We start from the raw sequence: 576,716 nt of genomic DNA on the forward strand, positions 1-576,716 counted from the left end.
TCAAAGGCCATTCGCGGTTTGCTTCATGTGCACATCCAAAGTTATTAAATTTTAAGTTGCACAAGGACTTGTAAACCCTGTATTAGTCAATGGTGGCACAGTGGTTAGCACTGCTGCCTCACAGTGCCAGGGGCCCAGGTTTGATTCCCGGTTTGGGTCACTGTCTGTGTGCAGTTTGCACATTCTCCCTGTGTCTGCGTGGGTTTCCTCCGGGTTCTCCGGTTTCCTCACACGGTCCGAAAAGACATGCTGGTTAGGAGCATTGGCCGTGCTAAATTCTCCCTCTGTGTACCCGAACAGGCGCCAGAGTGTGGTGACTAGGGGATTTTCACAGTAACTTTATTGCAGTGTTAACGTAAGCCTACTTGTGACACAAATAAATAAACTTTAAAAAAATGTCCAGTGAGGGCTATCTGAATAATTCTGCAATTAATATTTCCAGGTCTCATGGATAAATCTGTGTTGGTGAATGGCTATTCTGTTACTTGCAATGATCCGCCCAGTTTGAAGGGAATTCCTGTCTGGAACATAACTGATTTTCACTGCTCAATAACTACAAGCACAACTTTCCCTGACCAGCATACAGCACCTCCAACTCCAATACTTCTCCCAACACTACTGGGGCTGCTGGGTATGTTGCAGCAGATTTTTTATTGTACGTGTGTTTTTTTATCATATATTTTAAACTAATTTGGTTCTGTGTTGATGTGAAGGGGAGTGTTGATTTCCATAGAACCATGGAATCCCTACAGTACAGAAGGAGGCCCATGGAATCTGCATCGACCACAATCTCACCCAGACCCCATTCCCGCAACCCCACATATTTACCCTGCTAATCCCCCCGACACTAGGGTCAATTTAGCATGGCCAATCAACCTAACCCGCACATCTGTGGACTGTGGGAGGAAACAGGAGCATCCGGAGGAAACCCACGCAGACACGGGGAGAATGTGTAAGCTCCACATAGACAGTGACCCGAGACCGGAATTGAACCCGGGTCCCTGACACTGTGAGGCAGTAATGCTAACCACTGTGCCAGCGTGCAGCCCAACAGAATGATTTTCCAGCAGTTTTGTCAATGGGGGCCATGTGTCGAATGTTGGTTATGAGCCACTCTCACTGGGAAGATGATAATACCAATTCAATGTCCAGCCAAGACTGCTGTTGTCTTGTTACAATTGGTGTCAATCCTTCTGAGCTTGGAATGATGGAAAAAATTAGCCTGCTCCTAATTGCTGATTGTTGTAATAGGGTCATCCAATACCGAGTAGGCCACTCCACCCATTCATTCTTCACCAACAAACTACACTAAAATCTACATTAATTCTAGGATCCAGCAGTTGGCCCATTGCCTTGAATGTTACGACATTTCAAGTGCTCATCCAGGTACTTTCTAAAGGTTGTGAGGTTTCCTGCCTCTACGATCCTCCCAGGCAGCGCATTCCAGACTCCCACCACCCTCTGGGAGCAAACAGTTTCCTCAAATCCCCTCTAAACCTCATGCCCCCTCGTTATTGACACTTCAACTCAGGGGAGCAGCTGCTAACATTCCGTGTGAATGAAGGGGGTGGGCTGGATCAGATTCACATTAAGGAGTCTAACAACACCAGGTTAAAGTCCAACAGGTTTATTTGGTAGCAAACGCCACTAGCTTTCGGAGCGCTGCTCCTTCGTCAGGTGAGTGGGAGTTCTGTTCACAAACAGGGCATATAAAGACACAAACTCAATTTACAGAATAATGATAATGATTGGAATGCGAGTCTTTACAGGTAATCAAGTCTTAAAGGTACAGACAATGTGAGGGGAGAGAGCATTAGCACAGGTTAAAGAGATGTGTATTGTCTCCAGACAGGACAGCCAGTGAGACTTTGCAAGTCCAGGCAAGTTGTGGGAGTTACAGATAGTGTGACATGAACCCAAGATCCCGGTTGAGGCCGTCCTCATGTGTGCGGAACCTGGCTATCAGTCTCTGCTCAGCGACTCTGCACTGTCGTGTGTTGTGAAGGCCGCCTTGGAGAACGCTTACCCGAATATCAGAGGCCGAATGCCCGTGACTGCTGAAGTGTTCCCCAACAGGAAGAGAACACTCTTGCCTGGTGATTGTCGAGCGATGTTCATTCATCCGTTGTCATAGCGTCTGCATGGTTTCCCCAATGTGACTCGCATTCCAATCATTATTGATTATTTTGTAAATTGAGTTTGTGTCTTTATATGCCCTGTTTGTGAACAGAACTCCCACTCACCTGACGAAGGAGCAGCACTCGGAAAGCTAGTGGCGTTTGCTATCAAATAAACCTGTTGGACTTTAGCCTGGTGTTGTTAGACTCCTTACTGTGTTTACCCCAGTCCAACGCTGGCATCTCCACATCAGATTCACAACCAGCTTCAATTAAGGTTGCTCTCTCTCCCCCTGGAGGGGGAGGAGGGTGGGGGGTGGGGGGGGGGGGGTGGTGGTGAGGGGATCCAGCTGGTGGTGATTTAACCTGAGGATCACCACACCTCAGGCGAGGGGCAAGGTTGAGAAGGCAGGGTCTTCATGAATAATCTCAGCCGAGACAGGAATTGAACCTACGCTGTTGGCATAGCTCTGCATCACAAACCAGCCGTCCAACTAACTGAACTAAACCGACCCCACTGGCATCAGTTTATCAAGGATACTTCACCATGATTCAGCACCTTCAGCAAGGAGGAGAAATTGGTGAGAAATATTTTTTGACACTCAGCGTTGACTCTTGAAGCACAGTTGGAATTGGTAAGGTGTAAAGCAGTTCAAATTAATATTAATTCCCCAGCCCCCTCCTCCATCAGTGTGAATTCTCCACTTCTCATTTCAGACATTGAGTGAAAGTGAGGTTTTGTATCAATGTGAGATGGATTGACATCCACAATCTCAGTCGCTTCAGACTAAGGTCAGGGAGAAGAGACATTTAGAACATAGAACATAGAAGACTCGTCTACTGAGGTTTTTTGATGAGGACTCATCTACTGAGGTAGTTTGGGCTGAGGTTAGAAACAGGAAAGGAGAGGTCACCCTGTTGGGAGTTTTTTATAGACCTCCGAAAAGTTCCAGAGATGTAGAGGAAAGGATTGCAAAGATGATCCTGGATAGGAGCGAAAGTAACAGGGTAGTTGTTATGGAGGACTTTAACTTTACAAATATTGACTGGAAAAGCTATAGTTCGAGTAGTTTAGAGGGGTCAGTTTTTGTCCAATGTGTGCAGGAAGGCTTCCTGACACAGTATGAAGATAGACCAACAAGAGGCGAGGCCACATTGGATTTGGTGCTGGGTTATGAGCCAGGCCAGGTGTTAGATTTAGCAGTAGGTGAGCACTTAGGTGATAGTGACCACAATTCGATTACGTTTACCTTAGCAATGGAAAGGGATAGGTATATTCTGAAGGGCAAGAGTTATAGCTGGGGGAAAGGAAATTATGATGCGATTAGGCGAGATTTAGGTGGCATAGGTTGGGGAAGGAAACTGCAGGGGATGGGCACAATTGTACTGTGGAGCTTGTTCAAGGAACATCTACTACACGTCCTCAATAAATATGTACCTGTCAGGCAGGGAGGAAGCAGTCGTGTGAGGGAACCGTGGTTTACTAAAGAGGTTGAATCTCTTGTGAAGAGGAAGAAGGAGACTTATGTTAAGATGAGAAGTGAAGGCTCAGTTAGGGCGTTTGAGAGTTACAAGTTAGCCAGGAAGGACCTAAAGAAAGAGTTAAGAAGAGCCAGGAGGGGACATGAGAAGTCTTTGGCAGGTAGGATCAAGGAAAACCCTAAAGCTTTCTATAGGTATGTCAGGAGTAAAAGAATGACTAGGGTAAGATTAGGGCCAGTCAAGGACAGTAGTGGGAAGTTGTGCGTGGAGTCTGAAGAGATAGGAGAGGCACTAAATGAATATTTTTCGTCGGTATTCACACAGGAGAGGGACAGTGTTGTCGAGGGGAATACTGAGATGCAGGCTGTTGGGCTGGACGGGATTGAGGTTCATAGGGAGGAGGTGTTAGCAATTCTGGAAAGGGTAAGAATAGATAAGTTCCCAGGGCCGGATGGGATTTATCCTAGGATTCTCTGGGAGCCTAGAGAGGAGATTGCAGAGCCTTTGGCTTTGATCTTTGTGTAGTCATTGTCTACAGGAACAGTGCCAGAAGATTGGAGGATAGCAAATGTTGTCCCCTTGTTCAAGAAGGGGAGTAGGGACAATCCTGGTAATTATAGACCGGCGAGCCTTACTTCTGTTGTGGGCAAAGTTTTGGAAAGGATTATAAGAGATAGGATTTATAACCATCTAGAAAGGAATAATTTGATTAGGGATAGTCAGCATGGTTTTGTGAAGGGTAGGTCGTGCCTCACAAACATTATTGAGTTCTTTGAGAAAGTGACCAAAGAGGTGGATGAGGGTAAAGCAGTTGATGTGGTGTATATGGATTTCAGCAAAGCGTTTGATAAGGTTCCCCATGGTAAGCTATTGCAGAAAATACGGACACATGGGATTGAGGGTGATTTAGTGGTTTGGATCAGGAATTGGCTAGCTGTAAGAAAACAGAGGGTGGTGGTTGATGGGAAATGTTCATCCTGGAGTTCAGTTACTAGTGGTGTACCGCAAGGGTCTGTTTTGGGGCCACTGCTGTTTGTCATTTTTATAAATGACCTGGATGAGGGCATAGAAGGATGGATTAGTAAATTTGCGGATGACACTAAAGTCGGTGGAGTTGTAGACAGTGCGGAGGGAAGTGGCAGGTTACAGAGGGACATAGATAAGCTGCAGAGCTGGGCTGAGAGGTGGCAAATGGAGTTTAATGCGGAAAAGTGTGAGGTGATTCACTTTGGAAGGAGTAACAGGAATACAGAGTACTGGGCTAATGGTAAGATACTTGGTAGTGTGGATGAACAGAGGGATCTGGGTGTCCATGTGCATAGATCCCTGAAAGTTGGCACCCAGGTTGATAGGGTTGTTAAGAAGGCATATGGTGTGTTAGCTTTTATTGGTAGAGGGATTGAGTTTCGGAGCCATGAGGTCATGTTGCAACTGTACAAAACTCTGGTGCGGCCGCACTTGGAGTATTGCGTACAGTTCTGGTCGCCGCATTATAAGAAAGATGTGGAAGCATTGGAAAGGGTGCAGAGGAGATTTACCAGGATGTTGCCTGGTATGGTGGGAAGGTTGTATGAGGAAAGGCTGAGGGACTTGAGGTTGTTTTCATTGGAGAGAAGAAGGTTAAGAGGTGACTTAATAGAGGCATTCAAGATGATCAGAGGATTAGATAGGGTGGATAGTGAGAGCCTTTTTCCTCGGATGGTGATGGCTAACCCGAGGGGACATAGCTTTAAATTGAGGAGTGAGAGATATAGGACAGATGTCAGAGGTAGGTTCTTTACTCAGAGAGTAGTAAGGGCGTGGAATGCCCTGCCTGCAGCAGTAGTGGACTCGTCAACATTAAGAGCATTCAAATGGTTATTGGATAAACATATGGATGATGTTGGAATAGTGTAGATTAGTGGGGCTTTAGATTGGTTTCACTGGTCGGCACAACATCGAGGGCTGAAGGGCCTGTACTGCGCTGTAATGTTCTATGTTCTATGTTCTAAGAGACATTTGGTCAAAATTTTCAGCTTTTGCACCTCTGAGATCGATCGAGCACAGCGGGTGGAAGGAAAATCAGACAGTAACGGCATGGGGTAAGAGAAACAGGAATAGGGAAGATCTATTGTAGGACATACAGCTCCTCGAGTCCGCTCTGTGGTTTCATAAGATCACGGCTGACCTTTGACTCAAATCCACTTTCATAGAAGCTAGAAGCAGGAGCAGGCCATTCGGCCCTTTGAGCCTGCTCCGCCATTCATTTTGATCATGGCTGATCATCGAATTTAATCTCTTGATTCCCCCCCTTCCTCCCATATCCCTTGATCCCTTTAGCCCCAAGAGCTACATCTAATTTCTTGAAATCAGAAATGTTTTGGCCTCAACTACATTCTGTGGTAGTGAATCCCACACACTCACCACCGTCTGGGTGAAGAAATTTCTCCTCACCTCAGTTCTAAAAGGTTTACCCCTTTTCCTCAAACTATGACCCCTAGTTCTGGACTCCCCCACCATTGGGAACATTCTTTCTGAATCTACCCTATCTAACCCTGTTAGAATTTTCTAAGTTTCTATGAGATCTCCTCTCACTCGACTAAACTCGAGTGAATATAATCCTAACCGACATGGTCTCTCCTCATATGACAGACCCGCCATCCCAGGAATGTTACCTCCCAATACCCCTTGGTTACCTCGAGTCCAAAAACCTAACCATCAAGTATAGTCAGTGACTGAACATGAATGGGACGGGGTTTGCAACTTGTCATGAATATTGCCATTCACCATATTCTGATAATCCAGGAACACTAAATACCGGAAAAGCTGCCCAATGTTAATGAAGAAATTGAAGTCTGAATTACTTCCATATTTTCCCTTGTAATTTTCTTTTCTGGAGTTTGGACTAATTTTTCTTTCTGCCAAGATGTACATACAAACATTGGCATTAGGAGCAGGAGTAGGCCACTTGGCCCCTCGAGCCTGCTCTGCCATTTTCAATACCGGTGGCACAGTGGTTAGCATGGCTGTCTTACAGTGCCAGGGACCCAGGTTCGATTCCCGGCTTGAGTCACTGTCTGTGCACGTTCTCCCCGTGTCTGCGTGGGTTTCCTCCGGGTGTTCCGGTTTCCTCCCACAGTCCGAAAGATGTGCTGGTTAGGGTGCATTGGCCATGCTAAATTCTTCCTCAGTGTACCCGAACAGGCGCTGGAGTGTGGGGGTGGGTGGGGGGTGGTGGGGGGGGGGGGGGGGGGGGGGGGGGGGGGGGGGGGTGGGGGGGGGGGTGGGGGGGGGGGGTGGGGGGGGGTGGGGATGGGGGGGTGGGGGTGGGTGGGGGGGGTGGGTGGGGGTTGGGGGGGTGGGTGGGGTGGGTGGGGGGGGTGGGGGTGGGGGTGGTGGGGGGGCGGGGTGGGGGTGGGGGGGTGGGGGGTGGGGTGGGTGGGGGGTGGGGGGGGTGGGGGGGGGGGGGTGGGTGGGGGGGGGTGGGGTGGGTGGGGGGCGCTTTTAAACCCACCAGTCAACTCTGAGCTGTTCACCTTTCTCATGAATCAAGTGTAATGTGTCTTTTGTAGGTTTGCTCTTCATGCTGCTGCTGTCGGTTTTTTTCCTGGTGAAAAAGAAACAGGAGAAGGAGCAGATATCACCAGGGAGCCAAGAAACCGCTAAACAGGGAAAGGGCCCTCAACAGCCAGCTACAAAAGAGAATCTATCAGAACACCAGTCGAAGCCTAATACCGAGATCGATGCCAATTCTATGTTGGATATTGCTGTGCATAAAAAACAAGAAACATCAACGTTTGTACCAGTGACTTTATTAGGGGTTCAACCGAAGGGCGAGCATGTTCTTAAAACACCAGCTAAGTGTGATCGAGAAATCCCAAACAGTACGCCAGTACCAATATGTCCATCACTTCCTGAAGATTGGGAAGGTGGAACAAACAGGAGAACCCCAAAGGCACAAAGTGACGAGGAAATGGAGAAAGTTGATGGCAACTCACCCCAAGAAAGCTCCGACCCACCGCTAGCAACCTTCGAGGAACATTCAACAATAGCTCTGCATTCCAAATCGGCAAGCAATTCCAAAGCTTTGGACAAGCCCTTTGCCCAGAAGCCGGGGGTTTCTGATGTCATGAAGCAGGATCGAACTGGAACTAGCAAGCCCGTTGGAATGATCCTGCCATTGTCCAAACTGATGAGTGGGAACGACAGCTTTCATACGAGCACCAATCCTGAGAACTCGTCTGCAGTGCTGGGCGGTATAGGTGATCCACCAAGAGGTCCACTGGGGACAGAAAAATTAAACCAAGATGAAGCTAGCAATGAACATGATTTAAACACCGGTTTGACAAACCGTCTGACTGAAAGAGAGCACAGCAAGGAGACTCTAAAGAAAGCGGAGAACCAAGGCAACATTGCACACTTCAAGAGAGATGTCATGGGTGACCAGGGCGCAGAACCAAGGCTGAAGATTGGCAAGAATGAAAACTTCTCTGGAGAAATTAACCCAACTTCATTGATCAGGGGAAACATGTCAACAACCAGAAGGGACAAGAAAGGACAACCTGGCCACGAGGCAGCGCTGTTTCCAGGAACAAGATGTGATTCTGCCATCCCAGCCGCACCAAACAGTGAAAGAACCATGAGGACAAGGTCCCCAATTAAAGAGGAGCCTCTTTGGAACAGTGAATATGGTTATGTTAACCTTCTGCATGAAATTGTGGAAAACCAAGGCCGTCGCACCCGAGAAAGATGGAAGCAAACCCACAGATACAAAATATTACACAAAGAACAACACCTCTCAGAACATGGTTAGTCCTTTGAGTTGGTCACTCAAGTCCTGAGCCTAATATTAGTTAAATGGTGAGTTTGCCCATTGGTGTCCAGTTACAACGATGAATAATCTAGAATGCAAACTCCACCCAGAAAGCACCATGGGACTTAGAATCTTAGAATCCCTACAGTGCAGAAGGAGGCCATTTGGCCCATCGAGACTGCACTGACTTTTTGACAGATCATTCTACCCAGGCCCTATCCCCGTAACCCTACATATTTACCCCGCTAACCCCCCTATCCTACACACCTTGGGACACTAAGGGGCGATTTAGCATAGCCAATCCACCTAACCTGCACATCTTTGGACTGTGGGAGGAAACTGTAGCACTCGGAGGAAACCCAAGTAGACGCGGGGAGAACGTGCAAACTCCACACAAAGAGTCGCCCAAGGCTGGAATTGAACCCGGGTCCCAGGCGCTGAGAGGCAGCAGTGCTAACCACTGTACCACTGTGATATACTTACAAAAGGGACCTCAGCCATATTGTTAACCCATCTGTTCTCTTCATAAAGACTGCGTGCTACCATCATTTTCTGTTTGTATTGAGTTTTCTCAACCATTCAGCCCTCTGTTTTCAATGGAGACCTTCCTGATTTCCAATAAGTTTTCAGGACCAGTTACCCAAGACTGGAATTGAACCCAGGAACCTGATGCCATGAGACAGCAGTGCTAACTACTATGAGACAGCAGTGTTAATCACTGTGCCACCATGCCACCCTATAAACCTGCTGTTAATAGTTTCAAAATCAATAATTTTAGTGTGACTATCATTTTGTAGTTTGACTTGATATATTATTAAGCATTTTGTGCTAAATTGATAAAAGCCATTTAAAAAACCAGATTAGTTAAGCATACAGCCTTCAGTCTGAGACAATGAAATACTAAATAATTCACTAATTGATATATTAGGAAGGCTAGTAATGTAACCTGGAGCATAAGTTTATAACTTTTATAATTATAAACTCATTACTAACATGTGATTATTACTACAGATACTTGAAATGTTGTGAGAATTGTAAGATGCTCCCTCCTTCACACCAGAAAAACATTTCCCTTCAGGGTCATCCAGACTCAAAATGTCGGCTCTATTCTCTCTCCACAGATGCTGTCAGACTTACTGAGATTTTCCAGCATTTTCTGTTTTTGTTTCAGAATCCAGCATCCGTAATTTGCTATAATTTAGGACAAAAAAGATAACCTTGACTGAAGAATGAATAAACCCCTATTCAAGATGTCTCGACTTTAAGTGACAGATCATAGAATGATAGAATAGAATCATAGAATCTTACAGTGCAGAAGGAGGCCATTCGGCTCATCGGGTCTGCATGGACAACAATCCCACCCAGGCCCATGTCTCCATACCCCCACATATTTACCCTGCTAGTCCCCCAACACTAAGGGACAATTTAGCACGGTCAATCCACCTAACCAGCACGAAGTACTCGTAGGAAACCCATGCAGATACGGGGAGAACATACAAACTCCACACAGTCACCCGAGGCCGGAATTGAACCCGGGTCCCTGGTGCTGAGAGGCAGCAGTGCTAAGCACTGTGCTGTCATATAAATATTAACCAATTATCGTGGAGACTTAAGCTATTTCTCTTGAGTTAGCCTAAGAGGAAGCCATTGCCTGAAAGATTGAGAGACTGTTCATAATTAGCTAAATTCCAATGGGCTAACTCTCATTTCACTATTGACAAGTTATAGACCAATTGGCTATTTTCCAACAATTGACTAAGGTGAGCTTTCAACATCTTTAAGGTATTAAAAAGGAGGTCTCGAGAAGCCAGGTTGGTGGAGAGAGATATTGAGGGATATTGATTTTACACGTTATCCACCATTTTGAAAGCTTCATCACATTCTGGTCTGAGGAGGGTGGTGACAAGTCTGTTATTAAAGTGAAGCAATCTCCTCTTACTGTTGATTACTGTTAACTACTGCTAATTACTGTTAATTGACATTTTGCTTTTTATCTTTCTGCCTGGTTGCCTTTTTAATTGTTAATAAACTTTCTGAATTTGCCAATTGAAGTGTCGGTCTTGCCATGTGGGTGAAGTCTCTAGAACCTGATGTGATTTATAATTGAGGAGCTATTGCAAACAAGTGAACCCCATCAATCTTAGTTCAAGTAAATCATTGTTGTAAAGTTGGTGTGAGTTAGGATACAGGCAGCAGAATTCTGGATGAGCTCAAGTTTGTGGACAATCCAAACTGGTGGGTGGCCAACCATTAAAACAGTGTCTCTGGAGTTGTTTCCTTATTCTTGAACAAGCATGTGAATACAATAATATTTCAAAATGTCGGATTTTGTGGTGGTGATGCCGGGGATACTCAGGGATCTGCACATCCGCAGAATAACGCAGAAATCCAGTAGTTGCCATCAATGATTCTACGCTTTGCTGAAGGATGCACTTTTAAGGCACCTCAAACAGTAACCAATGGAGAATCTCTGAATGTAGAGGAACTTCCACCCTTGTGCTGTAATCTTGCTGTATCAATCCTAGAAAAGTTTCACCTTGCTTAACAACAGGGAGGCGATGGCCTAGTGGTATTATCAATGGACTATTATTCCGGAAACTCAGCTAATGTTCTGGGGACGCGGGTTCGAATCCTGCCATGGCAGATGGTGGAATTTGACACTAAGGGTCAATTTTAGCATGGCCAATCGACCTACCCTACCATATTTGAAGTGCGGGAGGAAACAGGGTAAATTCTCCCTCCGAACAGGCGCCGGAGCATGGCGACGAGGGGATTTTCACAGTAATTTCATTGCAGGCGGGGACAATGTGCAAACTCCACACAGGCAGTCACCCAAGGCTAGAATTGAACCTGGGTCCATGGAGCTTTGATGCAACAGTGCTACTAAGGGGAGGTGATGGCCTAGGGGTATTATCGCTAGACTATTAATCCAGAAACTCAGCTAATATTCTGGGAACCCCGGTCCAAATCCCACCACGGCAGTTGGTGGAATTTGAATTCAATAAAAAAATCTGGAATTAAGAATCTCCTGATGACCGTGAAACCATTGTCAGAAAAACCCATCTGGTTCACTGATGTCCTTTAGGAAAGGAAATCTGCCATCCTTACCTGGTCTGGCCTACATGTGACCCCAGAGCCACAGCAATGTGGTTGACTCTCAACTAGGGATGGGCAATAAATGCTGGCCAGCCACCGATGTCCCGGTTCCACAAGTGAATAAAAAAAGCAAGATTTTTAATGGGGTTTTTACTTCATCATTGCTGCTAAAATATTCTTCACCAGCCCTGAAAAACTCATGTTATACTTGCAGAATGAAATTCTTCCATTATGATATTAAAAAATCAACATTTACATTTTAAAAAAATTTGTATTTACTAATATTTTAACTTCTAACTAAATCCCATCACGATCATTTATTTCCCTATCGGAATATTAAAAACTGAAAGACTAAGTGCTTTTGACTTCCTTTTTTGGCATTTGGGAATAGCTCAGTGTGATTGGCTGACTGCAAAATCTGGGCCATAGTTGATTGGTTGTGATTCTTGCCATACATGAACCCAAATCTTCAAGATGTAGCACAGTGGGTTAGCACTGCTGCCTCGCAGCGCCAGGGGCCAGGGTTCGCTCCCCGGCTTGGGTCAATGCCTGTGTGGAGTCTGCACATTCTCCCCGTGTCTGTGTGGGTTTCCTCTGGGTGCTTTGGTTTCCTCCCACAGTCCAAAAGGCGTGCTGGTTAGGTGCATTGACCATGCTAAATTCTCCCTCAGTGTACGCGAACAGACAGTGAACTATGGCAACTGGGGGATTTTCACAGTAACTTCATTGCAGTGTTAATGTAAGTCTTCTTGTGACACTAATAAATAAACTAAAACTAAAAACATCTCAAAAGGTTTTTTGAAACTCGTTTTACAAAGAAAATGTTGAGGTTTGCTACCCTGCTCTCTTGATAGAGTTGCTGCCACCTGGACTACAATTTGACATGTACCAAATAACCTTTACATTCACTCCCTTGATAGACCAGCAGATCCAGGTAGTGAATGTTATCATCATAGGCACATCAGATCTGTGCTCAGTCAGAATCTACACACGTTATAGCATTCTTCAGCAGAGGATCACCATGGACGATTATGGGGGAGAGGGGAGGGCCAGATGAGTTGAATGAATAAATATATTCAAGAGGCAACTGGATATAGCACTTGGGGTGAATGGGATCAAAGGAGAAAGCAGGAATAGGCTACTGAGTTGGATGATCAGCCATGATCTTAATCTTAGAATCTTAGAAACTCTACAGCACAGAAAGAGGCCATTCGGCCCATCGAGTCTGCACCAACCACAATCCCATCCAGGCCCTACCCCCATATCACTACATATTTACCCACTAATCCCTCTAACCTACGCATCCCAGGACACTAAGGGCAATTTTAGCATGGCCAATCGACCGAACCCGCACATCTTTTGGACTGTGGGAGGAAACCGGAGCACCCGGAGGAAACCCACGCAGACACGGGGAGAACATGCAAACTCCACACAGACAGTGACCCAAGCCGGGAATCGAACCCAGGTCCCTGGAGCTGTGAAGCAGCAGTGCTAACTACTGTGCTACCTTGCCGCCCCATGAATGGGGCGAATAATTAATGGTGGAACAGGCTCGAAGGGCCAAATGGCCTCCACCTGCTCCTATGTTCTGTGTTTCTATGAGTTCTTCTCTCTGTCAAACCCAGGGTCACTGTGGCTATTTGGAACATCCAAATCATTTGCTTAGCTGAAGATCTTCAGCTCTTCACAGGAAGTTACAAGACAAGATCCTTGCAGCTTTTCACAGTGACTGATTCATGATTGACTTCTAGATGTCAACTGTCAAGACTTTGGACAATTAAATAGAGATGCAGTAGTCTAAACTGAGGCAGTATATCACACTCAGATCGCTGGGGATGTGCCTATGAATTGAGAGATCTTTATCATAGTGTTAAAAGTGAAAGATCATGTTAACTGAATAAATGTGTAATGATAGTAGAAATATGGATGTGAAGTACGGCATTTGTTTAAACTCAAATGTATTTGCTGAAACGTTAAGTAGAAATTGATTTGGTTTTGTGATTTCCCATCAGGCAATCCATTGCTCTATCTGTCAGGCTATTTAATACTATTTTTACATTAGCCTTGGCTGTACCTCCTTGTATTGAAATAAATTATTTGTATTACTCAAAATATCTTTTCATTGGGTTTGAACCTTTCCTTCCCATGTGGGCATTTACATCTGTCAAACGTCGCATTGAAAACTGAATAATAGTTTCTGGGGAATGAATTGACTTTGATTTGATTTATTATTGTCACATGAACTGGGATACAGTGAAAAGTATTGTTTATTGCGCGCTATACAGACATAGAGTATGCAGGGGAGAAGGAAAGCAGAGGGTGCAGAATGTAGTGTTACAGTTACCGATATGGTGAGGAAAAAGATCAGCTTAATATGCGATAGGACCATTCAAAAATCTGATGGCAGCAGGGAAGAAGCTGTTCTTGAGTCGGTTGGTACGTATTCTCAGACTTTTGTATCTTTTTCCCGATGGAAGAAGGTGGAAGAGAGAATGTCCGGGGTGCGTGGGGGTCCTTAATTATGCTGGCTGCTTTGCCGAGGCAGCGAGTAGAATCTAAGCCAAACCTGTACTCTCTCTCTCCCCCCCTTTCTCTTTCTCCCCATCTCTCTCTTTTTCTCTCTCTCTTTCTCCCCCTCTCTCTCTGCCCCTCTCATTTCCACTCTCTCTCACCCTCGCTCTCTCTCTCTCCCCCCACACCTCTCTCCCCCTGTCTCTCTCTCTCTCTCTCCCCCTCTCTCTCTCTCTTCCCTCTCTCTCTCTCTCTCCCCCCTCACTCCCTCTTCCTCTCTCTCTCTCTCACCCCCTCTTCCTCTCTCTTCCCCTCTCCCCCTCTCTCCCCCTCTCTATTTCCCCCTGTCTCTCGCCCCCTCTCTCTCTCTCTCTCCCCATCTCTTTCTCTCTCCCCTCTCTCTCTCTCCCTCTCTCTCCCTCTCTCTCCGCCCCCCCTTCTCTTTCTCTCTCTCTCTCTCTCTCCCTCTCTCTCTCTCCCCCCTCCCTTCCCCCCCCCCCTCTTTCTCTCTCCCTCTCTCTTCCCCCACCCCCTCTCTTATCCAGAACCTTCAGACAGCAAGGTCTCAGTGAATTCATAACATAAACTCGCATGGATTGGTTTTGCCATTAAGGGGGGTAATCACAACACCAAGTATGGGGAGGTGAATGAATAATTATTGGGAGGGGTGGGGGGTGGGGGGAGGCGTGGAGGGGTGAGGGGCCTGGAGGTGTGGGGGGCGTGGAGGGGTGGGAGACGTAGAGGAGTGGGGGTGGAGGGGGGGGGGGGGGGGCAGGGGTGTCAAACTACATGGTTGAACCTGGTAGCAGCAGCATCATGGGAGGTTCGACTATACCTGTCCTGAAAGAGCAATACAGTTAGTCCCACTTGCTGGCTTTCCATGCCCTCTCCATCTCCCTGCAATTTTCTTCTTCAAGTATTTCTACAATCCTCTTCTGAGAAGAGCTGACTGTTGAAGCTGTCTCCGGCAGCCTATCAGGCCGTGTACTCCAACCAGCAGGAACGCGCTCCTCCAGTCAGCACATCCGAAGGGAGCTGAATCCCAGTTACGGAACGGGGATGGTGGGAAAAGCTCATGTCCTGGGAGACTAAAGGTTTCTGTGTGGGGTTGGGTGGAGCAGTCCAGCTTCTCCTGGCCTTGTAACGAAAAACACGACGAATGAATAAAACTGTCTCTCTCAGGGCTTTGGTGGGTATCTTGTCTGCTTAGGCCCGGGGCACGGAAACATCCACTGCTCCCCCTCTCGAACCTCAGCTCAAAATCTCAGACTGGGCCCTGTTGACATCACATGAGGGCAGTCTGAGTATTTCAACAGGCTTGAAGAGGACATCCTCACTGGCTGCAATTTAATATTTAGATCCACATAGAAAGCATCCTTTCCAGGTGTATCACAGCTTGGTCTGGCTCCTGCTCTGCCCAAGACTGCAAGGAACTACAAAAGGTCGTGAATGTAGCCATCACACAAACCAGCCTCCCATCCATTGACACTGTCTACACTTCCCGCTGCCTCAGGAAAGCAGCCAGCATAATGAAGGACCCCAAGATCCCTGGACATTCTCTCTTCCACCTTCTTCCGTCGGGAAAAAAGATACAAAAGTCTGAGGTCACGCAACAAACCAACTCAAGAACAGCTTCTTCCCTGCTGCTGTCAGACTTTTGAATGGACCTACCTTATATTCAGCTGATCTTTCTCTACACCCTAGCTATGACTATAACACTACATTCTGCACTCTCTCCTTTCCTTCTCCCCTGTGTACTCTATGAACAGTATGTTGTGTCTGTATAGTGTGCAAGAAACAATACTTTTCACTGTATACCAATACATGTGACAATAATAAATCAATTCAAATATTGCAGTCTGTCTGATCGGGATGGCTAAGGTGAGGGTAAGAGGGAGGGAGACAGTGGCATCGTGATAGATAATCCAGTAACCCAAGGTAAGGGCTTGGAGACCAGGATTGCCAACCCTCCAGGATTGGTCTGGAGTCTACTGGAATTGAAGATGCATCTTCAGAACGCTGCTGTGTGCGACCCTGGAGAAAAACCACTGCGACAGTGAAGAAGATTGAATTTTCTGACAGTCTCTTTCAACATTTATCTTTATCAGATATAAAAATATTGAAAATGGGATAAAAATAAGGCTGTTTGGCTGGAAGTCAAGCATCATTCATACGTGACAAGTCTGTAAGGGCGGCACGGTGGCACAGTGGTTAGCACTGCTGCTTCACAGTTCCAAGAACCTGGGTTTGATTCCCGGCTTGGGTCACTGTGCGGAATCTGCACCTTCTCTCAGTGTCTGCGTGGGTTTCCTCCGGGTGCTCTGGTTTCCTCCCACATTCTGAAAGATGTACCGGTTAGGTGCATTGACCTGAACTGGCCTCAGAGTGTGGCAACTAGGGGAATTTCACAATAACTTCATTGCAGTGTTAATGTAAGTCTTGTGACTAACAAATAGATAAACCTTTTGCTTTCCGATTGACACAGGAGGGCAATGCGTGGATGGATGTGTTAGGGTATGGGGACAAGTCATGCATTGAAACCTCCAGGAATGCATCTAATCACAGTTGGCAACCCAGTTGGAGGCATAGATTCAAACTCCACTGTGACAGTTGGTGGAAGTAAAATTCAATTAATAAAATATCTGGGATAATCTCAGGAATGGTAACCTTCAAACTATCATTGATTGTCATTTTTTTTAAAAGCCCATCTAGTTCACTAATGTCCTTTAGGAAAAGAAATCTGCCATCCTTACCTGGTCTGACCTACATGTGATTCCAGAGCCACAGAAATGTGGGTTGACTCTCAACTGCCCTCTGAAATGGTCCAGCAAGTCATTCAAGGGCAACTGGGGATGGGCAACAAATGCTGGCCTTGTCAGAGACATCAACATCCCATCAAAGAATTTTTAAGAAGCTCAACCCCATTTTAGCCGCCTGATTCCTGTCAGGCGAGGAAATCCTAGGCCATAAGTGTCTCCACCACCGTGGATCTGAATAAATATTTGGAGATGTATTAATTCATTGGAAAGTTCTCAGGTGCGATTTTCCAGCCCCCCTGTTTTCCGGTGGCAGAGGTGGCTCCCCCACTGACAGGTTCTTCCAGCCCCGCTGCGGGGGTCACCTTCAGTCGGATCCCACCCTTTTTTTTTGCAAATCTTTTGATAGTCCTTCAATTGGAAGTGATTGGTGAGTGAGTGAATGTCAAACAGAAATGTTTACAGGAAGCATTTAATAAAATTCTACCCAAGAATGGTAGTTAGAATTCTGATACATGGAATCAGAGATGGCTTTGTAACTTAACTCATGGAATCATAGATTCATAGATGATTCATAGAATCGTAGATAGGTGGGTGGCACCGTGGTTAGCACTGCTGCCTCACAGCGCCAGGGACCCAGGTTCGGTTCCCGGCTTGGGTCACTGTCTGTGTGGAGTTAGCATGTTCTCCCCGGGTCTGCGTGGGTTTCCTCCGGGTGCTCTGGTTTCCTCCCACAGTCAGAAAGGCGTGCTAGTTAGGTGCATTGACCCGAATAAGTGCCAGAGTGTGGCGACTAGGGGAATTTCACAGTAACTTCATTGCAGTGTTAATATAGCCTTACTTGTGACAAATAAATAAACTTTACTTTAACTTTAGAATTCCTGCAATGCTGTTGAGGCCATCGAGCCTGCACCGACAACAATCCCATCCGGGCTTTATCCCCGTAGTCCCACATATGTACCCTGCTAATTCCATTGACAGTAAGGGGCAGTTTCGCATGGCTAATCAACCTAACCCAAACATCTTTGGAGTGTGGGAGAAAACCAACGCAGTCACGGGGAGAAATATGCAGACTCCACACAGACAGTGACCTGAGTCTGGCATTGAACTCGGATCCCTGGCGCTGTGAGGCAGCAGTGCTAACAACTGTGCCACCGTGTGGGAAAACCTGTTAGGAAATATGGGCGTTTGTTGTGTGAAAATTGGCTGCCATGTTTCCTACGTGGCAACAGTTCTTCAAATAAGTTAATTGGTTGTAAGGCCCTATATAAATGCAAGTTTTTATTCTGATGGGCTTCAGGAGAACGGAACAGGTATTTAAAGACTTACTTTGTTTTGGAAGACAAATCTAGAACAAAAGGATACAATCTTAGAATGTGAGCTAAACTGATATTTAAAAAAAGCAAATCCAAGAAAAGCCTTTTCACACTCAGAAAGTTGTGGAAATGAGGCGTGCACCTTCCTGCTACCTTGCGGATGCAGAGTGAATTGAAATGCTTAAAAGGGAGAGAGAAACTTGCCCAGGATGTAAGAGTATTGAGGGGCCTGGAGACCTGGAGAAGGGGCAATTAAAAGGATCGAGTTGATTGACTAATAAAAGTGATGTAGCAGGCTTGATGGGCCGAATGCCCTATGCCTGTTCCGATCGCCAGAATTTGATTCCAATGCCAAACAGTCTTTATATTAAAAGAAGGATCGCCCGTCATCCACCTGGAATTTGCCAGGAAGTTGCCAATGTTTTATTATCATATTTTTGCCACAATCAACTTTGGATTTCTGCAGAGTGGTTGATCTCCTTAAAGGGACAGTCCAACTTAGCAACTAAATAACACGGCTGTGCTTCAGATTAGATGTTGCCATAGGACAGCCATTTCCACATAGCAGTGTCCAGAGTCAACGTTGCCTCACTATTTTGATCAGTTAATAAAATTGGTTAACTTGGAAGATTTAAGACCTGGGACATGTCCTGACTAAGATGCAGCTTCCAATTTGCCCCTTGCTGTGGGGACTTGTTAATGTTTATCTCCTTGTAACATGGCTCATTGACGTCTGCGCTGAACCAGAGACTTGGTGAGCATAAACCCTGCTTGTTACTGAATCTGCTGTCAAACTCCAATCAGCAAGAGGCAAACAAAAGGATCAAAATTCAGGATTTGTTTAGCAGGTGCTAAATTCCTTACATTTCTGCTGAACAGGATGAAATGTAAGTATAATTGGATTTTTCTTTACATCTAAATATTTTATACATTTTGTTTAAATACCCCCTCTTGTTTCAATCCTCTCATGCAGAGATTCCAACTTGGAGCTCTTTAGTCTGAGGCTGGCTGTGAATTCTCAATCAGTCACTCTCTCCAACCCAGTCTTTGCCTGAGGACCCAGCCATTTTTCATGAGGAATCATTGAACTAATCAGGATTATGATTCCTAACTGCTTCCTCCCCTAACATGGGTAGCACAGTGGCACAGTGGTTAGCACTGCTGCCTCACAGCGCCAGGGTCCCGGGTTCAATTCCAGCCCTGGGTGACTGTCTGTGTGGAGTTTGCACATTCTCCCCGTGTCTGTGTGGGTTTCCTACGGGTGCTCCAGCCTCCTCCCATGGTATGAAGATGTGTGGGTTAGATGGATTGGATGTGCTAAATTGTCCTTTAGTGTCTCAATGTGTGTAGGTTAGGGGGAGTTAATGGGGTTATGGGGATAAGGCCTGGGTAAGATGCTCTGTTGGAGAGTCAATGCAGTCACGATGGGCTGAATGGTCTTCTTCTGCACTGTAAGGATTCTGTGAAATTCTGAGCTACACAGGGGTGAAGTATCTGATATCTCCCAATGTCCGAGCTAAGGTTTAGACACATTTACCAGCACATCCGCCCGAGTTTTGTACAATCCTGCCCGAGGCCAACAAAGAATGCCATTCTCTGAGCCTCGCCCACCCCCGGAATCGGGACGGGCGTAAAATTCTGGCCATAGAGGTGAATTATTGCATTGTAGTAATCAGGCAACACAGCTGGAATTTTGGTATGCACCATTATAAAGTTATTCAGGCTGGACAAGTTTTCCCACATATGTTTCAATAAAGGTCGGCTGCTGTTAAACTACTTTTAATGAAAGCTCGGGAAATGTTTGGGCATATTTTGGAGGGGATTGGCAGGGGAATGACCATTCTGACACTTAGTTAGAATCTCCTGTATGCGGTGACATTTGAGACAATAATTTCTTCCATTGCTGTCAGGCTAGAGCAAGGCAAGTAAATCTGACTTGATTTGATTTGATTTATTATTGTCACATGTATTAACATACAGTGAAAAGTATTGTTTCTTGCGTGCTATACAGACAAAGCATACCGTTCATAGAGAAGGAAAGGAGAGAGTGCAGAATGTAGTGTTACCGTCATAGCTAGGGTGTAGAGAAAGATCAACTTAATGCAAGGAAGGTCCATTCAAAAGTCTGACAGCAGCAGGGAAGAAGCTGTTCTTGAGTCGGTTGGTACGTGACCTCAGACTTTTGTGTCTTTTTCCCGACGGAAGAAGGTGGAAGAGAGAATGTCTGGGGTTGCGTGGGGTCCTTGATTATGCTGGCTGCTTTTCCGAGGCAGAAGGAAGTGTAGACAGAGTCAATGGATGGGAGGATGGTTTGTGTGATGGATTGGGCTTCGTTCACAACCCTTTGTAGTCTCTTGCAGATCAGCGGATCATCAAGCTTCCCATCCTTCACACTGCCATTGTCCACCATTCATTTGGAAACCTATGAATGATGACTTGTCTCTAGGTTGTTTCCGTAATGTCAGCTGCGGATCACTAGGGGAGCATTCCTGCCTCCGACTGGAAGGCAGCTGATGAAGGAGCAGCGCTCCCAAAGTTCGTGATTGGACTTTAACCTGGTGTTGTGAGACTTCTTACTCCCATTGGAAGGCCATAGGCTGAAGCCCTGTCCAGTGTCTTGAATATGTCACCCAGGCTGACACACAAGAGCTGCATTGAGGGAATGCCGCACTGTTAATGGCGCTGTCTTACCGTACTCTTTGAGTCAGGGTCCCGACTGCCTTTTCTCGGCTGTACATGAGGTATCCCCTGTCACAATTTCTAAGAAGAGCAGGCAGGTTGTTTCCTGGTGTCCTGACAAAGTATTTATCCCTATAACTGGTCATTATAGCTTTGATGTTTATGGGAGCTTGCTGTGCACAAATTGACTGCTGCACTTCCTACGTTACAACAGCGACACTTCTGAAGTATTTCATTGGCTATGCAAATGCTTTGGGACCCCCCCCCCCTCCCCAGTAGTGGTCAGGAAAGATTGTGTATAACTGCAACACTCTTGTCTTTCTTTACATGGGAAAGTCATAAGTGACCCAGAACATTAGATGGACCAGCGCACTTTACAACCCATCCTACTTGTGTGGTCCTGCCAGAGGTTACACTGCCTCCCGCACAGTCATTACAGCACATTAGCTTTCAGACCATACCAAAGTGCCATCAGACCATAAGAGCATAAGAAATATGAACAGGAGTAGGCCGTTCGGCCCCTCGAGCCTGCTCCACCATTCAATAGGATGATGGCTGTCCCTAGTTAGCATCAGAGGGTGGTTACGGTCTGGAATGCGCAGCCTGGGAGGGTGGTAGAGGTGGGTTTCCTCATATCCTTTACAATGTATCTGGATGATCACTTGGCACATCATAACATTAAACAAGGCCAAGAGCTGGTAAATGGGATTAGGTGGGAGATGAGATGTTCCTTGTGTGTTGGTGCAGACTTGATGGGCTGAAAGGCCTCTTCTGCACGGCATGAGTCTATGATTAGCAACAAACCCGCAGAATTAATCCGACCTGTTCTGCAAGGAGAGGCTTTTCCCAATATAATCCCCACTCCTCAACGATTTAACTCAACAATCTATCTGAACCAAAGATTCTTAATATCATAGCTCCTATCGCTAAGGATCTCCAATTGGTCGATACTTTTGAGAGCCTCTTTGCGTCTGAGTGAGGTATTAAAATTATTTTAGCCATTTTAATTGAATCTGGGACAACACCCAGTTGTCAACCAGACATTATACCTTTTTGTTATTATTCCTGGATGTTTGTTTAGGAATTTAATCATATCCATGACTTTAATTTGGTCAGGTACAGGGGCAATATGTTTCGTGAATTGATTTAGTACCACTTTGAGGTCAGCTTCCATAATCAGATCCAAGAGTGGCACAGTGATTAGCATTGCTGCCTCACAGCGCCAGGGACTTGGGTTCGATTCCTGGCTTGGGGCACTCTCTGTGTGGCATCTGCACATTCTCCCCGTGTCAGGGTGTGTTTCCTCCGGGTGCTCCGGTTTCCTTCCACTGTCCAAAAGACATGCTGGTTAAGTGCATTGGCCATGCTAAATTCTCCCTCTGTGTATCCGAACAAGCACCGGAGTGCGGCGATCAGGGGATTTTCACAGTAACTTCATTGAATTAATGTAAGCCTACTTGTGATCTTTTTTGTAATCTCATTTAGATTTAGCTTTACTATATTTACTAATATAAATTTTGTCTTTAATTGCCATCAATCTTTCTTTTGGTTTTGATTTGATTTGATTTATTATTGTCACATGTATTAACATACAGTGAAAAGTATTGTTTCTTGTGCGCTATACAAACAAAGCATACCATTCATAGAGAAGGAAAGGAGAGAGTGCAGAATGTAGTGTTACAGTCATAGCTAGGGTGTAGAGAAAGATCAACTTAATGTGAGATAGGTCCATTCAAACGTCTGATGGCAGCAGGGAAGAAACAGTTCTTGAGTCGGTTGGTACGTGATCTCAGACTTTAGAATATTTTTCTAAATGCGAAATGTCGGGAGGCTAATTCCTCTGCTGTGGGCCACCCATCAGCTGTCTGGCTAGTCAATAATGCGCTGGTTCCTTCCTGGTTCTGGAGCAGCCCAGGGAATATTGGAGTAAGGTGCAACATGGAGCGTCAGGATGCAGCTGTAGAGGGAACTATCCCCCCATCGTAAACATCAAGCAACTCTGAGAGCAACTAGAGAGAGAGAGTAGGGCTTGTGATTTGGCAATTTGAGAAAAATACTCACGTACACATGAATATGAGTTTGAGGTTGACTGATTGCAATCAGAGATTAATGACTGTAAATTTATCAAGTCATGTGAAAGATGAAAAGACACAGCAGGAGAAAGGGAAGAGCTCAATGATTCACATGCCCAGCCTGGGATAGCCGGAACTTTCTGTAAACCACAAACTGGGATTTTTAAAACAGAAATCTGATTTCCCTCCTACTTGTGTGACTTGTGTGACGTACTAAAAAAAGGGACCTCAGTCACGTTAACCCATCTACTCTCCATAAGGGCTTTGTGCTCCCATCATTCCCTGTTTTTATTTGCGTTTTCTTGACCATTCAGCCCTCTGTTTTCAATGGAGACCTTCCTGATTTACAGTAGGTTTTCAGCACCAGCAAAGCCAAATTCCAGTGGCACATTGGTTAGCACTGCTGCCTCACAGCGCCAGGGACGCGGGTTCAATTCTGGCTGTGGGCCATTGTCTGTGCAGAGTCTGTACATTCTCCCCATATCTGCGTGGGTTTCCTCCGGGTGCTCCAATTTCCTTCCACAGTCTGAAAGACGTGCTGATTAGGTGCATTGACCGTACTAAATTCTCCCTCAGTGTAGCCGAACAGGCGCCAGAGTGTGGCGACTAGGGGATTTTCACAGTAATTTCATTGCAGTGTCAATGTAAGCCTACTTGTGACACTAATAAATAAACTTTAAATTCAGAACCCATATCAGCTGCAGCTTTGTAATCTCAGCCAGGGTACTATCCCTCTTCCTGTTCCCTCAATGTTTCTTCGTTGTGTATCTGTTCTCTATCCGATCGATCAAAAACTGGTTGAATCTGGTTTTGCCAGGACCTGTATCAGAGCCTCATTCCAAACCTTCATCCCTGATGGACAAGATTCTCAGGCGCCTTGCTATGCGTTTTACTGCAAGTCATCAGACTCATTAATGTTGTTTAATGCGTCGCTCTTTCTGCTTTGCCTTTTTAGATGCAGCAGGAACAGGCTGAGGGTTGTCAGGTGTCACGGTGTACGTATGGTTGCCAAGCAGCCAAAGTTAGCAGCCCATGAGGATATTTCCTTTGGTGGGAGGTCCCAGCAGTGGGGGAGGGAGGCGGGGGGGGGGGGGGGGGGGGCTGGTGGGGGGTCCCCAAGGTTGGACTTAGACCATTCAGTGATGATGCCAGGCATTAGGGCGGGAATTTTACCATCTTGCTGCCACGGGAATCGGAGCGAGTGAGGGGTGGACCATGGGAAGATCCGTTGACCTCGGGTGGAGTTTCACAGTTTCAGGATGGGCGAGGCCATTGAATCCCGCCCCACATCTAAACACAAACGGTAGCAGAAACATGGGAAACTCCCCATCAAAAAGCTATTGTGATCTATCGAAAATTTCAAAGCTGAGACTGATAGAATTTCATTTGGTTATTGAGGATTTTAAAGGGTTGCATTTACAAAGACAGGGAAATGATGTTTTACAAGTTTTTTACGCAGAGGGTGGTGGGTGCCTGGAACTCGCTGCCGGGGAGGTAGTGGAAGCAGATACAATAGTGAGTGTTAAGGGGCGTCTTGAAAAATACATGAATAGGATGGGAATGGAGGGATACGGTCCCCAGATGGGTAGGGGGCTTTAGTTTAGTCGGGCAGTATGGCCAGTGCAGGCTTGGAGGGCCGAAGGGCCTGTTCCTGTGCTGTAATTTTCTTTGTTCTTTGAAATGAAGATTACCCTCGCTGTAATTGAATGGCCTGACAAGATTGAGGGGCTGAATTCGATTTGTCTGTTGCCTTCCGCATCTCTCGACAGATTATTACTTCTCCGTGTGTCTCATGGCGTCTCTGCTGTCTGCTGCGGCTCTGTCCTGTTCCAGTCACTGTACCTGTGTCGGAAATCTGGCCAATTGTAAACGAGTGTCTTCGCTGCAGGAAAGTGAGTATGATTCCAACAGGAGAAGGAAGCAGCTCAGGTTCATCATTTCCGATCCTGTGTTGCTCGACTTCACATCTGCCCCGTCAGAGGAAAGCAATCATTTTCCTGTAAACTTCCTCTTTTGGTTTTCCTTAGATGTCACTACACCCACCGCCTCATTCTTCCTCTGTCTGTGTGGAGGTCGTGGAGTTGGTTTTCACTTACTGCATTGATTTACGTATCATGGAATCCATATAGTGCAGAAGGAGGCCATTCAGCCCATCAACTCTGCAACTTATAGAAGTTTACAGCATGGAAACAGGCCCTTCGGCCCAACTTGTCCATGCCGCCCCTTTTTTAACCCCTAAGCTAGTCCCAATTGCCCGTTTTTGGCCCATATCCCTCTAAAGCCATCTTACCCATGTAACTGTCTGAACGCTTTTTAAAAGACAGAATTGTACCCGCCTCTACCACTACATCTGGCAGCTCGTTCCAGACACTCACCACCCTCTGAGTGAAAAAGTTGCCCCTCTGGATCCTTTTGTATCTCTCCCATTTCACCTTAAACCTATGCCCTCTAGTTTTAGACTCCCCTACCTTTGGGAAACGATATTGACTATCTAGCAGATCTATGCCCCTCATTCTTTTCTCGATGTCTATAAGATCACCCCTAAGCCTCCTACACTCCAGAGAAAAAAGTCCCAGTATATTCAGCCTCTCCTTATAACTCAAACCAAAACTCTTTCCAAAAGAACATCTAACCAGGCCCACTACATGCCCTATCCTCATAACCCCACTGAGGGACAATTTACCATCATTAATCTACCTCGCCTGAACATCTTTGGGCACTAAGGGGAAATTTAGCATGGTCAATCCACCTCAATCAACCAAGGCCGGAATTGAATCCGGGTCCCTGGCACTGTGAGGCAGCAGTGCTAACCACTGTGCCACCGTGCCCCCAGTTTGGAAGGGATTTGCTCCTGAGTGAAGCATCAGCAATGAAAACGGTAGAGGAGATGGGAATATAACCCTGATTTTTCCATCCACACTCACGAGGAGGTCCACACAAAAAGCCTCAGAAACTGACTCCTAAAGACATATCGCATCCTCTCTCTCTCTAACTCAATCCTTCTAAGACCCTGAGAAAGATGGAATTTCTTACCTTGTCCCTTCAACCTAAAGGATATTAAACCCTTTGCATCGTCTAATCACTAAACTGAACTTTCCCTGCTCTCTGTCTCTCTGAGGCTTTGCTAGCCGTTGACTTTATGGGCCTTGATACTTAGGATTTCTAATTGTGCTTTGACCATTTTATCTGTCCCGTTATTTTTTTCAAAAATATACTTTATCCATAAAATTTGTCAAAGTGTATTATATAATTTTTAAATGGACATTATTTAAAGTGTAATACAGTTCAATTTCTTTCAATGCAAGGAACGTTTGAAAAGGTGAAGGAGTGGCAAAGGGTGAATTGCTTTGGCAGAGAGCTGGCACAGACACAATGGGCTGAATGGCCTCCCTCTGTGATGTAACCATTCTACGAAATCAAAAAAATTATTCTACAGTAACTTCTTTATTCAGAGAGGGATTAGAATGTGAGACTGGCAGTCAGATGGAATGGCTGAGGTGAATGCTATTGATGTATTTAAGGGAATATTGGATAAATACATGAAGGGGGAAAGGGATATTTTGGTAGATTGAATCAGGGCAGGACCTACTCAGTTGATGGTAGAGTGTTAGGGAGGGTATAGAACAAAGATCTAGAGATACAGGTTCATATCTCCTAGAAAGTTGAGTCACAGGTGGACAGAGTGGTGAAGAAGGCATTCTGCATGCTTGGTTTCATTGATCAGAACATTGAATGCAGGAGTTGGGACTTAATGTTGAAGTTGTACAAGACATTGGTAAGGCCACACTTGGAATACTGTGTACAGTTCTGGTCATCCTATTATAGAAAGGATATTATTAAACTAGGAAGAGTGCAGAAAAGATTTATTAAGATGCTACCGGGACTTGGTGGTTTGAGTTATAAGGAGACGCTGGATAGACTGGGGCTTTTTTCCCTGGAGCGTAGGAGGCTTAGGGGGTAATCTTATAGAGGTCTATAAAATAATGAGAGGCATAGATCAGCTAGACAGTCAACATCTTTTCCTAAAGGTAGGGGAGTCTAAAACTAAAGAGGAATAGGTTTAAGGTGAGAGGGGAGAGATACAAAAGGGTCCAGAGGGGCAATTTTTTCACTCAGAGGGTGAAGAGTGTCTGGAACGATCTGCCAGAGGTACTAATAGAGGCGGGTACAATTTTGTCTTTTCAGAAGCATTTAGACAGTTAGACGGATAGGATGGGTATACAAGGATATGGGCCAAATGTGGGCAATTGGGACTAGCTTAGTGGTAAAAGTCTACAAGATTATGAGGGGCATGGACAGAGTGGATAGTCAGAAGTTTTTTCCCAGGGTGGAAGAGCCAATTACTAGGGGGCATAAGTTTAAGGTGCGAAGGACAAGGTTTAAAGGAGATGTACGAGGCAAGTTTTTTACACAGAGGGTGGTGGGTGCCTGGAACTCGCTGCCGGGGGAGGTAGTAGAAGCAGATATGATTGTGAGTTTTAAGGGGCGTCTGGACAAATAGATGAATAGGATGGGAACAGAGCGATATAATCCCTGGAAGGGTAGGGGGTTTTAGTTCAGTCGGGCAGCATGGTCAGTGCAGGCTTGGAGGGCTGAAGGGCCTGTTCCTGTGCTGTAATTTTCTTTGTTCTTTGTTCTTTGTAAAAACTGGGCGACATGGGCAAGTTGGGCCGAAGGTCCTATTTCCATGCTGTAAACCTCTATGACTCTGTGCTGGAAGGATATTCTGACAGATGAAGTAGGATGGGAGGAGACTGCCGCAGGGAATGAATACAAACATAGACCAGGTGGGCTAAATGATTTGTTTCTATGCTGGACATTCCATGTAATTTTATGTATTTATTTAACCTGTTCTGTGCATAAGCTTTAACAGATTTGCCAAAGACAGTAGAAATGATCCTGCTTCAGGGAGGGTTGATCACAATGATTGAACCCAGAACGTTCAGGAATTTCCCCAACCTGTCGTACCTGTCAATTACTGATTTCAAAATGTCACTTCTAAGCCACGCGTTTACCGTGTCAACAAACGGGACAAGCAGACTTGGAGTGCTGGACCTTTCCAACAATAAACTGGAGAGCTGTGGTGTTGAAAAGTTGGCGTTCGCAGGACTTCAAAACCTGACTGAACTGAAACTGAGCAGCAATTTACTCAGTATGCTGAAGCCCCTGTGGTTTTCAGACCTGACTTCACTTCTTACATTGCATATTGGATTCAATAAGCTTTCTTATCTCCCCCCATGCATATTTATGGCGCTGTCCCAGCTGAATCAACTTAATCTATCCTCAAATATTATCCAGTATATCTCCACAGACACGTTCTATGGTCTGGACTCCCTCAGCCAGCTGGATTTATCCAATAATGAGCTTATTTTCATCGACAAAGAAGCTTTCGAACCTTTGCAGCGATTAAACCATCTGCTTTTGAACAATAACCACCTTGCGGTGTTAGTCAAGCTCCCTGGGCCTGTGCAGAATCTGCACCTGAACAGCAACCCTTGGGAGTGTAGCTGTCACTTGGTACTGTTGTTGGAATCTCGAAGTGAGTCGATACAGGATCCAGAAAACCTGCTCTGTCAAAGCCCAGACAACGTGAGAGGAAAACCCATCTTGGATCTCGGTTCTGGTTACTGCTCACACACAAGTCCGCTCCCTGCGACAACTCTACTTATTGCAACAGCTCCAGCTTCGCAACTCATTCCTACCCTCAGTGCGCGAGCTGTGATTTATGGATTTATAGGTGAGACTATATGAAGTAAAGTTTATTTATTAGTGTCACAAGTAGGCTTACATTAACACTGCAATGGAGTTACTGTGAAAATCCACTAGTCGCCACACTCCAGCGCCTGTACGGGTATCATAAAATCCCTACAGTGCAGAAGGAGGCCATTCAGTCCATCGAGCCTGCCCTGACCACAATCCCACCCAGGCCCTATTTTCCCTAATGCCACACATTTACCCTGCTAATCCGCCTGACACTAGGGAGAATTTAGCATGGCCAATCCATCTAACTCGCACATCTTTCGGACTGTGCTGGAAACCGGAGCACTCGGAGGAAACCCACGCAGACACGGGGAGAACTACCCACGCAGACTCCGCACAGACAGTGTCCCAAGCCGGGAATTGAACACAGGTCCCTGGCGCTGTGAGGAAGCAGTGCTAACCACTGTTTCACCGTGCTGCCCTATTTTTTCAAGTTCATTTTCTTTTTGGATCTAAAAGGTTTACAGTGCAGTGAGGCCATTTGTCCCATCATGTCATGTGTGCTGACCGAAAAACCAGCCATGCAGCCTAATTCCACCAAAGCCCTGTAGGTTATAGATCTTGAGGTGCATAAACCTGCAGTAGAAATAGCCATATAAATAATGGGATGTATATGCTGCTTATACAGACTAAGCATACCATACATAGGGAAGTGTGGTCGAACTTTTAAAATTCTTTCATGGGATTTGGATGTCACTGGCAAGGCCAGCATTTCCTACCCATCCCTAATTGCCCTTGACCTGAGTAGCTTGCTTGGCCATTTCAGAAGGTAATTAAGAGTCAACTACATTGTTGTAGGTCTGGAGCCACATGTAGGCCAGCCCGGCTCAGGACTAATCATAGATCATAGAATCCCTGCAGTGCAGAAGGAGGCCATTTGGCCCATCGAGCTTGCACCAACAACAAGCCCACCTATCCCCGTCTACATTAACGGGGACAAAGTAAAAATGGTCAAGAGCTTCAAGTTTTTAGCTGTCCAGATCACCAACAACCTGTCCTGGTCCCCCCATGCCGACACTATAGTTAAGAAAGCCCACCAATGCCTCTACTTTCTCAGAAGACTAAGGAAATTTGGCATGTCAGCTACGACTCTCACCAACGTTTACAGATGCACCATAGAAAGCATTCTTTCTGGTTGTATCACAGCTTGGTATGGCTCCTACTCTGCCCAAGACTGCAAGGAACTACAAACGTTTGTGAATGTAGCCCAATCCATCACGCAATCCAGCCTCCCATCCATTGACTCTGTCTACACTTCCCGCTGCCTCGGCAAAGCAGCCAGCATAATTAAGGACCCCACACACCCCGGACATTCTCTCTTCCACCTTGTTCCATCGGGAAAAAGAAACAAAAGCCTGAGGTCACGTCCCAACCGACTCAAGAACAACTTCTTCCCTGCTGCCATCAGACTTTTGAATAGGCCTACTTTGCATTAAGTTGATCTTTCTCTCCACCCTAGCTATGACTGTAACACTACATTCTGCACTCCTTTCCTTCTCTATGAACGGTATACTTTGTCTGTATAGCGCACAAGAAACAATAATTTTCACAGCATACTAATACATGTGACAATAATAAATCAAATCAAATCACCCAGTCCTATCCCCGTAACCCCACATATTTACCCCGCTAATCCCCCTGACGCTAAAGGTCAGTTTTAGCATGGCCAATCAGCCTACCCAGCATATTTGGAATGTGGGAGAAAACCGAGTAAGTTCTCCTTCAGTGTACCCGAACAGGCGCCAGAACGTGGCAACTCGGGGATTTTCACAGTAACTTTATTGCAGACATGGGGAGAACATGCAAACTCCACACAGACAATCCCCCAAGTCTAGAATTGAACCTGAGTCTCTGGAGCTGTGATGCAGGAGTACTACTGAGGGGAGGCAATGGTTTAGGTGTATTGTCACTAGCCTATTAATCCAGAAACTCAGCTAATGTTCTGGGGACCCGGGTTCGAATCCCGCCACGGCAGATGGTGAAATTTGAATTCAATAAAAAATATCTGGAATTAAGAATCTACTGATGACCATGAAACCATTGTCGATTGTGGGGAAAACCCATCTGGTTAGCTAATGTCCTTTAGGGAAGGAAATCTGCCGTCCTTACCTGGTCTGACCTACATGTGACTAGAGCCACAGCAATGTGGTTGACTCTCAACTGCCCTCTGAAATGGCCTAACAAGCCACTCAGTTTAAGGGCAACTAGGGATGGGCAATAAATGCTGGCCAGCCCGCAACGCCCATGTTCCATGAATTAATTTTTTAAAAATCCACTGTACTGCCCTTAATAATGTATTTTATAGAGTTCAGTTTGAAGCTGTTTTATTCTTTTCTTATTGCAGACTAATCCTGGATTTCATACCTTTACCTTTCCAGGTGGATTGTTACTGGCGGTAGCGATCTGTGTGATTCCCTGTTGTTGGAAATATCGGGCAAAGCGAATGCTGAGGGGCCTCACGTTACACACCAATGAGGCAAGGAGGAGGGAAGGAATGAAGGGGCAGAATGAATCCCCGAAGGAATTCAACACCAGCAAATTGGATGCTGCCTCTGTGGTTGCTTCACATCGGATTGTCAATGAGCTATGGGACATTAACGAACACCAGGAAGGGAAGGGTGAGCAACACTTGAACATTTCCACAGCATCTTGCGAGACGACGCCCGATTCCCTTTGTGCTGCTGATGTCCCACATCTACAGAATAAAGGAATTGAGAGGGATGTGGAACATGGGAAGGCAGGAATCTGGGGGAACACTGAAACAGGTAATCGACACTGGGGTGTGTTATCTTCTAGGCTTACTTTTTTTTTATTCATTCGTGGGACATGGGGATTGCTGGCTGGGCCAGCATTTATTGCCCATCCCTAGTTGCCCTTCAGAAGGTGATGGTGAGCTGCCTTCTTGAATCGCTGCAGTCCACGTGCTGTGGGTTGACCCACAATGCTGTTAGGGAGGGAATTCCAGGATCTTGACCCAGCGACAGTGAAGGAACGGCGATATATTTCCAAGTCAGGATGGTGAGTGGCTTGGGGGGGGGAACTTGCAGGTGGTGCTGCCCTTGTCCTTCTAGATGGAAGTGGTTGTGGGTTTGGAAGGTGCTGTCTAAGGATCTTTGGTGAATTGCTGCAGTGCATCTTATAGATAGTACACACTGCTGCTACTGAGCGTCGGTGGTGGAGGGGTTACTTGCATTTTCCCTTCTGGTTTCTTGAGGTAGCCCTTCTACTCCAGGTGAGACAGAACCTCTTTAACTGATCATTGGGGGCACTCCAAAGACACCGTTCCCTCTCTTTTCCGTGCTTTAATGCGGGGTTGCAATGTACTTTGCTCTTCCTATAACGGTGCGCTTGGTTACTTGATAGCGGTTTGTGGAGACTGAACCCTCTCCCACCTGTTGTTTCTTGAAAATATTCCCCACTCAAATTCCAAAACTGGAACCCCCAATGGGAAAGGCCGAGTTTATTGCCCTTGACCTGAGTTGCTTTCTCAGCCATTTCAGAGGGTAGTTAAGAGTCAACCACATTGCTGTAGGTCTGGAGTGACATGTAGGCCAGACCAGCTAAGTACAAATCATAGATCAAAGAATTATAGAATCCCTACAGTGCAGAAGGAGGCCGTTTGGCCCATTGAGTCTGCACCGACAACAATCTCACCCAGGCCTATCCCTGTAACCCACATATTTACCCCACTAATCCCCTGACACTATGGGTTAATTTTAGCATGGCCAATCAACCTAAAAGAGGCTGGTGTCTCTTTTCTCCTGCCTAGACCTCAGGCTTAGGTTTATGGCTGTGGTTACGGTGCTGTTGGTTGTGGAACCGCGGTCAGGACAATGACCTTTGTATGTGCCGTAGACTCCTTCACACGGACCCGGGCAGACACAGTTGAGAAACAATGACTCGGAGCTGGAAATTCAGAGCGTTACTGCATCTCCTCCTTCCAGTTTCAGAATTATTATGGTGCAGAAGGAAGCCATTTGTCCCATCGTGTTGGCACCAGCTCTCTGTATGAATAACTCGCCGATTTCCACTTCCCCGAATCGGGAATCTGATTTTGATGTTTTCACATGGACACGCGCAGTTTGGCAATTCAAAAAGACTGAATGATATAAAGCCAAGTCAAGTGTTGGCCCCATTCCTATATAATAGACTTGGACAGGACCTTCCAAACTCATACCTCTATCATCTAGGAGGACAAGGGCAACAGTTCAGAAGGAGGCTATTCAGCCCATCGTGTCTGCACCAGCTATCTGAATGAGCAATTCACCAACAGCTGCTACCCCGCCTTCTCCCCATTATCCTGCGCATTTTTCCTTTTCACAGAACAGTTTAATTTCCTTTTGGATGCTTTGATAAACCCGGCTCCACCACACTCTGAGGCAGAGCATTCCAGACCCTGTCCATCTGCTATGTGGAAAAGGATTTTCCTTCTCTCACTTCTACTTCTTCGGTCACCTGCCTTGACACCTCTGTGCCTCAATGTAAAATTTCCCCTAACCCTCCTGTGCAGAACCTTGAGATATTCTTTATTAAGTATAAGGGCAAGATTAATGCAAGATGTTGCCATCCATCTCAGGTATCTACCGTATTTTTAACTCTGAAGTTTCAGAATACGCTGTGAATCTCGCCTCCATTGCAAAAGGAAAATATGATGTGGAGTTGCCGGTGTTGGACTGGGGTGGGCACAGTAAGAAGTCTCACAACACCAGGTTAAAGTTCAACAGGTTTATTTGGTATCACGAGCTTTCGGAACGCTGCTCCTTCATCAGGTGAGTGGCTGAAATCTCGTGACACCAAGTAAACCTGTTGGACTTTTAACCTGATAAAGAAAATAGGGAATTACCCACATTTAATTTTGGCATAATTCTACAGTTCACGGGTGGCACAGTAGCACAGTGGTTAGCACTGCTGCCTCACAGTGCCAGGAACTCGGTTCGATTCTGGCCTCGGGTGACTGTGTGGAGTTTGCACGTTCTCCCCGTGTCTGCGTGGGTTTCTCCTGGATGCTCCGGTTTCCTCCCACAGTCCAAAGAGGTGCAGGCTAAGTGGATTGGCCATGCTAAATTGTCCATTATCGTCCCAAGATGTAAGGTTAGATGTATTAGCCATGGGAAATGGTTGGGGTTACAGGGATAGGACAGGAGGTGAGGGCCTGGGTAAGATACTCTTGATGTGGAGATGCCGGTATTGGACTAGGGTAAGCACAGTAAGAAGTCTCACAACACCAGGTTAATGTCCAACAGGTTTATTTGGCAGCACTAGCTTTCGGAGTCTCAAGCTTGAGACTTGATGGGTTGAATGGCCTCTTCTGCACTGTAGAGATTCTATGAAATTGGAAAACATACCAAGCTGTTTTTTCACAAACTTGTTTGAAGTTAAATAAGATTGACCTTGCTTTAGGCTTTGATCAAGTTTTGACAGCAACATGGTTAAAGTCGAGCTAGAAATTTAAGGAACCAAAAGAGGAAATGCTGGAAAATCTCAGCAGGTCTGGCAGCATCTGTGAGGAGAAAAAAGACCCTTTGACAAAGCGTCATCTGGACTCGAAACGTCAGCTCTTTTCTCTCCTTACAGAGGCTACCAGACCTGCTGAGATTTTCCAGCATTTTCTCTTTTGGTTTCAGATTCCAGCATCCGCAGTAATTTGCTTTTATTTAGAAATTTAAGGATTCAGGTCCGATTACAGGACTTGTGCACTTAGATATTCTAGACATTTTACAGCTTGGAAATAGACCATTTGGCCTGTTGTATCTGTGCCAGTGCTTTGAAACAGCCGTGTATTTACTCCCATTCTCCCGCTCTTCATTCTCTCTGCTTTGATACTTATCCACCTCCCCTTTATCTGTCCCCACATTGCCTGAGATGTTGTTTCTCAGATGTCTCCGACCAGGTCCATGCGAAGATTCATATGGCACATAGAAGGGCATTTGTCATTGTCCTGACCACAGTTCCCCAACGAACAGCATCAATACCAGAACCGATTGAGCGTGCATTTGTGGGATCTTGCTGTGTACAGATTGGCTGTTGTGTTTGTGCGCACAATGATAAGTGGCTAGTAAACTAGTGGGAAACCGCTGAGGCTTCTGAGCTGATAGCTCTCGGATTGGCTGGCAACATTTGAAGCCTGACTGTAACACTTGATTAGACATGGTGGTACAGTAGTTAGCACTGCAACCTCACAGCGCCAGGGACCCGGGTTCGATTCCCGGCTTGGGTCACTGCCTGTGTGTGGAGTCTGCATGTTCTCCCTGTGTCTGCGTGGGTTTCCTCTGGGTGCTCCGGTTTCCTCCCACAGTCTGAAAGACGTGCTGGTTAGGGTGCATTGGCTATGCTAAATTCTCCTTCAGTGTACCCGAACAGGCGCCGGAGTGTGGCGACTAGGGGATTTTCACAGTAATTTCATTGTTTAAAAGTTTAAAATTTATTTATTAGCGTCACAAGTAGGCTTACATTAACAGTGCAATGAAATCACTGTGAAAATCCTCTAGTAGCCACACTCCGGTGCCTGTTTGGGTACACTGAGGGCAAGTTTAGCATGGCCAATGCACCTAACCAGCGCATCTTTCAGGTTGTGGGAGGAAACCGGAGCACCTGGAAGAAACCCACGCAAAGACGGGGGAGAACGTGCAAACTCCACACAGACAGTGACCCAAACTGGGAATCGAACCTGTTTCCCTGGCGCTGTGAGGCAGCAGCGCTAACCACTGTGCCACCGTGCTGCCCATTGCAGTGTTATTGTAAGCCTACTTGTGACACTAATAAATAAAATAGACAGTGGGTCCATAGGCAGCCAATCAGGAGGCTGCCTGTGGCAAAATGGCGGAGCAAGTCCTATTGTTGGCAAGCGCAGGCTCAAGACCCCCGTTTGGTTCCGACTTCAGAGTCCTGAAACCCAAGGAAAAATTGAGCCTATGTGAAATTTCATACTACTGATTTTTCCACCCCGATGGGCCGAATGGCCTCCTTCTGCACTGTAGGGATTCTATGGACAGCAATTGAAATACAATCCATTTGTTGTAATGTCCTTCTGGGAAGTCCTGAATGAAGGATGGAGTGCTGTGTAAACAATCTTTCTATTAAATATATAAAAGCTGCTATTGGAAACATACACATTTTGATAATATTACATTGTCAGGGTAGAATTCTCAGAATATTACAACTTGTTACAAAACAAAATCATCTTTTGTATGATTCATAGCTTGGAGAGCAAAGACATATTTATTTGGTGTTTTTTTAAATGAAAATAAAATTCAATTTTTTAAACATGCAATGGTCCAAAATATTGTGTTTGAAAATGGAACTGTTCATTATTTAATGGGATATCTTTTCTGTTCCAGTCACGCTGAAGCACTGTGAAATAGAACAAAGAGTCCAGAGAACGAGTTGTTTGACAGATTTATGTAAGTCACAGCATTGTTTGTCTGGTGAAGGACCAAACAATCAGGTTATTGGCCACAAGCCTCAGCTGTCAGATACCAATCCTCCAACAGGAAACTTGCTCAGTGTTTCAACCAACACCAACCAGTCTCTGAACAGTGCCTCCGGTGAGGCTCCTGGTCCTCAAACTGAAGACAAAGACTTGCCTGGCGTGAACGGCCCTTCCTCCATTCTCTGCGGTGAGGCTAGGAGCTCCCCGTTGGAACTCGAAACTGGGAACCTGAAGAAAATCTGGAATGTGGAATCACAGGACCTCAAGGCTGAGAGTGTGGAGGGGAGTGAATCCAAAGCGTTCTACAGAGAGCAGAATGAGATGGTGGAGGAGATGGTGGAGGAAGAGTGCTGTCCTGTAAAAGTGACTCAATTGGAGGAGAGCTCATCGGTTGTGGATGCCAGTATTGGGGAACTGAGTGGAAAGACACTGTGGGATCCAATTAATCCCATTGGACCCAAAGCAGGAACTCATGGAAAAGCAACTGATCGATACTCAAATGTAACGGCAATTTATATTGGAAAGCAGCACAATGCAACTTTATTCAGTGGAGATGGAGATACCCAACTGCCAGATGTAGAAGGTAGGCATGAACTGTGGGAGTCCTGGGCTGGTCAGTGATCGAGCTGGCCAGCAAACGGGAGGCTGACAGATCGGGGCCACTGCGTATGCGCAGAGTTCTGGAACTGTCAAACTCTGGTGTGAATAGGCCCCGTCCCCTAGCTATTATTGAGATTCACGACTGTGGCCTCTGCATTGCTCAGAGTTTGGGAGATTCGAGTCTGAACTCCCACTGAAAAAACAATCGTGAATTACACCAGTTTTCCCGCCAATTCCGCAGTTGGAATTCTTTTGGGAGAATTGGGCCCCATAAGTTTAAAGATAAGCACAATAGTTTGATTGGCCATGAAAAATTGCCCTTGGTGTCCCAAGATATATAGGTTCGGGGGATTAGCGTGATAAATACATGGAGTTACAGGGTTAGCCTGGCTAAGAGTCGGTGCAGACTTGATGGGCCGAATGGCCTCTATCTGCACTGTAACAATTCTATAATTCTATAATGGGCTAAGTGCTCGAATGCTCCCGGGACTTGACGGTTTGAGTTATAAGGAGAGGCTGGATAGACTGGAACTTTTTTTCCCTGGAGCGTAGGAGGTTTAGTGGTGATCTTATAGAGGTCTATAAAATAATGAGAGGCATAGATCAGCTAGATAGTCAACATCTTTTCCCAAAGGTAGGAGAGTCTAAAACTAAAGGGCATAGGTTTAAAGTGAGAGGAGAGAGATACAAAAGGGTCCAGAAGGGCAATTCTTTCACACAGAGGATGGTGAGTGTCTGGAACAAGCTGCCAGAGGAGGCGGGTACAATTTTGTCTTTTAAAAAGCATTTAGAGAGTTACATTGGTAAGATGGGTATAGAGGGATATGGGCCAAACGTGGGCAATTGGGACTAGCTTAATGGTTAAAAAAAAGGGGCGGCATGGACAAGTTGGGCCAAAGGGCCTGTTCCCATGCTGTAAACCTTTATGACTCTAAGTGGCAAACTGCGAGAGAAACAGTCACAGAGGTGGAAGAAAGGGGGAGGAGGGGTAGGTTAGCAGCAGGGTACACTGTGCATGAATAATAGAACTCACAAGTTCAAAATATTAGATTCAGAGAGCTTTATGCACTGTCCATTTCTGGAAAGGTACTGATAGAAAATCAACAAGAAAGTCAATGACAAAATGTTGTTTTGTTGAATGCAAGGCTATACGTTTGGAGAGGTTCACTTAACAGAAGTTGTATGTCATTGGATAGCCAGTGAAACTGAAAGTTCTGTGAACCAATGTAACTGAATTGAGGCCCCAGTTTTAATGCTTTGTATTCGAGGATAAAAATGGTGTTAAAACAATTGGTCTTTCACCCTGTCAGTACTGCCTGACTTTGAGGAAATTTCATGGTGCAATCTCAGTACATAAGAACATAAGAACATAATAAATAGGAGCAGGAGTAGGCCATCTAGCCCCTCAAGCCTGCTCCGCCATTCAATAAGATCATGGCTGATCTGATAGTGGGTTCAGTTCCACATACCCGCCTGCTCCCCATAACCCTTAATTCCCTTAATGGTTAAAAATCTATCTATCTGTGACTTAAACACATTTAACGAGGTAGCCTCTACTGCTTCATTGGGCAGAGAATTCCAAAGATTCACTACCCTCTGGAAGAAGAAGTTCCTCATCAACTCTGTTCTAAATTGACTCCCCTGTATTTTGAGGCTATGCCCCCTAGTTCTTGTTTCCATTGTAAGTGGAAATAACCTCGCTGCTTCTACCCTGTCTAGCCCCTTCATTATCTTATATGTCTCTATAAGATCTCCCCTCAACCTTCTAAACTCCAATGAGTACAGGCCGAGTCTACTCAATCTCTCCTCATAAGCTAACCCCCTCATCTCCGGAATCAACCTGGTGAACCTTCTCTGTACCCCCTCCAAAGCTAATATATCCTTTCTTAAATAAGGGGACCAAAATTGTACACAGTACTCTAGGTGCGGCCTCACCAGTACCCTGTACAGTTGCAGCATGACCTCTCTGCTTTTATACTCCATCCCTCTCGCGATAAAGGCCAACATTCCATTTGCCTTCTTGATTATCTGCTGCACCTGCAAACTGAGTTTTTGTGATTCATGCACAAGGACCCCCAGGTCCCTCTGCACAGTAGCATGTTGTAATTTTTCACCGTTTAAATAATAGTCCATTTTACTATTATTCCTTCCAAAGTGGATAACCTCACACTTACCAACGTTATACTCCATCTACCAGATCCTTACCCACTCACTTAACCTATCCAAATCTCTCTACAGACTCTCTGTGTCCTCCACACAATTTGCTTTCCCACTCATCTTTGTGTCATCCGCAAACTTTGTTACCCTACACTTGGTCCCCTCCTCCAGATCGTCTATGTATATGGTAAATAGTTGAGGCCCCAGCACCGATCCCTGTGGCATGCCACTAGTCACTGATTGCCAACCGGAAAAGCACCCAAATCTTATTCTCCATATGACCCTGGATTGCGGGTTGGTGGAAGATAATTTGACATAGGAAGCGCCACAGTTGAACCTACTGGTGGATCATCCTATTCACATCCAACATCCCTTTGCACAGACTTTCCCGCAGAGACCACTGGAGCTCTGATTGTTACCCCTCCCTTTAGGATAAGGTAACTCTGTACAGATGAGAGATCATAGAATCCGCACAGTGCAGAAGGAGGCCATGCGGCCCATTGAGTCTGCACTGACTCAGCGTCATACCTAGGCCCGCTCTCTGCGCCGTCCCCCTAACCCCACATATTTACCATGGCTAATTCCCCTAACCTACACATCTTGGGACACACTAAGGCACAATTTACCATGGCCAATCCACCTAACCCACATATGTTGGGATACTAAAGGACAAGTTATCTTGGCCAATCCATCTAACCTACACATCTTGAGACACTAAGAGGCAATTTGGTATGGCCAATCCCCCTAACCTGCACATCTTTGGACACTAAGGGGCAATTTACCATGGCCAATCCTTCTAACCTGCACATCTTGGGACTGTGGGAGGATACCGGAGCACTCGGAGGAAACCCACACAGATACGGAGAGAACATGCAGACTCCACACAGCCAGTCACCCAAGGCTGGAATTGAACCTGGGACCCTGGCGCTGTGAGGGGGCAGTGCTAACCACTGCGCCACTGTGCTGCCCTTTCAAACTTGACTCATGAGAATGGTCCCAGGAATGAGGAACTTCAGCTAGGTAGATGGATCGGAGAATTTGGACTTCTTTTCCTCGGAGACGAGAAGGCGGACAGGAGATTTGATGGAGGCGTTCAAAATCAAGAGGGCTATGGACAGAGTAAATTGGGAAAAACTGTTCCCATTGGTGGAAGGATCATGGACCAGAGGTCACAGATTTAATTCAAGGGGTAAAAGAAGCAATGGGGAGATGAGGTGAAACTTCACATGGCGAGTGATTAAGATCTGGAAGGCACAGTCTGACAGTAGGTGAAGGCAGGTTCAATTCACAAGTTCATAAAATATAGGAGCAGAATTAGGCCATTCGGCCCATCGAGTCTGCTCCACCATTCGATCATGGCTCCTCATTCCCATTTTCCTGCCTTCTCCCCATAACCCTTCAACTCATTACCAATTAAAAATCTGTCTAACTCTTCCTTAAATTTACTCACTGTCCCTGCATCCACCGCACTTTGGGGTAGCGAATTCCACAGATTCACAACCCTTTGGAGAAGTAGTTTCTCCTCAACCCCGTTTTAAATTTCCTACCCCTTATCCTAAGACTGTGACCTCTCGTCCTAGAATGCCCCACAAGAGGAAGCATCCGCTCCACGTCTACTTTATCCATACCTTTTATCATCTTGTATACCTCAATTTGATCTCCCCTCATTCTTCTAAATTCCAGAGAGTATCGGCCTAAACTGTTCAATCTCTCTTCATACGACAAACCCCTCATCTCTGGAATCAATCTAGTGAACCTCCTCTGAACTGCCTCCAATGCCACTACACCTTTCCTCAAATAAGGGGACCAAAACTGTGCCCAATAAGAACAAAGAACAAAGAACAATACAGCACAGGAACAGGCCCTTCGGCCCTCCAAGCCCGCGCCGCTCCCCGGTCCAGGATTGAATCCTGAATCCAGGATCCCCGCCCAATTTTCCAGCCTATCTACATACCAATATCCTATCCACCGAGCTGTCCCTCACAGCTACGATGCTTTGTTCATTACAACCTATTAACTCACCCCCACCCCCCCATTCCAGACCATGTGATCTCCAGGGAGAGGCGAAAACCCAGAGTGAAAAACCCCAGGGCCAATATGGGGAAAAAAAAAATCTGGGAAATTCCTCTCCGACCCCCTGAGGCGATCGAAACGAGTCCAGGAGATCACAATGGCCCTGATCGGAAAATGCTTCCCAACCCTAGTCATTTCCACTTCCACGAACACCATATGAATTCCCTGCCCCCGAGACAGGTTCCCAACTATCCGCAGTCTCGCTCTGTGCGGGTGCGGCATTTAAAAGGGAATTGGATTGTTATCTGAAAAGGAAGAATGTGCAGAGGTACGGGGAAAAGGCAGAGGTTAAACGACACGAGGTGCATTAGTCCTTTGGAGACACGATGTCCTGAATAACCGTCTTATGTGCTGTAACAAGGTTGTGAAATCTGGATTGTCACTGGGCTAGTATAACTCAGCATCCACATCCCAGCAATTGTAACAATAATGGTCAGTCCATGTTGGTTAGTGACTCTGGTTTACTATTTCTTCCATTTTATAACTTAAAGTAAGATTTTGAATGCACAACACCTGAATTCCTAGTGTAAAACATAACTCCTATGCTCCCACACTCGATGGTTTAAGGATGGTATTAGTTGGGTCGTCAGCAAGGTTAACTGGCCACTCTCTGAAGCAAAGATGTCAAATGGATATTAGAAAGAGAGGGTGACATTTCTTAAAAGACTTGCCTGGAGAAATTACTGACATATTCAAATTCGGAGTCAATCGAATATTATTATAAAAACATTATTTCTATTAATTTTTCGCAGGTCGAACCTATCCCAAACCGATCCTTTCCCCAACCGGGAATTCCTTTGCAACACGCAAGCTTAAACTCGTAAATAGGAAGAGTATCAACCCACAAAATATGAAGGCTTACATCTGTGGGATTAGACATGGCACAAAGAAAAGAATTCAAGAGAATCAGACTTGTTCAAGAACCCTAGCATTGGTAAATGTTAGACCAGGACCAAACACCATCTCAACATCCATGGAAGAATGGAGGAGCATGAAGAAAGAGATAGTTAGTGAGACGTTTGGACATCTCCAAACTCACGAGGAATTTGAACATTCTTCACAAAGCAAACCTAATTGCAAAGCCCAAAACTTGATCCAAAGTAGTATTCCAGGCAAAGTCAACCAACTGAAGGAAGAGGAAACCACCTCTAAATCGCCAAAGTCTCAAAACGAAGATAAGGAAAATAATACGTTAGAATTATTGGAGGTAAATGGAGGCATTGATGGCAAATACTCTGAGTGGAGACAGACGTCATCTGGAAACATTCAGCTAAGTTCAAACGTTGGGCTGCAGACTTCCAACTGTTTTCTTGTTAGTCGAGTTGCATTTTCCGAAACCTCACATCAACGGGCCAGTCTCTGTGATTGTTACCGTGAGCAACTGGGATCCCACCTGTCTTGTAAGAGCATGTTGCAACAAGGCCGTGAGCGTCATAGCGAAACCTGTCAATTCACAAATGGACACAAATTGGTAGCTTCCGTAGAATCCGATCTATTTGATTCGAGTGATGGCAAAGAGAATACTTTGTTAGAGGTGTCCGGAGCAAATATCAGTCCAGCAGACATTGTAGAATCTACTCACGATGAATGGGGAAAGGCAGAACCCATTTCTCCCGTCACACAAAACTCTGTAACAGATATTTCAGAAACACCCGTTTGCAAAGATGCTGCTTTTATGGAGTCCAATGGAAACACATTTGTACGGAGTCATGCTGCCACTAAGGAAACTAATGGGTTGATGGGGAGTTCTGCCGATGGTGAAATTGCAGACAGTGTAATTACTAAAGATGAAATAAGCCAACCTGGAACAGCCAGTACTTTCTTTAGCTGGCCATCTACTTGCAGTATGCAGAGTCAAGAGCATTGGAGCCAAAGCACCACAACACTGGAGTCTGCTCTGGGCTCAGAACACAGTGAGGCAAACCTCACCCCAGAGATCACATCAAAGGATGATGAGCCTGGCCATTGGATGGTACACAGGGAGAATAACCTGGATGTGGATTCTCCTCTGTGTCTCCCTCCTCGATCTAAGACAACATCCTTCCAAAATGTCAATTCCAGAGGCAGTGCGTCAGTAAACAGGGAATTTGCACTGGAGTTGGAGAGACCCATTCAATCTCCAGTTATGGCATACAAAGACGTATTCTCTGGTCAGGAAGATGCAGCAATAAGGAGGGACTCCAGACTGAATATTGGACCTTGTGATCAGAAACCAAACCATTCCAAAAATATCTACAAAACTGTCTTTAATATAATGGACGAAATGAAATCTCAAGTTCCATCAACTAAAGTCCAGCGCAAAGTGTTGCAAAACAGGACAGATCTCAGTGTCCAGACAGATGAGGCCAAACTTCAGATGGCAGACGAATTGATTCCCTTGTCGCCAAGGGAAAGTGTTGACGGTTTCCAGCAGTTTGAACCTGCGGGCTCTGCACTGGAAAAGGATTATCCAGGCTCGGTGGACAGTGGGTGGTTTTGGAACAGGTTTGCAGAATGGATTCCAACTGCAGTGTCTGAGGGAGATGATTTAAACGTATCGTCGAAGGTTCAGTGTGAAAGGGCCAACAATGGTCCCAGTCAGACCGAGGCAGAGGCCCCTGTGGATGTGGGAGTCCCAGCGGATGCTCACACACCCCCAGAGTTGGTGCAGTGGAATCCACCTACCAGGGAAGAACTTCTAACAGATGATGAATTAATGCTGATTAACACGCTTTACACTCTGCAGAAAACATGGGATTTTGAATAAAGAGCCACGTGACCTCACAACTTGGTATACAAAGCATCAATTTTAATGTAAAATCATTCATCTTTTGTACATGCTGACATTCCAACGTTAACTGTTCCCCATGGAAGCAGATCTTCCGGCTTGTTAGAGTCATAGGCTGGAATTTTCCAACCCTTCACGCTGCCGCGTCTTCCAGTCTTGACGATGTAAATGGAGATTTCAGTTGTTCACCGGCCCTGCTGTAAAGAAACGGGGTGGCACGGTGGGCACAGTGGTTAGCACTGCTGCCTCACAGCGCCAGGGACCCGGGTTCAATTCTGGCCTCGGGTCACTGTCTGTGTGGAGTTTGCACATTCTCCCCGTGTCTGCGTGGTTCCTTCAGGTGCTCTGGTTTCCTCCCAGTCCAAAGATATGCAGGTTAGATGGATTGGCCATGCTAAATTGCCCCTTAGTGTCCCAAGAGGTGCAGGTTGGGTAGATTGGCCACGCTAAGTTGCCCCTTAGTGTCCCAAGATGTGCAGGTTAGGTGGATTGGCCATGCTAAATTGCCCCTTAGTGTCCAAAGATGTGTAGGTTAGGTGGATTGGCCACAGTAAATTGCCCCTTAGTGTCCCAAGCGGTGCAGGTTGGGTAGATTGGCCACGCTAAGTTGCCCCTTAGTGTCCCAAGATGTGTGGGTTAGGTGGATTAGCCATGCTAAATTGCCCCTCAGTGTCAGGGGGACCAGCAGGGTAAATACGTGGGGTTACAGGGATAGGGCCTGGATGAGGCGGCGGGGGGGGGGGGGGGGGGGGTGGGGTGTGGAAACTTCCAGCCATTGAATGATTATGGCACAGAAGGAGACTATTTGGCCCATTGAAGCCATGTCAAATTTCTGTAAAGCAAGTCCATTCCCTCTCTTCACTCAGAGTTGTGGATCTTTAGAGTTCACTAGCGCAGAGAGCCGTGGATTTTCAGTCACTGAGTATATTCGAGACTGAGATTGATTTTTGAACTCAAGAATCACTCTATAATATTTGCATCGGCATACAAGTGTGGTTGAATAAGTGATTTTAACACCACTGCATCATCAGAACAATATTTATAGCAATACAGTCACTTGGAAGCCATAGAGTGGAGTTACTCTTTGTGTCTAAATTATAGTATTAACCATAAAATCCAAGCTCTGCTCCTTATTAACTTTACCTGATTCCTCAAGGCCTGAAACAACTGCTTCATGATTTATTTCTAAAATTTCTTTGCTCCTTTTCGATCAAGCAGTTGTGGGATCAAGTTCCACTGTTGAAACTTGAGTAGCTACTCTGGGCTGGAACTTCCTTGCTGTACTAAAGAAAATGCAATCCCATTGGGTTGTGCCAGTTACCACATTAACACAGTGGTTATCAGAGCAGGTCAGAGGCTAGGAATCCTGCAGCGAGTAACTCACCTCCTGACTCTCCAGAGCCTGTTCACCATCTACAAGGCACAAGTCAGGAGTGTGATGGAATACTCCCCACTTGCCTGGATGGGTGCAGTTCTAACAACACTGATGCGCTATCAATAAGGCGAAAGACTACCGATATGCCAATATAAGTGTAGGCTTTTATTCACAACAGAATCAGGAGCAGATCCCAACAAGTAACCGACCTGGACTGAACAAGGGGGAGGAGACAGCCACCTTTATACTAGGTGCTGAGGGGAGGAACCAAACTGGAAGGGGATGTGTCCAGGTATGACAAACACATACAACGGTGGTCCATATAGGACAAAGGCACAACTGAGGTCCACCACAAGCACTTAAGAAGTTCGTCACCATCCAGGACAAAGCAGCCTGCTTGATTGGCACCCCATCTACAAACATTCGCTTCCTCCACCACCAACGCTCAGTAGCAGCAGTGTGTACTATCTACAAGATGCACTGCAGCAATTCACCAAAGATCCTTAGACAGCACCTTCCAAACCCACGACCACTTCTATCTAGAAGGACAAAGGCAGCAGATACATGGGAACACCACCACCTGCAAGTTGCCCTCCAAACCACTCACCATCCTGACTTGGAAATATATCGGCTGTTCCTTCACAGTCGCTGGGACAAAATCCTGGAATTCTCTCCCTAACGGCATTGTAGGTCAACCCACAGCACATGGACTGCAGCGATTCAAGAAGGCAGCTCACCACCACCTTCTCAAGGGCAACTAGGGATGGGCAATAAATGCTGGCCCAGCCAGCGACATCCATGCCCCATGATCGAATAAAAAAAAGTCAACATTCCACCCTTAATCAATGTTGTGATATCACTTTAAGAGGATATCCAAAGAAGCAAGTAACCAGGATGTAAAGCAACATGTGACCAGTAGTTAGTAGTGTCTGTAGAAACTGTATATGTTCTGTCCCTGTGAATAATGGTTGCTGAATCCATAAAGTAGATCTGTCTGCTGAGCCGCTCTGTAATGTATCTTCAAATAAACAAACCTGTGGTTAGTTTACCAGTCCTGTGTATAAAACTGGTGAATTTGTGTAGACAACGCAACATGGTGACAGCGATGTGAATTTGAAGCAGGGACGGATTTACAATGAAACACACTGTGCAAGCAAGAATTTACTTCTTTAGTTAGCATGTCGGGAAGTAATCAGCAGCAGTACTCCGGAAAGGACATCTAATTTCCACCGAGTATGAAATACTCGCTCTGGTATTCGGTATCTCAAGATTCCACACTGTCAAGAATTGGGGAAAATTAAGATTAAAAATTAAATGAAGCAATGGATAAAAGAACATAAAACAGGGAGTTGATTAGAGGCAGACGTCTGGAGAAATGATGAGATGCAAATTTGCTCCGGTTTCCTCCCACAGTCTGAAAGACGTGCTGGTTAGATGCGTAGGCCATGCTAAATTCTCCCTCAGTATACCCGAACAGGTGCAACAAATAACCAGATTGAACCCACCTATTTCTGCTCTCAGACCCTGGTCACTCAACATAGATGAATATTAAACAATAATCCTGAGGATCCTGTCGATGTGTCAGTCCTTGTTGTAACATTATATCATCTGCAAATGAGTGCTTTATCTGGATCTACAGTGTAGGGTTCCTGCAGTCTGTATTTCTTGTGGTGACACAGATGACCAATAAGCATTGCAGTGCACTGTATCCTGCCCACTCACCTGTCTGAAGGAATAGCCACCTTCCCTGTGACTTCCATGATGAAGAAAGTCTGGAGTGGTCATCTCCAAGTTCCTTTCCAAGCCAGACTTCATCCTGACTCAGACATCTGGTTACTTTTTGTTCATTGTTGCTGGATATGAACTCCTGGAATTCCCTCCCTGACGCAAGGGTTTTGACAGTCTAATGAGAAAAGCCAATAACTCATTTCCTTAAAGTTTATTTATTAGTGTCACAAGTAGGCTTACATTAATCATAGAATCCCAACAGTGCAGAAGGAAGCCATTCGGCCCATCGAGGCTGCACCAACAACAATCCCACCCCGGCCCTATTCCCCACACATTTACCCTACTAATCCCACTGACACTCAGGGACAATTCTAACATGGCCAGTCAACCTAACACGCACATCTTTGGACTGTGGGAGGAAACCGAACCACCCAGAGGAAATCCACGCACACACAGGGCACACAGACAGTGACCCGAGGCGGGAATTGAACCCGGATCCCTGGCGCTGTGAGGCAGCAGTGCTAACCACTGTGCCATCGTGCCGCCTCACATTACATTAACACTGCAATGAAGTTACTGTGAAAATCCCCTAGTCACCACACTCCGGCGCTTGTTTGGATACACTGAGGGAGAATTTAGCACGGCCAATGCACCTAACCAGCACGTCTTTCAGACTGTGGGAGGAAATCGGAGCAAATTTGCATCTCATCATTTCTCCAGACGTCTGCACCTGGAGGAAACCCACACAGACACGGGGAGAACGTGCAAATTCCACACAGACAGTGACCTGAGGCTGGAATCGAACCCGGGTCCCTGGCGTTGTGAGGCAGCAGTGCTAACCACTGTGCCACTGGGCTGCCCACATTCTCCAAGGAATGGGCAATAAAAGCACCCTTGCCAACTTCATTTGTTGATCTTGCAATGGGGAGGGCATGGTTGAAGGAAGGTGTTTTAATTTTGAATGAGGTGTATTTATGCATCAGGATTTAGGATCAGCTTCCCAAAATCCACCAATGTCACAATAAGCAGACGGTTTATTAAGAGTTAATCCAATGCTGCATGCAGCTATTTTATTTATTCTTCAACATTCACATGAAGCAGAGACACCCTATCGTAAGAACTGTATAAAATTGTGACATTCTTGCTTCAAAGCAATACTGTAGAGTTCAGAAAACAAGATACAAGAGAAAGGTGAAGAGAATCTTCATAGAATCATAAAATAGTGCAGCACACAAGGAGGCCATCCAGCCCATCGAGTCTGTGCCAGCTCTTTCGAAGAGCAATCCCAATTAATCCCACTCCCTGGCACTTTCCCCATATCCCTGCAATTTTATTCTCATTCGAATATTTGCCCGATTCCCTTTCATAGAATCATAGAATCCCCACAGTGCAGAAGGAGGCCAATTGGCCTCTCGAGCCTACACCGACAGCAATTCCACCCTGGCCCTATCCCTGTAACCCCCTGTGCATTTATGCTGCTAATCTCCCCGACACTAAGGGGCAATTTAGCATGGCCAATCAACCTAACCAACACATCTTTGGAAGAAACCGGAGCACCTGGAGGAAACCCACGCAGAGACAAGGAGAACGTGCGAACTCCGCACGGAGGGTGGGATTTTACGACCGCACTCGTCCCGAAACAGTAAAATCCCGCCCGAGGTCAACGGACCTTTCCATGGTGCGCCCCCTCGCTTGCTCCGATTCCCGTGGCGGGCGGGACGGTAAAATTCTGGCCAAAGAGTCACCTGAAGCCGGGTCCCTGGCAGTGTGAGGCAGCAGTGTCAACCACTGTGTCGCCGTGCTGATGGCTTTTGAAGGCTTCTCTTGCCTCCCACCAGGTAGCGCATTCCAAATCCTGACCACTTGCCCCATGGGTTTCCTCTCCTGTTGTCCCTGGCTCTTTTGCCAACGACCCTTTAACATTGTCCCATCAGAACTGGAGATGACTGGGGAGTGTGCTGAATGCTCACAGGTAATAGGTTTCATTTAGAGCAGATATTCTTTAATTCATAAATTATCAAAAAAGACAATAATAAGTTATAAAAGCTTCATGTTAAAGAGTGGCATGTCACTATGTTTATGTTTTTAAAAACTGTTCTTTTCTTTAGTTTGAAAGGATTGGACTACATGCTCCCAATCCAGTCCGTCTCATCACTTCCTTAATGGCATTGCATGCATCTGTATTTCTCAATTACCTCTGTCCCATTTCAATGCAGTCTATCGGTGAAGAGGACAGGCTTGGGGTGGGTGCTGGCCAACTGAACCTCCCTGCACCATAGCTGAACCAAAATGATGGGTCTGACTGAGATCTTGGGAACGGCCTCCCAATGTTCAGTCATTGGCGCCATTTGTGGTCAGGCATATGCAGCCAGCCAATTGCATGCAAAAGTCTTACACCTACTTGTCCTTTGATTTCAGATATCTACACTGGCGCCCCTCACTGCGTCTATACATGATGCTCGGTCTGAATTTGGGAGTGTTCTGTTAATACTTCTGATTCCTTCCACCGAACCTCATGTTCTACCAAGGCCTGTGTTTGGCCAGCTCGATAGCTTTAAGAGGTTTAGAAACATAGAAAATAGAAACAGGAGTAGGCCATTCAGCTCTTCGAGCCTGCTCCGCTATTCATTATGATCATCAAATTCAATACCCTGATTCCGCCTCCCCCCCCCCCCTCATATCCCTTGATCCCTTTAGCCCCAAGAGCTATACCTAACCTCTTGTATCTGCTTTGTTGACCCAATGAAAGACAAGTATCCTTTTGTCCAAGCAAATATGTACAATTACAATTGGAACACCCTCCTGGTCTGTGTGGTCATTGCAAAGGCGCTATACTCTTTTAAAATGGGATACTTCTAAGTTTTGATGTCATGTTCCAACTAAGGGCAGTTGCAGCAATGATAAATACGTACAAGTGCAAATGCACGTTATCCTATCTAACGTTCTCATTGTAGCTGAGGTGAGAATGGCGGCAGCAAGTCCTGAAACCCAGAGATTCCACTGCTTGTGTACAACTTGTACGTGTGACATGGCAAGCGGGTGCAGGCCTGTTCATGTGCCGTGGTACACAGGATCTGTGACAACTCAATAGCACAGAGAAGGTGGCATTATGGAACATATCTTTCTTACTGTTATATATTTCAATGGTTGCATGGTTGCTTTAAGAGCCGATCACTTGATTTGATGGTGGCATCATTAGGGTGCTGCAGAGGCTGCTGTTTTACCATCAGTTGGTCCTCTGTACAGGCAACATCTCTTTCAATAAATCTGTTGTTGCTAGTTTGAATTTACACGTGCAAACCATATCTTTTCCTTTTATTAAAACCCGCAACCCCTAACATGCTTAGAACATTACACCTACATTGAAGGCTCAGTGCATAATAAGGTACAGCGTTTGAGCATGACATGGGAGGGTCAGTGCAGTTGGAAACTGGACTTTAGTACATACTGGCTTGCATTTTGTCTCTATTCATTCACTGGAAAAACAAATGTATCCATGTAATTCTGACAATTCTTACAATTGGTTACGGTACTTTCAATAAACATGACAAACTCCGGCATTTCTTTGGAACTGTTGCACGTAAGGGGGTGGGGGGAAAGATCTGGGAGAAAGAATGGGGCAATCTGTGTTGAATGTTTAGACCCGAAAAACGTTTCTTTTGGACATTGTTGCGCCTGCTCTGCATTTCCAGTATGTTCAGTTTTTACGTCAGGTACATGTGGATTTTCCCTTTGTGTCTACGCAGAAAAGAGCAATGTGCAGCTATCTTTGAGCACAGCCACACGCTGACGTCACATACAATGCCCTGTGGTAGACGAGGTACGATTTCAGAGTAGGTTCACATAGATTGGGAAATGGCTTAACAATCTGCAATACCCCACCCCTCCTCTATTATAGTTGCAGGGACAATTTGATCTCGGTCTTCGCGGACTGAAGGCGTGCACAGTTTACTTGCTCCCCAGATGCCATCTTCTGATTGTTTTTCTACTTCAGACCTTCACCTGTGCTTTATCGTTTCATACTGGAAATTGTAACGCAGTTTGGCGTTCGGTCAAATTGAAGGCAACACCTTCACGTTCAGCACTCGAGTTAGAGAAACGCCCGACAGCACAGAAGCGCCTGGGGATAGCAATTTCCTCCTCCACCTCGTGTCATTGCCAGTGTACAAACACATTTAAGAATGACTTTGTCCCTTTGGCACCAAAGGTTTTTTACGAAGTTAAGGTAATACAGCAGCTTCTGCACGTGAAAATTGGAAGGCTGGATGCTCATGCATTAGGGCCACAGGTGCAATAGGTAGAAAGCACCTATGGCGATTGTTCACCCACGGTTAAAGTATTTCTCCAGTGGACCCAGTGTTAATAAATAAAACGTTTCTCGTATATGTTAAACTGCACAAAGTGTCCCACTCTACATGATATAAAAATATATAAAATAGGCCCAGTGTCTGGACCTGCTCAGCTCCTTTCTGTACTGTTCGAGTCAGTCAGCCATTATTCTGGTGGTGCAATTCCAGTTGCGTTTCAAGATCTGATCAGAGAATGAAAGTTAGTTTCGGTTTGTAAACATGTCAGGTTTGGCATCAGAAAACTCCAGATTTCTTCCAGAGCTGCTTTGTTTCAAAATACTAAGCCACTTGCCCCAGTGCTTGGAGATGATGAGTGACTTTGTGGACGCAAAATGTCTTCATTCTTACAGGCCCCAATGCTCATAACTGTGTTTCATTCTTTGCCTCCTCATTAGCAGGGAAGAACCTACAAGAGCTGCTTTTCTGGCTATGGGAACCATTTTGGACATTGGCCAACGGGTCTGACCGTATCAGGTACCTAATTGAATGTACAATAAAAGAGTTAGTAACAGTAAAATGCTTAAAACAAGGCATTGAAACCTCCTTCATCTCCCTTCAAGCTAGTTGGAATTTAATGAGATGTGTCAGAACTTAGCTTTTGGCATTTTGCCTAATATTTTAGCAACTATGATTAGCTGTTAGCTTATTTCAGTCTCAGGAGAGCAATGGGCCTTGAAACTCTAGAACTGCCTGATTTACATAACCACTATTGAACTAATCAGAATTTATAGAAACAGGAAACATCATTATCCCCGCCAGCCTATCTATTCCGAATAAAGACATCACACTTATTTTCTGTCTAATTATATCCCCCAAGCCCATCTATCTATTCATCTTCAAGAGACACAATTAATTTCAAATTAAAAATGACTATTTCTTTCATGGTCTTCATTGTTAACTTTCTATCAATCTATCCTCATTGTGTAGAAGATGTTATTCGAGTTCCTGGCTTACTTCTAAATTACTCATTTCTATTTGTGTCCGTTGTGTTTGAATTGTTTCCTGCTCCATTACCAATCAGCTTCACATTGGTTCAGTTGAATGCAATCAGAGTCTGAAGATTTTGAGCTCAACTCCCGAGTCAACAAAGCAAACAACTCAATTCAGTACGAAGGGAGTGCTGTATTGTTAGAGGTGTCCTCATTTGAACAGGATATTAATTGAAGGAACTGTTCAAGTGGACGCAGAGATCCCACAGCACTATTTGATGAAGAGCCAAAGCGCTTCTGTGTCCTAGCCAGCATTCATCCTTCATCTTACTCTAACAATAATTGATTAACTAGTAATTTGCTATTTCTAGGTCTTGCTGTGTATAAATGAGCTATTGTATGTGTCTACATAATAACAATTCCTACATTTCCGAAATAACTCAGAGGAATGTTTTCAGAACATGACTCAGTCCTATGACTATATCCAATGATTCAAACAGAAAAATAGAAATATAAAAATTATTAGCAGGAGTTTGCACATTCTCAATGTTATGTTGTGGCAAATAGAAGCAGGAGTTTGCACATGCACAATGTTATGTTGTGGCAATTTAGCAAAGCTTTATGAGGGAAAGGGTGCTGGGGGGGGTGGGGTTAATGCCCCCCAAAAAATTCATTATAGAAGAACCTCTTCCCTCGGCAACGACCTCGTATTGCTAATAACGCTGCATCTGCGGAATTGCTCAGAGAGTGATTAGATACGTACACAATATCGTTCAGCTCCAGTCGGATGTCAGGAGGAGGGTTAATCAGAATGTAGGATAGTGTATTCTGATGGTCGTTCATCTCATCTGAAGAAGAGGGAAATTAGAATCAGCTAAAAAAAAAGCCATTTGCAGTCAGAAAACAAAAGCCATCGCCTGCTCCAAAAATTCCGATTATGTGCGGAATATCCAAAGCACTCACTCCAGACCTGTGCCCATGTGGACACAGTGGCCGGTATTTTACGACCTCCCTCAGGCAAGGCTTGTAAAATCCTGCCCGAGGCCAATGGAGAATTCCGTTCTGCGGACGGTGTAATTCCGGCCATGGGGCGCGATCTTACCGACCGTTCGCGCCACGCTCCCGCTGCAGCGAGGTCGGAGAATTTGGCAGCCAGCCAAATCTCCGTTTCAATGCGGCGGGGTGGGAAAATCACCACCGGCGTGAACGGTGGTGAGATTCCGGCGGTGGTCTATTACATTTCCCCGTGGAGACATTGGGAGTAATTGACCCAGACTGCGATGGGCTGTTCGCAGGTTGAGGCAGCCTGTTTGTGGTTGCTTTGGTGGGAGCTGCGATGTTCCCCTCCCTCCCCACCTCCCGACACTGGCGCGGCAGCAAATACCTATCGCCAAACTTTAAAAATTGTACGCTTCATTCAAAAAAAATACATTCAATTAAAAGCACCTATCCCTGCCAAACCGTGACAACGATCCATTAAAATTCCTAAAGTTTTGTCCGATATGGACCCTTGTTAGACTGGGGGGGATACATTTTTGGTTCACAGAGTTTGAAATGGTCAAGGGGAATAATAAATCGTAACTAAATCCAAATATTGAATGTTTCCACGTGAGGCTAATAGTAAAACAGTGAACTTTAGCTTTTAAAATATGTACCATATCGTATCCATACTCATTTGTCTACAGTGAAGATAATTTTGCAAAGACTATCTCAAATTCTGTGTTCACAATTCCCCAGTCTAAAGCCACCCTGATCAATGGGTGTAAACGCCATTTACTCTAGACAGGAAACAATGAGAAGATACACAAAGCTCATGTACAAACACCCACACAAATTGCTAAGACTCTTTAGCATCTACTTGTGTTTTGTCTTTGTGCTTTACAAAATGACCTCAGTTGACTCCTGGTATAAACATACTTAAGCCGTGCACTAATCGTATCCCAGTCACCATCCTTGTACACAAGTTTTAGTCCCATTTATCTATGAGCACTGTCGCTATATTGGTTTATTTAATCCAGCAACAGTAGTGCTTTATGGCTGGGATTTTCCAACCCTCCCCCGCTACCCTCCCCCGGTGTTGTGTGGCGCTGGAAGTGTCCTACCAAAGGCTTGCGGCAATGGGGGCTGCCATTGTTGGTGGGACCAGGAGATCCAACCGCATGGGAATGGCTGGAAAATTTCAGCCTGTATACATTTACAGTTTCCATTGCAATAATGTGCAGTCAATGCACCAACAGTTCCGGAACCATGGTGTCCAAATCAGCCCGGCATTTTATGGACCCCGATTAAGTGCAAAACCTAATGGGACACTTGTTGTATGTTTGTAAGAATTCAACAAGATGCATTTTGTTGCAGTACACATCATTGAATTAACATCTCAGAAAGACAAACATTACATAATTGTGAACAGTAAAGACATTTTATAACACACCTCATGCGCTGTTAATCCCACCTGTTGGTAACAGGATCAGATGCATAATAAACCTTTTGTGACATGAGCTACCTAATAATTGCAGAGTTTAAAGGTCTTGCCTGTCCTATTTGAGGCACTGTTTAAGGATCATGAGTGTAAGTTTGCCCTTTCAGAGTCAAAATCCAACAGCTGCCAGAGTGTGTTATAAAAAGAGGTTATCACACAACGAAACCACTTTGGAACCATCCTGCTGACCCCAAAGTGTCCGATTGTACAATAGCGTGAAGTGAACGTAAGGGATATTATTAATCCCACTTAGACTGACCCTCACAGTTCATGGTGGTCACTCATGCAGACAGGTAAGAAGCAATAAGATTTAATGCTTTCTCAGTGTTCTGTATGGAGAATTATGTTTCAAGTCTTCACGTTCTCTGAAACACTGGCATGACTGATGGAACTAAGATAGGTTTGCCAGAAGGGACTTGCCATTTCTCTGATGCATAAAAGCATAAATAAGGCATTGATTAGTTTATTTTGCAAAAAATAAAAAGGGTCGGGGGGGAGGAAAAGTGAATACAGACCAACAAATTTGATTGCAGCATGACAGAAGGCTAGTTTTCTACGCATGTGCACCAAGACTTTGAACAATCAGATATCTCACCACGAGAAAGCAAACCGCTTATCCAGCCTGTGTGTTGCTGCTCAGACTACTGCCTCAAGTGTAATCTGTGTCTAGTTCTGTGATTTTTCCACAGTTGATCCATAATACAAGGAAGGCCACAAACGAAGTCAGGCTTGGTACCAACGGCTGTGACAGTTTGCAAGCTGACTTGTTTGCCAGCTTCAGGCAGAGATCCTTCATGATTTAGACGTTGCGTGACACGAGTGCCACACAATCCTTTATGATTTATGTGGCGTTGCATTTCACAGCTAGCAGGGCAAGTCTTTCCCCCACCTCTTTTTGCCTTTCACTGGAGATGCAACCTATTCTGTGGGCCTGTGTCATTCTTGTTAGCTTCAGAAAATCTTGCGACGGGCTAAATGGTTTTCCTTCGAAAGAGAGTAGCGAGGATTCTCGAAACGACAATCCAGTGACACAAATTAACTTAAAGGCTGATGTTAGCCTGGGCAGAACTTTGATGTTTTAGAAGATAAATATTAATGAGAATTTCCCACGGGGCTAATATTTTCTTCCAGATTCAATTTGCTCCAATTGTTGCTGGGCACTCTTTATATTATTCTTTACAATATCGATTTAAAACTGAAGCCTAATAAAGATACATTAATTAATTTTAACACGAACAACATTTTGCCGTGCCCTGCCACCACATCTGTAATCTGGCAGCTCATTGGAAACAAAATATCCCCAGGTTCCATTTAAGAGATCATATGGTATCTATTAATAAGTAATTATTTGTAAAGTTCCCTCCGGGGAGATAGAGGAGAGTAAAGATGAGTATCATTAATTAATTAGATTGTTTTTGAAGACCAGTCACAAGTTACAAAAATATGTCTTACATATGTTAATTTTAACTGGATTTTTAATGTTCATTATGTAGCGGCACAGTGGTTAGCACTGCTGCCTCACAGCGCCAGGGATCCGGGTTCGATTCCCCGGCTTGGGTCACTGTCTGTGTGGAGGTTGCACGTTCTCCCCATGTCTGCGTGGGGTTTCCTCCGGGGGCTCCGGTTTCCTCCCACAGTCCGAAAGGTGTGCGAGTTAGGTGGATTTAGCCGTGCTGAATTGCCCCTTAGTGTTAGGGGGGACTAGCTAGGGTAAATGCATGGGGTTATGGGGATAGGGCTGGATGGGATTGTGGTCGGTGCAGACTCGAATGGCCTCCTTCTGCACTGTAGGGATTCCGTGATTCTATTCTATGATTATTAAAGTGGGGCCTCATCTTCCATTCTACACTGCATTGAAGAGACCTCACTTGAGTTTTTAAAGCACAGATGAACTGGAGTTCCTCAGTATTCACTCACTGTCTGAGATCTTTCTGCCAATCATTAGATTTTAGCAGGAACTACACTGTCAAGGTAATTCATTGGCCGTAAAGTGCTTGCAAACACCCTGAGGCCGTGACTGATGCTCCGTCATTGGAAAACTACAGGTTGATGAGCACAAACGCGGAAGATCCAAGCATCTGCTCCCAATGAAATGCTTCACGTTGACCTCTCTCACCAGCTAAAGCTGGAAAATGTAGCTCCTTTATGACACGTAAGATGCAAGGGCCTGGGATTCATATAAAGTTGGGATGATGCCTCATTATGTATGCTTAGTTGATTGCCCAGGCAACCATGAATCTCGCTGAAACACCTGTGGCCCAGTGAAAACATATTTGATTCACAGCTCAGGCTCTCGATCTTTGCTGTTAATTTCATAATGTTCGTTTACACAATGTTAAGTGGTTTTTGTTATCAACACTTTATAGAGTTTGGATGATGGACAATTTTATTAGCTTGCAGTGAAGTGGCATTTTTTTCAACATAAAAGGAAGTTATCAACGAATTACTTTTTTTCAAAGCTTTTTTTTTACATATACTACTGTCACTACAGGGTTCATTGGTTCTAGACAGTATATAGTAGGTCAATGGGCATGGGAGTGCCATAGCTTGACATAGGAGGCATGAGGAATCCTGGGGGTGGTTGGAAGGGCAGAGCCTGGTAGAGGACACAATGGGGTCTGTGGAAGGGCAGAGCTTGGCATGGGGGCATGAGGTGGGGGTGCCTGGGGCATCATGAGCTGATGGAGATTTTGGAAGATGAATGGGGTGTGATGGGTAAGGGCTGGTGGACCTTTGTGTTCCACTTTAAAAGTTCCACTAAATTGAGGGGGACCTTTTATCTAGCCCACCACTGCAATGAGCCCATCTCCAATCTTCTTCCTGGGTTGACTGGTCCGATTCCAGCTTCACCCCCCCCCCCCCCCCCCCCCCCCCGGCAATGAAGCACTCCCCTTTGAGGGCACTTTCTCTTGAGGCATGCGGGTTGAGCTGGGAACGTTCCTGACTCCCTGTACTGCCTCAAGGGTAGAAGATTCAGGCCTATGTGTATGCAAGCTCTATGCTCAACATCTGGTGTCTCAAGATGATAGTTTGGCCTCTTTCCTCTTGTCAGTAATGGTAAAATTGCCTTTGGTGACAAGTAGTATTTCCTGTTCATAGTACTCAAGCGAAGATTTAATGCAAATTATTGATAAGAGGAATTTCAGCATTGAGCCTTCAGTCATGTATTTTGCATTGGGCAATTGGTTAAATTAAAAAGGACAACTTGCAATTCAACTCTTTTGGTATCTATATGATTCAATTTTCCATTTTTATTTCTCCAAAAGATGTCCAACTCCGAGATCCTTTCAGATCCTTCCTCCGACCACCAAGCGGTGCTGCAAGGTGCCCGTAATGAAACTCACCACTTGGTGTGATGAGTCTCCATCTGCCAAGTTGGCCGTGCTGACCATAACAGGAACTTGGCACATGGGAAAAATGGCCATTGGAATCTCTGTGCTTAATTGAAAGGGGGGTTAAATTTTGGCTTTGGACACTGGAGTATCGGTGTCATATCGTATCAGTATTTCTCGACTATCAACTCCATTGGAGTCAATGGATTGGGGACCAGCATGAAAATCAACCCCATTTTGCGATGAACATAAGGTCTACTGGTAGGTCTTTCCAATAGTTCTCCTAGAACACCAGTCAGTTATAAAATCAAACAGTTGACAGCTCAGCAGATAACAACAGTTGTCTCATGAGAGAAATGGAAGTGCCACTTGCTAAGCATCCACCAGCACAGATAGACACACAATGCCACTGGTTTACTGAAATGTGGATGAGGCCTACTGGTTCATGAAGATAATCCTGTTCCATGGAAGAAAGCCCAAACCCCCTAGCAACATGCAGTGAATGGTATAACACTGCCACAGGCCCAGTGTGTGGCCTTGAGGTCTTTAATACCTTTAGAGCAAAAGGGGGCAGATAAATTATCTTCAAGGAAACAAAGTCAAATTCAGATCAGAGCAATTTTGAAATTCCAACTCTACCACTCATCCCAAGTTTTCCTCATGTTTTCTTTTTGAAAGGATCTATCCTCTGGACGGTTATCACAGCAATTGTTCATAGTCACTAACACTGCTGCTTCACAGCACCAGGGTCCTGGGTTCGATTCCAGCCTTGGTCACTGTCTATGTGGAGTTTGCACATTCTCCCCATGTCTGCGTGGGTTTCCTCCGGGTGCTCTGATTTCCTCCCACAATCCGAAAGACGTGCTGGTTAGGTGGATTGGCCTCGCTAAATTGACCCTTCGGGTGGGATTTTGCAGCCTCGCTCGCGCAAGACCAAAAGTTTTCCGCCCGAGGTCAACGGAGATTCCCATTGTTGGACGCTCGCCCGTGCCAATTCCGTGGCAGGCTTGGTGGTAGAGTTCTGGCCTTAGTGTCTCAAAATATGTAATCTAGGGGGACTTGCGGGGTAAGTATGTGGGGTTACAGGGATAGGGCAGGAGGGTGGGCCTAAGTAAGATGCTCTGTCAGAGAGTTGGTGCTGACTTGATGGGCTGAATGGCCTCCTTCTGCATTGTAGGGATTCTCTGATACAAAGAAGAGCAGCTAACTAATACGTTCCTATGTGTAAGAAGTATTATAAACAGGATACTACCTAAATACTGGGACTCACCAGATGGATTGCAATGGCCTACTGTTAGCCCAGCACTGCATTACGCTGAAACATCAGGCAACATGTCATCTTTCCTTGCATGACGCAACTCCAAGATGGATAAGTTTAAGCTTATTTATTATTGTCGTGAGTAGGTTCACATTAACACTGCAATGAAGTTACTATAATAATCCCCTAATTGCCACACTTTGGTGCCTGTTCGGGTTACACTAAATTCGAGGGAGAATTTAGCATGGTCAATGCACCTAACCAGCACGCCTTTCGGACTGTGGGAGGAAACCAGAGGCCCTGGAGGAAACGCACGCAAACAAGGGGAGAACGTGTAAACTCCACACAGACAGTGCTCCAAGCCAGGAGGCGAACCCGGGTTCCTGGCGCTGTGAGGCAGCAGTGCTAACCACTGTGTCACCATGCCACCCCATCACAGATAATCAGAAAATATAACTTGTTGAAAAATATTTAGCTCAAGATACTGAATGGTTCAAATATCATCTGTAAAAATATTATTTAATTTAGTTGGGTCTTGATTGACAATTTGGTCCAAATCCAATTGGGTTTGGTGGCTTGCTGTGCCTTTGGCTGGTTGAGTACTGTGCCTCCTGGCACAAAGTGAAACTGTCTCGTGTAGGGCGAGAAACAGAGTTAACAATTGCAGGTCAATGACCTTCATTGGAACTGAGTTCTCCCCAAACTGGCTGCCAGATTTGCTGAGCATTTCTAGAATTTTCTCTTGGATTTCCAGGATCCTCAATACTCTGAATCGGTGGGATGTCGAATTTCCACCTTCGCCACAACACTGAGCATTTTGGACACAGCCAATTTCCAGAAGCGGAGCACTTAGATTAAGGCATTCACGTGAACAGATGTAATCATGGGCGGCATGGTAGCACAGTGGTTAGCAAAGCTGCCTCACAGCGCCAGGGACCCGGGTTCGATTCCCGGCTTGGGTCACTGCCTGTGTGGAGTTTGCACATTCTCCCCGTGTCTGCGTGGGTTTCCTCTGGGTGCTCCGGTTTCCTCCCACAGTCCGAAAGATGAGCTGATTAGGTGCATTGGCCATGCTAAATTCTCCCTCAGTGTACCTGAGCAGGTGCTGCCGGAGTGTGGCGACTAGGGGATTATTATAGTAACTTCATTGCAGTGTTAATGTGAACCTACTTGTGGGTTTCCTCTGGGTGCTCTGGTTTCCTTCCACAGTCTAAACATGTGTGGGTTAGGTGGATTGGCCATGCTAAATTGCCCCTTAGATTAGCTAGGGTAAATGCATGGGGTTAAAGGGATAGAGCCTGGGTGGAATGTGGTCGGTACAGACTTGATGGGCCAAATGGCTTCTTTGTGCACTGTAAGGATTCTATGTTCAGTCTTGTATCATTATTATGGTTTAAAAAAAATTACTATTGGTCATTGCGTGATGGTTTATTATAGGTGCTGCACAATTTGTAAATTTACTTAAGCAGCTTTTGTGACCAATAACCATGCTGGAGGCAGGTTTAATCGAAGCATTTCAAAGGGGAATTATACTGTTATCTGAAATGGAGGGATGTCCACGGTTACGGGGAGGAGGAAGGGGGGAATGACACTGGGTGAATTGCTCATTCCAAGAGCTGGTGCTGACACGATGGGCTGAATGGCCTCCTTCCTGCTGCATTGTAACAGTTCCTTGATTCCCCTCTCTGCATTTCCAAATAAATGGATTCTTGCCTCCATTAAAATAGCTTTGACTGATGTGTGATGCAAGCGATTATTAAATAGCACTGACAACAATGACCTCTACCCCAATGTCACTATCGTGTCATTTCCAAACCCAAATGTAAATGTAAAATGAATGAATCCTAAATTGGGGACCCTCATTCATTCTGCTATTTAACTTTGTTACAAAGTCATTTCTCCCACATAAACGATTATCACCGCATTTAAACTTCGGGAAGAGTCTGGGAGAGGCACTTAATAAACAATGGTCCAACAATTGACGGGGTTGTCTGCAAGAGGAATATCTTCTCCACATTTGGCTAAGATCAAGCGTCAGATCAAGCCCAGGATGGGGCGCAATGCCTTATCCAGTCAGCTGGGATCTTGTTTGTCTCTCTTGTGGGGACCATGAATTGGATTGAAATTGAATTTGGTTTTTTGGAGCAGGCAAGGAGAAGGATTCGGGTCTGGACTTGAAACATCACCTCTTTTCTCTCCTTACAGATGCTGCCAGACCTGCTGAGATTTTCCAGCCTAGTCCACTGTGCGTATTTTCTTTATAACTTTAAAAATGGAGGAAAAACTTTTTAAAAATCTTTTTACTTATTATTGAATCATACAGCATGGGAGGAGGAAATCCAATTAGTCCTACACCCCTCTTCTTTCTCCATAGTCCGGCAACTTTATTCCCTTTATCAGGGGTGGAATTCTCTGCCCATTCATGCCAGCGGGATTCTCCTGTCCCGCTGCAGTGATTGGAGATTTGACTGAGCGCCAAACCGGAGAATTCCACCCGAAGTAATTCATTCCCGATTGAAAGCTGCTATTGTATCTACTTCCACTATTCAGACAATGCCTTCCAGACCAGCCTTGTTCCTAAGCATGTTTGAGATTGATTTATTCAGAATATGGCTAACAAGCTCAGGTGTCAAACACTGGGATGGTGAATTAACAGTTCATTGCTAATCCGCTGTTGTTTTGTTTTAATCTAGGGGACTGTTTCTATGGTATCGGTTAGGATCATGCACAGCTCTCCACGCTTTATCAATGGTATATGAAAATACACTTCTTTTCCCTGCTACGTAAGTCAGATGTCAAATAGGTCAGGAGAAAGGGTCATCTATAGTTTCTGAAGTAACAGTCTGGTAATGGAGTCTGGTAATGGAGTTTGGACATGGCATCATTCACTGCCTGCATTCCATTTAATACTCAAGCAACTGCAGTCGGCACGGTGGCACAGTGGTTAGCACAGCTGCCTCACAACGTCAGGGACCCAGGTTCGATTCCGGCCTCAGGTCACTGTCTGTGCGGAGTTTGCACATTCTCCCCGTGTCTGCATGGGTTTTTTCCGGGTGCTCCGGCTTCCTCCCACACTCCAAAGATGTGCAGGTTAGGTGGATTGGCCATGATAAATTGCTCCTTAGTGTCCAAAGGTGTGAAGGTTAGGTGGATTGGCCATGCTAAATTGCCCCTTAGTGTCCAAAGATGTGTAGGTTGGGTGGATTGGCCATGATAAATTGCTCCTTAGTGTCCAAAGGTGTGAAGGTTAGGTGGATTGGCCATGCTAAATTGCCCCTTAGTGTCCAAAGATGTGTAGGTTAGGGGGATTGGCCATGCTAAATTGCCCCTTAGTGTCCAAAGATGTGTAGGTTGGGTGGATTGGCCATGCTAAGTTGCCCCTTAGTGTCCAAAGATGTGTAGGTTGGGTGGATTGGCCATGATAAATTGCTCCTTAGTGTCCAAAGGTGTGAAGGTTAGGTGGATTGGCCATGCTAAATTGCCCCTTAGTGTCCAAAGATGTGTAGGTTAGGGGGATTGGCCATGCTAAATTGCCCCTTAGTGTCCAAAGATGTGTAGGTTGGGTGGATTGGCCATGCTAAGTTGCCCCTTAGTGTCCAAAGATGTGTAGGTTGGGTGGATTAGCCATGGTAAATGCATGGGGTCATGGAGATAGTGTGGAAGGGAGGGCTTGGGTGGGATGCTCTTTCGGAGAGTTGGTGCAGGCTGGATGGCAGTGGAAACAGAATGGTTACATATTTTTAAGGCAGCGCGAGATAGATTTTTGATTAATAGGGAGGGGGGGCTTGAGGGTGGGGGTGAAAGGTTATCGGGGTGAAAGGTTATCGGGGTGGGCAGGAATGTGGGGTTAAAGTTACAATCAGATTAATCATGGTCTTATTAAATGGCGGAGTTGCTCGAGGGGCTGAATGGCCTCCCCCTGGTCCTAGTTCATATGTTTGTATTTTCTAGCATCCGAATTGCTGTAAGGGACTGGATTATTAACCTTATAGGCAATAGTTTTAATCATTTATGTTAAATACTACTATAATATTCTAATAGTTTTATTCCTTGCCTTAACAGACAGCTGCCTTCATTTGGTCAATTCTGGCGTGGAAGACTTTATGGTGGTGAGTTGTAAGGGAAGAAAAATCATTAGGCACCTTCTCGAAATAAATCAGTAAGTAATGAAAGTCGAGAGAGTCAGAGAATTTTACAGCATAGAAAGAGGCCCTTCGGCCCATCGTGTCTGCACTTGGCATCAAGCACCTATCTATTCTAATCCCATTTTCCAGCGCTCGGTCCATATGCTATTGTGTTCCAAGTGCTCACCCCCTAAATGTTTTGAGGTTTCCCGCCTCTACTGTAATTCTCCTTGCGAGGCGAAATGGGAGTCAAACGCAATCCTTTTTTTCTAAGATTGATGTTAACTATCTTCTAGGCAGCTCATCCTTTCTTGGGGGCCTCTGGTAGAGCTTGGGATGTGTGGTAGGCAGACAGAAACATCAATGGTGCTTCATATGCTGGACATTGTCGTTGGGTGAAACTTCCATGAAACCTTATTTGGGCTCTTCAAGCAACAGATATAGCACACTGTATGAAAGAGATGCCAACATTTATAACAGATAACCTACAAATTGTCTTTTTGGAGACCATCAGAGAAACAAAGAGGAGGGATAGTCCTCATTAATACGGATAAGTTAGATGCTGAATTTGCACTCCGTCGCACATCACTTGTACCCCTACCTGATCTTTGGTAACACACAACATTGTGTTGTGTTTCTGAATGTGGGTGTGTAGACACATTAGCTGGAATTTTATCGACACGCCCGCCCGGATTCGGGGTGGGCGTGGCTCGCAGAACGGAATTCTCTGTTGGCCTTGGGTGGGATTTTATGAGCCTTGCCCGAGCGAAGTCATAAAATACCGGCCATTATCACAGGTGTGTTCATACAGTTGTATGTAGGTGCGCTTGTGTGGATGTGCACATGTCTTTAGTGTAGCTGGGAAGATTATTGGATGAAAGAGTGTCATTTGACTCTTTTCAGACATTATGGGATGGATTTTCAGCTTGCCATCCAGGCAGATCTGCCGCATGCTAGAAATCAACGGCAACGATGGCACAGTGGTTAGCACTGCTGCCTCACAGCACAAGGGACCCAGGTTCAATTCCGGCCTTGGGTTGTCTGTTTGTGTGGAGCTTGCACGTTCTCCCCGTGTCTGCGTGGGTTTCCTGCGGGTGCTCCGGGTTCCTCCCACACTCCAAAGATGTGCGGGTTAGGTGGATTGGCCATGTTAAAAATTTCCCCTTAGTGTCAGGGGGATTAGCCGAGGACACATACTTGGGGTTACATGGAGAGGGCCCAGAGGATGATTCCGAGAATGAAAAGCTTGATGTATGAGGAATGTTTGAGGATTCTAGGTCTGTGCTCAATGGAGTTTAGAAGGATGAGGGGGAATCTCATTGAAACTTACAGAATATTGAAAGGCCTGGATAGAGTGGACGTGGGGAAGATGTTTCCAATCTTGGAGAGACTAGGATCCGAGGGTACAGCCTCAGAGTAAAGGGACGACCCTTTAGAACCGAGATGAGGAGGAATTTCGCCAGCCAGAGGGTGGTAAATCTATGGAATTCTTTGCCACAGAAGGCTGTGGAGGTCAGGTTATTGAGTGTCTTTAAGACAGAGATAGATAGGTTCTTGATTGGTAAGGGGATCAAAAGTTATGGGGAAAACGGGGGAGATTGGGGTTGAGAAACTTATCAGCCATGACAGACCAGACTCGATGGGCCGAATGGCCTAATTCTGCTCCTACATCTTATGGTCGTATGGTCAGGGCCTGGGTGGAATTGTTGTTGGTGAAGGCTCAATGGGCTGAATGGCCTCCTTCTGTAGGGATTCTATGATTTTATGGTTTCAATAATTGGCAGCCAATTGGCAACACCAGTATAATGCCCTCCACGTCTAATAAATGTTGAAAATCTACCCTTATACCCACAGATTTAGCAGTGATAGACTGTGGAGCTATCCTGAGGTATTGCAAGTATTTAACATGCATCAGAAAGTTGATATCTCTGTTTTCGTGATACTGGTTCCATTTAAGCAGTTAGGGCTGTGACTTATGTTTCTAGCTTGTGGGTATAAAGGGGTTCCTTTACTCTTTCATAGTATATGGGTGTCACTGGCAAGGCCAGCATTTGTTGCCCATCCCTTCTCAGCCTTTTGGCTAAGATCAAGCATCAGACCAAGCCCGAGATGGGGGTGCAATTGCCTGATCTTGTCAGTTTGGATCCTGTTTGTCTCTCTTGCGGGGACCATGAAGTGGATTCAATTGGATTTTGAATTTGGTTTTTGGACGGAATGGATTTTGGTTTGCTCGGTCCACTCTGAGCATTTGCTTTGTAACTTTAAGGATGGAGGATAAAAATTGGCCATCCCTAATTGCCCTCAAACTGAGTGGCTTGCTCGGCCGCTTCAGAGAGTAGTTAAGAGTCAACCACAATGCTGTGGACCTGGAGTCACCTATCTTTATTTAATTCATTCATGAGAGGTGGGAATCATTGGCTGGGCCAGAATTTATTGCCAATTCTTAATTACTTTTGAACTGAGCAGTTTGCCATTTCAGAGGGCATTTTAAGGTCAGACCGGATAAGATTTCCTTTGGAATTGGATGGGTTTTTATGACAATCAACAATGATTTTATGGTCATTATTAGACCAAATGTCATAACTGAGATTAGCTTTGAATTCCAAATTTTATTAACTGAATTTAAATTCCACCAGTTCCCATGGCGGCATTTGAACCCATTAGACTGGGTCGCTTATTACTAGTCCTGAGACATTACCACTACACCATCATCGCACTCCCCCCTTAGTTTCATTACTTTGAGGATGCAGAAGGCATAACACCTGCTGCAGGAATTCTAAAAGAGTGCAGGAATTGTCATGAGATGAACAAAGAGCAAAGCAGCATGGTTAGCACTGCTGCCTCACAGCTCCAGGGACCTGGGTTCGATTACCAGCTTGGATCACTGTCTGTGCGGAGTATGCACGTTCTCCCCGTGTCTGCATGGGTTTCCTCCGGGTGCTCCAGTTTCCTCCCACACTCCAAAGATGTGCAGGTTAGGTTGATTGGCCATACTAAATTGCCCCTTAGTGTCCCGGGATGTGTAGGCTAGAGGGATTAGCGGGGTAAACGTATGGGGTTGCGAGGATAGGGCTTGGGGATTGCGGTCGGTGCAGACTCGATGGGCCGAATGGCCTACTTCTACACTGTAGAATTCGATGAAAGCAATTGTTTGGTTTATTTGGGGGAAATGAGAATATACTGGCGTAGCAGCCGCCTGAGAGATCCTTAGGACTCCAACATTCCCTGGCACATTGTGAAATATACAGTGGGCACTATGTGGTAAACTGCTTTTAAAGTTGGCATCTCCTGTTTTATACAATGTCTGTGGAGGGTCACCACGTTACCAGGAGAGAATTTACCTTGCAAATATCCAAGGTTAACACGGTTCATCACATCACTGGCCGTTAAATTTGCTACATCCTCTACAGAACACACACACACACAGATACAGAAAGAGAGAACGAGATTGTAACAGTGCTCGAGCTCAGGAATAGTTCATATGCTGTCGAAAGAAGGGTAATCTGAGAAAGAGAGAGGGAGGCAGAAACAGAGGACGAAACTGCTGTGGAAAATATTTCTATTCGTTACCGTTCTCAGGTTGTACACAGTAAAAGACACCCCCAACTTTGCTAAATATTTCCATGGCATCTTCTTTTTTCTTTTCCTCAAACTATTCAGTTTATGTAGGCTCCACAAACAGCAACAGCTCTTATTCATATAGCGCCATAAAATGTCCCAAGGTACTTCAAGCTCCACGTTGGCCTCCATTATTTGGGTGGCACGGTGGCACTGCTGTCTCACGGTGCCAGGGACCTGGGTTCGATTCCCGGCATGAGGTACTGTCTGTGTGGAGTCTGCACCTTCTCCCCATGTCTGCGTGGGTTTTCTCCGGGTGCTCCGGTTTCCTCCCACACTCCAAAATGCAGGTTAGGTGCATTAGCCATGCTAAATTGTCCCTAATGTCCTGGGATACATAGGTTAGAGGGATTAGTGGGGTAAATATGTGGGATTACGGGGAGAGGGCCCGGATGGGGTTGTTGTTGGTGCAGACTCGATGGGCCGAATGGCTTCCTTCTGCACTGTAGGGTTTCTATGATTTTCTATGATAAAATGAAAGCCACATTTGAAGATATTGGAACAGATGGTCAAAAGTTTGGTCAAAGTTTTAACGTGCACCTTTAAAGGTGGAAAGAGAGGGAGAGAGCAGGAAAGATTTAAGGACGGCACAGTGGTTAGCACGGCTGCCTCGTAGCGCCAGGGACCCAGGTTCAATTCCGGCCTTGGATGACTGTCTGCGTGGAGTTTGCATATTCTCCCCGTGTCTGCATGGGGGTGCTCTGGTTTCCTCCCACATCCAAAGGTGTGCAGGTTAGGCTGATTGGCTATGCTAAGTTGGAGTGTCAGGGGGGACTAGCAGAGTAAATATGTGGGGTTGAGGGGTGTGGATTGTTGTTGGTGCAGGCTCGATGGACCAAATGGCTTCCGCCTGCACTCATAGGGGTTCTATAATTCTATGACAGAATTCGAGAGCTTCGGGCTAAGGCAGTTAAAGGCAGCGCCGGTGGAAAATTCAAGCAAAAATTGAGAATGCTCAAGAGGCCAGAATTAGGTGAGTGTAGATATCTTGGAGGGTGGTGGGGCTGGAGGAGATTATCGAGATAGGGAGGGATAAAGTTAATATGAAAAGAGAATTTTAAAAATTGAGGCATCGCTTCGGCAGATGAGAGCCAGAGTAAGTCGGAGAGCTGCGGTGGATGGGGTTTCAATAGCTGTTCCCTGTAGCTGTTCAGCAAACCTTTGAAGCAGCAGTGTAAAAAGGATTTTCCTTACATGCTAGGGCGTGAATGTGATACACGGAAGGGAGCCTTTCTTGTGTGGATTAATGAGACAGAAAATATCGAGGTGTTTGACTGTGATTTCTCAATATGTCAACTTGGATGACAAGGTGTCCTGTTGGGAACTCAAGTTTATAACATTAGTGATCAAACGTGGATGCTAGCAATGTATCCTGGTCGTATTTCTAATTTGCATTCATTTTCCAGGCATTGAAATATAAATCCAAATGGGGCGGCACGGTGGCACAGTGGTTAGCACTGCTGCCTCACAGCGCCAGGGACCCGGGTTCGATTTCGTTCATGAGTGACTGTCTGTGTGGAGTCTGCACGTTCTCCCCATGTCTGCGTGGGGGTGCTCTGGTTTCCTCCCACAATACAAAGCATGCGGGTTAGGTTGATTGGCCGTGCTAAACTAGCCCTAGTGTCGGGGGAGTAGCAGGGTAAATACATGGGTTTACGGGGAATAGGGTCTGGGTGGGATTGTGGGCGATGCAGAATTGATGGGCTGACTGGCCTCCTTCTGCATTGTAGGAATTCTATGATCTCTAAATCCTTTACCAAGGTTTACAACAGAGCAATATGTTCCACAGCAGCTCCGAATAGAACAGAATGAAAAGAAACTATTAACACTTTAACTACTGCCTAAAAGATAGTTAAAAAAACATTCTTCCACTGTAGTTCCTCAACATGAGCAGAACATCTCCAACCTGTGTGAATGAGTTTTAGAAATCAGATACATTAAATAACAATACTTTCATTTAGAGTTAAAAAATGTCTCAAAAGGTTAGCAATATCTGTCCCAATATTTGCAAATCACCATATTTTCCACAAAATGAGGACTATCTTTGAATAATCTGCTGTTTTTATTTATTTGCTGGTCCAGCATTTAATACCCATCCCTAATTGCCCTTGAACTGAATGATTTGCTAGGCCATTTCAGAGGGCATTTAAGAGTTAGTTGGAATCACATATAGGCCAGACAAGGTAAAGATGGCAGATTTCCTTCCCCAAATGACATTCAGTAAACCAAGGTTAAGTAAAGTTTATTTATTAGTCACAAGTAGGCTTACATTAACACTGCAATGAAGTTACTGCGAAAATCCCCTAGTCGCCACACTCCAGCGCCTGTTCGGGTACACTGAGGGAGAATTTAGCATGGCCAATTCACCTCACCTGCACATCTTTGGGGAATCCAGAGGAAACCCACACAGACACAGGGAGAATGTGCAAACTCCACACAGACAGCGACCCAAGCCGGGAATTGAACCCAGGTCCCTGGCGCTGTGAAGCAGCAGTGCTAACCACTGTGCCGCCCCAGGTTTGTGAACCAGATGGGTTTTGATGACAACCGATTCATTCCTAGACACATAATTGCTGATTTTTTATTTTAATTGACTTCAAATTTCATTATCTGCCGTGGTGGGATTTGAACTCTGGTCCCCAGAGAATTACCCTGGGTCTCTGGATTACTAGTGCAGTGATGATGCCACTACGCTACCGCCTCCCCTCTGTAATTTGCGACAGACTAAACTATTTTTAGAGCATTAACCAGGCATGATTATATATTTTGAATTGTACGTTTATGCTAAATTGCATGCCAAAGCCTCGATTTGCTGTTCTGTCTTGCTCTTTTATACAAGGAAGGCAACACCCACCGTATCCCGTCGTGGGCAAACCCAAGTGCTTCATTCTGTTCTTCACCAACTCGGACAGCTCTTGCCTTTCTGATCGATGATACAGGTTCTGCCTCTGCTGGCTGATCTTCTCGTCTGTTTTACTGCTCTGCCTGTTTGCTTTCCTGCTCAGCTTGCGGGCCCACTGCCGGCTCTTACGCCTCAGCAACGGGTGCTCTGACTGGTCGCTGGAAGTCGAGTTCCGATGAGACTTTCCCCCCCAAGGGTCCTTCACGTCTTTGGTGTCTTCACAGTCCTCGACGTTGATGGAGATCTGAGACTGAGAGGAATAAGAGATGATGTGGAGATGCCGGTGTTGGACTGGGGTAAACACAGTAAGTAGTCTCACAACACCAGGTTAAAGTCCAACAGGTTTATTTGGGAGCAAACGCCACTAGCTTTCGGAGCGCTGCTCCTTTGTCAGGTGAGTGGGAGATCTGCTCATACACAGCAAACAGGGCATATAAAGACACAAACTCAATTTACAGAATAATGAATAATGATTGGAATGCGAGTCTTTACAGCTAATCAGGTCTTAAAGGTACAGACAATGTGAGTGGAGGGAGCATTAAGCACACGTTAAAGAGATGTGTATTGTCTCCTGTGCTTAATGCTCCCTCCACTCACATTGTCTGTACCTTTAAGACTTGATTAGCTGTAAAGACTCGCATTCCAATCATTATTCAGTAAATTGAGTTTGTGTCTTTATATGCCCTGTTTACTGTGTATGAGCAGATCTCCCACTCACCTGACGAAGGAGCAGCGCTCCGAAAGCTAGTGGCGTTTGCTACCAAATAAACCTGTTGGACTTTAACCTGGTGTTGTGAGACTTCTTACTAGGAATAAGAGACGCAGGTAACTCCCCAATCTGTCACATAATTGCACAAATTCTAATTTAATGTGCAAAATTCTAAAAACAACTGCATATTAGAAATGAAAAAATATACAGCCCCACGGTTGCAAAAGAGCCCAATAAATTCTTGGAAACATTCATGGACGTGGAGAGGATGTTTCCACTAGTAGGAAAAACTAGAACCAGAGGGCACAACCTCAGGCTAAAGGGACGATCCTTTAAAACAGAGATGAGGAGGAATTTCTTCAGCCAGAGAGGGGTGAATCTGTGGAACTCTTTGCCGCAGAAGTCTGTGGAGGCCAGATCATTGAGTGTCTTTAAGACAGAGATAGATAGGTTCTTGATCAATAAGGGGATCAGGGGTTATGGGGAAAAGGCAGGTGAATTGGTATGAGAAAAATATCAGCCATGATTGAATGGCAGAGCAGACTTGGTGGGCCGAGTGGCCTAATTCTGCTCCTATATCTTATGGACTTATGGAGAAAGTTTAGTCACTTGAACTTTCTTATGGGCAGCATGGTGGCACAATGGTTAGCACTACTGCCTCACAGCACCAGGGACCCGGTTTCAATTCCGGCCTTGGGTGACTGTGCGGAGTCTGTACGTTGTCCCAATGTCTGCATGACTTTACTCCGGGTGCTCTGGTTTCCTCCCACAGTCCAAAGATGTGCAGGTTAGGTGGATTGGCCATGCTAAATTGCCCCTTAATGTCCCAAGATCTGTAGGTTAGATGGATTAGCCATGGGAAATGTGTGGGGTTACAGACATAGGGTGAGGGAGGGGGACTGGACCAGATAGTCTGTCAGAGAGTCGGTGCAGACTCAATGGGTTGAATGGCCTCTTCTGCACTATGATTCTAAACTTTCCACAATAGTCCATTATTAATCAAGTACAGATAGAAAAAAATTCAAAGTTGCTGGGATCTATCATTTTCTCTCCTATTCTAATGCAACAGAAAAATACACGTCAGTGCAAGAATATGTCGCTGTGTAGATTGGACCAACATTGTGCTACAACATTGAGCGTCAAGTTGTAGATATGTGTCTGCGCAGTGAGTGCCCCATCCTAGCAGCGTAATCAGTCTGAGCTGCCTATCTGTGTCATTGCCACTGGGGGTAGAAGAGATAGGATCATGCCGGGCCCCCCAAATCATCTTCTACCAACCAGTTATGGGGGAATACTGTTTGAACAGGTCTGGGCTAAGCTTCCAGCCATCATCTCAGCCATGGATGGTGAGTTAATATCAAAAGGAAGGGAGGGAGGAAGGAAGGGAGGGAGGAACAAAGGAAGGAAGACGGGAAGGGAGACGGGAAGGAAGGCAGGCAGGCACAGGAAGGAGGAAGGGCGGAAAGAAGGGAAGGAGGAAGAAAGGGAGGGATGAATAAAAAGGATTTATATTGTGTCTTTCATGGCGTCAGGACTTTTCAAAGCATGTTACAGCCAATTAAATACACATGTAGTCACTATTGTCATGTGGGAAATGTAGCCAATTTATGCACAGCAAGATCCCACAATGTGACAATGACCAGGTTATCTGTGATGTTGGCTGAGGGAGTAAAAAAATGGATCAAGACTCCAAGAGAAAGAAAGAAGAGCAAAACGGGAAAATGCCCCACCTCGGACGTGGAAAACATATGGGACTCGGTTCTGTAAAGCCCGATTGGAATTTCGGCACTTGAAGAGCACAGCTTCTGGAAGAGTCTGCCATATGTCCGGATCCACAGGTCATCCTCCGTGATTTTCATCTATAATGCAAAGGCAAACGCTGTTACAAGCTCGGTGGTGAAGTGTATCTGTTGATGATAGAAGACAATGTAGACCATCGCTCCTTGCAGATAGACTGTTGAATCATAGTGATCTCATTAGTTAATAGATTTAAAAAGTAATGTTTCTGTGTGTGAGTCAGGCAACTGATTAGAGAAACAAATAGGATTAAGTTTATTTATTAGTGTCACGAATAGGCTTTCATTAACACTGCAATGAAGTTACTGTGAAAATCCCCTAGTCACCACACTCCGGCGCCTGTTCGGGTACACTGAGGGAGAATTTAGCATGGCCAATGCACCTAACCAGCACGTCTGTTGGACTGTGGGAGGAAACCGGAGCACCCGGAAGAAACCCACGCAGACACGGGTAGAACGTGCAGACAGTGACCCAAGCCGAGAATGAACCCGGGTCCTTGGCGCTGTGAAGCAGCAGTGCTAACCACTGTGCCATCGTGCATATTGGAGTGTGTGTTATATCCCAGGTTAATAAGAAGTTAATCTTGGCTTCCTTTGGATAAATCTAGCATTGCTCAAATTGCATTTTTTGTAACTATGAAGGAAACACGCAACAACTGACCCAGGAAAAGAGCTCATTTGTGGGCTCGTGGTTCAATAACCAGGGAAGCCAACTTATGAACAAAATAGTTAGGGATAAGATGGAAAGTTTGGATACATTCTTTAATTGGAATGTGTGTTAGGATGGCCACTTTAGTGGGTAATAGATAATTAGATAGACAATTCTAATTAAAGGCCATCAAGTTGAAACATTAACTATGCTTTCTCTCTCTGCACAGAAGCTGCCTGACCTGCTGAACATTTCTGGTTTTTATTCAGATTTCCAACATCTGCAGCATTTTGCTTTTGCGTTGGAGAGACAAGGGATGGATTAACACCGGCGGGATTCTCCAGTCCCGCTGCAGTGAACGGAGATTTGGCTGAGTGCCAAATTCTCCATTCCCGCTGGCAGCAGCGGCGGGGCGTGAATGGCCGGGGAATTCCAGCCAATAATTCCAAAAGGAATGAGCTTGCGTCCTGTTCCTGAAAGCTACTAGAGAAATGTGATTCGTACACTCATAATATTGTGTACAAATGCATAAGCAAACGGAATTATTCCTACAAATATTGTATATATGACCTTAAAACTCATGAATGTTCTAAAGAAAACCTCATTATTCAATTCCTTTTCTGAAATATTGTATTCCGGTTCTGCTTTGTTCCGCTAATTGTCTTTTCGGAATTTTTCGAGCATTGCCACACAGGCATTGTTCGCTTGCAAAGGGGGACATATCTTTGAAAGCTCGCTGCCGTGGAAGCATCCTCATGGCTTCAAACCCACGCATGACAAAGCCAATCTAAACATCAGCAAAACATTTTCAGTCTTTCCCACATCCACAACTCATAGCTGCTGGTAACAACACTAAAGTGTCAATGTGTGTAGGAAGACATCACCTGAAGTAGCTCCTCCAGTGACAAAAGCTCAGAGAATTGCAAGGGATGGATGGTTCAGTAAATAAGGGTTGGGGGTCATAGAATGAATGCATCACACTAATAGGTCATTTGGCCCTATGAGCCAGCTTTCTGCAAGAACATTCCAGCTGGTCCTCCAACCGGACGCCACTTACGAACCCTTCAGGATTATCCCCCCTTTACGTGTCTACCCATTCCCCTTTCAAGGCCACAATTGGATCAGCCTCCAGCAGTCCAATGACGTGCAGATTCGGTTAATTGGCCATGCTAAATTGCTCCTTAATGTCAGGGGGATTAGCAGGGTAAATACATGGGGTTTCAGGGATAGGGCCTGGGTGGGATTGTTGTCAGTACAGGCTCAATGGGCCAAATGGCCTCCTTCCGCACTGTCGGGATTCTATGACTTCTATGACAGTTTTTCACGCATAGGGTCGGCAACTGTGTATAAATGCCTTCCCGGCGATTTCATTTTGGGCGTTTATTGCAAAGGGATTGGAGTTTAAAAAGAGGGAGGCTTTGTTGCAATTTTACAGGGTGTTAGTGAGGCCTCACCGGGAATACTGTGTACAGTTTTGGTCCCCTTACCTTAAAAAGGATAAAGTAACTTTGGAGGCAGTCCAAAGGAGATTCAACAGGCTAATTCCTGGGATGAGAGAGTTGTCCTATCAACAGAAACTAAGTAGTCTGGGTCTGTATTCCTTGGAGTGTAGAATTAATTTTTTTAAAAGTACATCTCGACATACTGAGCGGGATTCTACAGCCTCATTCGTCCCGAAACCGTAAAATCCCGCCCAAGGTCAACGGATCTTCCCATGATCCACCCCTCGCCCACTCCGATTCCTGTGGCGGCAGGACAGTAAAATTCCAGCCTCTGTCTATATCCCTCATGATTTTGAACAACTATCAAACCTCCTCTTGTTAGAGCAAACGCTGATCGCCAAGTTCTAATATATCCTTCACACTAAGTAAATTTCGTTTAAGCTCTTTAACAGTTCATTGATTTTTAAAGAAAATTATCCTGAATTTCCAGAGAGGGCGACTATTCAAATGAGGAGTAACAAATAGGCTTAAGGGTCAATTTGTGTTCCTGGAGATGGAAAGAAAAAAATGGAAGGTGTACTGAGAGGTGGTTTGGTGGGATTGTACAAAAGCTTCATTGGTTTCTTGGTCTTTTCCCGATCTGAAAAATCCTCATGTTAAGTAAATAAGGTAAGCAATATAACTGAAATGCTACAGCTTTCAGCAAGACATAGCTCTGGACAAATGGATGGAAATAGACAAAGAGAGAGGGAAATTTAACAGTATTTCAATAGACAATTACAGGATTAATCTGCAAGCAACGACACTTTGGCAATGAATAATATTGCATTGGGGGTGATTTTAAGCCTGCATTTGCCACGAGTGTGAACAGCGATGGTGGCCCAAAGCCTTGTCAGAGTCTAAAAATGAGATTCTTGCTGGCAAGATCACGGGCAAGATTCTCCGGCCTCTTCGCCGTGCTTCCCGCCAGCAGGAGGTGGCACGTTATTTGCTAGCAGCGGGATTCTCTGGACCCTCTGCTGTCAATAGGAATTCCCACTGACGTCACCCCATGCTGGTGGGAAACCCGCGGGCTGGGGTACGCTGCCGGCGGGACTGGAGAATCCCGTCGGCCTGAGTGGCCGGAGAATTCTGGCCCATGTTTTCTGATTTTCCCTGCCGCTCACTGGTGATGGAACGAGGGCAGTCATTTAAAAGCATTTAAATAAATTTAAATGTAGTCAAAGGGCTCCCCTACCGTATGCTCATTGGCGAGGTTTACAACAGGTATTGAAAAATGGGAATCAGTCGAAGGGAACCTGCTGGGAGTGCAAAGATAAGTATAACCCCCGGGACGGGGGGGGAGGAGGTGAAGAGGGTGTAGCCGGGCAGAGCACTGGCAATGCCCCGGGTCAGTGCCAACCTGTCAGTGCCAGCTGTGAGCCCTCTGGAGAGTCCCATAGGTGGGGGTCTCCTTAGATGTGTGTATGGTGGGGGAGGTTGCCCCAGTATTTGTGTGATGGGGGGAGGTGGCCCCCCATGTCCATGGCAGTGGGAGTGGAAGTTTTGGCTCTATCAGAGCCCATCCACCAGTGAGATAAAGGAAAACATATCCTCAGATTTTCTGTGCACAGAGTGCCAGAGAATCTGGGGAGAAAACTCGGCTATCAGCTGGAGAGCTACACCTCAGCAAGCACTCTGTGCACAGAGCACAAAATTCCACTGCTGGTATCTTTTTAAAAAATATTCAACCATGGGATGTTGGCAAAATTGGCATTAATTGCCCATCTTTAATTGCCCTTGAGAAGGTGGTGGTGAGCTGCCTTCTTGAATCGCTGCAGTCCATGTGGTGTAGGTACACCCACAGTGCTGTTAGGGAGGATGGTCCAGCATTTTGACCCAGTGACAGTGAAGGAACGGCGATATATTTCCAAGTCAGGATGGTGAATGACCGGGAGGGGAACCTGCAGGTTGTGGTGTTCCCATGTTTCTGCCATCCATGTCCTTCCAGATGGAAGTGGTTGTAGGTTTGGAAGGAGCCATGGCGAGTTCCTGCAGTACATTTGTGGATGGTCCACACGGCTGCCGCTGTGCGGGCATGGAGGGATTGAATGTTTGGGGTGAGGTGCCAATCAAGTCCCAAGTTTAGTCTCTGCGTACTTGAAATTTGCAAATTAATAAGACAACGTACGTAAATCATCACCAAACTTTAATTGTCAGCAGATACATGTGTGCGTTTCGAATACTTACAGCACAAAGGTAACCAGAGCCTGGGGTAGTGTCAAGTCCCAGTAACAACCTTGCGATTGGGATCATGTAATCCTTTACAAAGGACTAGCAATGAAGATAAGAAAGAATGAATTATTACACATCATACACACCAACTTAACTGAGGTCGAAACAGGCAAGGTTACTATGACATTGCCCATCCATTGTCTTCCTAATCAACCCAATTAACTTGAACAGATTCCATTCTCTGCCAAAGAAATGTCCAACATCAGGAATTCCTCATAACTTCATTCAGCACAATAAGGAGGCCATTCAGTCACCTGTGCTGGTTCTTTGAAAGTTAGTCTCATTCACCATCCTCCGCTATAGCTCTACAAGCACCTTTTCCTTAAAAGTACATCGTTAAGTCTCTAAAGGAAGTTAGAAAATTTGCTTCTGCCTCCCTTTCGGGCAGTGGATTCCACATCACAACAGCACGCTGAGAGAACAAAATTCTCCTCATCTCTGCCCCCCCTTCCCCCCGGTTCTTTTCATAGAATCATAGAATCCTTACCGTGCAGAAGGAGGCCATTCGGCCCATTACGCCTGCACCAACAATCCCATCCAGACCCTATCCCCGTAACCCCACGTATTTACCCTGCTGGTCTCCCTACACTAAGGGGCAATTTACCAATCCACCTAACCTACATATCTTTGGATTGTGGGAGGAAACCGGAACACCCGGAGGAAACGCACGCAAACACGGGGAGAACGTGCAAACTCTGCACAGACAGTGACCCAAGGCTGAAATTAAACCCGGGTCCCTGACGCTATGAGGCAGCAGTGCTAACCACCATGTCACCATTATTTTGCCTAATTATCTTGAGAACTGTAGCCTCAGGTTATTGACTTGCCTGTCAGCACCCCATCAAAACCATTCAAAATTTTGAAGAACTCGGTTAAATGTCTTCTTCACCTTAAAGTTTAAAGTTTATTTATCAGTGTCACAAGTAGGCTTACATTAACACTGCAGTGAAGTTACCGTGAAAATCCCCTAGTCGCCACACTCCGGCGCCTGTTCAGGTACACTGAGGGAGAATTTAGCATGGCCAATGCAGCGAACCAGCACATCTTTCGGACTATGGGAGGAAACCGGAGCACTTGGAGGAAACCCACGCAGACACGGGGAGAATGTGCAGACTCCGCACAGTGACCCAAGCCGGGAATCGAACCCGGGTCCCTGGCGCTGTGAGGCAGCAGTGCTAATCTCTGCGCCAAAGATAACAATTCCAGTTTGTCCTTTCCCTCCACATAACTGAAAGCCCGGAGACAGTTTGAGCACACCGCCCTGTGCATTGCAACCCTCATCAATATTCTACTTCTGTACGGCAGTGAGCTCGGGTGCAGGCATGCTTGTACATCTCTCATTGCAGATGTCACTAACTAATAGGCTATGCATGTAAAAGGCAATGAGTTTGCCTTGCGCTACAGACCTGATAGAGTAGCGTGTCCAACATACTGATGCTGAAGACTCTTCCTGCAGCGAAGGGGAGGCGGAACATGAACGCCAAGTTTGAGCCTTTCTCCCGTTCCTTCTGTTGGGTGACAAGTGGAAACGAAATACAAATGTAATTGTTGGTGATGTGAGTACAGAAGGCAGCTCAAGTACCAGCCATTCATCAGTCAGAGAGTCCGTTAGGGTGACAGTGAATTGTTTAAAAGTTACTGCGAGTGGTTGCTGTGCAGCAGAAGTGCTTCTTCCATGAACGGTTGCGACCCACGAGCAGACCCGCCCATCGCAAAACCATGACCACGCTGCCATTCTTTTTGGCAAACTAATTAAACTAAACACAGCAAACTGAGGGGGAAAGCAAGGGGGACAGTCCCTGAAAGAGGGGACTGCACAAAACAAAAATAAAGCAGAAATAAACTTTAAACATTTCACCAAAAGGTGGTTAATGGCTCGATAAGGCACGCCAGGCTCTGCAGTGCCCAACGAGCATGGAAGGCCTTGATGGTGCCCGCAGACTCTGCCATGCTCCCTCTCCAGGGACACCTGGCCGCGAATGTAGCTACAGTAGAGGGGCAGGCAGTCAGCTCAGAGGGCCCCCCTCAGTCGCCCGCTGCCTCAACCTGTTGATGGCCAGTTTGGTCAGGCCCGGGAGCAGGGTTCATGAGGAGGCCACCTCCTGCCCCTCTCCGTACCAGGTGATGACCAGGCTGCCTGTGACATTCAACCCATTGAAACGAATGAATGGATAATTACAGGCAGTGCACCCACCCTCCCCCTCGCAACCCCCCACCCCACCCTCCGGTGCAGAATGGCTGCGATGGACCTGTAAAGGGCTCCGTGACCCAGGAGGGGCCTTGAGGTCATCAAGTCAGCAACTTGGGAATTTGGTATATTCTTCTGCATTCATAGAACCATAGAATCCCTACAGGGCAGAAGAGGCCATTCGGCCCACCGAGTCTGCACCAACTCTCTGACAAAGTATCTTACCCGGGCCCTCTTCCCAACCCTATCCCCACACATTTTCCCTGGCTAATCCCATCTAATCTGTACATCTTGGGACATTAAGAGGCAATTTAGCATGGCCAATCCACCTAACCCGCATATTTTTGGACTGTGGGAGGAAACTGGAGCACCCGGAGGAAACCCATGCAGACACGGGGAGAACATGCAGACTCCACACAGACAGTGACCCAAGCCGGGAATTGAACCTGGGTCCCTGGTGATGTGAGGCAGCAGTGCGAACCACTGTGCCACTCATTGTGCCACCGTGCCACTAATTTGCTCCCAGGTTGTGCCTGTGGCTGCATACAAAGAAAATATTATGGTATGGTATTCTTTTGAGCAGCTGACACTCTTAAAAAAACTTTTTAAAAAGGGTGGCACGGTGGCACAGTGGTTAACGCTGCTGCCTCACAGCGCCAGTGACCCGGGTTCGATTCTGGCTTCGGGTCACTGTCTGTGTGGAGTTTGCACACTCTCCCCGTGTCTGCATGGGTTTCCTCCGGGTGCTCCAGTTTCCTCCCACAGTCCAAAGATATGCGGGTTAGGTTGATCGGCCATGCTAAATTGAGCCTCGTGTCAGGTGGATTAGCAGGGTGAATGAGGGTTACAGAAATATGGTCTGGGTGGGATTGTGGTCAGTGCAGACTTGATGGGCCGAATGGCCTCCTTCTGTATTGTAGGGATAGAGTAAAAAAAAAAGTTGGCGCAGGGAGTCCCGCAAGTTTGTCAGTATTTTCAGAAGGTGCCCAGTGATAGGTTATTTTAGCAGGTTTCTGGAAGCCCTCTCAATTTTCCACATGAATAAAAACTATGGTCTCAGAGGAGATTGCTCAACCTATGAAAGGATTCCATTGAAACCAAACAGAACTGGTTCTTAAGCATTGTCCCAAGGACATTCCTCATTGTGCTCCAGATGAATAGTGCCTGAACATCACAATTACATCTCCCTCCAACGTTACGCTTCAGGGTAGATGCAGCTATGGCAACCAGGCAGCTTTAGAATTCGAATTGTGGCCTGGCGTTTGTGACTCCTACCCAAGGACAGCAGTGAATGATACCGAGCGCAGAGGAAGCAGGGGGAAAGCTGCTGAGGACCTTGAAATTCATGACGCACCCTGCTAAAATAGATCTTAGCAAGGGAGAACCGATTCATCTTATTGTCACAGGGAGGTGCGTGACGACACAGCGCACCGTAATGTTAATGGGACGACCAAACGTCAGAGAGTCAGAGAGGTTTACAGTATGGAAACAGGCCCTTCGGCCCAACTTGTCCATGCCGCCCCTTTTTTTAAACCCCTAAGCTCGTCCCAATTGCCCGTGATTGGCCCATATCCCCCTGTAGCCATCTTACCCATGTAACTGTCTAAGCGCTTTTTAAAAGATAAAATTGTACCCGCCTCTACTACTGCCTCTGGCAGCTTGTTCCAGACACACACCACCCTCTGTGTGAAACAATTGCCCCTCTGGACCCTTTTGTATCACTCCCCTCTCACCTTAAACCTATGCCCTCTAGTTTTAGACTCCCCTACCTTTGGGAAAAGATGTTGACTATCTAGCTGATCTGTGCCCCTCATTATTTTATAGACCTCTATAAGGTCACCCCTCAGCCTCCTACGCTCCAGAGAAAGAAGTCCCAGTCTATCCAACCTCTCCTTATAACTCAAACCCTCAAGTCCCGGTAGCATCCTAGTAAATATTTTCTGCATTCTTTCTAGTTTAATAACATCCTTTCTATAATAGGGTGACCAGAACTGCACACAGTATTCCAAGTGTGGCCTTACCAATAAAAGCAAATTACTTGTTCTCACAGTTCACCCCACCAGCCTCCGCATGCAAAGCATAATCCTCCACCATTTTCGCCAACTCCAGCGTGATGCCACCACCAAACACACCTTCCCTTCACTCCCTCTGTCAGCATTCCGCAGAGACCGTTTCCTCCGGGATACCTAGTCCATTCCTGCACCATACCCAACACCACTCCTGTCACTCATGGCACCTTCCCATGCAATCGCAGAAGGTGTAACACGTGTCCTTTTACCTCTTCTATGCTTACCACCCAAAGAGCTTTGACAAAAGGTCATCTGGACTCGAAATGTCAGCTCTTTTCTCTCCTTACAGATGCTGCCAGACCCGCTGAGATTTTCCAGCATTTTCTCCTGTGGTGGCCTTACCAATGTCTTGTACAACTTCAACAAGACGTCCCAACTCCTGCATTCAATGTTCTGACCAATGAAACCAACCATGCCGAATGCCTTCTTCACCACTCTGTCCACCTGTGACTCCACTTTCAAGGAGCTATGAACATGTACCCCTAGATCTCTTTGTTCTATAACTCTCCCCAACACCCTACCATTAACTGAGTAAATCCTGCCCTGGTTCAATCGGCCAAAATGCATCACCTCGCATTTATCTAAATTAAACTCCATCTGCCATTTGTCAGTCCACTGGCCCAATTGATCAAATGTGGAGGTACCTTTTCCAATTTGGAAAGTGCGAGTGAGTAACAGTCCTTGGCTCGAAACTGCATGAACCTCATATTTGACGGATGAGTCAATTCCGTGATGATGCTGAGACTGGGAAACAACCTAAAACAGTGAACACAACACATGATGTCCAAATGCGATTAACCACTGGAAGAAAAATGTAATCATTCATTATTTTCTAACACCTTGACCGTTTTAGAACCCAAAAAAGCTTGTGATCCAGACAGCTTTGATCGGTCATGGTCACAAGTGTTGCTGGTGATTATAAACAATCAAAATCTCCAAGGCAATTGCACTTTTGTATGGATAGAATGATGAAGCGATGCCAGCGTTGGACTGGGGTGGGCACAGTAAGAAATCTCACAACACCAGGTTGAAGTCCAACAGGTTTATTTGTAATCACGAGCTTTTAATGCACTGATCCTTCATCAGGACTCACCTGATGAAGGAGCAGCGCTCCGAAAGCTCGTGATTCCAAATAAACCTGTTGGACTTTAACCTGGTGTTGTGAGACTTCTGATTATGGATAGAATGGCATTGGGTCCATTTATGTACACAGAAATATTGGCAAAGTGGCAAAATGAAGTGAAGTGGAGGCAAGGCAAGGGCCATATATAAGGGACGTTGACAGAGTGGATAGGGAGAAGCTGTTCCCCTTTCGCTGAAGGATCAGTCACGAGGGGACATAGGTTCAAGATGAGGGGCAGGAGGTTTAGGGGGATGGAAGGGAAAACATTTTTACCCAGAGGGTAGTGAGGGTCTGGAATGTGCTGCCTTGGAGAGTGGTGGAGGCGGGAGGGTGGTGGAGGCGGGATGCCTCACATCCTTTAAAAGGTACCTGGCAAGTCATAACATTCAGGGCTATGGGTCAAATGCTGGTAAATAGGATTAGGTGGGAGTTCAGGTGTTTCTCGCATGCCGGCGCGGACTCAATGGACCGAAGGGCCTCTTCTGCACTGCAGGATTCTATGATGCGATGATCTTGCTCCACTGCAGGTAATTATCTCACTAAGAAGCTAAATTTCAACTGAAGGAATGTGGTGAACAAAACTTATTGCTTTATGGGAAGATAATGTGCTATATTGGAGGTCTTGTTGGCGCAATGGGTAACATCCCTGCCTCTGAGACAGAAGCTCTCAGTTTGAGTCTCACGATGTGGAGATGCCGGCGTTGGACTGGGGTAAACACAGTAAGGAGTCTCACAACACCAGGTCAAAGTCCAACAGGTTTATTTGGTAGCAGAAGCCACTAGCTTTCAGAGCGCTGCTCCTTCATCATGTAAGTGGGAGTTCTGTTCACAAACAGGGCATATAAAGACACAAACTCAATTTACAAAATAATGGCATTTTATGATGATTATTTTGTAAATTGAGTTTGTGTCTTTATATGCCCTGCTTGTGAACAGAACTCCCACTAACCTGACGAAGGAGCAGCGCTCCGAAGGCTAGTGGCTTTTGCTACCAAATAAACCTGTTGGACTTTAACCTGGTGTTGTGAGACTTCTTACTTTGAGTCTCACCCCAGGATCTGATGGCCAAGGACAGTTCATATTGCAGGTTGAGTGTGCCAAACACGCCAATGACTGAAGGTAAGAGTGGGAGAGACTCCTGGTCAGCTAGTCTTGATGTGGAGTGGTGTCCCTCAAATTATAAGCCCCTGGGGACAGACCAGCGAGCTGTCCTGGGAATTACTAGCTATGGAAGCAGATAAAAATCTGCCTCAGTGCGCCACTTGTTGCGGGAAGAGAATTGGAAATGGAATGTGGTATATCAAATGCAATAATACATCTCCATTCTCTTGTCGTTGGGTGGGGGTGAGAGGGAGGTCCTGAGGAAACATGTGAACTACACAAAGATCTGCTCCAGGTTGATTTCCGAGAATTAATTTTCCAATGCACAAATGCTTTGGAATCTTATTATTTCAAATTCAAACTATATGAGTAAATATTCCCAACACCAATCAGAATTCTGGGCATGGCTGCGGTATTGAAATAAAGGATAGAGCTTTGGCTGATCTGAGGTGGTCGATGTGGAGGAATTTCTTCCCTCGGTGGGTAGTGAATCTGTGGAATTCTTTATCACAGAGGGCTGTGGAGGCTGGGTCGTTAAGAATGTTCAAGGCTGAGACAGATTTTTAATCAATAAGGGAATCGAGGCTTGAAATTGAAATTGGATCCTACAGTGCAGAAGGAGGCCATTCGGCCCATTGAGTCTGCACCGACTCCAATCCCACCCAGGCCCTATCCCCCGTAACACCAATGTATTTACCCTGCTAATCCCCCTGCCACTAAGGAGCAATTTAGCATGGCCAATCAACCTAACCCGCACATCTTTGGAGTTTAGGGGATAAGGCGGGAAAGTGGAGTTGAGGATTATCACATCAGATCAGTCACAATCTCTTTGAATAGTGGAGCAGACTCGATGGGCCCAATGGCCTACTTCTACTCCTATGTCTCATAGTCTGTTGTGGCAGAGAATTGTACTGGACCTCTTATTGTTATTTTCACAGTTGCAACTCTCTTACACCAGAATGCAATGTCACTTTCGTGAATGTTCAACAGATAGAAACATGAGGAAAAAGGAAGCTATTCAACCCACTCAAGTCCATTCCAGCGTTCGAACAGATCATGGTGGATTCGCATCTCAAAATGGAGTGGAGGTGCAAATCCTCCATGATGCTGGGGCGGCACGGTGGCACAGTGGTTAGCATTGCTGCCTCACAGCTCCAGGGACCTGGGTTCAATTCCTGGCTTGGGTGACAGTCTGTGCAGAGTTTGCACATTCTCCCCGTGTCTGCGTGGGTTTCCTCCGGGTGCTCCGGTTTCCTCCCACACTCCAAATGTGCGGGTTAGGTTGATTGGCCATGCTAAAATTGCCCCTTAGTGTTCTGGGATGCATAGATTAGAGGGTTAGCAGTGTAGAAATGCAGGGTGACGTGGATAGGACCATTGTCGGTGCAGACTCGATGGGCCGAATGGCCTCCTTCAACACTGTACGTTTTCTATGATTTTTATGTAGCTGAATTTTTTTAAAATTAACGTCACAAGTAGGCTTACATTAACACTGCAATGAGGTTACTGTGAAAATCCCCTAGTCGCCACATACGGCACCTGTTCGGGAACACAAGGAGAATTTAGCACGGCCAATGCACCTAACCAGCACGTCTTTCAGATTGTGGGAGGAACCCGGAACACCTGGAGGAAACCCACACAGACACGGGGAGAAAGTGCAGACTCCGCACAGACAGTGACCCAAGCCGGGAATCGAACCCGGGTCCCTGGCACTGTGCGGCAGCAGTGCTAACCACTGTGCCACCGTGCCCGCCCACGGAATGTTGACTTATCTTTATGACCCCCCCTTCCCTCCACCCTGCCATTATCCTTTGAGTTCCTGACCCAACAAAAATAATTAGCGTGATGAGATGTGAATAACTGGCACTAAAAAAAGATCACTAACAACAGAACAGATACTGGATATCCATTACCATGGAGACCACTGCTGCTTGCATCATTACATAATGAATACATTGCTGTCCTATAAGCAATATAGAGTTTAATATTTCTTGCTTCTTTCGCAGACAATAACATTAATGTTTTTGTTCGGCAATCAAATGATCTGCTTATCTAGAACTTACTGTCCAGAACCAATGGCACTGTGATCCAAGAATGGAACAGAAAGTTCCAGAAATTTCCAAACCAGTCCGGCAGCATCAGCATCAGGCTGGGACGTTAACCTGTGTCATCGGCCAGGATTTTCCAGTCTCGTTCGTCCCGCCGCCACTGCCAGTGAGAGCGGAAAATTTGGCGCTCAGCCAGAACTCCGTTCACTGCAGCGGGACTGGAGAATCCCAGCCGCAGGCGTGGGCGGAGAATTCCGGCCATCACTTTCTTTCCATGTACTTGCTACGTCTTTCTATCTTTTTGTGATTTTTTTTCAGAATTCTAGTTGATGCGCGATTAATTCACTCGGGAGGCTGGATCGTACCCGGGAAATAAAAGCTTTTATTAGTAACAAGAATGGAGCATACTGCTTAACAATACAATCCCAGACTAAAGGGTCACTAGGCAGCGCAGTGACCTTTATACTCCTATAGGTAGGCGGAGCCAACCGGAGTGTACCACAGAACAATACCAACAGGTGGAACACCCCAACCCTAACCCCAACAGTATCAAGAGTAACATATGTACAAGTACCCATAGTGATAACCATCTATGGTTCAGTACCCATAGTGGTAACCATCTATGGTTCACCACACTAGTATTTTGCAGTTTTTATCTTTTATTTCCCCTTCATGAAGTGAGGGCCATTCACACTAACTACCAGGAAAGTATCTCACAGAGGCACAATAGTTAGCACTGCTGCCTCACAGCACCAGGGACCCGGGTTCAATACTGGCCTTGGGTCACTGTCTGTGTGGAGTTTGCACATTCTCCTCGTGTCTGCATGGGTTTCTTCCGGATGCTCCGGTTTCCTTCCACAGTCCAAAGGTGTGCGGGTTAGGTGGATTGGCCATGCTAAATTGCCCCTTAGTGTCAGGGGGACTAGCAGAGTAAATACTTGGGGCTATGGGGGATAGGGTCTGGGTGGGATTGTGGCCTGTGCAGATTCGATGGGCTGAATGGCCTCCTTCTGCATGTAGGGATTCTATGATATGGAAAGTTAAGGATGTCACTGGGCTGACATCCGATGACAACTGGCAGTTATTCTTTGTATTTTCTTTCTGATATTTTGCCCTTTTACAAAGCACTGCCTGGCAACGGGGATAAGACAATCTGATCCACGCCCCATTCCACTAACGTCATCCAAGAGTTAATCACATTCTTCCAATGTGAACCTGGACACTTGGCTTCACTGCTGAGCCAGATCTTGTCCGTATCAAATGAACATTTTGCTGTATGGTTCACTGGATTGGAATGAGGAGGCATAAACCCCTGTTTCACTTCTCTTTATGTTTCAGCCAGCTCTCAGTTGGTAGCCCTCTCGCCTTTGAGTCACAGGGCTGGCGAATCAAGTCCCGACAATGAGGGTGGCAGAGTGGTAACATTACTGGAATAGTAATCCAGAGGCTCGGGTAAATGATTTGGGGACATAGAATGAGAGAGTCATAGAGGTTTACAGTATGGAAACAAGCCCCTCGGCCCAACTTGTCCATGCTGCCCTTTCTTTTACCAGAGCCGTGAAGAAGGCCTATAGTGTGTTGGCGTTCATTAACAGGGGATTTGAGTTTAAGAGCCGTGGGGTTATGCTGCAACTGTACAGGACCTTGGTGAGACCACATTTGGAATATTGTGTGCAGTTCTGGTCACCTCACTACAAGAAGGATGTGGAGACACTGGAAAGAGTGCAAAGGAGATTTACCAGGATGCTGCCTGGTTTGGAGGGTAGGTCTTATGAGGAAAGGTTGAGGGAACTTGGGCTTTTCTCTTTGGAGCGGAGAAGGTTGAGAGGAGACTTGATAGAGGTTTATAAGATGATGAGGGGGATAGATAGAGTGAACGTTCAAAGACTATTTCCTCGGGTGGATGGAGCGGTAACTAAGGGGCATAACTATAGGGTTCATGGTGAGAGATATAGGAGGGATGTCCGAGGTGGGTTTTTTACTCAGCGAGTGGTTGGGGTGTGGAATGGACTGCCTGCAGGGATAGTGGAGTCAGAAATTTTAGGAACATTTAAGAAGCTATTGGATAGGCACATGGAGTACCTCGGGATGATAGGGAGGAAATAGCTTGATCTGGGTTTCAGACAAAGCTCGGCACAACATCGTGGGCCGAAGGGTCTGTTCTGTGCTGTACTGTTCTATGTTCTATGTTAAGCTGGTCCCAATTGCCCCCTGGATAAAAGCAAATTACTGCGGATGCTGGAATCTGAAACAAAATGAGAAAATGCTGGAAAATCTCAGCGGGTCTGGCAGCACCTGTAAGGAGAGAAAAGAGCTGACGTTTCGAGTCCAGATGACCCTTTGTCAAAGTCATCTGGACTTGAAACAAAGTCATCTGGACTTGAAACAAAGTCATCTGGACTTGAAACGTCGGCTCTTTTCTCTCCTTCCAGATGCGGCCAGACCTGCTGAAATTTTCCAGCATTTTCTGTTTTGGTCCCAATTGCCCACGTTTGGCCCATATCCCTCTATACTCATCTTACCCATCTAACTGTCTAAACGCTTTTTAAAAGACAAAATTGTACCCACCTCCTCTGGCCACTCGTTCCAGACACTCACCACCCTCTGTGTGAAAAAATTGCCCCTCTGGACCATTTTGTATCTCTCCCCTCTCACCTTAAGCCGATGCCCTCTAGTTTTAGACTCCCCTACCTTTGGGAAAAGATATTGACTATCTAGCTGATCTATGCCCCTCATTATTTTATAGACCTCTATAAGATCACCCCTAAGCCTCCTACGCTCCAGGGAAAATAGTCCCAGTCTATCCAGCCTCTCCTTATAACTCAAACCATCAAGAATCCTAATAAAGCTTTTCTGCACTCTTTCTAATTTAATAATATTCATGGGTTAAACTTTCACCATGGCAGCTGGTGGGATTTAAATTCAAATAATAAAATCTGGAATATGAAGTTAGCCTCAGTAATGGTGACCATGAAACTATTTGGTTCGCTAATGGCACTTTAGGGAAGGAAATCTGCCATCCTTACCTGGTCTGGCCTACATGTGACTCCAGACCCACAGCAATGTGGTTGACTCTTAAAGTGCCCTCTGAATTGGCCCAGCAAGACACTCAGTTCAAGGGCAATTCGGGATGGGCATCAAGTTGCCTCGCCCTGCCAGTGAGGCACATAGTCCATGGAAGAATAAAAGACACTCATGAAACTTAAACAGAAAATGCGAGGCTGGCACTTCAAGGCATTCCTGAGGGGATGCTGCACTGTCAGAGGTACTGGGAAACTGAGGCCCTATCTGCTGTCTCAAATGGATGTGAACAATCCAATGGCATTAATCTGAAGGAGTTTTCTCTGGGGTCATGGCCAACATTGGGTGGCACAGTGGTTAGCACTCCAGCCCCACAGCTCCAAGGACCTGGGTTCAATTCCCGGCTTGGGTCACTGTCTGTGCGGAGTCTGCACGTTCTCCCCGTGTCTGTGTGGGTTTCCTCCGAGTGCTCTGGTTTCCTCCCACAGTCCAAAAGACGTGCTGGTTAGGTGCATTGGCCATGCTAAATTCTCCCTCAGTGTAGCCAAACAGGTGCTGGAGTGTGGCGACTTGGGGATTTTCACAGTAGCTTCATTGCAGTGTTAATGTTAGCCTACTTGTGGCACTAATAACTTTAACTTCCCTTATTCACCCCTCAATCAACATCGCTAAAATCAGGTAACCATGCCACAATCACATTGCCAATTGTGGAATCTTGCTATTTACTCTCAATCATCACTATTTACGATCAATTTTCCAATTCCATTGCTCTGTTATGTTACTACAGTAAACTTTGTGCTTTCTGGCACTCTCTACCAACTAGAATTTCTGATGGTCCCCTAATAAAAATCCTCACTTTACCAATTGGAAGCAAATACAAAGTTACCCGGAACCCACACCTGTACGCTGAATTATTTTATACTTTAACTATCTTTTAATGCACTGTTGCAGATTAGGAGTAAAGAGAATAATGTTTTTTTCATTTCCTGAATCCTTGCATACTAGTTCTTGCCACAAGTATTGTGCTCTATTCCATTGGTAAATGGATCTCCCCATAAACCAGGGAGGCAATGACCTAGTGGTATTTTCGCTAGACTATTCATCTAGAAATATTCTGGGGATCCAGGTTCGAATCCCGCCATGGCAGATGGTGGAATTTGAATTCAATAAAAATTAAGATTCTACTCACGGCCATGACATCATTGTCGATTGTCAGAAAAACCCATCTGGTTCATTAATGCCCTTAAGGGAAGGAAATCTGCTGTCCTTACCTGGTCTGGCCTACATGTAACTCCAGGCCAACTGCCCTCCAAGGGCAACTGGGGATGGTCAATAAATGCTGACCAGCCAGCGACACCCATGTCCCACAAATGAATGAAAAAAACCCCATCACTTTGACTAACTGGTAACACTCATTCTCCGCACATGCTGGATAATAAGGATTTCACTGTATATTACACCAGTGACTACAGTTTCAAAAGTACTTCCTTAGCTGCAGTGATAACCCCCAGGACTTACATGGGGGACCCCTGATTGACTTCCCTGTGGGACTCAGAATGCAAGTTCCACCTGGTAAGATAATTGCCAATCAGCCAGGAAGTCTTATTCTATGAGTCCTACAGGGAGATCATTCAGGGATTCCCCACCCTCCGGGCTATCACAGCTGTAAAGTACTTTTGAGACATCCGGAGATGATAGAAGCTGCTATCTAAATGTAGATCCGTATTTATGCACAATGAGAGAGCAGTCAATTTAATTGAGAGTTTGCCAGCAACTCATTTGCAGTTATGTAACGTGGGCAGAAATATTCTTACCTGAACATTGTTTGGACATTAACAATGGTCTTTGCATCAGCCATGTAATCTTCCTCGGCACTCATTGTACTCTCTTTGTCCACAACGACCAGGTTGTCAGCATAAATAATCCCACACTGCAGTAGATTATCCAGACTGAGGGATATGCCCAAGGAAACAAAGAGATAGACATCAAGAGTTAAAATGTGCTAACTTAACATACAGTGCCAGCAAAAAAAAACACTTCCCGTGGAGTGACCGACAGCGGGTGACACAGTGGTTAGCACTGTTGCCTCGCAGCGCCAGGGACCCGGGTTCAATTCCCGGCTTGGGTCACTGTCTATGTGGGGTTTGCATGTTCTCCCCATGTCTGCATGGGTTCCTCCAGGTGTTCCGGTTTACTCCCACAGTCCAAAGATGTGCAGGTTAGGTGCATTGGCCATGTTAAATTGTCCCTGAGTGTACCAAGATGTGTAGGTTAGGGGGATTAGCCATGGTAAATGTGTGGGGTTACTGGGATAGGACAGGGGGAGAGGGCCTGGGTAAAGTACTCTGTCAGAGAGTCGGTGCAGACCCGATGGGCCAAATGGCCTCCTTCTGCACTGTGGAGATTCTGGTTCACTAATGCGGTGGTAATCAACATACTGAGTTATGGATTCTCAATCTAGGGGCGGCACAGTGACACAGTGGTCAGTGCTGCTGCCTCACAGTGCTAAGGACTCGGGTTCAATTCCTGGCTTGGGTCACTGTCTGTGTGGAGTCTGCACGTTCTCCCCGTGTCTGCGTGGACTTCCTTCGGATGCTCCGGTTTTCTCCCACAGTCTGAAAGACATGCTGGTTGGGTGCATTGGCCATGCTAAATTCTCCCTCTGTGTAGCCGAACAGGCACCGGAGTGTGGCGACTTGGAGATTTTCACAGTAACTTCATTGCAGTGTTAATGTAAGCCTACTCGTGACTCTACTAAATAAACTTTTAAACTGTAAACTTTTAAAATGAAACCTGCATCTAACTCCAACATGGTACAGCACATTGGGGACTCTGCTGCCTTCATGTCTGGAGGGCGGAACCAAATAAATAGCAGCTTAATCACACAACCTAATTCTGGCTTTTGATTGAGACAATGCTTTGATACTTACTTGTCAATGCACCCCACCATGAAATAAACCATTGGGAAACAGCAGATTGCCTCAAGAAAGTGGTTATCTGGCCTGTAAAACACATCACAACTTATATAAAGCCATTGCGTCAAAGCATTCTGTTCATTAATTTGAAACACTTTTGGGGATCTGTGCAATTGTGATTATGAGCCGAGATCAACACATTTAATTCTCAAAGACAAAGGCGGAGACAGTGGAGGATGAGGTTAAACAGGAAAATCACTGGCGGCAGGAAATAGAAACAAAGAAACTAGAAGCAGGAGTAGACCATTCGGCCCTTCAAGCCTGCTCCGCCATTCATTTTGATCATGGCTGATCATCGAATTCAATATCCTGATTCCCCCCTTCCCCCCACATCCCTTGATCCCTTTAGCCCCTGGAGGTATATCTAATTTCTTCTTGAAATCACACAACATTTTGGTCTCAACTACTTTCTGCCGTAGTGAATTCCACAGATTCACCATCCTGTGGGTGAGGAAATTCCTCCTGACCTCAATTCTAAAAGGTTTACCCCTTATTCTCAAACTATGACCCCTCGTTCTGGACTCCCCCACCATTGGGAAACATTCTGAATCTACCCTGTCTAACCCCGTTACAATTTTATAAGTTTCTATGAGATCCCCTCACACTCTTCTAAACTCCAGTGAATATAATCCTAACCGACTTAATCTCTCCTCATATGACAGACCTGCCATCCCAGGAATCAGCCTGGTAAACCTTCGCTGTACTCCCTCTATAGCAAGGGCATTTTTCCTCAGAAAAGGACACCAGAACTGCACACAATACTCCAGGTGTGGCCTCATCAATGCCCTATGTTTTTTCAGCATGAATCTTAAGGAAGTGGGACTTGATCTGCCAGGCTCTCCCCCACTGGCCTCTGACCTCCTCCTGCCGGCCGTAAAAATTGAGGCTGGGTGAAAGCTGGTCCCGAACTGGCCATTCCTTGGCCACTTCAGGGACTCAACTGGGGAGAGAGCGGGATGCTCTGGGCCTCGTCCACACTCCCTCCCTGTAAATAAATCAATGAAAATGCACTCACAGGTTATCCAGCAGCAGTACTGATGTGAAGTGCATTCACTTTTGAGGGAGCATTCCTTAAAGTTCTATCAATTATTACTACCTCGAAACAGAATGTAATGCCTTAGCCCCATGATGCCCAGTCAGTCTGCAAGCATCTCTGATACCAGAGATGAGGGGTGTTGACTATGAGGAGAGACTGAGCAGATTGGGTTTGTATTCGTTGGAATTTAGAACGCTGAGGGGGGATCTTATAGAGACCTATAAGATAATGAAGGGGCTGGATAGGGTAGAGATGGAGAGATTCTTTCCACTTAGAAAGGAAGCTAGAACTAGAGGGCACAGCCTCAAAATAAAGGGGGGTCAGTTTAGGACAGAGTTGAGGAGGAACTTCTTCTCTCAGAGAGTGGTGAATCTCTGGAATTCTCTGCCTACTGAAGTGGTGGAGGCTACCTTGTTGAATATGTTTAAATCACGGATAGATGGATTCCTGATCGGTAAGGGAATTAGGGGTTATGGGGATCAGGCGGGTAAGTGGAACTGATCCACTTCAGATCAGCCACGATCTTATTGAATGGCGGGGCAGGCTCGAGGGGCTAGATGGCCTACTCCTGCTCCTATTTCTTATGTTCTTATGTTCATCAGCAATAGAGGTCAGATGTACCTTACTTAGTGTCCCAGTAACTCTATGGGTGGGATTTTCCAGCTCACCCCAAAATATTTGCGCACAGCCTTATCTTCAAATAAAGAGCCTCCTTTACTCTTTCCACCAATCCTTGTGTACCTTTCTGTCGAAGGGTTGACAACCTCAAGTACACGCACGCGACTGGGAATAAATGAATGAAATTGCACTCACGGGTTATCGAGCAGCAACACGATGGGGTTGAGTTCTTTTCTGGACCTGTAGTACGCCCGCAGTGGAACTATGAAATTGTACAGCCCATTGCCCGCCGTCTCCACAGATACAATGATCAGCTTATTCTTGAAGCCATAGGCCTTTGCATCTTCGAAGCTGTTGTGTCTACAACCCTTAACGGAACAATGAAGCAAGTGAGGCAGGTGCCAAGCACAATTTATCACCGGGTTTTTAATAGACCTGCATGGTTTATATCACACAACAGGACCAAATGAAATGGGAAATAAGGCGGGAAATATGTTGTGGATGAAATAAGGCGCCTCTACCCTCCAGCAGATGGGGAGGCAATGGCCTAGTGGTACTATCACTAGATTATTAATCTAGAAACTCAGCTAATGTTCTGGGGTCGCGGGTTCGATTCCCACCACGGCAGGTGGTGGAATTTGAATTCAATAAAAAAAAAATCTGGAATTAAGAATCTACTGATGACCATGAAACCATTGTCAATTGTCGGAAAAATCCATCTGGTTCACTAATGTCCTTCAGGGAAGGAAATCTGCTGTCCTTACCTGGTCTGGCCTACACGTGACTCCAGAGTCACAGCAATGTGGTTGACTCTCAAAGGGCAACTAGAGATGGGCAATAAATGCTGGCCAGCCAGCAACAATCGTGTCCCACGAATGAATAAAAAAATACGAAAAATCTTACAGCATCATTTTCAAGCTATGTTTCACCATTGGTTTTAAAGCACTTTGGGATAATCTGAAAGGCACTAAACAAACACAAAAGATAGGATTTTCCGGCTGCGCTCGCCCCAAGACCCGGAAAATCCCACCCGAGGTCAACGGACCTTTGCCTGGATTGTGCCCCACCCGCTACGATCCCCGTGGAGGGTGGGACGGGAAAAGTCCGCCCAAGTTCTCTTTTCAAATGGGAAAGATGTATTTTGCACAGTGAAGTTTGCATTCAAAGCATGCGTGCTTTTCTGTTGCAGCGTCTATCCAAGCAACAGTCTGTAACTTACAGTGACACCTCCTCCACAACATTGTCATGTTACAATCAGGGCAGTCAGTTTCACCATCTGCGATAGCAATCATTGTCACACAATTCCTCACTCAAAATTACTCAATCGTGCATGTTGAATGTTCTTGGTTTCAGAGAACTATTCTTTGTGACACTTCTGATTCTTTTGAATGGTTTCCAAAAGAAATTAATAACAAATGGATATGGGACACCACTTTGGTTGAAAAACTATTCACTCACTCTCAATGTTTTATTTATTATTAATCACAAGTAGGGTTACATTAACACTGCAATGAAGTTATTGTGAAAATCCCCTAGTCGCCACACTCCAGCGCCTGTCCGGGTACACTGAGGGAGAATTTAGCATGGCCGATGCACCTAACCAGCACGTCTTTGGGAGGAAACCGGAGCACCCAGAGGAAACCCACGCAGACACGGGGAGAATGTGTAAACTCCACACAGATAGTGATCCTAGCCGGGAATCGAACCCAGGTCCCTGGCGCTGTGAGGCAGCAGTGCTAACCACTGTGCCACTGTGCCGCACCAGTGAAGGATCAAGCTGACATAAAGCTACTGTAGACTTATGGGGAAAGATTTATGCGTTTGCCAGGGAGAAGGGAGTTCTGGACTCTCTCTGGTTACTTTCCATCATGTCTGATTCTTCACTCTCAGGGCCTGATTTTACCATTGCGTCGCGCCCGGAAACCGGTGCAAAAACATGGCAAAGTCGAGCGTGGGGCCATTAATGCAATCCGCGCCCGCATCTGCACAGATGCCCACTTTACCGAGGCCCGAGAGGGGGGGGGGGAGTGAGGCGGGAGTGAGGCCAGATCATTCACTGGGGGGGGGGGGGGGGGGGGGGGGGGGGGGTGGGCTGGGAGTGAGGCCAGATCATCCTCTGGGGGAGAGGGGGGGGAGCAGTAAGGCCAGATCATTCTCTGCGGGGGAGGGGGGGATGTAATGAGGCTGGACGGTTGTCTGGGTGCGGGGGGGGGTGTGGAGTGAGACCAGATCGTTCTCTGGTTTGGCGGGGGGAGGAGGGGGGCGGGTAAGATGTATCTCTGGTTGGTGGGGGGGGGGAGTCCCGATTGTTCACTGGTGGTGTTGGGGGGCCGGGGAGAGGCAGATGGATCTCTGGTGGAGGGGCAGGGGGGTCTGCTGCCACACTGCGGGCAATCGGTAGCGGGGGAAGGGGTCAGGGGGTCGTGATCGGTCTGGGTAGCAAGGAGGTGGGTGGATAAGGGAGACAGTGATGTCTGTGGGGGCCATCGCTCCTGCTTTTCGGGCCCGGGCCGCTTTCTCCGTTTTTAGCGGCCCCAGAGCGATCTGACACGGGCGCGCTTTTTCAAATTTTGTTCTGACTGCGCATGCGCAGTTCAGAGCTCCGATCATTTCGGGCACACGAAGCCCCGCCCACAGTGCGATTCAGACCCACAATTCTTTTTTCAGGCTAAGTGCGTATGGGGGCGCCTGAGAGCAGATTTCCAAGTCAGATCTGAATTGCGCTTAGAATCAAAGTAGTAAAATCAGGCCCCCTGTGTCTCAAAAAAAACTACTGCTTACAGAGGGAAAAGGAAAATAGCAAGAAAGAAAGACCCTCTCCATCCCGGAGGCTGTAGTTACTTGTGCGCCCCCGGTGGATTTTGTTTGTCAAGTCCTCGTTTGTTGAGATTTGTTGTAAACCCCGCCAACATGGTGTCATGCTGGTGGGGATGGAATTCCTTACATGGTGGGGTGGCCTGCTCAGTGGGTGTTAATATATGTTAATGGGGTTCCCAACCTTTCATGGCAGGAACCCCATTATATCGCTGGCAGCGGGGGGGGGGGGGGCGGAGAATCTCAACGGGAAATCCCAGCAGCACAAAAGCCATTTTGGGGCTCCTGGTGGATTTCTTGACCCCTCTGGCCTTCCCGCCTGCTGTAAACAGGGCGGAAAATTCTTCTCCACCCATGCCTCTGGACATGTTTAATCAGAAGCTAGATAAGTACATGGGTGAGAAGAAAATGGAAGAATATGTTGATGAGATCAAATGAAATAGGGAGCGAGGAGGCTTGTGTGGAGTGTAAACACCACATAGACCATTCAGGTTGCATGGCCCACTTCTGTGCTATGAATTCTATGTAATTCTGTCGCACATCAAACTATTGGCTGCTGTGTTTGGCTCACCTGAAGAAGGGGCTCAGAGCCTCGAAAGCTTGTGTGGCTTTTGCTACCAAATAAACCTGTTGGACTTTAACCTGGTGTTGTTAAACTTCTTACTGTGTTTGGGTTTGGCAGAGAGACGAATAGACGGGAAGATTTACAACTTTCATACAACAAAGAGACAGCAATACTAACTCTTTCCGAATAAGAGGCTGTTACACCTGGATCGAGAAATAGGAATCATCCTGAAAAGCCACGTATCATCACAATTGGGTGGCACGGTGGCACAGTGGTTGGCACTGCTGCCTCACAGCACCAGGGACCCGGGTTCAATTCCCAGCTTGGGTCACTTTTGTACGAAGTCTGCATGTCTTCCCCGTGTCTGCGTGGGTTCACCCCGGTTGTTCCTATTTCCTCCCACAGTCCAAAAATGTGCAGGTTAGGGTGCATTGGCCGTGCTAAATTTTCCCTCAGTGTACCCGAACAGACGCCGGAATGTGGTGACTAGGGGATTTTCACAGTAACTTCATTGCAGTGTTAATGTAAACCTATTTGTGACTCTAATAAAATAAACTTTATAAACTTTAATCCTGGAGGGTGTGTCCACTGATGATATCTCCGGAGTGCGAATGCTGTTGTGCTACCCTCCAATTGAGCTGCTGTAGTTTGTGGCTGGAATTCTCCAACTTCGCCGCGGCTGGGATTCTCCAGTCCCGCTGCAGTGAATGGAGTTTTGGCTGAGCGCCAAACTCTCCGTTCTTGCTGGTAGTGGTGGCGTGCGACACCGGAAAATTCCAGCCTATGTCTTTTTGTGGCTTGCCTGCACAGAACCATCTTTGTCATTTGGGCACTTATCGAGGCAGTGAGTCCCTTACCTTGTCTAACCTCAGACAGCAGAACGCAGCCTTCACGGGTAGAAGGTGGCAGAGCGTTGGAGAACTTCCGATGTAGGGAGAATTGGGAGGGTATCCTTTCATATATCTGGACACAAACAGTAAAACAGTCAGTCCACACAATCTGAATTAGTCAGAAACTTTCCTTGATATTTTCCTCTATTATTTTTCACAGAATTGGAAACCTTGGCGGGGTATATAATGGATGGTAATTATTGGGCGGCACGGTGGCACAGTGGTTAGCACTGCTACCTCACAGCGCCAGGGACCCGGGTTTGATTCTGGCCTCGAGTCACTGTCTGTGTGGAGTTTGCACATTCTCCCCGTGTCTGCGTGGATTTCCTCTGGGTGCTCTGGTTTCCCCCCATAGTCCAAAGATGTGCAGGTGAGGTGCATTGGCCATGCTAAATTGCTCCTTAGTGTCCAAAGATGTGCAGGTTAGGTGGATTGACCATGCTAAATTGCCCCTTAGTGTCAGGGGGATTGGTGGGGTAAATGCATGGAGTTACAGGAATAGGGCCTGGGTGGGATTGTTATTGGTGCAGACTCAATGGGCCTAATGGCCTCTTTCTGCACTGTAGGGATTCTATGATTCTATCCAGTTGACAACTTGATATTCACTGTTACAATCCGAGTTGGTATTACTACTGGACAGGAAGATCCCAGAATGGAACCCTGGCTCAGAAGACTGTAAAGTTTTACTTTTTAAAAAACAATGGAGAACAGAGTCACAGGATTGCGAATTGGTCTTTTAACCCTATCTTTGGCGGATAGGGTTAAAGAGAATCCTAAGGCGTTCTATAGGTATGTCAAGAACAGAAGGTTGGTTAGGGCAAGTTTAGGGCCAGTTATAGATGGCAGAGGGAAGTTATGTGTGGAACCGGAGGAGATTGGTGAAGCATTGAACCAATATTTCTCTTCGGTGTTCACGCAAGGGGACATGAATATAGCTGAGGAGGACACTGGGTTGCAAGGGAGTAGAATAGACAGTATTACAGTTGATAAGGAGGATGTGCAGGATATTCTGGAGGGTCTGAAAATAGATAAATCCCCTGGTCCGGATGGGATTTATCCAAGGATTCTCTGGGAGGCAAGAGAAGTGATTGCAGAGCCTCTGGCTCTGATCTTCAGGTCGTCGTTGGCCTCTGGTATAGTACCAGAAGATTGGAGGTTAGCGAATGTTGTCCCATTGTTTAAGAAGGGGAACAGAGACTTCCCCGGGAATTATAGACCGGTGAGTCTCACTTCTGTTGTCGGCAAGATGTTGGAAAAAATTATAAGGGATAGGATTTATAGTTATTTGGAGAGTAATGAATTGATAGGTGATAGTCAGCATGGTTTTGTGGCAGGTAGGTCATGCCTTACTAACCTTATTGAGTTTTTTGAGAAAGTGACCAAGGAGGTGGATGGGGGCAAGGCAGTGGACGTGGTATATATGGATTTTAGTAAGGCGTTTGATAAGGTTCACCATGGTAGGCTTCTGCAGAAAATGCAGATGTATGGGATTGGGGGTGATCTAGGAAATTGGATCAGGAATTGGCTAGCGGATAGGAAACAGAGGGTGGTGGTTGATAGTAAATATTCATCATGGAGTGCGGTTACAAGTGGTGTACCTCAGGGATCTGTTTTGGGGCCACTGCTGTTTGTAATATTTATTAATGATCTGGATGAGGGTATAGTTGGGTGGATTAGCAAATTTGCTGATGACACCAAAGTCGGTGGTGTGGTAGACAGTGAGGAAGGGTGTCGTAGTTTGCAGGAAGACTTAGACAGGTTGCAAAGTTGGGCCGAGAGGTGGCGGATGGAGTTTAATGCGGAGAAGTGTGAGGTAATTCACTTTGGTAGGAATAACAGATGTGTTGAGTATAGGGCTAACGGGAGGACTTTGAATAGTGTGGAGGAGCAGAGGGATCTAGGTGTATGTGTGCATAGATCCCTGAAAGTTGGGAATCAAGTAGATAAGGTTGTTAAGAAGGCATATGGTGTCTTGGCGTTTATTGGTAGGGGGATTGAATTTAGGAGTCGTAGCGTTATGTTGCAACTGTACACAACTCTGGTGCGGCCGCACTTGGAGTACTGTGTGCAGTTCTGGTCCCCACATTACAGGAAGGATGTGGAGGCTTTGGAGAGGGTGCAGAGGAGGTTTACCAGGATGTTGCCTGGTATGGAGGGGAGATCCTATGAGGAGAGGCTGAGGGATTTGGGATTGTTTTCGCTGGAAAGGCGGCGGCTAAGAGGGGATCTTATTGAAACATATAAGATGATTAGAGGTTTAGATAGGGTGGATAGTGATAGCCTTTTTCCTCTGATGGAGAAATCCAGCACGAGGGGGCATGGCTTTAAATTGAGGGGGGGTAGTTATAGAACCGATGTCAGGGGTAGGTTCTTTACCCAGAGGGTGGTGAGGGATTGGAATGCCCTGCCAGCATCAGTAGTAAATGCGCCTAGTTTGGGGGCGTTTAAGAGATCCGTAGATAGGTTCATGGACGAAAAGAAATTGGTTTAGGTTGGAGGGTCACAGTTTTTTTTTAACTGGTCGGTGCAACATCGTGGGCCGAAGGGCCTGTTCTGCGCTGTAATGTTCTATGTTCTATGTTCTATGTTCTAACAACAAGAAAAATATTATTTATTAAACATGAAAAGTTTGATTTTAATATAATACTTCTTCACTCCCCCTTATCTTCACAAATGTTCATTGATTTAAAGGATAGCACCCCACTCCGAATCCAGGTGACAGATGCCATTGAGTTGATTTTTCATGGATTTCTTCTTGAAATCCCCCCCCAGATGATTGTTATGTGACTGTTTCCAAATTCCACTCTCAAAAATATCACGTTTTAAAATCTTGTTTCAAACAATGCTTTCCATCAGCTCTTTTCAACAAGAATCCACCTCTGGATTTTCCAACTATTCTTTCAAACAAAACTTTCTCTCCACTGTTTTTAACAAGGATCTGCCCCCAGGTTTTCCAACTCTCCTTTAAGGATTCCTTTGCCTTGAAATGCTTTTTCACAAACCCCGAGATCCAGCTACTGATTGCTCCATGATTATTTCAAGCAACCTTTCACTGGCTGTGGTAAGATATCACAAACCTTAGAAACATTTCAGATATCTTTCCGGTTTCTCACTAGGCAACTCTGTCTGTCTTCAGTGAACACTACTCTGTTCTACTTCCAGTTCCTCTTTTCCTTTTAACTTTCAGGCTTCCTGGAACCTTCTCTTCATTTCTCTACTTTCCTTAACTAGCTGTTCTTTAGATTTTTGGCACTGGCTTTCTTAACCATTACTTGACTGAATGGAGTTTCTTCTCGCAAAGCTGAGAGCTGCACACTCTCCTGTCATCTTCTGTCATCTTCCTGTCACCAACTGCTATGAATTCAGCTAAACACAATCACAAGACGTTTTCCTACCCTAAAGGGGCCCCTGGTTGCTAAGCAACATCTCTTTCCTTCTTCAAACATGTTTACTTTACATGTCATTAACCCTTTCAACACAATAGAAACACATTTTGAATTGACCAAAACCCCCACACATGCAAACACCTTTGCCTGACAGGAATCTCTAATTTGAGATTTACTCTTCTTACACAGAAACACTAAATTAAACCCATTTAACGCTATACCTTATTTCTAATATTTAACAATACGAACATAGCTCATCTCGCTGCTTTCCTGGCATCATCTGGAAGGAAAGTTGGGCTCTGTGTATGATTGATGGACAATTCATCATGGTCTGGTTGATGATTTCAGTAAAGGAGAATCATAGAATTATACAGTGCAGAAGAAGGCCATTTGGCCCATCGAGTCTGCACCAACTACAATCCCACCCAGGTCCTATCCCCATAACTCTATGTATTTACCCTAGCTAGTCCCCCGACACTAAGGGGCAATTTAGCATGGCCAATCAACCTGAGTTGCACATCTTCGGACTGTGGGAGTGATGCGCTATTCAGACACGAGGCTTGAAGCTCAGTAAATGAAAGGCTTTTATTTACTGTTAACGAAGCTACCAGAACTTATATACACTATCCCAGACTGAAGGGGTCCCGGCCAGAGCAGGGACTCTTATACCTCTCCCAGGAGGCGGAGCCCGACTAGGATGTGCCACAACACTACAGTACAAAGGTGTAACAACCCCACCCTAACCCCAACAGCAACAATAGCACAATCCAACAGTAACATATGTATACCCTTGTAGTACTGGCCAGCCCCAGGCTCAGCACTATCCAGTGGGAACCAACGATGGTTCACCACAGGGAGGAAACCGGAGCACCCGGAGGAAACTCACGCAAACACAGGGAGAACGTGCAGACTCCACACAGACAGTGACCCAAGCCGGGATTCGAACCCGGGACCCTGGCGCTGTGAGGCAACAGTGCTAACCACTGTGCCACCGTGCTGCCCTCTCTCTGCAAATGGCATGATTAGAATTTTATTTAAAATAACAGACAAAGGTTATGGGAAGATTGAATCACCGTGCATGTTTGTAACTTGAAGATTAAATAACTTCACTCTGTTTTGATCAGATCGACCTTTGCATCTGAAACGGCAACAGTCACAACCCTGTCAATGGCAATGTTCATAAAACTTGTTGATTCCACATAAAATACTGGAATAGGCTCAGTTGTCTGAGTCAAATTCAGATCTGAGTCCAGAGATCTGAATGTAAAACTAAGCTGATACTTCACTGTGTGGGTGAGCAAGTGTCACGATGCTGCCTATCTCATGATGCATTAAAGAAGTCCCATCTGCTCATTCAACAAAGAGGAAGAGTTAGACTTGCACCCAAAGTGCTTCACAGCCAATGAATTATGAAATAACTCCTCAGAGGCCGGAGTCCCTTCACCAGCCTCCCACCCATTGACTCTGTCTACACTTCCTGCTGCCTTGGAAAAGCAGCCAGTATAATTAAGGACCCCATGTACCCCAGACATTCTCTCTTCCACCTTCTTCCACCGGGAAAGAGATACAAAAGTCTGAGGACACGTACCAACCGACTCTAGAACAGCTTCTTCCCTGCTGCCATCAGACTTTTGAATGGACCTACCCCGCATTAAGTTGCCCTTTCTCTACACCCTAGCTATGACTGTAACACTACATTCTCCACTCTTACCTTTCCTTCTCTATAAAGGGTATGCTTTGCCTGTATAGTGCACAAGAAACAATACTTTTCACCGTATACCAACACATGTGACAATAATAAATCAAATCAAGTCAAAAGATTCACTTTATTCACAAACACAATTCCACTCCTAGCGTAGAATTTTACCGGCACGTCCATCCGTGTTTCGTATGATCCCGCTCAAGGCCAACAGAGAATGCTGTTCTCCGAGCCTCGCCCTCCCCCGGAATTGGGGTGGGCGTGCCGGTTAAATTCCGGCCCTAGAGTGCTTCAGGTACATAGTCAGAATCCAGAGTTTCAATAGACCTGACACTCCTGTATTTATATACAGATGAGACTCCCTGATTGGGCAGGCAATTATGACTCCAATCAGGGAGCTCATACTCCAAGAAGCCTCGTTGAAGTCATTACAAAGTACAGTTGAGGTTTAGCCATTGTTGCAATGTGGGAAATGCGGCAGCCAATTTGCACAGAGCAAGCTCCCTCAAACAGCTACTTAACAATGACCAGATGATGGATTTTGTTGGTGATGTTGGTTGAGGGGTCAATATTGCCCAGGACGCCAGGGAGAGCTCCCCTATTCTGCAGAATAATGTCACGCAATCTTTTACATCCACCTGAGAGGACTGAAGGGTCATGTCTCAACTGAAAGATATATAGTGGTTAGCACTGCTGCTTCACAGCACCAGGGACCCGGCCTCGGGTCACTGTCTGTGTGGAGTCTGCACCTTCTCCCTGTGTCTGTGTGGGTTTCCTCCCACAGTCCAAAGATGTGCAGGTTAGGTGGATTGGCCATGCTAAATTGCCCCTTAGTGCCCAAAGATGTGCAGATTAGGTGGATTGACCATGCTAAATTGCCCCTTAGTGCCCAAAGATATGCAGGTTAGGTGAATTGACCATGCTAAATTGCCCTTTTAGTGCCCAAAGATGTGCAGGTTAGGTGGATTGGCCTTGCTAGATTGCCCCTTCGTGTTCCTTGATGTGTGGGTTGGGAGATTAGTGGGATAAAAATGTGGGATTACAAGGATTTTGGCCTTAGGCCCTGGGGTGGTATTTGAACCCTGAACCTTGTGACTCAGAAGCAAGTGTGCTGTCAAATGAGCCATGATTGCGTCACAGCAAAGTGCAGCTTTCGAAGACGAGCAATGGATTTCATCCCAGTAGCCTGACCAATATTGATCCCGCAACAAACATCCCAAGGGATAACTTACCTGGCCATTGTCACATTGTGGGACCTGGCTGTGCACAGATTGGCTGCCACATTTCCCATAATACAACAGTGACTTGACTCCACAAACTGCTTTATTGGCTGCAAAATGCTTTGGGACATCTTGAGGTCACGAAAGACACTATATAAAACCAAGGGTGAGATCTTCCAGTCCTGCCGTAGGCAACCTTCCACCCCAGCACCCAAGACAAGGCAGTGTGGCTTGCCAGCAACTCAAATGGCCTTTGGCTCTGACGGGATTGGAAGATCCCGCCGACAGCCAATGATGAGTTGAGCCGCCCTCCCTGTTGGGGTGTGGGGTTGGCCAGGGAGCGGGGGGAAGGGGGTTTGTGGGGGGGTAAGGGGGTGGAGCCCGAATATCCTATCCCGAGGCTTTCTTTGTGTATTTACACCTAGAGAGAGAAACAATCTTCTCTCAAAAAGGTAAACCCTTATAACCACAAGATGGTGCCATTGAATCAATGATCTGCTGCGATTGGGGAGGGTTATGAGTAATTCAGGTTGAAAGCAGGTTGGAAATTTCCACAGAATAACAGTTTCGCGAGAAGAAAATGCGTCGACACTGTCCCCCGCCCCCCCCCCCCCACCGCCCCCCACCCCCCGCTCCCCCCGCCCACCCCAACAACACCTCACCCCACCCCACAGGATTTTTTATGCCTTCTGCCAACCAATACAATGAGAATTCACCGAATCACCACATTAAACCTCGGAACTATGAACTATTTTACTCTGGATACGCCCCTGGGCTATTACCTTTGGACTGTATCCAAGTTTGGACAGCCTTGTAATGTTGCACAGCTGCCCCGATGACTCGTGATATTTATTTACAGCCAACAGCGCAATAAATATAAGCAGCTCTTTCCCCTTCATATTTCTTTTCCTATTTCGATTCACTCAGAAGGTTGCCAGTCGTGCAGCACAAAGAACAAAGGAAATTACAGCACAGGAACGGGCCCTTCGGCCCTCCAAGCCTGCACCGACCGTGCTGCCCGTCTGAACTAAAACCCCCTACCCTTCTGGGAACCATATCCCTCTATTCCCATCCTATTCATGTATTTGTCAAGACGCCCCTTAAAAGTCACTATCGTATCTATTAATGGGCCTCTTGACAAATACATGAATAGGATGGGAATAAACAGACATGGTCCCTGGAAGGGTTGCCTTTTTGATCGAGTCACCGCAGTCTTTCTGCAACAAAACCTTTCAAGGAAACTTAAATTAATGTAACATTTCTGGCCTGGTCCCTCCACGCCGACGCTATAGTTAAGACAGCCCACCAAGGCCTCTACGTTCTCAGGAGGCTAAGGAAATTTTGCATGTCCGCTACGATTCTCACCAACATTTACAGATGCACCATAGAAAGCATTCTTTCCGGATGTACCACAGCTTGGTATGGCTCCTGCTCTGTCCAAAACCGCAAGAAACTACAAAGGACCGTGAATGAAGCCCAATCCATCACTCCAACCAGCCTCCCATCCATTGAAGCTGTCTACACTTCCCGCTGCCTCAGAAAAGCAGCCAGCATAATCAAGGACCCCACGCACCCCGGACACTCTCTCTTCCACCTTCTTCCGTCGGGAAAAAGATACAAAAGTCTGAGGTCAAGTACCAACCGACTCAAGAACAGCTGCTTCCCTGCTGCACTCAGGCTTTTGAATGGACCTCCCTTGCATTAATTTGATCTTTCTCTGCACCCTAGCTATGACTGTAACACTACATTCTGCACTCTCTCCTTTCCTTCTCTATGAACGGTATACTTTGTCTGTATAGCGTGCAAGAAACAATACTTTTCGCTGTATGTTAATACATGTGACAATAATAAATCAAATCAAATCAAATCTGTGTGATCCAGTACAACATGGTTCATTTGCACTGAACCATTGAACTGTCATTAAAACGTTGAAATAAAATGTACAATGGTCAAAAATAGAACTACTACAACATAACATTCATTTACAGGGAGGCAGTGGTATTGTCACTGGACGGGTAACCCAGGGGCCTAGGGCAAAGAACCAGGTCCGAATCTCATCATGGCAGAGTGTGAAATTTGAAAAACCCATCTGCTTCACACATGCCCTTGATGGAAGGAAATCTGCTGTCCTTACCCGGTCTGGCCTACATGTGATTCCAGACCCACAGCAATGTGGTTGGCTCTCAAATGCTCTCTGAAATAGAGGGCAGTTAGGGTTGGGGAACAAATGCTGCCCTGGGTAGCGACCCTCACATACTGCAAACGAATAATAAATTGCAATTTAACAAAAGGGTATTGGATCTTAATTTAAAAGGGCTATCGGACAAAGTAAAGGAATGGGATTAATGGTGGCACAGTGACTCACACTGCTGCCTCACAGCATTGGGGACCCAGGTTTGATTCTGGCCTCGGGTCACTGTCTGTGAGGAGTTTGCACGTTGTCCCCGTGTCTGTGTGGGTTTCCTCCGGATGCTCCAGTTTCTTGCCACAGTCCAAAGATGTGCAGGTTAAGTGGATTGGCCATACTAAATTGCCCCTCAGTGTCCCAAAGTGTGTAGGTTAGGGGGATTATCAGGGTAAATGCATGGGGTTACGGGGATAGGGCCTGTGTAGGATGCTCTATCGGAGAGATGGGCACACTCAATGGGCAAATGGCCTCCTTCTGCACTGTAGAGATTTTATGAATAGGATAGGTCTGTCAGTGAGCTGGCACTGGCTTGATGGGCTGAATGGCCTCCCCCTGTGCTGTATGATTTTGTGATCTATCAATGTATTTTTCTGTCACAAATTAGTAATAAATAAAGTCAGTCCCATCTAGATATGGGATATCAGTCATTTCATATGACCAAATTTACATCAATGAAGTAGATTGTGTGTAATCTATAGGGCTTGGAGAGTAAGAGCCACATTGCTAATTGACATAATGGATATGCAGCGGTTGGTAAAGGGTGTGATCACCATTTTAAAATCAGGTTCTGAACTAGAGACATGACAATACTTGACAGACACTGACAACATTGAACTAATGCCTTGTTTACCTTTCCGTGTTCCTGTGTGGGTTGACTCACTGAAACAGACTGTGAATTAATCAGATTTCAAAGCTCAGACCACACTGGCGGTTTGGAGAAATTGCAATCAAAACGTGAGGTCGAACTGAGCATCGCAATTCTGGAACCAGGTTACACCCAGTATTCGATGGCGCCCCATGGATGCATTCTCACTTTGGCGGATGGGTTGCAGGGGTTGAAAACAGGATCCAGGTCTGGTTCCAAGGCCTAAAAGTGCCTCCTCCCATACCACCCCTCCCCCCCCACCCTCCGAGGGAAAACTCAGGGGGGATTTTAACATGGAGACAGGGTTTCCTGTCTAATTAAGTGCTCCAGATGGGCTCTCGAAGCTGGAGGGTCAGTCAGAGGCCTTTCGGCTTTGGAGAAACAGGGGGCTGCAGGAAAGGGCAAGTAACTGAAATGGTGCTTCTACAGGAGGGTACCCGCTAGCCAGAAAAAGCAGGCTGGTCAGCATTGTTGCTGGGAGGGTTGAGGGGGACAGAATAGCTCTATAGTGTGGTCTACGGCTGCACCCACACCCAGATAGGCAGGGAGGGCCTGCATAAGCCTACCCAGAGTCCGCCCCCACCCTCCCCCCAACCTGGTTAGCAAATAGGAAGCAAAGAGTTGGCATAAATGGGTCTTTTTCTTATTGGCTGTCGGTGACCAGTGGGGTTCCACAGGGATCTGTGCTGGGACCCCAACTGTTCACATTATATATTAATGATTTGGAAGAGGGAGCTGAATGTATTATCTCCAAATTTGCAGATGATACAAAGTTGGGTGGGAGGGTGAGCTGTGAGGAGGATGTAGAGATGCTTCAGCATGATTTGCACAGGTTGAGTGTCTGGGCATGTGCATGGCAGATGCAGCATAATGGGGAAAAATGTGAAGTTATCCACTTTGATAGCAATTATAGGAAGACAGATTATTAGTTGAATGAGTGTAAATTGGGAGAGGTGGATACTCAACAAGCGATATCCTCGTGCATCAGTCGCTGAAAGTAAGCGTGCTGGTATAGCAGGCAGTAAAGAAGGTAAATGGTATGTTGGCCTTCATCGTGAGAGGATTTGAGTACAGAGATAGAGATGTTTTGCTGCAATTGTATAGAGCATTGCTGAAGCCACATCTAGAATATTGTGTGCAGTTTTGGTGTCTTTATCTGAGGAAGAATGTCTTTGTTATAGAGGGAGTGCAGCAAAGATTTACCAGGCTGATTCCTGGGATGGCAGGTCCGTCATATGAGGAGAGATTGTTTTCATTGGAGTTTAGAAGAGTGAGAGGGGATCTCATAGAAACTTATAAAATTCGAACAGTATTAGACAGGGTTGATTCTGAAAGAATGTTCCCAATGGTGGGGGAGGGTCCAGAACTAGGGGTCACAGTTTGAGGATAAGGTAAACCTTTTTGAACTGAAGTGAGGAGAAATTTTTTCACCCAGAGGGTGGTGAATGTGTGGAATTCACCACGACAGAATGTAATTGAGCCTAAAACGTTGTGTGATTTCAAGAAGAAATTAGATATAGCTCTTGGGGCTAAAGGGATGAAGGGATATGAAGGGAAGGGGGGATCAGGATATTGAATTCGATGATCAGCCATGATGTCTGAATCCACTTTCCTGAAAGCGGCCAGTGGAAACTGTATGGGGAAATCAGTGTGCCAATCGGCTCTGAGATATTCGGGCCCTTCTGCACCGATTCCTGACCTTGGCTGTGCCCAGGAATCTGGGAATACACGGCCCGCTAAATTTTAGTCAGGAAATGGTCCAAAAAGATATTAAAAAGTAACTTGCATTCTGCAAAAGTGCCGCATTTAAAACAAATGATTGAAGATATTGGGGAGAGTTTTCTCGTCGCACCTGCCATGGGAATCGCAGCGGGCGGGACACGGACTTCGCAAAGGTCTGTCGACCTCGGGTAGGATTTTCCAAATTTCGGGCAAATGTGGCGGGAAAATCCCGCCCATTGGGTGGGACCTTACTGGCTGTTCACACCCTGCCGTCGCTGCCAGCAAGGACGGAGAATTTGGCACTCAGCCATATCCCAGTTCACTGCAGCGGGACTGGAGAATCCCGCCGGCATTAACGGTTGGAAAATTCTGCCCAATTGATGGAATTTTCCAGCTGTTCCCGCCGGCGGGAGCCGCCTGTCCTGCTGATGGTGATCCCTGCCATGGATTGCCCGGCGGCAGAGGGGGTGAACAACAGCAAACCCTGTTGGCAGTGGCGGGACTGGAAGATCCCACCACAGCCGACCAATCACAGGCTGTCTCTGCTGCCTCAAAACACACCATGGAGATGGGGAGAGGTTGGGGGGGGGGGGGGGGGGGGGCGGCTGGGGGGCGGTGGAGGTAGGGGGATGGGGAGAGCTATAATGGTGTCCTCCTGTTTTTCTGTTCCTAAGCAGCTAAACAGCTGTAAATTTCCAAAGCAGCTGCATTATCTGAGCAATTGCCTGTCTGAGTCTATTTGTCTTTATTGACACTACGGCATATTGTTAAAGCTGGAGTCTGTTCCCATTTAGATGTAAGTAGTGATCCAGGATAGAATTTTCCTGGCTGTATGTGAACTTGGGTCCCTGGCGCTGTGAGGCATCAATGCTAATCACTGTGCCACCGTGCTGCCCTGTGCCTCCATGTATCATGCCTCCAAACCCTCCCCTTGCCATCCTGCAACATGAGAATGTCATGCCTGGCACTCACTGCCTCCACTAGAGGGCATAAGCACTCACCCGGAAACCAGGGTGCAGAGTGCCCCCTGGCACTGCCCTGCCCACCTAGTCTACCCAGCGGGTGCTGAGACCATAACTGATAGCGATTTTTATAATCACTGCTGGACAGCTCCCTGCGGCTCCTCACTAACCACTCACGGTCTTCAGTAGCTGTCCCTCCTCTATTTAAATCCCCCACTGGGTCCCTATTGGACCTGTCCCTGTCCTTTCACACAGCGCTGCGCCAATGTCTGGCTGCCTTTCACACCGGCCAGCCCTTATTTGTCCATCAGGTGTGAAAGTGTGTTCAGAGATCAAATATTAAGGGTAAGTATACAGTTAATGGCAGGACCCTGAACAGCACTGATGTACAGGGGGATCTTGGGGTTCAAATCCATAGCTCCCTGAAAGCGGCCACATAGGTAGATAGGGCATTAAAGAAGGTACATGGGTGTGCTTGCTTTTATTGGTTGGGGCCTTCAGTACAAGAGTCAGGATGTCATGTTGCAGCTTTATAAAACTTTGGTTAGGCTGCACTTCGAGTAATTTTGGTCACCATATTGCAGGAAGGATGTAGAGGCTTTGGAGAGGGTGCGGAAGAGGTTTACCAGGATGCTGCCTGGATTGAAGGATATGAGCTATAAGGAGAGGCTGGACAAACTAGGGTTGTTTCCTCTGGATCAGCCTCAAGGCTGAGGGGAGACCTGATAGAAGGCTTTAAAATTATGAGAGGCGTAGATATGGTTGACAGTCAGAATCTTTTTCCCAGAGTTGAAATGTCTAATACTAGAGAGCGTGCACTTAAGGTGAGAGGGGGAAAGTTCAAAAGAGATGTCAGGGGCAAATGTTTTTACACAAAGAGTGATAGGTGTCTGGAACATGCTGCCAGGGGTGGTGGTGCAAACAGAGACGATGGGGGCATTTTAGGGGCTTTTAAATAAGGGGAGGTGATAGCTTAGTGGTATTATCGCTAGACTATTAATCCAGAAACACAACTGATGTTCTGGGGACCCGGGTTTGAATCCCGCTACAGCAGATGGTGGAATTTGAATTCAAGGAAAAAAAAATTTGAAATTAAGAATCTACTGATGACCATGAAATAATTGTCGATTGTCGGAAATACCCATCTGGTTCACTCATGTCCTTCAGGGAAGGAAATCTGCCGTCTTTACCCCGTCGGGCCCACATGTGGCTCCAGAGCCACAGCAATGTGGCTGAGTCTTAACTGCCCTCTGAAATGGTCCAGCAAGCCACTCAGTTCAAGGGCAACTAGGGATGGGTAACGAATGTTGGCCCAGCCAGCCACACTCACATTTAAAAAAAAACATCTCCAGAGCCACAGCAATGTGGTTGACTCTCAACTCCCCTCGGGCAACTAGGGATCAGCAATAAATTCTGGCCAGCCAGCGACGCACATGTCCCACGAATGAATTTAAAAAACATGAATATGCAAGGAATCGAGGGATATGGGCCAAGGGCAGGCAGAAGGGATTAGTTTAATTTGGCGTCATGTTCAGCACAACATCGTCAGCCAAAGGGCATTAATGTGCTGTACTGCTCTATGTTCTTTGGTTTCGATCTCGGCTGGAAGCACAGTTGCTTCTGGGCCTGCCGATAACTGCGTGCAAAAACATGCGCAAAATTCAGTCCGGGGTCTCACCTTCTCTGCACTGCACTGTCCATTAACCTTCAAAACAACCATGTCCGCGACTTATAATTGCTTAAGACACAAGTCTACAAATGATGCCGATCGCAACTCAGCCTTGGCAAACCGCAAAATAATAAGTCAATAAATCACCTTCCTTTAAATCAGCATCAAAGCTTTCTGTCTGACAACACATTACGGACTAATTAAACTCCATGAGTCACAGTAGAAGCACATTGAAGGAGTTCTGACCAACAGATTGCTTTTTGACGAAAGTGTACACAATTAAGCTGTAAGTTGCAAGGAAATAAATGATACATGCTGCACCTCCAGCCAGGTCCATCCAATAACATCTCCCAGCGGTTCTGAGGAACTCTACACATTTCAGCACTAAATTGTGATCCTTGTGGGCAAATTAAATTAATTTTTGTTCAGTGAGAACCACCACAAAAACAGGGCTGAAAAATAAACAGAAATCAAGGGAGAAAACCTCGGAGGGATGTTAGTGTCACAAGTAGGCTTACATTAACACTGCAATGAAGCCACTGTGAAAATCCCCCAGTCGCCGCACCCTGGCACCTGTTCGGGTACACTGAGGGACAATTTAGTATGGGCAATGCACCAAACCAGCACGTCTTTCAGACTGTGGGAGGAAACCGGAGCACCCGGAGGAAACCCACGCAGACACGGAGAGAACGTGCAGACTCCGCACAGACAGTGACCCAAGCTGGGAATTGAACCCGGGTCCATAGCACTGTGAGGCAGCAGTGCTAACCACTGTGCCACCGTGCTGCATTGTGCTATGTGCAGCAATATTAAATCCCAAGAAGCCATTCAACCCATCATATGTGCACTAGCTGTTTAATTGGAGCTATCCAATTTCCATCGCCTTTAGTCATATCCTTTTTTATCAGCCTTTGTCAATTCAATTCCTTTTAATATGTTCTGTGGTTGAGATTTTTAGCAGGATTAATGCCAGCATTAAAATAATGCCAATTTAGAAATCAGTTCTAAGCACCCCAATGACCAATTATGTTCTGATAACCCACTCTTGTGAAAACAAAATTCTCTGACATCCTTTTCCATCTCCCCAGCCATCATGTTGAACCAGTTCTCCCTTGTTCATTGGATGCAGAGATTCTTCAGTGTGATTTAGACAGGCTGAGTGAGTGGGCAAATGCATGACAGATGCAGCATAATGCGGATAAATGTCACTTATCCACTTTGGTAGCAAAACCAGGAAGACAGACTATTAATTATTTGAATGGCTATAAATTAGAGAAGGGAATGTGCAATGAGAACTGGATGTCCTCATATACCAGCCACTGAAAGTAAGCAGGCAGATGCAGTAGGTGATAAAGAAGGCAAATGGTATGTTGGCCTTCATTGCAAGAGGATTCGCATATAGGAACAGGGATTTCTTGCTGTAGTTACATCAGGTCTTGGTGAGACCACACCTGGAGTATTGTGTGCAGTTTTGGTATCCTTTTCTGAGGAAGGATGTTCTTGCTCTAGAGGGAATGCAGCCAAGGTTTACCAGGCTGATTCCTGGGATGGTGGGACTGATGTATGAGGAGAGATTGAGTTGGTTAGGATTATATTTTGCTGGAGTTTAGAAGAATGAGCGGGGGATCTCATAGAAACTTATAAAATTCTAACAGGACTAGGCAGGACAGATGCAGGAAGAAAGTTCCTGATGGCAGGGGATGTCCAGAACCAGGGGTTACAGTCTATGTATAAAGGGTAAACAATTTAGGGTGAGATAAGGAGAAATTTCTTCATGCAGAGTGTGGTGAATCTGTTCGATTCACTAATGTGATTTTATTTTATTTTATTTGATTTATTATTGTCACATGTATTAGTATACAGTGAAAAGTATTGTTTCTTGTGCGCTATACAGACAAAGCGTTCATAGAGAAGGAAAGGAGAGAGTGCAGAATGTAATGTTGCAGTATTACTTGGGTGTAGAGAAAGATCAACTGAATGCATGGCAGCGGGGAAGAAACTGTTCTTGAGTCGGTTGGTACGTGATATCAGACTTTTGTATCTTTTTCCCGACAGAAGAAGGTGGAAGAGAGAATGTCTGGGGTGCGTGGGGTCCTTAATTATGCTGGCTGCTTTTCTGAGGCAGTGGGAAATGTAGACAGAGTCAGTAGGTGGGTGCCTGGTTTGTATGATGGATTACCACAGAAAACAGTTGAGGCCAAAACATGGTTTGTTTTCAAGAAGGAGTTAGATATAGCATGTGGGGCTAAATGGACCAAAGGATGTGGAGGGAAAGCGGGAACAAGTTACTGAGTTGGATGATCAGCCATGGGGATCATAATGAATGGCAGAGGGGCCATTCGAAGAGCCGAATGGCCAACTCCTGCTCCTATTTTCTGTGTCTCTAAGTTTCTGTATTTACCCGCCAGTAAATCAATCACCTGTTCATCATTTTGAAAGCCTCTTTAGATTTTCCCCTTTAAACCAGTCCGTCCTGGTGAAAAAAGTTACAATTTCTCTGCAATCTTCCCTGCTGCCATCAGACATACAAAAGGTCATGAACGCAGCCCAATTCATCACTCCAACCAGCCTCCCATGCATTGACTCTGTCTACACTTCCCGCTGCCTCGGAAAAGCAGCCAGCATAATCAAGGACCCCACATACCCCGGACATTCTCTCTTCCATCTTCTTCCATTGGGAAAAAGATACAAATGTCTGAGGTCACGTACCAATCGACTCAAGAACAGCTTCCTCCCTGTTGCCATCAGACTTTCGAATGGACCTACTTTGCATTAAGTTGATCTTTCTCTACACCCTAGCTATGACTGTAACACTACATTCTGCACTCTCTTTTCCTTCTCTATGAACGGTATGCTTTGTCTGTATAGCGCGCAAGAAACAATACTTTTCACTGTGTGATAATACATGTGACAGTAATAAATCAAATCAAATCAGATCAAGAAAATCTCTTCCAGTTACAGTTTAGTGTCTAACCAATTTTCCCTCTCTCAGCTCTGATGAAGCGGCAAACTGACTTGAAACGTTGGCTGGAATTCCCTGGCCATTCACTCCAGCAGGATTCTCTGGTTCCGCTTCAGTGAACGGAGATTTGGCTGAGTGCCAAATTCTCCGTCCCCACTTGCAGTGGCGGTGGGACATGAATGGACGTCCTCCCACACTCCAAAGATGTGCAGGTTAGGTGGATTGGCCATGCTAAATTGCCCCTTAGTGTCCAAAGATGTGTAGGTTGGGTGGATTAGCCATGCTAAATTGCCCCTTAGTGTCCAAAGATGTGTAGGTTAGGGGGATTAGCGAGGATAGATCTAAAAAAGTGGGTGGGCGCAGACTCAATGGACTGAATGGCTTCCTGCACTGTAGGGATTCTATGATATGAGGATGATTAGTACAATTAAATGTAGTTAAATTGGTCATTCATCCATAAAAATAAGCAGCCTTGTCAAACGTTAAACCTGTTCACTGGCTGGCCAGCATTTATTGCCCATCCGAAGTTGCCCAAAGGCAGTTGAGAGTCAACCACATTGCTGTGGCTCTGGAGTCACATGTTGGCCAGACCAGGTAAGGACAGCAAGTTTCCTTCCCTAATGAACAAGCTGGGTTTTTACGACAAATGACAATGGCTTTGTAGTCATTCTTAGGCCTCTAATTCCAGATTTTTATTGAATTTAAATTTCACCATCCTTTTTGATTTGATTTGATTTATTATTGTCACATGTATTAACATACAGTGAAAAGTATTATTTCTTGCGCGCTATACAGACAAAACATACCGTTCATAGAGAAGGAAACGAGAGAGTGCAGAATGTAGTGTTACAGTCATAGCTAGGGTGTAGAGAAAGATCACTTAATGCAAGGTAGGTCCATTCAAAAGTCCGACAGCAGCAGGGAAGAAGCTGTTCTTGAGTTGGTTGGTATGTGACTTCAGACTTCTGTATCTTTTTCCCAATGGAAGAAGGTGGAAGAGAGAATGTCCAGGGTGTGTGGGGTCCATAATTATGCTGGCTGCTTTGCCGAGGCAGCGGAAAGTGTAGACAGAGTCAATGGATGGGAGGCTGGTTTGCGGATTGGATTGGGCTACATTCACGACCTTTCGTAGTTCCTTGCGGTCTTGGGCAGAGCAGGAGCCATACCAAGCTGTGATACAACCAGAAAGAATGCTTTCTATGGTGCATCGGTAAAAGTTGGTAAGAGTCGTAGTTGACATGCCAAATTTCCTTAGTCTTCTGAGGAATCCCGTGGTGGGATTCGAACCCAGGTCCCCAGACCATTACCTTGAGTCTCTGGATTACTGGTACAGTGAAAATATCACTATGCCACTGCCTCCCCTAACCTTCACCTTTGAGCCAAATCCCTCATTTCAAAAACAGCCAGATGTTGCACTGAGAATGCGGTCAGGTTGGCCTTCCACAGGGGGTGAAATCAGATGGGCCAAGAAGGGCAATTCATTCAGCTTGCCTTGACCGTGGGGTCAGAATGTGATTAGAAAGAAGCACTGGGGAAAACCACTTGTTATTCAGCAACAGGTAAGGGAAGAAAGAAAAGTTCTGCAAGGGCCTATGGATTGAACTTTCATTTCAACTGGGACCTGGACAAATCTTAGAATCTTAGAAACCCTACAGCACAAAAAGAGGCCATTCGGCCCATCGAGTCTGCACCGACCACAATCCCACCCAGGCCCTACCCCCATATCCCTACATATTTACCAACTAATCCCTCTAACCTACGCATCCCGGGACACTAATGAGCAATTTTAGCATGGCCAATCAACCTAACCTGCACATCTTTGGACTGTGGGAGGAAACCGGAGCACCCGAAGGAAACCCATGCAGACACAAGGAGAATGTGCAAACTCCACACAGACAGTGACCCAAGCCGGGAATCGAACCCAGGTCCCTGGAGCTGTGAAGCAGCGGTGCTAACCACTGTGCTACCGTGCCGCCTTGCCTTATGTGACAGGCATTCTTACCAGATCAGAATGGATTTTTATTGAACTCCAACAGGTTGCATTTAGGTTTAGGGATACTAGAGAAATCTTGGCTTCTATTTTCTGACCTTGTCCTTGGGTGGCATGGTGACACAATGGTTAGCACTGCTGCCTCACAGAGCCAGAGACCCAGGTTCAATTCTGGCCTCTGGTCACTGTCTATGTGGAGTTCACACATTCTCCCCGTGTCTGCGTGGGTTTCCTCCGGGTGCTCCGGTTTCCTCCCACAGTCCAAAAGACATACTGGTTGGGTGCATTGGCCATCTAAATTCTCCCTCAGTGTACCTGAACGGGTGCAGGAGTGTGGCGACTAGGGGGTTTTCACAGTAACTTCATTGCAGTGTTAATGTAAGCCTACTTGTGACACTGATAAATAAACTTTAGTTTAGGTGGATTGGCCATGCTAAATTGACTTTTAGTTTCCAAAGATGCGCAGGTTAGGTGGATTGGCCATGGTAAATGTGCGGGTTATAGGGTTAGGGCAGGGGGTGGGACTGGGTAAGATGGGCCAAATGGCCTCCTTTTGCATTGTGGGGGTTCTAAGGGAATCTATGTGTGGTGGAGACCCCATTGGTGAGACTGGAGGATCCCACTGGGGGAAAGAGTCTGAAAGCTTAGGCCTCGGAAACCAGGGGTGCGCTACTTAGGGGTTCGTACTTCTTAACTCTGTGAGCCGTGTTCCTTCAGCTCCCTCATGTGTGTTGTGGTGGATGAGGTATCCTGTAATGTGCTGCAAGGTATCAGTTTTACCTGATCACAACTTAGGTCTTTGTTTCTTTACTCAGTTCTCTGCATTTTAGCTGAAAAGAGATGTGTTTGCCTCACCTTGAAGGTATTTGCTAAGGTAACAATTTTGTGCAAATGATTAGGAGTATTTTAGGTTGTCAAAAAAAAACTAAAGTCAGCACATTAATCTTTCAATAGAGCATTCATACTGCATTCCTCTAGCGCCGGTTACATGATGATTACACCAGCAACAATAGGCTGGTTTGTAGCTCAGATGAATGCCATCATAGAAGACCCTTGGAGACTTATCCCCGGGGTGTAATACCATCGCTCGGGGTCAATACAGCTAGACAAACGACTCTTCTATGTGGATTTAATATTTTCCAGCTCTTGTGATATATTTCACGATTTTGCACGCCTCCCATGTAAACTCCAGCAACTGCATTCACAAGATTAAATTATTTTGGAACTGGAACATAGACAATGGCCCAGATTTCAGAATTTTCTGTCCCCCCCTACCTCTTGCCCTGCCATGGAGGTTTTCCAGCAGTGGCAGTTGCTCGATCGTTGGCTGCCGGTGGGATCTTCTGGTCCTGCTGAGGATCGCCCACCCTGCCAAGGGGGTGGAGTTGGGTGGGGGGGGTGGCGGTGGCGGGGGTCACCTTGGGTGGGACTGGAAGATCCCGCCGGTGGGAACATAGAACATAGAATCCCTACAGTGCAGAAGAGGGCCATTCGGCCCATCGAGTCTGCACCGACCACAATCCCACCCAGGCCCTATCCCCATAACCCGATGCATGTACCCTCGCTAGTTAAAAACTAATTTAGTAAGGCCAATCCACCTAACGCGCACATCTTTGAACTGTGGGAGGAAACCAGAGCACCCAGAGGAAACCCACGCAGACACGGGGAGAGTGTGCAAACTCCACACAGGCACTCACCAAGCCAGGAATCGAACCCGGGTCCCTCACGCTGTGAGGCAGCAGTGCTAACCCACTGTGCCACCGAAGGGCTGGAAAATCTTGCCTAATGCTTTGGAATGGAAGAGGTATGATAAAGGGATGGGTGTCTTACTGCAACCAATACAGTTAAATCAGCCATTTACACAGCATAAAAGCAGCATTGTCAGATGTTGAAACTGCTTTTGATCAAATCCATGTGCGTTTTATATAAGTCCACATGGTAACAAATCCTTTTCCCCCTTTAGCTGCATCCTTCACTTCAAATAGAACTGGATGCTGCGATGAGAACGTGGTTACGATTGATATTCTGGAGGCAGCAAAGATCCAAAGGGATATCTTCATCCATCTTCTGTTAACCCATGGGTCAGGAGGTGCTTATAAAGAAGCAGGCTTGGGGAAATAAATTCCTATTTGAGGAGAATAGTAAAAACACTCAGATCTCAGGAGTCTGAGAGCAGTTTTGTTATTCATGTTGTTTGATCCCCAAAGCTGATGGTGGGGGGATTCACCAGTAAGAATCAACGGTTTTACAAAATCGCCTGTCATCCATCACACTCCTCCAGAAGTCAAAATAGTTTATACCTAAATGCAAGTGTAAGTGGAAATGTCTTCAGGCTAACCAACTTACCATCAGTTAACACTGTGAGCAATGTGGTTAACTCTAAACTGTCCTGTGAAATGGCTTGGAGTAGTGGTTCCCGACCCTTTATACGTCAACGCACACCTCCATACAATAAAAAGAAATTTAGGTACAATTCCTATAAGGGCGGCACAGTGTCACAATGGCTAGGGTTCGATTCCGGCCTCGGGTCACTGTCTGCGTGGAGTTTGCACATTCTCCCCGTTACTGCGTGGGTTTCCTCCGGGTGCTCCTGTTTCCTCCCACAGTCCAAAGATGTGCGCGTTAGGTGGATTGGCCTTACTAAATTCCCCCTGAGTTCCACGTCAGGGGGATCAGCAGGGTAAGTATGTGGGGTTACGGGAATAGGACCTGGGTGGGATTGTGATCGGTGTGGACTCGATGGCCCGAATGGCCTCCTTCTTCTCTGCAGGGATTCTATGATTCTCTGTCTTCTTCCCTTACAGGGAAATTTGTTTTTAACTTCTCCCCTGTCCTCTCATCTGTTTTTTGTAACCTCTTCCTGTCTCTTTCACTTCTCCCTTTTTGAGTTTTGGCTTTTTGTACAAGAAAATGGAACTTTTGTCTTCAGCTCAAAGCCCCGTTGGTTAAGCGCATGAGTCTGCCCAACGTGAAAAACTCTAAACCACCCGTATGCAGCTCTTTCTCAGCCAGCACATGCACTGGACGCCCAAGAATCGTCGGGTCTTGGAGATTCTGATCGCAGAGCTGAACACGAAAGTTAATTTGAGTTTAATCACATGATTTTGAATCATCTTTCGCGGCACGCTGCCTCTATAGTTAGGAAAGCCCACCAACGCCTCTACTTTCTCAGAAGACTAAGGAAATTTGGCATGTCAGCTACGACTCTCACCAGATGCACCATAGAAAGCATTCTTTCTGGTTGTATCACAGCTTGGTATGGCTCCTGCTCTGCCCAAAACCGCAAGAAAGTACAAAGGGTCGTGATTGTAGCCCAATCCATCATGCAAACCGGCCTCCCATCCATTGACTCTGTCTACACTTCCCGCTGCCTCGGCAAAGCAGCCAGCATAATTAAGGACCCCACGCACCCCGGACATTCTCTCTTCCACCTTCTTCCGTCAGGATAAAGATACAAAAATCTGAGGTCACGTATCAACCGACTCAAGAACAGCTTCTTCCCTGCTGCTGTCAGACCTTTGAATGGACCTACCTTATTGTTGTGGATTCTGTGTATGGATTGCTTCATTTATGCAAAGACTTCATTTTAAGATATTTCTGCCGATGCAATTATATTTAAATGCTAAACTTTTAAAGCTAACTTGACCACATTTTAAACTCAGCAGGGATGCTGGGATTAGCTTGGAAAATTGACTGCATTCTTTGAAAGTACAATGCTGGCAGAAATGGCTTTCTCATAAGCCAAATCAAAACTTTCATGGCCACAGCTGCAAATTTTTTATGAAAGTTAGAGACAGCTTGTACCAAGCAATTTCAATACGAGATAACGGAAAACTTATAATTCTGTATTCAGTCAAGCCTGTTTTCGAGACCTTTACAATACAGTCTTTTGCCATTATTTCTCTTTCTCTCTCTCACAGTTTTTTCTGGTTTCTGTAATGTGTTAATTTTTAATTCTGCTCAATAAAAGAAATTCAACGTATCAGTGCTGCCTTCGTCAATTCTGAGGAATTAAATGACTTACACTTATATTAAGCTGATCTTTCTCTTCACCCCAGCTATGACTGTAACACCATATTCTGCCCCCTCTCCTATGTACTCTATGAGTGATATGCTTTGTCTGTATGGCAGGCAAGAAGCAACACTTTTCACTCTATACCAATACCTGTGACAAGAATAAATCAAATCTAATCAAAAATGCTTGCAGGGGACTTCAAGGCACACCAGTGTGCTGTGCACACTGACTGGGAAACTCTGGCTTAGAGTACAAAGGCAATTCGGGGTGGCCTTGCCAGCAATACCCACATCACATGAAAGAATTTAAAGTAAGGTATTCGTTGAAAGTCATCGTTAAGGCAGTTACTCACTCAGGGGCAGGTAGGCTGTCATCATCAGATGGGTTCGCCTCGTCCTCCGATTGGTCACTTAAGAGGTCACATGGTAAGATGGCGGCAGTGTCAGCAATCTCAAGGACGGGTCCAATGCTAGGCCTTCTACTCCCTGCTCCATTTTCTGTTGGCAAGGTCAGGGTAGCGCCACTGGATGGCTGGCACTCTGTATTCTGTAGATCCATGGCAACAGTACCTGGAGAAGGAAGAAAAAAAAGGATCAGAACCTTAGTGCGGGCACAACTGGTTAAGCACTGAGTATTTGAACAAACATAGCAGGGCACAAATGACTGCCCTCAACTCAAGACATAAGCAGAGGTCAGTCCCTCCCCAGGGGAGAGGAAGTGTTATCGCAACAATGCTGGACAAACTCAGCAGGTCTGGCAGCATCTGTCGACGGAGACACAGAGCTAACGGGTGGAATTTTCCCACCCCTCCCGTCGGCAGGATATTCCAGTCCCACCGAAGTCAATGGACCTCTGAACGGTTCGCCGCTTTATTTATTCGCCTGCCCTTCCCACAATGCAACAGGGCCAGAAGATTCCGCCAGCGTTCCGAGTTCAAACTCTTCGAAGGAGTCTATTGGGCTTGGAGCATTCATTCTGGCCGGGATTTTCCGTTCCCGTTCGCGCTGGGCGGGATTCAACGATGGGAGCGGAGAATATCGCCAGAGCTGCAAAGTCCCGTTTTAAGTTGTGACGCAATTGTTACCCCTCCGTCCCCACCCCCCCCCCCACCCCCTACCCCACTCCCCCAGGTCTGTCATTACATTTCCCCTTCAAACATCTGGAACATCATTATACTACCTCACCGTGTCATTCTCAGACCCCGATACCAGAATCATTCCACACGCCTCACCTGTCAGAATCTCTATCCATAGCGAAGTGACAGTAGAGTGGCGTGAATCACGACTGGTCTCCCAAGGCCTGCACCTGGCAAACAGAGCTCCCAGGGGAGCTCCGGAGAGTGCAGCATTCCGGAGGGAGAGTAATGTCCAGGCACTGTCCTGGTAGCACCCTGGCACCCCCTGGCAGTGCCTGGGCAGTGCCAGGGAAGTATAATGTTTATAATGTTTGTTTATTAGTGTCACAAGCAGACTTACATTACTGAAGTTACTGTGAAAATCCCCTACTCGCCACACTCCGGCGCCTGTTCGGGTACACTGAGGGAGAATTTAGCATGGCCAAAGCAACCTTAACCAGCACATCTTTCGGACTGTGGGGGGGGAAACCGGAGCACCCAGAGGAAACCCACGCAGACACGGGGAGAACGTGCAGACTCCGCACAGACAGTGGGTTAGGAATGGGTTAACTGGAACCTTCCACTTCAGACCCAATTTAATTCTTTAGTAGCACTCACCGGGATGTGTAAAGGGGTTACAGGATGTTGGATGTGTGTATAAGGGGGGAGTTGTAAAAAGAGTAAAGTGAGTTTGTGAAGAAGCGAGACTTGCATCATCTTTTATTACTGGACTGCAACTGAGAGGCTTAACACAGTGACCCAAGCCGGGAATTGAACCTGGGTCCCTGTCGCTGTGAGGCAGCAGTGCTAAGCCCTGTGCCAAGCCCTGTGCCACCGTGTCGCACCTGTGCACACACTGAACTGAGTGGAAGTGTTTGTCATCCTTGTGAACCTAGTTTGTAATGCAGCACATAGTGCACCATTCTCCACACGCCTTTGTGTGACCTGTTTCAATGTCACGACTGAGGGCGCAATTTCTGATCCACCGATAGCAAAAAGCAAAGAGATTTAACGATAGGAGCTTAGGAAGCTAACATGTTAACATTGAAAATACCATTAATCAATACTGAGATAAGAACAGAACATGCTGGAGACATTCAGCAGGTCAGGCAGTGTCTGTGGGGAGTGAAACAACGTTTAGGAGATATGACCTTCCATCGTTACCCCGTAACACAATCAACCCGAAGCTTTGAGCGGGAGGTGGGGAATGCTCTATAAAAGAAAATTCACCCAATCAGGTGCCAACACAGTGAAGTAATCACAAATCTGTTTTAGCCTCCTCCCATTGATAATGTATTTACTTCAGAGAGATAGGAAATTTGAAACACTCATTTTCTTTGCTGTAGCTGTTCATCTGGATAGAGAATAAGGACCTGAATGAAATAGGGTCAAGTTCAGGAACTAGAAATGGCAGAATGTGACCTGCACCCTGCACTCCCTCTCAGCCCCTATCCCATAACCCCACACATTTGCCCTGCTAATCCCCTGACACTAGGGTCAATTTAGCACAGCCAATCAACCTAACTCACACATCTTTGGAGTGTGGGAGGAAACTGGAGCACGCGGAGGAAACCCACGCAGACACGGGGAGAATGTGCAAACTCCACACACACAGTCACCTGAGGCCAGAACCGAACCTGTGTCCTTGGCACTGTGAGGCAGCAGTGCTAACCACTGTGCCGCCCAAGTTGAGTATAAGCACGGCAGAGCAGCACAGTGGTTAGCACTGCTGCCTCACTGCCAGGGACCTGGGTTCAATTCCCGGCTTAGGTCATTGTTTGTGTGGAATTTGCACATTCTTCACGTGTCTGTGTGGGTTTCCTCCGGGTGCTCCGGTTTCCTCCCACAGTCCAAAGGTGTGGGGGTTAGGTTGATTGGCCGGGCTAAATTTCTTCTTAGTGTCAGGGGGGTTAGCAGTGTAAATACATGGGATTACGGAGATAGGGCCTGCGTGGGATTGTTGTCAGTGCAGACTCGATGGGCCAAATGTCCTGATTTTAAGATCTGCTGCTCTTGTCCTTCCGGTGGTCATGGGTTTGGAAGGTGCTGCCTAAGGAGCCTTGGTGAGTTACAGCAGTGCATCTTATAGATGGTACATATGGTTGCCACTGTTTGTCGGTGGTGGAGGGATTGAATGTTTGTGGAAGGGGTCGCAATCAAGTGGGCTGCTTTGTCTTGGATGGTGTTGAGCTTCATCAGTGTTGTTGGAGCTGCACCCATCCAGGCAAGTGGGGTGTATTCCATCACACTCCTGACTTGTGCCTTGTAGATGGCGGACAAGCTTTGGGGAGTCAGGAGGTGAGTTACTCACTGCAGGATTTTTTAAATTTATTGATGGGACATGGGTGTCGCTGGCTGGCCAGCATTTATTGCCCATCCCTAGGATTCAAAGCCTCTGACCTGTTGTTATAGTCACAGTATCTAAATAGCTAGTGGAGGTGAGATGTCAAGGCAGAAGCACTGGCAATGTCTTTATATACCCAAGTGCTTTGTTCTGATGACAAGCTTATCTTCTAAGGCTGTTCAACGGATGGGCACGGTGGCACAGTGGTTAGCACTGCTGTCTCACAGCACCAGGGACCCGGGTTCAATTCCGGCCTTGGGTGACTTTCTGTGTTGAGTTTGTACATTCTCCCTGTGTCTGCGTGGGTTTTTCCTCCGGGTACTCCGGTTTCCTCCCACAGTCCAAAAATGTGTGGGTTAGTCTGATTGGCCAGGATAAATTGCCCCTTAATGTCAGGGGGATTAAAGGGTAAATATGTGGGGTTAAGGGGATAGAACAGGACCTGGGTGGGATTGTTGAAAGTGCAGGCTTGATGGGCCAGATGGCCTCCTTCTGCACTGTAGATTCTATGATTCTAACAACTCAGGCCATCCAGTAATGGTCTGAACCCACCCATAAAGGCCAGTAATGCAGCCTTGATGATACTAACTAGCATGGAACAAAAACAGAAAATTCTAGAGATACTCAGCAGGTCTGACAGTACGTGTGGAGAGAGAATATAGCCAATATTTCGAGTCAGGATGAGTCTTCATCACAGCTCTGACGAATGGTCATCCAGACTCGAAACGTTGGTTCTGTTTTTCTCTCCACAGATGCTATCAGGCCTGCTGAAATTTGAAAGCATTTTCTGCTTTTGCTTCAGATTACAGCATCTGCAATATTTTGCCCCTAACTGGTATGGACCGTCCACTGACACCAAGGGAGACCCATAGCCAGAAACATATGCGTCATGACTTTGAGCAACTGCATATTTGCTTCATTGTTGTTGGCAATGCTCGGAATCCAATCCACAATGTTAATGGGGTGAATTTTTAAAAATTATTTATTCATGGGTGTCGCTGGCTGGCCAGCATTTATTGCCCATCCTTTGTTGCCCTTGGAAGGCAGTTGAGAGTCAACCACATTGCTGTGGCTCTGGAGTCACATGTAGGCCAGACCGGGTAAGGGTGGCAGATTTCCTTCCCTAAAAGACATTAGTGAACCAGATGAGTTTTTCCAATAATCGACAATGGTTTCATGGTCATTGGTAGATTCTTAATTCTAGATCCTTTTTCTTATTGAATTCAAATTCCACCACCTGCTGTGGCGGGATTTGAACCCAAGTCCCCAGAACATTAGCTGAGTTTCTGAATTAATAGTCTGGCGAAAGTACCACTAGGCCATCACCTCCCCTATGCCTGGGACAAGGGCATCAAAGGTGGAAGCAAGCATATCATTGAGTAGATTGGTAGTTGCAGGAATGACGAGGCAAATGGAGGACCTGAAGCTAGTCAGCTGGGAACCTGAAAGGGTCGTGGTGAATGACTTGTCAGAGAGATTCCTGTTCCAGGAGCCAGCACCGACAGGAGTGGACTTGGAACTGGAAGCAGGGATGTGAGTGGAGAGGAAAGTGGCCTTTTCTGTGCTTGGGTTGAGAGGAGTAGATATTGGAGTATGGGATGGCAAAGTTCAATGCTGGCTGTGAGGTTGAGGATGATAAATGTTTCTGCAGCAAGGATCTGGTGCAAGCAAGTATCATTGTGTTCTCTTGTGTTCCAGATATAGGATGGAAACTATCCTTACCTGCTCATGATAAGCAGAGAAACACTTGGAGTAAGGGCCATTTGTCAAATTAAGATAGTTTCTTCCACAATAACAAAGGTTCTGTGGATTCCTCCTGCTTCCTGAAGGGAGATCAAATAATCTGGCGAACAACTAAATTTTGACTGTTTGCCTTTCTTGGTATTTGGGCCCAGAAGTGAAGGAACCATCATTTCTTGTCAGTCCATGAAGCGTTCTCTATATGTACTTATCCCCAGAACATCCTGGTCAAAAAGAGGAAGGAGGCACATGATATGCATAGGCAGCTGGAATCAAATAGATCCCTTGAAGGGTATAGAGGTTGTCAGAGTAGAGTTAAGAGAGAATTCAGGAGGGCAAAAAGGGGACATGAGATTGTTTTGGCAGATAAGGCAAAGGAGAACCCAAAGAGCTTCTACAAATAGCTAGAGGGCAAAAGAGTAACAAGGGAGAGAGTAGGGTCTCTTAAGGATCAACAAGGTCATCTATGTGCGCATCCACAAGAGATGGGTGAGATCCTAAATGAATATTTCTCATCAGTATTTATTGTTGAGAAAGGCATGGATGTTAGGGAACTTGGGGAAATAAATAGTGATGTCTTGAGGAGTGTACATATTACAGAGAAAGAGGTGCTGGAAGTCTTCAAGCGCATCAAGGTAGATAAATCCCCAGGACCTGATGAAATGTATCCCAGGACATTGTGGGAGGCTAGGGGGAAAATTGCACGTCCCCTAGCAGAGATATTTGAATCACCAACAGCCACATGTGAGGTGCCTGAACATAGGAGGGTAGCAAATGTTGTGCCTTTGTTTAAGAAGGGCTGTAGGGAAAAGCCTGTGAACTACAGACCGGTGAATCTAACATCAGTAGTGGGTAAGTTGTTAGAAGGTATTCCGAGAGACAGGATCTACAGGCATTTAGAGAGGCATGGACTGATTAGGGACAGTCAGCATGGCTTTGTGAGTGGAAAATCATGTCTCACAAATTTGATTGAGTTTTTTGAAGGGGTAACCAAGAAGGTCGCTGAGGGCAGTGCAATTGATGTTGTCTACATGGACTTTAGCAAAACCTTTGACAAGGTACCTCATGGTAGGTTGTTGCATAAGGTTAAATCTCACGGGATCCAGGGTGAAGTAGCCAAATGGATATAAAATTAGCTGGATGACAGAAGACACAAGGTTGTAGAGGGTTGGTATCAAACTGGAGGCCTGTGACCAGCGGTGTGCCTCAGGGATCAGTGCTGGATCCACTGTTATTTGTCATTTATATTAATGATTTGGATGAGAATTTAGGAGGCATAGTTAGTAAGTTTGCAGGTGACACTAAGATTGGTGACATAGTGGACAGTGAAGAAGGTTATCTAGTATTGCAACTGGATCTTGATCAATTGGGCTAGTGGGCCGATGAATGGCAGATGGAGTTTAGTTTAGATAAATGCGAGGTGATGCATTTTGGTAGATCGAACCAGAGCAGTTAATGGTAGGGCATTGGGGAGAGTTATAGAACAAAGAGATCTAAGGGTTCATTGCTCCTTGAAAGTGGAGTCACAGATGGACAGGGTGGTGAAGAAGGCATTTGGCATGCTTGGTTTCAGTGGTCAGAACATTGAATACAGAAATTGGGACTTCTTCTGGAAGTTGTACAAGACATTGGTAAGGCCACACTTGGAATACTGTGTACAGCTCTGGTCACCCTATTATAGAAAGGATAATATTAAACTAGAAAGTGTGCAGAAAATATTTATTAGGATGCTACAGGGACTTGATGGCTTGAGTTAAAAAGAGAGGCTGAATAGACTGAGACTTTTCGCTGGAGCTTGGGGTGATCTTAAAGACGTCTATAAAATAATGAAGGGCATAGATAAAGTGAACATCTTTTCCCAAAGGTAGGGCAGTCTAAAACAAGAGGACATACGTTTCAGGTGAGAGGGGAGAGATACAAAAGGGTCCAGAGGGGCAATTTTTTCACACAGAGGGTGGTGAGTATCTGAAACAAGCTGCCAGAGGTAGTAGTAGAGGTAGGTAAAATTTTGTTTTTTAGAAAGCATTTGGACAGTTACAAGGGTAAGCTGGGTATAGAGGGATATGGGCCAAACGCGGGCAATTGGGACTAGCTTAGTGGTAAAAACTGTGCGGCATGGACAAGTTGGGCCGAAGGGCCTGTTTCCATGCTGTAAACGTCTATGACTCTCTAAAGCTAAAAATGTATTTATTAGTCACAAGTAAGGCTTACATTAACACTGCAATGAAACTACTGTAAAATTCCCCCAGTCACCGCATTCTGGCGCCTGTTCGGGTCAATGCACCTAACTAGCATGCCTTTCAGACTGTGGGAGGAAACTGGAGCACCTGGAGGAAACCCATGCAGACACGGGGAGAACATGCAAACTCCACACAGACAGTGACCCAAGCCGGGAATCGAACCCGGGTCCCTGGCACTGTGAGGCAGCAGTGCTAAGCACTGTGCCACTGTGCTGCCCCATGACCCAGCAATGTCCCAGCTCCATTTCTAACCATACTTTTTGACTGGATGCCCTAAGCCATATTACCGCTCCAGTTTGCAAGCTGTACTGTGCATCCATCCTGAACAAGAATTAAGTCAAGATTGGCAGGGGCAAAACAATGACCCTCCATCTCCTTCACTGAACATTGTCAAAAACATTCTCCAAGGCAACTTAAGTCATGCGTTCCAATAATGCACTGGTGCACTCATTTCAATGTTAATTGGTAGCTTTTATCTGAAATTGTGCAACAGTGCGGAAAAGAAGAAAGCATGCCCACAAAAATATTGGTGGTGGATGTTGTGAGCTTGCATCATAGCCAATACAATGAGCACTGGAGGCAATGTGCTTGACAACATTCTCAGCAGCAGATGCTGTGAAATTTGAGAATCAGATGTTTCTAATTTCAAGCAGCCTTGCATTTTCTTTTTGAAAAATGACTCACAATGTTTGTGAATTGAAGCGTAGGGTTGCCCCAAGAGTTACCCCCCCAGGGCGTCATCAAGTGCCCCAAGATTCTATTGCGCTGCTCCAGACACTTCGCTGCTGCTGACAACATTGGTCTCATTCTAGACTGAGAATTGGGATAGAAGTTTTGCGAAAGGTTCGCTTGGGTTTTTAGGATGCGGGAACACGTGAGTGTGCCAAAGGAGGTGAATGAAAATGCAATGATGTTCAGGGTAATAACCGGAGTCCATATGACTCCATGACTAACTGGACATGTGCGGGTTAGGTTGATTGGCCGTGCTAAATTGACCCTAGTGTCAGGGGGTTAACAGGTGGGGTTATGGGAAGAGGGCCTGGGTGGGACTGTGGTCGGTGCAGACCCGATGGGCCGAATGGCCTCCTTCTGCACTGTAGGGATTCTATGATCAGAAATTAGATTGAGCTTGGGCTATTTTCTTTCATCTTATAGACACAAACCAGGGAAACCACACTCGGGGCTGCTGATTGATAATAAACTGCAATTTTTCTGAATCTCAACACCTTCTAACAATGGAGGAGGGACAATTATTCTTTAACAGCTGCCTGTGGTGAACCTAATGGGCGGCATGTTTCTGAACTTGCACAGGACACAAACATTTCAACTCTCAGTGTTTTTTCCAGAGCCTTTCCAAAAATAAAGCTGCCATGAATTATAAAGTACAGTAAGAAGTTTAACAATTAACCTGGTGTTGTTAAACTTCTTACTGTGTTTACCCCAGTCCAATGCCGGCATCTCCACATCATGAACTATAAAGCCATTTTATCAATTCATTTTCAAAACTAGGACAGATATTGCGACAAAACCACCCCAGTTACACTTCAAAAGTAACTTGTTCGCTCTGAAGCTTCTAAGGGTGTTCTGAGAATGGAAAATGTGTGGTACAAAAGCAAGTTCTTTATTTGTTCACTGTTAATATTTTAGTGGATGAATTCTGATTAGATTTGTACCTGTTCTTTAACAGTTTATAAGGTTTATAAGATCTCGGTTGAAATATTTTTGAAAATTCATTCTTGGGATATGGGCATCACCAGGATTTATTGCATTCCTAATTGCCCCTTGAGAAGGTTTTAAAGTTTATTTATTTGTGTCACAAGTAAGCATACATTCACACTGCAATGAAGTTACTGTGAAAATCCCCTAGTCGCCAAACTCCAGCACCTGTTCGGGTACACTGAGGGAGAATTAAGCATGGCCAATGCACCCAACCAGCACATCTTTTGGACTGTGGGAGGAAACCAAAGCACCCGGAGGAAACCCACGCAGACATGGAGAGAATGTGTAGATTCTTCACAGACAGTGACCCAAGCCAGGAATCGAACCTGGCTCCCTAGCGCTGTGAGGCAGCAGTGCTAACCACTGTGCCACCGTACCACCGGTGGTGGTGAGCTGCCTTCTTGAGCCGCTGCAGTCCATGTGGCAAAGGTACACCCACAGTGCTGTTAGGGAGGGAGTTCCAGGATTTTGACCCAGTGACAGTGAAGGAACAGTGGTATATTTCCAACGCAGGATGATGAGTGGCTTGGAGCGGAACTTGCAGTTAGTGGTGTTCCCATGTATGTGCTACCCTTGTCCTTCTAGATGGAAGTGGATGTGTGTTTGGAAGGTGCTGTCTAAGGTTCTTTGGTGAATTGCTGCAGTGCATCTTGTAGATAACACACACTGCTGCTACTCAGCATCGGTGGTGGGGGGAGTGGATGCCAATTAAATGGGCTGCTTTGTCCTGGATGGTGTCAAGCTTCTTGAGTGTTGGGTTAAAAAGAACAACAATCATTGATAGTACTTCCCAGGATTTACAGGGAATTATAATTCAATTTAATAAATATTTTCAATGTCATTTTTTTACTCTTTAAAATTAATGTTTTGGTTCCTAAGGTGACTTTGGGAAATTTGGGGGAAAGTGCCTTAAAGCTCTAGTGCGGGCAAAATTATAAATCTGGAATCTCTGATAATTTAATTAGTTGTCCTTAGAGGTCTATTTGACGAAAGGTAATTAACCTGAGTAAACTCCGGTCTCCACAGATGCTGCCAACCCTGCTGAGTATTTTCAGCGCTTTCTGTTTTCATATTATACGGGTCATCTTTCTGCGATGTGCACAATTTTGCTCATGCACAGGACCCAGACTCTGAGAAGAGATTGATGTGTTGCACAATCCAAGCGTACAAAGAGATCAAAATACCATTAGTAAATAGATGTGCAAAGATGTCCAGGTTAGGTGGATTGGCCATGCGAAATTGCCCCTTAGGGTCCAATGGTGTGTGGCTTAGATGGATTGGCCATGGTAAATTGCCCCTTAGTGTCCAAAGATGTGTACGTTAGGGGGATTGGTCATGCTAAATTGCCCCTTAGTGTCCAAACATGTGCAGTTTAGGTGGATTGGCCATGCTAAATTGCCCCTTAGTGTCCAAATACGTGCAGGTTGGGTGGATTGACCACACTAAATTGCCCCTTAGTATCCAAAGATGTGCAGGTTGGGTGGATTGGCCATTGTAAAGTGCCCCATAGTGTCCCAAGTTGTGTAGGTTAGGTGGATTAGCCATGGTGAATGTGCAGGGTTATGGGCACAGGGCGGAGAGGAGAGGGCCTGGGTAAGATGCTCTTTCAGAGAGTCGGTGCAGACTCGATGGGCTGAATGGCCTCCTTCTGCACTGTAGGGATTCTATGATTCTATATGGGACTCGAGTTTCTTTTTGTAACCTTTGCATCCAAGTACAACTCTCCAAGTTTAAAAACAGAAAATGCTGTCAGAAAAAGAGTGGGTTAATATAGGAATTGAAATTTGTTATCTTACTCCCTACCCCCAAGAGACTAAACTGCTGAATGATTCATTAGATTGCCTGGGTAGTCAAATTAACACCTCTCACCTATTGGGAAGGACAATTCTTCAATTTCTGGCTGTGCTGAGAGATGGTTAAGACATGGGGGGAAGGGAAGGGGAGCGGGGGGAGGTCACGAGAAAGGCAATCTAGATTTTGGAAGGCAGAAAGTTAAGGGAAACACTACGTTCTGTGCTCTGGGTCAGGATGCATTGATACTTAAAGCAAGCTTGGTGCACACAGTGCGTTCAGCATCCCCATTACTGCAGTAGTAGGTGGAATACAATGTGGGAAAGTGTGAGGTTATTCACTTTGGTAGAAAGAATAGAGGCCTAGAAGATTTTCTAGACTTAAGGGCTGCACGGTGGCACAGTGGTTAGCACTGCTGCCTCACAGCACCAGGAACCCGGAGTCAAATCCGGCCTCACGTCACTGTCTGTGTGGAGTTTGCACTTTCTCCTGCGTGGGTTTCCTCTGGGTGCTCCTGTTTCCTCCCACAGTCCAAAGATGTGCAGGTTAGGTTGATTGGCCACGCTAAATTGACCCTGATGTCAGGGGGTTAGTAGCGTATATGTGTGGGGTTACAGAAATAGGGCCTGGGTGAGATTGTGGTCGCTACATGCTTGACGGGCCGAATGGCCTCCTTCTGGACTGTAGCGATTCTATGATTCTATGATTTTAAGTACTGCTCAGGCTTTGTAAGGCTCCGGTGAGACCACATTTAGAATATTGTGAGCAGTTTTGGGCCCCGTATCTCAGGAAGTATGTACTGGCCTTCAGAGGGTCGAGAGGAGGTTCACGATCCCGGGAATGAAAAGCTTGACATATGAGGACTCTGGGTTTGTGCTCAATGGAGTTTAGAAGGATGAGCGGGGATATCATTGAAATGTACAGAATACTGAAAGACCTGGATAGAATGGACGTGGGGAAGATGTTTCCATTAGTAGGAGAGACTAGGATCTGAGGGCACAGCCTCAGAGTAAAAGGGACGACCCTTCAGAACCGAGATGAGGAGGAATTTCTTCAGCCAGAGGGTGGTGAATCTATGGAATTCATTGCCGCAGAAGGCTGTGGAGGCCAGGTCATTGAGTGTTTTTAAGGGGGTAAGGGGATCAAGGGTAACAGGGAGAAGGCAGGAGAATGTGGTTGAAAATCATATCAGCCATGATTGAATGGCGGAGCAGACTTGATGGGCCGAATGGCCTAATTCTGCTCCTATATCTTATGGTCTTGACTCTCAAAGCAAGTTCACTTGAATTAATTCAAGGGAGGGGTGTGGATGAGGAAAAATAATATGAAAACATGTACTTAATGCAAATGAATAGCATCGCTGACATACAAAGGAAGATGGTAGATGTTGGAAATCTGAAATGAAACTGAAAGTGCTTAGTAGGCCAGTCACCTCATTAAAAACAAAATCAGATTTAATCTCAGCTGTGCCAGTTCTAATGAAGGATTCACCCAAATGTTACCTTCTTTAAGATGGCAAATGGCCTACTGGGCACATCCAACATTCAGTGATTACTGTTATCAGGTTATGCTGCTAAACTGATCTCCTGTCATTTTGTTAGGTGTACAGCATCCATCTAATTATGCACTTCCATCCAATAACATTACATGCAATGTAATTGGAATTGCATAATCCAGACAAAACCATTATCCTGTCTATGCCTTGGGCAACCACAAATTCAAGTTGCAATGACATTTACAGAACGTAAAATCAGACAGGACTCGGAAAACCCTTTCGGGTGAGTTGATGTGGAGTGGTGGGAAGCTCATGCGTTACTCACCATAGGCTGTGGACTGGTTAACTTCATGTCCCACACCACAAAGGGGAAGAAAACAGCAAAAGAAAAGGTAACAGTCAACACAGAACTCCGCCAACAAGATAGCACCTCATCGAGTCGTCCTGTCTTAAGTTGGAAATTGGAAAATCGCATTAAACGCCAATTTAGTTGTATCCATGGCTACGGCGATCCTCAGATCTCTGAGCCTGGATTGGCTAGAAAATTGGTTTACAGCCATTCAGAGGCCAATGATCATGGAGTAACTCCCATCTCTTATTGGGAGATTGAAACCCAGGAAGTAGAGGTACAATAAAAGCAAAATACTACGGATGCTGGAGGTCTGAAACAAAAACAGAAAATGCTGGAAAACCTCAGCGGGTCTGACAGCATCCGTGGAGGAGGAACAATAATTTTTGATTTGATTTGTTTTATTATTGTCACATGTATTAACATACAGTGAAAAGTATTGTTTCTTGTGCGCTATACAGACAGAGCATACCATTCATAGAGAAGGAAATGAGAGAGTGCAGAATGTAGTGTTACAGTCATAGCTAGGGTGTGGAGAAAGATCAAGTTAATGCAAAGTAAGTCCATTCAAAAGTCTGACAGCAGCAGGGAAGAAGCTGTTCTTGAATTGGTTGGTGCGTGACCTCAGACTTTTGTATCTTTTTCTCGACAGAAGGCGGCGGAAGAATGTGGAAGAAACGCAAATCGTTGGGCGGGATCTTTCAGCCATGTGTGCCCCAAGGCCGGAAATTCACACCCACTCTCGGTCAATGGACATGTAAATGGTCCGCTGAATTTTCTGTCCCACCCACTATGATTCCCAAGGTGGGCGAGACGGGAAACTTCTGCCCATTAACTCTGTTTCGCTTTCTCCACAGATGCAGAGGGACTTGCTGAATTTTCCTGGCACGTTCTACTTCTACGACAGTTCAGTAAATGTGCTTAACGATTTAATTCAAAGTTTAAAAACAGTATTGTGGAAACGCAAGAGTGGGTTTCATTAACTGAACCAAGACAAAAGGTAAAATCGGCAAAAGGGAGAATGAAGAAAAGATGGCAAGCTGAAATAGTGATTCAAAGTTTTGTATTTATATGTAAAAATCTTCTTAATCGTGAACAAAGAAAATTACAGCACAGGAACAGGCCCTTCGGCCCTCCAAGCCTGCACCGACCATGCTGCCCGACTGAACTAAAACCCCCTACCCTTCTGGGGACCATATCCCTCCATTTCCATCCTATTCATGTATTTGTCAAGACGCCCCTTGAAAGTCACTATCGTATCTGCTTCCACTACCTCTAAAAGGGTCGTGGTGAATGACTTGTCAGAGAGATTCCTGTTCCAGGAGCCAGCACCGACAGGAGTGGACTTGGAACTGGAAGCAGGGATGTGAGTGGAGAGGAAAGTGGCCTTTTCTGTGCTTGGGTTGAGAGGAGTAGATATTGGAGTATGGGATGGCAAAGTTCAATGCTGGCTGTGAGGTTGAGGATGATAAATGTTTCTGCAGCAAGGATCTGGTGCAAGCAAGTATCATTGTGTTCTCTTGTGTTCCAGATATAGGATGGAAACTATCCTTACCTGCTCATGATAAGCAGAGAAACACTTGGAGTAAGGGCCATTTGTCAAATTAAGATAGTTTCTTCCACAATAACAAAGGTTCTGTGGATTCCTCCTGCTTCCTGAAGGGAGATCAAATAATCTGGCGAACAACTAAATTTTGACTGTTTGCCTTTCTTGGTATTTGGGCCCAGAAGTGAAGGAACCATCATTTCTTATCAGTCCATGAAGCGTTCTCTATATGTACTTATCCCCAGAACATCCTGGTCAAAAAGAGGAAGGAGGCACATGATATGCATAGGCAGCTGGAATCAAATAGATCCCTTGAAGGGTATAGAGGTTGTCAGAGTAGAGTTAAGAGAGAATTCAGGAGGGCAAAAAGGGGACATGAGATTGTTTTGGCAGATAAGGCAAAGGAGAACCCAAAGAGCTTCTACAAATAGCTAGAGGGCAAAAGAGTAACAAGGGAGAGAGTAGGGTCTCTTAAGGATCAACAAGGTCATCTATGTGCGCATCCACAAGAGATGGGTGAGATCCTAAATGAATATTTCTCATCAGTATTTATTGTTGAGAAAGGCATGGATGTTAGGGAACTTGGGGAAATAAATAGTGATGTCTTGAGGAGTGTACATATTACAGAGAAAGAGGTGCTGGAAGTCTTCAAGCGCATCAAGGTAGATAAATCCCCAGGACCTGATGAAATGTATCCCAGGACATTGTGGGAGGCTAGGGGGAAAATTGCACGTCCCCTAGCAGAGATATTTGAATCACCAACAGCCACATGTGAGGTGCCTGAACATAGGAGGGTAGCAAATGTTGTGCCTTTGTTTAAGAAGGGCTGTAGGGAAAAGCCTGTGAACTACAGACCGGTGAATCTAACATCAGTAGTGGGTAAGTTGTTAGAAGGTATTCCGAGAGACAGGATCTACAGGCATTTAGAGAGGCATGGACTGATTAGGGACAGTCAGCATGGCTTTGTGAGTGGAAAATCATGTCTCACAAATTTGATTGAGTTTTTTGAAGGGGTAACCAAGAAGGTCGCTGAGGGCAGTGCAATTGATGTTGTCTACATGGACTTTAGCAAAACCTTTGACAAGGTACCTCATGGTAGGTTGTTGCATAAGGTTAAATCTCACGGGATCCAGGGTGAAGTAGCCAAATGGATATAAAATTAGCTGGATGACAGAAGACACAAGGTTGTAGACGGTTGTTTTCAAACTGGAGGCCTGTGACCAGCGGTGTGCCTCAGGGATCAGTGCTGGATCCACTGTTATTTGTCATTTATATTAATGATTTGGATGAGAATTTAGGAGGCATAGTTAGTAAGTTTGCAGGTGACACTAAGATTGGTGACATAGTGGACAGTGAAGAAGGTTATCTAGTATTGCAACTGGATCTTGATCAATTGGGCTAGTGGGCCGATGAATGGCAGATGGAGTTTAGTTTAGATAAATGCGAGGTGATGCATTTTGGTAGATCGAACCAGAGCAGTTAATGGTAGGGCATTGGGGAGAGTTATAGAACAAAGAGATCTAAGGGTTCATTGCTCCTTGAAAGTGGAGTCACAGATGGACAGGGTGGTGAAGAAGGCATTTGGCATGCTTGGTTTCAGTGGTCAGAACATTGAATACAGAAATTGGGACTTCTTCTGGAAGTTGTACAAGACATTGGTAAGGCCACACTTGGAATACTGTGTACAGCTCTGGTCACCCTATTATAGAAAGGATAATATTAAACTAGAAAGTGTGCAGAAAATATTTATTAGGATGCTACAGGGACTTGATGGCTTGAGTTAAAAAGAGAGGCTGAATAGACTGAGACTTTTCGCTGGAGCTTGGGGTGATCTTAAAGACGTCTATAAAATAATGAAGGGCATAGATAAAGTGAACATCTTTTCCCAAAGGTAGGGCAGTCTAAAACAAGAGGACATACGTTTCAGGTGAGAGGGGAGAGATACAAAAGGGTCCAGAGGGGCAATTTTTTCACACAGAGGGTGGTGAGTATCTGAAACAAGCTGCCAGAGGTAGTAGTAGAGGTAGGTAAAATTTTGTTTTTTAGAAAGCATTTGGACAGTTACAAGGGTAAGCTGGGTATAGAGGGATATGGGCCAAACGCGGGCAATTGGGACTAGCTTAGTGGTAAAAACTGTGCGGCATGGACAAGTTGGGCCGAAGGGCCTGTTTCCATGCTGTAAACGTCTATGACTCTCTAAAGCTAAAAATGTATTTATTAGTCACAAGTAAGGCTTACATTAACACTGCAATGAAACTACTGTAAAATTCCCCCAGTCACCGCATTCTGGCGCCTGTTCGGGTCAATGCACCTAACTAGCATGCCTTTCAGACTGTGGGAGGAAACTGGAGCACCTGGAGGAAACCCATGCAGACACGGGGAGAACATGCAAACTCCACACAGACAGTGACCCAAGCCGGGAATCGAACCCGGGTCCCTGGCACTGTGAGGCAGCAGTGCTAAGCACTGTGCCACTGTGCTGCCCCATGACCCAGCAATGTCCCAGCTCCATTTCTAACCATACTTTTTGACTGGATGCCCTAAGCCATATTACCGCTCCAGTTTGCAAGCTGTACTGTGCATCCATCCTGAACAAGAATTAAGTCAAGATTGGCAGGGGCAAAACAATGACCCTCCATCTCCTTCACTGAACATTGTCAAAAACATTCTCCAAGGCAACTTAAGTCATGCGTTCCAATAATGCACTGGTGCACTCATTTCAATGTTAATTGGTAGCTTTTATCTGAAATTGTGCAACAGTGCGGAAAAGAAGAAAGCATGCCCACAAAAATATTGGTGGTGGATGTTGTGAGCTTGCATCATAGCCAATACAATGAGCACTGGAGGCAATGTGCTTGACAACATTCTCAGCAGCAGATGCTGTGAAATTTGAGAATCAGATGTTTCTAATTTCAAGCAGCCTTGCATTTTCTTTTTGAAAAATGACTCACAATGTTTGTGAATTGAAGCGTAGGGTTGCCCCAAGAGTTACCCCCCCAGGGCGTCATCAAGTGCCCCAAGATTCTATTGCGCTGCTCCAGACACTTCGCTGCTGCTGACAACATTGGTCTCATTCTAGACTGAGAATTGGGATAGAAGTTTTGCGAAAGGTTCGCTTGGGTTTTTAGGATGCGGGAACACGTGAGTGTGCCAAAGGAGGTGAATGAAAATGCAATGATGTTCAGGGTAATAACCGGAGTCCATATGACTCCATGACTAACTGGACATGTGCGGGTTAGGTTGATTGGCCGTGCTAAATTGACCCTAGTGTCAGGGGGTTAACAGGTGGGGTTATGGGAAGAGGGCCTGGGTGGGACTGTGGTCGGTGCAGACCCGATGGGCCGAATGGCCTCCTTCTGCACTGTAGGGATTCTATGATCAGAAATTAGATTGAGCTTGGGCTATTTTCTTTCATCTTATAGACACAAACCAGGGAAACCACACTCGGGGCTGCTGATTGATAATAAACTGCAATTTTTCTGAATCTCAACACCTTCTAACAATGGAGGAGGGACAATTATTCTTTAACAGCTGCCTGTGGTGAACCTAATGGGCGGCATGTTTCTGAACTTGCACAGGACACAAACATTTCAACTCTCAGTGTTTTTTCCAGAGCCTTTCCAAAAATAAAGCTGCCATGAATTATAAAGTACAGTAAGAAGTTTAACAATTAACCTGGTGTTGTTAAACTTCTTACTGTGTTTACCCCAGTCCAATGCCGGCATCTCCACATCATGAACTATAAAGCCATTTTATCAATTCATTTTCAAAACTAGGACAGATATTGCGACAAAACCACCCCAGTTACACTTCAAAAGTAACTTGTTCGCTCTGAAGCTTCTAAGGGTGTTCTGAGAATGGAAAATGTGTGGTACAAAAGCAAGTTCTTTATTTGTTCACTGTTAATATTTTAGTGGATGAATTCTGATTAGATTTGTACCTGTTCTTTAACAGTTTATAAGGTTTATAAGATCTCGGTTGAAATATTTTTGAAAATTCATTCTTGGGATATGGGCATCACCAGGATTTATTGCATTCCTAATTGCCCCTTGAGAAGGTTTTAAAGTTTATTTATTTGTGTCACAAGTAAGCATACATTCACACTGCAATGAAGTTACTGTGAAAATCCCCTAGTCGCCAAACTCCAGCACCTGTTCGGGTACACTGAGGGAGAATTAAGCATGGCCAATGCACCCAACCAGCACATCTTTTGGACTGTGGGAGGAAACCAAAGCACCCGGAGGAAACCCACGCAGACATGGAGAGAATGTGTAGATTCTTCACAGACAGTGACCCAAGCCAGGAATCGAACCTGGCTCCCTAGCGCTGTGAGGCAGCAGTGCTAACCACTGTGCCACCGTACCACCGGTGGTGGTGAGCTGCCTTCTTGAGCCGCTGCAGTCCATGTGGCAAAGGTACACCCACAGTGCTGTTAGGGAGGGAGTTCCAGGATTTTGACCCAGTGACAGTGAAGGAACAGTGGTATATTTCCAACGCAGGATGATGAGTGGCTTGGAGCGGAACTTGCAGTTAGTGGTGTTCCCATGTATGTGCTACCCTTGTCCTTCTAGATGGAAGTGGATGTGTGTTTGGAAGGTGCTGTCTAAGGTTCTTTGGTGAATTGCTGCAGTGCATCTTGTAGATAACACACACTGCTGCTACTCAGCATCGGTGGTGGGGGGAGTGGATGCCAATTAAATGGGCTGCTTTGTCCTGGATGGTGTCAAGCTTCTTGAGTGTTGGGTTAAAAAGAACAACAATCATTGATAGTACTTCCCAGGATTTACAGGGAATTATAATTCAATTTAATAAATATTTTCAATGTCATTTTTTTACTCTTTAAAATTAATGTTTTGGTTCCTAAGGTGACTTTGGGAAATTTGGGGGAAAGTGCCTTAAAGCTCTAGTGCGGGCAAAATTATAAATCTGGAATCTCTGATAATTTAATTAGTTGTCCTTAGAGGTCTATTTGACGAAAGGTAATTAACCTGAGTAAACTCCGGTCTCCACAGATGCTGCCAACCCTGCTGAGTATTTTCAGCGCTTTCTGTTTTCATATTATACGGGTCATCTTTCTGCGATGTGCACAATTTTGCTCATGCACAGGACCCAGACTCTGAGAAGAGATTGATGTGTTGCACAATCCAAGCGTACAAAGAGATCAAAATACCATTAGTAAATAGATGTGCAAAGATGTCCAGGTTAGGTGGATTGGCCATGCGAAATTGCCCCTTAGGGTCCAATGGTGTGTGGCTTAGATGGATTGGCCATGGTAAATTGCCCCTTAGTGTCCAAAGATGTGTACGTTAGGGGGATTGGTCATGCTAAATTGCCCCTTAGTGTCCAAACATGTGCAGTTTAGGTGGATTGGCCATGCTAAATTGCCCCTTAGTGTCCAAATACGTGCAGGTTGGGTGGATTGACCACACTAAATTGCCCCTTAGTATCCAAAGATGTGCAGGTTGGGTGGATTGGCCATTGTAAAGTGCCCCATAGTGTCCCAAGTTGTGTAGGTTAGGTGGATTAGCCATGGTGAATGTGCAGGGTTATGGGCACAGGGCGGAGAGGAGAGGGCCTGGGTAAGATGCTCTTTCAGAGAGTCGGTGCAGACTCGATGGGCTGAATGGCCTCCTTCTGCACTGTAGGGATTCTATGATTCTATATGGGACTCGAGTTTCTTTTTGTAACCTTTGCATCCAAGTACAACTCTCCAAGTTTAAAAACAGAAAATGCTGTCAGAAAAAGAGTGGGTTAATATAGGAATTGAAATTTGTTATCTTACTCCCTACCCCCAAGAGACTAAACTGCTGAATGATTCATTAGATTGCCTGGGTAGTCAAATTAACACCTCTCACCTATTGGGAAGGACAATTCTTCAATTTCTGGCTGTGCTGAGAGATGGTTAAGACATGGGGGGAAGGGAAGGGGAGCGGGGGGAGGTCACGAGAAAGGCAATCTAGATTTTGGAAGGCAGAAAGTTAAGGGAAACACTACGTTCTGTGCTCTGGGTCAGGATGCATTGATACTTAAAGCAAGCTTGGTGCACACAGTGCGTTCAGCATCCCCATTACTGCAGTAGTAGGTGGAATACAATGTGGGAAAGTGTGAGGTTATTCACTTTGGTAGAAAGAATAGAGGCCTAGAAGATTTTCTAGACTTAAGGGCTGCACGGTGGCACAGTGGTTAGCACTGCTGCCTCACAGCACCAGGAACCCGGAGTCAAATCCGGCCTCACGTCACTGTCTGTGTGGAGTTTGCACTTTCTCCTGCGTGGGTTTCCTCTGGGTGCTCCTGTTTCCTCCCACAGTCCAAAGATGTGCAGGTTAGGTTGATTGGCCACGCTAAATTGACCCTGATGTCAGGGGGTTAGTAGCGTATATGTGTGGGGTTACAGAAATAGGGCCTGGGTGAGATTGTGGTCGCTACATGCTTGACGGGCCGAATGGCCTCCTTCTGGACTGTAGCGATTCTATGATTCTATGATTTTAAGTACTGCTCAGGCTTTGTAAGGCTCCGGTGAGACCACATTTAGAATATTGTGAGCAGTTTTGGGCCCCGTATCTCAGGAAGTATGTACTGGCCTTCAGAGGGTCGAGAGGAGGTTCACGATCCCGGGAATGAAAAGCTTGACATATGAGGACTCTGGGTTTGTGCTCAATGGAGTTTAGAAGGATGAGCGGGGATATCATTGAAATGTACAGAATACTGAAAGACCTGGATAGAATGGACGTGGGGAAGATGTTTCCATTAGTAGGAGAGACTAGGATCTGAGGGCACAGCCTCAGAGTAAAAGGGACGACCCTTCAGAACCGAGATGAGGAGGAATTTCTTCAGCCAGAGGGTGGTGAATCTATGGAATTCATTGCCGCAGAAGGCTGTGGAGGCCAGGTCATTGAGTGTTTTTAAGGGGGTAAGGGGATCAAGGGTAACAGGGAGAAGGCAGGAGAATGTGGTTGAAAATCATATCAGCCATGATTGAATGGCGGAGCAGACTTGATGGGCCGAATGGCCTAATTCTGCTCCTATATCTTATGGTCTTGACTCTCAAAGCAAGTTCACTTGAATTAATTCAAGGGAGGGGTGTGGATGAGGAAAAATAATATGAAAACATGTACTTAATGCAAATGAATAGCATCGCTGACATACAAAGGAAGATGGTAGATGTTGGAAATCTGAAATGAAACTGAAAGTGCTTAGTAGGCCAGTCACCTCATTAAAAACAAAATCAGATTTAATCTCAGCTGTGCCAGTTCTAATGAAGGATTCACCCAAATGTTACCTTCTTTAAGATGGCAAATGGCCTACTGGGCACATCCAACATTCAGTGATTACTGTTATCAGGTTATGCTGCTAAACTGATCTCCTGTCATTTTGTTAGGTGTACAGCATCCATCTAATTATGCACTTCCATCCAATAACATTACATGCAATGTAATTGGAATTGCATAATCCAGACAAAACCATTATCCTGTCTATGCCTTGGGCAACCACAAATTCAAGTTGCAATGACATTTACAGAACGTAAAATCAGACAGGACTCGGAAAACCCTTTCGGGTGAGTTGATGTGGAGTGGTGGGAAGCTCATGCGTTACTCACCATAGGCTGTGGACTGGTTAACTTCATGTCCCACACCACAAAGGGGAAGAAAACAGCAAAAGAAAAGGTAACAGTCAACACAGAACTCCGCCAACAAGATAGCACCTCATCGAGTCGTCCTGTCTTAAGTTGGAAATTGGAAAATCGCATTAAACGCCAATTTAGTTGTATCCATGGCTACGGCGATCCTCAGATCTCTGAGCCTGGATTGGCTAGAAAATTGGTTTACAGCCATTCAGAGGCCAATGATCATGGAGTAACTCCCATCTCTTATTGGGAGATTGAAACCCAGGAAGTAGAGGTACAATAAAAGCAAAATACTACGGATGCTGGAGGTCTGAAACAAAAACAGAAAATGCTGGAAAACCTCAGCGGGTCTGACAGCATCCGTGGAGGAGGAACAATAATTTTTGATTTGATTTGTTTTATTATTGTCACATGTATTAACATACAGTGAAAAGTATTGTTTCTTGTGCGCTATACAGACAGAGCATACCATTCATAGAGAAGGAAATGAGAGAGTGCAGAATGTAGTGTTACAGTCATAGCTAGGGTGTGGAGAAAGATCAAGTTAATGCAAAGTAAGTCCATTCAAAAGTCTGACAGCAGCAGGGAAGAAGCTGTTCTTGAATTGGTTGGTGCGTGACCTCAGACTTTTGTATCTTTTTCTCGACAGAAGGCGGCGGAAGAATGTGGAAGAAACGCAAATCGTTGGGCGGGATCTTTCAGCCATGTGTGCCCCAAGGCCGGAAATTCACACCCACTCTCGGTCAATGGACATGTAAATGGTCCGCTGAATTTTCTGTCCCACCCACTATGATTCCCAAGGTGGGCGAGACGGGAAACTTCTGCCCATTAACTCTGTTTCGCTTTCTCCACAGATGCAGAGGGACTTGCTGAATTTTCCTGGCACGTTCTACTTCTACGACAGTTCAGTAAATGTGCTTAACGATTTAATTCAAAGTTTAAAAACAGTATTGTGGAAACGCAAGAGTGGGTTTCATTAACTGAACCAAGACAAAAGGTAAAATCGGCAAAAGGGAGAATGAAGAAAAGATGGCAAGCTGAAATAGTGATTCAAAGTTTTGTATTTATATGTAAAAATCTTCTTAATCGTGAACAAAGAAAATTACAGCACAGGAACAGGCCCTTCGGCCCTCCAAGCCTGCACCGACCATGCTGCCCGACTGAACTAAAACCCCCTACCCTTCTGGGGACCATATCCCTCCATTTCCATCCTATTCATGTATTTGTCAAGACGCCCCTTGAAAGTCACTATCGTATCTGCTTCCACTACCTCCCCCGACAGCGAGTTCCAGGCACCCATCACCCTCTAAGAACATAGAACATAGAACAGTACAGCACAGAACAGGCCCTTCGGCCCACGATGTTGTGCCGAGCTTTATCTGAAATCAAGATCAAGCTATCCCACTCCCTATCATCCTGGTGTGCTCCATGTGCCTATCCAATAACCGCTGCGTAAAGAACCTACCTCTGATATCCTTCCTATATCTCCCACCATGAACCCTATAGTTATGCCCCCTTGTAATAGCTCCATCCACCCGAGGAAATAGTCTTTGAACGTTCACTCTATCTATCCCCTTCATCATTTTATAAACCTCTATTAAGTCTCCCCTCAGCCTCCTCCGCTCCAGAGAGAACAGCCCTAGCTCCCTCAACCTTTCCTCATAAGACCTACCCTTCAAACCAGGCAGCATCCTGGTAAATCTCCTCTGCACTCTTTCCAGCACTTCCACATCCTTCTTATAGTGAGGTGACCAGAGCTGCACACAATATTCCAAATGTAGTCTCACCAAGGTCCTGTACAGTTGCAGCATAACCCCACGGCTCTTAAACTCCAACCCCCTGTTAATAAAAGCTAACACACTATAGGCCTTCTTCACAGCCCTATCCACTTGAGTGGCAACCTTTAGAGATCTGTGGATATAGACCCCAAGATCTCTCTGTTCCTCCACAGTCTTCAGAACCCTACCTTTGACTCTGTAAAAAAAACCTGCCTCGTACATCTCCTTTGAACCTTGCCCTTCGCACCTTAAACCTATGCCCCCTAGTAATTGACACTTCCACCCTGGGAAAAAGTTCCAAAGGGGCATACAAACATAATATTAAAGTCAAAAATTCTTGTTTCATATAACTTTTTGAGTTTTTGATATCATTACTAACAAATCTCATGTGATGTCGCATATGGAAAGTCAAGTCTTCAGGAAAAACATGGTTAGAATATTAGGAGGAAATTAGACCAGGGCAGGTTTAATTCAGTCCCCATTTTCAAGTCACATATTCTGTCCTGATTTTTGAATAGCATACTCTGATATGCTTGAATTCATATCTGAACAGTTAACATAGCAATCTGGAAAATAAATCTTTCGCAATTGAAGTTTGCTCATTAAATAGCATGTCTCAGGGTTGAAATAATCCGTGTTCAATTATTTGAGCTTCCTTCCTCTAATTTACAGTTTCATTTCAATCCTTTGACACACATTACCCGTCACATCAGTAAAGCCATCCCAGGACTAGAACCAAAAACATATTTTGTTCAGATTTCTCACCCGATAGAAGCCATTGGGCTTGCGGCAGATATCAGTACAATAGACAGCCTGCGTACTGGGCATGCATCCCAAGATCACCATCATCCCCAGGAACTCGTTCGATTCTCTCCAGGAGCCTGGGAACAGTTTCTCAGACTTGTTTTCCTGACTTCTTTTTGCCTTTCCCAGGAGAGTACGGCCAGAATTCTCCGATGTCGTTCGCTCTGCTGCCAGCGAGAATGGAGAATTCGGCGCTCAGCCAAATCCCCATTCACAGCAGCGGGACTGGAGAATCCCAGCTGCTGGCAAGGTCTGAGAATCCCAGCCATGGATGAGGTCAGAGAATCTCAAACACGGGTGAGGTCCAAGAATCCCAACCGGGGGAGCAGGGGAGGTCGGAGAATCCCAGCCGTGGGTGTGTTCGGAGAATCTCAAACACGGGCAAGGTCGGAGCATCTCAAGCACAGGCGTGTTCAGAGAATCCCAGCCGTGGGTGAGGTCGGAGAATTCCAGCTTACATGACGACAAGTGGGTGATTAAGCATTCTGTTGCCTCATGCCAACATTCGGAGCAGAGCTGATGGATCCACCAGTGTTTGCCTTGTCTATTTTTTTGGGATGGATCAACCATGGATGCGAATATATGGATCCCGGGAAATCCGCCAGCTCAGAGATCGGGGCACCATTTTTAATTGGTGCGCTGGTCTCTGCACTCAGAGACAGCTCCCCCCTCCCCCCCAAGAATGGAAATGGTGCCCCCCCCCGCCACCTCTCAGCACCCCACCCCCCCCTCCCTCCCCCGCCACTGACCAGGGAAGCACTCTCCCCTCCCATCCACAAATAACAGGTCACCCCCTCACACCACGCAGGCATGACCTGACCGCCCCCCCCCCGCCACCGTCACTCACACCCCACATCCCCCCTTCCCCACTCAGACGCCCATTCAGCTCCCCGGCGCATTCAGACCTCCATTCTCCCGCCCTCCGCAATCAAACCCCACCATTCTCCCACCCTCCCCACTCATCCTCCCTCCCCTCTCAGAACCCCATTCAGCCCCCCTCCACTCTCCAACCTCCATTCACCGTGGGGATGGGGAGTGGAGCCCCTGGGACCTCTGTGGTGGGTTTTATTCAAGTTATGGTCAGGATGCACTTTAAAGATGGTGCCTTGATCTCTGTGCAGCTGGATTTTGCCAGCGTGGTGAGCCCCCCCCCCCCCCCCCCCCCGAATGAGTACGTAAATCACACCCCTTGATTTGTTTTGGCAGAGTGTTGTAAGATCTGGAGAGAAACCTGGAGTGTTTCTTGGCAGAAAAAACACTGCCATTTTCTTGTAAGATTTTGCCCGTTAATTCTGCTTTCTCTCCCTCCAGATGCTGCCAGAGCTGCTGAGTTTTTCCAGCATCTTCTATTCTTGTTTCAACAGCACGGTGGCACAGTGGTTAGCGCTGCTGCCTCACAGCGCCAGGGACCCAGGTTCGATTCCCGGCTTGGGGTCACTGTCTGTGTGGAGTCTGCACATTCTCCCCATGTCTGCGTGGGTTTCCTCCGGGTGCTCCGGTTTCTTCCCAAAGTTCGAACGACATGTTGGTTAGGTGCATTGGCCGTGCTAAATTCTCCCTCAGTGTACCCGAACAGGCGCAGGAGTGTGGCGACTAGGGGATTTTCACAATAACTTCATTGCAGTGTTAATGTAAGCCTACTTGTGACACTAATAAGTAAACTTTAGATTCCAGCATCCAGTATATCTTGAGAGGCACAGCGAGCATAGGGTAGAGAAAGGAGGCTATCACAGCCGGTGCGAGGATTAGGGTTAAACTGGCGCCATAATGTGTGCCTTTGTCAGGCAAGGCAGGGCGTGGGGAGGGAGTAGAGATTTGCAAATGCATGTAGGGAGACAGAATTCCAGCTGAAATGAAGCACGCTAACTGAGGTACTTTGACACCAGGATAAAGCACTTTTAATTTCACTCTGTGGCACCTAATCGGTGAAGAAGTGAATTTGTCAGGGCCGGATGCAGCCATTTATCCCCGACTCCCAGTTCAAAAAAAAGAAATTGCTTTCCTTTGGGCAAATGATTGATTTGCGGGAAATATACAATGAAAGCTATAATCTCTGGGCCAGTGTTTATCTGGTTCAGCACTCCTACTCTGTGCGTGCGGCAGCTAAAGTTAACAAAAAGATCGATTTCTATTTCTGGCTTGACGTTAGCCATTACAGAGACTGAATAAAATCACCGGATCAGTGAAACTGTGGCTGCACATTCATGGATTTATCAACGTATAATCTTCAGTTTTGAAATAGAAGGAAATGTGAATAAGAGCCCGAAAACATAAAGGAAGTCTCTTATATTTGACCAGCACCCCCTGGGGAACAGTTCTCTCCCTCTCCTGTTATCAGAGATTGCCCCTTCCCCTTTGTCTCTGTGAAATAACTCCTCAGAGGAAGGTGTCCCCTCGCCAGATTACCTTTATTTACAAACTTATCTCTACTCCTAAGAGTGCTTCACGTACAGAGTCAGAATCTGGAGTGTCAGTAGCCCTGATGCTCCTCAATATATACACAGATGAGGCTCCCTGATTGGGCAGGCAATCATTACTTCAATCAGGGAGCTCATACTCGAAGAGACCAATCCCATGGGCCTCGTTGAGGTCATTACACTCTGCAGCCCGATGATCTTTCAGTTCTGGTGACCTGAACCCAGGTTGCTGCCTTACAGCACCAGGGAACCAGGTTCATAGAATCATAGAATCCTACAGTGCAGAAGGAGGGCATTCGGCCCATCGAGTCTGCACCTACCACAATCCCACCCAGGCCCTATCCCCCATAACCCCATCCATTTACCCTAGCTAGTCCCCCTGATATTAAGGGGAAATTTAGCATGGCCAATCCACCTAACCCGCACATCTTTGGAGTGTCGAGAAACCGGAGCACCCGGAGGAAACTCACGCAGACACGGGGAGAATGTGCAGACTCCGCACAGACAGTGACCTGAGGCCAGGAATCGAATCCGGGTCCCTGGCAGGCTGTGAGGCAGTGCCACCCAGTTCAATTCTGGCCTCAGGTGACTGTGCGGAGTTTGCACGTTCTCCCTGTGTCTGCGTGGGTTTCCTCCGGGTGCTCCGGTTTCCTCCCAAACTCCAAAGATGTGCGGGTTAGGTTGATTGGCCATGCTAAATTGCCCCTTAGTGTCAGAGGAATTAGCAACACAAATTCATGGGGTTACGGGGATAGGGCCTGGGTGGAATTGCTGTCAGTGCAGGCTCGATGGGCTGAATGGCCTCCTTCTGCACTGCAGGGATTCTATGAAACATTGATTCTGTTCCTCTCTCTACTCCCACAGATGCTGCCAAACCCACTGAATATTTCCAGCACTTTTTATTCTAATGTTTCATCATAGAAATTGACAGCATGGAAGGAGGCCATTGGATCATCAGGACATGATGGACGATAAGGAAACAGCCAGCCTAATCCCACTTTCCAGCTCTTGGTTTGTATCCCTGTAAGTTTCGGCACTTCAACTGCATGCCCAAACACTCCTTAAGTGTGATGAGGGTTTTTGTCTCCACCACCCTCTCAGGCAGTGAGTACCAGACTCCCACCCCACTGTGAGTCAAGAAACAATCCCCTCAAACACCCTTTAAACATCCTGCAAATCTGAACCCCGCCTACAGTTACGGACCCTCTGAATCAAAGGGAATGGTGGCTTCCTATCCATTCTGTCCAACCCTCTCTGAATGCTGAGGGTTTTTTTCCTGTTATAAAGAAAGGGACAAACAGAATGACAAGTCCTTGTTTAGGAACAGGCTGCTTCTTCAACGTAAACTTGTGTTCTCACTGGGATAGTGGAAACTAACACACAATCACCAGTTCTGATTACCACCAAGACCGCAAAAAAGTGCCGCGAACAAAGCCCAGTCCATCACTCAAACCAGCCTCCATCTAGACTCTGTCTAGACTTCCCGCTGCCTCAGAAAAGCAGCCAGCATAATTAAGGACCACACGCACCCCAGACATTCTTTCTTTCACCTTCTTCCATTGGGAAAAAGATACAAAAGTCTGAGGTCACGTACCAACCGACTCAAGAACAGCTTCTTCCCTGCTGCTGTCAGACTTTTGAATGGATATTTCTTGCATTAAGTTGATCTTTCTCTACACCCTAGCTATGACTGTAACACTACATTCTGCACTCTCTCCTTTCCTTCTCTATGAACGGTATGCTTTGTCTGTATAGCGCGCAAGAAACAATACTTTTCACTGTATACTAATACATGTGACAATAATAAATCAAATCAAATCACCAGTCATAAGTGCTTCTTCTAAACCAATCCAAAACAAAATGTATTGCGATTCCCAGAATGCTTCATCTTCTTGGGCATAAATGTTTCATGTGTTGACAAAAGACACCTCACATCATCAATCAATCAACTAGATGAGTTTGGCCAAACCAGTTTTTAACGGGTAGCCCTCACTGCCATGGTACATATATCCAGTGTATATATCCAGTGTACCAACCTGTTGTTCAATTTAGGTCAGTTGGTTGGACAGCTGGTTAGTGATGCAGAGCAACACCAACAGTGTGGGTTCAATTCCCGTACTGGCTAAGGTTATTCATGAAGGCCCTGCCTTCTCAACCTTGCCCCCTTGCCTGATGCATGGTGACCCTCAGGTTAAATCACCACCAGTCAGCTCTCCCCCTCAAATGGGAGAGAGAGCAGCCTATGGTTGTCAGGGACTATGGTGATTTTATCCATGATGTGGAGATGCCGGCGTTGGACTGGGGTAAACACAGTAAGAAGTTTAACAACACCAGGTTAAAGTCCAACAGGTTTATTTGGTAGCAAAAGCCACACAAGCTTTCGAGGCTCTGAGCCCCTTCTTCAGGTGAGTGGGAATTCTGTTCACAAACAGAACTTATAAGACACAGACTCAATTTACATGAATAATGGTTGGAATGCGAATACTTACAACTAATCCAGTCTTTAAGAAACAAAACAATGGGAGTGGAGAGAGCATCAAGACAGGCTAAAAAGATGTGTATTGTCTCCAGACAAGACAGCCAGTGAAACTCTGCAGGTCCACGCAACTGTGGGAGTTACAAATAGTGTGACATAAATTCTGATTCTAGGATCGCATGAAACTGATAGCCAGGTTCCGCACACACAAGGACGGCCTCAACCGGGATATTGGGTTTATGTCACACTATTTCACATAAATATTTCTGCTTTTTTCCTCCTGAGTCTTTATCATGCGATCCTAGAATCAGAATTTATGTCACACTATTTGTAACTCCCACAGTTGCGTGGACCTGCAGAGTTTCACTGGCTGTCTTGTCTGGAGACAATACACATCTTTTTAGCCTGTCTTGATGCTCTCTCCACTCCCATTGTTTTGTTTCTTAAAGACTGGATTAGTTGTAAGTATTCGCATTCCAACCATTATTCATGTAAATTGAGTCTGTGTCTTATAAGTTCTGTTTGTGAACAGAATTCCCACTCACCTGAAGAAGGGGCTCAGAGCCTCGAAAGCTTGTGTGGCTTTTGCTACCAAATAAACCTGTTGGACTTTAACCTGGTGTTGTTAAACTTCTTACTGATTTTATCCACACCAGACCCATTGCTTTCTGATACTGTTCCAGTCAAACACTGTTCTAACAATCAAAACACCACAATCAATGTACTTGCTGACTGGAAATGTTGAGAACGCTTTGCACAATGATTAATTATGCGTTCCAGCTGCTCTAGAAAGCTCAGAATATTTCTTCTCACAATATCATTGTGTCACTTACCAGGAACAATGGTTTTCACACGCTTAGCATTCACCCACGTTTCTCTCTCACACCCCATCGCCTCGGTCTGTTTGTCTCTTTCTCTCGCATCATTGTATACTCTTTCTGACTCTTATTTGGTATATTTCTCCCTGGTGACTAAAGGTTTGCGAATCACATTTGCTCCAGGTGCACTGTCAATTTTTAAAAATGTATTTGTTGAGTGGGCTTCGCGGACCAGGCCAGCATTTATCACTCACCCCTAATTACTCTTAAGAAGGGCAATTAGGGGTGAACTTCTGCTTTCCGTGTGGTGTAGGTACACTCAGGGTGCTGTTAGGGAGGGTGTTCCAGGATTTTGACCCAGCGACTGCGAAGGAACGGGGATATATTTCCAAGTCAGGATGGTGTGTGGCTCGGAAGGGAACTTGCAGGTGGTGGTGTTCCCAACTATCTGCTGCCTGAAATAACTCTGCAGAGGCCAGTGTCCCTTCACCAGATTCCCTTTATTTACAAACTTATCTTCACTCCTAAAAGAGCTTCAGTTACACAGTCAGAATCCGGACGACCTGACACTCCCATTTTTACATACAGGTGAAGCTCCCCGATTGGGCAGGCAATTATGACCTCAATCAGGGAGCTCATACTCCAATAGGCCCACCTCATGGGCCTCACTGAAGTCATTTCACTGCCCTTGTCCTGCTAGGTGGAGAGGTCATGGGTTTGGAAGGTGCTGTCGAAGGAGCCTTGGCGAGTTGCTACAGTGCATCTTATAGATGGTACTCACTGCTGCTACTTTGGAGAGGGGTGGAGAGAGTGAATGTTGAAGGTGGTGGATGGGCTGCCAATCACACGGGCTGCTTTGTCCTGGATGGTGTCAATCTTCTTGAAAGTTGTTGGTGTGGCACTCACCAGGGAAGTGGGGAGCATTCCATCATACTTCTCACTTCTAAGGGTGGCACGGTGGCACAGTGGTTAGCACAGCTGCCTCACAGCATTAGGGACCCAGGTTCGATTCTGGCCTCGTGTGCAGTATACACGTTCTCCCCATGTCTGCGTGGGTTTCCTCCGGGTGCGCTGGTTTCTCCCCGCGGTCCAAAGATGTGCGAGTTAGGTGGATTGGCCATGATAAATTGCCCCTTAGTATCAGTATTAGTATTTACTAGCTAGGGTAAATGCATGGGGTTATGGGGATAGGGCCCCAGATGGGGTTGTGGTCGGTGCAGACTCGATGGGTCAAATGACCTTCTTCTGCACTGTAGGATTCTATGATTCTATGACTTGAGTTTGTAGATGGCGGGCGGACTCCAGGGAGTCAGGAGGCACATTTCTTGCCACAGAATTCCCAGCCTCTAACCTGCTCTTGTAACCACAGTGTTTATATGGTTGGTTCAGTTTGGTTTCTGGTCAATGGTAACCCCCATTACTTTTACTAAACTGTTATACATCGATGATCAATTCAATGAAAATGTTTTGTTCCATTTTACAAACAAAGTGAAATATCTCTCTGGTGTAAGGTCATTCTCATTTCTACCCTAATGAAAAGGAATTATTTTACTCTTCAGCAGAGTCTTTCTTCCTCACAAACACACATTTCCCCAATTTATTATAACAAATTCAATGGTTTGACAGAACCTGCAAAGACGTCCATACATCCGATTTAAAGATGTCACAGTTAAAATGTCGTTAGTTTATTGATTTGAAGTAACTGCTTATTCGTTAACATGGAACTAAATTATTCCAAAAATGGCTCGAACGTGGGTGGTGAGGGGGCACACAAACATATCTGAATCTCAACACAGAATGTCAGGAACCTTATTTAAATGTTTAAACCCCATTAGCGGGCTACTCTGCTGTATCGCTCCCCCATTGGAAGATGACATCACGTCGGTGAGGGTTACCAGTCTAGAGCAACGTGAACCAGGTGAAGAGATCATGCCAGGGGTGTACCAGGAAGTAGAGACTCTGGAAGGTAGAGGGACTTGCCTTGGCACTGCCCCCTCTGGCACTGCCCCTTCCCCTTTGAATTGCCCTCTGGCTGGGGACTGATTCCTCTGGAGAACTCCATGGGGCGCGTTCCCCGTGATCCATTGAGGAGGGAGTGGGGGGGGGGGGAAGGGGGAGGAATGTTCCCTGTGCATGTGAAGTTGGGGGAGGTGGTGTTTGTTCCTTGTGTTCATGGGGAGGGCACCCTGTGTCCTTGGAGGGTGGTGGTTCCCTGTGACCATGGGGGTTGGTTCCCAGTTCATGTGGGGGTGGGGGGTGGTGTTTTCTCCTTGTGGTCATGGTTGGGGGGGGTCCCTCGTGTCTGTTTGAGGAGGGGGGGTGGTTCGTAGTGCATGTGGCTGGGGGGGGTGGGGGGTGAAGGCTGTTCCTTGTGTCCATGGGTAGGTAATTCCCTGTGACCATAGGAGATGGTTCCCATTGCACGTGGGGAAGGGGAGGCTGGTCCTTGTGTTCATGGTGAGGTAGTGGGGGGCCTGTGTCCATGGTGGGGTGGTTCCCTGTGCATGTGTAGGGGAAGGCTGTTCCTTGTGTTCATGGTGGAAGTGGGGGGGGGGGGGGGGCACGTTTCCCCATGCCCATGAGGAGTTCTGTATGTTAACTTTTAGTCTGTCGATCGGGGCACCCTTTACAAACAGAGCCCTGATCTCTGGAAAGCCGATGTTGCTGTTTGGGGTGGCTTTGAGTGTGCCAGTGTGGGATACGCCTCCAGCATTTGTTTCTGTCTAAGTGCTGGAAAATAAGGCAAGAAAAGCCAGCTGTGTAGCTGGCGAAACAGAAACCCCCACCCAACATTTTCTTTCTCCTCGTGTTTATCTAGTTTCTCCTAAGTCGATGTTAGTTGCCTTCATTACCTCTCGTGGTAGTGAGCTCCAGATTCTCACCACTCTCTGGGTAAGGTAGTTCACCTCAATTCTCCTGCCAAACCCGTTCATCATCTTAAAGACGTCTATCAGGTCACTGCCCAATCTCCTGAGTCCAAAGCCTCTCCAATCTTCCCCAACAGGTGTAACCTCTCGGCTCTGGAATCATTGAATCATAGAATCCCTACAGTGCAGTAGGAGGCCATTCGGTCCATCAAGTCTGCGCGGACTCTCTGACAGAGTATCTTACCCAGGCCCTCTCTCTCGCCCTCTCCCCGTAACCCCACATATTTACCATGGTTAATTCATGTCACCTACATATCTTGGGACACTAAGGGGTAATTTAGCATGGCCAATCCACCCAATCTGCACAGAATCACAGAATACTACAGTGCAGAAGAGGCCCTTCGGCTCATCGAATCTGCACCAACGCATGAAAGGCCCTGACCTGCCCACCTAGTCCCACTTGCCAGCACTTGGCCCATAGCCTTGAATGTTACGACGTGCCAAGTACTCATCCAGGTACTTTTTAAAGGATGTGAGGCATCCCGCCTCCACCACCCTCCCAGGCAGCGCATTCCAGACCGTCACCACCCTCTGAGTAGAAAGGTTTTCCCTCAAATCCCCCCAAAACCTCTCACCCCTCACTTTTAACTTGTGTCCCCTCGTAACTGACCCCTCAACTAAGGGGAACAGCTGCTCCGTATCCACTCTGTCCATGCCTCTCATAATCTTGAACACCTCAATCAGGTTGCTCCAGAGAAAACAACCCAAGCCTATCCAACCTGCACATTTTGATCATCTGAGTGAATCTCCTTTGCACCTTCGCCAGTGCTTCCCTATCTGATCTAACTTGTGGTTTCATAACTTGGAGAATTATTCAGATCTTAATCATGTCCCTTTGGCTTCTATCTTGACTTTCATGTGAATACATCTTAAGAGTTCCTTTACCTATTGGCCGCATACTCCCTCTCTGAGTTCCACTTAAAAGTTTACTTATTTATTAGTCACAAGTAGACTTACATTAACACTGCAATGAAGTTACTGTGAAAATCCCTTAGTCGCCACCCTCCGGCAATGTTTGGGTACACTGAGGGAGAATTTAGCATGGCCAATTCGCTTAACCTGCACATCTTTGCACTGTGGGAGGAAACCGGAGCACCCGGAGGAAACCTATGCAGGCACTGGGAGAATGTGCAAACTCCACACAGACAGTGACCCAAGCTGGGAATCGAACCCGGCTCCCTGGAGCTGTGAGGCAGCAATGCTTGCCACCGTGCTGCCCATTTAGTGTTCCTCCACTCTCTCCAGCCACAGTGTGAAATGATAAAGGCTTCAATATCAACTGATAAGTGGCAGGTAAGAGATGAGTTCTAAAAGTGGGTGTTGATGAAAATGTTGACAGGATGCAGGGAATAATGTGTTGTAAGGATTTGGCTGCGATGTCCGTCAGTTTCCATTTGGATTTGGAGTCAGGTGGAATGATATTGAAGATTGCAGATAATAACACATGACTGGCCGTGAGAGTGGGGAGGCAGTGGCACAGTGGCATTGTCACTGGACTGACAATCCAGAGACCCAGGAGACTGCTCTGGGGACCGGGTTCGAATCCCAAAAGGTGAAATCTGAATTGGGAAAAATCTGGAATTAAAAATCTAATGAAAAACCATTGTTGTTTAAAAAAAACATCTGGTTCACTAATGTCCTTTAGGGAAGGAAATCTGCCATCCTTACCTGGGTCTGGCCTACATGTGACTCTAGACCCACAGTAATGTGGGTGACTCTTAAACTGCCCTTTGGAATGGCCAAGCGATCCACTCAGCTCAGGGACAATTAGGGATGGGCAATAAGTGTCGGCCCAGCCATGGATGTCCACGTCCCATGAACGAATGAAAGCTGGGAGGAGGAATGCAGGATCCGGGTCTGGTTACAGTATGAACAGCCTCACTTTGATGCAGTTCATGCAGATGAAGGTGAAACATTGGGATGAACATTTTAGTTTGGGAATCTCTCTTACAGATTCTACACCTCTCTTTTGTTTCTTTACTTGTTCCAATCTCATTGCCTTGGCAACCATAAGACCATAAGACATAGGAGCAGAATTAGGCCACTCGGCCCATCGAGTCTGCTCCGCCATTCAATCATGGCTGATATTTCTCTCATCCCCATTCTCCTGCCTTTTCCCCATTAACCCTGATCCCCTTATTAATCAAGAACCTATCTATCTCTGTCTGAAAGACACTCAATGGTCCTTTTTGTCATTCAGTCACTTCTGTCTCCCTGCCCGCCTTCCCCTCCCTCCCTGATACACCTCTAATTTTTGTTAGTCTGTCAAATGTTCATCGATATGTAATGTTGACTCTGCTTCTTTCCTCTTGTTGCTAACATTTCTGTTTCAGATTTCCAGCATCTGCATGTGCTTTTTGAAAAGATTTGTTGCAATTTTGAATGCTTTGGGTTCAGGTACCATCCATCGCAAAATCTGACCTTTGAACCCTGAGCTTGACATCTGCAAGCTACAACCTCTTGACCTTCCTTCCCTTCTCTTTCAGTCCCGATGGCGTCCTGCATTACGACCCATGATGTTGCACTGGGGTTTTTTCCAATGTAGAAAACAGAGTGTTGAGATTTTAGGGTCATTTGCCTTGATTGTTAATCACTCACCCATACTTGCAATAATGCTATGGACGGGGAGCCTGGAAGCACCACTGAAGGGACCTTCTGAACTTAGGCCTTTCCTCTTTTGCTTCTCTTCCTCTTTGAAGATGAAAGCCGAGTTTTCCTCCTTTGTGATGTTAATGTAGAAGCACGTGTCCGAGTTAACCATAATGTGTCGGGGACCAGGGTTCAGCAAGATGCTCTTGTTATCTTCTCTCTTCGCACCTATCAGGCAGACACCGTACCTGAAGAACAGGAGGAAAAGCGGGAAACACTCAGTCAACCGGGAATGATATTGTGTTAGATGCTTTGTTCCTTTTGAATAACACCAGACACTTGCCTTCATCAATTAGAGCATTGAATACAGGAGTTGAGACATTGGGCGGGATTTTCCGGCTCGCACCAAGGCTGGAAAATCCCGCTTGATGTGAACGGACCTTTCCAATTCCATGTCCCACCCCCTACAATTCCCGTGACGAGTGAGATGGGAAAAATCCACCCATTATGCTACAACTGTACAATACATTGCTAAGGCCACATTTGGCCACAATTCTGGTCGCCCTGCTAGAGGAAGGATGCTATCAAACTGGAAAGGATGCAAAAAAAGATTTACAAGGATGTTACCGGGACTGGAATGTTTGAATTATATGGAGAGGCTGGATAGGCTGGAACTTTTTTCCCTGGAGTGTAGGAGGATGAGGTGTGACCTCATAGAGGTTTATAAAATCATAAGGGGCAGAGATAAGGTGAATAGTCAAGGTCTTCTCCCCAGGGTAGGGGAGTCCAAAACTAGAGGGCATAGGTTTAATGTGAGAGGGGAAAGATTTATAAGAGACCTGAGGGGCAACTTTTTTCACACAGAGGGTGATCCATATATAGAATGAGCTGCCAGAAGAGGTGATAGAGGTGGGTACAATTACAACATTTAAAAGACATTTGGACAGGTACATGGATGGGAAAGGTTTAGAGGAATATGGGAAAAATGCAGGCAACTGGGATTAGTTCAGTTCCTGGGACTAAACTGGGACTAGTTTAGTTCAGTAACCTGGTCAGCATGGACAAGTTGGGCCGAAGGGCCTGTTTCACTGCTGTATATCTCCATGACTCTATGGGGTGAATTTTCCCATTCCACCCTCCACAGGAATCGGAGCGGGCGAGGGGTGGAACATGGAAAAGTCCACTGACCTCGGGCAGGATTTTCTGGCTTCGGGGTGAGTACGGCTGGAAAATCCCGCCCTATAACTCACCGGTTTCTCTTAATAAAGGTCAAGCGTCACCTTGATGTAAAAACGCTCTCATGTGGGAAATACTCTGCAACGAGCCATATTCATATCACCTCTTCAACATAATCAATGCCCCAATGTACCTCGCAGAAGCATGATAAAACAAGACATCACACATCAGGGGATATTAGCATAAAAGAAAAATGCTGCAGATGCTGGAAATCTGAAATAAAAACAGCGCCCTCACTAGAAATGGGAATTTATCTGCTCAGATTGGACATTTATAACCAACAGAGAGAGCCTTCTATCCCAGTTTGAAAATCATTTTCAGGATGTAACCAGATCAGCCCAAATTTAGCTTCCCTGAGAAAGTGGGGGTTTTAGTTCCTGAATTCCCCATTTACTTGATGAATGTAACTCCAACAACACTCAAGAAGCTTGGCACCGTCCAGGACAAAGCAGCCCCACTTAATTGGTATCCCATCCACCATCTTCAACTTTCACTCCCTCCCCCACTGACACACAATAGCAGCAGTGTGTACCATCTCCAAGATGCACTGCTGCAATGCACCTAGGCTCCTTCGACAGCACCTTCCAAACCCACCACCTCCACCATCTAGAGGGACCAGGGAACACAACCACCTGCAAGTCCCCCTCCAAGCCACTCACCACCCTGACTTGGAAACAAATCGCCGTTCCTTCATTGTCGCTGGGTCAAAATCCTGGAACTCCCTCCATAACAACACTGTGGGTGTACCCACACCACAGGGGTGGCACGGTGGCACAGTGGTTAGCACTGTTGCCTCACAGTGCCAGGGACCCGGGTTTGACTCCCGGGCTCGGGTCACTGTCTGTGTGGAGTTTGAACATTCTCCCTGTGTCTGCGTGAGTTTCCTCCGGGTGCTCATAGGGCCTGGGTGGGTTTGTAGTCGGTGCAGACTGGATGGGCCAAATGGCCTCCTTCTGCACTGTAGGGATTCTATGATTCTATGGACTGCAGCGATTCAAGAAGGCAGCTCACCCCCACCTTCTCAAGGGCAAATAGAGATGGGCAATAAATGCTGGTCCAGCCAGCGTTGCCCAGATCCTGACAATGAATAAATAAATAAAAAGCATGGTAGGGGGTTTGCTGCAACTTAAAGACCTCCTGGGCTGCTTTAAGAGGGCCTACAATAGTCAATTAAATCAATGTGGGACTGGAGTCACATATAAACCACACCAGCAAAGGGCAGCAGAACTTCACCCCTGAAGGGCATTTGTCAACCAGCTGTTTTTGTGGCAATTGAACATCTCCTGGTTAACAAAAACAGAGCACTGAGGGGCGGCACGGTGGCACAGTGGCATGCTGCCTCACAGCGCCAGGGACCCAGGTTCGATTCCCAGCTTGGGTCACTGTCTGTGTGCAGTTTGCACGTTCTCCCCGTGTCTGCGTGGGTTTCCTCCGGGAGCTCTGATTTCCTCCCACACTCCAAAGATGGTGGATTGGCCGTGCTAAATTGCCCCTTAGTGTCGGGGGTTTAGAAGGGTAAATACATGGGGATAGGACCTGGGTGGGATGGTTGTCGGTGCAGCCTCGATGGGCCGATTGGCCTCCTTCTGTAGGGATTCTATGATGTTATGGAACTGAAAGTAAAAGAGCTGCAGAGTCAACCTTGAGGATACTCTCTTTATTAAAAATAAACTTTCTTTTTAAACAGACTGAAATTCGACTTGTCAAAATGCCGTGCTGGGATTTGAACTCATGTTTTCTGGATTACGAGTCCAGCAACAAAATCATTATGAAAACAATACCCTTGGATAAGCTGGACCCCAGGTCCCAGTGGTGGAAGTTTAGCATCTAACCCTTGGCTGCACTTTAATCCCCATAAAGAATTGTTAATCTGAGCACTTACTTCTTATGGGCATGGAAGGAAGCATAGGTGAAACTCTTCCCCTCGTATTCTCCAAAGAACTTGCTGTCACCGAGTTTGATGTGATAAACTTCATTCCCTGAACAGCGACCGTACATCCTTTGCCACTGTTCGGGGGACTGTTGTCCTTCCCTGTAACCATGGAGATGCAAACCTGGTGTTAGTTTAAATTCTCTGCAACACAAGGGCGGACGGAACAAGGGATCCCGTGAGCTCAAAGTCAACACAACAAGGTCAAAGAATCGCAAAACTGTTCCAGCGCAGAAGGAGGCCATTTGGCCCATCGTATCCATGCCGGCCCTCTGAATCAACAACTCACTCAATGTCATTCTTCCATCTTCGCTCTGTAACCCTGCACAGGCACAGGGCCTGGGTAGGACTGTTGTCGATGCAGATTTGATGGGCCAAATGGCCTCTTTCTGCACTGTAGGGTTCTATGATTCTATGATCCTTTATTTTCAGAAATGCTTTCTTTGAACTTGCCCTTGCCACACTCTCAAACCTTAACCACTTGCTGCGTTAAAAGTTAAAAGTTTATTTATTAGTGTCACAAGTAGGCTTATATTAACACTGCAATGAAATTACTATGAAAATCCCCCAGTCGCCACACTCCGGCGCCTGTTCGGGTACACTGAGGGAGAATTTAGCCTGGCCAATGCACCTCATCAGCACACCTTTCGGATTGTGGGAGGAAACTGGAGCACCCGGAGGAACCAAACATGCAGACGTGGGGAGAATGTGCAAACTCCGCACAGACAGGGGCAGCACTATGGCACAGTGGTTAGCACTGCTGCTTCACGGCGTCAGGGACCCAGGTTCAATTCTGGCCTCAGGACACTGTCTGTATGGAGTTTGCACATTCTCCCCGTGTCTGTGTGGGTTTCCTCCGAGTGCTCCAGTTTCCTCCCAGACTCCAAAGATGTGAGGGTTAGGTCGATTGGTCGTGCTAAATTGACCTTAGTGTCAGGTGATTAGCAGGGTAAATGTGTGGGGTTACGGGAATAGGGCCTGGGTGGGATTGTGATCGGCGCAGACCCGATGGGCTGAATGGCCTCCTTCTGCAGTGGAGGGATGCAATGATTCTATGACTGAAGCCGGGAATCGAACCCAGATCCCTGGCACTGTGAGACAGCAATGCTTGACACCGTGTCACCCAGAATGTTTTTCTCATACTGCTTTTGCTTCTTTTGCCAATTACTTTCAATCTATACCCTCTTGTTCTTGATCCTTTCATGAGTATGAACAGTTTCTTCCTATCTATTCTCTGTAGATCTCTCGTGATTTTGACTACCTCTATCAGATCTCCTCCCAGCCTTCTCTTCTCCAAGGATGTAGTGATTTTAATCAGGCAATTGATGGGCCTGCTTGAATGTGAACTCCCTGATTAAGGGCCAAATTGATGGTCCAATCAGGGAGCCCCATGTTCTGTACCAAAACAGGAGAGTCCGTTTCTCTGGCACTCTGGATGGAGACTGCAGACTGAGAACACTCTGTCATCGTGTGGCTAGATCTTGTAAATAAAGGAATTTTAGTGAAGGGACTTCTGCGTCTGAGGACTTATTGCAAAGGAAAACAGTTCTTAGCTCCTCCAATCTATCTTCATAACCGAAACTCTTCATCCCTGGAACCCTTCTTGCGAATCTTTTCTGCGCTCTCTCCAATGCCCTCGCATCCATCCAAAAGTGCGGCGCCCAAGTGAAGGCCAAGGGTGTGCCAACTGTCCAAAAAATGTCATCCTTCAGCCACAGCAGTATTTGAGTTTGGGAATAAGTGGCTCCCACTAATACTGCATCAGTGGTTGGCACTGCTGCCTCACAGCACCGGGGACCTGGGTTCAATTCCGGCCTCGGGTCACTGTCTGTGTGGAGTTTGCACGTTCTCCCTGTACATTTGGAAAGATAAACCATGTTCAGCAGTTTCTGTGTTCTGCCTCCATCGTTGCGTGGAATGAATGATGTGAACTGAATGAGGTTTGAAAAGCTAATTTATCTGGAGGCCAAGTATCAAGGATTCGATTATAAATACAACATTTGTGCATCTCAACTAACAAAATTCTCTATGATGAACAGTTTTTTATTTTGCTGCATCTGCCAGATTCAATAGCAGGCCATTAAATGACTGACTAACATTCCAGTCACCTTGCGATATAAAAGCTTGCAGCGTCCCCATGGATTATGATGCCATGAGTGACACAGCGATGCTAATTCTACATATGGCGAACTCTTGGGGTTTCTCCTTTGCCATCACAGGATATTGCTGAATTGAACTATAGGGGGCAGGTTTTATCTTTACAAATGTACTCCTGGCAGGAATCATCATTTCCCAAGGACATTTGCCGATATTCCCTAGGAATAGGGCCTGGGTAGGATTAATAAGGGGATCAGGGGTTATGGGGAAAAGGCAGGAGAATGAGGATGAGAGTGGCCTCATTCTGTTCCTATGTCTGAATGCAAGTTCATGAACCATAGAATCCTTTCAGTACAGAAGGAGGCTATTTGGCCCATTGGAGCGAATTTTCCCCTTCTGCCACCATGGCAATCGGAGAGGGCGAGGGGAGGACCATGGAAAGATCTAATGACTTCGGGCCGGATTTTCCGGTTTCGGGGTGAGCACAGCCAGGAGATCCCACCCAATGAGTCTGCACCGACTCTCTGAAAGAGCATCCCTCCCAATCCCTTCCCTGCAACCGCATGCATTTTTAAAAATTCATCCATATGTGAACGGAGAAAGAACGGCTACAACAATGACTTCACAACAATAATGGCAATAGTGGCTTCAAAATGGCTATTCTGACTGAGAGTGAAGCGTGCTGGGATTTTTGATCAATTTATAGATTAAAACCAGATTCAGGTTATAAAGAGGCTCTGGTCTGGGAGCTGCGATCTGAGGCTTCCTGTGTTAGCCCAGATAAGGGAAGTTACTTACATTAACCAAGACACCGTGGCTCTGAGTTTTATGGCTGCTATGTATGGGACATGTAAAATGCACTAAAGTGTAATGGTTTCGTTCAAAAGTAATTTCACTGGCTGTTTAAGCCATGTGATCAGTTTCTGGCTACACAATTGGCTGGCTCATAGAGAATCCTCCGGAAGCGAGTGGAGAATTGTGGATAAAAAGACATGTGAGTCCTTTGTTTGCCAGCGATAACTCGAAGAGACCAACCATCGCAAGAAGACCTTGTACCCTGAAGGATGCTTCAGAGAAGAAGAAGATAGATTCTACATCGAGGATATTTTTTGGCCAACGTTTTCCGAAACTCGGTAGTATCTATTTTTAGTCAAATAATTAAAGTTGATGTTTAGTTAAAGTTAATATGCAGTTTAAGGGTTAAAGTTCAGTAAAGAGTTAATGAGTCGCAACTGTTTATGTTTGAGTTGGTACTAGAAGTGTTAAATAAAGAAACAATTGTATTACTGTCCTTATTTGTCTCGTTCAACTGGAATGTTTGGAATATGTTTAAATTAAAAGCTGTATAACACATGGGCTTTGCTGGCTGGGCCAGCATTTATTGCCCATTCCTAGTTGCCTGAGGGCAGCTGAGAATCAACCACATTCTGTGCCTCTGGAGTCACATGTAGGCCAGACCGGGTAACGATGGCAAATTTCCTTCCCTAAAGGACATTAGTGAACCAGATTTGCTCTGCTAATCCCCCTAACCTATGCATCTTAGGACACTAAGGGGCAATTTAGCATGGCCAATCAACCCAACCAGCACATCTTTGGAGTGTGGGAGGAAACCAGAGCACCCTGAGGAAGCCCACGCAGACACGGGGAGAACATGCAAACTCCGCACAGTCATCCGAGGTTGGAATTGAATCTGGATGTCTGATGCTGTGAGGCAGCAGCTCTAACCACTGTGCCACCGTGCCACCGTGCCACCGTGCCACCGTGCCACCGTGCCACTGTGTCACCATGCCGCGACTCTTTCCAATGAGCTTTTCCATTGTGGCGAGCTGATCTCCCTCAGGGTGATGGTACGAAAGCCATATCGTTTTCCTCTGTGCTGTATGCTTAAACTTTGCAGAATTGACCCAATTTTCACTCCCAGTGGGAAATTAGACTGGTGAAATGCCGGCTTTATGTCTGGGCTATTTCTTTTGAATGAACCTGGCTTTTACATTCCAGATTCACTGAATCATGGAATCCCTACAGTGCAGAAGGAGGCCATTTGGCACATTGAGTCTGCACCGACTCTAAAATAGAGCACCTTACTCAGCTCCCTCCCCCCACCCCCCCGCCACCCCCCACCCACTGGCTCACAGCGCCTAGGACCCCGGTTCAATTCTGGCCTTGGGTGGAGTTTGCATGTTCTCCCCGTGTCTGCATGGGTTTCCTCCGGGTGCTCTGGATTCCTCCCACAGTCCAAAGATGTGCGGGTGAGGTTGATTGGCCATATTCAATTGCCATTAGTGTCCCAAGACGTGTAGGGTAAGCAGATTGTTGGGGAAAATACATGGGGTGATGGGGATAGGGCCTGGGTGGGATGCTCTATCGGAGAGTTGATGCAGACTCAATGGGGCAAATGTCCTCCTTCTGCACTGTAGGGATACTATGATTCTATGAAAGGGCGCAAGAGGTAGGAACGGTATTTAAGAGGCATTTAGATGAGCTCATAGAAAACAAGGCTATGGACCAAATGCTTGAAAATCAGATTAGAATAGATAGGCACTTGATGGCTGGCACAGACACGATGGGCTGAAGGGCCTCTTTCTGTGTTGTACAATGTTATGACTCTATTACACGATCAAAAAGGACACAGCTCCATCGCGGTGACATAACCAGAAAACATTGCGAGCCGTTAAAAGGTTCATCAACTTCGATGGGACCAGAAAATCACACCGCCCGGAAGAGCACAGAACCATAGAAAAGTTACAGCACAGCCGGAGGCCATTTGGCCCATCTTTCCCATGACAACCCATGGACAAGATGTGCGGGTTAGGTGGATTGGCTATGCTAAATTGCCCCTTAGTGTCAGGGGGACTAGCTAGGATAAATACCTGGGGTTACAGGGATAGGGCCTGGGTGGATTGTGATCGATGCAGACTTAATGGGCCGAATGGCCACCTTCTGCACTGTAGGGATTCTATGATTCTATGACACCCAGATGCCCTTTCTAATCCCATCTTCCTGCACCTGAACCACACCCCTGTAGCTTACAGCACCTACCACGCTCTGCGTAAAACAAACTTCTTCCGCATGTCCCCTCTAATCCTTCTGCAACTTAGCTTGAATCTATGACCCCTGGTTTTTGAACTCTCTGCCCAGGGAAACAGGTTCCACCTGTCTGCTCTCCCCCTACCTCTCACAATTTTGTACACCTCAATCATGTCACCCCCTCAGCGTTCTATGTTCTAAGGAATGATGTGGAGATGCCGGCGTTGGACTGGGGTGGGCACAGTAAGAAGTCTCACAACACCAGGTTAAAGTTCAACAGGTTTATTTGGTAGCATGAGCTTTCGGAGCACTGCCCCTTCATCAGGTGACTCACTTCATGAAGGAGCAGCGCTCTGAAAGCTTGCGCTACCAAATAAACCTGTTGGACTTTAACCTGGTGTTGTGAGACTTCTTACTGTCCTAAGGAAAACAACCCCAACCTCTCCAAACTCTCCTCGTAGCAGTAAAATTCCACCCAGATCCTAGGAAAGTCAACTGAATAAAGGACCAAGACTTTAACTAAATTTATCAATTTCATTTTGTCAATCAAGGATATACTCTGTAATGCAATTCAGCATGAACCGATATGTGCCTTGCTGTGTAACAGGTTCAAACGCCTTCTGTAGTGCTCTACTTATGCAGATAGAGTGATGGGGTGGCATGGTGGCACAGTGGTTAGCACTGCTGCCTCACAGCACCAGGAACCCTGTTCGATTCCCAGCTTGGGGTCACTGTCTTTGCAGAGTTTGCACGTTCTCCCCGTGTCTGCGTGGATTTCCTCCGGGTGCTCCGGTTTCCTCCCACAGTCAGAAAGACGTGCTGGTTAGGTGGATTGACCATGCTAAAAAAAAGTCCCCCTCAGTGCACCCAAGCAGGTGCTGGAGTGTGACAACTCGGGGATTTTCACAGTAACTTAATTACAGTGTTAATGTAAGCCTACCTGTGACAATAAATACATTTAACAAAAATAAGTGTATTGGAGAGTTTAAACAGCGTAAAAGTTTGACTTACTGTCCCCTGGAGGTATGAACCAACAGGGTGATGAGTGTGGAGGTGGAGGGGCAGATGCAGTTCAAAGCTAACATGGCGTATTTAAACTCCTCTTCACAAACTACATGATCTGCAAGAAAGTGGGAAGTTGAGAAAAACACAATCAGTCACGAAGGAATCTCTGGAAGGTCATTTTCAATGTTAGCTTCTTTTTACGCGAGGAGGTCAGAGATCGATAACTTTTAAAAAGAAGTTCGAACCTCCATTTTATAACTGACATGTTGTAATAACTCAGCAAGCCAACTGGAAAGGAACAACAAAATAAAAGCAAAATGCTGCGGAAGCTGGAATCTGAAACTAAAACAGAAAATGCTGGAAAAACGCAGCAGGTCTGACAGCACCTGTGGGGAGAGAATAGTGCCAACATTTCAAGTCTGGGAGATGACCCTTGTAAGAAGTCTCACAACACCAGGTTAAAGTCCAACAGGTTTAGTGGTGTTGTGAGACTTCTTACTGTGCTTACCCCAGTCCAACGCCGGCATCTCCACAAGATGACCCTTCGTCAGAGAAGAGTAATCCAGCTCTGATGAAGGGTCGCCCAGACTCAAAATGTTGTCTCTATTCTCTCTCCACAGATGCTGTCAGACCCCCCTGCTGAGCTTTTTCCAGCACTTTATTTCAGATTTGCAACACACGCAGCATTTTGCTTTTATTATACTCAGGAGTGTCGGACTGGATTGCTTTAGGGAGCGTGTCCCCACAGTCTGAAACAAAAACAGAAAATGCTGCAAAATCTCAGCAGGTCTGGCAGCATCTGTGGAGAGAGAATAGAGCCAAAGTTTCAGAGCTCTGCCTAAGGGTCACCGTAACTTGAAACGTTGGCTCTATTCTCTCTCGACAGATGCTGTCAGAACTGCTAAGTTTTTCCAGCATTTTCTGTTTTTGTGTTGGAAAGGAAATAGTTAAACCACGACCCTGTTGTACATTTACACGAGTCCCATCTGGGACGATAGATCATTGGACCCTCTCAGGGGTCTGCCTCACTAAGGGCTCGAGATACGAGTTCCATCTGGTTAGGCAATTGCCTGTTACCACGGGAACTCATATTCCACAAGTCCCACGGGGAGGTCAATTAGAGATTCCCCATATAAGTCCTGGGGGTTATCAGACATGTCAAGATTTCACATTTGAAAAGAGAAAACGCTGGAAAATCTCAGCAGGTCTGGCAGCATCTGTAAGGAGAGAAAAGAGCTGACATTTCGAGTCCAGATGATCCTTTGTCAAAGCAAAAAGACAGAGAAAGTGGGAGATATTTATACTGCAGGGTGAGGGACTGAAAGATGAGTCATAGACTCAAAAACAAGGGGAAAGGCTGCTAATGGCAGCCCGAATAGAAGGTGTGAATGGCCAAACCACAGAGAAGCTGAAATCGGAGGGTAAGCTGTGACAGATGAAGATGTGGGGGGAGGGGGGGAGATGGGTGGGAGAGAGGTAAAATTGAGAAAAAGGGGGAAAAGGGAAGCAAAGGAGGAGGTAAGAAAAGGGGGATAAAATAGGGGGTAAGAGTGGGGGGGGGGAAATAAAGAAAGACAATAAAGAAATAAAAGGTAGAGAACAGTTAAAAATTAAATAAAATGAAAACAAAGGGGTCGAGGTGGGATAGAGCGAATCATCTGAAGTTGTTGAATTGTGGCTCTGACTCATCTTTCATTCCCTCATTTGAGTTGAGGAGGAACTTCTTCACCCAAAGGGTTGTGAATCTGTGGAATTCCCTGCCCAGTGAAGCAGTTGAGGCTACCTCATTGAATGTTTTTAAGGCAAGGATAGATAAATTTTTGAACAGTAAAGGAATTAAGGGTTATGGTGAGTGGGTGGTTAGCGGAGCTGAGTCCACAAAAAGATCAGCCATGATCTTATTGAATGGCAGAGCAGGCTCGAGGGGCCAGATGGCCTACTCCTGCTCCTGGTTCTTATGTTCTTATGTTATGTTCTCACCCTACAGTATAAATATCTCCAACCAAAAGAGAAAATGCTGGAAAATCTCAGCAGGTCTGGTAGCATCGGTAAGGAGAGAAAAGAGCTGACGTTTTGAGTCCAGATGGCCCTTTGTCAATAAATATCTCCCACTTTCTGTGCCTTTTAGCTTTGATAAAAGGTCATCTGGAGGTGAAACGTCAGCTCTTTTCTCTCCTTACAGATGCTGCCAGACCTGCTGAGATTTTCCAGCATTTTCTCTTTTGGTTTCGGATTCCAGCATCAGCAATAATTTGCTTTTACTCTTTCACTTTTGAAAACCTTCGCTGTGGCAAATCACGCAGAACGAGGGTACAGCTAGCGAGAGGAGACAGCTTCTTCAAGGTCAATTCTTACTTTCCATGGACAGCTGTATGTAATTTCATTCCAAATGTCGGTCCATAACGTCCTTAAGGATAACAAGCTTTGCAAAAGATTGCCGAGGCAGGTGCCTGAATTACAATCATAACAGTTGACTTTCACAGTAAACTTCTGCTCGTGCTCTTTGGGGTGAAATCTTTACGATGCAGCGGAATCAAACGCAAATCTGGGTGTACAGGTACACAGGTCACTGAAAGCGGCAACGCAGGTGGAGAAGGTAGTCAAGAAGGCATACGGCATGCTTGCCTTCATCAGCCGGGGTATTGACGTTCAAAATTTGGCAAGTCATGTTGCAGTTTTATGGAACCTTAGTTAGGCCGCACTTGGAATATAGTGTTCAATTCTGGTCGCCACACTGCCAGAAGGATGTGGAGGCTTTGGAGAGGGTACAGAAAAGATTTACCAGGATGTTGCCTGGCATGGAAAGCATTAGCTATGAGGAGAGGTTGGAGAAACTTGGTTTGTTCTCACTGGAGCGACGGAGGTTGAGGGGAGACCTGATAGAAGTCTACAAGATTATAAGAGGCATGGACAGAACGGATAGTCAGAAGCTTTTTCCCAGGGTGGAAGAGTCAATTACTAGGGGGCATAGGTTTAAGGTGCGAAGGGCAAAGTTTAAAAGAGATGTACGAGGCAGATTTTTTACAAAGAGAGTGGTGGGTGCCTGGAACTCGTTGCCGGGGGAGGTAATGGAAGTGGATACAGTAGTGATTTTTAAGGGGCGTCTTGACAAGTACATGAATGAGATGGGAATAGAGGGATATGGTCCCCTGGACGGGAGGGGGTTTTAGTTAAGTCAGGCAGCATGGTCGGTGCAGGCTTGGAGGGCCGAAGGGCCTGTTCCTGTGCTGTAATTTTCTTTGTTCTTTGCAACGGAGGCAATGTTTGACCAACGCTCACATTTAGACAAAAGCAAAATGGAAACCGAGTACAGATCGAGGCTTGGGGAGGGGGGAAACACATAGAGAAAGGAAAGTCTCACCTGCGAACTTGACGTGAAACTTATTCTCTGGCTTCAGGATCTGAACGTAGAGGGGGCAATTTGGGGCAAAATCCTTCACAGCCCACGCTCTCAAGATGGTCTGATGATCCTTTAGATGTGCAAAACACCCATGATTAGTCAGGTACAAATAAACTCTCCACTGAGAAGGCAGAGAATGAGTTTCTATTAGCTGCGCATAATAAGATTGCAAGCCCACACTTTGGAAACTATTTTGTGAATTAGTTAGTCCTTTATTGGATGAGTCATTGATAAATCTAATCTGTGGTAAGTCTGCTAATGACTCATTGCAATGCTGAATGTGTCTGCCTGAGTGCTTTATCCCTGTTATTCCCACTAGTTTTCCTTCTTCACCCACTGAGTTTTTAAATTCCAAGTTTAGGATGGCTTAATCGCTGTTTTTGACGTGCACCTTTTTCCTTCTTATTTATTCCAACATTTTTGGTGTCCTTTCCGTCAATAGAATGAAAACATGATGCATTGGCTTTGGTGACACAGTGGGTTAGAACGGCTGCCTCGCAGCGCCAGGGACCTGGGTTCAATTCCGGCCTCGGGCCACTGTCTGTGTGGAGTTTGCACGTTCCCCTATATCTGTGTGGGTTTCCTCCGCGTGCTCCGGTTTCCTCCCACAGTCTGAAAGACGTGCTGGTTAGATTGATCGGCAATGCTAAATTTCCCCGTAATATCAGGGGGATTAGCAGGGTAACTACAGGGATAGGGCCTGGGTGGGATTGTTGTCAATGCAGCCTCTGTCTACACTTCCCGCTGCCTTGGCAAAGCAGCCAGCATAGTTAAGGACCCTACGCACCCTGGACATTCTCTCTTCCACCTTCTTCCTTCAGGAAAAAGATACAAAAGTCTGAGGTCACGTACCAACCGACTCAAGAACAGCTTTTTCCCTGCTGCTGTCAGACTTTTGAATAGGCTTACCTTGTATTAAGTTGATCTTTCTCTACATCCTAGCTATGTAAGGACTGTAATACTACATTCTGCACTCTCGTTTCCTTCTCTATGAACGGTATGCTTTGTCTGTACAGCACGTAAGAAACAATACTTTTCACTGTTAATACATGTGACAATAATAAATCAAATCAAATCAAATCGATGGGCTGAATGGCCTCCTTCTGCCCTGGAAGGATTCTATGATTCCATGAAATTAGGGGACCATACATGTTCTGGTGCAGCACCTGAGAGTCGCTAAAAACCTCCGACCTCGCCCGCGGCCCAAGATTCTCTGCTCCCATTGCAGTGAATGGAGTTTTGGCTGAGCGCCAACTTCTCCATTCTGGCTGGCAGCGGGGAGCAGGGAAGGACAAGATCGGAGAATCCTGCCCAGTGCTGGAACTTTGAAATGAAAGGAAGACATGCATTCGATCTGGATGCATTGGACGTCCCAAAGCATGTCGCAAACCCATCACATTCTTTTGAAGTGTGCTTACTGGTGTAATGTTGGAAATATGGCAGCCAATTTGCACGCAGGAAGCTCCCTCCAGCGATGTGACAATGACCAGATTGTCTGTTCTAGTGAATCCGACTGGAGGATAAATCCTAACTCGGGTTTTGGAGCTCTGGCCTGGCTTTTCGAAATACCTGGCGGGATTTTCCTGCCCCGACATCGGCAGGCATTATCGTAGAGAGGACAGGAACATTAGGATAGCTGCAACTGCTCTCCAAATTTTCCTGTCCCGCCTGTGACGATCTGAAGTCCCTCACTGGGCAGCACGGTGGCACCGTGGTTAGCACTGCTGCCTCACAGCGCCAAGGAGCCGGGTCTGATTCCCGGCTAGGGTCTCTGTCTGCGTGGAGTCAGCACATTCTCCCCGTGTCTGCGTGGGTTTCCTCCGGGTGCTCCGGTTTCCATCCACAGTCCACAGATTTGTGGGTTAGGAGTATTGGCCGTGCTAAATTGTTCCTTAGTGCCAGGGGGACTTGATAGGGTAAATGCATGAGTTTGTGGGGATAGGAGCTGGGTGGGATTGTGGTCGGCACAGATTCGATGGGCCGAATGGCCTCCTTCTACACTGTAGAAATTCTATGATTCTATCCCTGGAACCATTCTCATAAATCTCCTCCGCACCCTCTCTGAAGCCTTTACTTCCTTCCTAAAGTGTGATATGCAGAACTAGTCACAATTCTCCAGACAAGACAGGCAGGTACGGTGGCACAGTGGTTAGCACTGCTGCCTCACAGCCCCAGGGACCCGGGTTTGATTTCCGGCTTGGGTCACTGTCTGTGTGCAGTGTACGCGTTCTCCCCGTGTCTGCGTGGGTTTCCTCTGGGTTCCGGTTTCTTCCCACAGTCCAAAGATGTGCGGATTAGGTTGATTGGCCATGCTAAATTGATCCTAGTGCCAGGGGGATTAGCAGAGTAAATGAGGGTTACTGGAATAGGGCCTGGGTGGGATTGCAGTTGGTGCAGATTTGATGGACCGAATGGCCTCCTTCTGTACTGTTGGGAGTCTGTGATTCGATGAAGACCAAACGAGTCAGCTTGTAAAGCTTCATAATAACAGTGGCACAGTGGTCAGCACTGCTGCCTCACAGCGCCAAGGGCCCAAGTTCGATTCCCGGGTTGGGTCACTGTCTGTGTGGAGTTTGCACATTCTCCCCGTGTCTGCGTGGGATTCCTCCGAGTGCTCCTGTTTCCTCCCACAATCCAAAAGATGTGCAGGTTGGGTGGATTGGCCATGCTAAATTCTCCCTCAGTGTACCCGAACAGGTGCTGGAGTGTGGCAACTAGGGGATTTTCACAGTAACATCATTGCAGTGTTAATGTAAGCCGACTTGTGACTAATAAATAAACTTTACTTTAACGGGATGACTGACGCTTTGATGATCAGTGTGAACTGTTTAAAGATCTGCTTGCACAGGTTCCCCTTTCGCTGGTTATTCGTTCATTCTAAAGTTAATGCAGAAAATAAAGTAGGAATGCCGGAATTCCATCAGTCATGGGATCAGGTCGATACACTCTGGCTCACCTTATAACTCGACTTTACGTTTCAATGTGCTGCAGCGTAATGTGATTTGTGAAAAGATTGAAACCCCATTATTTGTAAATTGCTTCAGGAATACAGTGCTAAAGCTTTGAGATGTAACCGAATCCTGATGCAGCTCTCAATCCACCCAACCCAATTTGAAAAGCCTCGAATCAATCAATAACTTAAGTGGAGCTCTAATCACCTGATTAAGATAGCATCAAGGTCATTCCATCCAATTAAGTCACTGCTGAATTGAATTATTAGGGGCTTTGTTTTGGATATTAATGGGTCAGCCTGGTATTAATGTTGCAGTGCTATCTTCGTGCCAGCAGAGTCCCTCGGAGAGCTGCATCCATGAATTTCCCGCTCTCTTTAAGTGGACATCCTGGACATTGCCTTTCCAACTTCTGTAGAAAGTCACGCACTGGTGAGAGGAGACACAGAAAATCTCTGCTCCTTCCTGGAGTGTAGCGCAACTCCTGACACACCAGAGCAAAGAAGAACACAGGGAATAGGAGCAGGAGTGGGCCATTCGGCCCCTCCCGTATCTAGAGTGCTGCGCACAGTTTTGGTCCCCTTATTTGAGGAAGGTTGTAAACGCATTAGCAGGGGTTCAGAGAATGTTCACTAGATTGATCCCAGAGGTGAAGGCCTTGTCTTAGGAAGAGAGATTGAGCAGTTTAGTCCTGATGCTTGCTGGAGTTTAGAAGAATGAGGGGAGACCTCATTGAGGTGTATAAGATGGTAAAAGGGATTGACAGGGTAGACGCAGAGAGGATGTTTCCCCTTGTTGGACATTCTAGAACGAGAGGCCATAGTTTTAGGCTAAGGGGGTGGCAGATTTAAAACAGAAATGAGGAGGAATAAATTCACTCAAAAGGTGGTGAATCTGTGGAATTCTCTACCCCAGAGGGCAGTGGACACCAGAGCACTTAACAAATTTGAGGAGGAGATAGATAGGTTTTTAATTAGTGACGGGATAAATTAGTAATGGGGTGATGGGGAGCGGACAGAAAGGTGGAGATGAGGCTGAGGTGAGATCAGCCGTGATGGTATTGGATGGCAGAGCAGGCTTGAAGGGCTGAATTGCAGACTCCTGTTCCAAGTTCTTATGTTCTCAAGCTTGCTAAATAGTGAGAGGGGATCTCATAAAAACTTATAAAATTCTAACAGGGTTAGACAGGGTAGATTCAGAAAGAATGTTCCCGATGGTCGGGGAGTCCAGAACTAGGGATCATAGAACCATAGAACCATAGAAAATTACAGCTCAGAAACAGGCCTTTTGGCCCTTCTTGTCTGTGCCGAACCATTTTTTGTCTAGTCCCACGGAGCTGCACTTGGACCATATCCCTCCACACCCCTCTCATCCATGAACCCGTCCAAGTTTTTCTTAAATGTTAAAATGCATTTACCACTTTATCCGGCAGCTCATTCCACACTCCCACCACTCTCTGCGTGAAGAAGCCCCCCCTAATATTCCCTTTAAACTTTTCTCCTTTCACCCTCTGGTTTTTTTCTCCCCTAGCCTCAGCGGAAAAAGCCTGCTTTCATTCACTCTATCTATACCCATCAAAATCTTATACATCTCTATCAAATCCCCCCTCAATCTTCTACACTCCAGGGAATAAAGTCCCAACCTATTCAATCTCTCTCTGTAACTCAGCTTCTCAAGTCCCGGCAACATCCTTGTGAACCTTCTCTGCACTCTTTCAACCTTATTTACATCCTTCCTGTAACTAGGTGATCAAAACTGTACACAATACTCCAAATTCGGCCTCACCAATGCCTTATATAACCTTACCATAACACTCCAGCTTTTATACTCGATACTCCGATTTATAAAGGCCAATGTACCAAAGGCACTCTTTACGACCCTATCCACCTGTGACGTCACTTTTAGGGAATTCTGTACCTGTATTCCCAGATCCCTCTGTTCATTTGCACTCTTCAGAGTCCTACCATTTACCCTGTACGTTCTACTTTGGTTTGTCCTTCCAATGTGCAATATCTCAAACTTGGCTGCATTAAATTCCATTGTTTGAGGATAAGGGGTAAACCTTTTAGAACTGAGATGAGGAGAAATTTCTTAACCCTGAGGGTGGTGAATGTATGGAATTCACTCCCACAGAATGCAGTTGAGGGCAAAACATTGTCTGATTTCAAGAAGAAATTAGATATCGCTCTTGGGGCAAAAGGGATCGAAGGATATAGGAGGAAGTCGGGATCAGGATATTGAATTTGATGATCAGCCATGATCATAATGAATGGTGGAGCAGGTTCGAAGGGCCGAATAGCCTCCACCTGCTTCTAGTTTCGATGTTTCTATGAAGTCAATAAGATCACTGCTGATCTGATGTGGCCTCAACTCAACTTTCCTGCCTGTTCCCTAACCCTTGACCTTTCACTGTCGCCAGGTCAAATGCCTGGAACTCCCTCCCTAACAGCACTGTGGGTGTATCTACACCTCAGGTTTGCAGAAGAAGGTTCTGGGGTCAAGAAGGCAGCTCACCACGACCTTCTCAAGGGCAACTAGGGATGGGCAATAAATGCTGGCCAGCCAGCGACACCCACATCCCGTGAAAGAATTAAAAAAGAACTCCTTTGTCAATCTAGAAATGAGAGCAAGTTGGCTGAATGTTAGGCAGTAGCAATAATAATCTTACTTGGAATTTGAATGTTAGGAAACACAAAACAATAAGCACAGAGTTTATAACAGTAATGATTAATGATATGTGAGTAGAAGTGGGCAGTGCCCATGATACCCACATTAAGTACTACCAGCTACGGTGGCTAATCCCCTAGTGGCTCCAGGTTAATAATGTGGTCGCTAACGAGGCGGCACGGTGGCACAGTGGTTAGCACTGCTGCCTCACAGCGCCAGGGACCCGGGTTCAATTCCCGGCTTGGGTCACCGTCTGTGTGGGGTTTGCACGTTCTCCCCATGTCTGTGTGGGTTTCCTCCGAGTGCTCCAGTTTCCTCCCACAGTCCGAAAGACGTGCTGGTTAGGTGCATTGGCCATGGTAAATTCTCCCTCAGTGTACCCGAACAGGCGCCGGAGTGTGGCGACTGGGGGATTTTCACAGTAACTTCATTGCAGTGTTAATGTAAGCCTACTTGTGATAAATAAATAAATAAACTCTTAGTGATCAACCCAAGAGGAAGATTACAGAGGCATAAAAAATTGGGTTGGTTTTCATTTTCTTTGGAAAATTCTCATTTTAGCTATAACTGCACTGTTTAGCCAAGCAGGGCATTGGAGGTGGGAGGTCCTGTAATGAGACCTCCAGGAATATAATGACTTCAATCAGGCCATTGAGATTGGCCTATTGGAACATCAACTCCCTGATTAAGGATCCAATTGATGGGCCACCCTATTCCACTAACTTAGGGCCCATGCAGGGGGTTGGAGGGAGTTTTATGGTCTGGCTGCAACTTGGTGTAAATTATTTAATCTTACCGTGTCTCCAATGTACCCCTCCAAGGCACACACCATCCTGACTTGAAACTATATCGCCCACCATTTCTACACTGTAGCGAGGTCAAAATCTTGGAATCCCCCTCCCGAACGGGACTGTGGGTTTACCTACACCACATGGATTGCAGTGGTTCAAGAAGCCAGTTTAGTATCATTTTCTCCAGGGCAACTAAGGGTGGGCAATAAATGATGCCCTTGCCAGTGACACCCACATCGCACGAACAAATAAAAATAACAAGAGATGGGCTGGCGAATGAAAATATGGCCTCTTGTGGTTAAATGGCTTCCTGTTTACATGGGGATGCGTGGAAACATCCCCAGTCCCTCCTTCAGTTCAAGATTAAAGCTGCCCTCTGCTGAGGTTAACGTACCGCTGCTGTGCGATCCACTTCATTGCGGCTGCTAAGAATGAAACAGGCTTCTGCGTCATCCATCCTGTGGCAAAGAAGTACATATGTTAGCTTTCCGATCAGCACGGTGGCACAGTGGTTAGCATTCCTGCCTCACAGAGCCAGGGTCCTGGGTTCAATTCTGGCCTTGAGTCACTGTCTGTGCGGAGTTTGTAATTCTCCCTGTGTCTGTGTGGGTTTCCTCCCACACTCTAAAAAATGTGTAGGTTAGGTGGATTGGCCATGCTAAGTTGCCCCTTAGTGTCCCAAGATGTGAGGGTTAGATGGATTGGCCATGCTAAGTTGGATGAAGGTCATCCATTTGTAAATGTGAGGTCATCCATTTTGGACGCAAACCAGCCTCCCATCCATTGACTCTGTCTACATTTAGTACATAGAACAGTACAGCACAGAACAGGCCACTTCGGTCCACAATGTTCTGCCGAGCTTTATCTGAAACCAAGATCAAGATATCCCACTCCCTATCATCCTCGTGTGCTCCATGTGTCTAACCAATAACCACTTAAATGTTCCTAAAGCTTCTGACTCCACTATCACCGCAGGCAGTCCATTCCACACCCCAACCACACTCTGAGTAAAGAACCTACCTCGGACATCCTTCCTATATCTCCCACCATGAACCCTATAGTTATGCCCCCTTGTAATAGCTCCATCCACCCGAGGAAATAGTCTTTGAACGTTCACTCTATCTATCCCCTTCATCATTTTATAAACCTCTATTAAGTCTCCTCTCAGCCTCCTCTGCTCCAGAGAGAACAGCCCTAGCTCCCTCAACCTTTCCTCATAAGACCTACCCGCAAAACCAGGCAGCATCCTGGTAAATCTCCTTTGCACTCTTTCCAGCGCTTCCACATCCTTCTTATAGTGAGATGACCAGAACTGCACACAATATTCCAAATGTGGTCTCACCAAGGTCCTGTACAGTTGCAGCATAACCCCACGGCTCTTAAACACCAACCCCAGTTATTAAAAGCTAACACACTATAGGCCTTCTTCACAGCTCTATCCACTTGTGTGGCAACCTTCAGAAATCTGTGGATATGGACCCCAAGATCTCTCTGTTCCTCCAGTCTTCAGAACCCTACCTTTGACCCTGTAATCCACATTTAAATTTGTCCTACCAAATGAATCACCTCACATTTATCAGGGTTAAACCCCATCTGCCATTTTTCAGCCCAGTTTTGCATCTTATCTATGTCCCTTTGCAGTCTACAACAGCCCTCCACCTCATCCACTACTCCACCAATCTTGGTGTCATCAGCAAATTTACTGATCCACCCTTCAGCCCCATCCTCCAAGTCACTGCCCGCTGCTACTTCCCCCTGCCTCGGCAAAGCAGCCAAAATAATCAAATCAAATCAAATCAAAAGGGGAGATCTTCCCAACTCTTCTCTGAAGTAAAGGGGCAGCACGGTGGCACAGTGATTAGCACTGCTGCCTCACAGTGCCAGGGACCCGGGTTCGAATCCTGGCTTGGGTCACTGTCTGTGTGGAGTTTGCACGTTCTCCCCGTGTCTGCGTGGATTTCCTCTGGGTGCTCCGGTTTCCTCCCACAGTCCAAAGGTGCGCTGGTTAGGTGCATTGGTCATGCTAAATTCACCCTCAGTGTACCCGAACAGGCTCCAGACTGGGGGATTTTCAGAGTAACTTCATTGCAGTGCTAATGTAAGTCTACTTGTGACTAATAAATAATAATGCCATGGCATCTCTTAACTTTGCCCAGCAGGCCAGATAGGGCCAGGGCTTAACTGAAAGGTGGCACTCCCAGCGGCGGGGCGCTCCCTCAGTGCTGTGCTGGAATTTTAGACTTCTTTCTTGTCCTGATGTCCTTGAACCCACAGCCCGACAGCCCTCTGATGCTGAGGTAACTGAACAACAGCCTTAGCTGCTGCTGAGCTGGCTAACCTCACCCGAGCCCACAGAGGGATCGACAGAATTGACTTCTCGGACACGATTAGGGATCAGAAATTGCGAAAATAAAGATTTTATTTTAATTAAGGGCCCGTCTGCTCCACAATGTTCATTTCCCGGTGACTGAAATGTAACTCGGGATGCAGCTCCTGCATCGGCTTGGGAGTGGGTTAATGAGGGATCCCCTTGGAGGGCCAAATTCGAAACTGATTGGGCCTAACACTGCGTAAAATCTAACTCCTTGTGTGAAACCCTTGATGATGGAAAGGGTCTCAGAGGATATTATTGTTAAAAGTGGTTTCTCGAGAAACGAAAAAGTAATTGAAATCCGCAATGGCTCCCAGTGAAAAATAACTGCAATTGAAGATTCATTTTACCATGAAGCGTCGCGGGTAAAATTGCTTATTTACTGGAGTGAAGCGGACCTTGAAATCCCAGTAACTCGATTCAACTTGGTTAATAACACAAAGATCCGAGCAGTGAACACATGCATGGACTTGGGAGTCCTTGTTCAAGTTTCTCTTAAGGTTAACGTACAGGTTCAGTTGGCAGTTAGGAAGGCAAATGCAATGTTAGCATTCATGTCGAGAGGGCTAGAATACAAGAGCAGGGATGCACTTCTGAGGCTGTATAAGGCTCTGGTCAGACCCCATTTGGAGCATTGTGAGCAGTTTTGGGCCCAGTATCTAAGGAGGGATGTGCTGGCCTTGGAAAGGGTCCAGAGGAGGTTCTCAAGAATGATCCCTGGAATGAAGAGCTTGTCATATGAGGAACGGTTGGGGACTCTTGGTCTGTGCTCATTGGAGTTTAGAAGGATGAGGGGGGATCTTAGTGAAAATTACAGGACACTGCGAGGCCTGGATAAAGTGGACGTGGAAAGGATGTTTCCACTAGTAGGAAGAACTAGAACCAGAGGGCACAATCTCAGACTAAAGGGATGATCCTTTAAAACAGAGATGAGGAGGAATTTCTTCAGCCAGAGAGTGGTGAATCTGCGGAACTCTTTGTCGCAGAAGGCTGTGGAGGCCAGGTCATTGAGTGTCTTTAAGACAGAGATAGATAGGTTCTTGATTAATAAGGGGATCAGGGTTTATGGGGAAAAGGAAGGAGAATGGGGATGAGTAAAATAACACCATGATTGAATGGCAGAGCAGAATCGATGGGCCAAGTGGTCCATTCTGCTCCTGTGTCTTATGGTCATATGGCATGAGCTCCAGATCTGAATGGCAGGTGGATGACAGAGTTATCATCCTTTCTAACATCTTGACAGGTTAATTGTGAACAGAGAACGCAGTGGTAGATGGAATATAATGTGGGAATTGTGAGGTTATTCACTTTCGCAGATAGAATAGAATCATAGAATCCTACAGTGCAGAAGGAGGCCATTCAGCCCATCGAGTCTGCACCGACCACAATCCCACCTGGGCCCTATTCCCATAACCCCATCCATTTACCCTAGCTAGTCCCCTCTCACTAAGGGGCAACTTAGCATGGCCAATCCACCTAACCCGCACATCTTTGGACTGTGGGAGGAAACTGGAGCACCCGGAGGAAACCCACACAGATATTGTGGGAATCTGCAAAGTCCACACAGACAGTGACTCAAACCAGGAATCGAACCCAGGTAGTATAAAATAGAACATTTTTTTGAAGTTGTGCAATTTTTAAATGTTGAAGTTCAGAAGGACTTGGGTGTACCCGCACAGGGAGCACAGAAGGTTAATGTGGAGATATTCAGCAAGCAATTGAGTTTAAGTTTTTAGAAGTTTATTTATTAGTGTCACAAGCAGGCTCACATTAACACTGCAGTGAAGTTACTGTGAAAACCCCCAGTCGCCACACTCCGGCACCTGTTCGGGTACACTGAGGGAGAATTTAGCATGGCCAATGCACCTAACCAGCACGTTTTTCAGACTTTGGGAGGAAACTGGAGCACACGGAGGAAACCCACGCAGACACGGGGAGAACGTGCAGACTCCGCACAGACAGTGACCCAAGCCGGGAATCGAACCCAGGTCCCTGATGCTGTGAGGCAGCAGTGCTAACCACTGTGCCACCGTGGAAAGGCAAATGGCACGTTGACCTTTATTTCAAGGGGATTGTGTAGGTTTTAATGAGACTAGAACACTGTGAGCAGTTTTAGTCTCCAAATTTAAGTAAGAGTCTACTGCATTGGAGGGCGGTCTTGTGGCGCATGGGTGACTACCCTGTCTCTGAGGCGGAAGCTCCGGGTTCGAGTCCCACCCCAGGACTTGATGGCCAAAGCGGGTGTGTTCATAACGTGGCCAAACAGGTTGAGTGTCAACCTGCAAATCCTTCCAAACACGCCAATGACAGGTGGTAAGAGCAGGAGAGTCTCCTGGTCAGCCAGGTTTGATGTGGGGTGGCGCCCCTCAAGCTATAAGCCCCTGGCGACAGACTAGCGACCTGCTCTGGCAACTACTAGCCATAGAAACAGATGAAAGTCTACCTTAGCCGCCAGTAGATATGGGAGCAGAATTGAAAATGGAATACTGCACTGGGGGCGGTGCAGTGAAAGTTTGCTAGCCTAGCTCTCTGAACGAGAGGGTTCTCCTATGATGATAAGTTAAGTGAATTGGACCTATATTCTCCAGAGCTTAAAAGAATGAGAGATAGGCAGATGGTTTAACGCTATTTTTCCCATCTGTTGCACCACTCTGTCAAACAATGGGAAAACTCCATCCAATGTCAAGTTTACATGACAACGCTCCCATTAGGGCAGCACGGCGGCACAATGGTTAGCACTGCTGTCTCATAGCACCAGGGATCCGGGTTCAATTCCTGCCTTGGGTCACTGTCTGTGTGGAGTTTGCACGTTCTCCCCGTGTCTGCGTGGGTTTCCTCCGGGTGCTCCGGTTTCCTCCCACAGTCTGAAAGACGTGCTGGTTAGGTGTATTGCTAAATTCTCCCTCAGTGTACTCGAACAGGTGCCGGAGTGTGGCATCTAGGTGATTTTCTCAGTAACTTCATTGCAGTGTTAATGTAAGTCAACTTGTGACGCTAATAAATAAACTTTAAAACTTGGGATGGACGGTTGATATGTCAAAGGCTGGCTCTATATAAATGCATGCAGTTGTACATAGTGATGGAGAACCAAGGCACTGGCTGAGCTTTTTGTTATTAATCATTCATGGAACATGAGCGTCGCTGGTTGGCCAGCATTTATTGCCCATTCCTAGTTGCCCCTGGAGGGCAGTTGAGAATCAACCACATTGCTGTGGCTCTGGACTCACATGTAGGCCAGACCAGGTAAGGACGGCAGATTTCCTTCCCTGAAGGACATTAGTGAACCAGATGAGTTTTTCCGACAATCGACAATGACTTCATGGTCATCAGTAGATTTTTGACTCCAGATATTTTTCATTTTATTCAAATTCCACCAGCTGCCATGGCAGGATTCGAACCCGGGTCCCCAGAACATTAGCTGAGTTTCTGGGTTAATAATCTAGCGATAATACCACTAGACCTTCACCTCCCCTTCGTTTTCCATGCCTCATTCGCGCAAGAGGATTGGTGCATTGCTTTGGCCAAGTCTTTGTGAAGAGCAAGAATTGAACCTGGTCAGCGTAACCCGGCTACTGTCAGGGTAGATTGGTTAATCTACTGGGGGCACGCCCCACGCAATGTAGAATCACCAAGTTATTGATCCCTAAGGATCGCGTGGGCTTTCTCTCTCTCCCTCTCTCTCTCTCTCTGCTTCAAGTACAAAAGCTCACCACATTTATATGGAAAAGATGTCTCACTTGGCTCTCATGAGATCCTGGTCTTTCAGAGCTGACCCCTGCAGATAGATGACTCGCTGAGACCAGAGGGGGATCTGGAGCACTCGGCGCACCTGAACATCCATCTCTGTTGGGCACAGAATGACAACGTAGTAATCCTGCAACGTGGAGGAGATTAAACAGCAGGTTACTCAGATGATAAGATTAAAAAAGGATACGCGCAAACTAACAAAGCACTCAGGACAGGCACGGCCTGACTTGAAATCAGAATAATTCCCAACCTTTACAAATACAAATATCAAAGGTTGTTTGCTCTTTATTGCCGAGATGGTTGTCAGAAAAATGTTCACTGCAGCCTCGGGGCCAGAGTGTCTGACTGATACCATCAACTTTGGAAGAGGATTAAAATTTATCTGAACAAAATTCAAGCCAACCTCTGCAATCTTGCTCTCAGCTCCAGGCACTGATCTAAGCAAGCAGAGAGTTAACTGTTTCACCAACTGGGGATACATTAAGGAGCAACTACAGCACACTTTAAGCTGTTCCTCACTCCTTGATTCGATTTATTATTGTCACATGTATCAGTATACAGTGAAAAGTATTGTTTCTTGCGCATTATACAAACAAAGCATACCATTCATAGAGAAGGAAAGGAGAGGGTGCAGAATGTAGTGTTACAATCATAGCTAGGGTGTAGAGAAAGGTCAACTTAATGCGAGGTAGGGTCCGTTCGAAAGTCTGACGGCAGCAGGGAAGAAGATGTTCTTGATATGTGTCCTCAGACTTTTGTATCTTTTTTCCGACGGAAGAAGGTGGAAGAGAGTGAACGGAACTCTACCACCTCACCCGCCACAGATTCAAGGCGGGCGAGGGTCCGAGAATGGAAATCTCCGTTGACCTCGGGTGGGAATTTCTGGTCTTGCTCGAGCGAGGTCGTAAAATCCCACCCGGAATGTCCGGGGTGCGTGGGGTCCTTGGTTATGCTGCCTGCTTTCCCAAGGCAGCGGGAAGTGTAGACAGAGTCCTGAGCGTACTGACCCACATTTGGGCCCTCGATTCTAAAATTCACATCCTCGTTTTCAAGTCCCTCCATGGCCTTTCCCCTCCCTATCTGTGTACTCGCCTCGAGCCCCATCACCCCGAGGTAACTCTTCAAACTTCCAATTCTCGCCTCTATCACATCACCCAATTTTAATCATTCTATCATTGGTGGCTGTAGCCCCAAGTGCCTGGGTCCAAAACTCTATGAAATTCCCTCCCTCCAAGCCTCTATCTCTCCCTCCTCCTGTTTCGAAACATAAAAGCTAGAAGCAGGAGGAGGCCATTCGGCCCTTCGAGCCTGCTCCACCATTCATTTTAATAATGGCTCATCATCAAATTCAATATCCTGATCCTGCCTTCCCCTCCATATCCCTTGATTCCTTTAGCCCCAAGAGCGATATCTAATTTCTTCCTGAAATCACTCAATGTTTTGGCCTCAAATACTTTCTGTGGTAGTGAATTCCACACATTCACCACCCTCTGGGTGAAGAAATTTCTCCTCACCTCAGTTCTAAAAGGTTTACACCTTATCCTCAAACTATGACCCCTAGTTCTGGACTCCCCCACCATCAGGAACATTCTTTCTGAATCTACCCTGTCTAACCCTGTTAGAATTTTCTAAGTTTCTATGTGATCTCCTCTCACTCTTCTAAACTCCAGTGAATATAATCCTAACCGACTTATCTCTCCTCATATGACAGACCTGCCATCCCAAGAATCAGTCTGGTAAACCTTCGCTGCACTCCCTCTGTGGCAAGGACATCCTTCCTCAGATACGGACACCAAAACTGCACACAATACTCCAGGTATGATGTCCTTAAAAGATTACCAAGCTTTAGGCCATCCCATTCTCATAAACTGCATTTTATACTGAGGCAGTGGCTCCGCCCCCACCAATATAAAGGTCAGGGGTGAGAGCAGCTCTGCTCAACTAGGTCACCCAGAGCCAGGGGCAATGTAACAATGGACAGGTTGATAACTGACACGACTTCTCCCCTCATCTGGGAAGAAGCCCCGCCTCCGTGAGCCGTTGACCAATCAAATAGATGGCACTCGCAATCCCACAATGCCACCAGGAGAGGTGGCCATGTCTGGAACAGCTGGTCCCCAAGGCCAAGGTACTATAGGCTGGATACAGAAGTAAGTCGGAGTTTTTGCCAGGCCTCAGTGCGGGGGGAGGGGGTTAGGTTAATGAGGGTGGGGAAGGAATGTACGTTGGGGGAGGAGAATTAACCTTGGCGAGGTCCTCCATTGAGTATCGGGGATCTGATCACCTCCCCTCCAGCCAGCTGGCAAGAAAGCAACAGGTTTTACTGGTGCACTCACCACACGGCCTGTCACACCATTGGTTAAATACCAGTGGCAGCAAGAAGTGGCTCTAGGGCAGCCATTAGTTGGCAACTTAATGACCTCAATCTGTCCAAGAGCTGGCAGGATGTCCAAGCTTCTCACCCTGCTGCTAAAGTACCAGCAGAAATGGGCAGGATGGATCCACGGCACTGCTAATACACCCAATTATACACCCCTCCCACCTGCTAGGCCTCCCCATGGGGTGTAAAATCCGATCCAATATCTCCCAGGACTCATGGGGCGGAATTTTACCGACATGTCCTCCCAAGGTTCGTACGATCCTGCCTGAGGCCAACAGAGAATGCCGTTGTCCAAACCTCGCCTGCCCCCAGAATTGGGGCGCGTGTGCCGGTAAAATTCCTGCCTTGGTGTCAAATATTTGATACTTGCTGATGTGACGTGTGTGGTGAACCATAGTTGGTTACCACTATGAGTGCTGAGCCATGGATGGTCAGCACTATGGGTGTTTGTAGATATGTTACTGTAATTACTGTTGGTGTTAGGGTTGGGCTGTTCTACCTGTTGATATTGTTCTGTGGTACACTCCAGTTGGCTCCGCCTACCAGGGGAAGTATAAAGGTCACTGCACTGCCTGGTGACCCTTTAGTCTGGGATTGTGTTGTATATAGTGTGCTCCATTCTTGCCAGTAATAAAAGCCTTTATTTCCCGGGTACAATCTAGCCTCCCGAGTGATTTAATCGCGCATCAATGTGCCATTGGGATCTTTTACACCATTGAAGGAGCTACAACTGCATAGGATATCGATGTTTAATGCCAGAATGTATCACTTTCCTGATACAGTGACTGCTAATCAACTGAACTAGGATGTAAAATAGGACAACGCAGCCCCGCTTAATTGGCACCACATCCACAAACATCCACTCCCTCCTCCACCGATGCTCAGTAGCAGCAGTGTGTACTATCTACAAGATGCACTTCAGAAATTCACCAAAGATCCTTAGACAGCATCTTCCAAACCCACGACCACTTCTATCTAGAAGGACAAGGGCAGCAGATACATGGGAACACCACCACCTGCAAGTTCCCCTCCAAGCCACTCACCGCCCTAACTTGGAAATATATCGCCGTTCCTTCGCAGTCGCTGGGTCAAAATCCTGGAATTCCCTCCCTAACGGCATTGTGGGTCAACCCACAGCATGTGAGCTGCAGCATTTCAAGAAGGCAGCTCACTACCACCTTCTCAAGGGCAACTAGGGATGGACAATAAATGCTGGTCAAGCCAGTGACACCCATGCCCCGCGAATGTGAACTAAAAAAAAAAAATAGGCTGGATACCGAGGCAGGAGAAAGCCGAAACTGATCCGTGCAGATCCATATTTAAGAGGCATCTGGATGGGTACATGAATAGGGAGGGAATAGAAGGATATGGACCAAGTAAAGGCAGAAGGATTTTTTAGTTTAGTTAGGGCATCATGATCGGCATGGGTTCAGAGGGCCAGCGGGCCTGTTCCTGTGCTGTACTGTTCTATGTATGTAGACCTATAGGCCCAGAGGATAGAGGAGAAAAAGATGGGCTCGATCTTATTCGAACCTTATTCCAACCAGGGCAGCACGGTGGCATAGTGGTTAGCACTGCTGCCTCACAGCGCTAGGCACCTGGGTTTGAATCTGGCCTCGGCTCACTGTCTGTGTGGAGTTTGCACGTTCTCCCCGTGTCTGCGTGGGCTTCCTCCAGGTGCTCCGGTTTCCTCCCACAACCTAAAGATGTGCGGGTTAGGTGGATTGGCCAGGGTAAATTGACCCTAATGTCAGGGGGACTAGCTGGGGTAAATACATGGGGTTACGGGGATAAGGCCTGGGTGGAATTGGGGTCGGTGCAGACTCGATGGGCCAAATGGCCTCCTTCTGCATTGTGGGGATTCTATGATTTTCTATGAACCTTCTTGCAGAGACCAGAGCTCATTTTGCCTGACAGCAGAGTTCTAATCCACTCCCCATCTGGAGTCTCACCCTCAATACTCTTTTCCAAAATCAAAGGATTGCAAGGACGGTGATAATCTGTACAAACACTTGCTTGTTTTCTGGATTGTTGACAGATTCTTGCTTTGGGAGAAAATTTGTTTTACATTTTTTCCTCTCTCTGCCTCCGCACTGGAGTCTCAGTTGGTGCTTAAATCCATATCCTTCAAAAAAACCCATCTGACATGATTATAAATGGGGGGTGGCAAATCTCAATCTCAGTTTCACACTTTGGAGATCTATTACTGACAATGGGACTACTCGGAACTTGTGAGATTTCACGGCTGAGTGATAATCGGAAGGGATTTGCAACGTCTCAGACAGAGATCTGTGAGTATCTGGGAGTGATTATAGATTGGGAACCATTCAAAAGGCTCGTATGCTTCAGATGGTTTATCCAAAACCAGGGATTAAGTTGCGGCCTGGGTGGTTTTTTAAATTTTTATTTATTAGTCACAAGGCTTACACTAACGCTGCAATGAAGTTACTGTGAAATTCCCCAAGTCGCCACACTCCGACGCCTGTTCGGGTCAATGCACCTAACTATCTTTCAGACTGTGGGAGGAAACCAGAGCACCCTGAGGAAACCCACGCAGACACAGGGAGAATGTACAGACTCCACACAGACAGTGACCCAAGCCGGGAATGAAACCCAGGTCCCTGATGCTGTGAAGCAGCAGTGCTAACCACTGTGCCACCGTGGTGTTGACTGGGACCTGCTGTGACAGGACAAGTTAATCACCCTAGAATAGAATGGAATAGAATCTCTACAGTGCAGAAGGAGGCCCATCGAGTCTGCACCCACAACAATCCCACCCAGCCCCTATCCCCATAACCCCATATATTTACCCCGCTAATCCCTCTAACCTACGCATCTCAAGACACCAAGGGGCAATTTAGCACGGCCAATGCACCTAACCTATACATATTTGGACTGTGGGAGGAAACCGGAGCACCCGGGGGAAACCCAGGGGGACTCGGGGAGAACATGCAAACTCCACACAGTGACCCAAGCTGAGAATCGAACCCGGGTCCCTGGCGCTGTGAGGCAGCAGTGCTAACCACTGTGCCACCGTGCCGCCCCGTGGAGTACTTGTGACTCCGCACCACACAGCAATGTGGGTGACTCTTAAATGGCCTCGGGAATGGTCTCGCAAGCCCCTCAGTTCAAGGACAGTTAGAATGCTGGCTCTGCCAGCGATGCTCAAATCCTACGAATGATTAAAAAAAATCAGGCATACCACGGTTGTGGAAGCGCATTCCCAATAAATATTATCATACATACGTCGCAATTATCCTTCCATTTGCTCTTGTCCAGAGAGTCAATAACAGTCACCGCAGTCTGTGATGATGTGTGGCATTCATAAAAACCAATGGGAATATTATGATCTCCCTGCAGTTGGTTTATCGAGATGCCATCTGCAGAACCAATTCTGGAGTGTTCATAAACATTGACTCAGCGGCATAAAACTCAATGAGCCATCAAGGTGTGAGCTGTGACTCACGAAGACAGCGAGTTTTAATATCCACATCTCTGATGCTCATGAAGAAGCCGATGGCCCAAATTTCCGGCCGTTCATGCCGACGGGATTCTCCAGTCCTGCCATCAACGCACCTCCGCCCGTGGGGTGAGGTCAGTGGGAATTCCCATTGACAGCAGCGGGACCAGAGAATCCCGCTCCTCGCAAACAACGTGCCACCTCGCGCCGGTGGGAAACAGGCGGCTGGAAGGTCAGAGAATATCATAGAATCATCATAGACTCCCTACAGTGCAGGAGGAGGCCAATTGGCCCATCGGGTCTGCACCAACAACAACCCCACCTAGGCCCTATCCCCGTAACCATACATATTTACCCCACTAATCCCTCTAACCTACACACCCCGGAACACTAAGAATCAATTTAGCATGGCCAATGCACCTAACCCGCACATCTTTGGAGTGTGGGAGGAAACTGGAGTACCCGGAGGAAACCCATGCAGACATGGGGAGAATGTGCAAACTCCACACAGGCAGTGACCCAAGGCCAGGAATCGAACTCTGGTCCCTGGCTCTATGAGGCAGCAGTGCTAACCACTGTGCCACCGTGCTACCCAATGTTTTTATTTGAAGTATGCACTTTATCCTGATGGATCTTCTCACTAACATCGGTGAGGTGAACCAAAAACAAACATATTTATTGAGCACTCTTTATGACCTCAGGATGATCCCAACTGCTTTTTCAAAGTGTAGTCCCTGTTGTATTGAAGAATATGTGGCAGCCAATTTGCGCACAGAAAGTTCTCGCACAGAGCACTGTGATAAAGACCAAATCTAGAATTTTCCGGTCCCGCCGCAGTGGCTTTCCCCACGGAAGATGTGGCGAGCCAACCAAAAATCCCATTGACAGGAAGATCGTGATGTCGGAATTTTCCGGCCCAAATTATCTGCTTTTTTATTAGTGTCACAAGTAGGCTTACATTGACACTGCAATGAAGTTACTGTGAAAATCCCCTAGTCGCCACACTCCGGTGCCTGTTCGAGTACACTGAGGGAGAATTTAGCATGGCCAATGTACCAAACCAGCACATCTTTCAGACTGTGGGAGGAAACCGGAGCACCCGGAGGAAACCCACACAGACACGAGGAGAACGTGCAGACTCCAGCCCCCCCACCTCCCAGCGGTGGCAGAGTTGTCTCGCCATTAGTTGCCGGCTGGATCTTCTGGTCTCACTGATGTCTACAGCACAAGCTTCCCAAACTTTCCAAGCTGAGGAACCCCTCGGTGACTTAATATTGTCAACACCCCTTTTTTGGCGTGAAATTGGTGTTGTGACGATACTGTGCCTTTAAGAAATATATTTTAATCATATTTCTCTGCTGGTTTTTCAGGTAGGTTCTAGCATTTTATTGGTGCCGTGATGTCTGTAACCGGTGTCCTCTAAATGTTACTGAAGCAATATAATGGACATCATGCTGATTTTAATCTGGCCTAATGCGGTGTCCTGGGGTTTTATGATCCTTTGGGGGTGACTGAGTGGAGCTCAATTTGGGGATGATTGACAGGTCAGGTGATGTCTGGGAACAGTTGTTTTCCACAGAAAAGTCCAGGTTTTAGTTTCGGTTTAGTTGCTGTTGGAAGCTGATGGAGGCAGGCAGTGTCTGTGTCTCTCTCCAGAGGCGTGTTGAAAGTTCCAGGATTGGGAAGCCTCACGGATGTATCCCAATATTCAAAGGACTAATTCACAGCAGGTGTTAAAAAGCTGAAAACCCAGCATCACGTGAGCATACGAGAAAGTCTAGAAAGTACTAGTCTGGAAAGGAGTGTATGTCTGTGGGATGGTGTTTGACTTGGAACAGCAGAGATAGCTAGCTGTCAATGTTTATACTGTGTTATGTTTAAATCTTGTAATTGGTAAAAGTTATGCTAATTCTTTTTATTATTATTTAACAGAACAATATCTGTTAAATATCTCTGGAGTTTGCACGTTCTCCCTGTGTCTGCGTGGGTTTCCTCCGGGTGCTCCAGTTTCCTCCCACTCTCCAAAGAGGTGCAGGTTAGGTGGATTGGCCGTGCTAAATTGCTCCTCAGTGTCCCAAGATGTGTAGGTTTGGGGGATTGGCTGTGCTAAATGGGCAGGGTTATGGGGGATAGGGTAGAGGGGAGGATCTGGGTAGGATGCTCTTTCAAAGAGTTGATGCAGATCCGATGGGCTGAACGGCCTCTTTCTGCACTGTAGTGATTCTATGGTTCCAAACAACAGACAGAAATTCAATACAAGGTCACTAAACACGATTATGTCACTTTCCACAACCTTTGCTCTGTAATACTCGATGGTTACAAATCAGAAAAAAATGAAATTTCAAAATGTATTATAACCCTGGACATGGGCTGACTTCACCTCCAGCTGGCTTGTGATCATAGATCCCAAACAAGATCAAAGGCCACACGGGGATACAATGATAGTCAAAGAACAAAGAAAAGTACAGCACAGGAACAGGCCCTTCGGCCCTCCAAGTCCGTGCCGATCATGATTCCCTATCAAAACTAAGAAAAAACTTTCTGCCCTTATTCGGTCTGTATCCCTCTATTCCCTCCCTATTCATGCACCCATCTAGATGCCTCTTAAATGTTGCTAATGTGCCTGCTTCCACCACGTCCTCTGGCAGCGCGTTCCAGGCACCCACCGCTCTCTGCGTGAAACATTTCCCCCCGCACATCTCCCTTAAACTTTCTCCTTCTCACTTTGAACCTGTGTCCCCTTGTAATTGACACTTCCACCCTGGGGAAAAAGCCTCTGACTATCCACCTTGTCTCTGCCTCCCATACTTTCCCCTTCTCATCTTGAACCTGTGCCTCCTTGTAATTGACACCACTATTCTGGGGAAAAAGCCTCTGACTGTCCACCCTGTCTGTCCTTCTCATAATTTTGTCGACCTCTCTCAGGTCTCCCCTCAGCCTCCATCTTTCCAGTGAAAACAATCCTAGTTTATTCAACCTCTCCTCATAACCAACATCTTGGAGACCAGGCAACATCCTGGTGAGCCTTCTTTGCATTTTCTCCAAAGCTTCCACGTCTTTCTGGTAGTGTGGCGACCAGAACTGCACACAACTGCACACGGGGTCTGATGTTGCAGTTGTATAGAACGTTGGTTCGGCCGCATTTGGAATACTGCGCCCAGTTCTGGTCGCCACACTACCGGAAGGACGTGGAGGCTTTAGAGAGAATACAGAGGAGGTTTACCAGGATGTTGCCTGGTATGGAAGGGCTTAGTTATGAGGAGAGATTGGGTAAACTGGGGTTGTTCTCACTGGAAAGACGGAGGATGAGGGGTGACCTAATAGAGGTGTATAAAATTATGAAAGGCATAGATAGGGTGAACGGTGGGAAGCTTTTCCCCAGGTCGGTGGTGACGTTCACGAGGGGTCATAGGTTCAAGGTGAGCGGGGGGAGGTTCAACACGGATATCAGAGGGACGAATTTTACACAGAGGGTGGTGGGGGCCTGGAATGCGCTGCCGGGCAAGGTGGTGGAGGCGGACACACTGGGAACATTTAAGACTTATCTAGATAGCCACATGAACGGAGTGGGAATGGAGGGATACAAAAGAATGGTCTAGTTTGGACCAGGGAGCGGCACGGGCTTGGAGGGCCGAAGGGCCTGTTCCTGTGCTGCATTGTTCTTTGTTCTAATACTCCAAAAGAAAATAGCTGCCATTGACAGTTACCTGCAGCCTGGGATGAGCGTAGAATTCATTGAGGAAATCCATCAGCAGGTCTATTTTTAATGAGCTGACGCACAGGACGACGTGTTTCTCGGTCTGCGCTCGGTGCCGGCTGTAGTTACCGCCAGATTTCTGCCTCTCCATCCACAAATAAACGAGCTCTTCAAACTGGAGGATAAAGGATTGCGGTGAGTCCCACTGACACAAACTGCGAGGGAAAACTGCCACAGTCAAGTAAAGTATATTTATTAGTCACAAGTAGGCTTACATTAACACTACAATGAAGTTACTGTGAAAACCCCCTAGTCGCCACAGTCCGGCAGCTGTTCGGGTACACTGAGGGAGAATTTAACATGGCCAATGCACCCTAACCTCTATCAGGTCTCCCCTCAGTCTCCCTCATTCCAGTGGAAACAATCCTAGTTTATTCGACCTCTCCTCATAGCCAACACCCTCGAGACCAGGCAACATCCTGGTGAACCTTCTTTGCGCTCCCTCCAAAGATTTCATGTCCTTCTGGTAGTGTGACAACCAGAACTGCACACAATACTCCAAATGATATTTTCTAATAGTCTAAATGCTCAGAGCACATGCCAGCATTTCCCTTTAAATAACAGAGGGCGGGAATCTCTGCTCTCGACCATGGTGGGGCCCGCTGTGAGCCAGGATGGAATGTTTGATGTATGAGAACAATTGAGGACTCTGGCTCTGTACTCGTTGGAGTTTAGAAGGATGAGGGGGGATCTTATTGAATCTTACAGGATACTGCGAGGCCTGGGTAGAGTGGACGTGGAGAGGATGTTTCTACTCGAGGGAAAAACTAGAACCAGAGGGCACAACCTCAGGCTAAAGAGACGATCCTTTAAAACAGAGATGAGGAGGAATTTCTTCAACCAGAGAGTGGTGAATCTGTGGAACTCTTTGCTGCAGAAGGCTGTGGAAGCCGGGTCATTGAGTGTCTTTAAAACAGAGATAGATAGGTTCTTGATTAATAAGGGAATCAGGGGTTATGGGGAAAAGGCAGGAGAATGGGGATGAGAAAAATATCAGCCATGATTGAATGGTGGAGCAATTCTGCTCCAATGTCTTATGGTTTGGCGTGCCGGCCAAAACTCCATTCACTCTCAACAGGACCAGGAGCTCCCAGCTATGAACGGGAACGCAGGATTTTGGCCACTATCTTTGTTTCTGTTTTAAATAGAATTTAAAGGATCCTGCTTGTATTATACAAAATGAGGGAATGGCAATTAATTGGAAGATAAATGCAAAAATGAGTAATTGGTGCAGTATTTTGGGTTAGAGGATTTTTATTTTATTTTATTTTATGGTAAGTCCTTGCAATAGTTTTGTCAGCCATTCACAGGAATGTGGATATTGCTGATAATTTATCGCCCGTCCCCCTTGTGAAGGTGTGGTAGGGGGTATGATAGCGTGCCACCTATATTAAACGCAAAATACTGTGGATGCTGGAATCAAAAACAGAAAAATGCTAGAAAATCTCAGCAGGTCTGACAGCATCAGTGGAGAGAAAATACAGCCAATGTTTTGAGTCTGGAACTCTGATGAAGGGTCTTTCAGATTCGAAACATAGAATCATAGAATCCCTACAGTGCAGAAGGAGGCCATTCGGCCCACTGAGTCTGCACCGGCCACAATTCCACCCAGGCCCTATCCCCATAACCCCCTACATTTACCGTAGTTAATCGCCCTGACACTAAGGGGCAATTTAGCATGGGCCAATCCACCTAACCCGCACATCTTTGGACTGTGGGAGGAAACCGGAGCACCCGGAGGAAACCCACGCAAACGCGGGGAGAATGTCCGGACTCTGCACAGACAAGCCGGGAATCGAACCCGGGTCCCTGGCGCAGAGGCAGCAGTGCTAATCACTGTGTCTCACATCACTAGCGTTGGCTCTATTCTCTCTCCGCAGATACTGTCAGACCGGCTGAGATTTTCCAGCATTTTTCTGTTTTTGTATGCCAACTATGTGGCAACCCAGAGAGCTAGGCTGATGATCCCGAAACACGGGGAGTGATTTTCAGCCCGCATTCGCTATCAGAGAGACAATCGATGCGGGCGGAAAATCCGCAGAGAATCGGGAAACTTGGGGGTGGGGGTGGGATTCTCCAGCCATTCACACCAGCGGGATTCTCCGGTTCTGCTGGCAGTGCTTTCCCTCCCGTAGGTTTCATGGCAGTGTAGTTGACATCAATGGGAAATCCCATTGACAGCGGCGGGACTGGAGAATCCTGCTGCCAGCGAATGGTGCGCTGCCTCCCACCACTTTGATTTGATTTGATTTATTATTGTCACATGTATTAGCATACAGTGAAAAGTATTGTTTCTTGCATGCTATACAGAAAAAACATACCGTTCATAGAGAAGGAAAGGAGAGTGTGCAGAATGTAGTGTTACAGTCATAGCTAGGGTGCAGAGAAAGATCAACTTCGTGCAAGGTAGGTCCAATCAAAAGTCTGACGGCAGCAGGGAAAAGCTGTTTTTGAGTCGTTTGGTACATACCCTCAGACATTTATATTTTTTTCCCGATGGAAGAAGGTGGAAGAGAGAATGTCCGGGGTGCGTGGGGTCCTTAATTATGCCGGCTGCTTTGCCGAGGCAGCAGGAAGTGTAGACAGAGTCAACGGATGGGCTGGGACATGGCTGGCAGGCTGAAGAATTCCCTCCGCGATTCGTGCCAGAGAGATTGCTTTTCCCGATTTTCCACGCCCCTTGCTGGTGACATCGTGAGGTTTTTGCGAGAACCTTATTTGAATGGTCTTGAATGGTTTTAAATCTCATTAGCCAGATTCCCCCTCATTGAATATTCAAACCTCACTGACGTCACGTTGGCGGGCTTACAACAGGTTTTGGAAAACGGGATTCAGTCAAGGGGTTTCCCTCACCGGGGATGCAAAGCTAAAGTATAGCCGTGTGGGGGGGGGGGGTAGGGGAAACATTTCCTGGGCAGTGCCCTGGCACTGCCCTCCCCCAGCACAGGTTGGCAGTGCCAACTTGGCAGTGCCGGGGCAGCCCCTCTGGACAGTTCCATGGGGGGGATTCCCCTTACCTGTATTAGGGAGACTGATGCCCTGTGAGGAAGGGGGCGTGGAGAATGCCTCCGTGACTCTAGTGGTGGTGGGGGGGAGGAGGTGAGATCACTCCGATGCCTGCAAGGGGAAGAGGGGGTGTGCCCCTGATGTTGGTGTTGTGGAGGGATGGAGGGAGCCCCGTCGCTCGTGATGTGGGGGGGGGGGGGTGGTGGGGGGGGCCCTGATGCTTGTGAGGGTCCTAACATGTATACAAAGAGGGTTGTGGGGCTGGGGGGCTCTCTGTGCTGATGGGGGCACACTACAATGATGGCACCCCGATCTCCATGGCGACTGTTGCTGCCTCTATCAGGCCTCGTCCTATCAGAGTGATGGTATAAACCCCACCCACTGATTTTCTCACTGAGTTTCAATCCAGGTGTGATTCTACTGACAGTCCAGAGAGCTTTTATCAAAAGAAACTTTATTTAACAACACAGTTTAACTATAACAAATGAACTAGCTTAACATGTAATGATTGAACAATACTTAAACATGGCAATATGCAATTCTTAACTACTAACCCATTACTATGAGTTTCAAACAAGCAATATTTCTCTTATAGACTTAAACCCCTTTTTATAGTTAGCTAGGAAAACACAGGCATACTTGCTTTGACTTAGGTTAATAGTTCTGGAACTTTCAGAAGATCTCTGGAGAGAGACACAGAGAGACACCTGTTTCTTCTAGTAGGTCCAGTCAGCAACTACTTGTACTTTAAAATGAAAATGAAACTGGTCTTTTCTGTAAAGCTTAGATCCTCCCATTAATCACATGACTCTGTCCCTGTCAATCATCCTAATTAAATCTCACATCACGCTGCATGCCGAAGTCTAAAATCCAAGGAGAACCTAAATAAACACAAGGTCCATTAACTCTACAAAGTAAAACATTCCGAGCTCAAATCAGCCTGCATTCTTAGCAGCTGCTGCATGCTTACCAGACATACGACTCCTGTAGCAAAACACTGCCACCTCAAACAGAAAATATATCAAAATAATACAGTATCATCACAGAAGATCTGGAGTGAAAACTGAGCAGTACGGCTGGAGAGCTACAAGTCAGTTTTTCAGTCAGAGCTTGAAACTTTAAAAAATATATGGGGAAATGAGCTCAAAGCCCACCGTATGGCAACTGGGGAATCTAATGTTACATTAACTTTAAGAAGCTGGAACGGGGGCAGTGGGGAGAGGGAAACAAAACTAGCATCAGTAATGGTGACCGCAAAACTACTGGACTGTCGTAAAAACCCATGTGGCTTACTGATGGTCCTTATGGAAGGAAATCTGCCTTCTGTAGCCAACTCGGCCTACATCAGGCTTTTAGCTGCCCTCTGAAAGCCCCAGCTGCATCACACCACGAGAGAGGAATTGGCTCCCAAAGGCAAAACACTGCTGCAAAAGTGCAATCAACTTCAGACTCACGGGAGGTGAAAATTTATATTTCTTTTCACTGGGTGGCACGGTGGCACAGTGGTTAGCACTGCGGCCTCGCAGCGCCAGGGACCCGGGTTCGATTCCCGGCTTGGGTCACTGTCTGTGCGGAGTCTGCACATTCTCCCCGTGTCTGCGTGGGTTTCCTCCAGGTGCTCCGGTTTCCTCCCACAGTCCAAAGATGTGCGGGTTAGGTGGATTGGCAGTGCTAAATTCTCCCTCAGTGTACCCGAACAGGCGCCGGAGTGTGGCAACAGGAGGATTTTCACAGTAACTTCACTGCAGTGTTAATGTGAGCCTGCTTGTGACACTAATAAATAAACTTCTAAAAACTTAAAGTTAATTGCTTGCTGAATATCTCCACATTAACTTGCTGTGCTCCCTGTGCGGGTACACCCAAGTCCTTCCAAACTTCAACATTTAAAAGTCGCACAACTTCAAAAAATGTTCTATTTTATTCAACCTGGGTCCTGGTTTGAGTCACTGTCTGTATGGAGTTTGCAGATTCCCACCATGTCTGTGTGGGTTTCCTCTGGGTGCTCCGGTTTCCTCCCACAGTCCAAAGATGTGCGGGTTAGGTGGATTGGCCATGCTAAATTGCTCCTAGTGTCAGGGGGACTAGCTAGGGTAAATGTGTGGTGTTACAGGAATAGGGCCTGGGTGGGATTGTGGTGCAGATTCAATGGGCCGAATGGCCTCTTTCTGTACTGTAGGGTTTCTATGATCACTACTTGCCAGGTGCTGAGATGTCTGATTCACGTATGCTGGAAAAGTTAAGAGCCAAAACTCAGTGTCAGCCCCAATTCACTGCAATTTCCTCAATCTGCAGCCTTATCTTTTCCTCCTTAATGCTGCATTCATAATCTATTTCAGTCAGCTTCCAAACATCTGCATATTCATTATCAGAACATCAGAGCAAAGTGCTTTCAGAATTAGCATGTGTTTGATTGGGGCCAATCTGATGTCTCATTGGCTGTTGCGAGTGTTGAAAATCATTCGCTAATAACTTGTGCCTTGAAAGTGGGGGTGGGGCCTGGGTGGGATTGTGGTCGGTGCAGACTCGATGGGCCGAGTGGCCTCCTTCTGCACTGTAGGGTTTCTATGATTTCTATGATTTCATATATTGAGAACTAAAAATGAATTTGTACTCCCAATGAAAGCTACAGCAAGATTCAGTCCACTTTCAAAAAAAATACACTGTGGGTTTGTCACGGGCAATGTTAAATTAGATAAAAATAATCGTGCCATGTATTTTTTTTATTCATCCATGGGACCGGGTGGCATGGTGGCACAGTGGTTAGCACTGCTGCTTCACAGCGCCAGGGACCCAGGTTCGATTCCCACACTGTCTGTGTGGAGTTTGCACGTTCTCCCCGTGTCTGCGTGGGTTTCCTCCGGGTGCTCTGGTTTCCTCCCACAGTCCGAAAGACGTGCTAGTAAGGTGCATTGACCCGAACAGGTGCTGGATCGTGGCGCCGGATTGTGGCGACGAGGGGAATTTCGCAGTAACTGCATTGCAGTATTAATGTAAGCCTTACTTGTGACTAATAAATGAACATGGGCATTGGTGGCTGGCCAGCATTTATTGACCATCCCTAGTCGCCCTTGGAGGGCAGTTGGACAGTCAACCACATTTTCCTACAATGCACACGGGGACCCAGGTTCGATTCTTGGCTTGGGTCACTGTCTGTGCAGAGTCTGCATGTTCTCCCCGTGTCTGCGTGGGTTTCCTCTGGATGCGCTGGTTTCTTCCCACAGTCCGAAAGATGTGCTGCTTAGGTGCATTGGCCGTGCTAAATTCTCCCTCAGTGTATCCAAACAGGTGCTGGAGTGTGGCGACTTGGGGATTTTCACAGTAACCTCATTGCAGCGTTAATGTAAGCCTTCTTGTGACTAATAAATAAACATTGCTTTGGCTCTGGATTCACTTGTAGGCCAGACTGGGTAAGGACAGCAGATTTCCTTCCCTCAAGGACATTAGTGAACCAGATGGGTTGTTCCAACAATCGAAAATGGTTTCATGGTCATCATTAGATTCTTAATTCCAGGTAATTTTATTGAATTCAAATTCCACCATCTGCCATGGCGGGATTCGAACCCAGGTCCCCAGAACATTAGCTGAGTTTCTGATTAATAGTCTAGCAGTAATACCACTGGGCCATCACATTGGATGTGATGTATTGGATTCCTTTGGTCTTACACTAGACTTGCGCATGTAACCTTCTCTTGTCATGTTCCATTGTGCTGGCAATGATTTTGGGTGGTATTTTCCAGTTCCTGTCAGCAGCGGAGGGTGCAAAAACCAGGAAACCTTGTCAACAGCAGCGAGACAGGAAGATCCTTCTGCCAGCCAGAACACACTGTCAGTGGAATTGGGGGATCCCAGCCAACATCCTAATGCCCCATTAATTTACTTAAAAATTTACGTAGAAAGGCGCAGGAAGGAATGGACCCATTGGTTGGCCGAGAAACTGGTTTCTGTTGAAGTAAATCCAAGATGTGCAGGTTAGGTGGGTTAGCCGTGGTAAATGTGTGGGGATATGGGGATAGAGTGGAGGGAAGGGCCTGGGTCGGATGCTCTTTCGGAGAGTCGGTGCAGACTCGATGGGCTGAATGGCCTCTTTCTGCACTGTTGGGATTCTGTGGTTCTATCTTGTGTTCCTAACCTGCCCAGTTAATCACAGGAAACGTTCTGCTGTTGGAATTCTATGGTTCTATCTTGTGTTCCTAACCTACCTGGTCCACTGTAGAAAACTCCCTGCTGTCGGAATTCTATGGTTCTATGTTGTGTTCCTAACCCACCTGGTTCAATGCAGGGAAACCCCTGCTTTAAGTTGCAATCTTCAACTGAAGGGAGGAGAAGAGATTGCCTGTAAACCTGAATAGAGATAAAACACAACGAAGGCAGGGGGTGGTTATATACCCCACCCAACTGACTTCAATGGAAATGGGAATAGCGGAGTGAGACACTGAACAACAGAAAATAATCTGACCCAGACTGAGTTTAATGTCACCCCAGTTTGTGTCGCATGTGTCCTCATGACCAGCTATTCAACATAAGACCATAAGACATAGGAGCAGAATTAGGCCACTCAGCCCATTGGGTCTGCTCCGCCATTCAATCATGGCTGATATTTTTCTCATCCCCATTCTCCTGCCTTTTCCCCATAACCCCTGATCCCCTTATTAATCAAGAACATGTCTATCTCTGTCTTAAACAGCATTAACAGACTCCTGGCAGCAGGCAATTGGTCCATCCTCTCAGTTGTGGAATGGTTCATAAGACGGGTCAGGTTATTGTCTTACAGTGAACCCTTGTGCTGATAAAAGTCAGCAAATAAATAAACGGCAAGCTTACAAGTGTCCCACCCAAATGGCCTGTTTCATACATACCTGGAGAGGCAGCACCACCAAAGCAACACAGATCATGATGACAACAAGGAGTTGCGAAGGCCAAATCTGTGGAGTCACGTCACCAAATCCAACCGTAGAGAAGGTGACAATGCAGAAGTAGAGGGAGTTGAAGAGAGTGAGCTTGTCTCCTGCTCGCTCCAAGTGCTGAATCCCACACGTCCTGGAACATTGAAAGGAACGGTTAAAGGTTACAATTTTAACAATACCTTCCTGTTAAGTTAACCGGGAAACTTTTGTGACAGTTTTAAAGTTTTTTTAAAGTTTCAAAGTTTATTTTATTAGTGTCAGAAGTAAGGTCACATTAACACTGGCCTGGGTAGGACTATTGTCGGTGCAGACTCGATGGCCGAATGGCCTCTTTCTGCACTGTAGGGTTTCTATGATTCTATGATCCTTTATTTTCAGAAAGCAGTCTAATTTCTTTCTGAATGCTTTCATTGAACTTGCCCTTGAACTTGCCCTTGCCACACTCTCAGACCTTAACCACTTGCTATGTTAAAAGTTAAAAGTTTATTTATTAGTGTCACAAGTCGGCTTACATTAACACTGCAATGAAGTTACTGTGAAAATCCCCTAGTTGCCACACTCCGGGGCCTGTTCGGGTACACTGAGGGAGAATTTAGCACGGCCAATGCATCTAACCAGCACGTCTTTCGGACTGTGGGAGGAAACCGGAGCACCCAGAGGAAACCCACATAGACACGGGGAGAACATGCAGACTCCACACATACAGTGACCCGAGGCTGGGAATCGAGCCTGGCGCTGTGAGGCAGCAGTGCCAACCACTGCAATGTTTTCTGTTTTCTTTTTGTCACAAATCCAATTTTCTATTTAGGAAAATATTGATCCACAAAATCTAGTCCTTATTGTAAAACATATATTCATTTATTTTTACTCCATTCTTTTCTGTAAGACGTTGTCCAGGAGTCTGAACAGCTGCCCCACATCACCCAGCTGGCTATTCATGGTGTGAAAAATTGGCTAGGGAGTTCCGATGGTCTGTTTTGCTTCATTACATACAAAAACCTCTTCCAATCCAGATCCAAATTCAACACCTGGACTTTTCTGGCACATTTAGGTCACCAACACCACTGCAGCCAAGATTACTAAGTGTGTAACCTGCCAGAAATCAAACATGAGTCGGTGTCTTTGTGCAAATCCCAGGTTTCTATCTGTAATTTTCCAACAACTGATAAGAAATAAAACAATCAAAGGCCTGAAACTAGGCAAGACCATGAGTCACTCCAGCTACTGTCCAAGTATAAATTATCCCATCATGCACTTGGACAATCTCTGTGCTTTTTTTTGACGGTACATTCATCTGTTAGGGTCCTGGATCAGAACCCCAATTTACATTGTGAAGCCAGGCTAGACCCCAACAATCTTTCTATTTGGGCATAAATGTGAGGGTAGGCTGTTTTACTCCAGGAATAATTCCACTGACAAATTAAGGATCTTTTATGGTGAACCTAACTTTATTTAAGAACACAATTTAAATATAACACAAGCAAATGAAGCAACTCAACCGTTGATGGTTGAACAATATTTAAAAATGTAAAGGAAAGAACTTTAATTCCTAACTTACCACTGTTTCAGTTCCAATTAAGCAACATGTCTCTTGCTGACTTAAATGCCACTTAAAAACAGTTAGCAGTCATAAATATACTTGCTATGAGTCTAGCCATTCCTGAAGATTTCAGAGAGAGATAGAGTTCCAGAAACCTTCAAAATCCTTCTAACTTCAATCAGGCGTCAGCTGCAAACTAAACTTCTTTCTCCAAAGCCTTTTTTTCTCGCTGCACATAAACCACATCATCACATGGCCCTGTCAATCATTCTCATCAGAAATCCCAAGGGAACGTAAGTAAACAAAATTCCATTAACTCGACTGAACATAACTACTTGCAAGGAGAAAATGAGTATTTAAAAGCAAAATACTGCAAATGCTGGAATCTGAAACAAAAACAGAAAATGCTGGAAAATCTCAGCAGGTCTGACAGCATCTGTAGGGAGAGAATAGAGCCAATGTTTCAAGTCTAGATGATCCTTCGTCCAATGAATAAATATTCTGCTCTCCCAAAATTTGAGTTGCATTCCCGCCAGACATACCGACTGCCTTTAGCATGAAGCTGAATTATTAAACATTACCTTCAAACACACAAAAAAAACAAAATATATATATCCATCTCAGTTGCAATACTACACATTATTTCCAATGAATAAATTAGGAGTAACAAACTGTCTTAACTCAATTTGACAAACAAATGGCATCATTTCATTTTTGCATCTGTATTTATTTTTCTAAAAATGAGCAAGAATTTTACCCTCGGTGTAACAATTTATTAGTTATATTGTTAGCTTGTAATAATACATTTCCTGTCATGGGAATACCATAGAGCCCGATCAACAAAGCACATCCTACTCCCAAATTCACATTAAAATGCAACCACCGACACTTCATAGTGTGAGATTAAAATGAAAATGTCCTATTGAGTGCACGTTATAACTTTGCTCTTTGATTTACCAAAAATAGACTTGCCATCCTATAATCACATCTGCAAATGTAGAAAATTGAAAGCCCAATTACGGGCTATCAGAATCAGTGTTATGACAATTATGGAACGTTTGGAGCCAAGGTAAACCATCTGGAACAGTGTAAAAATACATCAAGGATTCTGAAATGAGTAGCAACCGTACAATTACCAACACCTACAAATTTCCTGTGATGTTAGAGTGCCATATTTTAAAAAAAACACACACATCACCAGCAATCTCACAGTAATTAGTAAGGTTCTGTTCCATAAAAGCTCGCTCAGAAGCTGAAATGATGCACATGAGTTGGGAGGTGACAGGTGATTCTACTCAAGGTAAATCTTTCTACTTGTATTCACAACGCGCCTCATCACTTTTGTCAGAATGTCCCGATGTCTCCAAGACATGTACAGCGACTGTTGCCACGTAGGTAAACACAGCAGCCATTCTGTGTCAGTCACAGCACGGCAGTGTGACTAATCTCTCCTCTTGGTGTCATTGGTTGAGAGAGTTAACATCTCATCCAACGGGAAGGCAGCTCATTAACAAGGCATCAAACTCTCCACACTGCACTGGATTCTCAGCTTTAATTCTGCACCGTGAACCCAACACCCACCGACCTGAAGGCAAAAGGGTTACCATCTGAGCCAAGCTAACCTCTTCTAATGACTAAGAAAATGAGGCAATATGAGCTGGCTAAAGTCCAACACACTATCAATGATGAAAGAGAGAATCATAGAATCCCTAAAGTGCAGAAGAGGCCATTCAGCCCATCAAGTATGCACTGACTCTATGACAGAATATCTTTTAATTTTGATTTGATTTGATTTATTACTGTCGCATATATTAGTATACAGTGAAAAGTATTGTTTCTTGCGCAATATGCAGGCACAGCATACCGTTCATAGAGAAAGAAAGGTGAGAGTGCAGAATGTAGGGTTACAGTCATAACTAGGGTGTAGAGAAAGATCAACTTAATGCAGGGCAGACCCATTCAAAAGTCTGATGGCAGCAGGGAAGAAGCTGTTCTTGAGTCGTTTGGTACTTGACCTCAGACATCTTACCCAGGCCCTCTCCCCCTGCCCTATCCCCGTAACCCCACATACTAACCTCGCTAATCCCCCTGTAAGGCTGCAGCAGCGCCACAAAACCTTTGCATGCTGAAGCAAGAAACCCAAGTGGCTACATAACTGCGTCACAACTTTACCACTTGGACAAAGAGAATGCCAGCATCAAGACGTTAAGTTATTCATTCAGCAAGCTGCTGTAATCTCTCGCAGATAGTTATAATCTGGAATCCTATCTCGTGAATGCAGCCTTTTAAAAGCAGAGTCAGCTGCCACCTGGTATCCCAGGATTGCAGCCGTACCCAATTTAAGTTATGAAAAGTCTATTACATCCTGCGGACAATTGTAGTGTGCTGCGGTACAGTGTCTCCAAATCAATGTCACGTACCAACCAATCAAGAATAGCTTCTTCCCTGATGCTGTCAGACTTTTGAATGGACCTACCTCGCATTAAGTTGATCTTTCTCTACACCCTAGCTATGACTGTAACACTACATTCTGTACTCTCTCCTTTCCTTCTCTATAAACAGTATGCTTTGTCTCTATAGCGCACAAGAAACAATACTTTTCACTGTATACTAATACATGTGACAATAATAAATCAAATCAAATCAAATCATTGAATGATCACAGGAACCACTGGGGTCAAATTCGTAAGCTATTCCCATTATTGCATTTTCTTTCAGACAAGTCCCATTGTTCCTGTGACTTGAGTATCTACGGCCAAAGATGGAGAATCATAGTGCAGAAAGAGACCATTCAGCCCATTGAGTCTGCACCGACCACAATCCCACCCAGACCTTATCCCCTCAACCTCATGCATTTACCCTAGCTAGTCCCCCTGACACTAAGGGCAATTTAGCATGGCCCATCCACCTAACGCATACATCTTTGGACTGTGGGAGGAAACTGGAGCACCTGGAAGAAACTCACGCAGACACGAGGAGAATGTGCAACTCAACACAGACAGTGACCCAAGCCCGGAATCGAACCCGGGCCCTGGCACTGTGAGGCAGCAATGCTAACCACTGTGCCAGTGTGCCACCCCAAATTGATGAGCAATTTTGTACAAGGGTCCTGGTGATATAGAAATATCCCCCACCCCACCCCCCCCAACCCCCTCCAACCCCTGCCAAAGAAATTCAACAGAATACAAAGAAACTCGTGTTTCTCAGCCAAAATTCTGCACTGTTACAAATACCAGGTTTTATAAGATCTTTGTGTTTGAGGACTACCTCTTTGATTTAGAACAAAACAGAACACTGAAGGGGGGTCATGTGATTTGTTCTGAATTTCAGCCACCAGCAAGCCTGGGTGGCTTTGTAGTGGAAGCTTAGAAGAGCGCCCGAGTTATTTTACAGGGGAAAAGGTGCAAGATTGTCACACCTATAATTAAATGACTACAGAGGTTATACTGACAGTAAATAAACTGATAGTCTCCAAGCCCCCAGGGAGGTTTTAGGAGTTGCCAGGTTTGTGTAAATGGTTTTACTTTAAACTGTTCATTTAATTTCAAGATAGAATGGAGTTCAGGATTTAAAGGATAGCTAATTATCATGTCTACCTGGATACAAGGCCCATGTGATTCACATTGCTATGAAAAGGAATTTGAGAGGGGGAGAATCCATAGGAAGCCATTTTATGATTGGATTAGTGGTTTTCCTAACTATATTATTGAACCTCATAGATAAGGTCAATTTGAAAGAATCCAATGGAGAGAGAGAGAGAGAAGAGGAATAGATTTACATGACCATGACCATCCAGAAGGAGAAGGGCAGCGGATACCTGGGAACACCGTTACCTGAAGGTTCCCCTCCAAGCCACCCACTATCCTGACTTGGAAATATATCGCCGTTCCTTCACTGTCGCTGTGTCAAAATCCTGGAACTTCCTTCCTAACGGCATTGTGGTTGTGCCTACAGCACATGGACTACAGCGGTTCAGGAAAGCTGCTCACCATCACCTTCCCAAGGGCAATGAGAGTAGAATAGAATCCCTGCAGTAGAAAGATTCCACTCAGCCCATCAAGCCTGCACCAGCAACAATCCCACCCTGGGAACTCCATAACCCCATGTATTAACCCTGAAAATCCCCCTGACACGAAGGGGCAACTGAGCATTGCCAATCCACCTAACCTACGCCACTTTGGAATGTGGGAGAAAATCGGAGCACCCGGAGGAAACCCAAGCAGATACGGGGGGGGAATGTGCAAACTCCACGCAGAGAGTGACCTAAGGCCGGAATCGAACCCAAGTCCCTGGCACTGTGAGGCAGCAGTACTAACCACTGTGCCACCGTGCTGCCCCAAAGACACCCTACCAATGTGCCCTCATGCAACTTCGAAGCACCCCATCGGGGAATTGAACCTTGGTCTACCCCCGTGACAGGCGGGGATACCAACCACTGTACTAATGAGGAATTAGATTGCTTTGCTGCCGTTTGCTTGGGCTAAATTAGGGATGGGCAATAAATGCTGGCCCTGCCAGCGATGCCCACATCCCTAGAATGAATAAGAAATAATAAAAATAATTGGAAGGAAAGTAATTAATCGAATAGTTATTAAAGGCTGGATAATGTGCTGGTGTTTGAAGTATTAATTTTCTGCTGCAGGCACTGCCTATGGGAACAGAGGACACTCAAGGCTACTGTCTTTGACCTTCTGATGCAGGTACAAGAGAATGAATGGAGACTTGTCCAAACTCAGATCAAAGAAAATCCATGAAATGTCCCATTGTTCTTATCCATTAAACAAGCAACCACAATGACCAATTGGATAATTATTGGGTCACTGTCTGTGTGGAATCTGCACATTCTCCCGTGTCTGCGTGGGTTTCCTCCCACAGTCCAAAAATGTGCAGGTTGGGTGGATTGGCTATGCTAAGTTGCTGATGCAGGAGCCCAAACCCTTTAAGATGTGACCTCCTGCTCCCACTGGAGTGGCTAAGCACAACGTTTAGCACTGCTGCCTCACAGATCCAGGATCCTAGGTTCGATTCCCGGCTTGGGTCACTGTCTGCGCGGAGTCTGCATGTCCTCCCCGTGTCTGTGTGGGTTTCCTCTGGATGCTCTGGTTTCCTTCCACAGTCCAAAAGACGTGCTGGTTAGGTGCATTGGCTATGCTAAATTCTCCCTCAGTGTACCCGAACAGGTGCCGGAGTATGGCTACTAGGGGATTTTTACTGTAACTTCGTTGCAGTGTTAATATAAGCCTACTTGTCACACTAATAAATAAACTAATAAATTTCGGGGAGGCAATGGCCTAGTGGTATTATTGCCAGATTATTAATCTACAAACTCAGCTAATGTTCTGGGGACCCGGGTTCGAATCCTGCCATGGCAGATGGTGGAATTTGAATGTTTTTTAAAATCTGGAATTAAGAATCTACTGATGACCATGAAACCATTGTCGATTGTCAGAAAAACCCATCTGGTTCACTGATGTCCTTTAGGGAAGGAAATCTGCTGTTCTTACCCGGTCTGACCTACATGTGACTCCAGAGCCACAGCAATGTGGTTGACTCTCAACTGCCCTCGAGCAACTAGGGATCATAGAATCCCTACAGTGCAGACGGAGGCCGTTCGGCCCATCGCGTCTGTACTGACAGCAACCCCACCCAGGCGCTAAATCCATAATCCCACATATTTACCCCACTAATCCCTCCAACCTACGTATCCCGGGACCCTAAGGGGCAATTCAGCATGGCCAATCCACCTAACCCGCATATCCTTGGACTGTGGGAGGAAACTGGAGCACCTGGAGGAAACCCACGCAGACATGGGGAGAATGTGCAAACTCCACACAGACTGTGACCCAAGCCGGGAATCGAACCCAGGTCCCTGGAACTGTCATGGATGGGCAATAAATGCTGGCCAACCAGGACGCCCATGTACCTCGAATGAATAAAAAAAACTTTAAAAGCAAGCCCATTATGATACTGGATTGACAGCAGGAGACTTTGGGCATAAAATTATCAAGAGGGCATTCGGAGAGAACAGGAGAGAGAACACAGGGATGGGTGAAGGAACAGAAATGATGGAAAGTCTGCACTGCACTGAGGAGTGAATTCCAGTGTCACATCTGAATAACACAACAAACGAAGATCTCAAAACTTCCAGCACTAACGCTCTGATTCTATTCTAGCTAATTACTTTTTTGTGCTTTCTCAGGCCCCAGAGAGTGTGATTGACGCCGGGAACGCAAGTTGCGATGAGAGCATAATCCTTCCTGGATCAACAAAGTTGTTTCCCAGCCAATTAATTGCAACACGCTTTTTAATTGTTCTGCTGGGGATGCTCTCTCGTCGAACCTAATAACACAACACAACGGGAACAGGGTAACCTGTGGGTGGTCACATTGGCCCACCAGCAAATCTCTCCGCTTGATGTCGTAATCCTTGTTTGGATGAGTCTAAGAGAATGCTGAGCAGAGGAAGTGGCTCATTTCCACCTTTATTTACAGGGTATATCTCTAAGCTTTTTGATGAATATAAATAAGTCTATTTTATAATTATGTTGCTTCTGGCAAAAGGTCTAGCCTTTTGGGAGTGCATGTCAGCTAATAGTGGATGACTTTCCATCTGTTAACTGGGGAATTGTGGGACTCTGGTTGGTGCAGACTCAATGGGCCAAATGGCTTCCCACTGCACTGTAGGGATTCAATGATTCTATGAATGTGCTCATAATCCCCAATATGAACTGGTGGGTGAGTGTCAAAGCTTCCTCACAGCGCTGCACTTACAAAGGAGTGTTCCTGTTCCGCCATACTGCAGTAGGTAATGGAAAACCACAGCTCAGCCTTCAACACCATTATTCCTGCAAAACTCATCTCCAAACTCCGTGGCCTCGGGCTCGGCTCCTCCCTCTGCGACTTGATCCGAGACTTCGTAACCCACAGATCGCAATCAGTAAGGATATTAACAACACCTCCTCCATGCTTATCCTCAACACCAAGGTCCCGCAAGACTGTGTCCTCAGCCCCTAACTATACTCCTTGTACACCTCTGACTTCGCAGCCAATTTTCCCTCCAACTTGATTTTTACCACCATAGTGGGTCGGATCTCAAACAACGATGAGACAGCGTACAGGAAAGAGGTAGAGAATCTGGTGAACTTGTGCGTCGACAATAATCTCTCCCTCAATGTCAGTAAAACGAAGGAGATAGTCATCGGCTTCAGGAAGCTTAGTGGAGAACATGCCCCTGTCTACATCAATGGGGAGGAAGTGGAAATGGTTGAGAGCTTCAAGTTTCTCGGTGTCCAGATCACCAACAACCTATCCTGGTCTTTCCACACCGATGCTATAGTTAAGAAAGCCCACCAATGCCTCTACTTTCTCAGGAGGCTAGGTAAAGTCGGCATGTCCGCTACAACTCTCCCCAACTTTTATAAAAGCATCCCTTCTGGATGTATCACAGCTTGATATGGCTCCTGCTCTGTCCAAGACTGCAAGAAACTACAAAGGGCTGTGAACGAAGCCTAGTCCATCACGCAAACCAGCCTCCCATCCATTGACTTTGTCTACACTTCCCGTTGCCTCGGGAAAAGCAGCCAGCATAATTAAGAACCCAATGCACCATAGACATTCTCTTTTCCACCTACTTCCGTTGGGAGAAAGATACAGAATTCTGAGGACACATAACAACCGACTCAAGAATATCCTCATTGCTCTTGAGAAAGTGGTGAGGAGCCACGTGATGCAAGGTACACTCACAGTGCTGTAAAGGATGAAGTTCTGAGGTGACCTGGTGACGGAGATGTAACGGAGTTATAGAGCAGGATTTTACGGCCTCTCTCATTCTGAAACAGTAAAAATCCCGCCCAAGGTTAACAGAACTTCCCATCCTCCACCCCTTGCCTGCTCCGATTCACGTGGCGGGTGGGCCAGTAAAATTCTGGCCATAGGCTGGAATTCTCTGATTTTGTAGAGCGGCCAGCGAGAATGGAGAATTTGGTGCTCAGCCAAAACTCCATTCACTGCAGCGGGACTGGGGAATCTCAGCCGCCGGAGAGGTCGGAGAATTCAAATCAGGATGGTGTGTGCCTTGGAAGGGAACTTGCAGGGGGTGGCGTTCTTCTGAACCTGCTGTCCTTGACTTCTCGGTGGTAGAGGTTGGAAGGTGCTGTTGAAGGAGCCTTGGTGAGTTGTTGCAATACATCTTGTAGATGGTACAATGGCTGCTACTGTTCGTAGGTGGTGGAGGGAATGAATATTGAAGATGGCGGATGGGGTGTCACTCAAGAGGGCTGCTTTGTCCTGGATGGTGTCCAACTTCCTTTAGTGTTGTTGGAGCTGCACCCATCCAGGCAAGTGGAGAGTATTCCATCACACTCCTGACTTGTGCCTTGTAGATGGTGGACAGGCTTTGGGGAGTCAGGAGGTGAGTTACTCACTGCAGTATTCCTAGCCTCTGACTTGCTCTGGTAGCCATGGTGTCCAAAGTTTATTTAAAGTTTATTTATTTGTCACAATGCAATGAAGTTACTGTGAAAGTCCCCAAGTTGCCACATTCTGGCACTTGTTCGGGTTCACTGAGGGAAAATTTAGCATGGCCAATGCACCTAACCAGCACGTCTTTTGGACTGCGGGAGGAAACCGGAGCACCCGGAGGAAACCCACGCAGACACGGGGAGAACGTGCAAACTGCACACAGTGACCCAAGCCAGGAATCGAATCTGGGTCCTTGGCGCTGTGAGGCAGCAGTACTAACCATTATGCCACCGTGCCGCCCCATATCCAGTTAAGTTTAGGGTCAATGGTAACCCCCAGGATGTTAATGGTGGGGCATTCGGTGATGGTAATGTCATTGAATGCCAGGGGGTTGGTTAGATTCTCTCTGGAGATGCTGTTGGAGATGGTCAGTGACGGGCACTAGGTTGGCAAGTAACATTCTGCCACACATCAGCCATGCCTGAATGGTATCCCAGGTCTTGTTGCATGCGGGCATGGACTGGACCAGAAACAAAAGAAGAAACTCTGTCATTATCATAGCTCTTAATCCTTTATCACGTACAAAAACACACCATGACAGCTGCTGTTGCCACGACAAACATAGAACTGAATAAAACTAATCACCTAAATACAGTGTACATTGGAAGATGATGGAAGGTATCATTGGCAATGCTATCAAGTAGCAATCACTCAGCAATAACCATCTCACTAATGCTCAGTTTGTGTTCCGCCAGGGCCATTCAGCTTCAGATATCATTACAGTCTGAGTCTGAATATGGGCCAGAGAGCTGAATTCGAGAGGTGAGCTGAGAGTGAATATCCTGAACATTAAAGCAGCATTTGATGGAGCATCAGGGAGTCCAAACAACATTTAAATCAATGGGAATTGGGGGTTTGGTGGGGTGAGGGTGGAAGGGGGGGGGGTGGGGGGAGGAGGGGGGAGGTGGGGGGGATCCCTGCATGGTTTGAGTCATACCCAACACAAAGATGGCTATAGCTTTTAGGTGTCAATCATCTCAGCCCCAGGACATCGCTGCAGGAGTTCCCCAGGGCAGTGCCCGACCATCTTCAGCTGCTTCATCAATGCCCTTCTCTCCATCTTAAGGTCAGCGTGTTCACTGATGTCTGCACAACATTCAGCATCACTGGCAAATCCTAAGATACTGAAGCAGGGCATGTCTGCTTGCAACAAGACCTGGGCAATATTCAGGCTGGGGCTCGTAAGTGGCACACGAGGCAATGACCATCTCCAATGTGAGAGAATCTAAGCGTCCACCCAACCATTTGACCATCACAAATCCCCACAATAATGTTTGAATTATTGAAGAAGGATAAAGATTTGACCAGATGAACATGTCACTGCATGAAGATAAATATTAGAATCGACCATGGTTGAGTCATTAACACTCGTAGCTCCGGGTCACAATGTTGCAAGTTCAAGTTCCGCCCCAGAGCTTGTGCACAGAAGTCTAGGCTGATGCTCCATTAGCGAGGGAGTGCTGCACTGTCCAAGGTGCGGTTGTTCGGATGAGGAATTAAAGTGAGGCCCTGTTTGCTCCTTCAGGGTGGAAGTGAAAGAACACTCAGCAGTATTCCCAAGTAGAACAGGGCTATTACTCCCAGTGGTTTTTTTATTCATTCGTGGGACATGGGCGTCGCTGGCTGGGCCAGCATTTATTGCCCATCCCTAGCTGCCTGAGGGCAGTTGAGAGTCAACCACATTGCTGTGACTCTGGAGTCACATGTAGGCCAGACCAGATAAGGACGGCAGATTTCCTTCCCTAAAGGACATTAGTGAACCGGTTCTGGCCAATATATGCCTGGGATTTTCCAGCCATGCTGGGTAGGGGGGTGGATGGGTGGTGAATGGAGGGGTGGTGGAGGGGGGCGGGGGGGACCAGAAGATCCAACTAGCAGGAAAGGCTGAAAAATCCCAGCCTAAAACAAAGTATTTGGTCAGTATTACATTGCTGGTTGTTTAATCGGTTACTGTGTTCAGTTTGGTTGCTACATGCACTTACATTCCAACAGAAGTATCTTCATTGGCAGCAAAATGTTTTGAGATATCCTGTGGTTGTGAAAGGTGCTATATAAATGCAAGTCTTCCGTAATGATGCATGCCCACAAGTTTCATCAGGAACACAAATGGTATTTATTAATAAGGAAAAACTGTAGAGAGGATGGCAGTCTCCCCTCCCCCTGGCTGCCTCAGTCCCTACATGTCTTCTAGATGTCTTCTGCCTAAGGTAGGACTCCAATCCCTGGGGTCATTGCCCACTCTCAGTCCCAAATGGTCCCTCAAGTCAAGTGACTCTCTTCTGCTATGTTGCCCTTAACGGGGCAACTACCGTATCTTCTTATCCTGGAATACTAACATAGAGACTGTTTTACCATCATAGAATCTCTACAGTACCGAAGGAGGCCATTTGGCCCATCGAACCTGCACTGACAACAATCCCACCCTATCCCCGGAACCCCACATATTTACCCTGCTAATCCCCCGAAACTACGGTCAATCTAGCATGGCCAATCAACCTAACCTGCACATCTTTGGATTGCGGGAGGAAACCGGAGCATCCGGAGGAAACCCACGCAGACACGGGGAGAACGTGCAAACTCCACACAGTCAGTGACCCAAGCCGGGAATCAAACCCAGGTCCCTGGCGCTGTGAGGCAGCAGTGCTAACCACTGTGCCACCGTGCTGCCCAATGAGATAGTTTGCAGTGAAATTTGAAGTTGTGCAGGCTAAATGATAAAAGTGATTTAGGTTTTAATAGTTCAGATGTTGCTGAAAAATTACATATCATTATGAACATGCAAATTAACCAGCATCATGCAGTGGGGGAGAGATACTCCAGAATGTTTAAACCATTTCTGAAGCTCCACTTAGAGCTTTTTAAATAGGGCATCTTGCCTTTAACCTCACTGTATGTTTGATGAAGTTGCTGCTTTTGTATAATAATTTGCCACTAAATCCGCCACAGAGAATCAACATCATTAATTAAAGGTGGAAATAACCTTTTAATGATCTGGAAGCTGTTAATGACGTCTGTTCAACCCCTTTGGCTCAGAAAATGAGCAATTCCAATTCTGGAATCTCGTTTCTGCAGGTTTGGAGGTTTGAAAAATGTCAAGTTTTAAATTAGGTTTTTATCTCCATTATATCCTTCTCCTGTCTCCCTGAATCCAATCAATCTTTCCCCGTCCTTATTTCCCCTCTCTGTATCAGGTGTGGCTCTGAATTCACCCTCATTCATCCTCCTTCTCAGTTCTTGCTTCATTTGCTTTTCAATCCTTCAATTGCACTGATTGGTGGCACAGTGGTTAGCACTGCTGCCTCACAGTGCCAAGGATCCAGGTTTGATTCCCGGCTTGGGTCACTGTCTGTGAGGAGTTTCCATGCTTTCTCTGTGTCCACACAGACAGTTTCCTCCGGGTGCTCCGGTTTCCTCCCACAGTCCAAAGAAGTGTGGATTAGGTTGATTGGTCATCCTAAATTGCCCCTCAGTGTCAGGGGATTAGTAGGGTAGGTGTAACTTTAACTTATTTATTAGCCACAAGTTAGGCTTACATTAATCCTGCAATGAAGTTACTGTGAAAATCCCCTAGTCGCCACACCCCGGCGCCTGTTCGGGTACACTGAGGGAGAACTTAGCACGGCCAATGCACCTAACCAGCACGTCTTTTGGACCATGGGAGGAAATCAGAGTACCTGGAGGAAACCCATGCAGACACAGGGAGAACATGCAAACTCTGCACAGACAGTGACCCAAGCTGGGAATCGAACCCGGGTCCCTGGCACCGTGAGGCAGCAGTGCTAACCATTGTGCCATTCTCCAAATAAGTGGGGTTATGGGAATAGGGCCTGGATTGGATTGTGGTCAGTGCAGACTCGATGGGCCGAGTGGCCTCCTTCTTCACTGTGGGATTCTATGAATCATCATAGAATCCCTACAGTGCAGAAGAGGCCATTCGGCCCATAGAGTCTGCACCAACCCTCTGACAGAATGAGAAGGCGACGCACTCTTTTATTTCCCCCGTCAGGTTCCAGACATCCCAGTTGCCCTGGCGAAACCATGAGCATCTCAAACTTCTGGCAACTGTGTGAGCAAAGAAATTTTTGAAAGCTAAATGCGCAGGGACAAATCTAACAGCCCAAACCCTCTTCAAATAAAGCCTGACAAGTTTGTGTTTTTCTCTTCCAATTGTTCAATGAATTGTCAATGTGTTCAATAGACTTGGGAGTTTCCGGTTAAAATCTACAGTTCTGACATAAATTAGCACAGATCAAATCTCAAATACCATCTTACTCGTGCATAACAAATAGGACAGTTAATTAGGAGGAAATAATTAGAGCTTCTGAACTAGTGCTGATGTGACTAGACTATTCTTACCGATACCCTGTTCTCAAAAATGTGTTCCCTCATTCGGCCTCTGATATTCGGGTAAGCGTTCTCCAAGGCGGCCTTCGCGACACACGACGGCGCAGAGTCGCTGAGCAGAAACTGATAGCCAAGTTCCGCACACACGAGGACGGCCTCAACCGGGATATTGGGTTCATGTCCCACTATTTGTAACCCCCACAGAGTTTCACTGGCTGTCTTGTCTGGAGACAATACACATCTTTTTAGCCTGTCTTGATGCTCTCTCCACTCACGTTGTTTTGTTTCTTAAAGACTTGATTAGTTGTAAGTATTCGCATTCCAACCATTATTCATGTAAATTGAGTTTGTGTCTTTATATGCTCTGTTTGTGAACAGAATTCCCACTCACCTGAAGAAGGGGCTTGCAGCTCCGAAAGCTTGTGTGGCTTTTGCTACCAAATAAACCTGTTGGACTTTAACCTGGTGTTGTTAAACTTCTTACTGTGTTTCCCTCATTCTGACAGGGACTTTTAACTGCCAGTGACAAGTCTGGGGTCAGACTAGTACAGGTAATTTTTAAAATTCTTTCATGGACGTGGGCGTCGGTGGTGGGGTTAGACTTTATATTGCCCATCCCTAATTGCCCTTGAGAAAGTGGTGGTGAGCCACCTTGTTGAACTGCTGTCCACATGGCGTAAATACACCCACAGTTAGGGAGGGAGTTCCAGGAATGGCTGATATATTTCTAAGTCAGGGTGGTGTGTGGCTGGGAGGGGAACTTGCAGGTGGTGGTGTTCCCATGCGTCTGCCGCCCTTGTCCTTCAAAATGGCCGAGGTTGCAGGTTTGGATGGAGCCTTGGATGAGTTGCTGCAGTGCATCTTTGAGATGGTACACACACACGCATTTGTGCCACTGTGGGGTGGCAGCACTGCCCTTGACATTAAAACTGCATTGGATCAAGTGTGGCATCAAGGAGCCTGAGCAAAACTGGAGGCAATGGGAAATGGGGGGGAAAATTTGGCATGTCCACTACAACTCTCACCAATTTTTACAGATGCACCAAAGAAAGCATTCTTCCCGGTTGTATCACAGCTTGGTATGGCTCCTGCTCTGCCCAAGACCGCAAGAAACTACAAAGGGTTGTGAATGCAGCCCAGTCCATCACGCAAACCAGCCTCCCATCCATTGACTCTGTCTACACTTTCCGCTGCCTCGGAAAAGCAGCCAGCATAATCAAGGACCCCCACGCGCCCCGGACATTCTCTCTTCCACCTTCTTCCTTCGGGAAAAGATACAAAAGTCTGAGGTCACATACCAACCAACTCAAGAACAGCTTCTTCCCTGCTGCAATCAGACTTCTGAATGGACCTACTTCATATTAAGTTGATCTTTCTCTACACCCTAGCTATGACTGTAACACTACATTCTGCACCCTCTCCTTTCCTTCTCTATGAATGGAATGCCTTCTCTGTATAGCGCGCAAGAAACAATACTTTTCACTGCATACTAATGTGACAGTAATAAATCAAATCGAAAAGTTTCCATTTGATGGAGTCACGCCTGGCACAAAGGAAGATGGTTGTGGATGTTGGTGGGCCACCACCTCAGTCCCAGGACATGACCGCAGGAGCTCTGCAGGGTAATGTCTTGGGTCAAAGTGTTACTTGCAAAGCTTTGTCATCAATTTAGAGATCATACAACTCTTGCGAGTGTACCTTAAATCCCCAGTGACAGTTGCCACTTGCCCTAACATCCTTTAGGGGAGGAAATCTGTCGTCTTTACCTGGTTTGGCCCTACATGTGACTCCAGGCTCACAGCAATGTGATTGACTATGAATTGAAATAGCTGAGGAAGCCACTCAGTTCAGGGGCAATCCGGGATGGGCCCAAATGTTGGCCTTGCCAGCGATGCCCACATCACATGAAAGAATAGGTTGGCGAAGGAAGGCACATTTGTCTTTTTAAAGTAATTGGAAGTTTTTTCAGTTAAACCCAAGTTTCTAGTGGAGTCTAACTGCTTTGTGACTAACTGTTCACTTGAAGCCTTTCATGAGATTGATCGTTTTGTTGGCTTAAAATTACACAATTATGGTTGAAAAGATTTCACTGGCCTATTTTTTGTAAGTTTGAATGGGCTGGCCATTGTTCACCAACTTCTGTGGAGTGTACTTGGCCCCTGGCTGCCACTCGCACTCCCTCATTTGTGGCCCCTCACACTCCTTCACATCTCCACACTCCTCCCTGTTCCTTCTTGCTTCCCCTCACTGCTTCCCCTTCTCCGCTCCCTGCACCACCTCTCCTTCTCCTCCCCTCACTGCATCCCTCCCACCATCCCACTCCCTCCCCCAGAAGTGATGTGAGGAGAAGCAGCAAAAGAAAATATCAGTGGGTGGATTGTGAGGAGGCTGTGTCCGCTATGATTCTCACCAACTTTTACAGATGCACCAAAGAGAGCTTCCTTTCTAGTTGTATCACAGCTTGGTATGGCTCCTGCTCTGCCCAAGACCGCAAGAAACTACGAAGGGTTGTGAACGCAGCCCAGTCCATCACTCAAACCAGCCTCCCATCCATTGACTCTGTCTACACTTTCTGCTGCCTCAGAAAAGCAGCCAGCATAATTAAGGATCCCACGCACCCCGGACATTCTCTCTTCCACTTTCTTCCATCGGGAAAAAGATACAGAAGTCTCAGGTCACGTACCAACCGACTCAAGAACAGCTTCTTCCCTGCTGCTGTCAGACTTTTGAATGGACTTACCTCACACTAAGTTGATTTTTCTCTACACCTTAGCTATAACTGTAACACTACATTCTGCACTCTCTCCTTTCCTTCTCTATGAACGGTATGCTTCGTCTGTATGGCGTGCAAGAAACAATACTTTTCACTGTATGCTAATATCTGTGACAATATTAAATCAAATCAAATTATTTTTGAAAATATGACTCAACTTTCAACTGGCTGGAAACTTTGCAATTTGAACAGGTGGCACAGTGGTTAGTACTGCTGCCTCACAGCGCCAGGAACCTGGGTTCAATTCCCGGCTTGGGTTACTGTCTGTGCGGAGTCTGCATGTTCTCCCCATATCTGTGTGGGTTTCCTCCGGGTGCTCCGGTTTCCCCCCACAGTCCAAAAGATGTGGTGCATTGGCCATGCTAAATTCTCCCACAGTGTACCCGAACAGGTGCCAGAGTGTGGCGACTAGAGGATTTAGATGGTAACTTCATTGCAGTGTTAATGTAAGCCTACTTGTCACACTAATAAATAAACTTAAACCTTTTAGAGACAGATTAAACTGTTTAAAAATGCAAAGCCCACACTCCAAACTGAAGGTGTGAAACCAACACATCAACCTGAGGGGAGTGTGAAGGGAGAGGCAGTTCCTATAATTCAGACACCTACTAAAATGTGTAACTGACTGAAGAAGAGATGTTAGAAATGCAAAGTGTTGGATATTGAATCAAATGAATTCAATATCTCTTTGACCCTGTTTGATTCGCTCCTTACTGTTGCGATATTAATTAATAAAATACATTCTGATTTGGAAAAAGCCTTGCCTTGGGAAAAAGAAACTTAACCCTTTGTTGACAAACTGAGGAGGCTGATTGGATGGGAGCCAGTTCACCCCTTCTCACCTGGTCATCGTGGGACACATGATGGGGCAGCACGGTGGCACAGTGGTCAGCACTGCTGCCTCACAGCGCCAGGGACCCAGGTTCGATTCCCAACTTGGGTCACTGTCTGTGTGGAGTCTGCACGTTCTCCCCGTGTCTGCGTGGGTTTCCTCTGGGTGCTCCGGTTTCCTCCCACACTCCAAAGAGGTGCAGGTTAGGTGGATTGGCCGTGTTAAATTGCCCCTTAGTGTCCCAAGATGTGTAGGTTACGGGGATTAGCAGGGCAAATACTTGGGGCTACAGGGGTAGGGCAGCGGTGGGATGTGCTGTCGGAGGGTCGGTGCAGACTCAGTGGTCTGAATGGCTTCCTTCTGCACTGTCGGGATTCTATGATCACGTAAGTGGTTGGTGAAACCTCGTATGCGCCTGTGGTCAGAGTGGGAGTTGTCTTCCCTTTGCTGTTGAGTGACGGCAGATATTGCCATGTTAGTTGATGGCGTGGACAGCAAATAAAGCTCAAGTCACATGTTGATAACCCCCCCACCTCCCCCCACCTACTCCAACGCCCTCCTCCTCTTCCCTCATCCATCTCCGGGGAAAGAAGTGCTACCCTTTGAATGCACCTACCCCATATTAAGTTGATCTTTTTCTACACTCTAGCTATGACTGTAACACTGCATTCTGCACTCTCTCATTTCCTTCTCTATGAACGGTATGCACAAGCGATGGATATGAGTTACGTCATCAGACGGACAACATACACCTCCCGCTCCAGTCTGGATTCCAACTTTATGATGTGAACATCATTTGGGCCTACCCCTGATATTAAATGAAAAGTTCACCCCTCTGCAGTATGAGTCATCAAAAATCAAGCACTTCAGTGTAATCTGCACTTTAATACAGAGTCTGACCGACTGCAGATAAAGTGCTCCACAAATACACATGCCAACGTCATCATCATTGTCAAGTCATACGCAAAGAAGCAAGGTTATTTTTCTGACTCAGTGGGGTCTTGGGCCATACAGCAAATTAACCCACATCAAATTGGCTCCCCATGATATATCGAGCTCAATATTTGGTTCCACTGACGTCAATAAATAAACAGCTTGACACCATCCAGGACAAAGCAGCCCCGCTTGATTGGCACCACATCTACAAACGTCCACTCCCTCCACCACCGACGCTCAGTAGCAGCAGTGTGTACTATCTACAAGATGCACTGCAGCAATTCACCAAAGATCCTTAGACAGCACCTTCCAAACCCATGACCACTTCCATCTAGAAGGACAAAGGCAGCAGATACATGGGAACACCACCACCTGCAAGTTCCCCTCCAAGCCACTCACCATCCTGACTTGGAAATATATCGCCGTTCCTTCCAGGATCAAAATCCTGGAATTCCCTCCCTAACGGCATTGTGGGTCAACCCACAGCACGTGGACTGCAGCGATTCAAGAAGGCAGCTCACCACCACCTTCTCAAGGGCAACTAGGGATGGGCAATAAATGCTGGCCCAGCCAATCTGTCTCACAGATGAATAAAAAATAAATAAAATGGAATATCAGGAACGCTTTGTAACATACAACAGCTACACGCCCATCCAAGATCAATTTCTACTACAGTGACTTTCCCAATGAGTATCAGAGCATTGGACTATCCTTCATCAAACCCAATTGGAAAAGTTTGGCATGATTTCTGCTGCTTAGCAACACAGGCCACACAATTCGAATTGATATCACCCATTGTTTGGTTGTTATGGATGCCATTTGCAAAGCAAAAGCCCCACCATCAACAACCCGGTTGTTGTCATTGACCAGAAACTTACTTCGACCAACCACATAAATACTATGGCTGCCACAGGAGGTCAGAGGCAGGGGATTCTGCAGCAAGTAACTCACCTCCTGACTCCCCAAAGTCTGCCCACCATCTACAAGCCAGGAGTGTTGATGGAATACTATCCATTCCAGCTCCAACAACACCCATGAAGGTCAACACCATCGAAGACAAAATGGCGTGATCAATCAGCATCACATCCTCTGTCTTAATAGAAACATAGAAACATAGGTGATAGGAGCAGGAGGAGGCCATTCGGCCCTTCGAGCCTGCTCCGCCATTCATAACGATCATGACTGGTCATCCAACTCAATAGCCTAATCCTGCTTTCTCCCCATAACCTTTGACCCCATTCGCCCCAAGTGCTGTATCCAGCCGCCTCTTGAATACATTCAATGTTTTGGCATCAACTACTTCCTGTGGTAATGAATTCCACAGGCTCACCACTCTTTGGGTGAAGAAATGTCTCCTTATCTCCGTCCAAATTATCTACCGTGAATCCTCACACTGTGATCCCTGATTGCGGACTCCCCCATCATCCCCCACCTCCCTGCATCTACCCTGTCTAGTCCTATTAGAATTTTATAAGTCTCTATGAGATCCCCCCTCATTCGTCTGAACTCCAGCAAAAACATTCCTAACCTCGTCAATCTCTCCTTATACATCAGTCCCGCCATCCCCGTAATCAGCTGGTAAACCTTCGCTGGACTCCCTCAAGAGCAAGAACATCCTTCCTCAGAAAAGGAGACCAAAGCTGCACACAATACTCTAGGTGTGGCCTCATCAAGGCCCTGTATAGTTGCAACAACACATCCCTGCTCCTGCACTCGAAACCTCTCGCAATGAAGGCCAACATGCCACTTGCCTTTTTTGCCGCCTGTTGCACCTGCATGCTTACCTTCAGTGACTGGTGCACAAGGACACCCAGGTCCCACTGCACACTCCCCTCTCCCAATTTACAGCCATTCCGGTAATAATCTGCCTTCTTGTTTTTGCTTCCAAAGTGAATAACCTCACACTTATCCAAATTATACTGCATCTGCCATTGATTTGTCCACTCACCCAACCTGTCCAGATCATTCTGAAGGATCTCTGCATCCACATCACAGTTCACCCTCCCACCCAACTTGGTATCATCTGCAAACTTAGAGATGTTACATTTTGTTCCCTCATCCAAATCATTAATATATATTGTGAATAACTGGGATCCCAGCACTGATCCCTGTGACACCCACTAGTTACTGCCAATTTGAAAAGCACCCATTAATTCCTACTCTTTGTTTCCTCTCTGCCAACCAGTTTTCTATCCATCTCAATACACTTCCTCCAATCCCATGCGCTTTAATCTTGCACGATAATCTCTTATGAGGGACTTCGTCAAATGCTTTCTGAAAGTCCAAATATACCACATCTACTGCTTCCCCCTTGTCAACTCTACTAGTTACATCTTTAAAGAATTCCAACAGATTTGTCAAGCATGATTTCCCCTTCATAAATCCATGCTGACTCTGTCTGATCCTGCCACTGCTTTCTAAGTGCTCTGCTTTAAAGTCCTTGATAATGGATTCAAGAAGTTTCCCACTACTGATGTTATACTTAGTGGTCTATAATTCCCTGTTTTCTCTCTGCCTCCCTTTTTGAGTATTGGAGTGACATTAGCTACCCTTCAATCTGCAGGGACTGTTCCAGAGTCTGTAGAATCCTGGAAAATGACCACCAATGCATTCACTATTTCGAGAGCCACTTCCTTAAGTATTCTGGGATGTAAATTATCTGGCCCTGGGGATTTATCCGCCTTCAATCCCATCAATTTTCCCAGCACCATTTCTCTACTAATATTGATCTCCCTCAGTTCTTCCCTCTCACTAAATCTTGCATTCTCCAAAAATTCTGTTGGAGAACATTCCAACATTCCAATCATTCATTCCCTCCACCACCACAGCCCATTGGCAGCTGTTTGTACTGTCTACAAATGCCCTCCTTCAAGAGCGCCTTCCAAAATCATAGGCTGGCATTTTCTGGCTGTTTTTGCCAGTGGGATCTTCCTGTCCCTCTGATGGCGCACCCCCGCCATGGATTTCCCAGCAGTGAGGGTGCATTCAACAGGGAGCCCTGTTGTGTTCGCTGACCCACACTGGTTCCTGGTCAAACAATGTCTTAATTTTACAATTCTCATCTGTGCTTTTAAATCCCCCCATGGCCTTGCCCTCCCAATCTCTGTAATCCTCTCCAGTCCCACAATCCCCCGTGATCTCTACGCTCATCTAATTCTGGCCTCTTCAACATTCTTTATGTTCATCGTTCCAGCATTGATGGCTGTGCCTTCAGTTGCCGAGGCCTTACATTCTTGGATATGCTCCCTACACCTACTTCCTTTAGCCACTCCTTAAAACCTGCCTCTTTGACCAAGGCCATTCTCTGGCCTCCTTGTGGCACCTTTCTCATGGCGCGAGGCAGCCTGCCATTGGCAAAATCTTCATCTTCACAGTGGTCCCTCCACTGTCAATGGGATTTTCATTGACTCCATCCCATGCCGCCAGGAAACCAACGGTGGGGGTGCGTCCTCGGGGGGACCAGGAGATCCCGCCAGTTTGAAGAGCCGGAAAGTTCCGGCCCAACTTTTTTGGTCACCTGACTTAAAATCGTCTCCGACAGCTTGGTGGCATCTTTCATTTTCAAATCCTCCTGTGAAGCGCAGTGGGACCTTTTATTGTAAGGGTGCTATATAAATGTAGGTTGTTGTTTTATCGTTTTTATTTCCATCTCTCACTTTCTTAGCACACAGGTTCCTACAAGAATGATTCTATGAAATTCTAGGTGAGAACTGTCTCCTGCTCCCTAATCTGTGCAGAATCCTGCCTCTACATTACACCGCCAATTGCAAATTATCTTCTATTAGTGCTGTGTCGGCAGGGAGGGACGACCTTGCTGCCCTACAGTGTGAATCATGCCCCCAGCAGCTCAGATCACTGCAGGGAAGGGAAGCCACACAGCGTTTTCCATCAGCCCCGAAGAACTACCTATCACATTTTCATACTCATCTGGCTGAATGCCGACAAGAGTGGAAATAATCGCAATCCTGTCACTAATAAGATGGTCGTTTTGAAAGACTTGTTTTCAAGCCTTAAGCCAGGGCGGCGTAATTGCATTGGAACTGTATTAATCAGAGATCCTTTCCTGCATTGGGAATACATCAAAGCAAGAGGGCTCGCAAATTGTGTTCTAAAAACTGCTGTGTACTCCCAGACTACATTGGCTTTGTAACGTTCATTTTCCGCTAATCGAATTAATCCTCATTGATCCTCCTTACAGCATCCAGAGTTTCTCTGACTCTTGGCCAGGTTATAAATATTTATTGTGATGCTTTATTAATTTGTTGTTAGTGTGCACTGTTGTTTATTCAATGGTTTACATGGAGCACGGCACGAGTATTATATAGAAATACATTGATCCAAATGACTCAGTACACATTGGGTTGAGAGATTCGCTTAGTCTTTTAAAGTTTAATACTGTTGCAGAGCCTGGAAGGACAGGGGCGGCGCGGCGCCACAGTGGTTAGCACTGCTGCCTCACAGCGCCAGGGACCTGGGTTTGATTCCCAGCTGTGTGGAGTTTGCACATTCTCCCCATGTCTGCGTGGGCACCCTCTGGGTGCTCCGGTTTCCTCCCACGCTTCAAAGATGTGCTGGTTAGGTGGATCGGCCGTGCTAAATTGTCCCTTTGCATCAGAGGGATTAGCAGGATAAATGTATGGGGTTACGGGGACAGGGCCTGGGTGGGATTGTTGTCGATGTGGACTTGATGGGCAGAATGGCCTCCTTCTGCATTTTGGAGATTCTATGATTTTACCCAACATGAATGAGATGACAGAACCAGAATAAGACATGGGTGGCACAGTGGCACAGTGGTTAGTACTGCTGCCTCACAGCGCCAGGAACCCGGGTTCGATTCCGGCATTGGGTGACTGTCTGTGTGGAGTTGACAAGTTCTCCCCGTGTCTGCGTGGGTTTCCTCCGGTTTCTTCCCACTCTCCAAAAATGTGCAGGTTAGAATGATTAGAATCATAGAAACCCTACAGTACAGAAAGAAGCCATTCGGCCCATCGAGTCTGCACCAACCACAATCCCTACCCCCACATCCCTACATATTTTACCCACTAATCCCTCTAACCTACGCATCCCAGGACACTAAGGGGCAAATTTAGCATGGCCAATCAACTTAACCCGCACATCTTTGGCCATGCTAAATTGCCCCTTAGTGATTCATAGAATCAGAATCCCTACAGTGAAGAAGGAGGCATTTGGCCCATCGAGCCTGCACCAACAACAATCCCACTGCATCCCCGTAACCTCACATATTTGCCCTGCTAGTCCCCCTGAAACTAGGGTCAATTTAGCATGGCCAATCAACTGCACATCTTTGGACTGCAGGAGGAAACTGGAGCACCCGGAGGAAACCCACGCAGACATGGGGAGAATGTGCAAACTCCACAGAGATAGTGACCCAAGCCAGGAATCGAACCCGGGTCCCTGGCACTGTGAGGCAGCAGCGCTAACTACTGTGCCGCACCTTAGTGTTTAAAGATGTGCGGGTTAGGTGGATTGGCCATGCTAAATTGCCCTTTAGTGTCAGGGGGATTAGCAGGGTAAATATATGGAGTTACGGGGATATGGCCTGGGTGAGATTGTTGTTGTTGCAGGTTTGATGGGCCAAATGGCCTCCTTGCATTGTAGGATCCTCTGATTCTACACAGTGAGCGGTAATGATCTAAATCTCGTTGTTTAGGAGGGTGGTGGAGCATAGACATTAATGATTTGAAACGGGATGGGCTCTTGAGGGAAATTAGCTTGCGGAGCTACGGGAATAGAATAGAGGAATGGGACTGACTACAGAGAGCTGGCATGGACTTGATGGGACAAATGGTCTCTTTCTTAGCCGTGATGCCTGTCTGGGGCAATGCTGACAGAGACACTGAACAATTCCAACATTTTCTGTTTTTATTCCAATGTCATCTTCACCTGACGTCCATGCAGGGGTGGAGAGAAGGATGATGGACATTGTTAGAATGAAACTGGTGACAACTTTGATTGGAAGTAATGTAACCAATGGAAAGAAGACGTAAGGGTCAGCTGACCCAGTAAAACATGGAACCAATCACAGAGTGATGTAATAGTCAGCTGACCAGCTGCTTCACTATAAATAAGGAACTATGTAGAATTGTGGGAAGCTTGGAGTGGCCCAGGATGAGGCCCCGAACTTTGCAGTAATGAAGTTTCTTTATTAAACCCTTTCTTTGATTTATAAGTTGGAGTAAGTTTTGTTGTATTTTCATTAGCTGCATTTTGAAGAGTTCCTTCTGAAGGAACAGACATCAATCAGGAGCAGAAATTATGGGGTAAATTTTCCAGTCTCGCCCACCTTGGGAATCGCCACTTGCTTCTCGGCCTTTTGGCTAAGATCAAGTGTAGTATGGATCGCCTGCACTTGGTGGAGGTCATTAGGTTACACTGAGGCTTCATGTGTTTCATATGAAGCAATTTTTTAAAGCGGCATCTCGGCCTTTTGGCTAAGATGCAAATGAGCTCAAGACTTGGAGGAGGATTGTCCCCCTTCTCCAATCAGCTTGACTCATGTAGATCAGGCCCAGGACAGGGTGGTTTTGGTCTCCCGCCCTGTCTTGTCAGCCTGGATCTGAAATGTCTCAACTTGTTGAGACTCTGAATTGGATTTGATTTGATTGAATTGGAAAAGTATATTTAAAAAAAACTTGCGGGATAGAAAGGTCCATCGAACTTGAATGGGAATTCCCAGTCTTGGGACGGGCGAAGCTGGAAAATCCCGCCCGATGGCTTTTCTCTCCTCCTCCTCAACTCAAATAACGAGACGCCCAAACTCTACCAGTAGGGCACAACTAGCTGAGCACAGAGAAGACCATTGTTGCTCAGTAAGTGAGCAAGCTGGTGCGATCAGATTGATAATGTTAATATATTCAGAAATATTTCACACTCTACTATCTTTTTAAAAAAGGAGCAATTGCAAATAGTTAAGCTTATGGAGCTGAAATAATGCCATTTGCTACAGAACTAGAACTGCAGTGGTTATCTTTGACTGCATCCAGGAACAACTGCCTTCTCCATGGGAGTACAATTCTCTGCCATTTATTAAATGAGAACTCCTGGAGGTTTAATTTTCGACAACCAGTTTGAAAGATCCAAAGCTGTAGATATTCAAACATGGGCACACGTGTGTTAGTGAATTTCCCATGGCATTGCTCATGGTTAGTCAGGGAAATGATGAGCGGGATTCTCCGATCTCGCCTGTGCCCGCTCTGCTACAAGTGAGAATGGAGAATTTGTCATTCCAGCCGAAACTCCGTTCACTTTCAGTGGAGAATCCCAGCCGCGAACGAGGATGGAGGTTTTTTTTAGCGGATATCTCTTTGAGCTGTGTTAATCGTAGCTGAAGAAATTTGCAGACAGATCCATGCGACTCATCCCAGAACGCCACCAGTGGTGGGAGTATTGCATGTCAGGAAATACAGCATTTGATTGTTAAAGATGCTACCAGGAGGCTTTCTGCTATGACTTTAACAACACTGGAATACTGTGAACGGTTTTGGTCCCCTTATCTAAGTTGCCATTGGAGGCAATCCAGAGAAGGTTCACTAGCTTGATCCTGGGTATGGAGGGATTTTCTTATGAGGAGAGGTTGAGTAGGTTGGACCTGTACTCATTGGAGTTTAGGAGAATGAGAGGCAATCTTTATTAAAACATATCGGATGCACAAGGTGGATGCTGAAATCTTGTGGGAGAGTCTAGAACCAGGGGCATAATTTCAGGTCGCCCACTGGAGACAGAGATGAGGAGGAATTTCTTCTCTCAGAGGGTAATGAATCTGTGGAATTCTTTACTGCAGAGGACTGTAGAGGCTGGGTCATTAAATAGGTTCAAGGCTGAGATAGACAGATTTTTAGTCAGTAAGGGAATCGAGGGTTTTAAGGATAAAGCAGGAAAGTGGAGTTGAGGATTATCATATCAGATCAGCCATGATCTCATTGAATGGCAGAGCAGACTCAATGGGCCGAATGGCCTACTTCTGTTCCTATGCCATACAATCTTATCTCTAGGTATTCCCACTGTCACAAAAATGTTACTAAACCGCATCAGCAGGAAATCTCAAGAATTAATATAAACAGAAATATATCCAATAATTAATTAAAAGAAAAACTCACCCAGTAAACACGAGACAGAGCAGGGTACAAATCAGTATTGAAACTTGGTTAGACATGGCAGACTGTGTCCTCTGAATGGCTCTATGTAAATCATTCTGCAGAGAAAGAAAGTTCTGTTGGAGATCCAAATACAAACTGCTGCATACAAATCTGTCCAAATACATTACAGCCAGCACCAAGGAATTTTCCAACAATTCAATTTCCCTCCTTAACAAATGAGCTTGAGTTGGTTTTCTATGGAATATGGTAGGTTCTTGGAGCGACACAACCTCTACTGCTCTCTTCTGAGGTAACATAGGAAATGAGAGCAGGAGTAGGCCATTCGGCCCTTCGAGCCTGCTCCTCCATTTATTATGATCATGGCTGATCATCCAACTCAATAGCCTGATCCTGCCTTCCCCCCATTTCCTTTGATCTCTTTCAGTCCTAAGAGCTATCACAGAATAGAATCCCTACAGTGTAGAAGGAGACCATTCAGCCCATCGAGCCTGCACCGACAACAGTCCCAACAGGCCCTATCCCCGTAGCCCTATGCATTTATCCTACCAATCCCCCTGACACTTAAGGTCAATTTAGTATGGCCAATTCACCTAATCTTGATGACAGTGGGAAACTGGAGCACCCGGAGGAAAGCCACGCAGACATGGGGAAAACATGCAAACTCCACACTGACAGTTACCCAAGTCGGGAATCGAACCTGGGTCCCTGGTGCTGTGAGGCAGCAGTGTAACCACTGTGCCACCGTGCTGCCTCTGTCCTTCTTGATACTGACAACAATCCCACCCAGGCCCTATCCCCGTAGTTACCCTGCTAATCCCCCTGACACTAAGGGACAACTTACCATGGCCAGTCCACCCAACCTGCACATTTTTGGAGTGTGGGAGGAAACTGGAGAACCCGTAGGAAACCCACTCAGACACGGGGAGAACATGCAGACTCCACACAGACAATGACCTAAGGCCGGAATCGAGCCCGCGTCCCTGGCGCTGTGAGGCAGCAGTGCTAACCATTATGCCACCGTATCGCTCTATATCTAACTCCTTCTTGAAAACATACAGGCCAGAATTCTCCCATCCCTCCCGCCACTGGAATTTTAGTGGGCAGATTGCGGAGAATGGGCGGCTCGGTAGCACAGCGGTTAGCACTGCTGCTTCACAGCTCCAGGGTCCCGGGTTCGATTCCTGGCTCGGGTCACTGTCTGTGTGGAGTTTGCACATTCTCCTCGTGTCTGCGTGGGTTTCCTCCGGGTGCTCCGGTTTCCTCCCACAGTCCAAAGATGTGCGGGTTAGGTTGATTGGGCAGGTTACAAAAAAAATTGCCCCTTAGAGTCCTGGGATGCGTCGGTTAGAGGGATTAGTAGGTAAAATATGTGGAGGTAGGGCCTGGGTGGGATTGTGGTCGGTGCAGACTCGATGGGCCGAATGGCCTCCTTCTGCACTGTAGGGTTTCTATGATTTCTATGAATGTGAAACGCCATTGACAGCCGGGTGGAAATTTCTAGCTTTTAGACCAGAACAGCCGAATAATTCTGCCCACAATGTTTTGGCCTGAACTGTTTTCTGTGGTAGCCAATTACTCAGGCTTACCACTCTCTGGGTGAAGAAATTTCTCCTCATCTCACTCTTAAAAGGGGTTTACTCCTTATCCTTAATCTATGACTCCTGGTTCTGAACTCCCTCACCATCAGGAACATCCTTCTTGCATCTACCCTGTCTAGTCCCGTGAGAATTTTATCGATTTCAATGAGATTCCTCCCTCGTTCTTCATAACTCCAGCGAATGTAATCCTAACTGACTCAATCTCTCCTCATGCGCCAGTCCCGCCATCCCAGGAATCAGCCTGGTAAACCTTCTCCTGCATCACAATCAAGTGTGGCGATTGGTGTAAGTGTGATCTTGTCATACTTGTCATTACATGAGGAAATGTGATGTGATGAGGAAACATTAAGATTCCAGGCCTGGCATAGAACATAGAACAGTACAGCACAGAACAGGCCCTTCGGCCCACGATGTTGTGCCGAGCTTTATCTGAAACCAAGATCAAGCTATCCCACTCCCTATCATCCTGGTGTGCTCCATGTGCCTATCCAATAACCGCTTAAATGTTCCTAAAGTGTCTGACTCCACTATCACTGCAGGCAGTCCATTCCACACCCCAACCACTCTCTGCGTAAAGAACCTACCTCTGATATCCTTGATGATGGTAGCATCAGCTGCGACTCCTTTTGCAGTGGAGGGAATTCCAGACTATGGGGTCCCTCCAGCTATGCAACATTCTCGCAGTGTTGCAGCCAAGTGCCAGCCTGGATTATGGGTGGCACGGTGGCACAGTGGTTAGCACTGCTGCCTCACAGTACCAGGGACCTGAATTCAATTCCGGCTTTGGGTCACTGTCTGTGTGGAGTCTGCGCGTTCTCCCTGTGTCTGCGTGGTTTTCCTCCGGGTGCTCCGGTTTCCTTCCACCGTCCAAAGATGTGCAGGTTAGGTGGATTAACCATGGCTTGGCAGGCCGTAGGGCCTGTTCCTGTGCTGTAATTTTCTTTGTTCTTTTAGTTCTTTATTCTAAATTGCCCCCTAGTGTGTAAATATGTGTAGGCTAGGGGGATTAGCCATGGGAAATATGTGAGGTTACAGGAACTGAGTGAGGGAGGGGGCCTGGGTAAGATGCTCTGACAGAGAGCTGGTGCAGACTTGATGGGCCGAATGGCCTCTTCTGCACAGTAGGGATTCTATGATTCTGTGTTTGAGTTTCTGGCCCATCGATTTTCAACCTTGGTGAAAGAATCCTGCAATATGTGATGAAACTTTGTGGAACCCCAACCCTCTTTCCCCTTCCCTCCCCAACCATCCCCTCCCCTCCCATCAAAGAGCCCCTTGAACGGGCAACTTTCTGATTACAGGGGTGTGAAAAAATCCAGTCCTATGGTCTGTCAACCAGTGGCAATTTTGAAGCTAATCGATGGCGAAGGAGGAACAATATACAGATGGGTACACATAAGATGGTTGTCTGGCACACAAACAGTCACCTGGGAAAGAGACATTAAACGGGCACTGACTTTCAGTACAGACAGCCACCTGAGATTAAAACATAAAGGACAGACAGCTATCCAAAGTTAAACATGCAGGAGTCAAATCCTACAGGAAGCCAGCCAGGGCTTAAAGATAAGGACAAGAGGGGAAGATAACGAGATTAACTACAGGTGGGATCGGGAATACATAACTGCAGGAAAACCAGTAAATTACTATATGAATAGGCCGAAACTAAAAACCATTGATAGCCACTGACGTAGGAAATGTATCCATTCCTAAGGCAATGCAATGTTAACATGTTCATGTCTGTATCTGTCTGTATTTGTCTATAACGATGTGTTAACGATCGATCACCTACTTGATTACAACGATGTGATAATGGCTAGATGCCGGTCCACCTATTGTGTAAAGGGTATAAAGATGGACTGCTCCTATTATCTCGTTGAGAGAAGGTTTTGCTGCTTGTTAGTGCCTTTTCTCCACGAATCTTTGTTAAAATAAAACTGCATTCTTGAAACCTTCAAGCCTGACCTAGTGGCACTTTTCCCACAACAATGGGAAAGGAATCACATCCATCTTCAGACAAATGTAAAGCTTTGGCCACCTCTGCTGCATTGCCATTATTCATTAAGAGGAGCAACTCGCAAGCGAAAACTTTGAGCACAGCCTGAGAGTTGAGAAAGATAAAGATTAACCTCACCCTTTGAGTAAAAAGGTTCTTCCTCATGTCCCCTCTACACCTTCTGCTGCTAATCCTGAATCTATGTCCCCCTGTCCTAGAATTCTCCACCAAGGGAAACAGTTTTATCCTGTCCACTCTATCTCTTCCCCTCTCAGACTTGTACACCTCCATCAAGTCCACCCCTCAGCCTTCTTTGTTCCAAGGAAAATAACCCCAATCTCTCCTCAAAGCTACACTATTCTAGCCCTGCCAACATTCTTGTAACTAACATCAACAGACGAACAGAATGGGTATTGTAGCCAGGACAGTGAATTCAGCTGTTTCCATTCTGTTGGTTAAGAACAGATGTTGCTGAGTTATTGAACTGTATTTATTTCCCCGGCTGCTATGTGACTAAACGAGGAGGAATTTCATTCCAAGAATATGCACGGAGGTCACAAATGAGCTTTCCTTGATCCGTGAGTGTTGATTGCTCCTTGCTCACCTCTCACAATGCCACCACCCCCCCCCCACCCCTGCACAAACAAACACACTCTAATCCTATGAGTAATGCCTCTTCTCTCAGACTGTCACTCCCCAACTATTAGATGTGGATGTGAACAGAAAAGCTTCAACTGTTGGAAGGGTGAGAGTCCCTGACAACATCCCCACTCCCAAACTGTTGACCGGTCTTTCTTCTTTTTAGATGTTGACATTCCCCAAAAATTTTGGGTTTTTACATTTGAAGTGTTCGGTGATGCAGATTACAAAAGCAGGGAAGTCATATTGGAGTTGTGTAGAACTTTGGTGGGGCCACAGCTGGAGTACTGTGTGCAGTTCTGGCCGCCACATTATAGGAAGGATGTGATTGCACTGGAGAGGGTGCAGAGGAGATTCACCAGGATGCTGCCTGGGGTGGAACATTTAAGTTATGAAGAGAGGTTGGGTAGGCTTGGGTTGTTTTCGTTGGAGCAGAGAAGGCTGATTGAGGTGTACAAGGTTATGAGGGGCATTGCCAGGGTGGATAGCTGTTCCCCTTAGTTGAAGAATCAGTCACGAGGGGACATTGGTTCAAGGAGAGGGGCAGGAGGTTTAGGGGGGATGTGAGGAAGAGCTCTTTTACCCAGAAGGTGCTGACATTCTGGAATGCGCTGCCTGGGAGAGTGGTAGAGACAGGTTGTCTCACATCCTTTAAAAAGTACCTGGATGAGCACTTGGCATGTCATAACATGGGCCAAGGGCTGGTAGATGGAATTAAGTGAGAGTTCAGGTCTCTCTAATGTGTCAGTGTGGACCTGATGGGCTGAAGGGCCTTGTTTGCGTTGTATGATTCTATGAATTAGCAGCTGTGAAGCTGCTCCTAAGACCAGGCTACTTTCATTAACATCTTTTCAAAAATTTAATCTTGGTTTAATTTTTGAATTCAGAAATGTAAAGTGAAGCTTGAACCATAGAAACATAGAAGTTACAGCACAGAAGGAGGCCATTTGGCCCATCTTGTCCATGCCAGCCCAAGGACACCCAGGTGTCCTTTCTAATCTCACCTTCCTGCACCCGACCCATAGCCCTGTAACTTACAGCACTTAAGGTGCAGATCCAGGTACTTTTTAAAAGAGTTTAAGGTTTCTGACTCCGCCACCAACTCAGGCAACAAATTCCAGACACCCTCCACCCTCTGGGTAAAATAGTTATTCCTCATGTCCTCTCTACGCTCACTGCCACTTATTTTGAATCTATGTCCCCTGGTTCTAGGGGAAACAATTTTATCCTGTCCACTCCATCTCTTCCCCTCATAATCTTTTGCACCTCCATCAAATCACCCCTCAGCATTCTTTGTTCCAAGAAAAATAACCCCAACCTATCCACTCTCTCCTCAAAGCTACACTTTTTTAGCCCTGGCAACATTCTTGTAAACCTCCTCTGCACTCTTTCCAGAGCAATTACGTCTTCCCTGTAATGTGGTGACCAGAGCTGCACACAATACTCCAATTGTGGCCTCACCAGTGTTCTATACAATTCCAACATTTTGGCCAGAATTTTACACCCCCCCCCCCCCCCCCCCCCCCCCCCCCCCACCACAGGAATAGGAGCAGGCGAGGGGTGGAAAATGGAAAAGTCCTTTGACCTTGGGTGAGATTTTATGGTTTCCAGGATGAACGAGGCCATAAAATCCCACCCTATATCCTCAATTTTATATTCTACGTGCCTTCTTTACAATCTTGTCTACTTGAACTGCTGCCTTTATGGACCTATATACTTGTACGTCAAGATCTCTCACTTCATCTACCCCTCTAGCATGCTCCCACTTATTGCGTATTCCCTGTAACTGTTAAATGCATTACCTAAGTTAAAATCTATCTGCCACTTTACCGCCCACTCCACCAACCCATCAATATCATTTTGTCAATCATAGCTATCCTCTACACTATCCACTACTCGTATCTACAAGAAGTAGGATAAAAATTGATTCAAAGGCAGGAACTTTCTGGCTGTTCATGCTGGTGGGATCTTCCAGTCCCACCCAGGGCGCACCCTCGCCAAGGGTTTCCCGCTGACGTGGGGTGGATTCAATGGGGAATCCCATTGATGGTGGTGGGGCCAGGGGATACCATCGCTGGCGAACAGCGGGTCACCAACAGGCTGCAGAGATTCTTGCCCATAGTCACTTACAATCATGTTCTCCAGTGCGTGCTTAGCCAACCAGCAGTTTAGAAACACTGGGATGAAGAGGTTCCTCAGGGGTGGCCAGAAAATCTGTAAAGGGAGGAAATGGTACAGATTCACTCAGGGGGAAAATGCAAGATAATATTAACAAGAGAAGTTCGATTTAACGGCTTCAACATAGAGACGTGGAGCTTCACAAATGCAAATCAGGCATAAGGCTGGTGCAGATCCAACAACACTCAAAAAGCTGGACAGCATCCAAGACCAAGCAGCCCGCTTGATTAACACCCCGCTCACCACATTAAATATGCACTCCTTCATCTCCATCACACAGTATCAGCCATGTGTACCATCCACAAGATGCACTGCAGCAAATCACCAAGCCACTCGACAGCACCTTCTGAATCCATGACCGCTACCACCCAAGGACAAGCACAGCAGATATCCGGAAACACCAGCACCTGCACATTCCTTTCCAAGCCACACACCATCCTGACTTGGAAATATATCGCCGTTCCTTCACCGTCGCTGGGTTAGAATCCTGGAACTCCCTCCCTAACAGCACTGTGGGTGTTTTCTCCAACCACCTGAACTTCAGCAGTTCAAGAAGACAGTTCACCACCACCTTCTCACGGGCAATTAGGAATGGGCAATAAATGCTGGACCTAACCAGCGACACTTGCGCCCCATGAATGAATTTTTAAAATGGGATACCTGAAAAGCCTGGTCAAAAAGATGGGGCGGGATTTTATGGCCCCTCTCGCCCCAAAACCGTAAAATCCCACGCAAGGTCAACGGACATTTCCACTGTCCGCCCCTCGCCACCTCCGATTCCGTGGCGGACAGGGCGGTAAAATTCCGACCATGGAGTTTGTAATTTGAACGAGAGGAGTGCAGAGGTTTACAAAAGGGATCCAGAGGGTTGAGCCTGGATATCTGAAGGTTCTGCCATCAATGGTAGGGTAACAGGGAAGTGAAAAATGCAAAAAAAGACCAGAGTCAGAGGGAATGGAATGCAGAGTTGGGAATATTTCATTGGGTGTATTGTGCTTTGGTGGACTCTGAGACTGTGAAAGGCACTGTCCACAGACAATTTTCACCTGACTATCATGGAAATAAGTCATACAGATCAGTCAAGTTGTAGGATAACTCTCTGATTTGTGCTGAGTTAGCTGATCTCTTCTCTTTACAAGTTGAACAAGGTGCACATTAATGTTGTCCCATGTATTTTGCATTTATGATAGCTTAGTTTATCAAGCAAACAAAAATATGGATATTCTTGTTAAGAGGATCTCACAGAATAGAATAGAATCAAAGAATCCCTACAGTGCAGAAGATTCTAATGCAGCCTTCATCATCGCTGGGTTAGAATCCTGGAATTCCCTCCCTAACAGCACTGTGGCTGTGACAGCCTCTACAGTCAGATGACTGCCAGTGCACCCTATCAGGGTTTGAACATCTGTAAACACTACATGGGTGAGATACTGCAATGCGATCATAACCAATGGCATGTGAGCCACTGAGAGTGAATTAAGAAGAGATGAGAAAGAGAAAGACACTGGATAGGAAAAAAAGCTGATAAAACAGCACAATAAAGAATTTACAGAAAGAGGCCATTTGACCCATTGAGCCTGCAGCAACAACAGTCCCACCCAGGCCCTATCCCTGTACCCCATGTAATTATCGTTAGTCCCCTGTTATTAAGGGGCAATTTAGCATGGCCAAGTTGATCTTTCTCTACACCCTAGCTATGACTGTAACACTTCATTCTGCACCCTCTCGTTTCCTTCGCTATGAACGGTATGCTTTGTCTATTTCGCGCGCAAGAAACAATACTTTTCACTGTAGGTTAATACATGTGACAATAATAAATCGAATCAATCCACCTAACCCGCACATCTTTGGACTGTGGGAGGAAACTGGAGCACCCGGAGGAAACCCACGCAGACACGGGGAGAATGCACTGACTCCACACGGACTGGAATTGAACCCATGTCCCTGGCGCTGTGAGGCAGCAGTGCTAACCACTATGCCGCCCTTTTCAAGGGCAATGATGGGTGGGTAAAACATTGTGAACTTGCCCACAAAGCCCACATCCATGGGCAAATGGTAAAAACGAGTTACCTTGATTTGCAATAGCTGGGACCCGTGAAATTGCTGTGATGGGCCAGACACAAGGAGCCCTAATTATAATGACGAAGATTCAGGTTGCTGCATGAATAATGATTGGATTGGCATACTGAATGGGTGACATTCAGTCTGATGAACAAAAACTGATTCACACAAAGTGTCCGAATTCACCCAGAGTATTGGATCCTTGAAAAACATTTTGCAACGCAGACTTCACTGGATCCGTTGCCATGGCGAAATGCCTTTCAAAGCAGCTAGATAGTGGAGCGCATGATGATTTTATTAAAGCACCTGCCACATCCAGAACTACTCAACATATAGCTTTTAATCTCAGGATTAATAAAAGTCAAGATAGGAATATGAAAAAAAGAAATGATTTATGGTGGAAACAGCATGATTTGTGGGAAGTGCAACAGTCAGAAGGTATTGCCTCGGATCAATCAAATGGGATTGCCATATACTTCTCTTCATATTAATTGAATTGAGTTCATTAATGCTTCAATGGAAAAGTATCCCATTCGCAGTTTGATTATCCCTTCGATAGGGATAGACCCTGTGACAAATCCTTGAGAGGTTGTAGACGATACTGAATAGAACCATCGAATTCCCACAGTACAGAAGGAGGTCATTTGGCCCATCGAGCCTGCACCGACTCTCCGAAAGAACATCGGTGAGGCAGCAGTGCTAACCACTGCGTCGCCATGCCGCCCTATGCAGATGGAGTGCATGATTTGCCATTAGAGGTATGACATTTGTATAGAGGTTTGGGCGAGAGTTCTCCGACCTCGCCAGCGGCTGGGATCCTCCAGCCCTGCTGCAGAGAATGGAGTTTTGGCTGAGCGCCAAGTTCTCCGTTCTCATTGGCAGCAATGGCGGGTGAGTGAGATCGGAGAATCCCGTCTTTGGTGTCTGCGAGCTTGAAGGTAGTCGTAGGGGTTGTCTATCGAAGGAGTGCAACTTCTCTCCATGCCCTGTGCCACCCTAACAGCTTTTATTAAGATGAGGGGTGTTAATATTGGGCAATCAATCCAGTGTCAAAATGGGCAACTCAAATCGAGTGTGGCATGGTCAGGTGCAGGATGAACCGTCACCCCCTACCTCCTATTACACCAGGGTGACACTATTCCGTTCCCCATACCAGCAACTATTTGCACTTGAGCGAAACCTCCAGGTTAATGCAAATTGTTCTTGAGTCGGGAGAGTTCTATGTGCTGTGTTCACTGGGGGTTGGATTATAGACTGCTTCAATGTACTTCACATTGGTACAGAACACAGATTGAATTAATAGTAATTATGTAGTTCCCTTAACAGCTGCTACTCTGAAACGGTACAGTTGCAGAGTCAAAGGTTCAAACAAGAGTAGAAGTAAATAATGTGCAATGACTTACTGTGATAATGAAAGGGACAGTGTTGATCATTTCAAGGATAAATGATACTCGGAAAATCTGTTCCCAGATGTTCCCCTGTAAAGATCAATATAGCATCAATTGACAACTTTGCATGGAGGTTCACAATTTCTATTTAGCTTTTCCACCTTTCAAATTCAATATACAAGAAAAGTAAATTCGCTAATGTGCTTCATTTAATCGTAGTCATACAGACACTCAGTACAGAAGTGGCCCTTTGGCCCATCAAGTCTGCGCTAACATTAAAATCTACAGTAAACCCACTTACCAGCATTTGGCCCATAGCTGTGAATGTTCTGACATTTCAAGTGCTCACCCACGTATTTTTTAAAGCTTGTGAGATTTCCCTTCCCGCCTCTACCACCCTCCCAGACTGTGCATTCCAAACCCCCCTCCGGCTCAATGTACGGGTTAGGTTAATTGGCCATGCTAAATTGCCCATAAGTGTCAGGAGGATTAGCAGGGTAAGTGCGTGGGGTTAAGGGGTTAGGGCCTTGATGGGATTATTGTTGCTGCAGGCTTGATGGGCTGAATGGCCACCTTCTGCACTGTAGGGATTCAATGAATCTAGAAGTTGAAATAGTTTAAGGGTGATAGTTTGAAACTGTCGGACTTCAGTGTATTACAAAATGTATCATCACAAGAGGGATAAAATTGTGGCCAAAATTACTTGCCCATGTTTCCAATATTGATTTTTGGGAAGTAGTTTAGCAGTATATTATTCAACTCAGAGTACAGTGGATCTGAATCGATATCCCCGATATCCCTTTACTATATCTATTTCTTTCTAATTAACCGTTATTTAAATTTAAACTCTGCATTGATCACAAAGTGCCTCTAATCAAATAAGACAAAAAACAAGTTCAGTAATCAGCTCTTTGTATCAGTTTCTTAATTAGTGTCACAAGTAGGCTTACATTTACACTACTGTGGAAATCCCCTAGTTGCCACACTCCGGCGCCTGTTTGGGTACACTGAGGGAGAATTTAGCATGGCCAATGCACCTAACCAGCACATCTTTCAGACTGTGGGAGGAAACCAGAGCACCTGGAGGAAACCCACGCAGACATGGGGAGAACATGCAGACTCTGCACAAACAGTCATCCAAGCCGGGAATCGAACCTGGGACCCTGGCGCCGTGAGGCAGCAGTGCTAACCACTGTGCCACCGTGCCACCCTAATTTGATCTCTAGATAATCAACTAAGTATTAAGGGGAAGAGCAGGGCCAAGGAAAGAGTGGGACCCATTAGGGACCAAGGGGGGCAATCTGTGCATGGAGCTGGGTGGGGGTTTGGAACACACTGCCTAGGATAATGGTAGAGGCTGGATACCTCACAAGCTTTAGAAAGTACTTGGATGAGCACTTGTTATAACGTTCATCGGCTGTGGGCCAAGTGCTGGCAAATGGGATTAGTATAGATTATAGTGTAGTTCTGTCAGTGCAGACCTGACGGGCCAGAGGGCCACTTCTGTATTGTATGACTCTACAACTATGATTAAATGATGCATTTAAGGAGAAGATAGATAAAGCACATGAGCGAGAAAATTGGACAAAGAATGAGAGGGTGATCGTGCTAAATTTTACTGCCGCACTCGAACGAGTCTGGAAATTCCCTCCAGAGGTCAACGGACATTTCCGTTTTTCGCCCCTTGCCCATTGTGATTGCATGGCGAGCAGGTTGGTAGAATTCCAGCGATAAGATCCTGAGGGATTTGATACCAGGAAGATTTCCACTAATGGGAGAGACTAGAACCAGGGGATAGAGTTTCGGAACAAGAGTTCTACTGTTTAAGACGGAGATGAAGATTTCTCTCAGGGGTTCTTTAGTCTGTGGAATTCTCTATCCCAGGCGACTGAGAGTCATTGAATTTATTCAAGGCAGAATTAGACAGATGTTTGATAGGCAAATATGTCAAGCATTATAGGGAAGCAGACAGGAAAGTGGAGTTGAGACCACAGGCCAGATCAGCCATGATCTAATCGGATGGCAGAGCAGGCTAGAGGGGCTGAATGGCCTACTCCTGCTCCTAAGTCCTATGTTCCTGGAAAGATAAGGAATTCTACAACCCTTCCCACAGGCAGGATCTTCCGGTTCCCGACACGGGCGAGGAATGTGAATGGCTATCAACCTTGCCGGGACCGGAAGATCCTGCAGGCGACCAATGGAGTGCCACCTCCGCCGTGGGAAAATTCACCGCAGGGGCACTGGAGAATGCTGCCCTTTGATAGGATTGAGTTAAAAGAGGGTAAAAACTTTGCAATACATCCAAACATTGACCCCCCCATAAGGGCATATGCAAGCGAGGCAGTTGTACAGCACTAATGAACTATTAATTCTCGCGATTCTCACCAATTTAAAACTGTGCTAACAGCATACAATCAGCTTGAGATATGACAAGCATGAGGCCAATCAAAAACTACCAGAGTAGTTCAGTTTATGCACATGTTTAATATCTCACCTTCTGTTCCTGGGGAGTTGATTAGCTCAGTTGGCTGGATGGCTGCTTTGTGATGCAGCGCCACGCCAACAGCATGGGTTCAATTCCTGTACCGGCTGAGGTTATTCATGAAGGCCGTGTGTTCGCAACTCACTTGAGGTGTGGTGACCCTCAGGTTAAATCACCACCAGTCAGCCTATGGTCATCTGGGACTATGGCGACTTTACCTTCCCTTCCATTCTCATTGGCAGCTTCTTTTCTATTCAGTAATGACCTTGGGTAACATATTCCAACTAGCGCTTCCTACTTCTTGCAAACAAAGTTCAGCGTTTCTCAAGACCGAGTTTAAACGAAAGAATAACAGAATGCACGTTGGTGTTGATTATTGGGTTTCTGGGTTTTAAATCCTGTCAAGGTGGGTAAAATGAAATTCACCTCTTTTTTAATGCTGACAAAATTAAACGTTATTGTTATGGTGATCGCAAAGGCCACGGGGGTCATCAGTAGATCTACCTGTGTGCTTCATTAAGGATGAGCTGCCTTATTGAGTGAGCGGAGACTTGTCAAATGGGGGGCAGCTAGTGGAGGTTTTTAAGCCCGTAACTTTACCTTGGTGGCACAGTGGTTAGCACTGCTGTCTCACAGCGCCAGGGACCTGGGTTTGATTCCCAGTTTGGGTCACTGTCTGCTAAGTTTGCACCTTCTCCCCATGTCTGCATGGGTTTCCTCTGGTTTCCTCCCACAATCCGAAAGATGTGCTGGTTAGATGCATTGGCCATGCTAAATTGTCCCCTTAGTGTCAGGGGAATTAGCTCGGGTAAATGGAATCTAAAACTAGAGGGCATAGGTTTAAGGTGAGAGGGGAGAGATACAAAAGGATCTGGAAGGGCAATCTTTTCACACAGGGGGTGGTGGGTGTCTGGAACAAGCTGCCCGAGGTAGTAGTAGAGGCGGGTAAAATTTTGTCTTTTAAAAAGTGTTTAGACAGTTACATGGGTAAGATGGGTATAGAGGGATATGGACCAAATGCAGACAATTGGGACTGGCTTAGGAGTTTTAAAAAAAAGGGCGGCATGGACAAGTTGGGCCAAAGGGCCTGTTTCCATGCTGTAAACCTCTATGACTCTATGTAGGGATAGAGCCTGGGTAGCATTGTGGTCGGTGCAGACTCGATGGGCCGAATGGCCTCCTTTTGCACTGTAGGATTCTATGATTCTATGGACCAGAGTTGTAGGTTCCGAGTTGAAGACCACCCTATTGTATGCTGAAGGAATAACCTTTTCCTTTGGTTCACAACAGAGGGTGTTGGTGATGGGAAACTGACTGAATTACTGCAATTCTCATCTCAGTCCATAGCAGCATGAGCTGGCCCAGGGAAAACACTGAGAGCCATCTCACTTAGCCTGTGTGCAGTCCCAGTCACCGCATTACATAGTGACATTATAGCGCTGGACGGGGGAGCTAAGCGTCCATCTGACACTGGACAAATAACAGCAATGTTTCATTTATGTTCATCAGCCAAGTGGCCCCAATGGTCTGATCCTTAAACCCTGAGGGCAGAAAAATGCATAATGAGCTATCAAATCTGCCAACAAATCTGCGTATGCAATCAAACCTTCATTGATGGATCATATAGAAATCAATAGGTTAAAGAAATACCCTTCAGTGTTTCATAGAATCCTACAGTGCAGAAGGAGGGCATCCAGCCCATTGAGTCTGCACCGACCACAATCCACCCAGGCCCTATCCCCATAACGCCATGCATTTACCCTAGCTAGTCCCCTTGACACCAAGGGGCAATTTAGCATGGCCAATCCACCTAACCTGCACATCTTTGAAGTGTGGGAGGAAACCAGAACACCCGGAGGAAACCCACGCAGACACGATAAGTAAGTATATTTATTTGTCACAAGTAAGGCTTACATGAACGCTGCAATGAGGTTACTGTGAAATTCCCCTAGTCGCCACACTCCGACGCTTGTTCAGGTCAACGCACCTAACCAGCACATTTTTAAGACTGTGGGATGAAAACGGAGCACCTGGAGGAAACACACGCAGACACGGGGAGAACTCCACACAGACAGTGACCCAAGCCGGGAATCGAACCCAGGTCCCTGGTGCTGTGAGGCAGCAGTGCTAACCACTGTGCCACCATGCCGCCCTCATCCGAATTGCTTCAGAATTTAGGCTTGAAATAATTCATCTTTCAAAGATAATCCCTGGAAACGTGGATTCTTACCTTGTAGCTTAAATAGGTGAGGAGCATACTCTCCAGGAAGCTAATTAATGCCACCGAGACCTGCAGAGATTAGATAAATAAAATGTGAATGCAAATGTCACAGTTAAGAATCGATTATTTCATCCTCATTGCATAATGCGAAAATAAAAATTCCGCATCGGATCCATATCAACTTTTCCATTAAAATGAACAGAAAGAATTTCACCTCCCCCCCCATCCCCTACCCCCCTTCCCCATCCCCCACCCTCCTCCCCCCTCCCCAATTCCCCTCAACCCCGCCACCCCACGATATTCAACATATTGGGAGAGATTCTCTCATTCTCTATTTGCACTAAAAGACAATTGCATTCTTTATGTGAACATTGGCCCAAGCCTGTGTGCTCCGTCCCTCAAAGCATTTCTCTGATTTTCCCACACTTTGCAAGTTTTAAAATTTACACTGCAGTTTGTTCAAGAAGCATAGAATGCCAACAATGCAGGAAGAGGCCATTCGGCCTGTCGAGTCTGCACTGACTCACCGAAACAGCATCTTACCCAGGCCCCACTCATACCCCGCCCTATGCCTGTAACCCCGTGCATTCACCATGGCTAACCTCCCAAACTTACATTAAGGGGCAATTTAGCATGGCCAGTGGAATTAGCGCTCAGCCAATTCCTGGTTTCCTCTGGTGCCACAGTTACCTCACCAGCCCTCACCGAATCCCAGAGCAAGAGTACTGAGGCTCATTGTAGCACCGCCAGCACGGGAAAGACGGGGTGAACTGAGCACAATCTGGTCAATTTGCACTATCATAGAATCATACAGTGTAGAAGGAGGCCATTTGGCCCATCAAGTCTGCACCGACTCGCCAAAAGAGCATCTTTCCCAAGTCCACTCATAGAATCCCGACAGTGCAGAAGGAGGCCATTCGGCCCATCGGATCTGCACCGACAACAATCCCACATTGGGATAAGGCCCAATCGGCCCTATCCGTGTAATCCCACATATTTAATCCTACATATCCTGGGACAATAAGGGGCAATTTAGCATGTCCAATGCACCTAACCCGCACATCTTTGGACTGTGGGATGAATGAACACCGCTCGACAATCACCAGGCAGGAGTGTTCTCTTCCTGCTGGGGAATACTTCAGCAGTCACAGGCATTCAGCCTGTGATCTTCGGGTAAGCGTTCTCCAAGGCGGCCTTCACAACACACGACAACGCAGAGTCGCTGAGCAGAAACTGATAGCCAAGTTCCGCACACATGAGGACAGCCTCAACCGGGATCTTGGGTTCATGTCACACTATCTGTAACCCCCACGACTTGCCTAGGCTTGCAAAATCTCACTAACTGTCCTGGCTGGAGACAATACACATCTCTTTAACTTGTGCTTGGCCCTCTCTCCACTCACATTGTCTGTACCTTTAAGACTTGATTACCTATAAAGACTCGCATTCCAACCATTATCTTGTAAATTGAGTTTGTGTCTGTGTATGCTCTGATTGTGAACACAAGTCCTCACTCACCTGATGAAAGATCAGTGCTCCGAAAACTTGTGCTGCCAAATAAACCTGTTGGACTTTAACCTGCTGTTTTGAGACTTCTGTCTTCTGTGGGAGGAAACCAGATCACCCAGAGGAAACCCACACAGACACAGGGAAAACATGCAAACTCCACACGGACAATGACCCAAGCCGGGAATTGAACCCAGGTCCCTGGAGCTGTGGGGCAGCAGTGCTAACCACTCTGCTATCATGCCACCCACTCCTTCGCCCTATCCCCATAACCCCACACATTTATCATGGCTAATCCACCAAACCTACACATCTTTGGACTGTGGGAGGAAACCTGGATGAAACCCACGCAGACACGGGGAGAACATGCAAACTTCACACTGTCACCCAAGGCCGGAATCAAACCTGGGTCCCTGGCGCTGTGAGGCAGCAGTGCTAACCACCGTGCCACCATGCCGCCCATTCTTGACACTCGATGCAAAATCATAGTCCCGCGTAGCAAACTCCATACATACAGTAAGTGCAGAAATTCATAGACTTCCCTCTGTCTTGCCAATTACTTGTGCTAAATGCGCCTTCAGGTCAATTTTAAAGATGGTTAATAAGCATTTGACAATGAATGCAGACCTTAGTAAGTTGCTGATTCCAGTGACATACTCTGGCCCAGTAAATGATGCATTTACGACAAAGCAAATAGCCGATGTACACACAAAGAATGCATTTGTATTGCAGCCTAAATAGAGAGTGCAGAGAATCTTCCCCAATATGTTGAACAGACTCTTCATTTTCCTTTCATTGCATTCTGTCACCCACCTGAATTCCCCACAGTGGCAGAGGTCTGTTCACCCAAAATATAGATCCCCTGTAGAAAACAAAAAAAGCACAGTTTGAATGTACCTTTCAAAATCTGAGTCATACCCAGCAATTCATTCAGAAACATTACATGTCACTTCTAAGTGGCATTAGAAATCTATTTATTTTTTGGGCTCTGTGCGTCATTGGCAAGGCCAGCATTTGTTGCTCGTTCCTAATTGCTCTTGAGGAGGCGGTGGTGAGCTGCCTTCTTGAACCGCTGCAGTCCGTGTGGTGTAGCCACAGTCGCAGTTAGGGAGGGAGTTCCAGGATTTTGACCCAACGACAATGAAAGAACGGGTGATATATTTCCAAGTCGGAATGCTGAGTGGCTCGGAGGGGAACTTGTAAGTGCTGGCGTTCCCGGGTATCTGCTGCCCCTTGCCCTTCCAGAAGGTAAAGATTACGGGTTCGGCAGGTGCTGTCAAAGGTGGCTTGGCGAGTTGGTGTGGCGCATCTTGCAGTGTCACAACACCAGGTTAAAGTCTAACAGGTTTATTTGGTATCACAAACTTTCGGACTGTCCACTCGCCTGATGAAGGGGCAGCGCTCCGAAAGCTCGTGATACCAAAGAAACCTGTTGGACTTTAACCTGGAGATTTCTTACTGTGCCCACCCTGGTCCAAAGCTGGCATCTCCACATCATGACTGCCATCTTGTAGGTGGCACACACTGCTGCCTCTGTGCACTGTTGGCAAAGGGAATGAATTCTGTGGGGATCCTATCTGAATTATAAAAAAAATCCTTACATCTGTATATCAAACTCAATTATTTAATCCATCTTCTGCACATGCATTTCAACTCTGCTCCCACAATGAGGCTAAAGAAACTGCAGAACTGACTATGATTGGGTATAAATCTGAAATCTCATCTCCTGAGCATATGGGGAAAAAATTCTCTGCGACTCTCTTGCCATCTGAGCTAATATTTCGCAGTGGTGATTGGCTTAAGGGCCGGTCCTCAACTCCTTTCCCCATGCCTCAGACTTGCACTTTCAGTCCCTTATAGGATCCTCCCATTTTCATAGAATCATAGAAATCATAGAAACCCTACAGTACAGAAAGAGGCCATTCGGCCCATCGAGTCTGCACAGACCACAATCCCACCCAGGCCCTACCCCCATATCCCTCCATATTTTACCCGCTAATCCCTCTAATCTACGCATCCCAGGACACTAAGGGGCAATTTTAGCATAGCCAATCAACCTAACCCGCATATCTTTGGACTGTGGGAGGAAACCAGAGCACCTGGAGGAAACCCAAGCAGACACGAGGAGAATATGCAAACTCCACACAGACAGTGACCCAAGCCGGGAATCGAACCCAGGTCCCTGGAGCTGTGAAGCAGCAGTGCCAATCACTGTGCTACCGTGCCTCCCTAACCACTGTGCTACCGTGCCGCCCTAACCACTGTGCTACCGTGCCACTTTACCGTCTCTCCCCCTCCCGCTGCGGCGGGACACGCCCTAGAGCTGAAGGGAATGCGCGCACTTTTCTCCTTATTCCTCAGTTTCAAGTTGTCTAATTTTATCATTCTCTTTCTCCCCCTCCTGGTCTACATTCCTCTGAGCTTCCTTCAATCACCTTGTTCATTAAGATCTCCTGCCTTAGAGTATGGCAAATCCGACCTTGCTGCCCTTTGGCGATGATGTTCACGAACGATCATTCCCCCTCCACCATCCTTAGGATTTCTTCACAGTTCTTGTGTTCTCTGCAACTCATGGGCCCCAGTTATCTCCAGAACCACAATCCACAATGTTCTAGAGTTTTGGATGTCTTTTTTTTTCTCAAGGTCCATGTTTCAATCCCATGGATCAAATTCCAAAATCGATCATTCTTTCTTTAACATCTTGACTTATTCCTACACAGGGCAATTCTTGATGTTTGGAGAATGCACTCTTTGCTATAGAAGATTGGCTTGCATCAACATCATCACACAGCTTGACATTGCACTGATACACTCAATGACTTTATGGTGTTCCTCTCAGCTAATGCGCATCGCGAGGGAACATGGAATGGATGAATTAGAAAGCATGTGCCACTTTCATGAGTCAAAGAAGGTCTGGGGTTGGGTTGCAAGGCTGAAGAATGGAGGCGTGATGGACAAATGGGGAGTGGAAACGGTTTGCTCAAGACTTTTAATTTCAGTATTTGGCAGTCAACAATAGTTTTCAAAGAACAATGAGCAGTTAGGCACGGGAACAGGCCCTTCGGCCCAACAAGCTTGCGCCAACACTTGACGCCTTTCTAAACGAAAGATCTTTTGCCTCTACGCAGTCCATATCCCTCTATTCCCTTCCTATTTCTGTATCTGTTAAGATGCCTCTTGAACGTTGCTAATGTATCTGCTTCCACCACCTCCTCTGGCAGCGCATTCCAGACACTTACCACCCTCTGTGTAAAAGAACTTGCCTCTCACATCTCCTTTAAACCTCCCCCCCTACTAATTGACAGTCCTACCCTGGGAAAAAGACTCCGACTATCCATTCTATCCATACCCGTCATAATTTTGTAAACTTTTATCAGGTCACCCCTCAGCCTCCAACGTTCAAGTGATAACAAACCAAGTCTGTCCAACCTCTCCTGATGGCTAACACCCTCCAAACCAGGCAACATCCCGGTAAACCTTTTTGTACCCTCTTTTCGGTTGCTAATGAGAGAATGTTGTTTTCCTCCATTAGATGGTGAGCTGCACACCACAGAAGAAGCTCATTTTTCATTCTAGTTGTGAGTTCCCAACATTGACTGGATGGTAACGAACCTAGCCATAGGCATGATTGCAGGCGCAAAATTGCCTGCTATGAGTTATAGTTTGCCACGTCATCCCTTGTGTGAAAAGGTGACTGAAGTATAAAGTGATGTCCTCCACCCTTAGCTTTCCATTGCCTTGAAACTGCAAACAGAGGAAATTACCCCATGTATCTTCTCAAAATGAGGGCAGCAGAATTGAAGATAAAAACTATCAATTTTCTACAAATACGTCACTGGAGATTTACTCTTCTAGTCCTAAGCAAATCTCAAATATGCCAGCAGAGTGTAAGATTTAATTTTCTCCCACATTGCCTCAAAAGAGAACTAACCCAAGCACATATCTTCACAGAAAGTCACTTACCAATCGATTTCATTACTGGGTGATGAGTTAGAATAATTCTTCTTCAGGCATCCCGAGCTAAGAGAAAGTCCATAAATATACAGAAAGCAGCATCAGTAAACCAAAAAAGCACTTGACAAGCCGTTCCGCATAATGGAGTGCCCCAAGATACTATACAAGGAGCAAGTAGTCCAGACAAATTAATAGGGGACAACTTAAAGTGTAGCCAGAGACATTTACTTTCAGCATGTTTTTGAAGGTGAGACGATAGATCTTAAGGTGGCGTGGTTTATCATAGAATCAAATAGCACCGATGGTGGCTATTCAGCCCATCATGCTCTTTGGAAGAACTGCCAATCACCTGGTCTTTTCCCCTAACATTTCACTTTTTTTCTTTTTTAAGTGTATAACCAATTCCCTTTCGGGATTTACTGCTGGATATAGTTCCGTCACCCATTCAGGCGGTGCACTGTCGGTCTTAACAACTTGCTAGAAAAACCCTTAGCTGGAATTCTCCAGTCTCGCTTAGCCCGCTACCGCTGCCAGTAAGAACGGAGAATTTGGTGCTCAGTCAAATCTTCATTCGCTGCAGCGGAACTGGAAAATCCCAGCCGCGGGCATGGTCAGAGAATCCCAGCCATGGGCGAGATCGGAGAATCCCAGCCGCGGGCGAGATCGGAGAATCCCAGCCGCGGGCGAGATCGGAGAATCCCAGCCACGGGTGAGATCAGAGAATCCCAGCCGTGGGCGAGATCGGAGAATCCCAGCCCTTGGTCATCTTTCTTCTGATTCTTTTTTCAATCTTCTTGTCAAACAGTGTAATTAAATCCTACTCTGAAACTCCAGGGGACAAACCTAAAAATAACAAAACTGCATTAACTCAGATTAAAACGAAAACCCCACTCATTAGGAGCAATTATTCTGCTGCATTCTCAGCATATGGACTGCCAGTTGTAGACAATCTGCACCGTAATCAGAGCTGAAGTATAAAACATACCCCTCACAAGAAACATGACATAAATACATTTTTAAAGGCACAGTATCGTCACAGTACAGGACTCTGGATGAGACCAGCAGCGGGTTACTGAATGAAATAAAAACAGAAAATACTGGAAAACCCAATGAGTCCGGTATGGAGAGAGAAACAGATTTAATATTTCAGGTTGATGCCCTCTCCTCAGACCAGGGTGAGTACTGAATAGGTTGGCAGTTACTGTAGGATGGGAGTGGGAAGCTAAAGATGAACAGTACAGGATGTATCAGACCTTGAGACCTTGGCCATGATTTTCACAAAGGCAATGAGATACTTTCAATCACGCTCTTTGTTAAGTCAGTTTGCAATCATCTCAGTAGCACTGACAGAACGAGGAGATAATAACATTCTTTTCTAGCGGTTTGGTGGTACAGAACTTTGAACATTGCTGAAAAAGAGATACGTCGAAGCGTTTCGTCTTGTACTCATCAGGCATGAAGACAAATGTATGGGACAAAATGACAATTTTTACTGTGCGAGAAGAGAATGCTGATTGGATGGCAAGCATAACTGAATAGAGAGACATGTTGTCGAAGCTTTTCATTTTGTACTCATCAGGCAGGACACTTTGCAAGAAGATCAATGTATGGGGCCAAACAACAATTTTTACTGTGCGACGAGAGAATGTTGATTGGATGGCAAGCATTACTGAATATAGAGACATGCTGTTGAAGCTTTCCATCTTGTACTCATCAGGACAGATGTAAGAGTGCTAAATTTCAAAGGAAGAAACAAATGCGAAAAGGGTGCTGGTTGATTGGTCAGTCAGTTCTGATTGGTTGAGGCATTGCCATGGAGAATGCACCTGGGTAATATTCCATGTTTTTGTTCAATTAAAAAAAGGTGCAATGCCTGGACATATACTTTCTGCTTGCAGAGGCCAGCTGCCCTGTGTAGCTTCTAGCATAAGTGATCTCCATCGTGAGTCTGACTGATCATCTTAATCTGGCTGTTAGTGTAGTTCTTAACAAATTTGGGATAGTTCTATCCAAACACAAAGGCCAACATTATGGCTGGGATTTTCTGGCGCTCCCCGTAGCGTGTTTTCCGGCAGTGGAGGCAGGTCGCCATTGGCCGATGGCAGGTCCTTCTGCTCCCACTGGAGTTTTGGGTGCCTCTCCCACCCCGCTGCCAGGGAGCCTGCCGTCCGGGGTCACATTCGACGGGACCGAAAGATCCCGCCAGCGGGAAGGGCTGGAAAATCCCGCTCCACGTTTTGAATTTTGTAAAGCATGGGTTGCTTGAGTACTGTCAACATTCTGCCCATTGTGAACAGCTGGAGGGGTGTGCTATTTGACATGCCTGCCTGCCATTGGGAAATACAGCTTATGTACTGGCATCACACCAGCACTGAAACCCATATACCACATTATTCTTTTGTGTGGTAGGCAATGCCAGCTGACTGGCTAACCAATCAGCACTTTCCTCTCATGCAGTAAAGAATGTTACTTCCTTTGAAATTTGGTATTCTTAAAGACTGCCCTGAAAAGTCCAAAGATGTGCAGGCTAGGTGGACTGGCTGCGCTAAATTGCCCCTTAGTGTCAGGGGGATTAGAACAAAGAACAAAGAACAGTACAGCACAGGAAACAGGCCCTTCGGCCCTCCAAGCCTGTGCCGCTCCTTGGTCCAACTAGACCAATCGTTTGTATCCCTCCATTCCCAGGCTGCTCATGTGACTATCCAGGTAAGTCTTAAACGATGTCAGCGTGCCTGCCTCCACCACCCTACTTGGCAGCGCATTCCAGGCCCCCACCACCCTCTGTGTAAAAAACGTCCCTCTGATGTCTGAGTTATACTTCGCCCCTCTCAGCTTGAGCCCGTGACCCCTCGTGATCGTCACCTCCGACCTGGGAAAAAGCTTCCCACTGTTCACCCTATCTATACCCTTCATAATCTTGTATACCTCTATTAGATCTCCCCTCATTCTCCGTCTTTCCAAGGAGAACAACCCCAGTCTACCCAATCTCTCCTCATAGCTAAGACCCTCCATACCAGGCAACATCCTGGTAAACCTTCTCTGCACTCTCTCCAATGCCTCCACGTCCTTCTGGTAGTGCGGCGACCAGAACTGGACGCAGTACTCCAAATGTGGCCTAACCAGCGTTCTATACAGCTGCATCATCAGACTCCAGCTTTTATACTCTATACCCCGTCCTATAAAGGCAAGCATACCATATGCCTTCTTCACCACCTTCTCCACCTGTGTTGCCACCTTCAAGGATTTGTGGACTTGCACACCTAGGTCCCTCTGTGTTTCTATACTCCTGATGACTCTGCCATTTATTGTATAACTCCTCCCTACATTATTTCTTCCAAAATGCATCACTTCGCATTTATCCGGATTAAATTCCATCTGCCACCTCTCCGCCCAATTTTCCAGCCTATCTATATCCTGCTGTATTGCCCGACAATGCTCTTCGCTATCCGCAATTCCAGCCATCTTCGTGTCATCCGCAAACTTGCTGATTACACCAGTTACACCTTCTTCCAAATCATTTATATATATCACAAATAGCAGAGGTCCTAGTACAGAGCCCTGCGGAACACCACTGGTCACAGACCTCCAGCCGGAAAAAGACCCTTCGACCACTACCCTCTGTCTCCTATGGCCAAGCCAGTTCTCCACCCATCGAGCCACTTCTCCTTGTATCCCATGAGCCTTAACCTTCTTAACCAACCATGTGGGACTTTGTCAAATGCCTTACTGAAATCCATATAGACGACATCCACGGCCCTTCCTTCATCAACCGTTTTTGTCACTTCCTCAAAAAACTCCACCAAATTTGTAAGGCACGACCTCCCTCTTACAAAACCATGCTGTCTGTCACTAATGAGATTGTTCCATTCTAAATGCACATACATCCTGTCTCTAAGAATCCTCTCCAACAACTTCCCTACCACGGACGTCAAGCTCACCGGCCTATAATTTCCAGGGTTATCCCTGCTACCCTTCTTAAACAACGGGACCACATTCGCTATCCTCCAATCCTCAGGGACCTCACCCGTGTCCAAAGAAGCGACAAAGATTTCCGTCAGAGGCCCAGCAATTTCACCTCTCGTCTCCCTGAGCAGTCGAGGATAGATGCCATCAGGCCCTGGGGCTTTGTCAGTTTTAATGTTCCCTAAAAAACCTAACACTTCCTCTCTTGTAATGGAGATTTTCTCTAACGGGTCAACACCTCCCTCCAAGACACTCCCGGTTAACACGCCCCTCTCCTTCGTGAATACCGATGCAAAGTATTCATTTAGGATCTCCCCTATTCCCTTGGGTTCTAAGCATAATTCCCCTCCTTTGTCCCTGAGAGGTCCGATTTTCTCCCTGACAACTCTTTTGTTCCTAACGTATGAATAGAATGCCTTAGGATTCTCCTTAATCCTGCCTGCCAAGAACATCTCGTGACCTCTTTTTGCCCTTCTAACTCCCCGTTTGAGATCTTTCCTACTCTCTCTGTATTCCTCCAGAGCTCCATCTGTTTTTAGTTGCCTGGACTTAACGTACGCCTCCCTTTTCATTTTAATCAGATCCTCAATTTCCCTGGTTATCCACGGCTCTCGAATCCTACCTTTCCTATCTTTCCTTTTTACAGGCACATGCCTATCCTGCAGCCTTATCAATAGTTCCTTAAAAGACTCCCACATGCCAGACGCGGACTTACCCTCGAACATCCTCTCCCAATCAACATCCACCAATTCCTGCCTAATCCGGCTATAGTCAGCCTTCCCCCAATTTAGCACCCTGCCCGTAGGACAGCACTCATCCTTGTCCATTACTATCCTAAAGTTAACAGAGTTGTGGTCACTATTTGCCACATGTTCCCCTACCGAAACTTTGACGACCTGACCGGGCTCATTTCCCAGAACTAGGTCCAGTATAGCCCCCTCTCTAGTCGGGCTATCTACATACTGTTCCAAAGAACCTTCCAGTACGCATTTTACAAATTCCTCCCCGTCCGGTCCCCCAGCTCTAAGCACTTTCCAGTCTGTGCCAGGGAAATTAAAGTCCCCCACTACAACAACCCTATGTTTTCTGCACCTATCCAGAATCTCCTGACATATCCTTTCCTCCACTTCCCGTGGGCTGTTGGGTGGTCTGTAGTACACCCCCAGCATAGTGACTGCACCCTTCCTGTTTCTGAGTTCCACCCACAGCGACTCAGTACATGACCCCTCTAAGTTGTCTACCCTCTGCACCGCGGTAATATGCTCCTTAACTAATATCGCTACTCCCCCACCTTTTTTAGCCCCTCCTCTGTCTCGCCTAAAACACTTATACCCCGGAATATTCAGCTGCCAGTCCTGTCCTTCTTTTAACCAAGTTTCCGTCACCGCAACCACATCCAAATTCCGCACAAGCATTAAGGCCCTAAGTTCGTCTGTTTTACCCGTTACACTCCTCGCATTGAAGCAGATGCACTCCAGACCTCCAGGCCCAGTCAGGTCCTCCTCCTCCAGAGTGCTCCTCTTCTTAGCTAGCCTTGCCCTGGCCCCCAGCTCGACCCCAGCCTCAGTATTTACTGACCTCCTGTTTTGTTCCCCACCCCCCTGCCACACTAGTTTAAATCCTGCCGAAACACTCTAGCAAAACTCCCAGCCAGGGTATTAGCTAGAGTAAATGTATGGGGTTAAGGAGATAGGGCCTGGGTGGGATTGTGGTCGGTACAGACTTGATGGGCCGAATGGCCTCCTTCTACACTGTATGATTCTATGATTCTATGAGTGCAAGATGCAAAATTTTGACTTGTGTCTCTTTTCTTGGCAATACTCAAAATGATTTTATGTTTCACTTTTGAGCAAGAGTGAAGCATTGTTTATTGCAGCATTTGAGGGGAGAGGCGATGGCAGAGTGGTTTTGTTATGAGACTAGAATCTAGGGAGCCAAGTGATGCTCTGGGAACCCGGTTCGAATCCTACCACAGCAGACAGTGAAATTTGAATTCAGTAAAAATCTGGAATTAGAAGTCTATTGATGACCATGAAATCCATTGTCGATTGCCAATGTAAAGAACAGTCGGCTTCCTGAACCACTGCAGTCCATGTGGTGTAGGTAAATCCACAGTGCTGTTAGAGAGGGGGATTCCAAGATTTTGACCTCGCTACAGTGTTGTAATGGTGGGCGATATAGTTTCAAGTCAGGATGATGCCTTGGAGGGGTACATTGGAGACACTGTAAGATTAAATAATTTACAACAAATTGGTCTGGAGCCAGACCATTACATTCCCTTCGCCCCCTGCATGGGCCCTAAATTGGGAGAATAGGGTTGCCAACCCAAAGGAAGGTGATGGTCTCGTGGTATTATTGCTAGACTATTAATCCAGAAACTCAGCGGTCCCAGGTTCGAATCCCGCCACGGCAGATGGTGGAATTTGAATTCAATAAACAATATCTGGAATTAAGAATCAACGATTGTTGGAAAAACCCATCTTGTTCACTATAGGTCTTTAGGGAAAGAAATGTGCCATCCTTACCCGGTCTGGCCTAAATGTGACTCCAGAGCCATGGCAATGTGGTTGACTCTCAAATGCCCTCTGAAATGGAGGACAATTAGGGATGGGCAATAAATGATGAGCCCAGCCAGCGATGCCCACATCCCACAAAATGGATAAATAAATTGTTATAATTCAGAGCTGTTGTGCACCAACTGTCATTTCTGAAAGTCACTTCTCCATTTGTCTTGGGCAAGTTCATCCCTCGACCAACATCATTAAGACAGATTATCTGGTCATCATCACATTTCTCTTTGTGTGCCGATTGACTGCCACATTTCCATCATTACAGCAATGGCAACACTTCAAAAGCACTTCATTGAATCATAGATGAATCCCTACAGTGCAGAAGGAGGCCATTCGGCCCATCGAGCCTGCACCAACAACAATCCCACCTGGCCCCTATCCCTGTAACCCCATGCATTTACCCTGCTAACCCCCTTCTAACCTACACATCTTTGGACACTAAGGGGCAATTTAGCATGGCCAATCAACCTAACCTGCACATCTTTGGACTGTGGGAGGAAACCGGAGCACTTGGAGGAAACCCACTCAGACACGGGGAGAATGTGCAAACTCCACACAGACAGTCACCCAAGGCTGGAATCGAACTCTTGTCCCTGGGGCTGTGAGGCAGCAGTGCTCACCACTCTGCCACTGTACCACCCTCACTGCGCCACCGTGCCACCCTCTTCATCAGCTGTTTATCACTTTGAGGCCTCTGGAAAGTCATGACAGGCACTATAGAAATGCAATATTCCAGAGGAGATAGCCTCAACACTGGATCAGATATGAGATTTGAGGTGAAACAGGACAATATCCCTATAACTGAAGCTGCTTCAGAAGCAGACTTTAAGCATTGGTTTCTATAGTGCACAGTTTCCACTATCTGACATTAGTGCTGCGGGCAGTGTAATGAAGACCAGCACACTGGAATTGTTGAGGTTCGACTCAATTATACACAGAAAGGAGATGAGATCAGTCAATAATTCACATTCAGCTTTCAGACAGCACATTGGCAATGGCCAGACAATACAGTGACCGGAGATAGCACAGTGACAACAGAGCGTGCAATGATCACAAGATACCCTGGCGATAGCAAAACAGACAGACAACACAGTGGCAATCTGATAATGTGATGACAGTGGACAACTCTGCAACAATGCAGTGACAGAAGGAGACACACTGACAATGGGACAGCACAGTAAGAATTAGGCACTGGGCCAACAGGACGGTAGTAGAACTATGCATTGAATCATCGCATCCCTACACTGCAGAAGGAGGCCATTCGGCCCATCCAGCCTGAACCGGCAACAGTCCCATCCGGTTTGGTAATCCCACGTATTTACCCTGCTAATCCCACCTGACACTAAGGGGAAATTTAGCACGGCCAATCCATCTAACCCGCACATCTTTGGAGTGTGGGAGGAAACCGGAGCATCCGTAGGAAACCCATGCAGACATGGGGAGAACGTGCAAACTCCACACAGGCAGTCACTTGAGGTGGGAATTGAACCCGGATCCCTGGCGCTGTGAGGCAGCAGTGCTAACCAGTGCCGCCAATCAATGATGGGATAGAATAGCAATACCGGGGGGAGGAGCAAACTGTAAGAGTGTGAGTCAGTGGAAGAGCAGGTAACAGCTGGAGGATGGGTAATAGTATGATAGTAGAAAGTGAGTGATTGAAAGAAAATATTCTTCCACAGGATGTAGGCTTCAGTGGCTAGGCCAGCATTTATTGGCACTGATGAGACCACGTCTGATGTACTGTGAGCAGTTTTGGTCTCCTTGTTTAAGGAAAAATCTTTCATTGGAGGCAGTTCAGAGAAGGTTCACTAGGATGATCCCCAGTATGGAGGGATTGTCTTCCGGGGGAAGGTTAAAGAGTTTGGGACTCTAGTCGTTGGAATTTAGAAGACTGAGAGGAGATACCATTGAAACATATCAGACTCTCAAAGGGTTGTGAATCTGTGGAATTCACTACCCCAAAGTGCGGTGAATGCTGGGACATTTAAAGAGAAGGTAGACAGATTTTTAATTGGTAATGGGTTGAAGGGTTACGGGGAGAAAGCAGGAAAATGGTGATGAGGAGCATATCAGCCAATGATCGAATGGCGGAGCAGATTCGATGGGCCGAAAGGTCTAAGTCTGCTCCTATATCTTATGAACTTATGATTCTTAAGGGGCTGATAGGGTAAATACTGAGAGGATGTTTCCCCTCATGGGAGAGTCTGGGACCAGAGGGCATAGCCTCAGAATATAGGGGTACCAATTTAAGACTGCGATGAGGAGGAATTTCTTCTTGCAGATGGTTGTGAGTCTTTGGAACTCTTTGCCACAGAGAGTATATTTAGATATAGATAGATTTTTTTCAGGAAGGGAATCAAGGGTTGTGGGGAAAGGGCAGGAAAGTGGATGTGAGGGATGTTGGATCAGCCACGATCCTATTGAATGGCGGAGCAGGCTCGAGGGGCCAAATGGCCTACTCCTGCCCCTAATTTTGATAATCCTAAGGTCTTATCCCTAATTGCCCTTCAAAAGCTAGTGAACCACTGCAGGGGTTAATGGCTTAGAGCTAAAGTCAGAGGTAGTTGGTGTATATACAAAAGGCTTATTTTACATATTTTTGAGAAGTGCACTGTCTCTGTTTAAGACGTCCAGAGAAACGACAGATAATATCGGTTCTGGAAGCTTACAGTCATCAAGAAAGGATTTCCCATCGGTCCACTAGAGTTGGTGACGTGTTCACGTCAATGAGAATCATGGAAAATGCTGCGATTAAACCCTTGCTCCTGTTCGTAACACCCAGAAAAGAATTGAAAATTACTGCCTACATGCTGGCACAGATTGTCATTACGAAGGCAAAGCAGGTTGGATAACAGCTGGAAGTCTATTACTGCCTGTAGCACTTAAAATTTAATAATGCCAAAAACTGTACTCTGCAATACAAAAACTAATGTTTAATGTCTATCTTTGAGGCAGTGTGGATCTTGAGGGAAATGTCAAAGGTATTTCTTTTAGTGTATATTAATTCAGCTCTTACACATGGGCTGTTTTAGGAATTTAACCACTGAATTTCCTGTACAAACACATTCACAAATCAACAAAAGCTGCAGTGGACAGGAAGTGGTGGCACAGTGGTTAGCACTGCTGCCTCACAGCGCCAGGGATCCAGGTTCGATTCCCGGCTCGGGTCACTGTCTGTGCTCTGGTTTCCTCCCACATTCCGAAAGAAGTGCTGGTTAGGGTGCATTGGCCATGCTAAATTCTCCCTCAGTGTACCTGAACAGGTGCCGGAGTGTGGCGACTCGGGGATTTTCACCGTAACTTCATTACAGTGTTAATGTAAGCCTACTTGTGACTAATATAAACTTTACTTTAAATGGAAGAACTTTACAGTTAATCTTATATCATTTCAGCTGCACTAAGGGCAGGACTTTACTCTAATTGTGAAAATTCAGCAACTTAGATCTACATAGAATAGAAAGCACTGAAACAGGTCATTCGGCCCAATCAGTCCATGCTAGCATTTATACTCCACTTGAGTCTCTTTCAATCCTTCCTCATTTACCTTTACTGGCATCATCTCTATTCCTTTCTCCGTTACATGCCTATCTAGCTGACAAGTGTCCATACAACATGTCCCAATCCGATCTGAACAAGACACTGACACAATGATCAAACTTGTTCCGTTTCGTTGTTGACAGTCCATAGGGTCAGTGGTTAAGGAGATTCAGTAAATGTAAGATCTGCCTTTCCCAAAGCAAATTCCAGGAACTTTAGTGTGACAATTCAAGACCCATCTTCAGGAATCATAGAATCCCTACAGTGCAAAAGGAGGCCATTCGGCCCATCAAGCCTGCACTGACAACAATCCCACCCATCCTCATAACCGCATGTATTTACCCTGCTAATCTCCCTGACTCTAAGGGGCAATTTAGCATGGCCAATCCACCTAACTTGGACTGTGGGAGGAAACCAGAGCACTCAGAGGAAACCCACGCAGACACTGGGAGAATGTGCAAACTCCACACAGACAGTGACCCGAGGCCAGAATTGAACCAGAATTGAACATTCCGCCCCTGAAGAGGTCAGGATCCAAATCAGGGCCAGCTGATGCCTGGCAGCCTGTCTGTGCCATCCTATAAGAGGCAACCAATTAAGAGGAAACCTTTGGTGCTACCATCCAAATGAAGAACTTTTATCCATTTACCCGATGAGAGGAGGATCACCAGAAGTGTCCTACCAGAGGTCCAAGAAGGGAGGCTGGCAATGCTGCGGCAGACAGGAGGATACAAGGTCAACTCATGAAAAATCCATTCCATGGGACCCACTGATGCTCTCCGACTTCGGAACAGGGTGGGGTGGGGGGTGGAAAATAGGAAGTATCCCTGGCTTCCTCCTCAGTGGGGAGTTTTCCATGGCTGGGAAAATCTCAGTGCCATCCCCAATCAGCTGCCATGGTGGGATTTGAACCCACGTCACTGGAGCATGAGCCTTGGCCTCTGTATGATTTGTGCAGTGACATTACCACTGTGCCACTGAGCACTAGCAATCAATCTCTATCATTAGACTACAACAGAACAAGATGTGAAGTGAGGAAGACCCCCAGTGATGGAGAGCTACAGGAGCCATCAGTCCAAAAACACCTCTCAGGCTACGCTACATGTGCCTTATGACCTGTTCCATATTACTCATATGTTATAAGAAGGCATATGGCATGCTTGCCTTCATCGGCCGGGGCATTGAGTAAAAGAGTTAGGAAGTCATGTTGCAGCTATATAAAACATTGGTTAAGCCGCATTTGGAGTATTGCACGCAGTTCTGGTCACCACATTACCAGAAGGACGTGGAAACTTTGGAGAGAGTGCAAAGAAGGTTCACCAGGATGTTGCCTGGTCTCGAGGGTGTTGGCTATGAGGAGAGGTTGAATAAACTAGGATTGTTTTCACTGGAAAGATGGAGGCTGAGAGGAGACCTGATAGAGGTCTACAAAATTATGAGAGGCATGGAGAGGGTGGATAGTCAGAGGCCTTTTCCCCAGGGTGGAAGTGTCAATTACAAGGGGCACAGGTTCAAGGTGAGAGGGAGAAAGTTTAAGGGAGATGTGCGGGAGAAGATTTTCACACAGAGAGTGGTGGGTGCCTGGAACGCGCTGCCAGAGGAGGTGGTGGAAGCGGGCACATTAGCAACATTTAAGACGCATCTGGATGGGTAGAAAATAAGGAGGGAATAGAGGGATATGGACTGAGCACGGGCAAAAGGTTTTTTTTAGTTTAGTTAGGGCATCATGATTGGCAGTTGGAGGGCTAAAGGGCCTGTTCCTGTGCTGTACTTTGCTTTATTCTTTGTTCTTGTATTGTAATAGATATTCCCTGATTGAAATCTATGGGTGGGATATTCCCCCCCTCCCCCGCGGCATGTTTTCCAGTGATGGAGGCATCTTGCCATTGACCGGCAGCAGGATTTTCCAGTCCCGGTGATGCCAACAGCGGTTTGCAATGTTCTCCAGTCGCGCCGGTGGGGAACCTGCCATTGGAGGAAGGGGTTGCCATCAGTGAGACCTAGAGCTATCATATCCTTCCTATAGCGAGGTGACCAGAACTGCACACATATATGAGGTAATAAGCAGGCAGTCAGTCTATTATAGTCACATTTTCTTGATGAATGGGCTAGGTAAAACAAATCATGCATTCTGACTTCCCCCTGGTCTATTGTTTATATCTTTGGCTGTTAAGCGTTTTCCATTTTCTCATCTTGCACTACGGGCCGAGTGATCCACATTCAGCAGAATTCTTGTTTTTTTACACAGTCTCCTCAGGCAGAAAAGATTCACTAGGATGCTACGACTTGATGGTTTGAGTTATAAGGAGAGGCTGGACAGACTGGGACTTTTTTCACCGGAGCGTAGGAGGCTGAGGGGTGACGTTTTAGAGGTCTATAAAATAATGAGGGGCACAGATCAGCTAGATAGTCAATATCTTTTCCCAAAGGTAGGGGAGTCTAAAACTGGAAGTTTAAGGTGAGAGGGGAGAGATACAAAAGTGTCCAGAGGGGCAATTTTTTCACACAGAGGGTGGTGAGTGTCTGGAACGAGCTGCCAGAGGTAGTAGTAGAGGCGGGTACAATTTTGTCTTTTAAAAAGCATTTAGACAGTTAAATGGGTAAGATGGGTATAGAGGGATATGGGCCAAATGCGGGCAATTGGGATTAGTTTAGGGGTTTAAAAAAAAGGGCGGCATGGACAAGTTGGGCCAAAGGGCCTGTTTCCATGTTGTAAACCTCTCTGACTCTAAGTCAGGTCATGATGTGGAGATGCCGGCGTTGGACTGGGGTAAACACAGTAAGAAGTTTAACAACACCAGGTTAAAGTCCAACAGGCTTATTTGGTAGCAAAAGCCACACAAGCTTTCGGAGCTCTAAGCCCCTCCTTCACCTGAAGAAGGGGTTAGAGCTCCGAAAGCTTGTGTGGCTTTTGCTACCAAATAAACCTGTTGGACTTTAATCTGGTGTTGTTAAACTTCTTTCTAAGTCAGGTCTCAGAGTCTCCATTGTCATATGAGGAGAGATTAAGTCGGTCAGGATTGTATTCACTGGAGTTCAAAAGAGTGAGGGGGATCTCATAGAAACTATAGGGATAGGGATGTTTTACTGCAATTGTATAAGGCGTTGGTGAGGCCACATCTGGAGTATTGTGTGCAGTTTTGATGTCCTTATCTGAGGAAGGATGTCCTTGCTATAGACGGAGTACAGTGAAGGTTTACCAGGCTGATTCCTGGGATGGCAGGTCTGTCATATGAGGAGAGACGAAATTGGTTAGGATTATATTCACTGGAGTTTAGAAGAGTGAGAGGGGATCTCATAGAAACTTATAAAATTCTAACAGGGCTCGACAGGGTAGATTCAGAAAGAATGTTCCCTCTGGTAGGGGAGTCCAGAACTAGGGGTCATAGTTTGAAGATAAGGGGTAAACCTCTTAGGACTGAGGTGAGGGGAAATTTCTTCACCCAAAGGGTGGTGAATGTGTGGAATTCACTACCGCAGAATGTAGTTGAGGCCAAAACGTTGTGTGATTTCAAGAGGAAATTAGATGTAGGTCTTGGGGCTAAAGGGACCAAGAGATTTGGGGGGAAGGCAGGATCAGGATATTGAATTTGATGATCAGCCATGATCAAGATGAATGGCGGAGCAGGCTCGAAGAGCCGAATGGCCTCCTCCTGCTTCGAATTTCTATGTTTCTATGATTTTCTGCTGATTTTATACAGCAAAGGTCAACGCTAAGTCTCATCCTTGGCGTTTCTAGAGATTGGTGAATAATTGGACCAGGGGATGGGTATATGGACATAATGCATTCCCCACTTTGAAGACAGGCCCTCTCTCCTGATTTGTTACACTATCTGACTTTGTGTCATGACTTACCATTAAATATCAAAACTGGCAGACATTTGGGAAGCAGAGAAGATTGGAGAACATGGAGCTTTCTCTAAAGTAAAGGCCAAGGAATCAGAGCATGATTCCAGCACACTGAGAGGCCATTCAGCCAATCATATTTGTGTAGGTTCTCTGCCAAAGCACCTCAGCTAGATCCATTCTCCCTGTCATCCAGTGGCTTATTCAAGGCCATTTTGAAGTCTTTGATTAAATCTACCTCTACTCCACACTCAGACAGGGCATTCCAGATCCTAACCATTCGCTGTTAGGGTGCTGGACCAGAACCGCAAGTTACACTAAGAAGCCAGACTAGACCCCAACAATTTTTCTATTTGGCATAAATGTGAGGCTCGATTATTTCTCTCCAGGAGTGATTCCACTGCCAATGTATGGATCGGTTATAGTGAAACAAAATTTATTTAATAACAGTTTAAATATAACTCTAACAAATGAAGAAGCCTAACCATTAACAGTTGGCATCCCAAATTCCAGAATGGAAACTTGGAACGCTGCTTCTTAACTGTTTACTTTCGCAACTTGGAAAATATGTGAGAAAAGAGATGAAATGTGGTGAGGAAAATGGGTCATTCTATTTTTAAATTATTCAAATAATAAAACATTTATTAAACTTTAAAACGTTCAACAAGAAAGGCAACAGTAAAGAACAACATTTATGACTAACTACAATAATGGTTACCAAGCGAGTCTACTGAAATTACCCCTTCCCCTAATCTATATCCATTTACTTCGCTAAACTCCAAGAATACACCTTCCCCAAAACAACATCCCATAGGTTTTAACACTATAAGCTCCTAAACTCCAAGAATACATCTTCCCTAAAGCAACATCCATAGTTTTTAACACTATGAACCAAATCCAGCAAATAATTACCACACAGGGACTATAGCTTTTGGGAACCTTTCTTTTAGTTAAGAGGAGTTTATGGGGTCTTACACAGACTTCTTTCTTTCATAGAATCCTTACAGTGCAGAAGGTTGATTGGCCATGCTAAAATTGCCCCTTTGTGTCCTGAGATGCGTAGGTTAGAGGGATTAGCGGGTAAATATGTAGGGATATGGGGGTAGGGCCTGGGTGGGATTGTGGTCGGTGCAGACTCAGTGGGCCAAATGGCCTCTTTCTGCACTGTAGGGTTTCTATGATTCTATGAAGGAGGCCATTCGGCCCATTGAGTCCGCAATGATCACAATCCCACCCAGGCACTATTCCCACAACCCCTCATATTTACCCTGCTAATCTCCCTGACACTAGGGTTAATTTAGCATGGCTAATGAATCTAACCCACACACCTTTGGATTGTGGGAGGAAACCGGAGCACCCGGAGGAAACCCACTTTCTTGCACTTGGTTCTGTGAGAGGGCTCTGCTTTGCAACTGGGCATGGCCACGATATAGGTCCTCGGCTGTTCATCTCCATTTTGTCTAACAACGTATCTGTTTCACCCTGCTACTCGACTAATCTGCACCGACTTAAATCCTCTGCAGCTAAATCCCTATCAATATATTTTTTAAATCTGATTCTTTAATTTGCATTTCATTCCATAAGACCATAAGACCATAAAACATAGGAGCAGAATTAGGCCATTCGGCCCATCGAGTCTGCTCCGCCATTCAATCATAGCTGATATTCTTCTCATCCCCATTCTCCTGCTTTTCCCCATAACCCCGATCCCCTTATTAATCAAGAACCTATCTATCTCTGTCTTAAAGACACTCAATGACCTGGCCTCCACAGCCTTCTGCGGCAAAGAGTTCCACAATTCACCACTCTCTGACTGAAGAAATTCCTCCTCATCCCTGTTTTAAAGGATCGTCCCTTTAGTTTGAGGTTGTGCCCTCTCATTCTAGTTTTTCCTACTAGTGGAAACATCCTCTCCACATCCACTCTATCCAGGCCTCGCAGTGTCCTGTAAGTTTCAATAAGATCCCTCCCTCATCCTTCTAAACTCCGAGTACAGATCCAGAGCCTGCAACCGTTCCTCATACGACTTCCTAAGAGTAGTAATTCATAGTGGATCAAATGATAATGATAACTGAGGCTTCTTAGACAGGAACTACAGATGGTTAGAAACTTAGTCGGAATTTTACTGCCCTGCCAGCCATGGAAATCGGAGCGGGGCAGGAGGGCGGACAATGGGAAGGTCCGTTGACGTTGGGTGGGATTTTACGGTTTCGGGATCAGCGCGGCCGTAATATCCTGCCCATTATATTGATATTTCCATCGGGCGAGATGAAATAAGCTGTGAGGAAGCTTGTGTGGTGCATAAACTCTGACATAAACCTGGGCCCAAAGGCGTGATTCTAAGTTATAGAATTCTATGTCAAGATATGCAATTTCCATCAATGCTATTCTTTTGAAATCTGAAGGATCAGACAATTGATGCCCTGAACAAAGCTATCATTTCGAAAGAGGTTAACTGCGCCAAGTAGTTCAGGAGGGACAGAGAACCACCACAGGCCCTCAACAATCTGTGGAACTCTTTGCCGCAGAAGGCTGTGGAGGCTAGGTTACTGAGTGTCTTTAAGACAGAGATAGATAGGTTCTTGATTAATAAGGGGATCAGGGGTTATGGGGAAAAGGCAGGAGAATGGAGATGAGAAAAATATCAGCCATGATTGAATGGCGGAGCAGACTCGATGGGCCGAGTGGCCTAATCCTGCTCCTACGTCTTATGGTCTAAGATCAAACAGATCAAAATGATGGACTTGTCACCGGTGATGCAAAAAAAAGTTTCTTGTTAAACAGTCACAATTAGTCGAATTGCACATGCTGATGTCTACATCATTGAATCTGGAGCCACGCAGGGACAGGGACAGATACCCAGCAGAATAAACCACTGCCGGTGTCGGTTAATCATGGCGGTACGTACATTATGATTCCAGCTGCCTTAATTTAAATAAAAACGACAGCTTACCATTCAATTCCTTGCGTGGGGTCATCCAGTAAAACCCGGATAATGTACAGGACACAGGTGAGGACCTTCAGGGAGAAGTTAAAGAGTCGGATTCTTAAACCTGCAATGAGAAAAAAACCCCAGCATCCTCGATTTAGGCTCATTCGCAATGAATTAACGTCGTGCCAAGTCTGGCTTGGTTGATATCACCTTTGCCTCCGAGTTTTCCAGCCACCGAGGCGGCGGCTCTTCATCTGTCACTGGGGTCTTTCAGAACCGCCGATGTCACTGGCATTTTATGTGGCTCACCCATCCCACCACCGGGGAACCTGTCACCGGGGAGTGGGGGGGGATCAGTTTTGGCAGGACTGGAAGATTCCGCCAGCGGGAAGGGCTGGAAAATCCCACCCGACACTTCCACTTATAAAAACCAGGATTCCCTCAACCTGCTGTGCTGCCTTCTATGACTTGTGCACAAATACAATGTACCCCCAAGTCCCACTGTTTCCACACCCGCTTTACAATTCCATCCTTTATTTGCTTACCCTCTGTGGACACTAAGGGGCAATTTAGCATGGTCAATCCACCTATCCTGCACATCTTTGGACATTAAGGAGCAATTTAGCATGGCCAATCCACTAACCTACCCATCTTTGGACGCTAAGGGGCAATTTAGCATGGCCAATCCACCTATCCTGTACATCTTTGAACACTAAGGGTAAATTTAGCATGGCCAATCCACATAACCAGCACATCTTTGGACAGGCATGTCTGCCACTAGAGGGAGATGTGTACCAAGGTCTCATTGAAAATCCCACTTCGATAACATTGCGGCCAGTTGCTTGCACTCATCGGAAAGAATTCAACAGCTCGTCTCTTTGTCAGGTTTTATTTCCTTAGACTGACCCTATTGATAAATGTATTGTTTCCCTGCGATGCTTAATATTCAAACCTCCCTGGGAACATTGGCTTAATTCGAGCTTAATTCTGTTTTAATTCTGTGTTAATCTTGACAAGCTTTGTAATTATTGATGTTTTCTTGAAACCTTGGTCCTCCGACATTCTTTCTCACCCTTGTTTGAGTGAATAAGTCATGCTGAAGAGACACGCTGGTATTTGAATTCAGCAAAGCCGTATTCTTCAACTATCCCGTAAACATTTAGAAGCTGTTCAACAACCACTTGCATTTATGTAGCACCTTTAACACACGCAGTAGAATGTCGCACGGCACTTTACAGGAGTGCTACTAAACAAAATTCATCACCAAGCCACGTAAGCAGACATTAGGTCAGATAACCAAAAAGCTTGGTCATGATGTGGAGATGCCGGTGTTGGACTGTGGTCGGCACAGTAAGAAGTCTCACAACACCAGGTTAAAGTCCAACAGGTTTATTTGGAATCACGAGCTTTCAGAGCGCTGCTCCTTCATCAGGTGACTCACCTAATGAAGGAGCAGCGCTCCGAAAACTCGTGCTACCAAATAAACCTGTTGGACTTTAACCTGGTGTTGTGAGACTTCTTACTGTGCCGAACAGCTTGGTGGAGGAGGTTAGTCTGAAGAAGTGGTGTAAAGGCAAATAGAGAGTTTTAGGGAGAAACTGTCCCTATTAGGGGGAGGTGATGGCCTAGTGGTTTTATCACTAGTCTATTAATCCAGAAAATCTGCTGATGCTCTGGGGACATGGGTTCAAATCCCTCAACGGCAGATGATAAAATTCAAATTCAATAAAAAAATCTGGAATTAAGAATCTACTGATGACCATGAAACCATTGGTGATTATCAGAAAAACCCATTTGGTTCACTTTTGTCCTTTAGGGAAGGGAATTTGCCGTTCTCACCTGGTCTGGCCTGCATGTGACTCCAGAGCCACAGCAGCATGGCTGAACTGCCTTCTGAAATGGCCCAGCAAGCCACTCACCATCACCTTCTCAAGGGTAACTAGGGATGGGCAATAAATGCTGGCCAGCCAGCGACGCCCATGTCCCATGAATGAATAAAAGAAAAAACATTTTAGAAGATTCGAGAGCAAGGGGGCTGAGGTTTACGGGAATTGGTAAAAGAAGCAATGGTGATAGGAGGAAAAAGCATTTCACGCCGCGAGTGCTTAGGGTCTGGAATGCGCTGCCTGCAAGTGGAGGCAGATTCAGAAGAGGGTTTCCAGAGGGAATTGGATCATTATCCTAAAAGTAAGAACATGCAGGGAGAGAGATACTTAGTGAACTGTTCAGTCAGCAAGCCAGCACTGATACAATGGGCTGAATGGCCCTCTTCTGTCCTGTAAGCATTCTGTGAGAAACTCCAAAGCCTAGGAGCTCAGCTGCTCAATGATCAACCTGTTTGACTGCATTCTGAAAGCATATTCTTGGGCCATTAAGTCCTGGGGTGGAACTCGAACCCTGAGCCTCTGGCTCAGAGGCAAGGACACTCACCCTTTGCACCACTGGACCTCTGCTCTGCCTCATACTATACAACAGTTAGACATGCAAGACTTGAAAGCATGATATTAGGCTGCCATTCATCGCAGGCCCGGGTAAAGTAGCAGAATCATAGAAACCCTGCAGTGCAGAAGGAGGCCATTTGGCCCATTAAGTCTGCACCAACAACAACTCCACCCTAGCCCCTACCCCAACAACCCCACACATTTAGATCATAAGAACTTAAGAACTCGGAGCAGGAGTAGGCCATTTGGCCCCTCAAGCCTGTTCCGCCATTCAATCAGATCATGGCTGATCTTTTCGTGGACTCAGCTCCACTTACCCGCCCGCTCACCATAACCTGTAATTCCTTTACTGTTCAAAAATTTATCTATCCTTGCCTTAAAAACATTCAATGAGGTAGCCTCAACTGCTTCACAGGACAGGGAATTCCACAGATTCACAACCCTTTGTGTGAAGAAGTTCCTCCTCAACACAGTCCTAAATCTGCTCCCCCTTATTTTGAGGCCATGCCCCCTAGTTCTAGTTTCACCCGCCAGTGGGTGGCCATTTACCCCGCTAATCCCTCCTCTAAGCTACATATCCCGGGACACTAAGGGGCAACTTAGCATGACCAATCAACCCAACCTGCACATCTTTGGACTGTGCGAGGAAACCGGACCAAACCCACGCAGACACGGGGAGAACGTGCAGACTCTACACAGACGGCGACCCAAGCCAGGAATCGAACCCGGGTCCCTGGAGCTGTGAAGCAGCAGTGCTAACCCACTGTCCCAATGGGCATGTTACCGGACAAATAATCCAGAACCCTCGACTAAAAGTGCAGAGATACAGGTTCAAACCACATGAGGGCAACTTTGAGTTTACTTAAATAAATAAATCCAAAATAAAGACCCACTCATGACATCCATGAAACCATTGCCTTGTGTTAATAGTCCAACTGGGTGCATTAATGTCCCTTTGGGAAGAGAATCTACTGTCTCTCGATGCCCTGGTGTATACACGTGACCCAAGACCCAGGACAATACGGTTGGCTCTTATCTGCCTCTGAAATGCCTGGCAAAGCTAATCAGCAGCATCAATACTTCAAACCAAAAAAAAAATGCTACCACTCATACGGATTGCGGCGGTTCACGAAGGCAGCTCACCACCGCCTTCTCAGTTAGGGCAGTAAGTACTGACCTTGCCAGCAACACCCACATCCTATGAATAAATAAATCAAAGAGTATACCTAATGAAATGTCACTCGCAATGACAAGCCATGACTGCTCTTCACGTTTTTTTTTTGGTTTTAAAAGCTAGTTTCAGTAATTCTTCTTTGCAATGTTAATTTCAGGCTGCCACGTACTTGTGTCACATCATGTCCAACCTTCATCTCATTTTAATAACGACGCCACCAAACTGAGTGAGTGGGTTGGGATTACAGGTGAAAAATCAGCATTTCCCACAGGAATTGATCATTTTTCTATCCGCATCTCTTCCCCGTTTCCAAATTCAATTGCTTTCCCCGCCCCCCCGGTTCATTTTGTTGGAATCGCGGCTGTTTACCCTCCCAGTTCAGTATTTTTATTTTGTGTTTCCCTGCGCAGGGTGTGACAGAAGCCTTCCCTGTCCTTGACAAATGAACAGGTTTAATGTGGCGTGACTTATATAAATACACGTTCCGTCTTTCCATTTGAATGGGCACAGCATCTCGACAGGGCCAAAGCTCTGAGAAATTTCGCAATAACTCAAGGCTTCACAGATTATTTTAATTAATGGGCATTAACAAGTCTCTCGCTCCTCGTGGCTGCATCATGTCACCACTCATATCACTATTTTTCTTTCTAGTTTTAGTTCATTTATTAGTGTCACATGTCGGCTTACATTAACACTGCAATGAAGTTACTGCGAAAATCCCCTAGTCGCCACACTCCAGCGCCTGCTCGGGTACACTGAGGGAGAATTTAGCGTGGCCAATTCACCTAACCAGCATGTCTTTCGGACTGTGGGAGGAAACCGGAGGAAATCCACGCAGACATGGGGAGAATGTGCAGACTCTGCAGACAGTGACCCGAACCGGGAATTGAACCTGGGTCCCTGGCGCTGTGAGGCAACAGTGTGTGCGAGATTTTACTGTCTGCAAAGTGGCTGTGGCATTTTACAGACACTACACCAAAATATTTAACCGCATGCCAAGCCCTTCAAGATGTTCCTGAGAGATGTGTTAAGACACTACATAAATGCAAGTGTTGTTTGATTAATTCCGTTCTTGCCTGCTCTGTACCTTATAGTGCAGCTTCTTTGTAACGAGTGTGAAGCAGCAATGAATCTCAGCAACAATCCTGGTCATTTCACTTACTTGATCTTTGGTTTTTAATGAAGAAAAGCTTCAGGCGTTCCTTGAAGGTGTTCTCGTTCACGTAGAATTCTACCTGTACCCTGGAGAAACAGAAAGTAAGTCATGTAATCAGGCTTCGTCTTATTATTTGTGCTGTTTACACATAACGCCACTCTGGTTTCAGTCTGATTTTGTGGCTAATTAACCATTCAGTCTGAACAACAGTAAATCAAAAGATATCTCAAGATCAATTCATTCACACAGACACACTCACACACTCACAGACACACTCACACACTCACACAGGCACACTCACTCACACAGACACACACAGTCACACACACTGACAGACGCACACACAGACACACTCACTCACACAGACAGACACACACACACAGACACGCTCACTCATTCACACAGGCACACTCACGCACACACACACTCACACTCACAGACACACTCACACACACTCACACAGGCACACTCACACACACTGACAGACACACACACAGACACACTCACTCACACAGACACACTCACTCACACAGACAGACACAAACACACACACACACAGACACACTCATACACACAGACACACTCACTCACACACACAGACAAACACACACACACACAGACAAACACACACACACACTCACACAGACAGACACACACACACACTCACACAGACACACACACACACACGCAGACAAACACACACACACGCTCACACAGACACATTCACACAGACAAACCACTCACACAGACACACTCATACACACAGACACACTCACACACACACACAGACAAACACACCCACACAGACACACAGACAAACACACACACTCACTCACACAGACACACTCACACAAACATTCACACAGACACACGCTCACACACTTACAGACACACGCACTCGCACAGACACACTCACTCACATACACAGACAAACACATACACACAGATACACTCACACAAACATTCACACAGACACACGCTCATACACTCACAGACACACATACACTCACATCGACTCACTCACTCACACACACAAACACATACACTCACACAAGCACACACGCACTCACACAAACATACTCACAGACACACACACGGACACACACAAGCACACACACACTCACAAACATTCACATAAACACACAGACAATCATATACACTCACACAGTCTCACACACACACACAGATACAAACATGCATATAAACACGCAGACTATAAAATAATGAGGGGCATAGATCAGCTAGTCACATCCTTTCCCAAAGGTAGGGGGAGCTAAAACTAGATGGCATAGGTTTAAGGTGAGAGGGGAGAGATACAAAAGGATCCAGAGGGGCAATTATTTCACACAGAGGGTGGTGAGTGTCTGGAACAAGCTGCCAGAGGTAGTAGTAGAGGCGGGTACAATTTTGTCTTTTGAAAAGCATTTAGACAGTTACATGGGTAGGATGGGTATAGAGGGATATGGGCCAAACGCGGGCAATTGGGGCTAACTTAGTGGTTCAAAAAAGGGCGACATGGACAAGTTAGCCGAAGGACCTGTTTCCATGCTGTAAACCTCTGTGACTCAATGACATATACACTCACACTCTCACACAGACACACACACACTCACACACACACACTCTCACACAGACACACACACACTCTCACACACACACTCTCACACAGACACACACGCACTCACACACACACACTCTCGCACTCACACACACACACTCTCACACAGACACACATACACTCTCACACAGACACACACACACACTCACACACAGACACACACACACACACACTCTCACACAGACACACACACACTCTCACACAGACACACACACACTCACACACACACTCACTCACACAGACACACACACTCTCACACAGACACACACACACTCTCACACAGACACACACACTCACACAGACACACACACTCACACAGACACACACACACTCTCACACAGACACACACACTCACACAGACACACACACTCTCACACAGACACACACACACTCACACACACACACTCACTCACCCAGACACACACACTCTCACACAGACACACACTCTCACCCAGACACACACACACTCACACAGACACACACACACTCTCACACAGACACACACACTCTCACACAGACACACACTCTCACACAGACACACACACACTCACACAGACACACTCTCACACAGACACACACACACTCACACACACTCTCACACAGACACACACTCTCACACAGACACACACACTCACACACACACACTCACACACACACACACACTCTCACACAGCCACACTCTCACACAGACACACACACACTCACACAGACACACACACACACTCACATAGACACACACACATACACATTCACACAGATACACACACACACTCACACAGACACACTCTCACACAGACACATACACTCTCACACAGACACACACTCTCACACAGACACACACACACTCACACAGACACACTCTCACACAGACACACACACTCACACACACTCTCACACAGACACACACACTCTCACACAGACACACACTCTCACATAGACACACACACACACACTCACACAGACACACACACTCACACACACACACTCTCACACAGACACACTCTCACACAGACACACACACACTCACACAGACACACACACACTCACACACTCACTCACACAGACACACACACTCTCACACAGACACACACACACTCACACAGACACACACACATACACATTCACACAGACACACACACACACTCACACAGACACACACTCACACAGACACACACACACTCACACAGACACACACACACTCACAGACTTACATACACACATGCACACATACACAGACACACAGAGACACATATTCGTAGACGAACATGCATACACTCAAAAGGGATTTAGCTCCCTTCAGTTGATAGAAGCAGTAGGTGGCAGCGTTGAGATTGAAGGAGTCAACATCCCGCCCTGTGCTTTGCAACCATTTTTCCCAAGGCTTTCCACTCAGCAGTCCAGCTGTGCAGCCAAATCAGACAGGAGTCTCAATGTTATAATCTTGTTGGCAAGTGGGACTACATACACAGTGCATGCAGCAGGTTGAGTTAAGGAAGTGAGCGTCTATACCAGCGGTGGGCAACCTGCGGTCTGGGGGCCACACGCAGCCCAGCTGGGTTCTGAGTGCAACCCATGAGACATTTTGGGGGGAACTCTCCCATCCTGCCCGCTGCGGGAATCGTAACGTGCAGGGGGCAGACCACGCGAAAGTCCATTGACCTTGAGCGGGATTCTCCGGTTTTGGGGCGAGCGCGGCCGGAGAATCCCATCCTTTATTGATCGATGCCCTCCCTGCAGGGTTCCAACATTCTGCTGGTTACCCCACATGCTTTATTTCCTCCTGGTACGACTAGAATGATTCGCAGGTAAAGCAAGGGTGAGTGAAGTGAGGCGAGTGCTGATTGCTCACAACGTCGACTGTGAGAGCCGTGCGCTCCCTCTGTGCCCAAAGTGTCAATATTTCTTTCATTTTTACCATTTGAAGTTGATGAGAGTTCTATTAATATATGAATGATTCAGCATTTTCTGGAACTCGTAATGAAATATTCGGCGTGTATTAAATGTATTTAATCTTCTTCATGGGGTCACGGTGAGTGAACAAGCCCGATTTCAATCTTGTGACCCACTGAGATGAAGGAGGGCCACTCATCCGGCCCACTCACTAGCCGAGCTTGCCCATCACTGAAATATGATGTGTGTGCCGTATAATGTTTACCAGTAAAGCAATACAGTCTTAAAGTATCACATGACACGCGTGTACTTTAACATTCCATTTCACATCATCATGCATCATGATACATGGTTCAGCGTCATTCTATTTGTGTGTGGAATGATGGTTATTGCGTTTTCGAGGGCTTCCTCTGGCCGCTATTTCTAGTTCTTGCAGAATGTCTTTACCAAATCCTCTAGGGTTTGTTGACAGGGGACGCGTTGACAAGCCTATTATAGTCTTGCTGCACTTGCTAAACCTCCATTGGCATTCGCTCTGCACATTTCCCTGAGGTGGCCATCAGGGTTTTTTGTGTTGTCTGATTCACGAGTGTCACAGAGACTCCAGTGAGTCAAAAACTAGACACAAACATCAGTCGTGGATCACCACAAACAGTAAATGCAACCAAAACACCAGCCAGGCTTTTAAAAATTACCTTCAATAGTTTATGATCTAAAGAGAGTACAATGTTGAAGACTGATGGTTCACGGAGAAAGCTCCTTGGGGGTCGTCAAAACACAGTTATGCCTCTAGTGTTACAGGTTTGTGCTCAGTGACCGAATGAGTCATTTTTCACAAACTGTGAAACCCCCAAGATCTATCTAGTATTTCACTGTTGGCCAGGAATGATGTTATGGATTATTCGTGAATAAAAGCATAACATGTTCATCTGAACATCCCCATTTATCTTAACTAAGTTAATTCCTCTGCGAGAGTGGGAGAGGAACGTTAAGATAAATGTACAAGGTGCTGATACGCTCCTAAAAGTATAATTCCAGCATCCTTCCCCTTATCATATAAACTGCCCTCACCACAAGGTTGTGCGGGTAAACACTAGTGTTTAATAAGTGTTTAATAACTAGTGTTATTTAGTAAATAGTTATTCAATAAATAGTGTTTGATAACTACATTCTGCACTCTCTCCTTTCCTTCTCTATGAATGGTATGCTTGGGGTGCGCACAGCTGGAGAATCCCACTTCTTATGTCACAGTAGGGCGCATCCCTGCCTTTGAGTCAGAAACTTCGGGTTTGAGCCCCCCGCCCCCCCCAGGACTTGACAGCCAAGGAAGCTGCATTCATAACACGGCCAAACGGGCTAAGAGTCAACCTGCAAAATCCTGACAACACACGCCAACAACAGGCGGCAGAGCGGGAGAGATTCCTGGTCAGCCATGATGCACCATCATGCTCCCATCATGCTCCCATCATGCTCCCATCATGCTCCATCATGCTCCATCATGCTCCCATCATGCTCCATCATGCTCCATCATGCTCCCATCATGCTCCATCGATGGAAACCTCCAACCTTGCCCACAGCTGGGATTCTCCGGCCCCACCGAATTCTCCATTCTCGCTGGCAGCTGGACAGGAACGGACGGGATCGGAGAATCGGGGCGGCACGACGACACTGTAGTTAGCACTGATGCCTCACAGCGCCAGGGACCCGGGTTCAATTCCGGCCTTGGGTGACTGTCTGTGTGGAGTTTTCACATTCTTTCCGTGTCTGCGAGGGTTTCCTCCGTGTGCTCCGGTTTCCTCCCACACTCCAAAAGTGTGTAGGTTAGGTTGATTGGCCGTGCTAAATTGCCTCTTAGTGTCCCAGGCTAGGGGGATTAGTGGGATAAATACGTGGAGTTACAGGGTCAGAGTCTGGGAGAGATGCTCTGTCGGAGAGTCGGTGCAGACTCGATGGGCCAAATGGCCTCCTTCTGCACTGTAGGGATTCTATGAATCCTGGCCCATAAGACCAGAGTACAACATGCATGTAAAAAGTGCATGTTACCACAGCAACTAGCAGCCCCCTGAGTGAACTGTAACATACCACCACGTTAGATTTATTCCTAAAATGGTACATCTCAGACAGATACAAAACAACTTCAAGCATGGGCGGATGAAAGCCATTCACTCAATGCAGGCGCAGTGGGGGCGTGATTCCAACCGGCAGCCTAAAGCCTGCAAGTGTTGTCTAAACTGCACCGTCCCCTCACCAAACAATTAAACTCATTGACCTGTCAACCATGAGGGCTCTTCTCCACCTGTTAGCAGCAGAATAATGGATTGTGCATTTCATGGTGTAGCGATGTTCAATGTTCCGGGTTAATAGGAGCACCCATGGAGGAGGTGCAATGAGTATGTTATTCAATAGGAGGCAAAAAGCTCCAATTGTAACCATTTGGGGTAATTAGAGTCATAGCGTGGGATTTTACAGCCTTGCTCGGGCGAGTCCGGAAATTCCAGCCCGTGATCAACGGAGATTTCCAATGTCGGACCCTCGCCCGCGCCAATTCCGTGGCTGGCAAGGTGGTAACGTTTCGGCCATGGAGTCATGGGGCGGAATTTTACCATCCTGTCCGCCACGGGAATTGTAACAGGCGGGACAGGCAAAGGTCCGTTGACCTCGGGTGGAATATTCTGACCTCAGGGCGAGTGCGGCCGGAAAATCCCGCGCACTGTGCCATCGAGGAATACAGCACGGAAACAGGCCCTTCGGCCCAGCCGATCTATGCTGACCGTGGCGCTCTCCCAGCTAGGCCCAATTGCCGCCTTTAGGTGAACAGAGTTAAAGAAACTACTAAACCGCTGCACCTGCAGCCCCCCCTACACCCCTAACCCCCTCCCATTTCCTCTCCCCCCAATATTGGCAGGGAGAGTCATGGGAAATTTTAACTCAATGACCTATGGAAATAGAAACATAGAAACATAGGAAAACTACAGCACAAAACAGGCCCTTCGGCCCCACAAGTTGCGCCGAATATATCCCTACCTTTTAGGCCTACCTATAACCCTCCATCCTATTAAGTCCCATGTACTCATCCAGGAGTCTCTTAAAAGACCCTATTGAGTTTGCCTCCACCACCACTGACGGCAGCCGATTCCACTCGCCCACCACCCTCTGTGTGAAAAACTTCCCCCTAACATTTCCCCTGTACCTACCCCCCAGCACCTTAAACCCGTGTCCTCTCGTAGCAGCCATTTCCACCCTGGGAAAAAGCCTCTGAGAGTCCACCCGATCTATGCCTCTCAACATCTTATACACCTCTATTAGGTCTCCTCTCACCCTACGTCTCTCCAAGGAGAAAAGACCGAGCTCCCTGTAGAAGCAACTGATAGCAGGCAGGGGATAGTGTCAGGCTGTGCCATAACAGGGAAGTTGGTGGTTAAGGTTCATAAAGCCTGTGGCCTTGTGTGGCACTCCTGTTCCCACTGGCTCTGTTGGAGAAGTGTACCCTGATTGGGTGTCCTTTCACTGCATTCACCTGCAGAGAAAGTCACAGATTACTTCCATGCTCGAGCCAAAGTCTAAACCGTAGCCAGGGCTTAATGATGTCCTATCGCAGGGACCAGTGGCCAAGAAAGGTCTGTCTGTAACGCGACCAGACATGTCGATGGCAGGTGGTAAGAATGGGACAAATTCTTGGTCAGACACATGGTGGTAAGAACAACAGCCATCCCTTCAGATTTAAAGAAGCACCCACCAGTCTCAGGTGCCACCTGCTGAGAACAGCCAATGAAAATGGAAAATGGCGGCAACAACACCGCGGGTAAGTCACTATCCAATTTTACCCCTCACACGCCTGTTTATCCGAGGGGCGTGTGTGGGCAGAAGGTTCATAATCACTCCCTAAATGTAATAAAACAAAGACTTCTCATGTAAACACAGTGGTTAGCGCTGCTGCCTCACAGCACCGGCGACCCAGGTTCGATTCCAGCCTTGGGTGACTGTCTGTGTGGAGTTCTCCTTGTGTCTGCGTGGGTTTCCTCTGAGTGCTCCGGTTTCCTCCCACAACTCAAAGATATGCAGGTTAGGTGGAATGGCCATGCTAAATTGCACTTTAGTGCCAGGGAGATTACTAGGATAAATACATGGGGCTACAGGGATTGGGCCTGGTAGTGGGATTGTGGTTGGTGCAGGCTTGATGGGCTGAATGGCCTCTTTCTGCACTGTAGGGATTCGACGATTCTATGATTCTAAACGGCCCTGGCTGGGGATTGTGTGATTTTCTATGATTTTGGGTGCAATCTTTGTCACGCAAGTGCAACATCCCTTATCCTTCCATCAGCAAGATCCCATTGATTGGAATGGAGGATTAATAGACTGCTTTTGATTTGGCGTTCATGGGGGGGGGGGATTGGCCAGAATATTCAAAGAACTGTCTACTCTTCCTTGAACCATGCCATTGGACCATGTATTTCCACACGAACAGGCAGATGGGACCTCCGTTTAAGGCCGGAATTCTCCAACCTCGCCCGTGGCTGGGATTTTCCAGTCCCGCTGCAGTGAATGGAGATTTGGCTAAGCGCCAAATTCTCCATTCTCGCTGGCAGTGGTGGCGGGGTATGCGAGACTGGAGAATCTAAGCCTAAGCCTCAGGAAGAGGGACACGTCTGACAGCGACCCATTCTCTCAGTGTGGCACTGAGATATCGGCTCTCGGGCCGAATGGCCTAATTCCGCTCCTATATCTTATGGTCTTATGATCACGGTGGAACTTGAATCCACAAGTTTCTGGCTCAGGGGCCAGAGTGCCACCAAATAAGTCAAGCGGATCCAAGGCTAACAATCGAGGTAATTTTGTGAAAAATTCCTTTTTCTTTAAGGATAATCGTTTGGCGGAGAGTTTAAAGTCATCAATTATTCTCGGCACTCTGCTATCGATAATTAAGCTTTTATCTCGTCACTGTCATGGATTGTTGCATCAAATTCAATTCAATTCAAGGCATAACTATAGGGTTCGTGGTGGGAGATATAGGAAGGATATCAGAGGTAGGTTCTTTACGCAGAGAGCGGTTGGGGTGTGGAATGGACTGCCTGCAGTGATAGTGGAGTCAGACACTTTGGGAACATTTAAGCGGTTATTGGATAGGCACATGGAGCACACCAGGATGATAGGGAGTGGGATAGCTTGATCTTGGTTTCAGATAAAGCTCGGCACAACATCGTGGGCCGAAGGGCCTGTTCTGTGCTGTACTGTTCTATGTTCTAATTGCAAAAAGAAAAATCAAAAACAAAGCATGTTGGGTGTGCCCCCCACCAGCAAACTGAAGGAGGCCGCTGGTCACAGAGCCATTCCTAATCACTTCTTTTTATCTACAATGTAAACCATCTAAAAGTTAAAGCAAACTCCTACAATGAGCACAGCTTGAGTTTTATTTCACACAGGTAGACAATTCCTGTTGTCATTGGGTGAGGTTTTCCAACCATTTCCATTGGTGGAATCGCCTGGCCCTGTCACAGGCAATCTACGCAACCCCCCATCCCCACCCCCACCCCACCCCATCTCATGGCGGGTTCCCCGGCAGTGTGACAGGCAAGCCACATAAGGCAACGCCGCAGACAGGATCTGTGAATCTGTTGTAAATCTGTGGAATTCCCTGCCCAGTGAAGCAGTTGAGGCTACCCCACTGAATGTTTTTAAGGCAAAGGTAGATAGATTTTAGAACAGTGAAGGAATTAAGGGTTATGGTGAGCGGATGGGTAATTGGAGCTGAGTCCGTGAAAAGATCAGCCATGATCTTATTGAATGGCAGAGTGGGTTTCAGATGGCCTACTCCTGCTCCTAGTTCGTATGTTCTTACCACAGAATCATAGAATCCATACAGTGCAGAAAGAGGCCATTCAGCCCATCAAGCCTGCACCGACAACAATCCCACCCAGCCCTGTGCCTGTAATGCCACGTATTTACCTTGCTAATCCCACTGATACGAAGGGGCAATTTAGCATGGCCGATCAACCTAGCCCGCACGCACATCTTTCGGACTGTGGGAGGAAACCGGAGACCCCAGAGGAAACCCATGCAGAGATGGGGAGAACGTGCAAACTCCACACAGACAGTTATCTGAGGCCGGAATTGAGCCGGGGTCCCTGGCGCTGTGAGGCAGCAGTGCTAACCACTGTGCCACCGTGCTGCCCCTAAATAGATATCCTCCAGTCCCGTCGGAGGCCAATAGCATGCCACCTCCGCCACTGCAAAACATGCTGCGGGGGAGTGGTGGGGGGGGGGGGTTTAATTTGATTTGATTTGATTTATCATTGTCACATGTATTAGTATACAGTGAAAAGTATTGTTTCTTATATACAGAAAAGGCATACCGCTCATAGAGAAGGAAAGGAGAGAGTGCAGAATGTAGTGTTACAGTCATAGTTAGGGTGTAGAGAAAGATCAACTTAGTGCGAGGTAGGTCCATTCAAAAGTCTGACAGCAGCAGGGAAGAAGCTGTTCTTGAGTCGGTTGGTACGTGACCTCAGACTTTTGTATCTTTTTGCCAACGGAAGAAGGCGGAAGAGAGAATGTCTGGGGTGCGTGGGATCCTTAATTATACTGGCTGCTTTGCCAAGGCAACGGGAAGTGTAGACGGAGCCAATGGATGGAAGGCTGGTTTGCGTGATGGGGAAGAGTTGGAAAATCCTGCCTAGTTAGTGACATGATGGGCACCCTTTCTTTAAAAAAAAGCAGCAAATTAGAGTAGGTTGCCTGAGAGAACAGTGGAAGTACGTTAAATTTCCAAAGGGAAACTGAACAAAAGCTTGAAGAAGGTAACGTCTGTCGGTTGAGATGGAAATAGCCGGGAGCTGAGCTAATTGGATAGCTCCTCTGAAGAGGCAGAAAAGGCGAGATGGGCCGGCTGGCCGGCGATTCCATCAGTCCCTGAGGCCAGATCATGTTCCTCAGATTTCAGTGAGAGAAAATCGATGGCAACAGTGACGCCAATGTCAAGAAAGATCTGTAGGCGGTTAACCGTGACAAGCCAAAGGCCCACTGGGACTGTCGGGGGGGAATGGAAAATTGAAACCGTTCCAGGAGGTTTGAAAGAGAATCTGAGGACTCGGAATGTCTGGCTGATAACCTAGTCAACATTGTGAGCAGGCGGGAGTACATGGTGACGCCTCGGGGAATTGAAGTTACTGATGCTGTCAACATTGATTAAGTTGCTGTTCTCAGACTTTCTGCACATGCTGGGCTATAGCATCCATCCCTGATTCCATAGAATCATAGAATCTACAGTGCAGAAGGAGGCCATTCGGCCCATCCGGCCTGTACTGACAGCAATCCCACCCAGGTTCCATCCCTGTAACCCCACATATTTACAGTCCTCATCCCCCTGACACTAAGGGGCAGTTTAGCATGGCCAATCACCCAATACCGCACATCTTTCAGACTGTGGGAGGAGACCTGAGCACCCGGGGGAAACCCACGCAGATACGGGGAGAACGTGCAGACTCCACACACAGACAGTGACCCGAGGCCGGGGAATTGAACCTGGGTCCCTGGCGCTGTGAGGCAGCAGTGCTAACCACTGTGCCACCGTGCCACCGCCAATTCCCCATTTGACCCTTGGTGCATTGCTGTGCCAATCATAGAGTGAGGGTTCAATGAACCTCTGCGCAACAGCAATTAAACAGCAATCACTTGGGATTGTGCTTCAAAGTGCTGGCAAACCTACATTTCGGCTACATTGATCGATACCGCAATGGGCCTCTATAAACGTGTCCACAGAGAGTGAGTTACTTCAGATTGATTTGCTGCAGTATGTACACAGAGAATAACAAATTCATCTTGAATCTGTGCATGATTCTGCCAAGCAGACCTATCGATAAAGCTCAGGGCAAGGACAGTCTGTGGGTTTTACTGCAATTGACAGCAGAAGGAAAAATATTTAAACGTTTCAGAAACCTTAGAGAACGGTAAAACAACCGATTTCAGTCAGTTATTTTTCTAGCACAAGCTGTAACTTGGAAAGTGCAAAGTTGGGAAATGTAAATGTGGTTGTCACAATTTATTTATTAAATCAGATGCTTAGCACTTCAGCTTATGCCCTGAATTTCAATCTTTTTCGCAGAGGGCGTGTAGAGAGAAGGGAGCTTGTTCACGTCATTCTCCCGAAGAATACAATGATCTTGACGTTGTTGGAAGTGGGTCTTGCAAACAGAGGGTAGGGGAGTAAGTTAAAGTTAATTTGTTCGTCGCAAGTAGGCTTACATTAACACTGCAAGGAAGTTACCGTGAAAATCCCCTAGGCGCCACTACTCCGGCGCCTGTTCGGGTACACTGAGGGAGAAATTAGCACGGACAATGCACCTAACCAGCACTTTTTTCGGATTGTGGGAGGAACCCGGAGGAAACTCACGCAGACACGGGGAGAACGCGCAGACTCCGCACACACAGTGACCCAAGCTGGGAATTGAACCCGGATCCCTGGCGCTATGAGGCAGCAGTGCTAACCACTGTGCCACCGTGCCACCCCAGAGTAGTGGAAAGAATTAGAGAGAGAGGACAGAGAGAAAGACGGTGGGGGAGGTGGAAGGCAATGCTTTGGGTCAGGAAAACGTCTATGGGGAATTTCCTAGGGGATTTTCATAGTAACTTCATTGCAGTGTTAATGTAAGCCTATGTGTGACACTAATAAATAATAATAATAGTCTATGGGATTCCCCACTGGGGAGTCAGTCCAGCCCTCCTGCCTAATTACTCAGCTCCTGTCTGCTTTACAACCTTGATTCAAACATAGAATCAAAGGGTGGAATTTTCCCATCCTGCCCGCCACGGGAATCGTAGTAGGCGGGACAGGACCATGCAAAGGTCCATTGACCCCAGCCCAATTTTCCGGTCTTGGGGCAAGCGCGGCTGGAATATCCTGCCCAGAGAATCCCTCTATTCCATGATCTATCAAATATTTATCCAACCCCATAGAATCATGGAATCCCTACAATGCAGAAAGAGGCCATTCGACCCATCAAGCCTGCACTGACAACAATCCCACCCAGGCCCTATCCCCATAACCCCACATATTTACCCTGCTAATCCCCCTGACCCTAAGGAGAAAATTGACCATGGCCAATCAACATATTTGCACATCTTTGGAATGTGTGAGGAAACCGGAGCACCTGGAGGAAACTCACGCAGACACGGGGAGAACGTGCAGACTCCACACAGACAGTGACCCGAGGCCAGAATTGAACCCGGGTCCCTGGCGCTGTGAGGCAGCAGTGTTAACTACTGTGCCGCCATGCCGTCCCAAAACCAATGGAAAACATGGACTAAAGAGCTGAAATCCAGACATGAGGTGAGAGTGACTGCCCTTCATTTCAAGGCAGCATTTGACCAAGCATGGCATCAAGCAGCCCCAGCAAAACTGGAGTCAATGGAAATCAGGGGAAAGTCTCTCCGCTGGTGGGAGTCATTCCTAGCACAGAGGACATTGGCTGTGGTTGTTCAAGGCCGATCATTCCAGTCACAGTGCTCGCTGTTTCGTAGGTTAATGTGCCGAACTCAACCATCTCCAGCTTGGCTTCCGGTCTCTCGGGGAGGCCGCAGGAGGAGGTAAGGAACCTGAATGCTGCATTAGGATAAACGTGGGGATGGTCCAAGCCCGAACTAATGTTATTCTAATAAAAGACTCCAATTTTACCTTCTAAATCACTCTGCTCAATGCACCAATTCCCTCTTTCAGTCTGTACTCGTTGGAGTTTAGAAGGATGAGGGGGGATCTTATTGAAACTTACAGGATACTGCGAGGCCTGGATAGAGAGAACATGGAGAGGATGTTTCCACTAGTAGGAAAAACTAGAACCAGAGGGCACAACCTCAGGCTAAAGGGAAGATCCTTTAAAACAGAGATGAGGAGGAATTTCTTCAGCCAGAGTGTGGTGACTCTGTGGAACTCTTTGCCGCAGAAGGCTGTGGAGGCCAGGTCATTGAGTGTCTTTAAAACAGAGATAGATAGGTTCTTGATTAATAAGGGGATCAGGGGTTATAGGGAAAAGGCAGGAGAATGGGGATGAGAAAAATATCAGCCATGATTGAATGGTGGAGCAGACTCGATGGGCCGAGTGGCCTAATTCTGCTCCTATGTCTTATTGTCTTATGGTCTTATGGACTCTAAATTGGTCCTTAGTGTCCAAAGATACATAGATTAGGTGGATTAGCCATTGTCAATGTGTGGGGTTAAGGGAATACCCAGGGTAAAATGTAATTGCAACACTCTCTTGTTTGTGTAAAAGCCTCTCATGATGGACTTTCTTGAGGTTGCAGGGCATTAAACATGGCCCTTACAAATGCCCATTGTCACTCCCTTCAAAAATGGCATGGTGCTTTATCAGGTGTGACCTCTCCTTCTAAATCTGCGTTGGCTGCTATTAGGTAGTTGATTTTATTTTCACATTGGTAGTCCTCACATTTGTTCCCCAGTGTCAGATCCATGGCTTTGCCAGTTATTTGTTAAACAATAATCATAGAATCCCTACAGTGCAGAAGGAGGCCATTTGGCCCATCAAGTCCACACCAGCTTTCTGACGGAGTTTCTTACCCAGACCCACCCCCCGCTCTATCCCCATAACCCCACACATTGACAATGGCTAATTCACCTAACCTACGCATCTTTGGACACTAAGGGGCAATTTAGAATGGCCAATCCATAAGATCATAAGACCATAAGATATTGGAGCAGAATTAGGCCACTCAGCCCATCGAGTCTGCTCCACCATTCAATCATGGCTGATATTTTTCTCATCCCCATTCTCCTGCCTTTTCCCTATAACCCCTGATCCCAAGAACCTATCTATCTCTGTCTTAAAGACACTCGATGACCTGGCCTCCACAGCCTTCTGCAGCCACTCTCTAGCTAAAGAAATTCCTCCTCATCTCTGTTTTAAAGGATTGTCCTTTTAGCCTGAGGTTGTTCCCTCTGGTTCTGGTGTTGCCTACTCGTGGAAACATCCTCTCCACGTCCACTCTATCCAGGCTTCACAGTATCCTGTAAGTTTCAATAAGATCTCCCCTCATCCTTCTAAACTCCAACGAGTACAGATCCAGAGTCCTCAACCGTTCCTCATACGACAAGCTCTTCATTCCAGGGATCATTCTTGTGATCCTCGTCTGGACCCTTTTCAAGACCAGCACAGCCACCTAACCTGCACATCTTTGGACAGTGGGAGGAAATCGGAGCACCCGGAGGAAACCCATGCAGACACGGGGAGAACGTGCAAACTCCTCACAGACAGCCACCCAAAACTGGAATTGGACCCAGTTTCCTAGTGCTATGAGGTAGCAGTGCTAGCCACTGTGCCACTGTGACGCCCATAATGGGCGTGAGGTCACCCGGGTTTGTTTGTGTGGCTCTGCCACTGTGCTAAATAGGATTAATCGAAAGACAAGGGCAGCAGATACATGGGAACATCACCCACCTGCAAGTTCCCCTCCAAGCCACACACCATGCTGACACAAGCGATACACTAAAGCTTGGGGCAGCCACTGCAGAGGCACAATGGGGAGTTCGCTGTCTAAGACCTTCAGACATTGTGAACTGAGGGGAGGGGAATTGTATAGAACCTCCTTGGACTGTATGACTCACATTGAATGTAGACAGTGAATATTCCCTGTATCACAATTGTATAGATGCACCTCACGGTGCAACTTGCTTCATGTAAGCAACTTAAATACCTTTGCACCATTTGTAATGATCATTTTGAAATGTCTGTAATGTTTCTTTGACTGTACTGAGGCACCTCAGAGTCCAACATGATGTATATCGAGATTCTGAATATTATTATTTTGTGTGATGGCCACTTTGGAATGTTTGCAATGTTCTTTCAGATATTTTACAATATCTAACAGCACAGTGGGTGCACCTACCCCACAGGGACAGCAGCGTTTCAAGAAAGCAGCTCACCACCACCTTCTCAAGGGCAACTCGGCAATAAAAATTCTGGCCAAGTCTGCAATGCCCACAATCCTGTGAAAGAACTATTAAAAAGTAAAGCAGAACAGATCAAAGCCGAGTATCTATGAGGAACTGTGGGCCATCCGCAGCAGAATTGTTCTCCAGAAAAATGAGACCTCATAGCCCGGCATCTCCCTCAGTCGAACATTATCAAAAGCCAGGGGGTGCCTAACAATACAGTGTCAGTCGAATGAACTCACAACACAGGACTATCCGCATACTAAGCAGCAGAAGCATATAGACAGTGCGAAGCAACCCCACAAACAACAGATCATATCAAAGCTCTATAGTCAACCACATTGTCACAGCAATGTGGTTGACTCTCAACTGCCATCCAAGAGCAACGAGGGATGGGCAATAAATGCTGGCCCAGCCAGTGACACCCATGTCCCACGAATGAATAAAAAAAAAGTCCTGCTATATCCAGTTATGATGAGGGTAGGGCAGTGGATGTTGTCTACATGGACTTCAGTAAGGCCTTTGACAAGGTCCCTCATGGCAGACTGGTGCAGAAGGTGAAGTCGCATGGGATCAGAGGTGAGCTGGCAAGGTGGATACAAAACTGGCTCGGTCAAAGAAGACAGAGGGTAGCAGTGGAAGGGTGCGTTTCTGAATGGAGGGCTGTGACAAGCGGCGTTCCTCAGGGATCAGTGCTGGGACCTTTGCTGTTTGTAATATATATAAATGATTTGGAGGAAAATGTAACTGGATTGATTAGTAAGTTTGCGGACGGCACAAAGGTTGGTGGATTTGCGGATAGCAATGAGGACCATCAGAGGATACAGCAGGATATAGATCAGTTGGAGACTTGGCCGGAGAGTTGGGAGATGGAGTTTAATCCGGACAAATGTGAGGTAATGCATTTTGGAAGGTCTAATACAGATAGGAAATTTACAGTAAATTGGCAGAACCCTTAGGAGTATTGATAGGCAAAGGGATCTGGGTGTACAGGTACACAGGTCACTGAAAGTGGCAACGCAGGTGGAGAAGGTAGTCAAGAAGGCATACGGCATGCTTGCCTTCATCGGCCAGGGTATTGAGTTTAAAAATTGGCAAGTCATGTTGACTCTTTATAGAACCTTAGTGAGGCCGCACTTGGAATATAGTGTTCAATTCTGATCGCCACACTACCAGAAGGACGTGGAGGCTTTGGAGAGGGTACAGAAAAGATTTACCAGGATGTTGCCTGGTATGGAGGGCATTAGCTGTGAGGAGAGGTTGGAGAAACTTGGTTTGTTCTCACTGGAGCAACGGAGGTTGAGGGGAGACCTGATAGAAGTCTACAAGATTATGAGAGGCATGGACAGAGTGGATAGTCAGAAGCTTTTTCCCAGGGTGGAAGAGTCAATTACTAGGGGACATAGGTTTAAGGTGCGAGGGGCAAGTTTTAAAAGAGATGTACGAGGCAGATTGTTTCCACAGAGAGTGGTGGGTGCCTGGAACTCGTTGCCGGGGGAGGTAGTGGAAGCGGATACGGTAGTGACTTTTAAGGGGTGTCTTGACAAGTACATGGATGAGATGGGAATAGAGGGATATGGTCCCCGGAAGCGTAGGGGGTTTTAGTTAAGTCAGGCAGCATGGTCGGTGCAGGCTTGGAGGGCCGAAGGGCCTGTTCCTGTGTTGTAATTTTCTTTGTTCTTTGTTCTTTGAATTGTGATGGACAATTAGATGACTGATTGGAGGTGGAGGCTCCAAAAACATCCCCATCTTCAATAATGGGGGAACCCAGCAGATCAGTGCAAAAGACAAGGCTGAAGCCACCATCACCCAGTCATGTCAATCGGATGGTTGAATGCAGCCTCTTCCTGAGCTCTCCACCGTCAGCTGGTCTTCAGCCAATTCAATTTACTCCACGCTATATCAAGAAATGCTGAACGCACTGGATACAGCAAAGGCTATTAGCTTTGACAACATCCCAGCTGTAGAGTTGAAGACTTGTGCTCCAGAATCATGGAATCCCTACAGTGCAGAAGGAGGCCATTCAGCTCATCAAGTCTGCACGGACTCTCCGACAGAGCATCCCACCCAGGCCCTCTCCCTGTACCTTTATACATTTACCTCACTAATCCCCCGAATCTACACATTTTGGGACACTAAGGGGCAATTTATCATGGTCTATCCACCTAACTTGAACATCTTTGGAGTGTGGGAGGAAACCGGAGCACCCGGAGGAAACCCACGCAGACACGGGGAGAACATGCAAAATCCACATAGTCACCCGAGGCCAGAATTGAACCCGGGTCCCTGGCACTGTGAGGCAGCACTGCTAACCACTGTGTCACCATCCTGCCCACTTAACCCGCACATCTTTGGACATGGACAAGAGTGCCGTATTCCGGAGCCGAGGTGAGACTGACTGCCCTTGACGTCAAGGTAGCATTTGACCGAGTGTGGCATCAAGGATTCCGAACAAAATTGAAGTCAATGGAAATCAGGGGGTGGGATCTCTCCGATGACTGTAGGATGATGGCTGAGGTTGCCCCACTGCATTATTCCAGGAGTTTCTCAGCATAGTGTCTTTGGCCCAGCCATCTTTAGCTTCTTCATCAATATCTTCCCCATATTGTAAAGTCAGAAGTAGGACTATTCACTGATGATTGCACAATATTTTGTACCATTTGCAATTTTTCAGGTACTGAAGCAGTCTTGGCTTGCATGCAGCAAGAGTTGGGCACTCAGACTTGGGCTGGTAATTGGCAAGTAACATTCATGTCACACAGGTGCCAGGCAGTGACCATCTCCAACAGTAGCCAATCTAACCATTGCCCCTTGCCATTCAACACCATTATCATCATTGAATCCCCCAACAGTCAACTTCCTGGGGGGTCACCATTGACCAGAAACTGGATGAGGCGTTAATACTGTGGCTGCAAGAACGGGTCAGGAGCTGGGAATCCTGCAGTAACTCCGCAAAGCCTGCAAGATGCAAGTCAGGAGTGGGATGGAATACTCCCCACTTGCCCAGATGAGTGCAGCTCCAACAACACTAAAGAACCTCAACATCACCTAAGACAAAGCAGCCCACTTGAATGGCACCCCTTTCACTATCTTAAGCATTTAGTCACTTCACCACTGGTGTCCAGTGGCAGCTGTTTCTACCAGCTACAAGATGCACTGCAGCAACTCACCAAGGCTCCTTAGACAGCACCTTCCAAACCTACAACCTCTAACACCTAGAGCGATAGGCACAGGAGATGCATGGGGACATCACCACCTGCAAATTCCCTTCCAAGCAACATGCCATCATGATATCACCTCGAAGGACAGGGACATCACCAACTGTAGGTTCCTTGCTAAGTCACAGATCTGGAAATATATTGCAGGTCCTTCCCTGCCAATGGGTCAAAATTCGAGAACCCCCTAACAGCCTTGCGGTTGTACCTACACCACATGGACTGCAGCAGCTCAAGAAGGCAGCTCAGCACCAGCTTCTCAAGGGAAAATTAGGGATGGACAATATAGACTGGCCTTTGCCAGCAGTACTCACATCTCATGGGACTGGACAGGCTAGATGCGGGAAGAATGTTCCCGATGTTGGGGAAATGCAGAACTAGGGGTAACGGTCTAAGAATAAGGGGTAAGCCATTCAGGACTGAGATGAGGAAGAACTTATTCGCTCAGAGAGTTGTGAACCAGTGGAATTCTCTTCCACAGAAAGCTGTTGGGGCCAGTTTGTTAGATATGTTCAAGAGGGAGCTGAAAGTGGCCCTTGTGGCTAAAGGGATCAAGGGGTTTGGAGAGAAAGCAGGAGTGGGATACTGAAAGTGCATCGACCATGATCACATTGAATGGTGGTGCAGGCTCGAAGGGCTGAATGGCCTCCTCCTGCACCTATTTTCTATGTTTCTATGGGCAAAAAAAAACAGAGACCACCCAGTTATTATCGCATTTCCATCTGTCCATCTTTGCTATTTGCAAATTGGCTGTTATGCTTTCTACATTGCAACAGTGACTACCCTTCTAAAAATTCACAGCTTCTAAATACTTCAATGCCATGGGAAATCTGAGGGTCGTGCTGGGCACTATATAAATTCAAGTTATTTCATTCCATCTGTTGTAGTTCCGATATTTACAAAGTTTAGAAAGCTTATTTATTAGTGTCACAAGTAGGCTTACATTAACACTGCAATGAAGTTACTGTGAAAATCCCCTAGTCGCCACACTCCGACGCCTGTTCGGGTACACTGAGGGAGAATTTAGCATGGCCAATGCACCTAACCAGTTAGCCTTTCGGACTGTGGGAGGAAACCGGAGCACCCGGAGGAAACCCACGCAGTCACGGGGAGAACGTGCTGATTGCCAGCTAGACAAACTGGTAATCACCCAGATCTGGGCCATGTCAACAACTTCAGTTGGAGAAGAGGCTGAAGTCGCACATCTTCATGGGCTATCTCCAGAGGACAGAAAATCAGCCATGGTTGCCATTTCTGCATGAGTAAGACGTCTCCCATTTAAGAAGATGAGGAGAACTTTTTTCTTACAAAGGTTCTTAATCATTCCCCATACACGTACGTTATTGGTAACAAAAAGATACCAGAGATAGTGAATGTCTCCTGCATGAAATCATTCAATCTAAATTGCAATTGAAAAGACCCCAGTTACTGACATTTACCTGTAAGTATCTTCCAACTCAAATATAAAACAGAGTGGCAGCAAATTCTTGTGACCTGCTCTAAAAGCTGGTAACTAAATAACCTGAGATTTAATCAATAACGAGACATCAGCAGAAAACCAAACAAAGATTTTCCTGATTCCCCGTTTCAGAGTAATCTTCGAGCTTTGGGAATTGTTTTTGGCAGGTGTCTTCCTTCTGACTCTCCAAAACAAATTCTCCTTTCCTCCTGCGTCCCACCCCAATATGCCCCAGGAAAGCAGGGCCACATGTTTAACTCACCAACTTCACACACACACTGACTGCAAAAATAACGGTACTTTTTCACTTTGCAGAAAAGATTTACTAGGATACAACCGGGATTTGATGGTTTGAGTTATAAGGAGAGGCAGGAAAGACTGGGACTTTTTTCTAAGTAGGAGTCTTAGGGGTGATCTTATAAAGGTCTATAAAATAATGAGGGGCATAGATCATCTAGATAGTCAACATCATTTCCCAAAGATAGGGGAGTCTAAAACTAGAGGGCATAGGTTTAAGGTGAGAGGAAAGAGAGACAAAAGTGTCCAGAGGGGCAATTTTTTGATACAAAGGGTGATGAGTGTCTGGAACGAGCTGCCAGAGGTAGTAGTAGAGGTGGGTATAATTTTGTCTTTTAAAAAGAGTTTAGACAGTTACATGGGTAAAATGGGTATCGAGGGATATTGGCCAAATGTGGGCAATTGGGATTAGCTTAGTGGTTAAAAAAAAGGGATGGCATGGACAAGTTGGGCGGAAGGGCCTGTTTCCATGTTGTAAACCTCTATGACTCTATGACTTTGATGGGCTTAAGGAGATAGGTACATGGGGGAGAGGCTGAGTAAAAGGAAATGCTAATGTGGTCAGATGTAATAAGGTAGATGAGGCTTGTATGGAGGTGAATACTTGCGTAGACACTATGGCCGCAAACCTGCCACCTCAGCTGCCCCAGAATCGGGGGGGTGGGCGGGAGGGCGGGATCCCCAGAATGGAAATCTTCGTTGGCTTCGGGCGGAATTTTACAATCTTGCCCGAGCGGGGCTGTAAAATCCCACCCTATGGAGATTTCTGTTGTCGCACCCTCACCCGCGCCGATTCCATGGCGGGCAAAGTGGTAGAGTTCTGGCCATGGAGTCCAAAGCCCTGTTTCTGTAAAATTCTATGTAATTCTGAAGGTGTTATAAGGAGCAATATAACATTAAACAGTATCATAGAATTGCTACAGGGCTGTAGGAGGCCATTTGGCCCATCGTCTCTGCACCAGCTCTCCAAGTAAGCATCATGAATTAGTACCACTCTCCTGTCTTTTCCCCATACCCGTGCACATTGTTTCTATTCAACGAATCATCTAATGCCCTCTTAATTGCCTCGAATGGACCTGCCTCCACTACACTTCCAGGCAGCGCATTCCAGACACAAACCACTCGCTGTGTGAAAAAGACTTTTCTCACATCATATTTGCTTCTTTTGCAAATCATTTTAAATTTATGTCCCTCTTGTTCTTGATCCTTTTACGAGCAGGAACAGTTTGTCCCCATCTACTCTGTCCAGTCCCCTCATGATTTTGAGCATCTCTATCAAATCTCCTCTTGGCCTTCTTCTGTCCAAGGAGAATAGAATCATAGAATCTCTACAGTACAGAAGGAGGCCATTCGGCCCATCGAGTCTGTACTGACCACAATCCCATCCAGGCCCTATTCCCGCAACCCCGCACATTTACCCTGCTAATCCCCCTGACACTAGGGTCAATTTAGCAATGGCCAATCAACCTAACCTGCACATCTTTGGACTGTGGGAGGAAACCGGAGCACCCGGGGGATACCCATGCAGACACGGGGAGAACGTGCAAACTCCACACAGACAGAGTGACCCGAGGCCGGAATTGAACCTGGGTTCCCTCCCCTCCCTCCCTTCCCCTCCCCTCCCCCCCCTTCTCCGCACTGCACTGTGAGGCAGCAGTGCTAACCATTGTGCCATCGTGCCGCCATAGCTCCAACCTCTCCAATCTATCCTCATAACTGAAGTTTCTCACCCCTGCACTCTCTCCAATGTGTTCACATCCTTCCTTTAATGTTGCTCCCACAACTGTACACAATGGCCAGAATTCTTTGGCTGCCAGCGAGAGCAGAGAACTTGGCGCTCAGCCAAAACTCCTTTCACTGCAGCGGGACTGGAGAATCCCAGCCGCGATGAGGTCGGAGAATTTCGACCAATATGCCAGCTGAGGTCTAATTAATCTCCAACAGGGAGCCACATTTAGAAGATAATCGCTTTCAGTTATAGGGACATTTGCCATCTCAAATCAGCCGAATCTTAAAAATCCGAGATATTTAGCCCTCGTTTTAGAAAATACTATTTCACTATTTTCATCACTGAGGGACAATTTAGCACGGCCAATGCACCTAACCCGCACATCTTTCGGACTGTGGGAGAAAACCAGACCACCCGGAGGAAACCCACAGACAGTAGTCCAAGGCCGGAATGGGACCCGGGTCCCTGGCGCTGTGAGGCAACAATGCTACCCACTTTGCCACCCCATATATTTTTGGAATCCTAGGACATTCCAAAGCACTTTCCAGCCAATGAACTATTTTGAAGTGTAGTCCCTGTTGTAATGTCGGAAATGCAGCAGCCAATTTTTGCACAGTAAACTCCCACGAACAGCAATGTCATAATGAGCAGATAACCTGTTTTTCAGTGTGGACCAGATTCTAAAGGATGCCTGCTGCCCATTCTCTGGGATAGTGCCCTGGGGTCATCCAGATTGACTTGAGGGGGGCAGACAAAACCTGGAGGTGGCACGGTGGCACAGTGGTTAGCACTGCTGTCTCACAGCGCCAGGGACCAGGGTTCGATTTCAGCCTCGGGTCACTGTCTGAGTGGAGTTTGTACGTTCTCCCCGTGTCTGCGTGGGTTTCCTCCGGGTGCTCCAGTTTCCTCCCACACTCCAAAGATGTGCGGGTTAGGTTGATTGGCCATGCTAAATTGCCCCTTAGTGTCGGGTGGAGTGGCAGGGTAAATATGTGGGGTTACGGGAATAGGGCCTGGGTGGGATTGTGGTCAGTGCAGACTCGAGGGGCTGAATGGCCTCTTTCTGCACAGTAGGGATTCTATGATTCTATCTCACCTGGAGGTTGGGACCTCTGACAGTGCAGCACCCTCCTCAGTACTGAACAGCGAGTGCCACCCTAGTTTTCCTGCTCAATTTTCTCACTTGGACCTTCAATCAGCAACCCTTTAATGCAGAATCAGGAAGGATACTCACTCTGCCATGGCGGATACAACATTACTTCACAGAGGAACATACAAACTGATATAATGGTTTCCTCTGTTTTAACATCAGGACAATGCAGCAATTTAAAAGGTCGAAATGACATAATTGCAGGATCAAAAGCCATGTTTGCAAAGCTTAAAGTAAAAACACCAAAGGTAAATGCTGGGGAAAGATAATGACTTTGCTTTGACAATTGATTTACTAATTACCAGCTCAGCAATTAATTATTAAAAATATTCCTGATAGTTCCCCTCCTTCCTCAACTGTGTGTATTTTTTAAAATATTCATTTGTGGGACATGGGCGTCGCAGGCTGGCCATCATTTATTGCCCATCCCTAGTTGCCCGAGGGCAGTTGAGAGTCAACCACATTGCTGTGGCTCTGGAGTCACATGTAGGCCAGACCAGGTAAGGGCAGCAGATTTCCTTCCCTAAGGGGCATCAGTGAACCAGGTGAGATTTTTCCCAACAATCGACAAGGGTTTCATGGTCATCAGTAAATCCTTAATTCCAGATGTTTTGTATTGAATTCAAATTCCACCATCTGCCGTGGCGGGATTCGAACCCGGGTCCCCAGAACTTTAGCTAAGTTTCTGGATTAATAGCCAAGCGGTAATACCACTGGGCCATCTCCTCTCCATGAATGAAGGGACGATCCCGCTCCCAGGCAGAGCAATATCTCCAACTCATGAGTCATTCTTCGAGACCTGTGGCTCAAAAATAAGTGCCCATAGCTAGTCAACTGTCTGGTGGCACGTTGGCACAGTGGTCAGCACTGCTGCCTCACAGCGCCAGGGACCCGGGATCGATTCCGGCCTTGGGTCACTGTCTGTGCGGAGTCTGTACGTTATCCCCATATCTGCGTGGATTTCCTCCGGGTGCTCCCATAGTCCAAAGACGTGCTGGTTAAGTGCATTGGCCATGCTAAATCTCCCTCAGTGTACCCGAACAGGTGCCGGAGTGTGGCTACTAGGGTTTTTTTCGCAGTAACTTCATTGCAGTAAGCTCCTGTGACACTAATAAATAAACTTAACTTAAAAACATGTTCTCACAACAGCTTGGTTATTGCAAACTAATAGAAATCTGTGGCTTTTACAGACAATGGACAGTAAAATTTGGAATTTGTGTCACAAGGTGATTACAATTTACCTCTGGAGCTTCGATCACACTTTCAAGTTCTTGCCTTCTTGCCAGGTGAATGAAAAAATGTTGCCCCAGGGTGTCCCAGGATGTCCCAGGTTAGGGGGATTAGCGGGGTAAATACATGGGATTACAGGGATAGGGCCTGGGTAGGATGCTCTGTTGGAGAAATGGTGCAGGCTTGATGGGCCAAATGGCCTCCTTCTGCACTGTAAGAATTCAATGAACTGTGTGAGCCCTCAATCCTCAAACTGGATTCCGTTTCTGTGAACCCCACTCTCCCCCCCCTCTCTCCCATTCACGCAACTTCTCCTGTCTTCCAAGATTGATTGTAGCATCTGTGGGAATCCAGAACTAGGGGTCATAGTTCGAGGATAAGGGGTAATGGTTTTAGGACTGAGCTGAAGAGAAATTTCTTCACCCAAAGATTGGTGAATGTGTGGAACTCACTACCACAGAATGTAGTTGAGGCCAAAACGTTGTCTGATTTCAAGAAGAAATTAGATAGAGCTCTTGGGGCTAAAGGGATCAAGGGATATGGGGGGAAGGGGGATCAGGATATTGAATTTGTTGATCAGCCATGATCAAAATGAATGGTAGAGCAGGCTCGAAGGGCCGAATGGCCTACTCCTGCTTCTAGTTTCCATGTTTCTATGTTGCCATCTCAACTGCTGCCATGCAATAGAAGTGCATTTAAAGAAAATGTGTCCATAGCCTAGGAAGTTCCTTCATACCCATAAAATCTCAGCTCAATTGGACACCAAGCAGATAAAAAATTGAAAAATTCAAGTCCCAAGGCAGCATTTTAGAGAGTCGAATGGCTCCGTGCTAAGCTCCTAGTTATTTACTTACCTCTTCATAACATACTTGCGTGTCTAGAATTGACGAGGATTATGTCCTCAGCAGAGAGATTTATGTCAGAGATTGAAAATAGCTGAAGATTCAGGGAGGAAATATATTTACAAAACTGGGAGCTCAATACATTTTAGTGACAGTCGCTTCAAGGACGTGGAACAATAAACCGACAAGGCCCTGAGTTTTCCTCCTCGATACCAGAATATTCTTTTCAAATTGATTTTGTATTAATTCCGCTGAGCATTTCCGATTATAAACAAGCCGTGCCCAGACTGAGCTTCCACTTGCCCTTTGACAGTTGGCCCAAACCATCTCTCATCTCTGAGACATTAGTGAGCCAAGTGCAGCATACTGATGGAGTTGGCCACCAGCCCATCCCTATTCACAGGCACGCGCGCTTTCAGGTGGAACCTTCTGGAAGAAACTGTCCCTGACGAGTTGGCAGCACCGCAGCGCCAGTCTGGAAACAGTATAGACAGATTAATGATTTAATCAGAATGTTTGGGTTCCAATAATTTTTTAATATAAATTTCCAGCACCTCTTCCCTCCCGAACAGATTGACAGCAGCAGTGTAAACACCAGATGACTACCATTTGTGCGAAAGCTGTAAATGCTTTTTGTATAAACAACAATTTCTGCGTTCCCCTGATTCTTGACACATGTAGCCCCCTTTCGCCTTACTTCCTGTCGCTGCCTGTTCAAGGACACAGTGCAGTGTTCGCTCTCTTCATGCCTGGATATTGGAGAGAGGGTTAGCTCAGTTGGTTTAGAATCTCCACAACGAGCGGCACGCTGGTTAGCACTGCTGCCTCACAGCACCAGGGACCCAGGTTTGATTCCCAGATCGAGTCACTGTCTGTGTGGAGTCTACACATTCACCCCATGTCTGCATGGGTTTCCTCCAGTTTCCTCCCACAGTCCAAAAGATGTGTAGGTTAGGTGGATTGGCCATGCTAAATTTCCCATTAGTTTTCCAAGATGTGTAGGTTAGGTGGATTGGCCATGCTAAATTGCCCCTTAGTGTCCAAAGATGTGGAGGTTAGGGGGATTAGTGGGGCAAATATGCGGGGTTACGGGGATAGGGCAGGGGTTCATAGATCATAAAATCCCTGCAGTGCAGAAGGAGGCCATTTGGCCCATTGAGTCTGCACCGGCCACAATCCCACCCAGGCCCTATCCCCATAACAGCATGCATTTACCTTAGCTCATTCCCCCTGACAATAAGGGGCAATTTAGCATGGCCAATCTACCTAACCCGCACATCTTTGGACTGTGGGAGGAAACCCACGCAGACACGGGGAGAATGTGCAGACTCGGCACAGATAGCGGTCCAAGTCAGGAATTGAACCCGGGTCCCTGGCGCTATGAGGCAGCTGTGCCACTGCGCCGCCCCACCAGGCCTGGGTAAGCTGCTCTGTCGGTGGGTTGGTGCAGACTCGATGGGCCCAATGGCCTCCTTCTACACAGTTGGGATTGTATGAACGGCGGGGATTTGATTCCTACTCTGGCTGGGGCAGGTTTGGGACCCGATTCTCTCCCCGACAGCTGAAGATAACGACAAACCACCACTGACAAAGAAGCTGCCAGGAACATTGTTCAGGGTGAAGCAGCAGACAGCAATGTGTTCTGAGATCTGTCTTCAGGCAGAGCACACATGACAATGACAAACACCAGAAACATCCTTTTTCAACAAAATATATTGAATTTAAAACAACAGCTTTGAAAACAATAAAACCATGATTATAAGCTTTTTTTTCCCCACAATTTGCTTCTCTAGAATGAAGGCACACCTCACACATCCAAAATTCCAACATTTTTATTAAAATTCACTCCCTCTAATCACAAAGATACACTTTGTAGATAGGAGGATAATTGGCTTGATTTACAGTGTCAGATAAGTGCGTTTCTAACACAGCTAAACAGGTTGACGATCTGCTACGTCTTCCAAAGCCACGCCAATAGCAGCGGGTAAGAGTGGCAGAGATTCCTGGTCAGCCATGTGATGGATAAAACATTGGAACCTCCACCATCACTATCCACAGCGCCAGACTACAACACACAGGTAAAATACCCACTGCAACTTGGACTGCCTGAGTGATCTGTAAGACATGCGGAGACACACACATATGTACACACACACACACATGCACATACACACATGCACACATACACACATGCATATACACACACACACACAAATGCACATACACTTACACGTACACCCAAACACACACGTGCACGTACACACATGCACAAACTCATGCATATACACACACAAATGCATGTACACTCACACATACATGCACACACACACATGCACACACTGCAATCTCACACTCTCACACACACACTCACACACACACTCACACACACACACACACACTCACACCCACACACACACTCACACAACACACACACACACTCCCCCACACACACACACTCACACACACATTCACACACGCACACACACTCACACAACACACACACACACACACATAGACTCCCCCACACACACACTCACACACACACATAGACTTCCCCACACACACTCACACACACACACTCACACACACTTCCCCACACACACACACATTCACACACTCACACACACACTCACACACACACACACTCACACATACACACACTCACATATACACACACTCTCACACACACACACACACACACACACTCACACATACACACACTCACATATACACACACTCTCACACACACACACACTCACACACACACACACACTCACACACACACACACACATACACACACTCACATACACACACTCACATACACACACACTTATATCCACTCAAACACCACACTGATACAAACACACATAAATACAACAATCTTACATGCACACCAATCTCACCCTGATAAGCACACATGGCACACACACACATGGACATGCGTGAGCCACGCAAAATGCCGTAGTCATGCGTGGGACTGGATGATCCCACTGATGGCCATCCATCCCCGCCGCCAGAAACCACCGCCTCCCTGCGGCGGGGGCGGGGAAGTGGGGGGGGCGGCGGTTCCTACACACTGTGTATAGTTTGGAGAGGAAAAGAGGCAGGATGGAACAAGAACATTAACGCCCCTTCCTTGCGTGAACTGCCCATCTTTCTGTCAGAGGCTCACCCACATTTGGCAAGGGTCACATGGCAGACTACAATGTGCTGCCATCCTGTGCCGATGTCTATGATTAAGAACCTCAATTAACGCGAGCTTCCCAGATATTGAGCGCTTTGTGTGAAGTTATTCACCTCATGATGAGCAGGATTTTGGCTGAACCCGGTTATTAATTCGCTGACAGGTACAGGAATGATCCAGCACAGGCACGAACTTACGTAAGCCCAGAATGAATTCCAGATCAGTAATTCAGCTCGCTTCCAACTTCATCGGAAACTAAGAATGCGAAATTTAAACAGCTCACACATTCCAGCCGAGGCTTACGAATGAATTAAAAGATGAAACTCTTAGACATGTATTTGGTATTTGTAATATATATGTTATGGCTTTATTGACCTTGTTCATCTTTTAAATTCCTTTGGTACTTAGAGGATGCTTTCTGCACAGTGAAATAAGAGAATAACTAACTGCTAAAGCAATAGGTATACAGGAAAATACGATGAGGTTATAGAAGGTGTTTAGTCATTCATTTCTAATGCTCCTATTCAGCCCTGTCCAGTCAAAATATGCTCGTAATGTCACCCAAAAATGTTTCTGCTCAATAAGCTCCAACTGTTTTTGGGGGATTCAGAACTCGATCCAAACCTCAGCCTACAACCATCGATTCGTCATCTTTAGGGGAGGCGATGGCCTAGTGGTATTCTCGCTAGATATTAGTCCAGAAACTCAGCTAATGTTCTGGGGACCCGAGTTCAAATCCTGCCACTGCAGGTGGTGGAATTTGAATTCAATAAAAAATATCTGGAATTAAGAATCTACTGATGACCACGAAGCCATTGTTAATTGTCGTAAAAACCCATCTGGTTCACTGATGTCCTTTAGGGAAGGAAATCTGCCGCCCTTACCTGGTCTGGCCTACATGTGACGCCAGAGCCACAGCAATGTGGTTGACTTTCAACTGACCTCTGAAATGGTCTAGCAAGACACTTGGTTTCAAGGGCAACTAGGGATGGACAATAAATGCTGACCTAGCCAGCGATGCCCATGTCCCACTAATGAATTAAGAAAAACTGGTTGTAACTGCACCAAACGTATGCCAGTTTGTGACATGATGTGGCGATGCCGGCGTTGGACTGGGGTAAACACAGTAAGAAGTCTCACAACACCATGTTAAAGTCCAACAGGTTTATTTGGTAGCACAAGCCATTAGCTTTCGGAGCACTGCCCCTTCATCAGGTGAGTGGGAGTTGTGTTCACAAACAGGGCATATAAAGACACAAACTCACTTTACAAAATAGCGGTTGGAAAGCAAGTCTTTACAGGCAATCAAGTCTTAAAGGTGCAGACAATGTGAGTGGAGAGAAGGTTAAGCGCAGGTTAAAGAGATGTGTATTGTCTCCAGCCAGGACAGTTAGTGAGATTTTGCAAGCCCAGGCAAGTCGTGGGGGTTACAGAGAGTATGACATGAACCCAAGATCCCGGTTGAGGCCGTCCTCATGTGTGCGGAACTTGGCTATCAGTTTCTGCTCAGCGATTCTGTGCTGTCGTGTGTCGTGAAGGCCGCCTTGGAGAACGCTTACCCGAAGATCAGAGGCTGAATGCCCGTGACCGCTGAAGTGTTCCCCAACAGGAAGAGAACACTCTTGCCTGGTGATTGTCGAGCGGTGTTCATTCATCCGTTGTCTGCATGGTTTCCCCAATGTACCATGCCTCGGGACATCCTTTCCTGCAGCGTATCAGGGAGACAACATTGGCCGAATTGCAAGAGTAGGTACCGTGTCCCTGGTGGATGGTGTTCTCGGGAATGGCGTCGATTCGATTCACGCCCAAAACGGGCGCAACGACGATTTAAATGCATCTGCATGCATTTAAATGATTTAATGAACTGCCCGCCCAACTTTATGAGCATTTCCCCCTTTACCACCGCGTTTGCCAATCTGGAAACGCGCCGTAATGGACTTGCTAAATAAAAGTCTGAATCGGGCGCTCCAGCTGCTGAAGAGGCGCGTTCCGAGCTTCCAATGGCTCTCTGACTCAGATCAGTGCTGGCGGGGGGGAGGGGAGGGAGGCGGGTCAGATCATTCTCTGGTTGAGGGGGGGGAGGGGAGTGAGGCCAGATCGTTGCCTTGTCGGGGGGGAGGGAGGAGGAGGCGGGTCAGATGTATCTCTGGTGGGGGCGGAGGGGGAGGGCTGATCTTTCTCTGGTGGGGAGGGAGGAGGAGGCGGGTCAGATGTTCCTCTGGGGTTGGGGGGGGGTGGGGTGAGTGAGGCCAGACCATTCTCTGGGGGGAGATGAGTGAGACCAGATCGTTGTCTGGGGGGTGGGGTGGGTGTCTGAGGCCAGACCATTCTCGGGGGGTGGGGGGTGAGTGAGGCCAGATCGTTGGCAGGGGGGGAGGGGAGGAGGGAGACGGGTAAGATTTATCTCAGGCAGGGGGGGGGGGGGGGGGCGGGGGGGGGCAGACGGATCTCTGGCAGGGGTGGGGCAGATGGATCTCTGGTGGGGGGGCAGATGTATCTCTGGTGGGGGTGCGGGAGGGTCTGGGGGGTCTGCTGCCACCCTGTGGGCAATCGGTGGGGGGGCGAGGGGGGGCAGGGGTGGCGATCGGTCTGGATAGCGGGGGGGGCGTGGATAACGGGGACAACGATGTGTATGGGTAGTGGGGGGGGGTGGATAAGGGAGACAGTGATGCGTGTGGGTAGTGGGGGGGGGGGGGGGTGGATAAGGGGGACAGTGATGTCTGTGGGGGCCATCGCTTCCACTTTTCGCTCCCGGGCCGCTTTCTCTGCTTTCTGCGGCCCGGGAGCGATCTGACGCGGTCGCGCTTTTTCAAATTTTTTTCTAACCGCGCATGCGCAGTTCAGAGCTCCGATCGTTTCGGCCGCGCTAAGCCCCGCCCACAGCGCGAATGGGACTGGAGATGGCTGAGTGCGTGTCGGGGTGCCTGAAAGCAGATCTCCAAGTCGGATCTGCATTAAGCCCAGATTCAGCACTTAGAATGAAAATGGTAAAACCGGGCCTATTGTGTGTAGTTTCGGTGTCCACATTATAGAAAAGATGCAATTGCATTGGAGGCGTTACAGCATTGATTTACTAAATTGGTCCCTGGGATGAGGAGGATGCCACCAACATATGTACGGATTAGGAATTTAAGTAGGCTACTTGGCCCCTCGAGACTGCTCCACCATTCAATAAGATCGTGGTAGATTTGACTGTACCCTCCTACGTTTAGAAGAATGGGAGGCAAACTAATTGAAGTGTACAAGGCTTTTGAAGGGGCTTGACAGGGCAAGGTTGTCCACATTGGCTAGGGAATCTAAAACGATGGGGGAACAGTCTCAGGATAAGGGGGAGGGGGGGGTAACCATTTAGGACTGAGTTGAGGAGAAATTTTTTCACTCAAATGATTGTGAATGTTTGGAATTCTCTGCCCCAGCAGGTTGTAGGTGCTACATTGTTGAATATATTTAAGACTGCAATAAGCAAATTTGAAGAGCCGAACGAGCGAGAAATTAGCCATTTTTTCAGCGAGCTTTCAGACACAATCCTACGCCACTGAGTGCAAAAGAAGGCAAAGTTTGTTTCGCACCACTAGAGGGAATGGATGGGGTCTCTTCTCGCCGGAAATCCGACTGCTCACAACTACAGGGTGCTATGGCACATGCGTAGATCTCTCATTGTTCTGTGCGGATTCCCCTGTCAAGGGTCACATGGTCCGTCCTCTTAAAGGGGCTATGCCCTGCATACATAACTGGCCTCGTGGCCTAGTCTTGTCCCTATTTCTTGCCTCAGCCGATCAGAGTCAACTTGCCGACCAAGCAGCACCCTTTCCTCCGGCGTGGCGGCACAGTGGTTAGCGCTGCTGCCTCACAGCGCCAGGGATCTGGGTTCGATTCCCAGCTTGGGTCACTGTCTGTGCGGAGTCTGCACCTTCTCCCCGTGTCTGCGTAGGTTTCCTCCGGGTGCTCCGGTTTCCTCCCACAATCCAAAGATATGCGGGTTAGGTGGATTGGCCATGCTAAATTGCCCCTTAGTGTCAGGGAGATTAGCAGGTTAATTACCTGTGGTTACAGGAATAGGGCCTGGGTAGGATTGTTGTTGGTGCAGGCTTGATGGGCCAAATGGCCCCCTTCTGCATTGTAGGGATTCTATGATTCTATGACACAACCAATAGGCACCACAGAACCATAGAATCCCTATAGTGCAGAAGGAGGCCATTTGGCCCATCGGGTCTGCGCCAACTCACCGCAAAAGCATCAGGGGGACTAGCTAGGATAAATGCATGGGGTTATGGGGATAGGGACTGGATGGGATTGGGGTCGGTGCAGACTCGATGGGACGAATGGCCTCCTTCTGCACTGTGGGGATTCTATGATCTGAACCAGTCCAGAGCAGATTTGTAACTGATTACAGTTAATATTATTGGAGAGGTGACAGCTTCAGGATAGAATCTACTTCACACGCTAATTTTAGCAAAGATATAGTCATGCTATTCACACTTGTGTCTGCTTTCTCACATAACATTATCGAGAAGTGGAAATTAACCCCCCTTTTGTACTGACTCGTATCCCCTGAAGAGTAACAACATTAAAGGGATGATTCAGGCAATAATACTAAGTCACGGAGCTCTGTTAAGTGTAACTAGCATTTCCATTAGTTGTTTTTCATTTGTGAAATGTCAAATTATGAAAATTATTTTTGAAAATTCTCAATAAACTCACATTATTCCTTGGTAAAAACAATCAAAATAAGATAAGCAATCAGACTGATTAATTTGCAATCATTAAATTATTGTGAATCGATTCTCAGTGCTAACAGCTGAAGTTCCATGAACTACCTGTGGGTGGGGTATGACTATGTCATGACACAGGGCAGCACGGTGGCACAGTGGTTAGCACTGCTGCCTCACAGCGCCAGGACCCGGTTCGATTCTGGCCTCGGGTGACTGACTGTGTGGAGTCTGCACATTCTCCCCGTGTCAATGTGGGTTTCCTCCGGGTGCCCCGGTTTCCTCCCACAGTCCAAAGATGTGCGGGTTAGATGCATTGGTCGTGCTAAATTGCCCCTTAGTGTCAGGGGGATTAGCAGAGTAAATGACATGGGGTTATGGGGATAGGGTCTGTGTCGATGCAGGCTTGATGGGCCGAACGGCCTCCTATATTGTAGAGATTCTGTGGCCGGAATTCAACCGGCATGCCAGCCCCGATTCCAGGGACAGGCTTGGCTCGGAGAACGGCATTCTCCGTTGGCCTCAGGTGGGATCGTGCAAACCTTGGGAGGCCGTGCCGGTAAAATTCCACCCTATAATTCTATGACACAACCAATAGACACCACAGAACCATAGAATCCCTACAGTGCAGAAGGAGGCCATTTTGCCCATCTGCGCCAACTCTTCGCAAAAGCATCTTATCCTTGTACTTTGGAAGAAGAGAATCCTGCCAGATTTGATGGCAGGACCTGATGAGCATGTTTCAGCCTCTGTCTCCTCGTCACGGCTAACCAGATTGAGAGGCCGGTTGTTGAATGCGTAGGCCGCACGGCACCAGGCTGCAGCCGGGGAGCAGAGAGCAGAGGGAGAGAGGAGTCAGTAAGGCCAGACTGGGGAGTGGTGGAAGATTGGATCTCGAGCAGAGGGGAGGTTGGGGGCCAGAGGGAAGACTGGCCAGGGACAGGGTGCGATGGGCAGGATGGGTGTGGGTTTGGGGAGGCTGGGAGTGGGGGCGCAATGGTGTGTTGCGGGGAGGAGCTGACATCTCATGACGGAGATCAGAAGAGACAGGTAGAAAGCAATAAAGTTGTGGAAGGAAGATTAGAGAGGTCTGGAGGGTTGGGTGAAATAGATAAACTGGATCCAGAAGGTAAGTGAGATACCTTCTCAACCTTCTTCACAATGCCAGGGACTCGAGTTTGAATCTGGCCTTGGGTGACTGTCTGTGTGGAGTTTGCACGTTCTCCCCGTGTCTGCGTGGGTTTCCTCCTGGTACTCCGGTTTCCTCCCACAGTCCAAAGATGGGCGTGTTAGGTTGATTGACCTTGGTAAATTGACCGTAGCGTCAGGGGGAATTAACAGGGTAAATATGTGGGATTACAGGAATAGGGCCTGGGTGGGATTGTGTTCAGTGCAGCCTTGATAGGCCGAATCCTCCTTCTACAATGTTGGGACTCTATGATTCTATGATTTTCGGAGGTTAAAATTCCTCTGCAGAGAAGATTTATTTTTTCTTTCAAATGATATAAATCTGACGTATTTCTGACGGATTTACCAAACTGTTTTTGATTGTTGTAATATCTCTAAGCATCCCTCAATTCACAGGAAGCATGTCACTGACCTAATTGTCTGGGGAAAAGCAACATCAAAGGTAGGATGTACAAACACTCAATGCTCTCATCATCTCTCCATCTGCCTTTTCACTTCATGGTGGTTAGCCAAGAATTATCACAAGATCACCAAGATATGAGAGAGGAAAATGCTTATTCAGAGCAAATGCAATGTGAGAGAGAAGTTTCCTTCAAGATCTTTGATTTAGAACGTGTTACAGCATATCCAGGGGGTCTGGACAATGATAGAAGGATCCTATGTGCCCACTTCTGCTGTCGTGTAATTTACTGTGGATGAGCAAGTCAGCACGACACAGGTGAGAAAGAACAAAAACCAGCTTTAAAAGGCTTGACTAAGCAGGGAGGCACAGTGGCACAGTGGTTAGCAGCACTGCCTCACACCACCAGGGACCCGGGTTCAAATCCAGCCTTGGGTCACTGTGTGACATTTGCACATTTTCCTTATGGCTTTCCTCTGGGTGCTCCGGTTTCCTCCCACACTCCAAAGATGTGCAGGTTAGGTGTATTGGCCATGCTAAATTGTCCCTTAGTATCCAAAGATGTGTAGGTTAGGGGGATTCATAGGGTAAAGACCTGGGGTTACAGGGATAGTACCTGAGTAGGATATTCTGTCGGAGATAGGGTCTGGGTAGGATGCAGACTTGATGGGCCGAATGGCCTTCTTTTGGACTGTCGGGATTCTATGATTCTATATTGTTTGCCAACCATTATGAAGGGAGCTAGTAACCTTACTAATAATCATACACAGTGAAAGGGTTAAAAGATGCACTTTAGCACGAAAATCATGCACACAGTTTAGCTGCAAGACAGTACACAAGGGCACAAAATTGTTGGCTGTTAGTTCTCAGGCAGAAACATTGCAGGTGGCATTCCTCACAAATTGTAAAGCAATGTGAAGCTGTTCAAAGAACCAACTGATCTAAAGATAGCATATAGGGAGGCAGCCAGAGTAAAGCTCGAACAGAGGGTTTGGTTAATTATCGAAGCCTCCTAGTCTGAGAGAATTCATTAAATCTGAAAAGTTGGACATAGGGGAGATAATTGATATCCACAAGCTAGGCACCAGTCATGGTGTTAAGAATCATAGAATCCTACAGTGCAGAAGGAGGCCATTTGGCCCATCGAGTCTGCACCGACCACAATCCCCCCCAGGCCCTATCCCCATAACCCCATGCATTTACCCTAGCTAGTCCCTCTTGCAGTAGGGGCAATTTAGCATGGCCAATCCACCTAACCCGCACATCTTTGGACTGTGGGAGGAAACCAGAACACTCGGAGGAAACCCACGCAGACATAGGGAGAATGTGTAAACTCCACACAGACAGTGACTCGAGGACGGAATTGAACCCAGGACCCTGGCGCTGTGAGGCAACAGTGCTACCCACTGTGCCACTGTGCCACCTGTTAAAGACAACTTGTAGCCAGTGATAGATTAGATCGGTTAGCATATTCAGATCTTTACAGTAATTGGATATTATAATTCAGTAAACGTGCAGATGTTGTGATTGGTTAATAACATCCGTATCCTATACATGATGTAATCCTGATAAATAGTCATGAGTGGACATAGATAACTCCTATACAAATGGTGAACTCTGATTGGTATATGTTAATTATTGTAATCGAATCTGGAAGTGTATCTGAATGTGTAAACCTGTATCCAGGGCTCTGGGACTAGTTAGCGTAAGGAGGCCTTTGCTATAGCTCGTAATAAATAGCTGATTTAAAACTCCAAAACTTTGTCTGGCTACTTGAAGGGAACAAAGTGTGTAACAAGCTAAAAGACTGAATACCAACAGCCCCACAACAGATGGAAGGGAATACATAGATAGAATGGAATTATTTTATACTGGGCTGTGTATAATTGCTGCCACATGTAGATGGAAACCAGAGGACAGGAGAGACTGGTTTAATAAATAAACATTATTACGATGTACATTACCCAGTGTTGTGCAACACTGCCAGGTCTGATGCACACTACAACTGCCTGTGGTCTAATTGGAGATCACTTTCCTATTCCCTGACATAACCAATGCATCACTTATAGTAATGTAAACTTTTAAAACTTAAAACAATCCAGTAATTTCAATACTCCTCAGGCAGGGTCAGAATTGCACATATGGATATTTTGCGAGGTTACCTTCATCTAAAGTTTGGCAAGGCAGCATAAATTCTTCAGGGCTATGCTACTATGAATGCTATTCAGACACTCATTCTACATCCAGGCCAATTCAGATAGTGGAAATTATATGAAATGTTATTTACCCAATGACTGACCTCTTTCAGACCTATTTCAGGAAGTGTAGTGGAGGACATGCCCCCGTCTACATCAACGACGATGAAGTGGAAATTGTCAAGAGTTCAAGTTCCTAGGTGTCCTGATCACCAACAACCTGTCCTGATCCCTCCGCACTGATGCTCTCGTTAAGAAAGCCCACCACCGCCTCTACTTTCTCAGGAGGCCAAGGACATTTGACATACCCGCGACCACTCACCAACCTTTACAGATGTGCCTTAAAAAGCATTCTTTCCAGATGTATCACAGCTTGGTACGGCTCCTGCTCTGACCAAGACCACAAGAAAATACAATGGGTCGCAAATGAAGCCCAGTCCATCACACAAACCAGCCTCTCATCCATTGACTCTGTCTAAACTTCCCACTGCCTCAGAAAAGCAACCAGCATAATCAAGGACCCCGCACACCCCGGACATACGCACTTCCACCTTCTTCTGTTGGGAAAAAGATACAAAGATCTGAGGTCACGTACCAATTGACTCAAGAACAGCTTCTTCCCTGCTGCCATCAGACTTTTGAATGGACCTACCTCGCACTAAGTTGATCTTTCTCTACACCCTCGCTATGACTGTAACACTCCATTCTGCACCCTCTCCTGTCTTTCTCTACGTATGGTATGCTTTGTCTGTATAGCGCACAAGAAGCAATTCTTTAACACTGTATACGAATAAATGTGATAATAATAAATCAAATCAAATCAAATCCTACCTCTCTTTCTTGTATTCTTCAGCTAAATTGGCATGGACAAAGCACTTTTGCTAAATAAAGGAATAGAGGAGGCGGCACAGTGGCACAGTGGTTAGCACTGCTGCCTCATAATGCCAGAGTCCCGGGTTCGATTCCTGACTTGGGTCACTGTCACTGTCTGCGTGGGTTTCCTCCAGGTGCTCCAGTTTCTTCCCACAGTCCGAAAGATGTGCTGGTTAGGTGCATTGGCTGTGCTAAATTCTCCCTCAGTGTCAATCTACATCCAGCTCAATTCAGACAGTGGAAATTATATGAAATGTTATTTACCCAATGACTGACCTCTTTCAGACCTACTTCAGGAAGTGTAGTGGAGGACATGCCCCCGTCTACATCAACGGGGATGAAATGGAAATTGTCAAGAGTTCAAGTTCCTAGGTGTCCAGATCAGGCGCCGGAGTGTGGCGACTAGGGGATTTTCACAGTAACTTCATTGCAGTGTTAATGTAAGCCTACTCATGACACTAATAAATATGGTATAATGCGGGAGCTAATAAATAAGTAAACAATCATGCCAACAGCCCACAGCAGAGTCAACTGAATGTAATTTTAACAGAATAGAAAGTTTGATTTGATTTGATTTATTATTGTCACATGTATTAGTATACAGTGAAAATAATTGTTTCTTACGCGCTTTACAGACAAAGCATACCATTTATAGAGAAGGAAACGAAAGGGTGCAGAATGTAGTGTTACAGTCATAGCTAGGGTGTAGAGAAATATCAACTTAATGCAAGGTAAGTCCATTCAAAAGCCTAACAGCAGCAGGGAAGAAGCTGTTCTTGAGTCGGTTGGTACGTGACCTCAGATTTTTGTATCTTTTTCCCGCCGGAAGAAGGTGGAAGAAAGAATGTCTGGGGTGCGCGGGGTCCTTAATTATGCTGGCTGCTTTTCTGAGGTAGAGGGAAGTTTTGACAGAGTCAATGGCTGGGAGGCTGAAAGTAAAGACACATGTAGCAGTTTTGTCACTCTCCCATTGCAGCACGGCTTGGCTCCCGCATTATACCATGTGTACTGAACCTTCTAACAATATAAAGCTTATTGTTCATGCTTCATTCCAACTAAGTGTTATCTACCATCACCCTCATTCACACCAATCTCCACTAGTTTCCCAGTCCTCAGTGTATAGCCTCCACCAAAACAAAAGCAAAATACCGCAGATGCTGGACACCTGAAATAAAAACAGATAATGCTGGAAAAGCTCAGCGGGTCTGGCAGCAGCTGTGGAGAGAGAAACAGAGTTAATGTTTTGAGTCCACTTGACTCTTCTACAGATGGACTCAAAACGTTCAGAGGGATTTTCTGGTGGCGTGCGTCCCAATACCAGAAATTCACACCCAAGGTCAATGGACCTTTAAATGGACCCTGGATTTTCTGTCTCGCTCGCTATGATTCCCTTGGCAGGTGGGATAGGAAAATTCCACCCTCTGTCTCTCTCTCTCTCTCCACAGATGCTGCCAGACCTGCTGAGTTTTCCAGCATTTCCTGATTGTATTTAAAATCAACCTCCTGGTTTACAAATTTTTCACAATCTTCCCCACTAGGTTTACTGGATCCACGTGTATTCCGGCTCATCGAATCCCTGCGGTACAGAAATAGGCCATTTGGCCCATCGAGTCTGTACCGACCACAACCCCCACCCAGGCTCTATCCCTGTAACCCCACATATTTACCTTGCTAATCCCCTGACACTAGGGTCAATTTAGCATGACCAATCAACCTAACCCGCACATCTTTGGACTGTGGGAGAAAACCGGAGCACCCGGAGGAAACCCACGCGGACACGGAGAGAATGTGTAAACTCCACAGAGACAGTGATCCAAGGCCGGGAATCAAAACAGGGTCCCTGGTGCTGTGAGGCAGCAGCGCTGACCACTGTGCCACCGTGCCGCCCGCTCATTTAGCGGCATTCGGATTCTGTCCCTCCCTTCTCTCTCCATTCACTGTCATCGACGGAATCTTCATTCCCAGTATTTTCTTTGTAAAGTTTCCACAAAATCTCTTTGCTGACCCTTCATCCACCTCTCCAGCTTCCGAGTCACTTTCTTCTCCTTTGGAAATGCATCTTGGGCTATTTGTTGTGGCTGCAACTGTGACAACACAGATGAAGAAAGCATACGGCACGCTTGCCTTCATCGGCCAGGGCATCGAGTATAAAAGTTGGCAAATTATGTTACAGTTATATAAAACGCTGGTTAGGCCACATTTGGAATACTGCATCCAATTCTGGTCACCACACTACCAGGCTTTGGACAGGGTGGAGAAAAGGTTTACCAAGATGGTGCCTGGTATGGAGGGTATTAGCTATGAGGAGAGATTGAATAAATTGGGATTGTTTTCCCTGGAAAGACGCAGGCTGAGGGGTGACCTGATAGGAGTTTATAAAATTATGAGGGGTATAGATAGGGTGAACAGTTGGAAGCTTTTTCCCAGGGTAGAAATGACAATTACAAGGGGGCACAAGTTCAACCCCTCTACTCTCTCAGAAGACTAAGGAAATTTGGCATGTCAGCTTCGACTCTCACCAACATTTACAGATGCACCATAGAAAGCGTTCTTTCTGGTAGTATTAGAGCTTGGTATGTCTCCTGCTCTGCCCAAGACCGCAAGGAACTACAAAAGCTTGTGAATGTAGCCCAATCCATCACGCAAACCAACCTCCCATCCATTGACTCTGTCTACACTTCCCGCTGCCTCGGAAAAGCAGCCAGCATAATTAAGGACCCCACGCACCCCGGACATTCTCTCTTCCACCTTCTCCCATCGGGAAAAAGATACAAAAGTCTGAGGCCACGTACCAGCAGACTCAAGAACAGCTTCTTCACTGCTGCTGTCAGGCTTTTGAATGGACTTATACCCTAGCTATGACTGTAACACTACATTCTGTACTCTCTCATTTCCTTCTCTATGAACGGTATGTTTTGTCTATATAGCGTGCAAGAAACAATACTTTTCACTGTATGTTAATACATGTGACAATAATAAATCAAATCAAATCAAATCAATTCAAGATAAGGGGGGAAAGGTTCAGTGGAGATGTGCGGGGGGATGTTTTTTACACAGAGGGTGGTGGGGGCGTGGAATGCACTGCCAAGTGAGGTGGTTGAGGCAGATACGTTAGCCACATTTAAGACTTATCTTGGTAGACATATGAACAAACGGGGAATAGAGGGATATAAGCGGTTGGTTTAGATAGGTAAACGTAATCGGCGCAGGCTTAGAGGGCCGAAGGGCCTGTTCCTGTGCTGTACTGTCCTTTGTTCTTTGGAGCCACAGCTGGATGTTAAAAAACCGCTAATTTATTGTGTGGCTTTGAAAACAATCTCACAAAGCAGTATCCGAAAGTCCCATTGTAATCACATCTTGGTGGAAATTTACAAAGGTTATTTCTGACTCATTATTTTGGCTAAAGTTTTAATATTGGCACTTCAGGAAGTATGCTGTTTGGTGTAAGAAGCTTAAACAATTTCTCACCATCTTTCTGAGCTGGCTATAGGTAAACAAAGATTTGATTCATACATCAGCCGCGTAGCACGTTGAGAATAATGTGGGAAAACATTGACTAAACAATGAAAATACGCAATTAAACACAGTTTGGCGAAAATCCATTTGACACTAATTCCCAGTTCGCAAAGAATTGATTTGAAGTGACTCCAGCACTCTTTTGACAAGAGGCCACACTACCGCCGCGGCTAAAGTACTTCAAATGGTTAAGTGCCACATGGGAATAAATGGCTGAGGCGAATAATTGAAGATTTGCTCTCCTTCCTCAACCAGCCTTCTTAACTGGCACCCTTTCCACAAACATGTACCATCTACAAGATGCTCCGCATCAACTCGTCAAGTCTCCTTCAGCAATGCCTTCCAAACTCATGACCGCTACCTTCTAGAAGGACAAGGGCAGCAGATACATGGGAACACCACCATCTGCAAGTTCCCCTCCAAGCCACTCACCATCCTGACTTGGAAATATATCGCCGTTCCTTCACTGTCGTTGAGTCAAAATCCTGGAACTCGCTTCCTAACAGCACTGTGCATGTACCTACACCACATGGATTGACTGATGTCTAATAACAATCCTGGAACATTCTTCCTAACAGCACTACGGGTGTATCTACATCACATGGACTGACTGATGTCAAATAACAATCTTGGAACTCCCTTCCTAACAGCACTGTGCATGTACCTACACCACGTGAACTGACTGATGTCCAATAACAATCCTGAAACTCCCTTCCTAACAGCACTGTGCGTGTACCTACACCACGTGAACTGACTGATGTCCAATAACAATCCTGGAACTCCCTTCCTAACAGCACTGTGCGTGTACCTACACCATATGGACTGACTGATGTCCAATAACAATCCTGGAACACTCTTCCTAACAGCACTGTGGGTGTACCTACACCACATGGGCTGCAGCGGTTCAAGAAGGCAGCTCACTACCACCTTCTCAAGAGTATTTGGGGATGGGCAATAACTGCTGGCCTAGCCAGCGATGCCCCCATCCCATAAATGAATAAAACAAAATCAAACAAAAGAACTAGCCATGATTGAGTTGTAATTACTCAACTGTGGAGAGGTAACAGAGTGCTGACAAATGGTTAGACTGAAACATTGGCTCTGTTTCTCTCTCCACAGATGCTGTCAGACCTGCTGAGATTTTTGCACATTTTCTGTTCTTGGTTTGGATTCCAGCTTCCGCAATATTTTGCTTTTGCCTTTTAGCTGAAGTTTGGTTTCAAATTTCTATTGAAACCCCTCTCAAAAAAAAAAGTGAGTTAAGATCATACATTGAATCGGAATTGGATTCCTCCCACAGGGGAAACAACATTCCCAACAGGTGGATTATCCGATACCATCTGTCATATGCAGCAACATAGAGCTTTAAAACAGCGGGAGCCACGAGAGAGAGGGGGCCACAAGTACAAAACAGCAGCAGGAGAGAGAGCACAGCTCCAAGAGAATACAGCCGCAGGAGAGAGGGAGAAAGAGAAAAGTTAAAGTTTATTTATTAGTGTCACAAGTAGGCTTACATTAACACTGCAATGAAGTTACTGTGAAAATCCCCTAGTCGCCACACTCCAGCACCTGTTCGGTTACACTGAGGGAGAATTTAGCACGGCAAATCCACCTAACCAGCAAGTCTTTTATAGAATCACAGAATCCCTACAGTGCAGAAGGAGGCCATTTGGCCCATTGAGTCTGCACTGGCCACAATCCCACCCAGGCCCTATTCCCGTAACCCCACATATTTATCCTGCTATTTACCCTGCTAATCCTCCTGACACTAGGGTCAATGTACCATGGCCAATCAACCTAACCCGCATATTTTTGGAATGTGGGAGGAAACCGGAGCATCCCTGCCAAAAGCTCCAGGTTCAAGTCCCACTCCAGGACTTGATGGTCATAGAAGTGCATTCATACTGCACAAATAGAAGTGAATAAGCATGATCTGGTAGCCATCACCGTGATACTGCTACATGATGACATAGATTGGGGCTTGAATATTCAAGGACAGGAAGTTGGGAAAGGATAGAGGGGTGGCTCTGTCAATTAATGATGGTACTGGCACATCGATGGGGTGGATAGGACACTTCTGCTCCAGTTTTCTATGTTTTCTGTTAGAGAGGAATGGCCTAAGTTTAGGAATGATGTGGAGATGCCAGCATTGGACTGGGGTAAACTCAGTAAGAAGTCTCACAACGCCAGGTTAAAGCTTTAAAGGTGTTGTGAGACTTCTTACGAAATTTAGGAAACCAGGATGTAGAAGCAGTTTGGGTTAACATTAAGGCAATAAATCACTTGTGGGAGCTGTGTACAGCCCCTGAGTTTTAACTACATGGTAGGATAGACTATGAATGAAGAGATAATTGAAGCTTGTCGGAAAGGTACAGCAATAATCATGGGGGATTTTAATCTACATATAGGCTGGAATAATCAGATGGTTGCATAGATGAAGAGTTCATAGAATGTTTTTGGGATAGTTTCTTAGAACAGTACATTCTGGAATCAACTAGAGAGCAGGCTATACGAGACCCGGGATTGTGCAATGAAATAGGATTAATTGATAACCTCAAAGTCAAGGCACACCTAGGTAGCAGCAATCATAAAATTATTGAATTTTACATTCAGTTTGAGGGAGAGAAGAGTGGGTCCAAGTCTAGTATTTTAAATTTAAATAAGGATAGTTATCAGGTCATGAAAGCAGAGCTAAAGCAAGCTGGCAAATGAGGCTATGGGATAGGTCAATAGAGATTCAGTGGCAGACATTTAAAGGGATATTTCAGAATGCAGAGCATAGATACATTCCCATGAGGAAGAACAGTTCCATCCATAGTTAACTAAAATGCTATAGGTATTATCAAACTTAAATAAATAGCATACAATTACACAAAGATGAGTGGCAGGTCAGAAGGTTCGACAGGACATAAAAAACAACAAAGAATAACAAAAAGACAAATAAATAGGAAATGATTAGAGTATGAGAGAAAATTAGCTAGAAATATAAAAATGGATAGTAAGAATTTCTAAAGATATTTAGTTATGGAAAGAGTTAACAAAGTGAGTGTGGAAAGCAAGCCTGGGAAATTAATAATGGAAAATAAGGAGATGACAAATAAACATGTATTTTGTATTGAGCTTCACAACAGTGGATAAAAGTAATAACCCAGAAATAGCAGTGAATCAGGAAATGGAAGGGAGAGAGGAACTCAGAAAAATTAAAATCAACAGGGAAATGGCGTTAAGCAAACTGTTGGGTCGGCAGGCTGATAAATCCCCGGATTCAGATGGACTTCATCCCAGGGTCTTAGTAGAAATGGCTAGTGAGATAATTGGTTTTAATTTTCCAAAGTTTCCTAAATTCAGGTAAGGTTCTACGAGATTGGAAAATAATGACTGTAACTCCTTTATTCAAAAAATGGAGGAGACAGAAAGCAAGAAACTACAGGGCAGTTAGTTTGACATCTGTAATAGGGAAAATGCTAGAAGATGTTATTAATTTGATTTGATTTATTATTGTCATATGTATTATATAGTGAAAAGTGTTGTTTCTTGCGCGCTATACAAAGCATACCATTCATAGAGAAGGAAATGAGACAGTGCAGAATGTGTGTTACAGTCTTGGCTAGGGTGTATGTAGATAAAAATCAACTTAATGCAAGGTAGGTCCATTCAAAAGTCTGATGGCAGTAGGGAAGAAGCTGTTCTTGAGTCGGTTGGTACGTGACCTCAGACTTTTTAAATCTTTTTCCCGATGGAAGAAGATGGAAGAGAGAATGTCCAGGGTGCGTGGGGTCCTTGATTATGCTGGCTGCTTTGCCGAGGCAAAGGGTGGAATAGATTCGGGGAACTCCAGCCCTGTGGTCACCTCAATCAGGGCTTAAGGATTCGCTGCTGATAATGTTGTCCAAGTCTCGGACACTGTTGGTTGGAAGAAACCTGAACATCTGCATGTTCGCACGGTTTACAGATGCTTCAGAAATAGGGGGAGATAATTTGTGCTTCCCCTCTCCTCAGACTCTAACAATAAGTGTTGAGTTGTTTGTTCAGTTCCTTGAGGACAAGCCAGAGGTCAAATTTTGAAAATTTCATGTACATACAATTTAAATTGAGTGTTACGCACAAGGACTGGGCGGGATTTTCTGCGCGGCCTCCATGGCGTGTTTTGCAGCAACGGAGGTGGCCAAACATTGGCTGGTGATGGGGTCTTCTGGTCCTGCTGCTGTCAACAGGGTTTTCTGTTGTACTCCCCCCCACCTCTCCCCAAGAACTTTTTGCCCCAGGGACGACTCCGCCTTGGAGCGTTCTCTTCCTCATTTTGTTGCTGTGTTCTCCATGAAAAGCCTTGATGCCCTCCAGCATCAAGGAGCCGTCCACTGTCCTTCATTAGACAGTGAGCCTGTGCTCTGGTGTGAATAGACCAATTTGGGGAAAATCGAAAGTGAGTGACTGCTCCCCACACTGCGGCCTTCTGACCCCCAGTGGAGCCTAACAGTGAGGTCCCACTGGGAAAATCCCATCCCAAGTCTTTAGTGAAAGTCTGATGCCCTTTAAAACCTTCATTGATGATGTTGAAAGAATCAGCAATGGATACATTTATTGATGCTGTTACAAGACATCCTTTTCATGTTTTATTGAAAAATATGTTCTTGATATTAGCAACGATAGTCAACAAAATAGAGAGGAGGGTTTCATTTCATTGACTGATCTGATTCATTCATTAATTATTCCCCTTCTTTTCTTCAATCTGCTGTTGGAGCTCCAGTTTTGTCATTCAGGACTGATTGCTTTGTCAGTTCTCATTGGGTTCATGGGCAGAATCTTCCACTCTGAAGTTCAGGTTGTTGGGGGAGGGACGGGGGGGGGGGGGTTGTGGTGGAGAGAGGGGGGGTGGGATTTGAAAGAAGCCATTCCCGCTGGAGGGGTAGTACAGTGAACATGTGCAATTTTGCACTGTTCAGCTCATTATTACGAATCTGTGCGGTTCACAGTGAATCTTGTGATCATGGAAATCATAGAAACTCTACAGTACAGAAAGAGGCCATTCGGCCCATCGAGTCTGCACCGACCACAATCCCACCCAGGCCCTACCCCCATATCCCTACATATTTTACCCACTAATCCCTCTAACCTTTGCATCTCAGGACACTAAGGGGCAATTTTAGCATGGCCAATCAACCTAACCCGCACATCTTTGGACTGTGGGAGGAAACCGGAGCACCCGGAGGAAACCCACGCAGACACGAGGAGAATGTGCAAACTCCACACACACAGTGACCCAAGCCAGGAATCGAACCCAGGTCCCTGGAGCTGTGAAGCAGCAGTGCTAACCACTGTGCTACCGTGCCGCCCTGATGGGGGCAGGTGGAAAATTACCGTCCCCACCATTGCATCGTGGGCCTGAGGGTCCGGTCGCCATATCTAAAGGTGACTGCACAGCATCTCTCTCTCTCTCTTTTGTCCTCCCTCAGCCTGCCTCTGTTCCATCCTCCTTTCCAAATATGTTTTCTTATTCATGTACAGGACATGGTCATCGCTGGTTGGATCAGCATTCATTGCCCATCCCTAGTTGCCCTTGAACTGAGTGACTTGCTAAGTCATTTCCGCGGGCAGTTGAGGGTCAACCACATTGCTGTGGATCTGTAATCACATGTAGGCCAGACCAGGTAAGGATGGCAGATTTCTCGACAACGGTTTCATGGTAATCAGTAGATTCTTAATTCCAGATATTTTTATTCAGATTCCACCATCTGCCGTGGCGGGATTCGAACTCGCATCTCCAGAACATTAGCTGAGTTTCTGGATTAATGGTCTAGCGATATAACCACCAGGCCATCGCCTGCCCACAACGTGTGCCCCAGCACCTGATATGAGGCACGCTGTGAGTGGGTCCCCCAAGAAGTTGAAAGCAGCCTCTACTGAGCTGAAAGAAGTCACCAATCCCATGCCACTTATATCCACTTATAAAACTGAAGGTTTGCTTTGCCCACTGCTGAGGTCTTGATGTGACGGCAAACTTAATTCTGGTAAGGGCCTTTTAATGAGCTTGCGTAACATGCTAATACATTGCAAAAGACCTTCCTGACATCATTCATCAGCAATAGCAATCTGCCTCAAAAGTCCCAAGAGCAAAGTTTGGATATTTCGACATCGGGGAACTGATTTTTGGCCTCACACTGGATTATGTCACCGTCACCCCGATAGGTCCCGCCCTTTGTGATAATTTGAACAATGCTGTTTCTTCAAAGTTCAAATGTGGCACAGTGGCATGGTGATTAGCACTACTGCCTCACAGCGCCAGGGATCCGGGTTCGATTCCCGGCTTGGGTCACTGTCTGTGTGGAGTTTGTACATTCTCCCCGTGTCTGCGTGGGTTTCCTCCGGGTGCTCCGGTTTCCTCCCACAGTCTGAAAGACATGCCGGTTAGGTGCATTGGCCTGAAAAGGCGCCCGACTAGGGGAATTTCACAGTAACTTCATTGCAGTGTTAATATAAGCCTTACTTGTGACTAATAAATAAATTTTACTTTATTCATTACAAATGACACATTAACACCGCAATGAAGTTACTGTGAAAATCCCCTAGTCACCACACTTCGGCGCCTGTTTGGATACACTGAGGGAGAATTTAGCATGGTCAATACATCTAAGCAGCACGTCTTTCAGACTGTGGGAGGAAACCGGTGCACCCGGAGGAAACCCACGCAGACACGAGGAGAACGCGCAGACTCTGCACAGTCAGTGACCCAAGCTGGGAATCGAACCCGGGTCCTTGACGCTGTGAGGCAGCAGTGCTAACCACTGTGCCACCGTGCTGCCCTTAGTTCTATTTATTACCGCTTCACATTGAATCAAATTAAAAGCAGAAGCATGTTGACAAAAGTGTGGCCGCATGAAGCAAATGCGGTAAATGGTGATGTGTGCTCGCTGTGTGATTCTCACAGCTTCAGTTGATTAAATATTTCCCTGAAGAATAACACATAGCGGAATCAATAATAGTTTACTAAAAGGAAAGCTAGGTAAATAGGCAGATAGACAGAGTTAAATTCTAAATGTTTCTCCAGCTTTTTCTATATTGAAATGTGGCCTCTATTCTCTCTCTCCATAGATGCTGTCAGACCTGTTGAGTTTTTCCAGCATTTTCTGTTATCCATTTTTATCACTTTTCATTCTTATTTCTATTTTTCCACTTTTGAAGTCTCGCTCTCCATCTTGTCTCCAAAGCACCCCCCCGCCCCCCCCGCCCCCCATCTCTCAGGGCCAACTGCCACATTCCTTAGGTAGTCCCTTAACAATCTGTACCTTTGTTCTGCCATTCACACATCCCGACCACTCAATGGATGTTTTTAGCACCTTTCTCAGCCTTTATCATCACCATTTACATTTTCTTTGTTCAATTACACCTCCCCCACCCACCCGCTGACCCTAATAGTATGAATCTTGTTTGATTTTTTTCTTTCAGCTCTGACGAATGGCCAGCATGACTCGAAACGTTGGCTCTATTCTCTCTCCACAGATGCTGTCAGACCTGCTGAGTTTTTCCAGCATTTTCTGTTTTTGTTTCAGACCCCAGAATCCACAGTATTTTGCCTTTATCTTAGAGTTAAATTCTAGTCTGGTTGATAAACTTAATGAAATACAAATGTTACGATGCGGAGGTTGTTTCCCTTTAAGACGTAACGCTGAATCCCCCAAAGATGGATACCTCGCCTCATAATCTGTTAAAAGTGTGTGGGAAGGTGAACTATCCTTCAGTAAGGTGTCAGAAATTCCTGACACTCACTTTAAAATGAACTTCTAACAATTTATTTATTGATCTAACAGGGGACTTTAACTAAACAAGTAACGTAACATACTAAACCAAATAAGATTCTACAGGAATGCTGTTCAAATAAATGCAAGGCCGATTCATTAACAAAACACCATAATAGAATTTTGTCACTCTCAAAAAATATACAACCAGGTTTTGTGTCTTTCGGAACCTTCTGGAGTTTTCAGTTGATTTCTCTGTCTGTAAGTTCTTTTTGATTTGGTACCTTTTACTGGTTAGATGGTGTGTTCTCTAAAGGGATATATAAAGCTGCCAGGGTAGAGAGCTGCTCTCTCCCTCTCGAGAGCTGAGAGGTGGCAGTTGCTAACTATCTGTTTTTCCCCCTTGCACTCTCTTTTATACCTGTGATGACCTATCAATTTCCCTACAATAGGATTTGTCTGCTGTTGTCAACAACATCCAATTCAAATCTTATAGGTTCTTGGTAGCTGAGTGCCTGCTTTAAATTGATTGGGCAAAATTCACACACAGACAGGTTGTCTTGTCAAAACGACTGTTTGGCTTTTTGATACAAATGCTTCAGCTTGGACTCTGGATGTACCTTGCATTTTAAACCTCCGAGAACTGAAACAAAACACTAGCTTTTAAATGGACCGGGCAACGCCTTTTTCCCTCTAGCATGTTTTTTTACATTCTTTACATCTTTACCAACTCAACTTTGTAACACAAAATGGCATCATGTAATTATAGAGACCCTACAGTGCAAAAGCAGGCCATTTGGCCCATCGAGTCTGCACTGACTCTCTGACAGAGTATCTTATCCAGGCCCGCCACCCTTGCTCTATTCATGGTAACCCCACACATTTCCCATGGCTAATCTACCTAACCAGCACGTCTCTCGGACTGTGGAAGGAAACTGGAGCATCCGGAGGAAACCCACGCTTTCTCCCTGTGGTCTGCGTGCATTTCCTCCGGGTGCTCTCTCATCCTGTAACATTTTGGGGGGTGGGGGGGGGGGGGGGGGGGGGGGTGGGCGGTGGGAGCGGGGGCTGCCGAGAGAGGGAGAGAGGGAGGGGAGAAATAAGGAGAAGTAAAAGATGTTTATGCTTTGATAAAGGGTCATCTGGACTCGAAACGTCAGCTCTTTTCTCTCCTTACAGATGCTGCCAGACCTGCTTAGATTTTCCAGCATTTTCTCTTTTGGTTTCAGATTCCCAGCATCCACAGTAATTTGCTTTTATTAAAAGTTGTTTTTAATTGAACTTCTCTAAACGCCTGAGCCAAGTAAGACAGCATGTATACATTGCGGAATATTGAATTGGGTGCATCGGCCATGCTAAATTCTCCCAGAGTGTGGCGACTAGGTGATTTTCACAGTAACTTCATTGTGGTGTGAATGTAAGCCGACTTGTGACACTAATAAATACACTTTAAAACTTTAAAAAAAACTATGGAAAGATTTTCACTGCTGTGTAAAGCAAATTGTGAGAAAAGGCTGGAATGATGGCAACTTGACTCTGCAGCGTTCTGTGAGTAAGAGAGGGCTGTGCATTCAAATGAGTGGCCCTCAGGCTGAATCAACAATTTAGTAAATTGAAAGATGAATTATGACCAGAAGAAAAAAGTAGCAAACTAATATTGCTGACATTCTTTTGATTAGAACAAAAAGTGCCACTTGCTGTAATCGCCTGATGGAATTATTGGATATCGTCCAGTCAAGCAATCTATTTTTCAGTGGGCAAAAGAGTTGACGGTGAGGAAAACCAACAAGAGGGATTTAATCTCCTGCACCCAGCAGACTGCAAAGAGCAAGCACGTGATAGGGAAACAACAACAACTTAGATTTACATAACGCCTTTGAGCACTCCAAGACCCTACCACAGGAGCGTTATAAAACAAAGTGTGACACCAACTCACATGAGCCCCTTCGGTCCATCTAGTCTACACCAATGGGGCAGCATGGTGGCACAGTGGCTAGCACTGCTGCCTCACAACGCCAGGGACCCAGGTTCAATTGCGGCCTCGGGTGACTGTCTGTGTGGAGTTTGCACATTCTCCCCATGTCTGCGTGGGTTTCTTCTGGGTGCTCCGGTTTCCTCCCACAGTCCGAAAGATGTGCGGGTTGGGTTAATTGGTCATGCTAAATTCACCCTAGTGTCAGGGAGATTAGCAGGGTAAATATTACAGGAATAGGGCCTGGGTGGGATTGTGCTTGGTGCAGACTCGATGGGCCGAATGGCCTCCTTCTGCACTTTAGGGATTCTATAACACGTGAGAAACACATGACCTCCCACCTAATCCCATTTACCAGTACTTGGCCCCAAAGCCTCGAACGTTGTGACTTGCCAAGTGCTCATCCACTTTTTAAAGGATGTGAGGCAACCCGCCTCTACCACTCTCACAGGCAGTGCATTCCAGACCCTCACCACCCTCAGGGTAAAAAGGTTTTGCCTCACATCCCCCTTAAACCTCTTGCCCCTCAGCTTAAACCTATGTCCCCTCATGACTGACCCTTTAACTAAGGGGAACAGCTGCTCCTTATCCACTCTGTCCATGCCCCTCAGAATCTTGTACACCTCAATCAGGTCATCCCTCAGCCTTCTCTGCTCCAATGAAAACGATCCAAGCCTACCCAACCTGTCTTCATAACTTAAATGTTCCATCCCAGGCAGCATCCTGGTGAATCTCCTCTGCACCCCCTCCAGTGCGTTCACATCCTTCCTATAATGTGGCGACCAGAACTGTATCATACTCTAGCTGTGGCCTCACCAAAGTTCTATACACTCCAACATGACTTCCTTGCTTTTGTCAGGTGACCAAAGCAGTAGGTTTTAAGGAGTGTCACATTGGAGGAAAGAGAGCTGGAGAGGTGGAGGGAGGGAATTCCAGAGATCGGTGCAGAGACAACTGAAGGCACGGCCACCAATGGCGGATTGATTATAATTGGAATTTTCTTTTATTCATTCATGGGACACGGGCATCACTGGACATCACCAGCATTTATTGTCCATCCCTAGTTGCCCTTGGAGGGCAGTTGAGAGTCAACCACATTGCTGTGGTTCTGGAGTCACATGTAGGCCAGACCAGATAAGGACGGCAGATTTCCTTCCCTAAAAGGCATTAGTGAACCAGATAGGCAATCGGCAATGGTTTCATGGTCATCAGTAGATTCTTAATTCCAGATAATTTTTATTGAATTCAAATTCCACCACCTGCCATGGTGGGATTCGAACCCGGGTCCCTCAAATATTAACTGAGTTCCTGGATTAATAGTCTAGCGATAATACCACTAGGCCATCACCATCCCCTCATTACACAAGAGGGCCAGAAGTAGAGGAGTGCAGATAATTAAGATTGGCAGTTCTTGTGGGCAAATAGAATGAATCGTGGAATCACATGATGCCTAAACCATTGATTTGCAAAGAAAACCCATGAACCCCATAATGCCATGCGATAAAAAGCAAATTTACCGAGCCCCCATAAGCAAGTCATTATTAATGATCACTAATTCAATGGTAAAAGTCTTGGAATGCCATATTGGAACTTGTCTTTTCCATACCCTGTGGAGAAATGGTGGCCACCTACGGCCTGGGGCCACATGAGGCCCATCTGCAGAGTTGTTACATTCCACTGATTTTTGTCCGCGTAGTTTTTTCCTACTGATGTGATTGAAATGATTGGTACATAAAGCAAGGGTGAGTGAAGTGAGGTGTGTGCTGATTGCTCACAACATTGACTGTGAGAGCTGTACGCTCCCTCTGTGTCCAAAGTGTCAATACTTCTTTCATTTTTACCTTTTGAAATTGATAGTTCGACTGAAATCATAGAATACCTCCAGCGCTGAAGGAGGCCATTCGGCCCATTGAGTTTGCACCGACAACAATCCCGCCCAGGCCCTATCCCCATAGCCCCACATATTTGCCCCGCTAATCCCTCTAACCTACGCATCCCGGGACACTAAGGGGCAATTAGCATGGCCAATGAACCTAACCCGCACATCTTTGGACTGTGGGAGGAAACCGGAGCACACAGAGGAAACCCACATAGACACGGGGAGAAGGTGCAGATAGAAAATCGTAAAAGTAAAGTTTATTTATTTGTCACAGGTCGGCCTACATTAACACTGCAATGATGTTATTGTGAAAATCCCTTAGTCGCCACACTCCGGCACCTGTTCGCGTACACTAAGGGGCAATTTAGCACGGCCAATGCACCTAACCAGTACGTCTTTTTGATTGTGGGAAGAAACCAGAGTGCCCGGAGGAAACCCACGCAGACACGGGGAGAACGCGCAGACTCCACACAGTCACCCAAGCCGGGAATCAAACCCGGGTCCCTCGAGCTGTGAGGCAGCAGTGTTAACCACTGTGCCACCGTCCATTTTCTAGAACTCGTTATGAAATATTCAACGTGTATTAACGGAATTTAATTTTATTCATGGGGTCACGGTGAGCGAACAAGCCTGATTTCAATCTTGCGGCCCACTGTGATGAAGGAGGGCCACTCATGCGTCCCACTCACTAGCCGAGCTTGCCCATCACTGCTGTAGAACAATGATCTTGGACAAATTTCACTTCAAAACTCAGGACGGGGCTGTTTAGAAAATGGTAGCCACCCCCCCCCCTCCGCCCCCTCCCCGCCGCCCCCCGCCAACAGACCTACATTCAATCAAGTCAAGGAATTTCCATCTACGCACTCCCTCCTGACGACCACTGTTCAGAACTAATTTAGCACAAGAGCAGTTGTGCACCGAGCTTCATGCAGAAGTGTCACTCATCTCCATTGGATATGCTCCACTTGGTTGGTGAATGTGCAGCGTGTGCCTGAGGCCTGTAGACAGGAAAAGCTGAATGTCCCCGGCTGCAGCTCCATCTCAACCGAGGTGACAGCTCAAACACTTCAGCCAACACCAGCAACAGGGGTGGAATCCAAAAATAATTTTAAAAATAATCAGACCGACTTCTTCCGGCCTATATTCCTGCTCAGTGATTCCGTACGGATGTGGATGCTGACAGAGCGGGATTTTCCCACCTCATCCACCCCAAGATTGGAAATCTCTGCTCGAGGTCAACCTCGAGTGGGTTCGATTCCCGGCTTGGGTCACTGTCTGTGTGGAGTTTGCACATTCTCCCCGTGTCTGCGTGGGTTTCCTCCGGGTGCTCCGATTTCCTCCCACACTCCAAAGATGTGCGGGTTAGGTGGATTGGCCATGCTAAATTGCCCCTTAGTGTCAGGGGGACTAGCTAGGTTAAATGTACAGGGTTATGGGTATAGGGGTTGGGTGGGATTGTGGTTGGTGCAGACTCGATGGGCTGAATGGCCTCCTTCTGCCCTGTAGGATCCGATGAATCCCATTAATTATTTTGATTAATTGCTGTGCTTGAGCCTTTTCGATTATTTCAGTGGCAGAGAGAGACATGATGAGGTTGATACCTACTGGCTGCTTAGCTCAGTTGGCTGGATGACTCATTTGTGATGCAGAGCGATGCCAACAGCGTGTGTTCAATTCCCGTACCAGCTGAGGTTATTCATGAAGAACCCCCACCCCCCTTTCTCAACCTTGCCCCTCACCTGAGGTTTAGTGACCCTCAGGTTAAATCACCACCAGTCAGCTCTCCCCTTTGACTTCCTTGTCAGACTCATTGAATACAAGCTCCCTGGGGATTGATAATTACCTTACCAGGTGGAACCCACATACCAAGCCCTTGATAAAGCAGACCCCTGAGGGGGGCCTTTAGACCTTAAGACATAGAAGCAGAATTAGGCCACTCGGCCCATCGAGTCTGCTGCGCCATTTAATCATGGCTGATATTTTTCTCATCCCCATTCCCCTGCCTTTTCCCCATAACCCCTGATCCCCTTATTAATCAAGAACCTATCTATCTCTGTCTTAAAGACACTCAATGACCTGGCTTCCACAACCTTCTGCGGCAAAGAGTTCCACAGATTCACCACTCTCCGGCTGACGCAATTCCTCCTCATCTCTGTTTTAAAGGATCGTCCCTTTAGCCTGAGGTTGTGCCCTCTGGTTCTAGTTTTTCCTACTCGTGGAAATATCCTCTATGCAGGCCTTGCAGTATCCTGTAAGTTTCAATAAGATCCCCCCTCATTCTTCTAAACTCCAATGAATACAGACCCAGAGTCCTCAACCATTCCTCATATGACAAGCTCTTCATTCCAGGGATCATTCTTGTAAACATCCTTGGGACCCTTTCCAAGGCCAGTATATCCTTCATAGAAACGGGACCCAAAACTGCTCACAGTACTGCAAATGAGGTCTGACCAGAGCCTTATACAGCCTCAGAAGTACATCCTTGCTCTTGTATTCTAGCCTTCTCGACATGAACGCTAACATTGCATTTGCCTTTCTAACTGCCGACTGAACCTGCACGTTAACCTTAAGAGAATATTGAACAAGGACTCCCAAGTCCCTTTGTGTTTCTGATTTCCTAAGCATTTCCCCATTTAGAAAATAGTCTATGCCTCCATTCCTCCTTCCAAAGTGCATAACCTCACACTTTTCCACATTGTATTCCATCTGCCACTTCTTTACCCACTCTCCTAACCTGTCCAAGTCCTTCTGCAGCCCCCCTGCTTTCTCAATACTACCCTTTACATACCCTTTACATACCCTTTACATACCCTTTACATACAGTGCCTTCAGTTCCTTCTTCCAAATCGTTAATGTATATTGTGAAGAGTTGTGGTCCCAGCACCGACCCCTGAGGCGCACCACCAGTCACCGGCTGCCATCCTGAAAAAGACCCCTTTATCCCCACTGTCTGTCTTCTGCCAGTCAGCCAATCCTCTATCCATGCCAGGATTTTACCATTAACACCATGGGATCTTAACTTATTTAACAGTCTCCTATGTGGCACCTTGTCAAAGGCCTTTTGGAAATCTAAATAAATCATGTCCTTTATCTAACTTCCTTGTTACCTCCTCAAAGAACTCTAACAGATTTGTCAGGCATGACCTCCCCTTGATGAAGCCGTGCTGACTCAGTCCTACTTTATCATGCACTTCCAAGTACTCCGTGATCTCATCTTTAATAATGGATGCTAAAATCTTGCCAATGACCGAAGTCAGGCTAATAATTTCCCTTCTTAAACAGCAGTGTTACATTAACTATTTTCCAGTACACTGGTACCCTCCCTGCTTCCAATGATTGCTGAAAAATCACTACCAATGCCTCCACAATATTTTTAGCTATCTCTTTCAGAATACTGGGGTGTATTCCATCCACTCTAGGTTATTTATCCACCTTCAGACCTTTCAGTTTCCCCAGAACCTTCTCCTTAGTGATGCCCACTACACTCACCGGTGTCCCCTGATTCTCCTGGAGCTCTGGCATCCCACTGGTGTCTTCCACTGTGAAGACTGATGCAAAGTAACTATTCAGTTCCTCTGCCATTTCTTTGTTTCCTATTATTACTTCTCCAGCCTCATTTTCCAGTGGTCCAATGGCTATTTTTGCCTCTCTCTTATCTTCCATATGTTGACAAAAACCTTTCCTATCTTTTTTCATATTACTAGCTAGCTTACATTCATATTTCATCTTCTCCCCCACCCCCCCCCCCCCCCCCGGTTGCTTTTTCAGTTGTCCTCTGCTCACTTTAAAGGCTTTCCAATCCTCTGGCTTCCCTCTAATCCTCGCCACTTTGTAGGCTTTTTCTTTTGCTTTTATGCTGTCCATGACTTCCCTCGTCAGCCATGGATGCCTTGTCCTCCCTTTAGCATGTTTCCTCCTCCTTGGGATGAATTTCTGTTGTCCCTCTCAAATAACCCCCAAAAACTCCTGCCATTGCTGTTCCACTGTCTTCCCTGCTGGGCTCCCTTTCCAATCAACTCTGGCCAGCTCCTCCCTCATGTCTTTGTAATTACCTTTAATTAATTGCAATACCGTTACATCTGACTCCAGCTTCTCCCTCTCAAACTGCAGGGTAAATTCTATCATATTGTGGTCACTGCTCCCTAAGGGTTCCTTCACCTTAAGTTCCCGAATCAAGTCTGCCTCATTACACATCACCAAATCCAGAATTGCCTGTTCCCTCGTAGGCTCTGTCACAAGCTGCTCCAAGAAACCATCTCTTAGACATTCCACAAATTCCTTTTCTTGGAATCCACTACCTACCTGATTTTCCCAGTCCACCTGCATATTGAAGTCCCCCATGATTATAGTAATATTGCCTTTTTTATATGCCTTTTCTATCTCCTGATTTGTTTTTTACCCCACACCCTGACTACTGCTAGGGGGCCTGTACACAACTCCCATCAGGGTCATTTTACCTTTGCGATTCCTCAACTCTACCCACAGAGATTCTATGCCTTCTGATCTATATCACTTCTTGCTATCGATTTAACTTCATTCCTTACTAACAATGCAACCCCCCCCCCCCCCCCCCCCCCCCGCCCCCACTTTGCCCATCTGCCTGTCCTTCTGATAGGGCACATATCCTTGGATATTTAGATCCCAGCCCCGATCCCCTTGCAGACACGTCTCTGTGATGCCCACAACATCGTACCGGCCAATTTCAATGTGCGCAACAAGCTCAGTTCCCTTGTTCTGCATACTGCGCACATTTAGGTACAACACTCTCAGTCCCTGCATTGACCACTTCCCATCTCATATCTGTCACCCTTTTTGCTCTGCCTGAGGTTAGTTTCCTGCCACCTTCTATACTCTCTGCTCTATTACGAGGTCTTCAAACTTTATCAACCTCTCCTGAGCCCTTGGCTCCTTTAACTAGTTGAAAGGCCTCAACATTAACCTGCACTTCTACCCTCTCCTTTAACTTTGATTTCCTAATTCTCCTTAAAACTGAACCCTCCCCCTTTGAGTCTATGGTCATCTGGGACTATAGTGACTTTACCTTTACTGTGCACAGCAAGAGTCAACGCTTTCTGGGGAGGATAGAAGAAAATAACGGAGAAAAGGTAGGTGCAGTTGGCTTGAAGTGGAAGAGCACTCTCTCCTTTCCTTCTCTATGAATGGTATGCTTTGTATAGCGCACAAGAAACAATATTTTTCGCTGTATATTAATACATGTGGCAATAATAAATCAGTAAGAATTCTCACAACGCCAGGATAAAGTCCAACAGGTTTATTTGGAATCATGGGCTTTCGGAGCGCTGCTCCTTCATTAGGTGAGTGCAGAGGTAGGCTTCACAAACACAGCATATATAGACAAAGACACAATTGCAAGATAATGGTTGGAATGCGAGTCTTTATAGGTATTCAAGTCTTTACAGGTACAGGCAGTGTGAGTGAAGAGAGGGATAATCACGGGTTAAAGAGATGAATTGTCTCAAGCTAGGACAGTTAGTAGGATTTTGCAAGCCCAGGCCAAATGGTGGGGGTTACATATAGTGTGATTTGAACCCAAGATCCCGGATGAGGCCGCTCTCATGTGTGCGGAACTTGCCTATCAGTTTCTGCTCAGCGATTCTGCGTTGTCGTGTGTCTTGAAGGCCGCCTTGGAGAATGCTTACCCGAAGATCAGAGGCTGAATGCCCTTGACTGCTGAAGATGGCCTCAACTGGGATCTTGGGTTCATGTCACACTACATGTAACCCCCACCATTTGGCCTGGGTTTGCAAAATCCTACTTGAGATTATCCAGACCTCTTTAATCCGTGATTATCCCTCTCTCCACTCGCACTGTCTGTACCTGTAAAGACTTGATTACCTGTAAAGATTCGCGTTCCAACCATTATCTTGCAATTGTGTCTTTGTCGATATATGCCGTGTTTGTCAAATCTACCTCTCCACTCATCTGATGAAGGAGCAGCGCTCTGAAAGCTCGTGATTCCAAATAAACCTGTTGGACTTTAACCCAGTGTTGTGAGACTTCTTACTGTGCCCACCTCAGTCCAACACCGGCAACTCCACATCAACAATAAATCAAACCAAAAACAAATCAATAATTGCAGGCACCCGATTAGCTGAACTTCATGCCCTTGCAAGGCCTTTTTTCAAAGCATTTCTTTAAAAGGCAGCTTTGGTGAATGGACTTTACGAGAATTGTAAGTATTTACTTCAGATAAGTGCCTTTTCATTTCCCAGAAATCTGTTCCAATATTCTCAATTACAATGGGAATGTACACTTATCTATATTAATGGGGTTAATAGACTTGGTCAGATGTGGGCCTGCCCTCCTGTTTATTAAATTTGATTCCTCTCAAGCATTTCCTGCTCCTGTCCTTAGATTAACATCCATTACAGACAAGTTAGATCAACGCATAAAGGGCCCAGGATGGGATGTGACTTTTAAACCAAACGTAAGTTACCAGATGCTGATCGTACATTGGAAAATCCCACAACTTGAAGGAAGTGCTTCTCCGCAAGATGGAAACCTCAACTGTCATGACCTCATTTAATGGGGGACCACAGCAGACTCGATGGGCCGAATGGTCTACTTCAGCTGCCACGCTGGTGGGGACAGGAACCGGAATAGCCAGCAGCCGGGAATACCAAGATCAACTCACCCTCTAATAGGCCTCCGATAGGAAACGCAGGAACCCCCTCCAAACACAGTTCAGCGAGCAGCATGCTGGTTTTCTTGCCTGAGTCTGCACTCTGTGCAGGGAGTGGAAAATCCCGCCCAAGATTCTCGTTACCGTGTTAAATTGTTCATAAATGAATCGCGACTGATTGTACATCCAGCGTACCACTCGTTACTGCTGTACTGCAATCCTGTGCCAAGTAACAATGCATCAGCCTACCAACCACATGGAGAGATGCAAGAAATATGCTCAATGAAGATCTCACATTTTTGTGTCCAAAGCATGTTTAGTTTGAACTTGCCAAAACCAGAAGGGGTGGCACAGTGGTTAGTACTGCTGCCTCACAGCGACGGGGACCCAGGTTTGATTCCAGCCTTGGGTGACTTTATGGAGTTTGCACATTCTCCCTGTGTCTGCGTGGGTTTCCTCCGGGTGCTCCGGTTTCCTCCCACACTCCAAAGACGTGCGGGTTAGGTGGATTGCCCGTGCTAAATTGACCCTAGTGTCAGGGGGATTGGCAGGGTAAATATGTGGGGTTACGAGGATAGGGTCTGGGTGGGATTGTTGTCAGTGCAGACTCGATGGGCCAAAGGGCCTCCTTCTGCACTGCAGGAATTCTATGATTCTATGTAATGGGCTCAATTTCCAAAGAGTTAGGTGGCATTCCGCAGACCTTCGAAGATGGCGGCCAGGATTCAATTCAAGGATTCCTCGTGTCCTCAATTCCCAACCGGGGAGTAAGGATGTGGATTGGTGCAGGTTGCAAGCTGGGGATGGGGAGGATGTGGGGGGTGGGGGGGGGGAGGGATGTGGGGGGGGCTGGGTGGGGAGGGATGTGGGGGGAGGGATGTGGGGGTGTGGGGGCAGGGATGTGGGGGGTGGGGGGAGGGATGTGGGGGGTGGGGTAAGCAATGTGGGGGGTGGGGGGAGGGATGTGGGGGTGGAGGGAAGGGATGTGGGGGGTGGGGGGAAGGGATGTGGGGGGTAGGGAGGAGGGATGTGGGGGTGGGAGGGAGGGATGTGGGGGTGCGGGGGAAGGATGTGGGGGTTGGGGGGAGGGATGTGGGAGGGAGGGATGTGGGGGTGGAGGGGAGGAATGTGGGGGGTGGGGGTGAGGGATGTGGGGGGGAGGGATGTGGGGGGGTGGGGGGGAAGGATGTGGGGGTTGGGGGGAGGGATGTGGGAGGGAGGGATGTGGGGGTGGAGGGGAGGAATGTGGAGGGTGGGGGTGAGGGATGTGGGGGGTGGGGGGGGAGGGATGTGGGGTGGGGGGGAGGTGTGAGTAGTGAGGACTGATTTTTGTTTTACTGATTTTGTTGTAAATGGGAGCTCACCAAGCCAGGACGGCACTGGCACAGTGGTTAGCACAACGCCAGGGACCCAGGTTCGAATCCTGGCTTGGGTCACAGCCTGTGCGGTCTGCACGTTCTCCCCTTGTCTGCATGGGTTTCCTCCGGGTGCCTCCCACAGTCTGAAAGATGTGCTGGTTAGGGTGCATTGGCCGTGCTAAATTCTCCATCGGTGTACCGGAACAGGCGCCGGAGTGTGGCGATTGGGGGGATTTTCACAGTGGTTAGCACTGCTGTCTCACAGCGCCAGGGACCTAGGTTCGATTCCCGGCTGGGGTCACTGTCTGTGTGGAGTTTGTATGTTCTCCCCGTGTCTGCATGGGTTTCCTCCGGGGCTCCGGTTTCCTCCCACAGTCCGAAAGATGTGCTGGTTAGGTGCATTGGCCGTGCTAAATTCTCCCTCAGTGTACCCAAACAGGTGCCGGAGTGTGGTGACAAGGGGATTTTCACAGTAACTTCATTGCAGTGTTAATGTAAGCCTACTTGTGACAATAATAAATAAACTTTTTTAAAAAAGCAAATTTCCTGACCCCCCCCACTATCAGCCTCAAAGGTGGAAATCCAGCCTGACAATTCTGGGTTCAAGTCCCACTCCAGGACTTGTGCACAGGAGTCAAGACTGATACTCCAGTGCTGTACCGAGGCAGTGCTGCTCTGTCGGAAGTGCTGTCTTTTTGAGGGAGACGCTAAAACCAAGGTCTCTTCTGCTGTCTCAGGTGAATATAAAAGATCCCAAGGCACTATTTTGAAGAGGGGCAGGGGGATTGTCCCTGGTGTGCTGGCCAACATTCATCCCTCAATCAACATCACCAAAGGTGGTCATTTAGTCATTATCACATTGCCGTTAATGGGCATTTTCCTTCTTCCGGGCGGCACGGTGGCACAGTGGTTAGCACTGCTGCCTCACAGCACCAGGGACCCGGGTTCCATTCCCGGCCTCGGTCACTGTCTGTGCGGAGTCTGCACGTTCTCCTCGTGTCTGCGTAGGTTTCCTCCCACAGTTCAAAGATGTGCGGGTTAGGTGGATTGGCCAGGCTAAATTGCCCCTGGTGTCAGGGGATTAGCAGGGCAAATATTTGGGGAAAGGGACTAAGTGGGATTGTGGTCAATGCAGACTCAATGGGCCGAATAGCCTCCTTCTGCACTGTAGATATTCTATGATTCTATGGGAGCTTGCTGTGCACTAACTGGACGCACAATACTTCAGAAGTATTTCATTGGCTGTAAAGCATTTTGAGATGTCTGATGATTGTGAAATATAAATGGAAGAATTCCTGTTTAACGTTCTTTAAAATGATGTTAAAGACGCAACACACCACAATTGGTTAATCAAATTCCACTTTCCTTTGCAATAACCCACAATATGGTGGCTTTTTAAACTCACTTTCATTCCTTCTTACAGGGCAGCTAATCCTGCACTGGCTTCGTTTTTAAGATACGGTACAAACCACTCTGTGGAAGGGTCATATTGGATTTGAAAAGTTGGCTCTGTTTCTCTCTCCACAGACGCTGCCAGACCTGCTGAGTTTTCCAGCATTTTCTGTTGCTACTTCAGATTTTCAGCATCCACAGTATTTGGCTATTATTTTGGACCCTATTCTTTAATTTGATTTGATTTATTATTGTCACATGTATTAACATACAGTGAAAAGTATTGTTTCTTGCGTGCTATACAGACAAAGCATACCGTTCATAGACAAGGAAACGAGAGTGCAGAATGTAGTGTTACAGTCATAGCTAGGGTGTAGAGACAGATCAACTTAGTGCGAGGTAGGTCCATTCAAAAGTCTGGCAGCAGCAGGGAAGAAGCTGTTCTTGAGTCGGTTGGTATGTGACCTCAGACTTTTGTATCTTTTTCCCAACGGAAGAAGGTGGAAGGGAGAATGTCCGGGGTGCGTGGGGTCCTTAATTATGCTGGCTGCTTTGCCAAGGTAGCGGGAAGTGTAGACAGAGTCAATAGATGAGAGGCTGGTTTGCGTGATGGATTGGGCTACATTCACGACCTTTTGTAGTTCCTTGCGATCTTGGGCAGAGCAGGAGCCAGACCAAGCTGTGATACAACCAGAAAGAATGCTTTCTATGGTGCATCTGTAAAGGTTGGTGAGAGTTGTAACTGACATGCCAAATTTCCTTAGTCTTCTGAGAAAGTAGAGGCGTTGATGGGCTTTTGTTTATCAGTTGTCTGTGGAACTCTGGCCCTCAGTTTTCCTGCCTTCAGCTTTGAAAAGGGAGGATCTTATGATGCAGTGGGTATCACCCCTCCCTCGGAGCCAGAAACTCTTTGATTTCTACCCCAGGATTTGATAGCTGACAAATGCCTAGACCCTGAAACATCTTTTTTAAAGAAGGTTCTAACATTTTTTCCATCACATCTTGAGCAGAAATCCCCTTCCCACCATCATTAGCATGTGTTAGAATGATTTCCATCCCTTAACTATCAAAACCCTAAACAACACACACTCACACACACACTCACGCTCACACACACGCTCACACACACACTCACACACTCACACACACACACACAAACTCAGACACTCATCACACTCATCACACATGCTCTCTCTTACACACACACTCAACACACACACACACTCACACACACACACTCACACACACAGACACTCACACACTCATCACACATACTCTCTCTTACACACACACTCAACACACACACGCACACACACTCACACACACACACACTCACACATTCAACACACATACTCTCTCTTACACACACACTCACACAAAACACACACTCACACTCAACACACACACACAGACACTCACACTCATCACACATACTCTCTCTTACACACACACTCAACACACACTCACACACACACACACAAAACACATACACACACACTCACACAGACACTCACACACTCATCACACATACTCTGTCTTACACACACTCAACACACACACACACACACACGCACTCAACAGACATACTCTCTCTCACACGCACACACACCCACACACTTATACACATACACACTCACACACATACACACTCACACACACACTCAACAGACATACTCTCTCTCACACGCACACACACCCACACACACACACATACACACACACACCCTCACACACACACTCACACACACACATTCACACACATACTCTCTCTCACACACACACACACACACACACGCACACACACACACTCACACACTCAACAGACATACTCTCTCTCACACACACACCCACACACACACACACGCACACACACTCACACACATACACACTCACACACACACGCATACACACACTCACATTTACACACACACACACTCACACACTCAACACACATACTCTCTCTCACACACACACTCACACACACTCAACACACACCCACACACACACACGCACTTACACACACTCATACACACACACACTCACACACACACAGATACACATACACAGGCACACACAGACACACACACACTGACATAGACACACACAGACACACACACAGACATAGACATACACACGCAGACATGCACACACACACACATGCACACACACACATAGACACACATACACATGCACAGACACACACAGACACACATGCACAGACACACACACACATGCACAGACACACACACAGACACACACAGACACACATGCACAGACACACACACAGACACACACAGACACACATGCACAGACACACACACACATAGACATAGGCACACACACACACACATCTTGCATTTTGACTTTGGCCCTTCACCATGTTTGTTATTAAAATAAGTATTTTCTGAGTTTGCAGGAGACAGGATTCAACTCATCAGCAGAACTGTGACATTTTCATTGTGACGCTTCAGTCAATCCACTTTGGAAAGACATATACTGCAGTCTCATTATATAACCTCTGTATGTGGAGATGGTGCCTTCTTATTAATGAACAGTGATAAAATGTGAAAAGTGCCATTGTATTGATGTGAGGTCACGCGATGCTGCATGGAAGTCACAGGCCAGAATCTTACATCTAAACTAGCTCACGCGGTGTGTCTGGGAGCGACATTGTGGCACCAGACACTGAAAATTCCCCACTTTCCAAATCACTGATCTCAGCTGTACCGGGTGAGTGAGCTACTTTCCCACAAGCTTTTAAGTGGGCGGCACGGTGGCACAGAGGGTCAGCACTGCTGCCTCACAGCGCCAGGGACCCGGGTTCGATTCCCGGCTTGGGTCACTGTCTGTGTGGAGTTTGCACATTCTCCCCGTGTCTGCGTGGGTTTCCTCCGGGTGCTCCGGTTTTCCCCCACAGTCTGAAAGACCTGCTGGTTAGGTGCATTGACTCGAACAGGCCCTGGAGTGTGGTGACTAGGGGAATTTCACAGTAACTTCAGTATTAATATAAGTGACTAATCAATAAACTTTAAACTTTTTAATGTGCGGCTTCCCAGGGATCTGTTCTTCTCAGCTTCCTGGAGCGAGTGAAGTTAGGATGAAGTTGTTGCATAAGATAGAGTTTCCTGACGTTCCTGATCTCAGCTTCATGTTTCAGGGTGGTCGAACACTCGGCCCATTAGTTGATGGACCAAGGAACCGGGGGACATGGGTTTAAAGTTTTGACAAGAGAGGCAGGGAAGAAGATGAGGAAGAGCGTACTTACTAGCGATTGGAACAAGAGGCCTACGAGGAGCTCAATGATTTCAAAAAAAAGTGTCATAATCATAGAATCCCTACAGTGCAGGAGGAGGCCATTCAGTCCATCAAGTCTGCACCGATTCCCTGACAGAGCATCTTACCAAGGCCCTCTCCCCTGCTCTATCCCGGTAACCCCACACATTTACCACAGCTAATCCATCTATCCTACATATCTTTGGACATTAAGGGGCAATTTAGCATGGCCATTCCACCTAGGCTGCACATCTTTGGACACTAAGGGGCAATTCATCATGGCCGATCCACCTAACCTGCACATCTTTTGGACGGTGGGAGGAAACCTACGCACACACGGGGAGAACGTGCAAACTCCACACAGACAGTGACCCGAGGCCGGAATTCAACCCGAGTCCCCGGCGAGGCAGCAGTGATAACCACTGTGCCACCCAAAGGTTCCACGTCTCTAAACTGCAGAGCAATGACCAAGGAGATGTTATAAAGATCCCAGAACAAGTCGACCCAATATGCGGCCACCCCGCTTTTGGTAACCATGGCTGGAATCCTCCAGCCCCACCGTCACGGGTTTCCCCGCAACGGTTGCAGCGAGCCACCAAAATCTCCATGAACTTCGACGGGACTGGAAGATCCCATTGGCAGGAGGGGCTGGACAATCCTGCGCCGTACCCGCCCCCCTTCATTTTGCATTCCCCAGCCAAGTAAAGTGGGGGAAATGTTAAAGGGTGAAAATTAAATTTACAGACATTTAGCATTGCTGATGAGAAGCAAAAAGAGCTAATAAACTTGGGTGGATCGAGAACATTGTGATACCAACTCACTGAATATTTACTGAAAGCACTATAATAATAAATGAACACAATGTAAAGCGGCAACAAGTGTGGGAAAGTAACAAAGGCTTTGGACTCTCCCCACATATTTCTTGCGATAAGCTGCTAAACTAACAAAGACAGTATGAAAATTGAACATTGAAATGCACAAATCAGTCACTCTTGTAATGTTCTATGTTCTTGTTATACAAAGAAAACAAAGAACAGTACAGCACAGACACAGGCCCTTCGGCCCTCCAAGCCTGCACCGATCGTGTTGTCCTATCTAGACCAACCGCCTGGATCCCTCTATTCCCCGTCTGTTCATGCGTCAATCCAGATAAGTCTTAATTGTCGCTAATGTATCTGCCTCAACCACCTCACTCGGCAGTGCATTCCAGGCCACCACCACCCCCTGTGCAAAAAACATCCCCCACACATCTCCACTGACCCTTTCCCCCCTTACCTTGAACTTGTGCCTCCTTGTAATTGTCATTTCTGCCCTGGGAAAAAGCTTCCAACTGTTCACCTTATCTATGCCCCTCATAATTTTATAAACTTCTATCAAGTCGCCCCTCAGCCTCCGTCTTTCCAGGGAGAACAACCCCAGTTTATTCAACCTCTCCTCATAGCTAATACCCTCCATACCAGGCAACATCCTGGTAAACCTTTTCTGTACTCCCTCCAAAGCCTCCAAAACCATAGTTATGCCAAAGTATTACTGCAATGATGAATTAGTAAGTGGACAGTGACCACATGAGTGTGGGTTAACCAGTAAAGCACTCATTGCTTATTTCACATCTCCACCAATTGCTAATACGCCACTTTTAGCATCAGCAGCCCTCGCTTTTAATTCACTGTTCAATCAGGAAATGGATAAAACAGTGTTATCAATGTACATAAACAGAGAGCCTCTTAAAATAGCAATTGTCACTTGCCAACACATGGGGTTAAAGATATTTTATTCAGTGGATGCGAGCACCAGAGATTAAGCCCCGCTCCACTTGCCTCCTACCTGAGTATGCAAATGCAGCAGCCTGCTTTCTGAAGCAGCATGAAAGCATCACATTACATTGTCAGCAGCTCAACACATTATAACTAGTTTTGAATGCAGGCTAATCTGTTGTTCCAATGCATCAGCCCCTCGTACAGAAACTGCAGTACCTTGGTCCATAGTCACTCCCGAAGGATCCCATCCTGCGAGCTGGTTTGGGGGAACTGGTTACATCCTTGGCGTTCCGTGTGGTTGCTTTCATCACAGCCTCCGGCTCTGAAGAGGACGGCTTCAGCTTGGTTCCTGCCATAACTCAGGCTCCATAGACTTCTCCCAAATTAATTTGCTCACTGAAAACCCACGGCAGTTATTGCACTGCACACAAGACTGCAGGCAACTACCACCTGCTCTTATATCCACACATCGCTCTCCCTGTGTTTGAAAGTGGACTGGTCCGAACCACAAGATTTTATTTAGACTTCACCAGGCAAAGATTAACAAAAAAAAAAATCCCCCACAAAATCTTGCTGCTGCTTTTATTTTGCAGAAGAGTATGCAGCAACGGGGGGTGCAGGGGGGTGGTGGTGGGGGTGGGGGAGAGAGAGTGCACTTATCACTAACGAGTATCTGAAATGTGACGTAAACATAACGTGCAGTTTGTCTCACTGCAGATTTGGTTTCTCTTGTCAAATGTGCATTTGGTTGATGGCAGAGAATTTAGTCCCCGTCACTGAGATTAGTTGGAAGACTATAAAAGGAACTGTATTTCTGGTCTGTGACTATGTGCTTCCTGTTCCTCGTGGTGAACTGTTCCGAGTACCACAGCCATCATCACCCAGCGGTCTCAGAACTTCCATCACCAGTGTTCAACACTCACTCTCACACCGAATGCATAACTGACATCTTGAGAAAACAGTTCACAGCAGCAGCAGCACGGTTCTGAACACGGTTGTGAAATACAATGTGCCAATTTGTGCACAGCAAGATCCCATAAGCACTCAGGATTCTCCCCCCCCCCCGCCCCCCCACCCCTTCCATCCCGTGGCGTGTTTTCCAGCAGAGGAGACAGCTCGCCATGGTGGGGCGGGGGGTGTGTGCACGGTAGCACAGGAGGTGACGTGGGTGGCACAGTGGTTCGCACTGCTGCCTCACAGCGCCAGTGACCCAGTTTCGATCCCAGCCTCGGGTCACAGTCTGCGTGGAGTTCGCATGTTCTCCCTGTGTCTGCGTGGGTTCCTCCGGATGCTCCGGTTTCCTCCCACAATCCAAAGATGTGCAGGTTAGGTTGATTGGCCGTGTTAAAATTGACCTTAGCATCAGGGGGATTAGCAGGGTAAATGTGTGGTGTTACGGAAATAGGGCCTGGGTGGGATTGTGGTCGGTACAGACTCGATGGGCCGAATGGTCTCCTTCTGTACTGTAGGCGTAGTAGGAGTGTATGTATGTATTGAATGGTGGTGGGATCTTCTGCTCCTGTCGATGCCAATGGCGTTTTTTGCATTGTTCGCTGGCCACATTGGCGGGGAATCCCACAGAGGGAAGTCACCATCGATGGGATTGGCAGAAAGGTCAGAAAATTCAGCACACCCTCAGTACTGCACTGGAATGTCAGCCTAGATTTGGCGCTCTATCCTTTGGAATGGAACCCTTTGACTCAGGAGGCACGAGTGGTGCCAGCTGAGTTATGGCTGTCCACACTGCTGAAAGGATTCCTCTCCAGACACAGCCCAAGCTTGGAAAGCCAAAAACCAATCAATTCAAACAAAACCGCAGGGACAGACTGTTCAACAGGGCATATTTTTTATTCATTCGTGGGACATGGGCATCACTGACTGGCCAGCATTTATTGCCCATCCCTAGTTGCCCTTGAACTGAGTGGCTTGCTAGGCCATTTCAGAGGGTAGTTGAAAGTCAACCACATTGCTGTGGCTCTGGAGTTACGTGTAGGCCAGACCAGGTAAGGACAGCAGATTTCCTTCCCTGAGGGACATTAGTGAACCAGATGGGTTTTTCTGACAATCGACAATGGTTTTGTGGTCATCAGTAGATTCTTAATTCCAGATTTTAAAAAATTGATATCAAATTCCACCACCTGCCATTGCGGGATTCGAACTTGGAGTCCTTCCCTGAATACCATTAACAACAATGGTATTTGTAATCTATTCGTCGTAGAACCTATCAACTAGGGTATAAAGTTATTTGATCAAAGTCAAAAAAGCTCCAGGTGGAATTTTATGGCCTCATCACAGTGGGAGCAAGCTCGTAAAATATGGCAAATCATTCAAATGTCCAATAACTTCAGCGGGATCTTAAAACACCGCTGGTGTGAAATTCATCCTCTATCTTGGCATTCTTTTAATTAGCTTGGCTCTGAAACAGGTGGTTCAATGAAGGAATGTGTCTAATAACAACAACCAGCCATGATTTAGAACCTTCATAGAATCCCTACAGTGCTGAGGGAGGCCATCCAGCCCTTTGAGTCTGCACCGACTCTCCGACAGAGCAGCTTACCCAGGTTCTATCCCCGTAACCCCCACACCTTTACCCCTAACCTACACATTTTGGGAAACTGAGGGACAACTTGGCACGGCCAATCCACCTAACCTGCACATTTTTAGAGTGTGGGAGGAAACTGGAGCACCCGGAGGAAACCCACACAGACACGGGGAGAACGTGCAGACTCCACACAGATAGTGACCCGAGGCTGGGTCCCTGGCGCTGTGAGGCAGCAGTGCTAACCACTGTGCCACTGTGCCGCCCTTCAGCTATTATCTTTTTCTAAGATGTAACAAGGCACTTCACAGGAACAATGTCGATCCAAATGCAGATAGTGAAGAGCATTGTCAGAAGCTACAGAAGGATATAGATAGGCTGGAAATTTGGGCAAAGAAATGGCAGATGGAGTTCAATCCTGATAAATGCGAAGTGATGCATTTTGGTAGAAATAATGTAGGGAGGAGCTATACGATAAATGGCAGAACCATAAAGGGTGTAGATACGCAGAGGGACCTGGGTGTGCAAGTCCACAGATCCTTGAAGGTGACGTCACAGGTGGAGAAGGTGGTGAAGAAGGCATATGGCATGCTTGCCTTTATAGGACGGGGCATAGAGTATAAAAGTTGGGGTCTGATGTTGCAGATGTATAGAACGTTGGTTCGGCCGCATTTGGAATACTGCGCCCAGTTCTGGTCGCCACACTACCAGAAGGACGTGGAGGCTTTGGAGAGAGTACAGAGGAGGTTTACCAGGATGTTGCCTGGTATGGAGGGGCTCAGTTATGAGGAGAGATTGGGTAAACTGGGGTTGTTCTCCCTGGAAAGACGGAGGATGAGGGGAGACTTAATAGAGGTGTATAAAATTATGAAAGGCATAGATAGGGTGAACGGTGGGAAGCTTTTCCCCAGGTCGATGGTGACGTTCACGAGGGGTCATAGGTTCAAGGTGAAGGGGGGGAGGTTTAACACAGATATCAGAAGGACATATTTTACACAGAGGGTGGTGGGGGCCTGGAATGTGCTGCCAGGCAAGGTGGTGGAGGCGGACACACTGGGAACGTTTAAGACTTATCTAGACAGCCATATGAACGGAGTGGGAATGGAGGGATACAAAAGAATGGTCTAGTTTGGACCAGGGAGCGGCACGGGCTTGGAGGGCCGAAGGGCCTGTTCCTGTGCTGTATTGTTCTTAAATGTGACTCTGAGACATCTCAGGAGGTGATTGGGCAGACAAGCAAAAGTTTGGTCAAAGAAGGAGTGTCTTAAAGGAGGAGAGAGAAAATGGAAACAATGAAATCTTGGAGGGAATTTCAGAACTGAGGGAGCAGGGAGCTGAAGGCACGGCCGTTGATGGTGGAGCGGTCACTATTGACGCGTGCAAGAGGCACTGAAGGAGCGTGGAGATCTGAGAGCTGTGGAGCTGGAGAAGATTATCGAGATAGGGAAAGATAAGGCTAGGAAAAGATTCCATAACAAGGATGAGGATTTTGAAATCAAGGCGTTACTTAACCAGGGAGGGCAGGGGTAACGGGACATGGTGCGATTAAAATCAGGGTGCAGCAGAGGGTGGAAAGTGAGAAGCCAGCCATGGGCAATTGTCGAAAGGATCAGCGGTGACCTGAGGGCACAGTTTCTTTTTACACAGGGAGTTGTTTTGATCTGGCTCTAAGTGAAAGGACTGCAGGAAGAAATCCATGATGTGGAGATGCCGGCGTTGGACTGGGGTAAACACAGTAAGAAGTCCAACCATAATCTAGAACAGGGAACTGGATGAATATTGAAAACGAACCAAATTTTCATGGGGCAGAATGGGGAGTGGGACTATTTGCACTCTTACAAAGAGATGGCACAGGCCTGATGGGGTGAATGGGATTCCATCTGTCATGGCTGTTTACACAATGGACGTGTCGATTGTGAAGTGACAATGATGAAGAAGCACTTCTGTGTTTCAGTTTAATATAAAATACACACAGTACACAGCATGTTCGTCAGACTTAGTAAAGTAGAATGTAATGAGGCTTTTATGCAACCCATTAGTGTTCTTCTGAGTAAGTCAGGCTCTAGGAAACAAGCTTAAGGTAGAGATCGAATTTCTGTGCTCACAATCCTGTTTTAAAAACATTTTTGTTTGCCTTGTGGTAACTAGGGGCCTCATTCAAACAGGAACACAATGCTACTCAACATCCTACTCAACAACTGTTGGTTCTGATCGCCTTCCCAGAGGGCTGATATGAGAAAAAGCATTTACATAACGCCTTTCACACCCTGAAAGCCCCTTCATAGCCAACGGTGCAACCACAGTCATTGAGTAGTCAAACGCAACAGGCTGTTTGTTCACTACAAGATCCCACAACCAATGACAAGAGGGCAGTTTTTGATGGTGTTGGTTGAGGGATGAATGTTGACCGGGAAGTCGACAGAAGGTTTCGCTCTTCTTCTAGCTGAAAGTGTGTGTCGTTCAGGATCCCTGCTCCTGAAAGCATTGCCTGATCTATGATGGGAAACACATGTGGGCTTGAGGTCAGGTAAAGAACGATTCCGAATTGAATGGGTGACCACCACATCCCTTCCATTGTGATTGAACAGCCTGCTGATATTCACAGGGGGTGATCTTGAGCCCGTGCTCGCCATCCGCGGGAAAGATGGCGGGGGCTCAAGATTTGGCGCAACCCCAGAAGTCAGGGGTCTCGCCGGTGATATCAACTTCCGATTTTCACCGCCCCTCGCTGGCGACGGAATCAGGTTCATGCCCACAGCAGGAGTGAACCTGATTTGAATACATTTTAATGGATTTAAACATAATTAACCCACCCCCTCCTCGTATATTGAGCCCCGGCTGCATATTCAAACGTCACATCGGCGCGGTTTACAACAGGTTCACTCAGATGTGAACTTCTCATGGGATCCCCTGGTATAAAGGTGAGTAGCACCCCCAGAGGAGAAGGACATGCTCAGGCAGAGGCCTGGCAATGCCCCCTAGCACTGCCTCCTGGCACAGGTTGACTCTGCCAGGCTGCCACCATGCCCACCTGGCAGTGCCAGCTTGGCAGTACTGAACTGTGCCAGGGGGCAATGCCGGGGGTAGTGACCCCAGTAGGGAGCCACATGAGGGAGGTTGGGGGAGGTGATTCATTTGTCTCTGGTTGTGGACAGGAGAGAACGTGGGAACTGGGGATGTCAGCTATGGCTGTGTGGGTGGGGGAGAACATAGAACATAAAACATAGAACATTACAACGCAGTACAGGCCCTTCGGCCCTCGATGTTGCGCCGACCTGTGAAACCAATCTAAAGCCCATCTAACCTACACTATTCCAATATCATTCATATGTTTATCCAATGACCATTTAAATGCCCTTAATGTTGGCGAGTCCACTACTGTTGCAGGCAGGGCATTCCATGCCCTTACGACTCTCTGATTAAAGAACCTACCTCTGACATCTGTCCTATATCTATCGCCCCTCAATTTAAAGCTATGCCCCCTCGTGCTAGCCATCACCATCCGAGGAAAAAGGCTGTCACTATCCACCCTATCTAATCCTCTGATCATCTTGTATGCCTCTCTTAAGTCACCTCTTAACCTTCTTCTCTCTAACAAAAACAGCCTCAAATCCCTCAGCCTTTCCTCATAAGACCTTCCCACCATACCAGGCAACATCCTGGTAAATCTCTTCTGCACCCTTTCCAATGCTTCCACATCCTTCCTATAATGCGGCGACCAGAACTGTACGCAATACTCCAAGTGCAGCTGCACCTGAGTTTTGTACAGCTGCAAAATGACCTCATGGCTCCGAAACTCAATCCCTCTACCAATAAAAGCTAACAGACCGTACGCCTTCTTAACGACCCTATCAACCTGGGTGCCAACTTTCAGGGATGTATGCACATGGACACCAAGATCTCTCTGCTCATCCACACTACCAAGTATCTTACCATTAGCCCAGTACTCTGTATTCCTGTTACTCCTTCCAAAGTGAATCACCTCACACTTTTCCACATTAAACTCCATTTGCCACCTCTCAGCCCAGCTCTGCAGCTTATGTCCCTCTGTAACCTGCAACATCCTTCCGCACTGTCCACAACTCCACCGACTTTAGTGTCATCCTCAAATTTACTAACTCATCCTTCTACGCCCTCATCGAGGTCATTTATAAAAATGACAAACAGCAGTGGCCCCAAAACAGATCCTTGCGGTACACCACTAATAACTGAACTCCAGGATGAACATTTCCCATCAACCACCACCCTCTGTCTTCTTACAGCTAGCCAATTTCTGATCCAAACTGCTGAATCACCCTCAATCTCATGCCTCCGTATTTTCTGCAATAGCATACCGTGGGGAACCTTATCAAATGCTTTACTGAAATCCATATACACCACATCAACTGCTTTACCCTTATCCACCTCTTTGGTCACCTTCTCAAAGAACTGAATAAGGTTTGTGAGGCACGACCTACCCTTCACAAAACCGTGCTGACTATCCCTAATCAAATTATTCCTTTCTAGCTGATTATAAATCCTATCTCTTATAATCCTTTCCAAAACTTTGCCCACAACAGAAGTAAGGCAACAGAACACGGGACAGGGGCCCGATTTTTGGGGGGGAGTGTGGGCAAAGGTGCCGGCTCCCACTCCAATCCAGGGGTGCCAATGGGGGGAGAAGTGTTGGCTCCAGTCGGGCTGAGGGGGGAGGGGGTAAATGCTGACTCCGACTGAGGGGGTGGGGGGGGGGGGGGCGAATGGGCGGGTGGCAGGGAACCCCTTATAGCTCAGTGGTGGGCTTGGGGGATGGAGGAGGAGGCTTATCTATGTTCTGATCAGGGCGTCCAATAAACATGGCACCCGGATCTCAGTGCAGCCGGGTATTTGCTGGTGTTTTGAGGCCCTGCACGCCGCCCCCCCACCCCCCTTCCGCAACTAGATGGTGTGAAAGTCACCCAGCTGTTTTTTTTGGCAGAGTGTGGTACGATCTGGAGACAAAACCGACCTGTTTCTCTGGAGAAACAGGAACCAACACTCTGCCAAATTCTGGCAAGATATCGCCCACTATGTTCATATGTGAAGACTTGTAAGATTAGTTTCGTACAAGGGATTCAGACTTGACAAGTTCAAAAGTCTTATTGTCAGGCAGACATTAACAAGAAGATTACAGTGTTTAGACTGCAATTTACAATCGTGAACAGATCGTACCATAAGGATACTGGATGGAGTCACACACTGAGGAGCAGGTGGTAGCATAGTGGCATTATCACTGAACTAGCAATCCAAAGATCCAGCGTAATGCTTTGGGGACCCAGGTTCGAATCCCATGATAGCAGATGATGAAATTTGAATTCAATAGGAAAAAAATAAAAGTCTAGTGATGACCATGAAACCACTATTAATTGTTGTAAAAACCCATCTGGTTCACTAATGTCTTTTAGGGAAGGAAGCCGTTTCATCCTTACCCAGTCTGACCTGCATGGTGGCACAATGGTTAGCACTGCTGCCTCACAGTGGAAGGGACTCAGGTTCAATTCCAGCCTTTATCAGTATGGGTTTTGCACATTCTCCCCGTGTCTGTGTGGGTTTCCTCCTGGTGCTCCGGTTTCCTCCCATACTCCAAATTTGTGTTAGGTTAGGTGGATTGGCCGTACTAAATTGCCCCTTAGTGTCCCAAGATGAGTAGGTTAGCTGAATTGGCCATACTAAATTGCACCAAGATGTGTAAAAGTTTATTTATTAGTCACAAGTAGGCTTACATTAACACTGCAATGAAGTTACTGTGAAAATCCCCTAGTTGCCACACTCTGGCGCCTGTTCAGGCACACTGAGGGAGAATTTAGCATGGCCAATGCACCTAACCAGCACGTCTTTCGGACTATGGGAGGAAACCGGAGCACCCGGAGGAAACCCACACAGACACGAGGAGACTGTGCAGATTCCGCACAGACAGTGACCCAAGCCAGGAATCGAACTTGGGTCCCTGGCGCTGCGAGGCAGCAGTGCTAACCATGTGCCACCGTGCCATACTGTTAAAGGTTAGGTGGATGAAGTTAGGAGGGGTAGGCCTGGGTGGGATACTCTTTCAGGGAGTTGGTGCAGACTCGATGGGCTGAATGGCCTCTTTCTGCACTGTAGGGATTGAATGGTTTTCACATGACTCCAGACCCACGGCAATGTGGTTGACTCTTTAGTGCCCTCTGAAGTGGCCCAGCAAGCCACTCAGTTCATGGGCAATTAGGGATGGGCAATAAATGCTGGCCCAGCCAGTGACGCCCACACCCCATGAATAAATAAAAACATTGCTCCCTTTCGCTCACTCCTCTTCTGCCGTGTTTTGAAATTGGGGCAAGTGTTGGGTTTCAGCTATGGAATTCTTTCCAAATCTGGACATTTTGTTAGAAAACCTCTCTCCTGCTTTGTTTTTCCCCAGTTGACCTGAAATATCCAATCCTCCTATCTCCCGCTTCGCTGTGCCCTTCTGTAAGTAACCTGTTCACGCTTCTTTTACACCCACGACATGTAAAAGCAGCCTGCGCTTTCGCTATTTTGAACCTGGTACTTTTCTCCACCTCACTTTGCAGCTCAGAAATCGAGGTCGTTGAAAAAGTCCTCAAACGAGCCCATTTCTAAAATTATGCAGGTTATTATTTTAATCCGGGCAATAACAGTTAGATGAGTAGAAGGTTTATTTGTAAGCAAATCAGTCCAGGATGGTCTTACAAGATGGGCACTTGTTCTTGCAAGACAGACATTAATGGCCCTGTGCCCTAGCGTGAATTATAAAGAAAGAGAGGGTGGAATTCTCCAGCCGCGCTGGTCTAAAAGCTGGAAATTCCTGCCCGACTGTCAATGGGGTTTCACATTGTCCGCAACCCGCCCGCTAAGATTCCAGTGGCGGGCAGGATGGGAGAATTCCGGCCAGGATCGTACATTTAAGTATCACAACTTCAGAAAATCCCAACGTGCTTCACAGCCAATAGCACTGTTATGTTGTAAAAGCATCAAGCCAATTTGCTCGACGCAAGTTCCCACAAACAGTAATGTGATAATCACGAAATCTTTGCAGATGGTGAAATTTGAATTCAATTAAAAATAATCTGGAATTAAAAGTCGAATGATGACCATGAAATGATTGTTGTAAAAAAAAACCATCTGGCTCGCCAATATGTCCTTCATGGAAGGAAATCTGCCGTCCTCACCCGGTCTGGCCTGCACGGTGTACCACTGCGGTGAGCACTGCTGCCTCACAGTGCCAGGGAAGGAGGCCATTCTGCCCATTGAGTCTGCACTGGCTCTCTGAGAGAGCATTCTACCCAGCCTCAATCCCCTGTCCTGTGCCCGTAACCTTGCACATTCTTTCTTTTCAGATAGTAATCCAATTCCCTTATGAATACCTCGATCGAACCTGTCTCCCTCACTCTCTCAGAAAGTTTGTTCCGACTCCAACCAACCTCTCGGTGAAGAAACCTTTCCTCATATCACTTTTACTCCTTTTTCCCATTATTTTGAATCTGTGTCCTCTAGTCCTTGATGCTGTCTTGAGTGGGAACAGTTTCTCACTATTTACCCAGTCCTTACCCCTCAGGATCTGGAGTGTCTCTGTCAAGTCTCCTCTCAGCCTTCATTTCTCCAAGGAAAACATTCCCAACCTCTCCAAACTAACCACATAGCCATAGTTCTTTATCCCTGAAATCATTCTTGTGAATCTCCTCTATGCTCTCTCCAATTCTTCCACATCCTTCCTCAAGTATGGCACCCAGACTGGACACAGTGCTCCAGATGAGGCCTAGCTAGTGTCGTATACAAGTTCTCCTCCTTGTAATGGCCAGATAACTTGTTTTTTCCCATAGCAAAGGGGGTTGAGAGATAAAACACTGGTCAGCTCACTGGGGAGAGCCCCTTGCTGTTCTTTAAAACAGTGCCCCGAGGTGATTTACCCCCATCTGAGTGGGTAGATGGGGGTCTCAGTTAAAAGTCTCATCCAAAAGATGGCATCTCCACAAATGCAACATTCCCTCAGTAATGGACTGAAGCGTCAGCCTGAATTTAGTCTTCAAGTCTTGGGAGTGGGCCTGGAACCCACAAGGCAAAAATACTTCCACAGGTACATTCAGGACAGGAGGAGAAGACTACGGCGGGGTGGCATTGGCGGAGTGGTATTGTCACTGGACCAGTAATCCAGAAACCCGGGGTAATGTTCTGGGGTACCCGGGTTCGAATCCCGCCACGGCAGATGGTGGAATTTGAATTCAATAAAAAATATCTGGAATTAAGAATCTACTGATGACCGTGAAGCCATTGTTGATTGTGGGAAAAACCCATCCGGTTCACTAATGCCCCTCAGGGAAGGAAATCTGCTGTCCTTACCTGGTCTAGCCTACATATGACTCCAGAGCCACAGCAATGTGGTTGACTCTTAAATGCCCTCAAGGATGGGCAATAAATGCTGGCCCAGCCAGCGACACTCACATCCCATGAATGAATATGTTTTTTAAAAAACTGTGGGCAGCACGGTGGTTGGCACTGCTGCCTCACAGCGCCAGGGACCAGGTTCAATTCTGGTCTCGGGTGACTATGTGGAGTTTGCACTTTCTTCCCCGTGTCTGTGTGGGTTTCCTCCGGGTGCTCCGGTTTCCTCCCACATTGCAAAGACGTGCGGGTTAGGTTGACTGACCATGCTAAATTGTCCCTGAGTGCCAGGGGGATTAGCAGGGTGAATAGGTGGGGTTATGGAGATAGGGACTGGGTGGGATTGTTCCCAGTTCAGACTCAATGGGCTGATTGGCCTCTTCCTGACCTGTAGAGATTCTATGATGATTGTATGAAATTAAGTATTGGGGTGAGTGGAGCGATGGGAGGGATGGGCAACTGGTTCTATCAGACCAAAAGCAAATTACTGCATTTTCCGGAAACCTGAAATAAAAATAGAAAATTCTGGGAATATTCAGCGGATCGTTTAGTTTCTGCTGAGACTTTTTAGTCGGAATTTTCCAGGTTGTTGGTGATCTGGACACCTAAAAGCCTGAAGCTTTCAACCCTTTCTACTTCATCCCCGTTGATGTAGACAGGGGATGAAGTAGAATGCTGTTCGTGCAGTGGGATTCTCCGGTACTGCTGACAGAGCACCCCCCCCCCTCCCACCCCACCCGCCCCCCGCCCCACTGCGGGATTCCCAGTGGTGAAGGGTACATTCAAAGGGAAACTCCATTGACAACGGTGGGCCCAGAAGATCCCACCGCCAGGCCAATGGCAGGCCACTTCCGCCTCCATGAAACATGCGGTGGACGGGGTGTACCGAAAACCCCACCTTTTTATTTAAAAGTGAGCAAGATTTTCCAGTCCTTTCCACCATTGGGATTTCCGGTCCCGCCGCCAGTGACCCACCCCCCACCCCCGCCATGGGTTCTCTAGAACTGGAGGGTGTGAACAATGGAAAACTCTGTTGACGGCGGTGGGACTGAAAGTTCCCATTACCGACCAATGACAGGCCACCTCTGCCTCTGCAAGAGTGGGGGTTCGGCAATCCCACCCAATTTGACCAAAAAGCTTCAATTTGGATGCATTGCAGCCAATTATAATCTATTGACATGAAGAAAATAACTAAATTACTCCTTATACACCTATGACTGTGTGGCCAAACTCCCTTCCAATTCGATGATCAAGTTTTCTGACGACACCACCGTAGTGGGTCGGATCTCAAACAATGACGGGACAGAGTACAAGAATGAGATAGAGAATCTGGTGAACTGGTGCGGCAACAATAATCTCTCCCTCAATGTCAACAAAATGAAGGAGATTGTCATCGACTTCAGGGAGTGTAAAGGAGAACATGCCCCTGTCTACATCAACGGGGATGAAGTAGAAAGGGTTGAAAGCTTCAGGTTTTTAGGTGTCCAGATCACCAACAACCTGTCCTGGTCCCCCCATGCCGACACTATAGTTAAGAAAGCCCACCAATGCCTCTACTTTCTCAGAAGACTGAGAAAATTTGGCATGTCAGTTACTTTTACAGGTGCACCATAGAAAGCATTCTTTCTGATTGTATCACAGCTTAGTATGACTCCTGCTCTGCCCAAGACAGCAAGGAACTACAAAAGGTCGTGAATGTAGCCCAATCCATTACGCAAACCAACCTCCCATCCATTGACTTTGTCTACACTTCCCGCTGCCTCGGCGAAGCAGCCAGCATAATCAAGGACCCCACACATCCCGGACATTCTCTCCTCCACCTTCTTCCGTCAGGAAAAAGATACAAAAGTCTGAGGTCATGTGCCAACCGACTCAAGAACAGCTTCTTTCCTGCTGCTGTCAGACTTTTGAATGGACTTACCTCGCACTAAGTTGATCTTTCTCTACACCCTAGCTATGACTATGACATTACATTCTGCACACTTTCGTTTCCTTCTCTATGAACGGTATGCTCTGTCTGTATAGCGCGCAAGAAACAATATTTTTCACTGTATGTTAATACGTATGACAATAATAAATCAAATCAAATCAAAAATTTGCCACAGTTGGGGAAGTTAGCCTTGGATGTCTCTCCAGCGATATGTTTCTGTCCCTTTCACTGGTATATTTATGTTGAAAATATTGCCTCGTGGGAAAATTCCCACTATTGTTCTCACTTGCACACCATTTCCACTCACTAACTTTAATGAATAATGAATTGCAAGATGTGCAGAAAACCGCAGTGTGTATCTATCAGAATCTGTAACATTGGCCATCCGTCAGTGGGAACCGTGCCTTGGTATGGACGGAGCATTCATAATCCTTGGCAATCTTGTGATTAATGTATCACCAGGTTTCATTATTTCATGTAAAGAGAAGGTTGAGAGGCAACCTGAAAGAAATCTTTAATATACTGGAAGTGTTTGATGGTTACACACAGAAATATTTCCACTTGGGTGAGTTCAAAACTAATAGAACAAAGAACAAAGAGAATGACAGCACACGAACAGGCTCTTCGGCCCTCCAAGCCTGCACCGAACATGCTGCCCATCTGAACTAAAATTCCATACCCTTCCGGGGACTATATCCCTCTTTTCCCATCCTATTCATATATTTGTCAAGACGCCCCTTAAAAGTCACTATCGTATCTGCTTCCACTACCTCCCCCAGCAACGAGTTCCAGGTACCCATCACCCTCTGTATAAAAAACTTGCTTCATACATCTCCTTTAAATCGTGCCCCTCACACCTTAAACCTGTGCCCCCTAGTAATTGACTCTTCCACCCTGGGAAAAAGCTTCTGACTATCCACTCTGTCCATGCCCCTCATAATCTTGTAGACTGCTTTCAGGTCGCCCCTCAACCTCCGTCGTTCATGATCATGGAAGATTAATGTTAGAATCATAGATTGTTTACTTGATGGAAGGGGCTATTCGGTTCATCATGTCTGTGCTAGCCCTATGAAGGAGCAATGCATCTATTTTTTTATTCATTCATGGAACTTGGGCTTTGTTGGCTCGGCCAGCATATCTATTACCCATCCCCGAATAGCCCATGAGAAGGTGGTGGCGAGCTGCCCTCTTGAATCACTGCAGTCCTGATGTATACATACACCCACAGTGCAGTTAGCGGGGTGGGGGTGGGTTCCAGGGTTTTGACACAGCCACAGTGAAGGAAAGGCATGATGTACTGAGGGCCACTCCCCTGCCTCTTCCTCATAGGCCTGCATATTTTTCCTTTCCAGATACTGATTTTTGAAATTCCCGATCGACCCTTCTTGCACCACACTCTCACTCAACGCATAGAAGAAAACACAGCGCCAATGACCTTAAATCTGTGCGAACAGTTTCTCCCGATCTACTCTGGCCAAACCCCTCATGTTTTTTGAGCACCTCCATCAAATCTACGATCAACCGTCTGCTCTTCAAGGGGTATAGATAAGGTGAACAGTTGGAAGCTTTTTCCCAGTGCAGAAATGACAATTACAAAGGGGGCACAAGTTCAAGGTAAGGGGGGAAAGGTTCAGTGGAGATGTGCGGGGGAAGTTTTTTACCCAGAGGGCGGTGGGGGGCTGGAATGCACTGCTAAGTGAGGTGGTTGAGGCAGACACGTTAGCCACATTTAAGACTTATCTGGATAGACACATGAACAGACGGGGAATAGAGGGATACAAGTGATTAGTCTAGATAGGACAATGTGATTGACGCAGGAGGGCCGGAGGGCCTGTTCCCGTGCTGTACTGTTCTTTGTTCTTTGTTCTTATGGAATAGTCCCAACTTCTCCAATCTTTCCATACAGCTGAAGTTTCTCAGCCCTAGAACCATCCCCATGAATCTTTTCTGCAGCCTTTCTGACGCGTTCATATCCTTCCTAAAGTGCGGCATCCAGAAAGTCACTAATAATTAATTACAACTAGGAGAGGCCTGAAAAACCATTTGCGGTCAAATTAGTATATTGCAAGGTACTTCTTTCAATGAAAGATTTCTAGTTACTCTTTCACCAAAGACTTGAGCAGCATCAAAGGTAGCCATTCTGGAAACAGCTATATAAAGCCAACTACATGTAAAAAGACAGGCCTAGGAATATAAGTAAAAAGGTTGCCGAGAGTCTGGTCTTCTTGTCACCGAATATGGAAGCCTTATTGAAAATTCCCGAGTTGAAAAGATAGATTTACATTTGATGGACTGTCAGCATTTTCCCTGGGGCTCAGGTGTTTTCATGCTCTAATGGATGCCTGGGCTAAGAATACATAATGAGGCTTGGCTGAGAGCCCAGAAATCCATTAGGCTGCTGAAACAACAGCACTACAGAGAAAACATTGCTTGATTGGCAGCTCTGGGGGGTGATCAGTACCATTGTTACCCAGTAGTTAGAAGTGGTTGTGAACATCCTATCCTCTCCTGGGAGAGTCTGAAGCATCTAAAGTCTCCAACTTTAAATATGAGTTTTGGAGGGTTCCAGATGCAATGTAATTGCCCAACTAAACTTGAAACTTCCCATGTAGTCCTTGCATAGGGACCTCCAATTCATCATTACCCCCACACCAGGAGCTGTTATCTTGTGCAGTAACCTTTTATGGGGCACCTTTATCAAATGCCTTTTGGAAATCCAAATACTCCACATCTACTGGTTGCCCTTCATCCACCCTGTATGTTACATTCTCAAGGAACTCAAATAAATTTGTCAAACATGATTTTCACTCATAAAATCATATTCTGTCTTTTTTAATCATTTGAGGGACTCGGGCGTCACTGGCTGGCCAGCATTTATTGTCCATCCCTAGCTGCCTGAAGGCAGTTGAAGGTCAACCACATTGCTGTGGGTCTGGCGTCACATGGAGGCCAGACCAGGTAAGGATGGCAGACTTCCTTCCCGAAAGGACATTAGTGAATCAGATGGGTTTTTACGACAAGTAGATTCTTAATTCCAGATTATTTTTTATTGAATTCAAATTCCACCATTTGCCTTGGTGAGATTCGAACGCGGGTCCCCAGAACATTAGCTGAGTTTCTGGATTAATAGTCTAATTATTAATTAATACCATAAGCTCATCGCCTCCTTTTCTACCTTACGGCACTATGGTTTTCTAAATGTCCTGCTACTACTTCCTTAATAATGGATTCTGTTCCATTGCCATCGCTTGAACAGAGTGGATTAAGTATTTGATGAGCGAGTATTTGGGCACTGGTTTGGACCATCAAGCTATTGGCCCATAGTTCATTTGCCTGCTCCATTCCCCAAGGCAACAGCAAGCTCAATCATGGCAGATGCCTGTCTTGACCCTCCAGAGCTGGTTCCCGCTCCCAGGCAGTGCCAGTCACCATTATCAATTCAGAACCCTCCTCCAGCCCAATTCAAGCCTTTGCCGATAAAAATTGTGTTGCATTGGTGTGGGTTTGGGAACCGGAAATTATCCTGGCGTTGGGTTCCCAATTCCAGGTTGAAAATCATAAGATTATAAGATCATAAGATATAGGAGCAGAATTAGGCCAATCGAGTCTGCTCCGCCATTCAATCATGGCTGATAAGTTTCTCAACCCCATTCTCCCGCCTTTTCTCCATAACCTTTGATCCCCTTGCCAATCAAGAATCTATCTATCTCTATCTTAAATACAATCAATGACCTGACCTCCACAGCCTTCTGTGGCAACGAATTCCACAGATTCACCACCCTCTGGCAGAAGAAACTCCTCCTCATCGCAGTTCTGAAGGGTCTTCTCTTTACTCTGAGGCTGTGCTCTCGGATCCTAGTCTCTCCTACTAATGGAAACATCTTCCCCACGTCCATTCTATCCTGGCCTTTCAGTATTCTGTAAGTTTCAATGAGATCCCCCCCTCATCCTTCTAAACTCCATTGAGTACAGACCCAGAGTCCTCAAACGCTTCTCATATGTCAAGCTTTTCATTCCCGGGATCATTCTCATGAACCTCCTCTGGACCCTTTCCAAGGCCAGCACATCCTTCCTCAGATACAGGGTCCAAAACTGTTCTCAATATTTCAAATGTGGTCTCACCAGAGCCTTATAAAGCCTCAGCAGTACATCCCTGCTTTGTATTGTAGTCCTCTCGAAATGAATGCTAACATTGCATTTGCCTTATAAACTACCAACTCAATCTGCAAGTTAACCTTAAGAGAATCCTGCACTCGGACTCCCAAGTCCCTTGCACTTCTGATTTCTGAATTCTCTCCCCATTTAGAAAATAGTCTACAACTCTATTCTTCCTATCAGTGTGCATAACCTCACATTTTCCCACATTGTATTCCATCTGCCACTTCTTTGCCCACTCTCCTAACCTGTTCAAGTCTTTCTGGAGCCTCCCTGCCTCCTCAATACTACTTGTCCCATCACCTATCTTGGTATCATCTGCAAACTTAGACACAATGCCCTCAGTTCCTTCATCTAGATCGTTGATGTAGAGAGTGAAAAACTGTGGTCCCCACACTGACCCCTGCGCAACTCCACTAGTCACCGGCTGCCATCCTGAAAAAGACCCTTTTATCCCCACCTCTCTGCCTTCTACCAGTCAGCCAATCTTCTATCCATGCTAGTACCTTGCCTCTAACACCATGGGCTCTTATCTTACAAAGCAGTCTCCTGTGCGGCACCTTGTCAAATATCTTCTGCAGCAAATAGGTTCTACATCCCCTCAGAGGACAAAAGGAGAAATTGGGTGAACGTACATAGCTCTCTAAATAGTTACGACAACGACTTTAAGGAAGGAGAAAACCACAAGTGTTTCATAATTTACAGACTTGTTTGTTTTAGCTTGAATCAACAAAACTACCCTGAGGGTGCTCTGAACTGAAGGATCCTTTGTACCAAAAGATTCAGGTTCAGGCTGAGCTAGAAACAGAAACTAGAAGCAGGAATGGCCATTCGGCCCTTCGAGCCTGCTCCACCACACATCAAATTCAATATTCTGATTCCCCGCTTCCTCTTCTATCCCTTGATCCCTTTAGCCCCAAGAGTCTAACCCAATTTCTTCTTGAAATCGCACACCATTTTGGCCTCAACTACTTTCTGTGGGAGTGAATTCCACACACTCACTAAAGTTTAAAGTTTATTTATTTGTCACAAGTAGGTTTACATTAACACTGCAGTGAAGTTACTGTGAAAATTCCCCTCGTCGCCACATTCCGCCGCCTGTTCGGGTACACTGAGGGAGAATTTAGCATGGCCAATGCACCTAATCAGCGCGTCTTTCGGACTGTGGGAGGAAACCAGAGCACCCGGAGGAAACCCACGCAGACAAGGGGAGAATGTGCAGTGACCCAAGCCGAGAATCGAACCCTAGTCGCTGGCATTGTCTGAGTGGAGAAATTTCTCCTTACCTCAGTCCTTAAAGGTTTACCCCCCTCCTCAAATGATGACCCCTAGTTCTGGACTCCCCCACCATCAGGAACATTCGTTCTGAATCTACCCTGTCTAACCCTGTTAGAATTTGAATAGATAGCTGACACTAATTTGTATATTCTTACTGCAGCTACTCTGCACTCCCCCACTCCCATTGCCACCACCATCCCTCGCACCCCTCGTACCCCCACACTCCTTCACCTCCCCTAGAGAATGAAACAATAAGGTTGAATGGCAATGTGACTGTACCAAGGCATGAGATGCTGTCTTTCGAGGGTCAAGGAAAGGAAGGGAACTTGGAGGTGAAAAAACATTTCAAAATTGCATTAATTATTTTGTCTGAACAAATAAGAGTATGTCAACCTAACTGTTATCATGGATGTTGACGAAATATTTCAGTGGGCGATAAAAGGGTGGCACAGTGGTTAACATTGCTGCCTCACAGTGCCAAGGACCCGGGTTCGATTCCCAGCTTGGGTCACTCTCTGTGCAGAATCTGCACGTTCTCCCCATGTCTGCGTGGGTTTCCTCCCACAGTCCGAAATGCGTGCTGGTTAGGTGCACTGTCCATGCTAAGATTCTCCTTCAGTATACCTGAACAGGCACCGGAGTGTGGCGACTCAGAGATTCTCACAATGACTTCATTGCAGTGTTAATGTAAGCCAACTTGTGACAATAATAAATAAACTTCAAACTTTAACTTTTTCAAACGGATGGATTCCCTTAGCAGCGAGAACATGTTGACGAAAGTGGCAGATGGTCCAGTGACTCAGCGCAATAATTGACACTGTAGAAGCAGGATTGGTATGTCGGTTTAGCTCAGTTGGCTGGACAGCTGGTTTGTGATGTAGAGCGACGCCAACAGCGTGGGTTCGATTCCCATACCGGCTAACATCATTCACAAAGGCTCAACCTTGCCCCTTGCCTGAGGAGCGGTGACCCTCAGGTTAAATCACCACCAGTCTGTTCTTCCCCTCAAAGCCAAAAATGCCAATTGTCATCTGTGACTCAGGTGATTTTATAACTATTACTCTACACTGTGTTAGGAGTGCTGCCTCATCCCTGCATTCTTAAGGCCAACAATGCGCTAGAATGTTTACAGATAGGTTATTTTAGAGGAAGGGTTTGGTGCTGGATTGAGTAAACATATTCACCTCATTGCCGTACCGACTGTTCAGCATCAAATCATGGTTCAGTTGGCAGCACCGTCATGGCTGGAAGGGAAAGTTGAAAGTTCAGGCCTCACTCAGAGACCTCAGCACAAGATATAGGGTGGAATTTTACAGCCTCTCTCACTGGTGGGGTCTTCCTGCCTCGTTGAAGTCAATGGAGTTTTGAAAGGCTCGCTGCATTTTCCAGCCCCGCCCCCATCCCAATAAGGCCATAAAATTCTGTCCGTATTCTTGCACACAAGTACAGTACTGAGAGCCAACCTGCCCCCCAGCTTCTCTCAAACTTCTACCGGTGCACAATAGAGAGTGTTTTATCGAACTGCATTACGGTGCGGTTGCTCCATTTCTGACTGGAAAGCTCTGCAGCAGGTAGTCAAAACTGCCCAATACATCATCGGCACCCAGCTACCAGCCATCCAGGACATTTATCACAAACACTGTCTGCGGAGATCTCTCAGCATTATCAGAGATCCCATCCATCCCAGACAGACCTCCCAGTTTGCCTTCCTGCCCTCTGGGAGGCGCTACAGGTGCATTCGAGCCCGTATGGCCAGGCTCAGGAAAATCTTCTTCCCCAGAGCTGTTACTCAGCTGAACTCTGTCCTTTAACATAGTAAGAAGTCTCACAACACCAGGTTAAAGTCCAACAGGTTTATTTGGTAGCAAATACCATTAGCTTTCGGAGCACTGCTCCTTCGTCCGATGGAGTGGATCCACTCCATCTGACGAAGGAGCAGTGCTCCGAAAGCTAATGGTATTTGCTACCAAATAAACCTGTTGGACTTTAACCTGGTGTTGTGAGACTTCTTACTGTGCTCACCCCAGTCCAACGCCGGCATCTCCACATCTTTAACATAGTCCCAGGCGATGGACATTGTGCAATGTATACACTTAATGACTATTGGCACTATTTGATAATGACTCTTTGCTTTATTCTTTGTATGTTGCGAGCCTGCAAGCTCATTTTCGTTGATGTTGCATTTGTGCACTTAACAATGACAATAAAGTTGAATTGAACTGAATTGAGGGGAGTGCTGCATTGTTGAAGGTGCCATCAAACCACGGCTCTGAGTACTCCCCCCCCCCCTTCCCCCTCCTCTTGAGACACTCGTCAAGGACTGAGGGAGTTCCCTCCACTCTCATGGCCAATGTTTATCCCTCAGCCAACATGACTAAGACAGACTATCTGTTGGTCATTACACTGATAACTGTAGCAAATTGGCTGCTGCGTTTTCTACAGTACAGCGGTAACTGCACTTGGAAATACTAATTGGCTGCAAAGTACTTTGGCATATCCTGAGGTCATGAAATGTATATATAAATGCAAATCTTGCTTTCATTCTCCCACTGACTGCTGGCTTTGAACAATTCTGTAAATTTAATTATCTTATCTGTGTGTTGCATATGGTGGAATATTTATAGGTATATTTCACTGTCCTCATATTTTTAGAAATCTAATATTACAACTCAAGAGGTGGTACAATACATGCACACACAAACAAAAATTTCAATTTATATAACGCTATTAACACAACGAAGAGGTCTTGTGGTGCACTGGGGAGCAACTGGGGGCGGCACGGTAGCACAGTGGTTAGCACTGCTGCTTCACAGCTCCAGGGACCTGGGTTCGATTCCCGGCTTGGGTCACTGTCTGTGTGGAATTTGTACATTCTCCTCGTGTCTGCGTGGGTTTCCTCCGGGTGCTCCGGTTTCCTCCCACAGTCCAAAGATGTGCTGGTTAGGTTGATTGGCCATGCTAAGTTGCTCCTTAGTGTCCTGAGATGCGTAGGTTCGAGGAATTAGTGGGTAAAATATGTAGGGATATGGGGGTAGGGCGTGGGTGGGATTGTGGTCGGTGCAGACTCGATGGGCCGAATGGCCTCTTTCTGTACTGTAGGGTTTCTATGATTCTACGATTTCTATGAACCCTGTCTCTGAGCCAGAGGTTCTGGGTTCGAGTCCCATCCCAGGACTACGTTAAGTTTAAGTTTATTTATTAATGTCACAAGTAGGCTTACATTAACACTGCAGTGAAGTTACTGTGAAAATCCCCTAGTTGCCACACTCCGGCGCCTGTTCGGGTGCACTGAGGAAGAATTTAGCATGGCCAATCCAATGAACCAGCACATCTTTCGGACTGCAGGAGGGAACCGGAGCACCCGGAGGAAACCCACGCAAACACGGGGAGAATGTGCAGGCTCCGCACAGACAGTGACCCGAGCCGGGAATCGAACCCAGGTCCTTGGCGCAGTGAGGCAGCAGTGCTAACCACTGTGCCACCGTGCCACCCTACATGGCCAAGGAAAATGCGTCATAATATGGCAAAACAGGTTATATCAAATATCCAGCTGCAAAGTTCTTCCAACAATTGTCAATGGCACGGTGGTTAGCACTGCTGCCTCACAGAGCCAGGGACCCGGGTTCAATTCTGGCCTAAGCTGACTGTCTGTGTGGAGTCTGCACGTTCTCCTCATGTCTGCGTGGGTTTCCTCTGGGTGCTGCAGCTTCCTCCCACTGTCCAAAAATGTGCGGGTTAGGTTAATTGGCTATGCTTAGTGGCAGGGGGATTAACAGGGTAAATACATGGGATCACGGGGATAGGGCCTGTGTGGAACTGTGAAGGCTTGATGGGCCAAATGGCCTCTTTCTGCACTGTATGATTCTGCACTTCTATGATTCTATAAATGGAAGGCGGTAAGAGTGGGAGAGGCTTCTGGTCAGTCATGTTTGATGTGAACTGGCACCTCTCAAGCTATAAGTCCCTGGAGACAGACTAGCAACTTGTTCCAGGAATTACTAGCTATGGGAACAGATGAAAGTCAGCCTTAATGCACCACTAGGTGCGGGAAGAGAAACAACAACAACATCAATGTAATGAAATGGGCTATTTGCCAAGTGATTGACAGTCAAGTAGCTTCCAATTTCACAATGAGGCCTTTTGCTTTCCAATTGGCATAGGAAGGCAGTGCATCACAAAGGTGGATGTGACGAGAGAATAAAGCCAATGTTTCGAGTCAAAATATGAAGGGTCATCCAGACTCGCAACGTTGGCTCTATTCTCTCTCGACAGACCTGCTGAGATTTTCCAGCATTTTCTATTTTTGTTTCAGATTCCAGCATTCGTAGTACTTTGCTTTTATATTACAAGGATGGATGTGTTGGCCAACTAATGGCAAGAGCATGGGGGTATAAAACCTCCAGGAATACATAGAAACATGAAAAGGAGGAGCAGGAGTAGGCCATTTGGCCCCTTGAGCCTGAACTGCCATTCAACATGATCATGGCTGACCCTTCATCTCAATGCCATACTCCCGCGCTCGCCCCATACCCCATGACATAGTGTAGAAATCTATCTATTTCCTTTTTAAGTATATCCAGTGACTTGGACTCAACAGCTTTCTGTGGTAGAGAAACCCCTGGGTTTACCACCCTCCAAGTGAAGAGATTTCTCCTCATCTCAGTCCTAAATGGCCCACCCTGTCTCCTGGGACTGTGACCCCTTGTTCTAGAACCCCCAGTCAAAGGAAACAACATTCCTGCATCCAGTCCGTCCAGCCCTGTCATCATTTTATACGTCTCAATTAAATCCCCTCTCATTCTTCTAAAGTCCATAAATACAAGCCTAGTTGACCCAATCTCTCCTCATGCAACAATCCTGCCATCCCAGGAATCAGTCTGGTGAATATTTGTTGCAGTCCCTCTATGGCAAGTATATCCTTTCTTAGGTAAGGAGACCAATTCACACAATGCTCCAAATGTGCTTTCACCAAGGCCCTGTGCGGCTGCAGTGAGACATCCTCACTCCTGTGCTCGAGTCCTCTTGCAATGACGGCCAACATATCATTTGCCTTCTGAACTGCTTGCTGTACCTGCAGCCTTGCTTTCAGTGACTGGTGTACCCAATTCCCTTTGTTAGTCAACATTTCCCAATCTATCACCATTTAAATAATGCTCTGCCATTCTGTTCCTCCATCCAAAGTCAATGACTTCACTTATCCATGTCATTCAGCATCTGCAGCAGATATGTATTTGCCGACTTACTCAATTTTGTCTAAATCACCTTGAAGACTCTTAGCATCCTCCTCACCACTCACATTCCCACCAAGTTTCATGGTATTTGCAAAGTTGGAAATATGACATCTGGTCCCTTCATTGGTGTAAATACTGAATAGCGGGGGCCCAATCACTGATCTCTTTGGTTCCCCACTAGTCACCCCCTGATGGAATTTACAGAATTTTGGAAGATGGCAACTAATACAATCATTATTTCCATGGACCTCTCCTTTAGTACCCTGAGATAGCGATTATCTGAGCCTGGGCATTTGTCAACTTTCAGTCCCGCAAGTTTCTCCAGCACTTGTTTTTTAGTAATACTAATTTCCTTCAATTCCTTCTTCTCACTAGATCCTTGGTCCCGCAGCATTTTTGAGAAGTTACTTCTGTCTTCCTACAAAAAGTATTTGCTTAACTGTTCTGCCATTTCCTTGTTCTCAATTATAAATTCTCCCATTTCAGGCTGTAGGAATCATAGAAAACCTTCAGTGCAGAAAGAGGCCATTCAGCCCATCAAGTCTGCACCAACTCTCTGACAGAGCATCTTACACAGGCCCTTTCCATGGAACCCCCAATATTTACCCCGTTAATCCCCCTAATTTATACACCTTCGAACACTAAGGAACAATTTAGCATGGCAAATCCACTGTCCTGCACATCGTTGGACTGTGGGAGCAAGCCGGAGCACCCAGGGGAAACCCACGTGGACACGGGGAGAACTTGCAAATGCCACACAGTCACCCGAGGCTGGAATTGAACCCGGGTCCCTGGCGCTGTGAGGCAGCAGTGCGAACCACTGTGCCACCATACTGCCCTCAATTTTTAAAAAACTTTATCTGTTTCATGAGAAGGCTTACATTAACACTGCAATGAAGTTACTGTGAAAATCCTTGAGTCGCCACACTTCGGTGCCTGTTCAGGTACAGTGATGGAGAGTTTAACACGGCCAATGCACCTAACCAGCAGATTTTTCGACTGTGGGAGGAAACCGGAGCACCCGGAGGAACACATGCAGACATAGGGAGAACGTGCAGACTCCGCACAGACAGTGACCCAAGCCTGGAATCGAACCAGGGTCCTTGGTGTTGAGAGGCAGCAGTGCTAACCACTGTGCCACCACACTGCCAACAAGGGACCTACATTTGTCTTCACCCATCTTTTTCTTTCTCATATGTATAGAAGTTTTTACACTCTACTTCTATGTTACTTGCAAGTTCCATTTTTCCCCACTTAATCAACCTCTTGGTCCTCCTTTGCTGAATACTGAATTTCTCCCAATCCTCATATTTGCTACTTTTTTTAAGCAACTTTATATGACTCCTCCTTGGATCTAATACTAGCCTTAATTTTTCAAGCCATGGTGAGTCCACTTTTCTTGTTATCTCCCACGCAGACACAGGGAGATTGTGTAAACTCCACACAGACAGTGACCCAAGCCAGGAATTGAACCCAAGTCCCTGGAGCTGTGGGGCAGCAGTGCTAACCACTGTGCCACCGTGCTGCCCATGTGGATTCCCCACATTGACTCCAGCCGCAGCTTCAGCTCTGTCATACAGATTTCGAGTAGCTTCAGCTGGAGGCACCTCCTGCACATGTGGTCACCCTGGAAACAGGAGGAGTCCCTGACTTCCCACATTGCACAGGACGAGCATTCCGCATGGCCGAGCTGCCCTGACATGACACGCTCTTACGTTCCACCCTTTACTTTTACTTCCTGTCATTTAGGTATATTAAGGATAATAGAAATACTCATCAGGTCCTACTGACCAAGGTCGCCACTCCTCGCTCTGAGGAAAGGTGGAAAAGGAAAGAGTCACCTCCTTCCCCCTCACTGAACTCCAACTTAAGCATTCTAAAACAACCCTAGGCAGCACTCCAGTGCAGACTGAGGCAAGATGGCCTGTTTTTTATACTCTCCGAATGTACCCTCTGAAAACCTGTTTAACATTTTATTACAGTTGGCAACCCGATAGGAAACAGATGAGAGCACATCAAAACCAATCTGAAAATTTGGCTGAGAACAGTTCCCCAAACTAATCATGCTTTGCCGAAGCCCTTCAAACTTCTCTCTGTAATAATGCCTGCCAATCTGCAGTAGGATAAATTCCCCAGAGTTATCTGTTGGGGAGAAAAATCCATCCAGGTTCCCATTAACAACCCAGAAATGAAAGATCACAATCATATTACAGATTATTTATTAGTGTTACAAGTAGGCTTACATTAACACTGCAATGAAGTTACTGTGAAAATCCTCTAGTCGCCACACTCCGGCGCCTGTTCAGGTACACTGAGGGAGAATTTGATTTGATTTGATTTATTATTGTATTGGGATACAGTGAAAAATATTGTTTCTTGTGCGCTATTCAGACAAAGCATAGCGTACAGAGAGAAGGAAAGGAGAGGGTGCAGAATGTAGTCATAGCGAGGGTATTGAGAAAAATCAACTTCATACGAGGTAGGTCCATTCAAAATTCTGATGGCAGCAGGGAAGAAGCTGTTCTTGAGCTGGTTGGTATGTGGCCTCAGACTTTTGAATCTTTTTCCTGATGGAAGAAGGTGGAAGAGAGTATGTCCGGGGTGTGAGGGGTCCTTGATTATGCTGGCTGGTTTTCCGAGGCAGCAGGAAGTGTAGACAGAGTCAATGGATGGGAGGCTGGTTTGAGCGATGGATTGGGCTTCGTTCATGATCCTTTGTAGTTTTTTGCAGTCTTGGACAGAGCAGGAGCTATACCAAGCTGTGGTGCAACCAGAAAGAATGCTTTCCATGGTGAGAGTCAGAGTGGACATGCCAAATTTCCTTAGCTTCCTGAGAAAGTAGAGGCATGGGTTGGCTTTCTTAACTATAGCGTCAGCATGGAGTGACTAGAACAGGTTGTTGGTGATCTGGACACCTAGAAACTTGAAGCTCTCAATCATTTCCACTTCATCCTCACTGATATAGGAAGATGGTTGTGGTTGTGGAGGGTCAGTCATCTCAGCTCCAGGACATCTCTGCAGGAGTCCCTCAGGGTAGTGTCCTAGGCCCAACAATCTTTAACTGCTTCATCAATGACCTTCCCTCTGTCACAAGGTCAGAACTGGGAATGTTCGCCGATGATTGCACAATGTTCAACGCCATTCGCAACTCCTCAGATACTGAAGCAGTTCATGTCCAAATGCAACAAGATCTGGACAATATCCAGGCTTGGGCTGACAAGTGGCAAATAACATTCACACCACACAAATGCCAGGCAATGACCATCGCCAATAAGAGACACTCTAACCACCGCCCCTTGACATTCAATGGTGTCACCATCACTGAATCCCCCACTGTCAACATCCTTGGGGTTACCATTGACCAGAAACTCAACTGGACTCACCATACCAATACAATGGCTATAACAGCAGGTCAGAGGCTGGGAATACTGCGCTGGGTAACTCACCTCTTGAGTCCCCAAAGCCTGCCCTTCATCTACAGGGCACAAGTCAGGAGTGCGCTGAAATACTCCCCACTTGCCTGGATGGGTGCAGCTCCATCAACACTCAAGAAGCTTGACACCATCCAGGCCAAAGCAGCCCGTTTGATTGGCACCATATCTACAAATATCCACTCCCTCCACCACCGACGCTCAGTAGGAGCAGTGTGTACTATCTACAATTCACCAAAGATCCTTAGACAGCACCTTCCAAACTCACGACCACCTCCATCTAGAAGGTCAAGGGCAGCAGATACATGGGAACACCACCACCTGCAAGTTCCCCTTCAAGACACTCACCATCTTGACCTGGAAATATATCACTGTTCCTTCGCAGTCGCTGGGTCAAAATCCTAGAATTCACTCCATGGACTGCAGCGATTCAAGAAGGCAGCTCACCACCACCTTCTCAAGGGCAACTAGGAATGGGCAATAAATGCTGGCCCAGCCAGCGACACCCATGTCCCAAGAATGAATTAAAAAGTAAATGTAGTCAGGGGCATGTCCTCTACTATGCTTCCTTAAGCCGATGACTATCTCTTTCATTTTGTATTGGCCGTTTTGCATGGCCTATGCACCTAACCAGCACGCCTTTCGGACTGTGGGAGGAACACTGCAATGAAGTTACTGTGAAAATCCCCTAGTTGCCACACTCCGGCACCTGTTCGGGTACACTGAGGGAGAATTTAGCACGGCCAATGCACCTAACCAGCACGTCTTTCAGACTGTGGGAGGAAACCGGAGCACCCGGAGGAAACCCATGCGGACACGGGGAGAACGTGCAGTCTCCGCGCCGCTCCCCAAGCTGGGAATCGAACCCAGTGTTTGCGGCACTGGGTGGCAGCTGTGCTATCCACTGTGCCACCGTGCCACCCTAGAAACTGCATCCTATTGTCGAGTGGTGAAAATGCAGGACTCTTTGACACATGGAATGATTGGGAGATTAGCATAGATCTGTTTGAGGTGAAGCTAGGTTTGTACATTAAGCAGAAAGAAATAGAGAGAATATTAATGTGACTCATGTGAACCAAACTGGGAGAGGGCATAGCATTGACCTGTTTGGTCAGAATGTTCTGTTTCTAGGCTGTAAATTCTCAGAGACATTGACAATAATCACATTTGTAGTTATGCTGTTGTACAGTTCCACATACGTCAAATACATTAGCCTTACTCAGCTTGTATGCCATGTCCGAATCCTTGCTATGTCGAACAGGCTAACTGATCAGTCCTTTGCTGCCCCAGATATGTTTTGAATAATTAGAGATTTAATAAGCAGAGATTTTCCCTTTCCACCTTCTCTCTCTCTGTCGGAAAAAATTACAAAATGATTTGGAATAAAAACAAGGAATGTTGGATAAACTCAGCAGCTCTGGCAAGATCTGTGGACGGAGAAAGAGAGTTTATGGATGGGATTTCACATGTTTCATGTTTCATGGAGGCGGGAAGCGACCCGCTAAGAATCCCTACAGTGCAGAAGGAGGCCATCCGGCCCATCGAGCCTGCGCCGACTCTCCAAAAGAGCATCTTAACCAGGAACATTATCCCTATAACCCTACACATTTACCATGGCTAATCCCTCTAGTCTATGCATCTTTGGAGAAACCTTCCAGCCAGTGGGATATTTCGGTCCCACTGATAATTCACCCCCACCCAGGGGTGACAGTGGGACTAACAGATCCCGTCAGCATGAACAGCCGGAAAGTTCCGGCCAATATTGCGGGTCTGTATGACTCTTCTTCCGAGCTTTTGCTTTCCTTGGAGCAGTTTGGATTGCCTTCTTCAGCTTCTGGTAGGACATATTCTGGTGCTCGCTGGTGGGTCACATTCCTCAGTCTCTTCGCTTCTTTTATCGACTTCCTTCTGGGAATCATCCTCGTCCACTGCCCACCTCTCACAGGGTTTGGGGTTTGCAAGGCACCTTGGCATTGGTGCCATTTCCATTCATATGGACCATCATTTGGAATTACAATGTGGTTTTACATTCGGATGGCTGCCCTGCCACTAACCCTCCTCACTTATCTGGGCTTGGCACCAGCTTAACCAGAATAGTAAGCACCATAGTGGGTCGGACCTCAAACAATGACGAGACAGAGTACAGGAATGAGATAGAGAATCTGGTGAACTGGTGCGGCAACAATAATCTCTCCCTCAATATCTCCTCTGCACCCTTTCAATCTTTTCCACATCCTTCCTGTAATGAGGCGACCAGAACTGAGCACAGTACTCCAAGGGTGACGAGGGTCTTATATAGCTGCATCATTATCCCCGGACTCCTAAACTCAATCCCTCGATTGATAAAGGCCAGCACACCATATGCCTTCTTAACCTCCTCCTCCAACTGCGGGGTCGATTTTAGAGTCCTATGGACTCGGACCCCAAGGTTCTTCTGATCCTCTACAGTACTAAGAGTTTTTCCCTTTATTTGCTGCATGACTAACCTTTCAAAGCACTTCATAATGATGGATGCCAGAGCCGCCGGCCGATAGTCATTAAGGCACGCTGCCTGACTTTTCTTTGGTACCGGGATGATGTTTTGTCTTCTTGAAGCAGGTAAGGACCTCAGATTGGTGTAAAGAGAGGTTGAAGATGTCTGCGAATAGCCCGGCCAGCTGGTCCACACAGGATCTGAGTGCTCGTCCGGGTACCCGATCTGGGCCAGTCACTTTCTGTGGGTTGACTTTTGAGAAGGCTGCTCTGATGTTGTCAATGGTGACCTCCGAGGCTTCTGGGATGGAGGGCGTGCTCTCACTGACCTCTTGCTCAAAACGGGCATAGAATGCGTTGAGCTCATCGGGGGGGGGCGCATTGGAACCGGCGATTTTACCTGCCTTCATCTTGTAGCCTGTTATGTCTTGCAGACCTTGCCATAGTTGGTGAGAGTCGGTGTGGCTAGCCTGGGTTTCTATCTTGGCCCGGTCCCGTCTTTTGACATCTTTGATGTCTGTCTTCGATAGGTCTAGGTTTTTAAACTGAGTGGAGCAGAGAGGCAACTGGATTTATTCTCATCGACTAGATGGCAGCAGGTGAGAACAGAACAAAGACTGAGATGAATGTTTTCGAAATGATGAAGGGAGTGGAGACAATGCATTCAGAGCTGATGAATCACGTAAAAAAAGCAGAATGAATGAATCACTTGACAGAAATAAAAGCCACCATCTGAATTTAGGAATAATTTTCGAGCCATTGGATGCTGCCTCAGTTGAAGCGTTCGGAAGAGATGCGCATTAATGTCTGATTCAATAAAGAATAGTTGAAGAAGATGTTGAGTTGGGAAGCCGTCAGGCTGAGCAATAAAGACAGAATGGGTTGAAGGAACAAATTGAATTTGTTCAGATCATTCTATAAATATATTAGGTATAGCTCCCTGAAACAAGGTTTTACAGCAGATCTACCTGTCTGTACCAAGTGGCAGTCAAACAAAGGCATTCGTAATGACTGTAAGACAACCCCAGAGTTCAGAGATCCAAATAAAGTAACTTGACGCTTTAACACTCCTCAGTTATGTCTCCACCTTGTTATTCTATACTGTTAACACAATCTCTTGTACAGATTCCATTAGGGAAGGATAACTGTGTGGGTAGAATTAGAATCATAAAATTATAAGACCACTATGGTGCAGACAGAGGCCATTCGACCCATCGAGTCTGCACCGACTCTCTGAAACAGCATCATACCCAGGCCCACCACACTATTCCTGTAACCCCTCTTGGCTAATCTCCTAACCTACACTAAGGGTCAATTTAGCATTGCCAATTCCCCTTACCCTCCGCATCTTTGGAGTGTGGGAGGAAACCGGAGCACCCGGAGGAAACCCACGCAGACACGGAGAGAATGTGCAAACTCCACACAGGCAGTGACCCGAGGCCGGAATTGAACCTGGGTCCCTGGCGCTGTGAGGCACAGTGCTAACCACTGTGCCATCACTCAGGGCTCACCATCCTAAGAGTCGGCACATTGCGCGCTCCCGCCAACTTCGGCAGCCCACTGCCATTTAATGCCCTTGGAAGGCAGTCCCGCCCATGAGAGCTGCCAGCCAACCTGATTGGCCGACAGCTCTCCAACCCAGCCAGGCACAGCACTGCAGTGGCCAGAAGAGGTATTGCAGCGCCCTGCCTGGAGCGAATTTCTAAATGTGAGTCCCAAGGGCGAGAGGGTAGGGGGTGCCCTGCGGCATCGACAGGATGGGGTTGATTGCAGCATCAGTGTGTTGGCCAAGAGGGTGATGGGGCTAGAGGCCTGGAAATCCCAGGGCATCCCAAATTTGAAGGGGCCTTCAGATTGAGGTTCCCCTCCCCACTTCCTATCCCGAGATAGAGAAAGGATTTTCCTTGTTTCCGACTCTTCTCACACTGCTCCCGCCAGCTTTGAGATTGAGGTGGGTGGGAGAAAGCTTTTAATTGGCCACTTGACGTCATTAATCGATGAAAGAGTGGGTTTATGGGTTTCCCGCCCAAGACCCTGCCCACGCAACAGTGAAATCACTGGGTTTGGTTGGCGGGTTCCCGGGGGAATCCCATAACGATTCAGTTTTACGCTCCCCCCACCTCAGAATCTGTATTGGGGGAGGGTGCGAGGGGCAAGTGTAAAATGCTTCTAAGTGTCTAAAATTTGGCCACAAAGATCTTGTGTTGCAGGAAGTATAAGGTTAATAATAAGGCTTAGAGAGGGTAGATTCAGAAAGAATGTTCCCGGTGGTAGGGGAGTCCAGATCTAGGGGTCATAGTTTGAAGATAAGGGGTAAACCTTTTAGGACTGAGGTGAGAAGAAATTTCTTCACCCAGAGGGTGGTGAATGTGTGGAATTCACTACCACAGAAAGTAGTCGAGGCCAAAATATTGTGTATTTTCAAGAAGAAATTAGATATAGCTCTTGGGGCTAAAGGGATATTGGGAGGAAGGGGGGATCAGGATATTGAATTCCATGATCAGCCATGATCAAGATGAATGGCGCAGCAGGCTCGAAGGGCCGAATGGCCTCCTCCTGCTTCTAGTTTCCATGTTTCCATGTTAACTGGGTGATACTGTTCAAGTATCTATCACCAGTTTTAACATTGATCTTAATCACATGCATGCAAACACAACTCGAACAACAAATAAAGATCTATCAAGTCGCCAGCAAAAATAAATCTGGCACTACACTGGGCCAAGATGAATGGGAGACATTTTCCACTCCATTCTGCACTCTCTCCTTTCCTCCTCTATGAACGGTATGCTTTGTCTGTATAGCGCACAAGAAACAGTACTTTTCACTGTATGCTAATACATGTGACATTAATAAATCAAATCAGATCAATTTCTTCCATTTCTTCTGTGCCTCCCATCCCCGAATCCAAATGATTCCCAGTCCTCCACAATGTCTAGTTCAGCCCCTTTCCCTCTCTCTATTCTGCTTCACAGCTGTGGCCGCAAATATTCCCTCACATCCAACCCAGCCAGCCTTGCGAAATTGAGCTGGCTTCCAGCCGCGAAAGAGAGGACGAGATTTTCCTGGAAATCAGCAAAGGCCGATGGCGGGCAGGAAAAGCGGCACAGCGGCCGCCGACAGCAATGGCGGCTTTCTCCGCCATATGGTTCATGAGGTATCGCTGGCAAAAGGGCCTCTGAATTGTCCACCCAGCCAGCAACCTAGACACTCAAGGATCGGGCCACCATTTTTGAAGGCCACCTCCAGCGTAAAGGGGTTCTCCCTGAACCCCCAGACATTCCTCCGCAAATTCCCCCTGGCACTACCCTCAGGCAATTCTCCCTGGCATTTCTCCCTGGCGCAACCCTGGGCAGCACCCCAGCACAACCCCCAGGCACTGCCCAGCCAGATGTTTCAGGAACACAGACTTGATAATTATATGTTAATATATTTAAATTGTGTTCCCAACATTCACCCAGTGACGGGGACAATCACGTCACATGTTCGTTCCGACATGAAAAGTGCCGCCCCACACGATGACACGGTGTTTAGCGCTGCTGTCTCACAGCGTCAGGGACGAGGGTTCAATTCCCGGCTTGGGTCACTGTCTGGGCGGAGTTTGCCCGTTCGCCCCGTGTCTGCATGGGTTTCTTCTGGGTGCTCCGGTTTCCTCCCACGCTCCAATGATGTGTAGGTTAGGGGGATTGGCCATGCTAAATTGCCCCTTAGTGTCCCAAGATGTGTAGGTTAGGGGGATTATTGGGAAAAATCTGTGGGGCTACGGGGATAGGGCAGGTGGGGTTAGTCTGGATAAGATACTCTGTCAATGAGTTGGTGCAAACTCGATGGGCTGAATGGCCTCTTCTGCACTGTTGGAATTCTATGATATCTTCCACTCTCGTCGCCGGTCCCTCCCAACTCCAACAGGAGCGGAAAACCTGGCCAGAGTTCCTTCCTGTTAAATTCCCATTAGGAGTCCCAGGAAACCGGTATTTGTGGATTTCTCAATCACTGCACCACTCACCCTCCCCCTCCCCAGCTCCCCCTCCCCTTCCCCAGCTACCCCTCTCGTGCTCCCCCTCCCCAGCTCCCCCTCCCCAGCCCCTCCCCAGCTCACCCCTGCCGGCTTCCCCACCCCTGTTTCCCTTCCCCCGTTCCTGCTCCCCAGCTCCCACTCCCCCAGCTCCCCCTCCCCAGCTCCCCCTCCCCCAGCTCCCCCTCCCCAGCACCCCCTCCCCAGCTCCCCCTCCCCAGCTCCCCCTCCCTAGCTCCCCCTCCCCAGCTCCCCCTCCCCAGCTCCCCCTCCCCGGTTCCCCTTCCACGGCTCCCCTTCTCCAGCTCCCCCTCCCCAGTTCCCTCTCCCCAGCTCCCCTTCCCCGGCACCCCTCCCCAGCTCCCCCTCCCCAGCCCCTCCACAGCTCCCACTCCCCAGCTCTCCCTCCCCGGCTCCCCCTCCCCAGCTCCCCCTCCCCAGCCCCTCCACAGCTCCCACTCCCCAGCTCCCCCTCCCCGGCTCCCCCTCCACAGCTCCCCCTCCCCCAGCTCCCCCTCCCTGAGCTCCCCCTCCCCAGCTCCCCCTCCTCAACTCCCCTCCACTGTTCCCCCTCCCCAGCTCCCCCTCCCTGGCTCCCCTTCTCCGGCTCCCCCTCCCCAGCTCCCCTTCCCCCAGCTCCCCCTCCCCAGCTCCCCCTCCGACAGCTCCCCCTCCCTGAGCTCCCCCTCCCCAGCTCCCCCTCCTCAACTCCCCTCCACTGTTCCCCCTCCCCAGCTCCCCCTCCCTGGCTCCCCTTCTCCGGCTCCCCCTCCCCAGCTCCCCCTCCCTGAGCTCCCCCTCCCCAGCTCCCCCTCCCCAGCTCCCCCTCCCTGAGCTCCCCCTCCCCAGCTCCCCCTCCTCAACTCCCCTCCACTGTTCCCCCTCCCCAGCTCCCCCTCCCTGGCTCCCCTTCTCCGGCTCCCCCTCCCCAGCTCCCCTTCCCCCAGCTCCCCCTCCCCAGCTCCCCTTCCCCCAGCTCCCCCTCCCCAGCTCCCCCTCCCCAGTTCCCCTTCCCCGGCTTCCTTCCCCGGCTCCCCCTCCCCAGCTCCCTCTCCTCAGCTCCCCTTCCCCGGCTCCCCCTCCCCAGCTCCCCCTCCCCAGTTCCCCTTCCCCGGCTTCCTTCCCCGGCTCCCCCTCCCCAGCCCCTCCACAGCTCCCACTCCCCAGCTCTCCCTCCCCGGCTCCCTCTCCACAGCTCCCCCTCCCCAGTTCCCCCTCCCCGCCTCCCCCTCCCCAGCTCCCCCTCCCCGGCTCCCCCTCCCCCAGCTCCCCCTCCCCGAGCTCCCCCTCCCCAGCTCCCCCTCCTCAACTCCCCTCACCAGCTCCCCCTCCTCAACTCCCCTCACCGTTTCCCCTCCCCAGCTCCCCCTCCCTGGCTCCCCTTCTCCGGCTCCCCCTCCCCAGCTCCTCCTCCCCAGCTCCCCCTCCCCAGCTCCTCCTCCCCAGCTCCCCCTCCCCCAGCTCCCCCTCCCCAGCTCCCCTTCCCCCAGCTCCCCCTCCCCAGCTCCCCCTCCCCCAGCTCCCCCTCCCCTGCTCCCCCTCCCCGGCTCCCCCTCCCCGGCTGCCCCTCCCTGGCTCCTCCTCCCCAGCTCACTAATGCTTCCCCTCTGTAAACATCGGACGCAAAGCCTTCTGCTGGACGGCCAACAATTTTCACCTCGTAATAATGTTTTCATGTTTGAATTTTGTGTTCCTCCAAGTAAAACGGTGAATCAGACCATCGTCTCTGTCCAGCCATTCAATATCAGAATCAAACGCTTCCATATTCTATATGAGACAAGACTATTCTCTCCGTAACGCTGGACGGACTTTGCCCACTATGCTTGCCATTGGCACACATCCTGTGGCAGCTGTCAGTGCAGGGTGTTCCTTGATAAAATCCTCTATCTCAAGAAAGTTAACATAATTGAATGTTAAGGATCAGGAAGTACTCCCTGGAGCTTTCACAAATTTGTATGAAATGAGGACAGATGATGTTCTACATGGATCCGAGTGAGCTGGACTGAATAAAAACATGTCAAATACACTTTGAATTACAAAGTAACGTTAAAGCCTCACTTGGGTTATTGGGAACATACAACGAGGTCAAACACATAAGAGATGTACGTCAATATGTGGATGTAAGGGTGTGCCCAGCAGAATGACAACATTGTATATCTCAACAATTAAGATGCTGGATCAGGAAATAAACCCTTTCTTATCAGTGCAAAAGGGTGAGAAATCCAAACTGCATTAGAATCATAGAAACACTACAGTGCAGAAGGAGGCCATTCGGCCCATCGAGTCTGCACCACAATCCCACCCAGGCCCTACCCCCACATATTTACCCGCTAATCCCTCTAACCTACGCATCCCAGGACTCTAAGGGGCAATTTTTAACCTGGCCAATCAACCTAACCCGCACATCTTTGGACTGTGGGAGGAAACCGGAGCACCCGGAGGAAACCCACGCAGACACGAGGAGAATGTGCAAACTCCACACAGACAGTGACCCGAGCTGGGAATCGAACCCGGGACCCTGGAGCTGTGAAGCAGCAGTGCTAACCATTGTGCTACCGTGCCGCCCCTTGGCGTATTAACTTGGATACAGTTATCCCATCGCGCTCACTAAACACGAACATGTGATGATTTATGGTCAGCTTTTAGACTGCGTATCCATGTCTGATCACAGAATCATAGGATCCCTACAGTGCAGAAGGAGGCCATTCAGCCCATCGAGTCTGTGCTGACAATAATCCCACCCAGGCCCAATCCCCATGTATTTACCCGAGCTAGTCTCCCTGACACTAAGTGGCAATTTAGCATGTCCAATCCACCTAACCCACATATCTTTGGGCTGTGGGAGGAAACCGGAGCACCCGGAGGAAACCCACGCAGACACGGGGAGAACGTGCAAACTCCACACAGACAATGACCCGAGGCCGGGATCGAACCCGGGTCCCTGGCACTGTGAGGCAGCAGTGATAACCACTGTACCACCGTGCCGCCCTAATAGGAACTGGATTAAGAATGCAGAATATTTCCATCCATTAGCTTGGGATATTCAAGGAGTTTTTGTACTGCTGATGTGCCATCTTGTGCTTTAAATAAATACATTTAAATTGGAAAGTACTCTGGGTCTGTACAAAAGGAATTTATTTTCTTCTTTCATGAGATTACTTATTTTTTAGAAACAGATGAGTTAAGAGCAGCGCACCATTGAAATAAAGTGTTAATTTCCCAGTTAATCCCTGAACAATTCTTAGTTGTGTGACATTAGTGTCCCTTTAAGAGATTTTTTTTTAAATCGTGATCTCTGCAGCTCTCACAGTCAGTGTTTCTCAGCTAGGAGCCTTAGGTGATGTCATTGTTGGGAGGAGTTGTGTGCAGCTCAGGTGACAATGGTTGTTTTTAGTTTCGTTTTGGCTGCAGCGTTCGAAACGTAGCTGAAAGAAGTCTCTCGCTCTGTTTTTAATTTGAAAGTTTTACCAGTTAGCTGAAAGCAAATGTTGTTTGCCATCCCGCTGTAAAGAGTTTGTGCTTTGGGGTTTTAGGAAGCTGTCTTGTCTTCAAACTGTTCTGAGTCTCAAGAGCATTTGAATGCAGAATTCAACTAATGGCCTCAATCCCAGTATCACGTGAGCATTAGTCTGTGCTGTGTTAAACCTGTGAAAGGGGTCTTTTGTTTATGGAGGTTAGTTTTGATTGGGACAGCTTATTCATTAAGGGTTATACACTAGAGTAGTTGTTTTGTTTCTTGTTTGTAATTGATAAAAATTGTTGCTAATTTTCTTACTATACATGTCAACTATATTCTTAAATAAACATTGTTTGATGAAAGCTCCCTAAAGGGTCACTTGAATCATACCTGAAGTGAAGCATCCCATGCTTATCCTAGCCAAATTCAAAACTTATGATTCAGGTGGGCTCCATAGAACACTTTGGAGTTTCTAACCTGAACCATGACAGCTGGCAAAGTTAAACCCAGCCACTAATATTAAACTTGGACAGAAAGTAAGTGCTGACACAAGAACACACACAGGAACACACAAGTAGAAGCAGGAGTAGGCCAGCAGGCCCTTCGAGTCTGCCTCCCATTCAAAACCATCATGACTGATCAATACCAGTCTCAACTCTTTTTCTGGGTGATTCCCCCATAGCCTTCTTTTCCTCGATCTATCAAATATTTATCCACCTCCATGGAATCATCATAGAATCATTGAATCCCTACAGTGCAGAAGGAGGCCATTCGGCCCATCGAGCCTGCAATGACAACAATCCCACCGAGGCCCTGTCCCCGTAACCCCACATATTTATCCTGCTAATCCCTCTGACACGAAGGGGCAATTTAGCATGTCAAATTAACCTAACCCGCACATCTTTGGATGTGGACTTTGAATATGTCGAATGCTCCAGCCTGCATTACTGTTTGGGGCAGAGAATTCTAGAAATTCACCACCCTCAGTGAGAAGAAATTTTTACGCACCTCAGTTTCAAATGACACGCCCTTTATCTTGTAGCTATATCTGAGGAGTAATTAAAATTCTCTTAGAAGATCTGGGTAACTTTTTTTCATTAGCACCATGCACACAAAAACCATCTGGCAAAAAGGCAAGAGTTTGAAAGTGTGACCAAAGCTCCAGAGGTAAATCACCTTGCAACACAAATTCCAAATTAACACTGCAATGAAGTTACTGTGAAAATCCCCCAGTGTCCACATTCCGGCGCCTGTTCGGGTACATTGAGGGAGAATTTAGCATGGCCAATGCATCTAACCAGCACGTCTTTCGGACTGTGGGAGGAAACCGGAGCACCCGGAGGAAACCCACGCAGACATGGGGAGAACGTGCAGACTCCGCACAGTGACCCAAGCTGGGAATCGAGCCCTGGTCCCTGGCGTTGTGTGGCAGCAGTGCTAGCTACTGTGCCACCTTGCCGCCAATCTGTCAATTCAGTCTATTCCAGCCACTGCCCCACAAAATAACATGAAAGTACTAAATTATGTGTCAAAGTGCTAGGGATACTAGAATTGCCCATCCTTAGTTGCCCTTGGAGGGCAGTTGAGAGTCAACCACATTGCTGTGGATCTGGAGTCACATGTAGGCCAGGCTAGGTAAAGACGGCAGATTTCCTTCCCTAAAGGACATTAACAAACCAGATGGGTTTCTCTGACAATCGACAATGGTTTCATGGTCATCAGTAGATTCTTAATTTCAGATATTTTTTATTGAATTCAAATTCCACCACCTGCCGTGGCGAGATTCGGACCCGGGTCCCCAGAACAGTAGTTGAGTTTCTGGATTAATAGTCTAGCGATAATACCACTAGGCCATCACCTCCCCTGTGTACTGTTAACAAAAAAACGCAGTTCAGCGACAGGGAAAGGATTGTGGCACCTTATAAACATGCTGATTCAATTTCTTTAATTCAGGCACACTTACTGCCTGCGGGCAAAGCACAAGTAGAGTTCCAAGGACATTCTACAGAATAGTGTGCGCATTGTTACTGTGAATTAAGCTCAGAAGTTGCCAAATCCACCAGAACGCTGCACTGTAAGATATCCACTGGAGTATAACTGATGTCCACCTCAAACTGTTCAGAAAATTACATCGGTGAAGTTTTTGGAGAAAGGAATAATTACCGTTGTAAGGCTTGACATGAAATTAAAACAAAAGCCAACTTTTCCTCACGAATTCACACATTTAATTCACAACCTCTGAATTGCAAATGTCCCGTTCTACACGCACTTCGCAGTTACGTCAGTGGAACCAAATTGATTCTGCGAAACAGTAAGGAGTACGCTTCAACAAATATATTGGAATAAGAAGCATTATTGCCTCATTCAAATGCAGGGAGAATAAACAAAAATTGTGAATTTTGCTATTCAATTTGCCTTTTTTTAAACAATTAATTGGAAAACAAGCAGGAATGACTAATGCCATTAATTAATAACTGTTATCGGGAAGTTTTTATGGGGAAGTGTTATTTATGTTAGAAAGTATCTCCAATTTGCATAAATACAAAATTAAGATATTTTTCCACAAAACACAATTGAAAAAAACAAAACTGAGTGTCGGCTGCAGCCCAGTTGAATGATAAGATTCTGGTTGAATCCCACTCCATGGTACAAAAATCTAGGCTGACACTCCAGTGCAATACCGAGGGAGTGCTGCACTGTTGGAGGGTGAATACTGAGGGAGTGCCGCACTGTCAGAGGGTCAGTACTGAGGGAGTGCCGCACTGTCAGAGGGTCAGTACTGAGGGAGTGTTGCACTGTCAGAGGGTCAGTACTGAGGGAGTGCTGCACTGTTGGAGGGTGAATACTGAGGGAGTGCCGCACTGTCAGAGGGTCAGTACTGAGGGAGTGTTGCACTGTCAGAGGGTCAGTACTGAGGGAGTGCTGCACTGTTGGAGGGTGAATACTGAGGGAGTGTTGCACTGTCAGAGGGTCAGTACTGAGGGAGTGTTGCACTGTCAGAGGGTGAATACTGAGGGAGTGCCGCACTGTCAGAGGGTCAGTACTGAGCGAGTGCCGCACTGTCAGAGGGTCAGTGCTGAGGGAGTGCTGCACTGTCAGAGGGTCAGTACTGAGGGAATGTTGCACTGTCAGGGGGTCAGTGCTGAGGGAGAATCGCACTGTCAGAGGGTCAGTGCTGAGGGAGTGCTGCACTGGCAGAGGGTCAGTGCTGAGGGAGTGCTGCACTGTCAGAGGGTCAGTGCTGAGGGAGTGCCGCACTGTCAGAGGGTCAGTGCTGAGGGAGTGCCGCACTGTCAGAGAGTCAGTACTGCGGGAATGCTGTACTGTCAGAGGGTCAGTACTGCGGGAATGCTGTACTGTCAGAGGGTCAGTGCTGAGGGAGTGCTGCACTGTCACAGCCATGGTCTTTCAGCTGCGATATTAAACTAAATCTGCTTGTTTGGGTGGATGTAAATGATAGTATGGCACTACTACTCTGAAAAAGAACATGGGAGTTATTATGGTGTCCTGGCCAATATTTATTCCCTCAAGCAATGTCACAAAAGCAGATGATCTGGTGATTAACACGTTGCTGCTTGTGGGAGCTTGCTGTGTGTGATTTGTCTGCAGCGCTTCCTACATCACAACAGCGACTACATTGCAAATGTGCCTAATTGGCTGTAAAGCACTTTGAAATGTCAAGTTGCCATGCAAGGCTTCATGCTGTGCAAGCAATTCTTTTTTTGTCAATTAATGAAATTTGGACTTACTTTCTCATTCCAATGTTATTGATTATCAAGACCAAAATCATTTTCTCCTGTGAGTTACCTGCAGGTCTATTGGATTGCTGGTCCTTGGATCATTAACTGTGGAGTGTGACACGCATTTGACGAGACTGGTGTTATTCTGAAGGTGGTGAATCACACTGCTCAGCGAGAGACAACTCCATGTGTGTGTAGGCTCTGCTTTCCCACTAACTGTGACCATTAAATACTTAGACAGCAGACTCCAAACATCTGCTTTCTCGTTACATTAAAAGTCGCATGCGGACTATAAAATGCCGAAGAAATCGGAAAGGCCATCCGAGACCTTTAGCGAAATTCCTAAACTCTGGGCGGAGTTGGACTCTATGTTAGAGGTGAATTGAGAAGTTTGACCTCCGAGTCATGCACCCGGGGACTTGTTACCGCAGTGGAAGATCTTGAGGACTCGTTGAGAGAGACTCCAAACAGGCACTGTAAAGGACAGTTGTAGGAGGTGAAACATGGAGGGTGGGATTAGACTGCCTCGCTCACCCTGAAACCGTAAAATCCCTCTCAATTCAATGGGCCTTCCCATTGCCCGCCCCTCATCCGCTCCGATTCCCATGGCCGGCAGAATGGTAAAAGTCCGGCGCATGTCTTAGTACTGACCCTCTGGCAGTGTGGCACTCCCTCAGTACTGACCCTCTGGCAGTGCAGCACTCCCTCAGTACTGACCCTCTGGCAGTGCAGCACTCCCTCAGTACTGACCCTCTGGCAGTGTGGCACTCCCTCAGTACTGACCCTCTGGCAGTGCAGCACCCCCTCAGTACTGACCCTCTGACAGTGCGGCACCCCCTCAGTCCTGACCCTCTCACAGTGCGGCACCCCCTCAGTCCTGACCCTCTCACAGTGCGGCACCCCCTCAGTCCTGACCCTCTGACAGTGCAGCATTCCCTCAGCACTGACCCTCTGACAGTGCAGCACTCCCTCAGTACTGAGCCTCTGACAGTGCAGCACTCCCTCAATACTGACCCTCTGACAGTGCGGCACCCCCTCAGTCCTGACCCTCTGACAGTGCAACATTCCCTCAGCACTGACCCTCTAACAGTGCAGCACTCCCTCAGTACTGAGCCTCTGACAGTGCAGCATTCCCTCAGCACTGACCCTCTGACAGTGCAGCACTCCCTCAGTCCTGACCCTCTGACAGTGCAGCACTCCCTCAGTACTGACCCTCTAACAGTGCAACACTCCCTCAGTACTGAGCCTCTGACAGTGTGGCATTCCCTGAGCACTGACCCTCTGACAGTACTGACCCTCCGACAGTGCAGCACTCCCTCAGTACTGACCCTCCGACAGTGCAGCACTCCCTCAGTATTGCAGTGGAGTGTCAGTGTGCATCTGTCCATTGGTAATTACACAACGTTCAGATCCACTGGCAGCTCTTCAGGTAAAGGAGTCCATTCCTGTACATGGCAAGAGCTGGACAAGCTTGCTTTGATGCATGGCATTCACATCTTTTTTAAATATATTCTTTCACAGGACATGAGCATCACTGGCTCGGCCCAGCATTTATTACCCGTCACATAAAATCAAAAAAACCGCGGATGCTGGAATCTGAAACTAAAACAGAAAATGCTGGAAAATCTCAGCAGGCCTGACAACATCTGTGGGGAGGGAATAGAGCCAATGATTTGAGTCTGGATGACCCTTCATTAGCAATAACTACTCCCATCCCTAACTACCCCTTGAAGAGGTGGTGGTGAGCTTCCTCCTTGAATTGCTGCAGTCCATTGGGTGTAGGTACAAGGCTGTTTGGGAGGGAGTTCCAGAATTTTGACCCAGTGGCAGTGAAGGAACGGCAATATATTTCCAAGTCAGGATGGTGAGAGGCTTTTTATTTTATGTATTAATTAGTGTCACAAGTAGGCTTACATTAACACTGCAATTAAGTTACTGTGAAAATCCCTTAGTCGCCACACTCCGGCGCCTGTTCGGGTACACTGAGGGAGAATTTAGCATGACCAATGCATCTAATCAGCACGTCTTTTGGAGTGTGAGAGGAAACTGGAGCACCCGGAGGAAACCCATGCAGACACGGGGAGAATGTGCAGACTACATACAGACAGTAACCTGAGCCGAGAATCGAACCTGGGTCCCTGGCGCTGTGAGACAGCAGTGCCAACCACTGTGCCACTTTGCCACTTGGAGGGGAATTTTCAGGTGGTGGTGTTCCTATGTATCTGTAGCTCCTCCCCTTCTAGGCAGTAGAAGTCATGGGTTTGGAAGGTGCTGTTGAAGGAGCATAGGTGAGATCCTGCAGTACATCTTGTAGATGATACACACTGCTGCCACTGTGCATCGGTGATGGAGGGATTGAATGTTGGAGGTGATGGATGCAGTGCCAATCAATCAGGTTGCTTCATTTTGGATGATGTCGAGATTCTTAAGTGTTGTTTGGAGCTGAACTCATCCTGGCAAGTAGAGACTATTCCATCACACTCCTGACTTGTACCTTGTGAATGGTGGATATATTTCAGGGAGTCAGGAGGTGAGTTAATCACTGGGAGATTCCTCACCTCTGACTTCCTTTTGCAGCCATAGTATTTATATGGCTGGTCCAGTTCAGTTTCTGGTCAATAGTGACCCCCAGGATGTCGATCGATACTGTGGGATTCAGCGATGGTAATGCCATTGAGATGGTTAGATTCTCTCCAGTTAGAAATGGTCATTGCCGGGCACTTGTGTGGCCTGAGTGTTACTTGCCACTCCTAACTTATGCCAAACTGAAGAGGCTTTGGGGAGTCAGGATATGAGTTAGTCTCTGCAGAATTCCAAGCCTCTGAATGTGTTCTTTCCTCCACCTAAGTGCCAAACAATGTCTCATCTCCAACAAGACAAGGCCTAAGCAGCTATGAGATCACCTCTCAAATCATCACCTCTCTCAAGGCTGAAAAGCCCAATACTCTCCTACGTTACAACAGTGACTGTGGCCAGAATTTTCCAACCATTCACGCCAGTGGAATTTTCCCATCCCGCTGCAGTGAACGGAGATTTGGCTTGCTGCCTGATTCTCCAACTCCGCTGCAGCGGGAGTGCGGCGCGAATGGGCAGTAAAACCACGCCCTATATCTCAGAAATACTTCATTGGCTTTGGGACATTGGGTGGGCACGAAAGGTGCTATATTGATGCAAGACTTTACTTTCTTTGTTGTAATTCGGACTGGATGTCAGCCCAGTACCTCTTCACTGCACTGCTCCAGCATTCAAATATTTCTCCTTTTATTGGCAATAAAAAGCAAACAAAATACTCAAGGTGCTATTTGATTGCTACCTCTTCACTTACATTCCATTTCAATTAATGGAGGAAAATTGTATGGATTCTTTCAGAAGATTTATGATTGAACTTGTAGCTATATTAGAATACTACCTCTTTGCTGATCTTTTCTTATGCCTGCCTGCATATAAAATTGCTTATTCAAAGGAATGTGGATCATTATACTGAAGGAAAATTGAGCGAGCGGAGATGCTGCCATATAGGTCGGGTGCAATTACAATGGGAAAAACGCTGGATATAAAAATCTAGAGTATCGAATGAGATGTAACAGCAATCACCAGAGATTAATTTTTACACATCATAAGAATTTCAATGAGAAAAAAATGTCTTGCATCAATAAACATTAGAATGATCCATGTATACTGTTATGAAGCTGGACTTTACAATACAGTTATGCTTTGAAATATTTCTCTTAACTTAGGGTGAAACAAAATGCTCTGGAAGGGTAGATGCTGAGATCATACTGAATATTTCCACATGGAGACAGGCCTATTTGATCTGGTGACTATGGGGGAGAAACTCAAACAAAGACCCAGAGTCATAAGGTCATGGAGTCAGAGGTTTACAGCATGGAAACAGGCCCTTCGGCCCAACTTGTCCATGCCGCCCTTTTTTTTTTAAACCCCTAAGCTAGTCCCAATTGCCCACATTTGGTCCATATCCCTCTGTACCCATCTTACCCATGTAACTGTCTAAATGCTTTTTAAAAGACAAAATTGTGCCCGCCTCTACTACTACCTCTGGCAGCTTGTTCCAGACCCTCTGTGTGAAAAAATTGCCCCTCTGAACACTTTTGTATTGAAATATCAAGTGACCTTTTTCACACTGATACACAGTACCTCACAGGAAAGCTTATGCTCATTTGCTCATTTGCTCAAAGCTTTGACAAAGGGTCATCTGGACTTGAAACGTCAGCTCATTTCTCTCCTTACAGATGCTGCCAGACCTGCTGAGATTTTCCAACATTTTTTTCCCCCTCCATACCAGGGATCACCCCAGTGAATCTTTTCTGAACTGCTTCCAATGAAATAAGCCATTTTCTTACATAAGGGGGCCAAAGCTGCTCACAGTGCTCCAGATGTGGACTCACCTGTACCTTGTACAGTTGCAGCAAGACTTCCCTACTCATATACCCCAACTCCCCTTGAAACAAAGGCCAACATTCCATGAGCCTTCCTGATTACCTGCTACACTAGTGTGCTAGCTTTCTGTGTTTTGTGCACAAGTTCCCCCAAGTCCCTTTGTGTTACAGATTTCTCCATTTAAATAATATTCTGTTCGTTTGTTCTCCCTTCCATAATTTTTTAAAATTCACTTATGGGACATGGGCGTCGCTGGCTAGGCTAGCATTTATTGTCCATCCCTAGCTGCCCTTGAGAAGGTGGTGATGAGCTGCCTTCTTGAACTGCTGCACTACAACTGAGTGACTTGCTGAGCCATTTCAGAGGGCAGTTGAGAGTCAACCACTGTGGCTCTGGAGTCACATGTAGGCCAGACCAGGTAAGGACGGCAGATTTCCTTCCCTGAAGGACATTAGTGAACCAGATGGGTTTTTCCAACAATCGACAATGGTTTCACGATCATCGGTAGATTCTTAATTCCAGATATTTTTTATTGAATTCAAATTCCATCATCTGCCGTGGTGGGATTCGAACCCAGGTCCTCCAGAACATTAGCTGAGTTTCTGGATTAAAAGTCTAGCGATAATACCACTCGGCCATCACGTAGTGCCAGTCCTTATGGAGAAATAAACAACTTCACATTTTGCCAACTTTTTGCCCATGTACTTAATCTATCAATATCTCTTTGTAAACTGTTTGTATTCCCCCTCGCAACTTGCCTTTCCACCTATTTTTGTGTCTTCTTTTGATCAATGTTGATTGTAACTTGTTTGTTACAGTAAGGAATCTGAAACGGGATATCTTGCCCTTCAGTTGTTCCCATCAGTTTCTGGGAAATTCATCTCTTTTTTTAAAAAGGTTATTCGTCTCCAGATTGTAGCAATCCAGAAAATAAATACAATGTACTTCTGAATTAAAGGAAGTATGAAGCATAAATTAATACATGGCATCTGAATGTTTACAAATGTGATTTAGTGCCTTTGGCCCACAATACTCCATTCCTGAAAAACACGGAGAAACTATTGGCATTAATCCACACGTTAACTTCGTTGATTTCCTGTTTCATAATCCAAGTCCAGTAACAGATCCTTTCCTTCCCTCTAATATCCTGTGCCGCATCCGGCCGCTTTCCAATGCTCCATTCTCGTGATGAGAATGAAAGCTTTTAAGTCGATATTGCTTAGTTCATTGAAAATAATTTGTCAACTTCTCATTCCTGACAGGCTGACACCATTTTCTGCCCTTTTTCCGGAACTCAAACTCATTCGCAGCTCAAGCAGTGAGGAACTGCAGCATAACCGGATCAAAATGCACTTCTTCAGCTGGCTAATCAAACATTAAATCTAGAATGGGCGCATCAGGATTTCTCCCCTGGGACTGGTAATGGACTCGTTGATGCAAATGATACTAGGCTGCACCAATTCATGTTCAATTTGGGAATGATGACAAAATTAAGGTTTGCGCTGATGAGAGGTCGAAGAGCCTAAGATCTGTCTAGCTTGCCAAGGCAAGGTGGGCGCCCAAGATGGCCGCCGATAGCCATCTGCCCATGTGCACTGGTTCAGTCCGACACAGGAATCCAATACCATCACTCCACTGCGTTGAGCCTGCCAGCATCCTCTGAGTATGCATCAGCCAGGTTGATTTCCTCCCCATTGGGCTAGCAGGACAGGGATCGAGCCAACATTAATTTCAGAGAATTTATTCCCCCGGGTGGGCACAAAACCGCTTCCCTGGCCTGGGAAAACTACCCCACCTCCCCACCCCTCCACCCCCCTCCCCACCCCCCAGAGGCAAGGGCTAGATGTTGGGCAGAGAAAGCCCCAGGAAGGTTTGCAACTGAGGAGTAGTGAGATTAATCTTATGGTTGGAAGGAAGAAAGTAGGTTGGGCAGTGAAACCATCATCTGGAAATCAGGCAGGTCAGGGGAGCTTTGACATATGGGGAGGCACGGTGGCACAGTGGTTAGCACTGCTGCTGCACAGCGCCAGGGACCCGGGTTCGATTCCCGGCTTAGGTCACTGTGTGTGCAGAGTCTGCATGTTCTCCCCATATCTGCGTGGGTTTCCTTCGGGTGCTCCAGTTTCCTCCTGTAAGACCTGCTGGCTAGTTGGATTGGCCATGCTCCCTTAGTGTCAGGTGGATTTGAAGGGTAAATACATGGAGTTATGGGAATGGGGCAGGCTCGATGGGCCAAATAGCCTCCTTCTGCACTGCAGGGATTCGATAATATCATCAGATATGAAACTGGTTAGGGAACCTTCCATCAGAGCCGATCTTTCTGGAGCTGTGACCTGTGGGTCATTGGTCAGAGTGAGGCTGGGAAGATGTGTGAGTGGGCTCCGATCATTCATTAAGCCTCATGAACCACCGCCTCATTCTTACAGGTGAGAGGCCGTTGAGGTGTGAGGTGAATTCTATAGGCTGACTCAAGTCCCTGAATGTCAACGTGCACCTGTGTGTAGCACTGTTTACAGAAGGGCAGACACATAAAAGAGACTCCACTGTCATGTTCATCTCAATTCCACCTACAACAATCATATCACACAGGGACAAACATTTCAAATGTGAGCTTTTTAAAGTTAATTTATTAGTCACAAGTAAAGCTTACATTCACACTACAATGAAGTTACTGTGAAATTCCCCTAGTCGCCACACTCCGGCGCCTGTGCGGGTCACTCCAACTAACCAGCACGTCTTTCGGACTGTGGGAGGAAACCGGAGCACCCGGAGGAAACCCAAACAGACACGGGGAGAACATGCAGACTCCGCACAGACAGTGATCCAAGCCGGGAATTGAACCCGGGTCCCTTGTTCTGTGAGGCATCAGTGCTAACCACTGTGCTACCATGTCAGCTGTGAAAAAGCAAGGTCTTCAAGCCTCCCGAGACATAGGGATTCACGGGGTAAATACGTAGGGTTATGGGGATAGGGCCTGGGTGGGATGCTCTGTTGTAGTCAGTGCAGATCTGATGGGTTATCATAGAATCAACAGTGCAGAAGGAGGCCATTCGGCCCATCAAGTCTGCACCGACAAAAATCCCACCCAGGCCCTACCCCTGTAGCCCCACATATTCTCTCTCCTAATCCCCCTGATACCATGGGGCAATTTATCATGGCCAATCCACCCAGCCCACACATCTTTGGACTGTGGGAGGAAACAGGAGCACCCGGAGGAAACCCACGCAGACACGGGGAGAATGTGCAGACTCCACACAGACAATGACCCAAGCCGGGAATCGAACCCAGGTGCCCGGCGCTATGAGGCAGCAGTGCTAACCACTGTGCCGCTGTGCCGCCCGGGTTGAATGGCCTCTTTCTATATTATAGGGATTCAATCCAGGAGCTGAAGTAGGTATTCCTAAAAATGGTTCTTGTTTGTTAATTGCTCCTGTGAAGTCTCTCTGGGTGTTGTACACAATGCTGAAGGCAATGTATAAATGCAAGCTGTTGTCTGGTGCCTGATGATCTGGTTGGAGTGATTTAACATCGTGGCATTCCCTAATGAGCTGTAGGAGTATCTGTACCATACAGAGTGCAGCGACTCATCGGCGCCTCCAGAAGGGCAATTGGGAATTGACAACAAATACTGGTTTTTCCATCTCTAACAGTTGTTCTGTTGGCATGATTGACTGCAGCCTTTTTAAGCAGGATACAGTGCAGCATTTTACATCTGCGGTGGCACAGTGGTTAGCACTGCTGCCTCACAGCGCCAGGGACCCGGGTTCAATTCCTGGCTTGGGTCACCGTCTGTGTGGAGTCTGCACGTTCTCCCCGTGTCTGCGTGGGTTTCCTCCGGGTGCTCCGGTTTCCTTCCACAGTCCAAAGATGTGCCAGTTAGGTGGATTGGCCATGCTAAATTGCCCCATAGTGTCAGAGGGATTAGCAGGGTAAATATGTGGGGTTCTGGGAATAGGGATTGTGGTCGGTGCAGGCTCGATGGGCTGAATGGCCTCCTTCTGCACTGTAGGGATTCTATGATCTGCCTTGCAATCAGATTATGAATTTTTAAGCAATGGAATTTATCTTTTCAATTTGGTGGAACATTGGATTGCGCAAAATATCTTCTCCAAAAATATGGGTGGAAGATTGGGATCCTGCAGAAAATCAGAGCGACACGTCCTAACATTTATAAAATGACATTGCAGATCAGACTAAGACATGCCGATATCAGAGTGGCTTTAGTCTGTTTACGCTCATGAAGGAAACGATGCCGGCACATCATTCATCGTGCTGTCAAAAGTTAAAGACAATCGTTGGAGTGATAGGAGGCTGTAAATTATCGCCCCACTTATTCAGCACTGGAATGGATCGGCTGCTTTGCACTGCATACAACAAATAAGCAGCTACGATTTCTGCAGCTTGACAACATGTCTTTGTTGACAGACTTGTCCCTTCGTATAAAGCGAACAGAATCCACAAGGGGTGATAAATTGTTCCGATTAGTTTGGCAGAACTGCCAAGGATTCTATGATGAAACTTCAAGAAAAGGAATTAACCATTCCCAAGCCTTCTCTGAGAGATGCTAGTTTTAAAGTTTATTTATTAGTGTCACAACTAGGTTTACGTTAATACTGCAATGAAGTTACCGTGAAAATCCCCTAGTCGCCACACTCCGGCGCCTGTTCGGATACACTGAGGGAGAATTTAGCATGGCCAAAGCACGTCTTTCAGACTGTGGGAGGAAACCGGAGCACCCGGAGGAAACCCACGCAGAGACGGGGAGAACGTGCAAACTCCACACAGACAGTGATCCACTGAAAAAAATAATGTTATATACATGACAACCCCTATTCCTATGTTCTGTTTTTATGTTTAAATACCACCATTCAATTTGATTTAATTAGATTTGATTTGACTTGATTATGATTTGATTTGATTTGATTTGATTCGATTTATTATTGTCACATGTATTGGGATGCAGTGAAAAGTATCTTGCGCATTATACAGACAAAGCATCCCATTCATAGAGATGGAAAGGAGAGAGTGCAGAGTGTAGTGTTACAGACTGGGGAATCAACCCAGGAGGAGGTGTTCTCTTGGGCAAATTCCGGAACAAACTACAGACATGTTGCTTTGACGAAGGGCCATCCAGGCTCAAAATGTTGGCTCTATTCTCTCTCCACAGATGCTGTCAGACCTGCTGAGATTTTCTAGCATTTTCTGTTTTTAGAAACATAAAAACTAGAAGCAGGAGTTGGCCATTCGGCCCTTCGAGCCTGCTCTGCCATTCATTTTGATCCTGCAATATCCTGCTCTCCTTTCTCCCCCCATATCCCTTGATTCCTTTAGCCTCACGAACCACACCTAATTTCTTCTTGAAATCACACAATGTTTTGGCCTCAACTACTTTCTGTTGTAGTGAATTCCACATATTCACTGCTCTCCAGGTGAAGAAGTTTCTCCTCAGTTCTAAAATGTTTATCCCTTATCCTCAAACTAGGACGCCTAGTTCTGGACCCTCCCCCATCATTGGGAACATTCTTTCTGAATCTACCCTGTCTAATCCTGTTAGAATTTTATAAGTTTCTATGAGATCCCCTCTCACTCTTCTAAACTCCAATGAATATAATCCTAACCGACTTAGTCTCTCCTCATATGACAGATCTGCCATCCCAGGAATCAGCCTGATAAACCTTTGTTGCACTCCCCCTATAGCAAGGACAGCCTTCCTCAGATAAGGAGATCAAAACTGCACCCAATACTCCAGATGTGGCCTCACCAACGTCCTGTACAATTGCAGCAAAACATCCCTTCCCTATACTCTAATCCTCTCGTTATGGAGGCCAATATACCATTTGTCTTCTTTACTACCTGCTGTACCTGCGCGCTTATTTTCAGTGACTGATGCACAAGGACACCAAAGTTTCACTGAGTATCCACTTCTCTCAAATTACACCCATTCAAATAATAATCTGCCTTCCTATTTTTGCTACTGAAGTGGATAACCTCACATTTATCAACATTATACTGCATCTGCCATGTAGATGCCCACACACTCAGCCTGTCCAAATCACGCTGAAGCATCTCTGCATCCTCCTCACAGCTCACCCTCCCACCCAACTTTGTATCATCTGCAAATTTAGGGGTAATACATTCAGTTCCCTCGTCCAAATCATTAATATATAATGTGAACGGTTGGGGTTCTAGCACAGATCCCTGCAGTACCCCACTAGTCACTGCCTGCCAATCAGAAAAAGAGTAAGAAGTCTCACAACACCAGGTTAAAGTCCAACAGGTTTATTTGGTAGCAAATACCATAAGCTTTCGGAGCCCTGCTCCTTCGTCAGATGGAGTGGAAATGTGCTCTCAAACAGTGCAAACAGACACAAAATCTGATGAAGGAGCAGTGCTCTGAAAGCTTATGGTATTTGCTACCAAATAAACCTGTTGGACTTTAACCTGGTGTTGTGAGACTTCTTACTGTGTTCACCCCAGTCCGACGCTGGCATCTCCACATCATGTCAATCAGAAAAAGACCCATTTATGCCAACCCTTTCGATTCTATCTGCTAACCAGCTTTCTATCCATCTCAAGACACTACCCACAATCCCATGCGCTTTAAGTTTACATAGCAGTCTGTAACGTGAGACCTTGATGAAAGCTTTCTGAAAGTCTAAATAAACCACATCCACTGGTTCTCCTTGGTCAACTCTACTAGTTACATCCTCAAAAAATTCCAATAGATTCGTCAAGCATGATTTCCCTTTTGTAAATCCATGCTGACTTTGTCTGATTATACCACTGCCTTCCAAATGCTGAGCTATGAAATCCTTGATAATGGACGCTAGTGCCATTCCAGTACCGACGTTAGACTCACTGGTCTAACGTGCTCCATTTTCTCTCTATCTCCCTTTTTGAATAGCGGGCGTACATTAGCCACCCTCCAATCTGTAGGATCCAGTCGGGGGTCCAAAGAATTTTGGAAAATGACCACCAATGGATCTACTATTTTCAGGGCCATTTCCTTAAGTACTCTGGGATGAAGATTATCAGGACCTAGAGATTTAACCACCTTCCATCCCATAAGAACATAAGACATTGGAGCAGAATTAGGTCACTCGGTCCATCAAGTCTGCTCCGCCATTCAATCATGGCTGATATTTTTCTCATCCCCACTCTCCTGCCTTTTCTCCATAACTCCTAATCCCCTTATTAATCAAGAACCTATCTACCTCTGTCTTAAAGACACTCAATGACCTGGCCTCCACAGCCTTCTACGGCAAAGGGTTCCACAGATTCACCACTCTCTGGCTGAAGAAATTCCTCCTCATCTCTGTTTTAAAGAATCATCCCTTTAGCCTGAGGTTGTGCCCTCTGGTTCTAGTTTTTCCTACTAGTGGAAACATCCTCTCCACGTCCACTCTATCCAGGCCTCGCAGTGTCCTGTAAGTTTCAATAAGATCCCTCCTCATCCTTCTAAACTCCAACGAGTACAGACCCAGAGTCCTCAACCGTTCCTCATACGACAAGTTCTTCATTCCAGGGATCATTCTTGTGAACCTACTCTGGACCCTTTCCAAGGCCAGCACATCCTTCCTTAGATATGGGGCCCAAAACTGCTCACAATACTCCAAATGGAGTCTGACCAGAGCCTTATACGGCCTCAGAAGTACATCCCTGCTCTTGTATTCTAGTCCTCTCGACATGAATGCTAACATTGCATTCCCATCAATTTCCCCAAAGCCATTTCTCTACGAATACTGATTTCAGATTCCAGCATCCGCAGCATTTATGTTATGCTGCTGTTCTTGTTGATCCTGGTAACTAAATCCTTTGTTGTTGACTAATGAAGTCGGGGAAAGTGCATGATTGCAGACATATGCCTGAACTGTTAGTAGCTGCAGTATTGTCAGGAAGGTCCCATGATAACACAAGTTTAATACAAAAGCTTATTTCTCTTCACCTCAGTGGTTTCCTATAGGAACTGCTGGTTAAGCTGTTGTAACAGGGGTTTGATTCCTAACTTAACATGCTCCTTAAAACTTACTGCTTTACTACTACATCCAATACAGGTTGTTTTCGGTAAGTTTATTCAGGAGTCTGTTTCAAGCAATCTCTCTGTCTTCTTGAATGCCCAGCACCTTCCAATGTGGCATTGTCTATATTTCTAGCAAACATTGTGCTGCAGTAGCATCATAGAATCATAGCATCCCTACAGTACAAAAGGAGGCCATTCAGCCCATTGAGTCTGCACTGACCACAGTCCCACCCAGGTCCTATCCCCGTAACTCCATGTATTTGTAATGCCTCTCTGACTCTATCAACCTGTCAGAGGCAGTAGTAGAAGTGGGTACAATTTTGTCTTTTAAAAAGCATTTATGATGTGGAGATGCTGGCATTGGACTGGGGTGGGCACAGTAAGAAGTCTCATAACATCAGGTTAAAATCCAACAGGTTTATTTGGAATCACGAGCTTTCGGAGCGCTGCCCCTTCATCAGGTGACTCACCTGATGAAGGAGCAGTGCTCCGAAAGCTCGTGATTCCAAATAAAGCTGTTAAAAAGCATTTAGACAGTTACATGGGTAAGATGGTTATGGAGGGATATGGGCCAAATGCAGGCAATTGGACTAGTTTAGTGGTAAAAAATGGGAGGCATGGACAAGTTGGGCTGAAGGGCCTGTTGCCATGCTGTAAACCTCTATGACTCTATTTACCCCGCTAATCGCTCTGACACCATAATGGGGTAATTTAGCATGGCCATTCCATCTGACCTACACATCTTTGGATTCGGCAAGAAGTCTCACAACACCAGGTTAAAGTCCAACAGGTTTATTTGGAATGATGAGCTTTCGGAGCGCTGCTCCTTCATCAGGTGAGTCACCTGATGAAGGGGCAGCGCTCCGAAAGCTCGTGATTCCAAATAAACCTGTTGGACTTTAACCTGGTGTTGTGAGGCTTCTTACTGTGCCCACCCCAGTCCAACGCCGACATCTCTACCTCACCTTTGGACAGTGGGAGGAAACCGGAGGAAATCCACGCAGACGTGGGGAGAACGTGCAAACTCCACACAGACAGTGACCTAAGGTCAGAATTGAACCTGGGTCTCTGAGAATGTGGCTGGTATTTTACCATCCCGCCAACCACGGGAATCGGAGCGGGCGAGAGGCAGAATACAGAAAGGTCCGTTGACATCGGGTGGGATTTTACTGTTTCAGGAAGAGCGAGGTTGGAAAGTCCTGTAAGGCAGCAGTGCTAACGAACCACTGTGCCACCGTGCCGCCCCAATATTATCCCAGAAAACTGATCCCCCAACCTGACATTACTTTTTAGCACAAAAGTGATGGAGGCCAACTCTCCCACTGGATCTTCAGATACGGGTAAGTACAGGCTCCCTTCGGATGTCTTCCAATTTTTAAAAAGTGGTTGCGTGCCTTAATACTTTGGGAACACAAAGTTCCGATCCCAGTGCCAAAATCGAGGTGTCTGCACAGCTGATGGTTTACCAAGTGACAAACATGATTTGCACCAATTCTGTGAGTTTCAGCAACAATTAACGAAAAAAAAGCATTAAATCGGCGTTAAAACAAGATTGGCTTCCAGTTTGGGTTTTCACTTCTCAGTCGCGGTGTCTCAGTGGACTCGAACGCTGCAACTCTTTCGATTCTTTGTCGTGAATTGTGTGAGGGCACAGTTGGAATCAGCAGCAGAGGCAGGAAGCAAAGGAATCCGCGAACCCAAAGAAAGCCAGCACTTTATACCCCGGGCTGTCAGATTTTGGAGATAGCTCAAGATGTGCCTCCACATGGATTCCTTCAGCAGCAACTGTCTCATAGGTGTTAGCAATAGAAGACAAAATATGTCGATTTGCATCAAAAAGAAACACCGCAGATGCTGGAAATACTCAACAGGGCAGGCAGCCTGTGTGGAGAAACAGGTTGGACGTTAATTTAGAAATGGGGAAAGGGGAGGTGGGGGGTGAGGGGGAGGGGCAGAGTGGTGCTGCTCTGGGATTTTTTTTTATTATTCATTCAGGGGCTAGACCAGTCCATCCATGGCCAATTGCCCATCGCTAATTGCCCTTTGAACTGAGTGACTTGCTCGGGCCATGTCAGAGGACATTTAGGAGTCAACCACATCGCTGTGGCTCTGGAGTCACATGTAGACCAGACCAGGCAAGGACGGCAGATTTCTTTCCCTAAAGGACATTAGTGAACCAGACGGGTTTTTCCGACAATTCACAATGGTTTTACGATCATCAGTAGATTTTTGATTTCAGATTTCTATTGAATTCAAATTTCACCATCTGCCATGGTGGGATTCTGCAATGACTCCAATCAGGCCACTGAGCTTGGCCTATTGGAATATGAACTCCCTGATTAAGGAGTCAATTGATGGGCCAATCAGGAAGTCTTTTCCTTGTATTTAACCGGGAGTGTCAGTTCCTCTGGCATTCCTGAAGGTAAGCTGCTGACTGATAGCACTCTGGGCACTGCTGTTGGAATTGTAAATAAAGGGATTCTAGTGAAGGGACTTCTGCTTCCGAAGGCTTATTACAGATTCGAACCCAGGTCCCTAGAGTATTACCCTGGGTTACTGGGTTACTAATCCAGTAACAATACCATTGCGCCACTTCCACTCCCATTGGGAAGCATGAAAGTACTTGTTTCCCGAATTCCCGGTTCTTTTTGGCTGTCCTGTCAGGCAGGGAATCTTGCAGCACAAATGGATCGTCAAGCAGATTAGGTCTGGTGAAGAGGGCAAGGCAAGGAGGGGCAGGGTTGGGTTGGAAAGGGACATTGTAGAGATGGTGGGTGTGGGAACTGGGTATGGGGGAGGTTTTATTGGGTCAATTGTTGGGCCATGAGGAAACACCACATTCCTGCCCTTTTGAGCCTAGGTTGCCTATCACTGATCTAAACCAATCCAAAGCAAAATGTATTGCAATTTCCAGAACGCTTCATATTATTGGGCAGAAATGTTTCCCATGTTGACAAAAGGCAGGTCATGACACCAAGACATCAACGAGACGAGTTTGGCCAAACCAGTTTTTAATGAGTAGCCCTCATTGCCACAGGGGGGTGGTGGTTTGCCTTTTAGCAGGACCACAGTACAAGGGGCGAATCTCATGGAGATTGGCATGGCATGGAGCTGACAGCACCAGAAGTCTCCAAGCCTGCTAAAGTCTCCCCACGCCAGGAGTGATTCACTCCAGCGGGGTTTACAGTAGCTCCCCACTTGCTGGCGGTCCAATCCCGCTGGAGCGAAGGGGGGCCATGGAGACCTCCCAGGAGGTCAGGGGATAAGGGGATGCCCCCTGGACATTGCCAGCTTGGCAGTGCCAGCCTGGCCCCTTGACACTGTGGCAATGCCCCAAGGGCAGCTTGGCACTTCCCACAAGGCATTTGGCAGTGTCAAGAGGAGGGGGGGGCAGATGTGGCGGGGCCTCGAGGGGGGTGGGGAGATTGGTGGGGGAGGGAGTTCCCGCTGCCACTCTGCACTCGGTGGTGACAGAGGGAGGGAGACCAGCAATCAGGGCTGGCCATCGGGGTGGGGGGTCTGTCGAGACTACAGCGGGTGTGGGGGGGATCACGGCAGGCTGGGGGGGGGGGAGTGATCGGGGCTGGCCCGTACGCATCCGGGGGGGGAGCAATCGGAGTGTGGGAGGGGGTCGCACGGCCAGCGATGCGGAGTTGCGCGGCTGGCAAGCGATCGAGCTGGCCAGCGATGGGGAGGTCGGCAATGCGGGGCTACTGCGCGTGCGCCGATCTCGGCGCTGACAGATTGGCGCATGCGTAGTGGCGCACTCAGCGCTATGCTGCCGGCCTCTCCAGCAGGAATAGGCCCTGCCCTCTGATTTTCAGTGTGATTCACGCTAGGGCACTCTGCAGTGCACAAAGTGCGGAAAATTCATTTTGAAAATCCCGCTGAAACAAACGGTGGATTTACTCTAGTTTTTACGCGAATCCGACATTTAGAATCTTTTTGGTAGAATCCCAGCCCATATAACCAGTGCATCAGGCCCATTGCCTTCTGATGCTGTTCCAGTCAATCTCTGTTCTTACAATCAGAACAGCACAATCAATGTACTTGCTGACTAGAATTCTGAGAACGCTTTGTACAATGATTAGTGATGCATTCAACTTGCTCCAGTGAGCTCAGAGCATTTTTCCTCACAACATAATTGTGGTGCCGCTGCACACAAAGACCTTCTTTCATTTTTATTGAGATTAAAGGTTCCCTATGTGTCATATCAGCCACGGTAATTGCAACACAAGTACACAAACAAGCCTACCAATTACACAGCAGAAGTCACACATGTTTGAAATCTACATCAGATGAAATGGTCATTACTGACCCCATTAGTTCCCGCTCTGTTTCATAAACGGAGGATTTTGATGGCACAAAAATACAGCTATTCAGTAAAAACAACAGAACGAAAGGTTTCTCAACAGCGGTTCAGAGGTAGCACTCCTCCCCCCGGGTGTCCAACTCTTTTGGAATAAAATATGGGCCATTTCAACCCTGGGGCCAAAAGGAGGGGGCATTTGGGGATGGCGGTGGTGGTTGCTGGTGACCATTGGGGCTGGGGGCGAGAGCAAAAGAATTAGAACATAGAACATTACAGCGCAGAACAGGCCCTTCGGCCCACGATGTTGCACCGACCAGTTAAAAAAAAAACTGTGACCCTCCAACCTAAACCAATTTCTTTTCGTCCATGAACCTATCTACGGATCTCTTAAACGCCCCCAAACTAGGCGCATTTACAACTGATGCTGGCAGGGCATTCCAATCCCTCACCACCCTCTGGGTAAAGAACCTACCCCTGACATCGGTTCTATAACTACCCCCCCTCAATTTAAAGCCATGCCCCCTCGTGCTGGATTTCTCCATCAGAGGAAAAAGGCTATCACTATCCACCCTATCTAAACCTCTAATCATCTTATATGTTTCAATAAGATCCCCTCTTAGCCGCCGCCTTTCCAGCGAAAACAATCCCAAATCCCTCAGCCTCTCCTCATAGGATCTCCCCTCCATACCAGGCAACATCCTGGTAAACCTCCTCTGCACCCTCTCCAAAGCCTCCACATCCTTCCTGTAATGTGGGGACCAATTCTGAAGGTCATAACCAACCCCCCCTCCCCCCATTGTGGCCAACATAAGATACAAGGGCGGAATTAGGCCATTCGGCCCATCGAGTCTGCTCCGCCATTCAATCACGGCTGATAAGCTTCTCAACCCCATTCTCCCGCCTTTTCCCTGTAATCTTTGATCCCCTTACCAATCAAGAATCTATCCACCTCAGTCTTAAATACACTACATCAACTCTCACCAACTTTTACAGATGCATCATAGAAAGCATCCTTTCTGGTTGTATCACAGCTTGGTATGGCTCCTGCTCTGCCCAAGACCACAAGAAACTACAAAGGGTCGTGAATGTAGCCCAGTCCATCACACAAACCAGCCTCCCATCCATTGACTCTGTCTATACTTCCCGCTGCCTCGGGAAAGCAGCCAGCATAATTAAGGACCCCACACACCCTGGGCATCCTTTCTTCCACCTTCTTCCATCGGGAAAAAGATACAAAAGCCTGAGGTCACATACCAGCCGACTCAAGAGCTGCTTCTTCCCTGCTGCTGTCAGACTTTTGAATGGACCTTCCTTGTATTAAGTAGATCTTTCTCTACGCCCTAGCTATGATTGTAACACTACATTCTGCACCCTCTCCTTTCCTTCTCTATGAAGGGAATGCTTTGTATAGCATGCAAAAAACAAAACTCTTCACCATACATGTGACAATAATAAATCAAATCAAATCAAACTCAATGACTAGGCCTCCACAGCTTTTTGTGGCAATGAATTCCACAGATTCACCACCCACTGGCTAAGGAACAGCCACACCGAAACATGAACAAAGATGCCCATGGCAAGAGAAGGCTCACAGTCACCTACCTACTTTAGACTGTTCTTAAATAAAGGACAACAAGGCATCCCTTTAGAGACAATCCATTGAAAGGTTTGGTCACCCTGCTCCCACCTGAATCAGTAGCCAGTGGGTTCAGGACCAATTCCAGAGATTTAGCACACAATCGAGGCTGTCGGTACTGAGGGAGTGCTGCATTGTCCGAGGTGCCATCTTTCACATGCGACACTAAATCAACGTCTCCACTGCCCTCTCAGGTGGGTGCACAAAATCCAGTGGCACAATTTCAAAATATAGGGAAGATTTACCTCATGTGCTGACCAATATTTATCCCTCAAACAACATCATTAAAATAGTGTATCTCACCATTATCACATTGCTGCTTGTCACGTGCACAAATGGGCTTCTACATTGCCTACATTACAGCAGCAACTGCACTTCACAATTATTCCACAGGCTGTGACGGGTTTTGGGACATTCTCAGCTCGCTATATAAATACAGTAAGAAGTCTCACAACACCAGGTTAAAGTCCAATAGGTTTATTTGGTAGCACAAACTTTCGGAGCGACGCTCCTTCATCAGGTGACTCACCTGAGGAAGGAGCAGCACTCTGAAAGCCCGTGATTCCAAATAAACCTGTTGGAGCTTAACCTGGTGTTGTGAGAAATCTTACTGTGCCCACCCCAGTCCAACGCCGGCATCTCCACATCATTGCTTTATAAATGAAAGGGGGAGATTTCCCAGTCCCCTGCGGCATGTTTTCCAGTGGCGAAGGTTCCAGTCCCATCAATGTCAATGGCGCTTTGCGTAGCTTGCTCATCTTGCTGCTGGGGTACCCACCATGGAGTGGGGGGAGAGGGGGGGGGCGGTGGTTTGCCTTTTAGCAGGACCAGAAGATCCTGCCATAAAAGGCCGGAAAATCCTGCCTAAAGTCTTTGGGGGGAATTTTCCTGTCCCGCTCGCCACGGGATTCGTAGCAGGTGACGGGGGAAGGTGGGGTGGGGGGGGGGGGGGGAACCATGCAAAGGTCCATCGACCTTGGGCGGGATGTTTTGATTTTGGGGCGAGTACGACCGGAAAATCCTCCCTTTCCTTTCAAGTCTAATATGTACTGCTCCACGGCGGAAGCAAAGATATACTCACATGTTGCTATGTTATAAAGTGCCCCTTCAAACCATTCTCTCGTCGACACCACCAAGAACCAAATAAGAACAACTATAGAGGAATACTCGCTTGATTCGAGGATATTCCTGCATATGGCAAACAACCTGAAAGACAGACATGACCACCCACTCTCAAGATACTTGGAGCTAAAACGAAACATGAGATGCTGTCAGTACAGATGGATCATGCAAAGGCGGCACATGCCAATGCCTCACACGCTGCCCACTTCACTATAAATAACCAAGGCTGCAGAACCCAGAAGTGATTCCAGAAATGCCTAACCACTCGGTCAGTATAGCAGCCAGGCAGGTGGCGCCTTTTGTCCTTTAGCCACGCTGAAAAAAGGAATTGTTCACATTCTTTAACGTATGTCCATTCAACTCACCCAGAAACAGTATTGCCTGGAGGAAAATGAGTGGGATACATAACAAGATCACAGCAGCACAGTCCTCCCAGTCACTTGAGCAAGTTTATCCACTGACTGAGGCGAACATCGCAGAGGATCCCAGATTTAATCCCTCGCTCTCCATGGAGCGAGCTGCTGTCAGTCTTTAGGGAGAGTTTCTAAAATTAACCTCAACCTCCCTCCGATTGAAAGGAAAAAAAATGAAAATTTAGCAATGCACTCCCAGTAGCAGAATGCTTATCATTCAATCTCTGCTTCACTTTCACATGGTGAGTGAAGACCAGGGTTGGTCTTCAGGTGAAGTGAGGTCTGGGGCCAGGTAGTAATTGTGGTGAGGCGGGGCAGGAGGGGGGTAATGGGCTGAATAATGACAAATTTGCATAGGGAGCGGCCAAAATAGACATGGAAATAGGAATTCAGAATGAAAAGCAGTTGGAGCAGTTGTATACATATTCTCAGGAGCAGTGAGAACAGCACTTGGCTCTCATGCCTGCTGACATCCCTAACTGCCCTCCATTTTAGAGGGCATTTGAGAGTTAACCATATAAAGTTAAAGCTTATTTATTAGTGTCACGAGCACGCTTACATTCACACTGCAATGAAGTTACTGTGAAAATCCCCTAGTCCACACTCCAGTGCCTGTTCAGGTACACTGAGGGAGAATTTAGCACAATGTACTTAACCAGCACATCTTTGGAGTCTGGGAGGAAACCGGAGCACCCGGAGGAAATCCATGCAGATACAGGGAGAACGTGCAAACTTTACACAGGCAGTGACCCAAGCTGGGAATCGAACTCGGGTCCCTGGCATTGTGAGGCAGCAGTGCCAACCACTATGCCACCGTGCCATCCCCAATTGCTGTGGCTCTGGAATCACATGTAGGCCAGACCAGGTAAGGATGGCAGAGTTCCTTCCCTAAAGGACATTAGTGAACCAGATGGGTTTTTACAACAATCATTTCATGGTCATCATTAGACTTTTTTAAATTCCAGATTTTTATTGAATTCAAATTTCACCATCTGTCATGGTGGGATTCGAACCTGAGCCCCCAGATCTTGCCCTGGGTCCCTGGATTACTGGCCCAGTGACAATACCACTATGCCACCACCTCCCCTATAATTCTCTGACCTCGCCCGGGGCTGGGATTCTCCAGTCCCGCTGCAGTGAATGGAGTTTTGGCTGAGCGCCAAATTCTCCATTCTCACTGGCAGCTGTACGAGGTCGGAGAATTCTGGCCAATGATTGGCATCTGGGTGTCAGCTATCCCTCGACCTCTTGACTGAGATCAAGCATTGGATCAAGCCCGAGATCGGGGGTAATGCCTGCTTGAATCAGTTGGAATTTTGTGTGTCTCTCTTGCGGGGACCATGAGCTGGATTCAATTTGAATTGGTTTTTGGAACAAGCAAGGGGATGGTTAAGTGCTTGCCCTCTCCCCTCTGCACATTGACTTTTTAACTGTGAGACAGGAATATTGATCTCTTTTTAAAAGTCAGCCGCGTTTCAGTGAGTAGCAATCTTGCCTCAAGGCAGAAGGTTGTGGGATCAAGTCCTGCTCCAGAACCTGAGCACAGAAATCAAGGCTGGCATCCAATACAGCACTGAAGGTGTTGTCTTTGTTGAACTGAAGACCCCATCTGTCCTCTGAGGTCCCATGGTGTAACTTCAAAGAAGGGCAAGGGAATTATCCCTGGTGGCCTGGCTAACATTCACCCCTCAAAATTAAACGTCCCAAAAATAACTTACCATTACGTTGTTGCTTCTGGGAGTTTGCTCTGTCCAAATTGGCCGCCATGTTCCCTTGCTTATCAAAGTGAGTCCACTTCAAAATGAATTCATTGTAAAAGCTTTGGGATATTCTGTGATGTGAAAGGCACTATACCACTGTGCCACCGTGCCGCCCCGGGAGGAGCTGGGTAGGTTGGTAAGCAGGTGGGCAAGGTGGCAGGTGAATGAAATAGTAACTATTTCGGGTAGCAGGTGGGTAGGGTGGCGTTTGAGTGAGGTAGTAAAGGTGGGTCGGAGTGATTGAATGGATGGGGGTAGGCAATCAGGGGGTTAGTATCATTCGGTGGCACGGTGGCGCAGTGGTTAGCACTGCTGCTTCACGGCGCCAGGGACCCGGGTTCAACTCCTGGCTTGGGTCACTGTCTGTGCGGAGTCTGCACATTCTCCCCGTGTCTGCGTGGGTTTCCTCCGGGTGCTCCTGTTTCCTCCCACAGTCCGAAAGACGTGCTGGTTAGGGTGCATTGGCCATGCTAAATTCTCCCTCACTGTACCCAAACAGGCGCCAGAGTGTGGTGACAAAGGGATTTTCACAGTAACTTCATTGCAGTGTCAATGTAAGCCTACTTGTGATACTAATAAATAAACTTTAAAACAATTCCAGAAAGTCACTGCTGTACATAATGTACAAGCATTTACTTAATGAGGAGAAAGTGAAAGGGAGAAATTTCAACTGTGAGAGACAGTGCATAAGGCGAATGAAGGTTTATGGCTCAGATCTGTTTAAAGGTTAATACTTTTCACATCAGACCATTATAAGTTGGAATAACAGCGAGGCTAACAGCATTTACAATTATTAATGTGTAAAGCAACTTATGGTAACCACAGATGCAGTATTAAGCATGGAATCAGAAAGTTGCTTTTCAAGTTGCCCTTCCCCTGTTGAAACTGCACTATTCCTGCATCTCACATGGAAAAAACACTGTGAAGTTGCTGTGCTTATGCAGTAGGTACCCAATAAGCACACCAGAAAAAAGTTAGGGCTTATCTTCCAATTCAAGTACATTTTTACTTTTGTTCATTCTTAATTACCACCAAACAACCTCTCGAGCACTGAAGATAACCTTTAGAAGAGTGGTATCCTTCAGATTTTAATTATTCTTGGCTACTTTTAAATAGGGATTTCATTTTTTTTTTGTCTCTCTATCCTGCTCTGTCTTAATCCCCTTTTTTTCCCCTCTCTATCTTGATTGCAATGTCTGATCTGACATTGAACTAAACATGCTGGCACTTCCTGGTTCAAACTCTGCGCTGCTCATTAGTGCCACCTCAGTGGTTCACACAGGCCCTAGATCTCCATAGAGTTGTTGCACCAAAATGGATTGCTAATTACAGAAAGTTTCAATGCAAATATTCTATCGAAACTCGATGTACAAGTGCAAACGCAGTGAATGTCTACCACTGTTCGTGCTCCACCAAAGGGCAGAATCCTGCCCGGTGTTTGAACATTCTTTAGAAAATTGCAACACTTGAGTTGCAAAACAAACTACACATGCTACATGTAGAAATTTGCAGCTTGCCGAATAATTTGCTCCAGCAGTGCAATACATCACTTTTGCTATTTTTATGTTTTGCAATTGTGCTGTCATTACTTCAATGACAATTTCCCAAACGAAACATCAAAAGATCTGAAATGAACAAAGTACCTCGGCTGCTGGAATCTGACACAAACAGAGAATGTTGAAAAAACTCTGTAGGTCTTGGCAGCGTCTGTAGGGAGAAAGAACTGAGTTAACGCTTCAAGTTCTGATGAAGAACCAAATGGACATAGTGGTTAGCACTGCTGCCTCACTGTGCCGGGGACCTGGATTTGATTCCACCCTTGGGTGACTGTCTGTGTGGACAAATGTGAGATAATGCATTTTGGAAGGTCTAATACAGATGGGAAATATATAGTAAATGATAGAACCCTTAAGAGTTCTTAGGAATGGGGCAGCACGATGGCACAGTGGTTAGCACTGCTGCCTCACAGCACCAGAGACCTGAGCTCAATTCCTGGCTTGGCTCACTGTCTGTGTGGAGTGTGCGCATTCTCTGCGTGTCTGCGTGGGTTTCCTCCGGGTGCTCTGGTTTCCTCCCATTTTCTAAAGATGTGCAAGGTAGGTGGATTGGCCATGCTAAATTGTCCCTTAGTGTCAGGGGGATTAGCTAGGGTAAATGCATAGGGGTTATAGGGATAGGGCCTGGGTGGGATTGTTGTCAGTGCAGAGTCGATGGGCAAAATGGCCTCCTTCTGCACTGTAGGATTCTATGATTCTATGGGTATTGATAGGCAGAGGGATCTGGGTGTACAAGTACATAGGTCACTGAAAGTGGCAACACAGGTGGAGGAGGTAGTCAAGAAGGCATACGGCATGCTTGCCTTCATAGGCTGGGGCATCGAGTTTAAAAATTGGGAAGTCATGTTGCAGCTTTAAAGAACCTTAGTTAGGCCGCACTTGAAATATAGTGTTCAATTCTGGTCGCCACACTACCAGAAGGGTGTGGAGGCTTTGGAGAGGGTACAGGAAAGATTTACCAGGATGTTGCCTGGTATGGAGGGCATTAGCTATGAGGAGAAGTTTGGAAAAACTCGGTTTGTTCTCACTGGAATTGTGGAGGTTGAGGGGCAACCTGATAGAAGTCTACAAGATTATGAGGGTCATGGACAGAGTGGATAGTCAGAAGCTTTTTCCCAGGAAGAGTCAATTACTGGGGGACATAGGTTTAAGGTGCGAGGGGCAAAATTTAGAGGAGATATACAAGGCAAGTTTTTTATACAGAGGGTGTTGGGTGCCTGGAACTTGCTGCTGGGGGAGGTAGTGGAAGCAGATACGATAGTGACTTTTAAGGGGCATCTTGACAAATACATGAATAGTATGGGAATAGAATAATATGGTCCCCAGAAGAGTAGGGGGCTTTAGTTCAGACGGTCAGCATGGTCAGTGCAGGCTTGGAGGATCAAAGGGCCTGTTTCTGTGATGTAATTTTCTTTGCTCTTTGTTCTTTGTTCTTTTGGAGTTTGCACATTCTCCGCGTGACTGTGTGGGTTTCCTCCGGGTGCTCCAATTTCCTCCCACAGTCCAAAGATATGCAGGTTAGGTGGATTGGTCATGCTAAATTGCCTCTTAGAGTCCAAAGATGTGTAGCTTAGATGAATTAACCATGGTAAATGTACAGGTTTACAGGGATAGGACGGGGTTGGGGAGGTGGTGGCTTGGGCTTGGGCAAGCTGCTCTTTCAAAGAGTCGGTGCAGACTCGATGGGTTGAATGGCCTCCTCCTGCACTGTAGGGATTGTATGAGTCCATGAACTTGAAATGTTAAATCTGTTCTCTCTTCCTACAGATGCTGCCAGACTAGCTGGGATTTTCCAACGTTCTCTGCTGATTAAAAGGCCTGGGTGGTTGAGAGAACTGGCGTTCCTGCAACATTACACTCTTCCACTCTGTCACAGACTGGCAGGATTGGCACAGCAACACACTGGAATTGAAACAAGTAAGTTTAAGGGCTTAACAAAGTACAATAGGATAAATGAGTGTAAAATAGCAAATTTAACTATCAAAAAAGCCAACACTTTTTTGGGGGAGAAATATTGGATAGGAAAACTAGCTGTGAAATTTTATAATTATTTTGACCTTTACACTCATACTAAAAGAAAAGCCATCAAGTTAGCATATTAGATAAACTACAAATATAAAATTTATCCGCAGAATGATTGTCCAAGGATAATTCGTTACTAATATTACTGCTTGTGTGGAGTTGGCACATTCTCCTCCAGGTTTCCTCCGGGTGCTCCAGTTTCCTCCCACAGTCCAAAAGATGTGCAGGTTCGGGCAATTCGCCATGGGAAGTGTGTGGGGTTACGGGGATAGGGCAGTGGAGAGGGCTTAGATAAGATACTGCCAGAGAGTCAGTGCAAACTCGATGTGCCGAATGGCCTCTTCTGCGCTGTAGGGTGGCACAGTGGCACAGTGGTTAGCACTGTTGCCTCACAGCACCAGGGACCAGGGTTCGATTCCCGGCTTGGGTCACTGTCGTGCTGGGTCTGCACGTTCCCCCCATGTCTGCATGGGTTTCCTCTGGGTTCTCCGATTTCCCCCCACGGTCAGAAAGACATGCTGGTCAGGTGCATTGGCCGTGCTAAATTCTCCCTCAGTGTACCTGAACAGGCGCCAGAGTGTGGTGACGAGGGGATTTTCACAGTAGCTTCATTGTAGTGTTACCGTAAGCCTGATAGATAAACTTAAAATATGATTCTATGATGACCCAACAGATCAGGCACACAGATGGGAAAACTAGTTAACTTTGATGTGTTTTATTTTTAAACGGACATCTGGGCTTTTTAACCTGGGCTATTGTAGCACAAGCTACAATAGCCCAGGGGACCATTGGTTGATTGGGTTGATTGGCCATGCTAAATTGTCCCTAGTGTCAGGAGGATTAGCAGGGTAAATGTGTGAGGTTACGGGAATAGGGCCTGGGTGGGATTGTGGTCGGTGCAGACCCAATGGGCCGAATGGCCTCCTTCTGCACTGCAGGGATTCTATGATTCTATTCTAAGCATTAGCCCATTTATTTTGGATGTCAAAATAACGCAAGTAAATTCAAAGCAAGCAAATTAGCCAGTTTACTCAAAACAGCAAACTGAGGAACTTAAATAGCCCAGTACAATGAGAGAAAAAAAGACCAACATCTCTTGATTTCTATTACTGTTACAAAACAAATTACATTGATAAGATCGATTACTTTGGAAGATGCGAACACAGTTCCAGATAGGGCAGGTTTCATTCTAATGGAACCCCAAGCAGTGGCAGAAATAAATCCATCAAAGTATCGCAGATTAAGAGAAGAAACGATTAAACAAATACCCCAGGAGCCAGTATTTAATTACCTTACCCTGCGTTCTGCTGCAAATGAATTTCAAGTTTCATATTAAAAAGAAATCCTGACATCCCGTTTGCGGCCTGGCGTCCAGATTGCTTTTATATTGACATTAGTCGTGTTAAGGGACTCTTGGGATGTTAAAGGTGCTATTTAAATGCAGGCTGCTGTGCTATTCAGAGCGCGGTTCAGTTACAGCTTGGTGTTGGGGCTGTAAAATAGCTCGCATGTAAATTAGCTGGAAGTGTCAGTTAGCAGAATGGAATCTGGTGACAGTTCAAAGCAATATTGATATTATAGGGGGACCCCAAACTGTCACTACTGTTCATTTTATATAATATGCATTAGAGAAAGATAGCTGGCAGAAAGGATGCGTGAGCAGTAATTTAGTCTCCAGTCTGCAGGAAGAGCCATAAAAGCACTTAAGCTTTGATCTAATACTTTGTAAATGCCAGCCGAACCTTGTAATTAAACCGTTAAGCTATTTACTTTACAGCGCTTGGCTGTAGTTGTTCAGGCCAAATTGCAAAGGAGTCAGAATTCACACACTGCAGCAGTACAGGTGAAGGCCATTCGGCCCAACTGGGCTGAATCTTGCAGCCCCATCACGGAGGGGGGGGGGGGGGGGGGTGGGGCTGGAAAATGCAGCGGGCCATTCAAAGGTCCATTGACTTTGGCGGGGGTGGAAAAATCCGACCCACTGGAGCGATTCTCAGACCTTGCTGTGCCATGAGTGGATCGTGCCGATTCCGGGGAATAACGTGCGGGCCGAAGACTACGTTTCGCGCCCGGCGCCAAACAGTTTGCGATTCTCCCGGCCCGGTTCCTGATGACGCGAACTGAATCACGCCCAGAAAGGGCGCAAGTTTGATTAGCATATTTAAAGTAGCATTTAAATATGCAAAGCCCATTCAAATCTGAGGGCACAGAGTTCTCCAGCCTTCGGGCACGATGCTATGATGGTGAGAATCACTACTGGTCTCCACTAGCAGAGACCAGGCATCATGGTCACACTGGGGGAAGAGCCTCAAAGGCCAATGCAGTCCCAGGAGGTCTGGTGCATGGCTGGGCGGTGCCCATTGGGCAACTTGGCGGTGCCTGGCAGTGATCGTCAGACCACCCGGTGGTTCCAGTGGGTACTGCCAGTTACCAAGTGGATAAAACATATCATAGCATTTTTTTTTCATACATGGGACATGGGCGTCACTGGCTGGCCACCATTTATTGCCCATCCCTAGTTGCCAAAAGGCAGTTAAGAGTCAACCACATCGCTGTGGCTCTGGGTCACAAATAGGCCAGGCCAGGTAAGGACGGCAGATTTCCTTCCCTAAAGGACATTTGTGAACCAGATGAGTTTTTCCGACAATCGACAATGGTTTCATGGTCATCAGTAGATTCTTAATCCCAGATTTTTTTTATTTGAATTCAAATTCCACCACCTGCCGTGGTGGGATTCAGACCCGGGTCCCCAGAACATTAGCTGAATTTCTGGATTAATAGTCTAGTGATAATACCACTAGGCCATCACCTCCCCGATAGAACCCCTACAGTGCAGAAGGAGGCCATTCGGTCTATTGAACCTGCACTGACTCTCTGACAGAGCATCTTATCCGGGTCAGTGCCAAGGGGTTGGGGCCTGAGTGGGGGCTATGATGAGAGGTAGGGTGGGGGGTGTGTGATGGTGGGGATGTCACGCAGTGGTGGATCATGCTGGCAGCCTTGATTGTGGGGGGGGGGGGGGGGGGGTATGTTGGGGGTCTTGATGGTGGCGGTATGTCGGGGGTCGGGCAGAGGAACCCATCATGAGGGCCACAATGCTCCGCTGCCAGAGACCCATGTCAGGGAGGGGATGGGGAAACATGTCATTGATTGCAGGAGGGAAGCTCCCAAAGTCCGTGGGGGAGGGAGGTGGTCTCCCAGTGCACTTTGAGATTGGGGCGCTGATTCACAAGGGCTCTGATGCTGGCTCACAGGTGTGTTTTAACTATACAGCAGTTAGGACCTGACTATCCCAGTCCCCTGGCTGTAACACATCCAGTTACTGCTCTTTTCCATTCAGACTGCAACAGTTACCCTCCCAAGAAGTATCCAAACCCTTCTTATGTAGTGCAAGCCAGAAGTATTGGAAATATACCAGACATTGATAGTATTCCCAATGCATCATCTCCTTTCAAAAAAAAACTTCTTGCAAACAAATAATGACTACTGTAGCAATTTATCTTGACCACAACACAATTGGAATATTACCCATGCCTTGGTATGATTAACTTTACAGGCAGCATTGTGGGGAGATAGTGACATGTGGTAATGCCACTGGGCTAGTAATCCTGAGGCTCTGGCTAATGCTGAGGGGACGTGGGTTCAAATCCCGCCACAATTTACATTTAATCATTCTGGATTATAAAACTTGCCTCAGTAATGGATTATCACTGGCAATTGTCAAAACACAGGCCCTTCTAGGGAAGGAAATCTGCCATTCTTACCCTGTCTGGTCTACATGTGACTCCAGACCTTCAGCAATGTGGTTGGCTCTGAAGTGGCCTAGCAAGCCACTCAGTTCAAGGGCAACTAGGGGTGGGCAATAAATGCTGGCCTTACCCACCGATGCCCACATCCCATGAAAGAATAAAAAAAACCATCTCAAATTATGCTTTACATCATGCCCTAAAGGACATCTGAAACAGCAAACAACCCCACTCCGCCCAAGGCTGCAAATCCAAGAGCAAAGTCTATAAATCCTACAGCCATTCTTACATTAAAATCTCTCAAAATAAAAAAAACTTTAATGTTTCAATCCCTTTCATCGGTGCTTTTACTGTGGTTAGAATGAAAAAGATATAATATTGTGGAATATTGTGTACGGCATGGTGGCACAATGGTTAGCTCCCTGACAGCACCAGGGACTCGGGTTCAATTCCAGCTTGGGTCACTGTCTGTGTGGAGTTTGCACATTCTCCCTGCACCTGCATGGGGTTTCCTCCGGGTGCTCTGGTTTCCTCCCATAGTTCAAAGATGTGCAGGTTAGGTGGATTGGCCATGATAAATTACCTCTTAGTGACCAAAGATGTGCAGGTTAGGTGGATTGGCCATTGTGTGGTTACGGGGATGGGGCAGGGGAGAGGACCTGGTTCCAGTGTGTTTGGGGGAGTTGCCCTGGTCTGTATGTGGTCGTTCCCCATATCCACTGGGGGGAAGAGGGTGTACTTTTTAAGCACAGATCGGGGTGAATTTGCTAGCTCCGTAAGGCAACGTTTTGCCACAGTGACTGCGTGAGCCACACCTCCAGGTTTTTAGTGTACAATCTGCAGGAATATCTGGAGAGGAAACTTAGCTGTCAGCTGGAGAGCTACACGCCGATTTTCCCGCCTCAGCCAGCACTCTGTCCACAGAGTAGAAAATTCCACCCGATAAGAGTTCACCAGTTTCAGGCTGTATCTATTTTTAGGGATTCAGGGGAATCCCCAGTTAATGGCCACTGCCCGGATACAATTAAATACAATTAATATAAAAATAAACACACCCTACTTCAACACAAGAGCGGAAAAAAACTGAAAAATCTCAGCAGGTCTGACAGCATCTGTGGAGAGAGAATAGAGCCAATGTTGCGAGTCTAGATGACCCTTCATCAGAGCTGACTCGAAACGACCTGCTGAGTGTTTTCCAGTAATTTGTTTTTATCTAAAGCCCGACTTTACAGACGGAAATTTACGGTCTCGCTCGAGTGAGATCGGAAATTCCTGCCTGTGGTCAACGGACATTTCCGTTGTCCGTCCCTCGCCCGCTCCAATTCCCGGGGCTGGCCGGACGGTAGAAGTTGCCCCCGTATCTCTGATAAAATACAAAGTTCACGGAATCGCCTTTGGCAAACTCCCACATCACAAATCTCAAGGTATTGGTCTAAGTTATGAAATGAGAATAGATTGAGCCTGAATCCAAAAGCTGACTTGTTTGCCCTGCTATTAGAATGCTTGACAATTCAATGCACGCACCTGGTCCACTACCATGGTTCTACTAATGGTCCCTTAGCTTCTGAGTATCTTGCTGCCGAAACCCATTATTTACATTTGCATATTTGTTCTCACTGTGCAATTTTTTAAAAACAAAATGTGACCATAAATCTATTTTGTTTTTAGTAGCAATCAATTCCTACAATTGCGGAACATTTGGTCTGGAAATGCTTCTTTTTATGAGGCAATGCGGCACTCTTCCATGGTTATAACGTCCAGTTTTACAATGACTTCCAAAAAAGCTCTCTGTTCGAAATCCTGTATTAGGACTTCTTATTGGAGCAGCTGAGAAAAAACACCATCACATCATAAGTTATTGACTAACGCACCTTGGGAGAGAAAAATATCAGCCATGATTGAATGGCAGAGCAGACTCGATGGGCCGAGTGGCCTGATTCTGCTCCTATGTCTTATGGTCTTATACAAATATCATCTAGGTTCAAGTGGTCCAGCACAGTGGTTAGCACTGCTGCCTCACAACGCCAGAGACATAGGTTCGATTCCGGCCTTGGGTGCCTGTCTGCGTGGAGTTTGCACATTCCCCTCATATCTGCGTGGGTTTCATAAGAACCTAAGAACTAGGAGCAGGATTAGGCCATCTGGCCCCTCGAGCCTGCTTCGCCATTCAATAAGATCATGGCTGATCTTTTCATGGACTCAGCTCCACTCACCCACCCGCTCACCATAACCCTTAGTTCCTTTACTGTTTAGAAATGTATCCATCCTTGCCTTAAAAACATTCAATGAGGTAGCCTCAATTGCTTCACTGGGCAGGGAATTCCACAGATTCACAACTCTTTGTGTGAAGAAGTTCCTCCTCAACTCAGTCCTAAATTTGTTCCCCCTTATTTTGAGGCTATGCTCCCTAATTCTATTTTCACCCGCCAGTGGAAACAACTTCCCTGCTTCTATCTTATCTATTCCCTTCATAATCTTATATGTTTCTATAAGATCTCCCCTCATTCTTCAGAATTCCAATGAGTACAGCCCCAGTCTACTCAATCTCTCCTCATAAGCCAACCCTCTCAACTCCGGAATCCACCTAGTGAATCTCCTCTGCACCCCCTCCTGTGCCAGTATACCCTTTCTTAAGTAAGGAGACCAAAACTGTACACAGTATTCCAGGTGTGGCCTCACCAGCACCTTATACAGCTGCAACATAACCTTTCCTTCGGTTGCTCTGGTTTCCAACTGGGTTTTTATGAAAATCGACAATGGTTTTGTGGCCATCGTTGAACTTTTAATTCGAGCTTTTTATTGGATTCAAATTTCACCACCTGCTGTGGTGGGATTCGAGCCCAGGTTCCCAGAGCATTACCCTGGGTCTCTGAATTACTATCCCAGTGACAATACCACAACGCTACCACCACCTCCACCTATGTTGATGAGCATTAGGCTGATGTAGGAGTAGAGGGCAGATGCTAAACAATTCAGTCAACTCATGACAATCTACTCAATAGGGTAGCAACCTTAGTCAATAGTTCCCTCTCTAGAACATTTGGTTTATCTGTCTCCCTAAGGCATGCTTTAGGGAGCACTCATACAAACAGCAAAGAGGCTGAATCCATTGTACCAATCATGTTTAGCCTTGGGGGAGAGTGACAGAAAGTGGTGGGAAATTTAGGGGTTGCCGTTTTGCTTCTGCTGTTTCAGCCAGTCTCACTTGTAAGCTAATGATGAAGGCTTATAGGAAATTTGTTACAGCTCCCTTTCTGGTTGCCTGTAAAACAATCATGGCGTTACCTGAGATATACCTAAGGCTTTATTGATTATAACATGTTGTCTCTGAAGGAGTACCGATGATGCAGAGGTTTACTTGGCCCTATTAGTATAAATAAACACCCAAAACTCCAAATCTGACAAATGACAATCGATGGAATGAAGTGGCCATCCACACTCCCATCCCACATAGCTACAGACAAACACAACACCCAAAAATTATTGAAAACATAAAATACTTTGGCCTCAACTACTTTCTGTTGTAGCAAATTCCACAGGCTGACCATTCTCTGGATGAAGAAATTTCTCCTCATCTCTGCACTAAACAGAGTACCCTGCATCCTCAGACCGTAGCCCCCTGGTTCTGGACATCCCCACCATTGGGAACATCCTTCCTGTATCTACCCTATCTTGGCCTGCTAGAATTTTATAGGTCTCTATGAGATCCCCCCCCCCCCGCCTCATTATTCTGAACTCCAGCGAATACAATCCTTCCCAACTCAATCTCTCCTCATATGTCAGTCCTGCCTGATGCGCCATCAATCAAGCAAAGACTAGTTTGTATGCAAGAACAAATAGGCTTTTATGAGCAAAAGACTTGGAGCACACCCATGCCGATGAACTGGTCCAGAGACTGACGCAGGGGGTGGGGAGCAGTCACCTTTATACCTGGACCGGGGGGAAGAGTCCCGGGCAGGGCCAGCAGGGACGTGTCCAGGCATGTCACACACGCAGGCAATAAGCTAACAGTGGTTTACCACACTGTCATCCCAGGAATCAGTCTGGTGAACCATCGCTGCACTCCCTCTAAAACAAGAACATCCTTCCTCAGAAAAGGAGACCAGAACTAAACACAATGGCTGGGATTTTAAGACCTCGCTCGGGCGAGGCTCGTAAAATCCCACCCAAGACTAATGGAGAATTTCATTCTGCGGGTCGTGCCAGCCCCGGTTCCGGGGTAGGCGAGGTGGTAAAATTGTGGCCATCGTTCCAGATGTGGCCTCGCCGAGGCCCTGTGTAATTGCGTCAAAACATCCCTGCTCCTGTACTCGAAGCAAGTAAATCTACTTATTTAGTTGAGAACACAATTTTCACGGCAATTAAATCAGCAACTATTTAAGTTTTATGCTGGAACAGTTTCTGGGTCCAAAATTCCCCAATGACAATGGGATTAATGTCATTTCCATGGTTAATAAACTGTGAATAACATCACAGGAAACATGTGGCTTTGAAATGTGTGGACTGTGAAAATGCAATTTCATCTTGAATTACTGATAGTTCCCATTTTTCTTTGAATGAATTCATCTGACCTTAAGACTACACATTTATATGGAAGGGAGGCAATGGCCTAGTGGTATTATCACCAGACTATTAATCCAGAAACTCAACTAATGCTCTGGGACCTGGGTTCAAATCCCGCCACAGCAGATGGTGCAATTTGAATTCAATAAAAAGTATCGGGAATTAAGAATCTACTGATGACCGTGAAACCACTGTCAATTATCAGACAAACCCATCTGGTTCACTAATGCCCTTTAGGGAAGGAAAGAGTTCAGATGAATAAGGGGGGATCTCACAGAGACTTATAAAATTCTAACAGGGCTAGGCAGGGTAGATGCAGGAAGGATATGATGGGGAAGTCCAGAACCATGAGGATTCAGGATAGACCATTTAGGACGGAGGTGAGGAAACATTTCTTCACCCAAAGAGTGGTGAGCCTATGGAATTCATTACCACTGGAAGTAGTTGATGCTAAAACATTGAATGTATTCAAGAGGCGGCTGGATATAGCACTTGGGGCGAATGGGATCAAAGGTTATGGGGAGAAAGCAGGATTAGGCTATTGAGTTGGACAATCAGCCACGATCGTAATGAATGGTGGAGCAGGCTCGAAGGGCCAAATGGCCTCCTCCTGCTCCTATCTTCTATGTTTCTATGAAATATGCCGTCCTTACTTGGTTTGGCCTGCATGTGACTCCAAAGCAATGTGGTTGACTCTCAACTGCCCTCGGGCAACTAGAGATGGGCAATAAATGCTGGCCAGCCAGCAATGCCCCACAAATGAATAAAATATATGATCAGAAATGTACACTATTCACTCAATTGATGTTCTGACTGAATCATAGAGAAAGTGAGTTTAGATATTTTGTCCTGGAAAAAACAAGTACATATTTCGACAACTGACTTCCCCCAAATTGTATCAAGATTCTCTTGCTTAATAAGGTTGATAGGCAATTATAATGACAAAATATGTCAACCTCATGATTCAGAGAAGTGACTTGGATTGGATGACTTCAATATTAAGCACACTGACAACATGGGTGATCATTCTTTCTCGTTATTATACAGGTATTGTTTTACCAGCCTTCAGCTGCAGAAGACAAAGTCATCACTGAAGACATTAACAGTGCCGTCATTATTCAGTTATACAGCACAGCCTTTCCTTTTCCAATTATTAGCTTCAGAAATTCGATTTAAATGAGACCACACTTGGAACAATGTGTACAGCTCTGTTTGCCACGTTATAACAAAGATATAGAAACATTGGCAAGCGTGCAAAAATAAAACGATTTACAAGGAATGTACAAGAAATGCAAAAATCGTGCTGATCAGGAAAAGATGAATGGGGTTGGACTCTCTTCTGAGAGGAGAAGGCTGAGGAGAGATCTCGTCGAGGTCTTAAAGTTGATGGGTTTTTGATAGAGGAACGAGTATTTCAATTGCACAGTAGAACAAATCTGGAGGTTACCCATGGAAGAAAGTTACAAAGAAATCCAATTGGGAATTCAGAATAATTTCTTTGCCCAGAGAATGGGGAGAAAGTGGCATTTAAGGGGAGGCTACATAGGTAAACAAGGGGGAAAGGAATAGAGGCAAAGTTGATACCTTATATAAGGAAGGAATTTTTGTAATTTTTACAGATGCATCACGGAAAGCATTCTTTCTGGTTGTGTCACAGCTTGGTGTGGCTCCTGCTCTGCCCAAGACCACAAGAAACTACAAAGGGTCATGAACGAAGCCCAGTCCATCACGCAAACCAGCCTCCCATCCATTGACTCTGTCTACACTTCCCGCTGACTCGGAAAATCAGCCAGCACCCCACGCACCCCAGACATACTCTCTTCCACCTTCTTCTGTCGGGAAAAAGACACCAAAGTCTAAGATTGCATACCAACCGACTCAAGAACAGCTTCTTCCCTGCTGCCATCAGACTTTTGAATGGACCTACCAAATGGGGCGGCACGGAGGCACAGTGGTTAGCACTGCTGATTCACAGCGCCAGGGACCCAGGTTCAAATCCGTCCTCGAGTCACTGACTGTGAGAAGTTTGCACATTCTCCCGTCTGTGTGGGTTTCCTCCGGGTGCTCCGGTTTCCTCCCACACTCCAACGGTGCGCAGGTTAGGTGGATAGGCCATGCTCAATTGACCCTAGTGTCAGGGGATTGGCAGGGTAAATATGTGGGGTTGTGGGAATAGGGCCTGGGTGGGATTGTGGTCGGTGCAGACTTGATGGGCCAAATGGCCTCCTTCTGCACTGTGGGTATTCTATGATTCTATGATTTTATATATTAAGCTGATCTTTCTCTACACCCTAGCTATGACTGTAACATTACATTCTACACCCTCTCCTTTCCTTCTCCCTATGTACTCTATGAACAGTATGTATTGTCTGTATCACGCGTAAGAAACAACACTTTTCACTGTTTGGATGTGACAATAAATCAAATCAAATATCAAATCAAATCAAAGGATGGGAGGAGGCTTGCGTTGAGCATAAACACAGACCTGGGCTGGCTGGACTCAATGGGTTGCTTCAGTAACATAATATATATGTGTAGTTCTGTACAATTGTTGCCTATGACATACGTTAGTCCATTGAACTTCAAAAGTTGATCAATAGAATGCTATCCTTAAATTATCTTCTGCACAATAAATCCAAAAAGCTTTAAAACGCGCTTGTAGTCTTCTTGAAATGCTCTCTCAGGCTTACTCATTCCCTTCATAGAACCGCAATTTCTCTCACTGCACAATCACAAACTTGGCCATGCCGAACATTGAATGATTCATCGCTTGGCTGCTCCCCTCTGAGCGATGGTTAGCACTGTACAATAGGTAATAATCAGAGACAAATCCGTACTGAATGGAGAGAGGCTCGAAATTGCAGATTACACCCTGGGGTCCCATCACATTTCGGCTGAGCCCTCAAAATGAAGATTAAAAAATATTTTTAACCTGTTCCCCCCCCCCCACTCCTCCCCCTTACTATGCACCCCCTTCCCCTTTTACAGTCCCTCTCTGTTGGGCTTTGGAACACAAGGGATTCGGAAAATGCAGTGCATGGTCTGCCCGACACCTACCCACATGCCCCGACCTGTCCCCCATTTTAAGTGGGGGCGGTTGGGGGGGGGGAAGGAAGGGTGGCACTGGAGGTGTGGCCCACACATGCTTCAGCATATTGAGGCCCTCAGATGGCTAAGAAGTGGCCACTCAAGTACTCACCTGACACACCCCCCCCCCCCCTGTTATTTTACTCACGGCGGGTGGGAGGGGGGTTGAGGCCCACACCTGATGTCGGGTAAGAGTTGTGAGATCCTCCTTCATGGGTCTCCTGAAGTCACACCACCACTCCTCTGCCATATTGGGCGTGTTTTCCCTTTAATCCTCCCCCACAGCCTCTCAAACCCTACCATCACTTCCCACCCCACCCCCATCCCCAGCAGTCACTCCCCCACATGCCTTCTCACTGGAGACTGCCAGCTAGGCCACGACGATACCTGAGGTCTCTCCTCCACTAGCTCCTCCTCTTCAGTGGTTGCCTGTAGCCCCTGTGGTGGCCACCTCTTGGAACCTGGCCCTCCTGGGACTACAGAATGTGTACACACTGTACTTCAGACAACAGACTACAGACTCTCAAGAGTGTGGCACGCTGTCCAATTGGGGGCAGAAGTCTCAGTCTTAGTCAATGAATGCTCTCCCCAGCGATAAATGACTGTGTGGCAGCCAATATTGGCGGGAATGCAGATGGTACGGTGGCACAGTGGTTGGCATTGCTGCCTCACAACACCAGGGATCTGGGTTTAGTTCCCAGCTTGGGTCACTGTCTATGTGGAGTCTGCACATTCTCCCCATGTCTACAGGTTTCCTCCGGATGCTCCGGTTTCCTCCCACAGTCTGAAAGACGTGCTGGTTGGGTGCATTGACCATGCTAAATTCTCCCTCAGTGTACCCGAACAGGCGCGGAAGTGTGGCAACTGGGGGATTTTCACAGTAACTTCATTGCAGTGTTAATGTAAGCTACTTGTGACTAATAAATAAACTTTAAGAATGCTTCCCAGCTGACTATTCAGGTAGTAGGCTGGAAAATGCAACCATCCAAAAAATCCTACCCCCATGTCTAATTTTGCTTACCCGTGGAGCGTCATAGGATATTTCATTACGTTAAAGGCTCCTTATAAAGATGTTGTTCTTGTTTAGCAAGTTGGGTTCTTGAAACATGTGGAGATATAGTGGCCATGAGGTCTGTGACCTTTCAGATGTATGTAACAAGGGAAAACCATCCACATCCAAGTCTGTGTTGCAAGGACTCTCTAACACACAGGTGGTGAAGATGGTTGGGAAAGGGGTGCTACATATGTTACAGTATATGCAGCAAATTATCATTAACAATTGTCCCATGGAATTACTCATGGTTTTCTTGGCTGGGGAGCAGTCTCACCCACTAGCTGGAGATCTGGCAGAGAGTTCCGTGGGCAGGAGCCTGACATATTCAAGTATCCTTTGGGCACTTAATTGACTGCAGTCAGGCCAATGATGTACAGGTTAGGCAGATTGGCTATGCTAAATAGCCCCTTAGTATCCCAAGATTTGTAGGTTGGGGGAATATGGATGGGGTTACGGGGATAGGGCAGGGAGTGGCCTGGGTAAAATGCTCTTTTGGAGGTACAGTGCAGACTCAAGGGGCTGAATGGCGTCCTTCTGCACTGTAGGGATTCTATAATTCTATTCTATGATTCTCCCATAATTGTGGTCGCCACTGGCAGAAATCGCACCCACCAAGAGCCACTAGCCAATTGGAGACTGACAGCTCATCGTCGCCGTTAGCGCCAGTGGGAACCCCCTCCCCTGCCACAGGTGAGGGAAGGTGGGATGAGGATCACAGGGTGGGTCTCACAGGAAAGGGGAGGGGGGGGGGATTCAGGGTGGGAGGCAAAGGTAAAGAGATGGTTTTCAGTGGCCGACTCCTGCCTGATGCCGGGTCTTCCCAATTGGCACAGAGTGCATCATCATGAGGAACAATGCCCTTACCATGCTTCCCACTGGCAAACATGGAATATTTCGCTGGGCCATCTCCTGAGGATGTGGGATACCCATGCAGTCTCCATTTAATCCCAAAACTATCACTGAATTGCAGTGGACTCAGAGATAATGGGTATCATTTGGTTTCTTAATGGGCCTAATTGACATTGGGTGGCACAGTGGCACAGTGGTTAGCACTGCTGCCTCACAGCGGCAGGGACCCGGCTTCGATTCCCGGCTTGGGTCACTGTCTGTGCGGAGTCTGCATGCTCTCCCCGTATCTGCCTGGGTTTCCTCAGGGTGCTCCGGTTTCCTCTCCAAAAGACGTGCTGGTTAGGGTGCACTGGCCGTGCTAAATTCTCCCTCAGTGTACCTGAAAAGGCACCGGGGCGTGGCGACTCGGGGATTTTCACAGTAACTTCATTGCACTGTTAATGTAAGCCTACTTGTGACACTAATAAATAAACTTTAAAAAAAACTTAACAAGCAGCCAGGAATCTCACATCAGTCACAGAGTAATTCCGAAGGCGAATCTTCGTGGCTGCAAGTAACGATTGATTTATTCACACCCCGACACTGCTGCCGGCGAGGATAGATAATTTGACGCTCAGCCAAATCGCCTTTCACTGCAGCGGGACTGGAAAACCCCGCTGCCGTTAACGGCCGAAGAATCCCGCCCGATATTTATATATACAAATACGGGTCTGGCAGAACAGTTTCGAACCACTGTTTGTTTTTTTGTTGTGTTTTTTCTGCGATGTAGCATTGCCACTGATTGAGAGAGCTGTAGGGATTTAAGGATATCCTTTCAATGAAGGTAAAGCTATTCCATAAAGGCTCGTGTTACAAACGGAAATGTGTTGCATTGTAAACATTTCCCAGTGACATCGTGCTTTTGTTTAGCCGGTTCCTGGAATTCAGCACTCGTGAGACGACAACTAAAGGAATCAACTGTTTCCTTTAAGGATAAGCTACGCTAAGATCACCAGTAAAATGACCCTGAACGAAACAGTTTTTCAAAATAATCATGTTTTCATGCTAAAGTGAAATGGTAATGAGAGAATTTATGACATGGTAATTAAAAATTAGTACGTTTTACATTTACATTCACGACCTTAGGACAATGAAACTACTAAAGGCAACGACAACAACGACAACCTATTATTATATAATACCTTTAATGTAACGAGACACTCCAAGATGCTTCATATTTCAATTCAGGGGCCATGGGACAAACTTTGATTTGATTTTGATTTGATTTATTATTGTCATATGTATTGGTATACAGCGAAAAGTATTGTTTCTTGCGCGCTATACAGACAAAACATACCTTTCATAGAGGAGGAAACGAAAGAGTGCAGAATGTAGTGTTCCAGTCATAGCTAGGGTGTAGAGAAAGATCAACTTTCTTTGGGCGGCACGGTAGCACAGTGGTTAGCACTGCTGCTTCACAGCTCCAGGGTCCCGGGTTCGATTCCCGGCTCGGGTCACTGTCTGTGTGGAGTTTGCACATTCTCCTCGTGTTTGCGTGGGTTTCCTCCGGGTGCTCCGGTTTCCTCCCACAGTCCAAAGATGTGCGGGTTAGGTTGATTGGCCAGGTTAAAAATTGTCCCTTGGAGTGCTGGGATGCGTAGGTTAGAGGGATTAGCGGGTAAAATATGTGGGGGTAGGGCCTGGGTGGGATTGTGGTCGGTGCAGACTCGATGGGCCGAATGGCCTCCTTCTGCACTGTAGGGTTTCTATGTTTCTAACTTAGTGCAAGGTAAGTCCATTCAAAAATCTGATGACAGCAGGGAAGAAGCTGTCCTTGAATCGATTAGTATGTGACTTTTGTATCTTTTTCCCGACGGAAGAAAGTGGAAGAGAAAATGTCCGGGGTGTGTGGGGTCCTTAATTATGCTGGCTGCTTTGCCAAGGCAGCGGGAAGTGTAGACAGAGTCATTGGATGGGAGGCTGGTTTGCATGATGGATTGGGCTACATTCACGACCTTTTGTAGTTTCTTGCGGTCTTGGGCAGAGCAGGAGCCATACCAAGCTGTGATATAACCAGAAAGAATGCTGTCTATGGTGCATCTGTAAAAGTTGGTGAGAGTCATAGCTGACATGCCAAATTTCCTTAGTCTTCTGAGAAAGTAGAGGCGTTGGTGGGCTTTCTTAACTATAGTGTCGGCATGAGGGGACCAGAACAGGTTGTTGGTGATCTGGACACCTAAAAACTTGAAGCTCTCGACCATTTCTACTTCATCCCCGTTGATGTAGACAGGGGCATGTTCTCCACTATGCTTCCTGAAGTTGATGACAATCTCTTTCATTTTGTTGACATTGAGGAAGAGATTATTGTTGCCGCACCAGTTCACCAGATTCTCTATCTCATTCCTGTACTCTGTCTCGTCATTGTTTGAGATCTGACCCACGACGGTGGTGTCATCAGCAAACTTGATAATCGAGTTGGAGGGGAGTTTGGCTGCACAGTCATAGGTGTATAAGGAGTATGGTAGGGGGCTGAGGACACAGCCTTGTGGAGCAATACAAACACTGAGGGAGATTTTCAAACGAATCATTCCGCGTAAGATATAAAATACAAAAAATGATTGATATAACAGAGCAGAAAAAACGTATTGATCATTTGTTCAGGTTGTTTAATTATCAAGGTTTAATGTTTAATGGTCATTAGTGTTTATTCACTGTCGGTGAGATATGACATTGATCTGATCTTAAATCTTGGTACCTTGTTGTTTAACATCTTAATCCAGTTTGTTGTTCTGAATTCTGTAGAGGGCTTAGGGCCTAGTCAACCAAAGATACATAAGGTGAACCAATTAGAAACAGGGATGCTCTACAGGCCAGAAGGATGAGAACTTTAAAATCGAGACATTGCTTGATTCAAACAGTGAAGACACAAATGATACATGAATGAGGTGACACGGTGGCACAGGTGTTAGCACAGTCCAAAGATGTGTAGGTTAGATGGATTGGCCATGCTAAATTGTCCTTTAGTGCCCAAAGATGTGCAGGTTAGGTGGATTAGTCATTCCAAGTTGCCCCTTAGAGTCCAAAAATGTGCAGGTTAGGCGTATTGGCCATGCTAAATTGTCCCTTAGTGTCCAAAGGTGTGCTGGTTAGGTGGATTGACCATACTAAATTGCCCCTTAGTTTCCAAAGATGTGCAGGTTAGGCGGATTGGCCATGCTAAATTGTCCCTTAATGTCCAAAGATGTGCTGGTTAGGTGGATTGACCACACTAAATTGCCCCTTAGTTTCCAAAGATGTGCAGGTTAGGTGGATTGACCACATTAAATTGCCCCTTAGTGTCCAAAGATGTACAGGTTAGGCGGATTGGCCATGCTAAATTGTCCCTTAATGTCCAAAGATGTGCAGGTTAGGTGGATTGGCCATGCTAAATTGTCCCTTAATGTCCAAAGATGTGCAGGTTAGGTGGATTGGCCATGCTAAATTGCCCCTTAATGTCCAAAGATGTGCATGTTAGGTGGATTGCTCATGGTAAATGTGCAGGGTTATAGGGATAGGGAGATGGGGGGGAGGGAGGGGGTCAGAGGCCTGGGAGGCCTGGATAAGATTCTCTTTCAGAGAGTTGGTGCAGACTCTATGGGCCAAATGGCCTCCTTCTGCACTGCAGGGATTCTATGGGATTACATATATGAAGAAAGACTAGAATTATGAGGGCTGCTTTCATCAGAACATTGAAGGTTATGGAGTGACGATGCAGATGAATGAAGTATAAAGCAACGGGAGAGAAATCAAGAAAAAACCGAGAACTTCCAGTGATTGATGGTTCAAGGACAATTGAGCACAGGTGTCAGATTGTCTGTAATCATTTCTGAATTGAGGAGGAGGAGAATTTTTATTTTACGCCAAGGTTTGTGAGGCTGATGCACTGTCAGAGTTACCGACTGAGGCAGAGAGCATGTCAATATTTAAGTAAAGGTGGGATAAGTGGTTGAAGGAATGGAAAATAAAGGCAGAGGAAACAGAAGGGGCACATGACATTTGAACTATACAGCTTTTGCGAAGGATGAAGTAACCATATGTATTGGTTAGGCCACACAGCCAGATCCTGAATTATCATTTCGCTGTAATTCACAGTACTATCCCTTGGTAAATACTGACAGCATTTCATGGTTTTTCCATGGTTAATTAAACCACTTAGAAAAATATGACATCCGCAGGACAAAGTAGAAATCTAATGCTAAAATTAAACAATGAAATATTAGTTCATTTTGACTTTGTGCAACTTTCAATTCATTGATTGTATTTCTGTCTCAGCAATAAAACCTCACGGCGTCAGGGATCCGGGTTCGATTCCCAGCCTGGGTCGCTGTATGTGTGGAGTCTGCACGTTCTCCCCATGTCTGCGTGGGTTTCCTCCGGGTGCTCCGGTTTCCTCCCACAGTCCAAAAGACGTGTAGGTTAGCTGCATTGGCCATGCTAAATTCTCCCTCAGTGTACCCGAACAGGTGCCGGAGTGTAGCAACTAGGGGATTTTCACAGTAACTTCATTGCAGTGTGAATGCAAGCCTACTTGTGACACTAATAAATAAACTTAAAGCTTAAACTAACTTAAAAAACATTCCAGAGATTAAATACCTGTTAATTTGAATCATAGAATCCCTACAGAGCAGGAGGAGGCCATTCAGCCCATCGAGCCTGCACCGGTCACAATCCCACCCAGGCCCTATCCCCGTAACCCCAAGTATTTTACCCATTAATCACTCTGACACTGAGGGGCAATTTACCATGGACAACCAATCTAAACTGCACATCTTTGGAGTGTGGGAGGAAACTGGAGCACCCAGAGGAAACCCACACAGACACAGGGAGAATGTGCAGACTCTGCACAGACAGTGACCCAATCCGGGAATCGAACCCAGGTCCCTGGCAGTGTGAGGCAGCAGTGCTAACCACTGTGCCACCGTGCCACCCAAATCCTGATAATCTTGTGTTGAGATTGCTACTTTTAATCAATTGCCAACATTATTATTTACGGATTTATACAGTTTGAGAAAGAAATTGGAGAAAAATAGGATACTTTTACCAAAACTATGCTGATTCTTTTACATGATGGCCCATCCAATATTAACAGCAACTGAGAGCCACCTAGTGGTGCCCTGAAATCAGCATGGTGAATTGTAATCAGGTTGTTTGCTAAAGTTGATTCTTACTCTGAAGGATTGTGGATACTGCATTGGAAATAAGTGCAACTGCTAGGAATGCGAGCTTACAGCCAAAGATTGGCTAATAAACAATGGAGCTAGCCCCAAACAGAATCACAGCATAGTATAGTGCAGAAGAGGCCCTTTGGCCCATCGAGTCAGCATTGACGCATGAAAGACCCTGACCTGCCCACCTAATCCCACTTGCCAGCACTTGGACCATTACCTTGAATGTTATGGCGTGCCAAGTACTCATCCAGGTACTTTTTAAAGGATGTGAGGCATCCCGCCTCCACCACCCTCCCAGGCAGCACATTCCAGACCCTCACCACCCTCTGGGTAAAAAAAGGTTTTTCCTCAAATCCCCCCTAAACCTCCCAGCCATCACTTTTAACCTGTGTCCCCTCGTAACTGACCCTATCCACCCTGTCCATGCCCCTCATAATCTTGAACACCTCAATCAGATCACCCCTCAGTCTTCTCTGCTGCAGAGAAAACAACCCAAACCTATCCAACCTCTTTTTATAATTTAAATCTTCCAGCACCTCTTTCAGATTGTGGGAGGAAACTGGAGCACCCGGAGGAAACTCTCGCAGACACGGGGAGAACGTGCAGACTCCACACAGACAGTGACCCAAGCCGGGAATCGAACCCAGGTCCCTGGTGCTGTGAGGCAGCATTGCTAACCACTGTGCCACTGTGCTGCTAAACTGCTAAAAATCTGTAAATAATAATGTTGGTAAATGATTACAAATTAGTAATCTCAACACAAGATCATCAAATTAACAGAGGTGTAATCTCAGGAATGTTTTATTGCTTGCAATCAACGAATTCAAAGTTGCGCAAGTCAAATTTCATTTTTAGTTTTAGCATATTTAAAACATTTTTCGGCTCAGTGTCAGCATCATGCATTTCCTGATTAGGTACGGCATGCATTAAATGCAAAGTAAAAACCATTCTACCGCGTCTCCATTCTAAATGCCTCTCCCCCGGCATCAGTGTGATTTTGATACCTTTTCCTGCCTCCCCCCCGCCCCTCCCCCACCCATCACACTTTCCCAAATCTATTCATCCAATCCCATCCAAAAGGGGAAAAAAAACAGTAAAACGGGGGAATGAGAGCCCTGGTCTGAACTGGTCTTGTGTACTTTAAAATGGAGCACCAGTAAAACAGGGGTATAAGAATACTGGACTTAACTGTTTTTTTCCTTCTGCCTCTGCTTACACACAAAAGTCATGATGTGGAGATGCCGGCGTTGGACTGGGGTAAGCACAGTAAGAAGTCTCACAACACCAGGTTAAAGTCCAACAGGTTTATTTGGTAGCAAATACCATAAGCTTTCGGAGCGCTGCCCCTTCGTCAGATGGAGTGAAAATCTGTTCTCCAACAGTGCACAGAGACACAACATCAAGTTACAGAATACTAATTAGAATGCAAATCTGTGGGCTGGCTGTAGAGATTTGCATTCTAATTAGTATTCTGTAACTTGATGTTGTGTCTCTGTGCACTGTTGGAGAACAGATTTTCACTCCATCTGACGAAGGGGCAGCGCTCCGAAAGCTTATGGTATTTGCTACCAAATAAACCTGTTGGACTTTAACCTGGTGTTGTGAGACTTCTTACTGTACACACAAAAGGACAGAGCAGTCCACTTGATTGGCTTCCCTGTCTCCAGACTCAATCACTGCACTGTGCAGTTGGATGTACAGTCTGCAATTGCACTGCAGCAACTTACAAAACTTCCCTGGACTCTAATTCTCTGCTCCATGGCATCAACCATCAAGAAGGACAATGGTGGCAATCAGCATAACCAGCACCTTTTCTGAAAATTCACACACCAGCCTGACCCAGTCATGTACGTCCCTTCATCATCACTGGGTCAATACCCTGGAATTTGCTAAACACAATCATGGAGCGGCTCAGGAAGTCTTCCCACTTTCTGTGGGCAATTGAGGATAGGTCAACATCCGAGGGGTTACCATTGACCAGAAACTGAAAGGAATCAGCTGTATCAATACTGTGGCTACAAGAGCAGGACAAAGGCTAGGAATCCTGCAGTGAGCAACTTACCTCCTCTCTCCCCAAAGCCTGTCCACCATCTACAGGGCACAAATCAAGAGTGTGATGGAACGCTCCCCGCTCGCCTAGACGAGTGCAGCTCCAACAACACTCAAAGCAGCCCCGCTTGATTGGCACCGCATCCACCACCTTAAACATTCACTCCCTCCACCACAGTGGCAGTAGTGTGTACCATCTACAAGATGCACTGCAGCAACTCACCAAGGCTCCTTCAACAGCACTTTCCAAACTCTACAATCCAGAAGAGCAAGGGCAGCAGATATAGGGGAACACCACCAGCTGCAAGTTCCCCTTCAAGCCACTTACCATTCTGATTTGAAAATATCACTGTTCCATCATTGCCATTGTGTCAAAATCCTGGAACTCCCTCCCTAACAGTACTGTGGGTACATCTTCACCTCAAGGTCTGCACCGGTTCAAGAAGGCGGCTCACCACCACCTTCTCAAGGGCAATTAGAGATGGGCAACAAATGCTGGTCTTGTCATGAAGTCCTTACTCTATGAACAAATCAATAAATTAAACCCTCTGCCAGGGTCACTAATGTCCCAAGAACAAATGAATTTTAAATAAATTCTGTGTTGCTTGTCTAGGTGACAGTTCCTTCACCTTTCTCTCAGCTAGAACCATAGAATCCCTACAGTGCAGAAGGACACCATTCAGCCCATCAAGTTTTCACTGACACTCCGAAGAACATCTTGCCCAGGCCCACTTCCCCAACCCCCTACCCCCATAACATGGCATTTACCATGGCCAATTCACCTAACCTGCACATCTTTTGAGTGTGGGGGGGAAACCAGAGCACCTGAAGGAAACCCATGCAGACACGGGGAGAACATGCAAACTCCACTCAGACAGTCATCGAAGGCTAGAATCGAACCCAGGTCCCTGGCGCTGTGAGGCAGCAGTGCTAACCATTGTGTCACTGTGCCACCATGCCATCCACTGCCACATAAATTAAATAGTTTGAGTTAAATAGTCTGCCCCGTAATTTGAACAGTCTGAGGAAATGTATCATTGAATCACTTCCACACACACTTTAACAGGACCTAACTTGAGAATGGTGCTGCTATAGACGGAACTCCATCACTCACATCTCCTACCGTAACACAGTCTCAGCTACAGAAGATGCATACATATTGAATCATAGAATCCCTACAGTGAAAAAGGAGGCCATTTGGCCCATCGAGTCTGCACCGACCACAATCCCACCCAGGCCCTATCCCCTTTACCCCACATATTTCTAGTCCCCTGACGCTATGGGGCAATTTACCATGGTCAATCCATCTAACTTGCACATCTTTGGAGTGTGGGGGGAAGCGGGAGCACCTGGAGGAAACCCACGCAGACATGGGGAGGAAACCCACGCAGACATGGGGAGAACATGCAGACTCCGCACAGAGAGTCTCCCGAGGTCAGAATTGAACCCGGGTCCCTGACGCTGTGAGACAGCAGTGCTAACCACTGTGCCACCGTGCCACCCTACTCTGGTTTCCTCCCACACTCCAAAGATGTGCAGGTTAGGTGGATTGGTCATGCTGAATTGCCCCTTAGTATTAGGGGGACTAGCTAGGGTAAATATGAGAGGTTACGGGGATAGGGCCTGGGTGGGATTGTGGTCGATGCAGACTTGATGGGCCAAATGGCCTTTTCTTCTGCAAGGATTCTATGATATAACCTGTGGGGGGAAAATGAGAAGAAAGATTTTCGAAGCAATAAATGTGCAAAAAACTCAATGAGACATCAACAGATCAACCTTGCCGATATGAAATGCAATTTTGACACAAAGCACTGGGGAATCCTTCAGAAACTGCTTCTTCAGAATTCTGCAGTCAGGTTAACAACTCTTCAAACCTCAGTGGCTACAGGGCTAGTTTTACTTCATCGCATTTTCGAATGGTTACTGCACAGAAGGAGGCAATTTGTCCTGTCATGTCCATGCCAGCCCTCTGAAGGGGCATTTCACCGAGAAAGTTTTTAGCTTAAAGCTTACAGAATAATTCCCTTCCCCGCATGTTTGAAAGAGGGAAGGCTATCATTCAGGAGCACTAAAAATCATAATAAGCTCTCAAAGTCTCCATTCAATGTACTTCAAGCTCTGCAGGCGCTTTGAACTGCAATCATCAACCTTTGTTTTATTTGAAGTGGAATATCTTCAGGGTATTCATTGGAAGAGTGAGAGGAAATCTCACAGAAACTTATAAAATTCTAACAGGGTTAGACAGGGTAGATCGAGAAAGAATGTTCCTGCTGGTGGGAGAGTCCAGAACTAGGGGTCGTAGTTTGAGAATAAGGGGTAAATCTTTTAGAACTGAGGTGAGGAGACATTTCTTCACCCAGAGAGTGATGAATGTGTGGAACTCACTGCCACAGAAAGTGGTTCAGACCAGAATATTGTGTGATTTCAAGAAGAAATTAGATACAGCTCTTGGGGCTAAAGGGATCAAGGGATATGGGGGGAAAGGCAGGATCAGGATATTGAATTCAATGATCAGCCATGATCAAAATGAAAGGCGGCGCAGGCTTGAAGGGCCGAATGGCCTCCTCCTGCTATTTTCTATGTTCCTGTGTAATGAGTAAAAGATGACATTGTGTTGGAGGTGAGGTCGGGCAGATAGGTAGGGAGGCACAGTAACACGGTGGTTAGCATTGCTGCCTCACAGCGGCAGGGACCCAGGTTCAATTCCGGTCTCGGGTCAATGTCTGCGTGGAGTTTGCACGTTCTCCCCATGTCTGCATGGGTTTCCTCTGGGTGCTCTGGTTTCCTCCGAGTTCAAAGATGTTGGGGTTAGGTTGATTGGCCATGCTACATTAACCCTAGTGTCAGGGAGATTGGCAGGGTAAATATGAGGGGTTATGGGAATAGGGCTTGGGTGGGATTGTGGTCGGTGCATACCCAATGGGCCAAATGGCCTCCTTCTGCACTGTATGATTCTAGGAGAGGTGGAGGCATTCATGACATCCACAAAGCACAAGACCCCCATCCTCTAGTGTTAATGTTGCTACCTGATAAATTCTCAGCCTCATTATCCATTCCTAGCCACTTTGCTGTTGTTTCTTTAGCTGCATTGCAAGGAGTTACCAAATAAATGACGCTGCCACATGCTAAAAGGCAAAGGAAAGGGGCCTATTATTAGATTCAGGGTACAGCTGAAGAACTGATCATTGTAATTTCAAGCTAATCCTTCCAGATTCCACACTTGACGTATCAAGATGATATGAAGCCAGCCCAGCCACAAAGTGATGGTATATGAATCAGATGTGTCACTTTGCAGACTAATGGCAGATGGAATTTAATCCAGATAAATGCGAAGTGATGCTATTTGGAAGAAATAATGTAGGGAGGAGTAATACAATAAATGGCAGAGCCATCAAAAGTATAGAAACACAGAGTGACCTAGGTGTGCAAGTCCACAAATTCTTGAAGATGGCAACACAGGTGGAGAAGGTGGTGAAGAAGGCATATGGTATGCTTGCCTTTATAGGACGGGGTATAGAGTATAAAAGCTGGAGTCTGATGATGCAGCTGTGTAGAACGCTGGTTAGGCCACATTTGGAGTACTGCGTCCAGTTCTGGTCGCCGCACTACCAGAAGGACATGGAGGCGTTAGAGAGAGTGCAGAGAAGGTTTACCAGGATGTTGCCTGGTATGGAGGGTCTTAGCTATGAGGAGAGATTGGGTAAACTGGAGTTGTTCTCCCTGGAAAGACGGAGAATGAGGGGAGATCTAATAGAGGTGTACAAGATTATGAAGGAGATAGATAGGGTGAACGGTGGGAAGCTTTTTCCCAGATCAGAAGTGACGATCACAAGGGGTCACGGGCTCAAGGTGAGAGGGGCGAAGTATAACTCAGATATTAGAGGGATGTTTTTTACACAGAGGGTGCTGGGGGCCTGGAATGCGCTGCCAAGTAGGGTGGTGGAGGCAGACACGCTGACATCGTTTAAGACTTACCTGGATAGTCACATGAGCAGCCTGGGAATGGAGGGATACAAACGATTGGTCTAGTTGGACCAAGGAGCGGCACAGGCTTGGAGGGCCGAGGGGCTTGTTTCCTGTGCTGTACTGTTCTTTGTTCTTTGTTCTATCCCGCCACTTGGATTTTACAGGGCACCATCTTCCTCCCTCACCAACCCCCTCCTGGCCTTACCCACCATGTAACTGACTGCCCTGGAACCATTTCACTCTCGGTGGGGCATTAATTGGTTCAAGGTGATTCTTCTACTCTGTCTTCTACAGCTGGAGAGGAAGTCCCACCTTAGGGAACTGCCAGCCTATCCAATTGGCCAGAAGTTCATCAGTGCAAGCAGCACATGGTTCAAACAGTGGCCACTGCTGGAACGACAGCCAATCCAGTCCCTGAAGAAGAGGAGGTTATGGACAAGTTGAAGGTAATTCTTGGGGTACAGGTGGGGGCCTGATTGGAGATCCCAGGGTGGGGGTTTACGGGCCAAATTTGATGGGTCTGGGGGGATTGCCAAAGGAGAGAATGACTGTGGGGAGGGGGTGCCTCCTCAAAAGAGATTCTCCCACTTTTATGCTGCACCAGCTCATCCTGTAAAAGTTGCCTGACTAGCTGCTTTGCCCTGGGTCCCAAATAGCATCAGCTATGCGGCATCTGGGTAATCATTAAATGGCCTTTTAAGGGCCTCAGTTAGCCCAAGGGTGAGCAGGCCGGCAATTCTTCCCCTGTAAAAAGGGAGTCAGCTTGGGGCAGGTGGAAGGCAGTGGGCAGGAAAGCAGTGATTGGGAACACAATGGGTGGGAAGGCATTGGGCAGGAAGCCAGTGGGTGGGAAGGCAGTGGGCAGGAAGGCAGTGGGCAGGAAGGCAGTGGGTGGGAAGGCAGTGGGCAGGATGGCAGTGGGCAGGAAGCCAGTGGGTGGGAAGCCAGTGGGCAGGAAGCCAGTGGCTGGGAAGGCAGTGGGCAGGAAGGCAGTGGGCAGGAAGGCAGTGGGCAGGAAGCCAGTGGGTGGGAAGGCAGTGGGCAGGAAGGCAGTGGGCAGGAAGGCAGTGGGCAGGAAGACAGTGGGTGGGAAGGCAGTGGGCAGGATGGCAGTGGGCAGGAAGCCAGTGGGTGGGAAGCCAGTGGGCAGGAAGCCAGCGGGTGGGAAGGCAGTGGGTGGGAAGGCAGTGGGCAGGAAGGCAGTGGGTGGGAAGGCAGGGGTGGGAAGGCAGTGGGCAGGAAGGCAGTGGGTGGGAAGGCAGTGGGTGGGAAGGCAGTGGGCAGGAAGGCAGTGGGCAGAAAGGCAGTGGACAGGATGGCAGTGGACAAGCCATTCACTACGATTTAGAAGCAACACCCACACGCTGGTGTGGAAACATAGCCTCCAGCACAAAGCTCTGTTTCTCGCCCCAGATGCTGCCTGCCTTGCTCAGTATTTCCACCATTTTCTCCTGTGGTTCAGACAAGTAAGACCTCAAGCTTTTGACAAAGGGTCATCTGGACTCAAAACGTCAGCTCTTTTCTCTCCTTACAGATGTTGCCAGACCTGCTGAGATTTTCCAGCATTTTCTCTTTTAGTTTCAGGCTTTGTGTATAGTTTTTTGAAATCATGCAATTGCACGAGGTGAGGCAAACTGGCCCTCGGCTAGAAGGAAAATATTATATTGGTTAGAGCTTTTGTTCTTGCTATCCAGTGACTGCGGGGTTGGACTGTTGTGGGGTAGGTGGTGAGGACAGAACAGTCTCCGTGGCAGGAATTATCTTGTCAATGTTAAAGACAGCCTTGCATTTATATAGTGCCTTTCATAATCTCAAGAAACTTCAAAGAGCTTTTCAGCAAATTAAGTGCTTCTGAAGTGAATTTGAAAGCAAATAAATGATTAACAGTTCAATCATAACATTATTATCCCTTTAGGCAGTGCAGAGGATCAAATTCTCCATCCATTTTACTTACTTGAAGCCTGTTAACATTTTACATTATACTGAAATATGAAGGTTAGTTTCCATTGGATTTATTTTCGCAAAAAATAGGGGCTGCACGGTGGCACAGTGGTTAGCACTGCTGCTTCACAACACCAGGGATCCGGGTTCGATTCCCAGCTTGGATCACTGTCTGTGTGGAGTTTGCACATTCTCCCCGTGTCTGCGTGGATTTCCTCCTACAGTCTGAAAGGCATGCTGGTTAGGTCCATTGATCCGAACAGGCGCCGGACTGTGATGACTAGGGGAATTTCACAGTAACTTCACTGCAGTGTTCATGTAAGTCTTACTTGTGACTAATAAATCAAGTTTAAAAAAGTTAGTAACCCTTGTGTAGAAGGAAATGAACAAATTGAGTCTTCAGAGACCAGGTAGAACTTCAACAAAAATGGCTTTACTCAACATGCATGAGGGAGAGCAGAACTCGTGGCTATAATTCCAGCTTGCTTCTCAGCTACTCTACTGAGTATTGGTTCTTCCAGATCCTTATATCCCTTTCTTTACATTACAAAGCATCACATTTACATCAGGTCATCATATTGTTACTTTGAACTGGTTACAGTTCTGTTTTTGATTATATTATGTGGTTCCATTGTCTTGTGTGCATTAGCTTTAATCATTTTCTGGACATCTCCTGTCTATCTGTTTACAATATCAAAGCGTTGTGTTTGTCAAACTGATTTTGATGGGATGTGATTGTCCCATCTCCTGGATACTTTGATTCATTTTTCAGAGGCACAATGGTTCCTCTAGACATTTTGGAGCCTTGATAAGTGATATCAATTCTCTTATGGCTGCTGTACCCTTGGAACGATCCTACCTGAGATGTGACTGTTTTAGTGCTGTCTGAGATATAGTTATTTGTATTTTGTCCTGTCTGCCTACAGTAAGTGTGGATACTACAGTGCTATCCATTTAATCCTTTCCATACATTCCTCTCCTACAGAGGCCCACACTTCCTGAGTTTGCCCTACTACACCTTATTAATTAAATTGTCAGTGACAAAGCCAATTGCGGGACAGCCATTTGGCATCCAGTTTACCTGCAGAGGTGTCACAGAATTCCACAAGGAGATAGATTCTGTGATTAGAACTGAAGATAATGCCTTTGATTAACAAGTAGAATTTGAGTCTGTCTCAACGTAATTATAGAGCAGTCTCAGTAATGTATGATTGTCAAAGAACATTGATAATTAATTGAGTACAGATGCCAAATAACCTATCCCAAAGCTTCCTTCCAAACAATGTTAAAAAGGACTCATTAGAATTTTTTTTAAGACTAGAACCATACTCTCAGGTTTAGACTTTTTGCTGTTCAGCTGTTGCACCATAGATGGAATCATAGAATCATAGAATCCCCACAGTGCAGAAGGAGGCTATTTGGCCCATCGACCACAATCCCACCCAGGCCCTATTCCCGCAACCCCACATCTTTACCCTGCTAATCCCCCTGACACTAGGGTCAATTTAGCATGGCCAATCCACCCAACCCGCACATCTTTGGAGTAGATGTGAGGCAATTTGAAAATTCTCCCAGACCAGAGAGGGCCTGGATGAACCTGGTTATATTTCCCAGCCTGTAGAGTCATTAACACAGGGAGCCGGACTCCCCAGCCACAGGGAGTCACTCCAGCCCAGGATCAATGATGTACAGTGGGAGTTAGAGTCATAGGCCGAGATTTTCTGGCCACGTGCACCCCAAGACTGGAAATTCACCCCCCCTCCCCCCCACCACCCCCCCTCCCCCCCTCCCCCTCCCCCCTCCCCCCCACCCCCCCAGGTCAACAAACTTTTAAATGCTCCACCAAATTTTCTGTCCCACCCTCTACAATTCCCATGGTGGGTGGGACCAGAAAGTCTCGCCCATAACGTCACCGAGTTCTACAGCACAGAAAGAGGCCCTTCAGCCCATTATGTCTGTGCTGGCCATCCAGCACCTATCTATTCTAAACCCATTTTCCAGCACTTGGTCCATAGCCTTGCATGCTATGGCTTTTCAAGTGCTCATTTAAATGCTTCTTAAATGTTGTGAGGGTTCCACCTCGCCCATCCTTTCAGGCAGTGAGTTCCAGTTTCCCACCACCCTCTAGATCAAAAGTTTTTCCTCAAAGCCCCTCTAAATCTCTTGCCCCGACCTTAAATCTGTGCCCCTGGTTATTGACCCTTTTATTAAGGGGAAACGTTTCTTCCAACCTACCCTACCTATGTCCCTCATAATTTTGAACACCTCAATCAGGTCCCCCGTCAGCCATCTCTGCTCTAAGGAAAACAACCCCAGCCTAACCAGCCTCTCTTCATAGCTGAAACGCTCCAGCCCAGGCAACATCCTGGCGAATCTCCCCTGCATCCTTTCCAGTGCAATCACATCCTTCCTACTGTGTGATGACCAGAACTGCACACAGTACTTTAGCTGTGGCCTAACGAGCGTTTTATACAGCTCCATCATAACCTCCCTGCTCTTATATTCGATATCTCAGCTAATAAAGGCAAGTATCCCAAATGCTTTCTTAACCACCTCATCTACTTATCCTGCTGCCTTCAGGGATCTTTGGACATGCACCCCAAGGTCCCTCTGGTCCTCTGTACTCTCTAGGGTCCGACCATTCACTGTATCCTCCCTTGCCTAGTTAGCCCTTCCAAAATCCATCACCTCACAGTTTTCAGGGTTAAATTCCATTTGCCGCTGCTCTACCCATCTGACCAGCCCGTCTATCTCGTCCTGCGATCTAAGGCTTTCCTCCAATTCACCACACCACGAATTTTCATGTTATCTGAAAAACTTACTAATCATACCCTCCTACATTCGCATTGAGATCTTTAATGTAAACTACAAACAGCAAGGGACACAGCACCGATCCCTGTGGTACACCACTGGACACAAGCTTCCAGTCACAAAAAAACAACCTTAGACCATCACCCTCCTCTTCCTGCCACTAAGCCAAATTTGGATCCAATTTTCCAAACTGCCCTGATCCCATGGGCCTTTCCCTTCTTGATCAGTCTCCCGTATCAGAGAAAATACGAAATTGAAAACTAAACATGAGTTGGAACCCTGAATGATCCTTCTTCCCTCCGCTAGCTCATGGGTGCTCATAGATTCCCTAAATCAGCACTGACATTGGAATCAGGCCTGCGGTTTCTAGATTTTGGTGTCCTTGGAACCACCCATTGGGGAGCAGGTTATAATCTTATGAGCACAGAAACAGAAATGTATGAACCACAAGGGGCTTTTATACGCATGGGTAATTTATTTAGCACAAAAATAGCACTGGGTAACACTGGGTTCAGATGAAATAAAGCACCTCAAAACAATTGCGCAAAGTGGCAATTAGCCGTTTCTCTATTATAAAGAGCTCAGGAATAATTGCTTTAATTATAACTGGGATTTTGCAGCGCACTTAAATTATTGACACTGAAAAGCTTTGCGTAGTCTGGAAGTACAATTCGACTGCACATGCAGTTCCCAGTGAGAATGTAAACAGAGTTAGCCCTGCACTAATGCAGCAGGGTGTATTCATCTTCTGTTACCAGGTAATGTGATATGACAGATTACCTCCACAAATGATTCCGACTGAGGCATTGAAATGATTGACTCGTGTGAGCCTTGCAGGGGGAGACATTAGCGGCCAAAGTATATTTCATATTCGTAGCAGGCTTTCAAAGTAAAGGCAAGATTATTTTAACAGTTTTATTTATTTATTATTGTCACAAGTAGGCTTGCATTAACACTGCAATGAAGTTACTGTGAAAATCCTTGAGTCACCATGCTCTGGCGACTGTTCGGGTACACTGAGAGAGAATTTAGCATGGCCAATACACCAAACCAGCAATTCTTTCAGACTGTGGGAGGAAACTGGAGCACCCCGAGGAAACCCATGCAGATGCGGGGAGAATGTGTAGACTCCACACAGACAGTGACCCAAGCCGGGAATCGAACCGGCTCCCTGGTGCTGTGAGGCAGCAATGCTAACCCACTGTGCCACCTGTTCCATTTTTTTATTGCTGTTACATATGTTATTTATGTTCCGCTTTTTATTGCTCCTGCCAATTGCTGAATGCCACACACACACACACACACACACACACACACACACACACACACACACACACACCACATGGAGATGTTCCTCTAAGACCAATTCCTTTCAATGAATCAGAAACAGCAGAATGGTGGCTGAATCAGAAAAGGTCACCCAAAATCAGAACAACAATAGTACTTCTTAAGGAAAGGCTGAAGGATAGCAAGGAACATTGGGAATCAGCTGGGTATGATATGAATAAATTTAAGGGATGGTTCCAACCTAATTATAACCTTTCTCAGAAGCCCCCTGTCTTGTTCCTTACTAACACAAAAGAACTAGGGAGACCCAATGAGCCAAGTTTGTCTGGTCAGTATACAGACAGGCAGGAACAAGTAGGTGTAACCATTCACTGATCCTCACATCTGCAAACATTATAACTGAAGGAAAGTTTACAAACCTCAAATAGAACATACTTCGTGTGTGGACACAAAGCATATCCTGGTTGCCATTAAATTGGGAAGGGTCATGTTACCTGGGATATGTAATACCTTATATCTATCATTTGCCCTCCCTCACACATCACCCCCTTTATCGGTCTAAACAAGCCCTTACAAAAACACAACAATTCTTCTCTACCCTTTTACCCTCTGTTGGAGTGGGATTTACCTGAGTCGAAAAATACAAATTAGCTAAATTATTAGAAGTGGTGGCAAATGATACTATGAAAGCTATAAAAGGGTTAAGCAATGAGATGACAACCATAAGAACAGTGACTTTGCAGAACAGGATGACCCTAGATTATTTGTTAGCTGAAAAAGGAGGGACATGTGCTATAATCGGGTCTGAATGCTGCACATATATCCCCGACCATTCTGAGGAAACAGGAAGCTTAGGGGACCATATCCAAAAGGAGGTTAAGAAGTTTAAGGAACCAGATTCTTGGGGAATTTTTGTTTGGGCGGGGTTAGGAGCAATAGGTTAGGAGCAATAGGTAAGTCCCTAGTACATGGGTTAATCATATTTTTGGCCGTTATCTTTACCCTATGTCTGGTATTTGCCATGATAAAGCGTTGCTGTGCATGGCTTTGAAATGCAGTTATCCCAGGAGCTGCAGCCACAATGATTTTAGTAACAACTTCAGAAGTCTCAGAGAATGCAGTAGACATGGAAATGGAGAGACTTTACAAAATTCAGTTAAAGTTAAATTGTTGTTCTTGAGAAAAACAAGAGGAGGGAATGTAGCAAGATCGAAAAGAAAAGGGCTACTATAAGATTGGCAGACTGTGAGCTGCAGAATTGTATAAACCAGGATGATTTTCTTTGTCCATTGGAGTGGTGTCTCTGGCCCATTGTGCCAAGAACCAAACCCCTTGCTAGCAAGTTAAAATAAAGACAATCTTTTGGTGAAGTATTTTGCGTCAATGTGTGTTAGTGTTAGTCAAACTCAGAAGTTGAGATTTCAACAGTGTGAACCATTTAAGTTGCCTGTCTTTGGTGAGTTGCATCCAGGCGGCACAGCTCCCATCTCATGTAATTTGCAAGATGAAGTTATGTAAATAAAAGCAAAATGCTGAGGATTCTGGAATCTGAAACATAACTTCAGAAAATGCTGGGAAATCTCAGCAGGCCTGACAGCATCTGTGGAGAGAGAATATATGTGGAGATGCCGGCGTTGGACTGGGGTAAGCACAGTAAGAAGTCTCACAACACCAGGTTAAAGTCCAACAGTTTTACTTGGTAGCACAAGCTTTTGGAGTGCTGCTCCTTCATCAGGTGAGTGATTGATACTATGCACCTGATGAAGGGGCAGTGCTCCAAAAGCTTGTGGCTTGTGCTACCAAATAAACCTGTTGGACTTTAACCTGGCGTTGTGAGAGAGAATAGAGCCAATGTTTCGAGTCTGGATGAATCTTTGTCAAAGCTGTCAAAACGTTGCGGGCAATACGATCGTCAGTACGATCGATTGGTGTGGCGAGCCAGTAAGATCGCAAGAGAGGCGAAAAACCGACCCCGTTTTTTACCCCTTGTGACCTTACCGGCCCTGGATTGCCAGCATGATCAGCCATGGACCCAGGAAGTGGCTGACTTAATTGTTTAAATAGAAACATAGAAGATAGGAGCAGGAGGAGGCCATTTGGCCCTTCGAGCCTGCTCCGCCATTCATCACAATCATGGCTGATTGTCCGCCTAATCCTGCTTTATCTCCATAACCTTTGATCCCATTCACTCCAAGTGCCAAAACTAGCTGCCCCTTGAATGCATTCAATGTTTTGGCATCAACTACTTCCTGTGGTAATGAATTCCACAGGCTCACCACTCTTTGGGTGAAGAAATGTCTCCTCACCTCCGACCTAAATGGTCTACCCCGAATCCTCAGACTGTGACCCCTGGTTCTGGACTCCCCTCATCATCGGGAATATCCTCCCTGCATCTACCCTGTCTAGTCCTGTTAGATTTTTATAAGTCTCTATGAGATCTCACCCTCATTCGTCTGAACTCCAGCGAAAACAATCTTAACCTAGACAATCTCTCCTCATACATCAGTCCCACTATCTTCATCTTAATATTATTAGTGAGCCCAGGATGCAATTGTCTGTGCTCACATGCCTAAACAGCCTCGCCGGTGGAGGTCCTCACCAGCGCGGATCACGTATGGTCCCCCACCAATGGGGACATGATATGATGGCCTTGCTGGTGGGACTGGAAGCCGCTGAGGCCCCCTGACTGGTCAGGAGCAGCAGGGGGACAGTGCCAGCCTCGTACAGCCAGGTTAGGATCCTGGAAGTGCCAGCCTGGTACGCTGGCACTGCTCACTGGACATCCAAGCACTGCCCTCTGGGCACCAGGAAGTAAAAAGGGTGGGGCCTAAGGGGAATGGATAAGGCCATGATGGAGTGAAGCCTAGGTGGAGGCAGGCGGGAGGAAGCTGCACATCTCTGCAATTGGGGATTGGCTGATGTGGCAATTGGCTATGCCGGGAGACTGGGGGTGTGATAGGCTGAGGGTGAGGGGTATCTGGGCGGTGATCGGCTGGGGGGAAGGGGGCAATCAGCCAAGCGATAGAAGGTGCCAGGACAGCAATTGTTTTGGGGGTGCAAGGATATCAGGGCAATATCCGTGGGTGTGGGGGGCAATATCCAGGGGAGTGACAGATCTTCAGTGTTCTGTATACACTTGAACACAGAACATTGAGAGATCTGTGCATGCGCAATGGAACATGCTAGCTGTGAGCAGCTGGATTTCTGGTAAGAATAGAATCCATCTACTCCCCCTACTGATGCGAACCACACTTTTGCCTATTTTGTTTGCACTAAGTGGCATAAGATCGTGTCTGAAAGCATGCTGAAAAAAATGGATGCAATTCTCTTCTGTTTTCACGCTCATTTGACACTTCGAAATTTTTTGCTAAGATAACATTGTTGTCTCTATTCTCTTTCCACAGATGCTGTCAGACATGCTGGGATTTTCCAGCATTTTCTGAAATTATGCAAATGTTCAGCCATCTTAAGAATTCTCCGGTATTTAGGTCACTGCAGTTGCTAGCCTTTTTAATATTTATCCTGGGGGTTCAGCCCACTCAATAAATAAAATCATTTCAATATAAAACATGCTTTTATAACGCCTTTACATGAAATTATGAAGTCATAATAGTCCACATATCTCATTTTGCCTTTTGCACCCAATCATTCTGAAATAGTCGCTGCACTTTCCAAGTTAGTCTGAAGACTCCAGTCGGACACTGAGAGGCACACTCAAGCAGCCACGCTTGCCTCATTCAGTATGCACCCTCTCACACCAACTGAAAAATGATCCGAAAGTAATTCCTGCCTGCTATCTCCAACTTCAGTGAGATAACTGTAATCTACCACTCACATACATTCTGAACATTTACAAGGACACCCATTTCCAAACCGCTGAGAGAATTTTCCATTTTTGGAGCCAAGATTATTTCTTATATCAAATAGAATTCTACCGCGCTGCAGGACTTTTGCGTTATCCGTTGGCATTTATCACTCGAGTGTCACCCAGACTGTGCTGTGAATCTCTTGGACACTGATGTTCACAGCCCAGGAGAAAGTTGCACCTTTAATTCCTCCCCTCTCCCTGCCCCCTCACCCCCCCACTCCACCAACGTCAGGTGGGGGAGCTCTGTGAAAGAGAGGGACCCTGCCAGATAAGTTTGACCTGATGCCATGGGACTCCATTGGCTGCAGAGTCAATATGCCAGATCCCTCCTGACTGTATATCACTGTGCTGCCACTTATGGTGGGTCTGTCCTGTCGGTGGAATAAGTCATAGAATCATAGAATTGTTAAAGTGCAGAAGGAGGCCATTCAACCCATCGAGCCTGCACCAACAACAATCCTACCTAGGCTCTATCCCCATAACCCCACATATTTAACCCTGCTAACCCCCTGGCACTAAGGAGCAATTTATCACGCCCAATCCCCCTAACCTCCACATCTTTGGACACTAAGGGGCCATTTAGCAAGGCCAATCTACCTAACCTACACATCTTTGGAGTGTGGGAGGAAACCGGAGCACCCAGAGGAAACCCACACAGACACGGGGAGAATGTGCAAACTCCACACAAGACAGTGTCCCAAGCTGGGAATCGAACCCGGGTCCCTGGCGCTGTGAGGCAGCAGTGCTAACCACTGTGCCACCATAATGCTTTATATTATATAATTCCACATAATTAACGTTAGTCATAAATCATGAGAATTGTAAAATGATGTTTGCGCAGCCAGTCTGCAAAGATAAGATTGAGTACACAAATGTTTATGGCCTTGACTGAATGAATGAATGGGGCCTTACTCAGAGTGTGTCAATTGTAAATCAGCAGACAGTTATGTTAACCAATTATTACTTGGCACTTGGCTAACTCAAGATAAGAAATATAGCTTAAAAGATTATTTGTGTTAAGGTTCAGACAACATGCGTAATTAGTGAAAGCCAATGGGGCGAGCTCTTATTCCATTATTGACAAATTATAGGCCAATTGGCTGTTTCCAATCTGGCTAAGGTGGGTTTGCAACATCTTCTAGGTATAAAATAAAGGTTTTGAGAAGCCAGTTTTTTGTTACCCCTTTGGCCTGAGCATCCGAGGGAGTTGGGAGAAATCCGTTCAACTATTCAAGCTAAGGGCTGGAATTTTCCAGCCTTTCACGGCAGCAGGATTCTCCAGTTCCGCGGCAGTGAATGGAGATTTGGCCAAGCGCCAAATTCTCCATCCTTGCTTGCAGCAAGGGGCGGGGCGTGAACGGCCAGAGAATTCCAGCCAATATTTCTCCTCTTGCTATTAAGTTACTGCTAATAACGATGAATTTATTTATTCGTGTCACAAGTTGGCTTACATTAACACTGCAATGAGGTTTTTGTGAAAATCCCCCAGTTGCCACACCCCAGCGCCTGTTCGGTTACACTGAGGGAGAATTTAGCACGGTCAATGTACCTAACCAGCACATCTTTCGGACTGTGAGAGGAAACCAGAGCACCCGGATGAAACCACTGCAGACACAGGGAGAGCGTGCAGACTCCACACAGACAGTGACCCAAGCCGGGAATCGAACCCTGGTCCCTGGCGCTGTGAGGCAGCAGTGCTAACCACTGTGCCACCGTGCCGCCCACTTGGCTTTGCTTTGACACTTTGCTTTTTACCTATCTAACTTGCTACCTTTCTACCTTTTAATCATTAATAAACCTTTTGAATTCACCATTTAAAGTGTTCATTCTTGCCAAATGGTTAAGTCTCGTAGAACCTGATTTGACTTACAATTGCAAACAAGCTGAACCCCAGAAATCAGCTTCGAGTCATACCTAATTTACTATCAATTATCTGCATAATTTCAGTATGTTACCGGTGGGATCTCTCCCCTCTGGATTCCCCTGTGCGAATCTCACCCTCAGATTTAGTTCTCCTCCTCTTTTTCCTTTTGCCCTTCTTTCTCTTTCTCTATCAGTTCATGGGTGGCCTCCAGATTTTTTGATCTTCCCACACAACGGGTGCTGCCAACACTCGAGCTAAGTGGAGTATTTGGTGTCCAGTTTTGCAGTTTTGGTGTCCTTATCTGAGGAAGGATGTCCTTGCTATAGAGGGAGCACAGCAAAGATTTACCAGGCTGATTCCTGAGATGGCAGGTCTGTCATATGAGGAGAGACTAAGTCGGTTAGGATTATATTCACTGGAGTTTAGAAGAATGAGAGGGGATCTCATAGAAACTTATAAAATTCTAACAGGGTTAGACAGGGTAGATTCAGAAAGAATGTTCCCAATGGTGGGGGAGTCCAGAACTAGGGGTCAGAGTTTGAGGGCAAGGGGTAAACCTTTTAGAACTGAAGTGAGGAGAAATTTAAAGTTGTAAAGTAAAGTTTATTTATTAGTCACAATGAGGCTTACATTAATACTGCAATGAACTTACTGTGAAATTACCCTCATCGTCACAGTCCAGCGCCTGTTTGGGCCAATGCACGTCTTTCAGAATGTGGGAGGAAACCAGAGCACCCGGAGGAAACCCACGCAGACACGGGGAGAACGTGCAAAATCCACACAGACAGTGACCCAAGCCAGAAATTGAACTCAGGTCCCTGGCGCTTTGAGGCAACAGTGCTAACCACTGTGCTACCATGCCACCCAATTTCTTCACCCAGAGGGTGGCGAATGTGTGGAATTCACTACCACAGAAAGTAGTTGAGGGCAAAATATTGTGTGATTTCAAGAATTAGGTGTAACTCTTGGAGATAAAGGGATCAAGGGATATGGGGGGGAAGGGGGGATCAGGATATTGAATCAGCCGTGATTAAAATGAATGGCGGAGTAGGCTTGAAGGGCCGAATGGCCTCCTCTTCCTTCTAGTTTCTAAGTTATTTAATTGGAGGGGCCGCAACCTTTCTTAAAGAAAAAAGGAAGTGCAACGACAGCGGCAGACATCACATGATCAGAAAGTCGTGTGCTCCAAATTCTGGGACTGACCCCAATGTTTTCCCGTGAGAACAGTCTGAAAATTGGCATTTCAGTCACGCGGACAGAACTGCAGACATCTGTTGCTTACAAAATCTTCGGTGGAGGCAATGTTAAAAAAAAACCGATGCGGGAAACAAGTCAGAGAACATTTTTATTGTGGAAGGAAAAGAAAACACTTGTTTCTATTTTCAATCATTCAGCATGTTGTAGAATCTTGGTCCTTTGGAACACAGGGCATGCGCTTGGGAGCAGCTATTCAGTTAGACCCATTACCCCTGTTGCTGTTATTTGCCCATAGCCCAGCAGTTTTCTCCCCAACACTAAACAGTCAATTCCTTTTTGAATTACAGTCATGGATTTAAAGATGCCCTCTGCCTCCCACTTTGCGGCTCAAGGCATACGGCCAATTTTCGCGGCTCTTTGGAAAATACCCTGCCACCTTCATTTGTGCAAGAGACACAAACCATTCTTCGGAATTGATTGATTCAGTTTCTCGACAGCCCACAGGCTCCTGGCACCCCCTGAGCCTGCAAGGAAGCAGCGTGCGATGAAACTTCCCACTTTTATTTCTAGCCTTGCTGAAATGGCGCACCGACTGTGGTAGGCTTTGACATAGGCATGTTTCCACTTGAATGGTGATTTAAAGGCCGTGAATTTTGCAGAGGAATTCAAGGAGCTATCTTCTAACGTGCCTAATCAGTTCCTACATTTGCAATCTTCCATTTCATCTCCCAGGGCGACAATCTGACACTTACTGTTTTCAGTCTGTTTGTTGATGAATTGATTTTTTTAAAAATGCTTTCCTCTAGACGATACAGCTCAAGCGATATAGTCTCCCTTATTCCCAACTCATCATTTGTGCTTTTGACAGAGTCGCCTTAAATACAGCTGAGAGGAGCTGAGGTTTATCAGAAGTGGGAGCTTAACCCGGATTTTGTGGTTGTTAGGATGGGTAAACCCAGTCAACCTTTGCCCCTCCAGTACCCTGTGAAAGGAACAGGAGTTTGCAGCATCTGTACATGTACAATTAGACATGGAAAGTTGCTGCCAGTGATTCCATGTTCTTCCATAGGATGTGCTGAGTATCTGCAATTGGTAAGCTTTAGAAATCATTGATCTGATGACCACTGCCTCTGTTACACCAGAGCATTGTTGTGAAAAGTTGCCACTGAGGTGTAAATAAGTTTTAATGATGTATTGGGGCGGCACAGTGGCACAGCGGTTAGCACCGCTGCCTCACAGCGCCAGGGACCCGGGTTCGATTCCTGGTTTGGGTCACTGTCTGTGTGGAGTTTGCACGTTCTCCTCGTGTCTGCGTGGGTTTCCTCCGGATGCTCCGGTTTCCTCCCACAGTCTGAAAGACGTGCTGGTTAGGCGCATTGACGGTGCTAAATTCTCCTTCAGTGTACCCGAACAGGCGCCAGAGTGTACCGACTAGGGGATTTTCACAGTAACTTCATTGCAGTGTCAATGTAAGCCTACTTGTGACTAAGAAATTAACTTTAAAACAAATTAAAGGGGCTTATCCTTGAAAATCCCAGTGAGAGACATGTTTCTCCCTGGGAGCCAGGCAAGATAAGCACTCAAAAGCAGTCCTGACCCCATTTTCCCACCCTCAGTCCCGGGAAATTGCATTAGCCTATCAGTTGATTGTAATTAACATTGGAGAAGGTGGAATCCACCCCATGGGGTTTGATCCAACCTTTGTGGGGAACTTTCTTCAAGGTCAACGGCAAACACAGTCACTTCATCACTGCCAACAAAATCCTGATGTGGAGATGCCGGCGTTGGACTGGGGTAAGCACAGTAAGAAGTCTCACAACACCAGGTTAAAGTCCAACAGGTTTATTTGGTAGCAAATACCATAAGCTTTCGGAGCACTGCTCCTTCGTCAGATGGAGTGGATATCTGCTCTCAAACAGGGCACAGACACAGAAATCAAGTTACAGAATACTACTGTACTGTACTGTACTGTACTGAAGGAGCAGTGCTCCGAAAGCTGATGGTATTTGCTACCAAATAAACCTGTTGGACTTTAACCTGGTGTTGTGAGACTTCTTACTGAACAAAATCCTGGTCAATTAATTTGTTTCATTCATTCTTGAGCTGTGGGCATCGCTGGTTAGACCAGTATTTATTGCCCATCCCCTATTGCTCTCGAGAAGGTGGTGGTGAGCTGCCCTCTTGAATTGCTGCAGTCCAGGTACGCCCACAGTGTTGTTAGAGAGGGAGTTCCAGGATTTTAATCCAGCATCAATGAAGAAATGTCGATATATTTCTGAGTCAGGATGGTGAGTGGCTTGGAGGGGAACTTGCAGATGGTGGTGTTTCCATGTATCTGCTGCTCTTGTCCTTCTAGATCATAGCGGTCATAGGTTTGGAGAGTGCTGTCGAAGGAACCTTGATGAATTCCCGCAGGATATCTTGTAGATGGCACACACGGCTGCTACTGTGCATCGGTGATGGAGGGAGTGAATGTTTGTGGATGGAGTACCAATCAAGTGGGCTACTTTGTTCTGGATGGTATCGAGCTTCTTTGGTGCTGTTGGAGCTGGGCTCATCCAGGCAAGTGGAGATGGGGATGATGATGGAGACTGAAGGGGGGGGGGGGGTGTGACGGAAGGGTGGCTGGATTTTACAGCCCATGGGGGTAGGTTGGCAAGCAGGAATGGGACTTTTATATTGGGCATCATGCCATGGGCACCATTCCTGGTGTCTACCTGCCTACTCCTGCCTCCAAGACACTGTTACCAGCACTGCAGAGGCATCAGGCAGCCTGCCTTCCTATGGGGTAATTGAGGCCTTTAAAGGTTCTCTACCTGTCACTACTTACCTGTGGCAACAGGAGGCCATTATCAAGTGTCCAGCCCAGCTATCTTCAGGCAAAACTGGTAGATTTACAGGTCCATGTGCCCATCAGCATCCCCCCCCCACCTCCCCCCACACAGACTCTTCCTGGTCCTGCATTTCATCTCTGCTGTGCCATCTCCATCCCAGTTGCCCACCCCCTGATGGAGTCTGCCAACCTAGCCTTGGCTAAACACCAGACGTACCTTCAAGTATGGGCTGCATTGCAGAACGGACCAGCTGCCATCCCAGCAATGGTGGCCGCTTCAGATGGCATTGCTGAGACAAGAGAGCTGCCGGCCATCTGATTGACCCACCTCAAGCCAATCAACAGCCCAAAGGCCATTTAATGGCTGCGGGACACACTGGTCAAATGATCTCAAATTTCCTCCTACACCCATCTGACTTACATCCCCAAAGACTCAAGTCAGGTACTTATCAGGTCTGAGTACAGTTTTGAAGATTTGCATAAGGCCTGAGATTTCTTGGGCCTTCGGTTTTACTTCCAGTAAGGATGCCCCTTCAAATTTCTTCCAACCGTCCCAAGGGTTGTAGCCATCCCATTCAACATGGACGTCTTACGTGTGGTCACCTCGGTCAGAACTCTCCTAGTTTAAATGCTCTTTAAATTTTATCTATGAACCCACCTCCCCCCTTCAGCCCCCCTCCCCCACCCCATCTCTCTCTCTCTCTCTTCTCAGCTTGGTTATCCCAGACTCACTATTAGTGTAGTCCTTCAAGATCTTTGATTCTTTCAGCCAGCACACAAAATGTCAACTGAACTTTGCTCAAAAGAAATGTTTTCTGTATCCAGCTTGTTCTAAACCAAACCCAAACCTAAACTCAAATTGCTTGAAATGAAGAACAACACCCTGGAATCTACTCTCCCCTGACAATTAATTTCTTATCGACCCTTTTTTCGACTGTTTATCTCCCATGCAACTTGGTCACATGATTGGAAGCAAATTGCTTTACTAAAAGTCCCCTTCCATAGTAGCCTAATTGTTAAAGGGACCATTAACTCAACATAAAATGTCGGATTTTCCCCAAAAGTACATGGGCCGTCACAAAGTCAATGAGGACTGTGCTAAAAGAAAGAGAAAAAAGAACAAAGAGAAGTACAGCACAGGAACAGGCCCTTCGGCCCTCCAAGCCCGTTTTGATCATGATGCCCTAACTAACCTAAGAAAAACCCTTCTGCCCTTACTCGGTCCGTATCTATTCCCTCCCTATTCATGTACCTATCCAGATGCCTCTTAAATGTTGCTAATGTGCCTGCCTCCACCACCTTCTCTGGCAGCACGTTCAAGGCACCCACCACTCTCTGCATGAAAACCTTCCCCCGCACATCTCCCTTAAACTTTCCCCTTCTGACCTGGAACCTGTGCCCCCTTGTAATTGACACTTCCATCCTGGGAAAAAGCCACTGACTATCCACCCTGTCTATGCCTCTCATAATTTTGTAGACATCCCCTCAGCCTCCATTTTTCCAGTGAAACCAATCCTAGTTTATTGAACCTCTCCTCATAGTCAACATCCTTGAGACCAGACAACATCCTGGTGAATCTTTGCACTCTCTACAAAGCTTCCACATCCTTCTGGTAGTGTGGTGACCAGAACTGCACACAATACTCCAAATGCAGCCTAACCAAGGTATTATATAGCAAAGTTTTATATAGGATGATGGGTACAAAAGGCTTGATGCAGGATCTAATCTGAAACGGACATCTAAACAGTTGGATGAGACCTTGCATTAAATGTCTCAACTAAAAGATGGCACCTTTAACAGTGCGGTACTCCCTCAGTACTACACTGAATGTTCAGCTTGGGTTATGTGTCCAAGTCTGGAGAAAGACTTTCTTCTGAGCCAGAAGAAAGACTGCTCCCAGCCAAGGCAAACAGAGGAACCATGTTGACCTTTCCCAGTCCATTATTCTTATATAATATGTTTCTAATGTAAACACAAGTTTACCGTGGGGTGGCATGGTGGCACGGTGGTTAGCACTGCTCCTTCACAGTGCCAGGGACCCGGGTTCAATTCCAGCCTCGGGTCACTCTCTGTGTGGAGTTTGCACGTTCTCCCCGTGTCTGCGTGGGTTTCCTCCGGGTGCTCCGGTTTCCTCCCGCAGTGCAAAGGTGTGCGGGTTAGGTTGATCAACCATGTTAAATTGATCCTAGTGACAGGGGGGTTAGCAGGGTAAATATGTGGGGTTACGGGAATAGGGCTTGGGTGGGATTGTGGTCGGTACAGACTTGATGGGCCGAATGGCCTCCTTCTGTACTATAGGGATTCTATGATTCATGTAGAAGTTTAGAATACCTCTTGCATTGATCATTCAAAGAGCTCTCACCTGGGCTAATTTGTCATTTGTTAGAGCTTTCAGCACATTGTCAACAGCTGTGACATTGTACAAAGCCTCATGCTAAATCAGGCCTATTGTGTCCAAGCACAGTTATGATATTATTATTGCCTGCTGGCAACCGTAAAACAAAGATGCTCGGCATGTAATTTTTCCCTGAGCATCAGCAGTAAGCACAACTGGATTCTAAATAATCGACTCTGCAGTTTTTCTGCCACTTTTGTATCCTTCCTATATGAAACGGCATACTGTACTCCAACAATACAAACAGATCTAGCACAATTTAAAGATCTCCCACCGTGCTTTTGCTGTGGATACAACACCAAAGTCCCAATTGTGTTTCCCCTTTAGCCTTGCTAATTCATACTGCCGTGCCAAAAGGCATCAAAAAACAGTAGCAGCACCATCAACGAAGTTTCATATTGTTACTTCCGTTTATTTCATTTCTTTATCTCACAAAAGAACCCCAACATGGAACACTGTGGAACATCAACCACCAAGGCCGGACTTCTCCGACCTCACCCACGGCCAGACTTCTCCGACCTCACCCACGGCCGGACTTCTCCGATCTCACCCATGGCTGGAATTCTCCGACCTCGCCCATGCTAGGATTCTTCGACCTCACCCACGGCTGGGATTCTCTGACCTCGCCTGCAGCTGGAATTTTCCAACCTCACCCATGGCTTGGGCTCTCAGACCTCGCTCGTGGCTGGGATTCTCCAGTCCCGCTGCAATGAATGTAGTTCTGGCTGAGCACCAAGTACTCCGTTCTCACTGGCAGCGGTGGCAGGGTGTGCGAGATCGGAGAGTCCTGGGCCTTTTTTTAGCTGTTTGGCAGTGGAAAGTGAAATTTGCCTTAGTAAAATGGTGTTCAGGGCTGAAAGGGTTAACGTGTGGGATTGGAGAAAAAATACCGCCCACTTGATGATGGAAGAGAGTCACGTGACTAGGAGTCCAGAAGCCGAAAGCTCATGGTTTAGACTGATTAATACCCGTAGTTGTGTATATCTGTAAGCTGTTATGTTCATCCAATAAACAGTTAGGGTGTGATTTCCCATAGCAGAGGTGGCTCGCCATTGGTTGCAGGTAAGATCTTCCAGTCCGCTGAGATCAACAGCCATTTGCTGATGGCCGTGCTGCCTGGGAGGGCTGCCTTCGATGGGACCAGAATATCCACCAGTGGGAAGAGCTGGGAAATCACACCTTTATTGTTCGGACATATCCAGGCCTCCACAACCATCCCTTGCCCTGTCAAAACCAGCACACAACCTCTGCCACTTTGTTGCCCCACTGAGCGAATTTCAGTTAAAACAGATGCCACCCTGTCACCCAAGTCCATGGTATGGAGATGCCAGCGTTGGACTGGAGTGGGCACAGTAAGAGGTCTCACAACACCAGGTTAAAGTCCAACAGGTTTATTTGGAATCACGAGCTTTCAGAGCGCTGCTCCTTCATCTGTCACTCACCTGATGAAGGAGCAACGCTCCAAAAGCTCGTGATTCCAAATAAACCTGTTGGACTTTAACCTGGTGTTGTGAGACCCAAGTCCAGTCCAGGGGATAAGTGACCTGGAGATCAAGTGCTCCCCGCTGTGTGACAATCAGAGCTGCCCACATTGGCATCCACCGAGCTAATCTGAGGCAATGCGCAACCTTACTTACAAATTGATTTGGCAAGGGAATCATAGCGGGCGAGGGGCAGAGCACGGCAAGGCCCATTGACCTCGGGCAGGAATTTACGGTTCTGGGATGAGCCAGGTTGTAAAATCCTGCCCAATACCTCACATCCGCGCATCAAGGACAGCGCATCAAATACAAAAACAAGGCAATTAGCAATAAGACAACAGTCCATCAACTCATCACTACCTGTGGGTAACATCAACAACTGTACCAAAGAACAAAGAACAGTACAGCACAGGAACAGGCCCATTGGCCCTTCAAGCCTGCGCCAATCATGTTGTCCTATCTAGACCATCAGCTTCTATCCCTCTATCCCCCGTTTGTTCATATACCCAACAAGATAAGTCTTAAATGTGGCTAACGTATCTGCCTCAACCACCTCGCTTGGCAGTGCATTCCAGGCCCCCCACCACCCTCTGTGTAAAAAAACTTCCCCCGCATTACACCTTTCCCCGCTTATCTTGAACTTGTGCTCCCTTGTAATTGTGATTCCTGCCTTGGCAAAAACATTCCAACTGTTCACCCTATCTCATAATTTTATGAACTTCTATCAGGTCGTCCCTCAGCCTCCGTCTTTCCAGTGAGAACAATCCCAGTTTATTCATCTCTCCTCATAACTAATACCCTCCATACCAGGCAACATCCTGGTAAACATTTCTTTGCGCTCTCTCCAAAGCCTCCACGTCCTTCTGGTAGTGTGTTGACTAAAATTGGACACAGAATCCCAATTGTGGCCTGACCAATGTTTTATACAACTGTAATATAATTTGCCAACTTTTATACTCGATACAATAAGTTATATCGTTGTCATTAAGAGGAAATAGACCTCTTGGGAAACAAAGAAATTACCATCACAAAGTAACAAGGGTGAGGCCACTGTAATTTTCACAGTGTTTCAAAGTTGTGACTGCAAATTGCTTGCAAAACTTTCCCAAGTGTTCAGCACCGTGGGCAAGGAATGCACTCCTAGTGCAGGTCGAAGATGGAGTTTGTATTAACTAATTGAGAAAGAGGTCACATCAGGACAACTGCTGCTGGCCACAGTGAAATGCAGCGTGGAGAGAGTGCGGGAAGCAATCACTTGGAATGAAAACATATTCCACCCATCACTGGGTGAATTTAAATTTCAATCTGTTCACAAAAATCGACATTGATGCCAGCATGTTTCACTTTCCTGGGATTCTCTCTCTGCATGATAAAAGGTTATTTGCATTGAAAAGGGGGGATAATTTCTCCCAGCTGGTTAAACATGCCAATGTCAATTTTAATTAAAAGATCAAAGCCTTGGAAATAAACACAGTGACGTTTGCGCGTTAGTATTAAGTTTCTATCTGAAGCAGTATTTTAGCAGGTGCATTGGCCGGACTAACATTGTGCGTGAATGTGATGGAGGACAGAATGTTATGCCAGAGCATCAAATGCTTCTCTGCATAATTTCAAGCTTCAAAATTCCACTCAAGCGAATTTCGAGTCCAATGTTGCATTATTAGTAGATTAGAAATGATTTTTTTTTATGATAGGGTTTTGCAAATTAGCAAGTTTGGCAATGCAGGGTAGATCACAACCCTGCAGTCAGTTGACAAGAAATTATAAAAGTTAAACTGTGATACAGTGGTTAGCGCTGCTGCCTCACAGCACCAGGGACCTGGGTTCAGTCCTGGCCTCGAGTCACTGCCTGTGTGGAATCTGCATGTCCTCCCCGTTTCTGCGTGGGTTTCCTCCGGGTGCTCCGGTTTCCTCACAGCCCAAGGATGTATATGTTAGGTTGACTAAATTCTCCCTCAGTGTACTCGAACAGGCACCAGAGCGTGGCAACTAGAGAATTTTCACAATAACTTCATTGCAGTGTTAATGTAAGCCTACTCGTGACACTAATAAATAAACTAAAACTAAACTAAAACAGAAGGCCTCCAGCTCAAAGGGCACCCAGGTGTAGACCTAACCACAAAAGAGGGCCAGACAATCAGGCCGAACGACCCCCTCAGCTGTCTGCTGCCTCAGTCTGTTTATGGCCACCGTGCCCAGGCCTAGGAGCAGGCCGACAAGGTGGTCTTTTCCATGCCATTTCCCCATAGCCCTCTTTTCCTCCTCGATCTATCACTTTAAATACTTCTAATGATCCAGCCTCCACCACCCTTTTTTGGGGCAGAGGTTGTGCCTTTCTGCACATCAAGATGGGTGGGCACAGTGGTTCGCACTACTGCCTCACAGTGCAAGGGACCCAGGTTCGATTCCCGGCTTGGGTCACTGTCTGTGTGGAGTTTGCACATTCTCTCCGTGTCTGCGTGGGTTTCCTCCGGGTGCTCCAGTTTCCTCCCACAGTCCAAAGATGTGCGAATTTGATGGAACAGCCACGGCAACTTGTCCATTCGTGTCAGGGGGACTAGTAGGGTAAATATATGGGGTTACAGGGATAGAGCCTGGGTGGGATCGTTTACAGTGCCGGCTTGATGGGCCGAATGGTCTCCTTCTGCACTGCAGGGATTCTAGGATTATAAAATAAAGGCAGCTTGGGAGTCTGTGAACCATCTCAGTGTTCTGTTGTGTGGGGCTGCTGCGTGCAACAGCAGTTGTTGGTAAAGGAGAGAACTCCCACACACACAGCCTCTGTCCCGGGGACCCAAACCACTTCCAGACGTAGCATGAAATGCCAGACATTTCTGGACAGTCCCTTTTATACATTCCCTTCGAAAAGAATCCTGGATCTGGAGTCAGATACAAGATGGCGACCATTAAACAAAGGCTGATATTTCATGAGCCACAATCCTATTGGTGATTAGATGTTAAATTAGGGCTCATTGAAATGCAAAGCCAGCGGGAGCAATTTTCTCCACTTTGCCCAGCAGTGTGGGTTAATGCAACACCCTTTGGAGACCAGCTAACGCAACACACATGGGCAATGAACCCAGGGTGTTTCATATCTTTACTGCTCAGATAGTCACTGTTCCCAGTATCATAGTCACCACTGAGTCTTCTGAGAAGATACTTGGCCTTCTTCCCAATTATTCAAGACCCAAAGTCAGTCGGCAAAACCTTATTAGCTTTGACGGCTATTATGTAACACTCTTCTACCTTGGCAGCACGGTGGCACTGTGGTTAGCACTGCTGCCTCTCTCCAGGGACCTGGGTTCAATACCGGCCTTGGGTGACTGTCTGTGTGGAGCTCGCACATTCTCCCCGTGTCCGCGTGGGTCTCCAGTTTCCTCCCACACTCCAAAGATATGCAAGTTAGGTGGATTGGCCTTGTGAAATTGCCCCTTACTGTCCCGAAATGTGTTGGTTGGGTGGGATTAGCCATGGTAAATGTGTGGGATTATAGTGATCGGGCAGGTGTGATGGCCTGGATAAGATGCTCTGTCAGAGAGGCGGTGCAGACTCGATGGGCCACATGGCCCCTCCTTCACTGTAAGGATTCTATGATTTAAAACATTCCTTTTTTTTATTCATTTGTGGGACATGGGCATCGCTGGCTGGCCAGCATTTATTGCCCATCCCTAGTTGTCTGTGGACAGTCGAGAGTCAACCACATTGCTGTGGCTCTGAAGTCACATGTGGGCCAGACCAGGTAAGGATGGCAGATTTCCCTCCCTAAAGGACATCAGTGAACCAGATGGGTTTTTCCGACAATCGACAATGGTTTCATGGTCATCAGTAGATTAATTCCAGATTTTAAAAATTGAATTCAAATTCCACCAGCTGCCATGGCGGGATTCGAATCCAAGGCCCCAGAACATTAGCTGAGTTTCTGGATTAAGAGTCTAGCAATAATACCACTAGGCCATCACCTCCTTAAAGCATGATGTGGAGGTGCCAGTGTCGGACTTGGGTGGGCACAGTAAGAAGTCTCACAACACCAGGTTAAAGTCCAACAGGTTTATTTGGAATCACGAGCTTTCAGTGAGTCACCTGATGAAGAGGCAGCGCTCTGAAAGATCGTGATTCCAAATAAAGCTGTTGGACTTTAACCTGGAGTTGTGAGACTTCTTACCATTTTTTAAAGCAATAATAGGTTGTGAAGAGGATGGAATTGGTTTAAGTTTGGAACAGTCAAAACAAATAAGAATGCATTTGCAAACCCATGGGAAGATGAGTGATGTTCGATAAAAGTGAAAGATGAACCTCAACAGAAGTATGTGCGGTGATTGACTTAACTTTCTGAAATGGTTTATCGACTTAATGATTATGTTCTACAGAAAAAGGTCAGATACTTCTCGTAGATGCTGCATAATTGGCTTCAACATAGTGCTATTGTGATGCTCTATAAATTGTAATAACTTCACGGAGCCGAAAGTCCCGTCACCAATTTACTTTATTCACTCCATACATCTGCACACAGCCAGCTCTCCAGTTGCTACCTGCTGAATGCAGGCTGGGAGTCTGACACACCTGCTTTAAATAGGGAGCATGAGGCTCCCGGATTTAACCATCAATTAAGACTCGTCAGGTAGTTCATAATCTAGCAAGCCAACCTCATTAACCTGGCTGAAGTCATCACAAAATGAAGCACAATTAATACTCCTGCTTATTTCCATGGATCCAGAACTGTCCGATAATTAGTTGCTGATAAAACTCAATTCACTGACACCTTCAATCAGGAACAATTTCAGCTACGTTAATCACACAGAGCTGTCGCAGCAAGTTCATTTTCAACTCCATCACTCATTGTTCATTCAAGTAATCACCAAGCCACAGTTTGAACTGCAACGTATCCATCCCACCGGATGATCATGCCGACATGAAGGGCTGGGAAATTACTGCTGTTCACCTCTCCACAGATGCTGCCAGACCTGCTGAGTGTTTCTTTTTTAATACATTCATGGGACATGGGTGTCGCTGGCTGGCCACCATTTATTGCCCATCCCTAGTTGCCCGAGGGCAGTTGCGAGGTAACCACATTGCTCTGCAGTCACACGTAGGCCAGACCAGGTAAGGATGGCAGATTCTCTTCCCTGAAGGACATTAGTGAACCAGATGGGTTTTTCCGACAATGGTTTCATGGTCATCAGCAGATTCTTAATTCCAGATATTTTTTATTGAATTCAAATTCCACCATTTGCCACGGTGGGATTCGAACCCGGACCCTCAGAACAGTAGCTGAGTTTCTGGATTAAGGTCTAGCGATAATACCATTAGGCCATCGCCTCCCCCCGAGTTTGCAGCACTTCCCGTTGTTATTTTAAATTTTCAGCGTCCACACTATTTTGCTTTTATTTTAGCAGTCAGCCTGGATCACCAGTGGGTGGGATTTTCCGGCCACGCATGTCCCAAGACCGGAAATTCCCACCCAAGGTCAATGGACCTTTACATGGTCAGGCAAATTTTCTGTCCTGCCTGATACGATTCCCATGGTGGGCGGGACAGGAAAATTTCACCCAGTACGACCAGGATTCTCTGGTCTGCCTGCCTGGAATTCTCTGGTCAGACGCCCTGCCTCTGCCAGTGAGAACGGAGAATTTGGCGTTCAGTCAAAACTCCATTCACTGCAGCGGGACTGGAGAATCCCAGTTGTGGGTGAGGTCAGAGAATTCCAGCCTGCATTGATAAGTGGAGTGGGAAAACAGTGTAAATCTTTAATGAATCCACTTTACCCGAGTGATTTAGAAGCAGGTGGTACAATTTGCCTAAAATTTGAACAATGCATTGTCATGTCAATAGATTGGTCAATCTCTCATTGTTATTTGTGGGAACTTGCAGAGCAATGCATTGACTGCCACAACAGTGGCTGCCCTGCAAAAATACTTCATCTTGTAAAGCACTTTGGGATGTCCTGTGGTCACAAAAGGTGCTATATAAATTCAAATGTTCCCTCCTTTGTTTAATATCTAAAGTAGCAAGTGTTTCCATGGTCAAATAAGCTGCTGTCCTCCTGCAGTGAGGCTCTGATGCGCATCAATTGAACACGAGGCACGAAGCTTCGGTAACAGAAGGCTTTTATTGTCTAACAATGGAACTAATAGAACGTAAACACACTATCCCAAACTGACAAGGTCCCGCCCGAGCAGGGGGTCTTATACCTCTCCCAGGAGGCGGAGCCCGACTGGGATGTGCCACAACAGTAACAACCACAGGTGTATTAATCCCACCCTAGCCCAACAACAACATTAGAACAATCCCACAGTGGGAACACCCTAGCCCAACAACAACATTAGAACAATCCCACAGTGGGAACCAACGATGGTTCACCACAGGCTCCCAGGTGTTCAGTTGTGCAAGGTGCTGGAGAACTGCAGCCTCAGAGGAACCAATGCATCAGGAGCGATTGAAAGGGAGAATATTGGTTTAAACGAAAAATCACCATCTCTTCCTTCATTGTGACATGTTTTTGTATAAAACTCAACCAAGTGTGCTAAGAAATATCTATTGTCTAAGCTTAAGCGCCTAGTGCGAAAGAAATAAAGAATAAAAAATATTTGTTTTTATTCATTCGTGGGACATGGGCGTCACTGGCTGGCCAGCATTTATTGCCCATCCCTAGTTGCCCTTGGAGGGCAGTTGAGAGTCAACCACAATGCTGTGGCTCTGGAGTCACATGTAAGCCAGACCAGGAAAAGACAGCAGATTTCCTTCCCTAAAGAACATTAGTGAACAAGATGGGTTTTCCCACAATCGACAATGGTTTCATGGCCATCAGTAGATTCTTAATTCCAGACATTTTTTATTGAATTCAAATTCCACGATCTGTCGTGGCGGGATTTGAACCTGTGTCCCAAGAACATTAGCTGAGTTTCTGGTCTAGCAATAATACCGCTAGGCCATCACCTCCTATATAATAAAGCCCTCATCTTTGTAAGAAAGTGGCTGTGCAAGGTCATGAATGTAGCCCAATCCTTCACCCAAACCAGCCTCCCAGCCATTGACTCTGTCTACATTTCCCGCTGCCTCGGCAAAGCAGCCAGCAAAATTAAGGACCCCACACACCCCGGACATTTTCTCATAGAGTCATAGAGTCAGAGAGGTTTACAGCATGGAAACAGGCCCTTCGGCCCAACTTGTCCATGCCGCCCTTTTTTTTAAACCCCTAAGCTAATCCCAATTGCCCGCATTTGGCCTATATCCCTCTATACCCATCTTATCCATGTAACTATCTAAATACTTTTTAAAAAACAAAATTGTACCCGCCTCTACTACTACTTCTGACAGTTTGTTCCAGACACTCACCACCCTCTGTGTGAAAAAATTGCCCCTCTCTGCACACTTTTGTATCTCTCCCCTCTCAGCTTAAACCTACGCCCTCTAGTTTTAGATTCCCCTACCCTCATTATTTTATAGACCTCTATAAGATCACCCCTCAGCCTCCTACGCTCCAGAGAAAAAAGTCCCACTCTATCCAGCCTCTCCTTATAACTCAATCCATCAAGTCCCGGTAGCATTCAAGTAAATCTTTTCCGCACTCTTTCTAGTTTAATAATATCCTTTCTATAATAGGGTGACCAGAATTGCACACAGTATTCCAAGTGTGGCCTTACCAATGACTTGTACAATTTAAACAAGATGCCCCAACTCCTGTATTCAATGTTCTGACTGATGAAACCAAGCATGCCGAATGCCTTCTTCACCACTCTGTCCACCTGTGACTCCACTTTCAAGGAGCTATGAACATGTACCCCTAGATCTCTTTGTTCTGTAACTCTCCCCAACGCCCTACCATTAACTGAGTAAGTCCTGCCCTGGTTCAATCTACCAAAACCTCGCATTTGTCTAAATTAAACTCTATCTGCCATTCGTCAGCCCACTGGCCCAATTGATCAAGATCCCGTTGCAATTGGAGATAACTTTCTTCACTGTCCACTATGCCATCAATCTTGGTGTCATTGCAAACTTACTAACCATGCCTCCCATATTCTCATCCAAATCATTAATATAAATGACAAATAACAGTGGACCCAGCACTGATCCCTGAGGCACACGGCTGGTCACAGGCCTCTAGTTTGAAAAATAACCCTCTACAACCACCCTCTGGCTTCTGTCAAGAAGCCAATTTTGTATCCATTTAGATACCTCACCTGGGATCCCGTGAGATTTAACCTTATGCAACAACCTACCGTGCGGTACCTTGTCAAAGGCCTTGCTGAAGTCCATGTAGACAACATCAACTGCACTGCCCTCATCTACCTTCTTGGTTACCCCTTCAAAAAACTCAATCAAATTTGTGAGACATGATTTTCCCCTCACAAGCCATGCTGACTGTCCCTAATCAGTCCTTGCATCTCTAAATGGCTGTAGATCCTGTCTCTCAAAATATCTTCCAACAACTTACCCACCACAGATATGAGGCTCACTGGCCTGTAGTTCCCAGGCTTGTCCCTGCAGCCCTTTTTAAACAAAGGCACAACATTTGCCACTCTCCAATCTTCAGTCACCTCACCCGTGACTATCGATGATTCAAATATCTCAGCGAGGGTACCCGAAATGTCCTCCCTAGCCTCCCACAATGTCCTGGGATACACTTCATCAGGTCCCGGGGATTTATCTATCTTGATGTGCTTTAAGACTTCCATAGAACCATAGAACCATAGAAAATTACAGCTCAGAAACAGGCCCTTCGGCCCCTCTTGTCTGCGCCGAACCATTTTATGCCTAGTCCCACTGACCTGCACTTGGACCATATCCCTCCACACCCCTCTCATCCATGAACCCGTCCAAGTTTTTCTTAAATGTTAAAAGTGACCCCGCATTTACCACTTTATCTGGCAGCTCATTCCACACCCCCACCACTCTCTGCGTGAAGAAGCCCCCCCTAATATTCCCTTTAAACTTTTCTCCTTTCACCCTTAACCCATGCCCTCTGGTTTTTTTCTCCCCTAGCCTCAGTGGAAAAAGCCTGCTCACATTCACTCTATCTATACCCATCAAAATCTTATACACCTCTATCAAATCTCCCCTCAATCTTCTACGCTCCAGGGAATAAAGTCCCAACCTATTCAATCTCTCTCTGTAACTCAGCTTCTCAAGTCCCGGCAACATCCTTGTGAACCTTCTCTGCACTCTTTCAATCTTATTTACATCCTTCCTGTAACTAGGTGACCAAAACTGTACACAATACTCCAAATTCGGCCTCACCAATGCCTTATATAACCTTACCATAACACTCCAACTTTTATACTCGATACTCCGATTTATAAAGGCCAATGTACCAAAGGCACTCTTTACGACCCTATCCACCTGTGATGTCACTTTTAGGGAATTCTGTACCTGTATTCCCAGATCCCTCTGTTCAACTGCACTCCTTCTCTGTAATATGTACACTCCTCAATACATCACTATTTATTTCCCCAAGTTCCCTAACATCCATACTTTTTTCAATAGTAAATACTGATGAGAAATATTCATTTAGGATCTCACCTATCTCTTGTGGATCCACACACAGATTACCTTGTTGATCCTTAAGAGGCCCTACTCTCTCCCTTGTTACTCTTTTGCCTGTTATGTATTTGTAGAAGCTCTTTGGATTTTCCTTTGCCTTATCTGCCATAACAATCTCGTGTCCCCTTTTTGCCCTCCTGGTTTCTCTCTTAACTCTATTCCTACACCCCCTATACTCTTCACTTGATCCCAGCTGCCTATGCATGTCATGTGCCTCTTTCTTCTTCTTGATCAGAGCCTCAATATCCCGAGTCATCCAGGGTTCCCTACTTCTACCAGCCTTGCCCTTCACTCTAAGAGGAATGTGTTTACCTTAAACCCTGGTTAACACACTTTTGAAAGCCTGCCACTTACCAGCCGTCCCTTTGCCTTCCCACAGATTCCCCCAATTAACTTTCGAAAGTTCCTGCCTGATACCACCAAAATTGGCCTTGCCCCAATTTAGAATTTTAACTTTTGGGCCAGACCTATCATTCTCCATAGTTATCTCTCTTCCACTTTCTTCCGTCAGGAAAAAGATACAGAAGTCTGAGGTCACATCCATTGACTGTGTCTACACTTCCCGCTGCCTCGGCAAAGCAGCCAGCATAACTAAGGACCCCACACACCCTGGACATTCTCTCTTCCACCTTCCTCCATCGGGATAAAGATACAAAAGTCTGAGGTCACGTACCAACCGACTCAAGAACAGCTTCATCCCTGCTGCTGTCAGACTTTTGAATGGACCTACCTTGCATTAAGTTGATCTTTCCCTACACCCTAACTATGACTAACACTACATTCTGCACTCTCTTGTTTCCTTCTCTATGAATGGTATGAACCATAGAAGAACCATAGAACCCTACAGCACAGAAGGAGGCCATTCGGCCCATCGAGTCTGCACCGACCACAATCCCATCCAGGCCCTACCCCCATATCCCTACATATTTTATCCACTAATCCCTCTAACCTACGCATCTCAGGAAACTAAGGGGCAAGTTTATCATGGACAATCAACCTAACCCGCACATCTTTGGACTGTGGGAGGAAACCGGAGCACCCGGAGGAAACCCACGCAGACACGAGGAGAATGTGCAAACTCCACACAGACAGTGACCCGAGCTGGGAATCGAACCCAGGTCCCTGGAGCTGTGAAGCAGCAGTGCTAACCACTGTGCTACCGTGCCTGCCCCGTGCTTTGTCTGTATAGCACGCAAAGAACAATACTTTTCACTGTATGTTAATACATGTGACAATAATAAATCAAATCAAAATCAAATCAAATCTCATCGATATCCAGAAATTAAACTGCCCTAATTACAGAAACGTTCATTAAAAATGTAACATATTGGTTTCGGGCGTGTGAATCATTTCATCCGATATTTCACATCCAAGATGTCTCTTCATGTGCCAATGTATGAATTTGAAAAGAAAAATTGCTCATGGTGTGTGGGTGTTGATGACAAGGCCAGCCTATCCCTAACTGGCCTTGAGAAAGTGACGGCAAACACAGGGCTTAACATTAATATTACATTACTTGGAAATACAGTAGGAAAAAATAGAACAATTTTCATATGCATCTTCAGTTGCTCATGAGCGAATTACATTCCAGGCAGGAAGATAACTGCAACATTACACTGGGGGAAAATAAACAGTGACCCTAGTTCCAGGCTCTACCACAAGAGGAAACATCCTCTCCACATCGACCCCGTCAACACCCCTCAGGATCTTAAAGATTTTAATCAAGCTGCCTCTTATTCTTCTAAACTCCAGTGGATACAATCCTAACCCCTCCAACCTTTCCTCATAAGACAACCCACCCATTTCTGGTATTTCTCTAGTAAACCTTCTCTGAACTGCTTTTTAATACATTTTCATTTTTCTTTAAATAAGGATATTAATGCTGTACACAGTACCCCAAATGTGGTCTCACCAATGCCCTACACAACTGAGACATAACCTTCCTACTTTTGAAATCAATTACTTTTGCAATAAATTATACCATTCTATTAGCTTTCCTAATTACCTGCATACCAACCTTTTGTAATTCATGCACTTGGACACCCAGATTCCTCTGTATCTCAGAGCTCTGCAATCTCTCACCATTTAGATAATATTGTTCTTTTTGTATTCTTCCGACCAAGGTGGACAATTTCACATTTTCCCACATTGCACTCCATCTGCCAGATTTTTGCCCACTCACTTAACCCATCTATGTCCCTTTGTAGCCTCCTTACGTCCCCTTCACAATTTACTTTCTGACTGATCTTTGTGCTGTCAGCAAATTTAGCAGCCGTACCTTCAGTCCCTTCATCCAAGTCATTTACGTAAAGTGTAAAAAGTTGAGAGCCCAGCACCAATCTCTGTGGCACAACGCTTGTCACATCCTGCCAACCAGAAAAAGACATATTCATGCCAACTCTGTTTCCTGTAAGAAGTCCCACAACATCAGGTTGAAGTCCAACAGGTTTATTTGGAATCAAGAGCTTTCAGAGCACTGCTCCTTAAGCTCGTGATTCCAAATAAATCTGTTGGACTTTAACCTGGTGTTGTGAGACTTCTTACTGTGCCCACCCCAATCCAACGCCAGCATCTCCACATCTGTTAGCTAACCAATCTTCAATCCATGCCAACATCTTACCCCCTAAACCATGAGCTTTTATTTAACGCAACAACCCTTCATCAAATGCTGCCCAAGATGCTAAGTATTTCCAGTGTCTCCCGTATTGGTTTAAGATTTCCAGCATCTGCAATATTATATTGGCTTCAGATCAGATTCAATCTAAGTGTCTCGGGTACAGACAGCCCTCTGTAACTGGGTGATGGGCTTCTCACGTTCACTTAATTATTGAACGCCAATCTGCTCACACTTTCCAAGGTGAATCTATCCTTGGGAAAATGAAACAAACCCTCCCTGGAGCACGGTTTAATGGCACCTGTGCCCCAGAACTTTCCAAGCAAGGTTGAAAGGGAGTCACATCACCTAAACACAATCAATACAAATCCAATTTAATTTGCTGTCTGTGTCTGAATTATTGCGTTGTACATTTATTATTTAAAAGTGCTTAACCACATTATTGTTCTGGCCTCTTTATTAGTTCCCTCTCCAACCGTTCTTCATGGGGGATGATGCCAGCTTTCGTGAACAACAGTCAGGCAAGAGAAAGGAAAGAAAAAATAACAGCGAACAAAAGTTAAAAGTTAAAATTCAGTAAAAACGTAAGAACTAGGAACAGGAGTCGGCAATTCAGCCCCTCGAGCCTGCCCCGCCATTCAATACCATCATGGTTGATCCCGTCTCGACCTCATCTCCACCTTTCTCGCTCCCCATAACCCTTCATTCCATCACTAATTAAAAACCTAGCTATCTGCTCCTCAAATTTGTTTGGTGTTCCGGCGTCCACTGCCCTCTGGGGTGGAGAATTCCACAGATTCACCACCCTTTTGAGTGACGTCGTTCCTCCTCATTTCTGTTTTAAATCTGCCTCCCCCTTAGCCTAAAACTATGGCCTCTCGTTCTAGAATGTCCAACAAGGGGAAACATCCGCTCTGCGTCTATCCTGTCAATCCCATTTAGCATCTTATACACCTCAATTAGATCGACTAAACTCCAGCGAGTATGGGCCTAAACTGCTCAATCTCTCTTCCTCAGACAAGTCCTTCATCTCTGGAATCAATCTAATGAACATTTTCTGAACCGTCTCTAATGCATTTACGTCCTTCCTCACGTAAGGAGACAAAAATTGTGCGCAGTACGCCAGATGCAGTCTCACTAATGCCCTATACAGTTGCGACAGCAATTCCCTCCTTTCATACTCCATTCCATTAACAAAGAATGCCAAAATTCAATTTGCCCTCCTGGTTACCTGCTGCACCCGCTACCCCAAATTGCGGTGGATGCTGGGATAGTGAGTAAATTTAAGGAGGCGTTAGACAGATTTTTAATTGGTCATGGGTTGAAGGGTTATGGGGAGAAGGCAGGAAATGGGGATGAGGAGCATATCAGCCACGATGGAATGGCGGAGCGGACTCGATGGACCGAATGGCCGAATTCTGCTCCTATATCTTATGAACTATGAACTTATGCACCTGCATATTAACTTTCTGTGATTAATGCATGAGGACACCCAGATCCCTCTGTACTGCAATGCTCTGAAGTTTCTCTCCATTTAGCTAATAAGTTGCCTTTTTATTCCTCTGACCAAAATGGATAACCTCACACTTATCCAGGTTAAATGCCATCTGCAAAACTTTGGCCCACTCACCTAACCTATCCATATCCATCTGTACATTTCTTATTTCCTCATTGCAACTTGCTTTCCCACCTACTTTAGTGTTGTCTGCAAATTTGGCTATAGTATATTCTATTCCTGCATCTAAGTTATTAATATAGATTGTAAATAGTTGGGGCCTGAGGACCAAACCCTGTGGTACTAGTTACATCTTGACAACTAGAAAATGACCCATTTATCCCCACTGTCTACTTTCTGTTGGTTAGCCAATCCTCTACCCAAGTTAATATATTACCCCCAACCCTGTGAGATCTTACCTTGTGTATTAATCTTTTGTATGGCACCTTATCAAATGCCTTCTGGAAGTCCAGATACACTACATCTACAGGACGCCCATTATCCATTTTGCTTGTTACATCTTCAAAGGATTCCAGCAAATTAGTCAAATACGATTTGCCCTTCATAAAACCATGCTGACTCTTATGGATTGCGTTTTGGCTTTCCAATGTCCCGGACCACTTCCTTAATAATGGATTCCAACAACAGATGTTAAACTAACTGGTCTATAGCTTCTTACTTTCTGCCTTTCTTCCTTTTTGAACAGAGGCGTTACATTAGCCTTTTTCCAATCCACTGGAACCCTTTCAGAATCCAGGGAATTTTGGAATATTATAACCATTGGTGCCACTATCTCTGCTGCCACTTTAAGACCCCAGGATCTGGGCACCTGGGGACTTGTCTGCCTTTAATCCCAATAGCTTGCTAAGTACTTGTGTTTTGAGTTCTTCCTTTTCAACAATCTCTGCATTACCTGTTACTTTTGAGATAATTCGAATGTCTTCCACCATAGAAACTGAGGCAAAATATTGATTTAGTGTCTGCCATTTCTGTGTTCACCCATTATTAGCTCCCCAGTTTTGTCCTCTAAGGGAACAACGTTGACTTTTGCTACTCCCTTTCATTTTATGCACTTCTAGAATCCTTTGCTATCTGTTTTTATATTTTGTACCACATTTCTTTCATAATTTACCTTTGCTCATTTTATTCATTTTTTAATAACCCTCTATTGGTCTTTAAACGTTTCCCAATCCTCCAGCCTGCCACTAGCCTTCACAATATGGTATGCCTTGGTTTTTGCCTTTATGTTATCTTTAACCTCCTTGTTGAGCCATGGATGTATTTTCCCCTTCTTTCTTCCTCTCTGGAATATATTTTGGTAAACAATGGATCTGGGCTGTACCAACATGCAACAGGAGCTTATTTTTTGTTCATTCACGGGATGTGGTCGTCGGTGGCTGGGCCAGAATTTGTTGCCCATCCCTAACTGCCCTCCATTCCCGAGGGCATTTAAGAGTCAACCACATTGCTATGGGTCTGGTGTCACACGTAGACTGAATCACGTAAGGAATCATAGAATGGTAGAATCCATACAGTGCAGAAAGAAGCAATTAGGCCCATCGAGCCTGCACCGACAACAATCCCACCCAGGGCCTATCCCCATAACCCCACCATATTTACCCTGCTAGTCCTCCTAGCATTGAGGGGCCAACGCATCTAACCTGCACATCTTTGGACTGTGGGAGGAACCCACACAGACATGGGGAGAACGTGCAAACTCCACACAGTCACCCAAGGCTGGAATTGAATCTGGGTCCCTGGCAGTGTGAGGCAACAGTGCTAACCATTGTGCCACTGTGCTGATTACATTAATGGGCCAGATGGGTTTTTACAACAATTGGCAACAGTTTTGTGGTCATCATTAGGCTTTTAATTGCAGATTTTTGTTGAATTCAAAGTTCACCATCTGCCTTCAAACCATTCAAACCTGGGTCCCCAGAGCATTCCCCTGAATGTTTGGATTACTAGTCCAGTGACAATATGGAAAGACCCGCCAACAACACAGACTAGTATCATGAATCTTGTCTTCCTACCATATCACCAGCCTGTTAACACTGTGATGTAAAAGTGTTTGGCCTAGATCAGTGATGGGCAACCTCAGCTAGTGAGTGGGCTGCATGAGGAGCCCTCCTTCATCTCAGTGGGCCACAAGATTGAAGTTAGTTTGTTCACCAACCACGACCCCATGAATAAGATTAAATACAGTAAGTACACGCCGAATATTTCATAGCGAGTCATAGAAAATGCTTAATCCTTCAAACTGCTGCCTCACAGCACCAGGGATCCGGGTTCGATTCCCGGCTTGGGTCACTTTCTGTGTAGAGTTTGCACATTCTCCCCGTGTCTGCGTGGGTTTTCTCCGGGTGCTCCAGTTTCCTCCCACAGTACAAAGATGTGCAGGTTAGGTGCATTGGCCATGTTAAATTCTCCCTCAGTGTACACGAATAGGCGCCAGAGTGTTGGGATTTTCACAGTAACTTCATTGCAGTGTTAATATAAGACTACTTGTGACTAATAAATAAACTTTTTTACTTTTACATGAATAGACCTGTCATCGACTTCAAATGCTAAAAACAAGATAAATGTTTCCATTTACCGGTTACATGCCAGAGGACAATTATTAGTGAATGAGGACAGGTCAACGAGAAAGCATTGCTGCTTCAATCCAAGGTGGCGATAAACTCAGAGACGCCAGAGCGATAGACATGACCACCTACCTCTGCACCGTGAGCCAACAAACAGATCTGCTGTTTTGGAGTATCAGTATTGCTAGTGAAGCAAGAACAATAATGGAAACCTATAGAGAATGAACATAAATTACAAGATGTCTTGCGAGCCGCATTCAGAACTGATGGGCCCCATGCCGTCCATGGCCTGTAGGTCGACCATCAATGCCTTAGATCCAAATCTCCTTTTCGTGATCAAGTTATGGAAACAAGCCTTCTACCTTTAAATTAGGCTTTACCCGCTCTCCATTAAATTTCAGCAAGTGCATGTCTGTGTTCTCACAATAGGTCGTCCATTAGCAACCAATTCGGAAAATGCACAGAATAACGGAACTCTTTTCTCAGTCGGTTGGTCTCCAGAGATCCACAAGAGAGCACTGGCAAAGGTAAAGGTGTTGGTTAGCTCAGTTGGCTGGATGACTGGTTAGTGATGCTACCAACATGGGTTCAATTCCCACAGTGGCTGAGGTTATTCACAAAGGCCCTGCCTTCTCAACCTTGACCCTCACCTGAGGTGTGGTGTTCCTCAGGTTAAATCAGCACCAGTCAGCTCTCCCCCTCAAAGTGGAGAAAGAGCAACCTATGGTCATCTGGAACTATGGTGATTTTACCTTTAATGGAAATGTCCGTGGAGGTTATTTTGACATTGCTCGCCCACAACAATGGGTCAGATCTTAGAGCAGAACATTGTGTGGCAATGCCCTGTTAGAGTTTTTCTTCCTGCATCCTTCTGCTCAAAGCGTTTTTTACACCATAGCTTGCTGTAAGAGCAAGCTAACAGGGCATGTTGAGAGCAACAGAATAACTTGTACATGGGCGACTGGCAAGCCAACAGTGCATCCCAGTTTCCAAAGAGATTTAAGGACCAAGAAATTAAACAGAGGAGGGATAAAGTGAGGATCAATTAGAGAGGGCGAATTAAAGTCAAACCAGATGCAAGTTATAAAGAAAGAAACAAAATTGCATTCAACAAGAGAGGAAAAAAGATAAGGGCCAGAATTGTCCGACCTCACCCATGACTGGGATTCTCCGGTCTCGCCGCAGGGAATGGAATGCCAAATTCTCCGTTCTCGCTGGCAGCGGTGGCAGGGTGAGCAAGTTTGGAGAATTCCGGCCAAAGTAAAAAAACAGTAAAAATTTGTTAAACGTGTTAAAACCTTTGATAAATGGTTAAGCACGCAAAGAAATGAGACTCTACAGTTCCAATGTTCAGTTCCTTGGTAAGAAAGTTTGACTGGCACCACATTAATAATGATCACATCCTTAAAAAGGAACACTTGCATTGCCAGATTTAACTCTGGTGTGTTTGATGGACCAATCAATGTGCAAATTCAGCTGTTTCTTCACAATAAATAAGGAATGAGCTTCACACAAAGCAAATGGCAGAACGGCATAAATTGACCAGGAGATTTGCATTCCATCTAATACCCAGAATAATAACAGCTAGGTGCAACTATACTTAAAGCAGTCAGAAATTTCTCCCCCACTTTTCCCACATAAAAAATTAGATTCGCAATAGATTCCTTCATCTTCGCTTTATTCAAACATAATGCCTCAGAGTGAAAACTGTGAAAGTAATCCCAGGGCCCAATTCCACCATCAGAACTTGGTAAAGTCAGGCGTGAGGCAAGTGGTGTGATCCGTGCCCGTCTCCGCGCCAGTTCCCCCTTTACCAAGCGACAAAAATGGCCACGATCAGTGCTGCATCCAAAACACGTACGACAGCCATTTAACTGCATTTGCATGCATTTCAATTGACTTAATGGGCTGCACGCCCAAGTTTACCAACACTTCCCCCTTTCCCACCGCATTCGCCCATCCAGAATCGGCGCAGGTTCAATATTTCTTGAAATTTTAAAACTAAATGTTGGAAAATAACTTGCTTCTGGCATGCATCCTTCAAGCTTCCAACCTGTAAAAATGTTTTTAAAACTAGTCACTATTTTTTTTACTGATTTTGATCTCTCCCCAAAGGAGATGGCCACACAAAATGTTATGGCCGGCATTTTCTAGCCGTTTATGCCCCACTGCCGCTGTCGACCAGGGCCGAGGATTTGGCGCTCAGCCAAATCTCCGGTCACTGCAACAGGGCATGAACGGCCAGAGAATCCCACCCATTATTGCCGAATACTTCACACCTGAATCTTTTGGAACATGGAATAAAAGGAGCTGAGATTTAGTGGGCAAGTTTACAAAAATAGCTCAGCAGACAAGCAGTCGCACGTTCAACATTAGCTTAGCAGAAAGGTTAGAAATCAGACTGCGAGATGTGTGTTTATTTAATTGAACAGCAATGTCACGAATAGGGCATTGTCATCGGCCTTGAACATCTGCTTGCAGAAGGCCTTTAGTAGTAAGATTTTGAGAGGAAGCAACAAAGGGAACAATTGAAACGCGGCTGAGTTCTTGCAGTTTTCACATATAAAGCAGCTAACCCAGAGGCCTGATCTTCAGGAGTCAGGTGAGAGAGACTGCCCTTGACATTAAGGCAGAATTTGACAGAGTGTGACACCAAGGAGGCCGCTAACTTAATGGAAATCGAGGGAAATGCTCCACTGGCTGGAGTCATACCTGATACAAAGGAAGGTAATAGCTGGAAACCAATTATTTCAGCCACAGAGCACTGTTGCAGGGGTTCCTCGGGTTAGAAGCCTAAGCTTTCAGCTACTTCGTCAATGACCTACCCCTCAATGTGAAGACAGAAATGGGTGTGCCTATTGATGATTGCACTGTGTTCAGTTCCATTCACAACTCCTCAGGTAATGATGCAGTCCATGCCCATACATAGCAAGACTGAGACAACATGCTGACCTTGGCTGCTGAGTAGTTTTTTGCCATACAAATGCCAGACAATGACCACCTCCAAATTACCTCCCTTTGACATTCAACAGCATTATCATTGCTGAATGTACCACTGCAACATCTTCTGGATGTTCCATTAATCAGTAACTTAACTGGGCTAGCCACATAAAAGCTACCCTGTACTGTAACAGCAGGTCGGAGGCTGTGCATTCTATGGCACACAATCCAACTCCTGACCTGTCAAAGCCTGCCCACATCAACAAGTTGCAAGCAAGATGTGTGATGTGATACCATTTTCCTGGATGAATGCAACTCCAACAATCAAGATGCTCGAAAGCACCAGGACAAAGCAGCCAGTTTGACTGATACCTTAGACATTGACTCCCTCCATCACCATTGTGGCTGCAGCTTAATTATCCAGGTTAATTCCTAACAGAACAGTGCATACATTCTTATAACCCCCCCCCCCGCCAAAAAAAATCTAGCAAGGACACACTTCCTATAGAATTTGGGTACACAACATAACAGATGCCTGACAGAGAGATTCCAGATAACAAGTGAATCTAGGCATTATCTTCCTGTTTAGTCAATTACAAAACCCCAATTCAGTTAGTGCACTGTGTAATGTATACACTGTTTATGGTTGGCAAGTAGTCCTCTCAGCTCAGCTTACCCACTCAAGTTATTTGAATCCCGGTTTGATTCCCAGCCTCGGGTCACTGTCTGTGTGGAGTTTGCAGATTCTCCCCATGTTTGCATGAGTTTCCTCCGGGTGCTCCGATTTCCTCCCACAATTCAAAGATGTGTGGGTTAGGTTGATTAGCCAAGCTAAATTGCCAGAGGGGGACTAGCAGGGTAAATATGGGATAGGGGCTGGGTGGGATTGTGCTTGGTGCAGACTCAATGGGCCGAGTGGCCTCCTTCTGCACTGTAGGATTCTATGATTCCATGTAATTTGGAAAAGTTTGAAAGTATTCTGAATGGTATGGATTTAAATTCATTTTAAGAAAGGCAGGATATGGGGGCACATGGCATTGCAATCACACAGCATTTCTGTTACAATTGAAATTAAAGTGGAATATTACTGTTCAATATCAATCTGTAAAAATGACGTTGTTCCAAATTTTACTTTAGCCCTCATCTGGGTGGCACGGTGGCACAATGGTACAATGGTTAGCATTGCTGCCTCACAGCGCCAGGGTCCCAGGTTCGATTCCCGGCTTGGATCCCTGTCTGTGTGGAGTCTGCACGTTCTCCCCTGTGACTGTGTGGGTTTCCTTCGGGTGCTCCAGTTTCCTCCCACAGTCCAAAGATGTGCGGGTTAGGTTGATTGGCCATGCTAAATTGTCCCTTAGTGTCAGATTGACTAGCTAGGGTAAATGTATGGGGTTGTGGGGATCGGGCCTGGGTGGGAATGTGGTCAGTGCAGACTCAATGGGCTGAATGGCCTCCTTCTGCACTGTAGAATTCCATCTATCTTCCAGAAGCAGAGTTTCCAAAGCTACAAAGCCTGAAAATGTGCTTCTATGAAAAGCCGAATTAACTTCATTCAGAAGCCACGTAGATTTTTTTTGATTCACAGCAGTCCAAATTCATGACAACAGTCATAGAACATAGAACATAGAACATTACAGCGCAGAACAGGCCCTTCGGCCCACGATGTTGCACCGACCAGTTAAAAAAAAAAAAAAAAAAACTGTGACCCTCCAACCTAAACCAATTTCTTTTCGTCCATGAACCTATCTACGGATCTCTTAAACGCCCCCAAACTAGGCGCATTTACTGATGCTGGCAGGGCATTCCAATCCCTCACCACCCTCTGGGTAAAGAACCTACCCCTGACATCGGTTCTATAACTACCCCCCCTCAATTTAAAGCCATGCCCCCTCGTGCTGGATTTCTCCATCAGAGGAAAAAGGCTATCACTATCCACCCTATCTAAACCTCTAATCATCTTATATGTTTCAATAAGATCCCCTCTTAGCCGCCGCCTTTCCAGCGAAAACAATCCCAAATCCCTCAGCCTCTCCTCATAGGATCTCCCCTCCATACCAGGCAACATCCTGGTAAACCTCCTCTGCACCCTCTCCAAAGCCTCCACATCCTTCCTGTAATGTGGGGACCAGAACTGCACACAGTACTCCAAGTGCGGCCGCACCAGAGTTGTGTACAGTTGCAACATAACGCTACGACTCCTAAATTCAATCCCCCTACCAATAAACGCCAAGACACCATATGCCTTCTTAACAACCTTATCTACTTGATTCCCAACTTTCAGGGATCTATGCACACATACACCTAGATCCCTCTGCTCCTCCACACTATTCAAAGTCCTCCCGTTAGCCCTATACTCAACACATCTGTTATTCCTACCAAAGTGAATTACCTCACACTTCTCCGCATTAAACTCCATCCGCCACCTCTCGGCCCAACTTTGCAACCTGTCTAAGTCTTCCTGCAAACTACGACACCCTTCCTCACTGTCTACCACACCACCGACTTTGGTGTCATCAGCAAATTTGCTAATCCACCCAACTATACCCTCATCCAGATCATTAATAAATATTACAAACAGCAGTGGCCCCAAAACAGATCCCTGAGGTACACCACTTGTAACCGCACTCCATGATGAATATTTACTATCAACCACCACCCTCTGTTTCCTATCCGCTAGCCAATTCCTGATCCAATTTCCTAGATCACCCCCAATCCCATACATCTGCATTTTCTGCAGAAGCCTACCATGGTGAACCTTATCAAACGCCTTACTAAAATCCATATATACCACGTCCACTGCCTTGCCCCCATCCACCTCCTTGGTCACTTTCTCAAAAAACTCAATAAGGTTAGTAAGGCACGACCTACCTGCCACAAAACCATGCTGACTATCACCTATCAATTCATTACTCTCCAAATAACTATAAATCCTATCCCTTATAATTTTTTCCAACATCTTGCCGACAACAGAAGTGAGACTCACCGGTCTATAATTCCCGGGGAAGTCTCTGTTCCCCTTCTTAAACAATGGGACAACATTCGCTAACCTCCAATCTTCTGGTACTATACCAGAGGCCAACGACGACCTGAAGATCAGAGCCAGAGGCTCTGCAATCACTTCTCTTGCCTCCCAGAGAATCCTTGGATAAATCCCATCCGGACCAGGGGATTTATCTATTTTCAGACCCTCCAGAATATCCTGCACATCCTCCTTATCAACTGTAATACTGTCTATTCTACTCCCTTGCAACCCAGTGTCCTCCTCAGCTATATTCATGTCCCCTTGCGTGAACACCGAAGAGAAATATTGGTTCAATGCTTCACCAATCTCCTCCGGTTCCACACATAACTTCCCTCTGCCATCTATAACTGGCCCTAAACTTGCCCTAACCAACCTTCTGTTCTTGACATACCTATAGAACGCCTTAGGATTCTCTTTAACCCTATCCGCCAAAGTCTTCTCATGTCCCCTTTTAGCCCTTCTAAGCTCGCTCTTCAACTCCCTCTTAGCCAATCTAAAGCTTTCTAGTGCACTACCCGAGTGCTCACGTCTCATCCGAACATAAGCCTCCTTTTTCTTTTTAACCAACAAAGAAACTTTTTTGGTGCACCACGGTTCCCTAGCCCTACCAATTCCTCCTTGCCTGACAGGGACATACCTATCACAGACTCGCAGTAGCTGCTCCTTGAAAAAACTCCACATGTCGGACGTTCCCAGTCCCTGTAATCTCCTAGTCCAACCTATGTTTCCTAATTCTCTCCTAATAGCCTCATAATTACCCTTCCCCCAGCTAAAACCACTGGCCCGAGGTTCATGCCTATCCCTTTCCATCACTAAGGTGAACGTAACCGAATTGTGGTCACTATCACCAAAATGCACACCAACTTCCAAGTCTAGCACCTGGTCTGGCTCATTTCCCAGCACCAGATCCAATATAGCCTCACCTCTAGTTGGCCTGTCTACATACTGAGTCAAAAAACCTTCCTGCACGCTTTGAACAAAAACTGACCCCTCTAACGAGCTAGAGCTATAACAATTCCAGTCAATATTAGTCAAGTTAAAATCCCCCATAACAATTGCCCTATTACTTTCACTCCTAAGCAGGATTGACTCCGCAATCCTTTCCTCAACCTCTCTAGAACTTTTAGGAGGTCTATAAAAGACTCCCAACAGGGTGACCTCTCCTCTCCTATTTCTAATCTCCGCCCATACTACCTCAACAGATAAGTCCTCATCAAACCTCCTCTCTGACACTGTGATACAATCTCTGACCAATAATGCTACCCCTCCCCCTCTTCTACCTCCTTCCCTACTTCGACTAAAACATTTGAACCCCGGGACCTGCAGCATCCATTCCTGCCCCTGCTCTATCCATGTCTCTGAAATAGCCACAACATCGAAGTCCCAGGTACTGATCCACGCTGCAAGTTCACCCACTTTATTGCGAATACTCCTGGCATTGAAGTATACACATTTCAAACCCTGCTCCACCCCACCTCTGCAATGCCGTGCATTGCAGTCCCCATCCATGCATCCCTCACTTTCAGCCCCACTACTCAGGATCCCTCCCCCCCCCCGAATCAGTTTAAACCTCCCTGCATGGCCTTAGCAAATTTACCCCCCAGGATATTGGTCCCCTTCTGATTAAGGTGTAGACCATCCTTCTCATAGAGGTCACACCTTCCCCAGTACGAGCCCCAATTGCTTAAGTACCTGAACCCCTCCCTCCTGCACCATCCCCTCAGCCCTGAATTCAAACCTTCCCTCTCCCTATTCCTCTCTAAACTATCCCGTGGTACAGGCAAGAGTCCAGAGATAACCACTCTGTCAGTCTTGGCCTTTAGTTTCCACCCCAACTCCATAAATCCCTGCCTAATATCCCCTTCCCCTATCCTCCCTATGTCGTGTGTCCCCACATGTACAATAACTTGTGGTTTATCTCCCTCCCCCCTAAGAGTCCTGAATACCCTGTCAGACACATCCCGGACCCCAGCCCCTGGTAGGCAACACACCAACCCTGAGTCCCTACCTTTAGTTCCGACCCTCCTATCTGTCCCCTTAATTGTGGAGTCCCCAATCACAAGGCCCAGTCTTTTACAGCCCCTAACCACCTGAGCTTTCTCACTCGGCTCACCCCCAGAGATCTGCTCTCTATGCTCAGTTGATTCCTCCTCAACTGTAGCCTCCAGCACCGAAAACCTATTATGGAGGGGAACCGCCCCAGGGGATTGTCTTCCCGATTGCTTCTTACCCCTCCTCCTGGCATTGACCCAAGCCTCATTTCTGGGAGTTACTATTTCTCTATAACTCCTATCAACTTCCACCTCCGCCTCCCGAATTATGCGGAGTTCCTCTACCTCCCCCTCCAGCTCCTTTACACGCTCCTCCAGAAGCTGCAATCTAATGCACTTCTTACAACTAAAATCTCCTGAAACACTACTGGATTTCCTCACCACATACATCCCACAGGAGATGCAGCATACTGCCTGAACTGCCATCCCTGAAGCCATTACCAGCAAGAAAAAAAGAAAACAAAAAACTTCCCCACACTTCCCCAACTGTCACTCTCCACTGCAGCCCGAGCAACACTCCCTCACTGAGACACCAACTGTCACACTCTACTGCAGCCCGAGCAGCACTCCCTCACTGAGACACCAACTGTCACACTCTACTGCAGCCCGAGCAGCACTCCCACAGTGAGACACCAACTGTCACACTCTACTGCAGCCCGAGCAGCACTCCCACAGTGAGACACCAACTGTCACACTCTACTGCAGCCCGAGCAGCACTCCCACAGTGAGACACCAACTGTCACACTCTACTGCAGCCCGAGCAGCACTCCCTCACTGAGACACCAACTGTCACACTCTACTGCAGCCCGAGCAAGGTCAGGAAATGTATTGTAGGGTTAGACAAGCTCCGAAGGATCACAATAGTGAAACACTTCAATTGCTGACAGCTTACAGAATCATTCCACTGAAATGTAACAAAATGCCTCCAATCCTTCATAATTCATATAAATGCAATCTAATTAATTATTGTAAATTAAAATTACGCATTTTGCAACTATGTGCAAATGCGTGGCAAATATTATAATTATCTTCAGTAGAAATAAATGGAGCTTTTTTAAAAGAAATATTATACTGTTCTATTATCCTTACTCTCCCATCCTGTTCTGGAACCAAGAGAGATAGCAACTGCCTTGATCCTATGCCTTTACAGTGAAAACCACTTGAGTTGACACACAAAAGCCTGGAAATTTTTCCTCCAAGATGAGATGAAACTGGTCTCGTCCTTGTGACTACAGACTAAGAAATTGTGAGGGTGAATGCAGGTGCAAAACTATCCAACCAAGCTGTAATGCAGCGTACGAGTAAATTAGCCTGCTATTCCACGAGGCTGTATGTGACCCTGATGTATATTAATACCATTGCAAAATAAATCTATCTAACATCTTCAAATAATCCAATTAAGATCTACTATTTGAAAAACTCAAACAAAATTGGGCAGAATTTAATATGCAGATACATTTGTCACAATAGGCTAATACAAGGTTGTATACCATTCAAGATTTAGCTATAGGGAAGTTGAATTTATATGCCTTAGTTTGAGAATTTTGCGAAAGTAAATCAGACTTTTCACCTTCCTCCAACCCAGCTTCATTCCTTGAATATGGAGATAAAAATCTGGCATATTATAGACTTGGATTAGCCTTTAGTTGGTTTATTTTGCAATATTGAATTGTGTGTTTAATTAAAGGGAGACTAACAATTTTAATTACACATATTTGTTGAAAGGTTTTGCAATTATACTCTGCACTAAAAGATAATAAGATTGTGCAGAATAAATCCATCATTATTTTCTCATACTGTACACAGGGGTACAGAATTCTTAGTCCTTTATCAAACTCTAGGTTTGCTCTAAATTGAAACAAAATATTACGGATGCTGGAATCTGAAACAAAAATAGAAAATGCTGGAAAATCTAAAGCAGGCCTGACAGCATCTGTAGAGAGAGAATAGAGCCAATGTTTCGAGCCTGGATGACCCTTCGTCAGAGCTCATGAAAGTTGGCTCGCTTCTCTCTCCACAGATGCTGTCGGACCTGCTGAGATTTTCCAGCATTTCTTGTTCTTGTGTCTAGGTTTGCTCTTCTTCACTAACTTCAGTTAGTGGAATTGCCAGTCCCCAAACATTGACACTGGCACCTTACTCCCAAAACAGAGTCAAATCTGAGTTTCAACAAGAGGGGAATTTCTTAACATGGATGGAGTGGAAAGTTACATTGTATGATTTGTTGAAATTGAAATTGAAGATAGTTACTGCTTTGTGCCATTTGCAAAACCCATGGTGGCACAGTGGTTAGCACTGCTGCCTCACAGTGCCAGATCCTGGGTTCAATTCCCTGCTTGGGTCACTGCCTGTGTGGAGTTTGCACGTTCTCCCTGTTTCTGCGTGGGTTTCCTCCAGGTGCTCCGGTTTCCTCCCACAGTCCACAGACGTGCTGGTTAGATGCATTGACCATGCTAAATTCTCCCGAAGTGAACCCGAACAGGCGTCAGAGTGTGGCGACGAGGAGATTTTCACAATAACGTCATTGCAATGTTAATGTAAGCCTACTTGTGACCAATAAATAAACTTTAACTTTAACTTGAAATCACGGGAGCTTTGCACAGCATTAACTCCATCACTGCCCTGATATTGTGAATGTTTTAGAATATTCACTGAAATTATTTTCAAACCAAATTCAGAAAGTACATGTAATACAATTATTAAAAGCATACATTTAAAAACAAACATACATGTTATTCAGTTATGGACTTACCTGATTCTTATCTTGAAAGTCATAGTCAAGCTTAATCTGCAAGTAGTGATTTACAAATTAGTAGGTGAGTTCTACACCTTCCTGTGCAAATATTTCAAAGGATATAACTTTTGTTTAATCTAAGGTGTTTCTTGACGTTTAGAATTGTTAAATGTTCCTGTGTTGGAATGATTAATTTTTGAAGAGTCTTTTATTTTTTTTCAAAGCTGAGATGTGTCAAGATGTGCAAACTAATCTACAATCTATCTCACAGTTGAGTTGCAAAAGCCACAATAATTGCATAAGATTTCATAGAAAAATTATTACTGTCCCATGTGGGCTACTTACCATTTCTGAAAGTTTCAGTAATTTACCATTTATGGAAAATGAAAGTAGGTCATTCAGTTCCTTCAGCCTCTCTGATGATGACTGAACTCAGTTGCCACTTTTATTCCATACCCTTGATGCTGTACCCAACCCAGATCTGTCAATCTCAGTTCTCGTACATTCCAACTGATCCGCCATCCAAAATCTTTGAGGATTAGAGTGTAGCAAGATTCCCACTGCCCTTTCTTTGCACAAGTACCTCCTGAAATCATTCCTAAAAAGTTCTAATTTCAAGATCATACTCGCTCTCATTCTGGATCATTTTGGCTATTCATTTTGCATTGCTGTGAGGTTTGTGAACATTTAATCAAAGCCATTCAGAAAACACGGAAATGCAGTAATACTTGATTTCAGTGTACAAACTCTGAAAATGTGGAAGAGATATCATTCCAGCTGGGACACAGCTACAATTAACAATTAATCGATCACGTTGAATAATTTCCAGTAGCATTCCCAATTACAATCAATCAACAATACAGCAGCTTCTTTGTAACAGAAGAACAAAAGGAAAATAAAAATAACCATTTCAATCTAAGCCAGAAATAAGGAAAGATGTCTGTATTATGAACACATTATGAATACACTATCTGTATTATGAACACAGAAAATGCTGGAAAATCTCAGCAGGTCTGACAGCATCTGTGGATCTCCACAGATGCTGTCAGACCTCCTGAGATTTTCCAGCATTTTCTGTTTCAGATTCCAGCATCTGCAGTAATTTGCTTTTGTCTGTATTGTGAGCCTTGGTGTGTTGGAATTGAAGGACCATTTAACAGGCTAAGACACTCTGTCAAAGAGAGTCGGTGCAGGCCCGATGGGCTGAATGGCCTCCTTCTGCACTGTCGGATATTCTATCAATTGCAACTCAACCAACTTCTGGCTCAGCCATTGAAGCACCAAGTCAACTAAAGCGTGTCACAAATTCTTTTTCCCTGCTTCTCCTACATGTCAGATAATTTCAGAAACCTAGCATGCTGAGGAAAAGGACAAATAATATATTTTGCCCTGTTTTAATATCTTTTCCTGGCTTAAAAAATATTGCAGTTAAATTAAAACTTTGAAGGTGGGAATAAGTCTCCACTCAAACTTCAAATGGGAAGATGATGCTGTAGATGCTGCACCTGGGTTGCTGTCCAGGAGTCAGCATGTTGGACATCTCTCATAGCAGATCAGGGTGATCTGTCTCTTGCACTAAGTTGTTCTGTCTCTACACCCTAGGTATGACCGTTACACAACATTCTGCACTCTCTCCTTTCCTTCTCTATGAACCGTATGCTATGCCTGTATAGTGCGCAAGAAACAATACTTCTCACTGTATACTAATACATGTGACAATAATAAATCAAATCAAATCCTGTACCAGATTCAGCACCTCAGAGAGCTTCTGGGTGACACGGCGGCACAGTGGTTAGCACTACTGCCTCACAGCACCAGGGATCTGGGTGCAATTCCCAGCTTGGCTCTCTTTCTGTGTGGAGTCTGCATGCTCTCACTGTGTCTGCATGGGTTTCCTCCGGGCGCTCCAGTTTCCTCTCACAGTCTGAAACACATGCTGGTTGGTGCATTGGCCATGCTAAATTCTCCCTCAGTGTACCCCCATAGGTGCCGGAGCGTGGCGACTAGGAGATTTTCAGACTAACGTCATTGGAGTGTTAATGTAAGCCTACTTGTGACATTAATAAATAAACTTTGATCTTTCTCCACATCCTAGCTATGACTATAACATTACATTCTGCACTCTCTCAGATTCCAGCATCCACAGTAATTTGCTTTTATTCTGCACTCTCTCCTTTCCTTATCTATGAACGGTATGTTTTGCCTGTATAGTGTACAAGAAACAATTCTTTTCACTGTGTACTAATACATGTTACCCTCTTCCTGTCTCTCCAGGACTGCACCGTAGAAAGCATTCTTTCTGGTTGTGTCACAGCTTAGTATGACTCCTGCTCTGTCCAAGACCACAAGAAATTACAAAGGGTCATGAATGTAGCCTCGTCCATCACGCAAACCAGCCTCCCATCCATTGACTCTGTCCACACTTCCTGCTGCCTTAGAAAAGCAGCCAGCATAATTAAGGACCCCACACACCCTGGACATACTCTCTTTTTCTGCCGGGAAGAAGATACAAAAGTCTGAGGTCACGTACCAACCAACTCAAGAACAGCTTCTTCCCTGCTGCCATCAGACTTTTGAATGGACCCACCTTATATAAAGTTGATCTTTCTCCACACCCTAGCTATGACTGTAACACTACATTCTGCACCCTCCCCTTTCCTTCTCTATGAACGGTATGTTTTGCCTGTATAGTGCGCAAGAAACAGTACTTTTCACTGTATACTAATACATGTGACAATAATAAATCAAATCAAATCACATCAAATCAAATCTTCAAACTAGAGCAGATTCAGAACCTCGGAGAGTTCCTGCACCAGATTCAGTATAGCTCCGGCAGTGGGTTCAGCACCTTGGAGAGTTCCTATAGACGATTCAGTACCTAGGATAGCTCATGTACCAGATTCAGGAGAGCTCCGCCAGTGGATTCAGCACCTAGGATAGCTCTTGTATCAGATTCAGGATAGTTCCTGTAACAGATTGAGGGGAGCTCCGCCAGTGGGTTCAGCACCGTGGAAAGCTCCTATAACAGATTGAGGGGAGCTCCGACAGTGGGTTCAGCACCTTGGATAGCTCCTGTATCAGTCCCACTCAAGAGTCACCTTGACAGGAGAATATCGCTGCGGGAGCATTTTTGTATCAAACCGGGAGGAAGGAGTTCAGTTTCTTACCTGTCGTCGTTCTGGAAGGATTGATCCCCCAGTAGCAGATCCCGGAACCGGTACCTGGGCGGCAGCGGAGGAACGTCCGTCTCCAGCTCGTTCATTTTCAGGGAGGAGATGTCCAGGATGACTCCGTCGCTGCTCCGGCTCTGGCCGCCGGCCGGGGACAATCTGTGGACACAGCGAGAGGGGGGCTGTGAGTGCGGCGAGCGGCACCGGTAACGCGGGCTCCGCTCCCGGGCCGAGGCGCGCCCCCCGCCCGCCAGATCCATCCAGGTAGAGCGGCGGGAGCGCGCCCAGCCCAGGTGAGGCAAAGAGACGTGGGACCACCCCCTTCCCCCCGCCCCCAGCCCAGCCCAGCCCAGAGCAACACAGCCCAGCCCAGCACAGAGCAACACAGCACTGCCCAGCCCGGACCCACTCACACTGGGCCAGGCAAGGGGGAAGAGAGGAGAGTGCAGACAGACAAAGAGAGAGAGAGAGACAGAGAGAGAGGGAGAGGAGAGACAGTGAGGAGAGAGAGAGAGGAGAGAAAAGAGGAAGAGAGAGGAGAGTGCAGGCGGACAGGGAGAGAGGGAAGGGGAGAGACAGTGAGGAGAGAAAGAGAGAGGAGAGGAAGAGAGGGGAGAGTGCAGTCAGACAGAGAGAGAGAGGGAGGGGGAGAGACAGAGAGAGAGGGAGGGGAGAGACAGAGAGAGGGAGGGGGAGAGACAGAGAGAGAGAGGGAGAGGGAGAGACAGAGAGAGGGAGGGGGAGAGACAGAGAGAGAGAGAGAGAGAGGGAAGGGAGAGACAGAGAGGGGGAGGAGAGGGGCAGAGAGAGAGAGGGAGGGGGCGAGTCAGAGAGAGAGAGGGAGGGGAGAGACAGTGAGGAGAGAGAGAGGGAGAGAGGAGAGGAAGAGAGGAGAGTGCAGACAGACAGGGAGACAGCGGGAGGGCAGAGACAGAGAAGAGAGAGACAGAGTGGAGAAAGAGAAAGAGAGAGGAGCAGGGAAGAGAGAGAGCAAGAAGAGAAAGAGGTGGGGAAGAGGGGTGGAGAGAGGAACAGTAGAGGAAGATGGACAGAGGGAGGAAATGGGAGGGAAGGAGCAAGGGAGAGGGGAGAGAGAGAGAAAGGGGAGAGAGGGGGGCAGGGGGTGGCGAGGAGGGTGGAGGGAGAGGGACAGAGGGAAGAAAGGGAGGGAGAGAGAAAGCAGAAGGAAAGAGAGATGAGGAGGAGAGAGAGGAGGGGGTGTGAGAGGGAGGAGAGAGGGAAAGTGGAGAGAGAGGAACAAAGGGAGGGGAAGAAAGATGGAGAGAGAAAGGGGAAGGGAGAGAGGTTGGGGAGTGGGAGGGAGGAGAGAGAGAGCTGGAGAGAGGGGAAGTGGAAAGAGAGTAACAGACAGAGGAAAAAGAGGGAAGAAGGTCGCAAGATGGTGAAGGAGGAGAGAGAGAGAAAGGGGGAGAGAAAGTGCGTGAGTGAGTGAGCGAGTGAGTGAGTGAGTGTGTGAGTGAGTGAGTGAGCGAGCGAGTGAGTGTGTGAGCGAGTGAGTGAGCGAGTGAGCGAGCGAGTGAGTGCATGAGTGACTGTGTGAGTGTGTGAGTGCATGCGTGAGTGAGTGTGTGAGTGCGTGCGTGAGTGAGTGCGTGAGTGAGTGAGCGAGCGAGTGAGTGAGTGTGAAATGGGTTTGGGGGAAGGGGCAAAGGGGAGAGAGAAGGCAGGCAAGGGAGGTCACAGGAGAGAGCAAGGTAGGTGAGAGTGAAGAGAAAGGAGGTGAGGGATAGGATAGGGAGAGAAAAGGGAGGGGGATATTAGAGAGGAAGGGCAGGGAAGGAGGACAGATAGAGGGAGGCAAAGAAGGAGGGAGGGGGAGGATGGATGGGGAGACAGGACGGGTGTAGAGACGGAGAAGAAGCAGGAGGGAGGACAAGGGGAGAGTTTAACTTATTTCAGAATTTTCAAGTAACATTAAAATAACCTTCTCCGGAATACAGATATCATTGACTGTTACAGCAACACTAGGAAGGGAACCTCTGAACTTTGACAATGTCTAAAAGTTGCCTGTGACCATTAGCAGGCACAGTGATGAACACACTTACTTAATCTTGAAGATTATAATAAAGCTGTGACTTAATAGTAAACATTTTTCTGCATATTTTATCCTAAAGGGGGATCTCTACAAGTAGAAATTTTTGGAGGCGTTATGGATGACAGATGGATTGAATATGACACTTTCCATGAGGAAGGACATTGAGGGAGTGCTGCATTGTTGGAGGTGCTGTCTGAGGTGAAACATTAAATTGAGTGAGCCTCTCTACCCTCTCGGGTGAACATGATAGACTGTGTGGTACAATTTAAAGAGTAGGGCGTCCCTCCCAGTTTCATGGCCAACAATTATCCCTCATCCATCGCTAAAAAAAAGATCTAACCATTTATCTCAGCATCGTTTTTGGATCCTTACTGTAAGCAAATTAGCTGCTACAGTTCCCCACGAGCAGTGACAACATTTGCAAATATTTCATTGATTATGTAATGCTTTGGGATGATAAGATTATTTTTCCTTTTATTTCTATAATTTGAAAGCTGGATGTATTATACTCTCTGAATAAAGAGATACCCAGTCCAAAGCTTTTACCTGGCATTCACCAGATCAGAATGGGGTCCTGATGAGTGCAAAATGAAAAGCTTCAACGTCGCTCCTCTTTCAGCATGGAGTCATCTGCTGAAATCTTGCTCCCGTTCACACTAGTGGGATCTTACAGTCCCACTGACAGTGCACCCCCGACGGGGGCTTTCAGGCAGGAAGGGGTGCATTCAAAGGGAAACATCATTAACAACGGCTGGACCATAAGATCCCACTGCCAATGAGTGGTGCAATGCCTCCCAACCTGCCAAACACCCCACAGAGAGGGAGATAAATATCGCCCAACAGGCTTAACAGCACAGGAAGTGGCCCTTCGGCCCATCATGTCTTTGTCAGCTATCAAGCGCCTATCAATTCTAATCCCATTTTCCAGCACTTGATCCTTAGTCTTGTTTGCGTTGGCATTTCAAGCGCTCATCTAAATGCTTCTTAAATGTTGTGAGAGTTCTTGTCTCTCCCATTCTTTCAGGCAGCGCGTTCCAGATTCCCACCACCCTCTGGGTGAAAAAGCTTTTCCTCAAATACCCTCTAAACCTCTTGCCCCATATCTTAAATCTATGTTCCCTGATTATTGATCCCTCTATAAAAGGGGAAAGTTTCTTGCTACTGATTCTATCTATGTCCCTCATAATTTTTAACATTTTGTACACCCCAATCAGGTCCCCCTCAGCCATCTTTTCCTGAAAGAAAACAACCCCAGCCTAACGAACCTCTCTTCAAAACTGAAACATTCCAGTGTAATGACTTCACTGAGGCCCATGAGGTGGGTCTCTTGGAGTATAAGCTCCTTGATTGAGGTCATAATTGCCTGCGCAATCAGGGAGCCTCACCTCTATATAAAAATGGAAGTGTCAGGGCTACTGATACTCCAGATTCTGACTTTGTACCTGAAGCATTCTAGGAGTGGAATTAAGTTTGTAAATCAAGGGAATCTGGTGAAGGGAGACTCTGACCTCTGAGGAGATATTTCATCCAGCCCAGGCAACATCCTGGCAAGTCTCCTCTGCACCCTTTCCAGTGCAATCGCATTCTTCTGGTGACCAGAACTGCACACAGTAGTACTTGAGTAATACTGGAGTTCAGTACTACCAAACAACCATCATAATCTCATTGAATTATTCACTATTTTTGAATCAGCTAATTTAATGCCCCAGATTTGATGAGAGCAAGCAGTCTCATGCTTGACTTGTTAGATTTGTTCCTGAATTTGTCAACTCAGACTGTTTGTGCGCGAGGGGAAAGCTAACAGTGAGGGGTGTTTGGGATCTTGGTAACCTCGGGATCTTGTTGATCAATGAGATTAAAATCTTGATAATTAAACAAGGGAAGGAGTGAGTTGGAGGATTGTATTCAATGTCAAATCAGATAGAGGAAGATTAGAAACATAGAAACATAGAAGCAGGAGGAGGCCATTTGGCCCTTCAAGCCTGTTCCGCCATTCATTACGATCATGGCTGATCATCCAACTCAATAACCTAAATCCAACTCAATAGCCTATTGGATTGGAACACACAATAAAAAAAGAAATAGAAGGGGGAAAAATGAAAGAATTAAATACTTCAAAAAATTCACCAACTAAATTAATAAGATTCTGTAATGATTTTAATCAGGCTATTGAGGTGGGCCTGTTAGAAGATGAACTCCCTGATTAAGGGCCAAATTGATGGGCCAATTAGGGAGCCTCTTGCTTTGTACTTAAATCAGCAGTGTCAGTTCATCTGGCACTCCTAGTGTAGGCTGCTATATGAAAACCCTCTGTACGCTGTAATCAGACTTGTAAATAAAGGGATTTTGGTGAAGGGACTTCTGCCTCCGAGGACTTATTACAGATTCAACATCTCGGGCGGCACGATGGCACAGTGGTTAACACTGCTGCCTCACAGCCCCAGGGACCCGGGCTCAATTCCCAGCTTGGGTGACTGTCTCTGCGGAGTCTGCACGTTCTCCCCGTGTCTGCGTGGGTTCCCTCCGGGTGCCCCGGTTTCCTCCCACAGTCCCAAAGACCGGCTGGTTAGGGTGCATTGGCCGTGCTAAATTCTCCCTCAGTGTACCCGAACAGGTGCCAGAGTGTGGCGACTAGGGGATTCTCACAGTAACTTCATTGCAGTGTTAATGTAAGCCTACTTGTGACGAATAAATAAACTCTACTTTACTTTAGTGGCTGGCCGATTTGCATATCAATAATAGTACGCGCTGTTGGATTTTCAGCAAATTCTGGGCCAATACCCTTTGCAAATGTATGGCTCTTCAGATCAGATTGCTTTCGAATTCAATAATTAATCAATTTGTAATCGGAAAAGTTCATGAGACCAAAAAGAAAAGGAAGAAACAATTGAGCAGCTAATAGGAATATATTACTAAGAATATTACATTCAACAAATTATTCCGGCATGTCTGAAGTTGATTGCAACTTCCATAATTTTGAAATGTGCTTGAGAAACAATTAGCCACTCTACGGTTTATCCACTGGGCATCAGAATTGCATTGCAACAGCCCCCTTACAGCGATCAAATCCTATCTCCTTCAATAAAAGTTGCTGGTTATTCCTAAGAAGAGAATGATTATTGATTAAACTAGTTTATTACGGAGCTGCATTACCAAGCAATGGGAGTCGGAGAATGTAATAAAAGGTTAATTCTTTGCTCCAGGCTAGATTACCGTCATATGAGCTTTCGGAGGATCGTTTCAATGACAGAAAAGCAAGCACACTGTTGAAGTCACTTACAATTCAATAAGTTTTCAACCAGCCCCATGGAATACACTGACATCAACAGAATCAACAAAAAATCACAGCACAGAAGAAGGCTATTTGGCCCATCTTGTGTGCTAGCTCTTTAAATAATCTTAACCACGACAGCATTAGGTATTAATTGTATATTAATTATATTCAGGTGGTGGGCATTAACTGGGGTTCATTTGAGTCTCTATGAAAAGACCCACGCTGTGGTTATTGGGGTAGGAGATGCAGGCTTGTGACACATAACTCTGTAAATATAAATGGACTCTAGTTCTATCCCTCACTGACTGACTTTCTGGGTATTGACAGTACGGGCCCCACGTTTGGCCTCAGTACCCCCTGAGGCAGGAACAGTAAAACTCAACCAGGATTCTTACAGCTGTCATAAAAGCAAAATACTGCTGATCCTGGGAATCTGAAATAAAAACTCTTTTTCACACGGACTTGAAACTTTAACTCGGTTTCTCTCTCCACAGATGCTGGCAGGCCTGCTGGGCTTTTCCAGCACTTTCTGTTTTTATTCTCACAGCTGTTCTCTATTCAGCAACCCTAGCTGGAAATAAACATGTGGGAACGTAGAGTGACAACAGGTTCGATCTCACACAGCAGGCAGTGTTTTTTTACACAGAGGGTGGGGGGGTGTCTGGAACTCACTGCCGGGGGAGGTAGTGGAAGCAGATACAATAGTGACTTTTAAGAGGTGTCTTGACAAATACATGAATCGGATGGGGATAGAGGGATATGGTCCCCAGAAGGGTAGGGGGTTTTAGTTCAGCCGGGCAGCATGGTTGGTGCAGGCTTGGAGGGCTGAAGGCCCTGTTCCTGTGCTGTAATTTTCTTTGTTCTTTGTTCAACTGTGATGCCAGCTTGGCCAAATAGTCTGTCAACGTTTACAGTACAAGTGCGGGTTCTTTAACATGCAATGAAATCCTTTACACCAGACTTGTCCAATGTGTGGCCCGAAGGCCAGATGCGGCCCTCGAAGCCCCTCCATGTAGCCCCCGGAACCAGATTACAAAATGCCAGTCAGACAGATAAGTTTGAATGGAAGAATCTGCATAGAGCTGCAGCTCCAGTCACAGGCCACTTATTTCATTGAAACATAGAAAATAGGTGCAGGAGTAGGCCATTCGGCCTTCGAGCCTGCACCACCTTTCAATGTGATCATGGCTGATGCACTTTTAGTATCCCACTCCTGCTTTCTCTCCATACTCATTGATCCCTTTAGCCACAAGGGCTGTGTCCAGCTCCCTCTTGAACATATCTAACGAACTGATCCCAACAGCTTTCTGTGGTAGAGAATTCCACAGGTTCACAACTCTCTGAGTGACGAAATTCTTTCTCATCTCAGTCCTGAATAGTTACCCCTTATTCTTAGACTGTGAGCCCTAGTTCTGCACTTCCCCATTGTCAGAAACATTCTTCCCGCATCTAGCCTGTCCAGTCCCATCAGGATTTCATGTTTCTATGAGGTCCCCTCTCATTCTTCCAAATTCCAGTGAGTACAATCCCAGTCGATCCAGTCTCTCTTCACATGTTAGTCCTGCCATTCCAGGAATCAGTCTGGCAAACCTTCGCTGGACTCCCTCAATAGCAAGAATGTCTTCCTCAGATTAGGAGACCAAAATTGTAGTCTCTGTGGTGCCCTCGGTTAGTGTGTTCGGCTGTTAACTAAAAGGATGATGGTTCAATCCCACCCAGGGACGAAGTGCATACATTTTGGGGCAGCACAGTGGCACAGTGGTTAGCACTGCTGCCTCACAGTGCCAGGGACCTGGATTCAATTCCCGGCTTGGGTCACTGTTTGTGCGGAACTTGCACATTCTCCCCATGTTTGCATGGGTTTCCTCCGGGTGCTCCAGTTTTCTCCAAAGATGTGCAGGTTGGTGGATTGGTAATTTTAAAATTGCCCCTTAGTGTCAGGGAGATTAGAAGGGTAAATACATGGAGTTAAGAGGATAAGGCCTGGGTGGGATTGTTATCGATGCATGCTCGATGGGCCAAACGGCCTCCTTCTGCACTGTAGGGATTCTATAATTCTATGATCTATGAAAACTGCACACAATGCTCAAAGTGTGGCCTCACCAGCCCCTGTATAACTGCAGCAAGACATCCCTACTCCTATACTCAAATCCTCTTGCTATGAAGGCCAGCATGCCATTAGCTTTCCTCACTGCCTGCTGTACCTGCATGTTCCACCATGACACCCAGGTCATTGGATGTCTCACTTCCCTTTTCCTAAACTGCCACCATTCGGATAATAATCTTTCTTCCTGATGTTGCCACCAAAGTGGATAACCTCACATTTATCCACATTATGTTAAAGTTAAAGCTTATTTATTAGTCACAAGTAAGGCTTACATTAACATTGCAATGAAGTTACTGTGAAATTCCCTAGTCGCCATACTCCGGCGCCTGTTTGGGTCAATGCACCCTAACCAGCACGTCTTTCAGACTGTTGGAGGAAACCCAGTAAGCAGTTTAACAACACCAGGTTAAAGTCCAACAGGTTTATTTGGTGCATCCACTGGTTCACCTTCATCCACTCTATTGGTCACATCCTAAAAAAAATTCCAGAAGATTTGTCAAGCACAATTTCCCTTTAGTGAATCCATGCTGACTTGGACTCATCCTGTCACTGCTTCCCAAATGCTCAGTTATTACATCCCTAATAAGTGACTCCAGCATTTTCCCCACTACTGATTTAACCTGCTGTTGTTAAACTTCTTACTGTGTTTGCCCCAGTCCAACGCCGGCATCTCCACATCAGGAGGAAACCCACGCAGACATGGGGAGAACATACAAACTCCACACGGACAGTGACCCAAGCCGAGAATCAAACCCAGGTCCCTGACGCTATAAGGCAGCATGCTAACCACTGTGCCACCGTGCCACCTCTAGTGCATTTGCCAGGTATTTTCCCACTCAGTCAGTCTGTACAAGTCACCCTGCAGCCTCTTAGCATCCTCCTCACAGCACACACTACCGTCCAGCTAAGGGTCATCAGCAAATTTGGAGATGATGCATTCAATTCATTCATCCAAATCATTAATGTATATTGTGAACAGCTGGGGTCCCAGCACTGAACCCTGTGGTATCCCACTAGTCACTGCCTGCCACTCTGAAAAAGACCCACTTTCTGCCTCCTGCCTTCAACCAGTTCTCTACCCACGTCAATGCATTACCACGAGCTTTAATTTTGCTCACTACTCTCTTGTGTGGGACCTTGTCAAAAGCCTTTTGAAAGTCCAGAAACACAACATCCACTGGTTCACCTTCATCCACTCTATTGGTCACATCCTAAAATAACTCCAGAAGATTTGTCAAGCACAATTTCCCTTTAGTGAATCCATGCTGACTTGGACTCATCCTGTCACTGCTTTCCAAATGCTCAGTTATTACATCCCTAATAAGTGACTCCAGCATTTTCCCCACTACTGATGTCAGGCTAATTGGCCTATAATTCCCCGTTTCCTCTCTCCCTCCTTTTTTAAAAAGTGGGGTTACATTAGCTACCCTCCAATCCACTGGAACTCTTCCAGAGTTCATAGAATGTGGGAAAATAACATCAATGCATCCACTATTTCTAGGGCCACTCCCTTAAGTACTCTGGGATGCAGAGCATCAGACCATAGGGACTTATCGAGTTTTAATCCCAGTAATTTCCCCAATACAATTTCCTGACTAATAAGGATTCCCTTCAGTTCTTCCTTCATGCTAGACTCTCGGTCCCCTCGTATTCCTGGAAGGTTATTTGTGTCCTCCTTAGTGAAGACAGATCCAAAGTATTTGTTCAGCCGGTCTGCCATCTCTTTGTTTCCCAGTATGAATTCACCTGATTCTATTTGTCTTCACCAGTCTTTTTCTCTTCACATATCTATGGAAGCTTTTGCAGTCATTTTTTAAGTTTTCTGCAAGCTTACTCTCGTATTCTATTTCCCCTTCTGAATTAAACCCTTTGTTCTCCTCTGCTGGATTTTAAATTTCTCCCAGTCCTCAGGTTTGCTGCTTTTTCTGGCTAATTTATCTGTCTCCTCTTTGCCTTTAACACTATCCCTGATTTCCCTCGTTTCCCATGGTTGATAGGCTTTTGAGCATTTCAGCAGCAAATGTGGGGGAGATTTGTGATTTATGGATATAATACTTTAATAGTCATCTTTATTAATTACCCTTTTTTTTTGTTTGCCACTGTCCACAGCAACGGGAATGAAGTGGAAATGGTCAAGAGCTTCACGTTTCTAGGTGTCCAGATCACCGACAACCAGTCCTGGTCCCTCCACACTGATGCTATTGTTAAGAAAGCCCACCAACACCTTTACTTTCTCAGGAGGCTAAGGAAAGTTGGCATGTCCACTATGACTCTCACCAATGTTTACAGATGCACCATAGAAACCGTTATTTCCAGATGTATCACAGCTTGGTATGGCTCCTGCTCTGACCAAGACTGCAAGGAACGACAAAGGGTTGTGAACATATAAAAAAGGCATTTAAAAAAGGCAATATTACAATAATCATGGGGGACTTCAATATGCAGGTGGACTGGGAAAATCAGGTAGGTAGTGGATCCCAAGAAAAAGAATTTGTGGAATGTCCAAGAGGTGTTTTTTTGGAGCAGCTTGTGTCAGAGCCTAGTAGAGAACAGGCAATTCTGGATTTGGTGATGTGTAATGAGGCAGACTTGATTAGGGAACTTAAGGTGAAGGAACCCTTAGGGAGCAGTGACCACAATATGATAGAATTTACCCTGCAGTTTGAGAGGGAGAAGCTGGAATTAGATGTAATGGTATTACAATTAAATAAAGGTAACTACAAAAACATGAGGGAGGAGCTGGCCAGAGTTGATTGGAAAGGGAGCCCAGCAGGGAAGACTGGGGAACAGCAATGGCAGAAGTTTTTGGGAGTTATTCAGGAGGCACAACAGAAATTCATCCCAAGGAGGAGGAAACATACTAAGGGGAGGATGAGGCATCCATGGCTGACGAAGGAAGTCAGGGACAGCATAAAAGCAAAAGAAAAAGCATACAAAGTGGCAAGGATTAGTGGGAAGCCAAAGGATTGGGAAGCCTTTAAAAGTGAGCAGAGGACAACTAAAAAAGCAATAATGGGACAGAAGATGAAATATGATTGTAAGCGAGCTAGCAATATAAAAGAAGATAAGAAAAGTTTTTTTCAATATATAAAGGGTAAGAGAGAGGCACAAATAGCCATTGGACCACTGGAAAATCAGGCTGGAGAAGTAATAATAGGAAACAAAGCAATGGCAGAGGAACTGAATAGTTACTTTGCATCAGTCTTCACGGTGGAAGACACCAGTGGGATGCCAGAGCTCCAGGAGAGTCAGGGGGCACAGGTGAGTGTAGCGATCATCACTAAGGAGAAGGTTCTGGGGAAACTGAAAGGTCGGAAGGTGGATAAATCATCTGGACGGGATGGACTACACTCCAGGGTTCTAAAAGAGATAGCTGAGGAAATTGTGGAGGCATTGGTGGAGATCTTTCAGGAGTCACTGGAGGCAGGGAGGGTACCAGGGGGCTGGAAAATAGCTAATGTAACACCTCTGTTGAAGAAGGGAAGGAGGTAGCAGACAGGAAATTATAGGCGGGTTAGCCTGATTTTGGTCATTTGACAATGTTTTAGAGTCCATTATTAAAGATGAGATCACAGAGTACTTGGAAGTGCATGATAACGAAGGACTGAGTCAGCACGGCTTTATCAAGGGGAGGTCATGTCTGACAAATCTGTTAGAGTTCTTTGAGAACGTAACAAGGAAGTTAGATAAAGGAGAACTGGCAAGGTGGATACAGAACTGGCTCGGTCATAGAAGACAGAGGGTAGCAGTGGAAGGATGCATTTCTGAATGGAGGGCTGTGACAAGTGGTGTTCCTCAGGGATCAGTGCTGAGAGCTTTGCTGTTTGTAATATATATAAATGATTTGGAGGAAAATGCAACTGGTTGGATTAGTAAGTTTGCGGACGACACAAAGGTTGGTGAATTTGTGGATAGCAATGAGGACCATCAGAGGATACAGCAGGATATAAATCGGTGAAGACTTGGGCGGAGAGATAGCAGATGGAGTTTAATCCGGACAAATGTGAGGTAATGTAGTTTGGAAGGTCTAATATAGAGAGAAAATATACAGGAACTGACAGAACCCTTAAGATTTTGATAGGCAGAGGGATCTGGGTGTATAGGTACAAAAGTCACTGAAAGTGGCAACGCAGGTGGAGAAGGTAGTCAAGAAGGCATACGGCATGCTTGCCTTCATTGGCCGGGGCATTGAGTTTAAAAATTGGCAAGTCATGTTGCAGCTTTATTGAACCTTAATTAGGCCGCATTTGGAAAATAGTTTTCAATTCTGGCCGCCACACTACCAGAAGGATGTGGAGGCTTTGGAGAGGGTACAGAAAAGATTTACCAGGATGTTGCCTGGTATGGAAGGCATTAGTTATGAGGAGAGGTTGGAGAAACTTGATTTGTTCTCACTGGAACGACGGATGTTGAGGTGCAACCTGATAGGAGTCTACAAGATTATGAGGGGCATGGACAGAGTGGATAGTCAGAAGCTTTTTCCCAGGGTGGAAGAGTTAATTACTAGGGGGCACAGGTTTAAGGTGCAAGGGGCAAGGTTTAAAGGAGATGTATGAGGCAGATTTTTTACTCAGAGGGTGGTGGGTGCCTGGAACTCGCTGCCGGGGGAAGTAGTGGAAGCAGATACGATAGTGATTTTTAAGGGGCATAAATAGGGTGGGAATAGAGGGATATGGTCCCCAGAAAGGTAGGGGACTTTAGTTCAATCGGACAGCATGGTCGGTGCAGGCTTGGAGGGCCAAAGAGCCTGTTCCTGTGCTATAGTTTTTTTTGTTCTTTCTTCTTTGTTCAGTGGACATGATTTATTTCGATTTCCTGAAGACCTTTGACAAAGTGCCACATAGGAGACTGTTAAATAATTAAGTGCTCATGGTGTTAAGGGTAAGATCCTGGCACGAATAGAGGATTGGCTGACTGGCAGAAGGCAGTGAGTGGGGATAAAGGGGTCTTTCTCAGGATGGCAGCCGGTGACTGGTGGTGTGCCTCAGGGGTCGGTGCTGGGACCACAACTTTTCACAATATACATTAACGGTTTGGAGGAAGGAACTGAAGGCACTGTTGCTAAGTTTGCAGATGATACAAAGATATGTAGAGGGACAGGAAGCAGAGGGGCTGCAGAAGGACTTGGACAAGTTAGGAATGTGGGCAAAGAAGTGGCAGAAGCAATACAATGTGGAAAAGTGTGAGGTTATGCACTTTGGAAGAAGGAATGGAGACATAGAATGTTTTCTAAATGGGAAAATGCTTAAGAAATCAGAAACACAAAGGGACTTGGGAGTCATTGTCCAAGATTCTCTTAAGGTTAACGTGCAGGTTCAGTCGGCAGTTAGGAAGGCAAATGGAAAGGCAGAGAAGAACGGAAGCAAAAAATAAGTTGGTGTCAGCCAAAAAAATAACACTGACAGGAATTTTCCAGTCATTCACGCCCTGTTGCCACTGCAGCAAGGACGGAGAATTTGGCGCTCAGCCAAATCTCCATTTGCTGTGGTGGGACTGGAGAATCCCGGTATCAAGAACAGTCGGAAAACTCCAACCAATGTCACAGAAGGTGGGAATTCCAATCTTAATGTCTATAATGACGTGTAATGGTATAAAGGTGGCAAATCAAGCAGGGGAAGGATATGGAAGTTTCTCCAGGATAAATACAATTATTAACTGGTAACTAACTGAGCAATTCACAAAGAAATGACCATTGTTTCACTGAGACCATGAAGTAAATATTATGGGCAGCACGGTGGCACCGTGGTTAACACTGCAGCCTCACAGCGCCAGGGACCCAGGTTCAATTCCAGCCTCGGGTCACTGTCTGTGCGGAGTTTGCACTTTATCCCCGTGTCTGCGTGGGTTTCCTCCGGGTGCTCCAGTTTCCTCCCACAGTCCAAAGATGTGCGGGTTAGGTGGATTGGCCATGCTAAATTGCCACTTATTATCAGGGGGACTAGCTAGGGTAAATGTGTGAGGCTATGGGGATAGGGTCTGGGTGGGATTGTGGTCGGTGCAGACTCGATGGGCCGAGTGGCTTTCTTCTGTACTGTAGGCATTTTATGATTCTATGATTACACTTGAATAAACTATCCTGGTTGACATGAAATTAGCCTGTGGGTACAAACTCTAACTCTGACCCTATTTGCTGAATATTTTCACACTGTTTACAAAACGGAGAAAATTCAAAGTGAGAATTTAAACCATTGGCTGTGAAGAATACAATTTATTTCATTCATTAATGTCACAAGTAGGCTTACATTAACACCGCAATGTAGTTACTGTGAAAATCCCCTAGTCGCCACATTCCAGCACCTGTTCGGGTACACTGAGGGAGAATTTTGCATGGCCAATTCACCTAACCAGCACGTCTTTCAGACTGCGGGAGGAAACCGGAGCACCCGGAGGAAACCCACACAGACACGGGAAGAACATGCAGACTCCACACAGACAGTGACCCAAGCCGGGAATCGAACCCAGGTCCCTGGTGCTGTGAGGCAGCAGTGCTAACCACTGTGCCACCGTGCCACCCATAGTGAAATGATATAGCTATTGTAACTAAGAAAAGCACCCCTTTATCTAACCGGCGGCAATCTTATTTTATTGACTGTTTTGTTTCCCTGTGTAAAGTCAGAAGAATTAGAAATGCCTGGAACACGAGTGGTATTCTCTGCATTTTTGAAAGCTCTCCACAGTTTTGCTTGCAGCCTGAATAACCTCCCTTCATTCAACACAGTCACCACAGCCAGAACTGTCCGTACAAAAACACATCATCAGCCATTCGAGAACTGGCAAAAAGGAATAAGAAAAGATCAAGACAAAGGGATAGCTGTCCAAACTACAAAATGATTGCATCAATTCATTGCCCATCTTCTCATTTACTTGTCCCAACGACTATTAATGTAACAATTTTGCGCGTCTATGCTATTCACATTTGTGACTCCAATCAATTTTAAATTAAGATTTGGGAAGACATCGAATAGGATCATTCCCCGCCCAACATTCCCTCCCTACACCACCCACCCCCCACACACACACACACACAAACACATACCCACACACACACACACAACCACACACACACGCACACACACACAACCACACACACACACACAAACACAGGCACACACGCACACACAAACATACAGACAAACACACACACACATGCACACACACACACACACACAATTAAGCTAATAATAATGAATGACTGTGCTGTTCACATTATATTCTCCGAGAGTCCATCAGATACAAATGATCCAAAGACACAGACATACAATGATCGCATTGTGAGCATAAAATTGCTGTGACATGAGTCATTACTCAAATGAAAGACAGAAAGGAACGCACCGGATGCACCGGGGAGAATCAGGAGTGAATGTTGGACATTTGAATCAAGCACAGAAAAGCTGCAAATGCCCCAAAGGCCACTTAGCTTCTGAAAGGGAAGAGGAGGGCATCATCTCAGGGGAAGGAGTCACCCATTTCAGACAGAGATGAGGAGGAATTTCTTTTCTCTGAGGAGAGTGAATCTGTGGAATTCTTTACGGCAGAGGGCTGTAGAAGTTGGGTCATTAAGTATGTTTAAGGCTGAGATAATCAGTAAGGGAATTGAGGGTTATGGGGATAAGGTGGGAAAGTGGAGTTGAGGATTATCACATCAAATCAGTCATGATCTCGTTGAACACCGGAGTAGACTCGACGCACCAAATGGCCTAATTCTGCTCCTACAGCTTATGGTCTAAGGGTACCCCTTCATCAAAATCTCAAAGGACAGCAGCAAAATGAGAACACATCTTTCCTTGTTAGATGCTGATTGACCTGCTGTGTTTACCTTTTACTTCATTTTACTTACTATGGGTGGCATGGTGTCACTGTGGTTAGCACTGCTGCCGCACAGCGCCAGGGACCCGGGTTCAATTCCGGCCTTGGGTCACTGTCTGTGTGGAGTTTGCACATTTCCCCAATGTTTGCGTGGGTTTCCTCCGGTGCTCCGGTTTCCTCCCACAGTCCAAAGATGTGCGGGTTAGGTTAATTGGCCATGCTAAATTGCCCCTTAGTATCAGGGGGATTGGCAGGGTAAATATGTGATGTTACAGGGAAGGGGTCTGGGTGGGATTATTGTCAGTGCAGGCTCGATGGGCCAAATGGCCTCTTCCTGCACTGTAGGGATTCGATGATTCTGGGTGCACCAGGTCTGAATCCTCAAGATTTACTCAAGCATTTTCCACAGGCCCACCACCTGCCCTCAACACCTGCCTTCCCGTGTGCCACGCACACAGACACACACACACAGACACGCACACACAGACACGCACACACAGACGCACACACAGACACGCACACACAGACGCACACACAGACACGCACACACAGACGCACACACATGCACACACTTGGAATTACCTTCGTAGACACTACCATCTCCCTCCCATTCTTTTAATAAAACATAGCAGTGTTAAATACAAAAACAGAAAAAGGCTGGAAAATCTCAGCAGGTGTGGCAGCATCTGTGGAGAGAGAATAGAGCCAACGTTTTGAGTCCAGATGACCCTTCGTCAGAGCTGTGTTTTTAAATACAGTTGGTCTCCCCTAAGCAATCTGACGAAATTGTCATGGCCAGTCCCCCAGTTCCTTTCGTGATTATTGCAGAGATTCACCAACATCCAGCCGGATGCAGCATCTGATTGAACAGAAAATGCAACAATAAAGTGAAGAGGATATTAAACTTTCTGATTTGTGAGTGAGTCATCACTCCATTTAACTTAAGAGTTTTTGGTGATTTATTTTGTGCTTTGCATGTGAATGTTTTGGGTGCGCCTGGTTCCAGAGGCGCTTTTCAAAAAGAGGAGCAGTGAGGGTAAAATGAGAGCGGGGCAAAAGAAAATGAAGGAGAGTGAGAGAAAAGAAAGGCTTGCCTTTACAGAGTACTGTTCATGATCTTAAACCATCCCAACATGAGTTACAGTCAATTAATTACTTTTGAAGTGTAGGCACTATTTAATGTAAGAAACATAGAATCATACAGTGCAGAAGAGGCCATCTGACAGAATATCTTACCCAGGCTCTCTCCCCTGCCCTATCCCCATAACCCCACACATGGCTCATCCATCTAACCTACACATATTGGGACACTAAGGGGCAATTTAGCATGGCCAATCCACCTAACGTAACATAGAATCATAGAATCACAGCCCATCAAGTCTGCACTGACCACAATCTCACCCAGGCCCTCTCCCCATAACCCCATGCATTTACCCTAGCTATTCCCTGTGATCTTCAGGGACAATTTAGCATAGCCAATCCACTAACGCGCACATCTTTGGACTGTGGGAAGAAACCGGAGCACCCGGGAGAAACCCACGCAGACACGGGGAGAACATGCAAACACCTTACAGACAGTGACCCAAACCGGGTCCCTAGCGCTGTGAGGCAGCAGTGCTAACCACTGTGCCACCGTGCCACCATGGGATCTGCCAGAATGCCATGGGATCTTTAACATACATCTGAAAGGATAGACTAGGTCCATGTTGAATTTGTCAGTCACCCCTCTGCCCTAACCTATCGTTGTTCTTCTATTCTACCCCACCTCCTCTGCCCCCTTTCCCACTTCATGATTCTGTACATTTCTACTTTTCTTCAGTTCTATAGAAGGGTCATTTTGCCTCGAAACGTTGGGTGAGATTCTCCAGTCTCCCAACCATGTGTTTCTCTGCGGCAGTGTGCCGTTCGCTGGTGGTGGGAGGGACAGTAGAAAAAGAGATAATCAGCCATGGATATCTAAGGAAATAAAGGAGGGTATCAAATTGAAAGAAAATGCATACAAAGTGGCAAAGATTAGTGGGAACCTAGAGGATTGGGAAATCTTTAAAGGTCAGCAGAAAGCCACAAAAAAAGCTATAAAGAAAGGTGAGATGGATTATGAGAGTAAACTAGCTCAGAATATAAAAACAGATAGCAAAAGTTTCTACAAATATATAAAACGAAAAAGAGTGGCTAAAGTAAACATTGGTCCTTTAGAGGACGAGAAGGGGGATGTAATAACTGGAAAGGAGAAAATGGCTGAGGCATTGAACAGGTATTTTGTGTCGGTCTTCACAGTGGAAGACACAAATAACATACCAAAAATTGATGACGGGAAGGCTATGGCAGGTGAGAACCTAGAAATCATTATCACGAAAGAGATAGTGTTGGGCAAGTTAATGGGGATAACGTTAAACAAGTCTCCTGGTCCTGATGGAATGCATCCCGGGGTGCTAAAAGAGATGGCGGGAGAAATAGCAAATGCACTAGTGGTAATTTACCAAAATTCGCTGGACTCTGGGGTGGTTCCCGCAGATTGGAAAACAGCAAATGTGACGCCACTGTTTAAAAAAGGAGGTAGACAAAAGGCAGGTAACTATAGGCCGGTTAGCTTAACTTCTGTAGTAGGGAAAATGCTTGAATCTATCATCAAGGAAGAAATAGCAAGACATCAAGATATAAATTGTCCCATTGGTAAGACGCAGCATAGGTTCATGAAGGGCAGGTCATGTTTGACTAATTTGGTGGAATTCTTTGAGAACATTACATGTGCAGTGGACAATGGGGAACCTGTGGATGTGGTGTATCTGGATTTCCAGAAGGCATTTGACAAGGTGCCGCACCAAAGACTGCTACATAAGATAAAGTTGCACGGTGTTACGGGTAATGTATTAGCATGGATAGAGGATTGGTTAACTAACAGAAAGCAAAGAGTGGGGGTAAATGGGTGTTTTTCTGGTTGGCGATCAGTGACTAGTGATGTGCCTCAAGGATCAGTGTTGGGACCGCAATTGTTTACGATTTACATAGATGATTTGGAGTTGTGGACCAAATGTAGTGTGTCAAAGTTCGCAGATGACACTAAGGTGGGTGGAAGTGCAAAGTGTACAGAGGACGCTGAAAGTCTGCAAAGGGATATAGATAATCTAAGTGAGTGGGCAAGGGTCTGGCAGATGGAGTACAATGTTGGTAAATGTGAGGTCATGCATTTTGGTAGGAATAACAGCAAAATGGACTATTATTTAAATGGTAAAAAATTGCAGCATGCTGCTGTGCAGAGGGACCTGAGTGTCCTTGTGCAGGAACCTCAAGGAGTTGGTTTGCAGGTGCAGCAAGTAATTAAGAAGGCAAATGGAATTTTGTCCTTCATTGCTGGAGGGATGGAGTTTAAAAACAGCGCGGTTATGTTGCAGCTGTATAAGGCGCTGGTGAGGCCACACCTGGAGCACTGTGTACAGTTTTGGTCTCCTTACTTGAAAAAGGATACATTGGCACTGGAGGAGGTGCAGAGGAGATTCACTAGGTTGATTCCGGAGTTGAGAGGGTTGGCTTATGAGGAGAGACTGAGTAGACGGGGACTATACTCATTGGAATTCAGAAGAATGAGGGGAGATCTTATAGAAACATATACGATTATGAAGGGCATAGATAAGATAGAAGCAGGGAAGTTGTTTCCAGTGGTGGGTAAAACTAGAACTTGGGGGCATAGCCTCAAAATAAGGGGGAGCAGATTTAGGACTGAGTTGAGGAGAAACGTCTTCACACAAAGAGTTGTGAATCTGTGGAATTCCCTGTGCCGTGAAGCAGTTGAGGCTACCCCATTGAATGTTTTTAAGGCCAGGATAGATACATTTGTGAACAGTAAAGGAATTAAGGGTTATGGTGAGCGGGCGGGTAAGTGGAGCTGAGTCCACAAAAAGATCAGCCATGATCTTATTGAATAGCGGAGCAGGCTCGAGGGGCCAGATGGCCTACTCCTGCGCCTAGTTCTTATGTTCTTATGTTTATGTTGATTCTCCAGTCCCGCCGCTGTCAGTGGGATTTCCCATTGAAGATACCCCACACCATCGGGAACCCGCGGGCGGGGGTGCACTGCTGACGGGGCCAGAGAACCCTGCTAGCGTGAATGGCCGGAGAATTCGGCAGACGTCTTTTGGGTATGACTTGAATTCACAGACCTCTTATTCAGAGACAAGAATGCTGTCACTGAGGAACACTGGTACCTAAAGTGGGTTTGAGACAGCATCAGAGTTACGCTGCATCCTCCCATCCAAACACGAGAGCTTCATTGCTGTTCAAATTTTTTCCAAGAGGTGTGCTGACCAAAGGCTATTTCACATCAATACAATAAACACACCCTCATACACATTCAGCTCCCATTCCCAGTGTGAAACACCATTGGGTCAGACAGGACATGGACCAGGTGCAGAATATAATTGTCCTTACTCTGATAACGTACTCTGAATTCCCATCCTAAAAACAGAGCATAGAGTCACTGAAAGAGGCACATAGAAACATAGAAGATAGGAGCAGGAGGAGGCCATTCGGCCCTTCGAGCCTGCTCTGCCATTCATTATGGTCATGGCTAATCGTCCAACTCAATAGCCTAATCCTGCTTTCTCCCCATAACATTTGATCCCATTCGAACCAAGTGCTGTATCCAGCCACCTCTTGAATTCATTCATGTTTTGGCATCAACTACTTCCTGTCATAATGAATTCCACAGGCTCACCACTCTCTGTGTGAAGAAATGTCTCCTGATCCCCAATCTAAATGGCCTACCCTGAATCCTCAGACTGTGATCCCTGGTCCTGGACACCCCCACCATCGGGAACATCCTTCCTGCATCTATCCTGTCTAACCATGTTAGAATTTTTAAATCTCTATGAGATCCCCCCCTCATTCACCTGAACCCCAGCAAAAACAATCCTAATCTAGTCAATCTCTCCTCATAAATCAGTCCCGCCATCCCCGGAATCAGCCTGGTAAACCTAGTTTACTGGTAAACTTCGGCCCATCATGTCTGTGCGGGCTATTAAGCACCTATTCTAATCCCTTTTTCCAGCACTTGGTCCGTTGCCTTGTATGCTATGGTGTTTTAAGTGCTTATCTAAACATTTCTTAAATGTTGTAAAGGTTCCTGCCTCTACCATCCTTTCAGGCAGTGAATTCCAGACTCCCCTCTGGGTGAAAAGGTTTTTTTTTCAAATCTTCTCTAAATCACCTGCCCCTTATTTTAAAACTATGCCCCTGGTTATTGACCCATCCACTAAGGGGAAGGTTTTCTTCCTATCTACCCTCCCTTATAGTATTATACACCTCAATGAGGTCCCACCAACCTCCCCGCCGCCGCCTCCCCCTCCACCACCCCTCAGCTTTCTCTGCTCTAAGGAAAACAACCCCAGTCTAACCAGTCTCTCCTCATAGCTAAAACACTCCAGCCCAGGCAACATGCTGGTAAATCTGACAAAGGGTCATCCAAACTTGAAACATTGGCTCTATTCTCCCCCACAGATGCTGTCAGACTTGCTGAGATTTTCCAGCATTTTCTGTTTTTGTTTCAGATTCCAGCATCCGCAGTATTTTGCTTTTATCCTGGTGAATCTCCTCTGCAACCTTTCCAGTGCAATCTCATCCTTCCTATAGTGTGGCGACCGGAACTACACACAGTACTCTAGCTGTGGCCAACAAGTGTTTTATACAACTCCATCATAACCTCCGTGCTCTTTTATTCTCAGCTAATAAAGACAAGTATCCCACATGCCTTTTAATCACTTTATAAGAACATAAGAACAAAAGAACTACGAGCAAGGGTAGGCTATCTGGCCCCTTGAGCCTGCTCCACCATTCAATATGATCATGGCTGATCTTTTCGTGGACTCTGCTCCACTTACCCGCCCGCTCATCATAACTCTTAATTCTTCTTTTGTTCAAAAATTTATCTATCCTTGCCTTAAAAACATTCAGTGAGGTAGTCTCAACTGCTTCACTGGGCAGGGAATTCCACAGATTCACAACCCTTTGTGTGAAGAAGTTCCTCCTCAGGTCAGTCCTAAATCTGCTCCCCCTTATTTTGTGGCCATGCCCCCTAGTTTTAGTTTCACCTGCCAGTGGAAACAACCTCCCTGCTTCTTTCTTATCTATTCCCTTAATAATCTTATATGTTCCTGCAAGTTCTCACCTCATTCTTTTGAATTCAGTGAGTATAGTCCCAGTCTACTCAGTCTCTCCTCATAATTCCATAATTCCAACCTCTCAACTCTGCAATCAACCGAGTGAATCTCCTCTGCACCCCCTCCAGTGCCAGTATATTCTTTCTCAAGTAAAGAGACTAAAACTGTACACAGTACTCTAGGTGTGGCCTCACCAGCACCTTATACAGCTGCAACATAACCTCGCTGTTTTTAAACTCCATCCCTATAGCAATGAAGGACGAAATTCCATTTGCCTTCTTAATTATCTGCTGCACCTGCAAACCAACCTTTTGTGATTCTTGCACAAGGATACCCAGGTCCCTCTGCACAGCAGCATGCTGCAATTTTTTACCATTTAAATAATAGTCCATTTTGCTTTCATTCCGATCAAAATGGATGACCTCACATTTATCAACATTGTACTCCATCTGCCAGACCCTCGCCCATTCACTTAGACTATCTATATCCCTTTGCAGACTTTCAGTGTCCTCTGCACACTTTGCTCTGCCACTCATCTTTGTGTCATCTGCGAGTTTTGATACGCTACACTTGGTCCCCAACTCCAAATCATCTATGTAAATCATAAACAATTGCAGTCCCAACACTGATTCCTGAGGCACACCACTAGTCACTGATCGCCAACCAGAAAAACACCCATTTACCCCCACTCTTTGCTTTCTGTTAGTTAACCAATCCTCTGTCCATGTTAATACATTACCTGTAACACTGTGCACCTTTATCCTATGCAGCAGCCTTTGGTGTGGCACCTTGTCAAATGCCTTCTGGAAATCCAGATACACCACACCCACAGGTTCCCCATTGTCCACTGCACATGTAATGTTCTCAAAGAATTCCACCAAATTAGTCAAACATGACCTGCCCTTCATGAACTCAGCTTTGACAAAGGGTCACCTGGACTTGAAACGTCAGCTCTTTTCTCTCCTTACAGATGCTGCCAGACCTGCTGAGATTTTCCAGCATTTTCTCTTTTGGCTTCATGAACCCATCCTGCGTCTGTCCAATAGGACAATTTAAATGCAGGTGTCTCGCTATTTCTTACTTGTTGGTAGATTCAAGCATTTGCCATACTACAGAAGTTAAGCTAACCAGCCTATAGTTACCCGCCTTTTGTCCACCTCCTTATTTAAACAGTGGCGTCACATTCGCTGTTTTCCAATCTGTGGGAACCACCCCAGAGTCCAGCGAATTTTGGTAAATTGCCACGAGTGCATTTGCTAATCCCCCCTCCCCCCCCCCGCAATTTATCTACCCTACTGTCTTCAGGGTTCTTTGGTCATGCACCCCAAGGTTCCTCTGGTCCTCTGTACTACCTAGCATCCTACCGTTCATTGTATATTCCCTTGCCTTGTTAGTCCGCCCAAAATGCATCATCATCTTTAAGCATCCCGCATTGACAGTACAAGATTCGAGTTGGCCCATAATGGTGGATAGTTTTATATTTTAGCCTCTTCCTACATTTATTTCCCTGGGACCTTGACAGTCAATGACAAAGAGAAATCATTACAAAGTCACAGAGATGGGAGAATAATGGCAACGTTTTTTGCATGATTTTCACTGGGGTACAAATATTTTGTCCTGTACTTGTCCATGGTGTGTGAGGCACACACTGAACCTTAATTGTGTGGGATGAAATGGTTTCCATTTAAGATTGTATGAGATCATCGCCACATCATTATGTCACTCATGAACCTGCAATTGTGAAAATCCCTCAAACAAAGAGACAGCATAAAATTAACCTCAGTTGAGCATAGAACAGTTTTTTGTGTTGAAATGAGAAGCGAGGGTTCCTCATACAATGGCTCAAAAATAGCTCGGCATTTGAAATCACACCTTATAATTAATCATCTATTTTTATTCGCTACACCAGCTATCCTAATGAGTGTTTTAAATTTTGGAAGCAGTCACAAAGATAAATAAATTACTGGAGGTGTAAGTAACTCTCTAAAACATCACCCTAACAGCAACAGAGTAAAACTACAAAGGGTCATGAATGTAGCCCAATCCATCACGCAAATCAGCCTCCCATCCATTGACTCTGTCTACGCTTCCCGCTGCCTTGGAAAAGCAGTCAGCATAATTAAGGACCCCACACACCCCCCGGACATATTCTCTTCCACCTTCTTCTGTCGGGAAAAAGATACAAAAGTCTGAGGTCATGTACCAACCAACTCAAGAACAGCTTCTTCCCTGCTGCCGTCAGGCATTTGAATGGATCTACCTCGTACTAAGTTGATCTTTCTCTACACCCTAGCTATGACTGTAACACTACATTCTGCACTCTCTCCTTTCCTTCTCTATGAATGGTATGCTTTTCCGTATACCACGCAAGAAACAATACTTTTCACTGTACACTAATACATGTGACAATAATAAATCAAATCGAATCAAATCAACAGTTTGTTAAGGAACCAACAAGAGAATGGAGGACGCAGTTACCACCCATCCCCATCACTGGCGGGCTTCGTTTCCCACCATGCAATGTCGGGGACGTCATTATAATTAATTCACATCACAGTATAAAAGTAAATTACTGCAGATGCTGGAATCTGAAACCAAAAGAGAAAATACTGGAACATCTCAGCAGGTCTGGCAGCATCTGTGGGGAGAGAAAAGAGCTGATGTTTCGATTCCAGATGACCCTTTGTCAAAGCACCTGCGCAATGACCCCCTTCGTGTTTAGCTTCCCGGCGTGAATAGGCTTCACCCACTCCCCCTTCTGGCGAGAATCGCATTCGGGCTCATTTTTTTTTCTAAGTGCCATACAATTGCGTCTGGGAGCTCACCCAAAAAAAGGGTGTGGTTCTTTCCCATCTTCACACTTGTGCGGCACTTCAAATCCTTTTGGTAAGATCACACCCCCCCACCCCCCCCACCCCCCCCCCCCCCCCCACCCCCCGGCACCTCCCAGTGTATTTGGATTTTCAGAAGCCCTTTGATAAGGTTCCACACCCAGGACCCTTTGGACATCAACGCTTCTCAATCTCTCACTTGTTTAAAAAATATTCCGCATTTCTGTTTTTCCTACCAAAGTGGATGACTTTCACATTTTTCCACGTTATATTCCATCTGCGATGCTCTTGCTCACTCGCTTAGTTTGCCTAAACCCCCTTGAAGCCTCTTTGCATCTTCCTGACAATTTACATTCCTACTTATTGTAAGAGATTAGTAAGAAAAGTAGAGCACGTGGCATCAGTGATAATATAATGGCATGGTTGCAAATTAATTCCTGGACAGGATACAGAGAGTAGGAATAAAGAGTTCATTCTCAGGCTGTGATTTGTGGGGTGTTACAAGGATCAATGCTTGGCACCTAGCTGTTCACAATTAATATCAATGACTTGGCTGTGGGGACCAAGTGGGATATTTCCAAGACTGCTGATGACACAAAACTAGGTAGGAATGTAAATTGTAAGGAGCATTTGAGTACGGGAATAAAGATGTCTCATTGTGATTGTATAAAGCCTCAGTGACACCACCCTGCAGTATTATGTACAGTTTTGATCTCCTTGCCTGAGGAAGGATGTACTTGTCATAGAGGGAGTGCAATGAAGGTTCGCCAAACTGATTCCTGGGATGGCAGGTCTGTCCTATGAGGAAAGATTGAGGAGACTGGGCATGTGTTCTCCAGAGTTTAGAAGAATGAGAGGTGATCTCATTAAAACATACAAATGCTTACAGGGCTGGACATGATGGATACAGAATGGGCGTTTCCCTTGGCTGGGGGGGGAGGGGGGCGGCGGGGTGGTGTAGGAATATCTTAATTCACTCAGAAGGTGGCAAATCTTTGGAATTCTCGACCTCAGTGGGCTGAGAAAGCTCAATCATTGAGTAGGTTCAAGATGGAGATTGATAGATTTTGAGATATTAAAGACATCAGGGACTGTGCAGATAAATAGCATTGAGATAGAAGACCAGCCAAGATCAGGGTCGGTTCAGAAAGGATGTTCCTGATGGTGGGGGAGTCCAGAACGAGGGGTCACAGTTTGAGGATAAGGGGTAAATGTTTTGGAACTAAGGTGAGGAGAAATTTCTTCACCCAGAGAGTGGCGAATGTGTGGAATTCACTACCACAGAAAGTAGTTGAGGCCAAAACGTGTGATTTCAAGAAAACATTGGGGGGAGGGGCGCGATTCTCCTACCCCACCACGCTAATTTTCTAGCGCAGCATGGTGAGAGAATCTTGCGTCTGGGCATGCACGGGATTTGCACGTGTTCCTGCCGCACGCGCATCTTCGGATTTCCAGCGCCATCTGATTCATCCTGGCGGGAACAGCAGGTCAGTGTTTTACATCTTATTTTAATGTTATTTTGACGTGCTTAGCGGACCCAGGACTGAATTCTCCAGGCCTGATAGCCTCTCTCACCCCGCCAGGAGTATTTCACTCCAGCGAGGTTCAGAGTAACTCCCGACCTTTGGGGAACTAGCAGCCTGACCCCGCTGGAGTGAAGGGGGAGGGACCATAGGGGACAGGGGCGGGGCTTAGGGGCAATCAGTGGGGGTGGGGGGGGTCCCACTGCCACTCTGCGTGGGTGTTGTGAGACTTCTTATTCTGCATGGGGATCAATGGGGGCTGAAGGGAGTCCAGAGACTGGGGCGGGTTGGGGCGGGCTGGACTGCTGGGGGGTGAATCTGTTTGGGGAGGGTTAATGATTGGGGCAGGCTGGGGATGCCTGCTGGGGAGAGGGGGTCTGCCAGAGGGGGCTAGGAGGGATCGTCACCGCTGGGGGGAGGGAATGCTGGAGATCGGGGCCGTCTGGGATGGGGTTGAGGGAGGCGAGCCCTGGCCCGGGGAAGATCGGGGGGGGGGCCTGTGATCGGGCCATGGGGGTTTGGAAAGGCAGCGCTGCACTGGTCCCGGGCTGGCCAGTGATCAAGCTGGTCATCAAACGGGTAAACTGACAGTCCAGGTGCACTGCGTGTGCGCAGAGGCCCGCTGATTTCAGCCTCTCTAGCGTGAATAGGCCCTGTCCCCTGAAATGTAATGATAATCATACTCATGGTCTCTGCAGTGCACAGAGTGTGGGAGATTCTTTTCAGAACTCCCACTGAAAAAAACAGCGTGAATTACTCCAGTTTTCCGATGAATTTGACACTTTTTTGGGAGAATTCCACCCTAGATATAGCTCTTGTGGCTAAAGGGATCAAAGGGATATGGGGGGAAGGGGGGGAATCAGGACATTGAATTTGATGATTAGCCATGATCAAAATGAATGGCGGAGCAGTCTCGAAGGGCCGAATGGCCTGTTCCTGCTTCTAGATTCTATGTTTCGATCTTGTCGAAAGGTGGAGCAGGCTAAAGGGGCTGAATGGCCGACTCCTGTTTCCTTTATTCCTAAATATCTCCAAGGTGGAATCCAAAACAATGTCCATATCAATTTTGACAACCATTCAAACTGCATCTTGCTTTTCTGGCTCAACGCGATGACCGGAATTTCCCGGCCATTCCCGACCATTCCGGGTGGGATCTCCCAGTCCTGCCAACAGCGAACCCGGCCACGGGTTTCCCTGAATGGGAAATGCCGTTGACAGCAGTGGGATCAGCAGAAGATCCCGCCACCGGCCAATGGCCAGCTGCCTCTACCGCTGTGAAATACGCCACGGGGGGCACGAAAAATCCCATCCAATATCCATTGACTCCGGCTACACTTCCCGCTGCCTCGGAAAAGCAGCCAGCAGCCACGCACCTCGGACATTCTCACGTCCACCTTCTTCCATCGGGAAAAAGATACAAAAGTCTGAGGTCACATACCAACCGACTCAAGAACAGCTTCTTAAGTTAAGCTTATTTATTAGTCACAAGTAAGACTTACATTAACACTGCAGTGAAGTTACTGTGAAATTCCCCTCGTTGCCACACTCCAGCGCCTATTCGGGTTAATGCACGTCTTGGAGGATAGCTAATGTGGTCCCGTTATTTAAGAAGGGTAGGAAGGATAACCCGGGAAATTATAGGCCGGTGAGCTTGACGCCCGTGGTAGGGAAATTGTTGGAGAGGATTCTTCGAGATAGGATGTATGCGCATTTAGAAAGGAATAAACTCATTAACGATAGTCAGCATGGTTTTGTGAGAGGGAGGTCATGCCTCACTAACCTGGTGGAGTTTTTTGAAGAAGTGACTAGAATGGTTGACGAGGGAAGGGCCGTGAATGTCGTCTATATGGACTTTAGTAAAGCGTTTGACAAAGTCCCTCATGGTAGGTTGGTGCAAAAGGTTGGATCTCATGGGATAAAGTGGGAGGTGGCTAGATGGGTGGAGAACTGGCTTGGTCACAGAAGACAGAGGGTGGTAGTGGAAGGGTCTTTCTCCGGCTGGATGCCTGTGACTAGTGGTGTTCCACAGGGCTCTGTATTGGGACCTCTGCTGTTTGTGATTTATATAAACGATCTGGAAGAAGGTGTAACTGGGGTGATCAGTAAGTTTGTGGACGACACAAAAATGGCTGGACTTGCAGATAGTGAGGAACATTGTCAGAGGCTACAGAAGGATATAGATAGCTGGAAATTTGGGCAAAGAAATGGCAGATGGAGTTCAATCCAGATAAATGCGAAGTGATGCATTTTGGTAGAACTAACGTAGGGGGGAGCTATACGATAAATGGCAGAACCATAAAGGGTGTAGATACGCAGAGGGACCTGGGTGTGCAAGTCCACAGATCCTTGAAGGTGACGTCACAGGTGGAGAAGGTAGTGAATAAGGCATATGGCATGCTTGCCTTTATAGGACGGGGCATAGAGTATAAAAGTTGGAGTCTGATGTTGCAGTTGTATGGAACGTTGGTTCGGCTGCATTTGGAATACTGCGCCCAGTTCTGGTCGCCACACTACCAGAAGGACGTGGAGGCTTTAGAGAGAGTGCAGAGGAGGTTTACCAGGATGTTGCCTGGTATGGAAGGGCTTAGTTATGAGGAGAGATTGGGTAAACTGGAAAGACGGAGGATGAGGGGTGACCTAATAGAGGTGTATAAAATTATGAAAGGCATAGATAGGGTGAACAGTGGGAAGCTTTTTCCCAGGTCGGTGGTGACATTCACGAGGGGTCATAGGTTCAAGGTGAGTGGGGGGGAGTTTAACATGGATATCAGAAGGACGTATTTTACACAGAGGGTGGTGGGGGCCTGGAATGCGCTGCCGGGCAAGGTGGTGGAGGCGGACACACTGGGAACGTTTAAGACTTATCTAGATAGCCACATGAACGGAGTGGGAATGGAGGGATACAAAAGAATGCTCTAGTTTGGACCAGGGAGCGGCACGGGCTTGGAGGGCCGAAGGGCCTGTTCCTGTGCTGTATTGTATTTATTGTTCTTTGTCTTTCATATTGTGGGAGGAAACCGGAGCACCTGGAGGAAACCCAAGAAGACATAGGGAGAATGTACAAACTCCACACAGTGACCCAAGCCAGGAATTGAACCCAGGTCCCTGGCGCTGTGAGGCAGCAGTGCTAACCACTGTGCCACCGTGCCGTCCCTGCTGCCATCAGACCTTTAAATGGACCTACCTTGCATTAAGTTAATCTTTCTCTACACCCTATCGATGACTGTAACACTACAGCCTTCTTTCCTTCCCTAGGTACGGTATGTTTTGTCTGTATAGCGCGCAAGAAACAATGCTTCTTACTGTATGCTAATACATGTGACAATAATAAATCAAATTTAAAAAGAATTTTAAAACAACAACCCCGGAGCTCCTCAACAGGGAAGCAAGCCAACCAGAGACTCCTGGGCAGTGCTTGGGGCTCACACTGTAGCAGCAATAAGCTCTCGTCACACAACACTAGGACAGGGGGAGGCTTGATATGAATGAGCAGGGAGCTGGAGGGTTTGAGGGGAGGGTGGGGAGGCCAGGACAATGTGAACTGCTGTCTGCTCTCCCTGCGTCCCTAATTTTTAACAATACATCTCATTGTGCATTACACATCATGCAATATGGTGCCCCTACAACATAACAAACTCTCAATCCCGCGTTATTGTCTCCAGCAAGTAATTAATCTCCAACATAAAATGTAATCATGCTAATGACAAATAAGATGGAAACATCAGATGCTTAACTTCCGAACAACACCGTGGATGTTCCAACAGAACCATAGAAACGTTACGGCTCAGAGAGAGGCCATTCAGCCCACTGTGTTGGCGCTGGCCAAAAATAATGATAAAAACCCCCAAACCAAAAGAGAAAACGCTGGAAAATCTCAGCAGGTCTGGCAGCAACTGTAAGGAGAGAAAAGAGCTGACGTTTCGAGTCCACATGACCCTTTGTCAAAGCCATGTTCTCATCCAGACCTCGAAATATTCATCAACTTCGCTTCCGTTTTCCACCCCTCCATCGCCTTCAACTGGTCCATATCAGACACTTCCCTTCCTTTCCCTGAACTTTCTGTCTCCAGCTTTGACAAATGGTCATGTGGACTCGAAACATCAGCTCTTTTCTCTCCTTACAGACCCTGCCAGACCCGCTGAGATTTTCCAGCGTTTTCCCTTTTGGTTTCAGATTCCAGCACCCACAGTAATTTGCTTTTATTCATAAAAACCTTCACCCTGTGGTTCAAGAAGACAGCTCATCACCACCTTCTCAAGGGCAATTAGGGATAGACAATAAATGCTGGCCCAGCCAGCAGCAACGCCCACATCCAGGAAAGAACATTATTTTAAAACAAAACCTGTTTCAGTTTTGTAAAAGCTTTTGCCAGCTCAGTTTTACTGTTCAAATAATTATGACAGAAGGCAGCTGGTAGGAACCATCCAACTGCAAACTCTTTCACATGGTGAACTGGGAAAGGGCTCTGTTCGTGTGTCGATGTCTACTGTGACACATACACCTTACTCATTCCTCCGCAAGTTTAGTTCAAACAATGGGAATTACTTTCATCCCAGCTGCTGATGTGACAGATGGAGATCTGGCAGAAATGTTAGGAATTGGTGAAAGAAATGGAATCTTCGCATGAGATGGTTTTCATAGAATCCCTACAGTGCAGAAGGAGGCCATTCAGCCCATCAAGTCTGCACCAACTCTCCAACAGAGCATCCCACCCAGGCCCAGCCCCCGTCCTATCCCCGTAACCCTACATATTTGTCCGGCTAATCCACCTAACCCGCACATCTTTGGACTGTGGCAGGAAACCGGATCACCCAGAGGAAACCCGCACAGACACAGGGAGAATGTGCAAACTCCACACAGACAGTGACCCAAGGTCAGAATTGAATCTGGGTCCCTGGCGCTGTGAAGCAGCCATGCTAACCACTGTGCCACTGTGCCGCCTGTACAAAACAAAGAACTGCACATTTATAAAAGGAAAATTACTGTGGATTCCATCCCTTTCATAGGATCCATGGAATCCCTACAGTGCAGAAGGAGGCCATTCAGCCCATCGAGTCTGCACTGACCACAATCACAGGCCCTATCCCTGTAACTCCATGTATTTACCCTGCTAAACCCCCTGACTCTGAGGGCCAACTTAGCATGACCAATCCACCTAACCCACACATCTTTGGACCGTGGGAGGAAACCGGTGCACCCGGAGGAAACCCATGCAGACACGGGGAGAATGTGCAAACTCCACACAGACAATGAGTCAAGCCGGGAATCAAAGAACAAAATAAAGCACAGTACAGGGACAGGCCCTCCAAGCCTGCCCCCATCATGATGCCTGCCTAAACTACAAACGTATGCACTTACAGAGTCCGTATTCTTCCATTCCCATCCTATTCATGTATTTGTCTTGTTGTCCCTAAAATGCCGCTATCGTACCTGCTCCCAGCACCTCGAACCCGGGTCCCTGGCGCTGTGAGGCAGCAGTGCTAACCATTGTGCCAGCGTGCCGCCCAAAATTCAGAGTGTTGAATGGGGCATCTGAAGATGCCTGGCAGGATAGGTATGTGGCAGCGGCCTCAAGCAAAGATCCTTGGAGTTCAAATCAGATTTGCCCTGCCTAGTTCCCATTCACACAGCTAGTTAGTTTTTAATCCAAGCGCAAGATTATGAATCCAGCAAACCCTACCAGAAAAGATGATAGAAGCCAAGTGGCAACTCAGATTGATGCAAAATTAGCCCAGGGAATCTCGTTCATTATCCCACTGCTCCATTTCATTTCCGGTCCTCGATCAGTAAAGCGGTTATGGAGAGGAGCTAATGCAAAGCGACATCTTGCTAAAACAACACTGCATTTGTAATAAATGCGAAATACTTCAAATGCTGGAAATCTGAAATAAGAGCAGAAAATGCTGCAAAAAGCCCAGCAGCCCGGCAGTGTCTGTGCAGAGAGAAACAGAGTTAACATTTCGAATCCATGGGATTCTTCTTCAGAACTAAAAAGAGGGAGAAATGAGATGGGTTTTATTTGTTGCAATCTCTCCGAGCCCACACCTATCCCCGACTACCTACTCTGCTCCATCCACTTAAACCCTCTTCCACAATACAAAATCCATCACATTTCTCCCTCCCTTTGGGGGCCGATCTCTTCAATAATATTCCAAATCCAGAGCGAGCGTGAAAGCGGGGGAGTTTCAGATCCGGTATTTTGGTGAGCCATACGGACTCAAAATGTTAACTCTGTTTCTCCCTCCACAGATGCCGCCAGACCCGCTGGGTTTTCACAGCATTTTCTGTTTCTACTGCAATTTTTTGGGGCGACAAGGCGGCGCAGTAGTTAGCACCGCTGCCTCACACCGCCAGAGAGTTGGGTTCAATTCCAGCCTCGGGCCACTGTCTGTGTGGAGTCTGCACATTCTCCCCATGTCTGTGTGGGTTTCCTCCGGGTGCTCTAGTTTCCTCCCACAGTCCAAAAATGTGCGGGTTAGGTGGATTGGCCAGGTTAAATTGACCCTAGTGTCAGGGGGATTAGCAGGGTAAGTCTGTGGGGTTACGGGAATAGAGCCTGGGTGGGATTGTGGTCGGTGCAGACTTGATGGGCTGAATGACCTCTTTCTGCACTGTAGGGATTCTATGATTAATAATGCGTACATTTCACGCACTCACGATTTTTATGTGTATGTGAAATATTCAAGTGGAATTGCACTGCTTCTCACTGTGCATTCAATGCAGCAATGCTCATTACAAAGTAAGGATGGCACGGTAGCACAGTGGTTAGCACTGCTGCCTCACAGCACCAGGGACCCGGGTTCAATTCCGGCCTCGGGTCACTGTCTGTGTGGAGTTTGCACATTCTCCCCGTGTCTGTGTGGGTTTCCTCCGGTTTCCTCCCACAGTCCAAAGATGTGCGGGTTAGGTGGATTTGCCATGCTAAATTGCCCCTTAGTATCAGGGGGATTGGCAGGGTAAACCTGTGGGGTTATGGGAATAGGGCCTGGGTGGGTTTGTGGTCAGTGCAGACTTGATGGGCAGAATGGCCTCCTTCTGTGCTGTAGGGGTTCTATGATTCTATGATATGCACGCTGTATAATACAGATTTTGCAGTCAGCGGCAGTGGAACAGCAAGAAATCTCAAGTGAAGCCGCACATCAGTCTTCATTGGACTCCAGAGCATAGGCATTCTCTATTCAGGCATCAATTTAAATTTGGTGCAATCTCTAAGGGATCTGTGGCATTTTGCATCTGTGCAGGCAATGTGGACACTAATCAAATGACCAAACTGAAGAACTCTTATAGATGGAATTACAAGGAATTACAAAAATCCTATTTAAATAATTGTACAGCGAGTGAAGTATAGGTTGGAATGTACACAATGGATAAAGGAGAAGTATAAATATCAGAACACAAGCTTTAATTTAAAAGACAAATTCAATTCTTAAATATTCTTCAGAGGGAATGAGACTCCACACTTGCAAACAGTTCTGGGCCAGAGAGATAGCTTGTTAGTGGGTTAAATAAATTCACAGAGCCAGTCATCCTTCCTCACCCGGGCTTGTGACAATTTGGAGGCATCTCAGACAGACAGTGACAAATCAAGGGGTCTGGCCCTGGGACTGGCCACAACACATCAGTGAAGATTGCAGCAAGACAGCCTGTGGAGGAGCCACATAGCACGGACAGCAAATTCTGGATTTCTATGTTTAACTGCACATGTGCGGGCACCAGAAGTTGCTGCAAGTTTTACATAACAATGACAATGAGTGCCTACAGTCTCATTGTCATTACGACCACATATTCCACATTGATAAGCATTGCCACATGGAACACGCACAGAACACACATAGAATCCCGACAGTGCAGAAGGAGGCCATTCAGCCCACAAGTTTGCACCAACTCTCTGACACATTATCTTACCCAGGCCCTCTCAACTGCCCTATCCCTCTAACCCCATATATTTACCATGGCTAACCCATCTAACTTAGATATTTGAGTCACTGAGGGGCAATTTAGCATGGCCAATCCTAACCTGCACAGCTTTGGACTGTGGGAGGAAACTGGAACACCTGGAGTAAACCTATGCCGTCACTTCATTCCATGTTTTTTTAAATTCATTTTTATGGGATGCGGGATCAACATTTGTTGCCTATCCCTAGTTGCCTTTTGAGAAAGTGGTGCTGAGCTGTGTTCTTGAACTGCTACAGTCCCTGGGGTGTAGGTACACCCGCAGCACTGTTCGGGAGGGAGTTCCAGGGCTTTGATTCTGCCACAGTGAAAGAACGGTGATATATTTCCAAGTCAGAATGCTGAGGGACCCGAGAGAATAGCTCCTGCAATAAATTCGAGCTCCGTACTCGTGCCCTTACTGACAGACCTTGATTTAGTTCACAACACTGCCCCTGCATGGCAAAATGTAGAAAGGGATTATTGTTTATTGCAACGTTAAAAGAGGAGGACTTTTTAAAAAAGTAAAATAAAGAAAATAATCTGACTCGAAGGAAAATGCATCAAGAACCTATTGCTAATGAATCATTGCATTTCCAGGAAATAAAATTGCAAATCCGGCAAAATGCAAAATAAAAATGTAGAACAGAGCTATCAATAACTGCAAGATGTAAAAGGATTGGCATCTCGATTGGAGCCTTTCCAAAAATCAATGTTTAATTATTGGGTTCCTTTGCACAAATAGTTATTTGTTCTTTGTGTCAAGAGCATCTTTTGATATTACTAAATTCCAATTAATAGCTTTTTCTCCTGCACTTTCTTTATCAACCCCTAATCCCAATCAAAAATGCTCAATCACCAAGTATACGCTGAGCCGTGTTCACAGAATCCAAGCCGTATGGTGAAGTCTAAACCAAGACATGTACCTTTTTCTTACTGAGAGGATTTGCTCAGTATCGCTGCTCTCCCCTTCCCTCGCACACCCAGTGTCCCAGCTATCCCCGGTTTATACATTATTTTTTATAGGATCATAGAATCATAGAATCCTTCAGTGCAGAAGGAGGCCATTCAGCCCATCGAGTCTGCACTGACCACATTCCCACCCAGGCCTTAACCCCATGCACTTACCCTAGCTAGTCCACCTGACACTAAGGGGCAATTTAGCACGGCCAATCCACCTAACCCGCACATCTTTGGAGCATGGGAGGAAACCGGAGCACCCGGAGGAAGCCCACGCAGACACGGGGAGAACGTGCAAACTCCACACAGACAGTGACCCAAGCTGGGAATCGAATCCGGGTCCCTGGCGCTGTGAGGCAATAGTGCTAACCACTGTGCCACCGTGCCGCCCTTTTGAAAGAACAATAAGCAAAAGCAAACGGATGAAACAAAATAATCAAAGAGGGGGTTGTTAAATTTCTGAGTACTGAGGTGTCTCCTCAAGAACTACTCCACACCCAGGCATCAGGTCTTTATTCAGTCTACTCGCTCCACACTCCAAATATTGACTGCCCACTCTGGGCAATTCCCAACTAGCTCACCCCATACCCCAGGTCACATGAGTCATTCCCTGAAAGGGGCTATTCCCCAACATACATAACACTGCTGGGGGCACCGCAACTAAAGCAAATCGCCAAAGGAAGCTTAGAAAATCAAATGAAAATGGTGTGTTCGGGGGTGATGATGCACCCCAGCCCTTGCAGCACCCATCGGTCACACTAGGCCTCAAGGGTGCCAGTGGACACCATGTGCTCCTTCTTCAGGGACACCGGCCACAAATACGGACAATATAGAGGACCAAACTATCAGGCCGGATGTGCCCCTCGATCGGCCACTGCCTAGCTCCGTTGGTGCCCACCTTGGCCAAGCCCAGGCTGACGAGGATAAACTCCTCCACCACTCCTGCCACCCCACTCCTTACCGGGTGGTCCTCCATTTATATTCATCTTTCATTGGGATACCCTAACAGTATCATTAAATATAACATTAACAAGCAGTGGTTGACAGCATATTGCCACGGGAGAGATGGAGTTCATGCTCTGTACCAGATATGAAAAGGTTTAGATTTCCTTCCATCTCAACACTCGTGAATCACTCAAAACATAACAGTTTGTTGTGAATTGAGATCAACTAACGCCACATCAGTGGCTGATACGAAAGCATTTGTATAAATCTCTCTGTGCATGATCTGAAATTGCAATAACCCTTTTGAACAAGTTAAATACCAGATAACATTTCATAAGCTATTAATGGGATATTAATATTGCAAGGCCAAGACAGGATATTAAGGACAAACTCACTCGCACAAAGATTTTGAGATATTAGAAAAAAGGAAAGGTCAGTGAGGCTGGAATCAGGAAAATCCAGGTTTATTTATATGTCTTTTTTTCTCTGTATTGCTTAATCTATCCTATCCCAGAACATATCTAATAAATAGGTGGTAGGTAGGGTATAATTGAAGTAGTAATCTTACCCTTTGTGTGGTTTTGGAAGGTTAGATTCTGGCGGAAAGATGTTCCAACTGTCAGCAAAGGTTGAACAGACTAGGACTCTTTTCCCCAGAAAGGAGCAGTCTGAGGAAGTAACCCATTAGAGATCTTGAAAGTTATGGAGGAGTTTGATAGGATAGAGGTAGAGAAGATATTTGCAATTGTGCGGCAAGTCAGGTCAGAGGCAAGGAATACTGCAGCGAGTAGCTTACCTCCTGACTTCCCAAAGCCTATCCACCATCTACAAGGCACAAGTTAGGAGTGTGATGGAATACTCCCCACTTGCCTGGATGGGTGCAGCTCCAACAACACTCAAGAAGCTTAACACCATCCAGGACAAAGCAGCCCCGCTTGATTGGCACCACATCCACAGACATTCACTCCCTCCAGCACCGATGCTCAGTAGCAGCAGTGTGTACTATCTACAAGATGCACTGCAGCAATTCACCAAAGATCCTTAGACAGCACCTTCCAAACCCACGACCACTTCCATCTAGAAGGACAAGGGCAGCAAATACATGGGAACATCACCACCTACAGGTTCCCCTCTGAGCCACTCACCATCCTGACTTGGAAATATATCGCCGTTCCTTCGCAGTTGCTGGGTCAAAATCTTGGAACTCCCTCCCTAACAGCATTGTGGGTCAACCCACAGCACGTGGACTGCAGCGGTTCAAGAAGGCAGCTCACCACCACCTTCTCAAGGGCAACTAGGGATGGGCAATAAATGCTGGCCAGCCAGCGACGCCCATGTCCCACAAATGAATAATTTTTTAAAAGTCCAAAGCTAGGGAGCAGATGTATACGATAACCACCAAATCCATTCGAAAATTTGGAAGTAATTTGTTAAAGCAAAGAGTGTTAGAATAGGGATAACCTGACCATTTGGAGTAGTTGAGATGAATGGTATAGATGCCTTTAAGGGGGTAAAGATGTTTGTACGAAACATAGAAAATATGAGCAGGAATAGGCCATTCAGCCTTTTGGACATGCTTCACCTTTCCATATGATCATGGCTGATCCTCTATCTTAAGGTCATATTCCTGCAGTCTCCACATACTGCTTGATGCCATTAAAATGTAAAAATTTATCTAGCTCTTCTTTGAATACATTCAGTGACTTGGCCTCCACAGCCTTCTGCAGTAGAGAATTCCACAGTTCAATATCCTTTGAGTGAAGAAGTTTTTCTTCATCTCAATCTGAAATAGTCTACCCTGTATAACATCGATCAGTTGGGCTGATTGTTAGTTTGATATATATTCTCTATGCTATAATTCATATATATCCCATGCTATGAATTATATATACTCTATGTAATATATTTTATGCTATATACTATGTATACTCTATGCTATATATTCAATACTATAAATTATGTATATTCTCTGCTATATATTCTATGTACCCTATGCTATATATTCTATATATTCTATGCTATATGTACTTTATCCTGGAGCACACAGCCTGACACAATTTATTGGTCCAGTCAGGTTTCTAACAGATTAGAGAAAACCAAATCTTGTGAAATGAGGACGAAGCTTTCTATAAGAGAATTCAAGCAATTGTAATGATTTTTCCAGATTGAAAAGCAGATTGTGTGATATTAATATTTTTGCATCTTACTGGGGACATTTGCAACCACAGGTTTCCAAGCATTTGTTATTCGCAATACAAAACTCAGCAATTATAGTTTCCCTGCTCTGTGCCGTGAGGACCCGACTGCATTAAATTGTAATTTTCCCATATAAATTGTGCTGTACCAATAACTTCGCTCCCTTCCAGCTCTCCACCCCAGCAGCACGAATCTCACAATTAATCCACAATCTCACAGGTTTTAACATCATTGCTCAAGTCAAATTTCCTCGCTCGATAAATAAAGCGTTTTATTTTAACTCCAGCAGGGCTCTGCTCCCAGGGAAAGGGTGTTTCCCATTCAGGAAGTGCCGCCCCGATGAAAGCTACAATGTAATAATGAACTCCCTGCTGCACAATACATTGTTGATTTGGATTTTTCGGAGATGGTGGCGAAAGAAAGCAAGTATAACAAGTTACACATTCTCGCATTGGCACAGCACCCAGCGGATGCTGGTGCAGAGATCCTGTTCCCAGTCACTGGTCGCTGCATTCCTAATCATAGAATCCTACAGTGCAGAAGGAGGCCATTCGGCCCATCGAGTCTGCACCGACCACAATCCCAGCTGGACCCCATCCCCACAACCCCATTCATTTACCCTAGCTCGTCCCCCTGACACTACGGGGCAATTTAGCACGGCCAATCCACCTAATCCGCACATCTCTGGACTGTGGGCGGAAACCGGAGCACTCAGAGGAAACCCACGCAGACACAGGGAGAGCGTGCAAACTCCACACAGACTGTGACCCAAGCCAGGAATCGAACCTGGATCCCTGGTGCTGTGAGGCAGCAGTGCTAACCACTGTGCCAGGGTGCTGCCCCAATCATGGGAAAATATCTGAAGCTTTAAGTTTATTTATTAGTGTCACAAGTAGGCTTAGATTAACACTGCAATGAAGTTGCTATGAAAATCCCCTAGTCGCCACACTCCGGCGCCTGTTCGGGTACACTGAGGGAGAATTTAGCACGGCCAATGTACCTAACCAGCACATCTTTCGGACAGTGGAAGGAAACAGGAGCACCCGGAGGAAACCCACGCAGACACAGGGAGAACGTGCAGACTCCACACACGCAATGACCCAAGCCAGTAATCGAACCCGGGTCTCTGGTACTGCGAGGCAGCAGTGCTAACCACTGCGCCACTGTGCCGCTCTGAAGTAAACCCAAGCAATTGTTTCTCCCTTCAAGTCCCCCCGTCACCTTTGGGAATGACATCCCCCTGTACAATTTCTATCACTATTGCTTTGAGCATTCCTCCCACTGAACAGCTCTCTCCCAGCTTCCAGGGTCATCCATGTAAACTATAGGAAGGATGTGACTGCAGTAGACAGAGTGCGGTGGAGATTCACCAGGATGCTGCCTGGGCTGGAGAGTTTCAGCTATGAAGAGAGGCTGATTAGGCTGGGGTTGTTTTCCTTAGAGCAGAGAAGGCTGACGGGGGACCTGATTGAGGTTACTAAATTATGAGGGGTATAGTTAGGGTTGATAGGAAGAATCTTTTCCCCTTAGTAGAGTGGGGGGGGGGGCATAGATTTAAGGTGAGGGGCAGAAGGTTTGGAGGTGATCTGAGGAAAGACCTTTTCATCCAGAGAGTGGTGAGAATCTGGGACATTCTGCCTGAAAGGATGATAGCGGGGGGAACCCTCACAATATTTAAGAAGCATTTAGATGAGCACTTGAAATGCTATAGTATACAGGGCTACGGACACAGTGTTGGAAAAAGTGATTAGCATAGATGGGTGCTTGATAGCTGGCGCAGACACGATGGGCCAAAGGGTCTCTTTCTGTGCTGCAATGCTCTGTGATACTGTCAACCTTCCCTCCTTGAACCCCCACGATGTTCCAGTCGGAATTCAATACATTTCTTTCCAAAGACCCCCTGCTTTTCTCCTCCATTTTCCCTGCAGCTTCATAAAGCTGACATTAACAAATAGAAAATGCTGAAAAGCCTCAGCAAGCCTGGCAGATCGTGGAACAGGGTTAATGTTTCAGCTCCCTGTGACCTGTCAGCAGAGCATCAGCGCTGCCAGACTTGCTGAGTGCTTTCCCAGTATTATTTTTTTTAAACTCAGATAACCAACATCCGCAGTGTTTCGCCTTTTGTGTTCATGAACCTGGTGTCAGCTGTTCTGTGTGGGTTTCCTCCGGGTGTTCCGGTTACCCCCCACAGACCAAAGATGTGTAGGCTAGGTAGATTGGCCATGGTAAATGTGTGGAGATAGGGGGATACGGTGGGGGTGGAGGGGGGGGTGGGGGGGGGGGGAGGGTAAGATGCTCTTTCAGAAAATAATAGTATCCCTACAGTGCAGAAGAGGCCATTTGGCCCATCGGGTCTGCACTGACTTTCTGACAGAATACCTTATCAGGCCCTCTCCCTCACCCTATTTCTATAACCCCACATATTTAGCATGGCCAATCCACCTAACCGACACATCTCGAGACACTAAGGGACAATTTAGCACGGCCAATCCACCCAACCTATACATTTTGAGACACGAAGGGGCAATTTAGCATGGCCAATCCACCTAACCTATACATCTTGAGACACTAAGGAGCAATTTAGCATGGCCAATCCACCTAACCTACACATCTCGAGACACTAAGGGACAATTTAGCATGGCCAATCCACCTAACCTATACATCTTTGGACACTAAGGGGCAATTTAACATGGCTAATCCACTTAACCTATACATCTTGAGACACTAAGGGGTAATTTAGCATGGCCAATCCACCTAACCTACACATCTTTCGACTGTGGGAGGGAACCAGAGCACTTGGAGGAAACCTACGCAGACAAGGGGAGAACATGCAAAACTCCACCCGAGGCCGGAATCGAACCCTGGTCCGTGGCACCGGGAGGCAGCAGTGCTAACTACTGAGCCACATTGCAGATTCGATGGGTCCAATGGACTCTTTCTGCTTTAGCATCATAGAATTCCTACAGTGCAGAAGGAGGCCATTTGGTCCATTGAGTTTGCACTGACAACAATCCCATCCAGGCCCTATCCTCGTAACCCCACATATTTACCCTCCTGTCTCCCTGACACTAAGGGACAATTTAACATTGTCAATCAACCTAACCTGCACATTTTTGGACTGTGGGAGGAAACCCGCGTAGACATGGGGAGAACGCGCAAACTCCACACAGACAGTGACCTGAGGCTGGAATCAAACCTGGGTCTTTGGTGCTGTGAGGCAGCAGTGCTAACCGCTGTGCCACCGTGCCACCCATATAGGGATCCTATGGTTCTATGGTTTTGGCTCTACGGTCACCTTTTATTTCTAGATGGAGTTTGTCTTCCTTTCCTGTGTTTCTCCACTTTGGAATGGTACAGCAATGATGCATAAGTGTGTCTGCAGAGAGCGAGCTCAAGAGCTGAGCGACAATCCACCAACCCTGGGCTAAGTGAATTAGAACTCCAGTCCACAGCATATGCAGTTATGTGTTTAATTTGTGATGACCACAGATCGGCTGGTCAGGTCTGGGGGTGAAAATTGTTTAAAATCTAACTCACCCAGTTTATAAAACTGAGGGGTATTGTTAATCCTGCTGACATATACATGTTTTTAAAAAGTGGTCGCTTCTATAACAGGACAAGGCAGCCTCCTCAGAAATATAACTGTCTGGACCTGACCTGTATCCCCAAACTAAAGTGAAGGTAACATCCTCCAACCCAGAATGGTCCGACATCTATCCTTAGTAAATCTGACAGCTACATCTAACAAGGTCTAAGGTTTATGTTAACCCACTCCCCACTTAATCAGTGACTAAATTCAGCTCTGACCAAGACTCGAGAAATGTTTCTCTCTCTCTCTCTTCTCTCTCCGCAGATGCTGTCAAACCTGCTGAGATTTTCCAGTATTTTCTGTGTGATTTTTGTTTTTTTTTAATTTGAGTAAATTCCTCACTCTGGCGATATGGAAGGTGATACCGATGGAAGAGTTTGCCAAGACAGGGGCTACAGGGGTGGCATGGCAGCACAGTGGTTAGCACTGCTGCCTCTCACGCTAGGGACCCAGGTTCGATTCCCGGCTTGGGTCACCGTCTGTGTGGAGTTTGCACGTTCTCCCCGTGTCTGCGTGGGTTTCCTCCAGGTTTCCTCCCACAGTCCAAAGATGTGCAGGTTAGGTGGGGTTAACCATGCTAAATTCCCCCTTAGTGTCAGGGGGACTAGCTGGGGTTACGGGGATAGGGCCTGGGTGGGATTGTGGTCGGTGCAGACTCGATGGGCCGAATGATCTCCTTCTGCACTGTGGGGATTCTATCATTCTAAACAACTGGACACCGGAAAATTCAAAAGCTCCCACTCACTCCCTCATTGCAACCACTTCCATTGAGTTCGACACCGACTCTGTACTGGCTCGAGGGCTGAAAATGATCTTAACCTGATCTCAAAGTCTCTCACTCTCTCTCTCTGGGATCTTGTCACAACCCATATCCCATCCCGCCTTGTGCCGCAAGAACCCAGGGATTCCCCCGTTCCGCAGGAAGGCTCATGTAGATCCGAGGCATGAGTTTCTCACTCCGGGGATGCTGTAGAGTTTCCCCAGCATATTCGGTTTTGTGTGTGAGTTTAAACGCCCCCTTCTTCGAACAAAAAAAAACTTCACAGATCTGATCCTCGGGTCTCTCGTGTGTCTGGAATCGGGGAGAAAAGACCCCTCTCACTCTCTGCCTGATAAGGTGTAGGAAACTAAGATCAAACCCAGAGAGGGGGAGGCAGATAGAGAGCGGGCGGGGGGGTAACAGATAGAACCCACCTTTCAAAAACAGGGTGTTTGCTAGAGTGGGGAGTGAGTGCGATTAAAACCTCAAACCTTTAATTTACTCAGATTTTGAAAATACACACAGAAAATGCTGGAAAATCTCAGCAGGTCCGACAGCATCTGTGGAGAGAGAGAGAGAAACATTTCCCCATTCTTGGTCAGAGCTGAATTTACCCTCTGGACCGTGGGGAGTGGGTTAAAATAAACACTAAACCTTGTTAGATGTCGCTGTCAGATTTACTGACGGTAGATTTCTGACTATCCTGGACTGGGGGATATTAGCTTCACTTTATTTTGGGGATCCAGGAGGGGCAGGAAATAGGGGGAAACATTGTTCCAAAATAAAATGTACTCCTTTACACTCAGGGGGCAAGATTAGACCAAATCCCTAAAACAAAAGTATATTTGTCCAATAAATCAATGAAGGTCAGTTTCAGAGGAGAAGTTGAGAGAGAGAATCCCCATTCCCAATTGAAGGCTAACCCATTTCTGTATCCAATCTGGATTTTTTAAACCAATCCAGGGTTTATTTCCAATCCCTATCCCCTGTCAGGGCAAGAAGAATGAAAGCGGTGTACCTGGGTGAGTATGTGTCCGCTACACCATCATCGAAGACAAAGGTCTGGTTTGTGTAACATTCGCTACACATCTCTGCTGCTGCCGCCTTGCCTGCCACTGAGCCGCTTGCCTTGATCAGAGTGCCTGCGATATTGGCCCGGGTGGCGGGGCACAGCAGCCGGAACCGGGCAACACCCCGCAGCACTGAGATGGGCAGAGAGTGCCCCAGGCATGCCGCCCCGTCTGCCGGCCGAGCTGCTCCCGCTTCCGCTCTCATCGCCATCCGTGCCGCATCCAAGAAGCCGGGTCGCCCCCGGGCGATGCTGAAGTTGCAATGGGATGGCTAGCCAACCTCCTGTCCCCCAAGCTGAGAGAGACCGCATCAATTCCCATTGAGGACTCACTCCCCTGCCCCTGGAATGACGAAACTGACCCTCACCTTCCCTCCCTCCTCAAACCCCACCAGTAATATTACACCCAAATCCAACTCCTCTCACTGTGTGTCCTGCCCTTACAGAGACTCTTTCTTTGCCCCCTTCCCCCAGGGTTGTAATGTAAAGCCCAGTATTCACATTCTGTGTAAAACCCAGTGCTCACATTCCCTGTGCAAAACCCAGTGCCCAGACTCCCTATATAAGGCTCAGTGCTCACACTCCCTGTGTAAAACCCAGTGCTCACACTCCCTATATAAGGCTCAGTGCTCACATTCCCTATGTATAGCTGAGTGCTCACATTCCCTATGTAAAACCCAGTGCTCACACTCGCTGTGTGAAACCCAGTGCTCACACTCCCTCTATAAGGCTCAGTGCTCACACTCTCTGCGTAAAACCCAGTGCTCACATTCCCTGTGTAGAGCTCACATTCCTAACAGCTCGTCCGCTTCGCAACTAACTGCCTCTGCGATTACCCACGCATGTCACCTGTTGACGGGGAGGGAGGGGGAGTGAGACAGCAAAGTGACAAGGGGAATCCCCGGCTGCAATGCAATGGAAGTGGAGGGGGAGGGAGTGGGGGCCCCTGATGCGTTGATGCATTGCAAAGTGCCTGTCATCAAACCCTGACATAACAACCATTTAATAAACTGCAGAGCGCCCAATTGCAAAGTCTGCATCACTTCTATTACATTTATCTATCTATCTATCTATCTATCTATCTATCTATCTATCTATCTATCTATCTATCTATCTATCTATCTATCTATCTATCTACCCACCAATCTACCTACCTACCTACCTACCAACCTACCTACCAACCTACCTACCTACCTACCTACCAACCTACCTACCTACCTACCTACCTACCTACCTACCTACCTACCTACCTACCTACCAACCTACCTTCCTATCTATCTTTCTGCAGTTTTGGGCAGAGCAGGAGCCATACCGAGCTGTGATACAACCAGAAAGAATACTTTCTATGGTGCATCTGGCAAAATTGGTGAGAGTCGTAGTGGACATGCTGAATTTCGGGAGGGAGGTAGGTATCTATCTACCTACCTACCTACCGAAATTCAGCATGTCTGCTACGACTCTCATCAATTTTTTCAGATGCACCATAGAAAACATTCTTTCTGGTTGTATCACAGCTCGGTATGGCTCCTGCTCTGCCCAAAACTGCAAGAAACTACAAAGGGTTGTGAATGTAGCCCAGTCCATCACGCAAACCAGCCTCCCATCCATCGTCATAAAAGCAAATTACTGCGGATGCTGGAATCTGAAACCAAAAGAGAAAATGCTGGAAAATCTCAGCAGGCCTGGCAGCATCTGTAAGGAGAGAAAAGAGCTGACGTTTCGAGTCCAGACGACCCTTTGTCAAAGCTGGAAACAGAAAGGTCAAGGAAGGGAAGGGAAGGGAAGTGTCTGAGATGGATCAGGTGAAGGCGATGGAGGGGTGGAAACTGGAAGTGAAGTCTGGACGAGAGCATGGCTTTTACAAAGGGTCATGTGGTCTCGAAACGTCAGCTCTTTTCTCTCCTTATAAATGCTGCCAGAACTGCTGAGATTTTCCAGCATCTTGTCTTTTGGCTCCCATCCATTGACACTGTCGACACTTCCCGCTGCCTCAGAAAAGCAGCCAGCATAATCAAGGATCCCACGCACCCCGGACATTCTCTCTTCCACCTTCTTCCATTGGGAAAAAGATACAAAAGTCTGAGGTCACGTACCAACCGACTCAAGAACAGCTTCTTCCCTGCTGCTGTCAGACTTTTGAATGGACCTATGATATATTAAGCTGATGTTTCTCTATCCCCTATCTATTACATTATGCACCCTTTCCTTTCCTGCTCTATGAAAGTATGCTTTGTCTGTATAGCACACAAGAAACAATACTTTTTATTGTATCCCAATACTTGTGACAATGATAAATCAAAGTATGTCTGTCTGTCTATCTATCTATCTATCTATCTATCTATCTATCTATCTATCTATCTATCTATCTATCTATCTATCTATCTATCTATCTATCTATCTATCTATCTATCTATCTATCTATCTATCTATTTATCAAACTATCTGTCTATATTTTAAGTTCTTTAGATCAGCACCATTCATGAGATTTTCCCCAATGATTTCATTCAATTTCAGCTTATTCCTTGTCTGATCCATGGGCACAGCCTGTTCCTGTGCTTAATCTGGACAGGGATATATCCAATAATGTCTAATGGAGAGTCATATTTTGGTTACAAATCAGAGAAAGGACCAAAGACACATTGGACAACTTGTCATTAATGTTCTGATCTTCAGCCACTCAACATCATTAGCAATGAATACAGCTCTTTGCACCAAACATATCCCAAATCTCACTGCCAAAAATGCAATAATCATTTCATTGGGTTCCGGGTGCCAGAATCCGTGGCAATGATCCACCTCATGCTCTCTTAGTGTCCGTTCCACGTGAGGTAGAGAATTGGTTGCTACTGTCCCACCAATAGTCACAAGAACCTCTTTACATCAGCAGTTCGCATCACTGTCCATTGTGGTGCCATTTTGAGACTTAAATCTTGGCATTATGGCCCAGGATAATGACAACAGACATTTATATTTCACAGACAGAATATTCTCCCATATGTATGGTGTTTTACTATCAAATTTAAGCATTTATTAAAATATGGGTGTGAGAGCTTAGAATCCCTGCAGTGCAGAAGGAGGTCATTCGGCCCATCGAGTCTACACCAATCACAATCCCATCCAGGCCCTATCTCCATAACCCTACTTATTTACACTACTAATCCCCTGAGGGGCAAGTTAGCATGGCCAATCAACCTAACCTGCACATGTTTGTACTGTGGGAGGAAACTGGAGCACCCGGAGGAAACCCACGCAGACACAGGGAGAATGTGCAAACTAGTTATGAGGAGAGATTGGGTAAGCTGGGGTTGTTCTCACTGGAAAGACAGAGGATGAGGGGAGACCTAATAGAGGTGTATAAAATTATGAAAGGCATAGATAGGGTGAACGGTGGGAAGCTTTTTCCCAGGTCGGTGGTGACGTTCATGGGGGGTCATAGGTTCAAGGTGAGGGGGGGGGAGGTTTAACACGAATATCAGAAGGACGTATTTTACACAGAGGGTGGTGGGGGCCTGGAATGTGCTGTCGGGCAAGGTGGTGGAGGCGGGCACACTGGGAACGTTTAAGACTTATCTAGATAGCCACATGAACGGAGTGGGAATGGAGGGATACAAAAGAATGGTCTAGTTTGGACCAGGGAGCGGCGCGGGCTTGGAGGGCCGTAGGGCCTGTTCCTGTGCTGTATTGTTCTTTGTTCTTTGTACACACAGACAGTGACCCGAGGCTGGGAATTAAACCCGGGTCCCTGGCACTGTAAGGCAGCAGTGCTAACCACTGTGCCACCGTGAAGCATTTAACATCTTAGTGTCAGAGTTGAGACTCACACATTTATCAGTTTGGTATTTCTAGGGTCAACACCACGGTGGCGGCACGGTGGCACAGTGGTTAGTACTACTACCTCACAGCAATAGGGACCCGGGTTCAATTCCCAGCTTGGGTCACTGTCTGTGTGGAGTTTGCACATGCTCCTCGTGTCTGTGTGGGTTTCCTCCGGGTGCTCCGGTTTCCTCTCACAGTCCAAAGACGTGCTGGTTAGGTGCATTGGTCATGCTAAATTCTCCCTCAGTGTACCTGAACAGGTGCCGGAGTGTGGCAACTAGGGGGATTTCACAGTAACTTCGTTAGTGTGAATATAAGCCTACTTGTGACGAATAAAATAAACTTCTAACTTTCCTCCATTCAATGACAGAGCTGGGAAAGGTTGGATGGGGGAGGGGGTTGTTGTTGTTGTCCGTCCATCGTTGTCGATGAGGACCTCGACACCATTAGTCATTATGAGGCTGGATGCGGTGTCCGAAGATGACTGATCAAGCCAATTTGGGCACGGAATGTCCTGGCACATATTGGGCAAACTTGTGTAGGCGCTGCAGTTGTTGCGCTGGTGGCTCTGGACTTGCGCAGCTCACGCTTAAGTTGTGCTTCAGCATTGCACCTTGCTTCATAAGCTTGACAGCCCTTGTGGATGAGGCCGCGCCAGGTAGGGCGGTTTTGTGCCAGCGTTTCCCAGATGGTCGTGTCTATGTCAAGTGACTCCAGGGAGGCCTTGAGTGTGTCTTTGTGACGTTTCTTCTGCCCTCCATGCGAGCGTCTTCCAGCAGAGAGTTCCCCAAAAAGGACCTGCTTGGGTTTGCGCTCGTCCGGCATACGGATGACATGACCTGGTACATAAGAACATAAGAACTAGGAGCAGGAATAGGCCATCTGGCCCCTCGAGCCTGCTCCGCCATTCAATAAGATCAAGGCTGATCTTTTTGTGGACTCAGCTCCACTTACCTGCCCGCTCACCATAACCCTTAGTTCCTTTACTGTTCAAAAATTTATCCATCCTTGCCTTAAAAACATTTAATGAGGTAGCCTCAACTGCTTCACTGGGCAGGGAATTCCACAGATTCACAACCGTTTGTGTGAAGAAGTTCCTCCTCAACTCAGTCCTAAATCTGCTTTCCCTTATTTTGAGGCCATGCCCCCTAGTTCTAGTTTCACCCGCCAGTGGAAACAACTTCCCTGCTTCTATCTTATCTATTCCCTTCATAATCTTATATGTTTCTGTAAGATCTCCCCTCATTCATCTGAATTCCAATGAGTATAGCCCCAGTCTACTCAGTCTCTCCTCATAAGCCAACCCTCTCAACTCCGGAATCAACCTAGTGAATCTCCTCTGCACCCCCTCCAGTGCCAGTATATCCTTTCTCAAGTAAGGAGACCAAAACTGTACACAGTACTCCAGGTGTGGCCTCACCAGCACCTTATACAGCTGCAACATAATCTTGCAGTTTTTAAACTCCATCCCTCTAGCAATAAAGGACAAAATTCCATTTGCCTTCTTAATTACCTGCTGCACCTGCAAACCAACTCCTTGTGATTCCTGCACAAGGACACCCAGGTCCCTCTGCACAGCAGCATGCTGCAATTTTTTACCATTTAAATAATAGTCTATTTTGCTGTTATTCCTACCAAAATGCGTGACCTCACAATTACCAACATTGTACTCCATCTGCCAGACCCTCATCCACTCACTTAGATTTTCTATAGCCCTTTGCAGACTTTCAGCATCCTCTGCACACTTTGCTCTTCCACCCATCTTAGTGTCATCTGTGAATTTTGACACACTGCACTTGGTCCCCAACTCCAAATCATCTATGTAAATTGTAAACAATTGCGGTCCCAACACTGATCCCTGAGGCACACCACTAGTCACTGATCACCAACCAGAAAAACACCCATTTACCCCCACTCTTTGCTTTCTGTTAGTTAACCAATCCTCTATCCATGCTAATACATTACCCGTAACACCGTGCACCTTTATCTTATGTAGCAGACTTTGGTGCGGCACCTTGTCAAATGCCTTCTGGAAATCCAGATACACCACATCCACAGGTTCCCCATTGTCCACTGCACATGTAATGTTCTCAAAGAATTCCACCAAATTAGTCAAACATAACCTGCCCTTCATGAACCCATACTGCATCTTACCAATGGGACAATTTATATCCAGATGTCTCGCTATTTCTTCCTTGATGATAGATTCAAGCATTTTCCCTACTACAGAAGTTAAGCTAACCGGCCTATAGTTACCTGCCTTTTGTCTACCTCCTTTTTTAAACAGTGGCGTCACATTTGCTGTTTTCCAATCTGTGGGAACCACCCCAGAGTCCAGCGTATTTTGGTAAAGTACAACTAATGCATTTGCTATTTCTCCCGCCATCTCTTTTAGTACCCTGGAATGCATTCCATCAGGACCAGGAGACTTGTCTACCTTTAGCCCCATTAACTTGCCCAACACTACCTCTTTCGTGATAATGATAGTTTCTAGGTTCTCACCTGCCATAGCCTTCCTGTCATCAATTTTTGGCATGTTATTTGTGTCTTCCACTGTGAAGACCGACACAAAATACCTGTTCAATGCCTCAGCCATTTTCTCCTTTCCAGTTATTACATCCCCCCTTCTCGTCCTCTAAAGGACCAATGTTTACTTTCGCCACTCTTTTTCGTTTTATTTATTTGCAGAGTGGGAGTCAGGGAGGTCGCACCCTCCCCTCTTCCTCCCAAAAAGCCCCAATCATTCTAAGATTGGTCAATATGGCTTTGGAAGATTCAAGAAGTTCTATTGCCAAGTCACCGGTCTCGGCTTTACCGTCATGGTCTCCACCTTGGCCGGTGCGTAAGGTGTGCCTGCACCGTGCCCCCCGCCCCCCCCCCCCCCCCCATCCCCCCACTCCCCCCCCCCCCCCCCCCCCCCACCCCCTTTTCTAGCTCAGTCCCTTGCTGCCCATTCAGTCAAATCTGGAGTTCAAATCCCATCCCCGTTCCAGTCCAATTGATTGTAACCAAAATTCGCAAACACCTTCCCCAAACATTAATGCATTGCACAATCCCCCTGAGCTGACAAGAGTGTCTACTATCAAAGATCATCATAATAAATGCAATTGATTTCCTTTTTTCACTGCCTCTACTCCTGGAGCTTATAGCCCATAACTCAGAACAGGTGTCAGAAAGAGTCAGTACGCAGCAAATCATTTGCCCAAATGGTGACAACTTCATTCAGGCTAGTTCATGTGTGTCCAAATCTTTAACATGAGCATAAACGAAACTAAGAGCAGTAGAAGGCACTGAATTGAGGATGGACAAATGTTTCCAATCAGCTCACATCGGTGGCACGGTGGCACAGTGGTTAGCACTGCTGCCTCACAGCAGGCACCAGGCATCCGGTTCAATTCCGACCTCGGGTGACTGTCTGGCCCTGATTTTACTGGCACGGCCGTCCGAGGCTCGTAAGATCGTGCCCGAGGCCAACGGGGAATGCCGTTCTGCGAGCCTCACCCGCCCTGATTTTGGGGCTGCCGTGCCAGTAAAATCATCGCCTCTGTGTGGAGTTTGCACATTCTCCCCGTGTCTGCATGGGTTTCCTCCAGGTGCTCCGGTTTCTTCCCACACTCCAAAGATGTGCAGGTTACGTTAATTGGCCATAGTAAATGGCCCTTTAGTGACCAGAGGTGTGTAGGTTAGGGGGGGAATTAGCCACGCCAAATTGTCCCTTAGTGTCCCAGGATAAAAGTAAAGTAGAATTGATTTATTCGTCGCAAGTGGGCTTACATTAACACTGCAATGAAGTTACTGTGAAAATCCCCTACTCGCCACACTCCAGCCCCTGTTTGGGTACACTGAGGGAGAATTTAGCATGGCCAATCCACCTAATCTGCACATCTTCAGACTGTGGGAGGAAACCAGAGCACCCGGAGGAAACCCACGCAAACACGGGGAGAACGTGCAAACTCCACACAGACAGTGACCCAAGCTGGGAATTGAACCCGGGCTCCTGGCACTGTGAAGCAGCAGTGCTAACCACTGGGCCACCATGCTTCCTCCTCTTACTAAGCACATCCATCCCCAACAAGATCAGCTATGTGATTCTAATGAAATTAGCATTCACAAATCATCATTCTGCATGTTTCGAAGGATAAGATAGAGATCTCTTCATCGGCACTCACTCTGTGCGACATTCGCAAATGGGCCAAGCTTCATTACCCTGTCACTCAAAGGATGACTGGAATTGGTCAAGGCAATGTTTCAACATTTACTGGATGCTGACCATCTGTGTGGTTCATCACTTTGTTACGTCACCTACTCATGTCAGAGGGGACAATCCTATAGCCACTCAAGAGATTTAAAGATGCAACTGGTTATTACTTACAGCTCAGAACACATTAGCATTGGGGGAACAGTAGGAGTGGCATTTAGGATCTGTCAGAGTGACAGACATTGCGAGTCCATTTAAACACATGGAACCCTATTAAACAGTAAGAGAGATCAATCAAAATGACTCACTTTGCAGATTAACTCAATGAAGCCAGCATGTCTGAAAACCGTGTCAAAACCATGCCAGCTTTGGAGGTGAAAGTGGGAAAATCACGTTGCTCGAATACAGCAAGTTTTCACGCAATTTATGCAAAACAGGACACATGTTTGTGCACTAGGCCTGTCATGCCGATGCTTTCGTGAATGCACTGGAGGGGGTGCAGAGGGGATTCACCAGGATGTCACGTGGGATGGAACATCTAAGTTACAAAGAGAGTTTGGATAGGCTTGGGTTGTTTTCTCCGGAGCAGAGAAGACTGAGGGGTGACCTGATCGAGGTGTTCAAGATTGTGAGGGGCATGGACAGGGTGGATAGGGAGCAGCTGTTCCCCTCAGTTGAAGGGTCAGTTACGAGGGGACACAAGTTAAAAGTGAAGGGTGGGAGGCTTAGGGAGGATTTGAGGAAAAACATTTTTACTCAGAGGGTGGTGACGGTCTGGAATGCGCTGCCTGGGAGGGTGGTGGAGGCGGGGATGCCTCACATCCTTTAAAAAGTACCTGGGTGAGTACTTGGCACGCCATAACATTCAAGGCTATGGGCCAAGTGCTGGCAAGTGGGATTTGGTGGGCAGGGTCAGAGCCTTTCGTGTGTCGGTGCAGACTCGATGGGCTGAAGGGCCTCTTCTGCACGACAGTATTCTGTGATTTCTATAACCTCTGGATGGTTTTGCAGTCATCCATTCAACTTGACTCATCTGTTGCGAAAGAGGGAAGGATCAAATCAATCAGGCAAGGTCGCTGTTACATTAAGTATGTCAGAAACAGGTTTGTGTTTGAACACTGTCCTTTCATTCCTGGAAACTGGCTTCAGGCACAGCTGCAACCATCAATTACTTTCCCTCTCTTGCCCAGCATTGCATTGTTACTAAAGACAGATTATTTAATACATCCTCAGTATGTTCAAATCAAGACTCGATGTACCATCTATTTTAATTCATTCCTCGCCTCCAAGCTGTCACACTCTTTACTTCCCTCCATCTCTGATTCCTTCTATAATCTTTGTGAGAATCTTAACTCACCAAGCAAAGATTCCAGGTCCAGATCATGCCACAAAGCTCCTAACGTCACAGGCCCTTGTGGGCACTGATGAGGTACCAGGATTTTTGAGACTTTAAAATTAGACAGTCAAACAGCACAGAGGAAGCCATTCAGCCCATCATGCTTGTTCTAGCTCTTTGTAAGGGCTGTGTTATACTCTTGTCCCACTGTTATATTCATGTTCCAGGGTTACATATTAATCCCAGTGTTATATTCTTGTCCCAGCAGGGCGGCACAGTGGCACAGTGGTTAGCACTGCTGCCTCACAGTGACAGAGACCTGGATTCAATTCTGGCCTTGGGTCACTGTCGGTATGGAGTTGGCACAAACCCCTTGCACCTGCGTGGGTTTTCTCCAGTTTCCTCCCACACTGCAAGAAGTGTGCAGTTAGCTTGATTGGCCGTACTCAATTTACGCTGAGGGCCCTATTTTAGCATTTTAATTCGAAGTGCTGGTCGGACTTGGAACTGGGAGTGTTTCAGATCCGACTTTTAGACCCGTTCTCAGGCACCCCCACTCTGCCTAAAAAAAATCAGCAATTCTGAATCGCACTGCGATTTTACCGAAGCCTGTGGGCGGGGTTTAACGTGCCTGAAATCCCGCAGCTCCAATCGGCATCTCCAACTGCGCATGTGCAGACATAAAATGATAGAATGCGGCTCCCCTGCCACATCCCTCCCGGGCCGGATAATGCCTCCCCCTGGCCCCCACAGACATTGCCCCACCCCCACAACATTACTGACCCCCGTATCCGCCCCCCCCGATGGGTGAACGCGGTGGTAATGGGGGAAGTGTTGGTAAGGTTGGGCGTGCAGCCCATTAAGTCAATTTAAATTAATTCAAATGCATCTAAATGGCCATCGTGCCCGTTTCAGACATGGTCCCGATCAGGGCCATTTTCGGGCCTTGGTAAAGGGGGAACCGGCGCGGAGACAGGCTTGGATCGCGCTACTCGCCTCACGCCCGACTTTATCAAGCTTTCACGCCTGAAAATGGGCGCAATACGATGGTAAAATCGGGTCCTTAGTGTCAGGGGGATTAGCAGGGTAAAAATGTGGGGTTACGGGGAGAGAGCCTGGGTGGGATTGTTGTTAGTTCAGGCTCGATGGGCCGAATTGCCTATTTCTGCACTGTCAGGATTCCATGTTTTATACTTGCCCCAGTGTTATATTCCTGTTCCAGTGTTATATTCCTATCCAGTGTTATATTCCTATCCAGTGTTATATTCCTATCCAGTGTTATATTCCTGTCCCAGTGTTATATTCCTGTCCCAGTGTTATATTCCTATCCCAGTGTAATATTCCTGTTCCAGTGTTATATTCCAGTCCCAGTGTAATATTCCTGTTCCAGTGTTATATTCCTGTCCCAGTGTTATATTCCTGTCCCAGTGTTATATTCCTGTCCCAGTGTAATATTCCTGTTCCAGTGTTATATTCCTGTCCCAGTGTTATATTCCTGTCCCAGTGTTATATTCCTATCCCAGTGTAATATTCCTGTTCCAGTGTTATATTCCTGTCCCAGTGTTATATTCCAGTCCCAGTGTTATATTCCTATCCCAGTGTAATATTCCTGTTCCAGTGTTATATTCCAGTCCCAGTGTAATATTCCTGTTCCAGTGTTATATTCCAGTCCCAGTGTAATATTCCTGTTCCAGTGTTATATTCCTGTTCCAGTGTTATATTCCAGTCCCAGTGTAATATTCCTGTTCCAGTCTTATATTCCAGTCCCAGTGTTATATTCCTGTCCCAGTGTTATATTCCTATCCCAGTGTAATATTCCTGTTCCAGTGTTATATTCCAGTCCCAGTGTAATATTCCTGTTCCAGTGTTATATTCCTGTCCCAGTGTTATATTCCTATCCCAGTGTAATATTCCTGTTCCAGTGTTATATTCCTATCCCAGTGTAATATTCCTGTTCCAGTGTTATATTCCTGTCCCAGTGTTATATTCCTGTCCCAGTGTTATATTCCTATCCCAGTGTTATATTCCTGTCCCAGTGTTATATTCCTATCCAGTGTTATATTCCTATCCCAGTGTTATATTCCAGTCCCAGTGTTATATTCCTATCCCAGTGTTATATTCCTGTCCCAGTGTTATATCCCAGTCCCAGTGTTATATTCCTATCCCAGTGTTATATTCCTATCCCAGTGTTATATTCCTGTCCCAGTGTTATATCCCAGTCCCAGTGTTATATTCCTATCCCAGTGTTATATTCCTGTCCCAGCGTTATATGCCAGTCCCAGTGTTAACAGGGTTATGTTTGCTAGTGACAGCTGTCATGTTGGCTCCGTGAGTTCATTCAGTGACTATCTGAGTAACAAACACCAGTCCCCGCATTTATTCTTGCCTTTGTGCTGAATTTGCTGATCTGAGGCAAGACTGTTGATCCTTAGCCCCAGCGTAGCAATCAGCCAGTATGTCCACTCCTCTGCTGTCCAGTGACTAATGCTGAAAGGTTGTGTAATGTGTGTGCTGACTGAGGGAATGTCTTGTAGCATTGGACATCCTGTCCAATTTTACTTTGTAACTGAGTCGTACTCGATCGTGCAGTCTCTGTTGAAATCAGTTCACCCTGTTTCTGGACTCTGCAAATCAGAGTTTGAAAGCTGACACCCCAACCAGTGCTGGTATTGTGTTCTGTGCGGCTTAAGAGGAGTTGGTAAATAGAGATGGAAACAAAGAGAGGGGGATGAAATCAGACTGAGCTGGTCATGTTAGAAACCAGCAGGTTGAGTTTCCCTGCTGACTGCAAGGGTCCCCAAAATGTAACCAAAATCCCACTGAATAGACAACACATTAAGTTACTGAGTTGTGCAACCTTGAAAGTAAAGTTAAAGTTTATTCGTCACAAGCAGGCTTACATTAACACTGCAATGAAGTTACTGTGAAAATCCCCTGGTCGCCACACTCCGGCGCCTGTTCGGGTACACTGAGGGAGAATTTAGCATGGCCAATGCACCTAACCAGCACGTCTTTCAGAGTGTTGGAGGAAACCAGAGCACCCGGAGGAAACCCACGCAGACACGGAGAGAACGTGCAGACTCCACACAGACAGTGACTCAAGCCGGGAATTGAACCCAAGTCCCTGGCGCTGTGAGGCAGCAGTGCTAACCACTGTGCCACCGTGCCACCCATACTAACCAGTATGATCAGACAGCTTAATAGAATGGAATCAGGGAAGGGCTGTGATTTCCATTAAAACATACAGATGAACATACAGACATATGGACACAGGAGCAAGAGCAGACCATTCGGCCCCTCGTACCTGCTCTGCCATTCAATAGGATCATGGCTGATCTGATTGTGGCCTCAACTCCTCAACTGCTGCATCCCTGCTGACCTCTGACTCCCTCGTTAGTCAAGAATCTATCTACCTCCGCCTTAAAAATATTCTTGGATCCTGCCCCCACCATTCTCCAGGGAAGAGAGTTCCGGAGACTCCCAACCCTCCGGGAGAAAAATACTTCATCACATCTCTGTGTTAAATGGGAGGTCCCTTATTATTAAACTGTGAATCCGAGTTCAAGTAGCGTATTTCTGAGCGCATTAGAGAATGGTAACCTGGCTTAGTTTTATTTATACAGCTAACAATGTGGGCGGCATGGCGGCACAGCGGCTAGCACAGCTGCCTCACAGCGCCAGGGACCCGGGTTCAATTCCTAGCTTGGGGTCACTGTCTGTGCGGAGTCTGCACATTCTCCCCGTGTCTGCATGGGTTTTCTTCAGGTGCTCCGGTTTCTTCCCACAGTCCGAAAGACGTGCTGGTTTGGTGCGTTGGCCGTGCTAAATTCTCCCTCAGTGTCCCCGAACAGGCAGCGGAGTGTGGCGACTAGGGGATTTTCACAGTAACTTCATTGCAGCATTAGTGTAAGCCTATTTGCGACACTAATAAATAAACTAAACTAAACAATGGGCCTATCAACAAAATGAAGGATCTCTAACAAGGGTTGAGCCCTTTAGCTGTCGGCCATCTGATTTTAAATGGAGAAATTGACATCTAAAATTAAACTATACTGAACTATTTAACAAATTAATTGGCATGCATTAGTTTGTTTTACAGTAACTGGACACAACAGAATGCTTAAAACTTGGCTATCAGTGCCTGTATAGTGAAGGAAATGAGTGGAACTGAACTATTGAATAAATTAGATAGCAACAAACCATGGGAACAATGTTTGCGTATTTTGCCAAAACAATCTGAACACTGGTTGGAAGGGTCAAAGTTTAGATTCAAACAATTCACACAAATGTGAGGTAATGCATTTTGGAAAGTCTAATACAGAGAGGAAATATACAGTAAATGGCAGAACCCTTAAGAGTATTGATAGGCAAAGGGATCTGAGGTACACGGGTCACTGAAAATGGCAATGCAGGTGGAGAAGGTAGTCAAGAATGCATACGGCATTCTTGCCTTCATCGGCCGGGGCATTGAGTTTAAAAATTGGCAAGTCATGTTGCAGCTTTACAGAACCTTAGTTAGGCCGCACTTGGAATATAGTGTTCGATTCTGGTCACCACACGACCAGAAGAATGTGGAGGCTTTGGAGCGGGTACAAAAAAGATTTATCAGGATGTTGCCTGGTATGGAGGGCATTAGCTTTGAGGAGAGATTGGAGAAACTTGGTTTACTCTCACTGGAATGACGGAGGTTGAGAAGTCTACAAGATTATGAGGGGCATGGACAGAGTGGATAGTCAGAAGCTTTTTCCCAGGGTGGAAGAGTCAATTACTAGGGGGCATAGGTTTAAGATGCGAGGGACAAGGTCTAAAGGAGATGTACGAGGCAGGTTTTTTTAGACAGAGGGTGGTGGGTGCCTGGAACTCGCTGCCGGGGGAGGTAGTGGAAGCACGTACGATAGTTACTTTTAAGGGGCATCTTGACAAATACATGAATAGGATGGGAATAGAGGGATATGGTCCTCGGAGGGGTAGGGGGTTTTAGTTCAGACGAGCAGCATGGTCGGTGCAGGATTGGAGGGCCGAAGGGCCTGTTCCTGCGCTGTAATTTTCTTTGTTCTTCGTTTCTTTGTTCTAATTCCTTCAGCAATTTTAAACTTTAATGACTTTAGGTCTCCACTGGATAGAGTAAGTTGTAAACTACACAGAGGGGCATAATTCATAAAGCTTAAAGTCAATGCAGTTTGGATACATCGGCTGTAACTCAGCTGCCATCTTTTATGATGAATTTTTAAAGTAACATTCGCGCCACACAAGTGCCAGGTAAAGACCATCTCCGACAACAGAGATCTAACGCTCACCCCATGACATTCAATGGCATTGCCATTGCTGAATCCTGCACCACCAGTAGCCCGGGGGTTACCACTGACCAGAAACTGAACTGGACTAGCCACATAAACATTGTGGCTACAAGAGCAGGTCAGAGGCTGGGAATTCTGCGGTGTGTAACTCACCTCCTGACTCCCCAAAGCCCATCCACCATCGACAAGGCACAAGTCAGGAGTGTGATGGAATACTCCCCACTTGCCTGGATGGGTGCAGCTCCAACAACACTCAAGAAGTTTAACACCATCCAGGACGAAGCAGCCCGCTTGAGTGACACCCTACACACACCACCAACATTCATTCCTTCCAGCACTGACGCACAGTGGCAGCAGTGTGTACCATCTACAGATGTACTGCAGCAATGGCTCCTTCAATAGCACCTTCGAAACCCACAACCTCTACCGTCTAGAAGGACAAGGGGCAGCAGATACATGGGAACATCGCCACCTGCAAGTTCTCCTCCAAGTCACTCACCATCCTGACTTGGAAATATATCGCCGTTCCTTCACTGTCGCTGGGTCAAAATCCTGGAACTTCCTCCCTAACAGCACAGTGGGTGTACCTACACCACATGGACTGCAGCGGCTCAAGAAGGCAGCTCACCACCACCACCGTCTCAGGGTAATTGGGTAATAAGTGCTGGACTCGCCAATGACGCCCATATCCCATGAACGAATAAATTTTTAAAATTTGATTTTCCAATCGCTCACTCTTTATTACCATTTCCAGTTTCAGCATCATTGCCGCAGCAAAAGCAACAACATTGACAATAAATAAACTTTATGAATTATGCTTCCATGTGCCATTTGCTCTCATGCACATCCAACTTATTAAAAGTTTTTATTCAAGAAATTTTACAAGCACCGAGTGTGATGAACTGGCGCCACCTGATGGTGATTATGAAAAGATGCCAATTTGATCACCATTTGAGTCATTGGGCGGAACCTTGCAACCTCACACGAGATGGAACTGGAAATTCCCACCCGAGGTTAACGGACAATTCCGTTGTCCGCCCCTCACCCATAGAATAAAATAGAATTCCTACAGTGCAGAAGGAAGCCAGTTGGCCCATCGAGTCTGCACCGACTCTCCAAAAGAGCATCCCACCCAAGCCCGCCTCTCCCCCTATCCCCGCACCATGGTCAACCCAACTAACCCACACATCCCGGGACACTAAGGGGCAATTTGGCATGGCCAATCCACCTAACCCGCACATCTTTGGACTGTGGGAGGAAACCGGAGGAAACCCACGCAGACACGGGAAGAACGTGCAAACTCCACACAGACAGTGACCCAAGCCGGGATGTGAACCCTGGTCCCTGGCGCTGTGAGGCAGCAGTGTTAACCACTGTGCCACCGTGCCGCCACCCTCTCTGATCCTGTGGCGGGCGGGACAGTAGAATTCCGGCGATTAAGTCTTTGTATCAGTGTCACAAGTAGGCTTACATTAACACTGCAACGAAGTTACTGTGAAAATCCCCTAGTTACCACACTCCGGCGCCTGTTCGGGTACACTGAGGAGGAATTTAGCACAGCCAATGCACCTAACCAACACGTCTTTCAGACTGTGGGAGGAAACCGGAGCACCCGGAGGAAACCCACGCAGACACGGGGAGAACGTGCAAACTCCACACAGACAATGACCCAATCCGGGAATCGAACCTGGGACCCTGGTGCTGTGAGGCAGCAGTGCTAACCACTGTGCTACCGTGCTGCTTAATATATGCAATTTTTCAAAATTTTAATATTATTTGTAATGTCCCTTTAGTGACAACATTGCATAATTATCTGCAATAACATGCTTTATGTAATACATAACAGCTGAACCTGTTATTCGTCTCCTCTTATTAATAACAGACAGCATGCTGTGACTGTGGGTAACTTGCTGAATCAGCTGAATCTATTGAATGAGCTACATAAAGAATTTAACAGCACAAGAATATGCAGCCACCAACTGCCACTTATTCAGGTGGCACGGTGGTTAAGTTCTGCTGCCTCACAGTGCCAGGGGACCTGGGTTCGATTCCCGGCTTAGATCACTGTCTGTATGGAGTTTGCACGTTCTCCCCGTGTCTGCGTGGGTTTCCTCCGGGTGTTCCGGTTTCTCCCCCACAGTCCAAAGATGTGCGGGTTAGGTGGATTGGCCATGCTAAATTGCCTCTTAGTGTGAGGGGGACTCGCTAGAGTAAATGCATTGGGGTAGAGCCTGGGTGGGATTGTGGTCGGTGCAGTCTCGATGGGCTGAATAGCCTCCTTCTGCACTGTAGGATTTTATGATCTATAATTATTCACTCAGGAAACCCCATCCGCCATACCCCTTCAGGGGGTCAGTGAGGGAGAGCGAACACTTCATGGGTTCATGAAGGGTTCATGAAGGGCAGGTCATGTTTGACTAATTTGGTGGAATCCTTTGAGAACATTACATGTGCAGTGGACAATGGGGAACCTGTGGATGTGGTGTATCTGGATTTCCAGAAGGCATTTGACAAGGTGCCGCACCAAAGACTGCTACATAAGATAAAGGTGCACGGTGTTACGGGTAATGTATTAGCATGGATAGAGGATTGGTTAACTAACAGAAAGCAAAGAGTGAAGGCAAATGGGTGTTTTTCTGGTTGGCGATCAGTGACTAGTGGTGTGCCTCAGGGATCAGTGTTGGGACTGCAATTGTTTACAATTTACATGGATCATTTGGGGTTGGGGACCAAGTGTAGTGTGTGGCAGAGCAAAGCGTGCAGAGGACGCTGAATGTCTGCAAAGGGATATAGATAGTCTAAGTGAGTGGGCGAGGGTCTGGCAGATGGAGTACAAGGTTTGTAAATGTGAGGTCATCCATTTTGGTAGGAATAACAGCAAAATGGACTCTTATTTAAATGGTAAAAAATTGCAGCATGCTGCTGTGCAGAGGGACCTGGGTGTCCTTGTGCAAGAATCACAAGGAGTTGGTTTGCAGGTGCAGCAGGTAATTAAGAAGGCAAATGGAATTTTGTCCTTCATTGCTAGAGGGATGGAGTTTAAAAACAGCGAGGTTGTGTTGCAGCTGTATAAGGTGCTGGTGAGGCCACACTTGGAGTACTGTGTACAGTTTTGGTCTCCTTACTTGAGAAAGGATATACTGGCACTGGAGGGGGTGCAGAGGAGATTCACTAGGTTGATTCCAGAGTTGAGAGGGTTGGCTTATGAGGAGAGAATGAGTAGACTGGGGCTATACTCATTGGAATTCAGAAGAATGAGGGGAGATCTTATCGAAACATATAAGATTATGAGGGGAATAGATAAGATAGAAGCAGGGAAGTTGTTTCCAGTGGCAGGTGAAACTAGAACCAGGGGGCATAGCCTCAAAATAAGGGAAAGCAGATTTAGGACTGAGTTGAGGAGGAACTTCTTCACAGAAACGGTTGTGAATCTGTGGAATTCCCTGCCCAGTGAAGCAGTTGAGGCTACCTCATTGAATGTTTTTAAGGCAAGGATAGATACATTTATGAACAGTAAAGGAATTAAGGGTTATGGTGAGTGGGCGGGTAAGTGGAGCTGAGTCCACAAAAAGATCAGCCATGATCTTATTGAATGGCGGAGCAGGCTCGAGGGGCCAGATGAACTATTCCTGCTCCTAGTTCTTATGTTCTTATGTAACACCTCAGTGAGGGATTATGCAGCCAATCTGTGACACAGCAAGCGAGTGCATCAACCCCCAACGGGAACCAGTTCTCCAGACAGTCAACAGGATTCACTGATGATTGCGAAGCCCTTACCCTCTCACCTCAGCAGCCAAGGTGGGTCAGAATGAATCCATCCCTTGTCAGTCTGCATGAACTGGGATATTTCATTCAGAGAATCACACAGTGCAGAAGAGGACCTTCAGCCCATCTGCACCGACACATGAGAAACACCAGACCTCGCACCTAACCCCATTTGCCCGCCCTTGGCCCATAGCCTTGAATGTTATGACGTGGCAAGTGCTCATCCAGGTACTTTTTAAAGGATGTGAGGCATCCCGCCTCCAGCACCCTCCCAAGCAGCGCATTCCAGACCCTCACCACCCTCTGGATAACAACTTTTTCCTCACATCCCCCCTAAACCTCCTGCTCCTCACCTTGAACCTGTGTTCCCTCGTGACTGACCCTTCAAATAAGAGGAAGAGCTGCTCCCTATCCACTCTGTCCATGTCCCTCATAATCTTGTACACCTCGATCAGGTCACCCCTCAGTCTTCTCTGCTCCAATGAAAACAACCCAAGCCTATCCAACCTCTCTCCATAACTTAAATGTTCCACCCCAGGCAGCATCCTGATGAATCTCCTCCTTCTCTAATCATCTAATATAGTGTGGGAGGATAATGTGGGAAAATGTGAACTTGTCCATTTTGGCAGGAAGAATAGAAAGCAGCATGTTATTTAAATATGAGGTGCAGAGGGATCTGGGTGTCCGGGTACATGAACCACAAGAAGTTAGTCTGCCGGTATGGCAAGTGATTAGGAAGGCAAATGGAACGTGGTAAGGGCATGGAATGCCCTGCCTACAGCAGTAGTGGACTCGCCAACATTAAGGGCATTTAAATGGTCATTGGATAAACATATGGATGATATTGGAATAGTGTAGGTTAGATGGGCTTTGGATTAGTTTCACAACATCGAGGGCCAAAGAGCCTGTACTGCACTGTAATGTTCTAGGTTCTATGTTTATTGTGAGGGAATGGAATGTAAAAGTAGGGATAAAACCATAAGAAACAGGAGCAGGAGTAGACCATTCAGCCCTTTGAACTTGCTCCGCCATTTAATCATGGCTGATCTAACACTCACTTAGTCCACTTTCCTGTCTTGTCTCCATAACACTTAATTCCCCCACTCATTAAAAACCTATCAATCTCAGCCTTGAGAATGTTCCAAGTCTCGGCCCCTTCACAGCTTCCTGGGGCAAAGATTTCCAAAGATTCTTTGAGAGAAGAAATTCTTCCTCAAATCCGTCTTCAATGAGCACCCCCTTATTCTGCGACTCTGCACTCTGGTCCTACACTCTTCCATGAGTGAAAACATCCTCCCAACATTTACCCTGTCTAACCCCCTAAGAATCCTCTATGTTTCAATCATATCACTTCTCATTTGTCTGAACTCTAAGAAGTACAGACCCTACCTGTTTAATCTTTCCTCATATGGCGGTCCCTTCATACCCAGGATCATCCGAGTAAACCTCCTCTGTACTGCCTCCAGTGATAACATATCTTTCCTTAAATAAGGCGACCAAAACTGTACACAGTATTCTAAATGTGGCCTCACTAGTACCTTGTACCATATAATCCCTACAGAGCAGAAAGAGGCCATCCAGCCCATCAAGTCTGTACTGACTCTCCGAAAGGTCATCCCACCCAGGCCTTGCCCTCTGCTCTATCCCCACACATTTACCATGGCCAATCCACCTAACCTCCACATCTTTGGACAGTTGCAGCAACACCTCTTTGCTTTTATACTCCAGCCCCTATTCATGGCTTTGGGGAGGTAATTGCAGAGTGGGCCCCACACTCTGGAATTCCTTGATCCAACACCTGTATCTTATTTATTGTCCCCATTTTTTGGCCATATATTTACTTCTCTGATTATTCCACTCTGAGGCTCAGTGTCCATTTTTCCCTTGTGCCTCTGCGAAGCACCTTGGGACACTTTGTACATTAAAGCCTCTGTTATTTAGTCTTACTGTGTACACCTACCTACATAACAGCAACACTGCACTTCAATAGCTGCGAGTGAATTTGGAACATCCCATGGATGTAAGAAAGTTGTATCTTTCTGAACATTTACACTTAATTTTGGAAAGCAGCACCATAGAATGATATGGCACAGAGGGAGGCCATTTGGCCCATTGGCCTTGTGCTGGCTCTTTGGCAGAGCTACCCAATTAATCGCAGCACCCGTCGCCCTGCAATCCTTTTTCTATTCTGCACCCTCTCCCACATTCTGCACCCTCTCCTTTCCCTCTCCTTTCCATCTCTATGATGATATGCTTTGTCTGTATAGCGCGCAAGAAGTTAAAAGTTAAAGTTAGTTTATTTATTAGTCACAATTAGGCTGACATTAACACTGCAAGGAAGTTACTGTGAAAATCCCCACACTCCAGCGCCTGTTTGGATACACTGACGGAGAATTTAGCACAGCCAATGCATCTAACCAGCACGTCTTTCGGATTGTGGGTGGAAACCGGAGCACCCAGAAGAAACCCACGCAGACACGGGAAGAACGTGCAAACTCCGCACAGACAGTGACCCAAGCCAGGAATCGAACCCAGGTCCCTGGCACTGTAAGGCAACAATGCTAACCACTGTGCCACCCCAACAATACTTTTCACAATACACTAATAAATGTGACAATAATAAATCAAACCAAATCTACATTTATTCATCATACCCAATGTCAAAGATTATATTGCCCCAGGGGATGGGGGGATGTGGTAGGGGGGGCGGGGTGGTCAGGATTCATGTCAAAGCTTTCATCTTCACTTAACATTTGCAAAATTGTCTTTGTCCGGGAGTTAAAGTCATTCTCAGTTCCATCACTCATGGATGTAGCACTGCTTCAGAACAAGCCTGTGCCCTTGAGTAAGCTACAACCAGAACCAAGTCTAACCCTACTCTGCTGTTCCGAAAGGGAGGGAAATGTGGAACCGAAAACTGGAAGAATAAATACAAGGGTTGGAAGCCAATGAGAAACTCGCCCAATCCGTCCAAACAAACACAGCTGTCCATCAACAATCTGTTATGAATAAAACTTTATTGCTTTGAGATCAGGCCACCAGCAACAAAAATAAACCAGTTTGAACAGAAACTGGAGGGTTGCCTGCTGTGTGTGTAACACCAACTTTTACAGATGCACCATAGAAAGCATTCTTTCTGGTTGTATCACAGCTTGGTATGGGCTCCTGCTCTGCCCAAGACCGCAAGGAACTACAAAATGTCGTGAAAGTAGCCCAATCAATCACGCAAACCAGCCTCCCATCCATTGACTCTGTCTACACTTCCCGCTGCCTCGGCAAAGCAGCCAGCATAATTAAGGACCCCACGCACCCCCGACATTCTCTCCTCCACCTTCTTCTGTCGGGAAAAAGATACAAAAGTCTGAGGTCACGTGCCAAGAACAGCTTCTTCACTGCTGCCATCAGACTTTTGAATGGACCTACCTTCCATTAAGTTGACCTTTCACTACACCCTAGCTATGACTGTAACACTACATTCTGCACCCTCTCCTTTCCTTCTCTATGAACGGTATGCTTTGCCTGTATAGCATGCAAGAAACACTGTATACCAATACATGTGACAATAATAAATCAAATCAAATCAAACCAACCTCACAAAGCGTGGGCACAAACATTCATTACAACTCCATTCAGTCTTCCTGTTCTTTAGCTATCTGTACAATGATTGATATTGACTTGTCATTAGAATCAAGCTGGATACATCACAGTCAGCTAATCTAATATTGCCTATCGCTCAAAGTCAAAGTGAACACCTCAGAATAAAAGTAACAGGAGCAAGAGGGAGCCAGGCAACCCTTCAAGCCTGCCATTCAGCAAGACCATGGCTGATCTTCCATCTCAATTCCACCTCCTTCACTATCCCCGTATCCCTTAATTTCCTCAGCACCCAAAGATCTAGCGATCTCTGCTTTAAACACACTCAATGGCTGAGCCCCCGGGATAAAGAATTCCAAAGATCCACTAGCCTCTGAGTGGAGAAATTTCTCCCTATCTCAGTTCTAAATGGCTGACTTTTCATTCAGAGACTGTGACCGTCCCGTCCCCCGCCCCCCCCCCCCCCCCCCCCCCCCCCCCATGGGCCTCGCTCGTCCCGAAACCATAAAATCCCACCCAAGGTCAATGGACCTTCCTATTGCCCGCCCCGCAACTTTTCTGTTGGGTCAGGGTGGGAGATGTGCGTCTGCGGCCTTGAACGGGGATTTGCGCATGCGTGGGGAATGCATGCGCATCTCTCAGAGCTGGAGAACGGTCGCCGGTCAGACCACACTGGAAACCGGCAGGAAGGCAGGGAAGTAATTTAAATCTTTTTTGCATGTATTTGAAATATGTTTATTAGTTAATTATCGGGACCATTGAATCTCCCATCGCCAGGAGTATTTCATTCCGACGGGGTCCAGACTAGCTCCCCACGTTCAGGGATCTAGCGGGAGACCCGCCAGAATGAAGGGGAGGGCAATAGGGCCCCCCCACCCAGGGGGTCAGGTGGTGGGGGGTGGTGCCCCCTGGGCATGGGCACCATGGCAGTGCCAGCTTGTGCCCCCTAGCACTACCCAAGGGGCAAAGTGCCCGTGTCCAGGGGACACCTTGGCACTGCCCATTGGGCATTGGGCAGTGCCAAGGGGGTGGGGCCTACTGTGGGCGGAGCCTCAGGATGATTGCCGGGGATGGGGGGTCCTGCTGCCACTCTGTCTGGCAATCGGTCTGGAATGGAGGGAGGGCAATGATTGGGGTGGGCTGGGGGGGAGAGGGGTGGGGGTGGTCTGTCGGGAGGCACTGCCTCCGGGAGGGGGGCCCTGACCTGGGGGGGGGGGCGGTCAGCGGGGACCGGGTCTGCCGCGGTGAGGAGGTGGTGGGATTGCCTCTGCTGGCGGGTGGGGGTGGGGGGAGGGTGGGGGGAGGCCTGTGGGCTGGACATCGGGGCGCTCCGGGGCGGGGGGGGGGTGTCAGGGCTGGCCCGGGAATTGCTGTGGGGGCCACGATCGGGCCGTGTGGGGATGGGTGGATGAGGTACACCGCGGGGGGCCCGAGCTGGCCAGCAAATGGGGAGACTGACAGATTGGAGCCACTGCACATGCGCAGAGTTCCAAAACTGTCAAACTCCGGCGCGAATAGGCCCCGCCCCCCCTAGGTTTCTAATGAGATTCATGACTGGGACCTCTGCAGTGCACAGAGTGCGGAGATTCAGGTGAGAAGCTGAACTGAGAAAACAGCCGGGGTTTAGAATAGTCCTCCCACCAATTCAGCGCTTTTGGGAGAATCGCGGCCAATGTGCAGGGGTGTGGGGAAAAGTCAGGAGAGTGGCACTAATTCACGCTGCACGTTTGGAGAGCTGGTACAGACACAATGGGCCGAATGGCCTCCTGTGCTGTAATTCTGTGATTTGGAAACCCTGATCTGCAGTTGCCAGATCTCAAGGTCAGTCATTTACTCTTTGGGTGATAACAGGGGCGCTATCACAAGCAACTGCCCCTCTGCTGCAGATGCAACACCGCCCCGCGGTGCTGGAATCAAATAGCGGCGGGTACTGCTGATATTTCCAGTGCTGGTGGAAATAACTTGCCAGTAATTAAGAGGGTTTTTCATTTAATCTTCTTAAAGGGCATCAATCTTCACTGACTGCTGAGTGAGACGTTGAGTCATTCTGCCTACTTGAAAAATTGACCAGAATTTTCTGGCTGCTCATGTTGGCGGGATCTTCCAGTCCCGCTGATGGCACACCCCCGCTGCGTGAGTCCTGGCGGGGGTGGGGTGCAGTCAATGGGAAATCCCACTACAGCGGCGGGACCGGAAGATCCTGCTGCCTGCAAACATCAAAAAACAGGCAGGCAGGTGGGTCAGAAAACCCCCGCCATTCACTCCGCTTCTCTCTCCACAGATGCTGCCAGACCTGTTGAGTATTTTCTGGGGGGTTTTTTATTTCAGATTTCCAGCATTCACCATATTTGGCACAATCATAGAAACCCTACAGTCCAGAAGGAGGCCATTTGGCCCATTGAGTCTGCACCAACCACAATCCCACCTAGTCCCTATCCCCGTAGCCCCACATATTTACCCTACCAGTCCCCTTGGCAGTAAGTGGCAATTTTAGCACAACCAATCAACTTGACCCGCATATCTTTGGAGTGTGGGAGGAAACCGGAGCACCCGGAGGAAACCCACGCAGACACGGGGAGAACGTGCAAACTCCACACAGACAGTGACCCAAGCTGGGAATTGAATCCGGGAACCTGGAGCTGTGAGGCAGCAGCGCTAACAACTGCGCCACCGTGCCGCCCACGGATTCCTGATCTGTTCTGAGTCCACTGGTCAAGATGGGTTTAGCATTTGGCTCTCCACACTTTTCAATGCCCAATATTTGGGGTTGGGGATGGGACAAGGCAACAGCCAGGGATCCCACTTTGCAACAGCGATCTCCAACTGCTCTTCTCTGGGAATGTGCAAGTGTGACAAGACCACCCAGAACCCAGTGACAATCCGACTTAGACATACACAGGTCCCTTGGGGCAAGGGGACCAGGCAACTAAGTGACTACATCCCACAACAGGAGGGAACGAGGGAGTTTGAGACTATCATTTAGAGTCATAGAGTCATAGAGGTTTACAGCATGGAAACAGGCCCTTCGGCCCAACTTATGTTGCCCTTTTTTTAACGACTAAGCTAGTCGCAATTGCCCGCGTTTGTCCCATATCCCTCTATACCCATCTTGCCCATGTAACTGTCTAAATGTTTTTTAAAAGACAACATTGTACCCGCCTCTAATATTACACCTGGCAGCTTGTTCCTGACACTCACCACCCTCTGTGTGAAAACAATTGCCCCTCTGGAACCTTTTGTATCTCTCCCCTCTTGCCTTAAACCTATGCCCTCTAGTTTTAGACTCCCCTACCTTTGGAAAAATATATTGACTATCTAGCTGATCTATGCCCCTCATTATTTTATAGATCTCTACAAGCTCACCCCTAAGTCTCCTACGCTCCAGGGAAAAAATGTCTCAGTTTATCCAGCCTCTCCTTATAACTCAAACCCAAGTCCTGGTAGCATCCTAGTAAATCTTTTCTGCACTCTTTCTAGTTTAATAATATCCTTTCTATAATAAGGTGACCAGAACTGTAAACAGTATTCCAAGTGTGGCCTTACCAATGTCTTGTACAACTTCAACAAGACATCCCAACTCCTGTGTTCAATGTTCTGACCAATGAAACCAAGCATGTTGAATACCTTCTTCACCACTCTGTCCATCTGTGACTCCACTTTCAAGGAGTTATGAACCTTACCCCTAGATCTCTTTGTTCTGTAACTCTCCTCAACGCCGTACCATTAACTGAGTAAGTCCTGCCCTGGTTCAATCTACCAAAATGTATCACCTCGCATTTATCTAAATTAAACTCCATCTGCCATTCGTCAGCCCACTGGCCCAATTGATCAAGATCCCATTGCAATCCGAGGTAACCTTCTTCACTGTCCACTGTGCTATTTGATACCACATAGCTGAGAATAATGGGTTGCAAGGACCTCAACGGAGTGGGGTCGACTCCAGAATGTGCACAATCTGTATCAAACAATGCCATATTCAAAACCATTCCCCACAATTCTTCAGATATAATTCTTTATGCACATTAAAATTGGCAATAAAATATACTGGGAAATTTCTGAAACAAAGGAATTGTGCTGATAGTTTGTTGAGTAATGCTTCTTCAAGGTTGAGATCAACTTACCTTATTGAGCACCTCCTTCACTGGACTCCATGCATTGAATATTGTAGGACTGGCGAAGTCTTGATTAATCCCCTGGTTGGAGGTGAGTTCTTGTATGCTTCACACTGTTCCAATTTCAATGTCCTTCCCCACTCTCCCTTTCTTTGTGTCCCTGTCTCTCTCTTTGTTCCTGTCCCTCTCTCCGTCCCAGTCTCCCTCTCCCTGCCTCTGTCCCCCTATCTCTCCCTCTCTCCCCTTTTCCTCTCTCTGTCCCTGTCTGTCTCTGTCCCTGACTCTCCCTCTCTGACCTGGGCTGGTGTGTAAACAGACACTTAACGCCTCCACTTGACATTTTACATTCAGTCTGTGGGACACCTGCAACACCTGTGTGTAATGAAATTCTACTGTGTGTTTTTGGTACAGGGTAACCTGTCGTGTGTCGTTCAACCGCCCCCCCCAAAAAGTAACCAGTCGAGCAGCAATTACCTATTGAGAGGAGAGAACTGCTTCTTTCTATTTCTAGTCAGCTGTGTCTACTCAAAACAAATCAATTAATATTCAGTCTCAAACAGCAACAAACAACAGCTGCTGCAAAGGGAGTTCTTTTCAAATCCTTCACTCTGTAACTCATCCATAGATCTTTGTAACAAAACATTTTTATTCTCCTGATTCATAGGAATTAGGAGCAGAAGTAGGCAAATTCAACCCTTCGAGCCAGCTCCGCCATTCAATCAGATCATGGCTGATCTCTCCCTGGTCTCAAATCCACCCCCCCACCTGTTCCCCATATCCCCTTATCCCTTTTTTTATCAGAAATATGCCTATCCCCTTCTTGAAACCATCCAATGATTCAGACTCCACCGCGCTATGGGGCAGCGAGTTTCACAAATTCACCACCCTCTGCGAGAAGTAAAAGATTCTAACAGGATTAGACAGGGTAGATGCAGGGAGGATGTTCCTGATGGTGGGGAGTCCAGAACTAGAGGTCACAGCCTGAGGATTCGGGGTGGACCATTTAGGATGGAGATGAGGAGACATTTCTTCACCCAAAGAATGGTGAGCCTGTGGAATTCATTACCACAGGAAGTAGTTGATGCCAAAACATTGAATGTATTCAAGAGGCAGCTGGAAACAGCACTTGGAGCGAATGGGATCAAAGGTTATGGGGAGAAAGCAGGATTAGGCTATTGAGTTGGACGATCAGCCATGATCATAATGAATGGCGGAGCAGGCTCGAAGGGCCGAATGGCCTCCTCCTGCTCCTATCTTCTATGTTTTAAATCTACCGCCTCTCAACCTATACCTGTGACCTCTTGTTCGAGATTGCCCCATAAGGGGAAACATTTGGTCTACATTTACTCGATCAATCCCTTTTAGAATTTTATATACCTCGATCAGATCCCCTCGCATTCTTCTAAACTCCAGCGAGTACAACCCCAAACTGTTTAATCTCTCCTCGTACGTCAACCCCTTCATCCCCAGAATCAATCTGGTGAACCTTCTCTGAACTGCCTCCAATGCCACCACATCCTTCCTCAAATAAGGAGACCAAAACTGGACACAATAATCCAGATGTGGTCTCACCGACGACCGATACAATATACAGTCACCTCTGTACATGTTGCTGGTGGACCCACATCATCCACAAAGCATCGAGTGAAGTTTGCTCTCTCTCAGCACCAACAACATGCATTTATATAACGCCTTTAACAGGGCTAAATGTCCCAAGGGGCTCCATCACAGCAGTAGCAAACAAAATTTGACACCAAGCCACGTAAGGAGATATTAAGACAGGCAGCCAAAAGCTTGGTCTGAGAGATACGTTTCGAGGAACGTCTTAAAGGAGAGAGAGGAGGAGGTTAGAGAGGGAATCGTGGAGTTTGGGAGCTGAGCGGTCAAAGACATGGCCGCCAATTGTGGAGCAATTAAGAATGGTGGATGCACAATTGGGGGAGCACAGAGGGTTGTTGGGCTGGGGTGGGGATGGGGGATATGGAAATAGGGAGGAGCGGGACCATGGCGGGATTGGAAAAGCTGGATTCTCACTTGCGCTGGGAAGACTCGGGATCCCTTTAAAAATGGCAGCCGGGACCGGGATTCTGGGATTTCTGACCCCATCCCATAGCTTTCCAGTTTTCCAGAATGTCTTTTAAGAGTGTGGCTGGCCCAGGTCGCAAGCCCACATTCCGGATATTCGGGACATTCCGGACATTGGCAGGTCTTCATGCTTCACAATTCTCTTGGAATGGGGCCAACATTTCAATGTGTCGTCATTCACAGCCCCCCAGAGATGTCATCAACAATATTCTGCATGAGGGGTGCTTTTAAGTGTTCAAGTGTTCTCCTCATGCCCCCACATGCCATGGTAAGCCCCCAATCAATCCCCAAGACCCCTCATGCACCCCCATGCCAATGTATCCCCCCCCCGCCCCCCGCAAACAACTGTGAGATTACACTTGATGCCACCTTTGTGTGGGGAGTGTTGTGAATGGTTTCTTTTATTCATTTGTGGGACATGGGCGTCGCTGGCTGGCCAGCATTTATTGCCCATCCCTAGTTGTCCTTGGAGGGCAGTTGAGAGTCAACCACATTGCTGTGGCTCTGGAGTCACATGTAGGCCAGACCAGGTAAAGATGGTAGATTTCCTTCCCTAAAGGACATTAGTGAACTAGATGGGTTTTTCTGACAGTGGTTTCATGGCCATCAGTAGATTCTTAATTCCAGATTATTTTTTTTATTGAGTTCAAATTCCACCATCTGCCGTGGCGGGATTCGAAACCGGGTCCCTGGAATATTAGCTGAGTTTCTGGATTAATAGTCTAGCGATAATACCACGAGGCCATCGCCTCCCCTGTGTTCATAATCTCATGGATAGTCCTTGTTGTTTCTCCAAGTGTAATTTATCATTTGCAACAATTACAATTTCCCATTAATTCATCTGTAATTTACATTGATTTTGGTTCATGTTAACAAGGTTCAGAAAAGGGAATTGTGTTGGCAATTCCTTCAGTTGGGGGGTGGGTATATTTGGTAAATTTGGTTATTTTAGTTGACAGTTTACCCACCGGTATCATAACGAGGTATTGAGGCTTTGCCGGCATCATGTCCATCCTGAGAATTTACCCCTTTCTCTCCACAACCCCTTTTCCTCTCTTAATGTTCATCTTCTCAACCCTTCTCATTTCAGCTCCACTCCCACACTCGCTCTCTTACTCTCTCTTCCTCACAGTCTCGCCCTCACTCTCTTCCCCCTCTTCCCTCTCTCACCTGTCCCTCCTCACCATGCTCTCCACCGGCTCCTTCATGGCCTCCATCACCCATCCCTCCTCCTCCTTCTTACCTTCACCACCTTTCCCTTCCTGCTCTCCTCATCTCCCCTCTCCCCGTCTCGCCCATCTTGCCCTCTCGCCCTCTCTCCCCCCTCCCCATTTCCCCTCTCCCCCCTCTCCATCTCCCCTCTCCCCATCTCGCCCACCTTGCCCTCTCGCCCTCTCTCCCCCCCTCCCCATTTCCCCTCTCCCCCCTCCCCATCTCCCCTCTCCCCCATCTTGCCCTCTCGCCCTCTCTCCCCCCTCCCCATTTCCGCTCGCCCCCCTCCCCATCTCCCCTCTCCCCATCTCGCCCATCTTACCCTCTCGCCCTCTCTCGCCCCGCCCCATCCCCCCAATCCTCATTTCACCTTCTCACCCTCCCTCCCTCCCCCCCTTCCCATCTCGCCCTCCCCCATTCTCTCTCTTACCTCCCCCACCCCTCTCCTCTCCCCCATTTCCCATTGCTGTTTCTCCCTCTCCTCTCTCCCCTCTCCCATTCCCTTTCTTCCATCTCCCCATCTCCTTCCCTCCTCCCTCTCCTCTCTCCCATCTCTCTCCTCCTCACAATCTTTTCATCCTTCCCCTCTCCTCTCGCTCCTTCTTTCCCTCTCTCCCTTTGGTCTCCATCGCCTTCTCCCATCCTCTTTCTGTCACAGAATCATAGAATCCCTACAACGCAGAAGGAGGCCATTCGGCCCATCGAGCCTGCACCGACCACAATCCTATCTGGGCCCTATTTCCGTAACCCCACATATTTACCTTGCTAACCCCCCTGACACTAAGGGGCAATTTAGCACGGCCAATCAACCTAACCCACACATCTTTGGGCATCTTTGTCATTTCCCTCTCTCCTCCCTCTCTTTTTTTAAAATACTTTTCCAATTCAATCAAATCAAATCCAATTCAGAGTCTCAACAAGTTGAGACATTTCAGATCCAGGCTGACAAGACAGGGCAAGCGACCAAACCACCCTGTCCTGGGCCTGATCTACATGAGCCAAGCTGATTGGAGAAGTGGGAGGTTCCTCCTCCACGACTTGGGCTCATTTGCATCTTAGCCAAAAGGCCGAGATGCCGCTTTTAAAAATTGCTTCATATGAAACACATGAAGCCTCAGTGTAACCTAATGACCTCAACCAAGTGCAGGCGATCCATACTACACTTGATCTTAGCCAAAAGGCCGAGAAGTGATTTCACTAGATTATTTTATGGAGAAATGATCAAGCTGTACTGTACCAGTGCTGAGGGTATAAAAATGAAAAAAACTCCAGTAAAAATATATATCTTTTAAATAACCTCAGACTTGGTTTAACAAGATAACTAATGTCCATCTGTTCCAGAATTTCAAAATTACAGCCTCCTACAAAATGGCTTTTTGCATCATGAAATCTGTCACTCCGATAGATTAGTAAATGCACAAAGTGTTACTGAAATTAGTGAAAGCACTTAACAGAAGAGAGAATTTATCAGGCCTGTCAGAAAGACACAACAAGCCGACAGGCGGGTAAACTGCACAGCGCGGAGGGAGAGGCGTTAAATAGCAGAAATAATAAAGGTAAGCGAATTGTCTCCTCGCCAGCGAGGTTCCATTGTTCGTAACAAATTGAAAGGCTAAACCTTCGCACTCAGTCTTCTCGTACAGTCACCCCCTGTCCTTCCTCCCTGATGTCTCTGCTCAGGCATTTACAGCACAAAAAAGAACACCGTTAAGACCACCTGAATCACAAGTTTTGTGTCTTGAATGTGGCTAGGATAAGCATGAGATGTTTCACTTCAGGTATGATTCAAGTGACCCACTAGGGAGCTTTTATCAAACAAAAGTTCATTTAAGAATATAGTTAACATGTATAGTAAGAAAATTCGCAAGATCTTTTACCAATTACAGACACGAAACGAAACAACCATCACATTTGTCCCTGCTATCCACGTCATCCTGGTTTCTAAATCCTTTTAATTATTTTGTTCTTAATTACCCGTCCATTGCCTTCTTAAAAATCATGGATGCTGCTTTTGGAGATCAAACATTCGAACAACCCTCAATCCTCCCTTTTCATCTCACTTCTTATGTTGAGGGCATTGATCTCCATCTCCAATATTTGCTGCTTTGTTTCTGTGTTTCCTGGTTGAGTGAGTGGCAAACACGTAGTGGATTCAGTATAATGTATATAAGTGTTAAGTCATCCGCTCTGGACAGCGAAACAGAATGGCAGAGTATTATTTAAATGGTGATAATGATGATATGGAGATGTCGGCGTTGGATTGGGGTGGGCACAGTAAGTAGTCTCTCAACACCAGGTTAAAGTCCAACAGGTTTATTTGGTAGCACAAGCTTTCGCAGCATTGCCCCTTCATCAGGTCAGTTGGTACGTCATCAGGACCCACCTGATGAAGGAGCAGCGCTCCAAAAGCTCATGATACCAAATAAACTTGTTGGACTTTAACCTGGTGTTGTGAGACTTCTTAAATGGTGACAGATTGGGAAATGTTGATATACAAAAGGAATCGGTGTCCTTGTACAGCAGTCGCTGAAGGCAAGCGTGCAGGTACAGCAAGCAGTTGGAAGGGCAAACGCTATGTTGGCCTTCATTGCAAGAGGTCTTGAGTACAGGACCAAGGATGTCTTACTGCAGCTGTTCAGGGCCTTGGTGAGACCACAACTAGAGCAGTTTAGGTCTCCTTATCTAAGAAATGATGTACTTGCCATAGAGGGAGTGCAGTGAAGGTTCATCATACTGATTCCTGGGATGGTTGGATTGTCGTATGAAGAGAGATTGGGTCGACTGAGCATGTATCCACTGGAATTTAGAAGATTGCGGTTGATTGGCCATGATAAATTGCATCACGGTAGCGCAGTGGTTAACACTGCTGCTTCACAGCACGAGGGACCCGGGTTCGATTCCCGGCTTGGGTCACTGTCTGTGCGGAGTTTGCAAGTTCTCCCCGTGTCTGCGTGGGTTTCCTCCGGGTGCTCCGGTTCCCTCCCACATTCTGAAGGACGTGTTGCTTAGGTGCATTGGCCCGAACAGGCGCCGGACTGTGGCGACGAGGGGAATTTCACAGTAACTTCATTGCAGTGTTAATGTAAGCCTTACTTGTGACTAATAAATAAACTTTAACTTTATTTTAAATTGCCTTCACTGTCAGGGGGATGGGGAGGGTAAATATGCGGGGGTCACGGAGATAGGACAGGACAGGACCTGGGTGGGATTGTTGTCGGTGCAGGCTCGATGGGCCAAATGGCCTCCTTCTGCACTGAAGACTCTGTGATCTAATTGAAACATATAAAATTCTGACAGGGCTGGACAGACTGGACGCAGGGGTGCTGTTTCCTCTGGCTGGGGGGTTTCTAGAACAAAGGGTCTCAGGATATGGGGTAGATCATTTAGGACTGAGATGAGGAGAAACTTCTTCACTCAGAGGGTGTTGAACCTGTGGAATTCTCCAGCACAGAAGACAAATCAGTGAATATATTGACAAGGGAAATAGATTTCTCGACTCTAAAGGCATCAAGGGGTATGGGGAGAGTATTTTTGAGATTAGAGGATCAGTCATGATCATACTGAATGGCAGAGCAGACTCAAAGGGCTGAATGGCCTCCTCCTGCTGCCGATATTGTGTGTGTCACACAGCAGGTGGCAGAATGGCTCTGCACAATCATGTTTTACTCTGCACATCACCACCATCTGCTGGCCCAGACCTGGTATTGCAGAAATAAATATTGCGAGAATGGCCATGATAAATTGCATCACGGTAGCGCAGTGGTTAGCACTGCTGCTTCACAGCACGAGGGACCCGGGTTCGATTCCCGGCTTGGGTCGCTGTCTGTGTGGAGTTTGCAAGTTCTCCCCGTGTCTGCGTGGGTTCCCACCGGGTGCTCCGGTTTCCTCCCACAGTCTGAAAGACGTGCTGGTTAAGGCGCATTGACCCGAACAGGCGCCGGACTGTGGCGATTAGGGGAATTTCACAGTAACTTCATTGTAGTGTGAATGTAAGCCTTACTTGTAACACTAATAAATATACTTTAAATGTGGTCATTTGCACGAACCAGAACAGGTAAAGTTTATTTTATTAGTGTCACAAGTCAGCTTACATTAACACTGCAATGAAGTTACTGTGAAAATCCCCCAGTCGCCACACTCCAGCGCCTGCTCAGGTACCCTGAGGGAGAATTTAGCATGGCCAATCCACATAACCAGCACGTCTTTGGGACTGTGGGAGGAAACCCATGCAAACACAGGGACAACATGTGTTTAGGGGTGGCAAGGTGGCACAATGGTTAGCCTCTCAGCTCCAGGAACCCAGGTTCGATTCCCGGCTTGGGTCACTGTTTGTGTGGAGTCTGCATGTTCTCCTCATGTCCATGGATTTCCTCCAGGTGCTCCGGTTTCCTCCCATAGTCCGAAAGATGTGCGGGTTATGTTGATTGGCCATGCTAAGTTGTCCCTTAGTATCCCGGGATGTGAAGGTTAGAGGGATTAGCAGGGTAAATGTGTGGGGTTGTGGGGATAGGGCCTGGGGTGGGATTGTTGTCGATGGGCCGAAAGGCCTCCTTTTGCACTTTGGGTTTCTATGATTCTATGAACGTGCAGACTCCACACAGTGACCCGAGGCGGGAATCGAACCCATGTCCGGGGCGCTGTGAGGCAGCAGTGCTAATCACTATGCCATCAGGCAGATATACAGGGGAGTACAGCACCTCTGACCATGAAGTACTCCCTCAGTCTTCTGCGGAAGGGTTGGTCTAGATGACATGTCGAAGTTTCAGTGTGAACCTATGACCTTAAAGGCTGCTCCTCATGGAACGAATAGCCCCCTCAGACAGTGCAGTGGACAGATCTAAGTTACACTGCTGGCTGTGCTTCCAAGCAACATTTTAAAATGAAAACCATGAAGGAAATGTTTCCTTTGTCTCCCAATATTTAGAAGTGTCATTTCCTTGTGGTAGCAAAGTGGCCTCTCAGCAGACCAGAGTTATACTGTGTCTGGTGTAACAACCCACCCTCATCCTCAACACTGGTGCCCCACAAGGCTGTGTCCTCAGCCCCTTACTATACTCCTTATACACCTATGACTGTGTGGCCAAATTCGCCTCCAACTTCCAAGGTGAGTGGCTTGGAGGGGAACTTGCAGGTGGTGGTGTTCCCATTTATCTGCTGCCCTTGTCCTTCTAGATGGAAGTGTTCGTGGGTTTGGAAGGCGCTGTCTAAGGATCTTTGGTGAATTGCTACAGTGCACCTTGTAGATAATACATATTGCTGCTACTGAGCGTCAGTGGCAGAGGGATTGAATGTTTGTGGATGGGGGGCCAATGAAGCAGGACTGCTTTGTCCTGGATGGTGTCAAGCTTCTTGAGTGTTGTTGGAGCTGCACCCATCCAGGCAAGTGGGGAGTATTCCATCACACTCCTGACTTGTGCCTTGTGGATGGTGGATAGGCTTTGGGGAGTCAGGAGGTGAGTTACTCGCCGCAGTATTCCTAGCCTCTGACCTGCTCTTGTAGCCACTGTGCTTTATCTGGTGAGTCCAGTTGAGCCTCTTGTCAAAGGTAACCCCAAGAATGTTGACAGTGGGAGATTCAGTGATGGTAACACCATTGAATGTCAAGGGACAGTGGTTAGAGTCTCTCTTATTGGTGGTGGTCATTGCCTGGCATTTGTGTGGTGTGAATGTTACTTGCCACTTGTCAACGTGGGCCTGTTTATCGTCCTGATCTTGTTGCATTTGAACATGGGCTGCTTCAGTATCTGAGGAGTCATGAATGGTGCTGAACATTGTGCAATCATCGGTGAACATCCTCACTTCTGACCCAATGATGGAGAGAAAGTCATTGATGAAGCAGCTGAAGATTGTTGGGCCTAGGACACTACCCTGGAGGGACTCCTGCAGAGATGTCCTTTTGGATTTATTAGTGACCATCTTATATTAATGACCACTGGCTTTGGACTCGGCCCATCATCCCGAGGCAAGTCCTTCATAATTTCAAAGACGTCTATCAGGTGATCATAGAATCCCTACAGTACAGAAGAGACCATTCGGCCCACCAAGTCTGCACCAACTCTCTGACAGAGTATCTTACCCAGGCCCTCTCCCTATCCCCATCACCCGACATATTTCCAATGGCTAATCCACTGCTCCTGTAATCCACGGTGGCACAGTGGTTACAGGAGCATTCATCAAAGATCCTTAGACAGCACCTTCCAAACCCATAAGCACTTCTATCTAGAAGGAGAAGGGCAGCAGATAAATGGGAACACCACCACCTGCAAGTTCCCCTCCAAGCCATTCGCCATGCTGACTTGGAAATACATTGCTGTTCCTTTGCAGTCGCTGGGTCAAATTCCTGGAATTCCCTCCCTAACGGCATTGTGGGTCAACCCACAGCACGTGGACTGCAGCGATTCAAGAAGGCAGCTCACCACCACCTTCTCAAGGGCAACTAAGGATGGGCAATAAATGCTGGCCCAGCCAGCGACGCCCTCCCACAAAATGAATAAAATTATCAAAAAAATGAGAAATGAGAAATGATGACCAAAAACTTGGTCAAAAAATACAGATTTTAAGCAGCTTAATGTTTTATTAGGGTCACAAGTAGGCAATGAAGTTACTGTGAAAAATCCCCTAATCGCCACACTCCAACGCCTGTTCGGGCACACTGAGAATTTAGCATGGCCAATTCACCTAATCTGCACATCTTTGGAGAAAACCGGAGCACCCGGAGGAAACCCACGCAGACATGTGGAGAACGTGCAAGCTCCACACAGACAGTGGCCCAAACCGGGAACTGAACCCGAGTCCCTGGCGCTGTGAGGCAGCAGTGCTAACCACTGTGCCATCATGCTGCCCATTGCAGCTTATTAAAGGGGAAGAGAGAAGCCCAGACTTTCAAAGAGGGAAAGCCAAAGTTTCGGACCTGGGACAAGTGAAGACTCGGCCACAAACGGTGAGTCAAAGAGAATCGTAACATTAAGGATATTTATTTATTTTTTTACACGCAAACATCATTCAAACATTTAGATGTTGGAACATTGATTAGAGGCTCATCACTGTGCAGAAAGTCCGTCATCTGAGCAAGGAGTTAATAGATAAAATGAAGAAATTGATTCATAAGACAGATTCCTTAAGTACATGCCTTGTAGATTATCAAGATAGCATGATGAGAATTAAATATTAATATAAAAATATAGATCATACACCATCTTTATCGAAAAGGCTAACTTTGGCAAATTTGCCCTTTAATCTTTGAAAAGCCAAATTCAAAATACTGTGTAAGAAGTCTGTGGAGATGTCCCCTCTTGCCCAATGCAAACTGAATCCACCCCTTGTGCCTCATGCCAAGGCCCTGAAGTAGCAAAAATCAGTAAACCTTGACCAATCCCAGCCCCCACTCAAAGGCAAGGAAGTGGAGAGAAAAGCCACAGACCCAAATCTGACCCTGTCCTTATCCAAGGTTGCAGATTTCTAATCACACAGGATTCCATACCAGCTCTCTACAGAGCAACCTGGTCAGTTTTATTCTTCGCCCCCTTCCATCCCCGTAGCCCCTGAGAGTTTATTCACCTCAAATGCCCATGTAACATCCTGGTGAAATTGCTCATTGAGTCCACTTCCACCGCATACGTAGACAGTGAGTTCCCGGTCATTACCACCCAATCCGTAAAAAGTTCTTCCTCACATCGCTTGTCCAAAACCCTAAATCCCGTGTCCCTTAATCCTTACGGGAACAAGCTTTTCACTGCCTACCTTGTCTAAACCTGTCACAATCATGGGCTCGCTTCTGTCAAATCTCCCCTCAATCCCCTCTGCTTCAAGGAGAACAACCCCAGCTTCTCCCGCCTAACCTTGCCGCAGAAGTACCGCGTCCCTGGGACTATTCTAGTAAATTTCCTCCTCAAGGACACTCACACCCTTCCTAAAATAGCTCACCCCTTTTCATCACTTGGTTTATCCGTTACATTGGTACTTTTTTTAAGCACCAAGTCCGCACTGTTTGGGTGTGAGCGGGTTTGAGCAGGAGTTACTGGATAGCAGTAAAGAGTGGGAGCAATGGGCTACTTTGTTTTGACTCTCCCAAGTCAGGGGCTCCAAAGTTAAGTGAATCATTCGTGCTGAGCCTCCCATTGAAGACCAGCATGGCAGCACTGATAGGAAAGTGGGGTGGAACATTAGACTTGCCCTGCACAGTGCCAGGCCAGCGTACACATCTCTTTCTGCGAACCACTGCTGTTAAGACATCCATTGGTGATTCCCTCACGAAGAGTCCATTCTCAGAACAGCTTTCCAGAGGCTTTCCGCTGTGACCAGAGTTAGAAATACTGTCATCAATACTCGAAAGTTGTGTTGACAAGTTTCTCCTGAAGCATCCATTGCTTGTTTGAGGACAAGTCGCTTGGGGGCAGGGAGGCAAGTTTGGACTTGTGACCTCCTCCTAGTCTTCTGCTTTGTGATATAAATCTTATTCCGCAGCCTCTCCTTACATCTAATTTGCAAAAATATTTTCTTCACACGCGTCGAAAAACTTGGCATTTCACAATTAAAAAGATATTTACCAAGATCCCATACAATAAACAGCTTCATCAAATGCAACTGCTTCTCCCCCCCGCCCCCCCCCCCCCCCCCCAACCTCGACAATTCATTCATTCAATCCATTCATTACTTTACCCCATTTTAAAAATCTGGAAATTTACAGATTGCAAAATAGTCCATGTGTTAAAAATAGTACCACCTTTCCCCGTCCTGGCCTTTTACCAAGGTCGCTCTTAAACCATAATCTGTACCTAGAAAGCTGGAGTACGACACTAAACTCTTCTGTTCATTCAATGCCCTGATTGAAAAGAAAGCATGACCACATCCTTTCTCCGCAAGTCTTGTCAGCATCTGTGGAGAGTAGAGCCAACGTCTCGAGTCTCGATGGCCCTTTGTCAGAGCTCTGACAAAGGGTCATCCAGACTTGAAATGTTAGCTCCATTCACTCTCCACAGATGCTGTCCGACCTGCTGACATTTTCCAGCACTTTTCTGTTTTTATTTCAGATTCCAGCTTCCGCAGTATTTTGTGTTGATCTTTTCTTCGCTGCCTGACCCTCGTCCTTCAGCAAGTGAAGCCCAGGAAGCCACCAGCTTGATTCAGTTTACTTTTCCTCATATTTCAAAGGCACCATCTGGACTGTAGCCTGTCCTGGAAAGGGTTAAATCCAGGAAGTTACTGCGAAGCTTGCATGAGAAAGAATTCCAGTCAAGACTTCCAAAAAACAGGCAATCATGTTTCTCAGGGAACAATCAAATGTTGGTAAAATGTGGGGTTTTTCTTTGAGTAATGGCTTAACTGTGGGCCCCTGGAAGTGAGGAACTGACCAGCTCACTCATCCATCCAACACCTCCAAGTCGCTCTTCAATCTTTCCAAACTGCTATACCTCTCTATAATCATGCACAACACACATTGATTGGAGAAAATGGATGCTCAAAATGAAGATGGAGCTAGCTGTACAACAGATTTTCTTTTTGTTCATTCATGGGACATGGGCGTCACTGGCTGGCCAGCATTTATTGCCCATCCCTAGTTGCCCTTGAAGGGCAGTTGAGAGTCAACCACATTGCTGTGGCTCTGGAGTCACATGTAGGCAAGACCGGCTAAGGACGGCAGATTTCCTTCCCTAAAGGACATTAATGAACCAGATGGGTTTTTCCGACAATCAACAATGGTTTCATGGTCTTCAGTGGATTCTTAATTCCAGATTTTGTTTTTAGTGAATTCAAATTCTGCTGTGGCGTGATTCGAGCCCAGGTCCCCAGAACATTAGCTGAGTTTTTGGATTAATAGTCTACTGATAATACCACTAAACTATTGCCTCCCCAGCAGATATGGTAGTATGTTACCCAGAGATGTTACAGAGCACAAGAGATCCCAAGTAGAAGGGGAAATCTAGAATTGAAGAGGGAGCTGTGGGCTTCTTTGGGAGCAGATCGAAGCCTACTCATTGTTCAGTATCAGCCAGTTTTCAAAATCCCAAGTTAATGGTGTCTTGAGCATCACAGTGAATACAGACCCACAGTTAATAGTGGGTTCGAGTCCACAGTGGATATGTGTTCACAGCGGAAAACCTGCCATCGTCAGCCAACCACTGACAGAGTCAGAAAGATAACAATGTGCAAGACGTCACAGGTGTGCTCTTCAGGGTGTAGGGTTAAGGCATCTTTGGGTACAGTACAAGATGTCTCGCTACACATCCAGTCCATAAGGGCAGCACAGTGGTTAGCACTGCTGTCTTACAGCGCCAGGGACCAGGGTTCAATTCCAGTCTCGGGTGACTGTGTGGAGTTTGCACATTCTCCCCGTGTCTGCATGGGTTTCCTCCGGGTGCTCCGTTTTCCTCCCACAGTCCAAAGATATGCGGGTTAGGTGGATTGGCCATGCTAAATTGTCCCTTAGTGTCAGGGGGATTAGCAGGGTAAATTATATGGGGATACAGAGATAGGACCTGGGTGGGATTGTTGTCGCTGCAGGCTCGATGGGCCAAATGGCCTCCTTCTGCACTGTAGATTCTATGAATTATGAATTACACCTAATCTGAAAATACTCAAATGGTCAGGACTATGTAGAAAATCGAAACCAAATTACCAATATAGCAGGAAGAGGAGAAGAAAACATTCTAAATTTTCAACGAAGGTGCAAAATATTTGCATCAATCCACCTCACCAATGTGCAAAAGCTAGAACAGAACTTAGCCAGGCTAATTGGTAGGGTTGCCAACCCTCCAGGATTGGCCTGGAGACTCCAGGAATTGAAGATTAATCTCCAGGACACTGCTGTAAGCGCAACCCTGGAGATAAATCATCCCGACATTAGAAAAGATCTTTTCTTTGAACATTTCTCTTGAACAGATATAAAAGGGAGAGCAAAAAAACAGGCTGTTTGACGCAGTCCGAGCATCATTCCATTGGGAAATGAGTCTTTTTGCTTTCCAATTGGCATAGGAAGGCAGTGCGTCACATCGATGGACGTGTTGGCTGACTAGTCACTGGAGCGTAGTGGTGGGAGGGCAACTCATGTGAAGAAACCTCCTGGAATACATTTAATCACAGTTGGCAATCCTACTAATTGGGCTCAGGGTGAACCTTCCACCGAGTCTGAAGTTGGATAAGGGTCTTGGAGGGAGACGGGATCAAGGTCAAGTTCTGACCTTTTGCCCGCAGCGCAAAATTGTTTAAAGGCCTCAATTTGAAAAAGAAATTAATTCTGGAAATCATGGAGAAACGGGTTTCAGTTTTAAGATAGGCGAGGGTTAATGCGGCTAACTGGCTTTGCACTTTAAATATTTGCAGTCTGTCTAATCAAAAATCAGACGAGATGGCAATGCCAGCGGTGACAGAATATAGCCCAGGGTCATCTCAAACCACAGAGAAAGGATTCACCGTCACAACAAGTCTCCAAAAATTGATCAATTTCTCAGCAAATATCTTCAGAAACTACAAGTGGGAATGATTATGGTCACAGCAGTCAAGAACACTTGGGAAACACTGGTTTGGCAGGACTGGAATTGCCTCTTACAATGATCTAGAACACATTACTCAAAAAAGAAACCTTTGATACATTTGAGTCTGGAATTCACTTGGGCTGTAACATCAAAGCGGCAGTGTTCGTGAAGTGCATCTGGTCAGTCACTTATCTAACTGGTTTACACATAGGATACATGTGCCCCCCTCATCCCCCCCCCCCCCCCCCCCCCCCCCCATATAAATGTTAGTGAAAGCTCAGCCCTAGTACAAAACAGGTTAAAACTGTGGATCTTGTCCATCACTTCGCAACAAGTCTTGCGTCTCTTGCAGGCATCACTGAATTCTGGATTTCTTCACATCCATTGGACACCGTGACTCAAACCACCCCCTCCCCACCCCCCCACCCCCCACCCCACCCTCCTCCCTCCCTCCCACCTCCCCATCCCATCCCCCAACCCTCCTCCCTCCCCCCCAAACAACAACTCTCAAATCAGCCATAAAGTCAACACGGAGAAAAACAGAAAATTAGCCCAGTCCTTTTGAACGACGTTATTTGACAACAGGGTGCGTGCCTCTTCCACAAGAAGCTGGTTCTTGAAGCACCAGCAAAGGAAACGCCAATTATTCATTAATTAACATCCGTTAGCTGACGGGAATGAAGATCAAGGAAACGTAATTCTTTAAAAAGCTCTGAGGTCGAACGCACTTCTCCACCCGACACAATTATTATTCGGTAGTTCGGGGCGCTCCGTGGCGTTACTGTTGAGAGGCCATCGTTGGACTTGAAACAGGAAGAGGTGTTGCGTTGGTGTGAATTGAACCACAGTCTGTCACAAATGAACAGTCGCACCTTAAATGCAGGTCGGCTTACTGGTCGGATTTCCCTAGCTTAAGGGCAAAGTGGTTCCATAAATCTGGCCCACAGTGCATTTTAAAGCAGTCAGTGTCTAACAGGGTGAGTGCAACATCTGCACTTGTGTTTCTGGATTCCTTGTCTGTCGCCCTCCCTCCCCCCCCCCCCCATCACCTGACCCAATGTTTGAGTGTCTCAGTATTTCCCCGCACATTGACAGTACAGGGTCTGTACATTGCAGCCTTTCTTTGATGCTGGAATGTTTTTGTTTCCAAGCGAAGAGCTAGGAGTTCATGAAGGCGGCACAAGGCTGCAATGGGTATCACAAGCCGGTCACCAGCTGGGCTGCAAGAAGGAAATGTTGTAGAGTTTCGCCCATTCAGCAAACACGTCTTTCTCGGTGATGAAGCGATGGTGATTCCCCTTCTTGGCTCGCTCATTCCCCACGAATGTCTTACACTCATCAGGACCTTTCGGCTCATAATAATGATAAGGCAGGTGATTGGGCTGAACTTGCCTGAAAGTAAAAAAAAAACATTTTTTTCCCCCAATGAGAACACAAAAAAAGGAGACTATTTTAAGTTATTTTGCCCTCTACCCCACCATGTGTTTGCGCAATAGTTACAAACACCAATATTGTTTTCTTATTCCTCCCCACTTCTTTTAAGTTTCTATTTAGAGTTACAAGTCGGCTTACATTAACGCTGCAATGAAGTTACTGTGAAAATCCCCTCGTCGCCACACTCCGGCGGCCTGTTCGGGTACATGGAGGGAGAATTTAGCATGGCCAATGCACCTTGCCAGCACGTCTTGGGTGTCTGTCTGTGTGGAGTCTGCATGTTCTCCCAGTGTCTGCGTGGGTTTCCGCCGAATGCTCCAGTTTCCTCCCAAAGTCCAAAGACGTGTAGGCTAGGTGGACTGGCCATGCTAAATTGCCCTTTAGTATCCCAAGATGTATAGGTTTGAGAGATTAACCATGGTGAATGCATGGATAGGACGGGGGAAGAGGGTTTGGGTAAGATACTGTCAGAGAGGCGCTGGTGCAGATTTGATGGGCTGAATGGCCTCCTTCTGCACTGTAGAGGGTCTATGATTCTATGACATCAGGGGAAGAATCCCCATCCTAGAGGGTTGCTGGCCAATCAGACGGCTGGGAGCTCTGTGGCGGCAAGATCGAGTGGTGGCCACTGCTGGGATTACAAACAGTCTCTGAAGAAGGGGAGCTAATGGATGCTGAACTGAAAATATATCCGGGATATCGTGCGAGCCTGACGTCAGTGATAGTGAAATTGTTGGAGAAGATTCTTAGGGATAGGATCTATACACATTTGGAACTGAATGGTCTTATTAGTGACAGACAGCATGGTTTTGTACGAGGTCATGTCTCACTAATTTGATTGAGTTTCTTGAGGAGGTAACAGAAATGATTGATGAGGGAAGGGCCGTAGATGCTGTCTACATGGACGTTAGTAAAGCATTTGACAAGGTCCCTCATGGCAGGCTGGTGCAAAAGATTAAATTACACAGGATCAAGGGTGAGCTAGCTAGATGGATTCAGAACTGCTCGGCCATAGAAGACAGAGAGTAGCTGTGGAAGGGTGCGTTTCTGAATGGAGGTCTGTAACTAGTGGTGTTCCGCAAGGATCAGTGATGGGACTACTGCTGTATATAATATATAAATGACTTGGAAGAAAATATAGCTGGTCTGATTAGCAACTTTGCGGATGATACTAAGATTGCTGGAGTTGCGGATACTGATAAGGATTGTCAGAGAATACAGCAGGATACAGATAGGCTAGAAAATTGGCCGGAGAAATGGCAGATGGAATTTAATCCAGACAAATGCGAGGTGATGCATTTTGGTAGATCCAATTCAGGTGGGAGCTATAAAATAAATGGCAGAACCATCAGGAGCATAGACACACAGAGAGATCTGGGAGTACAGGTCCACAGATCCTGAAAAGTGGCAGCACAGGTGGAAAAGGTGGTGAAGAAAACATAGGGCGTGCTTGCCTTCATCGGCCGGGGCATCGAGTATAAAAGTTGGCAAATTATGTTACAGTTATATAAAACGCTGGTTAGGCCACATTTGGAATCCTGTGTCCAATTCTGGTCACCACACTACCAGAAGGATGTGGAGGCTTTGGAGAGAGTGCAGAAAAGGTTTACCAGGATGTTGCCTGGTATGGAGGGTATTAGCTGAGGAGAGATTGAATAAACTGGGATTGTTCTCCCTGGAAAGATGAAGGCTGAGGGGCGACCTGATAGAAGTTTATAAAATTATGAGATATGGTGAACAGTTGGAAGCTTTTTCCCAGGGCAGAAATGACAATTACAAGGGGGCACAAGTTCAAAGTAAGTGGGGAAAGGTTCAGTGGAGATGTGCGGGGAAGTTTTTTTTACAGAGAGTGGTGGGGGCCTGGAATGCACTGCCAAGTGAGGTGGTTGAGGCAGATACGTTAGCCACATTTACGACTTATGTGGATAGATACATGAACAGGCGGGGAATAGAGGGACACGGGTGGTTGGTCTAGATAGGACAACGTGATTGGTGCAGGCTTGGTGGGCTGAAGGGCCTGTTCCTGTGCTGTACTGTTCTTTGTTTGTATTGGGGTGGGGGTGGGGGCTCGTTGGCAAGCCTCAGTAAGGGAAGTGAAGAACAGGCTCGAGATACTCCTGCTCCTATTTCTTATGCTCTTATTCTCCTGGTCCGCTGGTGTCTTGCTCAGAGTATGGCTCCTGCTCTGACCAAAACCCCAAGAAATTACAAAGGGTTGTGAACATAGCCCAGTCCATCACGCAAACCAACCTCCCATCCATTGACTTAGTCTACACTTCCCGCTGCCTCGGAAAAGCAGCCAGCATAATTAAGGACCCCACACAACCCAGACATTCTCTCTTCCACCTTCCTCCGTCGGGAAAAAGATACAAAAGATCACGTACCAACCAACTCAAGAAAAGCTTCTTCCCTGCTGCCATCAGACTTTTGAATGGACCTACCATGTATTAAGTTGATCTTTCTCTACACCCTAGCTATGACTGTAAATTCTTCTCCCCTCTGTACTCTATGAACGGTATGTTTTGTCTTATTGCACGCAAAAAATAATACGTTTCACTGAATCCCAATACATGAGACAATAATAAATCAAATCAAATGAAATCAGAAGAAAAGCACTTACTTGCAGTGATTGGGAGGGGCCATTCCATACACCTGGACGTTGTCACAGAGTTCAATGGCTATCACCGTTGTGAACCAGCCCGTACTCAGCCAGGAATGCGATTTTTTTCTTCAGAGACAAGAAGGAAAAGAAAATTCTGTTAATAATAATCATAGACTCCTTACAGTGTAGAGGTTCCTTGATTTGGGGTGGGATTTTCCGGTTTTGAGGTGAGCGCGGCCGGAAAATCCCACCCAAAGACTTTTTTAAATTCTTTCACAGGATGTGGGCATCATTGGCTAGGCCAGCATTTGTTGTCAATCCTTAATTGCCCTTGGGAAGGTGGTGTTGAGCTGCCTTCTTGAAATGCTGCAGTCCATGTGGTGTAGGTACACCCACAGTGCTGTTAGGGAGGGAGTTCCAGGATTTTGACCCAGCACAGTAAAAGAACGGCGATATATTTCCCAGTCAGGATGGTGAGTGGCTCGGAATGGAAATTGTAAGGGTGGCTGTGGTAGTGGCGAAGTCACCTGACCAGCAATCCACAGCTAATGCTCTGGGCTCACGGGTTCAAATCCCACCACGGCAACTGATGGAATTTAAATTCACTGACTAAATCTGGAATATAAAGCTAGTCTCAGGAATGGTTTTCATGACGATTGCTGTAAAAACCCATCTGGTTCACTAAAGTCCTTTAGGGAAGGAAATCTGCCGTCCTTACCTGGTCTGGCCTACATGTGACTCCAGAGCCACAGCAATGTGGTTGACTGTTAACTGCCCTCTGAAGTGGAATGCATTGGGGTGGGGTGAGGGGGTGGGTGGAAGGAAAAGCAACCAGGTCGTCCTGATCACAATCTAGTGACTCTAGTTGGGAAGGGCTAATGTGCAGACGTTGAGTGGTACAATCTGTAGGCAGCCAAGGCTGAGGTATAAAAGCGGCCAGTGGGACAATAAAACCCCACAAGGGATCAAAACATTCAGGAAAGGGGGAACGTTGTTGCGAGGCGAAGGTGGGGGATGGTAAGAACTATAACATACAAGCCAAAACCCCTTTCCAAATAAGCATCAGGTTTACATCTCCCCAGGCCCAGATGAGATGTTTCCTCAACTGCTGTGTGAAACAAGGGAGGAGGATTGCAGGGACTCTGACGCTAATTTGCAAATCCTCTCTGGCCACAGGAAAGATGGACTGGAGGACAACTAATATGGTACCTTTATTCAAGAAGGGAAGGTGGGAAAAACAAGGGGGGGGAATTTTTCCGTCCTCACTATCACGGAGGATTTTTTGGGGGGGACGGACCATGCAAAGGTCCATTGACCTCGGGCGGAATATTCCAGGTTTGGGGTGAGCACGGCTGGAGAGTCAAACATCAGTGGTAGGGGAAGTATTGGAAGAAATTCTGAGGTACAGGATTAATCTACACTTGGAGAGGCAAGGATTAATTAAGGATGTCAGTGTGGCTTTGACAGGTGAAGATCATGTTTAACGTATTTGATTGAATTTTGCGAGGAGGTGACTAGGTGTGTAGGTGAGGGCAGTGCAGTTGATGTAGTCTACATGGACTTCAGTGAGGCGTTTGACAAGGTCCCACACGGGAAACTGATCAAGAAGGTGATGCCTATGGGATCCAGGGCAGTTTGGCAAATTGGATCCAAATTTGGCTAATTGGTAGTATGTAGAGGGTGATGCTCAAAAGTTGCTTTTGTGATTGAAAGCCTGTGTCCAGTGGTGTACCACAGGGATCGGTACTGAATCCCTTGCCGGTTGTAGTGTATATTATTGATCTAGATGTGAATGTGAGAGGGTATGATCATTAACTTCTCAGATAACATGAAAATTGATGGCGTGGTGAATAGTGAGGAGGAAAGCCTTAGTTTACAGGATGGTATAGACGGGCTGGTCAGATGGGTAGAGGCAGTGGCAAATGGAATTTAACCCTGAAAAGTGTGAGGTGATGCATTTTGGGAGGATTAACATGGCTAGGGAACACACAATGAACGGTAGGACACTAGGAAGTACAAAGGACCAGAGGGACCTTGGGGTGCTTGTCCATAGGTCCCTCAAGGCAGCAGGACAAGTAGATAAGGTAGTTAAGAAAGCATATGAGATACTTGTCTTTATTAGCTGAGGATCGAATATAAGAGCAGGGAAGTTATGACTGAGTTGTATAAAACGCTCATCAGGCCACAGTTAGAAGGGTATGAATGCACTAGAAAGGGCGCAGAGGAGATAAGGTCAGAGGCAGGAGATTTAGAGGGGATTTGAGGAAAGACCTTTTCACCCAGAGTGTGGTGGGAATCTGGAGCTCACTGCCTGAAAGGGTGGTAGAGGTGGGAACCCTCGACATTTAAGGAGCATTTAAATGGGCACTTGAAAAGCCATAGCATACAATTAGACTACGGACCAAGTGCTTGAAAATGGGATTAGAATAGATAGGTGTTCGATGGCTGGCGCAGACACGATGGGTTGAAGGGCCTCTTCCTGTGCTGTAGAACTCTATGATACTGTACCTGTCTCTCCCAGTTTCCCTCTGAAATAAGTCGTCAAACTGCTGCATCCTCTTCGGAGCTATAATAAACGCGGACAGGTTTGGGAATGCCAAGCCAGCCTGGTGAATCAGTTTGTACATGTTCCCTCGGCTGTTCTTCAGCATTTTCTGTGGGGGCCCCCAGAAGATACAGACGGTTTCCTGGCTTTTGTTAAGGAACTCCTTGGGCTTCCTTATCACCCGGTAAACGCTGGAATGGGCGACGATGCGCAGTGTCGTCTTGCTCCCGACGTCCTTCTCGTATCCAGTTGTCGGCGCGTCATTCATGCGGATGGTGCACTCGGTCTTGTCAATTTGTGACCCCAACTCACTGCCCAGTAAGTGGCTGGAGCTGGTAATGAGTGCACACTGTCCACAGCGAAGGTTCATCGTCTGAAATAAGAGTAACATTGGATCACTAATGTTAGGGGCCAGATCAGAAACTCCAAGGTACTCTATGAAGTTAACCCAGACCCCAACTGTTTTTGATTTTGGCATTAGTGTGAGCATAAGGGGGTTTTCACAGAAACTTCATTGCAGTGTTAATGTAAGCCTACTCACGACGCTAATAAATAAACTTTAAACCCTAAAACACAAAGTATTTCACTCCAGGTGTGATTCTATTGACCCACTAGGAAGCATTTATTAAAACAAACTTTATTTACCCAATACAGTTTAACTATAACCAAAAGGAACTTGTATAACTTTTACCAAGTGAAATACTTAAACGTGACAAGGTATAATTCTTAACCACTGGTCTATCTTGATTAGTTCCAATTTAAGCAATATTCCTAATAGACGTAAACTTCTTCTCAGAATCAGTTAGCAAAACACACAGGCTTACGCGAGTTGCTAGTCCTCCAGCCTTTTAACACCTCTGGACAGAGATACAGAGAGACATATGTCTTCTGACTCTCAGACAGCAGCCTCCAGAGAAAGATCTGTCTTCAAACAGCAGAACTCCAGAGAAAAAGAGAGGGAGAAAACACCTCTTGCCTTTTGAAGACCTCAGGAGAGAGATGCCTACTTTCTAGCAGGTCCCAGACTTCACCTTCCAGAGAGAGAGAGAGAGAGAAAGAGCTGCTGTTCCTTTTCAAATTCAAACAGCAACGGCCTGTTTGTCTCTCTGTAAGCCTAGCTCTGCCCATTCACATGACACTCTCTTGTCAATCAACCTAATTAAACTCTATTCTGAAACCCCAGGGGAAACCCCCCAAAAAAATAAAGCCGTTTGATAAGGTTCACCACGTTTGATAAGGTTCACCATGGTAGGCTTCTGCAGAAAATGCAGATGTATGGGATTGGGGGTGATCTAGGAAATTGGATCAGGAATTGGCTAGCGGATAGGAAACAGAGGGTGGTGGTTGATAGTAAATATTCATCATGGAGTGCGGTTACAAGTGGTGTACCTCAGGGATCTGTTTTGGGGCCACTGCTGTTTGTAATATTTATTAATGATCTGGATGAGGGTATAGTTGGGTGGATTAGCAAATTTGCTGATGACACCAAAGTCGGTGGTGTGGTAGACAGTGAGGAAGGGTGTCGTAGTTTGCAGGAAGACTTAGACAGGTTGCAAAGTTGGGCCGAGAGGTGGCGGATGGAGTTTAATGCGGAGAAGTGTGAGGTAATTCACTTTGGTAGGAATAACAGATGTGTTGAGTATAGGGCTAACGGGAGGACTTTGAATAGTGTGGAGGAGCAGAGGGATCTAGGTGTATGTGTGCATAGATCCCTGAAAGTTGGGAATCAAGTAGATAAGGTTGTTAAGAAGGCATATGGTGTCTTGGCGTTTATTGGTAGGGGGATTGAATTTAGGAGTCGTAGCGTTATGTTGCAACTGTACACAACTCTGGTGCGGCCGCACTTGGAGTACTGTGTGCAGTTCTGGTCCCCACATTACAGGAAGGATGTGGAGGCTTTGGAGAGGGTGCAGAGGAGGTTTACCAGGATGTTGCCTGGTATGGAGGGGAGATCCTATGAGGAGAGGCTGAGGGATTTGGGATTGTTTTCGCTGGAAAGGCGGCGGCTAAGAGGGGATCTTATTGAAACATATAAGATGATTAGAGGTTTAGATAGGGTGGATAGTGATAGCCTTTTTCCTCTGATGGAGAAATCCAGCACGAGGGGGCATGGCTTTAAATTGAGGGGGGGTAGTTATAGAACCGATGTCAGGGGTAGGTTCTTTACCCAGAGGGTGGTGAGGGATTGGAATGCCCTGCCAGCATCAGTAGTAAATGCGCCTAGTTTGGGGGCGTTTAAGAGATCCGTAGATAGGTTCATGGACGAAAAGAAATTGGTTTAGGTTGGAGGGTCACAGTTTTTTTTTTTAACTGGTCGGTGCAACATCGTGGGCCGAAGGGCCTGTTCTGCGCTGTAATGTTCTATGTTCTATGTTCTATGTTCTATGTATTAACTCAGATTAAAACAAACAACCCAATAATTAGGTGCAATCATTCTTCTGCATTCTCAGCATGTGGGCTGCTGGTTGTAGACAATCGGCACCGTAATCAGAGCTGAAGTATAAAACATACCCCTCACAAGAAACATTATATAAATGCATTTCGTAAAGGCACAGTATCGTCACACCAATGTTAAAGCAACAATGGGTGCTGTACCCATCACTCCAACGTGGATTGTTCTCCCTGGAAAGACAGAGTCTGAGGGGCAGCCGAATAGAAGTTTATTAAATTATGAGGGGTATAGATAGGGTGAACAGTTGGAAGCTTTTTCCCAGGGCAGAAATAACAATTACAAGGGGACACAAGTTCAAGATAAGCGGGGGAAAGGTTCAGTGGAGATGTGCGGGGGGGAAGTTTTTTTTACACAGAGGATAGTGGGGGCCTGGAATGCACTGCCAAGTGAGGTGGTTGAGGCAGTTATGTTAGCTACATTTAGGACTCATCTTGATAGACATATGAACAAACAGGGAATAGTGGGATATAAGCGATTGATCTAGATAGGTAAACATGATCGGCACAGGCTTAGAGGGCTAAAGGGCCTGGTCCTGTGCTGTACTGTTCTTTGTCACATCATGTAGAAAGGAAGTGGACTAACAACTAATGTATGGATGGCCAATGAGGTCTCCTGGTCTAGTTTCCATCGCATAGGAATTCACCAGATTCAATTATTTCCCTGATGGGTCCATGGGTTTTCTTTGATTTTTTTTGTGCCTCTGTTGGGAGGTCACATGGCTGTTGGCGGTAAGGGTAGGAGTTGGGGAAGGAGTAGGAAGTGTCCAGTTATGATGTTTCCTCCCCATTTTGGGTGTAAGACAGGCTCAAGGGACCAAGTTGCCAATTATCTCCCTGTCATTATGTCATATGTTGTTGCTAGATATTTTACCCTTTGTAGTTGTTAGCTACCTTCATGGCCTGGTAAATCATCCTTGCTGTGGCACTCAGACGAAACTGGGAGGATCCATCCACAGTCCCAGTTGAGTTCGATAAACTTGTAGAATCAGAGTTCAGATGGAAGTCAGATAGAGAATCTGGTGAAATGGTGCAATGGTAATAATCTCTCTCTCAACCTCAGTAAAATGAAGCAGATAGTCATCCACTTCAGGAAGCATAGTGGAGGACATGCCCCTGTCTACAGAAATGACAATGGTCAAGAGCTTCAGGTTTCGAAGTGTCCAGATCACCAACAACTGTCCTGGTCTCTCCACACTGATGCTACAGTTAAGAAAGTCCACGAATGTCTCTAATTTCTCAGGAGGCCAAGAAAATTCAGCATGTCTGCTATGACTCTCACCAATTTTTACAGATGCACCGTTGAAAGCATCCTTTCCGGATGTATCACAGCTTGGTATGACTTCTGCTCTGACCAAGACTGCAAGAAACTACAAAGGGCTGTGAACATAGCCCAGTCCATCATGCAAACCAGCCTCCCATCCATTGACTCCGTCGACACTTCTCGCTGCCTCGGAAAAGGAGCCAACATAATTAAGGACCCCACGCACGATGGACATTCTCTCCTCCACCTTCTTCCATCGGGAAAAAGATACAGAAGTCTGAGGACACGTACCAACCGACTCAAGAACAGCTTCTTCCCTGCTGCCATCAGACTTTTGAATAGGCCTACCATATATTAAGCTGATCTTTCTCTCCACCCTAGCTATGACTGTAACACTGTATTCTACATCCTCTCCTTTCCTTCTCACCTATGTACTCTATGAACGGTATGTTTTGTCTGCAGAGCGCGCAAGAAACAATACTTTTCATTGTATACCAATACGTGACAATAATAAATGAAAACAAATGGTTGTGAGAACAGGGAAGTCATAAGCAACAGTGGTTTTCAGTCCTGATAGTCATGTAGCTGAAAAGCATGTTTGAGTGCCGAGGGTCACTGGGCAGTGGTGGCACCGGGCTCTCTCGGAGCGAGGACGAACATAAAGACTCCTTCAGGAGAACAGGAAAACAGGAGGGAGTAAATGAAGGGGAAATTTTTCAACACACTGAAGATTTTATATCACAACTATTAATTATTGGTAAAACAGTTGAGCAGTTTGAGATGAATAACTGACTGTTCTAACATCTTAAGCCTCTTTACAACACCAGTTCAGCCTTATATTGATGGTTTTTAGCATGTTAATAGGGTTTGGTCACACTAAATCAACGCCAGCCCATTCACTTAACACAAATGTCAAACCAGCCACATTTTGTTTTTTCAGTGCTTGGTTTGTTACCGAGTTAACATTCAGATCCTCTTTACAATACTTGAGGAAAGACTTGTGGAGTAATGAAGAAAGCCCAACGGACAGGATGGTATTCATCATCACACAAAGGACACAAACCATCCTGAAGCACGAAAAATAGTTGGGAGAAAACAATTTGTTAAAAGCCCGAACTTACTGATTCACAAGCTTCCATCTTACAATCCTAGAATCCCTACAGCGCAGATAGAGTCATAGAGGTTTACAGCATTGAAACAGGCCCTTCGGCCCAACTTGTCCATGCTGCCCCTTTTTTTTAAACCCCTAAACTAATCCCAATTGCCCACATTTGGCCCATATCCCTCTATACCCATTGTACCCATGTAACTATCTAAATGCTTTTTAAAAGACAAAATTGTACCTGCCTCTACTACTACCTCTGGCAGCTTGTTCCAGACACTCACCTGTCTGTGAAAAAATTGCCCCTCTGGACACTTTTGTATCTCTTCCCTCTTACCTTAAACCTATGCCCTCTAGTTTTAGACTCCCCTACCTTTGGGAAAAGATATTGACTATCTAGCTGATCTGTGCCCCTCATTATTTTATAGATCTCTATAAGATCACCCCTCAGCCTCCTACGCTCCAGAGAAAAAAGTCCCAGTCTATCCAGCCTCTCCTTATAACTCAATCCACCATGTCCCGGTAGCATCCTAGTAAATCTTTTCTGCACTCTTTCTAGTTTAATAATATTCTTTCTATAATAGGGTGACCAGAACTGCACACAGTATTCCAAGTGTGGCCTTACCAATGTCTTGTACAACTTCAACAAGACGTCCCAACTCTTGTATTCAATGTTCTGACCGATGAAACTAAACATGCCGAATGCCTTCTTCACCACTCTGTCCACCTGTTACTCCATTTTCAAAGGGCTATGAACATGTACCCCTAGATCTCTTTGTTCTGTAACTCTCCCCAACGCCCTACCATTAACTGAGTAAGTCCTGCCCTGGCTCAATCTACCAAAACGCATCACCTTGAATTTGTCTAAATTAAACTCCATCTGGAATCATAGAAACATAGAATCATAGAAACCCTACAGTACAGAAAGAGGCCATTCGGCCCACCGAGTCTGCACCGACCACAATCCCACCCAGGCCCTACCCCCATATCCCAACATATTTTACCCGCTAATCCCTCTAATCTACACATCCCCGGACACTAAGGGGCAATTTTAGCATGGCCAATCAACCTAACCCGCACATCTTTGGACTGTGGGAGGAAACCGGAGCACCCGGAGGAAACCCATGCAGACACGAGGAGAATGTGCAAACTCCACACAGACAGTGACCCAAGCCGGGAATCGAACCCAGGACCCCGGAGCTGTGAAGCAGCAGTGCTAACCACTGTGCTACCGTGCCGCCCCATGGATAGAGACCATAGAGGCCATTTAGCACATCGAGCCTGCACCGACAACAATCCACACCCAGGTCCCATCCCCGTAATCTCACATATTAACCCTGCAAGTGCCCCTGACACTAAGGGGCAATTTAGCATGGCCAATCCACCTAACGTGCGGGAGGAAACTCATGCAGAGAGTTTGGCATGAGTGGCGGAGAATGGGCAAACTCCACACAAACAAACAGTCACCCAAGGCCAGGTCCCTGCAATGTGAAGCAGTAGTGTTGATCACTGTGCTATTGTGCCACCAATAATCTTGGTCATGTGCGTGTGGTAAGATGAGAGAAGCTGGGATTGCCCTCCTCAGAGAACTCAACGTCAATGAGAGGCTTAAGACTTGGTCTGCCCAAGACCGCAAGAAACTACTAAAGGTCGGGAATGTAGCCCAATCCATCACGTGAAACAGCCTCCCACCCATTGACTCTGTCTACGCTTCCCGCTGCCTCGGAAAAGCAGCCAGCATAATTAACGACCCCACACACCCCGAACATTCTCTCTTCCACCTTCTTCCTTTGGGAAAAAGATACAAAAGTCTGAGGTCACGTACCAAACGACTCAAGAACATCATCTTCCCTGCTGCTGTCAGACTTTTGAATGGATCCACCCTGCATTAAGTTGATCTTTCTCTACACCCTAGCTACGACTGTAACACTACATCCTTTCCTTCACTATGAATGGTATGCTTTGTCTGGGTAGTGCGTAAAAAACAATACTTTTCACTGTATTCCAATACATGTGACAATTATAAATCAAATCAAAAAGACAGGTACTCAAAACTGAAGGCAGGATTTTCCAGCTTTTTTATTTCATAATAGTTTGTTTGTTCATTAGTCACAAGTAGACTTACATTAACACTGCAATGAAGTTACTGTGAAAATCCCCTGGTCGCCACACTTTGGCACCTGTTCGGGTACACTGAGGGAGAATGCACCTAACCTGCACATCTGAACTGTGGGAGGAGACCGGAGCACCCAGAGGAAACCCATGCAGACACGGGGAGAACATGCAGACTCCACACAGACAGTGATCCAAGCCAGCAGTGCTAACCACTGTGCCACCCCCAAGCTTTCATCCGCCCCCGAGCTCTTCCCGCTGGCAGGATCTTGCGATGCCAAAGGTGACCCATCACTGCGGGTTCCCCAGCAACATGGCCAGCAAGGAGCGCAAGTGGCCATTAACTTTGGCGGGACCAGGAGATCCCACTGGTGGCCAATGGCAAGCTGCCTTCACTGTGGCAAAACCCCACACCAGGAAGGGGTGGGGATGCTGCCCTAAGACTTTTTTCGATTGAGGACATTAGGAGAAGCGGTTTGCATTGGCAGGGAGGTGAAAAACCAGAGGATAATTGTCAAAAGAACTAGAGGGGGGAAATGCAGAGAATTTTCCTTAATGCAGCGAATTATGGTGCCCCAGGATACACTGCCTGAGAGGGCGGTGGACCCAAATTCAACACCAATTTTCAAAAGGGAACTGGATTTAAAGTTGGAAAAAGGCAACAAATTGCAGGGCTGTGGTGTGAAGGCAGTGGAAAAGCTCCTTCAAAAATCCAGTATCGGCGTGATGGCAAGCAAGCACAAACAATGGTGAGAACTGCAGTAAGCACAACTGGGTCCAGTCTTGCTGGCACCAACTGGTTCTAACTGGTTCCAGTTAATAACCTGGTCCAAGAGGGCCAGTTGACTTGGATTTTCCAACTTGGGGGCCCAGTGGATTTTTTAATCCATTTACAGGATGTGGATGTCACTGGCTAGGCCAGCTTTTATTGCCCATCCCTAATTGCCCTTGAGAAGGTGGTGGTGAGCTGCCTCTTGAACCGCTGCAGTCCATGTGGTGTAGGTACACCCACAGTGCCATTAGGGACGGAGATCCAAGATTTTGACCCAGCAACAGTGAAGGAACGGTCAATGTCTCTCCAAATCAGGATGGTGTGGGGCTTGGACGGGGTACCGGCAAGTGGTCGTGTTCCCATGTGTCTTCTGCCCTTGGCCTTCTAGATGGTAGCATTGAGGGTTTGGAAGGTGCTGCCTAAGGAGCCTTGGTGAGTTCCTGCGGTGCATCTCGTCGATGGCACACACTCCGGGGGGGGGGGGGGGGGGGGGGGGACAAGGCTCGCAGAACGGAATTCTCCATTGGCCTCAGGTTGGATTTTATGAGCCTCATCTCGAGTGAGGTCGTACAATCCCGGCAACTCTGCGTCGGTGGTGGAGGGAGTGAATATTTGTGGAATGGGTGTCAGAAAAGCGGGCTGCTTTGTCCTGGATGGTGTTGAGCTTCTTGAGTGTTGTTGTGAAGTTTTACGAGGGGTTAAAAGTAGAGAAACAGGCCATAAAGGTAAAATGCTGCGGATGCTGGAATCTGAAACAAAAACAGAATGCTGGAAAATCTCAGCAGGTCTGACAGCATCTGTGGAGAGAGAACAAGAGCCAACATTTCAAGCCAGGATGATCCTTCACCAGAGCAGAAACAGGCCATTCGGCTGAAATGCTCCATTCAGCCTCCTCCTACATCTAATCCCAACAAGAAATCCTTTCCATACTTTGCTGCCTCCTTTATTTATCCAGCTTCCCCTCAAATGTATCTGTTATTCCTCCTTTTGTTAGCGAGTTCCGCATTCTAAACTCTCTCCGAGAAAAGCAGCCCCTCTGAATTCCCGACTGAATTCCCGACTGAATTCCTTGTCCACGGGTATTAAATTATCCCACAAGGGAAACAGGCTGCACAATTTTTCTTACCTTGTTTCCAATAACTGGTAAGTAACCATCTTTTGTGACCCATTTCCTCAAATTGAATGGTGCCTGATTCACAGCACCGTGGATGAATTCGCCTTTGTAATGCAGTGAGTCATTGCCACTGCTGGAACTGTAGATTATCAAGAGAGTTGTCAATATGAAGATTGCTGTAGCAACCACATAGCTTTCGACCTGCAGAGAAATTGAACAAAAGAATGATTTTAAATCGAGGAATCCAGGTTTAAGGGGGGCAATCATGAACATTTATCCCCACGGTTCAAATGTTAATTAGGTGTGCAATGTTTTAGGGTGAACACAGTAAGAAGTCTCACAACAGATTAAAATCCAACAGGTTTATTTGGAATCAGATGAGTGGAGGTCAGTTCACAAACACGGCGTATATAAGCAAAGACACAATTACAAGATAATTACAGATTAGAATGAAAAGAATGGTTGGAATGTGAGTCTTTATGGGCAATCAAGTCTTTACAGGTACAGCGTGCGTAGAGAGAGGAATAATCACAGGTTAAAGAGGTGTGAATTGTCTCACGCCAGGACAGTTAGTAGGATCTTTAGGGTGAAGTTGGGGGGTGGTGGGGGGTCCACATGCCAGATCCAAGAGTAACGCGTTTAGCTCTCTTCGGAGGGTGTTGGTTACAGAATAAAATGCTCAAAGAAGTCTTCATGGTCCTCTGTAGGTTAGTAGGCAATCTATCAAATACTGGGAGTCCCATACTGGGCGGCACGGTGGCACAGTGGTTAGCACTGCTGCCTCACAGCGCCAGGGACCCAGGTTCAATTCCGGCTTTGGGTCACTGTCCGTGCGGAGTCTGCATGTTCTCCCCGTGTCTGCGTGGGCTTCCTTCGGGTGCTCCGGTTTCCTCCCACAGCCCAAAGACGTGCTGGTTAGTTGGATTGGCCATGCTAAATGTGTGGGGTTATGGGTATAGGGCGGGGAAATGGGTCTGGGAAAGATACTGGTGTCAGAGAGAGTCGGTGCTGACTCGATTCCTTCTGCACCGTAGGGATTCTTTGATTCTATGAACTGCAAGTCAGTATTAACTAATTGAATTATTTATAAATGTAAAGAGTACAGGCTCGGAGCTATCTTCATTTTTACCTCTTTACACATCCCTGCTCAACACCACACTGACCCCTAGGTCTGGGTCATGTGCTCTCTTACATCATGTGTGGGTGGTACTGTGCTCAGTCCCACATTAACCCTATATGTGCCAGATGCTTACACTACAAACTCTTCCAGGATTTCACTTGCATTTCAAAAATCTACATATTTGGTAACCTATGAATCTAAAAAAAAACTGAATAGCACAACAATAGCTTCATAAATTATTCTTTCATCAGATGCAGTCTCATCACCATTCATTGCCCATCCCTAATTGCCTTTCGAACCGAGTGGTTTGCTCGTGCCATTTCAGAGGAGGCAGTTAACAGTCAACAGGATAAAGGATAAGGGTCCAACCTTTTAGGACTGAGGAGAAATTTCTTCACCCAGAGGGTGGTGAATGTGTGGAATTCACTCCCACAGAAAGTAGTTGAGGCCAAAACGTTGTCTGATTTCTTGGGTCTAAAGGGATCAAAGGATGTGGAAGGAAGGGGGGGAATCAGGATATTGAATTCAATGATCAGCCATGATCAGGATGAATGTGGGAGCAGGCTCAAAGGGCCGAATGGCCTACTCCTGCTTTTAGTTTCTATGTTGCCGGTCTGGAGTCACATGTAGGCCAGACCGGGTAAGGATGACAGATTCCCTCTCCGAAAAGGGACATTAGTGAACTAGGTGTGTTTTTTCGACAATCAATGATAGTTTTGTGGTCACTACTACTGAGACTAGGGCCCTGATTTTACCGGCACGCCCTTCCCGAAATCAGGGCGGGCGGGGCTCGCAGAACGGCATTCTCCGTTGGTCTAGGGCGTGGTCTTACAAGCCTCGGGCGGGCGTGCCAGTGAAGTTCCGGCCTAGAAGTTGGGTTTTTGAGCCCCGCTGTGGCGTCTTTTCCAGCAGCAGAGGCAGCCCACCATTGGCCAATGGTGGGATCTTCCAGTCCCACCAATTTCTATGGGGTTTTGCCTGCCCGGAATCCTCTGTTGCTGGAGAACACGATTAATCAATTGCATCCAAGCTCCACTAGCTGCCAAGGTGGGATTCAAACCTGTGGTCCAGACCATTCGTTGGGCCCTCTGGATTACTCTTACCACTGTACAACCATCACTCACCCCCCACCGCCCCCACTCACCCCCACCCTTGCATTTGTGTGGTAGCTTTAACACAATAAAACTTCCCAAGGCACTTCACAAGATATCCAGCAAACCTAACACCATGTCACATCAGGAAATATAAGGACAGGTGACCAAAAGCCTGGTCATAGAGGTGGCTTTTATGGAAGGTCTCAAAGAGAGAAAGAGAAGTGGGACAGCAGAGGGACTTAGGGAGGCAATTCCGAAGTTTAGGACCTATACAGCTGAACCAACTGTGGAGCAATGAATATAGAATACCTACAATGCAGAAAGAGGCCATCTGGCCCATCAGGTCTGCATCAACTCTCCAAAAGAGCATTCCACCCAGGCCCTTCCCTCCGCCCTGTCCCCGTCACCCCACACATTTACCATGGCTAATTCTCCTAACCTATACATCTTGCGACACTAAGGGACAATTTAGCATGGCCAATCCA

The 576,716-nt window shown here is 46.5% G+C and overlaps 2 protein-coding genes, 1 non-coding gene and 1 pseudogene across 4 annotated transcripts in view; 1 reads left to right on the forward strand and 3 right to left on the reverse strand.

Moving 5' to 3' along the window:
* Nucleotides 1-51,419: 51,419 nt before the first annotated feature.
* Nucleotides 51,420-474,669, reverse strand: kcnt1b (potassium sodium-activated channel subfamily T member 1b). The gene is made up of 30 exons (XM_078226287.1): nt 474,536-474,669; nt 266,904-266,983; nt 262,148-262,247; nt 245,288-245,344; nt 242,138-242,186; nt 239,828-239,887; nt 235,131-235,205; nt 231,619-231,702; nt 225,259-225,353; nt 198,150-198,330; nt 190,238-190,402; nt 180,681-180,817; nt 174,967-175,030; nt 168,125-168,233; nt 164,770-164,878; nt 158,587-158,736; nt 155,478-155,716; nt 120,050-120,266; nt 96,987-97,092; nt 92,946-93,118; nt 91,052-91,123; nt 89,936-90,070; nt 81,473-81,584; nt 77,978-78,079; nt 76,527-76,610; nt 72,141-72,269; nt 70,486-70,500; nt 69,654-69,957; nt 52,752-52,836; nt 51,420-51,537 (listed from the first exon to the last, which is right to left on the reverse strand). The coding sequence occupies exons 1-30, from the start codon at nt 474,628-474,630 to the stop codon at nt 51,420-51,422; spliced, it is 3,501 nt and encodes a 1,166-aa protein (XP_078082413.1). The 5' UTR covers nt 474,631-474,669.
* On the forward strand, nt 223,460-223,659 carry LOC144503245 (U2 spliceosomal RNA). Its single transcript, XR_013499461.1, has one exon. It is a non-coding gene; the product is annotated as a U2 spliceosomal RNA (small nuclear RNA).
* A 73,470-nt stretch (nt 474,670-548,139) lies between the features above and the next one.
* Nucleotides 548,140-548,346, reverse strand: LOC144503185 (U2 spliceosomal RNA; annotated as a pseudogene).
* Nucleotides 548,347-559,657: 11,311 nt separating this feature from the next.
* Nucleotides 559,658-576,716, reverse strand: part of LOC144502420 (alpha-N-acetylgalactosaminide alpha-2,6-sialyltransferase 6-like) — a 75,120-nt gene continuing 58,061 nt past the window's right edge. For both annotated transcript variants that reach the window (XM_078226301.1, XM_078226300.1), the window contains 4 exons: nt 574,030-574,218; nt 565,169-565,578; nt 562,679-562,786; nt 559,658-560,016 (listed from right to left, as the gene is read on the reverse strand). In XM_078226301.1, coding sequence (XP_078082427.1) covers nt 559,833-560,016; nt 562,679-562,786; nt 565,169-565,578; nt 574,030-574,218 — 891 coding nt within the window. In that variant the 3' untranslated portion in view covers nt 559,658-559,832. The remainder of the gene's footprint in view (nt 560,017-562,678; nt 562,787-565,168; nt 565,579-574,029; nt 574,219-576,716) is intronic.

This window comes from Mustelus asterias, chromosome 13 (genome assembly GCF_964213995.1).
Source record: "Mustelus asterias chromosome 13, sMusAst1.hap1.1, whole genome shotgun sequence".
Taxonomy (NCBI): Eukaryota; Metazoa; Chordata; class Chondrichthyes; order Carcharhiniformes; family Triakidae; genus Mustelus; species Mustelus asterias.

Bases quoted from the DNA above. Each gene is read 5' to 3' on its own strand.
- kcnt1b (XM_078226287.1), bottom strand. From the start codon at position 474,630: ATGAACGAGCTGGAGACGGACGTTCCTCCGCTGCCGCCCAGGTACCGG. The intron at 239,888-242,137 runs GTGGGTGACAGA...TAATCTCTGCAG, and splicing joins TGCCACTGTGGGGAATTCAG to GTCTCGGTGGCATTAATTAG. The intron at 97,093-120,049 runs GTGAGTAACTGC...GTTTGTGTCCAG, and splicing joins GACAGCCTACCTGCCCCTGA to ATATATGAAAGGATACCCTC.